Source organism: Synchiropus splendidus, chromosome 9, assembly GCF_027744825.2.
Source record: "Synchiropus splendidus isolate RoL2022-P1 chromosome 9, RoL_Sspl_1.0, whole genome shotgun sequence".
NCBI classification, from domain to species: domain Eukaryota; kingdom Metazoa; phylum Chordata; class Actinopteri; order Syngnathiformes; family Callionymidae; genus Synchiropus; species Synchiropus splendidus.
The window spans coordinates 12,502,222-13,043,233 of NC_071342.1; the positions used below are offsets into that span (position 1 = coordinate 12,502,222).

At 41.1% G+C, this 541,012-nt stretch overlaps 30 protein-coding genes and 1 long non-coding RNA gene across 76 annotated transcripts; 15 read left to right on the forward strand and 16 right to left on the reverse strand.

The window, feature by feature from the left end:
* Positions 1-8,241: 8,241 nt before the first annotated feature.
* Positions 8,242-21,687, forward strand: hmgcll1 (3-hydroxymethyl-3-methylglutaryl-CoA lyase-like 1). Of its 2 annotated transcripts, XM_053875969.1 has the most exons (9): positions 8,242-8,562; positions 9,821-9,892; positions 10,373-10,480; positions 10,846-10,941; positions 11,125-11,273; positions 13,233-13,296; positions 13,894-14,082; positions 19,307-19,432; positions 19,942-21,687. In XM_053875969.1, the coding sequence occupies exons 1-9, from the start codon at positions 8,467-8,469 to the stop codon at positions 20,059-20,061; spliced, it is 1,020 nt and encodes a 339-aa protein (XP_053731944.1). In that variant the 5' UTR covers positions 8,242-8,466; the 3' UTR covers positions 20,062-21,687. The 2 variants fall into 2 exon arrangements, with proteins under 2 accessions (XP_053731944.1, XP_053731945.1); XM_053875970.1 differs by lacking the exon at positions 8,242-8,562 and having other exon boundaries at positions 9,871-9,892; positions 10,373-10,467.
* A 573-nt stretch (positions 21,688-22,260) lies between these two features.
* On the reverse strand, positions 22,261-29,262 carry gfral (GDNF family receptor alpha like). Its single transcript, XM_053875971.1, has 9 exons — positions 29,224-29,262; positions 28,452-28,571; positions 27,986-28,147; positions 26,190-26,249; positions 25,809-26,124; positions 23,383-23,639; positions 23,236-23,301; positions 23,076-23,154; positions 22,261-23,010 (listed from the first exon to the last, which is right to left on the reverse strand). The coding sequence occupies exons 1-9, from the start codon at positions 29,258-29,260 to the stop codon at positions 22,947-22,949; spliced, it is 1,161 nt and encodes a 386-aa protein (XP_053731946.1). The 5' UTR covers positions 29,261-29,262; the 3' UTR covers positions 22,261-22,946.
* A 1,369-nt stretch (positions 29,263-30,631) lies between these two features.
* hcrtr2 (hypocretin (orexin) receptor 2) lies at positions 30,632-50,824 on the reverse strand. Its single transcript, XM_053875002.1, has 7 exons — positions 50,392-50,824; positions 41,178-41,356; positions 35,874-36,117; positions 34,730-34,845; positions 33,979-34,199; positions 33,748-33,869; positions 30,632-32,398 (listed from the first exon to the last, which is right to left on the reverse strand). The coding sequence occupies exons 1-7, from the start codon at positions 50,603-50,605 to the stop codon at positions 32,229-32,231; spliced, it is 1,266 nt and encodes a 421-aa protein (XP_053730977.1). The 5' UTR covers positions 50,606-50,824; the 3' UTR covers positions 30,632-32,228.
* Positions 50,825-54,331: 3,507 nt separating this feature from the next.
* fam83b (family with sequence similarity 83 member B) lies at positions 54,332-75,213 on the reverse strand. Of its 15 annotated transcripts, none has more exons than XM_053874996.1 (8): positions 75,085-75,213; positions 74,316-74,435; positions 68,285-68,510; positions 68,117-68,201; positions 66,103-66,576; positions 62,166-62,330; positions 61,321-61,445; positions 54,332-61,186 (listed from the first exon to the last, which is right to left on the reverse strand). In XM_053874996.1, the coding sequence occupies exons 5-8, from the start codon at positions 66,565-66,567 to the stop codon at positions 59,221-59,223; spliced, it is 2,721 nt and encodes a 906-aa protein (XP_053730971.1). In that variant the 5' UTR covers positions 66,568-66,576; positions 68,117-68,201; positions 68,285-68,510; positions 74,316-74,435; positions 75,085-75,213; the 3' UTR covers positions 54,332-59,220. The 15 variants fall into 15 exon arrangements, with proteins under 15 accessions (XP_053730971.1, XP_053730963.1, XP_053730965.1 ...); XM_053874988.1 differs by adding an exon at positions 71,521-71,707 and having other exon boundaries at positions 68,117-68,395; XM_053874990.1 differs by having other exon boundaries at positions 68,285-68,395; positions 71,521-74,435.
* Positions 75,214-92,324: 17,111 nt separating this feature from the next.
* Positions 92,325-119,285, reverse strand: mlip (muscular LMNA-interacting protein). Of its 7 annotated transcripts, none has more exons than XM_053875547.1 (13): positions 119,139-119,285; positions 110,474-110,560; positions 106,103-106,201; positions 104,815-104,934; positions 102,932-104,410; positions 101,081-101,152; positions 99,516-99,593; positions 99,347-99,439; positions 99,236-99,280; positions 98,607-98,651; positions 97,372-97,434; positions 97,198-97,314; positions 92,325-92,752 (listed from the first exon to the last, which is right to left on the reverse strand). In XM_053875547.1, exons 1-13 carry the CDS (start codon positions 119,166-119,168, stop codon positions 92,570-92,572), a joined length of 2,511 nt encoding a protein of 836 aa, XP_053731522.1. In that variant the 5' UTR covers positions 119,169-119,285; the 3' UTR covers positions 92,325-92,569. The 7 variants fall into 7 exon arrangements, with proteins under 7 accessions (XP_053731522.1, XP_053731525.1, XP_053731526.1 ...); XM_053875550.1 differs by lacking the exon at positions 119,139-119,285 and adding an exon at positions 115,207-115,397; XM_053875551.1 differs by lacking the exon at positions 119,139-119,285 and adding an exon at positions 115,207-115,397 and having other exon boundaries at positions 106,096-106,201.
* Positions 119,286-125,560: 6,275 nt separating this feature from the next.
* Positions 125,561-130,876, reverse strand: LOC128764606 (protein lap4). The gene is made up of 6 exons (XM_053874509.1): positions 130,739-130,876; positions 130,443-130,679; positions 128,868-129,107; positions 127,206-127,466; positions 127,049-127,141; positions 125,561-125,781 (listed from the first exon to the last, which is right to left on the reverse strand). Exons 1-6 carry the CDS (start codon positions 130,874-130,876, stop codon positions 125,629-125,631), a joined length of 1,122 nt encoding a protein of 373 aa, XP_053730484.1. The 3' UTR covers positions 125,561-125,628.
* Positions 130,877-131,898: 1,022 nt separating this feature from the next.
* lrrc1 (leucine rich repeat containing 1) lies at positions 131,899-148,608 on the reverse strand. Of its 3 annotated transcripts, none has more exons than XM_053875755.1 (15): positions 148,360-148,608; positions 148,075-148,249; positions 143,063-143,180; positions 142,490-142,568; positions 141,786-141,875; positions 139,380-139,436; positions 138,581-138,644; positions 138,084-138,158; positions 137,736-137,880; positions 137,534-137,652; positions 137,375-137,458; positions 136,410-136,525; positions 135,310-135,482; positions 134,536-134,675; positions 131,899-133,227 (listed from the first exon to the last, which is right to left on the reverse strand). In XM_053875755.1, the coding sequence occupies exons 2-15, from the start codon at positions 148,231-148,233 to the stop codon at positions 133,069-133,071; spliced, it is 1,578 nt and encodes a 525-aa protein (XP_053731730.1). In that variant the 5' UTR covers positions 148,234-148,249; positions 148,360-148,608; the 3' UTR covers positions 131,899-133,068. The 3 variants fall into 3 exon arrangements, with proteins under 3 accessions (XP_053731730.1, XP_053731731.1, XP_053731729.1); XM_053875756.1 differs by lacking the exons at positions 148,075-148,249; positions 148,360-148,608 and adding exons at positions 145,334-145,361; positions 145,452-145,642; XM_053875754.1 differs by having other exon boundaries at positions 148,075-148,608.
* Positions 148,609-150,446: 1,838 nt separating this feature from the next.
* eloal (elongin A, like) lies at positions 150,447-155,889 on the reverse strand. The gene is made up of 11 exons (XM_053875629.1): positions 155,812-155,889; positions 154,655-154,711; positions 154,467-154,579; positions 153,104-153,809; positions 152,960-153,050; positions 152,722-152,883; positions 152,566-152,663; positions 151,181-151,361; positions 151,011-151,116; positions 150,618-150,721; positions 150,447-150,508 (listed from the first exon to the last, which is right to left on the reverse strand). Exons 1-11 carry the CDS (start codon positions 155,887-155,889, stop codon positions 150,447-150,449), a joined length of 1,758 nt encoding a protein of 585 aa, XP_053731604.1.
* An 844-nt stretch (positions 155,890-156,733) lies between these two features.
* Positions 156,734-161,099, forward strand: klhl31 (kelch-like family member 31). 2 transcript variants are annotated; one of them, XM_053875871.1, is made up of 3 exons: positions 156,734-156,789; positions 158,489-159,694; positions 159,820-161,099. In XM_053875871.1, exons 2-3 carry the CDS (start codon positions 158,520-158,522, stop codon positions 160,550-160,552), a joined length of 1,908 nt encoding a protein of 635 aa, XP_053731846.1. In that variant the 5' UTR covers positions 156,734-156,789; positions 158,489-158,519; the 3' UTR covers positions 160,553-161,099. The 2 variants fall into 2 exon arrangements, with proteins under 2 accessions (XP_053731846.1, XP_053731847.1); XM_053875872.1 differs by having other exon boundaries at positions 156,737-156,789; positions 158,492-159,694.
* A 1,293-nt stretch (positions 161,100-162,392) lies between these two features.
* Positions 162,393-169,644, forward strand: gclc (glutamate-cysteine ligase, catalytic subunit). Its single transcript, XM_053875875.1, has 16 exons — positions 162,393-162,974; positions 163,625-163,737; positions 165,274-165,456; positions 165,537-165,650; positions 165,725-165,783; positions 166,189-166,325; positions 166,452-166,526; positions 166,747-166,863; positions 167,350-167,488; positions 167,707-167,819; positions 167,887-167,979; positions 168,056-168,160; positions 168,234-168,315; positions 168,387-168,496; positions 168,567-168,687; positions 168,764-169,644. The coding sequence occupies exons 1-16, from the start codon at positions 162,825-162,827 to the stop codon at positions 168,943-168,945; spliced, it is 1,893 nt and encodes a 630-aa protein (XP_053731850.1). The 5' UTR covers positions 162,393-162,824; the 3' UTR covers positions 168,946-169,644.
* A 918-nt stretch (positions 169,645-170,562) lies between these two features.
* Positions 170,563-179,408, forward strand: elovl5 (ELOVL fatty acid elongase 5). Its single transcript, XM_053875103.1, has 8 exons — positions 170,563-170,669; positions 173,407-173,469; positions 173,646-173,833; positions 175,034-175,111; positions 175,405-175,576; positions 175,729-175,853; positions 175,988-176,122; positions 176,883-179,408. Exons 2-8 carry the CDS (start codon positions 173,412-173,414, stop codon positions 176,979-176,981), a joined length of 855 nt encoding a protein of 284 aa, XP_053731078.1. The 5' UTR covers positions 170,563-170,669; positions 173,407-173,411; the 3' UTR covers positions 176,982-179,408.
* Positions 178,545-183,791, reverse strand: fbxo9 (F-box protein 9). The gene is made up of 13 exons (XM_053875102.1): positions 183,612-183,791; positions 182,181-182,252; positions 181,722-181,853; positions 181,601-181,658; positions 181,426-181,522; positions 181,186-181,316; positions 180,996-181,110; positions 180,067-180,185; positions 179,863-179,953; positions 179,707-179,802; positions 179,276-179,369; positions 179,020-179,174; positions 178,545-178,963 (listed from the first exon to the last, which is right to left on the reverse strand). Exons 1-13 carry the CDS (start codon positions 183,612-183,614, stop codon positions 178,855-178,857), a joined length of 1,272 nt encoding a protein of 423 aa, XP_053731077.1. The 5' UTR covers positions 183,615-183,791; the 3' UTR covers positions 178,545-178,854.
* Positions 183,792-184,775: 984 nt separating this feature from the next.
* LOC128764805 (serine/threonine-protein kinase ICK-like) lies at positions 184,776-190,139 on the forward strand. Of its 2 annotated transcripts, XM_053874975.1 has the most exons (15): positions 184,776-184,920; positions 185,736-185,998; positions 186,067-186,121; positions 186,328-186,381; positions 186,781-186,902; positions 186,975-187,054; positions 187,117-187,249; positions 187,325-187,496; positions 187,682-187,849; positions 187,974-188,357; positions 188,433-188,635; positions 188,739-188,881; positions 188,949-189,068; positions 189,315-189,422; positions 189,494-190,139. In XM_053874975.1, the coding sequence occupies exons 2-15, from the start codon at positions 185,898-185,900 to the stop codon at positions 189,643-189,645; spliced, it is 1,995 nt and encodes a 664-aa protein (XP_053730950.1). In that variant the 5' UTR covers positions 184,776-184,920; positions 185,736-185,897; the 3' UTR covers positions 189,646-190,139. The 2 variants fall into 2 exon arrangements, with proteins under 2 accessions (XP_053730950.1, XP_053730951.1); XM_053874976.1 differs by lacking the exon at positions 186,328-186,381 and having other exon boundaries at positions 189,494-190,133.
* A 1,465-nt stretch (positions 190,140-191,604) lies between these two features.
* Positions 191,605-193,217, forward strand: LOC128764836 (glutathione S-transferase alpha-4-like). The gene is made up of 7 exons (XM_053875035.1): positions 191,605-191,694; positions 191,883-192,024; positions 192,095-192,146; positions 192,294-192,426; positions 192,490-192,625; positions 192,755-192,880; positions 192,962-193,217. Exons 2-7 carry the CDS (start codon positions 191,938-191,940, stop codon positions 193,082-193,084), a joined length of 657 nt encoding a protein of 218 aa, XP_053731010.1. The 5' UTR covers positions 191,605-191,694; positions 191,883-191,937; the 3' UTR covers positions 193,085-193,217.
* A 1,759-nt stretch (positions 193,218-194,976) lies between these two features.
* On the forward strand, positions 194,977-196,578 carry LOC128764824 (glutathione S-transferase alpha-3-like). The gene is made up of 7 exons (XM_053875014.1): positions 194,977-195,105; positions 195,294-195,435; positions 195,506-195,557; positions 195,711-195,843; positions 195,907-196,042; positions 196,145-196,270; positions 196,334-196,578. The coding sequence occupies exons 2-7, from the start codon at positions 195,349-195,351 to the stop codon at positions 196,469-196,471; spliced, it is 672 nt and encodes a 223-aa protein (XP_053730989.1). The 5' UTR covers positions 194,977-195,105; positions 195,294-195,348; the 3' UTR covers positions 196,472-196,578.
* A 420-nt stretch (positions 196,579-196,998) lies between these two features.
* On the forward strand, positions 196,999-198,672 carry LOC128764856 (glutathione S-transferase A4-like). Its single transcript, XM_053875081.1, has 7 exons — positions 196,999-197,134; positions 197,313-197,438; positions 197,504-197,555; positions 197,735-197,867; positions 197,931-198,066; positions 198,199-198,324; positions 198,424-198,672. The coding sequence occupies exons 2-7, from the start codon at positions 197,352-197,354 to the stop codon at positions 198,544-198,546; spliced, it is 657 nt and encodes a 218-aa protein (XP_053731056.1). The 5' UTR covers positions 196,999-197,134; positions 197,313-197,351; the 3' UTR covers positions 198,547-198,672.
* A 263-nt stretch (positions 198,673-198,935) lies between these two features.
* On the forward strand, positions 198,936-201,412 carry LOC128764986 (glutathione S-transferase 3-like). 2 transcript variants are annotated; one of them, XM_053875336.1, is made up of 7 exons: positions 198,936-199,051; positions 199,390-199,492; positions 199,760-199,811; positions 199,967-200,099; positions 200,164-200,299; positions 200,511-200,636; positions 200,891-201,412. In XM_053875336.1, the coding sequence occupies exons 1-7, from the start codon at positions 199,047-199,049 to the stop codon at positions 201,011-201,013; spliced, it is 678 nt and encodes a 225-aa protein (XP_053731311.1). In that variant the 5' UTR covers positions 198,936-199,046; the 3' UTR covers positions 201,014-201,412. The 2 variants fall into 2 exon arrangements, with proteins under 2 accessions (XP_053731311.1, XP_053731313.1); XM_053875338.1 differs by lacking the exon at positions 198,936-199,051 and adding an exon at positions 199,073-199,302.
* Positions 201,413-201,458: 46 nt separating this feature from the next.
* On the reverse strand, positions 201,459-215,323 carry agpat5 (1-acylglycerol-3-phosphate O-acyltransferase 5 (lysophosphatidic acid acyltransferase, epsilon)). Of its 4 annotated transcripts, XM_053875332.1 has the most exons (11): positions 214,703-215,323; positions 213,201-213,270; positions 213,009-213,124; positions 212,838-212,927; positions 212,031-212,121; positions 211,375-211,536; positions 208,418-208,541; positions 202,312-202,394; positions 202,148-202,249; positions 201,988-202,075; positions 201,521-201,909 (listed from the first exon to the last, which is right to left on the reverse strand). In XM_053875332.1, exons 1-11 carry the CDS (start codon positions 214,919-214,921, stop codon positions 201,867-201,869), a joined length of 1,188 nt encoding a protein of 395 aa, XP_053731307.1. In that variant the 5' UTR covers positions 214,922-215,323; the 3' UTR covers positions 201,521-201,866. The 4 variants fall into 4 exon arrangements, with proteins under 4 accessions (XP_053731309.1, XP_053731310.1, XP_053731307.1 ...); XM_053875333.1 differs by lacking the exons at positions 201,521-201,909; positions 201,988-202,075; positions 202,148-202,249; positions 202,312-202,394 and adding an exon at positions 203,625-206,263; XM_053875334.1 differs by lacking the exons at positions 208,418-208,541; positions 211,375-211,536; positions 212,031-212,121; ... (2 more) ...; positions 213,201-213,270; positions 214,703-215,323 and adding an exon at positions 202,988-203,107 and having other exon boundaries at positions 201,459-201,909.
* An 855-nt stretch (positions 215,324-216,178) lies between these two features.
* Positions 216,179-244,559, reverse strand: mcph1 (microcephalin 1). Of its 2 annotated transcripts, XM_053875652.1 has the most exons (16): positions 244,443-244,559; positions 243,620-243,655; positions 243,448-243,539; positions 243,230-243,348; positions 242,758-242,842; positions 241,890-242,001; positions 241,692-241,823; positions 241,517-241,597; positions 239,715-240,740; positions 236,948-237,859; positions 236,180-236,265; positions 235,050-235,081; positions 234,807-234,969; positions 234,596-234,673; positions 216,452-216,689; positions 216,179-216,315 (listed from the first exon to the last, which is right to left on the reverse strand). In XM_053875652.1, the coding sequence occupies exons 2-16, from the start codon at positions 243,651-243,653 to the stop codon at positions 216,263-216,265; spliced, it is 3,243 nt and encodes a 1,080-aa protein (XP_053731627.1). In that variant the 5' UTR covers positions 243,654-243,655; positions 244,443-244,559; the 3' UTR covers positions 216,179-216,262. The 2 variants fall into 2 exon arrangements, with proteins under 2 accessions (XP_053731627.1, XP_053731626.1); XM_053875651.1 differs by lacking the exon at positions 244,443-244,559 and having other exon boundaries at positions 243,620-243,662.
* Positions 220,861-233,763, forward strand: angpt2a (angiopoietin 2a). Its single transcript, XM_053875653.1, has 9 exons — positions 220,861-221,315; positions 224,603-224,758; positions 226,050-226,171; positions 226,238-226,476; positions 227,045-227,175; positions 227,552-227,653; positions 229,087-229,253; positions 229,989-230,119; positions 232,920-233,763. The coding sequence occupies exons 1-9, from the start codon at positions 221,052-221,054 to the stop codon at positions 233,090-233,092; spliced, it is 1,485 nt and encodes a 494-aa protein (XP_053731628.1). The 5' UTR covers positions 220,861-221,051; the 3' UTR covers positions 233,093-233,763.
* Positions 244,560-245,376: 817 nt separating the features above from the next.
* LOC128765023 (neuropeptide Y receptor type 4-like) lies at positions 245,377-249,514 on the reverse strand. Its single transcript, XM_053875400.1, has 2 exons — positions 249,482-249,514; positions 245,377-247,332 (listed from the first exon to the last, which is right to left on the reverse strand). The coding sequence occupies exon 2, from the start codon at positions 247,260-247,262 to the stop codon at positions 245,955-245,957; it is 1,308 nt and encodes a 435-aa protein (XP_053731375.1). The 5' UTR covers positions 247,263-247,332; positions 249,482-249,514; the 3' UTR covers positions 245,377-245,954.
* Positions 249,515-253,978: 4,464 nt separating this feature from the next.
* On the reverse strand, positions 253,979-255,201 carry LOC128764649 (uncharacterized). The gene is made up of 3 exons (XR_008415782.1): positions 255,110-255,201; positions 254,188-254,290; positions 253,979-254,122 (listed from the first exon to the last, which is right to left on the reverse strand). It is a non-coding gene; the product is annotated as an uncharacterized LOC128764649 (long non-coding RNA).
* Positions 255,202-256,328: 1,127 nt separating this feature from the next.
* On the reverse strand, positions 256,329-261,951 carry LOC128764643 (sphingomyelin synthase-related protein 1-like). Of its 4 annotated transcripts, XM_053874553.1 has the most exons (7): positions 261,671-261,951; positions 259,955-260,011; positions 258,561-259,163; positions 258,370-258,465; positions 258,098-258,215; positions 257,479-257,629; positions 256,329-257,088 (listed from the first exon to the last, which is right to left on the reverse strand). In XM_053874553.1, the coding sequence occupies exons 3-7, from the start codon at positions 259,157-259,159 to the stop codon at positions 256,784-256,786; spliced, it is 1,269 nt and encodes a 422-aa protein (XP_053730528.1). In that variant the 5' UTR covers positions 259,160-259,163; positions 259,955-260,011; positions 261,671-261,951; the 3' UTR covers positions 256,329-256,783. The 4 variants fall into 4 exon arrangements, with proteins under 4 accessions (XP_053730528.1, XP_053730529.1, XP_053730527.1 ...); XM_053874554.1 differs by lacking the exon at positions 259,955-260,011 and having other exon boundaries at positions 258,561-259,160; XM_053874552.1 differs by lacking the exon at positions 259,955-260,011 and having other exon boundaries at positions 261,671-261,950.
* On the forward strand, positions 260,819-263,037 carry LOC128764647 (dual specificity protein phosphatase 13-like). 5 transcript variants are annotated; one of them, XM_053874565.1, is made up of 5 exons: positions 260,819-261,877; positions 262,361-262,443; positions 262,510-262,613; positions 262,709-262,724; positions 262,786-263,037. In XM_053874565.1, exons 1-5 carry the CDS (start codon positions 261,864-261,866, stop codon positions 263,019-263,021), a joined length of 453 nt encoding a protein of 150 aa, XP_053730540.1. In that variant the 5' UTR covers positions 260,819-261,863; the 3' UTR covers positions 263,022-263,037. The 5 variants fall into 5 exon arrangements, with proteins under 5 accessions (XP_053730540.1, XP_053730539.1, XP_053730537.1 ...); XM_053874564.1 differs by having other exon boundaries at positions 260,819-261,603; XM_053874562.1 differs by having other exon boundaries at positions 260,819-261,603; positions 261,674-262,443; positions 262,510-262,724.
* Positions 263,038-263,061: 24 nt separating this feature from the next.
* LOC128764648 (dual specificity protein phosphatase 13-like) lies at positions 263,062-264,771 on the forward strand. Of its 2 annotated transcripts, none has more exons than XM_053874566.1 (4): positions 263,062-263,861; positions 263,985-264,197; positions 264,273-264,490; positions 264,560-264,771. In XM_053874566.1, exons 2-4 carry the CDS (start codon positions 264,073-264,075, stop codon positions 264,769-264,771), a joined length of 555 nt encoding a protein of 184 aa, XP_053730541.1. In that variant the 5' UTR covers positions 263,062-263,861; positions 263,985-264,072. The 2 variants fall into 2 exon arrangements, with proteins under 2 accessions (XP_053730541.1, XP_053730542.1); XM_053874567.1 differs by having other exon boundaries at positions 263,988-264,197.
* Positions 264,772-265,490: 719 nt separating this feature from the next.
* Positions 265,491-267,537, forward strand: LOC128764645 (dual specificity protein phosphatase 13-like). 2 transcript variants are annotated; one of them, XM_053874558.1, is made up of 3 exons: positions 265,491-266,017; positions 266,078-266,323; positions 266,390-267,537. In XM_053874558.1, exons 1-3 carry the CDS (start codon positions 265,491-265,493, stop codon positions 266,604-266,606), a joined length of 990 nt encoding a protein of 329 aa, XP_053730533.1. In that variant the 3' UTR covers positions 266,607-267,537. The 2 variants fall into 2 exon arrangements, with proteins under 2 accessions (XP_053730533.1, XP_053730532.1); XM_053874557.1 differs by having other exon boundaries at positions 266,066-266,323; positions 266,390-266,606.
* On the forward strand, positions 266,832-268,642 carry LOC128764646 (dual specificity phosphatase 29-like). The gene is made up of 4 exons (XM_053874560.1): positions 266,832-266,981; positions 267,871-268,058; positions 268,122-268,345; positions 268,413-268,642. Exons 2-4 carry the CDS (start codon positions 267,880-267,882, stop codon positions 268,640-268,642), a joined length of 633 nt encoding a protein of 210 aa, XP_053730535.1. The 5' UTR covers positions 266,832-266,981; positions 267,871-267,879.
* A 340-nt stretch (positions 268,643-268,982) lies between these two features.
* Positions 268,983-279,552, reverse strand: LOC128764644 (adenosine kinase-like). Its single transcript, XM_053874556.1, has 11 exons — positions 279,406-279,552; positions 275,681-275,755; positions 273,856-273,909; positions 271,418-271,496; positions 271,179-271,351; positions 271,011-271,119; positions 270,769-270,939; positions 270,654-270,689; positions 270,369-270,483; positions 269,614-269,700; positions 268,983-269,535 (listed from the first exon to the last, which is right to left on the reverse strand). The coding sequence occupies exons 1-11, from the start codon at positions 279,495-279,497 to the stop codon at positions 269,411-269,413; spliced, it is 1,116 nt and encodes a 371-aa protein (XP_053730531.1). The 5' UTR covers positions 279,498-279,552; the 3' UTR covers positions 268,983-269,410.
* Positions 279,553-280,148: 596 nt separating this feature from the next.
* Positions 280,149-284,293, forward strand: LOC128764773 (AP-3 complex subunit mu-1-like). The gene is made up of 9 exons (XM_053874895.1): positions 280,149-280,371; positions 280,648-280,925; positions 281,819-281,990; positions 282,054-282,191; positions 282,262-282,347; positions 282,419-282,552; positions 282,647-282,854; positions 282,960-283,104; positions 283,219-284,293. The coding sequence occupies exons 2-9, from the start codon at positions 280,653-280,655 to the stop codon at positions 283,317-283,319; spliced, it is 1,257 nt and encodes a 418-aa protein (XP_053730870.1). The 5' UTR covers positions 280,149-280,371; positions 280,648-280,652; the 3' UTR covers positions 283,320-284,293.
* Positions 284,164-303,618, reverse strand: LOC128764772 (vinculin-like). 7 transcript variants are annotated; one of them, XM_053874887.1, is made up of 24 exons: positions 303,240-303,618; positions 299,265-299,335; positions 297,971-298,121; positions 297,292-297,400; positions 296,724-296,846; positions 296,175-296,335; positions 295,044-295,134; positions 294,822-294,969; positions 293,652-293,805; positions 293,385-293,560; positions 293,221-293,319; positions 292,609-292,799; positions 292,446-292,472; positions 291,974-292,173; positions 291,782-291,910; positions 290,366-290,515; positions 290,184-290,292; positions 289,819-290,121; positions 289,615-289,739; positions 289,321-289,506; positions 287,916-288,092; positions 286,602-286,805; positions 286,432-286,536; positions 284,164-285,699 (listed from the first exon to the last, which is right to left on the reverse strand). In XM_053874887.1, the coding sequence occupies exons 1-24, from the start codon at positions 303,405-303,407 to the stop codon at positions 285,553-285,555; spliced, it is 3,504 nt and encodes a 1,167-aa protein (XP_053730862.1). In that variant the 5' UTR covers positions 303,408-303,618; the 3' UTR covers positions 284,164-285,552. The 7 variants fall into 7 exon arrangements, with proteins under 7 accessions (XP_053730862.1, XP_053730866.1, XP_053730869.1 ...); XM_053874891.1 differs by lacking the exon at positions 287,916-288,092 and having other exon boundaries at positions 284,165-285,699; XM_053874894.1 differs by lacking the exon at positions 297,971-298,121 and having other exon boundaries at positions 284,165-285,699; positions 303,240-303,293.
* A 3,254-nt stretch (positions 303,619-306,872) lies between these two features.
* On the reverse strand, positions 306,873-484,666 carry eys (eyes shut homolog). The gene is made up of 48 exons (XM_053876067.1): positions 484,555-484,666; positions 473,970-474,796; positions 472,377-472,493; positions 463,567-463,760; positions 462,651-462,772; positions 457,556-457,670; positions 456,858-457,017; positions 452,487-452,591; positions 449,849-449,988; positions 444,213-444,376; positions 443,856-444,109; positions 443,222-443,326; positions 432,072-432,194; positions 430,635-430,742; positions 427,998-428,120; positions 427,806-427,919; positions 427,057-427,170; positions 426,371-426,484; positions 423,973-424,170; positions 421,271-421,392; positions 417,116-417,237; positions 415,343-415,602; positions 405,053-405,149; positions 404,686-404,793; positions 401,832-401,977; positions 398,724-398,895; positions 397,493-397,571; positions 396,662-396,861; positions 392,321-392,445; positions 391,704-391,828; positions 390,588-390,801; positions 384,025-384,215; positions 383,865-383,956; positions 378,436-378,586; positions 378,205-378,317; positions 377,695-377,939; positions 370,974-371,150; positions 356,784-356,934; positions 345,348-345,456; positions 340,042-340,259; positions 326,233-326,405; positions 318,332-318,514; positions 314,163-314,329; positions 313,138-313,282; positions 309,012-309,186; positions 308,725-308,897; positions 308,489-308,650; positions 306,873-308,075 (listed from the first exon to the last, which is right to left on the reverse strand). Exons 2-48 carry the CDS (start codon positions 474,709-474,711, stop codon positions 306,874-306,876), a joined length of 8,709 nt encoding a protein of 2,902 aa, XP_053732042.1. The 5' UTR covers positions 474,712-474,796; positions 484,555-484,666; the 3' UTR covers position 306,873.
* Between the last annotated feature and the right edge of the window lie 56,346 nt (positions 484,667-541,012).

Here is a 541,012-nt window from a genome sequence, read left to right on the forward strand (position 1 = left end):
TGAAGTAAATAAACTAGCTAAATGCATTTTCAAGCTGTTGCCATGCCTTCACCAACTTTCCATGTCTGTTTTATTTGTCACGAGCTGCTAACTCCTCCGAGGGGAAGCAGCAAACATCATTGTCAGCACTTGAATGTCAGCTACATGTTAATAAATTTGACAACATTCACATTTGTCTTTACCTGCTGTTGTGCTTTCATGACATTTGTGCATATTAACCTGTGTAAAGCCGCTAAATCAAGAGCAACCATATTCCATATTGGGATAATTATTGTTCCTTCATGTTATTAATTACTGGAGAATTCAGTTCAAGTAAAAATAATCATTTTTATTGACTACCAAAAGGATTCCAGAGGCCATTGTTATATTAAATATATTCGTTCTTCATTCATTCTTAAGCTATTGAATGTTATCATTTGAAAATAATATGAACATGAGATGAATGAATTATTTATGCTGTTTGATGTTCTGCAAAAATATGTCTGTCAATTAAAAGCCACATGCAGCAGCATGTTCCTACTCAAAAGGGAGCGGATTAAGCCTCCTATTGAAATGTGTTGATTGTGGAACCTATTCATGAAACAGTTCATTAACATAAGTTTTATTGCAGGAATGGATGTATTTAATTATGAGTTGAATTCAATAGAAAACGCAGACATTTTGTGCATTTGTGCATTTTGTGCATGCCAGTTTACGACTTGTCTTACATTGGGTAATTTTATCAAATCTTTATCTTCAATTGTTTCTTTATAATTGTTGAGGTCTCTTGCTTTAATATAAAAAAAAAACTATGCTATGCTCTTTGTGTGTCAAGTGATGTGCTTAAATTTAAATTTTGTGACCACTGTCCAAGCTTTCGCGGACCACATAGAATAACAGACCGGCGCAAGTGCTGCCAGTGGGAAACAATCCTGATTTTCATCATCAAACATATTTTGAGTCTGGATCCATAAATATTAAAATACCTTCACCGCCTTCACCTTCTTCTGCTGTTTATCCGGGGTCAGGTCGCGGAGGCAGCATTCTGAGCAAGGAAGCGCAAACTTCCCGATCTGCACAAACCTCCTCCAGCTCTTCCCGGGGATCCTGAGGCGTTCCCAGGCCAGAGTGGAGACATAATCTCTCCAGCGAGTCCTGGGTCTTCCCCGGGGTCTCCTCCCGGTAGGACATGCCCGGAACACCTCCCCAGGGAGGTGTCCAGGGGGGATTCCGGATCAGATGCCCGAGCCACCTCAGCTGGTTCCTCTCGATGTGGAGGAGCAGCGGCTCCACCCCGAGCTCCTCCCGGATGACCGAACTCCTCACCCTATCTCTAAGGGTGCGCCCAGCCACCCTGCGGAGGAAACTCATCCCAGCCACTTGTATCCGCGATCTCATCCTTTCGGTCATTACCCAAAGCTCGTGACTTGTGACTCAGCTCCCTCTTCACCACGACGGCCCGATACAGCGACCGCATCACTGCTGCCGCTGCACCAACCCGACTATCAATCTGACGCTCCCCTTTCACCTCACTCGAGAACAAGACCCTGAGACACTTAAACTCCACCACTTGGGGAGAGTTCTTGCCCCAAGTGGTGGAGTTTAATATTAAAATAAATACTATGAAATCCAGTAGGTAACGCTAGTAGCGAAGTACCTGAAAAAATGACACATTGCTGACCTCAACCGTCAGGCTGTAATGATTATCATGAGGGCACTGGCAAAGCCGTGTATCATTTAGTAAGTTAATCCGTGCCAGAGTGAGCGGATAACACACATCAGTCATACAATTTATGCCTTATATACATCTCTGGCTGTATTTTTAAAGCTGTCAGAACTCAGAATACACTTCTGAAAACAAAGTGGAAACCATGAACTCCAGCATGATCTTGACTTTCCTCAAGGATAAGCACATTTCCAGGAAAGCGCGGAGGAACGTGCTATTAGCAGGGAAGCGCTCTGGTTGTGCAGGGATTTTCTATGGTCATGGAAATGTTGGGATTAGGCTAAGGATTAATATTTATTTACACAACTGTGTTGACCTTCTCTGAACACAGGATACGTTCTGTTGCACTATTTCTCCTTCCATCATTTTTTTTTTTTCTTCCAGCATGGCAGAACATTGAGTGACTGTATTTCACTTAATTAAAAGCAGTGGCTGGCTGGCCCAGATGTTATGGAGGCTCCATCTAAAGGGAGTGTTGACATTCGGTGAATGGAAGAGGCCACCTGCTAACTTAACCCTTGGCTACGAGAGTGGTTTGCATTCCTGCGGCCTGTTGCCCGGCATGATTATTCCTCGCACTTCAGCTGTTTAATATTGAGAATTCTTGGAGATTCAGCAACTCTTTGCTGTGACTCAGGCGCTGCAATGAAAGGGCTTCTGTAAACGCTAACGTGACAGCGATGTCGGAGGAACGTTAAAGTATACGGTAACAACATCAACACCTGCGGGGGATTTCTATATTGGCCCTTTCTCCTGGAAGAACCCTGCGGTCAGAGCTGCTTACAAAGTGTCAGAGGTGATACAAGACCGTACGTTTTTGGCGCCCCGCCCGGAAAGATCTGAAATCTTGAAGTTTTCACAGTTTCTTTTCTCTGTTCTATTTTCCATTGTTCCCCTTTGTCATATATTCGACATATTAAAATGGATAATCAGGGATATCATTGTGATATTGAGAAGAGCCCAGATAGGAAGACGAATATTGTGTTAACAGAAGATTTTGAAAGAAGAGACGGTGCTAAGTGAATTACAGAGGTGGGGAAAGATCGTCATGAAGCTGTCACGTTTGCTCCATGATTCAATTTTATTCAATCAGCAGCAGGAAGTGTTTTAATGAACAGGCTCTTCAACAAGTCACTGATGTTGTCAGACCTACCACAGATGAGTGCGTGAGGAGAAACATCACATTAGTAACGGTGATTACGTTGCGACAGCTGTCGAACGTGCAGCAGCAAATTGACGCAGGTCGCTCCCTGCACTCACATTGTCACGTCATACGGTTATTACGCCACCTGCTCAATATCACACGGGGAGGTTCAGTTCTGCACCCGCCAATTTTGGTTCAAGGATGGAAGAGGTTTAAAGCCGGCAACAATCCACTGATCTAAGTGCGGACAGCTTGTTTTTAAATATTCCAATATTTTCCTGGTTTTGTCAATATATATATATATATATATATATATATATATATATATATATATATATATTAATACTGTGTTTTATGCAGTTTTCTTTTCTTCTGACCCACTAAAAGAAATTGATGTAAACCTGAACATGTTTTTCGTTTTTTTTTCCGCCAACAATAACTATTTGTTTTGTTTTTACAAGGTAAAAGTATTATCAGCATAGTGTAAAAGAAAAAGAAAAAAAGACAATTGAAAATAAAAAGATACATATTAACTTACAGTGCAGCAGATAAAGTTAAATGTATTTCAATTGCTCTTGAAGTACAGGAGCAGTGGTTCTATTTTGAGTGTCTCCTGGATGACGTCACTCCTCACCCTATGTTCTTTTGGTACAACCAACATGGTTTATTTAGTGTTTCTTTACCTCACAGATGAACAAGACCCCAAGATATCGAAACTCCATGTCCTCAAATGTAGATTCACCTACTGCTTCCACTGACAAAGAGTCAGTGTGCATTGACGAATATTTTAAAATGATTACTGGCAGGTCAGAGCAGGTAGACACAAGTCATACTTATCATAATGTTATGGTCCATATGTTATTCGTAATAAGCAAGGCCTGGTTCCATTCATGCCTCCCAGTTAACTAGAGGCCGTTTTTTTTCAGCGACTCAAGTTTGTTTTCAGAGTGTCGCCTTCCAGTCCATCCAAGAGGCAAGTGAAATTGTATCTAATATAAATGTTGTGTAGTTTACCTTATTCATCTCCTCACATATGGTTCTCCTTATTTAGATTCACTGGGTGGGCCGCGACTCCCCGACAACTCAATCAGTGGCTCATGAAAGAGACGACACACGGGTCACATTTTTACATCTTGTTTGGTATGACAAGGCTGCAACCACGACCAGCCAGGAATGTGTCCGCGCACGGGGGGCACTTCTTTTGCTTGTTCTCATTCACATTAGCTTCGCAATCTCAGGATGTTTACATTGTCCGGTTTACAACAGATTATTTGGGAGTCCGATTGTTACTTCCTGTTAACATAATAGGTGCCACCTGTTCCTGAAGAGGACTAAAAAGGTTAAACCAAAAGGTGAAGCCTCTCTCTTCTCTGAATATCAAACCTTTTAGTATAACTTTCATTTCACCTCTTTACGGTAGCATTTGCAGTTGTCAGCAATGAACATCGGTCACACGCAAGTCAATAATAATCTGTATCTCCTCATTAAATATTTACGCTTTCATGAATTTTTAAAAACACATTGAACTTTGAGCATATGACAAAAACAAAACAAATTTTTTTTTAAGTATTACCAAAGCATTTGAGCAATTGAGACGCACTAAATGAAAGAGATCATGAAAGGAAATTGGAAAGAAAAAAATAATTTCTTTGGAATCAAAAGCAGAAAGTGGCTAAATGTTAACATCCAACACGCAGCAATTAAATGAAAAGAATACAGCTGGAGATAGTAAATGGATCATAAAATGGGGTGGTTAAAAATGAAAACAATTTGTTGACTTTGATCGCTACTTTCAAGTCATTTCTGACGTTAATAGTCAGCCAGTTCTCCAGTGTTGCAGGAGCTAAAGACACTCTCAGCATGTCACCCATTGGTCCAAGGACACAGTTGCTTGAATGAAAGGAAACTGATGTTGGCAAAAACATAAAATGGAATGCTTTTATTGTCACTTTATTGCACACACAATGTTCAACAAATGTATTCAGATGACTCCTCATTCAAGAATACTAAATGGATTTGGTAAAAAGAAAAAAAAAACGTAATTAAAAAGTGTACTTCTAAGCACACTTGTTAAAGAATGTTTTTATTTACTTTTTTTCAGTTTTAGAAATGAACTACTAAAGAATTATCTGTAAAAAGAGCTAACAAGGTCATTGGCAAGCTGTCGAGAGCACTTCTGTACGAACCTCACAAGGGTCGCATGGATACAGATGACGGCCATGGTCGACTGTGGTCGACTTGCTGTTGAATGATTCAAGTGAAATAATGGTTCTATTAGTGGCAGCGGCCTGACAGCAGACACAGTTATCATAAACTGAGACGGTCTGCTCTGGAAAGCAGCAGGCGGGGAACAAAGAATCAGTGTCATATATCAAGAACCACGTGAGCCAAATAAAGACAGCTGAGTGACAAGATAATAGCTCAGGATATGGTGTCAAAAGAGAGGCAAATTACCTCTTTGGCAAAGTTTCACGCAAACAAATGGAGTGAGGACCTCGAAATGACCTGTTTTGCACTTGTTTATAGTTTTTATACAACCTATTGGCACCTTAGACAAAACACACGAAAGGTCTCCATGACAGGTTTTAGGATACAAAATTAGTCTTAGAAGAAGGTACCAATATCTTTTTTTTGCCTCATACTTGGCATGGACCGTGTTTTTAAAGTCTCACGTCCCTGCACTATAACAGTTGTAAGTTTGCTAAATCAACACTGGCAACATATTAAACACATTACATTAAAATATAAACTTCTTACACTACAGATCAATGAGTCAAGTAAGCAAATATAACGATAGATTCCAGCTAAAATGCAAAAATAAATAATGTACTTTCTGTTGCCTGATGTCTCACTCACTGCTGTTGCACAGAGAAGACGTGAGGTTCTGCCACTTCCATGTGATGTCAGTCACTAAGACACAGTAGATCATATTTTCTCCCGTAACCACAAGGCATTTAAAGCTTCTCACTTTAACTGTTTTCCAAGCACATTTTCGTTTCTAATCCCTCATTCTGGAGGATTAAATAATAATCCCAGGTGAGCGAAGAACACGCAGGGAAGTGAAGTAATAGCTCAGGAAACAGGAAACTACACACGTGAGAACGCAACTCGGTTCGCTTCCTGCGACTCAGTAATTCTCGAGATATTGCACTGTGAGAGAAATGACATCAATCAGTCCTTAACTCCACTGCACGCTTAAATGATCATTTCTAAATGCAAAGCAAACACACAGGTCAGTGGCTTTTATGGCCAAAAGCTGCGGGTGATCTTGAGAGTGATTACTGCCGGGATAATCTCTAACACACATGCTGTCTCTGAGGGAGTCAGTGGAAGTTTCACCAACAGCATCCAGCTCTGGAGTAGGATATGAGTTTTTAAATGCTAATTTGTGTGTACTCGGGTTATTGTTGTGTTGTTTAACTAACAGCTACAAACTGCCGGAAGCATGAAATGATGATCCAAGTTCAGAAACATCCCCCAGGGAGAGGCCTCGGAGGCTATTGCAACATTAATGAAGACCACGCTTGTCAAGAGCGTATGGGCCTGTGGTGGTTGAATCGGTAGACTCCAAGATGAGTGAGAGGTGAGAACGAGTGAATTCCAGGGCCAGCAGACGGAAAACAGCAAAGGAAAAGAATTTTTTTTTTAACCGCTACATTACAATAGCGGGTGAGGGGTGTCAAACTCAACCAGGCAACTGGCCATTACGAAAAACAGAGTCCATGTAAAAGGCTAAAAAAAAAAAAAAACTACCGTAATTTCCGTAAACTGCTACTTTTTTTCTTTGAAACCTGCGTCATATACAACCGCATGGTTAGTATATGCATTTTTAGAGGCTAAAGAGCGTCATGCTGCCAAAATATTGAGCCTTGTCACATCAACCCGATGAAATCACAGGCGTTTTATTGACCATAAAAATGCGTTGTTTTTCACCTGTGTGTCTCTGCCAACAGAGCTGATCTCCTGGAGGACCGGAGACATGAAGAAGCAGCTGTGACCGGCTGTGGTGTCCGAAGTTTGGACACACAGACAATTAATAAATAGAAGACGTGCGGAGTTCATGATTCAAGCTCAGAACATTGCCGAGTTTGTTTCATGAGTCCAAAACTCATGAATTCAAAACTAGTTTAGAAGCGATCCTCGTGCATTTTTAAGTTGGGTGCACCACTGACCTTTCTACGGAGCAGACAGCACCACTGCACCCACGGCTTATAGTGGGGCTTATCTGTCAAATGAGATCTATTTTCCTTCTTCAATTTAGTGGTTTTGGCTATTATTCAAATATATAGTCAGGATAATATGATGGTCGTTGTTGTGCTGTGTACAACTAGCCTGCCTTGGACAAGAAACTAGCTATATTGGTCCCTATTTAAGGCATCTCTGTGTTTCACCAATATTCTTTTTTTTTGCACATTTTAATTTTTTTTTTTTTTTACCGTCAGCCTTCAGTTTAACACCCAAATGTGAATGGACTTGAGCTCACTTGAGTCTTGAGTCATGAAAGCCACACACTTTCCCTCCTACAGGTCAGAGTGCGTCTCTTAACCTGAGAGTCATTGTGGTTTGGGTGAAGATGTGCAGCTGGTGCCGGTTGTTAGCTCTCATTGTTGTCTGTCTTGATATGTCACTAGTGACATAGCACCACTCCTGATTATGACTCACCGTGTTAAGTTCACAAGGGGAATCTTGTGGTACTACACACACCAAGTGACATCACATTATAATGCTAGAGCGGAACCTTCAGCAGCACCACTCCATGCCTTATCCCTTCATCCGAGGTAGTGCTGCCGCTTTCCTCAGGTTGTGGCCCTCACAATTTGACCTCAAAAAATGGAAGGATGGATGCAATCATGAGTGAAAATGATCATCTATAATAATAAGATATAAGATATAATAATAATAAGATCATCTGTCTAAGTTTAATTGTGAATAAATTATGGAGCAAATGTGTATTAAATGGACAGAACAAATGTTATTATGTTTAAGTTTAAACATTTGGGATGATGGATAAAATGTCTGCTTTACACGTGCAGCTTATCAACATCAACTTTGAATTCAGCTGGAACACTTGTTCTTCTGAGTTCCCCGGAGACGCGGCCTCTCATCATTGGGCAGTTTAGTGTGGTGGAACGGTTGAATGCAAGAGCTTCATGTAGCTGCTCTATTGTTCACATCTGGATTAAGAAGAACGGCTCTTTCTTTGGTAGATGTTGCTCGACTTTAACAAGGGATTCAGTTACAACCCGGAGTTGACATTGGCAGCGCTGCCAACCCCTCTGCTGTTGAGGTCACTGGAGATCAATGAGTGGCACATTTCCCCCTGCAGGTCTCACCAGAACAGAGCGTTCACTGTTCACCTAATCTCCAATCAGCAGATTGGTTCTTTCTCAACACGCAGAATGTTCCTCTTTTTTTACCGGACTACTTGAATATTGCACTATTTCCCTCCAAAGCCCTGGTGCATTTCTCCGCTCCACTCTCCGTTCACCATCCTCCCCCTCCCCTTGAGGAGGCAGCTGCCATGGTAACTGCTGACTCATCCCTGTACAGTCGTCTACCAGCAGCTCCATGTGCAGCGGGGCCTTCCATCCTCCAGGCCTGAGTGGCAGCCCTTCGCATGGGAAACGTACCGGCCTCCGTCAAGCACTGCCTGAGCTACGAGCAACTGGTCCAGGAGAATCCATGGCTGAGACGCTGGCTGCTGGAGGAGAAGGTGGGCTCTTTTTTCCTTGTTCATAGTGCGGCTCACGTGTTTAGCCACATGACTTCCTCACGGCAAAGAGACTGATGACGACGCTCTCTGCTTATGTAACAGTCCTCTTCAAAACAAAACATCCCTGAGCATGAATCCAAGCTACGTCAAGAAACAACTGAAACAAAACCTGAGAGTAAATTATAATATTTCTTTTTGTACTTGAAGTCATGAAGCGTATGGTCAAATAATTTGGTCAGATCTTTTCATATCGGTTGAAGGTCATGCTTACTGGGCTGTACAGGAGATATTCAATAGATTTTGGGCTTGAAATTCTGGTTTTAAAAGTACTGAATGTGTCATATTTATGGCCTATTTACAGAGTAGAGTAGTAATTGAAATGAAAAAATATATATATATCATTCTCATCTGTCGGTGGTGGGAAAAATGAAACTCCATTGAAATATATATATATATATATATATATATATATATATATATATATATATATATATATATATATATATATATATATATATATATATATATATATATATATATATATATATATATATATATATATATATATATATATATATATAAGTCTAACTTAACCTTGATTTCTTTTCTTAAACCTATAAAAATAAATTGGTCTCCACGTGTGTCCGTGTTGCTCAGATGGCCCTGCAAGTCACTGCATGTTCTTTTTGAAGGCATTCAAATTATTATAAAAAATCTGTGAGGCATCTGTTCCAGTTGATCAAACTCACTTTAACTCTGTAAATATATGATAATTGAAGTATACTACTCTACATGATTGAGGCGCCATAAACTTTGTTGATCTGAAACGTGACGCATCATATCTGTTTGCCACAGCCATGTCACACATCCACAGCAACATAATCCTCACAGTGGTACTTGTCTTGACAGTCTCCCCAAAGCAATGATCAAAAAAGAGTTGTGTATTTTGAAACAAAAACAAAAATTGACGTTTTGTTAATGTTTTATTTTCAAAAATGAAAACATTTTATTGCAGCCCTTGATCACAGACTGACACATTCCCGCCTGACTCGCACACATGTTCCGCTTTAGACCAAAAGAAAAGGAGCCATTAGTCTAATAATTGATTCAGTGGTTCACACGGAGCACTTTTCTTTATGACACATCCACTTAATAATCAGATTCATAACTGCATTCCTGTGTTAATACTTGGTGACATCTGTTTTATGACTCAGGGAAAAACAGGGCTGTGATTTTACTTTTATACCTCTCTCCTCAGACGATATCGGGGTATCCAAAGTTTGTCAAAATCGTGGAAGTGGGTCCGAGAGACGGGCTTCAAAATGAGAAGGTATTTGATTTCAAAGCAGCCGTGAGTTTCATGTGTATTTAAAAACACCCTAGTTTGACTATGGATGATCATCCTTGGAAACCCCCAATTTTTCCACTATCTCTCAAACTTAAAACAAGCCGTAACATATGGTTTGTGTGCGGTAATTACCGGGCGCATGTGTTTTGCATTTTCTTTGAAATTCAGTAGGGGAAAATGCCGACGCTTCTGGCTTATTTTATGTAGCCTAGCGTGTCATAGCGCTATCATTCTCTGTTGTTTTTCCCATCCAAAAACAGATTTTAGGGATTTGAAATACACCGAGTGGCGTTGCGACCTAAAAAATAATTTCTAAATGTCATCTGAAAACATCCAGCATATGCTATGATTAGCATGTGAATGCGGACATTATGATTGCGAACAGATATCTGCTCCTCTTACCTCCCAACTTGAGCGGAATCAAATCCAGAGAAGGCTGTTTCGCTTTTCATCGTTCCCCAGGAAATCGTCCCGACCGAGGTGAAAATCCAGCTGATAGACATGCTCTCCAGAACCGGCCTGTCGGTTATTGAGGCCACCAGCTTCGTGTCTTCAAAGTGGGTACCCCAGGTAATAACCCCTCACACACAGCTCGACAGCACACAGTGATTTATGGACGTTGGCCACACAACCATCAAAACTATCTCCAACTCCTTGTTGAAACACCAGATGTTTTTTTGAGGACCTTTTTAAGGCATTTATCATAAAGTTCCGCGTGTTAGAAACCATAAATTACTTTTCCATCTACGTCACATGGACAAGCAAACATGTTTTTGTTTTTTTTAATGATATATGGAGTGGAATAATTCTCCGCTTATTTGTTGCGTGCGGCCAGCGAGGATGTGAAAACCTCGATGGAGAATGATTCATTTCACCAGAACCAGTTTGGATGATGTTTGTTTTTCTACATCATGTGTTTTCCTGCTGTCGTTCAGATGGCCGACCACTCTGAGGTGCTCAGAGGAATCCAGAGAGCACTCAATGTTCAGTACCCGGTGCTGACACCAAACATGAAGGGCTTCCAGGACGCCGTGAGCCTTCTTTTATATTCATCAATCCTGTTGAATTTTCTCCAAGCAAAAGCCGAGGGATGAAAAGTGTTTGCTCTTCTTGTGCTCTGCTGTCACAGAGCTAAAGTTTGCTCTTTTTATATTGGCTGTGTAATTTCTCTGCAGTGGTCAGTTGTGATGGTTTCAATTTCCCTTTCTCTGGAGGTGGAGGCCGGTGCAACTGAAGTCGCCGTGTTTGCGTCAGCATCTGAGACCTTCAGTAAAAAGAACATTAACTGTTCTATTGATGAAAGCATGCAGAGGTTTCAGGAAGTCATCAACAGCGCTAAAGAGCGCCAGATTCCGGTGCGCGGGTAAGTGTATTTCATCTTGTCCATAAATAGAGAGTGATAAGACAAGTGACTTTGCACAAAATGCCTGTCCAAATCTAGAACTCGGTTTCCAATTTAGCATCATTTGCTCATTATTGTGAACTAGTGAGAGGTTGGTGAGGTTTCATGAAACGGTGTCTTCATTTTCAGAGGCCACTAGATGGCGGTGTCTGCTGTAAAATCTTTGGCTTAGAACCAGGGTGAATTCCAATTCCTTCCTTAATCCTTCCTCAACCTCGAAAATAGGAGTGCAAGGGCTGTTGAGGAGCAAGACTGAGGAATACCACCCAGAATGCTTTGTTTTTTTAGCTAGAAAAAAATGGTATCCTAAGTAGCAAAGAAGGCAAGCTACAAATACAAAAAAATGTTTTTTGTTTTTTTTTGTTAATGGAGATATTACAAAAGAAAAAGATATATAATATTACAAAAAAACTATTGTACTTATTATCTTAGCCCATTTTATGGTTTATTTACCTCATTGTTATATGAAATTTATTTTTGTTTTACAATCTTTGGTCAATCTTCTTCACCTTTTTCTGAATTGACACACTGAATGCCACTTTTGAGTAATACTGCCCCCCACAGTCTGAGGACGTATCTGTATTTAAGGGGTTTCAAAGTCACGCATAGCCTTTAACACTCGGCTTTAGCAAAGGTCGAGGGATAAGGATTAGGGATTAAGGGAGAAATTCTAATTCACCCCAACTTTTTCAATGAAACCGAACATCATTTTGACACCAAGAGCGCCACCTAAAGAGCTCTGAAAATGAGGACACAAGCAACAACAACAAAGATGTCAAACTGAATCACAAAATAAATTCATTAAAATACACAAACCTATATTTATGCATTTTACTTAGTATTTATTGCAATTTATTTTTGGTGAGAAAATGTTTATTTCATGGCCAAAAACACAATGTGTCAGCAAACAGTAGAAGTAGGAAGGAGGAAGTATGGAAGAGAAACGGCACTAAAACGAATCTAAATACAAAAACAGATATACAAAATGAAGACTTCCAACAAAAGCAGTAAACCTGGAACAGTTTTACTGTCAGTAATAAAGGATTCTTCTGCTCTTATATGCAGTTCAGATGCTGCATAAGCAGTAACCCAAGATCACCATTGTCTAGAGCGCCATACAACCAGGATGAAATTAAAGCCGTAGCAAGCGGGTAGTGACAGTTTCAAGTGAAATGTCTTGCTTTTTAAAACATGAATTGACAGACAGGCCAGCAGCAGTGGCAGGCACTGGGATTATGCAGCACTTGATGTATCCCACTGTTTCACAGCAAGATATGTTGGCACAAATGCCAAATGTTTATGAGGGGAAAAAAAGTGAATTCATAATGAAGAGAGAAAGAAGTATGGCTACAAATTAAAAAGAGAAATCCTGTTTGAATATCCCCTTGACTATTCTGCTGAAAATGTGACCTTGCAATAAAAATACTATAGAAAAATGTTCTTTATATTCCATAATTTGCAGCAATGGTAAAAAGTTTGAAAGTCATAGTGTCATTACATCGCAGGCAATAGATGAAGCGTTGAAATGAAATGGTGCAAGTTTGTACTGTTGAACTGTATTGTAAAACAATATGTAAAGTATTTAAAAACACACATGTTGCGCAGCCACCTGTTCGAGTCCTCAACATTGGAACAGCCATTTTCCATGTCCTGCATTCCTGATAATTACATTCGGTCTGGATCATCACCAGAGTCCAATCATGGACATAAAACCCAAATCTTTTGTAAATATTTCCATCTAATTCGCAGATGAAAGAGCTTGAGCCAAAAACATCAGCATCCATGGAAATGTTTCATTAGTATCGGAGTGAAACCTCCATCCCTGAGTACTGTTAACGAAATATGTGCATAGTTTTAGGAGTTTCTGTGAATATTTTTCTGGGTGATTTTCTGAGTGATTTAAATGTAATTTTCCATCAGATATGTTTCTTGTGTCCTGGGATGCCCTCACGAAGGACACATCGATCCCTCTAAAGTTGCTGAGGTGAGACAAATTCAAGTTTTATATAGTTTTAAATGCAAGTTTCCACCTCTTTTTTCCCCTATATTTTATAAGGAGATGTAAGTAGGGCATCTTGGGCGCCCTGTGATGGTGAGTGGTTAGCATTGAATCCTGTTGTGAGTTCAGCCTGAAGCAACACAAGGGATTTGGCCCTTTCAAGTTTAAAGTGTCTCCCATTAGAGTCCAAAAAATATTATGGCATCTCTAAATCTGTTTGTTGTAAAACGATGGATTGGATTATTTGCTGCAATTTCCCAATCTTGCTGACAAAATAACTTGAAAAATAGACATGAATTTTCCAGGGAAAAGGAACAGATGAAGACCTTTTGGTGGCGTTCCAAATAATTTATATCCCTGGATCTTTTGATGGCGTAGATTTCTTAAACTGAACACGTAAAAAACAGACATACATCACTTGGACAAGCAAATATTACAGTCAACATCATCAAAAACAGTCTTGAGTGTTTTGCAAATGCAAGTTGCTTGTACAGTAGTTCTATTCTCTGATCTCAGAAACAGTATTCTAGTCACAGACCATAAAAAAAATTAAGTCAACAGCAGTTTGTTTTTGCTTTTCAGGTGGCTAAGCGGTTATATCAAATGGGATGCTACGAGATCTCACTTGGTGACACGATCGGCGTCGGGAGTCCAGGTTCCATGAGTCAGATGCTGCGGAGTGTGATGAAAGAGGTGCCCACTGAAGCGCTAGCCGTTCACTGCCATGACACGTACGGTCAAGCGCTTCCTAACATCCTCGTTGCACTTCAGGTAAATACAACCAGCTGCTCTGTTTACTTTTGATGATGCTTGAGTTTACCTCTTCTATCAACTCTTCACTACACATATTTGAAGCCTATAACTCATTGTAACTGCCTTTGCCTTGCAATCTCGTCATCTTCCAGCATTCTTGTTTTGGTCGAGGCACCTCACTCTTTGTAACAAGCGTCATTCAAGAACAAAGAAATACAGTGGTTAGATAAATAATAAAAGGCGCAAGGACACACCTGCCTGTCTTGAAATTTGCACTTCATAAGGGTTAAGAGCAGTTTGGGTTGGAAAAATATATCGAAATAGTCTCTCAATAGTGACAGTGTGGAGATTTCATCGTGGGTGTTTTTCAAAAAGGCATGAATGGATCATGACATTGTGTGAAGGATATCTCACTGCCTTAGCACATGAATCAGCAGAGTCTGAATAGAATATTTTACTTCAAATGGTTTTCTTGGAATGGACCTTTGTACCATGTACCATATGACTATTTTATAAAGAATCATTTTATTTTGCAATGTGAACAATTGAATATAGTTATTGAGCTTAAAGAATATTTCTTTAAATATTGATTTACATATTGAATATTGAATCATGCTTCCTTACGTCTGAACTTTCACGGTAAATGCTTTTGTGATATCAGTTCTCAGGATCATATTGTCCATGACAGCCCAGTGGCTGGGTGGGTCAGCAGATGTGGCGGGGTCAGCACAAAGGCTCACCTATTCAGTGTCTGGTGAACAAAGCATCTGAAAGTCTGGAGTATCGACGGGCCCTGGAGGGGGGCTTCTAACTCATCTGTCGCTTGGCTGTTGAACCCTGTGACAATGCTGCATTTAAAGACTGGAGGAAAAATGATCTCCACGCTTGCTGGCTGATACGCTTGTGCATGTACTGCAGCTGCACGGCTGGAAGCGCGGCAAAACACCTATATAGCAAGCAGAAAATGAGGCAATGTTTTTAAAAAGATAATGATAAGCAGATCTGCAACTGAACAGACAAATATTTACATAGAATTCTGATTTTATTTGTATCTTGAACCTCTCAGGAAAATTAGTTAATATTAGAGATATCTTAACAATTATCACGTTTTTTTTCTCTTTTGCTGCTTGGTGGCCACAGGAGATTCATTGCCAGGGATGTTTAGTCCTCCATTTGTTCACCTAAAAACACAACATAAATTAAAGATTTTATCACAGGCTTTTATCCCAGCGTGCTTGAACGCCACACCACCTTTTGGGAATGAGATGAATTCCCCCCGGCACCGTCAGCCATGACTCACCTTTTGTTCTCGATAAAGACATTCCTCTGTCTTTGAAAGATACTTTTTTCTTCCAGGTGGTTGGGGGTGTGTTTTTTTTTTTTTTTTTTTCATGAGCCCACTTGCGGCAGGTAACACAATGGCCGTGCTGTGTTTAGATTACAAAGGCTTGGCACAGAAATTGTTTATCCTTTCTGTGTTTTCATTTACATTGTTAAGTGCTGAGTGTATAAAATAACAGGATGGGGAGCAGTGTCTTTGTTCTTTATTGATGTAAACAACAACAGTTGCTGAGGAAAAATGTTTACCTGACTAGCAATAAAGGTAAAACTTTTATATGGATGAGTATGTTGTTACGTAAGACTTGAAGCCATTATGAAAGGTATATTTCAAAAGCCCGTCTCTCATAGAAAGCTAGTTACGCACAGTATGAAAGATGTGGCGTATCTTATTTCAACTCACTAGTTTCATTGTACATATGCCAATTGATGTATTTTTTTCTCAGAATATGACGCAGTCTTATGAACCAGAGTGGGAAGGTGTCTGTCTTCAGTTTTGTTAAACGTCAACAAACCCATCAGCAATCTAGCAGGTGTCCCGTGTCTTTACAGAGGAAGGTATTGTTTTCGTGGAGCCACAGCTCAGTGAATGTGGCTTTTACACTTAACGCACATCTGGTTTCTGGGCAGTGTGAACTGGCGAGCTCAAACCACTGACCACCAATTCCTGCTCGATTAGCGTCCAGAGAAACACAGCACGCTGCTGAAGGGTTTATTTTGTTCCTGGTGGTAACAGTACGCGTCGGACCCCTGGCCTTACACGCTTAGCGGCTGAAAGCGAGAGGATTGGCATGGTAGATTACAACTCTGTGTTTATACAACTAAAAAATTCTGCCTGGTACAATATCCTGCTCTGGCTTAGACCAAGGTCTGGAAATCTCGTGCGCTGCACACTCCATAGCAGATCTCCTTTTTCTACCCCACCTCCTCTCTTTGCCCTGCCAACACAAACAGCAATTATGGCTGGCTCCCACATCTCGTGGAAGAAGTAAGTTCTTGTCTTTTAATTTTGCGAACTTGAGCCTTCTCCACAGGGAAGGAGTCCTTTCTGTCCAAATGTCACCCAGATTATTTTAATTCTGTTCAAGCAAAAGATCTCCTAACATTTAAATTTTGCTGCAACAGAATGAATCACACTGAGAAAATATTTAAGGCAAAGATAAAGTCTTTGAGTCCAAGCTTCGATGAGAAGTCAGCATCAGAGAGCAGAGATTTCATGCCCAGATATTCCACCACTGAGGTCAGACGGAGTTGGACTCTTGGTACTGTAGAGCTAGGGAAAGACTGTCAGAGGTACTAGAGAGAATGAGTGGCACCCAATTGTGCAGGACATGTGTGAGGACAGAACAGTTCATTAGGGGATCAGATCTCACCTCTGAGCTGAGATACAAGGTCAGGTCGCCATAGACTATGACATTTGCTGACGATACAGTCCTCTGCAGTGAGTAAAGATGAGTGGAAGGAGACTGTGGAGAGAACAGGAAGGAGGCTCAGTTGAACCAAGAGACAATACATGCGTGTTAATGACGGAGAGGCAGGAGGGCCTCTGAAGATGAGGGACCAGGAAAAGTGAAAACAGATGAGTTCCAGTCGTTGGGACCTGTCATAATAAGTGAAAAAAAGAGCTTAAATGAGGTGATGAGGAGAGTGCATGCAGGTCATCAATGAGACCTGCCATGGTGTTTGGTTAGAGTACTGCTTCCCCAACTCTCCTCCCCCTCTGTAAATAGTATCATTTGTCTACAAAGAAAAGGAAAAAAAGGATGTTCCGAGGTCACATGCACCCGCCATCGCATCAGAAGTTCAGTGGGAACTGAACTTGAATCATGACCTCCTCACAGCTTTTATTTACATTAAGGCGCTAAAAATGTGCTGTTTTCGCCCGGGTGTCCAAAGTTCTGACGCCACCGCCGGTCTCAGCTGCTGCTTCTCGTGTCCGGTCCTCCAGTAGATCGGCTCTGTTGCCGGAGCTGCGCACACGCGGGCAAAAACAACACATTTTGAGCGCTTTGAGGTCAATAAAACGCATGTGATTTCATGGGTTGGATGGGTCAAGGCTCAATATTATGGCAACATGAAGGACTTTAGCCTGTAAAAATCCATATACCTTAGTTGTGCCGATGTAAAACTCGCTGGGTTTGAAAAAGAGAACCACAACCCCATTTAAGCTAGCTTTAGTGCAACTTTAATGACGATTTAAAAGCTGAGGCATTTACAAAATCAAAGGGCATCTGAGGTGCATTTTAATGTTTGGTACAGTGTGAATTAAAAAAAAGACTTGTCAACCTTCTTGAGATTGCTTAAGATACTGGTTGGTTACTAGCCTTGGCGCTGAATGACTATAAATAAATAAACATGTTTCAATGAGCCCTCTCATAAGAGTTGTACAACATCCAAGTGTTGGTGGGAAGCACTTGACTGATTTATCCGTCATATTGCAACATTAGTTGTTGCCATAGTATCTTTGAGTCCTCAGATCCTTGACATTGTGTGCATCATAAAGCAACGGGTCTTATCGGCGCTCTAGACTTTAATAAAGACTGAGTTACCCAGCAATAGCATGACCTTTACCTTTGTTGCTGTCACTATCAGTCTCCACTCACCATTCCCAGTCAGATTACATGACCTTGTATTATATATGGATTTGAGCATTAACAATAGAGAACAGACAATATTGGAATCACTCCAGATACTTCTGGTGACGGTCACTTTGCCGATGCCTCTTGCCTTGTACAATTCTGTAGGCACACTGCAGGGTCTTTATTCCTGTAAGTTGAGGAGATACAGAGGTTGTGGAGGGCAGCAAGTAACCTACTGACTGAGCTCAGAAATCTGCTTCATGTCCCACGACTGGTCTTGGGTGAGAGGAGTGCATTGCACTTACGGCTGTCTGGTGTGCTGTTGGAAATAAAAATCCAGCTTCACCTAATTTTTTTCTGAAGTTAGAGGTCGAGGATATGATGATATTAAGTCATGAACAATTAGAACGTGTGGCCAATCTACCAACATGAGAAGATTGATTCGGTCACATTCTTTCTATACACTGTACATCTACAGTATGCTGAAGCGTGGATCATCTCTTCCCACAAACACTCCACACAACTCCCAGTTGTTTATAAACCCGATGTGATGTAGCTTGATCTCACACAGAATGGTAGAGTGTTGTCAGTCTCATGACTCCAAAGACTCTATGGTGAAGGTACCAGATGGTTAGGTACGTTCGAGGTGCGAGTGGCTGGAACGCTCCAGAAATTCATGATGTTCACAACTGTTTTATGGGGGCTGCACCACAGTCACCAGTCAGTTGACCTCTGACCAGGCTCAAAAACGTCCTTGATGACTCCAGTTAAGGTGGAAATTCTTAACCTCCCTTTTACTGATTCAAGATGTTCCTAGGCCTCAGTAGATAACATCGCTATATCTGGTCTGCATCTTGGATTGAGACCTTAGCATTGTCAAATGTGTCAATATATTTGTCAAAATTTGAGGAATATCAATTTTCCAATTTTACCAGTGTTATTACAGTGTAACGCTTTTACTCCAAGAAAAAATACCTATGTGGCTTCAGTGTGAATCCCCAGGGTGGAGGACAGACTACTGCTGTATAAACATTAGCCGAGGAGAGAATCACAAACATATGAGACATTCTATTTAGCTGCAAGGTTCTTTGCTATAAGAACAAGGCTGTTATTATGCGGAACCCGTGATTTATTCTGACAAAGAAGATGACTAAGCAATGCTGTGGGACTTTCTTTGCCTACTCATATACGACACAAGACCACAAGACAGAACCTCAGTGTTGGCGGTGAGCGTGACACCGGACAAGCTGTCTCACAAGGTCCTTTGTTCGGAGTAGTACCTGAGGAGAAGTTCAGTATCTGTGCTCTGCTGTGTGTCCTGGCAGATGGGGGTCCGTGTGGTGGATTCTGCAGTTGCTGGGTTGGGAGGTTGCCCGTACGCTCAGGGTTCGTCTGGCAATGTTTCAACAGAGGATGTGCTCTACATGCTCCACGGCATGGGCATTGAAACGGTAAGTCTATTTTTAAAGGAGCGCTTGTGGTTTGAATTTCAGAGCACGGCTTCTACGAGTCTTTTAAGCCAATATACGCAAACACATTGTTACTTACACGGACTGACTGCCGAATGTTTATTTGAACACATAACAACCAGCGTGTTGTGTATACATGTCCCTGCATTAACTCTGAGGTACAATTTATTTAACAATCTCTACCCCTGCTGTTGAAAGGCTGTCACTACCATTTGAAAAATGAACTACACGCGTGGCCAATGAGAGACAGGATTTGAAATATTACTAATACTTTATTATTATTATTATTACAATTATTATTTGAGTTTCAACTGTTGCGGTGCATAATGGAGTACGAGGCATTCATGCACTTTTCAAAAACTACTACTAATGATTTACATAACATAATTATGATTCAGGCTTTGAGGTTATGGTTTTAAGAAGAGTGATGAGAGCATCAAATTTAACACGTCTAACCCTTCAGTGATTTGTTTTCCATGTTCGTTGTATAGGGGGTGGATCTGTCTCGAGTCATTGAGGCTGGCGACTTCATCTGCAACGCTTTAAGACGCCAGACAAGCTCCAAAGTCGCTCGAGCGAGAAACAGGACACTGGAGTGCTCAACTTTGTGAGAGATAATGAGATCCTGTGCTCTGTTGACAAGTGCTTCCTCTGTCTATTATGCTGCTCTGCATTCATCACCATCAACGTTCCCCTATTCCACGGGAATTTTCCTTTTCCGCTTCTTTTATTGGCCCTTTCAAACTGTGGAATATCTGCAGGATTAATGAACCACCTTATTGTGATTTCATTTTTTTTCGACAATGTCAGACAGAACGTTGGCCGCTCGAATCCACTAGAGGCTGTTGATTGTGACCAAGACCCTGGGGAGAATTCATGAATACATCAGCAACTTGCCAAACACTGCTTTAATTCCTTATACCTTCTTATCACTGAGGAAAGTCAGTGGATCTCAGTGGCTTGCTGGAACCTTAAGAGAGTTATGAAGTAAGAGCTAGTTAGTAATGGTGACTTTTTTTTTACCCTCTTCTTTTTCAACGCTTCTCATCAATGCGACCATTGGCGTCCCTTGTCGCTGCATCTATCCTCCACCCTGACCACTTCTATGGACCTACATTTCCAACGTTGCCTCCCCATGCTTCAAAAAAACTTTGTCTAATAAACTCCCGTAAATTCCGGACTAGACTTAGACATAGACTTTCTTTATTGTCATTGCACAAAAACATATCCCTATATCATGGCAACGAAATTTCGGTCTGAGGCCTCCGGTTTCCAAAAACAAGAGCGCACCAGAATATTTGCCACACCCATGCTATTTCACAAAGGAAAATAAATCTTGTTCCTTACATAAAGAACACAAGAAAAAAAAGGAGTGGCTTATAGTCCAAAGATTATGCTAATTTCTGAAGTTCTTAACCACTCCCAAAGCCTCCTCCATCTGTCCCACCCTGCCTGCACTCTCTTCTTCACCTTCCTTGATCTCTCCCTATTACTCTAGTGCCTGATTCCATTTTTTTTTTTCACAATCCTTTAAAGAAACATCCTGGAAACATGCTTTTTTAAATTAACCTAACATTGAAATGTAAAAGCTTTTTTTTTGACTTGGTGCAAGGTGTTAAAATAAAATAAAATAAAAAGATGAATCTTGTTTTTCAACATGTAAATTCCAGACTCATAGATATTCAATGCAACGACAAAAGAGAAAACGCCATGATTTAATAAAACGGAATATTTTTTATATGCCATTGTTTATTTATTTGCCGCCAGTGCACCTCAGCTCTCCTCTGTTTTACTCTTGTGCAGTGCTCGAGAAGACGCAGAGCAGAGGTGAAGTCCAATCTCAACAGAGATGTTTGTTGTACCTTATTACCTCAGTGCGTTGCTGGAAAGAACATATTTTCTTCCGCCTGCCTGAAAGTGTCTACTGCCGCTTCCTTAATACACACAAATAGTAAATTCAGAATGAAATATTGATATTATTAACTGGTGTACAACCTTGTCAATCACTGTAAGACAACATGAGCTGTATGACTGTATAACTGTAGAGAGAGTAAAGATGTAGAATGACAATGTCTTGGTGTTTTTCTCCTTTTCTTCGACACCAGCAAAGATCTGTCTTCTTAACTTTTAAGTAGTACCCTGAAACCAAGCATGGTTTGAAACGTCATATACAGTACATGAGTTGCGTTGCACAACATTGACATCTGGTGGTTCTAAACTTCTCCAATGAACGTCCCCAAAACTTCTGAAGGACGGCATTGAAAATATCCGGACTGCTGTATGGTTTATCTTCCTTGGTTGTGGCTTGAAAAGATCAAGAGAAATCAATAAAATAAATAAATAAAAATTAAAGAGATGGTTTTCAAGTGTAGTAAAACAAACAAAAACAAAGTAATATAACAAGACAGTCGTTGCTCCAATGGCTGCGCGTTTGCGGCAGCCACACAAAATTTAGTCGGGCTGAGGAAAAATAGATTTTCAAATATATTTATATATATATTTTTGACAATGATCAATCTCGAAATTTTGCAATTTTTTTTCTGCATTATGATGACAGCAAGATGCAATGTCAGTTCAAGTTCGTCGCCTGCTAGACAGAGCGGCCGATCAAACGCATGGACACATTGCGAATTCACGTAGCTCAGGCCAGCGTATGGCAGCCCACTGTCACTCCACAGTGTTCGCAACTGCATTCATGATATACATACAAATTACATCACTTTGCTATAAAGGCAAGTCGAATGTGAGAGAGTGGGGCTTGAAAAAAGCCTTATTTTTTTTTAGTTGAGTTTTACGCCATCTATGACAGAATTGCTGACGCTGTGCTAACATGTTAGCGCTGTCTGCTAACTGCTGCTCAGGATCGCTGCGGAGGATTGTAGATACTAGAATAACTGCATCTGTGATAACGCAGGGTCTCAATCACTGTAACAATTTGGCCCCCAATATATTACTGTCACAAGCTGAAGGTATGAACTTTATTGTGCTCACTAGTTGTGCAGCAAATGTATCAAGGAGACACATCAAAACACGTGAGCAAAACTTAAGTGGAGTTTGAGCCCTGAAGTGTTTGGTCTGCAGCGATAAAGCACTTGAACTCTCTCTGTGTCCGTGTGTTTATGATCATAGTGGGGTGGAAGTAACACGTTATAGACAGGATGGATGACGTAGGTGTTATAAACTCAGCTCATCTTAACAATCCGGTGAACGAGGTAACACAAATCCAGCCATTTCAAATGATTCTAGAGCACAAACAAGAACAACAGTTACACATAATTATATAGAGGCTTCTTATTACTATGTGTTTATTTCCGGTTGTGTTTGTGTTTCAAGCAACAAGCATATTTTTTTTACTGTGGCTTACCTTCAGTTTCCCAAATAAAAGTCTTCATGAAAAGATCGACCACCATGGTACGATCAATAGTTCCATTTATATTCACCAGAGAAAACAGAGAGAGCATGAAGATGGGTATCTACCAGAGAGATTCAAATGATTTTACAGTACGAGAACACAGTTGCTTTTCTGAGGAGGATGAAATCTCTTCTTCTTTCTTCGCATACTGCAAGAGAGATGAAAATATTTCAAAAATTTTGACAAATACTTGACTGGTTCGGTGATACCCACCACAGTTTGGTCGTCACAGCAAGGATCAGAAGACAGAGAATAACAGGAAACACAGCCGCACAAGTGTACAGAACATAATCTGGAAGAGAAAGATAAATAACCCTGTGGTCATGTTTGGAAAACAAAATTGCTGGAGAAGTTGTTTCAGAAACAATCATACATGTTTGCTCTTCTGGTTCATCTGCTGCTGGAGGTTCACTAGAAATGCTTTCTGTCAAAGGGTTGACTGAAGAAAGGCAAACAGAAAAAATAAATAATAGAAATAATGAAATAGATGACCTTGATAAAGAAGGAGTTCAAAACTCACTGAAGTGTGATCTGTCATGAAAAATGTGCAGAATCATGCTGCATGACAACAAATCCTCCCCTTGCAACTGCTCGCATGAACAAGGGTGATGAAGTGGGGTTCCTAACGTGGCGATGTAGGCCTCTATGCACGCGCTGTCACTCCCAAGAATGAGACCTTGATCCAAGTGAGTGAAGCAGTCTTGACCCAGCTCGCCGTCAGTGCAGTGACGATCCTCTTCATGCCAGCATTTGGATTGGAAATTCACAAACAGACCTCTGGGGACACAGATAGAATCTGTTTGGACAAACTGTTTGATTCAATGATGTAATATTTCTGTGTCTCATGGCTAAAAAAAATCTTCACTGTTCTGTTGACCTCATTTGGCAAAAAGTAAGAAACGAATGCAACTTTTATTGATCATTTTGAAGCATGAACCTTTCAGTTAGTTACACTATCTCTCCACCATAACATGCCTTTTCATAACTCATAGAGTGACTTAAAAATAGTTCAAGCCCATGTTCAGTGTCATTTAAATCTTTCCAAGTGGCTTCTATGAGTGAATTCTAATTCGAATGTGAAAGACCTGCCTGAGAGGCAAGCCCTGTAAAGCCCCTCGAATGATCAAAGGCTCCCCCGGGTGAGAGTGAATAAGGCTCTAAACTATTTCCAACCTTCACTACATTCTTCCTGACTGGAAACAGAATGACTGGCTGTTTAAATGCAGTTCGCCTCTCTGAATACTGCGACTCACTTTATTCTGGATTCTCAGAAGCTTCATTCTTTCTATGAACTAGCCTCAGTTCAAACAAGGTTAAGCAGGACTAAAGTGGGAAAAAGCAAGGTGCATCTTTCCTCCTCGCAGTCCTCTTCATGCAGTCTGCAGCATTATTCATTGAAGCAAATCTGTCTGTTAACAAAACAAAAGTGTTTATCAGCCTAATAAAGGTGAAAACGCGTGAGTTATCAAACATTCGCACACATTGCGAGTCCCGGACCGCTGCGCTGCCCTTCTGTCCCCGTTGCCGAGCGCAATTTTCCTGCAGCTCCCAGCTGCACACCTCAGTGTTCTGGGAGTTTGAGAAGTTGTTTTTGAACGATGTTGCCCACCAAGACAGCGATCCGACCCTTTACTGCCCGGCATTTATCAGGTTTGTGTGCAGTTGCACTATACACGTAGTTTCCGGCATCTAGCACCGAGTCGCCTGAGGCGGGAAGTCCACCACCCGCTGAGTGCAGGTCTCCAGCAGAGATCAAGTCCGTGGCCAAAACCCGACTCGCTTGAGTTGGCATCTCGGACTTCTGAGCCGAAAGAGCTATGTCTCGAGACAGAACCCGTAGTGTGAAAGCGCAGGCGGTGAACCTTAGCTATTCAGTCAGATATCCTGAATATGTCCAAAGTTATCCAGCAATCAAATGTGTGAAGACTTTATTGATGAGTAGACAGAAGACGGTTACCTCAAAGGCACTTTGGCATGAAACAAGTGTGTGTCGACAGGCGTATGGTAGCCTGTACATTAATCAGACTATCCTGCTTATTTTATTAACGTGACATAATTTTTTAGCTTCCAAACCAGTATTTTTTTTACTCCATTGGAACACGCTGGCCAATTCAAAATGACATTCAGGAATGGCATGCGGCCATGCCAGTGTGAACTTAACTGTATCGACCTGACCCTATACCTTGATTCTACCTTTGCTTTCCATCAGGGCCTTGCACTGTTTCTTCCTGAGAATCCCCTGTGAGTATTCTGGTGCTGTAGGCAGTGGTTCAATGGACTGTGTGGGGTGGTGCTCCTTAAGGTCCCCATCTTGGAATACAGCGCATGTCAGTGCGAAGATGGCATATACCACACCTCCAGTGCCCACCATTCAACAGCATGAGGTAAGTACGGCAACAATGAGATCGTACGATCGCCACCCCTGCACCCTCATCCCATCCTCATCTCTTTTTTTGGACATTCCGTGTGAAGGGAAACATTTGATTCAGTTGAATTCTGAGAGGTCCACTTGAAAATAGCCAGTGTATATTACGCCATTTGCCAAAGACAACTAAACCCTGGTCATCCATGGGAAAGCATCTGCACACACACACACCAGGTTACAAAAGAGGTCAACCACTGCCTGCTCTGAAGTACAGTCCACTCCCTTGGGCAAGCTTTCTCTTTGTCTATTAATCAATTTTTTTGGTCTTCTTCCTGTTTGGCTTTTCCAAGGATGTATGTATATCCATAGTTTATGTGCTGCTGTCGCCCCATGAAAGGCGGATGAAAGGGAAGGAGAAGTCTGAGCCTCTCAGGCTTCTTCTCTGCTGAGTTGCAGCCCAGAGACCTGCGATCTGTGGCTCAGTGGATGATGGGAAAATAGTGTTTTACCATATTAACCACTTTCACATACAATAGGGTTAAAAGAAAATAGTTCTCAATAATTGATTGTTTATCACTTGCCTGCACTCGCTGTCCGTCACACACTGGTTCACTGTCTCCAAACACAACTCTGTCTCCTGACCACAGGCTCCGCTATGCAGCATCCATTTCATCAGCATGCAGCTTTGATCCGAGGAGTTGCAGTCACACATGGCCAACATTTCTGCAACACCGATCGGCATCTGGGCATAGAAGTCTTGTGTGGCTCCCCGGCATTGATCAGGAACACAGTGATCCGCAGCGCAGGCCAGGAGAACCGGAGCCAGATGTCTGTTGCAAACAGAATCACTGACACAAGCGCGCACCTGATCCGAGCACGTTCCACTTGAACCGTATGCTGAGAATAAACACGCAGTGTGTCAGCTTGTTTGACTGAACCGATAACAATGACATGGGCATTACCATTGTCTTTTAAGTCGCTTTCTCCCCAGCCTGCTTTTGTGCTCCTCTTCACCTGTGCGGCTGTGCAAATAAAGAATTAGATCAGTGCTTTGAGTCTATTTGAACAGAGTGAAATTCAGTCTCCTCCAGCAACCAAGTTCTATTGTTGTTTTAACAATGACCATCCTCAATATAGTAATAAAAAAAAACACAAACACATGAGTATGATTATATGATAAATAATATTAAAACAGCAAGAAGGTTGTGGGTTCAATTCTGGTGTGGTGCTTTATAATGCTACGTCAGTATTTGTATCCACTTTTAATAGAAAAGAGAAGAGTAACTCATAATTGCAGCGACCAATAGACGTGATAACATGACAAAGCAAAATAAGACACGTGATCTGATGTGAGCATCTCACAGACGTTGCTATCGTGAGAATGTAATTTGCTATCTGTGAGTCTTTTAGTCAGGGGTGTCAAACTGATCCGCAAAAACAAGGTTTCTGTTCTATAATCTAACCACCCTGTAACTTTTGAAAATGTAGATACTATACTTCATATGAAAAGACGCAAAATCAAGCACAACACTGGCAAGCTTTCTGTCTTTGTACATAGGAAATGTGCGCATGGCACTGGGGCTGGTGTCTCACACCTGCTCCCCTGAGAAGGAGGGAAAGGCTCCCGCCCTCCACCTACACTATTACAGAACAATTGGAAGTGAATTTTATTTTATTTTTAAATGACAGTTTAGCCATGATATTAAACAATGACAGCGTCTTTCATCCTTTTTTAAGCCACGGCACTCTCCGTTCATTGAAAAAAATCCGGCGGCACACCACCAAAGGAGCCTTGTCGAAAGCACAATTGTGTTTAGTCCTGTAGAAAATTTGTGAAAAATTGTAACTACTGACGCTCAGCTACTTTGGCATGCTCTTTGCAAAAACAAATTATACTGTATAATGATATATAAATATATTGTATGAACGTATAATGTATGCAGAAAATATATCTGTTTAAAATTGTTTGCAGAAAGGGGTGGGGAACATGGAAAAAATATATCATGATGTATGAATGTATTCATTTTAAAATAACTGTTTCGATTTGATCTCTTTTATATGGTTTTAATCAAGTTGGGAATGTGCACTCACAATTGATCTTTATCACATTTTGGAGCACATTTATTTTGTTCTGCATTTTCTTTTTACCCAACTTTTAAACCAGGAAGCAAATTTTGATAGTCCTCGAGTGTCAATAGTTTTGAAGTGGGACGTCATGTTAGCTGTTAGCCCTGCGATGTAGACAGACTTTTTGGCGTCGCGGGTCCAATGGGGATCACTCCATTGTTCTGTCCTGAAGGTCTGTGGAAAAGTTTGAGCCGCATCAGGTTTAAAAACTCGACTCGCCTTCAACTTGAAGTTGCGCATTTGACAAGCTTCACTATAGTCACTGCAAAATCTTTTGAAACGTTGTAAGAGTTGCTCCTGTTTTTCAGGTAGCCTTGCTTGTCACACTCAGTTCAACACCTGCTACTTTTCGTTTTCCTACCCTACTATAAAATTAGAGGCAACATTTTTTTTCCCTGCTCACACTGTTATTTGCTATTAAAAAGTAATTCTCATGCAACATTGGTCAAATATTTGACTTCAATATCATGGGACTTCTAAATTCATATCATTTGCACCTGTAATTTCAAAGCAAATAGAAGGTCCTCCATTGTTTTCCGTCGTTCCAAAGAGAAAAACAGGGGCCTAGGTAAACATAATCCGAATTTACCCAATAAGTCCTTTACCTGAGGGAGCAACGACAATACTGCACCTGGCTGTGGAAGGCATTGTGTGGCCAGGTCATGTACCGAGCCACAAAGCTCCTCCTCCTGCTCCTCCACACACAAACACGCCCGGAGTGAAGGAAATTGGTCCAGCACCGTTTTGATGGTCATGTTACAGATCATTGAGTCCTTTATCTGGCATCCTCCATCTTGAATTACACACACAAGAGAGAATATTTTCAACCCAAGCAGCAGGTGGAGGCTGCAGTGTTAGCTAGACCACCACCCATATACTTGTGTAAACCCTCAGGTATATATAACCTCAGGTAGTCGTTCATCTGTCATTATGTTTATTTCAGTCTTGGCTCACGGCTATTGCCCAAGTTATTGCGTTTCAGCCGCTTCTCTGTGTAGTGGAACACGATTAAGTAGCAGACAGAGGCGAGCTCAGCGACAGATGTAGGAGGATAACAATTGTTCTTTTGGAGACTAAAAATATCAAACAGATTTTACCTTCGCAGACCTGGCTGTGAAATGTGTGCTCACTTCTGCACAACAGTGACCTGCAGACGTGTGTAGAAGCAAGGCAGTCAGGAGGAGCTGAGTCCGCCAGGAGGTTGGAAACAACCAATCCTGGAAGAAAATCAGCCACAAAAAATGTTGATGTCAGACAAAAAGGTCTTAATGTTAGAGATATGTTTTCTCCAGCAGCAATGAAGTTTTTCACTGTCAGTGTCGGTGGTGCCATTTCATTCATCCACATTTCTTCTGGCCTTCTACCTATTCGTTTCTTCAAAACAACCATTCACCCAAGCAAGTGTATGAAATAGAAAAGTATTGTCATATAAAATTACCGTCAATAATTAATAGCAATAATTTGGTGACTATAGTGATAAGAACGTGTAATATTTCTTATACTTAGATGTTCTTTAGATCCTCAAGGTGGCACCAGATTTTATTTTATTTTTTTGAACATAAAAAAAAGAAAGCTTGAAATGATGAAGCAAACCTTTGACAATTCACCATAAAAGGATACAAAATAAATAATAAAATATATATTTTTTAAAAAAACATCTGAAACAAATTTAACGCAATATAATAATATATTATATTACTGTATGTCATTTAATGATTTCTTTTTCTTTTTTGTAATAGTTTACATACATTCATTTATATATTGTATGTATTAATTATTTAATATATATATATTTCATTTACATAGATTCAGTAAGAGCATAAAAAGCCCTAAATAAATAGGCAAAAATAGAAGTTAATCGAAACTCACCAAGCATGACAAGAGTCTGAAGGTGCGTCTGTGGCATGATGGCGGAGGATGGAGAGTCCAACTGAGCAGCTGGAGCAAAGGTTCCTGTCTCTACCAGGGAGCCACGCCCACATCTAACTGGATATAACAGATTTACTGGAGGCTGCACCTCAGAGACGATCATGAAAGCTTTAAACTGCCTACTGATGTCATCGACAGAGAACATTTTCAACCAGCCACAAGAATTGCTGACTACATGACGTTTTATAGAAGTCATATTTGTACCCTTCAAACATGGAGCCACACTTATTTCACCTGACTGGAAGATGAATGGTGAAGTGCAATATTTCAATAACAGGGCCAGTGGCCGCCACAATCCAACTACTGAAATAAAAAGTGTTGTGATAAGAAACGAAAGGTCAGGACAGATTTAGAGGACTGATGCTATATAGACGGGGAAAATGAGCCTCTTTTGCTGCCCCTGACAACAGCGGAGCTCCAGCTGGACCACATTATTCTAGTGCACACTGGCGGATTCGTGTGGCTGAATCAACTCCACGGCTTTGAATGTTAAAGTGGGAATTAACATTTCATCCATTCATTTTCTTCTTATTGAATATTGGCGAATTGGCGTTGATCCCAGCGACTCAGAGTGATGGGCAGAAGACACCGGTCCATTGCAGGGCATCAACAGACCTGCAGTCCACGCTCACACCTACGGACAATTTGAAATCTTCAAGGAACGTCAGTACGTTTCTGGACTATGGGAGGAAATCAGACGGCCCAGAAGAAAAGCATGAAATCACAGAGCACATAGGTTTGCGGCATTCTTTCCATATTATTAAAACAATGATAAATGATGATAATCCAGGAAGCACGTGACAACAAATGTTTTATGACAAAACCTGCGGCTTTAATTCAGCACATCAGAGAGACGACAGTCATTGACACAATCTCATAAATAATTTCAATTCATTTTCAATAGAATATTTTTAAAATACTTTTTAAAAGAATATCAATAAGACTGTGGGCATTTACAGTACAACACTAAATTATGAAATAAAAACAAGACGGCAATCCAATAATCCTGTTTCATGGATGTTCTTAAAACAGGCTGATTTTTTCTTTTTTTTTTTTTAAACAGTAAAACTGATCAGAAAAAAAGTGTGCATTCTACTTCATTCAGCAGTTCAGTTCATGACCCTTTTCTGTCCTCTAATGTAAAATAGATAAATAGAAAAAAGAAAAATTACTATTGACAAAAGTGCATTTGATGTGGATGTGCAATTGTGGACACTCCGTTTTAATATATATATATATATATATATATATATATATATATATATATATATATATATATATATATATATATATATATATATATATATATATATATATATACACACACATATACTTTTATTTTGTTTTATTTATTTTTGTTTTTTTTTTTTGCCAAGGGGAATGTTTTTCTCCCTGCCAGTTAGTGACTAAACTTAAAACATTAAGACTTAGATTTCAATACAATTTGCCAAAAAAAAACAAGAAAAAAACTAAACAAAGATTTTACAGAGTACAGACAATCAAACCAGTCAAAGTTGTTGTACATTCCACAGTAGAGGTAATAATACGCTCACCAGAGGCTTCTCAGGAACTCACATGTGCTGCCACCACTTGAATGCAGCAGCGTGAGCACGGCTAACTAAAAAACTCATTGAAGACCATCTGTCAGTCACGGGCCATCTTTAAATGTGCTCCAATGACATTAGGCGAAAGTCACAGAATGAAAACGTGCTTCCTAGACATGTGATCTTCAGGAAACTCCTTGTTACAAATTTAAATCATAGATCTTCATCTTTTTGACAAACGAAAATTCATTGATATTATTTACGTACATCCTACAAGTTCATGTAGATGACAATGACGTTCTGGAAAATGAAACTAATTTCACTCTTAAAAAAAAAAAAAGTGATTGTGTCGCACAACTGTTTACACTCAACAGGCCCTTCAGGCAGATTTTCGGAAAGAAACGAATGCTGATCCACAGGCCATCAGCTCTTGGAGTGAGACTTGCTGTGATGAAACATTGAAATTAACACCAATGTATTGAAGCTCTGAAGCGACAGAAAAAAGAATATTTTTCATGCAACTTGAAAGCCGATCACATCCTTTTGGTTCAAAGATTTTTTGTTTCCCATCTGAGATCAAAACACAATAGTTTGAAGCTGTTACATTTAGAAAGTCAGATATGTTTTTTTCCATGTCTTAAAGCTATTAACAACAAATTGTCTGGGATATTCTGAATCAGTGATGAGTTTCAAATATGTTCTGGTTCAAATAAGACAGTAGTTATTCTTCAGAGGTCCAGTTCTGAATTGAAAGCATCATAGCATCGCAGGAAAGCGCCCAGCATCACTGATAAAACAAGTTCAACAGTTGCAGCGAGCAGCAGGAAATTATGTTGAAGGAAAGGAAAATAAATACATAAACAGATACGAGACATCATCATAGGAAAACTCCCATTTCTGGTTAGAGAAGTTGTTTTTGGTGGATCCCTGAGTGGAGTATAGCGTTTCCTGCCTTCATCATTAGATCTGTGCTGAATAGTTCATTATAAAGTGTTCGTTTGTATAGACAACATAACAGAGAAGATGTTAAGCAAAAGCCAGCTGAAACTAACCACCTTTGATCGTCATACATTCGCAGCTCAGCATCTCGTGCTTTCAGTACGTCAGCTTTAGACTCCACTGGAGAGTACATGAGTACATGCACATGTAAAATACTATCATCTTCACACTAAGTCTGACAGAACACATTTCCCGCTACTGTCAATTCTGTCCATTGCCTTCATGCTCAGAAATCTTTTCTTTGCCCAAATTGGGTTTAACATTCAAAACACCAAATTCCATTCAACAATGTGATTGAAAAATAATACCAGCCTGGTTCACCAGGATTCTTAAAGAAAGTCCATGTATTTTTCAGCTTGCCTGCTGTGCTTGAGACAGTCCGAAAAAAAAGAAAACGAGTGGTTACAGCATCTGGTCCGAAATCCGTGACACATTGTCCATGGTGTGAACTTGAGTCGAGAGGGATTTCCGGCTGTCGGTGCTCGTTCTGGCTCTTATCCTCTGTGTTCGATCTTGGTCTTGACCCCAACAGTGGCAAGAGAAGGCGGCCTTGAACTCCCCTCTGAACTTCCCTGGGGCGACAGGAAGAAATTGTTTTTATGATCATACATATTTGAAAATGTTTCCGTCTTCTTCTGAATATTGCATGAGAAGGTCGGATGTGTCTGCAACAGGCGTGACTGCACCACAGATGTGGTAAAGATGCATTTGACTCCTAATATCAATAACTAATTCATTCACAGATGATGAACTCACCTTCATGCATTTGACAGAACTGACCTGACACTGCTATCAGGCTACTACTGCAGTTGGTACAGAAGACCACTGAGAGTGACACATGACCCTAATCCTAACCGAACAGTTGCAAATACACACTTGAGACGCCTCCTCTGGTTTACTGCTGTGTTCCTCCAAGTTTCTCAGATGCAAATCAATAAGGATGAGGTGAGGGCTTTCCCTGCGACACTTCAGAACACCAAAGTATATTCATTTTACTATTTTGGTGGCACAGTATGTTCAAGGTTCATTACTTTGTTGGAAGATCCAATGAGGCCCTGACCAAGCTTCTCTTGGAGGATCATCACGTCCTATTCCTCGAGATGCCATCCACTTTAATGAGATTCCTGGACCCACTCGCTGAGAAACAACCCCGCTGTTCTATGCCCCCCCTCACCGCACTTTAGCTGGCTCTGCATCCTTTGACAGATTCCCTCGGCTTGGGCCAAATATACGCAGCATCTCTGTGGCCCACAAGCTCCATCTCGACTCACCATAGAATTGACAACCAAAATGCCTCTTCTGCATCCAGGTGACCTTGGATAAAGGTACCATTCGCTGAGACTAGGAACCTCATCAAACTGGCATCATGAGGACCTGGAACAGTACATCAAGACCTTCCAAGATCTTCTTGGTCTAGGACCACCTTGGATCTTCCAACAAAATAATGACCCCAAACAGACTGCAAAAACAATCAAGAAATAGAAGTGGAGAACAAAGTTGATGTTTTGAAGTGGCCATGGCAAAGCCCTGACATCATCCTTATTGGAAATATTTGAAGGGCACTGAACCAATATGAAAGATCTAGAGAGAATTAAGAGGAGAGGTGTAGGTTGTATATGTAGGGCACATGGATTTTGATTGTAACCTCCGTACAAGTGAGCTGTCTAATGGGTTCTGCAGCTGGTGTTTTTGGCGAAACAAAGATGTGGCTTACTGGTTGTTAGTTCCTTTTTGTGGCAAGTTAAAAGCTCTACATAGATAGATCCACTAAAGTGGATGAGTATATCACAGTATCTCACATTATTATCTCTCCCACAATAAATACCTCTCAACTTTAAGACATTCATGGCATCAACAACTTCATTGTGCGTCATTGCACGAAGGTCAGTTGATTCCACTTGAAGAGAAATTTGAGACTCACCGCTGAGGAAATTGTAGATAATGGGGTTTGCGGCACTGTTGGCGTAGATGAGCCAGTGAGAGAAAGTGAACCAAGCGTACACTGTCTCTCTGTCGTTGGTGTTCTTAAACGTCCCAAAGACTCTGATGGAAGAGAAACACAAGGATTCAATCGTCACACTCATCGAGTCCTTAACTAAAAATGATACGGCTGAAAGTGCCACATTGATCTGGAATCTCAACAGATGAATACCTTTTCATGACATTGAGCACGCTGATTGGGAGGTAGCACAGTGCGAAAACAAAGAGCACCACTATTAGCATGCGAGCCGTCTTGCGTCGCGCCCGGACCTGTTTCACTTCAGCGCACACGGTGCTGGTTCTGACCCTGGTGGGCTCGCCCGAACTCTGGGACGGAGCTGAGCACTGAAAGGACCTCCACTTCCTCTGCATCACAGAGGAGCTTCCAGGTATCTGTTGACCACACAAGTACAAAATGAAAAGGCCGTCCGATCTCGGATTTAGATGCATCAGAGGTTATGCTAGAATCTGTGTGTCTGAGTGTAGCATGAATAAGACAAATGATGGTGGTGCGCACTAAAAACGCTTGGTGGTGGAGTTTCTCGGCTCCAGGCCATGTGAGGGGACAACATGCAGTAGAGACAGGGAAGTAATGATCAAGATATCATATACAGTAACAGTTGGATCAGACCCCTAAGATGGTGTAGCTGCAAAGCAGGACCCACTGGACCATGTCCATGTGAAGGTAGTATCATGTTTGAAAACACCAGAGGGAGGAGCCAAATCCTTACAGGATATATCACAACACTAAATTCAGCAGTCTTGAATTAAAGTTAGAGTTAGTGTTGGAAGACCGGAAAGGGGAGCATTACAAAAAATAATTCTTGCAGTCAATGGAGGCACATGAAGAGCGCTGCTACACTTAATGTGTAAGATGACAACAAATGAGCTTCATTGTTAGTTAAAGTTGTGAAAAATCATACCTGTTGGCACCAGAGTTTATGACAAATCTGGATGTAGGCCAGAACCATCAGACATAGAGGAGCAAAGTAGGTCACAATAAAGAAGCAGGTGTGGTAGACTTTGGGGTAAATGTCCGCTGTACAGAGACAAGACGTTATTTTAGAAGTTGTACAGTAATAGCAGTCGTAGAAGTAGTTTATTTTCACACATTTTGGATCCACAATGTTCTTGGGCATTTGCTTTGAAGCTAATCTTGTGCAGCACATGCTGAATTTGAATATGTGGTTAAATGTAACGGGATTTGTATGAGGCGTAAATAACATGTCAGTAGAAGAATTTTTCGTGCCTGATTTAGTGGAATACTTGTGAACAAATCTATAAGATACACACACATTGTTATATTTTGTCATGTTTGCACTGGGCCACACAATGTCACAGATGAAAAAACTGGGATGTGATACTTACACTAGACATTGAGCATTTCAACAACATTATTCCATGAACGATGCATAAAGTGGTAGATCAGGAACCTATTGCCACATGTAGCTCTTTGAACAAAATCGGAGTGTGAAATACTTCGATTTCTCTGACTTTTTCCAAATTCAATCATCCTGTGAGTCCACTTTAATAAAGGAAGTGGCATGGGAGGCACCATCACCCTCAACAGCAAGCTCAATAACAGTGACTTCCCATGATGCTCTGCAACCCGGTCAATCAATCACAATGGAGAGTTTATGATGCAAAGATTGCAAAGTCAATGAACTCACAGGCGTTTCATCGACATTAAAGTGCTAAAACGCACTATTTTTGTCCATGTGTTTTCCTACTTGTTCTTCTTCCCACTTCTCTTCTGTTCCTGCAGCGCCGCGCTGCTCAGCTGACAGGCTGTGGAGGCGGAGCCATGTTGTCGCGATCAACCACTGTAAATGGTTGAATGGACTGCAAAGCATCATGGGAACTGTTAAGGTCACCATAACCATGAGGCACATTGACGATGGTAGTATTGGCTTCTTGTACTGTACTGTAATCGCAGAAGGAGCACAGGTTACTGTATCCTGTAGTTTGTGTGCAGCGGTGGATTTTTAAAAGCTTGTTTGTGCAACAAAATACATTAGTTTGTTATTCAGTGAATGTAACAAAGTCACACATTTTTCTTTCCCTCACCTCCCCAGTGCTCATCACACACAGTGAACAAGCTGGTTTTGTTGGTGAGATCGGGCAGCAGGCTGCTGCACTCCATCACGATGGCTTGAGGAATCATAATGACGCAGGACACCACCCAGATGACGACGATGCTTTTGCGAGCCCTTTTGGCCGTGCTTTTGAATTTCAGCGGATGGCAGATGGCGTACCAGCGGTCCTGGGCGATGCAACTCAGAGTCAAGACGGACACAGACACGGAGATGGTCTGAAAAACAGGATAGAAAAAAATAAAAGTAGTGAATATAGACAGTGCATCTACCTAAAACAGCCCAGTGATATTAACACAACACAAAGCAATTTACCAGGGTATTATATCGGACTGAATCAGCATTGATCAGGCTAAGCAGTTTCCGAGTTCTAAACGTCTATTGATCCGGTCCATATCCACTGGTGATAATTACTAAGGGTCACCACAATGGAGAGCTGTCAGCCCTCACCAGCTAGACAACAAAACAACCTTACACGCGGGGAAACCCGCACCAGCCTTCACGGCAGAATTGGATCAACATTTTTCCTCCAACATGTCTGTATCTTACCAACGTATATTGCGCCACACATAACTTTATTGCAGCCCTGCATTTAATGAGCTGCAATGACCAAGATAATCCACTGCCCTTATTTCCTTTGGGAACCGTGGCAGGGGTTTTACACTACCTTCACTGCCATTTTTTATCTTGTGAAAGCGAATAGAGGCCGAGGAGGGCTCTGTCCGGATTGACAGAGAAACCCCACATTATTACCTTCTTCTTGACAGAAAATCAATATCGGCTTGTCATGCATGTTGAGCTCTGCGAGGCAGCACTCTAAAGCTTTCTGGGGAAATGACATTGAACCATGGATGTGATACAGATGTGGGAACAGATTTCTGGTGTGTATTCTGATGGAAAACCCACATGGAGAGTCACTCACTGAGGTGGCACACAACAATCTCAGAACTACAGAGACGAACCGGAGACAAAGGAAGGAAGATTTATTGATGTCAATCTTGAGCGCATGGAAGTTTTAGTTGACAGAGCCTATTTAACAGGAATCCCAATTCTCTAAACAACATGTGCACGTCCCCTTAATATAATGCATGCATGTACTGTAATCCCTTACCAGATTACTGTTGGCCTTCTGGCAAAATCCCATCTCTACTGTCTGCCACAAGGATTTCCCAAATCATATCATACTCCTTTTGTAATGAATTTGTCGCATATAAATGCAACAATTGTCCAACAGAATACACACACTGGCATGGAACCAAAGACAGAAAGTATTTCTTGGGTCACAAGAGGGTAAAAACAAAAAACTAAAAGTCTGAAATCCTGATCTCGCCACCAAAACAATCCACACAATAACAACTCCAATAACAGTGTCACCTATCCACTCACCCAGAGTTTGACTGGTTGACAGAATATTCCAAAATATTATTGCAATTGTATATTTTGCCCCCAAAAATGGCAAAGAAATGTTGAAGAAAGGCAAAGACATACCTGCAGTAAAATGAATATCGGACCTCACAAGGACCTTTGGTGGGATTATTGGGCAGTAACAATCTGTAATGCTGATCACCTCATACAACCCTGGTCAGGACCCTCCAGGAGGCAGGTGAACAAGGTATGCAGTTTACTGTTTTAGCCCATTTGGAGATGACACATGACAGGCAAACCATGGTTTCTCTCATATTCACCACTGGTTATACAAGCATGAGTGTCCCTGCTGCAGCTCAACAAAGAACTGGCGGATGTGCGCATATAGATGTTCCCTTTAAGTACTTCCAGTTCTACCTTCTAAAGGTCTAGCTACATGAATGCACTGCTACGTGAGTTATTTTCTATGGAAAGATAATGCAAATCAGGATTTACAAAGGAGGTTTTGTTGCTTTACTTTAGGTCTTACAGTTCATACCAGCAAATAATGTTGATTTGCTGAATGCAGTTGTGCACTGTAAATATCATGGCGAAAAATGTTTACGCTTAATATGTTTTTCATTCTGAGTCAGCCATCAGGCAAGGTAAAATGGTCCATCGTTGTTGGGGTAGGTGTTAAAACCTAGCTTCTGACTGCAGAGCTCTGGAGTGACTATGTTGACTTTGACTGCAAATTTCGCGAAAGAGGGTGGTCTAAAAGCAGGAAGGTGAAATGGGAGCATCTCCAATCATTTGAGAATCTCAAAATGTTGGGGTCATGCTTGACACAGAAGTGCAGAAAATTGGTTCTGTCGATACAAAAAAAAAACAGCCAGACCAAAGTAATATTTCATCAGGGGAAAGTGTTTGGGATGCATAAGAGCAAAAAATCAATTCCAGGCCTCTTCCCAGAAAACCCGGGTCTTTCAGGACGCAAAACGAGGGAGAAAATGACAGCGTCCTTACCACGCCAGGGAAACAAAACTGCCCACCAGCAGTTCGCCAAACAGCAACTGAACGAGCCTCAATGCTTCTTCACTAAACTCATCTGGAATAAAGAGACTGAAATCGAACCGTGTGGATGAAGTCATCACCATAACAGAGGAGTCATCACTCTCTGGGACTATGTGACAAAGAAAATGGCAAAGGCTGATAGCAGGGCGGAAACACTCTCTTGTCAGAAAGTGGAGGACTATTTTCCTTCAGTCCTGTGGCTGCACTTTCTAGCAACTTTGACTGTCCAACATGGCAAAGATCCAAAGTATACATTGGTTAGAGGGATAACAGGTGAAGTTTCTGAAGTGGAGATCACAGTCGGCTGAGCTTAATATCATTGCACCACCTTGGGGAAATCTCAGATGTGCAGCTCATGCATGTCAGGCCAATACGTAACCAGGAAACTTTACGCTAAGAAGAATGGAGAGGTTTAACCCTGAGAATATATTTTTATATATTGATCTTTAAGAAGTCAATCCACAACTACCTGGACTACTTTATGCAACTACTACTACATTATGCTTCAATTCATGAAAGCACTGTGGTTTGTTTTTGTAACCCAAAGACGTTTGTTTGTGTGGTCACTCATGCTTTTATTAAATAATTTTTCACATTCAACAGTCCGCCACGGTAAGTCGACTTAGAATGGCCAGGTGGTTAAAACAAAAGAGGGATTAAAGATAGACAGATGGGTGGGTCAATAATGGGGAACATGCCCTTTAAATGACTCAGCAGATTAACTTGTGTTAGAATCCAGAGGGATTAGCACATACACACACACAAACACACACTAGACAAGGGATGACAAAAAACACCACTGCTCACTCATTTGTTGCATGAATAGGTTATTAACTTGTACAGTTTCTTCAGGAAAAATCAAATGTTTCTGAGTGTTTGTGTTGTCAGAGAGTGACTTTTTCTTGAGCTGATATCTGTAGATTTTTGTGAGCGTATATGAAATACTTGTCTATGTTGACGTCTAGATCATTGGATCCCAAATCTCCAACACCTTATTAAGTTAAACTGTATATAGACATATGCTGGAGACAAACTGTCTATAGACAGGTTTTGTTTTGTTATCTTTCAGTGTTGTGCTACATGGGTGACGCAGGAGAGTCAGATAAAAACACATTCATCGGGTTTGTTATAAGGCTTGTGTTAAAGCAGGTCTGACAGATAAGTTGAATATGGAAAACAAGCAACAAGTATCTTAAAATCAATTATTAATAAGACAGGGAGGCAGTGTGGAATCATATGGGTCTCTCTCTCGTATCCTCCAGTCACTTCTGACTCCTGTGGAATATAAACAGGCTGGTCTTCTTTCCTTCTTCTTATTTCCCTGAGTCCAGAATGCGTTTGACGAAATCTGCTCAAAGAGATGGATTATCACCTGTGTGGACCAAAGTTTAAGTACATACTGCTCTCGACGATATAAGATACACACTGGTGTTTGAAATAGTTCCCTTGCTGGCTACTCGTACCTTAAACAATGAACCCTGCTACAGAACTTGAGCGCCAGGGTATTAAAAATGAAGAACAAGCTTCACAAGGTCAAGTGGATGGTTTCTACTGGACTGAATTCATGATCAGTTCTGAACATGTTCTTGTCAGCAAATTGATGTCCTTTCTTGGACCAAACTCTGAATGGACTGCACTGTTGTTTTACTTTTGCGGTGGGAACTTCTGAGAGTTTGGTGAGTTCAAAGAATTGAGTATGTATTCGAAATAAAAAGTGAAGGAAAGTACTGAAGAAAAGATTCCCAGAATTCAATCTTCTCACAAACCTCCTGCAGCTCTTTGGGAAGAATTCATCCATGAGTCATGATGATTGAAAGCATTTTAGAAACAACTGTGCTTAAACTTGAGGGCCACGATTTGCACTTACTGTAGGTGCTTCAGGCCTCAATCTGATCCAATTGCACCATCCCCTGGTGACTATAGTCACATACCTGAGATCCCATACTGATTTTTGAGATTTAAATTAACTTAAAAGTGGATGGAAAGTCAAATATCCATATATTGATCAGATGACCTCTTAACAAAATCAGGAGTTTAGAATGAAGATGGGACCAAGGGAGGCAATAGTGTCGAGGAAAGACGCTCAAAATGACTTGTGATGCTCCCTGAAGGTCGACCAGCGTGAGTCGGCATGGAACTCTACAGTCAGTACAGAGGGATGTGAAGTGCGGTAAAACACATTTAAATTGTGTCTGCAGTATTTTTGGAATATGGAAGCAACATATTTTAAATCGATTTTAGATCGATATATGCTTGGTGAGCACAGATTGATGTAGTTGGATCATGGATACATACATACGTACAGTAGCTCTACTAGATGAATCACTACCCCCAACAATAATTTAATCCATCACATTATTTTCTGTTATGTGGCTCTGTTCAGTCCCACCCTCTTCACTGCTGAAACACGAATGTGTACACAAACTTGGACTCATTGATCCTCTCTAAAGTGTGAGAGCCAACCATAAAAACTCTAAGTAAATAAATACAGACTTGACTGATGGACACCTTGTTATAATCTTCCCCTCCATCGCAAAATATATTCTATCTTTGCTTTCCATAAAAATTACAAGGCTAACTCAGGATTTCCCACTGAGGCAGGCAGGATATTGTATAGCCTTTTCAGGATGTATGAAGCAGATATTCCCAGAATCATCACTTTGGTCGACTGAATTACATTTGAAACATGAGAAGTTGATTGAAAAAAGTCCCACCGGCGGAAAAATACACGCAGAGACTAGGTTGCCTTTAATAGGATAGTAAGCAAGCCACGTTAAGCATCAATATGCAGAGCAACATGGCTCCAGTGGGCTGGGAAACACGGCTGAATCTCGATCAACAGCGGGGAAAAGGCTCTTACCTGCAAGTAGGGCACAACTTTGCACAACGTTTTTCCAAAGAACCACGTCTCTGTGATGTCGACGACGAGGCTGGCAGGGAGGCAGATGATGGTCACCAGGATATCGGCGAAAGAGAGGTTCACAATGAAATAATTGGTCACAGTTCTCATGTGGCGGTTTTTCCACACTGCAAAGCAAACTGAAAGAAAATGCCCAGTCAGTGTCAGCGGGAAAAGGTCAAGACTACTTTGTGTTCTGACAGGTTTAGTTTTCCGTTTCCAACCTTTTATATATATATATATATATATATATATATATATATATATATATATATATATATATATATATATATATATATATATATATATATATATATATATATATATATATATATATATATATATATATATATATATATATAATTTCCCTGAACTGATGTTGATCTGTAAATTCAATATATATCATCAATATATATCAAGATATATATCAAGTTAAGATATATCAACATTTTTTTTTTGGCCTTTAAAAATATAATTTTTGTCTGAGAGAAAATGCAATATAAAGAATCATATTCTAGCTGTGAGATGCACTGCAAAAAAACAGGTCATCTGTCTTTCTGAGTCCATTATATATCTGAAGTGGCAGATTTGGAGCACAACAAACCTCTCTACCTGCGCCTGAAAGCACCCCACTAAATAACAGGGCTCAGCCATGTACTTTCTGACTGCCACCTTACATCAAAGAACATGGGGGGAACTCCCCAGTAATGCAAATCGCTCTCCAGCACACATATATTGAAATATGTATTCAGTCATTGTGATGGCCAGTTTCTCTCTATGTTGCTGTTCACTATGAATGCCCTAGTTCCATAGGTGGATGCGACGGTTCTCCTTCATGTTGAAATGATTTACGTTTCTATACCCACTTTGCAGCCCACATACATAGTTGTGATCAGCGATGAATATTCGATGATGTTATGGTTGGAAGTGCAGGTCATTTAGCACCACTGACTCAGTGTTTTAATTAGATCTTGTTCCCATTCAGACCCCAGTCAGTTAAAAAAATGTGAGTGTTGCCCAGCGCATGTTGCCCTACTCAAATACGACTGAATTCTGTATAGATGTATAGATCCCTGTATTGAGTCTGAATAGTGGGAATCAACATCATGAATGAATCAAACCAAAGTTGCAGAGTCAAAGCATGCAGTGATCATGTGACAACCACCAGGAAATGAATTTTGATTTGCTGAAATAACTGAGTGTAAAAGTTACATTTTAACAAACAACAATTTAAAATGAAAAAAATATATTCTTGACACGTACATCTTTTTTGTTCATCATGTCAAGTTCAGAAAAGCAAGTACAACTTTGTGTCCAATGGCGACACAGTTGACCCTTTTGTGCTCCTTGTTCCTGCATGGGTTTTCTCCAGGTACTCAGGTTTCCTCCCACAGCCCAAAGACATGCTCTCTAGGTTAACTGGACTCTCTAAAATTGCCCCAAGATTTGCATGTGTGTCGAATGGAGTGTGGCGACCTGTCCAGGGTGTATTCCTCACTCTAACCCAGTGACTGCGGTTATAGGTTCCAGCACTACCCAAACCCTCAACAGAACTTAACTGAAGATGTATGTATGTTGTTTATGATGGCAGAAAACAAACAAATAATAAAAAAAATACACTTATATAACAGTTCAGTATTTCTGATCTGCCATTGCCGCCACAAAGAGATGGGAATATTTACAATATTGTGAAAGTTGTATCAGCGAATTCCCCAGCTGAATTCATGTCACCCCTTTGAGACGAAATGTTTTGCCAGTGGGGTGTCAAATTCAAAACAACCCACTCCCAGTCTGCTTTCTCAAAAAAAAAAGATATTCAAGGGAGACAAATCTCACCAGATTCCTCATTTTCAGTAATAAAGAGACCCTCTCTGTTGCAGCTAGGTATGTCCGATCTGCCTCATTCATTACAATGACCATACCTCAAACCAGCTGACGCACTCTTATGTTGCTCAGTTAGATGTTTCGAGTGAAGTGCAACCATGGCGACAAACATGAGGCCAATTGCTCCTTTATCTCCGACGATGAATATTAAACGCGGTCAGCACCAGACCACGCTGCGCAAACATGAAAAGGCTGAGTAATTGGGGTCTATGGAACCTTTATGAAATGGTTTTGTTAAAGATAAAGAATTGACTGCCTTTTGCTCTTCCTGTTGAGTGTCTGAAATGAGAGAGAACCTGTGGTTCAGGACCTTGTTACGGAAGGAGCCTCATCATTTTGGCCAGGGTTTGCACTATTCTGAATGTACTTGAAATTCTTATAAAATTGAAATTCAAATATTTTCACGACATCGAAAGAGCTTTAGTTTAAATAGGTGATTTAAAAACTTGAATATAGCCACCATCGTGATTTATTGTGCCATGGTCAGACTGATGCAAAATAAACAATATTTTGTTCAGTCGTAGGAATGGACGACAGTCTATCGCAGTTTATCAGTAAAACAACCCCATAACGCAGTGGTTCAAAACTTTTTTTGCAGCGCCCCCTTTTGGAGATGAAATTATTTTCAGCATCCTCCATATACAGTTGCACTGCAGGCTGTCAGCAGCCAGTATTATGTTCGCGTCTTTGCTTGAGTCAGCATACTTGTTGATTCGTCATCTGCTTTGCGTTTCAGGTTAGTCCTCTCACAAACTTGTCCATGTTCTGTATTGCTAACGGGTTTTTTTTTTAGCAGCCCTAAACTATATGCGCATATTGTTTCATCATCACTCCATAGATTGTGTCTCACTTTCCAGGCACCAGCACAGATAGAGCCCAGTGGTACTCAAACACCAGCCCCTTTTCTATGAATGAGAAAAGTGCCCTTTCTATTTCCCTTCATTCGTCAGTTCTAGCGGAAAACAAAACTGCTTTCTCATCAATTCCGATGTTTTTCCGATGCAAGTGCATGCACCAAGTTCCTGCCCCAAAATGTCTGTGCACCTGCCTGTCTCCATCTCTCTGTAGCAACAGCCCAACAAATGAACAAGTCCAAAGAAAAAAAAAAAAAAAGAATTTCTGTCTTTGTGGAAAAAAATGATCTCAAGGACGTAGGACACCGGCGTCTGCCAAGTTGTCATTCACAAGATGCGCAGCCAAATCGCAGTCCTGCCAGAGACACCAAATGCCAGATCAATTATGACAAAAGGGAAGTCAAACACTTGTAAAGGGCAGAATGCGCAATGCAGTGAGACATTTCAATTTCCTGAGCTCAGGATTAATAACTTATATTTTGCCTTCATGGAGTTCATTTCCCATAGATTTTTCTGGATTGCTTTTCCCTACTTCAGAAGCCCATCGACATTCTGTTCACCTGCACTGCCACATCAGGAAGACTAATCCTGTTCCTTGTCAAGCTGGAATATGCTGTCAAGTTAAAATCCACAATGATTCAAAATGGAAATGGAGTTTCGCGCATTACAGGGGATCACGCTTCATGCTGTTGCTGTCGTGGACTCTGTCTCCATGACACAATCAAGAGAAAAGTGTTCCTTCATGCTGACGTCTCATCTTCTAGGATGATTCTCCAGAATGATCTACTGCAACACAGATGCTTCAGCCCCTGCCCGTCACAAGCAGGGCAAATGAGAAACTCTAGTCTGTCATTGAACTCTTCTCTGCATGATCACATTTTATGTCTTTATGTCAGCCGTTCATTCGACTTTTGAGTTCTTCATTTTGCATACGCATATGGTCCTTTGAGTCGCAGGGTTTTGCACCTTTGTAGAATAGTACCCGAACTTTAGTCTCCAATAAAAGGGAAGTGGATCAATAACATGAGTTTGACATCAGAGTGAAAAGGTCAGCGGTGCACACGCGGCATTCCTTGGAGAAAAGCAACATCCAGATTAGTTCACGTTGCACAAGGGCACTTCACTGAGCTGGCGAGCTGGCATTTTTCCCAAATGCCATCTCACTGATCACGCGTGACACAAATGGGATCTAATTAGAGTCCAAGTCAAGGACAGGGGCGCTGCTGCACACGCATTACGGCTGCAGTGGTTCCTGGCCAGCCCACCTGTCGTATAAGTGCCCACTTGTTCTCTCAAGTTCACAGATTTAAATAGCAGTCAGCAGCAAGGTCTGGATTCAAACCTGACACCCTTATGCTCCACCTTCGCAGTCACCAACAAATACTATTGTTAAAAATAAATAAATAAATAAGGAAAAAAAAAATCACTTCTACACTTCTACTCCATATTCAAGAGACAGCTCAAGATGGGATTTCAAAGTAATGAAATGTAGGCAGCGCTGTAAAGCTGAAAAACTGGGGATATGTGATGTCAGTTGGAAGCCTCAATGCAGAGTTCTGGGCCCTTTGGAGGTGAGATTTCTTATTGATGCCGACGCGGAGAACTACAGTAATCCAGGTCGGAGAAGGTGGATTCCTGAAGAAGTTTTTCAAAGTCAGAATGTGAGAGCGTGGGTTTGTTTACGTGCATATTTACTATTATGGAAATAAGACTGAAGGTTCCATAAAGATAATAATCCAACGAAAGTGAGCTCCCAAATAGAACGCCTAGACTAAGGGGGGATATATGGATGGTAATTTAAAGCCATCCATACAGAATTTTTCCATTATATTTGTTTTAAAATGAACATTAAAATAATGTTTTATGGCACTGGCTAGATCAGATGTGTGGCCCGGGGGCAATATGTGGCCCGATGCCTGTATTTTTGTGGCCCTTTTGACGTCAGACTAAAACTATAACCGATATCTTGTAATTTTTCTGCTTTTTTGGGGGGGTTATTTCTCTTTTAGTCACCACCACCACTTCCACAGTAAATACAGCATGTTCTTGTTTGAATACTATAATATTCTTCTTTTCATTGGGCATTTCTTGTTCCTCAAAATACACTGAAGGAATATATTTTGAAATAAATTTCCATTTTATCTTGAACGTCAGGCCCATAGTTATATTGATTTATATTCAAATTAAATGCATATAAAATAAAATATTTCAATAGGTTTCATGGCATATTTGCGCTTCTTAATATCCTCTTACATTTCATCTTTTTAGGTTCATTTTGTCCTTGTTACTTAATATACATTTTGGATATTTTTCCGTCATGCTTTGTAGTCATGGCTGTTTGTCTTTTGATGATGGTCCCTCACAACAGTTACAGGTTCTAACGTGGCCCTTTAGGAAATGTAATTCCTCAGCTCTGGGCTAGATTACTTCTAATGTGCTGCCAATTCAAAAATAATTTAATACTAAAGGTGGTATTTATAACAGACAATTACACACTTATCTTGGTTTCTGACGCCACTATTTTCTTCACAATAAACATGCCGTTTTGATGCTAATGCTTATACATATTGTTATTCATTGCCTTCTCTATGAACAGCTGTTTTTTATCTTAAGAGCACCTGCTCTTAAGATAAAAAACGTGTCCCTCTATTTTCAGTTGATGGCTACAGTGAATGTTAAACGTGGAAATATATCATATGTAAGCAGAAGCTGCCAGGTGATTGTACTAGCAAAGTAAAGTGTAACCACTCATCTTCATCTTGAAATGTCACGCAATTAGCCTCCAACAGGTTTTATCTGGCGCTTTTATGCCGAGGAGCTGGAAGCACATCAGACTGGGAATTCAAATAAACATCCAAGTGATTCAATTCAAATATTGTTCCTCTATCGGCATCAAACAGAGACAAAGATCCCTCTTCTTGCGTCGGATGGAACACGCATAGCATTGTGTTCCAGGTCAGATGAAGCACTTTCTTCTCATGTCCTCATGAATATGGTTATCTCATCAGTTCCACGCACTAAACTATGATTACAATTCACTGCTTATTTACTATTATGCAAAAGCTATGTAGTGCGTTCTGTGCATCATTTTATTTGTACGTTAAAAAAAAAAAGATTTATGCTTTAAACTGATGCAGAAATAGCTTTGAAAATCTGGTTTTATGGAGCTAATCTTGGTTTATGAATGAACTGGTGCCTCACTAAAGAAATGAATATTTACCGCTTCTGACGCAGACAAGCACTTTACAGTTCATTTTCCTGATAAAACTTATATTAAGTTGCAGCTCTTATAAACAAACAACAATTTATTGATGCTTTAAAGAGGAAAAAAAAGATATCAACTCAGTTGACTACTGAGTAATGCGTGCTCACTTGACATGCTACAGTTCATTCTAAGTACCATCGAGCTCATGAAGTACAGAGACTGGGCTGTCAGGAATGATCTATGATGTCATCAAGAGTGAAAAGAGAGTGTCATAAGACAGAAGTGAGACCAACCATGATGTATGGTTTAGAGGCAAGAAAGACAAATCGAATAAAAGCGATGGAAGGATGTTCTTTCGGAGTGATTGAACGGACATGGTCAGATATCGGAAGTGGAGAAGTTGGGAGACACATCAGATGTTTTGGATCAGTGAGGATGTCAGAGATGATGGTAAGAGAAGGGGAGGACCAGTGAGGCTGTGATGGGCCGAGGTGGAGGTGGCTGACTGAAATACTCTTCATATCTCCCAGTCAAAAGCTGCTAACAAGCAAGTCAAACATAGACAGGGTTCCATGGCAGTTGCTAGCCACCGTCTTGATCAGTATTTTCAACCTGTCATATCAAGAACATGCAGCACCAGACATTAATAAAGGTCATGGTTTTATGTCTAACCTGTGTGACAAGTATAGTAGTACATTAGAGTGATATAGATCGGAAAAAAAAAACATTTATTTTACCTACCTACTACACGTGCTTCTCTTCTTCACAAATTCAATTTCTATTTATCATCCAAACCAGTGAGTCATGAATGTGACCATAGTCCGAACTTCAGGGAGCAAAAAGACTTTACATAACATCATAACTTCATTTGCCATATACATGTTTGATGGATGTCTTTATGGATAGCTCTGAATTTTTTGATCCAAAGCCTTCACAATGGCAAACAAAGACGAGTCAAGAGATTTTGAGATGCACATAGACAAAGGTTTGTAATGAAACATGTCAAAAGGCCTAAAATGTACCTCACATATACACTTAAACAGTTCACATTCAACTATATTTTACAACTAGTAGTTATGAACTTTCACAAATAAGCCATTTTGCAAATACATCATTTTAAATGAACCTTGAATCCACCGAGGCTGCTATCGATTAAGAAAGAAAACAAAGGAGTGACTCAATTATTCAAGTATTTTCTTGGAAATTATTTCCAAAATCTGAATCACTGTTTCAGTAGACAATCATGACAAAATATAAATATATGTAATTCTTGCCAAAAATAATTGCATCAATGAGCAAGCTTTTCACTTTTTTAACAACATGTTGACGAAGCTAGGAGACACAACATTTTGTCTATTAAGATACTATTAAAATACTGTTGAAACCCTTTGAAAATATTCAGTCGTTCAAATGGAGGTAAAGAATTTTTCCGAGGAGAATCATTGCCTGCGGAAAAGTCTCAACTTTGTTGTCACATTGTGATATCGGTCACATTGAATTTGGTCTAAAGGAGGACACTGATCAGTCACCCCGATGTAAAAAATCTGGATTCAAACCTGACACCCTTTTGCTCCACCTTGGCAGTCACCATCAAATACTATTGAAGTTAAACTTCAACTATAAACAAACAAATAAATAAATAACAATAAAGGAAAAAAATAAACATATTATATATTTTTTATTTTTTTTACTCAAATACTACTGAAGTTAAACTTCAACTGAAAATAAATAAATAAATAATAATAATAAAGGAAAAAATAAGTATATTGTATTTTTTTTATGTTTTTACTCAGCTCGTTCTCCATTGGACTGAGTGAATAAGATGATCAGATTTGTAAAAAAAAAAAAACTAAAAAAAAACCATATTAAATAATTAAAAAAAAAAAAACACTCAGATACCATTGACTTTACTCAAATACTATTGAAGTCAAACTTCAACTAAAGATAAAAATAATAATAATAATAACAATAAATAAATATGAAAAGGAAAAAATAAGTATATTGTATTTTTTATGTTTTTACTCAGCTCGGTCTCCATTGGACTGAGTGAATAAGATGATCTGATTTCTACATAACGTTACATTTTTGCAATACAAAAAATAAATAAATAATAATAATAATAAATCAGCTTCTGTGATAGAAGGATAGAGGAGAGCTCGTCAAAAGATTTACCTACTGGGTTATTATGTTTGCAGACTCTCTCGTAAGCTACGCTTCCTTTAAACTCTCCAGCTGATCCAGAGCTTTCTGACCAGTGTGCTTCCATTGTTAAGTCTACAGTGAGCCACACACAAAATAACACAAATTTCCTGCGTAGTTTTCCATACTTAACTGATAAAAACTGTACACAGTGGGCAAAAAATGAAACACAGTATATTAAATAAATGTGAGTGGGCACTTTCTTTCCTCCGTCCTTTAAGAATACACACCAAAAACACACTTATTTTGACACAGTTTTACTGGTGTCCAAAGATCTATTTAGATGCAGATAAAGTCATGTTGTCTGTCCTGAATCCTTCAAAATAAGTGAGTATCCAGATTGTAATCTGAAACGCCATTAAAGCGAGCGAGAGAGAGAGAGAGACAAAAGTTGAAAATATTAGCAGTATGCAGTATTAGCAGTACTATTTAGAGTGGTTTGCTGTCAGTGAAATAAAAGGCCTGTTTCAGCTATTACACAGGTGAAGCCATGGAGTTATTAAAATGTAAGATTAACAATAATGTTATTAATAATGTATATCAAAAGTAGCAATATCAGAGATGAAAAACTGAGACACTCGTGCTTTTCGATCGACCATCCATCTCCAGTTATTTGGTGGTCATTTTTCTCACCTGTTCCTCACCACGTGACTCATGCCTGCAGATATGTCTCTGCGACATTGCGCAACATTCAATTTTCTGAATTGCCAGTACACGTCGCTCCAAAGCAGGACAGGACGTTCCCTGACGGGGAACGTTCGAGACCAAAAAATACATTTTTTCTCCTAATATTAATGAAGTGTGGTGGCTGCACACTTTATGTCAAGTTTCCGGTGGGGTTTTTTTTTCCCTCCGCTTCTTTCATTTAACTTAATTTCGAGATCGTTCGTTGCCACTGATCAACGCGCACAGCACCGCATGTGGTGAAGCGACAATTCATTGATGAATCTGGAGCTCACTCCGCTGGTGGCGCGTCTCCAGCGCACCATTCAAGTTCAGACCATTGAAGATTTCCATCCCAGAAGAAACTTACCGAGAGAGTTTCCGACGAGTGAGACGAAGAAGACCACTATATAGGCGACGATCAGCACCCACTCGTACTCCTTGGGGTGCAAGTATTCTCTCCAGATGTACCTCAGAAGTTCATCATCGTCCAGATTGGAATGTGAATTCACCTCCGTGTTGTTGGTCACGTGTGCAGGCGACAAACACTCCTCGCAGTCCGCGTTGCCTGCGACCCCTGACATCTTGGGCTTCTGTCTCTGGTTTCCTTAGAAAGAAGTGTGCGTCTGCGTCCAGCGCCGCTCCTCAGCCACTCTCGCACTCTGGTGCGCATCAATCTGAGGCTGGTTTCTCTCCTGCGTCTCTGGTCACATCAGGACCACGGAGAGGGGGAGGGCGAGCACACACACCCCAGAGAGCACACACACACACGGGCAAGTCATTCTCCCAAGACAAACGACAGCATCAAGTCCGTTTGGTGCGACATCGCCTCTCTTTGAACAGCAGATTTCTAAACACACGCTTCAGTCAAGTGAACATTTTTGGAGGGACGTATTTCCAGTCCAGAGTCCAAAGATCCGTGTTTTTAAGACAATGAGAACTGAGAAATTGATTGTGACACATCAAATTAAATAAAATTCACTTGAATTTTAAGATGGATGAATTACATCACATCACACCAGTGCGTTAACCCCCACCCCCTTTTTTTTCAAAGATGAATCCAACCACAAAATCGCTCTCGTGTTTGAGATTCTTGAAGTGATCATCTTGAAGTGTTTTCCTTCTGCTGCTTTGCAATAGTTGCGCACCTCAAATCTTTTGAACCAGTGACAAAAGGGAAAATGTGAGGGTATGTGGGGGCAGCACATCTGAGAGAAGAGCGCCATCAGTGACAAAGTCGGATGGCAAAAGTTAGACGCATAGGCTTTTTTTGAGTGCTGCAATGTTTTTCAAATCATATAACTCCATAGAGACCCAGTAAGTCTCTTCTGGAGGCGTGGGTTCGAATCTCACTTCTGATAGGGGATTTTGGAGATGGTACTTTTGTCATGACTACATTTTACAACTGTGACCCACGAAGTAAAAAAAAAAAAAAGTAATGTCAAGTTGTAGTCTCCTCTGGAGGCATGGGTTCAAATCCAACTTCTGATAGGGAATTTTGCAGATGATAGTTTTGTCATGTTTGTGACACACGACTCTACATAGTACAACTGTAACCCACCTAGTAAAATGGGTTTGAATTCCACTTTGGACAGGAAATTGTGCGGAGGATACTTCCGTTCCGTTTCTCAAGATGATACTTTCGTTACGATTCTGAGAGCCGATTCTGCATTTTTCCCACACAAGCGCCAGAACTATCTCCAAAGAGACCAAATCAGTAAAATGAAAACAAACCGGTGGGTTGAAGTGTCCTCCGGGCCCGTGGGTTCCAATCCCCCTACTGACAGGTTGTTTTGATAATTATGCATTTGTTATTTATACATTGTTAATTATAGATTTGACCCCATGTTTTACAATTATGACTCAATAAGTAGAATCTCAAAGGAAAACGTCAGAATGGCAGAGCCAGGACGCTGTGTTCAGATCGCAGTCTCCTGCAGGGGTGTGGGTTCGCATCCTACGTCTGATACGGAATTATTTCTGATGATACTTTCGTTATGAGTCTGACACTACGTTTTACTATTATGACGTCGGGATGGCCGAGCGGTCCGAGGTGCCACGTTCAGGTTGCAGTCTCTTCTGGATGTGTGGGTCTGAATCCCTCTTCTGACAGAAAGGATGGTTTTGACCTAACCTTTAACAATCATGACCTAAAAAAAAAAAAAAAACTCGGTATGGCTGAGCACAACAAGGTGCTACGAAACTTTGGAGATGATACTTTTGTGATGATCTTCTAGGATTATATGTGTTCAAACCCCCTTCTGACAGATACACTAGTTTCAGTTCAGGAGTGTACCTATGTACAGTATTGCAAGCTTGTGGCTGCCATGAGTTGGTACAAATTGTGAGAGGAATGCAGTATATTATCAATAGATTTTGTAACTATTTTATGCCTCAAAGGAAGAACTTCAATTGTGTAATTATTGTGTAATTATTATGATTGTAAAAGAAAGCATACCATTCCTCCCCCATCTGACAGATACTTCTGAAGACGATACTTTCATTATAATTCTGACAGCTGATCCTGCATTTTACAATTGTGACCAGATAAGTAAAAGGAAAACAAATAGGTAACGTCAAAGTCTCTTCAACACGCGTGCGTATGAATCCCACTTCTGAGAGGAAATTTAGAAGATGATACTTTTGTTATGAATCCGACACATCACTCTACGTTATACAAGGTTTAAGGTCACTTTAAGGATGATCTGAGGTTGCAGTCACTTCTGGAGGTGTACGTTACGGTATGGCTGCTTGTGAAATAACAGAATTCACAATACAATTTTTATGTAAATGTCAGATCAAAGATATCAAAATGTACTGAAGCATCTATAAATTTCGGGCATTGTTGCTAGTTTCTGCACATTAATAAGCAATCTTCCTACTTGCCTTGTTTCTTTGTTGGTGATCCACGTGGGCGCATTAGATGATTATGTTTTGTCGCGGAAATCAGGAGCGATGTTCATTTCCTTGGAGCTCCTTCTTTCTTTCCTAACTCCATTTTAATTATTAATTTCCTCTACTAATTCTTAATTATCCTTTCAGTGTAGCATCACTGCCATTCAAAATGGATACAATACCATTTGTGTGGGGGTTTCTATGAGATCATTACAAAGTAGTCAATGGTAAAGACTCTCTGCAAAAGTGATTCATTGTTTCCTTCATTGTCCTTCAGCGACTGCTTCAGATAAAAAAAAACCCTTGTGTCCCAGAAACCACTGCGGCTCTTAAATTATTTCTAATGATTTTCTGACATGATCCTCTGCAGGACTATTGGCGCGAGACGCACGTGTGGTTTATTACATGACACATACAAATGAACATTAGCACCTTATTGACCGGGAATTTTACATAAACATGGACCTTGGCTACCCGTTGAGAATATGAATTGGAAGGACGACAGTCCTTTTGACAGGATAGACATCTTGCACACCTGAAGGATATTTTTAATGCACGCGCATGTGTTTCATGAACGATTCACCAACAGAGGGCAGCATTTTTCATTATGGTGGCAAACGTCTTTGCTCATATTTCAGCAGGTGTTCCTCAAAATTAACGTTTCAGTAATCTCCTTTCCTTTTTTTTTCCACAGAAAAATGTTCTTTACCTTCAGAAATAGCTAGACATTTTGTCATAGATGTGGCATAATATTGAGGAGTTAGATTTTTCTTGACTCACATTTCTGACAGTCAGATTCTCCAACATGTTGTCCACATTTGTCCACAAATGTCAAACCATATCAGTGGCAATTGCAACATACACTACAACTATGAGCCAGACTTTGTGTCATTGGCATGCTACGTTGCTGCCTGACTCGAGATGAACAGCTTATCATCAAATACATTCATGGCAATGTGACATTGGCTAACACATTAATATGATAATGCATATGTTTGCTTAGTCAGATTGCAGATGCCTGTGGTATTGTTTTGAGTGCAATCAACGACCTCATGTATATATTGTATAATTCAGATTACAAGATCAAGGTTGGGTCGCGAAGACAGCAGTCGAAGAAAATAGACCCAGGCTTCTAGTTCTAGTTGTAGTTCCAGAGCTTGTGGCAGCCATGAGTCGGTCCAAAATGTGAGAGGAATATAGTATATTATCAATAGATTTTGCAACAATTTCATGCCTCAAAGGAAGAACTTCAATTGTGTAACTATCGTGTAATTACTATGGATTGAAAAAGAAAGCATATCAATCCGCCACATTCGCAATTGCGTTGCTCCTAATATGAAACCTGCATCGCACAGATCGCGTCAGATTGCATGAGAGCAGGAAACAATGAGTGTCTGAGCTTGCACAGTTGTTGCGCATATCAAGAGATACAGAGCGTGTGTCAAGCATAACCAACAAGTTCACTGTCCTTATTGATTATGCGCTCAGTGCAATCAAGTGGGTGAAGCTGGAGGCGGTGTTGTGGTCTCGGACACCAGATGGATAGCAAGTCGGGTAATTGGAATGAGCTGAATAACACCAGGATCCGTACATTTTGAATAGGAGGGGCCTCTAACAAGAAGACTGAGCGCATCGATTCCTCAAGTGGCAAAAGACGAGTCAACATTCGTGAGTTAACATCGATATAGCGCTGTCAGCAACCTCACAGGGGCACAGGATTGTGCTGTCATTCAGTCATTTCCATTTGAATATACGATCACAATCCACCACTGGACTAAACATCAGAAGAAGAACCACTTCTATGGAGCTGAAACTGGACCCATCTGGCGAAAGATCTCAGCTTCATGATACAGACCTCCAACATCAACCCTACCATCCTTAAAAAAAAAGCCACTCTCAAGTCACAGATTTCCACAAAACCAAGGCAAAAAACTAAGACAGAAACAGAACTCGGAATCAGGATCCCAGTGAACTGCACTAAATCTTCAGACCTCAGATGTGATTCAGCTAACCGGGAATGGAACTCAGAACAGGAATAGAACTCACTCACCCCTTATTCTTGTTCAATGTTTTCCCACCTTGATTGTCAACCATGGCATCAACAGAAAAGATAATGTTTGGCTGTGCAAACAGACACACCTCCGTGCAAATGCTCTTGGCTCTCATTCCAGTTTAAGCTTTTGTAACTGTCTGCAGAGTGACCTCACAAGCAGCTGACTAAACTCCTGCCATTATTCCCTTTATGTACCTTGCAATACGAAAACAAGGCTCGACATCACAGAAATTACTACCCTTTGGTATGGTGGCAAATTATTATTATGTCCAATATTTGACGGAGGTAAGTGTTTGTTAGGTTGCTAGAAGCTTGTCTCACGTGTTCCGACACTTGAAGGCAGCAGTGGTGCAGCCGCCTCTCAAGCATGAATGTAGGACAACACAGTGTGAAATTCACACTCTGACCTGCGCTGCTTGGAGGTGGTCTGCATCCCTCCAAAGCCTTCCTAGTTTGGATAGCTTTCCCAAGCTTCTGACAAAACACGATACTGTCTATTATTTCCTTTTCACGTCACTGTCAGGCAACCTGGTCAAGTTCCAGTTCTAATTCAATTCTACAAGGTAATACTTCTCACTTCTCAACGCTTGTCACCTGCATTCAAAACATCCACTCACTGCCAGTTCATTTACCACCTGTCACATTTAATCACTCTTGGCTGTCTGACAAATAAAAAATGTTGTGGAATGTTGTGAGATGTTCTGAGGAGCTATTAACCCCAGACTCGGACTAGAGCCAGCTGACAAGGTTCCAGCATCACACAAGGGCTAGTTGGCATTTCTGGGAGGTCTTCACTGGCAGATCAACAGAGGGCAAACCCAGATAAAAAAAGACAAGTCGACCTTTTCGGTTTCAGAGAGGTTGTTAAAATGGAGAACAAATCAAACCCGCAGATGAATAACAGTGAATTTAACAGGCAAGTAATAGGGGCATCATCAAAGAAACAGCTGCCAATGTAAAGGTAACACGAAGACCAAGGCCATGTCCAGCCTGGAGAGCTGGAACATGCGGCCTTTAATGTCATGAAGTCGAGTCTCAATCACCCAACCTTACAAATCCCTCCTACCACTGATGAGAGCGCACGACTGCCTCACAGCTGAAGACCTTTGCTGAGCTTCATTTACCGGGGCAAAAAACAAAAAAGAATTATTGCCTCAAGGTACGCTCAAACCAACTGCAATCTACGCATTAAAAGTGACTGAAAAACATTACGTCAATGCAAGTCAAAGCCCCCTTTTGAGCGAGGCATTACAGGCGACATTTGTAGTATCAGACGCTCAAGTTCTAAAAATCTTAACAGCAGTCAATAACCCATTAGAGCCCAGAGATGAAGTAGTGACCGAGTGGCACCTCTGAAGCATCAGATGGACCTTGAGGTGGCAGCATCCCAATCGTTTTTGCTTTTAGTGGCCTTCCAGTAGATAAAAGGCGACTAATCTGTCTCGAGGATGTGCCCTTTTGACTTTCTACTTTCTTTAGTTCCAACCACACTAGAGTAATCTGTTTTTTTAGAGAGAACCGGGCAGTTGTTTTTGATGTGAAAAAACAAAAAAAACAAAAATGTACCAAAACATGGTCGACACTCTATGTTGTGATGATGCAAGCAAAACTTCAGTGTTTACCTCATTTTCGTTTTTCGGTGGACTTCTTTCCTTACAACAGGAGCAAGATGAGTCTTCTACACATGCAACAATATATTCTATTAATCACAGCAGCAAAAATAAGGTGCATTGCTGAAATTCTAAGGATGAAGAATGCTAGTCTCAGCTGTTGCTTCAGACGGCCGTTTGAGAAGTGATTTGTTTGAAATCCGAATCAATTTTTAATGGAAAAAGAAATAAGGTGTTCCAGGCCTTAAAATAGTCTTTTGTAGGAGTGAATGTAGAGTGTCTGCTGCAGGTGCGCTGTTCCTCTATGTGTGTGGCCGCTGCATGTGGGAGGGGTTGCCGAGTGAGTGACGTCTCTCCAGAAGTGAAGAGGTGCCCGGTGCGTGTCCAGCTCTGAATGTGCGCTTCTGTGCAGTTTGGCTGTGACAAAGTCATAAACCAAGCAACGCTCTGTCCCAGACTCGCCTCATCCCTGTCCCAGCTCCAGCCCACAACAGGACATCAAACCCTGGAGTGGAGGTGTGGAGAGCGAGCACCTCCCCTGTGACACTCTACCACGGTCCAGTGTGGAGACAGGAAAGGTTTTACACCTCAATATGAAGAAAGAACAGTCAGTAAATGTAGCTAACGGGACACGTCTGCATACAGAGGCTGCATTATACACAATAACAGAGCGTGTCGTGGGTCAGCTGATCGGTCCGCGCACGTTACAGTTTTTCCGGCTTTTTTCGGGGGCGTTCGAGTTCTGGATTTGGGTCGAAATCCGAAGCAAAAAAAACGCAAAATTTTTGTTCGAACTCTGATTTGTTCAAAGTCCGGGACGTTGGAAAACCGAGGTACCACTGAATACCATTTGAATATGGAAAACTGATGCAGCCATGTCTATTTCAACCTTCTGCTTACTTCTTCACTGGATGACTGAAAAGTGAAATCAGATTTTGAAGTGGTCACTTGCACTGAAGGAGACATCATTGAGACACCATGCTGCATGTATATTGAGACAAAACCAATGAAGAAGTGAGCCATTGGCTGGGTCCAGCGATCCCTAAACTGTGGTACTGTATATGTACCAGTTTTTCTGAATGCGCTGCAGCAATGAGGAAATTGACATATTGACCGCTACTAACAAGTACCTTCTGTTACCCACCTTCCCCTGGAGACTCGTACTTTGTGAAATCAAGCCAAATGTGCGTTGAAGGTCAACTGTCTGTAGAGGCACAGGCTGCATAGCATTAAGGCACCACTTGTCACAGCTATTCTGTGCAAGTAAACTTGACCTTTAAACTTTAATACCAAGAAGAAACAAAATGTGGACGGCTAAAAAAGCCTTTTAAAAATTACATTTAGAAGTGTTTTCAATTTTCCTACGTGCTTCTACCAACTTCAACCCAGATATCTGTGAATATACTTGAACGCCAATTATAACATGAATAGGCATCGCCATCTACTTCACTTGAGTCTCACTCATCTCGAAAATTGACCCTTCCAATACTGAAAACAGCTTTGTGTTTGAGGCTGCCAGCATCGGGATTCATACCTTTGGGAAGGATAGGATTTGTGACAAGATACGACATATACATATAACATTTTACCCCCTTATTTTCATAATACAACTGTACTGTAAACTGTATTGAGTTGGATCAGATCTCGTTCTTCTGTCATGTTGAATAAATCTGTGAATTTTGCTTAGCAGCACTAAAGAATCAGCCTGGCAGAGTTAAGGGAAAAGAAACTTTCCTGAAGTTAAGAGGATGTTTGCTTTTCCATAGTCCTTTACTTTTGACAGTCAGACCAAAAAACTGATTTTCTCTGAGCTTTTGATGTTGAATTACAGGTGGAATCAAATAACGGCACAAGAAATGAATGAGCCTGGGCTGTTATGGTTATAGTTAACACATCGTGCATTTCTAAAAGCTGGTGAGGCATCTGGCTGACAGATAAACACAGTGAGTAAGCTGGCAATTTGAATAATTTAAATAAAAACATGACACTGTTTATTCATTTTGTGTTTCAAGAAGAGCTGAAATACATCACCGGGAAAGGTTTTTTTTTTTTTTTTTTTTCATCAATTCTCTTCTGTAAAGCACCACAAGCTTCATCCTGCAACTTTAAAACATCCTAAAAAAAAGTTTAGTCTATTGCATGAACGCCCATCGATGAGGCCCAAAAACGCAGTTTTCTATTGCATCACTTCCCAGCATGCACATCATCACATACCCTGAACATAAAAATAATATCCGCATGTGCACCTTGACAGAAAATTCCAAAATACAAATATCAAAAAAGTCCTGAAGTTGGCATTTGCGTATATATATTATTTTTGTGCATCAATATATCATGAAAAAACATGTAAACAGGGCACACATGAATTAATACATATGTGACGTGTAAATATGGCACTGGGTGATGATGGAAGAGATGGGTGTGTGAAATTTGATGTGTGTGTAGAGATGTGACTCACGTAACAGTCCTGTGGTGCATATAGCTCAGTACAATTTAGAAGCCCTGGCCATTCTTTAGTGTCATCCAATCTTAAATCCCCAAATACTTTGTTTTCTGAAGCTATTTGCATTAAAGCATTGGTTACATCAGTTGAGTCCCTCCTTGTACATCCCAGTACTCTCCACTAACCCGGAATTCATTTTCAGTGTTTCTTGTGGATCAGATTTCCCATCCTGTGGAAGAATTTCTCAAACTTATTGTCATGGTGATTCCGTGATACTCTTGTGATGCTGTGTTCAATGTCTGCCTCGTCCTTGTAGTAGGCTTTGGTTTTCTCCGCAGACGGCGTGTTTCCGTAGCTCTGTCTGTGCTGCACTGGTTGCTTCTGTTCCAAGGAGCAAAAAGGCTCAAATCTGCTGAGGGGCCGGTTTCCACTTTGTCTGTCGTTTTTGATGATCGGTGAACCGTAACTTGGCCTTGCACTTGGCTCCATGTGTCTATTGTCGGATGATACGTTTGCTAGTGGTCTGTACTCCTCAGTTCCGAACCGTGGCTGTGAGTATATCCGATGTTCGTCTTTTATTGGGTTCCTTGTGCGATCAGGTGGCGACTTCCTGCCTGAGTTTCTGTAAGTACTTCCTCTGTTCAGGTTCCCTGCATGCTGCGCTCGCAGCGTATCAGTACTGCCCTGGGATGCAATGCTTTGAGTTTCTGAGGTTTTCATTGGCTCATCTTTTTTTCCTGGAATGTTCAGTAACGATTTGATCTTCTTGGAACTCTTCTTGAGAAAATCCCGAGAGCCAGTGTTGTTGGACTTCATTGTCAGATCAAGGTTGTCGTCCAGAGCAGCTGCCGACACGGTCCTTGAAGGCGGCTCCTGCCAGTTGGAGTAGTTGTTGCCGCTGCAGTCCTTTATGTTTTTGACGTCATAGTGAGACACTGATCTCTGATCTTCATTTAGATTCATCCCGAAACCTCCATTCTGCATTTTGATTCCAGCTGCGTATCGATTAATTTGCATCCTCGTGGAAGACCCGTACATCTGACCTGGCGACTCACGTGTCTTATCATAGTTGGTTTTTGGATCAGCAACGCTGTGTCTCTTGTGCCAGTTGTCCGACAGCATGTCTGGATTTGCAAGCATTGGCGGCTTTGATCGACCCAGGCTGTTATATGTAGAGTGGTAGTCAGTTCTCCCAGGGGTGAAGCTGGGGTACGTCCGAGGGTCGTCCAAAATCTGCAGGCTTTGCCGCTTCATCATAAACTCGTCCATCCCCTTCTGTGGGGATACAGGAGGATGCCATTCTATTGATGAGTAGTGATTTGGCGGTGTCGCATCCGTTGATGTGTTGTCATATGAATTTGGCTCTATTTGTTCTGGAATAGTGGATCGGAAAGCAAGCGAAGACCTCATTCTCCCTTGCATGAAGGTGTTTGGTTTGTCCATCTGCTCGTACTGGTCAAGATAGTCATTGGATTCCCAGAAGGAAGCGTCAGAGTTTTGGAGATAGGCCTCAATCCTCCATGCACGCATGAAGGACTTGGATGTTTTCTCAAGTGTTGGCATGTTCTGCTGTACTGACAGAACTTGTTTGTCCAGGCCATTATATGACCGACGCATGTTCTGGCCCCTGTACAAGTTTGGTGCTGGTGAGTTATCAGGAGGCAAGTTGTTTGTCCTTATCCCAACATTCCAGTTGCCAGTTGGGGATCTGATGTTCCTCGGAGTATAGTCGTCTCGTCCCCCGCCTGCATAGCTGTGCCGCTTCTGGAACGGCTTGGGCTCTGGAGAATGGAGTAGCGAGTGGCTTTGAACTTCGATGTCATTATCAAAAACGGGCCACGGTTCGATCGGCTTTTCTTCAACAAGCCGATCTTGGAAGTTTCGCATTGCCTGTTTCCGATCAACCGTCCGGTAGACGGTGTCCAGCGTTCGCCTCAGCTGGTCCCTTCGGTCAATTCCCTGAGTGGAATCGGAAATCGTGTTTGGCAAAAATTGTCGTCCGTGAGAGCCGTTCATTTGGACCGGCATGTCTGCTGGATAGATCTCAACTGGCACAGTCGACTGCGCATACAACGTCCGGAACTCCTCGTCGTACGATTTAACAAGGAAGCCAGAGATGACCTGCACCATACTCAGATTGATCTTTTCAAATGACCAGGCAAAACTGTGGACAAACAAGTACACACTTAGTTAGCCAAATCAATGAAGATTTCAACAGCCACAAACAAAGGTCAGCTACACATAGTTAGTCTGCGGTGACGACCAGTTCTTCACCCTTGACTTTCTTGTTTCACTCACCTGTAAGAGCCGTACACTGCCGTTTGACAGTCGACTAAAAGAAACTTCTGCTTCATTGCCCCGTGAAATTTAGCTCCTGACTGACAGAGGTAATCTTGGCCTTTCACGGTGCGCACCCTCATGTTCTGTCAGCAAACAAAAGCGTAGGTGAAGTGTTGAACATTCAGACACCAGCTGCCACATCCATAACATAAAGCCGTTATATCACACACGCACGGTGACTAAACATATTTTAAACTTTACAGCGCTTGACAGTTTTTATACAGTCCGCTACGACAGAAAAGGTTTTTCGATAACCAGCATGGCTGGATGGACATGATGAAATGACGAGGGAGTTTTGGGACGTCTAATCCCTTGTAGCGGCACTGTGATGCGCCACAAATGAAGAACAAATATACAGCTTATAGCTGAATGCCCTGTCATAAATTTCCTATATAAATTACTTAAATAATATACATCTAAATATATATACATATATCACCACTGCCACAATTTAGGCACCATTTTGAGCCACTGAGGTTCCAAACAGAGTGCACTTTGGAAATAAAATTTGTTTCACATCACTATCATAACTTTGAAACCATTTTGACAATTTATAAAATAAATTGTAACTGGCTGTGTAATGTGGAAAACACTTGTTCATAATGTTGGCCATTTACAGGTGAAATAACAGATGAGTCACTGGCTGAGGTTTTAAATGCTCTGCTCTGTCACTTGTTTCCATGACATGTGTGTGAGTATAATTATTTTTCCAGGTCAGACAAACGTGTTTTTTTTTTTTTTAAACAATTAAGTCAATAATTGAGGAAAACCAGAAACGCAGTCGAACCCATTAGGTGACTCACCCTGAGTTGCTGAATTTTGACGTCATAATTTTCTGCCATCGTGAGAAAATCCCTCAGATGGAAATGATCCAAAAGCACATAGACGGCGACTCCCCGTATTGAGGCGTCAACTGCCTCTTTGAATATGTCCACATCAGTAAACGTATCCATCACGACTGCTACGACCTGCAAAGACAAAGTGAATAAGTCATAAAGGACAAACGTGATTATCGACTCACACAGAATGAGAGGGAAAACTTCTGTGTCAGATGTCATGGAGCATTTTGTTAAAAATAGTGAAAGTTTTTAAACACCATGACACTTTAAAGAGTCACAGACAAAGTCTATTGGAACTACCTGTAAATATGTAGTATGAATACGTCGTCTACCAAGTTGGTTCTGTTGATGACATTCGTGTTACATCCTGAGGTCACATCCACTCGGAGAACCTTCCGTGTCAAATCAGGTCTGATCTCCCCAAAAGTTGGAGACAAATGAAGACGCTACTGAAATTATGGAGGGCAACCATCAGTGGCGTCTCTATTCTGCAGCGATCATTTTGCTGCTGGCCCTTTTGGGCTGAAAGTTCAGATCAAATTCCACTTTTCCAATGTCAATATATTACCATGGGAGTGAGGATGTTTCTTCAAACTGTGAAGTATCATAAAAGCAGCACCGTCAAAACTCACCCAGAAAAGAGTAAGTCCTTTTGTTCATCAACACACATTGTATATTTTGTACTGTTGATGCTTCTCGGGAGAGTACAACAACCAGTTCATCTTCATCTTAATGTTTACATGACCATTCACTGTTATGAAGTCGACCGATGTCCTTCATAACAGTGCAGCGTCAGACACTTCACTATTTGACAAGCGCCAGTCGTCATTCGCAGAACAAAGTCCTATAATGCCAAAACCCTCAAATCTTCACTGTGTCTGGAATTTGTGCCTATAACATCAGAAGATGGTGCTTGTGTTTCACCCGGTTATAACAAACCAGTATCACAATGTAAACAGACAGACAGAATGTAAACAGTATTTTTGTTGGTCCTAATTATGTCTTGGTTGATAAGATGTTGTCACCCTTTAAAGACCTCAACAAGCTCCCTCATAAATTATACACTGTTGCTATGGCAACCAGATTTTAATTTTTGATCTCAAAACCATTCCAAAAAGCTTCTCCGTTGCTGATTGACTATTGTATTGTCCAACTAAGATGACCTGCATGAATACGATTCAACCCTTTTGAAGCCCCTTTCACCAGCAACCCTTTCAAAGCTGAAAAATTTCATTCTCAAAGCGACAGTCGGGAAATTATCCTTTCAAGGAGCGAAAAGTCGAGTCAGTGGGAATGTCGGTTAGAAATGTGAGGCATGTCACAATGTGTGAGCGTTAGAGAACCAAGGTTCTTAGCATCACAGCAAATGTGAGCACGGCCAAATGTCCCAAATCCTCTCAGTCACATTCCTTCTGAGCAGACAGTCTTTGTGACTGTCTTGCTGTTTAGGGGTGGGGTCATAAATCAACCAGTTGACATGACCTGACAGCTGGCTAACAAGATGATGGCAGCTTAGACCCATCAACTCTGTGAGGAATCCTATCTGTCTTTCACAAGAGGTCCACAAAAGAGGCTGAGGCTGAGTGCCTGACATGAAAAAGTCTTGGATAAAAGCAATCTATCTTTCATACCATTGACAATGGCTACAATTGATTCATTTATTCTGTGTCCAGCACAGGCACAGGATGAGTTTAATTTAAAATACAGCATTTTTTTTATTTAATCCATTATACAATATTAAAACTTCAGTGAATGATGGTGATTTTTTTTCAAAGACCCAAGGCTGGTTGCCAGATTCATTCTCTATTTTATTAGTAGATTGGAGTCTATTAAGACCCACTCCCATTCCTCACCTTTATAACATCAGCGCTTGGTTTGGAAGCAGTATGAAGCGCCCCCCGACGATGAAGTGAGAAGTGACTGACGTCGCTGAGAATTGGGACGTTACCCTTGACTTACGTCACAAAGACAATGTAAGTATCATTGGCTGCTATGGCTGGCTTGGTTTACTGTATTTACAGTGTTGGAGACGTTTTGGAAATGCCAGTTCCAGCGTTTTTGCGTCCTCTTGCATCAGTGTTGAAAATCTTACTTTGTTTGGTGAACCAACGGAGAAGAACTGGGCGGAGCCGAACCTCTTTTGAGGTGATCTTTTAGACATTAATGTCTAAATGACTGTAGTTTGTTAAGAAGTTTGTCGGCTATGGTGGATCCTTAAGGTCACTCACACGTGATACTAAAATGTCCCTGTTGTCCTATCCCTCATTGTTTTTATGTTATGTTATTCAATTCACTCTATTGTGTCTGAATCTACCCGCACTTCATCTGCCCAATTCGTTTCAAGTCAGCTCTGGAGCTCCCTTGGTTTGAAGGGATCATTTCAAGTGGTGAACGGCGAGTACCCTCTGTCTTAGGAGTATTGGGACTCACTACACTTACAGGTGAACGCGCAAAACCCAGTTGTTATGGCCAAAAAGGAGTGTTAGGGTGAGAAATGGAACTGGCCTAAAGTTAACATTACGTGTCTGCTTTCAGTCCGACTGGTGGCAGGAAGATTTAAAACTCACTAGACAACAGATTGAAGAGTAGAATTGGTTTGCAAGTTGTTGTTTTTTTTCCTCTCCACACAGATACAGATTCCAATCAGCCAACAAGGACCTTGATTGGCCTCTTGAACCGTCGACAGCTCCACCACTTGACTCAAACTTGATTCGGTTTGTGAGACACCCCAGCGCAGCGGCGTCGCACACATTGCACAACAACTTTTTTTAATTGCGTCTCCTGCTGCATCTGGTCACCTGCAGATTATGTCCTTTCAGCCCCTGATTTTGTAGTCTCAACACATTCAGCTCTAACCACGCTCTTTGGACCTTGTTAGCCATCTTTTTATCCCCTTGCTGGCTGGGGATGATTCCCTCACGCTGGCTCCTACTTAACATGGATGAAAAATTGTGAGTCTGCATCTTAACCACTTCACAGCCCATTTATGATTTGGTTCCCGAGCAAATATAGTTCTGTTTTGTTGGGTAATTTCTGCAGATAAAACCGTGTCAAGAAGGAACACCATACACATCAGATATATTTGCTCACACACAATTTGAAAAACAGCTCCTTTTAAATAGCATTCGCCTGTTCTCCTGCCTCAATTGTATTCACTTTCCAACGCAGACATTATTCATCTTACTCTGGTTTTAATTTGTTCTCACACTTACAAGTCGCAAAACCAGATCATAGCCCTATTTGAACCAGCTGACACTCCCAAACACAGTGTTCCACTATGTGTTGGGCCAAAACAAAGTGCCTCGAATCACAAGGGCGTACCAAACCCAGTTTGGTCCGTCAACTATCACTGAGGTCGACAATAAATAAATGAATTCTGTGCAGAGAAGCTGCTTCATTTGAGTCATGCTGCGTGACAGCACTCATCATGCCATTATCAAGCGAAATGCCAGCCAACAGCCTCAGGCCAGCATCAACACTTTGGGAGAGACGTTTGAGTTATGCGCCTATATTCTTTTTTTTCTTTTTTTAAACATCAAATTTCACAGATGATATGAGTTGCCTTGAGATTCTAAGCGACAGGGTTGACAGACCTTCCGCTGCCAGCGATTCAGGATCCGCCGACATGATGCTGCCAGAATAAAAACACAGCTTCTATTCAAACACATCATTCAGGAAGCCTTCTGGAATGTGATCAGGTGACGTGCTTTTAAGAAAAGGAGACAAAACTCCTCTATGGCAGCAGAGTCAGACGCAAGGTTACGTTGGAAAAGGTGCTGCGAGTAAAAGAAGACTTCTAACACAGTGACTCCCCAATTTAAAGTTTGTTGGATGGAGAGTTTTGTTTTGTAGTCAAGCACATTTAAAAAAAAAGAATTAAGTAAAGTCGCAGACGTTTTACCTGTCGTGCTTCTTGGATCTTCTTCCTTATCACCTCTTTGATGGTCGGGCTGTTTAGTCTCGGTGGATGAAAGAGTAGATCTATATTTGTCTGGAGTTTATCGTGCATGACATCCGGCCAGCCCAATTCCAAATCTGGTGCGTCCACATCAGAGTGTGTTGGCCAGTAGGTTCCTGAGGAGGACTGTGTGTCCAATGATCCATTAATTGAGTCTGACTGTGTTTGAGGTGGGGGCTTTTTGGCATTTTTACTGATGAAGACAAGTTCTTCTTCTGAGAGGAAGCTTCCCAAACGCTCTCCCTTGAGGAACTCCTGGTATTTCTCTCTGCCGCTGCTGACCAGCCGATCGATTGCAAGGCGATACGTCTCCTTGTAGTGTGGCTGGATGAAGTCCTCGGACTTGAAGTCTCCTCTCAGCGAAGACAGCGAGGAAAACTCTGGAGTCTCCATCACTCCCGGCATCATCAGAGGATCCTGCAATAGATGTTGAAGTTGTACCATGAGATAGAAACAAAAAGTGAAGTAGCCAACACAAGCAAAATATGATGGGTGAAACACACTTTGTCCTATGATAATGAACTTCAGTGGCTCTCAGAGTGACGTGCACAAAGACAGCTGCCAACTTTAGTCTCAGTGGGGGCAATTCATGCTGAACCGCAATGATCCTGCCAAGAGCAATTCATTTTATCTTCATCGTTGACGTCTTACGTAAGTCCACGTGAGCCTATTGAAATTTGCGTAGCTTGTGCCAAGAGTTTTAATCATAACAAGGCGGTGGTTACAGATTATCTCTCATGAGAAAAGTAAACGGTGCAGAAAAACGGCAAACATTTGTTTCTCGGAAAAAGCTCAGACCCTGAGCTGCAGGTGATGGTGTCAAGTGGGAGACGCTCCAGACATGAGGAAATCTAGTTTTCAACACTTCAGCAGAAATAATACCCATGAGGGACATGGGTTTTTGCGATTCGAACCCGAGTACAGACACGCTTCATCAGCATTTACATGCCTGCCTTGTAGAAAATGACAGATCACAGTTCCACTTTCACATCATGATATAATCCTGTCATTAGGACGCACTGTAATAATCCTGCCATACATGTTCCATAGTTTCATTTTTTTCATAATTTTCTTTTTTTTTTATTTCCATCAAATTCAACACAGTGTGCAAATGTTATTATGGAAGATTCTAGCACACAAGTTACAGTGGAAAAGAAATGTCTTCAAATACATCAATACAATATCAAAATATCCATTTTATAAGTATTAGATTATTAAGATTTTGTCGGATTTGAGGTGCAGCTACGACTTGTTTACTCTGAATTTGTTATTAAAACCACGGTACCAGCTCAACAAGTAACCTCACATGAACCACCTTATTAAACAAACGTTCACATCTTGATTGAAATAAAGTGTTGACGTGATCGCCTTAGAGGAAAATAGCAAGCAGCATCTGACTCGATGACACTATAACGTGAGAACAGGTTGATGTCGCAATCGAGCTCATGAAAAGATCCGCACCAATACCGACGAATGAAACTGAAGACAGGCTCTGTTATTGAATTGTTGTGATTGACTGACGTTTTTGAAAAGCATTCTCCAAAACTAGATCTAATAATCCTTTCATTCTTACTTTCACCAGCCTCCTCAAACTGTGACTCATGAGTCAAATCAGTAGGGATTCACTTCAGCCAATCCATACGTGCAGTGACGTATACATACGTTGAAGCCTATGTGTCTACACAGAAAATAACTTTTCATATAAGGCTTTAACTTGTGGTTTTCTTTTTTAAAAAAGTGTGTGTTATTATTATTATTACACTTTAAGACGTTCCACATCTGTGTTGACACGCAGTAATTATGTTCAAACTTATGAAGTATTTTACTGGTAAACAGTTTCAACAACCCCATAAAGAGTTCACTGTCACTTCAGGTTTTGTAAAAGAAGCAAGAAGCAGAAAAACAAGTTTACCCTGGCCCCCTGCACTGTGACTCATGTGACAGTGGGTGAACTCACTTAAAGCACCTGAAGTCGGTTAAAGTGTGAAATATTAGCCGGGTGTTCAGTTACCACACTTCTCAAATGTAGCTTCAATATGTTTCTGGAAAGACAGAGTCTGTCAATAAGCACGTTTTAAATGAGAGCAATGTGTAAACTCACCGGACCTTTAAGCTGCACACTTACATTACACACGACAGGTGAGTGGGAAAATCCTCAGACAGCTGTCACAATCTCCACCTCAGATCCATGGAGCTTCACCGATGCTCAGTGTTTGAGGAAGCTACGCTTTCTCCGCTGAGAGACACGAAGAAGCAAGAGTTGTCTTCACATGATAAACCGTCTGCAGTTGAGGGTGTGGATTCAAGTTTTGACATGCGAATGGTTGAGTGGGAAACCTCCTGCCATAAACCTGTTTGAGAACAGAAGCCACACCTCTGCTTACTTCAGGACAAAGTTCGCACATGTGAACGGAGATAATGACAGGCCTTGGTGAATGGTCTGGCGCTAGACCTTATGGAGAGCTTGAGAGCAACATGTTGGCCCAGACAATAATAGCTTCCCCACTTCTTTGACCCCTTTGTATTCTAGGAAGAGCAGCTGTCTCTGCATCTACAGGTGCACAGGGCTATACTTTACATCCCCTGACCCTTGACTGACTCTGTTTTTCTTGAGACTTTTATGTAAGAGGTTTGAGGAGTTCACATATAAAATGAGTTATTCAATTATTATTGACATATACAACAAACTGATCCCAAAATTAAACAACTGCTTGACAGGTATTTGTTTAAATGTGTGGAGCGAATTCATACAAGTGATTTTCTCTCAGTAGCTCTATACTGTTGCCGTTAGTAATGCTAACCAGTACTTTAATGCAAAGCCTCCTCAAAGGTACTTCAGAAGGTTTTACGCTCAAAAACATTAGATCAAATATTCATCTATAAACCCATATAAATGGTGTCAAAGGTGGGATGGCTTCCCTTGAGGTCATGCAAAATGTACCCAATGTGTTTGATCTGTTAAAAGAAAGCGCACGATTCATTGAACCTCGGCGCAAAGAGATGGCGCTTGCTGGGATTGCCCAAAGCATGCCAGCAAGATTCCCGCAGAGCTGTGGCAGAGCTCTGTCAAAACACAGAACCCGCTCTCACCGGTGTTGAGGTCGAGTCTAATATTCCACAAGAGTCACATCCACACCTGTCGGGGGCGGCATCACAGTCTAATCAGTACAAAGTAGAAATATACTGCGCACCTTCTGATGTGTTGTACTAGTCTCTCTGCAGAGAAAGCTTCCTGATTCAACACATTTCTTGCTGAAAAATGTAGCTTTTAAGCATGTGAGGCATCTCAAGGTTAGCTCTTGGATTCCAATCGTGACCCAAAGCTTTTCAGATATTCACCTTCAGACCACCGTCTGAAATCAGTTCTTTTGCCTTGCTCAATTGCAAAAGAAAACCTTCAGCTGCCATATGTAACTTTCACTCCTCCCCTGACCTCTGCTGTCCAGCGGGTTTTTTCAGTGTTTCAGACTTTCTTTTATCAGATGACAAATGAACCACACACTTATATCTTATCGCCGGACCATGACCTCTCAGTCAGATTCAACACACACACCATTCCGCATTGGTTCTGCGGCACAGCAGCGCTGCAGCTAAGCTTCTGCAACTCAATTCACCTGACGCTTGTTTTTGAACAGATGGATTTAGAGTTAAAGCTAAAGTCACACAACAACATACGTGCAAGTGTGTATATGAATACTTGCGATGGGATAACAAGAAGCTGTGCTTCATCATACAAGGACGTTCCATTTTTGCCTTTCAGCACCATAACATTTCTTTCCTTTTAAAGTCGACCTATAAGTCACTTTTTCATCAACTACTTTTTGACGAAAGATGAAGTACTTAAGTACGTAAAAGTCAAGTCCAACTCTCGTAGCAAGACTGTTGTAAACAGTTATTTCAAATGTTTCAAATATTAAACAACAAAGTATTCTGTAACTCTGAAACCATTCCAATTGTGCTTGTGTCAACTCCGACGTGACACACGGCAAATTAGACGGCGACGCCAGGAGTGTGTCAGAGAAGTGCTCAGGGTGATTCACGGAACGAGAGCACAACGTGGCACTTTCATTTCACTGGAAAATACAGATGAAATTAATGAAACATCGTAAGGATCTAAAGATCTGCAAGTCTGTTCATTAAAACATGGATCTACAATGAGTTCACTTTAATTTACTCTTTTCTTTCATTATTAAATCGCTCCATGCAGGTTAGCTTAATTAAATATTACTGAGTAACTTGCCAGGCTGTTATTATTTTATAGCTTTGCAAAGGAAATGAATTTGTTTCATGAGATGGAGATCGATGAGGTCGACATCCAATCCAGCTTTATTGACAGCGTCAGAAGACATGATAACATAATAAGCGGAGTGTAGCAATAACAATGGCAGGATAAAAGAGAGAACATTAGCATGTGTCAATGGCTTCATTATTCCCCAAAACACTCCCCAGGTGTGTGTGTCTACACTTGCAGAGGCCACAGGTACCGCAGCCTCTGCCCTTTGCACAGTAGCAGGGATGGTCCCAGGCCCTTTGTGACTCTCGCATACAATAAATTAATGAAAGTTTAGTAGCATGCAGTGTGATAACAGTTTGCACGTCCAGCGTTCTGAGTCATAATGTACAGACCAAAGAGCCGCCCAAACTTTCGCCTGTCTATTGCACAGGTTTTTAGCTCCATGAGAGTTGCAAGTCTGTTGGTAGCTTCAAAAATATGGAAACTATGTTGCCTCTCTGCTGCCTTAAAACAACCCAGTATGGATGCCTTTCAACTCCAAAATATTTTTAAAACCAGTCCCAAACTATGAAAAATTGAGTTGCTACTTTGACAAAGTGCAAAACAAAGTGCAGATGCCCTGAACAAACTGGAACCACTTGCTGTGCGAAGTGTGGGAAGACACACCCGAGACACACACACAAACAGAAAATACACTGGGGTGTGGATTATATAGAATGAACACAAACATACACACCAAAACAGACTCTCATTCACAGACTAACCGATACAGCCGGGTGGGACAGCAAACAACTTAGAACAGAGGTGGGGTAAAGTGTGGCTCAGGGGCCCACAGATGGCCCTTTGCCTGCGTTCATGCAGCCCTCAAGAGCTCAGAGCGAAATTGCAATATGAATTCCAAATATTAATTTTTACTGATTTGTTTTTCATTTCTTTTGACAGTATTTTTTGTCAAAATTAAATACATAAAATATACTGTAGGAAATACTTTCTATGAAAGTACATTTACATCCAGTAATGTTACCACGATATGAACCACTTAAAACGTCCAGTATTTATGATTTATGCGATTATGTGACACAATATATAATCAATCATTTAATGCCAAGGTGTAATGACACTTTTACCTTTTTATAATGTTTAAGTAGCACATTTTTTGTTGACAGGTAGACAAACAGAAGCTGCAAATTGAAACCGTTTTCTTTCCATGGTGATTTGAAGATGATATCTGAGCTGTGGGAGCATGAGGACAGTTTCATGGGGACGGTGTCTCAACACCAGTGGAACACCTTAGGTACTTCCTCAGTGAGTCACCTGAAACAAGACACACGGAACATGATATTGTGGCCATTGTTCAACCCTGTCTTGAACCTGGGTGTGTTTAGATTAAGTAACTATTCCAGCCTCTCCCCCGGCAGCCTCACCTCTTCTGACACTCAAATACTGCGACAGTTGTCGCCATCAAGCCCTGCAGGGTTGCTATATCCTGCATGTCTGAGCTGGTTGAGATGTGACGTCTTGTCAGTGATATTTGTTTTCAGCTGATCACGGAAGCAAAGGAACATTTACACCCATTCCCTCAAGCCGCACAAGCTTTTTCCTTTTTCCCAATAAGTGGAGATTGTTTCTGTTAATCTGGAAAAAAATGATTCACGTAAATGATGGGAAAGCAGGTGATCAATGTTGGTATGAATCAGTAAACCTGTTCAAAATGCAACAGTGTCTTGCAAAACTTTCTGTGTCTTTAAATGGTAGTCTATTCATGTTGAAACTAACCGTGTCTTGAGTGTTGAGAGTCTTCAGCTGGCTTCATGGGAACTGCCTGCAAGTGGTCCCACAGGTCAAACCGTTGCCATCTTCAACCATTATTTATTATAAATTAATAAATATCAATTAAAACAACATATTGAATGGAATATCTGCCCTTAGGGATCATTTGAAGTCATCAGAAATGCTAACTTATTGAAGATAAAACTGTTTTTTCTCTGAACTGCGATGAGTAAATTAGAGTAGAAATGGAATGAGAGAAGGTGAATATTAGTGATAGTGGAAAAAGGAGAGGATTTTGGGCGGTTGTGCACACACCAGAAAAAAAGGAATCAATCGCAAAAAAAAAAATACATTATTGTTGTTGCTGGGTCAGTTACTCACTAAAAAAGCAACTTTTATGCATCAATTGTGATTAAATATGACACGCAAGGTCAAGCTTGAGAGCATCTCATATATATACATATGTATTTTTTTCACTAAAATATATTATTTAACTGTCTCTACGGTGTCATAGCGGTTAGTGCGTGTTCTTGAGTCTTTTAGATTTAATGCAATTTACCCTGAGGCAGTTGGAAACTAAATGGCAACACCATTCAGTGGTTTTTAACAAGCATGCATCAGTTCAAAACTACTATGATCAAACGTATCAATGAGGCCACGTTTACCCACGACAGGAGGAGCAGTGGGAGGGGCCACTGGTGAGTGCTACCGTACAGGAACGAAACTCCAATAAATGCCCTGCCCGACATCCACATTTGGAACTGACAATGAGGCAGCTCCTGACAATATGACAACGAATGGATAAAAATGGGATGCGGCGCACATTTCTCATGCTGGGAAAAGAGATTGCTACTGTTGTGAGGCTCCAACTCAGATGAGCTTTCTGTCAACTTGCAGTTCAGTTTTTGGTTTCGCTCATTAACATCTATGAATATTTCCACAGCGATTAATGCAAGTGGCTCATTTTCAGGCTGATCTGTTTTTTCCACTTGTTGACAATCACAAAGTATTGTAGTTTATAAAAGTAAGTACCACCTAACAAAACCAAGACTCCAGTGACATGTTTATTTATGGAAAGGCATGTTTAAGTGCTGTAGGCCTTGTTGTTTCTCTGACTGATTCTATCTTTCCACAGCCTCAGCAGCAGACGGTCATATGATCCCACACCAGTGAAGTGACCTGAACCCTCTACCTTATTGCTCGGTTAGCCTCCTGGTTTTCTCCATGAAATCCTCGCCTTGGCTTTTAAGGTTTGACTAGTGTACAGAGTTCTGGCATTGTTGTTGTTACGTGTGTGTTTTGACCTTCACCAAGGAGAGGTTATGTTTTTCAACAGCCTTGGTTTTTCTGTGTTCAAAATAACTTGAAAAGTTGCAGAGAGGTTTGGATGAAACTTTCAGGAACATTTTAGGAGTGCGTACAATCACCGTCTGGATCCAGGATTTAAAAAAAAAATTTTTTTAAGGATCCCTTTTTGGCAGAGGCTTGTACACTTTGAACACTGTTTCTGGTTTTGTTAAAGCTTCTTTCCTGACTTGACGTATATGGAGACAAACAATGTTACTTAATGAGATGTGACACTTTTGTGATGTTGTGAATCATAAAAAATGATTATTTGCTCAAATAAGCATATTTAAAATAATTCACCTGCCCTCAAACCTCACAATATTGTGTTTTTATATTATGGTCTTTATCGGGTCAATTTTTACTTGTAAAATATTATTTATGGTGACTTAATTATTATTATGAATTTTATTTTACCCTTCAAAATGTAGTATTTATCCCTTATTTTTTATATTTATTTCAACCCTCTTAAAATGTTTTTCTCAATAATATTGACAGTAAACAGACAGGACATGACAAAACATTAGGAACAATATGAACAAGTGGGAATTCGGGACAGGAAATACAAGGACTGCTCTCCATCACGCTCCTTTTCAACCTCTTTAAATCTTTGCTGAAATGTTGACGGCATTTAGTGTAAACAGTGCAATATAATCCAAAGAAATGTAGGTTATGTTAATGCAATAAACATTCATTTACAGTCATAAAATTAACATTTCTTTTTACCATGAAATTATTGTGCATTTACTTATTTATTCTCAAAATCCAATCAATTTACCTTCCATTACATACATACATACATACATACATATTTCCAGTCCTATTAGGAGTTCAGCGTTGCGTGTTGAGACTCCAGTATAGGTTTCACTTCATGATGAATTAATGTGACCATGGCGCCATAGCTACTGCAGCTCCGCATTGTCTCACCCTTTAAAAGAATATATAAAAAAAAGGCAAAAAAAAAAAATGTTCGCTGCTGAAAATCAATATTTTATATGGTGCTTGCAGACAAGGAGGCTGTTAAGTGGTGGTATTGATCAAACCTGCAGTGGAAACACCATTTTATTAACCAGCTCTTAAAGAAGCCCCTATAGATCTACAGTAGTTCCAGGTGGGTTGTAACAACTGTATTGAATCATTTTTGGATCAATCCATCATTACAACTTGATGCAAAAATGTCAGCGTGACAACAGTTGCAGTTACAGTTGAGTTTATCAACAAATTTCAAGTCCTATCAAAACGTACCGACCAACTGACAAGATACTGAGCCGCGTCAGCTAAATACAACAAAAAGATAAACACAAATATCCATAAACAACTTCATAAATCCACGCTGCATTGATCAGCCAACAGGTGGAACATGTCTTAAGGGAAGCATTTCAGTTTGAGTTGAAACCAAAAGACTCATTAAAAGGTTATTGTGCTCTGCTCCTCTAACTAAGAAGGCAGCATATCTATCTTTTCAAGAGCACTCACAACATGCTGAAAATTATAAGCAGTCTATTCAACACTTTCCTGCAAAGAGAATCCGTGCCCACCCCATGTAAAGCATAGCAAGAACAAGCCTTAATACTCACTGAAAGAGACCTTCATTTCACCGTGGCGGGCCAGTTTATTCTGGATGGGTCAGCGTTGGTGGCGGAGCAGATCCAGGCCTGACATACTTGACCGGTCGTCTGTCTGTAACATGGCACTTGGAGAGTCACAGCCCCCAATTAGGAAGGAATTTGGGTGGAAACCAAATTGCACAAAGACCAGCGTTATTCCCCAAACAGCCTTTAACCAATAGCAGAAAGCAGCTCCGCCACAGTTTGTGATTCAGCTTTAATTCTCCAAATCTATGTGCTCAGAGGCTACAGGACGGTGGTCGCAGTGATATGAAAATCCAGATTTGAACTTGTTTCAGGAAGAACAGAAGACTTTTTTTTACGGCAACAATTTGATAACACTTATTATGATGCAAGTATTTCTCATGGATTGAAATCAATCCAACAGAATTAATTTCAACATTTTATTCCACAATTTGCGTCCATTTACCCCCCAACGCCTCCATTCCAATGGGTTCCTGGGACAACAAAGTGACAGAACGTCTCCAGCAGTGAGACTCTCACAGTTGCTCAAGGGATTTTATCAGGCCAAATGGAAACCCCAGGCCTGGAGAAAATGGTGAGGATCAAATCATTTTCAAAGCAGTATGATCCCCCTTTTTGGTGACAATTTACAATGAACACGAAAATCGCTTGTGTGTTTTTTTTTTTTTTAGACCTGCTGGAACTTGAAATTAAAATCCTGTCTGAGCATCATGTTTAATGCCCAGCACATTGCTCTGCATCTCAGTCAACTGGCTTGAGGCTTGAGTTACTTGGTAAATTTAATTTTCCATTTTCTAGCAACTGGGTAAGTGTGAGAGATCTGGGATCCACTCCATACAGTCATCACATGACGGGGTTGTGCTTCAAAGCAACCAAAGCAATGGTTAATGGAGATGTGGCCTTACTTTCCATTATCTGTTTCTTAAAACACACAGTGGGAAATGAGAATGACTGAAGCTGGGCTGACTGCTGAATCAACCACAGTACAGGACAGGATACATGTACTTTCGCAGCAAAGGCAATCTCTTTTACACTCACGTCTCAATAGGGGGCGTTATCTGGGCAATTCATCACTACTGTCAATTCCATTCCGTACAGTCTTTAATGATAAATAGAACCAAGCATCTGTTCGTCTCCTTCAGGAATAAAGAAGTAGATTTCAGCAGGACTGAACCCAAGCCAGGTTTGCACAGCTTTTGTGTTGTGTGAATGAAAAGTGATGAAACCAGATGAATCATCTCCTTCCCATGGAAATCTATTCAATAAAACACTTTTATTATAAACCTTTCTATGCCCATTTTGTTTTACTTCGAATACAGTCTCCTTAGCAATTCCGCACCTTTTTGGCAGTTTGGCAGTTTTTCTTTTGTGTTTGCCTGGTCTTTATTGGCTGGATCACCTGCATGGCTTTGTATTTCCCTGTATTAGCATGTGTCTGTCAGTGTGATGCGCTCAGTGTGTTCCAGGAGGCTACTTTTCATGTCATGGACATCGTGAGTGAGAGAAGGACTCAATGTTAGCGTTAGCACAGCATGCAGATGAATGTGGGAATGCCATCCTTCGTAGCCATCTCTTGAAATTACAGAATATATATATATATATATATATATATATATATATATATATATATATATATATATATATATATATATATAATGATGAATATGAATGATGAATATTTCCGTTAACACCCTCAACAATGGCTGTGGTCAACCGGTTAAACAAATATATATGAAGGACTGAGATGTAGAATTAGATGTTGAGTAAAACCAGAAATATGCATCGAGACGTTTGCAGATTATTGTGAATGAACTGATCTGGTTTGTGCCTATTATGGTCTAATAAAAATGCTAATGAGCATCATAGAATGTGTTACTCACAAAACAATTCCATCATTAAATATGCCAGGTAATACAGACGGTACTCTGCGAGAGAATTTTTTGGGATGTTATTTACCTGCTTTACACTGCTCAGAGATGGCATGATGGTATTACTGATCATCATCACCCATGATACAAGTGAGTCTCTTTACTCGAAATGTAGAGCTGAACTTTATCTCAGACGAGCAGAACTCTGGCATGCTGCTGCTGATAATGTGAGGAAATATTTTAAATATCTTTGTTGTATCTGTCTATTTAGAGTCATCCCGATAGGTTCACTGTGTCGGGGTTGAGCTGTTAGATAGAGGAACAGAACTTCATTTATCCCTTGGGAAGACTTCCTCCGGGAAATTACAAAGTCCTTTGCTGCTTTATGGAGCACAGAAACATAAGGGCTTACGTGAGTAATAGGGAGCGACATGAAAACCGTCTGTGTCCTCAAGTTTCCACTTCTTGTTAGACTTTATAAAGAATCAATGTGCGGCAATCTTACTCGCCGCCTAACAACCCTGTCTAGAGGGACACAAAGGTCAGCAGGAGGTTGTTAAAGAGGCTCTGCTGTGTGTGTGTGTTTTCTTCCCTCGCTGATCCACTCCATTATATACAGAGTGTATTTGGTGATGTTTACTTTACAAAATGGCCACCTAATTCAAAACACCCTACAATGACTGTGGTAATAGTTAGGGTTGATTTTAACTGCTGTTTTAATACTATCTGCTTTGTTTGTTTCACTTTTTCTTAATATTCTGATATTAGAAAATTATGTGCTTGTTCAATTACCCATTTTTATTGTTATTTGTTTCATTTTCTCTGTGAGGCTATTTCATCTTTTAGTCTGTGCAAATAGCTAATCATAGATGTCACGCTTTTATTTTGGTTTGGTTTTGTCTGGAGTCGTCCTGTGTTCTCCCCTCTGTCTCCCTGAGCTTCATTAGGTAATGGCACACACCTGGAACCAATCACAAATCAAGCTTCCCACCTGCTCACAACTGTTTCCTGTTTGGTTTCTTGTCCTCAGCTGTGCGTGAGTTGGACCTCCATGTACTTTTTTTGACTGCTGTATGTGTATTTTATTGAGCAAGCGATACTATTGCGCTGATTCTCATTTGCCTTCAGAGCTATTTCTCGGTTCTCTTTGTGTTTCGCTCCAGGTTCAGCGATGCCCTTGGTTATCCTTTTTGTCTTTTCTTCTCAGAGATGGGCCGCACAACAGTGATTCCCCGGCGAGCACAGAGTCGGTGCGCGTACCGCTCTAAGACAATCGCGTGACTGCGTCGACTCGCCAAAAACGCGCCCAACTGTGTTTATAAGGAAGCACATCTGTCAACAGCATGCAATTGCTGAAACAATATAATCTCACGGTTCCTTGTGAATGTCTTTGTGGCTCTAGGGTGCAGCTCCAAGGGGAACGCAGGTTGTTTGCTGTATGGGACCTTCTTGATCTCTGACCGGAGAATCATGTATTTATTTCGACCTTTACCCAGTTTGTCTTAGATTTTAGACTTGTCTTGTTCCATTCTAATTCAAATTCATTTGAAGGTATAATTTAATTTAGAAAATGTAAAAACATTGGAAAAGTATCATATTTCTGAATAATAATTTGTTAAAACAACGTCCACAAGCACAATCATTCATATTGTTTCACGTTTTTCAAATGATACATGGTGACATTTAAAGATATGGATATGAATGCAAAGACATAAATGATATACACAGTAGGTCATCATATGTTGTATTAATAAACTGTTAAATTGGATCCTTCAGTCAGAGTCTCCTTGTAGTTCAAAAGTTACCAGAGTGTGGGCTCTCCACCACTGGGTTCCTCACGATAGACCTTTTTTAGGTCCTAAAATGTTCTGTTACATACAAGCGGTTAAGCAAGTGGATCTCTCCCTCCATATCTGCTTCTGTCCTGGAGCCAGAGTCTCTAAATCAAAGATCATGGCATGACTCACTATTCTAACAAATAATCCAGGGTGTCCATTACTCCTGCTTCACACCATCTTGCAGCTCTCTCTCCTCCATACAGCCGTTTTAAGTGTGAAGCACAAATCTGAACTGCAAGGACTCTAAAATGTTTTGGTTATTAATAACTCAGTACCAATGGAAAATGTGTCGTTTTTCACATTCAATGGAGTCACAGCTTGTCTCCATGCACCCGGGCAGATAAGAGATTTTTAGTCTATTTGGGTCAGGAGACCCCCTTGATTCACAGCGGGGCGCCGGGACACATGGGCAACCAGTGGGAATAAATCACACAGATCGGCTTATGCCAAGTGATTTGAAAGTGGCCTGGTGAGAAGCGTGGAAGACCAGATTTCCATCTCCAAATATCACCATGGAATTGACATCGCAAGTGCTGACGACTATTGCTGCCTCTCTTTCAGTGTCGTGGCACAGCATGGTGCTGACGTTTTAACAATACGGTGTGATGGTAAGCCTTGGGCACAGAATGTTTTTTTTTCCTCAGTTAATTCTCAGTCATTCTGTTCCAAAGAAAACGAAACAGAACAGATTGTTGCCACCCCAGAATGCTGCTTGCTGGAAATTCAATCAGTGTTTCGCCATGATCTTCTTACAGTGCCAATGATAAATGGAATTCTGGGTTTAAACAGAATTCAAAATTTCTCTAAATATTAATTCAAAACACAAATTATTAATCACTAGAAATATACAGATAGAACTATAGCAACAACTAGCTTTCATCGTTGGCTTGAGCTGCTGAGCTCTGTGCTTGATCTCCAGGTTTCTTCAAACATATTACCTCACTGCCTCATTGTAAATTAAACTGGCATGAAATTACGGGGAAGAACAGCTTGGGAATCAAACTCCACTAATGCATGTCACATGACACACGTGGCAATATCTGTCAAACTTCCTGGTGGGGAAGGTTTGTTAAGTCTGACAGCCTCTGAGTTTCAGTTTCAAGGCTTTGACAGCTGTGATGTGTCTGACTCGCTTTCATTAACACAGTGTGAGTTACTCTGCGCTAAGAAGAGGATATTTCACGTTGTAAAAATTTACCGATTTTACACGGTTTATTTCTTTAATCAACACAAAGCAGGAAGACTGTGCTCAGGTATGATCAGCTTTCAATTAGAAAACAAAATCTCAACTGACTTGAAATAATACCATGATAACTGTCTTGCCAGAAAGGTTATGAATTAGGTCATCGTGACCTTACCCAGATTAAAATTCAGGGGAAAAGGCTCAGGTAATGTTTCCCGTAAAGGAACTCTTGAAATGGACATGTTTGAGTGCAATAATGTGTTTCTGGTACGAGGACCGCCCTCCATTCAGTCTCTGTTTAATGTGTCAGTACTTGGATGATAACACTGTCATCCCACGACCCAGGTGATCGTCGGCTTGCGGCACAACAAACATCACCATAGAGTTGAAACAGTGGTCAGTGTGAGTAGCACTTTGTCTATTGCCTGCCACCTCTGCTCTGCTGTTTGATCTCACTTGCCTAACACAACACACATTCAAACTCCCAAGGCGTTAAATAGTGAAGGGAATAGTGAAGGGATTTTTTGCACACAGCACTGATGCCGAAGTCATCATCCACGTTTCATGTTGACAGATTAGGGTTTTAATGGAGTAAAAAAAGAGTACAACCGTGGCTTATCCCTAATGTCGGTGTTTTACGTGAGGCCCACTGTGTCAAGAAATGCTGCAGAAGGCGACACACGCTCTTCTGTTGAAAGCCTTGTACGTCAACATGCAACGCAGAAGGTGGACTACGGCGACACATCCTCACTCCCCCATGGCATCATATATTTTTTCCTTTTGCGCCTCATGCTGACGAAAAAGCTGGAAAAGCATTGGCAGCGGGACATGTGAAAAGACAACGTAGGGTGGGGTTTGGGTAAGACATAGGATGGCACTTGATCCACGAACGCTACAGACAGAAACCGTTCTTTCAGTCTATACTGAAACATCTATGCATAACATAGGCTGAAGGCTGCCTTTTTTGTCTGTATAGTACTCAAACATCCACTTTCCCAACGTCAATATATTACGCCGTGGGAGTGAAGATGGGTTGAGTTCTGGAACAGCATAGTCCACTTAATAATATTTGATGCCTTAAGAGTGAGAATGGGTTGTCAGCTTGTGCGTGAAAGTGCATAAAGAGGGGTTGACAAGATGCTGAGGATATATATGGAAGACAGGAAGAACACATTCTCACTCACAAAATATATTTATATGTACCCATTAGAATTTCTTATTGATGTATTAGGTTTTCAATTCAAGCACATTACGCCTTCCTGACAACAAGGGCAGTGAGCTATGTAAAAGAAAGTTTGGGGTTGGCCATGGGATGGCGTTCCTTTCTCTCTGCATGCAGTAATGTTCCAGTTGCTATGTATTTAAAGTAACTGAAACATCTATGCTTCAGCACGCAACTGGTAAGGCGGACTTCAGCATCAACATGGGACATCAAACTTCACTTCCCAGCATCAATGCATTGAGCCAAGAGATTGGGAAGAAGAGTGGCATGGGTTGAGTTGGAGTTTCAAAAATAGTTCCGGGTTCAATGATCCAGAGATATAGACAAAAAAAGGAAGATGCAGAGGACAGAAGACAGTCAATGAGGTTCATGGGTGCTGCAAATGAGGACACTAAGTGAATGGGTTAGAGTAGGGCAGAGCATCATGATAGGTTGAGGAGGAGGAGGAGGAGGAGGACTCACTGTGGTGATCCCATTGAATATGCAAGCTGAAATACCACTTTGGTACTTTGTGATCGTTTTTCTTTTTTTCCCGTTATCTACCTCCTAAAGCGTTGTTGCCTTATCTTCAAGCAAATGACAGTGTTCAAACACTGCTGAACAAGCTTCTCTGAGACGGGGCATGATGTGCTCTTGTCCTGAGGGCAGAAACTGGATCATCTAATAGTTGTGTTTGTGTCAGTTGTGTTTCTATGTCAGATGTGAAAACTTTTCCAATAAGTGACAGAAGTAAGCTGAAAGTGTTACACACAGTGGAGAGGCGAATAGACAGAACTGAAGATGAGATTGTGTCAGATAGGCACCAATGTCAGTGTTCTAAATTTTGATAAAGATGACCATATTGAGTCTTATCTGAGGTCAGTTTTTCCCAGAAACCTCCCCAGCTATTCTGGGGGAATCCAGCAGTATTCCCATGACAACTTATCTTCACCTTCTCCTGGGTTTGTCCAGTTAAACATGCCTGGGGCGCCACACCAGCAGACGAGATGCAAATTTCACTTTGAATACATGCGATTTAACCGCCTCAAGTAAAGTCCACACAGACATAAAACCGATGAAACTGGAGAAAACATCTCAGACAGCTGCTGAGATAACACCACCAATAACTTCCTGTATTTTTAGCGGGCTAGATATTTTTTAAATGTTTTAAGACGAGGTTGGTACAGAAAACAGAATGCGGTATCATAAGAAACATTTTTTAACATTCAGTGCTTTGACCATAACACATATCTTTTCTGAACGTAAAACTTGAATCAGTGAAACAGCCGGCACTGCTATCGTCTTTGATCATGGTCATCAAATGTGCAAATTTTAATTTGGAAGAAGCAAAAAAAAATGAGAAGATCTTGTCTCCCCTTCACTTATCTGTCATGCTGGTCTGCCATTCAAGTGGCGGCTCCTTAGCAGAAGAAAGAGGAAGGAAAAGCCTTGTGTACATTGGGGCCTAGGGATGCACCCATCCGACTTTTAAGGTCCCGACACGATACCGATACTTGGGCTTTGAGAATTGCCCAATACCGATCCAATACCAAAAATTAACCTTGTGCCATACAATAGGAGTGGTCATGCTTAGAGTAAAAGGCAAAAATGACTATGCATTAAAATATAATGTTGAAGTTTTTAAACATTTACCAGAATTCTGGTTAAAACAAGCAACCCTTGAAAACTCTTCAAAATAAATATAAAATAAAATATATGTGCAAAAAACAACACAAGATGTAAGCGGTGATAATAAGGAACCCTAGTGCAAACAACCGTGAGAATGTCGAGCTCTGTATGTGATCACAAAAAATAAAATCGACCAAAGTTAAGATTTCCCTGCATTGAACAAAAAGCCAAGTAGCTTAACATCTGAACATTACAACAGCGAATGCTGTTCTTCCTGGGTGGCTTCTAGAGATGCTCTAGTTCAAATCTAGACCAGTGGAATATTGGTCAACCAAAGGAACTGTCAAAAAATATAATTTTAATATGTACAGTACACATCCATATTCAGGATTTTACTTTGAAATGACAGAGTTCTAACTTCCTGGGTGTCTTTCACTGGACCAGTTAGTTTTATTTTCAAAAACAAGTTATATTTCCGTGCCTTTTACTTTCAAATCAGCTTTGATTTGGCATTACCGTAATACTCGCATTACACGAGCACTGTGGAATTGCGGAGTTTCGTTTTGGCGCAGGCTTGACTCCGGTATTAAGTTAATGGTATTAAATTTCGTGGCGTCACTCCATCCCCTCGAAACATTCTCTTTACATAAATTGCATGTCGCTGCAGCCGTTGTCGGTGTGACAAACTTAAAATACTTCCACACCACTGAGCCTCTGCTGAGTGCCGCCGCCATGTTATTGCTCTTTAAGACATGCGCCGTTGCCTGACGTCGACATCCATCCATCCATTCATTCATTCATTCATTCATTTATTCATTTATTCATGTCCGCGAGGACTGCCAATTTTTCACCGATGCCCAATACCACCTTAAATGGCAGTGTCAGGTTGATACCCGATACCAGGATCGGGTCGGTGCATCCCTATTGGGGCCTTCATCCTTCTGTATCTGGACCTGTAGATGTCCATAGGCCATGCTTAAATATAGCCTTAAGAATATTACCAAAATTGCCACACTGAGGTCCTTGTGTCTCAAAGTATTTTGCTAACCAGAGACCTAACTTGAAGGTTAGAAGCAACTGAAAAATGCCAGGCTTTATCTATCAATAGGAGACCTTGTGCCGAAAACAGATGCTCCCTCGAAGCTTATATAAGACTGACAAACGTTTATTGAGTCTGAGATTATAATGTATACAAAACTCTTCTGCATGCGCTTAAGAAATGCTCCTGAAGTCTGGGAGTCTTTCCTGCACTTCTATATATTCACAACCTGCCTCTTGGTTATAAAATTGATCTTGAAACTTTGCCACCATAGAATCAGAATCATTATTATCACTAAGTGTTTTTCATTACACGGTACTTAGCGCTGATTTTCCCACACGCTACAGAAAATCAATACAACAGAGATCATTGCATTTAACATGTTACACTTAGCAGGGGAAGCAGCTGGAGGGAAGAGCAGAAGGGCAGTGTGTGAAGAGTACATTAGCGCCGCGAGGAACTCAAAGGTTCGATAGCCTCTCCCATCACGGGTGAAGGGCAGGTCAGTCAGCAACACTGCTGCTCCATATATATTGTATCTTAAAGCACAGCAACTGTCACATTGGGTGAAAGGACTGCTTTGTTTACGGACCCAACTTCTGCCAAAACAAAACACTTTTTGATTGCACTGTTAAACTGGTCAGACTGAAGATAGGCATGTCCTCTCCAGGGCAACATTCACGCCCCTTTTTGACCTCTTTCACATGGTTCTGGAACCAGTGCCGATTCTTACTGTCACTCAGGCAGAAGTTAGCAATACACTGGTAAAGTCACTCCAGTATTCTGGAAGCGTTTGTTGCTTGACTGGCAATATGTCTTCATCCAACAGTCAAGCATGCGATGACTGGTATGTAGCAGTGTCTAGGTGGTTTTGTTTGGCATATTCTATATCTGGCAATTGACTTCCATCTCATTTGTAAACATTGAATAGAGGATTCAATGGCCCAGAGGATTCAACTGTTTTTATCAAGCGCTCCCATAGGGACTCCACCTTTCAAAGTAGACCATCATTGAATCTTGATACATCATTCGTGGTCCTACTCATGAACATACGTGTTCTGTGAAGACTTTTGTACCTCAGATGTGCATCAGTTATAAATAAATTTGGTGACACAGTTGAAAGCATGACGCCGTGACAAACAGGAGGCTGGATATGAGAAATGAGCCATGCTCCAACACTGTCCCTGGAGGACAAATTATCCAAACAGAGGCTGAGTTAAAAATGTCATTCATGTTAAAATGCGGTTGTGAACAAAATTTAAGTTTCTGCTATGCGTTACGGTGGTTACACCGGATCATGTTCTGTCCGTGATATTACTTAAAGAAACTTTGGTCTTTGGTACGTAAACCTGTGAAAGTGTCTTTTATGGTAATTAAAAGAAGAAAAAAAGGATGCTATTAAGAGCATTATTTAAATATGGAAAGTAAGAAAACATTTGGTTCCCAGAGAATCTTTTTCAGTAAGTATGTTCACTTATCATATGAAAATGATAAGTGTAGCATTTTTCTCCACAGTGGCATTGAATTAAACATGACTGCACCACATGTGTACACCACTAAGGTTAGAGTGCGACAGCTACTGAGAAAGTGTGGCTTTCAGCAGCACAGTGACCTTCACTGCAGCATGATTAATCTTAGAAGGTGCAGCAATGAGAATATATTCATACATTGCATACAATATCTAGAGCAACAGAACAAACTTAACCACAATGTATTGTGCGACTAGAAGTGGAGAGAGGATTTGCAATAGTACAAACCTATTGCAGCAGTACTTTTGGGAGGTAATGGTAACTTATCCCTGGCCATTAGAGTACTACTTTAAAGCTCACCCATACTTCAGACTGCGATATTTTACACGATAAGTATTCAGAATGTAATGCGCTGGAGACAATAAAAACATTTGTGGACGAGGGGGAGAAACTTCTGAGTGTAGAGAGTGGTGCAACACCAACCCACTGACTTTGATTCGATCAGCAACACAGAAACTATAATACTGCAATGATTTGCCTGTGCTGGACAATAGATGAACAAGACTTACTCATGGCACTTGAGAGAGAGATATATCTGTGTTGTGAGGACCTTGGAACAACGGCCTTGAATCTAAATGGTCTCACTCACACTTTTCAGAATCTAGAATCGGACAAGTCGTGCCTGCTGCCATGATACCACCATTTAATGCATCATTGAAATCTGAGAATACAGTTGAATGTACGCGGTAGTTATTGAGGTATAAGTGTGGTCAAGGACCCTCTCTTTAAATCATTTCAATATCCTGGTATGAATGAACATCTGAGCTTGAGGCTCATTTTCAAAGAACCTTGAATAACAAAGACACCTCCACACAATAGGATTACATTACTGTTAGATGGTGATATTCCGTTAGATGGATCTACTTCCTCGAACTCAAGTGAAATTAGAAAGTAAAAAATGAGTTGCTGTTCTATGTATTAACTGCCGATTATACAGTTCCTACCCTCACATCTGGTCATGTGACTAACACAAAAAAAAAAACCTCTGGGGACTGACAACTCCTCGAAACAACTACCGATGTAGAGCTGGAGTCAAAGTTCTCTTGAACCCATTTTTAAAAGGGTAACGTAGATGTAAATTTCAACCCGTATATTCTGACTTATGCTGGTGTGATGAACTGACACGACACAGTACAGTTGTTTTGACGAGGACACATGCTAGTGTTTTTTTGTCGCCCCTTCATGCACCCCGAATTCCTTCTCATCTTTTACTTTCTCTGCAGTTCGACCTTCTGCAACTCTTACGCCACCCGGTTTTCTGATATGATCAAAGATAGGACGGTAATGATAGTGGAAAAATAAAGAATAGACAAGAGCCTGGTGGGAGATGTTTCGTGTTCCCCATGTTACGTGCAGAGTTGGCTGTAAAGAACTCTGCTCTTTGAACATCATTGAGTTACATTTTAATATGCTTCTCTATTTACAGTCTTGTTGACATCTCCTTATTGATGTTGAGTCACTGTCCAACATGACAACCATTTCACATATGCAGACTGCGGCTTAATTTTGAGGTTGAAATTGACCATGAAATGAATGTGCTTGTCCAAGTCCTTCTTCCATCTAATAAAAGGCCACCATCTGGCCTGTTGCCCACTGTCACATGAAATTGGTTTTACCTTCCTGAGTGCCTGTGTGGGACATGATAAGGAGAACGTGATGGATGAGGAATGTAATGTGCTCAAAAGTGGCGGTAATTACATGCATGTTCCTCAAAGATCATTTGAAACCCAGCTTTTTGGCCCAGCTCTGAGTCGTCTCTCATCTTCATGTCAATTCATCCAAGCTGAGTCATAAGTACAATGTGAGCATTTATGTCTTCACTACTCAGGCTGTTCCATTGAGGGGAACACTGTCAGTTCACATCACATTGGTGTCTTCTTTTAGACCTCAAACTCTAGGGCCAATTAGAGTCATTTAAAAACAGATAGTATAATTGAAATATACTGTGACATAAGGCACTCTAGAACTTGCAGAGATTCTTTAAGCTCAGCCATTGAACTGGTTGTTTCCTATCAAGACTTCAAATTGGTGACGAAGTCCAAGACTTTGAGGGCCTGAGAAAGGTTCACCAATACCAATAAGAGGGTCGAGACCAGACCAGAGACAAGACCGAACTGAAATCCTTTCACTGGAACTTACTATTCTTTTGTCCTGTATTCAGTTTGGTCTCAACCCTGTCTGCTCTCAGTCTCGACTCGGTCTCAGGTTCTGTGGTTTCAACTGCAACTGCGGCAACTGACCTATTTTGAAACAAAATAATATCCAATATGTTGTTGTTGAAACCTACCAGAAACTCTGGTCTTGCCTTGTTTATATCATGACATGATCGTGTCAAACATTCACATCCTATAATAGTCCCAAACTCCAGCTTCTAATCTATGACACTACACTAACATCATGACTGGGTAGGACATGTGCAACAGAGAAGGACTGGAGGAGAGGTGTTGTGTTCCTTTATTCAGAGAAATGCTGACCAGGAGCGTGTTCTCTCTACACTCATTATACAGCAGTTGCAGAACATACCCACAGGGGATGATCATGAATCACCAAGCGGAACCATCCCAGGGGCAGAAATAATCTCAATATTGATCTCTCCTCTATCTAAAAACAGTGATTTTCCAAACTGCATGTATATATTTTAATCTAAAAGAAGCCCCTGGGAAAGTCACACCATCTCGATACGGTGCAGTTCCATTCCACCTCTTACAACTCTTCTGTCTCTGCTCCAGATAAATAATTTGTGACACTGAATGAATTCAGTTGTGCTTACCAACAAAATAAAGTAAACTATTTCTACTATTAATTTTAAGTATTTGATTGTGTTTTATCTTGACAACGATGCTTCATTCATAGTAAGTCACCGCCATCTTCTCAGTGAGGTGACAGCACGTATTTTTAGATCAGAAAACACAGTGTGATCACCTGAACCTTTGAAGAGCAAGAGTAAGATTGCCTTTTTAGATTTCTAATCAGGTGAAGACCGCGCAGCTTGTGAAGTTCCTGCTCCTGAATACTAGAATGTGCGTGTGATCATATGCATAAACATGTCCCCTGCAGTTGTATTCTAATCCTTGCCATGCTATTTCAAACAGCCCATTCCCAGGTGCAGAACGTCCCGATCACATTACCGGTTGTTTTGTCGATTGTGAAATCTCAATTGTGAGTGAGAAGCATGCGGCAACATGGCTGTGATTCATGTCTTGGGAACAAGCTGAGGTTGGACTCACACCTGCTGGTTCATAAGCGAATGATTTCACAGCAGGTGTGAGTCCACCTGTGCCGTCCCGCTGCCTCTTGCACTGGCTGTGAAAATGAGGGATCGGAGTTGTTGGTATCATGATATGAGTCGTTGCTGAAAAGTCCGTAACTGCCTTCTTCCTCGATTTCTTGTTTTTATTGTAAGGGAACAACCCATCCTCACTCCTATGGTGTAATATATCGATGTTGGTAAGAGGACGTCTGCCTCTTACGCTCATGCCAAAGGCAGCCTTCCATGTTGCAAGTTGACATATGGCTGTTTCAGTGGAGTGAAAAATACTGCCACCACACTAGAACCAGATATTCTGGCATCCAAGGCATCTGGTGGACAAAAGGGGGGCGTAATCTAACCCTTGCCTGCTCCCAGTCGAAAGTGTTTTCACTCATAACCATGGATTGATTCAAGGGTCATCCTGTTCCCACCTGGATCGACATATATATATATATATATATATATATTACTGGTGGGACTTTAACAAGTTAATTCCGATTAATTATAAATAATAATATATAATATATAATAATATATAATAATAAATAAAACGTGTTAAAATATTTAAGCATTTATTCATTTGAATTTAATATAATTTAATTTAACAGTTTGCTCTCCAGACAGCAGGGAACCTTTGTAAGTGCAGGAGTTCCTGGTCCACTGATCTCACTGATGCACAAGACACGTGGCAGCTAGGATGAGAACAACAACAACAAACATGGAGGAATCCCTGTACAAAAGCAAGCAAAAGCATCTGTTTGCTTTTGTTCAGGGATGTTTTTCGCTACACAATGGCCAGGGTTTTGGCTACTTTGAATGTGCTTGAAATTCTTATAAAATTGAAATTCTGATACAAATATTTTTATGACATTGAAAGAGTTTTAGTTTAAATAAGGTGATATAAAAACTTGAATATAGACACTATCGTGATTTATTGTGCTATTGTCAAACTGATGCAAAATAAACAATATTTTGTTGTTTAAATATATGTATGGGTCCATCATTTGATTCAGTGATATACCAAATTCATTTAAATTGAAAAATTTGGCTTCTCATAGCAAATATTCTTATGCCATTCAACTGCGATTAAATGAGATTAATTAATCACACACAAAAAAAAAAAAATATATATATATATATATATATATATATATATATATATATATATATATATATATATCTTTTGGGTGGGAAAAGATCTAAAATATCCTCATATACACTTCAAACTCTGTTGCTTAACAACGGATATTAACCTCTGCCTCCTGCAGTGTTCACACTGCTTACTAGTTTACAGACATTCCGTTGCTCTACTTTGAATTCAAACTCGCAGCAAAATACAGAAGCAGATGCAAATTTTTGGAACTTCATTAAACAAACATGTCGTATACAATGCAGAGATGGAGTTCATACTCCAAGCACGCCATCGCATCATACTAAGGTTTCCCACAAGCCGCCTTTCAGACAATGCCTAGGAGAGCTTGAGCATGTGCAGATGTGGCCCTTGCACCTGACGTTTGACATGTAGCCAGTATGACAGCACTTTACCAACAGACCATAGTCATTCAAGCCAAGCAGATACATGCAGCACATTCAGTGAGGGATGTGACGAATTGCAGACAGTTTGGGGTCATGCAATTATCGGCAACATGAGCTCTCCGTTGTTTTTAGTATCTGCATGAATAATGAGGGGCATAGTAAAAAACATGCACATAATTAAAGTGAGCAAAATAAGCCATAACAAATCGCACTCAGAAAAAAACTGTCAGCTGTCAAGCGGATGCAAAAAAGAAGCCAGAAGACCAACATTCATGTCACTTTATCAGAGAAACTCAATTTGTCCTCTTGTATCCATGAAGCTGACTTTACAGGTCAGGGCTTTGGAACACTGGCTTTCATTTAAGCAGTCATGCACAGAGACTGTCCGCTGGAAAACACCAGAAGCAATTATGAGGCATGCAGTGGGGAGAATGGTTTGCTTACCGAGAGTGTTCCGACACTCCACAGTGGTGTAAGCACTGCTGGCTAAGTGTATGACATCGATCTCACCGCAATCGTCGCTGCTGGAGCTTCCTTTTCTCCTTAACTGAGGCTTTCAATCCACAAATAACTAGGGTCCTGTTCAAGAACTTTGAGCTCTTTGACCAGGGAGCAATGTTTGGAAAACATTTCATTTTACTTTATTTTATTTTTTATATTGACCTGTTCCTGTTGACCGACCTGTTCCTTTCATGTTTTCATTTTGCCAGGGAATGTTTCCAGTTTTATTTAGCAATTTAAGTAGCAGAATACACACAAATCACAGGACGCAGGAAGTCAGGTAAACCTGTATACTGTGTCAAATCACATCTAATGTCACACCCTCCCTTCCGGTTGTGCTTTTATTTTGTATGGACACTTCCCCGTTTCCTGTGTGTGCTTTGTCTTGACAGGTCGGGCACGAGTGGCAACTGCTCCTCATTTCCCCTGATTTCCCTCAGCTTCTTAAGGAGTAGCTGGATGACAGTGCAGTGCCAGATCATGAAGGTTTTATGTGTGCTATGCTGAGTGTTTCTTCATTCGGATCTCTGTTTTTCCTTCTGGTTTGCCCTGCGCCTGAGTATTTTTATATGTTTTATCCTGACCGTGATTTCTCATTTTCTAGTTCCTGTTCCTCCTCGTGCCCGATCTACCTTGTCAACTCTTTTGTTTGGACTTTGGACAATTCCCAACCTCGATCGTCATTTATTCTCCGTTGGAGACTCCTTTTTTTTTTAAATTATTGACTTTGGGCCGCGTCCCATTTATGTTGGCTCGGCCATTATTTTGTCTATTAAACACTGTTCTTCCGTTAACCGCTCACCTCTCTTACTTCTTGTGATTGAGTCTCCTGTCTTTTCTGAGCCTCGTGACACCTAAAACATGTTTTATTAAACGTACTGTATAAAATGACTGGCACTTGAGGGATTTGCAAAAAGGATCCAGGAGGGTTGTTGTTTCCTACCTCCTTCCTTGGAACCAGGATCAGATGAGATCCAGCCCTCAGAAACAACAGAGGGATGTCCAGCTAAATAAGCCTGCGAGCAAGAGCAGGGTTTTTTCACACACCGATGAGTTTTGCTTGCAACACATCCTCACTCCCACGACGTGCTATGTTCGATCTCTACTGACGACAAAGGCAGATTTTAGCATTGCATGTTCACTCATTTGGTTTTCAATTGAAGCACATGTACTCTTGTCCCTGGGACACGTGGAAAAAAAAAGACTAGGGTTACGTAAACCATGATGGTGCTCCAGTCACTCTACGTTTAGTGACGAATGTTGAGGTTTTGGGAGTGGAAAAAAAAAGAAAAAAGCTCCCGTACGTCTCCTCGTCCCTCGCTCTCCCACCTGGAGTACATTATACGGGAAGTAAAAACAAAACATGGCTGGCGTCGTGGATTACTTGGCCCTGCAGCTCGGCTTCAAACGTTTCCATTGTGTCTTTCAGTTTTATTTTATAAAGCTTCTTGTCAATGGTGTTACACCTGTACACTTGTTTTAGACAGGCAAGTCTAGGTTGACAATACATGGGCCGAGAGGTCAATTCATGAAGTTGAGTTTTACTCCATCTGTGATTGGCATTTGGTACAGAACAGACACCTTCCCAGAGACTTTTATTTGCAATGGTAGAACACTTGATATTAGTTTCCCTCAGTAGAACAAACACCAGGGTCAACGCATTCATTTGACTTCTAAATAGTTTATTGCATTTTCGACATTCAGGCAGCATGATCATGAAACATGACCCAAGCTCACATATCTAGTTCCAGGTTACAATCCAGTGTAATTCCTAAAGGATGTGGGTTTAAAAAGCACTTGCTTACAAAAGAGTGGGGGATAGCTTTCTGCTTTTTTTCTGCCCTTGCACTCACCAACCTGCTGATAGCAACTGTGTTGTGTTTGCTTGGTGATGATTCAAATATGAGTCCCACAGGCTCCCGAGTGGCTCGAAGACTGACCGACTGCGTCGCCGGGTTCAGTAATCTGTAGGTCACGCACGGCAAACCATTTTCCAGGATCCTCCTCGTCTTTTAAAGTTTCACTTAATGCACTTGAGCAGTCAGTTTTCCCACCCGTCCTGGGAGTTGAGCAATCCGCCTGGAATGAAAGGAAAGTAGACATCAGACACGGAGCCTAGTCGACTCCCAGTCACTCGCTGGCTGATTGGTTATTTCCAATTATGTCGAATTTTGCCAAGAGTGAAATTGCTGAAAATGAGTCTCCCTGAGGAAGATGCGCTCGCAGTTGGATGAATATTCAATGCAGGTTGATTATAATAGTCAATCTTCTTCCTAGATAAGTGTCGTCTCCAAACACCTGATCTGAATTTCTTAATTCGGGCACAAAATAGACCCATGCCGTCCTGATCATGTCGGACCACTTTAATGCTAATGCCAAGGAACCAGAGCGGGCCTCTTAATTGAAGTCTTTACTTTTCTAGAAATGAAAAACTGCCTCTCAACAGCTGCTGCTGCCACCCATGGAGCTAACCACCCGCCTGAGGTGGACGGGAAATTAATGAAATCTGAGTTGTAAATGTCGGCTAAATTTAATCAAAATTAAATGAGGGAATTCAATGAACTAAAATAATGAAATGAAAAAACAAAAGGTAATGCAGGACAGGGCAATAGAACTATTCTTAAATAAATCTCCTACCCAAGTGTAAGAACCTACTCCAAGCCACTTCTCATTCTCTTTCAATTGGTCGCGGCAATCCATGGAATCTACGGTGGAGAAATGCAAAATGCATTTGAAACTTTTTCAACTAATTTACAAACTCTTGGAACAAATTTACAAATGGCGAAACACATTTAAATTTTACAAACTTCTTTTGCACACAATTGTGTGTATTTCCAAGTTTGCAAATGTGTTTTCACAGTTAGTACATTTGTTTTTAGATCTTTCTGCATTTAGTTGAGTCCCAATAGTGATCCCCCGCGATTGGCACAAGTGAAACATTCCAGCAACCGCTTTGAAATCATGTCCGTGATTGACGCTGGGAACACATTTACAAACCTGGTGAGACACTTAGAAAGGGGAAAATTGAGTTTGTAAATTTGTTTCAAATGTTTGTTTATGTCTTTTGCAATTCTCAGCCACCGTGGGGATTACATGAGTTAGATCGACTAGAGCATGGAGAAGGGATGGACAATTTAAAATTGGCAACAATTAAAGACACCTCAGTATTGTGCAATAAGAGGGCCAAATGTGGCCATCTTTACAGTGACTCCCAACTCCATGAGCACCAGCCATACTTTTATCGTTTATCATTTCGTCATTTATTCAGACTGAAACATAGATATTAATAACATATTTATAGTGTATTATAATTTCTTTTCAGTCGCTAAAATAGTGCCATTTGACTTCACTTTTTTCCTCAAATGTTTTGTTTTTCATTTTTCCCAACATTTACACATGTATAGAACTACACTTGGCAAGTGTACTAGAAAAAGTTTATTTCAAACAAACAGTGTCAGGATGAATAAGGAGCAGAGCAAATGATTAGTAGCTCTATATAGAGGGAGGATTTTGGACTGCTGTCTTATACAGTATTAACATTGAATTACTTGGATCTGCACATCGAGCCAAGGACAATGCCTTGGGGCTGACCTCACTGGGATTTGAACCGTCAACATCCACTCCATAGCCATACTTCAGTCCTCTGCTTCTAAGTGCCATACTCATGTGGCATGTGTCTGATGTAAGTCTTACACAGAGTAAAATGAAATCATTTACTTCTGTACTCAGCCTTCCTTCCAGGCGAGGCAGGTGATTGGCTGGTTGACCAACGGGCTGGGGTCTTCATTAATGAGCAGTGACTGAGACACAGCCAATTACTGAAGGTAAAAGTGACTGACAGCGTCCAGCGCTGGGAGTCGACTTCATGAGGAAATTAATTTACCCCTAAGCTAATGGTGGCATTTACCAAAATGTCAATCCATTTTTATTGCTCGCTCGACTAATTGATAAAAGTCCTTGTCGATAAATTCCATTTTATAAATATGCTTCACTGCGAGTGGCGGTTATGAGTGCAACTTAATCCTTCAAGTGCCACGGCAGCATGATGGCATTTAAACAAGTGAGGCTGCAAATGTGAAGCCTGATGCAATAACTACGTCACACCTGTAACTTCAGGCTGAGAAACATTGGTGGCCGTGTTTATATGAATGTGAATGAATGTGGAGTGAATAGCAAAAACTGCCCCCTGGTGGTGGACACGAGGGAGATTGTAGTACATGACGTTGTAGGAGCGTAACGGAGAGCACGTACAGGAGGCGGCGCTTCTCTTTATTTGGGCCGGGGACATGGTGTCGACGTTGTCAAAACGAAACACTGCTGATTGGGAACGTGAAAAAATTATGTTTGTATGAGGAATAGTGCGACCAGTGAGTCAAGTCATCCAAATGGTGATTTACAAAATAAATGCGTGAATTGCATAATTGTGTACTACAATTGTATTCAAAATGCCCAATATTAAAAATGTAATTTCTAAAGTTAACTGACACTTCTAGAGAACACAGGTCATGCAACAGGCTCAACGCTGGGGCCCATTCAAGGAATAGAACTGATTCATGACTCTTGATTTCATTTGTGATCAATAACCATATAAACAAACATATAACATATAACATATAACCATGTAAACAAACCAAAACCTGGTGAACTGACATAAATCCATGTGATCATCGCAAAGACATTTATTTGTTAGCAAAAGTCCACCCAGTGGCAAAACCAGCGCAAGCCATGTTCATCAAATTTACTAAAGAAAAAAAGAAAATATATATATATATATACTTGACGCAAACTGTTTAGAAAATTGGAAAAACTCTAAAATTCTGAACAAAATTAATATAATAATAAAATAAAAATAATATTTTAAGATATAAGTAAACTGTATATGAAAGTATCACCATAAAATGTTCAAACAACAAAACAGTCATTTATCATTGTTTCTTTTTACTTTCAAGAGCCATAGTTGTTAACCATCACAGATTTGCAGCTGTCAAGTCAATTCAGTGACACACGACTGCCACCATCTGTGGCTAATGTATTTAAAGTGAGCGTCTCGCAGCCGAAAGGTGTAAAACACAAAACCTTCTAGAGGCCCTCTAGGAGGTTCTCACAGCCCAACCATGGGCGCTGGCCTTATGGTTAAGAATCACTGCTCTAGATGATGACTACCATATGTTATTCTGATGCAATCCTAAGAAACCCCCCACCACAGTCCTCCAAAATAATCTATTGTTGGTTGACTATTCTCTATTTCAGTGTGACATCGAAGGGAAAGGAAGTGAATAATCGGAGCAGATTTACTTTTCTGAAGGTAGGAGATCCACCACACTCGACGTTATCCAACATAATGTGCAGATAACATCACATACTGAATAAACAAGCCATTCATTGGTGTCTCCATTGGACAAGGGAACTCGGGATTCAAGGCAAACAGCCTCAAAAGAATGTTACGACATCCATTCAGTCATTAAAGTGACATACGTCACTCCAGAAGCGATTGTCTGTCGAAAAGGGAAAAGCGGTCGGAGGACAATCCGATGCGTTCGCATGCATTTAGTGAAGATGTGATGGTAATTGCCGTATCACCTCTGACATTTAATAAACGGTTATGAAACACTTCCCATGTGCATATATTTCACGAGTGACAAGGTCGCTGCACTTCCACACTCTGAACACTTGCTGCTGACCTTCTCTGTTCTTTGTTCTGCAGCGGCTTTCAAGAAGGATTTTCTGTTAATTATTCATCACCTCCAGATGCACTCTATAGCATCTACTGGCATTTAAAAATGTGATTTTTCCATCAGAATAATGTAGACAAGGCCATCGCTTCCAGGAAGTTTGAAGAGGTCAGGACTCCAAGGAGTCTTAGAAGTGGTCGCAGATCCTGGGGTTCATGCTCTGATGAGCTGATGTGTGATGACTATTGAGCAATCGATGTGCGCCACAGCAGGTAATAACTGCGCCCTGTAGGGCAAAGAACTCCATCTTCAGTGCACTCACTCTAACATGGGCTAGTTCAAGAGCTAACTATGCTTGTTACTGCATCACTCCTGCAGGGCCAAATCGCCGTGTGGGTTTGAGCCACAGGCCAATGTTAATCGATTCCCATGCTTCCATTCACCAGCCAGCATGGTTATATTTCCCATCATGCTCCCCTCCTGCTGTCTTACCTTGAGCGTCGGTAGTAATGTGTTCCTGCCCGTGGAGCAGAGTACACCACACAGGGCCAAGGGTTTTTGTTTGTTTGTTTGTTTTTTTAAAAGGGGCAGAGATAGCAAACTGTTTGTATAAATATATTTACTGCAGGAAGCAATAAAATGTTTAGCCTGCATTCATGGAATTGATCCAATATCCTACTGCGCCACTGAATAGATCTGAGCGCATTTTGAGAATCCCTGTTTCTGCCCCAGGCGGACTGTCTCGGCCGGGCACCGTCCTCCGGAGTTATATACTTACTTTGATTCTTTTCAACATCAGACAATCCATTTGTGTAGCACTGACTTCAACACTTAACACTGACGTTCATCTACCTTTTTCCTGTCAGTCTTTGCAAAATACTGCTTGAAAGGGTTGTGGTGAAACTCCTCCTCATCCTCCACTGTCAGTCTCGGAATTGCCGTCATCGGACGAATAACTCCGGGCTTCGTCTGCATAAAGGGATTGAAACTGTTTAAGAGGACAATGGATCCAGCCAAAAGGTTTACCTTGTTATAGTTGAATGTCTTTCTGTCAGCTCCAGCAGAGGGAAGTAAGTTTCCTAAAGAGGCCTGAAGGAGTAGGACAAGCAAGCCGGTTAGCAAACTCTGGGCCCATGCACAGAAAATTTGTGTAGCCGCACAATATTTGGGTCGGATGGGCTTTTCGTCCACGTCGTTTTGTGCCTTGTCTGGGCAACCAAACAGCTCGTGGCATGACACTCACTCGCACTGAGTGTCTTTAGCAATTAAACAGTCAAATGTGACCTGTAATAACCGCTGCACCTCATCGTTGGTCCATGGCCTGATCGTGTTGTTGTTGATCTGGTTTGTATGGTGCACGCAAGCTTTCACGCAAGGCAGACGTCCACTACATTATTTCAGATGATTTTATGTGGACAGACCGCAGCACATTTAAGGAGCACTTCTTTGAAAATGGCAGTGGAAAAAGTGGATTTTTATGTGGACAAGGACATCTATGGGCCCGTACATCATTTTGTAGTGTTACTGTCAATGGCCTGCAAGTATAACGCAGTGCTCATGATACAGGTGCAAGTGGTAAGGCTGGCACGAGTTAAAAGTTAGATGGTTTTAGCATGTTAAACTGAAGGCCGGGGTGCTAAATCTGGCCCCCCAAGTTATTGATAGTGGCCCACAAGTAAATAAATGTTGGAAATGCATAGTGCACCAAAAACTAGACCAGTTGAGCCCTTCAAATTATAGCAAGTGGTCATAATAAGTGGCAAAAAGTGGACTATGTAAAAGGGAATTTGACTGGAAAATTGCCAAGGAAGTCAGACATTGCCTCCTGTGTTGTGAGTTTGTGGTGATAGAGGATGATTCATGTGTTTTGATGGTCACTGTTGAGAGGTCTTGCTGGTATTGGATTGTTTAAATCAGGTTGTTGCTTGTTGCTATGAAAGAATGCGATTTACAGACTGGAAATACATATTTTGCTCAGCCCACGTGTTGGTTTGAGTTTTGTACAATACCCTCATGTCAATGAGGTAAACTTGGGTGATCTGTGACAGACTGGGTCAGAACACGCGTCAGAAGAATGACCGCAGGCGAGTCCTAAATCCATCGTCTTGGACGAATACTTTGCCAGCGCAGAATAAAAAGAAAGAAAATAATTTCGCCTACTGGTTGAGAGAGAAAAACGCTGCTTCATAATTTAGAAAACTTCGGTTCTGGAGTGGCAGCAAAACTCAGTGGAAGACAAACTTCAAAAAGTTCACACTCACATATTTGGTTTCACGTCCCAGTGATTTTGGAATTGATGAGTCATTCTGCAGAAAACAAATACAGAAAAGATACAAAGGAGAGGATGAAGTTGAAAATGAACTGTGAAATAGAGATAATCGGATTCGATGTTAGAAGTACGATGAGGAATGAATTGTGAGTCACTTTCTGCCTTTGTGTGGAGATTCAAAGGAAAGTGCTTTTCAACCCAAACTATTTCTGTCTTTGGATACGCAGTGCAAATGCTTCTCGCAAAGTTTCCCAGGCAACCATATGGAGGGTCCTTCTTTGATGAATTATAGAAAAAGCTTCTTTCATTCCTGGCACTGATGTTTGCGCAGACACCTTTATCTCACTTCCTGTTGTGTTTTCTCAGTCTCTCACTCAGCTTCCACATCTTAAGTTTGTTTATTTCCCCTTCACTGTGGTCCACTTGACCTTGTTTTGCACCTGCTTGGCCAAATATAGATCAGTGAGCAATACTACACCATAAATAAATCAACGTTTGTTGTCATTCAGTCCATTTTCTGCCTGATCATACTGTTTTTTACCATTATTTTCAATTTTTCTGAACTTGCTAATGTGAACAGAACACCTCTCCCTGACATAACAGATGGCAGTCAAACATTACCTGCAGCTCCGTGCACAAATTTGATCTCCAGGAAGCCCTTTTCTCCTATCAAAACAAAGAAAAGTGTTTATGCTGATATGTTCCGATTTCAGGGGTGACTCCCCGACTGACCGATTTTTCTGGTGCGTTGGAGTTCGCCAGTATCTCATCAATTTCTGCGTAAAGCTCCTGCGACTGGAGCCGGAGCTGAGCAGGCGAACACATCTGCAGAGAGACAGATTGATGGTTCTCATCAACATTGTGACCGGGCTGAGGCCACTCGTGATGTCGGTAGCCAAACCTCAGCGTGGGTGTCGACATGAATTCCCACCGCCATGTCACAAGGACTCACTGCTCTCTCCACCTGCTCGTCTATTGCCTGTCAAAGCAATGGAGAGTGGCTGATTTTGAAGCATTCAGTTTGTCTTGATTCGAAAGCAGCCTCGAACAAATCGCCTACTCTTCCACAAGTAGCATACCATCCATCACACTCTGCCCTTCTATACTCCTCCTTAAAATCAATGTAGGTTATTTATATCAGCGAAGCTGCCAGTTTATACAAAAAGGTGAATCTAATTTCAACCAATGTAGAGCACAATTTAAACATAAAAAATGCAAAGGCTTACCATAATTCAAACTATATTGCTGACGTCATGAAGTCTTAGAAAGACACCTTTTATTCAGTGCAGTTCATAAAAATGTTCATACAAATTCCATTACTTATTCCACTGTTGTCAAAACTATAATTATAAATAACCCTAAAACAATAATGAATGAATGAACAAGACATTCTGTCCCCCCAGACATGAAAGTTGCTTTGTTTTAGTGATTCAACTCTGTACATGCTATGAAAAGGTCAAGGGCACTTGAACTGAAGCGAGGGGAGTCATACCACATACTTCCAATCCAGTGTTTTTCAACCTTTTTTTAAGCCACGGCACACTTGGTTCATTGGAAAAAATCCCTAGGCACACCGCCGAAAGAAGCTCGGTCAAAGCACCTGACAGTCTCTCACGGCACACCAGTGTTCCGCAGCACACCGGTTGATAGACACTGTTCTAAACCTTCTTAAAACCAAATACATGTCGTCACACAAATGAGATATCTGGTGTGAGAAAGTGTATTGAAGTGAAAAGTGGGCCTGAGTTTCACCCACGCCGACATATATATACATAACATAATGGCCAAAGTATCCGCTCGCCTGCCCAACTAACTTGTGAAATGTCCTTGTTTATTACAACTTGCTTAGTGATGCTTTCTGCAGACTCACATGCTAAACTTCATGTGGCCTTGAGATTAGATAAAAATCAGAGCATTGCGAGCCTCATGGAATGGATTTCCTTGCCAGGGAAGCTACATCCAAGCCATGAATCACACTGTTCGATGCATCAGTGGCAGTGATGTAAAGCAGGTCGCCACAGTTCTCCGACGTGACCAATCTGGCTTCTCCAATCTGATAGATGCAAAGCGAACTCTGCTACTTCGACATACCATGGACGTTCGCACAATTTCCATGCTATGCTGCTATCTTACTGGGCAAAAACAGTTTTGTAGATGGCCCCTGCAATGGGTGGACCGACCTCATACTAAACCCTATCAGATGTCACATCAAATCTTCATACGCCAGGCAGGCAGGTGGGTGAATACTTTTCACAATGTTGTGTATGTGTCATTACATTGCAAGAAGGTACATAGCTCAGAGAGAGAGCTATTAGTTTCCCCACACACTCAGTTGTGCGTTTAATTGCCAATAAAAACTGTAATGAGCCATGTGGCCACAGCAGCTCGCATCATGTGGACCATCAATGGCGGGATATTTAACAGGATAACAAGAAGCTTTCACAGGATTAGAGACAGTTCACTCACCTGCTGATCCAACAGCAGCGTGTTGGTGGGGATCGCGGCTAGTGATTTGTAGCTGGACTTAATCTTGTGCGGCTGGGGGTTCAGGAGAGGAGAAAGAGATGGTGAATCGCTGTGGTTTGAATGATCTTCATATAGGCACAGTCGTCAGTAAACACGCATGCTTGCCGGCCACTGAACTTGCTTGAGTCTCAGCATAATTCACTTCGTCAGGAGGAGAAACCATTTGTCATCACAAACAAAGAACATATTTGAGTGTTGTTTTGCGATAACAGTAACAGACTAGCCTGAGCCAACACATCAGAGAGGTCTCACGTCCCAAGTAGCATTGGCATAAAACCCATACCCTTGAACAGAATCTGTCTGGATTCGTATAGAAAAAAAGACAGATCTGAAAGGCCCAGATCAGACTCAAAGCCACCAATTTGATCTGTCCTCCAGGATCTTAAGAACAGGTTGTCGCCGTTTTTTGTATGTAGCGTCTTAGCCCAACATTGCTGATTTGCGTGGTCCACTCTTAGCAATGTGGCTTGTACTGTAACATGGCAACTAACAATGTACCATCAAGAATTCTTGAAGTCTTATGCAGCGTTATAGTTAAGGATCTTAGCTTGTCCTGTGTCCAGTTTGGTCTCGCCCCCCTCCTCGCCACACGGTCTTGACTACAACCCGAGTCTTAAGGTCCACAATGGTTGTTGATTCCCAGTGAGCTAACTTGTTCTTTGGGTTGCAATTCGCTCCATCATCAGCTAAACACATGGCTGTGATAGCAGGGCAATAAAGGGACTTTATAAACAGCTAAAAGCATTTTGTTATTATATATTATTATATGATTAGAATTATTATATATCGAGCTTTCCTCAGCAGCTGTTCTCAGAGGCTTGAAAAGAGTATCATTTAATTATAATGGATATGCATTGAAAGGTAGATATCTCACTGACACAGTCGCGCCTGGTAACACAAGAGACACTCTGGGTTGTCTCGAGAACCTGAACATAAATCCTTTTTTTAATCATCAATTGAAATCCCTTCCTTCTCTGAGTACCTTGGAGGTCATGACACGAGCGCTGTTGCTTCAAGGTCTTTGTCTTGCCGCTGAATCGAATTGCAATTGAATTGCATTGGGTTTTGTTTTTGAAAACCCACTACCTTAGAGCCACATTTCTGCCCATTGGTACATGGGTTGTTTGGAAAGGAGCTAACTGAGAGTTGGGGGTTTGATTTGGTGGGTGAACTGAAGGTCTGTTTGGATTAACAAAAGGAGAAAGGTCTTGGTCTTGACTGTCTTGCCACCTCAAAGTCTGGTCTCAGTCATGGTCTTAACTTAGGTGGTCTCAACTTTGCCACTACAAAGCTTTTGCTGCCATATAAATTGGTTTTTGAGTTGAAATTTAAGCTCCTGTCAGCCACAAAGAATGACTGGGCTTTGATTTTAACATGTGGTCTAAATGAGGAATAGAAAACCGCCGTAACCCTTCAACCGAACAACACGTCATCTCAGTAAGAAAGATTAGCCCTGTTTATGGTTGTTTGTCTAAAGATGACGAATGAACTGGAGCAGCAGTGAGGGAGATAAGATGGGAAGCAAGAAAAGGCGAGGAACAAAAGAGGGTGGTGGACTGTGATTATGCTCACTAAAGCTCCAAAGCATCAAACAAAAACGTCACACACTCGAGCAGGAAGGAGAGGAGAGGCACTTTTTTATGATGTTATAAAGGCAACATGGGTTTTGAAGCTCACACCACAGAGGCAAATGTGTTATTGTGCAAGAGACAGAAACAGCATTCCCATGAGGGGGAATCATTCATATGCTGAGGTTAAACTTGACATGCATCTGGCAAGCAGAGCGTCTACCTTTCTTTTTTTACCCTCCCTGTCGCCGCAGTCTGATATTCCACTCCCCGGCCGCGGCGATGGCGTGGAGCGCAAGGACAGAGAAGGGGAAGGCGTGTAGTCTCTGATTGGCGGAGCAGGGGAAGGTGTGGGGGAGTTTATAGGAGTGGGCCAGCCAGAGGAAACAACAGGTGTACAGGAGGAGGGAGAGAGAGTTTTGTGGAAGCTGTGTGATGGCGTGTAATTCCTCTCTGACCCCGTGCACCTTTGAGTGGTGTGAGGGAGGGGTGAGAGGGTCTCAGTTCTGACAGCAGGTGAGGGGGAAGGCTGCGTGGAGCAGGCGGAAGGAGAGCGCAGTTGTTGTGAAAGCCACTGAAGTTTTGAGAGAGAAGACTTCGGCTGGCGAGTGCATTTCAGTGGCTCTTGATCTCTGATGGCTTTAGGAGATTTGGAGACGGGGCTTTTAAGGGAATTATCCTCTCGACCCTTCACATACAAGTTGCTGCGCTTCAGCTCTGGGGAGTTTGACTGAAGTGTGTCAGAAAATCCAGCGGTTTCTTCACGCTTCGGTGTGAAAACCGATTTAATTTTTGAGCAAAACTGTGGCGCTAGAGGCCTCACGGTGGTCCTCACAGGAGGTGGTGGTGGAGATCTGACCCGCTCCCATGTTGGGGTACTTGAGCAAACAGTCTCTGGGATTCTCTTTATCTGAGGACATGCCCTGCTGTGTTCATTTAAAATGGGAGAAGTGATGGCTCTGTTCTGATTGTAGTTTTGACTGTCTATTGATGCTGATGAGGAGAACCTGGAGGAGAACTCCAGGGGGATCGAGGCAACGCTGGAAGCTGCTGAGCATGCATTACAGAACGACAGGGTCACAGGGTTCATAGGCCAGCAGGGGGTGTAAGGCCTCTGCAGAGCAGGAGATAGGATGGGGAGACGGCCTTTTCTTAGGATGGCGGTGAGAAGGGAGAGTCTTGTAAGAGGAGGCCGGTGCCGAGGAGCCGGAGGAGGCGACTGGGGACAGACTGAAGAAGACAGGCTCTCGCAGGATGAAAAACAGGTTTGGGGGATGTGAAGCAGACTAGAGCCAGGGGCCAGAAAGTGTTTTTTTATCTGAATAATAGAAGGGGTGAAGGCACCGGAGCGAACAGAGGAGCAGGGGGAGACGGTGCGACTGAAGGAGGCAGGTGAGGCAATAGCAGATCCCCGCATGGTGGACCAGCTCTTCTCCTGATCCGAGTCTTCAGAGAGAAGCGACTCTTTGGATGAGTTTGACAAGACGTCTGCCAAAGGTCTGCGCAGTGAGTCAGGCGTCCTGTGAGCTAAGTAACCTGAGCTAACCTCGGCGTGTCCAGAGGAAGCGTGACATCGCCGCTGGGAAATGCCCCCATGTTTATTAACAGTCGTTTCCATGGAGGTCGTGCCAGCCGCTTCGTGTTTGGAAGTATTTTCAGACTGAGGGGAAGCTGGAGTGACATGGTACATCGGGGACGTCATCTGAAAAAAAAAAAAAAAAGATATTACTGCTAAAAAAATATTTAAAATTCCATGGCTTGAAATGCATTTAAATCAAATAATCTCATCATTTTCAGGATGTTAGGGGACATGCTAGCACGACGTGCGCAACAAATTGCCCAGACAGCACATACATATGAGCAGATTCAAAATCATCGACACATCACCAGGGCATCCACTGTCACTTCCATTCACAAGTTAAAAGCAAAAGTGAAAACCGATCTCGACACCTAATCCATCCCTGACAGTTGAGGAGCGGATCGGAAAACATTTCATGATCCAGCTCAATGAGCGACGATCGGACACAAAGTCAGACTCGTGAGAATTTTTTTATGAAAATAAATATGAGCTCACTTCACTGAATTGAAACGTCTATAAAAACTTACTTCATGTCCGGAGCGTGACGCTCCTGCCTCCTCTGTATCGTGGATAAAAACCAAGTCAGCTGTGAGGATCCCTCGCTCCGACATCATGTCCCCCGTCGTCCTCTCATACACTGCGTGGTTCTGTCAGGGGATAACGAAACAAATGCTTAGGAGTTGTGAGTGAAACCTGAGAAATCCCGCTGTGAACTTCAGCACCCCCCACCACCACCACCACCCAAGCTCAGGGGGGTGTGCTGGACTCACGCCGCACATGCAGCTCACATGTTCACACACATGCAGTGCTGACGTCCAGTGCGTGCTCCAAACTTAACAACAGATGGCTGACATCCACATGGACTTAGAAGCCTCAAATGCCGAAGAGGACAAGCAAAGTTTTCAAAGAGAAAAAGATCTTTCTAATAAATGTCTAATATCTTTGGAGTTGGATGTCAGAAATTCCAAACTTAAATTAGACTAAACTATATATACACAGGTCACATTTATCAGAGTGAGCTCCACAGCAGTGGAGCGAGTGTAACAGCTTTAGTTCACACATTTTATCACAATTGATTCCTTAAATTGATGTACTGTGTCAAATTGTGATACAATTTTAATTCTCTTGATAAGGTGGCACCTTGACACTTTTCTCTCGCCTGTTTTCTGACTTAATTGTGATTTAAACTTGCAAGTTTTGCATAGCGTTTTGTGTCATGTCCTTTAAAAAGACCTTCGGGATCATCTGTTTCTTTCTTACTTCAGCTAGCTAGGGTGGTGAAGAGCAGGCCCTTCATCTTACTCTGGGACTGCACTACTCTGAGCTGGACTTGGCATCGAATAGACGACATCTGACCTTTCAACTATGAACTTCCTGCAACCACCCACCAAGTACCTGAAGCCGTCGATCAACGGCATCTACAGCATTTCCTCATGAAACAGGAACTTGCATCAGATTTTCAGTCAGTTAAGCTTAAAAATGAAATACTTGAACTGAGGTGTCCAGCTGACAACCACAACCTCAATTGTGATCATACTTCTTTTCTCATAGATGAATGAAGTGTCTTAAATGCACCATATGACAGGAAAATGTTTTCAAATGTAACTCGAAACTTAAGGTGAATATGCAACTGACACACTTGAACTACTTGAGCTTTATTTCAGCCTCTACTATAGAAACAGCATGCATGAGTAAGCAGCCATATTTAAAGAAAATATAAAGTTTTCCAGCTCAATTTTATCATTACTGTTAGCAGTCAACAAGACTCAGTCATATGGCATTCAGTGATAGTATTTTCTTAAACATGCATTTTACTTGTGGAATTCCTCTTTGTCGATCGTCGTCAGCGCTTCCGGGGTACAAGTGGGGTCCAGTTAAATCAGTCGAGTCGAGAGGATGAAGATCAGGTTTGATCTGGTGGAAATTAGGTATCAAATGTCGCAATACCAGAACAGGTCTTGATTCAAAAGGTGCCGAAAAAATCACCCCAACGGTGTCGTCCCAGTTGTTTCTGAACACTGCGAATCCCATAATGTACTGCAACAGCTCAAACACATCAAAGTGATCTGTTCTGTTTATTTCCTTCCCATTGTCTCCGTGGTGTCAGAATCTTTGTCTGTTTTCCTCTGAGCCCAGGATTGATTAGCCTTCAGGTTGAAGTCTTCCACCCTGAAAGGTCATTTTCCCTGCCATGGTTGCCATAGTGCTGGATGTTGATGAGGGAGCCTGGTCAATGTGCCGCTCAGCAGTCTCTCTTATATCGGAAAAAAACTGTTCCCAATGCATTTTGTGACATGTACTAAGTGTGTATACGTCTACAAGAAAACTGGTTACACACGCGTGTACAAGTGCGAGCAAGCCATTTGTAGGAGCAAAACACCATCAGAAAACCTCTACTGTATGACGTTGAGGCACAAATATAATAAAACGTCCCTGACATTCCTTTTTCCTTTCAGCAAAAAGAGCTTTTCACTTTAGCTCCGTCTGTCCTGGAGAAAGATGAAAAGTGTCAGGGTCAGTTAGCCACATCTCATGTGGTTTGAACATCATAAATAAAGGGCACTGATATTTACTGCCTGGGTTAGTTCTCGGGGTTAGAAAACATGTTAGGCGATATTACTTTCACTGCATCCTTAATAATAATAGATGAATTTGTCAGCGGTTCACTGTCGGATCGGCGTCAGAGAGACACATCATAGGGAGCGACATGATTTGATGTCACTGGCCAGAGAGTGAACATGGTTGTGTCAAATAGCAAAACACGTCTTAAGTACATACGAATAAACATAAAGCATTCGATGTGGAGTGAAACTCTACAAACCATTTGAGGTTCTTGATCTATCCAATGAGGAAAAAATAAAGTGGAAATTTCTCTTCGGAGATTAATAAAGTATATATCTATCTATCTATCTGAGGAATCATCTCCAGGATTTTAACCTTCATTGAAGGCATCTTAATAAAATAGTGGTTGCCATGACGACAATGAAATAATCCCGAAAACTTCCAGAATTGCACTAAGAAAAGCATGAACATTAGTGATATACACTGCATCAGATCCGCCGCTACAAATGACGTGAAACCAAAATAGCTCTATTAGCAGCCTTCGACTGACGTTTGATCCGACAAATGGCAGGATGTCTCTGACGTCACGCCATTATTTCACATCCAGTAGTGAAGCACAGTTTGGTGGTTTCACGCGAGAAGAGCTTTATTTAAATCCCACTTGCGTCACCCCTGCTTCATTATTTTAGTTTTTATAAAGCACGGATGCGGTGAACAACCTTGTGCTTGTGATCAATGGCTCTCATTAGGAATTCCATCTGATAATGAGCACTTTTTTTTTAATGAAGAGGCACTTTCGTGTGAGGAGCAGTTCTTCTAACAGGAACAGGAAGCTGCCCTCAATAGAAGCAGCAGCTCCTACTGCTAAAAAAAAAACAAAAAACAATCCGCGACCTTCTCAAGGTGTCCGTGTTTCGACAAAATGCTAAGTAAAAGCAAGAATATGACCCTTGAGTGAGAGATAAAGGAGGGATCAATTGAATGTGTGAAAATCACGTGTTTTGGTTGACGCCATGTTCATGAAATGAAGCCTCATTTTGAGGAGTTGCCTCCGTCTGAACTTATCTTTTCTTGCTATTCACTCCACTTCATGTCCTCCATCACTCCATCTTTGAACCTCCATGTCCACCTCCTTAAACTGTCGGCATATGATGTCCCTCTTGTTTCCTTTCCTCCAGTCTCCCTCTCTGCACTCTTCTTTGTCTATTCTCACCTCCTTTAAGCTCCTGTTCATCACACTGAACTAAGTAAACAATATCAGGCACAAATTGAAATTATTTTTTTTCTTCATTCAAAACAAATTCAAAATATACCTCTTGAGCCACTTTCTTTTCCGTTCTTTTTATCTTTTAATTCTTTTAATGAGAAATGTTCATTTAAACAGTATTTCTTCACTCAAAATAAATAAATACAAGATACTGAAAATAAATACAGCACCTGATCATCAATATAGTGCAATAAAATGTTCCTTATTTTATAATATTAAAGTAACTACAGTACGTTTAAGGTAATTTTTCTTTTTTGGCGCTCACATTTTAGTATAAAAAAATGTAAGTGACGCCTTTTTTTTTATTCCTTGCCTGCAACAGCTCAGTAGTTCCATAGTCACCACAGCGTGCAACAGCCCTCATCCTCTTCTACCTCTCTAAACCAACACTCCTCATCATGTCGCCCTTGAACATCTTCAGTGCATCTGTCTTCAGCAGGAAATCGCTTACATTCATCCATTTTACCTTCCTCTTCTCCCTCTCCCCATCCCTTCTGTCCTCTTCAAGGTTCCTCGCTGTTGGAAATGAACCCTGCATCTTCATTCATGTTTCAAAACCGGAATGTTGGCGGAATTTCATTTCTTTCATGTATTATTATGCAATATTCTTTTATTCTCTTTTTATTCTCTCTAACAATAACTTCAAATTTGTTGGTTACAAACACAGTTCTGTGTAAGACTGCTCATGCATAATTCAAATATGTTTTCATGGACAGAGCGGAAAAAAGCAACCAGATAGATAAACTGAGTAAAAATAACATGAATTTGAATTTAGCAACCTGATGTGGAATCTACTACTATGATAAACATGACACAATCTCCGAAGAGAAATTCCCACTTTATTTTTTCCTCATTGGATAGCTATAACCTCAAATGGTTTGTAGAGTTTCACTCCACATCGAATGCTTTATGTTTATTCGTATGTACTTACAACAATCTGGCATTTTCTGGGACGTCAGATTAAGTTGCGTTGGGATTAGTGTTGGGTTGTTGAGGTTTCATGAAACAGGTGGCAGTCCTGGTTTGAAAATGACGTTTCGTTCAAGAACAAGGTCCAGGGCCGTACAAGGAGTAGAACTGATTTATTACTGTGACTACTTATTACATGTTATTTCAGAATTACTGATTTCATTTGTGTTCAATAACCATACATGTAAACAAACCAAAACCTTGTGAAATCACATGAAACCATGTGGTCAGCACAAAGATATATGTCACCGACAATTCCAACCAGCAGCAGAACCAGCTGCGAGTCATGTTCTTCAAATTTACTACTGAAAAAAAATAAACTTAATGCAAACTGTTGGGACAAATGGGAAAAGCGGTACGTCATGAATAAGATTCTGAGTAAAATTAATATTATAAAACAATGTCTAAAAGTTGTAAAATATGTTTTACCATAGATAAACTCTAAAGAAAATATGTAAAGTGTAGTGTAATGAAAGTATCACCATCACTTTCTTCTTCTTCACAGTTAGTAACTAAGTCAAATTTGCAGCTGCAGTGACACTCTACTGCCACCATATGAGGCAGGTGTATTAAAACTGAGCGTCTCACAGTCCAGCGGTGTAAAACAAAAAAATTATGGCGGCCCTTTAGGGGGCGCTCGCGGCCCAATCATGGGCCTCGGCCCTATGGTTAAGAATCGCTGGTCAAGACGACTGAGATGACGAGCAGAAAGGTTGGATGTCCGAATGTCTCTTCAATATTCACCTGGACACCACTGACCAACACAGAAAGACAACACCAATATCTAAACGCAAAAGTCTCATAATAACCACTGCATTGCATTCGAATGTGTCAAATGTTATGAATGATTCCGTTTGCCTCCTGCAGATTGGGAGACAATAAGACATGTTCACATTTGAGTGATAATCGGACGCATTTCATTTGAATTTCACAGCTCACTAAAACAAACAATCTCGTCTGTGTTTTCTGAGAAGCAGCGGCGTGAGGCGCCTTTTCAGTCTGCGAGGCACCGACTCCTGCAGTTAGAGTCGAAATCTTTCAAGTCTCCCACACAATGCCGTGCTCCCAGGAGCTGTGATGTTTGTGTAGCTAATAGGACATTAGCACTCTCATCTATTGTCGCAGCTGGGGGTACAGCACATCTGACCTCCAGGCAGCAGCTTTCAGGGACTGTCCATCACTTGCAAGTGTATTTCAAAATTCTCCTGAGCTGCGTCACATCTAAACATGTATGAAATGTTCTGACCTTGCCTGTATAGAATTTTCCTCATATTGAATTTGGCCACTAAATGGAAAAACGGATTAAGCAAGTAATAACCCATAATATGGAGCATTAATGAGAATAAATGATGTATTCTAAACACTATTTTTCAAGCTCATAATCTCACCTCGTCAGCAATGACGCGTTTAGTAGGCAGCGTCCGCACCACTGGCACGAACGAGAACGTTGACGCCTTAGTTGGTGCCGTGGAGACCTGCAGAAGGAAGATAAAACGTGTGTTTGAAATACTTAATAGGCGTTAATAGGCATACATACATGAGACAAATGAACTGAAAAATAAGCAGTGGAGCTTAGCTTCCCAAAGGCTACATTAATACAGGCACCACAGGGGACTTGGAAAAGCACTACATGTACCAAACCGTGGGATGGTGTACTCATGAAAGAAATACAACAGAGTAATGCAATTTAATGTAAAAATATCTGAAATATTTTGTTGTATTTATATTTAAAATGCAATAAATTATATGTCTTCAGTGGCCTCAACATAAATTGGTCCTGATAAATATTTTTGTAAAAATAGATATTAAACCACACACGATATCCATAAATGAAAAACTATATTATGGACAGGATAATTCATCTGTGTATTTTTCGTGGTGCATTCACGTGGTGGTCTGAAAATTTCCTTCAAGTGTGTAAGGATCAGTGAGCCTCGACCTCTTTGCTGCTGAGCACGAAACTGAGATGAGGGTGGATCTGTAACACGCTGCTTTTCATGGCTTCCATCTAGACCGTTCATAATTCACATTAACTGAACATGATTAGACGCGTCTGAGGGGAATGGCTGCACCACGTCTGACCAGCGTCACAACATCTAGCTTCATCTCACACTTTTTGTAGGTATACATGGTGAAGTCCAAAGTCTCGCTTGATACTTTTGCCTTTCAGCTGCGACCATCTTCTACGAAACAACCTGAACAATGACTATGTAAAAGTCAGATTCACGTTCATATTTTACATTAAACGTGATGTTCTGGGCTCTTGTGAGACTTCTAATGCTGCTGAAGCTTCAATGAGAATTATATCGCTGTCATGTCACAATTGTTTTTACGCTTTGTTAGCAACGCTCGCGCTGAAGCATCTGTTGTTATCTATTGAAATTAGCACCTCTGTTGCGTTGAATCTGAATGCTATTGTTCCCACTGTAATAATACTGTAATACTGACACAAAAATAAATCATAACTCATACAGTCTTGATCTGACCTTGACAGAAACCCCCCTCCAACATCTCTGACACCTCTGAATATTTGGTACCATGACGAATTTCCGATCTCACAATGTTGCGTAACCATTTGGAGCCTGTGATTTATAATCTCATTATCATATTTTGTTTCGCGCTCCGACTGATAAAGTCTCGCAGTGCAGTGACTCATTGATGTTTAATGAGTTCAGTTTGATTGTAGTTTGACTGTTTAGTGGTGGTATTGCGCTGTATTGTATGCATCCTCTGTTACGCTGGCTGTGGCTCCGCTTCATCCCACAGGAAGTGCATGTAGATAAGACAGAATAAACAGAGCTCAAACAGCCATCAACGCTTGCCTTCTGTTGCCTTTAAAAGGAGATCTCAGAAGCTAAAACCTCTGATATCGTTTCAACATCTAGTGAGAATGTTTCAGTTGTACAGCCCCGTTAGCATAGTTGCTACGCTACATTCTGAGAAACATGATTTTGGCTGTCATCTTAAACATGTGAAAAGAAAAATGATCTCATATGCTTTGTGTGCTTTGCTGAAAATCTGTTTATTTTGCTGGACTCACAACAGCAGGGACGTGCACTGATAGACCGCTAGTGCTGCATGAGCCATAGCCCCTTTTTTTCCCTGCGTGAGAAAAGTGCCTCTTCTGGAGAACTCGCTCATCATTTGCACCCAAAGGTATTATGGTGTCTGACTGGGCATTGATCTCAGTTATTCAATGCTGTGCATGCTGTGCTCTATAAAGACAAGTTCTATGACCTGTCCTGGGTTTGAGCTGCTGCTGGTCACATGAATGTTTTGAATGACAGTTATGAAGCCTTATGATTGCCTTCAACTGATACAAACAACTTTTATGAACCCAGTTTCAGATACCTTGGTACTCTCACCAAAAGGTAAGCCTTTTACTCTCACTAGCATGATGATACGTCCTGTACAAGTGAAGCAGTGAGGAGGACTAATGGAGGATGATCTTTTCTCTTAATCCTTTAATGGAGTCTTTATTTCATCCTGGCACCAGTCACAGAATCACTATCTAGTTTAGCAGGCCACACAAACAACGATAATGGGGCAGATTCTGTCCCAACATTGCTTGTTCCCAACTCAGCCCTTGACTGTTCTAAGATGATGTTTGAGCTCTGCTATGATATACAGTTAAAAAAAAGTTACTTTCGCTAACTAGTTACTTTGAAAGTAATGAGTAACTTGAAGTAACAGTTACTTTTGAATGAGGTAACTAGTAACTGTAACTAAGTTACTAACTTAAAGTGTCTTGCCCAACACTGCTCAGGACAAAGTCTGTTTGGCTCAAAAAGAGAGAGCTTGAGATGAGAACGCAAGCAAGCCAAGCTCTGGCCCTGGACTTGAGTCCAGATGGAGAGGTGAAGTTCGGCAGGTCAAAACGGGGTTGTTGTGTTTTTTGATTCCACACTAAACAAGAAGCTTGCTTGATACTTTAGTTTCAGTTTCAGATACCTTGGTACTCCCACCAAAAGGTAAGCCCTTTACAGCTCACTAGCATGATGATACGTCCCGTACAAGTGAAGCAGTGAGGAGGACTAGTGGAGGATGATCTTTTCTCTTAATCCTTTAATGGAGTCTCATCGTCAGAATCACAGCATGAATTCAGATCCTGACGCACAGTCGCACACATTCAGTCATCTGATAATGAATTCAAGTGAAAATGTTTGAAATATAAAGCTTGTAACATCTAATTCCTCCTGTCTGCATGATCAGTATTAATGAGCTTTCACAATGTGGAATCACAATGTGGACCAGTGTTGGAACTAACACATTATTAACGCGTTTTAGGAACTACGTTATCTTTTGTAATAACAAGAGCCGTAACGCGTTCTTTTGCCAAAATTACCAAGGCGTTTATCATGACTGTGATTTAAACATGCTCGTTCCTCTTTACTTCACATTCACAACTCTTTAAAAAGTTTAAAAAGCAGCGTCCATAATACGCATTAAAAGCTTCCGAAGCAAAGTCTGTTTGGCTCAAAAATCTGAGATGAGAACGCAAGCAAGCCAAGCTCTGGCCCTGGACTTGAGTCCAGGTGGAGTAGTGAAGTTCGGCAGGTCAAAACGGGGGTGGTGATTTTTGACTCCACACTAAACAAGAAGTCTATCGAGCCACAAGAAGTTCAGGTGTCTGATCCCAGTTCAGGCTAACGCCGTCAACACACGTGGAACACTGGGTTTTTCAGAGCATTTGACGAAAAACCGACAACAACTTTGTTGCTGGCACGTTGCCATCAATGATGTCACCTTACTGGCATCTCAAAAGATGTTTACCCCCACGCAAGATAAAGTATCTTCTTCTTTGTTACACTGCAAACAAATCTGTCAATATTCTGTCTGATACAGCGAATAAAGAGGAGCAGAGTGAAGAACAGCTCTTATAATCCCTGCACCTACTTCCACATTTTTCATTTTCATTATGAAAAACAAACTCAACTATTATTTCTGATCCACATTGTGTTCGCAGCCCGATTGGACAGGCTTTTGTCTTGTTGAAGAAGTGTCCCGCTAATGAGAACAGAAAGTCTCTCCTCTGGGCTTTTCCCCAGTGCCCGGGTCGAATGGTCGACTCGGACTTTAGGCTTATTTGAGAGGAGAATGATGCTGTAGTTTCTAGTAATGACTCTGTAATTATAACCGCCAGGGTTGCGCACTTTTTTTAATACATAGGAGAGATTCATATAGCACATGAAACATACACTTTTCTCCTGAACAAATCTCTATCTCAGAGCCGGAGAACGGCTTCACTAATAAGATGAGATTATTGTATAAGATACTTGAGACTGTAAAGCAGAGCTCATCTTCCTTTCAGTGACAGTCAATTATTTCAGCCAGCAAGCTCCTCAAGATCCTCCCTCCAACCATAGGAGAAGACTGAGATAAAACATTTGAGGGACGGATTAACGTTCGGCATCATTTTTTCCTTTGATGTGTTTTTCTTCTCTCACAGATGAATTTGATCGTCGTTCTACCAAGGAGAAACTCTGACACGACCTTTTCCTTATGGATGAAGCTCTCACACGGAGACTGTAGCTGCTTGATGTGTGTTCGTCTATAGGTGGTGTTTAAATCAACACTGCAGGTCCAGCTCCGGATAAATCAAAGGATTCCAGTCTCATCCACTCAATTTCATTCAGCCATGACAGTAATTGTGCTGCTTTAATTTTCAGCTCAGATCTGGTGGCATCATTAAAATAAATAGCTGCTTTAGATCTCCACTAAGGTTCAAGTGATGGAGAATAGATTGAGACAGATTAAACCAGCATACTTAATCTGTTTATGTAGTTTGTATATATATATATATATATATATATATATATATATATATATATATATATATATATATATATATATATATATATATATATATATATATATATTCTTGCATTAGAATTTAAACAGAGAAGAAATCATTGAATTGGATTCAAAGCTTGGGAAATATATCTCTCATGCCAATGCCCTGCTCATGTTGCAGGTTTGATCATCCAAAATAATTCTCTATTTTAAGAACCGGTTGCAGATACATGACAAAGTGCTTCTAAAATTATAGTCCTAAAAGCTTGTTTGCATGTGTGGTGTAGTCACAACAAAGCTTGAAAGGTTAAAAGTGAGTGTTTCCTACTTGCCCAGTTGGAGGTCTTCCAGGCGGTTAATAGTCGGGGTCAGGCTGTCCTCATAGATCACATTTCCACCAGCGCCCCGTCACTGTCACCTCTGTGTGTGCGAGCTCTCACTCTCTCAAGTTATTTGTTGTAGCCGGTCCACTCCGTCCCAAAGACCGAGTAGCAGTAGCACTAAATCATTTCCTGAGTTCGGCCGCCCTGCGTGAGCCGACTTAAAGAGACACGCTGTAAAGTTAATGGCACTGCATTATATTGGGACAAGCTTCCACATAGAATCACTTCAAAAGAGTTTCTGAACAGTTTTACAATAGCTGCTGTCATGGAATTGTTCTGGGACCTGCATGCTCCGAAAACTCGACTTGAACATGAATATTTATCAACTCAGTCTGCCCCTGCCTTGGATTCCATTAGGCTTTTGGCGTGCCTTATAGGAGTGCATGGATTGCCATGTAACACCACCGTTGACCCAACTTTGTTGGTTAAAGGGCTTTGTTTACATCTAAAGTTGATGTTAACTGGTGAAGCTAGATCATGAGGTTAGTGTAGTTAGAGGAAAGACACTCTGCAAAACCACTGAAAGTTGATGTTGACAAACTTATAACATGAGTTAGAGCATATCTCTTGCCAGGATGACCCTACACCGATGGACGGGAACTATATGCTTCCACAAAAGAGAGGGAAGAGGTACCAGCTAAAAGCCGGCTCTTAACATACAGCCCTCTCAAGGCTGGGTAACTAGACAACAGGATGGATGAGCTACAGTTGAGCACCACCATTGGGTGTTTAAAATACTGCAGAATGATCGTGCAGAGCATAAATGGGTATCTAGCCACAGATGTGGCTCTTCTCTTGCAGACCTCACAAGGTCTTTCCCCTTCTTTTTTTATAATAATTACATTGCTTGCAATGAGTAAGAGTCTTTTTAACAGTATTTCTTGATAATCAAAATAAATAAATGAAATATATTTGGGGGAAAGTATTTGGCACTTAAGTGCTTTTACTGTATGTCACATTTGCATAGTTCTGTTAATCACCGTGCAAAAAAGATCTTCCAGTATTAACAATATATAAATACTCCTGTAGATTACCTGGATGTATCTCCAGTTCTATGAGTGTATGTCTGAGATATCCTCTCCACTGTGAAACGGCAAATAGTTTGAGTTTGAGTTATTATATAATATTCAGTGGACAGATTATTTATTTATTTATTTTTATATATATATATATATATATATATATATATATATATATATATATATATATATATATATATATATATATATATATATATATATATATATATATATATATATATAAGCATATAATGCTAAGGCGTAATTACACTTTTTAGATTTTTTTTTTTAGACTATGTTTATTATAATTGTTTGTTTGGTGCAGACAGAACAAACACAAAAATATATCTGTATGTCATCATTAGTGAAGATAAAAGCAAAGGATATCCCGGTTTTGCCTTTAAACGTCAAAGGAATATTACTTTTTAATTATTTAAAAAACAGAATTTAAGTTCTTTTCAAGACTCTGCTGTAATAAGTCACTTTTACTGAGCTACCAGGTCTGACTGGATTACAAAAACTGAGAATTGCCTTGGAGAGCCACCAACAAATGGTGCACAACACAAACAGAGTATCTGATGGTTTTGTACTGACCCTGCTTGTTTAGAGGACTTGCATCAGTCGATAGAGCTGCTGTGGGCCATCGGCGAGACAGCCAGAGACACACACTGAGCTGACATCTTTATTAAGTGTGAAGACAAATTCCTCCACTGCGGGTATAAAAACAGCAGCCGCCTGGCTCACTATTACTTAGTTTGTTGTGTTATGTCCTGTGGACGCACACAGTTCCTGCAAATGGTAAGTGAAGTGGTTTTAGGCATCGATATGCTCTTAAAAGAGTTTGTTTTGTTTTTTCTTTCGCAACATTTTATGGAGTCGATGGAGCATAAAGTAGAAGCACAGAGTAGCTAGAAACTCATGCCTCTGATGACTTGTACTGACTCGTGATAAAAGCTCATCCGTGCCAACAGTGTCATCGATTGATTTGTTTATGCACCAGCGCTAAGAACTAGCGAACCAGCTTCATTTGCTGCCTTCTTATTTGTTGCAGCACCTCTGCAGTCCTGACATATGTACTGCATTGTTTCAAATTGTTTCCAGTGAATCCGTGTGGACGGCAGCAGCAGCTCCATTTTTACGAAGCACTTTTTTTTAAACTGAAAATATTCGGATAGGAAAATGTGTGGCTCTATTGTGCATGTAGCCGCTATATCAGCGTAAACAAATATGGCCTCCTTGGGACAATATAGACTGGCGAGGAAAGCAACGGCCAGATGCAGCAGAATCTATGAGAAAACCTCCTGCATTACACAGACGTGACCTGTTGCATTACAGTACGCTGGGAAATTGTTCCAGTTACCGTTCACAGTGGTGTCTTAAGGAAAGGAAACCAAAACCAAAAAAACACTCCTATCTTGCAGGAAAAATATCAATGCACTATAGACGTAAAGACGATGGAAGTTGTCCATCCATATGTTATTTTCCCATGATTCTTTGCATGACTGACATGAACACACGTGACATCTCTAAGATAAGTATTTTCAGAAGGTTTATCCTCCAAATAAATGACTCCTAAATGCATCATTCTTTCACGATCTAATAAATGCTATGGTGTCTTTCAGTGTGTTTAGATTAAGACACCTTTTCTAGACAGGAGTTCCGAGCCAATTTACACATGATCAACACCAGGAAAGCTGCTGAATCTATTCCACACCACGGTCTTCAACATCCGCTGTCTCCTGTGGGTTTCCATCTTCCTTATGTTGGCCACTCAAGGAGGATCACCCAGGAGCACTTCATCGCCTCATGTTTTGAAAGGATCTGTCTCTCAGACGTCAAGGCATTTCTCATCAAACCGATCAGCATGCGACCAGGACGGCCTGGTGAGGTGCTATTTTGAGGTTCAAGCAGCACCTCCCCGTCAAAAGATTCAGAAGCTGAGCAACCTGGATGTTTGTCGACTCAGCAGCAGCTAAGAGAACGTCACCTATATTCTTTCCTGACACTCAAAACCAACAAGGCAAAGACAAATTCCTTCCCTTTCATTTGACTTAAGGACCTTTCAGAATGTCTCACAGGGAAAGAGCCCAGTGCACAGACCACATTTCTTTGTTCACTTAGTGCTCAGTCGTGCAGCGAGTGACACCCGACCTCCTCCGGAAGCTCCATCGAAATGGCTGCAATTTCCACATGTTCAAATCTTCACGCTGCACCGCGGTAAAAGCATAAACATTTGGGCGTGCCATGAAGGAAGAACTATAATTACAGCCCATCACAGCTCCTCCCTCTGGAATAGATAAGCAGAGTAAATATAGCTGCTGCCAGCTGCTCTGATAGGCAAGTCTCCCCTCAGCACATTCAGTTATCTCACTGGCTTGTAAACAGACCTTATCAACGTCAGTTAGGGCTGCAAATATTTAAACATGCTTAAATAGCTGCTTGTCTACTGCCATGAGAAAGTATTGGAGAGAAAGTTTTTGCATAATGACTCAACGTTTGCATCTTTTGAATATTAATGCACTAGTGATGAGGGGACTTTATTATTATGGAATATGTTTTAGAGCAACACTGTTGCTCAGTGTGCTGCAGGAGATACCAGGCTCAAGTATCTGTGAGCTACTTTAAACTGTGTTTATGTGTGTAAGAGCGGACGGTGAGAGATGATAACATTGTGCTTGAAATGCATATATTGTTTCAGTGCGAATTTGAATTAGAAACAGAAGAGTGTATTTAGAAATCATATACATTGTAGTAATATATCTGACTGCAATAGTGAAGAACACTATACTATATTTTCACCCTGAAACTCTGCAAACAAGTTCTCATTTAAAATGAAGTGGAACCTGAGACCGCAGTACCTTCTCCAAAGTCATGTTGAAACTCTTCATCTCTGCCGTCCTCCTCTTCACATCCGGTGCCTCTGCTTGGTTTCTCTCTCTGTGGGCTGCGCACACCTTGATCAAAGCGGTGCAGTCATCTTTCAGCTTGCCTTGTCAAGTTCAATCTGTCTCCGTTGGTGGGAGTACCGCGATGCGGACTCCCTTTTATAGACACATAATACCCCTTGAATAGCTGGCAGATGGCGCTGGGCCTGCTGGGCACCGTGAACAATGCTCATGTTGCAGCTCGGAAAAATGCCATCATCATTTGTCCAGACTCAAAAAAAGAGGCATTTCATTTTGACGCTGAAGGCGCAGACCTTGACAGCGTGAGACTTAAATTACATTCAATTGTTTTATTGATTGGCTTGTTGAATCATCGCTCCCAGACTGGTGTTTCATTTCTCTGACTGTGATGAAGTGAAATTCCTCTTGTTTTATTGAGTGTTGAGAGAAGCTCGGTGTGTGCAAAAACTGTCCACCTGATCTGCTCCATGCATATTTGTTTATCGATCATATTTTTTCAGTCACACCTGCGCTAGTCGGTTCAAACTTTTGGATTCCCTGAGGGAAAATTTACATGTGAGTTCAAACTTCAGCAACCTGTGGATCAGCCTGCTGTTTTGTTAAACCTGACATCTTCTCAGGTTGAAAGTACACTTCAGCACTCTATATTATATATTGCAGTTCTCAGAGGAAGAAACTTGAGCTTCAGCTGGTGTTCAGAGTCACTCAACTTAAAATTGGGCAAATGTTGTTATAATTATTGGCAGCAAATTGTACCGGAAAATAAATAAATTACAAAATCTGATTTAAATGCATTCATTTTCCAAAACATTATTTATGGCAGCTCAGAGTTGATGGCAAGGCAAAACTATTTGGAACAGTATCATATAATGTCATGATAAGTACATGGAAAATGGTTTATTGAGTATGACCACATTCAATTTCCAGGTTTTAAGATTCACATTCTGCATGTGAAGTACTGTACATGTTCATTTACAGAAATTGAGAATTGAGATGCATTATATACTGTGGTTTTGTATGAATAAACATCCCCAAAAAAACAGTTTCATAATCTTTCTGCTTCACCTCGTCTGGCTTATTTGCACTTCTTAAACCGCTGTGTGTGTTTGATGAACATCAGGAATCTACCTGTTGACTTCAGAAGATGTCACTTGGTGCGTGAACAAACCCTCATTTCTGCCTGAGAACCAGCACACAAGAGTGAGTGTCCACCTTCATCATCATGACTTTGTCAGTGGACGCCTGGTCCCGAAAATATGGATATATAGATATGTAAAATAAATACATAAGAGGGATATGAATGTGGAAATCTAACTGGAATACATATAAACAGAAATTAATATAGCCACTTTCATATTACATGTTTATTATTTATGGCACTCCTAATATTCCAGATTTTTGTTTCCTCAACTCTACAGAAGTTAAATATAGAGAATTGTATCCGAGCCTGACGGGTGAAAACATACAGCTCAGGACAAACCTTTTTTTAATTCTATTTTTATTGTGCAACAGCGTTTGAGCTGCCTGATATAGCAGATGTCAAGGCAGCATTCAGCAGAGGCTGAGGGAGCATCATTTCTTTGCTTGTTTGCAGCCACCCTGACTTGGCTGGCCCTGTCTGCCAGTGAAAGCAGGCCTCAGAAGTGCTCACTAATCCTTAAGTACACTGCATACTTCATTCCTGTCACAGCTGCTCTTGTCTATTTCCACTCCCACAGAGTCTCTCGCCTCTCTGTCTGTGTCAGCGCCACAATCGCATCTCCACAGAGCACGCTCTGCCACCTGTTTGATCTGCGGTTGTCCACCACCAACATGTAAACGCCTTGTCCCAGCGCTTCATTAGTCTAATCTTCCACATTTTCTTCATCCAAACTATGCAAAAAAAATCATTTCTGCCACTAAAATAATTTCAAGCTGCAACAATTTAAGGCAAATGAGACGCATCAATTTACCATGTCGATCAATGGCTTAAAAGGAGCTTTGATGTGGGATTGGAGGGAGCATGATTTATTTATCAGAACGCCTGCATTAAGTCATTATTGTAAAAAGCTCTGTTGATGTCCTGCAGCGCAGCATGAAAATTTGCATCAGGACAGTCTTTAACAGTCTTTAAATTTCTCCTTTGTGAGATCAATAAAGTATATCTTAATTACAGGTGAAAAAAATATGAGTCACAGCTGTCAATGTTATTTTAAGCAGCAAATATTGATCAAATCAATATACCTTTAAACAAACGTCTTTACTTTGTCGCCCATTGTGGCGTGTGAGAAAACATTCACACCATCTCACCAGTGCAGTCGTTCCCAAAGCCCCAGGTTTATTACTGCTTCTCAAATCTTTTCTCATCCTCAGTTCCAGTTGCACACACAGTAGCACGTCTTTCTCAAGACAAACAAATGTCATACAATTCCCACCGTGCAATCGTGACTGAAGTCTAAATTTAGTCTCACACTCTGGAATCAGCAGTGACAACTTTTGTGGTGTAAAGACACCCAGCACCGACATATACTGTACACACCGTGTTACTCATGTAGGGAGCGACGCCTCCTGAGAGTCGGTCAACTTAAAGCCTATATATGCTCAGCGTTACATACGGATCTGGATACAGGCGGAGACTTCAGTCCGTGCTCCGCGTTATTTCCTGCGTTTACATTTCCACAAAGCTTACGGATGCGGACCAAACAGAGCAGTACCACCGGAAACTGTGGGGGGCACTGTTGCTGTCACTACCCGATATGAAGACATGAAGAAGACATAATAATGGCGGAAATTCACCGCCGCCTACAACGCTGCCTTTGTATCTGTCACTGCCTGATGTGGTCCCCTGCCTGATGCGGTCTGCCAGAAATTCCGGGACTGGAACCAGAAATTGCGCATGTTTTACCAACTGACGTTTACTGGTAAGCGCATGCGTCCATGGTTATATCGCGGACAGACGATGAAATTTTTACTTCTACAGTCTAGATTAAGAAAACATTAAAAAACACACAAATATAAAAATATAAAATATTAAAAAATACACGCGATATAACCAATAAACACAATTCCTAGACCTTGCGCCTGCGTGTTTCTAACATCCGGTTCCAGTCCCAGAACTTCCGGCGGACCGCATCAGGCAGGCGGACCACATCAGGCAGTGACAGTATCCTCTGCAAGAGGTATTATCAGAACTTCTTCTTCAGAAGTCATGTTTGTTTTGAAGTTTTGAGTTGACTGGGGGTGGCTCCCTCTGGTGGAAATATTGGGCAACAGCAATGCCAGTGTAAAAACGCATGGAAGCGTGCAACCAGTGACAGTAACATCTGTCATGATTGGCTTTTATTTTGGTTTCTGTATTCCCTGTTTTGTGTTTTCTCTCTTCATTCCTGTTTAATGGCACCCGGCTGGAGAGCTTAAAGACACCTGGACTCCAGCAACGTGTGCCAGGTCGACTTCATTTGTCCCACTGGTAAGTCGCTCGGTTCACTTGCTCTCGTGTATTTGTCTATTCATTCAATTATCTTTTGTTCACCTTTTGTAAACCCTGGTGCTCGGAGTTTTCTATTTTGCCTTTCCTTTGCCTCTCTGCTCCGTGTGGCTTACTGTTTTGTTTTGTTTTTTTCTTTGCTCGTGCGTTCCTTTTGACGACCTCGATACGCTCTGGGTTTGTTTTTCTGTTTACTTCTTCCGGTTCGGTGACGCCTTCACATCACCGTTCATCACACTTCCTCTCCCGCAGCAGTTATTAACGTCCAACAATGCTGAGGCATTGAAAACATTTGATTCCGTTGATGTCTACATGCAAGACGAACAGCTGACTTCTATGGGGGGAATGAGAAAGTGTTCACTGTGGATAAGGTATGAGGATACAGAAGTCACGAGACAGCAGAATGAATGTTGGCATATTTTAATTTTTTACACGTCTTAATAGCACTAAGGTCTTCTTTAGTGAAAACCTTAGTGCTTTTAGCACAACAAGACACTAAAGTAGTGTGTTTAGTTACACTAAACTTGTCACTAAACACAACTTAAGATACAAGCAGAATGGTCAGGTAACGTCTCGACCTGTGGAAATAAAAATGGCCAACGGGAATTAATAATAGAATGTTTCCCTTCCAAAGTACCGAGGCCACCACAGCTGACATATTTATTTGGTAGTCTGTCTCAGATTCAAGAAAAAAAAAATTCAGAAACTTGACGCTGATGATTTTTGACGGTTTTGTCTTCCTCTGTCTCCCTGCAGGCGTGTGTAGCCGCCGCAGGACACTTTCCCATCCCAAGGCATTCTCTGCTTGCCACAAGCCCTTTGCAGCCTTGACTCTGCCAATCTCCGGGAGGGAGCATTAGTTCTGACAGTATCATTTCTCAATGGAGGCCAGCAGGGGGGCGAGATGATGTCATAGGGTGCTTCTGAACTCCTGGAGGGAATCTGTGCTTTTCAAACCTGCTACTCACATTACAGGATATGTGATCACACCGCTGAATTCCTGTCAAGTTTATCAAACCAGTATTCCCTGTTGACTCTCACTCAGAACCTGTTTACTGTCTCTTTAATGTACCAATAAATGCAAGGTCTGCTACAAATGTGAGTGGCCTACATTAAAAACATATTCTGATGTGCCCAACTAAACTTGTTCTCAACTTGTCACATAAAAAAAACTTTAAAATTCTAAAGGAAAAGCTGCCACAAACTAGACTCCCAAGCATATACCCAGTGTGGATTTTTTGCAACAGTCTGTTTTATTTGGAGTGAATTTTACTTTCCAAGAGAAAGGAGTATAATGGTCCTAGATCAGTGGTTCTTAACCTTGTTGGAGGCACCGAACCCCACCAGTTTCATATGCTTATTCACCGAACCCTTCTTTAGTAAAAAATAAAATATGATTTTTTTACTGGTGCACGAAATGAATTGTGCGTTAATATCACCTTGTTCAAATAACAAAACCAACACAGCGGACTGGTAGGAAATCTCAGAGCAGGACGCTTTCAATGACTGTGCCCACTAACTGCAGACTAGACTGAGGGGTGGACCTCTGCAGCGGAGGCTCCACCGAACCCCTGAGACCGACTCACCGAACCCCTAGGGTTCGATCGAACCCAGGTTAAGAACCACTGTCCTAGATATTTGCACACCAATTGCTGTGGCATCTTCAGTCATGAGTGTGAGAAAGAATAAGACTCAAAGAATGACATCCCAGGATCAAGTCCCCAAAATGGGTTTCCCCCACTTTTCCAAGTTTCCACAGATGGCGTACCAACGCGAAATGGATGTGTCATGGTCACGCAGAGACCTGCTCCTCAAGGCATGACTCTGTCTTTCGTGCAAGAGTAGCACAATGCTTGGTGCACTATGGGAATTTAAAGGGAACAACTGGTTATTTGACCACTTTCTGCATTGTCGATGGCGCCAAGTATCCAATTCCTGCCTGAACGATGGGCTTCACTCGAGTGTGGTGCGGTGGACAAGCGGTGCAAGGGGAAAAATAGAAGCACCTCATGGTTTTCTGCTGCTGGGGCATAGCTGAACAGCAGTGTGGAAACACTCATTGACCAGAATTGAAGCGGCTCACTCATGGCTCTTCAGTTTCACGGTGTAAATGGGTGGAGGCGAGTCCCTGCTTCTTCAGACAGAGAGAAGCAAGTTGAAGCGGCTATTGCATTGAAGTGGATGGCCACCCTGCGTTGCTGGCTCATCCAGCTGGGGTGAGGCTTTGGGCATGTCGGGCAGAACTTTCACCGAAAGGTTGTGTGTGTGCCTTTTTTCTTTGATAGATAGCCTCATGGTTTCAGTACCTCATCACTTTACTAGGGTGAAACAATTGCATTTTTCAACACATTTTCCCTTCTGGCCCTGACAGTCTGGTCATTTACCAAACTCTTCACAGAGATTGAGCAGGTTTTCTCTGGCAGCAGAAAAGCAGTGCACTTCTCTGCATGAGGAATAGCAATTTGTCACACCTCATCTCTAGTAAGGCGACTTAGAAATAGAAATTCAAAATCTGAATAATTTGGGGGGAATACTTTATTGAAATCCATTACACTGAGGATGCACAGGGTGTGGAATAACACACAGCAGGTATTGACTACAGTCTAGAGAAGTCACGTCGGAGCCCACCTTCAGTTTGCAATACAGCAGGTTTGATTGGAGCTTGCAGGGTGGCCGTGCGCCGTCGGAAAGCAGAGTTCAGTCTGAATGCAAGCTCCCCGCTGTTGCTCCGGTGCTTCCATACAGACGGTATTGACACCATTAAATATTCATCTGAGAGGTGTTCAGTCAAGTTAGCCAGCGTTCGATGCTTAATTGACTGGGCTAAGTGTTCCGTCTGCCGCTGCCATTTGTAGACTCCTTTGCTTGGCTCTAAAATGAAACATGAAGTGTGAGGTTCTCCGGTTGCTATGTCAGCATCATCAGTAGGAACACAAGAGAGAGCACGGGTGATGCGAACGCTGTTGTCCGCCATCTTCAGGGCGGATAGAAAGCACTGTCGAAGCTGTCCGGCTGCGTCGGGCGGTCAGGAACATTTCGGTCCTGTTGCAGCTCTCTGCTTTGTATTTGGGTCAAGAGCTCTCCATCATCATCGGAGGTGGAAGGATGGGTGAGGATAATCCGCGGGATCTGCCGGGAAATTGCCACAAACATGCAGTCAAATTACACGTATCTGCTCTGACGCGTGTTGTTTCACTTTGATGTTGGAGTCAGAAACCTTCGGCGCCTGTGAAAAAAGCCACTTTAAAAGTGAAGGCTACTGCTTTGACTCACACATCAGTCAAGATTTGGAGCATTTCAACTCAATTTCATCAGATGTAAAAGTCTGCTTGGAGTCATGTTTGATAGTTCTTTGAATTAAATGTGGAAATTTGAAGGAAAGTTTGTTTTCCTCATTGACATTCGAGGTTATGTTTTCTTCTTTGGTTTTTCGGCAAACAGAACAAGACTTTTTCAAATTACATTTAATAAAGTTCAATGAGAGTTTCTTTGGGATTTGACTCATCCTCTCCTGCTTTCATGCGCCAGTCAGAGCATAAATAAAGGCCGCCATTAAAGAAAGCACTCCGAAAGACATGCTGCTAATTGTTCGTGTTGTTTTGCATTTAGTCAGTTTCCTGAAAGGCTGAATCACTTGTTTCTTTAAGGAAATACAAGAGTGTCAAAATCAAGAAATAAATGTTGTAGTCAATATGAACATGAACTGTTTAATAGTATATTGACAGCCCTAGTTCTTACTATTACTCCAATAATTTAAATTATACTCACATAGTCCCTTTTTTATTTTTACTTATATTTGCTTGCGGCTTTTGTCGTAACATTCACTTCAAATGTTTCTGTCAACACTATGTCTTTGAATGTTATATTTTGTCCGAGTCAATGATTCAAACACTTTATTTTTCTTTTCTCCTCAGTGGCAAAACGAACCCCGGACACCTGCATCAAATGGTTCTGCCACAAATTCTACTGAGTTCACACTTCACACAGGAGGTAGGCGCCAGCTTGTAAATACACCATGCCTGAAGAGCAGTAGCCGGGGGTTTCAGATAGAAGGAATGAGATGCGAGCAAGAAAAACGAAGGAGTAACTCAGGTAGTCTTTTTTTTTTCCTTTCACTGTACATGGTATTGAGAAGGCTTACATTAGGGGGAGCGACGGAAGGAGCAGACCATTGTCATGTCTAGAATTCCTGGGTGGAAGCAAAATTATCTGGAAGATTTGAGCTCGCCACAGTCAGAAATGCAAGGCCACAGTCAGGGAAAAGATGTGGGAGGCTGAAGGAAATACTGGGAAGGCATTACAATGGATCACCTCCAGAGAAATGTCTGGCATCCAATGGTGTTCATGGGGCCAAAATCCAGCGTACTTTGTTGAACAGGTGAAAAAAAGGACTCACTGTCATTGAGTGTTTCTCCTCTTCTTGCGAGTCGTTGCTTGTCATGGCTTCTGTAGGACTGAACATCCAATTCATTGTTCTCTGCAGCTCAGACTGAAACACAAAATCAGATTTTAAAAAGAGAACGTTGCACTCCGAATGAAGGAAAAGCACGTACAATGCCATTGCCGTTGCAGACGACTGCGACAATATCCTGCGTGGCGCAGCGCTCTGAGCTCTTCATCTGCCAGCTCTGGGCTCCGCACTCCTGAGCGGAGCACCACTGGGTACCGGGCGCCTCCTGAGGGTATTGGGGTCTGTTCACCATGCTGGGGTGCACGTTGTCCCTGAGCACTCGCATGCTGATGCAGCTCCCCGCGTTTCTTAATGCACTGACAGCCTCCAAATGAGTGGCCCCCTGCATGTTGAGGCTGTTGACCTGTGGGGTTAGTTATACTTTTATGAGGGGAGAGATACCAGCCTCCAGACAGGATCAAGAGAGCCGACACACACACCACCGACATATTCAATCTGACAGGTGACACACGAGGATTTGTGCAAGAACCACTGAAGTGAATGGATTATAGGTTGTTTTTCTTCTGACACATTGTCAGGGTTATGTTGTGTCTGCCAGGTGTGCTGGTGCTCTAATGACCTCTACTGGTTGGAAAAGAACATCTGCATCTGGAAGTTGGCAGCGCGAGTGTGTGAGAGCAGATATTGATGTCAAAAATGAAACGAAAATATCAAATGAAATATCAAAATTAGTTATGATAGTTTTCTTTATGGTGATTCTTCTAACTGACAGTGTTTATTTTCTTCAAAGGTCAGTATTATGTAAGTAAAATCCTTTTTTTTTTTCCTTTAAATTTTTAGCAACTTGTTGATATTAAAACGAGATTTATTTGTGCTGTATCAAGCAACTAAAATACGTCTTGCCTTTTTAGGTATTTTAAACAGTTCAACAAGAGTATTTTTGGTCAGTGACATTAAATACTTATACTTTATTATTTTTGTCTTGAAAAAAAAATGCCTTATGCCTTATGACCTCGAGCGGCCACCGTAGTTGAGTGAGCCGCCATTGGAGATGTCAACAAAGTTCATAGCAGCGCACGAGATGAATGTACTGTATACTGAGAACGGTAAAATATAAAGCTATGTAATCCATCTGCAAGCACTATAAGTCTCCCCAATGATAAAATAATTCAATAAAATTTAATAATTGGAAAAAGAAAGTGGCTTCCACAACACTGCTAATAGTGTCTTAATATTATCTTGTATTATGGAGTATATCTTTATTTTATATGAATTTATTGTGTTTTAATTTTAATAAATATAGCTTAACTTTTTGAATGTCAAGTATATGGTCCATCTCTCTCTCACTTGGAAGGTGCTGAATGTAGTGGCAATTTAATTTGGATTTAATCTATAGCAATAAATCGACCTTTGAGAGACAACCTTGTTGTTGTTGTTGATTTACCTGTGCTCTATGGTTGATATAATATTGCATTCATTCTGAGAACTAGCCTTAATAATGGAAGTGGCTTTATTGACTTGATTGTATACTGTGTTTTACAGTTTGTGCAAAATATGCTCCTTGTCAACCTGAGTCATTTTGGTGAATATTATTCCCTATTTAAACATTTTTTTTTCTATTTGGGTGTGGATGCCCTTCATATTTTCGTCGACGACTTGAAGAACTTTTTAATTGGTGTGACCCCCTCATTATGTTGGAGATGGAGGGCGTCTCCATCATTACACCCGTGCTGGTCAGAAGTCAAGAGTGTGACCTTTACTCCATCTTCACAGGAGTTCAGCCGTCAGTAATTGTCCTGCCTACCTCCAGAAGTCTGTCTCCCACATGGACCCCAGCCTTCTCCGAGGGTCCACCCTTTGTTACTCTGGAGATGAAAATACCCTGCGAGGACAAATGACAGCTGCTGTCAACACAGTTCTGAAGACAACGAGGGCACCTCGTGCGTCTCAGCACCTCATCGTGATCCTTGTACGGCAGAGAGCCTTTCCCTCCAGCGATGCTGATGCCCAAACTGCCTCTCTGACCAGACACTTTGATCTGCAACTAACAGTTCAAAAGCAGAGTTTCAGATACTGCAGCACCTGTAGCATCTTGCTGCAGCATTACAGCAGTAAATAAAAATAACAATTTGCGCTACCCAATTCAGCTTTAACCTTTAGGTCATTTGTACTTCTATTTATGAGGCATTCACCAGACCTGTCTCCACCACGCCTGGTCCTCAGGGAGCTTGTAAGCTGTATCTTGTTTGTAAAACTTCTCCTCATGTCAGTGTCAAAATTAACTTATCCTGTCATTGCATATTGCACCGCCCAATAATGATGAATAAATGTAACTTTTGTACCACCCTGCAACAGTATACTACATCTCAGTTTATAGTTAATAAATGAAAAAATGTCTACTATGTCTTATGGGGTGGTAATGTTTGGCTTATTTATATATTTTTATCTGGCGGGGGTGTTTAGTTGTAATTAGGATAAATTCAAAATGATCTTAAACCTCATTTTGTTTGTCGAAGAAGTGGCTCAACTTCCGAGTCTCAAGACCGTGACTTGGCGTCTCTGATGCCTCTTTATCTAACTGAAAGATGCACTATGATTCAAGGCCACTGTGGTTACTTTAGAGACCTTCAAGCGCGGTCTCAAGTAAGTAAATATTTATGGTTTGCTGTAAAATAAAGTGAACCTGATAATATCGCATCATATGAATGTGGATATCAAGGCAGAAATAAAAGTGCTGGAAGGTGGGAAAGCAAGTTACTGTGAGAGGTAATAATATATAATAATAAAAATAATGAAAGAATACTAACAATAATAATAATAGTATTTATTTTATAGTTGTGTTATTATTATTATAGAAAAATTAATCACTTAGTAAATAATGAAATAAAACTAAATCATTGAAAAAAACCCATAAATAATTGTATAAAAATAAATAGAAATGTTAAAATTAAATTAGCATGCAAACATTTAAAATGAGACCGATATTTTCATTCTATTTTAAGTGTTCACTTAATTTTGCTCAGCCGCTTGAGCGATTGAGTTGGACGCCTGTGATGTATTCATCAGTGATATAAATAAATAAATAAATAAAAGATTAGACAGTAGATTGAAGTTCCCAATGAGGTAAAATGTGGTTGCGTGGCTGCAACTTTCCCTGCTAATATTTTCTCACAGGAAAAGAATACAAGTCAATAGTTGTTCAAACCAACAAAAAACGATGCCAGTACCGCTGAAGTGATCCCTGAAACATGGTGTGATACTCCCTTATCTTCCCACAAAGGGGAACTTTGAGAGGTAGTTATGAATAGGAGTATTTCTGTCAGGTGAATAACTGCTGCCCACTGTGATAATCTGGCATCAGAACGATTATGATAATTACTCGTAATGGCACTTTGGAGGCGAGTGGCTCCTGCGGAGCCGGCGCTGTGACTGAAGGAGGCATCTGCGGCGGCGTGACAGACGGGCGCTTGAAATCGCGACCGGGATCTCCGTGCTGAAGAGTTCTCGCGCTGAGCGCTCGCTGCTGCTGAAATGTCCTGCCCTCCAGCGTGGCGGCTCTCTGATGGCGAAATTGATGTGGCGAGGCGGCGCTGGCGGTCTGCGGGCCCCCGGCTTCCTGCTGATAAGAAGACGGTGCCAGGCTCTGACTTCCTCTCTGCAAGAAACCTCACTCACTGAGTGCGCATACAGACGTGAAGCACTGCGCTCCAGAATCAGGAGCATGTGCGAGCGCCAGATGTGATGGACTGAAACCATGGTGAAGACGTGATTGTGAAGCGACACACGGACGCACTGCTTGGTTACTGCCAACATATTCGCTCCCCACCATCAACAATAGCACTCACCTTTGGCTCCTCATTCACCGCTTATGGCATAAGGACCAAGCCAGATCTTTAAATTGGCTTTTCCTTTATAATTATGTTTTTTAATAAGCTGCAACAGTATATTACATTACTGTTTATTTTTAAAAATAAATTATGTAATTAAATAAAATATGTCTATTATGTGTTATTGGGTAGTAACGCTAAATATATATATATATATATATATATATATATATATATATATATATATATATATATATATATATATATATATATATATATATATATATATATATATATATATATATATATGCAGAGGAAAATCAGGAGGGTTTTTACTGAAACGGAATAAAGTGGTCGCTCATCAGTCTAGTAATGTTTGGGATGAAGGATAGATGAACCCTGGAGATATTTCAGCAAAAAAATATATAATATAATTTTTATGTCAAAGTGATTAAGAAATCTTCTATACACGTTATTTACATGAGAGCAGCCAAAAAAAGTATAAAAGTGCCCAATATTCACAACAGACAATAATCAGTAAAAAAATAATAAAATAAAAATAATAAATTTTGTTCGTCGAAGAAGTGGCTCAACTTCCGAGTCTCAAGACCGTGACTTGGCGTCGGTCAGGCTTTTCTGTCGAACCGAAAGATGCACTATGATTCGACGCCACCGGGGGAAGCGCAAGAGAACACTTGGGCTATTGAGTCAATATTATGACTACAGCAAGGCTCATGTTATGCGTCATGTAGGCAGCAGCTCTCGTGGAGTAATTCCCAAATGCAGACGTGATCCACAGAAGGATGAGGATCAAGGCCTGCCAACTCATTAATACACAGTGTGGGGCCGCCCTGCGGTACCTCAAGGGAAATCCCATCATTCACTGTCACAGTCCACCTCACGTTCTGGACACCAGCGTGGCAACATCTAGCGCATGCAGGGAGTTCAGGTCAAAATGGATCATGCTAGAAACATGCTGGACAGACTTGACAAAGACTCCAGGGTAAACAAATATTTTTAATCGCTCTTACTTTGATTTTTTTTTAATCTACAGACAGGTGAAATTAATAAAAACAAAATCTCTTAGTTTTGCACCCAGTTTATTGATCAGTGGTTAAAACTCAGACCTCCAGGCGCAGCGCCCCCTGGAAATCCATCTTGTGCAGTTTGATTGGTAAAGAATTCAAAACAATAAAACGGGACCAGACAATTTCTCTGATCTGCCGACTTACAATCGATTTAAAGACACAACAAAACACCTTGTTACGTACCATATTAAAGATTTAAGAAACACTGAGAAGTGCTTTGAAGTGAAAGTCCTAAAACTGCATTTCTGAAAGACTCTCCGAACTTCACATAAACATTCTGTACAGGATAGCGTCAAAGAGGAAAATAGGAAGAGTCTCCAGAAACACAGCTGTTTTGGCAACCATCTTAAAATCATTGCAAAACAGCGAAGGGCACCGAAGATAAATAAGACAGCTTTATTTATTTATGTAGAGGAGAATCAGGAGGGTCTTTACTGAAACTGAATTAAGTGGTCGCTCATCAGTCTAGTAATGTTTGGGATGAAGGATAGATGAACCCTGGAGATATTTCAGCAGACATGTTTGTTCATTACTGTGAAAAAAAAAAGTACCAAAGAAAAAAAAATATATATATATATAATTTTTATCTGAAAGTGATTAAGAAATCTGCTATACACGTTATTTACATCAGAGCTGCCAAAAAAGTATAAAAGTGTCCAATATTCACAACAGACTATACAATAATCAGTAGGTCTGAAAACCGTTCCTCTTGGCCAAGAACGTAAAAAATATATCCACCCAGTGTTTCCAAAACAGAAGGTTTGACCACAATATAGAAAAAAGTATCATAATAATAATCATAATAGTGCAACTATCTAAGTATAATATTTAAAAGAGGCAATTAAAATGTCTTTAAAATTGAGATTATTGCTGCGGACACACAAACAGGAAGGCACAGCGGCTCCAGGGCCGAGCTCAATGATGCAGGACTGGAGTAGGAGTGCAGTTACAGGCGTCCCAGGGTGGAATTAAACAAGTGGCAGGCCACACTGGGAGGGTTTTCGGGATTTAAAAAAAACAAAACAAATGAGCAGCAGGGTTGTGCGGTAGGAGAGACACGGGAGGTAAATAAAATCTCAGAGGAGCAGGGTCACACGGACGTAGTCACTCTGTCTGTAGCATTATTGACCTCGTTTTTGTTGGAGTCCAGGGCTTTGGCGGCGTTCATGTCGTTGCGGAGGTTCTCCGCTGCTTTCTTCATGGTCTTCAGCTCGCCGGGGTGAGGCGTGGCGCGTCGCAGAAGCGTTCCCTGCGTGGGAAAACAGGGCATTCATACATTTTTATCTTGCGAGTGCAATGAGCTCAAACAGACAGCAGATGGCAGTGGCGACACAAACCTTCTAAGACGCTAGCAGCAGAAAACGAAAACCTAAAGGCATGTTTTTTGTCACCGCACTCGCATGAAAGTTCATTTATTACAGTAATGTTTTGGTTTATAATATTAAAATATCATTTTTCTGTCTGTCTTAACCAGTGCGGGTCACGTGACCGGAAATACCATGTGGCCCCCTGAGAAAGCGCTACACTGAGACGCTTGCTTTGGACTCACAGTGAGGTGAAGTTTCCTTCAGTACATCGGCGTATTAAGTCATACTGTTGTGATAAAACACACATTTACAGACACAAAATATAATATTTAAAAATCAATACTTAAATATTTTTTGACAGAGTAAAAGTTGCACCAAACATACTTTGAATTAGTGTAGTTTAGATGTGGGTTTTTACCTTTAATTGATTTATTTTTGGCCACAGAGGTTCCAGTCAAACATATCTGTCAGTTACTGAACCTATACAAGCTGAGTTAAATCAGAGGTCTCGACCTCGCAGCTGGTGGGATGATCATTAATGTGCAGTCAAGACAGATAGTATACAGCACTCACACACACAGCAAAATTCACTTTTCTATTTAAATGAACCATATTTTACTGTTTCCCCAACTTAAATTTGTATACAAATCAATGTAAACATAAAAAATTTAAATTACAAAAAAATGTAAAGCAATTTTGTTTTTCAAGCAAGACTCGCTGAAGTTGTATTTGGAGCACTCAAGATAAAGATTTAAAGGCATTTCTCAAGTTACTTAAAGTTAAGTAATTTTACCCCAATGCAAAAATATGATTGGGGATCACTACGAACATTAAGTGTATATTGAAAAAAATAAAATGAATGAATGGAATTGAAACATAAATGAACAAGGCAATCTGAGTGTGAGGAGGTTGGTACACGTTGCATTAACTTCTGCACATAGACACAATACAGGATACATAATTTCAACACGTTTTTGCTCTAAAAGCTCTGTGTTTTATTTTGCGAACTTAGATCCCAAGTTTCAGATGTAAGTTCCAAGACATTCAGATATGAGTCAGGTCGCGGCGCCCCTCATGTTATCATCCTGTGCGAGGATAACAAGAACCTACACATCAGAGCTTGGTAAACTATTCCCTTCTGAAGTGGAGAAAATGGATGACTAGGGCTTCAGGAAAACAAGTTAAACCATACCCAGATCATCAAGATAAGGAAGGCGCATGCTTCATCGTGCACGCTGCCTAAATCTCACCTTGTCATCATCTTCCTCATCGTCATCATCTAGGAAGTGAATGGCACTGATCCTGTTCATGGCCTTGTTGTCCCACGTGTCGTCCACCATGTCATTGACCAGGCTCTCCAGCGCTCCACAGCGTGCCAGGTTGTCAGCAGCTGCAGAGCAACACAACACTGAAAATAAATGTCAAATTGAAGGCTTGCTTTGCAGCCGTCATCATGAGGAGGCAACTCCCGGAGTCTGGAACTGCCAGATCACACTTTCAAATCCCAGCTTAGTCACAGGCTCATGGCAACAATCCTCCCTGCCCCCCACCACTGCCACTCGTACATCTGCATCTCTTCCACTAGAGAGAGCCAGTGCCACAGGAAAGCATCACCGCTGGCCTCCTCTCTTCCTGAGACACTACTTAAGAAGAGAGCACGCTTCCTGCTCAGTCAGGCCGCAGTGACGCCAGCAGAGATGCATCTGGCCTTCGGTTGGATCTTTATTGGCGAGTCTTTTAATGGGGGCGAGCCAGTCGCCGCTAAGCTTCTTAAGCTACCCAATCCAATGCGTTTCTGAAAAATATCACCAAGGAAAGCCTCAAGAGATGCAGGCGGCCCTGATCTGTCATAGACCGTGATCCTTTACAGGACCTCATCATGCACACACTCGGGGAGGGATCAGAGGCTCCAGCACACACTGTGCTTCCCCGAGCATGTCATCTGATAATGTTATCAGAACCACACTGAAACCTAATATGAGGAGCTGATGAGGAATATTGCACAGAGCACCATCAAACTCTACCTTTACTGTCCAGATCTAACGGCTGTTGAGGAAGCAGCACGCAGGTCAGGACCTTCTCTCCTGAGATGGGGTCCTGGTCGGTCTGGAAGGTTAGAAGCGGCTGCGACTGGTTCTCAGACAGCCATAAAGCCTTAAGACGCAGTGTGGTCAGAGACATCGGAAGGTGGGAGAGCCTGAACACATCGAGGGGAACAGGTTTAGGTTCATCATTTTATGTCTGTAATAAATGCCCCAATTAATTATAAACCCTTCCACCCGCACTGCAACTGTTGAACTGCTTGAAGAATTTGACTCACATCAAGTGAGTTTTCCTGCTTGTAGATGGACAACAATCCTGTTTAGTAAACGTAGAGTTTGTTTACACCAAATGCAAAAGAAGTGACTGACTCACATTTCAAGTCAATGCAGAGACCAAATGTCAGGCTTCAAGATGGCGACAGGGATGAGACAAGCTTGGGTGACAAGGTCGCTGTCTAAAGACACTTGCCGCAGAGATTGCACCCATAGACATTAGCTCCACAATAGATATACATATAGATGAATCTCCATCTCTGATCCGCCACCTTGACGTTCCACTAACTTCAGACTGGCCCTCCTGCACATTGACTTACTCTTTTGATGATACTTGAGAGGCGGGAAAAGTCGTTTGTTTGGAAGTAGGACAACGTGTCGCGAAGTCGCGTTTGGAGTGAATGTACCTTAAGCTTGGCATGTCCAAGCTACGTACTAAAAGCTCTAACAAAGCGGACCAACTCAAGACACACAGGCCACTCCACTGAGTGGTATTACATGCCTACAAAAGCTTCATGTGTATAATTTCCTCAAGGTTAAACTTCTGAAATTGTCAAACTCATGACCCATCTAGATGACAGTGCTCTAGCGTTAGCATTCTACAGGTTGTTTAGTTGCAAGCAAAGATTATTAATGTCAATAGTGATCTGCAAACATCTAAAACATCGATGCAAACAGAAGGAAATCGGCGAACGAAAAACTGGTGTGCACCGTGTGTTTCAAGCTTCAAGATTGTTGTTACAAAAATATTGACGATAACCAGCAATGGCTTTGAAACAAAAGAAACGCTCTTAAGTAAGTGCTCTTACCGATTTCCCGAAACATCTAGGACGTGCAGCTCCGTCGCTTGCGACAACTCCGAGGGTATTCTCGTCAGTCGGTTCTCTCGCACACAGAAGACATTTAGGCCGCTGCAGCCACCAATCTGGAGCACACGATGGATCGGGTGAAAACGTGACTCACATTTACACGTGTGCTTGTACACAACTGCATTCTTTTTTTCTTCATATGTTTCCAAAAACAAGCGAGATCCCTTCCACACGTGAGGCCTTACTGCTGTAACTCAGGCTCAGTCACAGAGAGCAAAATAAAAACATGCCAGTAATCAACAATCAATAGAGTCCATAACACTGGGCCAATCAGTGACAAACAAATCAATATTTGGGCCACAGCTACAATGCGCTTGTTAGCGCCGTCATGCAAAGCTTGACTAAACAGTGGCACATAATGAGGCAAACTGTGTTTCTGAACACTGCAGCCTTTGCATCATAATAACACTGACGCATTGTGCTTTTCTGAAGGGGCTTTTTTTTTTTTTTTTTAAAGCAAGGCGAGCGCTCACTCATACACAGGACCGCTTGGATGATCGCACACAGACACAATGGAGACGTGAAGAGTACGGCACTGAGCAGCCGAGAAAGGGTGACAGCGAGCTGCCTTTTTCTGAGCAGGGAAACCTGTAATACTGGATGTCCTTTGGCGCAGAAAAATGGATTCTATTCATGAAACTCGCCGGATTAAATTAAGGCCTCCCAGTAACATCAATAGCACTAGACAAATTAGAGTGAGGTGTTCAGGGTAAACACTCATGTGCCACTAATCCGCAGAGACTCGTGGCTCAGCTTCTTCCTATCACTGTAAATAATGGCGTTAGCTGGATTATAATGGAGCAGGCACAGCAGCTTCACGGTTGGGCTAAGCCACAGGGCAGTATGTAAAACCCTCTGGCTGCTTTTGTCATGTGAAGCTCAAGAAGTATCTGAAGAAATCAAACCTCTTTGGGCAATGATGAGAGCAGGTTTCGGTCACAGTTGAAGTTGGAAAGATACTTTAATTTCCCAATACTTCTGGGCAAACTCTGTAAGATTGAAAAAGGGACAACAAATGAAACCAAACTGATCAAGATGAATGTTTTCTAGTCGATTTTCTGTACCTGAATTTGGTTCTCTGTGAGCACCAGCTCTGTGAGACTTTCACAGTTGCCGATGCTCTCTGGAATATAACTGAGCCTGTTCTGATCAGCCTTCAAAATGGACAATTTACGTAATTTTCCTGCAGAACACAAACAAAAAATATCGATATATTTCAATTTATTTTGTGCCTTTCTCCTCCTACAATAGCAAGCATGAACGTACCAATGCTTTCAGGTAGAGCCTCGATGAGGTTCTGAGACACCAGCAGATCCGTCAGCGCCACCAGGCCCCCGAGCTCAGCTGGAAGTCTCTCCAGTTTGTTGTCTGACACATCCAGACACAGAAGACTTTTCATCGTACCCATTTCCTGCAGGTGAGAGGAAACAGCTATGGTCACACCTGACAGTGAACAAAAACAATTCCAATAGGTGGAAGTCTGTGGTGACTTTTACTGCATTTAAAATGTATTTGTTTAAAGTTTACTGGTGATAAAATAAAAAAAAACATCGACATCATGATTCATTAGTCTCTTCAAGTCTGACAGGATGAAATGTATACATCTTATCTCACCGCAGGAATTTCAGCCAAATGGTTTCCATCCAGCCACAGGTCCTTTAAACTCACCAGACACCCTATTGTCTCTGGCTTTATGGAGGAAAATAAAAGAGGAAGAAACTTGAGTGTTCATGCTGTTAATTTGTGACAACGTGAAATTGCTCAACCTTTCAAAGGAATCCACATCAAACTTTTTAGTGCCACGCTTTAACCAGAGTTAACTCATTTATCTGGGTTAAGCCTCCAACAACTTGTGAGTAGCAACGCAAGTATTAAGCAAGCCTCTGCTTGATCTGTCAGTAAATTATTCACCCTCACAGTTAGACTGCTCACATAAGATTACAACCCCAAATCCAAGCTCAAAGCAGATGGTCTTGCTCATCTGCGTGATAAGAGGTGAAAGCTGTTCTTAAGGAATGTTAATCTACGCGGTCATGTTGACGACACGGAAAAGGGTGAAGTGCTGGCTCCAATACTGAGTTAACGGCTCACAAGGCAAATGAAAAACTCACCAAACTGTAAAGTTCATTATTGCCTAAGTCGAGCTCTTGAAGTCGATGCAGCAGGGATAATGACCTGTGGATGAAAGATGATGTCAGAACTGTCAGGAGAATATTTGGAGAATTTAAAATCTAACCTCAAAGCCATTAAAAAGGAAAAAATAACATCTGTGGAGGATAATCTGATTTATTCTCTTGGGGTATATTTTTAGAGTCTAGAGTAATATCTCGCTTGAGAGTAATACCACATGGTCCCTGCACGCTATCCTTCTTTTCCACACAGGGGCAGTACTGAGGTGTGAAACAGTCACAGCAACACAATGAAAATTGTACACTTCACAAGTGGCATTCAGCCTGTCAATGACTTGTATTCAGCGGGACATTAAAAAAAATTCTAAATATCAAAAACAGATTTGAAAATTGCAACAGCTAAGAGTCTCTGAACATGTCTGTGTGTGTCCATTAAAATAACAAATTAAAATTAGTTTTTTTCATGCGAGTGGTTCACATCATTTTTTATGTTACATTTTAGAGCTATCTTATCTTATGATTCTTCTTATTCTTTCAGAATATTTTCTACCTTCTTTAGAAGTCATGTGTCACTTTTTATTTACCACATGTCCAAGAAGTCCCATCACCAAGATTTCAATTTATTTTTTCCCAAAAAATAAAAAAGTCGACATCAAAACTCATCGCCATATTGCCTCTATTTTAACACAGCAGGTGACCCTCATGACTCCCAGTCCACTACGCGTCCCCTTAGGAGAATGGACGGCCTATCCCTGATCTAGGAAACGAAACACCCACTTACTCTGGTAAGAATGTCAGCAGGTTTTCTCTGAGTTCTAGCGACACCAAGTTGGAGAGGCTGTAATGACACAGACAAGAAAACAATAAGAACACTTCAGATTCATGCAGAATAGTTCATAAACTAACAAAAACAAAGACAAGAAAAACAGATTCTTTCAATCAGATTCCTGAACAGGAAGTTCTTAGGAGGTGTGTCACGTCTTATCAGGGTCTATAAAATTGCCACAGCATAAACAACCAAGAGCACTCAGACAATGACTTGAAGGCCATCGTTGACCAAAGTACAACTTTATCTTTTGGCAGTGCTGCTTATGTAAGCACCTTTGAGGTCGACACTATCAATTTATATCAGCGATTCATGCAGCTTCGAACATGTGCCTCTGAGCTATTCACATAGAAATGCTTCATTCTGTGGTTAAAGTTCCAGCAAGTCTGATGTCAAACATCCTCCCTATCAAGCACTCTGACTCTGTGAATTATTCAACAATTACCAAAAGAAAATGCTTCTTCAAAACCGTGAGTCGAAGAAAAAAGTATCTGTCTATGAGTATTGTTTGCGATTCACGTCCGAGGAGCCCAAACAGAGAAATCTTTTCTTTTCATTGCCCCCTCATTTTGACAGAGAACAGGCCTTCACTCGCCTCGTAATGCAAGACAGATATGAGAGAAGACGTGCGAGTCGTACCAGGAAGAAGAGTGACCTAGCTCCATTTGTTAAGAGGGAAAATGATTGAGGAGAAAAACATTAGAATAGATTAGATTAATTTTACATGTGAGTCCCATTGTGAAATTTATAACTCATTGATATCTCCTATAATAAATCAATAAATTACCAAAACATATGAGCACTGAAGGTCTGAACGATGCCTACCTTTAAACCTTAATTTTAATCACTTATATTTACATTTCATTTAAAAACACTATTTGCATCTCAGCTTCCTTGAATTCTAACCAAACTACAGAGCACATTTGCTTTTAAATAGACCACTTTCCACATGAACAACTGTCCAGTACACACAAGACATTTGACTCACCTGCAGCCTTCGCTGCAACAGCCGACACTACTTTAGTAACAAAAAACCATAGTGAATCAATTTCCTCATCTTCTGGATACTCCTCTTCAGGAAGTGATAACTTCTACTTGCAATAATGTGAAATTAGAATTCCATTTTATAAACTCATGCAATAGCGTTCTCTGTCAACCCACCTGACAATAATTAAACTTCAACTTTAATAGTGAACGGAAACTTCCCTTGAGGCAGCTGTGACTTGCTGCAAAATCCAATTTGGAATATGAGTTGACTCTAAGGAAGGATTTCTTAGAATAACAATGTTTCCAGACAGACTTGCTTATTGAATGTGGCCCCAAGTAAGGCATTGTTCAACACGTAGACAGTTAGGTGCCTCAGTGATGAGAATCTTACCGGGAATTAATATTTTGAAACGAGAAAATAACTGACGTAGTCAGTCTAGTTATGGATTTAAACACCGTTTTACTCTTTGAGATACTATCAGACATGAGAACTCTAGTCACACACATTTTTATTGCCTAGATATACAAACTATTCTAAAACCATTTGCCTTTGTTTGGTTTGAATGGTGCATCAGCCAAACAATAGCAAACATGTCATGAGTGTCCCAAAACACAATGTTGACTTCATTGCTGCAATGTTCATGTGGGGAAATCGTGTTTTTCACCTTTCTAACTTTCTTTTTTCATCTATCACTCACGTCTCAAGATAAAAACCAGAACAATTGTACAGTCACGGGCAGAAATTATGAGGATTTTGGGGGGTAATAATTAATAATATAAGACCCATGATTGAGATATTACACACGTAGAATACACACATATATATATATAGTAAGCTCACTGCTGTGCCCTCTAGGAGGCGCTACAGGTGCATCAGGACTAAAACAGGTTCAAAAATAGTTTTTTCACTTTCTTCTTTAACAGTTTCTTTGGATTAACAGTACATGGTCAGGGTTATGTGTTATCAAATGTTGTGTTGATTTTCGCCCTTCCTACTCTCACCTATCGTCTTCATGCCCGCATCAATAACTTGGTTTGAGGGCGCCAAATAGGCCATGATGTCTGCACTACACGTGACTTACATGAACTAATTGACTGTTTGTAATCTGCTGGTCCACCATCCTGCCGCTGCTATCAGTGATTTAAGATTCATTTTTCAAATACAAATATTTGTCAATATTGTAGACAACACACATTAATACTGTTACTGAAACAAAATAAAATAAATTTGCTCCCGTTGACGCCCTCACCCGACAAACTGATGTGAACCGTGAGAGATATTTATTGTTGTATTACTGGTAATGTCATATTCTGAGTAGAATTTTTCCTAGAGAAAGCCAAAGCAAATAAAGAAATAATGTCACATTCACTTACTTCCCGATGTTATCTGGTAGATTTTGCAGTGAAATATCATTGATAGAAAGGCATGTTAGGTTCCGCAGCTCTGGAAAGCTTTCTGGTAGCCTACAGCAACAGAAGACAGAGACAATGTCATTTCACATACTTTGAGCAATCAGAAACATTTTCAATAATAACGCCTCTCAAAAGAACTGTTTGATTCACCACCTTCTATCTTGTTTTTACTACGTCCCTGACACTGAAACAAGAATGTCAGTTATGTCACTCTTTCAATATTTCCCACTGAAATGTGTCGCAGTGAATCCTTTTTAAACGCTGCTTTGCATCTGTTTATGACAATACTAACTGCAGTTGAAAAAAGATCAGATTTACCACCAATTTTATTTGAACTGAAAGTAGAAAGAGCATTACTATTAAGCTGTTAAGCGGGAATGTTGGGGAAAGTAGGTTACAACTCCAAAGGGTGTGCATGAGCGTGTGTGCACGCACTTAAAAGGTATTGAACAATCACTGACCATTCTGCACTCTTTATTTTTCATTCAAAAACTAAACAGAGTTTGAAATAGTTTTCATCTCATGCATAGTCAAACTATTTTCAAATGCAGAGATGAACTTGAGGGGCATTAATGTGGGATTATAAATGAATTATGTCAGAATTGTAAAAAAACGTGTTCATCAAATGTGATTAAATTAATTTCTTGAAAAGGAGAGCTAAGTACCGTGTTAATGGATTTCCACTGAAGTCTGCAACTTGGAGGGCTTTGCAGTAGGAAATGCTCTCTGGAATTTCCATAATATCTGAGAAACAGGAAGAAAACAGTGAAGCTATTGACATTATTCAACAGAACATTTCAATAATAACATTATGAAAAAGAAGTCTTTACTCACATGCATTTTATGGTCATGAAGGAAAGACAGTATTTACTTTTGATAAACACAATAGAGCAAATATTACACAGAACCTATCAGGGACACGGTTCGACTGTACCTGCGTACCCTAATTTATATAAGAAATTATCTCTGGATTAATATTATCAAACTAAGAGTTAAGATAAAGTGCTTGGGTCAAATCCCGCTAGCACGTTTCCGAACACATCCGTTGCAACAAAATGGACTGAAAAAACTGTATCCAAATGTGTACCAACATTCTCCAGATAAGTACCTTTATACATTTAAATACTTTTTTCACTCAAATGTTTGTGCAGTAACATTGACATGAGGCGGCTCAACCCCAAACCTCAAACTAAAATTGATCTGAGCCAGGCTTTTGTAGCTTTTTTTTGCAGTCTTACCATTTCGGGAGACATCAAGCTCCACCAACTCCATAAAATTGGCAATTTCAGGAGGAAGTCTCTGGATTTCATTGTCACTCAGCCCCAGTTTTCTTAGTTTAGACAGCTGGAAAAATGGCTAGGAAGACAGGAACAGGAAGAGACAGACAAAAAGAACAAGATTACAAATCACATCAAACGTTTAATACCCACACATGGAGGTGATAAGCTTTACTAAGCACCATGTTACAACTCCCCCTTGATCTGCAACACGTGTCTCCATGACAACATTCACCTGTCGAATTGTAATGTTGCGTGTTATGCACAGCCGTTTGAAGGCCTTCCCCATAATAACAAGCTTTTAATAAAACCAGACAATTGATGGAAAAAGTGAGATTTCGTGATTGTAACCAGCTGGATGCATCGCATGGCATCACAAATTGATTAAACTCAACACGCATAATTGTGAGAGATTAAAGCAGTTTTTGTGTGAACATTATAAGCTTAAACAATTACAGTTTGAGTCCCACTTAAGTTCTCAAGCACTTACAATACAAGACATAAAACTATTCCAAAAGAATCTTCTTTTGCTTCATTTTAAACTTGACGGGTCACATCATTCATGTGTTTTCCCTGTTTCATGAGCACTCCACTTTGGTGTGTACAGTATCAGTGCGTACATTTAAAAAAACAAAACGGTCTTGACCAATTAATTCCCAGCACATCTGCTACTTTTGCACCGTGAGCAGGTTTAAACTCCTCTTCTCACATGAAAATACTTGACATGTCAGCACATGAACCTGATGGTTAATAAGAGCTATTTTGCATCTCATCTCAACTGCTTATTTGCTGCTGCTGCAAGTGAGTCATCTGTCACTCTCTTTCCTGGACCACTGCCGCAACACTGTAGACAAACAAGACATTCCCAAGCCAGCGTGGAGATTTAATCTCTCTATCTCTAGCTAGATTGACGAACTTGGATGAGCCGAGGGAAATTCGTTTTTGAATTATTTTTAACAGTCAAAATAAGGTTAGGATAAAAACACACCAGAATATGTTTATGAAGACCTTTGTGAAAATGTCAGATTATGTATACAGCAACAGTAATCTGATATCTGTTCACAAACAATGTATTAAGGCGACAGAGGGCAAATAAAAGCTAAGAGTCCAAAAGTCAAACTCCACCCTCCGATACAGTGCACGTTACTCAGTTAAAAAGAAACTATAATCCTCCTTTCCGCCATGAAAACAACAGATACACAATAATGAATATCCGTCTGAGCTTTTCTATCCCAATCACACTCAGGTTTAATTTCCTGGAGGGATCAATGGCACATCTCCTTCTGATAGATTTTCGGAGGCCGTCTAGACGGGTGCAGACTTGTTCATGTCCAAAATACTTGGCTCAACAAATTCAGTTTGATAGCTCGTTACGAAAACAGCTTCACTGCTCAGATGTCTAACCAACTGCAAACACCCCTTTGTCAAACAACTATCAAAAGTGAAGGCAAACACAAGAGTTTAATGAACTGAGCAGCACAAAAGTTCCAGCACTTGAGGAAAAGCTCTAGATTGAATTTTACTATTCAAATATAAATAGATTTCAAAGAAGAGCATTTCTTTTCCAACGGTTTTCAGATTAACATTTAAACTGCCCTTATGCTATTTAAAACACAGACAGATAACCAGTTCTTCCAGTTTGGAGACACACCCCAACCAGCCAGCCATGTGTGACAGACAAAAACTAAAACAAGCTGAGCAGAGAACTTATTAACTATTCTCTCATTTTCAAAGTCACACTGTGACTGTCGGTTTCAGCCACACGCCGTGTTCTCCGAGTGATGATGCTTTTAGGACTGGAAAATGTATGTTAAAGTTTCACTATTTCATGAAAAATAGTTTGTCAAATGCACTGAAAAGTTTGGACAAATTTCATTGATTATTATCAGCAACATAAATGACAGGAAGAGCAAGAAAACAATGCTCTGTGGACACAAAGAAGAACCACAGAGGCCAACCACAAGTGCAAAACAGGGGAAATGAATTTAGCCAATTGCATCCAAGAAAGATCTAAAACCAATGCAACATAGATACTGCCACTTTCCTCAGTAAGAGTTTTGCTACCCTGTGGAGGAGTTAGATGAGTGGCTGTTGCACGTGAATAAGTTTTTCTATATCCTCGAGTGAGTCGGGTCATTAATGTTCAGGGTGGGATTCATTTCCTGTTCGACCACTTGAGTTGGTTCTACTGTTTGAAGCTGCTCATCAGGCTTACAATTTCTATTTACAAACCTGTCGGTTGGCATGTGTGGGGGGCCAGCTGTAAAAGCCAGACACATATTGGAACGTCAGAGACCACCTTCAAACGTTTTCAGATTACAAGCAAGGAAGATTAAGAGCGAACACTGACCTTGCTTAATCACAATCACTTTGGTAAAACTCTGCTTTTACATGAATGTCGACTTGTTGGAGCACTTTTGTCTTTTTTATTGCTGCTTGTATTTGGAGGTTAAAAGGTTTATATAAAAGCAGAAGATCCCTTAAAAGCCTAACACATGTTCCAAATAAAGAATTTAGCACCATAAATTCTTTTAACAGAACTTTATTTTATCAACTTTTTTAGAAAAATAGAAACAAATAAAACTGAAACAAAATGAATTCAGTTCATTTTGTGCTGCTCACTAAACATGTGACAACAAATCTAGAATAGAATAGAAGTTAGATCAAAATTCAGAAAATTAGTTTTTTTAAAACTAAAAAAAAACAGAGAATTTTTTTTTAATTATACTGACCTAATACCTGTATAAATACTTCAGTTATTTAAACCTGAAGGTAAATATGCTAGCAAGTTCATTGATGCATCTAAACAGAAACATACAGTGACTACACTGAGGATATTTGAAGATTATTAAGATTATTTTTAAGTTAGAGTAAACCGGGTCGCTGTACCAGTCCGGGGGTTGATGACTAGTTAACAAAACAAACATATGCTACAACGGTGACATTCCTCACAGTATGATGCACACCCCCTGTTGTTATACGAATACCTGCTCATTGTCAGAACATACTTATAATGCCTTTGTAGCAAACAAATAGAGACATCCACTGTTGCAAAGTGATGAGAGATTGTGTATCTGCTATCCATCCCATATAGATGGTGGACAACTGGTTAGACAGAACCGTGTTTTTCTGGTTTTTAAAGAGACTCATCAACTATGTCACTATATAACAGAGCAAAAATTCAGATTTGTAGCCTACGTTTGGGAAAAAAAAAAGACAGTAGTGTCGCTGCGCTCTGAAAAGCCGATCATAATACCCATTTTCAATTACATTTCTGTGAGCATTACAGCAGCGCTCTAACCTAAATGGATCGAAGAGAAGAAGTGAATAATCTCTGGGGATTAAACTAATTGAAAGATTGACCGGATAAACGGTAGTCTTATTTACAGGTGAGAGATCGCTCTCTTTGGAGTAAATAAAGGTTCCTCAGATGAGTCAGCTTGACGTCTGACCCTCCGTGACTTGGGGTTGAGGTTGGGACAGTTTCCAAAGTGGCCTAAGCTTTCACAGAGCACTTCTTATGTCACGAAAAGCTGCAAAACGAAGACCCGGACAAGGCTCCTGTGGGTGATTACTGTGTGCATGCATCATGCAAACTCACACACACCTGAGGATACACCCTCAGTATAGGAAGTGGAGACCTTCTACAGAACTGGTTTGGTAGCTGGAGATAAGGGAAAATGCAGCAGATTCTGTTAGTCTCTTAACTGTTTAACTTTTGCAGACCAAAATATAGACTTCAGCAATAAAGCTTTTAAATGATCCTCAGCCTTCTTTATTTTAATCGATTAAATATAAATCACAACATCTAAGTAAAACAAAAGGACACCTAATTTTACCTGTACTTTGTTTAATGCATGCAACACAGATTTAATCACATGGAGGAACCCTGTCAGATAGAGATTAGTGTGTTCCATCCCAACCCTTTCCTCGGCCACAACTCCCGATCGAAAGCAATATAATCACTCTGGTCAGGTCTGTGGTTTCCTCAAAGCAAAATATGGCCATGAAACCTTTAAGAAAGAGCTACTCAGCGACATTATTGCAGGATGTCCAAAACAATCTACATTGACTTGACAGTTAGCAATTAAATGGTTCGCTGGTGAATATATTTATGATTTCATATATATATATATATATATATATATATATATATATATATATATATATATATATATATATATATATATATATATATATATATCTTCCTGGTTCTGGAAATGAAGGTGGGCTCTGAGGTGATTGAAGTGAGACATAAAACATGATCATACACCTGTGCAATCTTATACAGCATTAATATCGATAAAAAACACTGAAATGATTGTTAAGTTTGACTGATGTAAGACAGAAGTATTTTACATCAATCAAGGCATTTGTGTGAGGCTTGTGTGTATGAAAATTTGCAGTATCTGTTATGGCAGAGATAACAAAAATGACATGAATTGCTGTGGAGGAAGAAGCACATGGGTGAAGATAACCCTTCTTCAGATGTTATTAGAGGTTTCCTGCATCAACCAGGACATATACAAAACAGTGAGAGAGATTGCACACTGGCTTGGAGATGTTTAGGGAAACGTGGCTACAGAGCCAGCATGTCAAAAATGCTATAAAAGCAACAGTACTGAAGTAAAACAAGACTGATAATCTGGAAGTGAATTGTTGCAGAGCGATGTAGCTCATTCACAAACACCTTTGTTTGCTAAGCGTCAGTCAATGAGAGCCTCGGCTAGAGACCTGGAGAAGGGACATTGTTTGGTTTTGAGAAGGCCCGGTGGGTGCTTTTGGTTAACCTGTTGAGTGAGAGAGAAGTTCCGGGGAAATTTCCACCTACAGTCTGGCTTGCTGATGTTGCGTAATGATTGTGCCCGGGTCCCATTTCTCTCTCACGGGACCAGCTCGGCCAGGAGCTCCGGGCCGCATCCACACAATTCATGTGACCAAACACGAACCAAAAAAGTGTGCTTCCTCCTCACCTTTGGCAAGTCTCGGAGTTGGTTGGCGTCCAGCAGCAGCTCCTCCAAACTCCGGCCGTAGCGATAAATCTCGTCGGGCACGTAGAGAAGTGAACAGTGGCGTTTGTCGATCATCTCAACATGACGGTTGCACCGCCACAGCGGAATACAGTGAAACATCCCGGGGGGAATGAATCTGCCCGTGTGGTAAACAAACAGCGGGGAGGAGGAGAAGGGGATGCAACAGATTGCAGGAGGGTGCAGAACTAAAAATTCACTCGGAAATAAGCACGGAGCGAAACTCACAGGTAAGGAAAGACCGAAACTGGAGCGTTAGACAGGGACGAACATGGGAACGACTCTCCGCCGTCGTGTCACTTTGGTTAGTTTGAAGGCACCTGTTTGTGTCGACTCGAGCCACGCACCGTCAAACTTGATGTTTATCGCAGAAAACGCACGCTACATCCCAGAACGGACGAGGGTAACATTCTCGGGTTGTTTTTCGCGTCGTCCTGGAGTTTATTTCCTCTCCCGTCCAGTTTCTGACCCGGAACATTCACTCCCTCATTCCGATCTACGTCATCACCCCCAGAGGCCCCGCCCACTGTCCCGCGCAGGGCCGCCATCATGGGACAGTGCGGGGCTGCGAGCTGCAGAAGCCCCCCGGATGTCACATGACGCCAGACACTACCGACTTATACACGGATATTGTTCAACAACACCCCAAATCGACAGGATCAGATACTTAAACTGAACAATGGCGCTTGTAACCACCGAAATAAGTGTTTTTTGAAGCTCCCATATAAGCTATTATATATAGCTAGTATTATCAATATATGTTAATTTATCAATAAATGCAAGCAATTTAACCAAATGTTTTTAAAAAATATGATCCCATTATTGTCCTCTCTGCACATTCCTGGTTGAACAGCTCAACTTATACATTTATAATTTTGACATTATTGAAACTAGTATTTCAAGTATGACAGTCCAACTTTTCCAGATTTCCCTTAATATAATTCTAAGATGGAAAACCAAAACAATCGATTCACCCTTTTTTTATGAATAGGAAAACATAGCATATCATATTCAGTTGCTTATTTCAAAATGAGTTTCTCCGAAGAATTCTTTTTTTTACTTGGGTTTAGACCATTTTCCCCTCATGGTTAATCGTCAGTCGTGGGCAGACTATAAAATCTGCCGAGGAATGTGGGGACAAGTGTGGAAAAGTGGATTAAAAACAACTCACCCAAAAAGTGTCAACAAGCCTGTAAAACAATCCTATCCCATTGTAATCTAAAATGTGGCTCCTCGTCTTCCTCAGTGCCTCAAGATGATACGATCAGCAGAACATTATTCAGCGTGTCAATTAGTGATGAATATCAGTGATTGTTTCCAAACTCAGTCACGCTTTCCCCCCCACACCAATCACCACTCAGTGAATCTGGGGCTTTTGGGGCCCCCAGGCAGTTGCCTGATTCACATTTCTGTACCACAGCCTCACTTCTGCTGTCGCATTCCCTCAGCCATGTTTAGTTTTTAATACAATCGTTTTGATTTGATCATGGCAGAAGAGAAAGCAAGAGAATTTGTAATCACAAATGACAGGCGGCTCAGGAGCAGCATTGTATTTCAAATATTATCCAGTACATGATCAAGTTTTAATACAAAGGGATGAGACCGTTACTTCTTTGAATCACAAGTTTAATGTCGAGTGTCAGCAGGGTGTCACAGGTGCTGATGAGAGCTGCTGCCATTTCCACCACTTCCCGCTTTTGTACTGAACAGCTGTTTCAACACTTCAGGAGAAATGTTGTTGCAGGCCTCAATTGCAACTGACTGGGTTTTATTTGTACATGTTTTTTAATCATAGTAAAAGTGAAAGAAAGGTTTTTTGTTAATGCAGTGAAAAGAGTAAAGGCTCAACATCACCAGTTGAAATTAAGGGACAAACAACATTGTTTTTCAAACATTAAGCCAACAACACCCACGTTTACTAAAACAAACATGACCAACATGAATTACAAAGATAAAGATTTGTCCAGATTTCTTGATCACTTAGATGCAGTGTATAGATAGCTACTCAGCTATAGTTTTACTCTGTGGTACGGTGGAGACAAATTTGGGGAGGCTAGACTAACATTTAGGTCTCAAAACAGGAGTGACGGGTTAGATCCTGGACGTTAGGAAGACAATATCCTGGCAAAAGAATTGGAGGTATTGTTCAGCCGCTAGATGGAGACAGAGATCCTAAGATGCAAATCCCGGGTTAAAGATGAAGACCTTTAAGGTTTGAATTGATATTTATTCTGGCATTAACAAATCTCATGTCGTCTAGGTCAGACCAAACCACCAAATGAATAAGTCACGAAACAACCACTTGTCCATCAAAGTCATCTTCGTCCCATTTGTTTCTTGAACGCCTTCAAGGACTTGGCCATCATTGGAGCAACTTCTGCGTGAAACCAGAGCATGAGTGTACGTGGGTAGCCTCTATACTCTCTGTACAATTCCTTGTTCTGATATTGCGCGCGCACACACACACATCATGGGTGAGCTCTTACTTGTTTTCTTGCGAGGGTCCTGATTATTGCTGGTTGCTGCACTGGCATTAGTAGATCTGGGGGGTTCGGTCTTCGGCACTGACTTGTTCTCATGAGTCTTTACACTAAATTTCATGACATGTTAATCCAGTCACGCAAAACACAGCACCAACAGGGTGAACCTAAAAACTTCCACATAGACACCCGTTTGACCTCACCGTATTCCTGAGTGTTCTATTGTCAACCATTTACTCTCATTGATTTGAAGAGGCGTTTGACAGGTGAAAATCAGAAAAGAAAGAGGAAGAATCACAAAAAGGAATGAAGCACGAAAGAAAAAAACAAGCAAGAAAAAGGAACAAAAGTAAACCTGGTTTAACCAGTAAACATTGTGTTAGAGGAACTCCAAACTACCTGCAGGTCGGCTGTTGAACTGCAGTACCATGGATCTCCTGTTGAATCCGCACATCTCTTGGAGGTTTTGCCACGGTGTGAATGAACGCCATCTTCACCTGTCGACCTATAAAGTAGACGTGCAACATATAACATAATATCAGGCTCCATATTTGGTACAAGGCACCGACCCTGTGGCCTGCTGGAATGAGCAGACGCGATGCTTTTTTTCAGCCGCTGGAACTTCTTCTCTCTTTCCTCCGACAGTCGGACGTACATCTCCTTCCATGATTCATACTCAAGCAGTTTAGAATCCTTAAAGTCCCGCTGACAGTGTTTGCCCCATAAGTGGTCTGTCTCACCGATGTACATCTGAGGAATGGTGACACACAGGAGGTCATAGTGACTGGACACTCAGTAAAAATATATTCATATGCAAACTAGACTTTAGTTTGAGAACTATCGTATGAATCAACACAAGCACTGTTAAGTCACTGACTGATCAATATTCACACAAGAGCTCCCATGAATACACAGGTGTGCAAAGGCGAGTCAAGGACAGTTGAACCAGCAAGGTCAAATCAAACTCAAGTGCTGGAGTCACTGAACATTCTGGAAGACATGTGCTATGTGGACAAACCGGTTGAAGCCCTGAGGTTTCTACCCACAGCCCAAAAAGCAAATGAGCGTTAAAGAATGTGACTCGCCCCTTCACCAGCAAATTCTCTGGGTTTTGAACCATGATACATGTGTCTGAACATGTGTGTGAGGACAAGTTGTGTTGCTTCATGCTACATCCTTACAATCAATATACCTTTCAGCTTTAGAATGAACATATGGCTGATCGTTCACTCTACGCATTGACATTTCAACTGTACAACTGCAGAACTGAACTTCACTGCTCAGATCAAACCTTTAAAACGGCTGAACTTGGACCTACATTGAGCTTTTCATTTTTGACAATCCTACACCATTGTTCATTAAGATTTTATCAACTTATCATCACTCCTGTATATTCGGACAGGGTCCTTTTGCCTTTTTATTTCTATATTATTAAACTCTGTAGCGAGTTAGGGGTGAAAGATGGGGTGGCCTTTTTAGTCTCAAAGGTTTTGATGGACAGAAAAATGTTAACTTGCATTACTTTGCAAGTTAATCAAATTCTGTGAGTGGTACACCACACAGCCTAAAAAGACTAAAAATTATAGCAGAGACTTTGGGATATAAATTTCAATTAATTAAATAGTGAAAAAAAAGAAATTGATCCACATAATACATATTAATTGCAGTAAACTTTCTCTCACAGGAAGAAATTTTCACACAATCAGGTGCGCAACATTACAGATTGTGATGAGGGAGAAGGCAAGAGTTTTTTTTTTCCTCAGGAGTCGGTGATCACACAAGTGCTAAATAAGGCAGTGTCTGTTTGACATTTCGATTTTTTTGAAGGTGTCGGTAGACTACATAAAAAGCGTCAAGGCTTTTGTGAGTGTTGAACAAGCTTCACAGGCGCTGCACAGGCAGGTGCCCCGCTGAACTGACTCTCTCTAAAATTATTCAGACCAAACATTCTTACTGGGTTAAATTCTTCTATGCGCAGCAGCTGCTCCGGAGTGCACCGCTCCAAAACCGGCTCCAGGACTTCGAACGGGACTCCACCGGTTTCATAAAGCACTGCGGAAATTTTTTTCCATCAACTTGTGATTCTGTTTTTGTGGATTGAGACACTTACAATCGATGTTGTTCTGCAGGGTGCGGATACACTGCTGGTATAAGCTCATCATGGCCGGGAGGAACACGGTCTTGGCACCGGAGTAGACCTGCATCTTCTTGTTCAGTCGCTGACCCGTGAAGACTGTGGACTCATCCAAGACCTCATAGGACTTTTTCTCAACTTCAAAAAAAAAAAAAAAAAAAAAAAAGAAGTTTAAGTTTCACAGAAAATAATTGGGAAAAATACATGAATGAACCTTTTCTCTCGTAGTATTCAAAACTGGATGGGTTTTCACAGTCCAGCAGGACGGTTGGTAACGGGATGTTGATCAGGTTGTCCATGAAACCCTGCCAGAAACAGATTTCAACAAACAATCCAACTTGGAAAAATACCAGGATACCTTTTGAGGTGATGCAGGTGTAGCAGTTTTCTCGGGTGACTTCACAGGTTTGACAGATTCAGGCGTTTTTGTGCTTTTTTGTTTTACTTCAGTCTTTTTGGGTGTTTTTTTCACAGCCCGCCGGCACCTCTTTGAAAGATGCGCGTCGTAATTTAGGCAAGATTCAAAAGACAAAGGGGGGTCCTCTTCGCCTTCTTCATTTTTGGATTTGATTTGAAGCTCCACGTCTTTGCCCTTTTTGTATTTCCTCTCTGAGCTCCGGAGCTCTGATGTCACTTCCCGGTTTTCTGCACTGTCCACTTTCAGCAGTGTTTTTAAAGGTTTCCCATCTGATGGCTTGTCCTGCGAGGATTCTTTCGGTTGTGATTTTTTATTTGACTGATGGTTTTGAGTTTCGGATTTAGCTCTTGTTGAATTGGCACCAGCTCTGTCATGAGGTCTGGAATCCGAGTCTCCATCCTTGTCTTTGGCCTTTTTCTTCTCCCTCTGGACCATCTCATACGAATGCTTTTCGTCCCTTTGGTTCTCCTTCCTTTTTCTTTTGTTATTTTCTTTTCTATGTTTATATTCTTCCTCACTTTCCACCCCCTTTGATGTTACACAATTGTTATTAAAATCATCTTCCAGAAAACCTCCCTTATCCAGGCTTTCGCAGTCACCCAGTCTGCGTGGCTGAGATAGTCCATCAGATACCTCTTCTGTGTGGCTGAAATTAAATCACAAGAAAATGACACAAAAAATAGGGAACTATTAAATATACCAAACTCTCTTGTCATTCTTTAGAATAGACATTCTAAAATGAATTATAAAAATACTGTTTTATTGTGAGTGACAGTAGAAAAACTACATTAAAAATGCACCAACTCTTGTTGCCCCAGCTGCTTAGGGCAAAGGACACTCTGGACAGGTGTCCAGTCGATCAAATCATATATGGGGACAGACATCCACTTACACAATTTATGACATATCACCCATATCCAATGTGAGGAGGATTTAATTGTGCAACGTGACATAAGAATGCAAGCTCCTTGTAGCCTTAAACTGGAAAATCAAGACATTTAGAAGAATAAAGAAAGGAGGTAAAATAAAATTAAGCAACAAATAAAAATCAAAATAATGGAATTAAGACAGAATAAAGTAAAACTGTATAAATGATTGGTGGGAAACAACACAAATGTAAGGTATTAGTTTGGAATGGAAATTAAAAGCATTTTACTTGTTGGATGTGCAATACAATAAATCTGTTGTAGGCAAAAAAAATACAAAAGGTAGGAATACATGCACATTGTTATATGCTATTATGTATCTGTTAATACATTTTTCAATAATGTACAATGTCATATTTCTCAATGAAGTAATTTACCTTGTAGTCGTGTTGGACAGTAGCTTTTTCCAGTCTTTTACAAGTGACTTGGCAACATCTCCAGCTTCTTCATGTCGGCGCAAGGAGTTGACGGTTTTTCCAATTCCAGTTTCCTTGTCATGATGGAAAGAATGAAGTGAGGGCTGCTGAAAAGTGACCAGTAAGCTTGTGTGATAACAGACACTTACGGTGAGAATATCTAATGTGATATCCAGATCACTGAGTTGCTGCAATGCTTTCAAAACCTGGAGAAGACATGGGAATTGAATGAGTAACTATGATGCAGGATTGCAGGGGAGGTAATCTTGGACAACAAAAGTTATTGGAGTTAGTTAAATGTATATCAAAATTAGGTGAAACTGTATTACCCAGTTTATGGTGCAAGTAGCAATAGTAGTAGTAGTAGTAAGCAGTTATTGATTGAGCAAAACCTGTCAAACCAAATAAGGGTCTGTTGGTTTTGGATTTCCACAGTTGCTGATTTTGCATTCAGACCACAATCTATGTTTGGCATTTCACACACCCACTCAGGCGACTCCTATATCATGGACTAAAAATGGCCTCTCGTACCCGTGTTTGACTTCAACTTTAATGAAAGTGTCTGTATCACCGAGTGGAACGCGCCGGTTTATAGTCCGTTATTGTCGGGAACTGTCCCTCCACTATTAAAAACACAGGCGACTGCGGCCTGTTGACAGACAGCTGCCATCAGTCAGGCAACTGCACTGGTTTCCAATTATAGCAGTAAAGCTCCGCCCACTTCTCACAATGTGACCCCCTCTGAAGCGCTGGGATGCCAACACGCATGTTCAACTGTAACAAGCTCTCATTGTAGAGTGGATTTTCAAATGTTTTGTACAAGATGTAATGATGTTTTTGCAAATGATGGCTAACACAAGCAAAAAAAAAACTTTTGACTTCAAACTCTGGCATGGACTAACAATTGCCATATTGGGTTAAATAGATTTAATGAACTATATTTGCATTTCACTATTTAAATCAAGCCAAACAAATGATTGCACCTGACAATATTATAATCATAAATGAAGAGATTGGATGCAGATTGATGAGACAAATAACCACTACTTATTTCTAGACTAATATTTCAGCACAAGTTTCAACTGTTGTAAAAGGCTAAACAAAAGTCACTAAAAGTCACTAAAACACGCAAAGGTTGCATGATTCATCTGATGAATGAAAACAGTAGGAAATTATGATCACGTGATTCTCCGCGCTTCAGTCACTGCCACACCAGCGCGCAAAAACCACGGTAAAGTGTTTGATATAGTTGTTCACAAAATCTACCAAAATAGGTGTAAAACGATCTCTGACTTTTCGAACCCACCGTGTCTGGTCCTGCTGCCTCTTTGAGCTGCAGTTTGAGTCGCAGAACTTTCTTCAATACACCCGAGCTTCCGGCCATCACGCCAGTTTACGCGCACACACCTGGAGGCGCGCGCTCGTTAATGAGACATTTAAGTACGTCACTTCGCTCCGGGAAGTTCTGTCGCTGTTGTTGGCGCAAAGTCATTGAATTATAACTGCACAGATCGACTACAGAATCAATGTTGACAATACAAAATCACTGCAGTCAACCAATGACGTCAGGAGATTTTAGCATGTATGCGCGCACATTTTAAGTGTGAGTAAAAATCCCCATCATTTATAACAGAAAATGCGGTCAAATTACTTTTTATACCTCTGGTTAACTGTTATTGATGTTTAGCATGACGTTTTATACATTATAATAATAATTCTAGATAATATTCAAAACCTAGAATGTCCTATATATGGCCACACAATTCATGAAAATTCCATGAATTCTTTCTTACAGCAAAGAAAAGTGAAACCATGTTTTTATGTGTTTTACTATTGAATTTATTTTACTCATATTTTCAATATTGAAACATTTGGCCTCGTACGCCACCATATATTTAAATGTGACATTTTCAATTGTATTGTTTTCCCTTTATATTTTAAAAGACTTTTATTTATTTATTCATACTTTCATGCAAGTTCACGTCAACATCTGTGTTGGTCATTATTCAAGGATTTCATTCACAGCACACCCATTGATGATTTCATCGGCGTATTGTTGACATCGTCTGATGGAAGGCCACTGCAGGACACCATGGTTGTCAGGGAGGGGGGTGTCCTTGCTGGGTGCCACACGTTTCACACAATTTGTGATTGGCACTCACTCTTGCAGAGGAGGAGTTAACTGTTTTTCTGCCCCAGCAGAGGTGACTACTGGTCTCTCTTGCCTGCTCCAGTAACTGGAGGTACAAGATCCATCTTCCCCGACCTCAACTTCATTCTTCAGGTATGAGACAGCATTTTACTTGTAATTTACTTTCATTCAAACTGTATCTTTCGAGTAGACTGAGCTTCACTAGTGGCCCTTTGACTTGCAAATTATCTTGTCACATTCTTGGAACTTTTAGTGGGTGATTTAGGTGTGAGTATAATTGAGTTAAAACAAGATTATTCACTAAGTGACCATCCAAAAACCACTTATCTGAGTTCAGCAATGTATTTCAATGGTTGTGATGAACAATGAGTAAAATGAGAACTATCATGTTTTAAATTGAAAAAAAAAAAAAAAAGAGTGTTTGTGATTTGTAGAAGCGTAGCTCCATGTGGACACGAGGCCCGCTGCTCAAGTCTATAAAAGGAACGTCATGAGTGGGCTGTCCAGAGATGCTATTCCTGGATATACCGCTGATAAAATGTGACAGATGCAGCATGTTGACGCACTCACCCATCACCCGGAACAGCACATGGTTTTTAGGGTCTGACAGCCTGCAGCCTGTTTTCTTATTGTCCACAACCTTTGTAATGCTGAAGCGTAACAGTCGTTACAAGTTTATTTTTGATCTAAGGTTTATGCTTCTGAGACAATGAGAAAATGTATGTAACTTTTTCGGAAGCTTGGATATTGTTGACATTTTTTAGGTAAAGTGACTCAGTTGTACTACATTTATTGACTCTGGATCCACCCACCATTTGTTAAAATAATAAATAACTACTGCTGACCAACTTATGATGGAGAGTCAAGAAAAGCTGTTTGCATCTCAGATACACTGTGTTACAGAAGCGTATTATTCATCATGATCATGTCCATTGCCGCAAGAGCAGTCATGATGAAAGAATAGACAAAGCAACAGTGTGATTTAAAACTTTTTAAAAACCTCTTGTTGTGTGCATCATTCTTGTTTCACCACACTGTGGGCATCAAGGTGGGAATCACATATGGATGGTTATGCATATGAATGTAGAAATTTAACACCATAATTTGAATGGAAATGCATTTGTCTGGTAATGATTAAATGAATATAAATGTCGAGACAAATATGTGGGGAACTAAATGGAAGTGTCATCACAGTGAAATAGACAACTGAAATCTGACATTAATAAACTTGAATGAAGCCAAAAACAAACTGAATATAAATTGTTAAAAGAACCAGTATCATTATTGCAAAATGACTGCATCCAAAAAGCATTCAGATGATGACGGTTATTGATGACAACTATTGTGTAAACCTTAAATATAAAAGTTAGGCATCGCAACCATTGAAATAATGTTTTTAAGCTTTATGTCAATGAGCAGACCCCACAAAGAGAGTGTGACAAATCTGTGCGTGTGTGTGGGTGTGTCCATTAAGATCAACGCTCATTGTAAAGTGTAACAGCTGCAAGAAAGCTGACTTGCAACTTACTCTCTTTATTTACTGTGACTAAATCAGTCGATGAGGAAAGACGCGCCTTCATCTTCAGGTATTGCTAGAGGGCCCTTTTAAACATAATGCACAACACAACTAAAAAAGTAGGGCTACTGCTGGTGTTCTTGAGGTATAAGTGGAAAAGTGAAAAATGTTATGGAATGTTGATCTCATACCTCAGACCTGAAATGAAACCTTTAAAAATTAGTGACTAAAATGATCTAGAAAGAGAAACCGTCCATTGCTGTTTGGTGAGTTTCCTCGTGTGTCGACTCTGATTATTGCTGCTTTTATTTTCAGAAGGTCTGGGCTGTGAACTGCTGCTACAGCCATGGCACCCAAAAAGAACAAGGCAACCAAGAAGAGCAAAGGAGACATCAATGAGATGGCCATCATGGTTGAGGACAGCCCTGTCAACAAGATCAATGGGCTCAACACATTGCTGGAAGGAGGAAACGGCTTCAACTGCATCTCCACTGAGGTTACAGATGCCGTTTACGCCCCCAACCTTCTGGAGGGGTTGAGCACCATGAGGCACGAGAGCTTCCTCTGTGACCTGACAGTAGCCACCAAGTCAAAGTCTTTCGACGTCCACAAGGTTGTCATGGCCTCTTGCAGCGAGTACATTAAAAACATCTTGAAGAAGGATTCAGCCCTCCAGAAGATTGAGCTGAATGACCTCTCACCTGTCGGCTTAGCAACAGCCATTACCTATGCATACTCTGGAAAGCTCACCCTGTCGCTGTACAGCATTGGCAGCACCATTGCTGCAGCCATGCTGCTGCAAATCAACACCTTGGTGAAGATGTGCAGCGACTTCCTCATGCAGGAGCTCAGCGTGGAGAACTGCATGTACGTGGCAAACATCGCTGACGCCTACAACCTTAAAGAAACCAAGCAGGCAGCGCAGAAGTTTATGCGTGAGAACTTCATCGAGTTCTCCGAGATGGAACAGTTCCTGAAGCTCACCTATGAGCAGATCAGCGATTTCCTCTCCGACGATTCCTTGCAACTCCCCTCTGAAGTCACCGCCTTCCAGATCGCAATGAAATGGTTGGACTTTGATGAGAAGAGGTTGAAGTACGCCGCAGATCTTCTGACTCACATCCGCTTCGGCACCATTTCCGCCCAGGACCTGGTTAATCACATTCAGAACGTGCCTAGAATGATGCAGGACCCTGAGTGCCACCGCCTACTTGTTGACGCCATGAATTACCATTTGCTGCCCTACCAGCAGAACATCCTTCAGTCACGTAGAACCAAGGTGCGAGGTGGCCAGAAGGTGATTCTCACTGTGGGCGGACGCCCAGCTTTGACGGAGAAGTCTCTCAGCAAAGACGTTCTCTACAGGGATGCGGATAATGTATGGAATAAGTTGACAGAAATGCCAGCAAAGAGCTTTAACCAGTGTGTGGCAATGCTGGATGGCTTCCTCTACGTGGCCGGAGGTGAGGACCAAAATGATGCAAGAAACCAGGCCAAGCACGCTGTTAGCAATTTCTGCAGGTAAGACTATGAACCTTCTCTATGTTGAGAAGATTTTCACTCAAATCATTCTAAAACTCTGTGTGTGCTAAAGTGTTAATCCAATTGTTGACATGGGAGTTAATTGTTTTCTTTCATCTGCCAAGGTATGACCCCCGATTCAACACTTGGATTCATCTGAGCAACATGATCCAAAAGCGGACCCACTTCAGCCTCAACACCTTCAACGGCCTATTGTTTGCAATTGGTGGCCGAAATGCTGACGGCGTTCAAGCCTCCATGGAGTGCTACGTCCCGTCCTCCAACCAGTGGCAAATGAAATCAGCGATGGAAATCCCCCGCTGCTGCCATGCCAGCGCTGTCGTCGATGGCAAGATCCTTGTTTCTGGAGGCTACATCAACAATGCCTACTCCAGAGCTGTGTGCTCGTATGACCCATCCACAGACAGCTGGCAGGATAAGGCCAGCCTGAGCACACCGCGCGGCTGGCACTGCGCCGCCACAGTCGGAGATCGCTCCTACGTCATCGGTGGAAGCCAGCTTGGCGGTCGTGGAGAGAGGGTGGATGTGCTTGCCGTGGAGTCATTCAACCCTCACTCCGGGCAGTGGAGCTACGTAACCCCTCTTCACACGGGCGTTAGCACAGCTGGTATCTCCATGTTTAACAACAAGATCTATCTCCTGGGAGGGTGGAACGAGGGCGAGAAGAAGTACAAGAAATGCATTCAAGTTTACAACCCAGACCTCAATGAATGGACTGAAGATGATGAATTGCCAGAAGCAACAGTCGGCATATCTTGTTGTGTTGTAACCATCCCCACGAGGAAAACAAGGGAATCAAGGGCCAGTTCAGTTTGTTCTGCACCAGTCAGCATATAACCAGCGCTATTGATGATAGTGTACTTATCGAAGTCTGTCCAGCTTTTCAACCAGAAATCCTTTCCGTTGGGCTTACTAATCAGCTTTTCAGATTCACAAAATAACAAACCCAAAAGTTTAAAAATGAGGGGATTGAATGTCTATGAAAGAGAAAAGCTGGAAATATCAGTATCCTTTTGGGGCCAATTAAACGCTGCAACATTAGAAGTCTATTTATTTAAGTACACAATTATAGCAATGAAACTGAACACTGAAATCTGCCCTGGGGTTAGTGGGAAAGGAGTCCCGTTTTGGTGACAAAAGCTACTGTGATTCTCAGATACTTGAACAGAAGGAAATGAAAGCGGTGGTCAAGCATATCGGAAGTAGGTCTACAGCAGCAGGATTGTGTGATCATCATACATGCTCTCTTTACAGCAAAAACATTTTGTGGATAAACGTTAGAAGTGGACTGAATGGAAGTTTCAAATGTTTTGTATGAAAATTAAATGTAACTAAAGAGAACGCTATGTGCCTGAGCTCGCCTGGGAATGACCTGGCGACTCACGTTTTGTTTTTAAATTAAAGAAATAACACACACAACAGCTTGAGCTGTGGTTTATTGATTGGCTTTTAAGAATTGAGCATCACTTACGTGTTACGTCTTGGAATAAAAAGAGTACAAAGCTTTCAGGAAGGGGATAGATCCGAATGTATGTTTCTCGCAGATGTTTTAGAGCACTTCAAGATGCATGTGACTTTTTCCATAGAAAAGAACATACCACACTCTTAACATCTGCTTCCCTTTAGTCTCCAACGACTGAGAGTTGCTTTTCCATCATGACCTCATACAAAAGAATGTTTAAGTTAACTCATGAACCACTGATGGAATATACAATGTATAGTCCAAGCTGAAAAAGTATTTCATTTGTAGCTATAGATTGATGGTTGCTGCAATTTATGTTTGTTACAGATTGAAAGTTGCTTCACAATGCATTTTTTTCCTCTTTTGAAGTTTTCCTTGTGACCAGTTGCTGAGCAGATGATTTTATATAATTGAGCTACTGTATTACCACGCCTTCCTACCATCAACCACAATAACCTAGAAAATCTGGATTTCTCTCCCAGTTTCATCGAGACACGTTGGACTGGAAGGTGCGGCTTCATACGTTCAAACGTTGATTATTATCATCCAAAGCAGACAGTATTGAGACGTCTATTATGAATGAGTCACTAAACGAAGAGGTGTGTCATGAACTTAAGTAGAATGACTTTGCAAGTATTGCTTCCGTCGCACCTGCTATTTTGGTGTAATCATGACTTGTACTTTTTATGCTGAAATATGACACAAAGATTTTTGGGGCCAAAATTTAGGAAGGTAACTAAACCGCAAAGCTTGCAGCTTCCAACAACAACAACAACAAAAAAGCTCTGGGCATGAAATATATGTAATTATTCAAGTTAAAAAGGTTTGTCTGCTGAGAACAAAATAGATTTTTGTAGAGCATTAAAGACATTGAACGTGAACTTCTGCACTACTTTTTTGTATGCTAATCTGCAGGAGAGGAACTTCCGGTAAGGACACAGTTGCCCCCACACACAATTCATATATTAAACAGATGTTCGGATGCACAGAGAGCCGAGTCATCTAACGTATATTGGAGATGGCAGGTATCAGAAGCGGAGCTGAGGACATGAAGAGGTCATGAGAAGTCCGTTCGGGCTTCCGAGTTGCAGCCTTTGGGATAATTTCCGAGGGTCATTGAACATATCACCTACCACCTTTACACGGACAGATGAGTGGGCGGAGACACGCGGCCAGAAGTGCTGAGTCATAATGACGTATGCATGTGTAGCGCCAGGAGGGCGTTCTTATATACAATCGCTCAACTCTTTTGCAGCGGACTGTCTTCTCCTCCTGGAGTCTGAAAAGCGGTGGACTGCGCTTTCCAAAGCTCTGTGTGGTTGTCAGGTCCAAACGAGCCAGTAGCGGAGCCGTGTGGTGGGATACCAACACGCGTGGTTGTGCTTCACCGGAGCTAACGTTAGCGGGTGATGAACAACGGCCTTCCTCGTCTGACCGGTTACCTTTCATCGCCCGTCGGACTCTCCCGTTAACCACACACAGCGAGATACAAAATATCACAGCAACGACTCCAGAACTCGCATTTACTTCATGCTTGCTTCCTGCGAGTTGGTCCAACTGGCTAGCTAGCTACGTCCGGCGTGCAAGTTCACTGAGGCAGCAGCGGAGGCATCAGCCGGCGGCGGGGTTCTATCCAGCGATTCTGAGATGGGTTTGCTGTCACAGGGATCGCCACTGAATTGGGTCGAAACCAAGAAGTATGCAGACCATATTAGACAACACGGGATCATCCAGTTTCTGAACATTTACAACAAAGTGAAGGAACGTCAGAAGGATGTGCTGAAGTGGGGTGACGAGGTAAGTAACTGTTTACCTTGTGCTGAATGGCTGTTGTCCAAAACAAAAGATTGCAGCAGTCGATCCTGGAGCTACAGGACGATGACAAATAACTACCATATTGGCTGAATACTCTTCAAGCGCCTTTGTGTGGGGGGATGCTCATGTGATCTCAGCACAGCTTTTCCTGTTTTGAGGCTTCTGTTTACATAAAGTCCCCAAATGTTTAGTAACTAGCTATATCTCTTAATATCGAAAGGGGATGAATAAAACGACAGTTTCACGGCAGTTGGGGAATTTGTATTATCTGTATTTTTGGTTGTTATGGTACTTCCCTCAAGCATAAACATTTGTAACATAAACACTTGACATCTTCAGTCAAAACATTAGGTGTTTAGACTTGGTGTTACTAATTGTTAATTGTTACTAAAGAACTTCACTGAGTTTACCGTGTACGTATAGTTCAATAAATTCATTACTTTTTGGCATGATGGAAAGTTGTTACAGATAAATCCCTCTTTGAGACGGCGGATTACACCAAAGCCACCTTAAAGTAAAGGCAACATAAATAAGGGACAGGCATTTATGCAACAGGTTTGGCGTATCACTATAAAAGGGGTTACAAGCTCAATGTTTCTTGACCATTTACATTTAAATATTTTTTCGTCTAGGTGGAGTACATGTTGGTGGAGCTGGATGACAAGGACGAAAAGGTGCGACTGGTCCTGAACGGTGGCGATGTTCTGGAAACCCTCCAAGAACAAGGTGAAAAGATAAATCCTAAGTAAGTAAAAGAAAACTCTTTTTTTTTTGTCTGTCATTGCTATAACAACTTGGATCCGGAACAACAATATTATTGTTTCTGTGAAATTATCTAAAGTCTAATTTCAAAAGGGGCAGGTGAAGTTGATGAGCAAGTTTTTTTCCCCCCTCTCCTTTCCATCGTTCTATGTCAAGCATAACATAACATAACATTTACATAACATGGCATAATTGGGCCATTGCGTCTTATAATTCAACTTTGACATTTGCAAAACCTTCTAACTCTAGCCTTCTAACTCCTTCAGCTGGATGAAAACACCTCAATGTAAACATTTTCAGACTTTGGTGCCTGGAGGCACCGCGCCCTTCTTAAAGAGTCCATGCAAATCCTATACAGACGTTCTTGTATTTGTTGCAGTTAAACCAAAGAGCACCTCTTTCAATGAGTCAAATGTGCCAGTGGGTGAATTTTCTGTGATGGACTAGAGACCTGGAAGTCGCTCAGTGCCACTGCCCTTTGACCTGATTTTTTTGGGGGGGGATCAAGATTGTTTAAAATAATAATAATAATGTATGAGAAAATATCAAAACCTTTGTGTCAAATTTAAAGATGCTACATAGTGTGACTGTTTTCCCAAATGAGAGAGCTTGGAGAGTTTTCATAATGAACTTGCTCTATGACATAATCTTAATAAAAATGCAATCTAAACATAAACCGCAACATTGTTAAGCAATATTCCAGCCACAGGCATGAATGGCACTTCCTTTAATTTGCCTTTGTTATTGTGTAGACTGATATTCATCCACAAAAGACAGTGACTGTGGGGGGGGGGTAGATTGTTAAAGAAACATAAGTAGTTTTTGCTCTCTGTCAAAGCGCTTTGTTTCCTCGCAAAGTAAATATTTTTGCTTCCACAATTGTAGTGTTAACACATGCCATCACATTTAGTCATTTAGTTCATCTAGCACTCTGGTTCAAGCCTAATTTTGTAATAAAAAAATTGTGACATGTCAGGGCTTCAAAATGTGTCACATCAAATCCTCGCAGAAAATTCTCTCTTGGTTTAGTTAAACTTTATTGTACGGCTCATCTCAAATTTTAAGGGTTAAATAGCTGCTGACTTTGTTATTTCAGAACTGCATGCAGCCCACTTAAACAAGTTTTTAGAGTGAAGCATCGATCCACAGTCCTCTCTCTAGTGACATCCGTCAAAGAATGAAAGGAATGTTGGAGACAAGCCCAAACTGTGGTGATGTTTCTTTTAAAAAAGATTAATTCCCTGCTGGCTCCACAATGTGTTTGAACAAGCCTGAGAGAGTTATGCCTGTCCTGCCATCCATGGTGGCGATTTAAATCTGTGGAGCCGACTTCATCAAGGGGTAATACCAGCGGCAGTGGGGATAGTAGAGACCATGCATTCCTCATTACTCGCCCTCTGTCGCACACATGGCTGTTTACACACTGATGCACAAATATGTCACATTCATTCGGCCTGACACGAGATCAAGAGGATGTTCCTGGTGTATTCAGCACACCAATTGTTATTTATATTTTCAGCCATCCCACACTTTGGAGACCAGAGTATGGCAGCTACATGATCGAAGGAACTCCAGGGCAGCCCTATGGTGGGACCATGTCAGAATTCAACACTGTGGAGGGGAACATGGGAAAGAGACGGCGAGAGGCTTCCGCTGTTCTGAGCCAGAATGAGACCCTCTGCACAATCACCTCATTTCCAAGGTACTTTATTTTTATTTATTTATTTTTTTACTTGTCTGGATCTGAAAGAACCAAAAGCAATATCTATGTCCCCTGCCCAGGTTAGGCTGCCCCGGCTTCACCAGGCCCGAGCACAAGCCCACCACAGTCGAGAGGGGGGCGTCAAAGTCACTGTTTTTCCCTGATGAAGCCATTAACAGACATCCAAGATTCAGGTATTTTCCATCTGCGAACGCACCGATGAATCGAAGCGAGTCACATTTGTAGTGATTCCAATTTGCACCATCAGCACACTCACCCGAAATATTCGCCACCGAAGAGGAGAGAAGGTTGCAATCAACGTACCAAGTGAGTGAACACAAGTCGAGTTTCATTTTGTTTGTTCATTTATTTCAGCACCATTAGTTCCCCATAACATTTGAGATTTTAGCTACTGGCCGGCAATACTGTTGAATACTCCCCAACAACAAACATGCCGGCAGCCATCTTTGTGAAGGGGATTTTGGTGGCTTCACTATCACTATCTTAGATTGTGGGAAGTTAATCCTGGAAGCTAACAAAGTAATCGTGTGTGTTGTCACTTTTACATTGATCATGTGCCACCAGCTATTTTCCAACTGATTATATATGGATAAATACAGTATATGTGACCAACTGCCAGCAGACCCCGACTTGTTTTCTCTACTTCACGGCTTATTCATTTTATGTTGTCTGATAAAACGCACCTTCCTCGCTTCAATTTTTCCATTCCAGTCTACAAAGACAAGAACACTCCGTCTCCATTCGTGGAAGAGTTTCCTGAAGATGACGGCGAAGCGGCAAGGGCTGCTCTGCCGGACCACATCTACATGGACGCCATGGGCTTCGGCATGGGCAACTGCTGTCTGCAGGTACTGACTTATCTATAAGTCGCCGACTTCTTTCAGCCTTTGAAGTCTGTCGATGCAGCTTAACTGTCCGAATAGGTGACATATTAATGTACTTCAGTCTGACTGGGCTCCTGCTTGTGACTGTAGGTGACATTCCAGGCTTGCAGCATTGCCGAGGCCAGATACCTTTACGACCAACTTGCACCGTTCTGCCCCATCGTGGTGAGTGAGTGAATTGTAGACTGTTGTCTGTTGTTGGGCACCTTAAAGACGCAAAATCGAATACATAAATTCATATAAATATTATTTATAATGCATTTCCATCTAACCTAATTTTATTTACGTAACTTTTAATTATACTTGCCAAAGTGTTTATTACTCATTGGCCACTCCTCTGGGTCGCTGAATAATTCAAGCCATGTGTGTTTTCCTTCTCATTCAGATGGCACTAAGTGCTGCCTCGCCCTTCTACAGAGGTTACGTGTCAGATATCGATTGCCGCTGGGGAGTCATCTCTGCCTCGGTAGATGACCGGACACAAGAGGAACGTGGACTCAAGGTGCAGCTTAAAAAAAATCTTTCCAGAGTATTTTAAATGTGAGGAGAAATATAACTAATTATGAACCACCTCAAGGACTGTGCATTTGTGTCATTTTATTACTGCGCTCACCACTAGGGGTCTGTATTGGCTCAAACCTCTATGCTAATGGTTTGTCACAGCAAAAGATGACAACGTATATATTCAGTTGTTATGTCAGGGCCCGAAACTAATCATGTCCCATGGATCATTAAAAATCCAATGGAGTCCGAAAAATATTTTATCTGAGACAATGACAATTAAAAGAAAAGCGTGATGATAGTGATGTTGGGATGCGGTGCTGAAACTAACTTGTATTGTGCTGTATGTCAGACTTCTGGGTTTAGAAATTGATGGTTTGTTTTTCTTCATGTAATGTGTGTATCTGTATATATGAGAAAATCATGAAGCTCTCGGAGTCAAATGAAATTGAGCTGATGATGTACCATTTGTTTTTTTTTCTCGCAGCCTTTGAAAGAAAACAAATACAGAATCTTCAAGTCCAGATATGATTCCATCGACAGCTACCTGTCGAACTGCAGTGAAAAGTACAACGACATCGATTTAACAATAGATGAGGAGATCTACAAGCAGCTGCTGGACGCAGGTATCACAAGTGTAGAAACTATTCAGCACACATGACACTGTTTTCTTTTCATCTGATTATAAATAGAAAAACTCACATGGTTCTTGTTGAAATATGAAAAATATGTGTTGTAATTATTTTGCCAGAGGACAGGAAGTGAGGAGGCTGCCACTTCCTTGCTTAGTTTCGCATGACGTCATGTCATCACTGGACAGTAGTTTAATGGTGGTTGCTTGCAGGAATTGACAAGCCGCTGGCTCAGCACATTGCTCACCTCTTCATCAGAGACCCGCTGTCCGTCTTTGAGGAGAAGATACATTTGGATGATGAGAATGAGTCGGACCACTTTGAGGTGAGAGTGACTCGAGGAATGCGCCTTGTGCCAAATGTTGATTCCACTCTTCATCGTTCTGATGCAGAACCTTCAGTCCACCAACTGGCAGACCATGAGGTTCAAGCCTCCGCCTCCCAACTCTGACATTGGCTGGAGAGTGGAGTTCAGACCCATGGAGGTGGGTAGTGACCCATCAACCTTTTGTCTGGTTCCTTAAATTCTGCATATTAATATCTGTGTTTGTTGTGACCCAGGTTCAGTTAACTGATTTTGAAAACGCTGCCTATGTTGTGTTCATCGTGCTGCTGACCAGAGTCATCCTTTCCTACAAGTTAGACTTCCTCATCCCCTTGTCAAAGGTGAGGGTCAGGGGTCACCACGAGGGTCAGTCGTTTTTCACTGGTTGGATTTAACGGATTTTATTTTTCTTAGGTGGACGAGAACATGAAGGTTGCCCAGAAGAGAAACGCTGTTCAGGAAGGACTGTTCTACTTCAGGAAGGACATCTACACAGGTGACCAACACAACCATCAGGCGTCTATGATCCATGGGAGACGTTTTCATATTCCTTGCTTCCACCTCCAGGTTGTAACCCGGTTCTGGATGGAAACCCTTCGACTCACAACGGCACGGACGCAGACTGTGGGAACGAGGAGTACACACTGATGAGCATCGACACCATCATCAACGGAAAGGTGAATTCCTGAACCTATCTGGGAGTCGATTGTACATCAGGTTTACACTTCTTTCTTCCTTGTGGGTCAGGAGGGAGTTTTCCAAGGGCTGATGCCAATCCTTAACTGCTACCTGGAGAACATGGAAGTGGATGTTGACACTCGGTGCACAATTCTGAATTACCTGAAGCTCATAAAGAAGCGCGCCTCTGGTAAATCACCTGCTTCTCTTTTAGCTTCAGCTCGCGTGGAGCGTGGCTTCATGTCCCTGTAATCCATCTGTCTCAGGTGAGCTGATGACCATGGCCAAGTGGATGAGAGAGTTTGTGTCCACGCACCCGCAGTACCAGCAGGACAGCGTCATCTCTGACAAGATCAACTATGACTTTTTCCTCAAGTGTGACAGGATCGCCAAGGGTGAGGAGCAGTGCCCGGAGCTCATCGGGAACCCGCTCAACAAGGTCAAATGAAACCGGACCCTGCAGACACATAAACCATCGCCAATGAGAAAACTGATATTAATGCAATATATTTTGTGTTTTAAGAAACTGCATCGAAGTGTACATAATCCCGATCAGATTTTTATGATTGCAAATTATTTTAATAGCGTTAAGACATGCAAAAGAAGATGTAATAGAAATCAGATGTGTATTTATTTTTCTCTGGAGAAGAAATCTTATCCATGTGACTAGGACTTCAAAGTAGCTGTTGTACAGTAGCCTGTTTCTAATCACGACTGTTGTAAATACTCATTAACATGCCTCACTTTTAGTAGATATCGCGTGTAATTTTATCTGCGTTTTAGACATTTTATTTGCTCTGCTACGCTGATAATGTGGTGGGACCTTTCAGGGAGACGTGTTGAATTTAACACATGATGGTTATGGGTTTTTTTTGGCGATATCATGCAGTCTGCTGTCTAAATAAATCTCTAACTATGCGGTGCTTCGTGGATATTTTTCTTCTCATATGAAGAGAAATGGTTATAATGTTGTTATAATTGGGTATCAGGTAATTGGGTTTTGTATGTATTAAAAAAAAGAATGTGAAGAAACTAATAACTGTTGAATGAGATAAATTGTTAAAATACAAATTGAAATGACCTCTAAATAATGTCTTTGCTGTTGCTGCTGTGACACATGGAATTTCCCCACAGATGGACAAATAAATGGTGTTTCATCTAATAAGATGTAGTATGATGTTCGATTCTGCATTTCTCTTATCGTCCAAAAGATGGCGGTAGTGACAAGATCGCTCACGTTTTGAGGACTAAAAACAAATACTATTATTCCGGAAATTCACCGTCGCATCTCGATTGCTTTGTCTCTATTTAATTTAATCTCGTCTTTCATTGATGTCGTTTTTGTTTCGTCTATTTTGATCAGTGTTACGAGTGACTCGACACATGCGCGGGAACCTTCCAAACTGAACGGTGATGCATGTCACCGCCGCTTCACTCATGCTGCGGGTAATTATTGACAGGAACCTCAGGCCAGCGGCGCGGCAGCCAGTGAGGACAGAGAGCCAGACTTCTGTTGATAAGTGCGCAGCAAATCGGCGCTTCCGTCTCGCACTTCATGACGCAAAGCATTTCCAAGCATAATGACGATCATAATGAAACGTCACAGGCCTCAACGTCATGGGAGAGTTGAACTCGGAGCCAAAAAAACGTGGATTTGTCTGAATATAAATTGAATTTAAAACTGATCAAGAAAACTGGAACTGTTGCAGTGCATTATGGGACTTGCAATAACAACAATGAGACGTCAGATTGAAACTTGCTCTCATTCATACATTCTGTGTAGTTTATCGTTGTGAATCCGGAGTGTTTCATCTTTTCACTCTCACACGCACCCATCTATCCCCACTTATTCCTCTCATACAGGAGAGCGTTATGTGGAGGGCATGAACCCATGACCTAGTCAGACCTCATTCATCCCTCTCTGATACCAACTAAGAAAGGGTTTGTATGAAAGTAACTTCTTTATCGCTCGCAGTAGATGTAAGGTTTTTGACTGGGAGTTGTGTTTGCTGATTTCAGTGTTGGTGGCCGTAGATTTGACAGTTGGGCAGGGTTTAGGTGCATGTGTGCACGAGTTCCCTCCCACTAAGTTCCACCGAGCGACAGGGCTGCACATTGTGCTCAGATCGGCCGCTCAGCCCAGAGTCAACACCGGCGTGTCTGTGCACTGAGGTAGGTGGATAAGACTGATGGACCTGGCTTGTGTGTTCTCAGCCTGTGTGTGGGTGTGTGTGTGTGTGTGGGATGAGTGAAAACAGTGACAATATTGAAGCATGTAAGTGACCTGCTGCTGAAAGGCTGCTCACAAAACAACTTATTTCAGTTTTATTATCAGTCATTTTGGAATACTGGTGCTACCTTTTAGGGTACACGTGGTTAAATTAGCAGTACAATGGTGGCTGAGAAAGTGATTTGATATTTGTAGTGGAAGAGTAGTAGCGGTACCGCTGCTGGAAGCATTGATAATTACCATGTAATTGCATAGTGTTGTGGTGGTTACTGTCCAACATCATGTTGAAGTAGTCGAGTTTGTATACATATCAGGAATATTAGCATCATTATAATTCATTACTGGTCATAATGGTGATAGTTGGCACAGTATTTTTTGAGGCAGTCAATAATAAAATCAAACAGTGGTGAAAGGACAATAAATTTCATCTGCAGTGGGAGGTGTTGACAACTGCTCGGGGAGTTTCTTGTGAGTCTTTGAAGTGAGTAATAAAAAAAAAGTATAAATAATTTGCTAAACACTTCAATAAAAACACTCACGTCACTTCCAAGGGGGTGTAAAAAATGAATGAGGAATGACTTCAATCGCTCATCGCCACTATCAGAGCGAAGGCTTACACGGGACAATGATACAGAAGTCTTTTTGGAAGAGGGCAGCTTTAATGGTTAATCTGTCACTGGCTGCTCTGCATTGTGGGTCACCATGATCTGATTCAGGACCAGCAGATTATAATGTTGTGCTGCTGTCTGCTGCAAACTCGTATCAAATAGATGTGCTCCCAGAGTGACCTTTCCATGTATGTGAGGGTTTTCAGGAAAAATGATCCCAGGATGGTGCACTGGACTCGACTCATATGATTGGATGACGACCCACATTGAGAGAAGGTGTGGATTACAATGCACTTCTGCAGGTCACTGTCAGATTTCAATCAGAGCTGTCAATAGATTTTTTTTCTTTTTAAATCACACTAGAGCTTAAAGCTTGACTTAAAGGAAGATTTATTCAACACAAGAGCAGCCAATAATGTTTACAATGTTGGGCTTTAGGCATGTTTTTGAATCTTGCCTGTGCCTGAGGTTCTTCTAAAGCATGTTCTTGACATCATCTGTTATGTTGGGTTGTTGGAGTAAACAAATGTTTACATGAGGAAAGCATTATCGGCCTGTCTGGGGGTGAAAACGGCTTAAGTTTCATTAATAACACATACAACATGTGTGATTAATTAGCCATTAATCGCGAGTTAACTGAGTTTAACTGAGCGATTAATTGAGATTAAATTTTCAATTTAATGACAGCCCTAGTTTAAATATTTTATTCCTAAGATAAAGATGTAGGTACTTTATAGATGACCATAAAATCTAAGCCTTCTTATTAGACCTGCCAAAATATTACAATTTTTTTTTTAATTGCACAGTTTAATTTGTGATTAATCGTGAGTTAACACTGCTGTGGTGCAATTAAATGATATATATATATTATTATTATATATTATATATTATATATATTGTATACTGTGCCGTTTGCACACACAAAGGACTGGATTTGTGTGTTTTTAGCAAATGTGGTGACACTATGTAACATAACTCCATGAGACCATGGGAATTTCTTCTGCTAGCTGACATGACTGAGGGCAGTTCCAGTGAAGGATGTAGGTTTGAGAGGCTTTAAGTTGGTAGATCACTGAGGGCAGGGTTGGTAGGGTAAAGGCAGTGTGACATTGGCGTATAATGACATAGAAAGAGGGATTTGTACCGTGAACACAGCCAATCACGGTTCGCATCAGGTGACTAAGCCGTCAGTCTGTACCGCTGCCTGAGCACCACTAAACCAACTATTCAAGACCAGCGTTCTTCATGCTTCGTCACAAATGGTCTCAGAAGTGGGGTGGTAGTGTGTCATGCATATGGAGGAGCTACTGGAGTAAATGTACATGTGTCGCTGAACGGCTAAGTGAGTCGAACAAAAGAGGAATAGACAGTGAATGCCTGATTAAAGAGCAAGACTCTCAAGGATTTTTTTCCCTCCAAAAGTTCAGATTCAGATGGTGCCGCAAGTGGGATGGTAAAACATGAGGTGCAAGAAAGGCGTATAAAAAACAATTAAATCACAGAGAAAGGAACCTAACAGGGCTTTGTTGCTTGACCTCCGGAAGGGTTGGAGAAATATGATGGACCAACTGAAAGAAAGTGAGTACTGACCACCATTCTAACACTCCAGCCCTCGGTTATCAACGTAAGGCTAGGAGGCCCTGGACAGGTGCTCAACATTCCCCGTGCTGGCGTCAGAAGTGGGATGATTTGACAAAAAATACCTTCAAGGATAACAGAGCACCTCAGTGAAGAACCCAAGAGGGACGAATGATGGGTCCCTGTGAAGCCCCTGAACGGATTGCATTTCATGAAGGGACGGCTTCCCCAACAGCTTGTGGAATGTGATAGAGCACCATCAAGAGATTGAGGATGTATTGATACTACTTCACACAAAGACTAGTGTTGAAGCCCAGTTACGTAAAGGTACTCCCCACCACCAAGCAGGGTATTAAATAGTGAGAGAGGCGATAGATCCGGAGGAATAATTGAGCAACAGACTCAAGAGATGAAGAGTATGAGGGGAGAATTTGCCACTTCAAATTACACCTCTGGAAACAAAGTCCATCACTAAAGTCCGATTCATTTCCAGGAGACATGGAGCACTTTGATCAGACACTCAACATCCACCTGGAGTCCTGGCTGGGTCCGCGAGGTGAGATGAGCTCTTCCAACTTTAAAATTCTGGTGACAAACCCTGCAGGTCTTCAGAGAATCTACCCTCTGATGTTTGTGTACCAACAATGTTAAACAAGAAGTCAACTCTCCAGATAAATACACACATCTTTCTGGCTCGCAGGCGTGTGCTAATCCAGTTTGTCCCTCTCCCAGATCAGCAGGTGAAGGGATGGCTCCTGCTTGACAACTACTCGCCGACCTTTGTGCTCACTGTCATGTACCTTTTGATCGTATGGACGGGGCCCAAGTACATGAGCAGCCGGCCGCCACTGTCATGCAGAGGACTCCTCGTGTGCTACAACCTGGGCCTCACACTTCTCTCCCTCTACATGTTCTACGAGGTATTGAGGTCATGGGGCGTGGTCACACAGATCGGGTTGGAAAATAGAATCTGATAAGATAAATTGGTGAAGTCATAAACAAGTATCTGATAGGTTGCAAGTGTGATTCATTTCAAATATGCTTGCATATTCTATTTACATTTCCATGAATCTCTATGCAGTAACTTTTTGAAACTACACACAGACCGATTTGACTCAGGTGACTTTGACGGTCCGAGAACATATTGAGACCAAGACTAAGACGGTCTTGAATTCTTGACCAAACTGAATACAGAATACTGAAGCATAACTGTATCAATCACATAAATACTCTGATTTATTTCTGACAAAAGAAGAGAAATGAAATGAAATGCCATCATTGAATCCAACCTTTACTTTGTTCTGTACTCAGTTTGGTCTCCCTCTTAATCTTGCACCTCGTCTTGGGCCAAACCCGGTCTCGGGGCCCTGAAAGTCTTGGTCTGGGTAGATTAAACAGAGTGCTGAAGAAACTAAAAACCCAATACAAAGTTCTTTCAACGGAGTAGTGCAGACAATCCAGGGACAGGGGGAGGGTTGGAACTTGGGGAGAACAGCAAGACCAACAGTCTGCAGTCCTGACACCACCACCTGAACCAGTACAGATAGAGCAGGAACTTAAAGTGGGTGAAGGACAGTCTGTTAACAGGATTGATCAGAAAATATAGCAGATGTATTTGGATTAAAATGGTAGTTAGGTTGAGGTATTAAAAGCAGAAAAAGTAAACTAGGACAATACCAGGACATTAATAAACAATACTTCACAAAAATACAAGGAAAAAAATAAAAACACAAGACTGACATTATGATCATTGTGTCTGACAGATGGAGGTTGGCTAAAATCCAATCCATTTGTGCAGTCTAAACAGCATATTTGTTGTGAGATTTCTGCCAGTTATGTGAGGGACTTGATCTTTAACAAACTATTGACTGGCTGGAAACATGTTGAACACTGAAGAAAGTGATTTACGCTGCCAGCCACTTCTCAGGTCATGAAAAATTCACACACCGTGTGAGGCCTCAGTCCACGAGACCTAAGTAGGATATAAGAATATCAAGTCAACCTTGCAAAATACTTAACAAATGGTGCCCTCTGCCACGACTCTGACATGCTCCATGCTAGTATTCCGTTCGGCTCTATGGTGAACCATAAAATCACAGGTCTCTCCGGTTTGTCGTCAGCTCCTCAGCGCGGCGTGGCACGGCGGCTACAACCTCTACTGCCAGGACACGCATAGCGCTGGCCCGGCGGACACAAAGGTGGGTCACTAACACAGAACCAATTTCAATTATTTCCAGTCTATACAGTTTCTAAATCCAATGTCCCGGTTCCAACAACTCATAAATCCCGGCAGATGAGGGCCAGCGGGTCAGTTTTAATCTGAGTCATGTCAGTGCGATGACCTCATCGTTGTGTGTTGCGCTGGCATGGAAGCAAGTCTCAAAGGAAAATGATAAGAGCTTAAATTCCTGATGACATTTTCGCATGCTGCATGGTTCTTTCTGCGTGGAGCTCAGAAAGCATCTCTCATGAAGATGGATCCTCTCCGCAGGTCATGAACGTCCTGTGGTGGTACTACTTCTCCAAACTCATCGAGTTCATGGACACGTTTTTTTTCATCCTGCGGAAAAACAACCACCAGATCACCTTCCTTCACGTCTACCACCACGCCAGCATGCTGAATATCTGGTGGTTCGTCATGAACTGGATCCCCTGCGGCCACTGTGAGTGAGCCAAGTCTCGCTTCTTTCGCTGACATTCTGAATAATTCACAAGATATATCGGACTATGTTGAACCTGGGAATGATTCTGTCGATTTTCCAGCCAGTTTATAAATGAGTAGCAAAGATGAGCAAGATTTGTCATGCGTCGACAGCTTTCTTCGGGCCCTGCATCAACAGCTTCGTCCATGTGGTGATGTACTCGTACTACCTGCTCTCGGCCATCCCAGCCATGCGGCCGTACCTCTGGTGGAAGAAGTACATCACACAGTTACAGCTGGTGAGCAGCCTCCCCCCCTCCATCGTCCCTGGACTGTCAGGAACACCGTCCACTCCAGATATTTTGGTCTACAGATCAATAAGACCTTCCCATATGGTCCCTGCGACCTCATCTGTGTCATATTTCCTCTGCAGATCCAGTTCTGTATCACCGTCCTGCAGACGGCCTCTGCAGTCATCTGGCCGTGCGGCTTCCCCTTCGGCTGGCTCCTCTTCCTCATCTGCTACATGATCACTCTCATCCTCTTTTTCTCAAACTTCTACTTCCAGGTCAGTTCCGTCAGCGCCCCTCGCTCGTGATACCGACCCCTGCACCTTCCTTCCACTCTGCATAATGCAATGAAGCAATTGAAGTTATGCTTTCAATAAGGGTTGGGTCTTCAATTAATCACAGAAAAAAAGATTTAAAAAAAGAAAAACCCTAATGTTTACAGTAAGATCATCAAATCAGTTATCAACATTTTCGTATCAAGTCCCACTTCTAGTTTCAAAGTTGTTTACATAGTTGAAACAAATTTTTAGTTTTAAGTTTTACATCAAAAGATGTACACATTTTGATCTATTCATCACAATAATCCAGGTTCAAAAATGATCCTTTAAAAAAGACATCTTGACTCAGCTGTTTCATATCAGTATAAAAAAATAAAATAAATAGAGAATCCAATCAGTTATTTTTGCATCTGTACATATAATTTATATGAATGAGTTTTGTGTCTCTCTCGCTCTCTTTATGTATATAAACTAGACATAAACAAGACATACACAAAGCTCAAGAACAACACAGTCAACACTGACAACAGTGTGTCGACAATGACACCAGAAAAATAAACATGGCAAGTACACTAAACAATACCAATAAATACAACAGTAATGTGCAGAAATGATAACTGAGAATCCAGTCTAAATGAATTATTAAAAATTACCCAACGTCTATAAGTATTTCAATGACTGATATGGAATTGCTAATCGATACATGTCGGCAGGGACTACAGCACCTCTGCAGCACTAACATGCCCTTGTCTTCCCTCAGGCCTACAAGAAGCACAAAGCAGTGGAAAGTCACCAGAACTCTTGGCGCTCCACAAATGGGAATGCAGACTCAAAACAGCGACAAAAGAAAGTGGACTGATCAGCAGTTTCCTAATCCTCAGTCGCTGTTAACAAACGCTGCCGCACTTCTTATCAAGTATTTAGCAACAGTCGTTCTTTAGGCGACGTTTGTGTTAAATTATTCATGTTCTCGAGGTATGACGAGCTTTGGACCAGCTCTGAGCGTCCAGGTGTCCTGCACCTTCATACAAGCGTGTTCCTCAGCTGCCTGACGTGGTTGCGCAGCTGTCTCTCTCTTGTTACAAGATGCCATGTTTTGTTGTAAACAAGAGAATATTAAAACTTCACAGATGATTTAGATGAATTATTCTGTTCCAATATCACCAGCAGATTCATATTTCATCACAGTCCAGAGAACGTTCCGCTGTTTAAACATGAAAAGGTGATTTTTTTTTTTTTGCATGTCGCTGCTTGAGTTTCGTCGACATATGTTGCATAATTCTCAGTGTAATTTATATAACAGCGACGGTAACAGTAGATATGCATGGAATTCACTCAGTTATAGCCACCAAACTTGCTCCCCACAAAACACAAAACACTCATTTTACATTATCGAGGGGGGGTGGTGGATTTTTTATGGTTGAATGAGATTATAAAATGTGGCGAGCAGAGGTTCCATGGTTGAACAGGAGAGGCTTTTATCTGACGTGTTTCCGCCTGGCTTCAACACTTGGGTTTACTGTAGCTCTTGTGTACACAGAGCACAGCACACGCTCAAACTCATCAGGTTTTCGGAAACGTTCAAGAAGCTATTATATCGATAGGTTTGTATTGGTGTTATCACAGCCCTGTCACCCGTTACAAGGCAGGAGGTTGTAAAAAACATTAGACTTGATACCAGACATGATGTCACACTTGCACTCGTGGCAGCTAATCAGAAGTTTGATAATATTCTGACCCAGGGTTCTCCCCGAGCAGACACCAGGCGCGACGCCAAGGATCAACAGATAGTGAGTCCTCAACTGACAACGGATCCACTTTTCTCAGACACACTGAGACTGTAAAGTGGAGCTACATTATATACTTAATAGTAGAAACTAACTAAGTAGAATATACAAAGTCAAATCAGAAGGTGCCTCCACCACCTGAACCTCTCCAGACCATTTACAGCACCACATGCATGAAACTGAGCCTGGTATTTCCATCTCCTTCGTCCAACAAATCCATCACCTCTTGAAAAGTTGAGATTAAAATTGTTGGGAAAATGCATTGTAAATGCACACATTACCATTTAGTCTGCAGATAGATTTTTTTTATTGTTTTTGTACAGTGGAATATTAAAATAACTTTTATAACTGTCACAAGCGGCAGAATGGATCAAAGCACGTTTATAGCGCCTGACCTACATTTGTGTTATAGCCAAGCCATTGGGACACAAATCATAGCCGAGTAATCTAATACAGTTTCAATGTTTTTTTTTCTCACCAAAATCCTGTTTGATCCATCTGTGGTGGCTCTGAGGAGAATGTTAGATGGATTATCCTCCTGCGTGTCCTCGACAGGATGGGAGCACACACACACACACACACCTGCAAGGTCTGTTGTCAAACTCCAAGAAACACAGTGGTATTGTTTTGCAAACCTCTGTTCTTGAGGCGTTTTTTTATTCATGCTTGGGAATTTGCAGCGAAAATACAACCAAGTTAACAGATTCGGTTTACAGAGCAGTGAGGTTGTTCAGTTGAGGAAAAGTGTGCGCCGAGACACATTAAACGTGAACATTCATCGGGTCGGGGGGCGTCACTGATAAACCTCTCAACTTCCACTGCAGAAAGACAATATTCCCAGTATTGCAGGGATCAAAGGAGTCAGCAGCTTCATCAGACTGGTTGTCATAATTTTGGTGTGAAGAACCTCAGCTAGATCATGAAGCTTCTTAGGCTGCGTGCAGGTTACAGTGGCTGCTCCGAAAAAGCTGTGTAACTCTTGACACGTGCAAAGTAGAAAGGGGTGTACATCTTGTCCAGGTCAAAGGTCGTGTCGATCACTTCCCCGGTCCGCCTGGAAAGAAAAGCAGATGCTTAAAAGTGTCTTTCGTGTGTTTACGTGAGCCTTACTTGTAGGTGACTTGGTACGAGTGCTGAAACCACTCCAGCTTGCAGAAGCGCTGGCGCCCCCTGGAGGACAGATGCAGTCCCACATAGAAGTTTTGCTCGGCCTCTGGGGCTGGGTTCCGCCTGCAGAACCGATTCATTTGTTTGTCAACTGGTTTCTGTCGGGAGAAGAAGAGAGGAATGTGAAAATAACATCACATTATTGACAGGCGCTGGATTTACAGTTGGCCACTGAAATAAACATCAAAGGCAAACTCACCTCTTCTTTTTTCTTGCAGAGAACAGCATAGACTTTGGTTTGATTGTCTCGCTCCTGTGACAGGCGATAGTGACCAAAGAGAACCGACTCCATTCTGCAGAGATTTGGGGGGAAAGAAACTTCACACAAGACGTCCAAGACTTCTTTATTTTTGCTTAACACAGCACAGTAACGTTCACAAGGGGTTGAAGGGAGGAGGCAGCAATCCACGCAGCAAAACATTGATGGCAAAAACAGAAATAAATGTGCTTTTTTTTAATCACTGTGTCACAAATATTCAGTGGCGCTTGCATCATATCAATCGATGTCTTAAACCAACTGATTTGACAACGTAACTGACCACTGACTTTGTCTTTGACGTTCAACAGACTAGAAACTTCTCTCTTTCATTTCAACCTTACACTCAAAACTCAACATGAATAAAGTCCTACCGGGGGTTCCTAGTTCGCAAGCGCGGGACAACAGTCAGCGGGTCGTCGGGGGTCGTCAGCATCATCACGCTGCCGTCAGAAAAGAACCGCAGGTACCTGTGACGTCAACGCTGAGTTAAGTTCAGCTCTGAGCCAAAACAGACGCTGGATGTTCACCTGTAGAATTCCACATGGTGCCAGGCCCGGTAGAACCCGTCCAGAGACTTTTCTCCTTGCCGTATGTACGACGCTTTGCTGATGTAAACACCTGTTTAAGTCAAACAAAGGGTTGGATGTGGTCACATTTCAGCATTGAAGACAACCAAACTGCACACTTGTGTCAGCCGATCCAAATGGAATCCCTTCCAACGTCGCACTTACCATCAAACCGAACACGTGGCCTCTGCAGAAACATTTCCCGCCAGGACAGGTAGGGTGCAAGTTTGGTGCAGTTCCTTCCCCACACTTTGAGACATGCTGAGCGCCAAAGCTCAGGCTCCCTGGACAAAAGGAGTAGAAGTAACTGTCAGGCTTTTAGCTGGGATTTTGAAACGAGTCGTCCAAAACCCAGACCCCACATGCATAACCTCGCCCCTTATCCAAGATCAGCATGCAGTTGTATCTAAACCTTCACAACCAGAACATTCATTCATTCAAACAATACATATAGAAACGCTTGTCAATTAAATAAATAACTACTCAAATTTTTATCCCTGTTAAGCTATTTTGCGCTCATTCTAAAAGGGCTGTGTGTTCGTCCGCTTGCCGCCGGGCAGCAAATCTTTCAGACCTGGCTAATGAACAATATAATAGATAATATAAATGACGACCGTGATGACCAGAATATGGTTACAAAAGGTTCGAGAATCTGCGAATTGGGACCAGATTTGGCAAACTAACCAGGCGGAAACACAGTTTTATGTAAACCAGTGAGATGACATTGTGAGTTGGGCATTATACAGGCACTAATAATACATTTAGGGCGTCCTGCTGAGGAAACAGGACGCCGGGTTTCCATTTTTTCATGTTTTGCAGTTTAGCCTCTAGCTGTTATCAGGCTTTTAGCTAGAGGGTGCAACCCTCTAGCTAAAAGCCTGATTGCAACCCTCTAGCTAAAAGCCTGATAACAGTCCATTTAATATCTTAAAAATGAATCGACAGTCAAACGTTCTGTGAACATACACTGTAATCCTCCGACAAACTTGGGTCACAATTCTTCAGTTGATTTTTAAAAAAGGCACAAAGCAGGTTTTGAGATGAATGGAACACTTAACAACTCCAAATGAGAGACACAGATTCACAAGACTGACCTCGCACAGATGTAGAACCCTCGACAAACCAACGACAGCTGCTCCAGGGCGCGCATGTCCAGATCACTGGACACAACCCAACGGAATATATACATCAGGATTTCCTGAGGCAGCTCTGCAGTCACATGACAAAACAGATACATGGGTGAAGGGAAAAATCCACACGAGGCCATGGAGTCATTGTTTTTACCAGAAATGTGTCTCTGAGTCCCTCCCACCTCAGGAGAGCAGATCTTTGGGAAAGCGTTGTCCAGCGTGAGCTGCTGCTCGAAGTAGGTGACCAGATCTCCGATGTCGCAGTCGACGTCACTTTCTTCACAGCTACAAAAACAAGTCAGACAATAGCTCATGTTTTCTTTAGGTTAAATAAATACAACATTCAAATCAATGAGTGCAACATATTTTTTAAAAAGCAAAGAAGGATTCTTACAATTTTCTTTCCACTCCATCAGTATCAGGACGACTGTAGTTGATCCTAAATTCAATGTCAGGGACGAGCTGCATGGCCATACGATAGAACTTAATAGCTGTCATAGAAATGAAAAGGTGTTGACTTTTACAACACTCCAAACAAAAGATAAACCAAATACACGCGTGGCACCGACCTTCATACACAGCTCCATCTTGTTCTTCTTGAACAGCTCTCAAGAAAAGCTCGGCGGCCTGACCACAGACGATTCATGTTTACAAACCGACCTGAATTCTGTGAGATTCATGTGGGCATACTTTTTCCTCCCGAGCAGCGTCTTGCGTCTTCTTCAGACTTGAGCCGCGCAGCAGTCTGCCGCCCTGTCCACTACCCTCTGAACTCGGCTTGAGTTCCGACATCCACTGCGTGCGGAATGCGTGGAGCTCCAGCTGGAAAGGAAAGTCACACACATACACTCATCAGTATTTAACTTTTCCCTAAACAGTAATATTCTCATGGTCAGAATGAAAAACACCGAACTACTGCCAGACTACAACTGGACCCATTATCACAACAAACAGAACTAACCATCTAAAACAGGATGAAGGTGGTTGTAGACAAATCTACACATCTGTGTTTCAAGGAAATCACAACAAGACTGATACTGTATTAGATTTGTGCGTACATCACAGGCACCAACAAAGATCCAGGGACCAGTGGAGTGTCATCTACCAGAGAACAAGTTTGTGAGCCAAGATTTTGATAACGTCACTTACGTTGAGGTTGGGATCATCCGAACCTTCCTCTTCCTCCTCCATAGCTCCTTCGATATCTGCATTTTCTTCAGCCTGTATAGCATAAAAGCTGCTATTATCACTGAAAAGTAACCTGAATAATTTATTAACCTTTTCTGAAATCATTCCAAAATTAGGATTGTTGTCATTGTTGATATTTTTTTTACATAAAAAAATATGCAATGTCAAGTAACTATTATTCATTAAATAAATTCACTAACTCCCCTAAATGTGTTTGAATATTCCTTTTTCAAGTGTTTTACAAACATGACATGGAGGTTCATAACTTGAGGAGCACTGTACAGACCCAAAATATATCTTGCACAATGACAGACCCACAATGACACTGACAAATTTCCACATCACTACTGAATCATCATGCCGCAGATCATGAAATTAGTGGGACTGAAAAACATTCAGACAGAATAAGTCACCACAAAAGGCTGAATCAGGAGCACAGGCAGAGTCGCATCTTGCCAAACACGTTGACAGGCAAGGACCTATTGCTATTTAAAAAATGTAAAATATGTAACGGTAGCTTTAGGGCTTCAGAAATTACTCACCAACACACCAAATATAAGGTGCGGTCAAACCTAATATTACCAAGAGGCCTGAAGGATTCTATCGATTCAAAGTGGTCCCCCTCAACACTGTGAATAGGTTTTTGATTTATACATTTTTTATGTTCTCCAGTGGTTTGTTCCCTTGTTGAATTTCATTTAAGTAAAGGACAGTTATACAACAAGTTTACAGGGTTTGAAGTCAATATATTCTGCACTGATTTAATGTTTTTTCAATGTGTTGTTTTTTTCTTTTTGCAGTTCAGTAGTTAAATTAAAATGTTATTCATATCAGTGTATACGTTCACAATATGCAGGTCTGGCTTACAGGGAATTTGTGCTCGTGTTATCAGATTTCACGTTGGTCGTACAACACAATGCTTTATTGTTTTTTTTTATGCAATAATGCAAAAAAATCGAACTCTGAATCGCAATAATGTCAAAATAAATTGCAATTTAATTTTCCTCACCACATCTTTCAGACCTAATAACCAGTAAGAACACACTACTTACACATTTGAGACTGTTTTACACCGTGGTTTTGTTCATTCTCAGATCTATTTCTATAAAATATTAACTTGGACTTCTGAGTTGCGTCCACAGTGGCTGGTCGTCACTTCCGGATACCAGCTTGTTATGAAAAACAAAATGCATGAATTGTGCAACACGAGTAGCTCATGGTTGCAAATCTATCATTTGTGTCGAGCTTGGATATCAATAAGCTTGTGCAATAATTCGGTTTGAGCCGGGTGAGACGCTACACGGCTGCGAAACTCGTGTTCAGCTGTAGAGCTAATGGAGCTAACAGCTAACAGGCTCCTGTCGGAGGAACGACGTGGAAACCATGACTCACCATCACGGCGTGGCCAGATAGTTTTCTCTTGACGCTCAGAGTGGTGGTCAAAACTCTCTCTTACAGTTCACGGTCGGAGAAACGGACCACGCAGCGGACATATTTGCGAGCTCGCATGAACGCAGCCATGTCGCTGAGTTGCACGGAGCTCAAGTACCGAGAACTAATAAAACCTGCTCAGCTGGCTCGCTCGGCCCCTTTCTGCGCGTCAGCGCGCGTCGACGCTGCGCGCGGTATTTTTATCGCAATACTTTACTCAAAATAGCACTTTAAATGTTTGTGCACTAATACAATGATCAAATAATAATACAATAGATAATATCAATGTTTAAAGTTGCATCATTTTGACGCACCAACCACCGTCTAAAAAACTGTTTTGCCACGATTGTGCAGAAGAGATTCACAAGTTTGATCCTTCATTCATGAGGCTGCTTTTTGTCAGTTCAAGATGAAAGATGATTTCTCTCAGAAGTCATACCTGGAGTCTTTACTCTGCCTGATTGAAACCATGAAGCATGACATTCTGAACCATGATCGAAAACTTATGTAGGATTATAAATCAATTCATTGATTGTTTGTGGTACAAAACACTAAACATTGGATGTTCAATGCATAACTGGAGAAACTGATGTGATCATTATTCTAAACAGGATGAACACAACTCTTAATCTTAAATCGTGCCAAACGCTTTGTGTTATGAAAAAAAAAAAAATCCAAATTTACCTTTAACAAAGTCGATGCAAGACGAAATAGATATTGCCCCTGATTACTCGTGTCACATCTTGGTGGACCGACGTTCACTTCTGTTCAGTCGAACAATAAACCTTGCATTTAAATGTAGCATGGCATTTTGCAGAATATATTGTGCATTATACAACATTCAAAGTCCATAAAATGTACATGAAATGCAGCCCAAAAATGTTGCTGGATGAACGACGAGCACAGCTTCCGGTCTTGTTTCAGGACCGTTTTAACGATGTTGATCCTATAACATGTTTATTTATTTAACCCCTTAAATTGTATCTTTGAATAATTTAAAACCTAAATTTGGGACGGTTCAAAAACTGTGCGTGCGGTCAGCGAGATCTTTAATGCCAACGTGCGCTTTGATTTGCTGTCCGAGATCTCGCAGTGATTTACAATATCGCGAGATTGTAGTCGGGAGGGCCTAGCGGGGATGTTGTTGTCGGTGAGGTGGGGGGACTAATCTGTGCTAAAGCTCTAAGTACAATATTACTCCGCGGAATTGTTGTAGCTTGTCGGCCTCGAATGTTTGGACATGTGCTCCCGTACTGCCGACCGAACAGAGGTAAGACCGATGCGTTATTTTGCTTCATAAACTGTGCTGGACCAAGCACTCAAATGTACTGCATCGTATTTTGGTTTTCATGGACCATCGAGCTCCACAGTATTGACAACAAAGTCGCCACCTTCGATTGAAATTACGAAACCAGCACATTGCTTAAAGTCGGATAACTCATTTTATAACCTATTATTATGTACCATCGCCGTCTAACGGAGCTAATCTTGACGTTTAGTCGGAACCTTTACTGTATTGTTGACGATGCCAGAGTGTAGTTCACCATATTCTGTAGGTTAAGTTTAATACCTCTGACCTTGTGTCCAATTGTAGCAAAGCATTAATGAACTTTCTACTTCATTTGCTTGTCTTGGGAAGTATTAATCCAAGATACCTTATCGTATTTAACTTGCGTAGGAGTTTATCACTGCTGGTCGGGAAAAAAAAACTGCACATATTAGGAAGCAACTGAAATATCCCCCGCAGCTTTTGCGCTATGGTCAATAATATCTGGAGAAGAAGACGAAGAGGCCACAAACCAGTCGTGACTGTGAGGAGTCAGATCCCAGCCACAGGAGATGGAAGTGTTGACCTGCGCAAGCTCAGCTTTTACAGCTTTTAAAATACACTCAAGAGAAGCTATTATGGAAGTGTTGTGTTTTGTTCATCCGTTTTTCATTTGTGACTGGCTTATATATGTGATTATTTGTAAAAGAGAAACTGGTCATGTGTGAGTTAATCTTCTATTTAAGCCAAACAGTGAAACAAAATCTGGATGCAGCTCAGTTGTAGAATGTCATTATTTTCTTCTCCTTCACCCTCAGGAGCAGGAACGTCTGTGACGCCATGAATCCTCCAGCCCTTCCCATGTTTCCTTGCTGTTGTCACAGAAAAATCTGGTTGCATTCAGTATCAGAGGGGAGCCAACACGTTGTTGCTGCAAGTTTCTAGCAACCACCAGGTGAGGGTATGGAAGGACAGGCACCATGAATAGATACACCACCATCAAACAGCTCGGGGATGGAACCTACGGCTCCGTCATCCTCGGACGCAACCTGGAATCAGGGGAACTTGTCGCCATTAAGAAGTAAGTTGTGGTTAAAGGTCATCCATCAATCAACAAGCGCATTGTTTTAATTCAGTTTTTTTTTTCAGAATGAAAAGGAAGTTTTACTCCTGGGAAGAATGTATGAATCTCCGTGAAGTTAAGGTTTGTTTTTTTACTTAAATTAAATTTAACTTAAAAATATTTTATTTTCAATTGATTTCTGTCTTCAGTGTTAGTATTTTGTGTAAACACATCCTTGCAATACTTAAAAAAAGTATTATAGGAAATGCCCTTTTGCCACATTCAATGCCTCTGAATACTCAAAATTTCAATTTCATTTAATTCATTTTTTAACCTCTTTATTCTAGTCATTCAAAGCCTCCTTTCATTTTTGTTTGATCCACTCCAGGACAGCAAGGAAGGTGATTTCCATGTTCACTGGTTTTCCGCCTCTTAATCCCCTCCCTTTTTAATACCATAGAGCTTCACCTCAAGCCTGCAAAAGTGCAGCTGAATATCGAAAAATCCTCCTGTTGCGCATGAAAATCCACAGCTTGTCAACCCGCTGCGGCTTGATCCTCTCCTGAATTTAGAATGGGTGAACCTGTGCATCTCTTTACACCGAGGCTCTAGCTTCTAGTCCTGCTTGTATTGGAAGCAATAAACCCAATGCTGGAGGAAATTCCCCAGACTCCATTATTTTTGTTTTTTAGTCATGTATAAGATTCAATTTCCACTTGTATTTTGCATGTATCTGCTTGAGCTTGTATATGTTTTAGCGATTCTTCGCGTCGTGTTTAAGTTTGTTGGTGTTCTTACAGTCACTGAAGAAACTCAACCATGCAAACGTGATCAAACTGAAGGAGGTGATTCGAGAGAACGACCATCTGTACTTCATATTTGAGTACATGAAGGAAAACCTGTACCAGCTGATGAAAGACAGGTCAGCTCACGCGTGTGAAGAACCTTCTGCTTAAGTGTCACGCCCGATAATGACTTTTATTTCTCATCCCAGATCACGCTTGTTTCCAGAGTCGGCTGTCCGGAACATAATGTTCCAGATCCTGCAGGGGCTTGCATTCATTCACAAACATGGTGTGTCACGCTCATTCCCTTAGGTCCCTCTTCAGATCAGTGACTTAGTTTCTCTTTTGAAGGTTTTTTCCACCGAGACATGAAGCCAGAGAATCTGCTGTGCATGGGTCCAGAACTGGTGAAAATCGCAGATTTTGGACTTGCGCGGGAGATCAGGTCTCGACCCCCGTACACAGACTATGTCTCAACCAGATGGTGAGTTTGTAGGCACCAGCAGGGTTGGCAGTGATGCAGGTGATATTGTTAATGCTGCGCTTTTGTGTGGGTCAGGTACCGAGCTCCTGAGGTGCTTCTCAGGTCCACGACCTACAGCTCGCCCATCGACCAGTGGGCCGTCGGCTGCATCATGGCAGAGCTTTACACTCTCAGGCCTTTGTTTCCTGGCTCCAGCGAGGTGGACACCATATTTAAGATTTGCCAAGTCCTCGGTACACCGAAAAAGGTATCGCTGCAAAACCTGTGATGGAAAAAATGAAGACAAAATTGGATTCGCCTCTATATTCACGTCAAATTTTTTTTTCCATTTCAAAAACGCTTCATTTAATTTCATCAGAACCAAAATGTTATCCAATAAAAATGTGGAATTTTTACCATTAGCAAACATAAACACGGCTCTTTCTTTCTAAGAACGACTGGCCAGAAGGATTCCAGCTAGCGAGTGCCATGAACTTCCGCTGGGCTCAGTTTGTCCCCAGCAACCTGAAGACCCTGATCCCAAATGCGAGTCCTGAAGCCATCCACCTGATGACAGACCTGCTCCAGTGGGATCCCAAGAAGAGACCAACGTCTGCTCAGGTGCGTATGAACTGTCTTTTGCTGTTGACAGATCAAGTTTGAGAAATATAATAGAAGACAAATGTCAGAATAAATACATGTATCGGGGCACGTTTGAAGGTCAAGTATGCATGGTGGTCTGCAGGCTCTCAGGTACTCCTACTTCCATGTGGGGCAAGCCTTGGGGACTCCTCAGCAGATCCTGGAGCAGGGCAGACCGCAGCCAGGTCCAACGCCTCTTCATGCTCCGTTACAACAGCCTTTACAACAACAGCAGCAGCCACAACAACCACTGCTGTTAAAACCAGTCCCCCCCTCGCATCCTCCTCCTCCTAACCAGCACTGCCCGCCTTCAAGACCCCTGCAGCAGATCCAGCCCTCCCCGGTGCCGGCAGCTGCCCAGGCTGCTTCGTATCAGCAGCGTTCGGAGCTGGTGAGAGAGCAGCAACCAAAGCACATTGTGAAGCAGGAGCAAGGAACCACTCAGAGTCACCTGCCTTACATTGTCGACAAAAGTCTGCAGAGCAAGGCAAGTCTGTCTGAGGCCCTGTGTGCGCTCGACTGTCCGCTGTGACGCCCGGGGTTTTCTATTTGATCTTCACAGACGAGACAAGAGCCTGAGAACACAAATGTACTCAACTATCAGGTGAAACCCAAAGGAGGGCGGCGGCGCTGGGGCCAAGTCGCCGGTCACGCTAAAACAGGAGACTGGGACGACTACGAGGAGACGGATTTGTCTTTGAGCATCCGTGGGAAAAATAACTTCCTCAGTGACAAGTCAAAGAAAGGGATGGAGACTATGAGCAGGTGAGTGTGTGTCAGTCTTCTTCATGATATATTATGATTTGTTTTGAACAACTCTGAATATGAAAAGATAAGATATAAACGTGCCGACTGTGATGTGGTCCAGGTACGGAAAAGCTCTGGATTTCAGTCGACCCAGCCAGAAGGAGGACGGACCGCTGAACCTGAACAAGACTTCCTCCTACCAGGAACCTTCCAGGACTGCGTCTGCCAAACAGCACTACCTGAGGCAGTCCAGATATTTACCTGGTAATACCCACCCGTTGTGTTCTCCTGATCGTCATCGGTCTGTCTTGACCTTGGATATGTCATGCAGGCATCAGCGGCACAAAGAAGAATGCAGCCATAAATACAAGTAAAGACATCAGTGGCAGCCATCTTTGGGGGAACACAAATATTCCGTTTGGGGGGACTCTCCCCAGCCGAGGCTCTCATGGTAACCTTTCACCCTGCACTCTCAGTACAGCTTGTTTCATTGGCTGCTCCGTTAGTCATAAAGAGTGGCGACTGTTCTACTCCAAACCAACTTGTAAACACTAAAATACTCTTTGCTGCAATTCCACTGCGCTCCTCTAGATGGCAGTGTTGTACCCTAGTGTGGCATGTAAAGGCTTAATGTGGTGGTGTACAGGGATTCCTTCCTCCGAGAAAGTACCAAGTATTTCTTCTTGATCATTGACAGGCACAAACACAATCCCAGGAGGATACGCGCCATCTTTTTCCAAAAAAGACTACTCTTCTGCTGGACACAGAAGACATCAGGGTCCTTCAGTGGAATCAACAGCATCAAGTGAGAGACTGACTTCATATATTTACAATTCCATCATGAAATGATCCGACAACACGTCTCTGGCTTTTTAGATTATGCAACTTGGCGGTCGGGTCGAGCTTCGATGAACGCGGCCGTCAACATGCAAGTGTCCAACAAGAGCGCCGGTGGTTGTCTGCCCCGCGCCCCAGTGTCAAGCATCCACGGACGAACCGACTGGTCAGCCAAATACGGACACCGCTAGTGGCCTTGCCAGGCTCCGATCTATGCTCGACGCAATCGTTTACCTCCAAAGAGTTTGCCTGGTTGTTTTGTAAACTGTACATCTATCTGACAGCAATAATACTGGACTCTTCTCTGTGTGCTATGGATGTTGTGAATGGTGAAATATTTAATTGTATGTTTTCAACAACCAAAACTATAAACTTGGATTGCACCGGTATGTTTTATGTATTTCTGTAATATATCTCCTGTCCTACTGAGGTCACCCTCAAGCTTTATCACGCAAAATGTTTACTGGTATACATGAAATGTGTATTACATTTTTTTTTCAAACCTGCTGTCTGGCCTTTGTCATTCACAAGAAAAAAATATTAAAGAAGGGAAAATACTTGACTGGGGAAGTGGGGAGTGCAAAGAGCAAAGAGAAGCGTGGTATAGAGTTCACGTCGTACAAGCAGTGCAACGTCTCTGAATTACAATAATAAGTCTCAGAACATTGTCCTGAGGCAGTGCATTCCATGCCAAATGATCCCGTGGTGACAGTCCCTGCATTTCTAAACACTTTCACTTGTGATAGAACAACAAAAATAAGACGGCCATTTATACCGTCATCCTTAAGTGTTGGTTTTTTGTGTAATGTGGGTGAATTCTGTTGAGTCTCATGATGTCTTCAATTTATCTTTTGTCTTGGACGCAACATTTCAACGTTAAAATATATTCCATACACGTTTATAAATGCATATGAATCTGTTTTATTGAGTATTTTATTATAATTAAACAATTGAAAAAATAACTATATTCACCAATTAAATACAGTTAAATAAGTATGTATGGTGATATGTATGTATGGTGGCCCTGGAGGGCTAACAAAATTAAAAGGCCACCCGTATGGACAGTTTGGAAGGTTGAATTCTTAAAAGAAGTATTGCACAATAAGTAAAAAAAAAAAAAGAATGTACTGTACAGGGCAAAGGTCTTGACACGCCTCTCATTCCATGCGTCAAGACAGCAAATACTACAGATTCATAGTGAAGGCATCAAAGCTATGATGGAATTTCATAGTAAATAAGTGTGACATTATTTACACGTTACATATTTTACATTCTTCAAAATAGCCTTTGCTTTGTTTACAACTTTGCATTAGCTCATTGAGAAAGTCAACCATTTTCAAGAAACCTTTGGCCTGTACTGTGCAATGAAAAAACAAAATGCCATGACAATACAATGTTACTCAACCACTTTTCTTAACCAATAGCTGTTAGTAGTAGTAACTTTGCAACCTTGAGAGTTTTTTTTTCCTCCAGCAGTTCATATAACAAATTATGCAGGCACTGTATGAAAAGTGCAACATCATGGTGAAGTGAAGTACATGTTCTGATGGAGTCTTATCTACTTGAAAAGAGAGGAGGTGAACCTTGCTCCAATCACCGTGACTATGCTTTATCAGCAGTTTTATTACAGTGGTCATTACAATGATACAGCTAGCACTGTTTCTGATGTTTTTGTTGCTACTTTCCACTAATACAACTGCTACTACAGCAAACTGCAACGATGACTTCACTGCTATCACTGCTTGCTCTCATGCTGTAACTACTACCACTATGAGCGCTACAACCATCACTGCTGTTGGTAATGACACTACCTAGACTTTTGCTACAACTCCTTGACTAGTACATTAAAAATGAATAACAATTATAATAAGAATGGGGATAATGATGAACTAATAATAATAAAAAATAACTACTGCTGCCACCATTACTGCTGTTAGTGATGCTGGTGCTTCTTTAACTGCAACTATTATTTGTGTCGCTGCTTTACTTTAACAGCAGGTCATGTGGCTGCAGCCAGACTTCCTGATGCCACAGCTACACTTCCTGATATGCTACAAGACATGTTCTAAACTCCGTTTCCCAGGATCCAGTGCAGCATGTGAACACGGTGCAGTGTTATTGGTCAGAATCCACCAATCGAGCTCTCCTGGGCTTTTTTCCCCCTCAAAGCTGAATCCTATAAAAGAGTGAAACTTGCAGACTTCTGCCTCACTCTCAAATTGGGTCAGAGCCTCTTTAAGGTAACCAACTTTGACTGTATTTTGTTTTTGAAGCTCTTTTAGAGAATGTAAACTCAGGATGGGGACACTATTTGCAGCAGTTTTTAACACAGTGTTGGCCGGGTGTGATCATGATTCACTTGCAGTTTGAGTTTGCACAGTGTGTTTCGTGCATTCGGCTGATGGACTGTTTCTTTGTGTCTGCCCAGCTTCACTGTACTGAGGAGCACCATCATCATCGTCATCAAACAAACAACAAGAAACATGTCTGACAAAGTTGTGCTGACCTACTTCGATGGGAGGGGGAAAATGGAGTCAATCCGCTGGCTGCTGGCGACTGCAGGAGTGGAGGTGAGACCCTCCACATTGCTTCGTCCAGAAATCTGGCTCCGAAAATCACTTCCCCATTTCACTCCCACAGTTTGAGGAAGTTTTCCTGACAACTAGGGAGCAGTATCTGAAACTCTTGAGTGGTGAGTAGAAATATGAATATGAATAAAAGATACGTGTTCATATATAACACATTTTGCAAAGTCATTCAGGTTATTATGTAACAGGACTCAGTTGACCTCTGGCATGAGTTCAGCCTCAATCCTGTCCTTCTTCTCCTTGGCCTGCAGATGGCGCACTCATGTTCCAACAACTGCCTCTGGTGGAGATGGATGGCATGAAGCTCATCCAAACTAAGGCCATCTTACACTACATTGCAGAGAAGTACAACCTTCACGGCAAAGATGCCAAAGAGCGAGTCCGGTGAGTGACAGCACACCAGTCCTCCCCAGCCATTCACTGTCTGACACAGGTGCCTGTGTGCAGGATCAACATGTACACAGAGGGGCTGATAGACCTGATGGAAATGATCATGGCGCTGCCTTTTCAATCGGATACTGAAAGCAAACTGGCGAACATTGAAACTAAAGCTAAAGAGCGCTACCTGCCGGTGTTTGAAAAGGTGTGTCTCTCATATCTCATGACAAACACCAGAACGGTGCCACAGTCACAACTGGTACCGCACGTGTGTTCGAACGTGTGTAATAGAGTATTTACTCATGAACACGTGTGTGTGTGTGGATGTTTACAGGCTCTGTGTGAAGGAATACACCTGGTGGGAGGGAGAATGACCTGTGCAGATGTGCTGCTGATGGAATGCAGCCTGATGTTGGAGGAGAAGTTTCCTGGTATTCTAGGTGACTTTCGCAACATCAAGGTAGGCACAATAGACAGCACCATGTCAATGATACACAGGTGGTTATTGATAGTTATGAATTATTATCAACTGCTTTTTCAGTCTTTCCAGGGGAGAATGACACAGTGTCCAGCGATCAAAAAGTTCCTTGAATCCGGCAGTAAAAGGAAAGGTCAACCAGATGCGCGCTACGTCGAAACAGTCTGTAAAGTGTTGAAATTCTAAACACTGGCATCGGTGGTCGTCGCCGTCCCTGACAGCTCATCCACAAACCAGATCAACAGCACTAAAGGACGGATTTTTATTTTCAGATTTCAATGCTTCACATTGGCCACTTCAATAAAGGTGTTTTGGGGCATTTTTGTGGCTTTGCATGTATTGATCAGAGAATTGTTGAGTTGATTTGAGGAAAATATATAAAAGTGAAAATCAAATCAAATCAAATAAAAGTGTCAGCATATCAGAGGGGACAGCGCATGTCAGGTGTTTAGGAGACAAAGTCAGTGAGGCGAGATGGAGATGGTTTGGACATGTACAGAGGAGAGAGAGCCAGTACATTGGTAGGAAGATGTTAAGGTTGGCTCAGGTAAGTGGCCTCTCCAAGACCCACCAGATAAGCTGCCAGATCCTGGACTTTGTAGTATCCTTTGATCCGATCTGGTCCCACGACTTTCTCAGTCATGAAATTATCATCAACGTCACTGAGAACCTTTGCACTATTTCTTCAATAGCAACTCGGAAAAGTGCTCATATGAGTCCAAAGTGATTGTAAACTGTCCCCAGAAATGAGACACATTCGAGGCGGACACATTCATTTCATAACTTTAATGTCATGGTTTTGTTCCATGGACATATTCATATTTTCCCACAATTTTGTCAGTAGCATCAAGGAAAAGTGTTCAGATGAATCCAAAGTGATTGTGAACTGTAAGGAGGCAGGAGACACAATTGGAGACCGACCTAGCATAGCATCTAGGAACAAACTAACTTTGAGATGGTGTGGAAAACATCACTATTGGTGGAAAGCTCAAAGAAAGCTACTCCTCCTTCACATTAAGAGGAATCTTTCGAGGGAGGTGTTCCTGGAACCAAGGACCAAGATTAGAGATTCTATCCTGAAAAGGTGAGCCTTAATTTTGATTTAGGTCAGTAGTGCTATTCGTCCTTGGCCACAATGATCACTTTGGCCCAGACTTTGTCTAGTGGTGGAGGAACGAACAACCCAAGTCTCAAGAAAACCCTTCGTCATTTCTACTCCTGCAAGTGAAGTCATAGGTTACGTCAACTCAAGTCCAAGTGAAGTCCATGTCAAGTCACCTTATTTGACCTCACAATTGAATGTTGATGACTTCACAAGACATTAGTACCAGTCTCATAACAGCAATGTGACTGTGAGACAAATAAAGACACAATCTGTAGTCATGTAATTACAGTACTGATATCCAGTCAAACACACAGAGTCCAACAAAAGAGCTATAACTTCATCAGATGATTTATTGACAGCTTTATCAAGCAGCTAACTTTCATCTATGTGGGTCACCTGAACATTTGGCATGACTTTCTGAAATGACAGTGTGAAGTGTGAAACTGCAGACTCAGCGTATATTCCAATCATGACACCGCTCTCAGCCTGCTGTCATTCTTTCCCATCCAAATTTTCAAAAATTCACCAAAAATCGAATTTTGCATTTTAATCAATTTCGTTGCTTTCCTTGATGTGCCCGTGGCCCAAGGATGCCAGGCAAGACATTTTATGAGTTTTAAAAAAATATCATTTTTTTACATTTTTGTCAGGTCCAGCGCTGTCGTCATTGTTTCTCATCCAAGTTTTCAAAAATTACTTGCACTTGTAAAACTCTCCTTTCACAGGAATATAATTTTAACACTTTCTCGTTATACAAATCAACTTTTCATATTGGATTGTGTCGGGTCGAACAAGACAAAAATGTCTGGCAAAGTTGTGCTGACCTACATGAGTGGAAGAGGGAAGATGGAGTCAATCCGCTGGCCCCTGCAGCCAGACTTCCTGATACCACAGCTACACTTCCTGATATGCTACAAGACATGTTCTAAACTCCGTTTCCCAGGATCCAGTGCAGCATGTGTGAACACTGTGCAGTGTTATTGGTCAGAATCCACCAATCGAGCTCTCCTGGGCTTTTTTCCCCCTCAAAGCTGAATCCTATAAAAGAGTGAAACTTGCAGACTTCTGCCTCACTCTCAAATTGGGTCAGAGCCTCTTTAAGGTAACCAACTTTGACTGTATTTTGTTTTTGAAGCTCTTTTAGAGGATGTAAACTCAGGATGGGGACACTATTTGCAGCAGTTTTTAACACGGTGTTGGCCGGGTGTGATCATGATTCACTTGCAGTTTGAGTTTGCACAGTGTGTTTCGTGCATTCGGCTGATGGACTGTTTCTTTGTGTCTGCCCAGCTTCACTGTACTGAGGAGCACCATCATCATCATCATCAAACAAACAACAAGAAACATGTCTGACAAAGTTGTGCTGACCTACTTCGATGGGAGGGGGAAAATGGAGTCAATCCGCTGGCTGCTGGCGACTGCAGGAGTGGAGGTGAGACCCTCTACATTGCTTTGTCCAGAAATCTGGCTCCGAAAATCACTTCCCCATTTCACTCCCACAGTTTGAGGAAGTTTTCCTGACAACTAGGGAGCAGTATCTGAAACTCTTGAGTGGTGAGTAGAAATATGGATATAAAAAAACATACGTGTTAATATATATAACACATTTTGCAAAGTCATTCAGGTTATTATGTAACTGGACTCAGTTGACCTCTGATCTGGCATGAGTTCAGCCTCAGTCCTGTCCTTCTTCTCCTTGGCCTGCAGATGGCGCACTCATGTTCCAACAAGTGCCTCTGGTGGAGATGGATGGCATGAAGCTCGTCCAAACTAAGGCCATCTTACACTACATTGCAGAGAAGTACAACCTTCACGGCAAAGATGCCAAAGAGCGAGTCCGGTGAGTGACAGCACACCAGTCCTCCCCAGCCATTCACTGTCTGACACAGGTGCCTGTGTGCAGGATCAACATGTACACAGAGGGGCTGATGGACCTGATGGAAATGATCATGATGCTGCTATTCCAACCTGATGCTGAAAGCAAACTGGCAAACATTCAGACTAAAGCTAAAGAGCGCTACCTGCCGGTGTTTGAAAAGGTGTGTCTCACATACTTGACAACACACTCCACAACAATACGACAGTTACCTATTTATCTTGCTGTCGTTTCATTGTGTTGTGCTGTCCATTGCTGTTCCCAGGCTCTATCCAGCGGTGACTACCTGGTGGGAGGGAGACTGACCTGTGCAGATGTGCTGCTGATGGAATGCAGCCTGATGTTGGAGGAGAAGTTTCCTGATGTTCTTGCTGACTTTCCCAAAGTCAAGGTACGGCCAATAGACCAGCCAATGAAGCGCATACGGTATAAGCATGGTGATCCTCTGTTTTAGGCTTTCCAGAAGAGAATGGAAAAATACCCGACGATTGAAAAGTTCCTTCAACCAGGCAGTCAGAGGAAACCTCAGCCAAGTGACTGCCTCCGCCAAACAGCCTTGAAGGTGTTCGCCATGACCCACATCCAACCCTGACACCGATACGTCTTAAAAGCAGCTCAATTGGACGCAAGAAAAAACGCTTATGGATGTTTTTTCAAAGCTATAACCAATTGTACTTCATTAAAAAAAATATTTGGACATTTTGTTGTCTGATTCCTTTTTTTACAGGACGGAACAAGCGACAAAATAAAACGAGAAGCGGAATAAAGTCAAGGCAGTGGACTATAAATTGTTGTATAGATGGAGAGCAAAATAAAAAGGATTTCTTATGTCTATTATTTCCACAACAGCGCAGTCTAAAGGAGAACAGGTTCTGTAGTTCTTTGGCTGTGAGGTGGAGTGGGAGTGGGAGTGGTGGTCCATGACGGAGAGTAGCTAATAGTTCATTATGGTCCTGCTCAGCCTGTTCCGATCGCAGCAACATGCAGGTAGCAGACCACGTCTTGCTGCAGTGTGTGTACACTACAGGCTTAGATGTCAGGGCCGGTGTGCAGTCAGCCACCACACCCAGGTATTTCCAGACCTGCCCCTGCCCTATTTATCTCTTATCTAAACTGGCTGCATACGTGTCCTCTCGTCCCTCCCTCAGTCACCAGCTCCAATGATGTATTTGTAGATTTTCTTTTTTTTTCGAAGCTCATTCATATTTAAGAGCTGTCACCGGAGTCGTTCTTGTTAAGCCAGATCCTCCTTCAGGTAACAACCGTTTTCTTTTTTTAACAACCGTTGGCTTCTTTTTGTTTACACGAATCTAAAATGCGCATTAGTGCAGACTTGCTTCCGTTCTAAACAGCTGTTGCTTGGAGATTCAGATGCAGTTTAAGATACCTGCTGTTTATTAATTCAGCTTATGGGACTGATTTTGTCTGCCCAGCTTTTGTGACCGTCGTCCGACAGGAGAAACATCAAAACCATGTGTGACAAAGTTGTGCTGACCTATGTGAAGGGAAGAGGGAGGATGGAGTCAATCCGCTGGGTCCTGGCAGCCGCACAAGTGGAGGTGAGAGGCACAACGTACATCATCGACATATCTAAAAGATTCATTGTTCATCTTCACTCCCACAGTTTGAAGAGAGATTCCTGACATGTAACGAGGAGTATCTGAAACTCCAAGCCGGTGAGTAGAAATCTGTGTGAAAGGTTCAACAGTGCGCATGGAATTTTGCCAAGTCATTGGGCGTTCCATACCTGTGTACAAGGTTAACCCTTTCAACGTTTTGTTTATGCTTCAATGGGCGCGGCCTATTTGTCACCTCTTTTGTCCTCGGATGGCGCTTTCTTCATCTTGGCCTGCAGATGGTTCACTCATGTTCCAACAACTGCCTCTGGTGGAGATGGATGGCATGAAGCTCGTCCAAACTAAGGCCATCTTACACTACATTGCAGAGAAGTACAACCTTCACGGCAAAGATGCCAAAGAGCGAGTCCGGTGAGTGACAGCACACCAGTCCTCCCCAGCCATTCACTGTCTGACTCAGGTGCCTGTGTGCAGGATCGACATGTACACAGAGGGGCTGATGGACCTGATGGAAATGATCATGACGCTGCCTTTTCAAACGGATACTGAAAGCAAACTGGCGAACATTGAAACTAGAGCTAAAGAGCGCTACCTGCCGGTGTTTGAAAAGGTGTGTCTCTCATATCTCATTACAAACACCAGAACGGTGCCACAGTCACAACTGGTACCGCAGGTGTTACTAGAGGACGAACGTGTGCAATAGAGTATTTACTCATGAACGTGTGTGTGTGGATGTTTACAGGCTCTGTGTGAAGGAATACACCTGGTGGGAGGGAGAATGACCTGTGCAGATGTGCTGCTGATGGAATGCAGCCTGATGTTGGAGGAGAAGTTTCCTGGTATTCTAGGTGACTTTCGCAACATCAAGGTAGGCACAATAGACAGCACCATGTCAATGATACACAGGTGCTTATTATATATTATATATTATAATAATGTTATACCTCAATATCAACTCCTTTTTCAGTCTTTCCAGGGGAGAATGACACAGTGTCCAGCGATTAAAAAGTTCCTTGAACCGGGCAGTAAAAGGAAAGGTCAACCAGATGAGTGCTACGTCCAAACAGTCCGTAAAGTGTTTAACTTCTAAACACTGGCATCAGTGGTCGTCGCCGTCCCTGACAGCTCATCCACAAACCAGATCAAGAGCACTAAATGACGGATTTTTATTTCCAGATTTCAATGTTTCACATTGGCCACTTCAATAAAGGTGTTTTGGGGCATTTTGGTGGCTGTGCATTCTTTCTGACAACAGTGAATAGAGTGGTTGGTCTTCCACCAGTCTGCACAGGTACAAGTTCACAAAAATAAATAAATAAATGATCAAGCCATAAAGCAAGTAACAGAATCTTTAAAACTCAAAGACAAATACGCAAAAGAAAAAACATATTAAAGAATAGTTTTTCTTTAAACGCATATGGTGTATTTAAAAAACACTAAAGAACAGCGAGCTCCTCCTGTTTCTGTAATGTATTTCTTGGCCGAGAGAGGGCGCCATCAACTTTTCTAATCCAGTTCTTACGACGGTCGATTACGAGGCAAACGTACATAAGGAAGTGGTTGTTTTTCGATCAACAGTTGCGTGAATACATGAAGTAAGCGAAAGCAAATTCACGCCAAACATGTTTTTAAACATGTCTTGATAGAAAATGTGCTTAATTGTTATAGTATTGAGTGTGTTTTGTATTTTCCAATGGGAGAACTAGGTTCCAAGCACAGTGTGTAAATACGCTCTTTAGAATGCACCAATGGAAAACATGTCTGGTTTTATTTACTTATGGTTGAGTATTATAAAAAGGAAAACAGCATGGTCCCTCCCACACCGCGAGAAGACGCCTCCGTAGCTGTCAGTCTCTCGTCTCACAGGAATATCTTTTTAAGACTTTCTTGTTACACAAATCAAACCGAAACTTTTCATATTGTTTTGTCTCAGGTTGAACAAGACAAAAATGTCTGACAAAGTTGTGCTGACCTATCTGAACGGAAGAGGGAAGATGGAGTCCATCCGCTGGCTGCTGGCGGTGGCAGGGGTGGAGGTGAGTTGTTGGAAATATATAGATCCAGATAACTCTCAAAACTAACAGTACAGACTATATGACTATACAGACTGTTATGCTAAGAGGCACTCCCGTCCTCAGAAATTCTAGTTTAACAGTCGGTTTTTCTGTCACAATATTTATATTGACACACTTGGCTTTGACGTGAGGGTTGCCATGTTTGTTGTTCCAAGGCAACTGACCTCGAAGGAAGGATTTGTTATCCTGCTTCTTCCATCTCATTGTGTTTTTTGTATTTTCCTCCAGTTTGATGAAATATTCCTGACAACCAGACAGCAGTATTTGACGCTCGCGCATGGTAAGCCTCAAGTCCTCAGGATCCTCACAGTCAGAATTATAGCTCGTGGATGACCTGGCATTTGAACTGGATCTTTTGTTTTGCATTTTTTTGAGAGAATAGCGTGTGTTGAAGAGCTTGAAGCGGTGTGACTGGAGAACAATGATCTGTTCTAGGTGGGTCGCTCATGTTCCAACAGCTTCCTCTGGTAGAGATCGATGACATGAAGCTCATCCAGTCAAAGGCCATCCTGAACTACATCGCGGAGAAATACAACCTTCACAGCAAAGATCCAAAAGAGCGAGTCATGTACGAGACGCAGAACTCTCCTGTCCAGTTGTCGACGTCATGTGACACAGGTGCCTGTCTGCAGGATCAACATGTTCTCCGAGGGGCTGATGGATCTGATGGACTTGATCATGATGCTGCCCTTCTCTGTTGACGGCAAACTTCAAGCCATGTATGTTCAGGCCAGAGCGAAGAAGCGCTACATGCCGGTGTTTGAGCGGGTGAGCGATATTCTAACTGTTGCACCGACTGTTGCTTTGGGGACACGGCGAGTCAACATTGAGCTTAATCCCTTAACTCAATTGCCTTAAATCAACAGAAATTATTTTACCTAAACAGTGCGTATGTTTAAATAGGCAAATTCAAAGCATGGATTTATAGATGCTGCTGGTGACAGTTTTTTTTTTTTTCCTGACACGTGGACACTTGCAGGTGCTGTCGCGCTCGGACTATCTGGTGGGAGGGAGACTGACTCTAGCGGACGTGCAGCTGTTGGAGTGCAGTCTGATGTTGGAGGAAAACTTTCCGGATGTTCTTTCCGGCTTCCCCAACATCAAGGTAGCCTAACAAGTACTGCACAGGTGTTGACTTCATGTACCGTCTGAACCTTTACTTTCAACTCAAGACTGTCACATATTGACAAACAACCTCCCAAGAAAGAAAAATCCGGGCTCCAAATGGTCCTGTGTGCATTAGCACACAGTAGAATGCATCCACCACCCTGTGTTCCTGATGTTCTTCCCTGAAGCGGCGGTTATTCATACCTGTTGTGACAATAATGTCTACGCTTTTTTTCATTGTCAAATCTCCAGGCATTCCAGGAGAGGATGAAGAAGATTCCTGCCATTGAAAAGTTCCTGCTTCCCGGCAGCAAGAGAAAGCCGAAGCCGGACGAGGTCTATGTCAAAACAGTCAAGTCCATTTTTAAGCTGTAAAATCCCTTGTAATTGATGCCAAGGTCACGCTCTCCACACTCTGTTGGTGATATTAGCTTATTAACACGGCAGGTGAGGCACTCCACAACGCGCACGATGTCCATGTACATTCTCGGCATTATTGGAAAGGCTAATGTTTGTAGCATGCTTACGTGTTTTGCCGTGCGTTAAAGCGAGTTTGCAATACGCTCGAAGGAGACGATCCAGTCAAAAATGTTTGAATCGCGTTGGCAGTTCGGCGCTTCCGTAGTATCCAGTCAATTTCGGTGCTATTTCTGAAAGACGCTGCTGAAGAACGCATCAGATAAACCACGCCCTCTGCAGGTTAAAGTGTATATCAAACCTTTCTTATAAGCGAATTGGAAATAAGACGGTTTATTAGCAGCCCGAAAGAATGTACTCATGAAGTAATTTTACAAAATAAAAGAACTCATAAGTGTCCGCTTCTCAGAATTCAGACTCATAGTCAGAGATGATGTTGGAAATTCCCACTGAGGACGGTTTCCTGTGACTTGAAGATCCAACAAACACACACACCATTACATGATGCATAGAAATTAATAAAAAGGACCTGAAGATTTTCTCCCTTCTGGAGATTAACTGTGAAAACATCTGAATGAAATAAGTGAGTAATTAAAATAGGGAACACAGACTGAGCTGAAGTTTTTTTTTTGTCTTGAATACCCTTCTGAAGTTTTGATGAATCAGGTTATTGTTCACACCAAACATTTTCTGATACATGTTTATTATCAGTATTGGCATTTTGTATGTAAAATATAAAATATTTACTCAGAAAATTTAGTGTGAATCAATAGAAAATGAGGGAATGTGTCAGTATGGGACGGCAGCTCTTTCACACCAGCGTCTGCAGTAGAAGTCTGAACACCATCAACAAGCTGTTGAGAGAAAACAGGAAACCGATCAATCCAACAAGTTCAGCCTCCCTCGTCCAAACCTCAGCGGCTGAATCGGACCTCAGTCCTGTCATGATCCCGGCCGGCATCATCTTCCCAGTCTTCTTATATCTCAGGCCCATCACCAGAGCCAGCACCCCGGCAGACACTGAAGCAAACACGAGGACTTGTCAGCGTTTGGACTCGGTTAGGATCAGGAAGTGAGCCCTGTCACACTCACGCAGTGAAACCTGGATGTCAGTCGGGTTGTTGGAGATTCTGAAGGCGCCATAAGCAGACAGACCCCCAAACACAACTCCAGCCATTAAAGACATCACGCTGGCTGGAATGAAAAAGGGATGATGTGACTGGATGATGAGGAGAAAGTTCACACACGTTCAATACCTTTCCTCTTGTATCCCATAAACCCGCCGAACAAGACGGCAGCAGCGTAGCTGAACCCGAACCAGTCAACTGCCATGGCGGACCTGGGCAATGAAAAAGAAAACTGTTTCCTTAAACCTGGATTTATCAAACATATCATTTGTCCTGCAAATGTGAACATTTTTCTTGGCTTTGCTAAAATAATTACTTCTCTTATTATTGTTATGTCATTTTTGGACAACTAACTGTCCAATGAGTCATTTGGCAGAACAGAACTAATCATGAAAATGAAATATTCAAGAGCAACAAAGAGACAGCGTAATCACTATTTACTCACGTAACTAATTTAAAAAGAAGGCCATGGGTTTTGATCTCAACCCGGGAGCGCAAGGAAGAGTAATTACATTTTAAGGAATTGATTTTCTTACTAACTGAGCTGCGTATGGAAGACCAGTTGCTATGACAACCACAGAACGCCCCTTTAGACACGTTTTCTGCGGCCCTTTTGAGAATATATAATATATAATAAACATATATAAATATCTATACATCTCCAAGTTCTACTACAAGACAAGATCCAAATAAATATTATTTAATATTACGAAAGAATTGTCAGTCATATATAAGCCTATGTGTGACACTGTGGTCTATCAAATGGTTGTCAACATTCTTCTCAACGTGTAATATTTACACCTACCATTTAAAACCCATGCATTATTTAAAGCGAGTCCATGTGGTACTACTGGCAATGTTTAGGCAATCCCAGACTCTAAAGATGATTTAGAGACGTTCGTCACAAACATTTATGTATCCCTGAGATAGTAATGAGTGTGCTGGGTTATTTAAAGCAAAAAAATATATTTCGGTAATGACAAACCTTGTCAGTGAAACCGCAGACGAGAGTTCAATGACGCTTCCTGGTGTTCAGCGACTTCGTTAATACGCATGCGCACTAAGGGCGTGTTGCGTTTTAGAGCGTCCATTAAATCGGAAAGATTTATGTCAAAGTCCACCAGGGCGCAGACCGATAGCGGCGCTGCTTTCCTTTCACCCTTGGATTGTAAACTGAATTAGAGCAAACTGTAGCGAAGAACCAACAAGAAAAATTGAGTGAAGATAAAAAACAAGCTAAAAGGAATAAATAAAAGCTCAGAACCACTGCGAGTGTGTCTTGACAGACGGTTACAACTTGCGCATTCACTCCGAGTCAGAAAACAAATGAATAGTTTCATAACTAAATAATTGGATTATGCATCATGAAGCGAATCAAAAGGCTCTCGGGGAGGAACACAAGACAGTAAATGAGAATAAACAGTCTCTGAAGAAAACCTCTTTATTTCACATCATCCCCCCAACACCAGAGCATATCAAATCAACATTATAATAATTCTCACAAAAGTGTAAACCCAAGTTTCTGAAGAGCAAAATAAGCCACTATGAGCTGTAGAAGAGGTGACCGCCTCCATGGAGTCCCATGTGGGAAGCATCCACTGAGGATGGACTCCTTGAAGGGAAGGCACACGTTTCCAAACAGTTGGCATCTCAATAGAGTCTACAGAGTTTCCTGATGTTGACCTTGTCAGGATAGAAATAGGCTAGAAAAGTGCTGACAAGCAGGAAACCAGGGACAGAGTCTTCTAATGAGGTATAGGAGTGACGAGTAACAACCAGGACATTAACCATCCGCACTGGGAAAAAAAAAATAATAATAATCGAACACTGAGAATGTATAAAGTGACAATACAACACCATCAACACTGTGCACTTCACAGAACAATGTTAAAGTACAAATGGCTTTGAGTGCACAGGAACCTGGTTGACCGTCATCATGGCTTCTCTGCGTTTTCTTGGAGCAACATTCCTGAAAGTGTGACACGTCACGTAAAACAGACAACTGAACGACACAACACATCATTTTTTTTCCATTTGCCAATGAATTATTGCTTATTTTAAACCAGCGTCATGGCAAATACACAGGATTTTGGCAATGACAGACAGACTAACTATGACTAAGATACACATTGACATGCGAATTTATGAGCAAACTTTGCCAAGGAAGTGTACGTAGCATCTTATTTCACTCTCAGCATTCCATACATTTGACCCAAAACACTGGCATAAATATAGTTTTACAACTTGTAAGTGCTTGTTGGGACCAGGCTAAACTCAATGAGAGTATACTTATATTTCAAGAGGAGAAGAGTGTATCACCCTCCACAGAAAGATATATCAGCATATCAAGGTTTTTAAAGTGATAGATGAGAAGTTAAATATGAAAGATGGAAAAAAAAGAAAAGAAAACAAGGCATTACAGGACAGATGTGTCAGGTTACCACATTTTAATTATATTAGTATACTATTTTTTTTAGATAAATATGAACAATATTTTTTATATTTATAATTTTGGCACAGGTCTCAGTCTAAATACCTAAAGCAAGTCCTCCTTGTTTTACTCAATCAAATCCAGTACAACTATTGTCAAAAACTTTTCTCAAATTATTAGTACGTGACTTTTAACTAAGTACATTGTAAATCTATTGTTCTGTTTTATCCTGTAACACCTTGTATAGATGGTCAGTATTCAAACGGCGTTGCTGAATCTCACTCAGAAAAACATAAAATAATTTGGGAAAATTTGGATTACAAATGTTTTCATCTACTCAAAGCAATTCGGTAGACACTTCTACACACTACGGTAGAATCAAAGTGTTTCTTGGGCTCTCAACACACTTGCGAAAAATAATCAGTAATGGCCTTGGGCAGACTACAGCTCAACATATTTTTTTAACAGCCTCTTTTTCATGCTTGAAACTTGAAAATCTGCCATCACTCCTTTCTTTTGCCATTTAAAGGCCCTAACAAAGGAAAGAACACGAAGCGGCATGTTTCACCAAAACACAACATGTTCACCTCCCGTGGCAAAATGAAAATAAACCAAAGTGCCAGTTTCTCCTACCTGGAGAAAAAGCTATAGGAAGTGCTGCAAACAAGCATGAGGTCACGGCGTGTCAAACTTGCATGAACACTACTATCCCCTGCCTCCAACAGGCCAGCGCTGGCTTGTTAAGAGTTAAATAGGTGCAGCAGCACAGGCAGTCTGTGAGTAGTTAAAAAATGATAAATGCATATTCGCTTCATAGCTACATTCAGAATAAAAAAAAAACAAAAAAAAAACGAGATAAACCAGTGAAGAACATCTGCAGTCATAAAACTGAGCATCAGAGCTGCAGGGCTGAGTGACTGTAATAATGATTATAAATGTCACAGGCAGCGAGGACAAGCTCGCTGGAGTGTGAGGACCATGTCAGCCGATCCATTCATGTTGGGAAATGACGGTTTATATGCGCGAGACGTGTCTAAAGAATGAATGCTATTCTGGCTCGATCGGGATTTTGACGACAAGAATAATAGTCCCACTGGCGTCACTTGTCAGAAACAAGGCTTGGGATCGGCCAATATTGATCTCACCACCATCATGCAAGTGTCTATTTCAATACAAACGTTAATAACAGGGTGGTCCTCGGCGATGAGACAAGAACTCGAACAAATCTACTTTTGCTTGCTCATAATAACAGGCTGCCAGTCTGAAGACAGCGAGACAACAAAGTGCACAAAAGTCTGTAGCTGTTCGTCTCAAAGATTGAGACCAGACGAGGAGGGAATCTGCGCCGCTGATCGGATTCCTCTCCGCAGCACATCGGGATACAGAAACATGGCACCGTCTGCGTGTTTTTTTGTGCGTCTTTGTTAAGGAAAAGCGTTGACCCACAGCCAGCCCAGCAGGGTTCCATACACCCAGGTCCTCACGTACAGTTTCCTGCCGCACTCCGTCAACAGCAGAGGCAGAGTGAGTCCTCCCAGGACCATCAGGGAGGGCAAGGTTTTGGAGAGACCCAGGGGAGACAGTCTTCTTTTCCCTGGGAAGCTGCATAGTTTATCTGCCTCCTCTGACTCGTAGAAATCCGACAGCAACCTTGGAAGAAAATCATTACTCCAGCTAGGAAATGAATTTCAATTAAAAAGCAACTTTTCAAATTATCCAAACAAGAAGTTCAGTTGATAAAACAAATCACTTTATCATCACTATTTTGATCATTTGGGCTCAAACAAAGAAAAAAGTTCAGAGTTATTGCAGAAACAACCAGAATAACTTTGTGATCAACCTCCAAACTTTTTCCCAATCTGAAATCGAAAAGATAAAAATGTCGTCCACAAACACATTCAAATGAACTGTTCATTTTATGTCACCTACTTAATATGACAGAAACAACTTCCAAGATTTCAATTTTGCCATCTAGCGAAGCCAGCCAACTTGGATGCAAAGCAGAGATGTTTGGGGGATTTACAGCGTTCAGAGGTGCTTCTGAGGAAAGCTAATGTCACGGTGGACACACTGTTATGGCCATTTTTACAACAGTACCAGATGTAACAAGATAAAATGGCTGGAGGCCAACATTGCAGTGTGGTATTCTTCCAGCTACTCAAGTTAGATGCCAATTTACAATACAAGAAAATGGCATACATTGTGTCCACATTCATCGTTAGTATAGTAAGCGCTAATGTGACATGAAGAAGACAACAATGGCGGTGTAGGTACTAAATGTGTCCGCTTACCAAATGTGTCCTACCTGCCGCGGAGCGATGGCGTCACATCCGGCCTATACAATATCTTTTTTTTTATGTTTTAATGAGCCAGAGGAAATTGAAATAAAGGACTTCATGGCGCTTTCTACCACATGCGTAACATTTATTTCCACAAAATATGATGTTTGTCATCGGATTGTTTGCAAAGTTTACGTCAGTTCTCAGTACAACGCGTCATGATTGACTGACATGTACGAAGCTTTGTTTTTCTTCCGCAGACCTCTACCAAGCAAATATTGTATTTTAGGATATACATGAAAAATACATATGGAAGACAGACAGTAGATTACTTTATCTTACTCTGAAATAACACATTAGTCACATACTAGTTGGTTTTACACTATAAATGGTATTTAATCAGCAAACACAAAATACTGAATACAGGACAGTTTGCTGAATATATGTAATAATAATAATAATAATAATAATAATGTTGAATGCAGGGTGATGTTGTGGACCTTTGGAAACACCAATATGGAAGTTCCTGACAGTCTGGAAGGAAGCGGCCCCTGCAAGATGGACCTTCAGTGGACATCAACTGATGTCTTGTAATGGAAATTCGGAGCAATGCATGTCTGCTTGTATTGTAATCAGTTTCTTGTATGTTGCAGAGATCTTGCAGGGAGCGCATCCTTCCAGACCGTCAGGAACTTCCATATTGGCGTTTCCCAAGGTCCGCAACATCACCCTGCCATCACCGAATGTGACGGACACATTTGGTATCTACAGCGCAAATCAGGAAGTCGGGCAATATTTAACAGCCTTACCAACCACCACCTTCTACAACGCTGCCTCATCATGTGTGCAAGAGCTATTATTAATGCCTCTTCTGCAGTCGCCATGTTTGTTTTGGAGTTTGTTGTCATAAACTTTGGACTCTGGGCTACTCCCCCTGGTGGATATATTGGTGAACAGCAATACCAACATGGAAGTATTTGACCAGCAGGGTATGCGGTGCACAATTTAACAACACTATTAGGTCTGCTGGTACAATCTGGCACCAGGCAGTGACTTTCACAGCAATTTATCCATGTTTTATCAGGATGTTTGCCCTCACCATTTGGGCACTTGATCAATTGAAAATTTAAAACCTTGCTAATTAAATGAGCGTCGGTCCCAGACAGTCAATTTACTGAAAGAATAGGAGAAAGAAAACAATCCCTAACTACTACATTGTTACTACTGAATTAATTTGTTCCCATTCTATCTCAGTTGGGGCCTCAGCGATTACAAAACCAAAGTTGAAACAAATTTAAACTTCAAACATGAGAAAAATCTACTTTTATGCATCCGAGACAATGAAGTTGTTATTTACATGCCAAGGATGTTGTATTATTATATCCAAGGGGAGATTGATATCAGAGCAAAACAGGTGACACACAACAGAAAAACATCCCTCCGGCTCGAGCATTGATTGAAACACAAACACACAATTTTACAATGATTAATTGTTCATCACATGCACGCACGCACACACACTTACTGGTCCTTGATTTCAAACCGCTCGTGCAGCCACCGGCGGAAAAACAGCGGCTCCGAAGGAATTTCCTTTATGTCCACACGTTCGAAGTGTATGTGGACCCGGGGACATTCTTTACACAGGAATTCTGCCAAACAGTAAAAACGAAGAGACTAAACAAAAACAGGAAAACTCCTTCAGCAAAACGGCACGTAGAGTAAGCAGACGGAGTCAACACGGGACGACACTGATGGAGAGACTCCTTTGATTCATGGAGGTGACATGGTTCTGGGGTCTCGGGACTTCTGGGTTCAACAGTTACGTAATCCCAGCGGGGCACAGAGCGCGGACGCAGAATAAAAACAAATCTCTGCCTTTAATCGTCTTCTTATTCAGAGACAATTACACAACATCTAAAGAGGTTTTTCTCTCTCGCTGTGATTGACTGACAGTGAGTGAAACTGAAGGGTGTGAAGGTCACAAATAAACCTGCTTCATTCAAGGCTGCGCGTGTCTCAGGAGATCAGAGTTCCTGTTTCCCTGACAAGCAACATTATCAGGAAGAGGAAACGCGATCGACTTTCACTGGTGGAGGGATTCTGGTGCTACTGGAGCCAGAGTTTACGGCATGTCCGTTAATACTGTTGTAGAGAAAGATGGTTGTGTGCTTGTCGACATGCGGATAAACCCACTTCCATCTAATGTCACTGTCTTTTCTAGTCTGTCTTTTTCCAAACCATTGCCTTTGTCTCACCTTCTTGTTACTGTTGCCAAGACAAGAAAATCATAAAACATAAAACAGCATCAAACCAACATTTTAAACCACAGCTGTGGATAGATTAAAAAAAAAAAAAAAAAAATTAAAAAATTGGATACGTTGGATAACAGAAACGTTCCTCTCCACGTATTATAATTCATGTTCTCATGGAGGCAGCAAAATATGACACATAGCTAACAACTGCTCTATTGATGAGTGACAAAAGCAAATCTTTTAAAGCAAACACACTGTTCACTGGGGGAGGGGTAGCAGCAAACAGAAACACGGTGAACATTCGCTTCATGTCATTTTCTTGACTGCAAGCGTACTGTAGGTATGAGTTAAGAGTCAGTCAAGAAAGCATAACCCACTTTTATTTGTTGCTGCACGATGGCCCACAGGTGAGCGAACATTAATCCCCATTTTAAGCGGCTAGAGGAATTCCTGGTGATGTTATGAACCCAAGTGCTGATAACAACTGTACAGCACTGACATAGTGACAACATTATCAGAGGCGCCAAGGGTGATGGTCACAGTCATTCCCGATCGAGTATCAGTCTAATTGACAGAATCAAATTCAAGTCACGTAGTTCACAGTCAAGAGCACGTCTCAAGAAATCTCGGACCCTTCCTATCAGCCAAGAAAGCAGCAGCCGGTTACAGTTAATCTTAAACTTTAATCTACACCTTTGGTTAAAAAAAAGTAGCAGAAAAACGGAGAAGCTGATCTGGGAGGATGCACTTTGACACAGTCAGAATGGGGGGTTAAAATGCCGTGCTTAAAAAAGCATTTAAAAAATGAAAGACTAACAGACTGAGTTGGTCTGAGCATCTTAAAGGTTGTCAACAGACCAATTTTTTTAACGCAGATTGAATCAAAGTGTTGGTGAAATGACACTTGGTTTTCAACCAACTAACAACGGGTGCATTTTATCATTGCAGACCCAGAAATCAAGCAGTACTTTCACTCCCAATGCAGCAAAAAAGACACTGGTGGAATGAATAATATGATATGAAGGTCATACGTATGTCAATATAGAGTTTATTTCACTATTTGGGAACCAGAAAACATCTATGTTGATGAACGCCCCGAGTGAACCAACAGCTAGACAATGAGCAGATGAAGGGGTAAGTTTTTGACATGCTCTGGATATATATATATATATATATATATATATATATGTAGATATTTTTATTTTGGGTCTACAAGCATGAGGCACAGGGAGCACTCGGCTGGATGCTAAAATGTGCTCATGCTGTCTCCGCTGATGGAAAGGAGGTCAGAAAACAGCAGTAAAGGACGTGTTAAGTGTCTAAACAAAAAGACGTCAATGAACGAAAGCGTGTCCTGAAAACAAGGGAGATTTAGAAGCCGAGGTGTAAACACATCCTTGAGTCACTTCCATCTCTGCGTGAATGAACCAAAAAGTCGCCTTGATTTTTGGCAGGGGGCCTATCAAAAGGAGACTGCTTTACCACTCTTCCTTCTGTTTTCTAGAAACATGTCAGTGGTCGGCGTGAGAATAAAACTTTCCACTTCTAAATAACATTTGCTAAACAACCGTGAGTACGGGCTGCTGGAAAATCCTGCAACAGTGCTGCTGTTTACAGGAAGATCCAGCTGAAGAACATGTTTACTTGGGACTAATTATTGACGTCGATTACAATGGCCGAAGAACACGAAACTAGATTTACTGGATACACTTCAACAAAACAACTCGAGGTGTTACATCTTGTTTTCAGTCCACAGAAAAATCCTTCAAAAGCCATTATATATATATGCAAACACTATTGCCTACAGCTGTATCGACATTGAAGGGAAAAAACTGAGGTTTTTATTGAGGAATTGGGTTTACAATGGAGCTATGTATGGTTTGTTGTCCATATTCTACCCTTTGTTTGGAGTATTGAGTTGCAGTACTGTGTAAGAAAAAAAAATACAATTTTCAGCGTGACACACAGAGATGCTGTACAGCCATCTATGTGTCAAATGGAGAAACAAACATTGAGGTCTGTTAACATTATTGGCAACAAGAACAAGACCATTCGTTCAACTTTTCATTTACATTTGTTTTGTTGCGATGACTGTGTGAGGCTGAATTCAATTTTGAAAACTGTTGGACAACCGATTGACAAGTTAGGTCAACTACTGTACTGAAGCAAGATCAGAATGAACAGATGTTTTTGGAAAATTGAAATGTACTATAAAGAGAGCTGTGATTACCTGGCATTGAAGGTGCTGGTTTCCTCTGACCTTTGGCAAACTGCTTTGACTCATAGGCGACTGTGACGTCATAAACTGCATGAAGATGATCCCTCATGGTCTCGATGGCTACATGGGATGCTTTCATTCTTGGCGTGAGTGTGTGTTTCAGAATGCCAAGGCCTAAAACAGAGCACAGAAAAACATGATTTTAAAAAATGATATATTGATTTACATTCCAGAACACAAAAGTCTTCAAAATGTCTTTCAAACCATCTGCACTCGGGTTGGTCTCTACATGCTCCCAGCACATGTGTCACCCTACTCTGCCAGTAATACCAGCCTAATAGCAGATAATGTCATGTGCTTGTGTCTGCTCCCGCGAAGGGTTTATTTGGATTAATGGGGGAAGGTAGCAGGGTGCTGTGCTTCAGAGATAGGCTTAATCACTGCAGGGTGGATGTAGTCGGTAAGCTGACATCAAGACTGCATTACCGCATTTCTGTGTAACTAACACAATGGCAAATAGAGCGCACAAGTGACTGTTTCACATGAGAACGTCACACACAGAGATGAATTATCTTTTTACACATTATTTACGTTGATATCAGCAAGTACTAAAAGGAAAAGAACTTGAGATGAAGGCGAACGATTTTTGTTTTATTTTGCTTCTTTACCTTCTTTCGCTGAAAAAGCCTGACTGTCAGCGATAACATTCTTGAGGTCTGGATTATATCGAGTTCCCTCAGGGAAGATGACAAGGTACATCTGCAAACGGAAATTTTATTTATTAATGCAAAGAACAAAACCAATCAATTGTAGCGTAAACATTAATACAAGAACTCAACTATATTTCGAGACAAATAAAAACACAGATTAGCAGATTGGGTTAACACTGAAAATCCATCCATCTTTTGTTTAATCCCCCCCACTCCAAAGGTCATAGGTAGATGGAACAAATTGCATCTGTGATTCTGAAAAGAGGGGCACCAATGACTGGCCACATCTATCAGTGGTCAGGCAAAAACCGGAACCCACACATGCTCTCTCGCACCTGTAACGCAACAGTTTCCAGGTTATGGTTCTGCCCAAACCATGTAAAAGCTAGTGTGGGCCAAAAAAATCAATTCAGCAATGCCTTGCAATTCCCTCAATTAATTCGCCAACTGGCCAGTAGGGGCGCTGGGCACGTGATTTAAGTATAATGGAAGGAAGCTACACAACACCAAACATTACTAAAACAAAGGACTATTGAGAGACTTCAGAGAACGTTGGCTCATGATCATAGTTGTAAACGTATATTTAATAGACTAGCGATGCAATCTGAATAGAACAGCCATCTAAATAATCAAAATCGAATGCTAAGGTTATGAATAGAATCTCTTTAAACTTTAAATGTAGAGATAGTTACCCAACGCGACAAGCAGTCTAACCTCCGAACTCAACGACTCACCGCGCACCAAGTGCATCAGACATTGACTTACTGGTGCTCCGGCCTGAGTTTGACGGATGAGTTTCTTCCTCATCGCCTTTTCATTAAACTTGGCACTTCGTTTGACATAGACTCCTCCATGCTGCAAAGAAGACATAATAAAATATATGCTGCAGCCTAACCACCGTCCAAGGGCAGCAAATGATGCAAATCATTTTGGTACCTGAGAAAAATAAAAGCCATACAACGGCAGCCACTTGAGTCCATCTTTGAGAACGTATCTGACGTGACCCAGGGCGCTCTGTCGAATGGCTAGCATGTCTGCAATAATCCAGTCAGCTGAAATCACATCAGAAATGTAAGATATCGACGTTGTGCCAACTTCTGTGCAGCACTGTGTTCTGTGATACGTTACCTGTACATTGATGATTGGACAGGTAGATGACATTCTCTTTGCTTTTTGGTATATCTCCGTATATGATAATCTACAAGAGAGGTGAAGGTAACGTTAATTCCAAGCCCAAACGCACATTATCTGAGGAGGAGCAGGGGCAAGCAGCTAGGGTGAACCCTTTCACAATGGTCCAAGAAACAATTTCTGTATATATCTGGTTTTCATTTTTATCTGAATATATACAGTTCTTCCAATATCAAGGCTTAAGGAAATTAGGGCTCAAAAATATGGATCTAAGTAAAAACAAATGAAGAATGAGTCATCCACCGAACAAAATCTTGTCATTCAAAAATTTGGCTCACACAGTTTCTCACAAAAATACACAAAATCATTAAAGAAAAATACGCAGAAAATTGTCTATTGTTGTCTCAAAGGAAAAATGATGATTACAGATGCTTGCTAGGTAGATGAATACTAAAAGGAATTCTTGGGTATGAAGGAAGAAATGGAAGAAAGAATGAAAAGGCTGAAGAATGCTCACTGAATTTCTATGATATGGAAACCTATATTCACATTGTAGACCAGCTATACATACAGTAACACTAACTGGATGACTGCAATATACGTCTTTAATAATAGGTCAAGACAGGTTGATCTCACACATTAAGTTGAAAACTTGAAATGTATTGAAATTAAAACAGCATCAAAGAGTGGCTTAACCAGCTTCAGCAGTGTGTTTGTAATACTTAAAGCTCCATTCTCTCTGATAGAATTATATTCTTCTATTGCCCATTTAAGTTTGAGTTTTATGGCTTACATTCTGTGAAAAGCTGCTTAGCAAGAGGAACGGGTAGTGTCATCCATGTTAAACTGGAATGCCAACTTTCCTGCTTCTGACTCCTTTCAGTTGAACAATACACTTGCAAAGGCTTCATACATCCATAATTCATTGAAATTCTTTCACTTTATTTCTTGTGCATGGAAAGCAGGCCCGGCACCAATCCAGATCGTGTACGAACATTCAAGAACAGTCATTTAAAGGTTCCATCTAGGTATTGACCCAAAGACACACATTCGTTGCTTTTTCTGTCTAAGAAATATGTTTTTGTTTCTGATTCTGCATAACTTGGCTGGTAAATTTGTATTCGACTAGTCATATTTAAGCAAAAATGTTACAATGAATTCAAGCAACAATTTCCTTTAAGTCAAAAAGCCTCTGTACTTGCTGCCAATACAGCCACGGCATGTGTCCATCAAAGGTAACATTTATTAAGACAAAAAAAAGAGTTAAGTGAAGACTTCCACTGATGTGGAATATTATTTTCTACTTTTCAGCACTTTTATATACTGCTTTATATGCGCTACATTTGTTGTTGTTTTTTTGCAAGTTGTCTCCGTTTATAATGCATAAAAGGTGCAGTTTTGTTAGATCTCACGAGGAGAACACAATGGTGAGCAACCAGAACCAGGTTGACAGTTGAGGGGAAATATCTGATCGACCGGGGGACACTGGGGTGACTCACCTCCACTCCTGTGTAGTTTTCAAAAAAGAACAGGACCATGCTCTGGTAGATGTGGTACAGTCTATCGTCAAACTGGTGGTACAACCTGGCAGGAAGGGCGCTGGAGAGGAACCTCCAGGCCGCCCAGGAGAGCACGTAGACCGGGGCAGTGCCCAGCATGACGGTGGCTGGGAACCAGTACCGCAGCGAGTAAGTGTGGACAACCAGAGAGAGCAGCATGCTGGACACCTCTTCTGTAGTTACACAAGAAAATCCCTGAAGTGGAATATAAAGCGATTGGAAAAGGTACACCGGTAACCAGGACCTGTCAGCCTGAGAGAGCGAGCTGAATTACAGCCGCCATTCACACAGGAATATTAAAAATAAAGATACTAAGAGCAGCTAAGTGATGAGGATTAACATTTGAGCAGTGCAACGACCTCAACACCCGACTGCGAGTACAGTACAAGTTAAAAATAAGCGACTACTAAAGCTTTTTCAGCCTTTCGAATACAACCGAAAAATTGTCCACATGATGAAGGAGAGATAAAGTTAAGTTGTGGCGTCTGTTCCAACACTATAAGGCAACATATTTTCGCTACCCCTAGCTACTAGCAGCAAATGTCACACACGCCTCCTCCACGTCACGGTACCTGCCAATAACGGCGACGGTGATTGGGCGACAAAAACGGCTCGTGGTTTCTTTTCTTAAAGGGCCAATAAATAGCGAAAGAACCGCCAAACACGTTATTTAAAAGCACTTTTTTGAACTATTATTACAAAGTGAACCGTTTATTATTAATATTTAAAAAATATTGGCAATAACGTTTTCGAAAATCATTTTCTTAACTTTGTCATCGGCGGAGACTTTAGTGTCTTAATAGCTAAGATGTCTTAATATCAAAGGTAACCTTGAAACACAGATTTGAAAAAAACGAGCTCAGGTTATTTCCTCCCTTTCCTTTGGTCTGATCCCAGAACCTCCCTGCTTTTTGGCTAGCTCCTACCTCCACTATTAAACTCATCGATGCCATCGCAGGTGACCTACACTAAAATTATAACACTCTACTTCTCGCATCCATCCAGTTAATCGTATTCGGAAAAGACAAGCAGATCTAGGTCAATTACGGTTGATCAAACTCCAGTTGTTCACAATCTTTTTTTCGGCTTTACAACTCACTGAGTTGTAAAATTATATGATTAGTGGGTTGCACAAATAAAATATACACAGGAGAATACAAAGAGAATTTAAGTGGCTTCCTTCAAATCCTGTTTTTGTGACTAAACAATGATAAAACGAATGATGGATTCATTTGACAGCAAAACATGCATTTATTAATAACAACACAACAGAGACAGAAGTATCAAACACCTCATTCACATAAGCAGGCTCTTTAAAACAGCTATTAAATTGAACTGGCTCAGTTTACAAGACATTGAAGATACAAAAAATAAAAACGTTCTTGCAAGTCTGAAATGAGGACATAATTCACAGTCAGACAAATCATGTTTGTGCTATGGTGGCGTCAATAACCACGGCAACCATGGTGACCAAACATAAAGTGAAAAAAAAAAACGTTTTCAAGCCAAGTTGTAGTTGTCATATGAAAGTTGCTTCAGATGAGTGATGCTGTCTGAAAAAATAAAACAAATGAATACAATGATACATGCAATACTATCACAACAGTGGATTTTACATTCTAGCAGGACACTTAAATATTTTTTTCACAGCATATTTCAATCACAATAACACACTATACTGTTTCTTACCTAGGACCCACTGCTCAGACAGGATCCTGCTTCCTTCTGGCCTCCTGCCGCTGTACTTCCCAATACAGATACCAGCCTGTCGGACCGTTTTGCAGACGGTTCCACCACAGAGTTGGATGAGCTCCACCAAACTCTTGGCAGGAGGCTGCGACTGCTGGGACACATACATGGCTGGCTGACCATGGAACAGGTCTTGCTGATGCTCTCCAGCAGACAGGTGCCTTTGGAGCCGGCAGATCTGGGAGCAAACAATGACTGAGTGAAAAACAATTTAAAAAGAAAGAAAGTCTGCAGAAGACCCCAGTGCTGACCCTTTATCAAACAGACTTCACTAAATGTGAATGTATTGAACAAGGGAACAGCACAGTGACCTGACTCTGGCATTACCCGTGATCCCCTGGGTGACCTTGACTTGTACTCCTAAGAGCACATACAGACAAGGAAAGCACAGAGATTCTGTCAGCACACAACTTAAGGGTGGTCTGGATCCCATATGGCCAAAATATTGTTTCAGGGTGAATATTAATGCGTCATGGGTCACTGGCAGGGCTCCTCAGAATAATTGGGGAGGAAACCCTCACACGTTCAGTGACCCTCCTCTGAAGTGAGTAGTGTGTGGACACACACAGAGGGAAACATAAAATAGTTTTCTGACCTATTTTGGTATTACGAAGAGAGAGTTTAGATGTGCAGCAACAGAAAAGCCAATGCAACAAAAACTAGCTGAAGAATTAAGACCAGCATCTTCTGATATATTGTATATTCATATATTCCATGTATTACTTCACCCTCTGAGCTCCAAATCAAGTAGGGTTGTCTGCAGCTAGAGCGGGCTTCAATTCACCAATTGCCCACACAGATCAATAGAAAACTACTCCTAGTTTAGTTTCCTAGTTTACCCCCCACCTCAGTCATTCATTTTTGTAATCCATAATAAGTACTATAGACATAAGGTGTAAAAGTGTTCATAGCAATGGTCGAGACTGTCTTTGCAGCCTCTTAAGTTAAATCGTAGTCGAATACCTTGCAATGTTCCATGGCCTTTATCTGGTCCGAATCAGATAACCAAACATTACAACACACACACTGGATGACTGTTTTGAGACTATAGAGAAGCTTTCATAAATAGCTCTGTCATCAATGATTCATTCACAAAATGGTTCAGTTTTTTGTGTCTGGTCCATGTCCATGAAGTAACACCATAATCTCAGTCACGGTCATGGGCATATAATACCCAAGTCTGGTATTCATTAACCGGTTCTGAGGGCAACTTATTCTCCCCAGCACTATAGCAGGATCGGTGCCCCCCACAACGCTGGGATTTCACCCCCACACTAGCGTTTTCATCAATGTCAGTGCTCCCTCACTGTCTGTCGAGCGGGACTCCACCTCGACCAAAGACAAATATGAAAGATGTACAATGCACTCAGTCGTCTGTCCGTCCCCAACCACATACGTTGGGAAAAACATCTTGGGGAGAATCATGCCCTAATATCACCAACTGTTCCATCATCATCATCATTCCAATGTAAAGACGACAGCAAAGGCGACTTGTGTTATATGCAGAATGAGAGCAAGGAGGGTGCAAGGCCCCAATGGTGGACCCTGACAGAGAGCATGTGAGAATCTGAGCTGCATCACAAGCAGAAAGGCGACATATCGTGAAGAAAAAAAACCAGGAATAATTATTCTTTCAGGACTGAATGTCCATAAAAGACTTGAACTATAATGACTATGAACTTCATCATGCCACTGGTTATTTTGGCTCCCTTCGCTTTGTTTATATAAACGGATCAAAGGACAAAGAAAGCACTTTTTAAAGAAATTCCAGAACCCGACCTCCACACAGCTGCTTCTGTGACACTTTCGTGTCCTTTCTTACAGCTCAGGACTTTGTAAAGAAAAAGGGGGATAATCAAGGCAGGTGAAGCTGTTTGAGGAGCCGCTTATTTCTGGGTCTGCTGAGTGAAGTGCTAAACTCCCTCCACATGCCTGCTCTGTCTCCGGCACGGGTCAGTTGCGGCACTGAATGGGACCATCTGCGCTATTCTAAGTTGAATAGCAGGAAACAAGCTTTAAATTAGTTTTTGCGAATGTTCTCACAGGTTTCACTCTGTGTCATGTAATCGGGGTCAGGTCGGAGGGTTCGGAGGCAAGGTCACATTAACATTAACCCACATTGTGTACTTCCAGGGGAATATTCAAAACTATATGGAAGCTCCGGTGTGAGAGGAAAACAGCAATGAGTCACCAGAAAAGAACAAAACAGGAATATGCAAAAACAGGTCTGAAACAGAAAAGCACCTGCAGAGTACTTTCTGATTTTTCACTCTTTCATCATGAACAATCCTGTCCATTTGGGCCAATTTGTTCTCCTCCTCAGACTGTCATTTTGTTTCTCCCATCTACACAGCACAATTTCTGCACCTTCGAAGTCGACCATTAGACGCATAAATGAAGGTAAAATCAGTAACAGAAGAAAGAGAATAAACCTTTTTTACATGATTGAAGCTCGCTCAAAATATATCAAACCCTCAGACATTTTCAGGATTGTCACCACTACAAGAAAAAAAGCAGCTGTCACACAGATTACTGGATCTAAATATAAAATTTGAGTTTCAACCTTGAGCATTTAAGAGCTAAACATTTATTTCTGGTCTCCAGCTCCAGATCTGATAAAAAAAAAAAAAAAGATGGAATATTTCATTGTTTATTGGTACATTTGTTTTTCTAATCACTCAATTACAATTGCAACAATAATCATTTACTTTTGCTATTCTTATAGACAATTGATGAAAATAGAAGAGAAAAAATCTTTCTCTTCTAAATATCTTATATTTGTATTTTGTAAATATTAATAAAAGAGTAAATGTAACTTTGCTCCCAATTTTTAAGATTTCAGGACACAATTTCTATACACAAATCCACCAGAAGGAAGGGTGGATGAGAGATTCTGCATTTGCTCTTTAAATCGCTTAGTTTTTCCAAAATTAATTAAAATGACAGAAAATGTCAGCCGAGTCAGACTGTCAGGCTCATTCATAAGGCATTTGTAAACACCATGATGACTCATTTACTGAGCAGAGTTTTGCTTTTGCTTCTCTTCATGGTGAATTCCACTTTGGAACCAGTCAGAGGTCCATCGCCAAAACCCTTTGATGACAGTGACAAAAAGAACACCTTCAAAAATCCAAGCCACGGAAGGGAGTTTTCATGATTTCTTTGTGTTTAACTACTTGGTGACTCAGCAGCGACATTTGTTAAAGCAGGATATCTCAAAAACAACAGGTTCATCCGGATGGTTATGTGCTTTAAATATGCCGCATTTCCCTTTATACAGTAACACATTACATCAGGCAACTTCCTGTCATTCTGTTAAGGCATTTCTATTCAACTGCAAGACCACTTTTCAAAGAATGAAAAAAAGTTGTTGTTTTTTTCCCAAGAACACCTTGCTCATATATGGGTTTACTCATATATGAGCAAGGTATTCATCTCATATATTTGTTCCAACTGTGAAGGTTAAAGTGAGTGAAGCCATAGTGTACGTGATGGATGACATTCCAGCTTTAAAGGACAAAACATCCTCTTCTGGTCTTCCTGTCGAGCCCACCTGCACCTCGCTCCCTACAGTCACATAAATAAGAAGACTTCCACCTACAAGAGAGAGTAACTGTAAAAATAGTGATGTGGCTTTGGTTGTCACATTCAGTGCTGGGACCTGACACTTTGATATAAGTAAACTGAATTTCAAAATGCATCAACAACAAGTTTTTAGTTTTAACAGACCACTATTTTTGTTAATATCCATTTTTTATTTCACTGTACTAGACAGTGGTCTGGCTTAAATGAAAGGCAGCTACCATAGAGTGGCAATTCATTTTAGAAAAAAAAGTAAGGTTTGTGTGAAAAAGAAACATAGTCACAACAGAGTACCCAAGCCGAAGACTAGAAACCATGGTTTGCTTTTGTCATTACCAGTTAAGCTCCTATTGTGATTGAAGGTTCATGTCCAACTGCAGCATTGTTATCCTTAAAATCAGTAAATGTAAAAAAAACAATTCTTTCATTGAAAGCAATTTAACACAGACTTTAATGGGTTATTTTAGATGCCCTGAAAATATTTTTCAATGGATGAGCTGAAGTTGTACAGCTGCATCCTGATTAGATGTTCAACAAGAGGAGGAAGCAAAACACGTGGCGGTTGTAGAGGATATAGTGGAAGATGTGTAGTGTGCATCTGCCTCAGTGTTATTGGTTTGTGTGTGTTGAGAGAGGCCTCCACACTTTAGTGCTTCTCGCTGAGATTGGACACATTGAAGGAGGAGTGGTCTCGACTGTGCAAACTAACCCAGAAGGTGGGGGGGACCAGGGGCAGCCTGAACAAGTGACCAGAGACTTGATGAAAGGCAAACACTGGCACTGGTGACCCACTGGGATAACACACTACCTCTTAAAGCCGATGGCACATTCTCCTCCTACCGCCAAGAGGTGATAAAAGGAATCTGCAAAACCTCAAGAGGACTTTCTTAAGTTGATTCCGTTGGGATAAACTTTACCGGAACAACCCGAAGTTCTCAGTTGACCACTGAAAAGGAAAATGCTGAATGTTGATCTGTTGGTGTTAAGCATCTGTGTTGGCCTGGGGTCAGGATACAAGAAGGCTTCAGAGGGGAAGAGACAATTTCAGATCCAAAACGGCCCGTGCAGCTACACCTTTCTGCTGCCAGAGCAGGACAGCTGCCAAACCTCCAGCACCTTCAATAACCCCGTCCAGAAGGATGCACCAACTGACACCGACGCGGCTCAGAGGTTGGAACAACTGGAGATCATCATGGAGAACAACACACAGTGGCTGCTAAAGGTTTGGACACGAGTCATTTGAGCAGTACTTTAGAACTATATATATATATATAATATAATATAACTTCCAAGCTACTATATGAACTTACTCGAATGGTGAACTACAGTCAGCTCCCATTCAATCATAACCACTTTTGAACACATTGTACTAAATACTCGTAATTTCCGAAGTGCATTCTACTGCTTTATACTCTCAGTACTGATAATAAATTGAAAGTACACAAATCCAAATGACTGTTGATGCATTAAACTCCTTCATCATCGACTCAAATTCAAAAGAGACATTTTTTAAAATTCACATAAGCATGTTTTTTTTTTTTTTAAAGATAATAAAAACAAATTAATGAACCAAATTATGCTACCTAAAAATAATGAAAACAATTGTGACAGCTTTTTGTCCAATCACAACACAGAAGTCTGTGTGTGTGATCACTAACTCAATCTGTGATCGGCTCCCTGCTTCACTCACCCCCTGCTTCCCTCTCACAGAGGCGGTGTCGACATGATTGACTGAGTCTCCTCGCTGAAGCAAATCAACTATGAATTCTGACACTGGCGTGCTACAGTGAGCACAATAAATGAGGCTCGACATGCAGTGCATTGTTAATAAATGCATGACAACGCTTCGGGAAAACAACATTTGTATCCTTAATTCACATAACTACACAACCTATGTTACCTCAAACTCCATAAATGCATTGATGGAATTGAATCAGTTTAATCACAAATAAGTGAGTAAGATGAACAAGCAGGAAGATGATCAATGCCAATTGGTTAATACGACATCGCGTGTAAGACGTCCTTGTGACAGCTTCTCAATTTAAGACTGGGGAGCTATGGAAAGGGACAAAAGGAGAAGGCAGACTTTCTTTTCAAGGGCATCACTGGTGGGCCTAAGTCCAATGCCCTTTTTTCTTAAATCGTTCACAGCCTATTAAGAGCAGTTTTACTAAAGACACAGACGCCTCACAGCGTGCTCGCTCAATTTCAAGTGTGGAAGCACACAACGAGTCGTGACCTGCTAGACAGAGGCCTTTTTTCTTTGATGTTCATCATGAAGCCTCGACTAGAGAACTATAGCAGCCCCACAGAATGCCTGTTTACAAAACAAAAGACCTAAGTTGAGAACACTACTTGAGTTGGTGCACGCTTCAGTTCTTTCCTCACCAGAGATAATAAGATAAAGTCTTACTACCCTTGAAATGTTCACCAATTACTAAGGTCTTTTTTGAAATGCAGCTTGCGTGCGCACTTGAGTTTTTCCCATATCGGTGGCGCTATAAACATTTACAGATTTGTTTTTAGCTATATAAATGAGGAACCTTTCATCTCTCAACCCTTCTTATTAAAAGCCCATTATGAAAGAGTCTGAAGAATAAATTCTTTCAGTACCTTTTTCCCCAACAACACAAAAAGTGCCTCACTATAAAAACATTCATCTACCCTTGAAACTGGAAGCATTTTGACAACAATGATAGTCCTTCTCAACATGTTCTTTGACTAATTTTAACCTGCAATGACTTTTACGGAAGCGTAGTGACACTCAACAACACTGAGTCAAAACCAGCTGCTTGTTTAAGCTTTTCACCTGTTGCGGGGAATTGTGGGGCAAAGTATGTAAACATTAGACATCGCATCACAGGGTGGAAGTGATGCTGCTGCCAAGACAAATGAACCACATTTCCGTAAATCAATTTCAATGCAAGAATGCAACGAAGTCATCTGCAGACAGTTCAGAATGAATTGCTTATGGAAGCATGGCTGAGTGCACATGTTGCTTCCAAAAGATAAAACTCTCTCCAGGAGTAAACATACAAAAATAAATAAATAAAAAACTCAGGTTATTTAAAACTAAGGCAGGGACTTCAAGAGATTAAATTCAGTTAAATAACTGCAGGAAAAAAAGCCCATCCAAATAACACAAATAAAACCTTGGGAGGTTCCATAAGCGCCGCATGATACAACGTGATGTCAAGATGCAACTTCAAGATAGAAGCACAAAATGTTGTGCACATTATGCATCCAAGAGTTTGCCCATCACTGGAGCACATCCACCCTGATGTCCAAGCTTCTGTGTACTGATCTTCAATGGTGGTGTCAAATATTAATATGGCATTAATCACTATTAACTCATTATTAAACCTCAGTCAGCAACATTTAAGAATGATTATTGGAAGTACTGGTTGGAAAGTACATAAATAGTTTGACTGTGAAAATTCAATATTTCTAGGGCATGGATGAGGTAAATCAAGGAGAAAGGGAAAAGTCAGGAGGATTAGGGAGTTGCAATCCACTCTTCACAAAGAGGCAATTGTCACTATAAATGTGATGCATCATCTGCTTGATGTGCCTTTAGTTGGGGAATGACAAATGATTTAAGATCAAAGGTGAAGTTTCATCAGAAATAATTGCCTCTTATTCCTGATCTAAACTACAGCAATCTAAAAACAAACTCCGAAAGGCGCCATTCTCCAACTAACAACAGTTGCATAACAAGTTTCAACAATGCAATATCGGACTCATTTGGCAGCAGATGCCAAGATTTCTTCGCCTTATATTGGCAACACAAACATGCAGAAGACGCAAACAGGCAGGGTTTAACAATAGTGCATCATGACTCTGTCAAAAACAATTTGTTGTCACGCTGCAGTGTGAATGATGGCGACAATTATTTTGAGAGGATGTTATGAAGGCTGACGGTGTAAACAGCTGATTAGATCCATCAGCGAGACATCCTGCCGCGACTCATTTATAAGAGCGTCAAAGAACAACTCTTTGACGTCAGGAGAGGAAGTCGACGCTAGCTGGTGCTCTTGATTTAAAAAAGAAATAAATCATTTGTAACTTTTTTTTTTTTTTGACTGGCGCGTAAATAAATAACTTAAATATTCATGCAAAATTCAATCAATGAAACTGTTATTCCTGCACAGGTCATAATCAAGGATGTGATTTCTCACTCAACACTTCCATCCTGTTTACAAGTTCAGTGACCTGATTGCCACTCAGGAACACTGCAGGAAATAACTTAATGACTGCTGTATGTTTAAATTTGGCAATACAGCGGGCTACGCAACAAAACTCTTTCTAATTGAATAAATGGAAGTGGTTTTCGACTGTGTTAATCCATGCAATCTAACTGTGTTTGTAGTGTTTTTGTTGTATATAACTGTGTTGATGTTATATATTTGTAACATGTTTCCCTGAAGTACAGATTCAAATGATGCCTGGAATCAGTCATACAACACAAAGGGAATATTTCTTAGCAAATTACTGCCATTTTTCTTTTAGCTTGAGAGCTACATTCAAGACAACATGAAGCATGAGTTGGTCCAGTTCCAACAAAGCGCTGTTCAGAACCACACAGCGACGATGATTGAAATTGGAACAAACCTGCTGAGTCAAACAGCAGAGCAGACTAGAAAGCTGACCAACGTTGAGACTCAGGTAAGCTGGACTTCAAAACACTCGTAAAATGAAAAGGAAAGAGGTGTTGAAAACATATCGAACTTGTGTTTTCGTAAAAATCCTGTTCTGGATTTAAATGTGTCACCACTGCAAATGACAGTCAGCTGAAGGGGGGGAAAAAAACAGGCACGAACGCGTCACTTTATTGTGACTACACGTCAATGACCTTATGTGAGACAACTGTACAGCATTTCCTGTTATTAGCGCACTGGTATTCCCACAGAGCGAGTACAGTTTGTCTCAATCAGACATCCGTCTGCTCACCAATGGAGACACACAACCAGAATCCATGTAAACAACCTGCTTTTTGCTGACTTCAGTTCCTCCAACCTGGAAAATTGAAGACAAGGTCCTTAACCTTCAAACTGAGTACAAAATGTGCATCAATGGAAATACGCTTTTGTTCTTTCCCTTATGATGAGAGGCCCAATGCATGGCCCAATGGATTTTTTTGTCCATGTGCACTACGAAATAAGAGCTTTTGTTTCCATTTTCTGGAGCAATGCCACCTTGTATTGCGGTCATTTGAGTGTAGCAACTTATACTGTATATACTGTAGGCATAAATAAGTGCCTGTGAATCTCCCACAATTATTCATTATTACATGAGACATTAGAAATGGATTTCAATTCACATTAGGTAGCATAATGGACATCAATTTAGCTTTCAATCCTGAAAACACTCCGCCATTTTGGGCTTTCGCTCGGCACTCTGGCTTTCTCCAACAGTCTAAATACATACTGATAACCTTTAATAGAGGTTCAAACTTAGGGATGAGGATTCGCACCTTCATGAGGAGAGAAAGCAATTGTAAAGAGCCCTCTCAGTGGAGAACTCGTCCTTGAAATGGGGAAGTTTTTCACTTTCATGCGGCGTCATTCACCGGCAATAATAGATACCACCCATCTGGCACAGGTTGCACAGCACAGCAGGAACATTAATGACTTTACTCTGCTGCAGTTGTGATAAAGAAAAAGCTCCAGAAAAATCTATTTTCTAATCTTTATTTTCTTTCCTCATCCATGGGCACAAACCTGAGGGCATGACAGAAAAAAGCATCAAGACTGCAAAGCCTTTGGGCAAATCCAAGAAGAAGAATGCCAAGAGACAGATTGCTTAAAGAAAGACTAAACATGTCTTTATACTGTTAAAGATAAGATCAAAGGATGTGAAGTGTAGCTTGTTAATAAAGGATGATGAGTGATTTTAACCTGTGCAATCTTTTAAAACAGAGGTGTAGTGTTTGAAGGTAACTTGTTTCTCATTCCAGGTCATAACCCAAACAACTCGACTCGAACGTAAACTCCTGGAGAACTCGTTGTCCACCACCCAATTAGAAAAACAGATGATAGTCCAAACCAACGACATCAACAAACTGAGAGACAAAAACAGGTGAGAACTTAAAACACATCTTTAACATGAAGTGCTCTTTCTTAACTCTCTCTTTTGCATCTCTAGCCTCTTAGAGAAGAAGGTGGAGGAGCTGGAGAAGCAGAAGCAAGTTGATCTGAAGATGCTACAAGAAGAGAAGGACCAGCTTCAGGCTCTGATTCAGAAACAGACAGCCATTATTGGGGATCTGGAGCAGCAGATGCTTAAAGTCTCATCCAACAACACGATTCTGCAGCGACAACAACAGGAGCTTCTGGACACCATGAATCTTCTCATTCACGCTGTGTCGAGCAGCGCGGGCGGAGGTAAATATGGGCAGAAAATTTAAACTTGTCACTTTCAAAAGGACAAAAGGAAGGTCAACACTCCTGGATTGACGAATATTCAAAATTTAAAAAATATTTCATCAAAATGAATGAATACAAAAATACAAAACGACTTTCATGCAAGGAAAAAATTATGCGTGTATCTAAAATGATCACATAGCAGTGTGAATGTTTATTTGAAAGCCACACTTCCACAAGAAACGATGCGACCTTGCACACCACTATGAGCCACTTCCTCCACTTGAGAAATATTTCCTTCAAGTCTATTTTATTGGACAAATGATTCATTAGTAGGATGACAAGCAACGAAAGAGTGATTGTTTGTACCTCCGGATTAGATTTTTTTTTTTTTAATGAAATAAAAACAGAATTGACTTGAAGGCCACTGTAGATACATGTTCAAAAGATTTTGCCAACATTAGACAAAGTGTGTGTTGGCTGTAACCAAGATCTGACTTTATCACTTTAAGCAGTTGCAGAGCACCTTTTCATTAGGAATGGAAAACATTTAAATCTGAGTGAAAAAAAGGCTGATTTTCCTCAACAGATTCCAAAGCAACCACCATGATGCAGGATACGCCGACCACGTTTACCGACTGTGCAGCGGTGTTGAAAGCAGGACACACCCAAAGTGGGGTTTACACCCTCACACTACCAAACACGACAGAGGAGGCCAAGGTAATCCAGGTCATAAATATGAAGCAGAAATTAGAACAAGGATCATTACGTTTGAACTGGCCTTCTGTTACATCATCTCAGTGAAGCAATGTGACTACAGACTGAGGAGTTCAAACACCATTATGTAGTGGGGCGGCACACATTGACTAAAAACCATTCTTTGACCCCCATTAATGAAGCGCATGCTTCAGCAAGAACAGCAATCTCCCTAGATACTTTTCAGCAACCCGGCCTTCTGCTTCACTTCTTCGCTCTGACTAACATTTATTTAACTCACAGTTAAATGAGGAAGCATTGTCGCTCAACAAATGGGCAGGGACTGCTAATGGAGCATTCATGGGAAGATATTAATTGTGAAAACTTTTTGTGTCCCAAGGTGTTCTGTGACATGGAGACAGAAGGCGGTGGATGGACTGTGATACAAAAGCGCTTTGACGGCCATGTTGACTTTCATCGTACGTGGCAGGAGTATAAAAAGGTATGAATTCACTCTGCTGTGAATGAGTACAGCCCAGGAGGTGTGTTGAACTTCACACAGTTGGCCAAGCTTGAAATAGGGAGGGAGGGAGTTGAATAAAAGTAAAAGAGGGCATCTTTTTAATTCTTTAATTTTAGTTGTGACAATACACTGAGCAGTAGCTTTGCTTGACAACTGCCAACAAGTCATCTGAAGAGGTGTGCCGTTGTGAAGTCGCCAGGTTTCAAATAATGTATTTTACTGAGGAGGAAAAAATAAATAAAACTCAATTTGCAAGTTGTCATTTTACTTCTATGTTGTTGTTTTTTTTTTAAAGTGCCACAGGTGTCAGTCTTTGGGCCACTGCTTTTCTCAACCCACATGTTAAGAAGTACCACATTTTGGACCACATCATCCACTATCCACCTTTTGCCCCAAATCAAACTTCTTGGTCGTTTTTTGTTTTTGGTTCTGGCAAGAAATTGAAATGTCAAGATAGTTTCTAAAGATAGTTTTCTTCATTTCAAAACAACCTCATCGCAAATCGTACTCATTCAACCATTCACTTGTTTCAGATTGTCAGTTGTTCCAGGTCATGTGAATAAATGTATCAAAATGTATCAAAATTGGTTTACTATCGCATGGTATATGATAGTGAGATCTGTGATTCTTAGATCAGAACCTCAGGTAGGTCCCTGCTAGTTGGACCCAAATCAAGATTTAAATCTAGAGGTTACAGAGTCTTTTCCGTCACAGCTACTGGACACAGGAACAGCCTGCTAGAGTAGAGTCGAAATGCAACACGTATGTACCTCCACCTTGAAAACGCTGTTTAAATCCTTCTTTATCAGTAAAGGACATGATGACCAGTGATCTGAAAGGTGCTATATAAATAAAGCTTTTTATTGTCATTATGACAGCCACTGCATCTTATTACTGCCACTACAAATCTTTTCAAACTACCACTTTTCATAATACAACTTGAATAGTCTAACTATTTCACTTGGCAGATCACAGTTGGAGACACTAATCTTTCAATCTTTAAGTCTTAAAAGAAATGATCTGGGATGAATTATAACCTCTTGAATGATCAACCTAATAAGTTTTCGAGAAACTACTAGTATTTTCTGGTTTGTGTTCCTACAGTATCATTTCAGTGACGCCCCACCAAAAACACCAGAGGGGTAGAAGCATGTAATAAAATGAAAATGTTTTGCCACTTAAAAAGTTGAATTTGGAGAGGCACCATGCACCTCTCACCAAAAGTATTGGGCAAGACATTTATTATTCCTATAATAAAAACATTGGGTCTCTCAGGAGTGGGACTGCTTTAAATAATAAAAGGATCTGATTGTGGACCTTGTACTTCTGTCTATCATGTCAATTATTTCCCCGCCGCAAGACACGGTTTCTGACAACCGAGTTGTTAAAGGAAGTATTGTCTTTCTCCACAGGGTTTTGGAGTGCCTTCGGGTGAACATTGGTTTGGAAATGAATTTGTCTCCAGAATGACAAACCATCAAGCGTACAGATTAAGGATTCAGCTGAGCGACTGGGAAGGGAACTCTGCATTCTCACAATACGATGAGTTCTCTCTCGACAGTGAAGCTCAGAATTACAGGTTGGTAGTTAGAAATGCAACACACACCATGCGTTCTTCTTCATATTGCAGGAAGAACAATGCCCCGGGCAATTCAAGTTGCTTTCCTGTCATAACGCTTGTAATCTGGGCAACAAATGAAGTATGTATGGATATGAAGCCAAAAGCAGCGCTGAGTTGCAGGCTCGCGGTGTCACAATCTTACAGAATAAATCAGAAATTCAAACATGGAATTTAGAAAAGAGCAATACTATATAGACTATAAAGACTCTCGGGAAGCAAAGAAGGGGAAAGTGTGTCCATTAGCCATCTACAAGTGTAAGGGGAAAAAAATACTGCTACTGGGCTTAATAAGAGAATTGTGTCGTTCCTTGAATTCAAGGGCCATATTTCTTCAAATGTCAATGTGGGTGTGATGCCTGAGGACCTCATTATAAGAAGCTGGTGAAGCTGACTTTTGGAATTCAAAGAATTCATCTGATGCAGGCAGTGTGAACGGTGGGGACTGTGATGCTGCCAGCTGAAAAGTACATTGCAGTGACAGAATCAACACTATACCTTCAACCAACTCTTCATTATTACCTTCAAGAAGAATTTATACATTGACATTACATTACATACATACATTGATATTACATACTACAAAAATGTTACGTCGTACTAAATGACCACTCAAAAACTTACATTTTCTTTCTTTGCAAACAGAGTTATCCACATATTTGCTTGAAAATACATTTGTCTGCTTTGATTTTTTAGGATACACCTGAAGGGCTACAGTGGGACGGCCGGCAAAATCAGCAGCATTGGTCAGCCAGGAAGTGATTTCAGTAGCAAGGATGCCGACAATGACAAATGTGTTTGCAAATGTTCACAACTAACAACAGGAGGTAAGAAACCTATTTTTTTTTGTCAGAAATGCATGTCCAATTGTTCTCTCCAGGAAAACATGATCATTTGTGTTTGATGGCCACTTGCAGAGGAACAAATTCCCACCCAACTAAAATCTTTCTTGGCACTTCCTCCGAAAATCTTTAAGGGCATTTTAAGGGCTCCTGTTCTTTTGTGGCCAGGTCAAAGAGCACAATTAGCTCAGACTTAATCACAATCAACCCATTTGGGAATTTAGCCTCGACAACTGCTGACATTAATAGCCTGGGAAAAGAGACTTTCCCGTACGACTCATATAGCTCAACAGTCCTCCTCCGTTCCTTTGCAAGTGACTGCCAGCAATTTTGCCTGCCTCTGTATCAGGGTCTGTCGAGGGAGCATGAAAGCAAGAAATCCCTCACTCGATCCCTTTTTTCCCATGAGGGGAAACTTACACAACTGAGCTTCAGTCACACTGTACAAGACTATGGACAATAAAACATCAGAGATACTCTAATTTTTACCGTTTTATTCTTCCATCCAATTTAATTATCCATGACTGGTAGAAGTGGAAAAGTTTGTCAGATCACAGATACATCTAATAACCCTTCTGGGGGGATATTAGAGAACTGAAGGCATGTCTTTCATTTGTCCTGGGTCTAAACACTCCCACCAGGAGAGTGTCTAGGAGGTACCCTGCTACATGTTTGAACCACATCACCTTCTCTAGATGCGAAGGAGCAGCAGTTCTCGTCACCAAGCAGATCAAGAACCTAACTTTATCTCCAAGGGAGAGTCTAGACACCCTGCAGAGAACCCTCATTTCGAGGCTCTGCTGAAGCCTTATCTTCACCACAGCAGGCCAATACAGCCTCCTCATGACTAAAGGCGCAGCTGCAATCCATCTTGTCAATCTCACCCCAACATACTTTAATTCTAGTCAAAGAGCTTATGTCCAACAGGAAAGGACAATCCACCTTTTCCTGGGAACAGATATATAGATTTATATAAAAGAAGGGAAAAAAAGTCAGCAGAAGCTACATAGCATGGACTAAATACCTCGGCAAAGGGTGGCCCGGGGGCCATATGTGGGGCCCTTTGCTTGTACTTACATGGCCCTCATAAGGTCACAGCAACTAAATGACTTGTACTCTTTTCATCGCTGAATGAATTTGAAATAAAACTCAGATACTTTATAAGGCTTTATTTTTTTTTTCTTTCTTTAACCATTTTAAAGCCTGTTTTTGGCCAATTGATAGATAGCTATAGTAATATTGAAATATAAAATTTTAATGGTCTTTTCTTTTCAGACGTTAACAGTAACAGTTTTTTGTCTCCGAACAAACGTTCAGAAATGTATTGTTAAAAAAAATACATTGCAATAAACTGCCTTAAGACCATCTATTAATTATAATTTACATAAAGAAATTTAAATCTATAATATAAATCTATGTGACATGAAATCATATCTCAGAGCCATATTACACTTTGCCAGATGTTGTATTTGTTTGGTAATATTTAACCACATATTTAATAGCCATAAATAAAAATTTCATTCCTTTTCTTCCGTCGTGTTGCGTTGCTTGATGCATCCACACAACAGTCAAAGGACTACAATTGTGGCCCTTTCGGAAATTCAATTGCGAACCTGCACTTTGAAAAAGTTACTATGGCCGAACTGAGGAACAGCCTTCGTTGTTTTCTCATCTAACATTTTGGGATTATAACAATATTCATGACATCACTGAGAACCCAGTGTTGTGACTAATTTTTTTTCTTTGTTTTTTTTTTGGGTGGAAAATGAAAAAATGAAATCACACGCACTTGATAGATATACTGGAACAGAAAGCATATCTGTCAGCACTGCAGCTTAACAGTACATGGGAGTCTACCTGGCCACCACACAATGGGCTTAGTGAGATTTACTGATCTCCCGATTTCAGAGCAAAATGAACCAAAAGGATGTAAACCATTTCTAAAAAAAAAAGACAGAAGTACAGTCTCGACTTCTGGATGTACAGCACTATCCGGCAACTAAGCTAAGAAATCAGAAATCAGACTAAAATCAAATCTACAGTAGAGGTTGGGAAAATTATCTATTAACATTTGAAAATGCTGTCCCTACCCTCTACAGCAAAACACACCCGCAGCAACACAGTCTGAAACAATACATGAGTCAAGTGTCAAATGATAAAGTTGGAGACATGACCTCATTTCCCAGACTGAACCTTGGAGACTACGCAGCATCACTTTCAGTCACCCCAGTTTAACAAAGGGGGGTCCTGAATGGAGAAGAAAGAAAGATAGGAAATTCCATTACATTCTCAATGGATTAGATAGCTGTGGTTTGGATGTAAAAACTACAATCTTGTAGCAGACTAGGGAGCAGAAACAGATAAAAACACCTGCATCTCAGATTGAGCATATACAGAGCGTCTGCCCTTCCAATGAGCATCAATTTGGGTGTATTGAATTCCAAGATGATTACTGTTATTAAAGGTTATTATAAAATCATTAAGCTTCCAAGTAACTGCACATCGACTACTGTGCGGAAGATATTGATGATGTTGAAAATTTGCGTCCAAAAGCAGAGTTTCCTTGACAACAATCGCTGTACAGAGGAAAAAAGGTGTCATCACTTTGACACCAAGTGATCCAATTAGAATGACAACTTAATGACCGACAAAGTGCGCGGATGGTGTTCATCACACAGAAGTGCATAGTTACTGCTTAACAACAGCCTTTCAGGAAACCTTATGTCAAGAAAGCAACACGTGGAATATGATTATTTTTAACAAGCAACTTCTTCTTGCTTCCCAGGATGGTGGTTTGATGCCTGTGGTCCGTCCAATTTAAACGGAATATATTACCAACAGGGGCAAAATTCCAATCGCTTCAATGGCATCAAGTGGTACTACTGGAAAGGTTCTGGCTACTCACTGAAGACCACCGCAATGATGATCAGACCTGCTGACTTCACAGGGTCGCTATGATCGCTGAAGATCCCTCGTAAATATGGAGAGAAACTGGGACATCATGATAGTAATTTAATAATTGTGAAGGGAACCCGTTGCTGCGCTTCATGCTTGAAGACAAAATGAGACTGGCCAGAGAAAATGTCAGGAAGAAATGATGTCACTTCACAGGACTAGGGCCAGATAGGATGGGAAATTTCAAGTTAAAAAAAACGTGTTGGATGAGAGATAGGAGTGCAGCTGACTGTCAGCAACAGGCATTGCATCAGAGCTGCCTAGCTTAGACAAGATTATCTGCAGAAAGCAGTGCAGAGTTTTTTTTTTCTTCAAAACATCAAAATCCCACGCATTTTACGAGTCTCAAGACCTGCCGAAGCACCTTGATATAGCTTTAAAGACCACAATACTGTGTCATATATAATGGGGCATTATTGTTTATATGTTGGTAATAGATTCCAAACCGATCGACCATTACAATTTTTTTATGGTACAAAATGGCGGTAAAACAATTGGCTGCGGACACGGTTTCTGTCAAATGTCTATAATGTACAAAAATATAGTGAAGAGCATGTGTATTTTATATTTATGTGTAGAACATGTTTAACTATTTGATGGTTTTTATCATTGCTGTGAGTAACATGTTTTTATTTATCCTTTCAGTTTTTGGATGTGAAGGTGATATTAGCTATTCAGAGGCTTCTGTTGAAAAATAAAATAATATTTGAGAAATGCTTTGGGGGTTCATGATTCTTTCACGGAACATGTGCACACGAACTGCATATACTATTGGCAGTTGCGAGTTTGGCATTTTTTTCCAATCGTACACCATGCCACTCTTCCTGTTCAGTATTAAAGTGTTCACTCAGTAGTCTTGTCTGACAGAAGACAGAGACTCATGAATGAGAACAAGGCAACTTCCACATTCACACAGGATACTTGAAAAACGGGAAAATGAAAACGGGTGACGATAAAGAGCCAGCTTCCGAACATCTTCCCTCAAACATTCATGAGTGCTGCACTTGGAAAATTGTGAACGGAATGGATGCCGTTCATAATTTTAGCTGAGCTGAAAGCTCTTCTTGTACATCCCCAATGTAGGTCCATTGTCTTGTAAAGCTAGTAGTAGTATTATTAACTTTAGAAAATGAAGAAGAACTAGAAGATGAACTAGCATAAATAAACTACTTATTTGTACATTCAATAGCAACACATGTAATGATGTAGTACTGATTCGCGTTTTGTTAAGCCTGAGGCAACATTTTACCCTCGAATGGATGTTGAAAGTTTGCTCTCATCAACACCATGCTTCCTCATTATTAACAGTAAATAAGCAAGTCATTTGTTTATTAATGGTTAATAACTGTGACCTGAACACAACCTATGTAATTATGACATTAGAGCAGTAATATATTTAGTGAGCTTCTTTATCACTATATTCTATGGTTATATAGTCTGTTAACAGTGGTCATAATACTGGCATTGAGATGCGTGACCAGTTCAACTAAAAAACCTGGCACTCACTTGTGCTGCCGGAAACTGCTCTGAGAGCTCATATGGTTCTTCTGGAATCCACTTTCTATGTTCCAAACACCAGAGGATCTGTCATAAACAATAAAATGTATTATTAATAAAATATAATAAGCCTTTATTAAAATCTCAATGGGGAAATTCACTATCATACATACAGAACGCATCTAATGAATAACAAAATCTTCAACACCAGAATACAAACCCATTCATATGAGAGGATCCAGCAGCCACGAGCGATGCCCAAAAGAATATTCAGAGTTCGCCTGTCGCTGCCTGACACCACGTGCGTAGTGCTGTCGCTAACCCGATCAACAATCACAAATCCACCCAGGGCTTTCACCAGCTGGACCACCACTTGCTGCTTCCTTAAAGACAGCAATTACCATGAAATGAAAGGCTGTCAAATTGCGTTGGAAAACCATCGATAGGTAATGAACATTCTTACTCGGAAGGCATGCTCGTCATGACCAATGTTCTCTGGAAAACAGTTGGATTCACATTAGAATAACATTTTTCTTATTGATGAACACATCTGCTATAATATGCGGCAAACAAAAGCTGAAACGGCTAATGACACATCAGTAAAGAGGACACATTGAAGTCACTAAAGAGAAAGCATCACATGTGATAGGAGATTATTCAAGAGAAAACATTAAGAAAAGTAAAGTTCAGCTTCAACGGTCAGTAGATTCAGGACAAAATAACACACATAACTAAATGTATAAAACCAAATGCTTAACCAGCTTTGATATTCTGCTTTTGATGAAAAAGCACATCACATGTGATCTGTTTGCTGGTTTCAAATCAAAGAGAAAATTAAACAGAGAATTGCTTATTAAATGCAATGTTCTCACTACCTTGACAAAAGTGAATAAATGTGAAGCAGATTGCTGCGCTAGACTGCTCTCACGCGCACACACACTGAGAGAGTCACAACTAAAAATACAGTACTGGCCAGATTTTATCTTTACCGTATCAGGGCGATCAAAACAAGTCAACTTTTATTATGTTGCAGAAGAGTAAAAATATTACTCCGGGGGACATGATGTCATGTTTTTGTTGCGCTTGTTTGCCACACAGTCATTGAAGTTGGCAGCGTAATGAAAACATCGCCCAGGTGCATTTCACACTTGATTGTAAAAGAGAATAATACAGGAAGCTCTCAACGTCAGCCAAAAACCTCTTTGGACCATAGCATAGAATGAAAGGCAGTTGTTGATAGCAGGAGAAACATGCCACACTTCAAAACATCTCAATGAAAGATGGATTTAAAAAAAAAAAACAGGGCAAACAATACTGATGTTTTTCCATTATCCTTGCCAAAAAACGCACAATTATTAACCAGAACATTTTGAATGAACTGCAATGGCAGACTTCTACACAATATGTATTACTAAAAGAGTTAAACATCAGCTGAGAGTAGGCATGGAATATATTAATTATGAAGCATTTAATACTGTCAGTTAACTCGGTTACGACAAACTGTAAACATTAACATAGTGGATGTGCAAGATAATATGAAAGGTGAAGGGTGAAACTGTGTTGGGACATTTACTAAAAAATAAAAACATTTACCTTAGACTTGTGGATCATTTTTTGTCTGTTCTCCTCAGCGTCACATGAGATCTCTGTTGAACCAGCTGCAGCTTCGCTTCCGTTATCTACATGTGATAAATGTGAGGGAGGAAAAAAAACAACACAAAACAACGTGGGGCATGTGAGTCATTTAAACATGGTGTGCTTTTGTTTTCACTCATGCACAACTAAACTATTGCTAAACTACTTAACGAACATCTCCATTAAAAGACAGAAAATATCAAGATGTTTAGAGGTTATCACCAAGTGTTATGAATCCGTAAATACCACACTTAGTCTCCCTCATTGTATCTTCAGTATCTGCATCTTCCGACCAAAAATTGACATCACAGAAAAGCAATAATGCGATTTTAATATTCTCTTCAGTCTAACACTTGAGTCACTAACTAAACTTGTACTTGATCTTTAAATCATTCTCGAAAGACGGCGCAGACGTTCCAATTTGGATGTATTTATTTTAACCTGACACATAAATGAACAAATATAGCAGCAGAATAATACATTCACATTTAAAATCCAACAAAGCATGCAGTAAATTCTTGAAACATAGAGAAGTTGAAAGATTCAAAATCTGTGTTCCATCATTCATGTATGCAGCCAAAGCTGACACCAAATGCCAGAATTTAAAAACACAAAAATCACATATAGGCCAGGGATTTATAGCCATGAGGAAATCTTCAATAATGCCTGCTCACACCATGGTGGTAAAACTGAGCAACTATAAGCATCTGTAAACAGACTACTCACTTTCTAAGGTGTGAGCCACATGGTGTTTCTGCGGTGCTGGTGCAGCTTCTGTTCCTTTGTCAGCGGTGGCTTCAGTGGAGCTAATGAAGGGTAATGTGCTCTGTCTCCTTTGCTTGCCTGTCAGTGTCTTGCTGGCTTTTGGACACATCTTTAGTTCCATCTCTGCAGGACTGTTGGGTTCAGTTTTACTACAATTATCTCCACCTGTACCATGCTCCAGTCTCATCCTCCTTTTACTCCCAGCTTCCACTGCAAAGCTTTCACTTCTCCTTACTTTCCTTTTCTTCGAGATCGAATCCAACTGAAATGGAAAAAGGATGTCTTCCTCCGTAGACAGCCGAGGTCGTTCTTTTGATTTCCTAGCCGGTGAAAAGAAGTCCTCGAACACATTGTTGTCATCGCCACCATCTTTAGACACTTTTGAAGCTTTAGAAGATGTATGGAACAGTCCAGATCGCACAAGAGCAGAAAGCGATGGTCCACCACTCTGTTTCTCTTCAGCTTTAGGAAGTGAGGGTCCTGCGTCAAGACAATCGTCATCTATCACAGCTGATTCCAAACCATCAGAATCTGCAATATCAAGACTAGTTTCTGAATAGGAATCACTAGTTTTAGACTTTCCCTTTATACATTTGACTGGAGTTCGTTGTTTAGTGACAGTTTTTTTGACAGGAGGACTCATAGATCTTATCTTGGGCTGCCTCATCCCTTTGTGGTCGCCTGCAGCACTCCCAAACAAAACATTAGATTTGTCTACTGGCCTTTCTCTAACTGACATCCTCCTGGACTTCCTTCGCCCAATTCCTCCTTCTGTCTCTGAGACATCCAAGTGGCGACTTCTCTGACATTTGCTTAACTGCACCTTTTCTTCTGCATCAACCGATGAACCACGATCAAGATGCAGCTGATGATCTGAGACAAGAAGAGAATCCATCAGCATTCATTTACAGTAACATCGACCAGCAACATATTCATCAATAAAATGCATCGCACTTCTCACCCTGGCAGATGGTGACACACCCACTCGGTGTGAATTCATAAATTCCAATACATACAGCCCACCAAAAATGGCTCGATTTACATCTGAGGGTGGGAAGAGCTACATCTGTAGTGGGGCCCACAATAGGACAGCGGGATTTATCATACAATCGAGACCAAAGGATTAAAGATGTAGGAGTGTCATTTTTAGGCACAATGGCGAGTATTAAAACAAAAGAGACGAGAACACTATAGATATATCCTAGAGGGAGGGAAACTAATCTGCTGCATAATTAGCACCCCTGCCACATTGTATTGTAAGATACATGGTGTTCCATATGTTAACGAGGTTTACTATCACCATAGAGACATGCTATCACTGCATTGCTTGTCTCCAGTGCATTTTTACTTTGTTGAGAGGAACGAACACGTTTCCTTTTTACAAGTGTTTTCCAATTAACGTGTCATTTAAATGAGAGCTAGTTGGAGGTTTTGTAAGTCAGTTAAGACATAATAGGCCAAGGGGACTTCAGAAATCTTCAAAAATAAAGTAGAATTTCCATCAACCTTTGGGGCCAGGACTTGAGAAGACAAACACTGCTTGTCTGTCGGAGTGCGTGGTTGTCTGTCTATCTCCTGGGTGTCCCACGACCCAGTAGATGGGATTGAAGACAGATACCAAATTTCCCATTTACTGTAGTTACCGGTAGAAGTACTAGTGGCATCATTTGTCAGGTCATTGAACAATCTCATTTATTACCAAGTAATCGTCTCATATTTTCAGCATGTGTCTATAAAAACATCCTACGATGAAGTCAGATGATATGTTAAATGGCGTACGTACGAATTAGTTGATGACTCCAGAGGGAGAAGAGAATCACAAGCAAAGATAGAAATTGGTAGAAACAATTTAACACACATGGGGAATGAGACATGTATTGCAACGATTACCACAACTCAAAGCTTGATCATTCATTCAGAGTTTTAAAAAATATTTCCGGACACCCAATGTATTCTAAAGTGTGCTATTAACAACTACTAAATATTAATCACAATATATGATGCTTTATTTATGTATTTCTTATACTGGCAATGTTCACAATTGACATAGAGTAACTGTCAACAATTTAGTTCTGCCAGTATTGCGAGGAAACAATATATATCAATAATATATGAATAAATACCATTTGTACTTTTTTGTGTCTGAATAATGGATTTTTCCAAGATTTTTAATATTAATATTTGTGTCAAATTTTAAAGGTGCCTTTTTTTCTACCACTGCATATTCTGCCAGGTAAAAAAAATTATAAAAAAGCCTCTACTCATATCCATAACCATCATAACCATCATAACCAAGCAAGTAGATGCAAGCCTGCTCTTGGATAATGGTCCATAACAATGAGGTCAACAGACGGGCAGAATACAGCCAATGGCCAGGTTAATCCATCAATAGATTTTTTTTCTTCCATGATGGCACAGGCCTATTCCAAGATAGCTATGCTAAGATTTATTAGGCTCTAAGGTCTAAGAGCCGAACATGGGGTATCATTTTCACACATGGACCTTAACCAAATCTATGGGATGAGCTGAAAAAGGCTTCTACGAGAGGCTGGACTCTACCATCCTCAAAGCCAGATTTTGGTGAAAACTTGCAACACTAAAGATAAATCTTGTGACAGTGCTTTTTTTGGAAAGGCAGTATCTTATTTCTATTACTCAAAAAAAAACCCTGCTCACAACATGGTGGAAAAATTGAGCAACTATTAGCATTTGTAAACAGTCTACTTACTTTCTAGGGCGTGAGCCACGTGGTGTTTCTGTGGAGCTGATGTAGTTTTTGTTCCGTTGTCAGCGGTGGCTTCAGTGGAGCTAATGAAGGGTAATGTGCTCTGTCTCCTTTGCTTGCCTGTCAGTGTCTTGCTGGCTTTTGGACACATCTTTAGTTCCATCTCTGCAGGACTGTTGGGTTCAGTTTTACTACAATGATCTCCACCTGTACCATGCTCCAGTCTCATCCTCTTTTTACTCCCAGCTTCCACTGCAAGGCTTTCACTTCGCCTTACTTTCCTTTTCTTAGAGATTGAATCCAACGGAAAAGGAAAAAAGATGTCTTCATCCGTAGACAGCCGAAGTCGTTCTTTTGGTTTCCTAACTGGTGAAAAGAAGTCCTCAAACACATTGTCGTCATCACCACTATCTTTGGACCCTATTGAAGCTTTTGAAGATGTATGGAACAGTCCAGACGGCACTAGAGCAGAAATCGATGGGCCATCACTCTCCCGGTGTTTCTCTTCAGCTTTCGGAAGCGAGGGTCCTGCCCTAGTGCTATCTTGAGTCAAACCAATAGACTTTGTATCATCCAGACTTTGTATTTCTGTGAAGGAATCAGTAGTTTTACACGTTTCCTTTATACATTTGACTGGTGTTGCTTTTTTAGTGACAGTTTTTTTGACTAGAGGACTCATAGATCTTATCTTGGGCTGCCTCATCCCTTTGTGGTCGCCTGCAGCACTCCCAAACAAAACATTAGATTTGTCTACTGGCCTTTCTCTAACTGACATCCTCCTGGACTTCCTTCGTCCGATTGCTTCTTCTGTCTCGGAGACATTGAAGTCGAAAACTCGCACGGGACTCATTGAGGATCGTTTTGGAACAGCACTGCAAGGCGACAGCCAAGGCTTTTGTAAGTCTTTCTGTAGTGGTGGCTCCCGATCTTCCAGGTCACATTCATTCAACCGCACTTTCACTTCGGCATCATCTGGTGAATAAGCGAGTTCAGCAACCGATGAACCAGAATCTTCATCCAATTCATTATCTGAGAAGAGAGAAGAATCCATCTTCAGTCAATTTAAGTACCACACTTCATGTAGCTCATGGCTCACAAATGAACATCCCAAAATACAGACTCCACAAGAAAACATGTTCTAAAGAGGAACAATGGCATGTATTTCTTTTCAATATTGTGTTTCCAATTAAACATTGTGCCATTAAAGACAGAGCCAATTGAGTTGAAATCACTCAAATGGGTTTCAGAAATCCTCAAAAATACAGTTCAAAGAGAAATAGACAATTACATTAAATTGACTTCACTTTTACCCCTTAATAGCTCCCATTAATGAATCCAGCAGTAGAAAAACCTTTGTTTAAATGAATAAAATATGACAAATATGACAATGTATATGACATATATATATATATATATACTATCTTATGTCCCTGTCAGATTATCTTTCCTGACACACTTTGGCAAGGCACAATATGATGTTTACAATGTTTACCAAGGCAGATCTGAGAGGATTATTCCAAAGGAAGAACAGAATGTCAAAAAAATCATCTCAGAAAGTAATACAACTGGACCTGAAGACTGGTGCACAACAAATATCAGATATCAACGCAGCTCAGAACAGCTTAATCGTGTTTTCACCAGCAGGGAGCTGAAGAAAACAAGCAGCGCTGCAAAAGTAAACAAGATGAAACAAAATGACAAAATATTGACAGCACCGCATGTGGTGGGAGAGGAGACTTTGACTACATACACCATCACTTTGGTTTGAAGGAGATTATAAACAGAAAGGTAGAATTATTTCTTACATAGAAATCGTAATCCTGTAGGTGTGCTCCCAAGAGAAGGTTTGAGTCCAGGAGGTGAGGAGGATTCAACCATCTGTGAGGCTGTGAAAAACCAAGATAATACAAGCAGGTTGCAAAACAAATTAGCAGAAACACAATCAGTAAATTCAATATTCACACCGTGGCACACACACACCTGTGGGCGAGAGGCTTTCATGTTTCTCCTTCATGTCCTTCAGACGCCGCGCCATGTAATCTGATCGCTTCAGAGCAGGACTGTAGATGATTCCATTCTCCTCATCGATGATAATATCTGACACTTCAGTGACTGAAACAAAATGCATTCATTTTAGAAATGTTGATGGTTAATAATGTTCTAGGCTTATTTACATACCTTGAACTTGCTTTGGAGGCAGATCTTTCATCATTTTCTCTAACTTTCTCTTCATCCGTTTGTCGTACACCGGTGATCTCTCCGGGGAATCCTTCGGCTGCATGCAACGATGCTGTGAAAGATTTTTTTACAATTCATGAAATTAGGTGGAAGAAGGGAGGAACCATAATACAAATTCAAACTATTAGCAAAACATACTGTCCAACAATGACAACATTTCAAGAATCTTGATAAAAACCTAAATACAGAGTGCAGTGTAAAGAAAAGGATAGTCATTATTGTTATAATTTTAAACACAATTCAGAATGTATACAATCAGTAACTGACTTTGTGGTTGAAGACCATCAGACCAATAAATGCAATTAACAAGTGGACATAAACGATCCACAGACAAAGATCATAATGCCCCCCCTTATAAATGTAGTGGCTTCTTGCATGTATGTTTTATACTAACTATGTCTTGACAACAGATATAATATTGGCTTTTATACACGTCCATGTCATGCGTTCAGGAAAGGCACAGACCAGAGGAAATATTTTGGTGCTTCCAACGGACCGCAGAGGGTTTTTAAAACATAAATAATAGTGGGGGGTTCATCTGGGTGCCAAACAATATTGACACAAACCTGCATTAGAAGTTCCAAAAACAAACAAAATGATGTTAAATTGTCATTCCACATAATAATGCAATTAATATATAAACTTAAACAACAACAATTAAGGTATTAAGAAATATGTATTATAATACATTTTTGAAACTCAAAATTGATTCATTTAACACCAGGAAAAACATGAAATTGATCTTCTATCGGCATAAGACAAAGCAATAATTCTAAAGGAGACTGAATTATCACAAGTTCATACTCACTCTCTTATTTTTCAACACGGGATTTGTTTCATTATTGATGGCGGGAAACAACTCTTCATCCACATGAACACCATCGTCATAACATCTGGATGCCGTTAAGAAACAGAAAACAAAGTTACAACACTAGAGACACTAAACTTAACTCAATGGATTCTCATTATTTTCTCAATATGTTCATTAAAACCCATAACTAATAATTGACTAGTCTTTTCAATGTTACCAAATTCAGATGGATTCAACAAACAAATGAAATAAAGTCCAGGGTAAATAGAACATCTAACCGAATTGTTGCTTTAAAGGGAGAGGAAGAAAAAACAATGAGGCTAAAATAGAGTGGAGGAGGCTGACACACTGATGGGAAGTGCCAAAATTTCTTCTGATGAAAAATGAGCTGGATTTCTTCTAAAGAATATTAAGTGGGCGACTGTTAAGAAAAAGAAAAAAGTGAGGAGGAGTAGTTACAGTTTCCTACCGTCCAACCCAAAGAACAGACACGAGCTTCACGTGGCTCTTCTTCGCTTTTCTCCATGTTGTTGGATGGCCGCTGTGAAACACCACATGCGTGACTCGTTTACTGAATGTTTTTGATACCTGCGTGGGAAATATTAGAGGGGAATTTTACTACTGGGAATCTACATTAATATGAAACAGGTCCGGCCCGTTTACATTATTGATGTTAGTGGACATTACCTGAGCTCCCATCTCATGAAGCTGCTGAATAAATGGTTTTGAACAGTTGGCTGTTTTTTCTGACGACCACACATCGACATAGGCGACCACATCTGCATCAAGCATTCATAACGACATCATGAATACAAACAAATTTGAGGCTTTTTAATGACACAGTGGTAATGAGTGCTACCTTTGAGAATTGACGAGTTGGTGGCGGTGGTCATTACTGGCATGCAAAGCAAAAACAAACATGAATGTGAAGAATTCAAAATGAATATCCATCTCTCAGTTCAGGAAGAATGGACACAATCTGTGTTATAGAAAAGGAAAAACCGTAATGCAATGTGACTAAATGCGGGTTTGTGTACATTTAAAATATTTCTGAAATTACGGATGAAACAATATTATATATTTTTATTTTCAAAGACGGACAGACAGGGAAAACACAGAGTAAACTGCGATGAAAATTACAAATATGGGTCTTATTCATTTTGAACAAAAAGTATGACCTGCAGCTGATTTGACACTTAAAAAACACAACGCAAGAGCGGATTTACAGATTAACATTGCTAGCAGGAACTCACTGGTCGTGTTTTGTTTATTAGCGCGTTCAGAATATATTAACAACATAACGATAACGGCGTCACATAAAGACGTATTCGATTAGATCGGTGTACTTAGAGTAGTACACATGAATTATTTGAAAACTGACGATAGACAACAACAGTGAGTGGTTTTTATGACTTCCACGTATAACAGTACCTCTTGGAAATACAATCTTGCTCAAGCATAACAAACATTGGGACTGACCAACTATACTCGTAGCGGTTAGTGATAGCCAGGACGAAATGTTACATTACACGTCTGCATCCAATAGCTGACTAACTTGTTGAGGAGTTAGCATAATGGTGTTGAAGCTAACTTGGCACAACTTCCGCAGTTTTGCAGCGCACACAACACTTATTGAATAAGAACCGCACGAGTGAGTGGGATAGATTTGTTTTCTCACTTACTTTTAGTAGGTGGTGAATCACCAAGTCATTTAAAAGTAAGAAAAACTAATGAAAACATGACAACCGCCTGAAATTTGCGCCTCGAAGACGTCGACAACAAAATGATTTCATTGGTGGACGTAAGACAACGTCACATCCGGTCTTGTAACGCGACCTGTCATACTTCTTATTAAGAATATTGAAAGTGAAATTAGCTGCGTAAAAAAGGTTAGTCAACAAGTATTCAGTAATATATTAATTCAAGCAAAGAAACAAAACCATCTTTATGACCAGTTGTTAAACTCATATAGTGGGAACTGACAGTGACAAAACTGAGGTGCAGCTCCTTGTCGAGAAATTGACTTTGCTTTTCTAGGAATAATTTGAGCAAAAAGCACAGATTTACATTCAGGATAGTGTCGACTGACCTACTGGAAAGGCACTCATGGACCATGCCTGTCACACGCATGAGCGACACCAACATCAATAGCTTCATTGAAGTGGCTGCTCTTCAAGAACTTAATTTACATAATTCACTATCAAGTGTAATAGTGCAGCTTCTCATGAATGTCTCTCTGCGTGTTAGCGCCTCTTCTCTCGCCTCTTTTATTACGAGCTGAAATTAAATTTAGTTGATACAGTCACAAAAACTTACCAAGTCACAAGGGAATATACATGACTGTTTATTAAATAAATCACTGTTCAAGCAAACACTTGGATTAGCATGAACGTAAACAAACTTCTAGCATTTTGTACTAATCTCACAGAAGATACTGGCTTCGAAACCAATGCCATTTTTTTTTCAAAACCTTCTTGCCAATCACATATGCATCCAGTTTTAGAATGTGTATCCACAACGCATTTATGGTTGTTGATAACTCTTCTGCTCCTGGAGAAAACCTCTAAAGGCACGATTAGAACATGCAAACTACAATTAAACTCATTTAAAGTCAAGATTAATTTTTTATTAAGAGGAAACAGCACAAAATACCAGCTGCCTTGTGTCACAGTCTATGGCTATACACAGTAAACATCAATCTCAACCTAACAGATAACAGAACACTCACATTGGTGGAACAGAATGCAGCACACATTCAATAATAAAATCATTCAGCACATATTTCGATTACACAACACTTTTGAATCAGCAAGTTATAGCCCTAGTTTGAACTCTTCAAGTCCAAGGACCAATTTCACAATACACACAATTTCAATGGTCTACAAACATGTCATGTCAGATCAAATAGTTTCATCACAAATTGCACTTGTGTTCACAAACTACAAAAACAATTACTACTGCTTTTGTAAAACTAACTTTCTCTTTCCAGCCCAGGATGTCCATCCAAATGACACTGAAATGTGAGGTCAAACTTTATACATTTACAACTTTATTTAGTCAATGTCATCATCTTTTCCTAACTTGTTTAACAGGACTTCAGTGGACATCAAAATTATGTTTATTTTTTCTTTTTAGAATTTATATTCACATTCACATTCCATGATATATACTGGCAGCAACCCGATGCTCCTCTATCAGACAGAGTTGCTCCCAGTGTGTGGTGGCACAGATGTGTGAGACACTTCCATGTGAATGGTGGACATGGGGAAGTGCTCCCCTTCCTCTTCTAAAGTACGGCAGCAGCAGTGGAGAAGTTTCTCTTTGACCTCCTGGCGAAAATTGGAGTTGAGAAATCCATAGATAATGGGGTTGATGCAGGTGGAGGACATGGCAAGCAGGTGACAAAGAGAGAAGAGCAAGTTATGGTGGCAGATCGGTAGTGCATCCTGGTTCCAGTCCGACACCACGTTGAAGATCGTGAGTGGTAACCAACATACAGCAAAAGCTGTTATCAGAGCCACCAGCATGATGTTGATTCGGCGGCTGTGAGATATGCGATTGTTGTCTTGGTTTCTGGTGCGGTCCAGAATGTCCCTGCGATGGCGCAGACGTACAAACACTCTGACGTAGCACAAGAAAACCAGTAACAGAGGGCCACAGTACTGAAAGAGAAGAAGCCACGTGGTGTAGGTCAGCCTCTGCTTCTGCGAGGGCCAGTGCTCCATACAGGCCTCCAGATGCGATGAGGTGGAGACCAATGAAAAGTGGGAGTGTTGTGAGTCTTGAAGCACAGAGGAATTGGATGTATGGATATATTCTGGTGAAAAGATTGCAGACCCTGGTAGGATGACGTCCGTATAAGGCTCATTTGTCAGCAGCTGAAAGGCCAAGAAAGGTGAAGAGGTGAAACCAGCCAATATCCAGATGACAATAACAGACATGTAGGCTTGAGTGATGCTGGGCTTCCATCCGGAGGGATTGATAATGAGTTGATGTCGCTCCAATGCGATGAATACAAGAGATAGCACGGACACAGTCACAGATACACACTGGATAAATGGAACCAGACGGCACAACATCGACCCGAAGACCCAGTGGTCCATAAGTGTGTATATGACCGTGAAGGGGAGGCAGAAAACACAGACAAGAATGTCAGAGAATGAAAGGTTGCAGATGAAAATGCTCGTCACATTGACTTTTTCTCTGCGTCGGGCGATGATGCAGATAAGTCCGACATTTCCCACCAGCCCCAGCACCATAGTGACGCTGTACCATACGACCAGAAACGCCGTGAGGACCGAGGACATGTAGCACTGCTCATCATGCCCAATAACCGAGAGGTCTGACAGGAGCAGGTTATTAGACGGCCAGACTTTTGCAGCTTCACGACTGACTCCTCCCTCCTCCCATTCTGGGGACTGTGAGGAGGTGGTGTCGTTGAAGGGCAGAGGCAGAGCTGTCACCGGCAGGGAAGATTGGTTTGCGTTGCCACTTGAGGACATCTCACCAAGACGTTTGTGTCACAAGCCTCCAGGATGACAACGTCCATCACCGCTCTCTGACAACATACATCTGAGACGAGAATAAAGGAATCCTAATTAAGCACTTCCACAGGCGGTTGTGTGAAACATTTGACTCATTATTTGTGTTTGAAATAAGAACAGTACTTAAGAGAAACTCATTCATTGAAACATGTCTGGACAAAACTGATATCCAACAACAAAATATTTGAAAGATCTTTTCACTCTTCAACATCAATCCACTTTCTGAGAAGGAAAAGAGACAATGAATGAAGAATCAATTTAAGGAATGAGATAAGGAAGTAAATCCAGCTCATTCATCAGGCACACAAGTTCCTTTACACACTGCATCAACAGTGATGTCAGCTCTGAGCCAGGTTTGTTTGCAGATTCAACATCAATTTTAGAAAATAGGAAGAGGAAATGTTACATTGTAATAATGAACACGACAGCATCATCATCATCATTATTATTATTATTATTCATATAGTGATATAATAATAATAATAATAATAATAATAATAATAATAATAATAATAATAATAATAATAATAATAATAATAATAATAAACCAATACAAATAAAAAATATTTTATAATGATAACTTTACTTTATTTGTTTAAATAATTTTATTATTGCTGAAACCTATAATGGCATAATATGATAATACATGGCAACCCGGAACATGAATGGGAGTGTAGGGAATTTTAATAAGGCAGCTGCATGGATCATAAATCGGTTTCAGAACTAGGCAGAATGTTGAAAACGTATTTGCGGTCAATATCTACCTCCACTTGCTGTTCACAGCTTTTTTTTAATCTAAATCTCTTTAACGTCAATCTGACGTCTTTTGAAAGTTAAACATCATCTTGGATTATTTGCTCCTCGAGAAAATGATACCTTATTGACAATAAAGTTACTGTGCTCCCACTCGAGCGGAGTCTTTCTTTCTTGACGATGATAGAGATTGTCAGAGTAAAAGGGCACGTCATCGTCTGAAACCTAAAAAAAGATAGTAGCTGCCACCACTCAAACCCCTGCCCTGGTCTGAGAGAATTTGCTTCACACGGACAAAACTGCCAGAATTGCATCGCTGCGTGTACTTCCAGCTGTCATCGTCCACCTTCACAGCACATCAACACTGACCTATCGGGTCATAGTGTTGCCTTCACCAATGGCTGGTTAAACCGAAGGAGAGTTAATTTGCTCAGCGAGAGAGTGGAACACAAGACATGAAGGAGAACAACCCAGCAGGAAGTACATCCTCCTATATCTCCTAATGATGTGAGGTTCTGTCTGGAGAGTATGGGGAGCATTTTGAACTCATACCTCCATCTGGTTCTGCCTTTCTGTTGCAGCATATTGCCAGAGTAACACGATGAGCATAGATGCTTCCATTGGCCTCTGAGCAAAGCCAATGGATTCTACGTATATCAAGACAGAAATTCATGTTGACGTCTGTAATTAAGAGCATTGCATGATAAAGTAAAAAACATCATGTACATCATGGATGGATGGCGGATACTAGTGGATAGATAGACAAAATAGATAAATAAAATAATAGATATTGTAAGCGGTTAGAAGAGATAATAAGGTATGTGTGGGGGATTTTTTTAAGATTTAAGTTGATGCATGGATGAATGTATGTTTGAATTAATATTTTTACGGATAGATGGATGGAGTGTCTCTGCCTCTCAGGGGATCAAATCTATTTCCATCCCTTCTTTATTGCCTCCAGTCCTCAGTTGCAGTATCGTACCAAAGCACCTGAGGATATCATGATTACTCAGCTGTAAATTAATATTTGCTCGTTCCATAGGTGCCCCTCTTGCCCCCTTTACATCTGTGCAAACATACGATCACAGGCTGAGGGAACAAAAAGCCACTACCTCCTACTGTCCTCTGTGCATGGAACAGCAGGGTAACAGCCAACTATGTGTTCCTGACCTATAGGAGTGATCCCAGCTTCATGACTCTCCCATGTAGCCTTCTAGGATCTTAGCTGATCCATTAAAAACCACTCCAACCATAAAGCCATTTTAGATTTACTTTACATTTCAAAACATCAAATACTAACATCAATAAACGTTTTTTTTTTTTAAAGAGTTAAGTTGTAGATATATCTAACATGATTCTAAAAAGCCAATGAAAGATAAAGAACAAGTACTGTTTTCAAGAGGGAGAAAAGCAAAGGCACTCACGTGGTGGTCTGAAGACACAAGAGAGGAGAGAGAGGATGCGAGGAGCCGAACAAGTGTGGATCTGAAGGTAGAGCTGAGCATCACGAGGAGCGCGGCACTAGTGAGAGGCAGAAATGAGGGCGGGCTGCTGAGATTGGACTTTTGGGCTGTGACAGGGGCTGAGCTCTGCTGTCACACAGTGGTAAATGCTTTCAATTACACATTTGGATCACAAACGTCTGTGCGTGCGACCATAAAAAAAATCGTTTTAAAGGCACATCCCTCTTGTACTAGGCAAGTTAGAAACTTGGCGTTGCCATAGCAACCAACATGCAGCGCACATGGAATCTCTTGAGAATTTTTTTTTCACGTCTTCAATTAGCGGGATAAACAAGGAGGGAGAGGCAAAGCGCAATTTCCTGACTGAAAATATCCTGAACATATTAAAATATGTATGAGCTGGACTCGCCAGACAAACCCAGAGAAGCCCATGGACTTTGGCGCGGTAATGAGAGCGCAGCATTGAGCCCGGGAGGTCCATAACGGTTCGATCACAGGGTCGTGTTTGACACCAGGCCATCTTTCAGTCACATCACTCCAATTTTCTAACGGCCAGAGTCGATGACCCCCACATGCTCACCACATGCTGCCTCACATCTCTCTGGTTTATGATCCATTGCTTTCATCATTGGTGGAAGTAGGTTTATCTGTTTTTTAGAAAGGCAGAACAAGTCGAGGAAAAATAAAGTGAGGGAAGTTTTACACCCATTTAATCTAAACACCTCATCAGTCAAATAAGAAGGTTGAAATTTGTAGCTTTTGACAAACACGCTTGCAAAACAAAGCGTTTGAGAAGACATGGCAACAACAGGCATTTTCCACTGTGGTGTTGAATGACCACTCCGGCGACCTCCGTGTTGATTTTGGCAATTAATCGTGGCATTTGGCAGGTGAAGAGCACCTCAAAAGGCTTCCTGATGATAGATAGATAGATAGATAGATAGATAGATAGATAGATAGATAGATAGATGATAGATAGATAAATAGATAAATAGATAGATAGATAGATAGACAGATAGATAGATACATCATTGATCTCCGAAGAGAAATTCCCACCAGGTTCTCACTGGACGATCACACTTAAAGTAAATAATCACAACACAGTGGGAATTGCTGTCTCTGCGACACTGAAAGTCTGAAAATGACCCGATGACCTGTCAAAAACAAGGACAGTGGGAGTCGACTCCAGCAACCTGCCTGACCAGAATCAAATGGAAAGAGGGAAGCAATGAAAAAAGAGGGGTAAGTTTGTCAGACTCGGGGGTCTCACGAGTAATTACAATTCTACTGACTCATTGTAATAAATGCAGAACACACATCTGAATTGAACTTCTGGAGCTTCCACTGTAGGAAGAGTTTCAACTGTTGTCATGAGTTATGGATTTGTGGGGGGAAAAAAATCAACTCAGAGAGCACAAACCTCTGCCGATATAGAATTTATACCCAATTCCCTGTGCAGATATGGAACCCAGGCCAGAGTGATGCCAGCACTGAATCCTCACCTCTAGATCACCAGGGAGTATGGCGACCTGGAAAGCGACCATAATTACCGGACTATAAATTGCAGGTTGGTTTTCACAGGTGTGACTCGCATATTTTAAAATACATCATTTTACATGTTCTTAAATGTTATTTCGTGCTGACTGACATGACCTCGGGGTAAGCACAACGTGTTTGGAATGTCCGAAATCTTGCACGACCACAAGTGTGTCACAACAAGGAAAACACATACCATAGAAATGGACATGATTAAGGTGGTTCTTATTGTAATAGTGAAAACAGCAGGAACACTATCGCTGCTCACTGAAAATGTCATCAAATTAATAGTCTTTAAAGTCATTTTGAACACAAACAGACAAACCACCGTTGAAATAACCTTCTTGGCGGAGGTAAAGAAAAGGTGCTCGCTGACATTACAATATCCTTCATACGTAGAATGTTCAGATCCATATTATGTACGCAATATATATGAATACAATAAATGTCATTCAGACTCCGTAGCTGAAGAGTGTGCACAAATGAAAGAAAATGCAAGTTACGTTATTGCCTGTCAGAAGATTCACGACACGTTTTCTTCACGTGTATTAAAATGCTATGGGAGCAATTGAATCCATGACATGTTTTCCTGATGAAAAGGACCTCTATAATGTTGTGCATGGTCGCTCCATGAAGTATGTTTACATTTCTACAGTGTAAAGATCAGCCACATGGAACGCTCCACTCTAGGCAGTCTATTGGTGAGTGATTATGGGACGCTAATGGTGCTGCAGCTTTCTCCTCTGAGGTTTCTTATTTGTCAATTTCATGTGGTGGTACATTGAAATGCCCAGGTCTGCCATATTTTCCTCCTTTCCTGGTTGTGTTTGAATACAGAGACATCTTTGTGATTGTTGTTATGTTATTGTGCATGTCTGAATTACTTTGATGGCACTCACCCAAGTGTATGAAAAGGGCTATTGAATCCAAATGACGACGCTTAGATACCAATTTTATTGGCAAATACGGAACACTATTTCCATCAGATTTCAGGTCGCAAAAGTGGACCCGGGATGGAATTCTTTATACCGAGCATGGTGTCACATAATCCTCAGTGGATACCACATCAGCCACACAGTTCTCCATATCGATCAACATCTCACAGCCTTCTGGAATCTCTGCATTGATACCAGTGATCCTGAAGGACAAAAGCAAGGGAAAAAAATCAGTAGAAATAGAGAAAGTCATTTTGCACAAGAAGTCGCACGGATCTTACGTAAGGCAGCAACTGTAACCTGAAGACATGCAAGAGCAGGCGTAGCAGCCATCTACCCATACTTCTCCATCCGAGTAGACTTTTCCAGATGAATCAACACACTCTACAGGTGTGCAAAATAGATGTCAATCGATGAGGAGGGACAATTCTGTGTCAGTATGAAACTAGCTGAGCAAACCCTAGCAAAAACAAGTTTATTACTAGTATGAGTATACTTATTTTATACTAAAACTGAGGAAGTATACTTGCAGTTTACATTTGACATACTACATTCTAAATACTTAAAATAAGTAGCAGCATTTGAGTATTTATGCAGTTTGTTTCAACAGTAAAACAAGCACAGCCTAAATACACAACGCGACACATTGTAGTAGTCCAGTGACTTACGTGTATTCTCACTATTAAACTGAGTATAGGTACAGGAGGAGCTTCTCCGGACCACCAATCCCAGCAAACCCATGAGTACCAGGAGGGAGCGCTGTCAAGAAACAGAAAAAAAAAATCCTTGTTCTGACTACATTTCCAGTCCTGTCATCTTTGGCTTTGACAAATTCTTTTCTCCATAACTTCATTTAAACAGACACCTTCTGATTATTTTTACTCAACTACATGACTTGGCATTTGAAATGAAATCTGGGAAATGTCAAAAAGGACACAAGGATTTCATGAGAGTGAAGTGAATAGCGTCAATAATAAGAAGTGGATATACATACCATATTGATGTAGGGATGACTGTCGACAGCTGCAGGTCGGGCTCAGAATAGACCTGAAAATAATGGGCAAACTCATACCTTATATGTCCATTAAAGGCACGCCCCTGAATGTTTAGATTACATTAGCTTCAAGTAAAACGCCCATGGCCTCTTTATGGACTGTACATCTTTTTATTAATACAGTGACATTGCAGGACCCCTCATGCAGAATAAAAACCTGATCAGAGGGTGTGGACTCTTTACAGAACAGAACAGGATCAGACCTGAGGCATGGTAATGGTAAAATAAGTGAAATAAATTCTGGTTTCTGTCTGTCTGTCCGTTAGTCTGCAGCACGGATGGCTCACAAGGTCCAGAAAGAGAGACCATATCGCACTCATTTTGAAGTGGCTCCTGCACATTTCATAATCGGTTTTGAGATCCTGTTATTGGATTATAGATCTCTTAATGGTCTTAGTCCTGGCTATTTAATATACTTTTACCATATCAGTCCTCTATGACCCTCCAGTCCACAAGTAGTCTTCCCTTTATTTTTTCCAGCTTAAGGACAAAAACATAAAGAGAAGCCACTTTCACTTACTAAAGTTATTATCCCCATATATGTGGAATAGACCACCTGAGTTTCAAGATTTAAACATAAAACACATCTTTAGACTTTATATGAACTCTTATTTAATTTTAGATTTTGTTTAGTGCTTTCACAACTGATATTTAATGTTGTCGATGTTAGTTACCTGTTCAATAAAAGAGCTTCCCCTCTGCCCTGTTGGTCAAGCCAAGCTAGTCCTGCTCACTCTGCATGCTACTTCAACCGAGAGTGGGAGCTACCACATGGCTAGAGAGCCAACACCCTGATCCAAAATGATGTCCAGGACTCCAACCATGTCAGAATTCACTAATGTGGACCAAACATCATGGAGACCAAACTAAATCATAATGCTCAAATAACCATTTTATTGGCAAATAAGGAACAATATGCAGTATTCATTCCTTCCAATGTTCAGGTGACTAAGTGCACCAGACGTGGAGTTTGTACTTTACTTTATACTGTGCATGGTGTCACATGATCCTCTTTGGGCACATGATTAACTTTGCAGTCCTCCCTGTCAATCTGCTTCTCACACCTTGCAGTTATAACTGAAGGGGGGAAAATCATTAGAGAACAAAATACAGTTTCGTTCAAGAACATGGACAGAGCTTACATAAGGCAGCAGCTGTAGCTGGAGGACGCGCACTCGCACTTATAGCATCCATCTGTCCATTCTTCTCCCTCTGAATAGACTTTTCCATTTGAATCAACACACTCTGCAGTGGAGCAAAATAAATATAAATAAATGATGGAAGACAATTTTGTGTCAGTATGAGTCCATTTCATACTATTGGAAACTGAGATTGAACATGTTTGCCGATGACATTCTAATCTGTGGTGGGAGCAGGGAGCAAGCGGAAGATAAGCTAGAGAGGTGGAGGTGCGCCATAGAAAGGAGAGGAATGAAGGTTAGCTGCAGTATGACTGAATATATATGTGTGAATGAGAGGAACCCAAGTGGACAGGTGAAGTTATAGGATGCAGAGATAAAGAAGGTGGAGGATTTTAAGAACTTAAGCTCAACTGTGTTGTGTCAGGTGTGATGTGTGACAAAAGGGTGTCGGCAAGGATGAAAGGGAAAGTGTACAAAACGGTGGTGAGGCCAGCAATGTTGTATGGTTGGGAAACAGTGGCACTGAGGAAAACACAGGAGGCAGAGCTGGAGGTAGCAGAGATGAAGATGCTGAGCTTCTCTGAGGGAGTGAGCAGGAGGGATGGGATCAGGAAGCAGTAGATCAAGGCGACAGCACATGTCAGGTGTTTAGGAGACCAAGGAAGGAAGGAAGATGTTGAGGTTGGAACTGTCTGGCAGAAGGTGGAGAGGAAGGCCAAAGAGGAGATTTATGGAGGTGGTGAAGTAGGACATGAGGTTTGTATCTTGGCCGAGACACAAAATAATAATAAACATTTTACTCTTACATTTTACAAAACTAATGACATGTCATATGGGCAAAGATCTAATTTCATGGATTTAATTAGTAACTTTCAACAGCAGTGCTAACTCAACCCTAATACACAGTACTCTACCGACTTACTTGAATCCGGACCTTCAAACTGAGTAATGGTGCAGTACGAGTGGCACCAGACCACCAATCCAAGCAGACACATGAGCACCAGGAGAGAGCGCTGTCAAGAAACAGAAAAATAAAATGTCGTCTTTCTTTGTAACCAACAGTTGTGGACAACAAGCGTCAATAATAACATGTGCATCATACATACCATCTTGATGTTGTGGCGATAGTTCAAAGAGGTTCAGCTGCGAAGACCTTATATACCCACTCATATGTATATACACACAATATTTCTGATTGATTTGCCTCATAAGGACACGCCTGAGAATGTTTGGATTACATTTGCTTCAATTTGCTTTTAGTGAGTTACGCAGCGAAATGCCAACGGCAGGTACTGGTTACAGACTATTAATGACTTTTACCACGAACACGGACAAATTGCTGCTCCTACCTTCCAGAATAAAAACTGATCAGAGTCCTGGGAATGTTGACAGAAGAGAACAGGATCAGACGTGAGGCACAGGTCAACATTAGTTGTGTGAAAGACCTGAACACAATTTCACCACTAGGCAGTTCATGAAAGACAGAATTATTTTTTATTTATTTTATCATAGAACAGGGAATTATGCTGTTACACTTGTGAAGTGGCGTCACATCAAAATTCCAGTGATGTGTTCCTCCAGAGGCAAGAAAAGTTTGGCGAACCCACCAACACCAGAATGGAACGCTGTCAAGAAACTTTTTTTTTTTTTGAGCTGTGATCCTTCATGAGAACCATCACGAGGTGACACAGCAATGGCAACATCAGTGAGCCAACTCCTAAGTTCCGATGTCCTTGCAGGTCTGTCTGACCAAGACCATAGGCACAGGCTCTTAGAACAGTGAACAGGTTTTTCTTCAAAGATGACTGAGTTTTCTCCATTAATTGATGATGAGACCAAGTGTCTCATGATCATCTGTAACCAGTTGAGTTTGTTCCTAATCGATACATCATCACAGCTCTGGCAAATGACTTATAAAGCTTCCCTTTCTCTTTCGCTGCCTCTCTTCCATCACAGTGAGATCTGTTGTCGTCGCCCAGCCTGCATTCTCTCCTTCTCCTCCTTTGATCTCACACAGACAACATCACTTGAATGTACCAACACACTTCAATTCAAGTCAAACATATGACTATAATTAAGAATAAATGTAAAACAACGCAGGCCACACATACATTTTGAAAATGTAAACATTTATTGATGCGTCCCCTGGATTAAATACAAAAAAGACACACAATGTAAACTATTTTTTTTTTACAATAATACTTTCTGTTGATGTAAACAATATTTTTACTCTCTGGAAAAATTGAAGGAATATGAAATTAGCATACAATTAAAACAGATTTGGTGAAGCTATTGTTAAAAATTTAGTAGAATCAATGTATTATGCTACAAAATCATCATATCTGAGTGGAGGTATTCAAATGAGCTCTCTGTGTAGCTCATAATATTAAAGTCAGACATAACGTTGAATCACTTTTTGAAATGCGCATTCAAAGCACGGAAGGCAGCACTGATAACATCAGTTATTATTTAACCTGCATTACAAATAGAACATGAAATTTTATCAAACAAATCATACCCTTAGTAAGATTTCTGTATCAAAAGAGTCATATAAATAAATAAATTCCCTCAAATAAGAATAAAAAAGATGTAAGCCTCAGCCAATCATCGTCTTCATGAAGGCGGGTTTGTCGAAGGGCCAGTGGTACTGATTAGGGACCGGTCCGTTGACATTGCACTCAAAGAATGAGAACATGGGGAACCAGATTCGGGCCCGGCGGCTCTGCTGATAGGCCCGGGTGTTGGCTAAGGTGTGATAGTAGAGGAAGAGGCGAGTGGTGATGTAGAAGGCGATGAAAACGTCGATGGAGTAGTGCTCATGTGCCGCAAGGATGAAGAAAATCCCAAATAAGTTCAAGACCCAAGAGATGGTGTGGATCAGGTTCCAGTTACGCGGAGTATCTGCAATAGACAGCATCCATCAGACACCGAATGTCATAATGAATTTTTCACAATAAAGAAGTTGAAATGGTTAAAATGTGCAACAAATAAATAAATAGTCAAAGCTAATAAAAGGTTTGGTTGAACCTAAATCCATATTAATACAAAGCTATGACCAAACCCTATGAAACCAAAATAAACAATGTAAAATGTAATGCATTAACAGCAGGTCTAAACGCTATATAACCACAGGTGCAAACAGTGACAGAGAATCAATAGCATCTCTTGAGTGGCGGCATCCCCTATAGCGGCTGCCAAGATACAAAAGAGCATTGTGAAAGATGGAGTCTCCTCTTGCACGCAGCCCGTGTAAACAGAACCAACTCGCTCCATTCACGAGTTTGCACTCACATTCTGTGACAAAGAAGTTGAGCATGGTGATGACCACAGTGTGTCCGCTGAACATGTAGTCCCCACACGTTTGGACCCCGGTCAGAGTCATCCCGAAACCGCTCCAGATAGCTAGTGCTCTTTGGATCTTTCCCCAGGCATCATCGTACATCTGAAAGACAGACAGTTGATTTTGTTTAGAGTGAGCTCGAACTACGAGGTCTAGCTATGTAGTGAGCCTGAGACTACTTTTATTTTCCCCCAAAAACAGCAGAAAAGAGGTGGTCTAGGGCCTCCAGATTGAACAAGGTCTACCCCAGGACCCACTGAGTTGGACATGCCCAGAAGCCTCACCATAAACAACCATATTTATAAATATTTTATGAACAAAATGAAGCTCGTGATATGGTTTTCTAATCTTGACATTGTGTTTCATTTCTAAACTGCAAAAATGAGGCTGAGATGAGCATCTGCAGGAAGTGGGTTTATTTCTCATGAGACGCTACGGTTAATCTGAAAGAGCTTTGGCAATTAACAGCAACCTAATGAATCTAAACACTGTTGAGTGTGATGTTTGTGAGAAAGTGAAAGAAACTGAAGCAAGACGCCGCCCAATTTACTGTGAATGTGTGAGTCTCACCTTACTGGCACATTGCAAGTGCTGCCCAGGAACAGACAGTGAAGTAACAAACATGGTGCAGCAGCGAAGCAAAAACACGGTTCCCATCAAAGAACACAAGCGCCTGAAGAGAATGGACCTGAAAGCAGAAGGGAAACAGCAAAGAGGATCTATCATCGATGTGTCGGAGAAACAAAAAGGACAGCTAAAAATGTCATTTCTGAAGTCCATGTCACTGCGTTAAAGCATTATATTCCCAACTGTGGTTGGAAAGGTTGTTGTTGAACACACACCTGTGCTTGTGCAGCAGCAGGATCAGCAGTAGCATGTAACAGAGGATGAGTCCACAGGCCTCTGCCATAGCAAAAGCCCAGGGGATTCTAGGAACACTGAGGAAGGAGAGAGATATCTGCATTAGCATTGAGATAAGATAGTAAGAGAAGAACATGAACTATGGAATCCAGGCGCCACATGTGCACAGTACCTGTCCAGGAATATGTCAGGCAGTGGGGGGTAAGTCCTCATGTCTGGAACTCGTTCGTGTACGATGACCATGACGAAGGAGGTGAAGCCAAACACAAACATGACGTAAACGGTGCTGAGGACCGTCTTCCACACCTCGGGGTCCAGTCGTCCTGCAAGATGTTGCCGGTGTCTCCCGTTCGAATGCAAATGACACAACTCATCTCCAGAGCCAGAACAATGTCTGCTACTGCTACCGTTCCTCAATCGCAGCTCAGTCCTCTGACCCAGCGGGTCGCCCCTGGCGTACCGAAAGTCGACCTGGTCGCAGCTCAGCGAGGGACCAGCTGTCAGGCTTTCAACTGAAGACAGACCCAGGGCTTCTAGTTGAGCTTGGTTTTGCTTCTGGATGCGTCTGAGTGCAATGGTGAGCCTCTTGATGTCCCCCAGGACTGTGAGGCCTAAAGGGGGCCCCCGCAGGTCCGCTTCAGTCAGAGCCAGCAGACTGAGCCCGTCCAGACGGTGTTGAGTGCAAAGCAGAGCTTCATATTCTCCAAACCCTTCGTCCTGCAGCCACTGGGCCACTCTCTTGCAGCTCCAGGTGTTGACGCTCTCCTCCATGCTACTGCACACACACACAGGTATGTTTGAAGCTGCCATACATTAGGGCCATACTTATAGCACCAGAACAAAGAAACCTGACCAGCTTTAGATGCTCCCGTGATTAATCAAAGCCTCATAACCATTAGCCAAGCGGAGTTAAGCAGCTGCGATCACATCATCAGTGTGACAATGCATCGTTAATCAGAAGCACATCACTTCAATAAGATACAGGTTTGTTTCAAGCGCCAATATATTTATGTTGAAAGTGAAATCTATTCATCCCTTTTTGTGTTATTTTGCTAAAAGACAGACAATGGCATAACCTTGTAGGTAGAGGTAAAAAAATATATAAAGTAAGTAAAAAATGGCACAGAAAAGGGACACAATAAGCAAAAATTGACGTGGAAAAACAAACCTAATATATGTCCATCAAAAATCATGAAACTAATTTCTAAATTCACTACTCATTTTTATCAATTCGTAAAAAAATAAAAACTGTGCTACCAATGTAATTACTCTACATGGAATCAATACAACTATTAAGAAAATAAGAAAACATCATCAAGCCTTTTTTATGTCATGCCACAAAACATATTTTTTAATGGTTCAAAAAGCCTACATTTATGTCCTTACATCAAATTGGGCTACTGAAAGGTTTAAAGAAAATGAATTTATTAAACCGTTAAATTCAACTGAAATAACTTCATTGTTATTTCAGTTGAATTTAACGGAAAACAGACTTTCTAGCTTCCTCTCACAGACAGATTGGAAATTATGAAATGGACTTCTGATCTCGGCTTCTCTTGAGCTGACCTTTGACCCTCTGATAAGATCTTGACTGCCCTGCTGCTCAAAGGTCTGAAGGATTCACTGCAACAGCACAAAGTGATATGAGAGAAGCGATGCATTATAACTGAAAAGTGATGGTTGAATATCTCTCATGATAAGTTACTTTATATCTGCAAAACATTTGTTTGTATTTAATTATTAATTAATATACAATTTAAATGTCTACACTGCAGCACGATTGTGTGGGTTCTCTATATATATATAACTAACTATATATTATTTTTGTAAATATTAACCACCAACTGCCTGAAAAACATGTAATAATAAAAATTAAGCCAAGAATATTATTGTGGTTGAATTAAATGTCACCCTCCAGTTTTCAATGGATTAAAATGCCTGACTTTTTACCATCTAATTGTCATTGAAATGTTCAGGTAATTTTGATTTTATGTAGCCAGACTTTGACTTTGGTCTGTCTTTTTAATTTAAATCAATTTTCAAATTTTCTATTGCCTTGGGATATTTACACTTTAATAAAAACAGTATTACAGCTTTGTCAAATGAATTATTTTGCCGTTACATGCTTGCTTTTTCACACCGCTCTGAAAAGAAAAAGGACTCAAGCAGAGATCCTGAAACCGGATATAAGTTGGCACAAAAATGAAAACTTGTCAACATGGCCGAAGCTTGCGTAACACAACAAGCTTTTTCCTTTGGGTGGGACAGAAAATGAAAATATCCAAACATATCACAGTGACGATTACTATCCTCATGTGAGGGACATGATTCATGTAGACTCATCAGCCTCCACCCACATATCCGCTGAGTAATAGTTCTGGCAGGAAATTACAGACTTTCCTTTATACAGCCAACGTAGTCAGTCTTTAGTGTGGGAGCTGACAATCTCAGGGAGAATTTCATAAAGAAGGGTACCAGAAAACATCTAAACTTTGAACCTCAAAGAATATATTTCCAGAATATAAATATGAATATTCCACTAAAAATATTCATTTCCTTTATTTGCTTAAAAGACATGCAAAAACACTTAACTTTTGTCGTGGATACACTATATATATATATAAACAATTAAATTCCAGGGGAAACTAACAAAGAAATAAAAAACAGCAAACAAACCAACAAAAAAAAAACAAAAAAAAAACTCAACAGGAAAACGGAACATTTGTTACTCAACTAGATGTATTTCAAATGAGGTCATAAGGGACACACTGCTCTTGATAATACGACTCCAAGATACAGATGTATTATTAAGTTATTATGAGAAAGTAAATTTTATTTTTTAAATTCAAGCGAGGTCCTCATTCATAGAAGTCGTCGTACAATGAGGATTTGTTTTGAAAATCAAAAGTTTTATGTATAGTGACAATACCTTCAGAAACATTTTTTAACTTCAAACATATTTACAGAGCGAACAGACACCTGTGGACTTAGTCAGGGATTGACAATTGCCAAATCAGCAAGTTCGGCTGATATAGAGACGGCACTGCACTGACTGTCGCAAATATTTGTCTCAGGATAACAGTCCCGCTCTGCCAAGAGAATAAACTCAAACAGACAGAGCCGGTTGTCAGGACGAGGACAGCCACAAGTGAATCTCCAGGCTGAACTGAACTGAGCTTGGCAACAGTTGAGACAAGTATGACACGAAGGAGCCGGTAAGTCAACCTCGGGTCAAATGAAAAGTTTGAAAACAGTTAAAATGAGGAACAACGTCGATCTTACCAGACACAGAGTGGGCTGTCAGAGGGAGACGGGCTGTGTTCCTCTGACAAGATAGGAATGTTTCGTGGTCAACATGTTTCCACCACGGCCGGGCGTCAACAAGCAGGAAGAGGGTGAGGTAAACAACCAGCGAAGAAGAGCCACCAAGTGTACACTGACACCTGCTGGACAGATTCCGCGCAAGCTCTAACTTATGAAAACATACAGGTATAACATATCCCCCACCCTTTACGCCACCATAAAGTCCTCAACGAATTCTTTACTTCACTACTGGAAATTAAGATATATATACTGCAAATATATTTAAACAAAACGTATAGTTAGTAGCGATAATTTTCTCATCAGAAACCTAGTTACACCTGACTGTATGAAAACCCCTTTTATAGGAGTTTTTTGGGTGGTGAAGGAAGAGATGCGCAATGTCGACATGTGTTATCGTTGTGTTACCATCTGAAGTTTCACTCAGCTGCCCCACCTGTTTTAGACAGTCACTGAAATGTGATTCAACGACGGCTCTCACAAGGCACTGCAGAAATGAGACGTTGAAGTCTAGTCGTGCAGAGCCCCTGGTTTGTTTAGAGAAGGGAGTCACTTGTCAACTATGAGATAAACAAGACTCGGCACAGACTGACAGAGCAGCGAGGAATTCATCAAGTAAAGATGGAAATTTGGGTTGACCCTTCTCTTCAGGAGCTTGAGGAGGTTTTACATTCAGCTCCCAGATCCTGTCGCCATGGAGATGAAGTGTGGCCGAACCTGTTCCTTGGCGACATGTAGGTGTTTTTCACGCTCATGCATGTGTGAAGGGTGTCATCACCGCATCCTGGCTTGTGTTTAAGGTTCATGTCACATGACAAGCTTGGACTGTGGCAGTTGGGCATCACGCATGTGCTCAACGCATCCCATGGCAAACTCTGCTGTAAAGGAAGTGATGACTTTTATGGTACGACAGTGAAGTACTTTGGAGTTCCAGCCAATGATCTCCCAACCTTTGACCTTTCGCTGTTCTTCTACCCTGCCGCTGACTTCATTCACCAGGCTCTCACCTCAGGAGGTAGCGAGTTGACCCTGTCAAATGTGTGAATAAACGATGTTACATTTGTGGTTCCCTCCAGGAAAGGTGTTGGTGCACTGTGCTGTCGGAGTGAGTCGCTCGGCCGCTTTGGTTCTGGCCTACCTGATGATCCATCATCACCTCTCGCTTCTTGCTGCTATTCACTGTGTTCAACACAAACGCTGGATCTTCCCAAACAGAGGGTTCCTGCGTCAGCTCATAAAGTTGAACCACGACCGTCAGACAGGAAGTTCAAATACAAAGCTTCCCAATGACGTTGAAATACAGCAATCCTAATCCTGCAGTATTGTAGTCACTGTACTAGATAACTCAATCCAAGCATCCTTCGGTATAAACTCAGTGGTAGCTGTCAGGTTGCCTATGTTAAGCATCTACTAACTGCGAGTACAAGCTTTTACAGGGTATTACGCACGACTGAAGCTTGTCAACATAAAAATAAAATTTTGAGCTGAAGCATACATGACTTCTAAATAGCTAGTATTCAGTGTTTTATCTTTCTGCCTAGCATTTGTGGAAAAAAAACAGTGAAACACAGATCAAAGGTGTGGTGGCCATGTTGGAAAGTGGGCTGTGTAACTTAGCCATGCGAAGATCGAAATCCTGACATTAGTATGAATTGTGTTTTGTGTGGTTTGCCAAAAGGTGGTGATAACAATAATATAATCATTTATGTTCTATATACAGGAGACCACAGTGAAGTGAGTTTGACTTCTTTTATCTGTGCAGTCTGTTGACAACAGCTGTCTCTATGTTGCCACAAAGCCCAACACCGTCCTTTGTTACGCTGTCACACAACATTAGAATATATAGCTCTTACCATGAAACTAGATGGACGGAAAGGGAACCTTTCACTATGGTTTGAAAACCAAGTTAACGGCAAGTGAATGGGAAGCTATGACTCTGGCTTTTTTCTTTATGAGGGAAGAAAAAAGTGGAAAGGTTTGATGTAGCCACAGTTATCCCAAAAAAGTGTGTCTAGAGAGTGAAGGTTAAAAGTGTTGGTTATTGTCGTGGCAGACCATGGGTGTATCCACAGGCCCTTCAGAAGTCACTATCACATAACTTCCAAAGCTTGCCATCAACTCAATAAAACAACTCAACTTATCATTTTACCAGGTGAGTGTTTCACTTGAATCTCACTCGACATTAAATAACTATCTGGAGTCAAGCACAACACGGACGGCTAATTTTAGTGGCTGCCAGTTCTCAAATAACCAGCTGCTCATATCTGTCACTAAGCAGCAGAATCTGCCAGGGAGGGGACGGTTGCCACTGACGGCAGGAGTGGAGTAGTGCTGTGGTGTTTTTGGAGAGGAGTCCAAGGAGAATGACAGCGTTAAATCAGCTGAGGGACCTGGTCATTGTCAAGGAACTTGAGCGCATCCTGGATTCTTGCACCCTTGAGCTCACAGCCGTGGATGAAGTCTGCCCCAATCTCTACATAGGAAATGTGTAAGTAGCTCGATGATCTGAAAGGAAGTTTGAATGCCTGCAATTTGTATGATTTTATTTTATATTTTTCTTCAGGGCCATTGCACAGAACAGAAAACGGCTGTGTGACTTGGGCATTACTCACATCCTGAATGCAGCTCATGCTAAACAGGGAAGCATCGGGGACCAGAACTTTTATGGGAACTCTTGTGTTTACTATGGCATTCCAGCTGAAGACTCGGAGCACTTTGACCTGAGCGAGCACTTTAAATCAGCGTCCGACTTCATACACGATGCTCTCACGAAAGAACAAGGTACAGTAAAAAAATGCACTCTGATATTACTGACTCCATCATCATCATCGTCGTCTTCCTCTCACCCAGGGAAGGTTTTGGTGCACTGCATCATGGGAATGAGTCGATCCGCCTCCTTGGTTCTGGCATATCTGATGTTGCGGCAGCGACTTACGCTGACAGACGCGCTCAAGCTTTTGATCCAAAAAAGAGCCATCTACCCAAACAGGAACTTTCTGGTGCAACTTCATCGACTGGACGAACAGCTGAGAGTCCGGAGAAGGCTCTGTCCCATTTTATGAACTAATGATACATGGAAAAAAAATCCTTAATGTCTCTCCCATTCATCTTTTACACTCCACCTGATGCTTTGTATGTATATAATAATCAATTTACTGTACTGTCTAAATAGCAGATGAATACATGATGACCAGATGCAGTTCTTAATTTTTGTTCATGTCAGATTTTGGTCCAATACTGTGTCATTCATGTAGCTAATGTCCGTAAAATAGTCACCATTTCATTTTCTTATTGTTATTTGTTCCTAAAAAAATGATTGAAGGTTGATGTGGAGTAGTTTTAAATGAAAAAAAAAAACACTAAATTGTGAGTTATAAGTATATTTTATGGTTAAAAGGTGCAGGAAGTTAGATGTGAAGTTGTCAATGAGAGTGACTACAAAGGACAAGATCTAACATGGGTAGATCAGAGGCACAGCTCATGTGAAGATGAAGAATGATGGAGATGAAGATACCAGAAAAAGAAGACGACTGATGATGAGCTGATAAATTAGATCGAGAGGAATAGTCAGGATGATCATAGTGCTTCATGTTCTTTACTCATTTGAACTGACATTTTGATTTTTTTTACAAGTTGAAAGGTACAATTATTACAAATAACAGTGATCTATAAAATATTAATATAGAACAGTTTATACACTTTCATTGACAAAAATAACAAATATTACAGCAGAAAAAAAGCCCATAAATACATATCTCCCTCAATATGCTTCATTATATATATGGGAGCTGAACTGTTGATGGTAGATATGTATTTCTCAGTGATTCACTGTGTCCAGACGGAGAGACAGTGGATATTTTTGGAGAGCACAGACGCTGCCGTTGTGTGTTGCATAACAGTCTCCTGTCATGAAAAGCGAGCAAACAGATGTTCCTGGGGACAATGCAATAACGCTTTCCCTGCTTCAGGCAGGAAGCCAAAATTGTATCGAACATTTCATGGAGAGGTGCAAATGTTTTCTGAGTCACATCAGCGTGTACAATTACGCCGATATAAATGGAAGCAAGCGGTGCCGAGTGGTGACGAGGAGGAGGGTTTTCTCGCTGCAAAACAGGGTGAGTTTTCACAAATATGCGCCTATATTTGTGGTGGTATTTTAGCCGTTGTGTTTCTGTTTGCTAGCATGTCCCTAAGGGATCCACCGTACGATCCTCCATCTGTCTCAGAGCTGCTGGAGTTTCTGCTGAGAGACAGACGCCCCACTGGACACGTCAATCAAGTCTGGCCTAACCTTTATATTGGAAATGAGTACGTTCATGCATCAGTGGTGCTCACCATCACACACTCATAGTTCAGTTTGCGTTTCAGGGTCGCCGCACGAGACAAGGCCACTCTTCACAGTATGAGAATCAGCCATATAGTAAATGCTGCTCATCGACCCACTGGCCACTGCCAAGCCACTGGTTTCTGTGTCAACACTGGACCTCGATTCTACCGAGACATGGCTGTCGACTATTACGGAGTCGAGGCTGATGATGCAATAGAGTTCATCCTGAGCCCGTTCTTCTATCCTACAGCTCGATACATCAGAGCCGCACTGGCCCAGGGAGGCAAGTCGTGATGCCGACAAGCAAAGTGACTTGCTTTGGCCGTCAACCTTGTTGTTTCTGTGCCAGGGAGAGTGTTAGTCCACTGCCTGATGGGAGTGAGCCGCTCTGCCACGCTGGTGCTGGCCTTCCTCATGATAGCTGAAGGTCTGAGGCTACAAGAGGCGGTGACTGCTGTCAGAGCGCACAGAGACATCTGCCCAAACCCCGGCTTCCTGCAGCAGCTCCGCAGCCTGGACAAGACTCTGGAGAGAGAAAGGAGGCGTGGACTACTGTCCCATCCACAGTAAATGTTGGCAGGTCACTACACGCAGGAATTGCTTTGTTTATTTCAGTCATGCCGTAAACTCACAGTTCTATTAATCCCTGACGCGTTGTCTTACACGTCTTCATGTAAGCTTCCAGTGCAGTGACAAACACCTGTCGACACGTGCCAGGTTCTTCCAAAGACAATCGTAAACAACAGCCTCACCAGTTCCCGAGCCGCCGCCACTCTATTCCTGTCACAGCAGAGATGGTGGAGGAAGGTGTAGAGAAAGCAAATGTGTGTGTCAGTGTGACTAAAAATAAAGAGTTAAAGTCAGAACCGGTGGGAGCATTTCTGTACACAAACACACATGCTCATTGAGAAGGCTGCACAGCTGAGGGAGTCTTGACTGAGAGAGGTCAGTATTATCTCTTCTTATTGCTGTTCGAAGCTCACATTTTATAAAACTGTCACAGATAATGGAAACAATTAAAAGCCTGGAACATGCTTTGAAGTTGTATATAAGGAACACAGACTGTGAAACTTTACCAAATGAATTATTTGAACTATAATCTAATTCCCATTAGCAGGTGACTGAGTGCAGTATGATCTATACATAACCGAGAAATGACTTTGATCTGTGCAGTCAAGTTTGCATCTTGTATTTATGTTTCACCTGATCTTTATATAGTAACTTTTGTTAGAACCACATAAATGGGCTGACTAAAAAAATGATTAGATGTTGGAAGCGTTCAACGGTTTCATCAGATTTTAACGTTTCAATGTTTTTTTTTTTCATTCATTAAAATGGTTGGCTGCTGCACCTATTCGGCTCTCCTTTGTATTGAAGGAGCTACACCCACCCGCTGTCCGATTGAGGTCATTGCAGTAGATAAATAACAGTCAAGAAATATCTGGAAAAAGTTTACCGTGGTGTAGTGTTGTGTAAAATGAAATAAAATGACAGACACTAAGCGTAAAAAAAGAAAGTCAATGAGGATCAGCCCCTCAATGTCAGTGATCGTGGTTCTCTTTCGGAAAAGGGTGAAAATCTTGGAAGAGTGGAGTGTGTGGTTGCTAGGATGGCTCCTATTATAAACAAGGTTTTCAATCGCGAGGAAGTCCCGAGGCAAGAACACCTCAGTGAGACCAGGAAATCTGGGTCTTGTATTTGGTTGTTGCCCAGGCAAGCTGGCTTGTAGAAAAATGATGAGTGAACCTTGCTAGTTCAAACTAGTTTCAGTGTTCTGACCCCTGCCAAAGACGTAGCTAGCTGTACTTGACCAGTGTGGTCTTCTTTCCGACAGCTGTGAACCATGTCGGTCTGCATGGTGAAATCCAGGGGCAGGAACCCGTACGCAGCAGTGCGGGTAGATCCCGACAGTGACTACATCACACCAGGAACTCTGGACTTGGAGCAGCTCTTCTGGACGGGCACAGCTGTTCAGTTCACACATGTCAATCAAGTGTGGCCCAGCATATACATCGGGGATGAGTGAGTGAGTGAGATCCTGTCTCAACATGACAGTCAGTGTCTAACCACGTGTGATTGGAACAGGAAGACGGCTCTGGAGCGGCCCGGCCTGAGGGAACTGGGTATCACACACGTCCTGAACGCGGCTGAAGGGAAGTGGAACAATGTCCTGACGGGACCCGATTACTACTGTGACTTGAACATCCAGTACTTTGGCGTTGAAGCAGATGATAAACCCACTTTCAACATCTCCCAGTTCTTCAGTTCCGCAGCCCATTTCATCCACGAGGCCTTGAGTCTCCCAGAGAGTGAGTGACCGAGTTTAAAAACAATTTCGCTCTCTGTCTAGGAAATAACTCTCTCTTATTTATCCAGACAAAATACTGGTGCATTGTGTGATGGGCCGCAGCAGGTCGGCGACCCTGGTGCTGGCCTACCTGATGATGAAACACAACCTAACTGTGGTGGATGCTATCGAGCATGTGCGACAACGACGGTGCATCCTGCCCAATCATGGTTTCCTGAAACAACTCAGATCTCTTGACATCTCACTGCAGGAGGAGAGACTGCAGCTAAGGCTTCAGCTAAAAGACCAACAAGCTTGAAATTAATAAATGACCTTTTTTTGTAATGCGATTATGTTTTCTGTGTCCACACGTGATTTAAAAACACACATTAATATCCCAGAAATCGGATTTGATGTTGCACAGCTCTCCACATTTAGCTCCCACCTTCAGCTATGGTCAGGAATACAGCGGCTAAAATTGGACACCTTAGACAGCTGACTGTCATCTGTTGAAGACTCAGAGCAGAACAGCTGTGGGCATAACCTTATCATAGCACATAGATGGAATTGGAAGTGACCACAAAATATCTGTTTAAGAAAGGTTATGTCATTGGTTTGGAAATGTGTGTGATGACCGGCCAACATTTCAACCTCTCAATCATTTATTGTCAAACAACTGACAGGCGACACATGTTGGACGGCTGACATTTATACAGTGACCATCAGACAATCTTAAAACTCCTGGAAGGAAAATGATGGGCTACAAACTGGCCTGCTCAAAGTTAGATGAATAAACATGATTACTGCACAGAAAGATGCAGAATATTGGCAGTGATTTATCACTTCATTAAATAATGTCATCAAACATGATGGCTGAGACACAGATCAATTCAGCTGCACCTTAAGAGACATTAAATGAAAAGCAAATCCTAGGTTCCAAAACAAAAACAAGAGTTTCATTTGCTAAACAGGCACGTGTACTGAGGCACAAAAAAGTGCCCAAAAATGGACAGTTAAATTTCTTGGAACACTGCAGTCGTCAGGAATCAGAGGTCACAGTCAGGTTTTTTGGAGCTGGAAGAACCCCTCATACAAAGTTGGGCTTTTCTGGGAATGTGCAACCTGCTCGTCTGATGATGACGTTGGCAGAGTAGTGAGCGGCCTTCACACATTGCGCAAGAGGTTTCTCCCGGACCAGCTCAGAAAGAAAGCCTGTGTCATGGAGGAGAAGTGTTACACTGAACATCACAACTGACTTAAAGATGCAGATACAGAAGATTTTGATCTCACCTCCTACAAAGGCATCACCAGCACCGTTTGTGTCCACTATGTCTTTTGGGTCAATCTTGAGCACAGGGAAGGTCTCCACTTTATCACCTGAGCGCGGAAAAGATTATTAACTCAACAATGGATATGGCTATATATATATATATATATATATATATATATATATATATATATATATATGGATAAAGAAATGTATAGAAAGCTGCACTTAACTAAATTTAAAAAGTAACATTTTACTGACTGAGGTATTCAAATGAAAATGGCAGTCATTTTATTTTAAAAGCCCATCGATGACTTGTTCACGTCATTTTATTGATAAAGTGACCATTGCAATCTCAGAGATGGAATTCGACAAACATAGCAAAAAAAAAAAAATATTTAATCGCATAACAAGAGATTTTTGGGTGGAAAAAAAAACATTGTTATGTGACCAATTAACTGTCATAATGGAAACAACTTTATTCATTTAGGTGAAGATATATAAAGAAAAATCACAAAGAACGAGAGACATTAATTTAGTCAACTATTACGTTGTTTTTTTTTTTTTTAATTAAACTCAAAGTTCATTCAGGGGAATATAACATTATTATCAAAAAAAAGTCCATCTGAATTTAAATGTTATCAGAAAGGAACCAAAAATCTTTAGCTTAATGAAAAATCGATCAACATATCAGATTTTTAGTTGCTGGCTGATGACGAAAACATGAATGAATACATCAAATATGGAGTGAAAACAAAATGCTGCGGAATGAACCTACCAGACATCAAGACAGTGTCATCCTTTCCTTGCGTCAGCACAACAATCCTCTGCCGCTTTGTGTTGACTTTGGGCAAAGCTTGTGCTTTTTTGGCAATTTCCTTTATGTCCTCAGTCTACAGTCCCCCAAAAAGAAATATGATTAATTGAAATCTGAGTGAATGAATGTTTATTTCAATCCACTGATACATTACAAACACTATAAAAGTGTGTACGCTAATACATAAACATGTTAGCATGTGCTAAAAGCATTAAAAACATGCTAGCTTAAATGTTTTGTTCTCACCTCGAAGTCTTGCTCTTTGGCGAAAGTGGCTGCTTCCTGAAGTAAAATTATTTTTAAATATCAATCATCAACAACTCAGCTGTCAAGAACATCTCCTGAGGTTATGCTAGTTTACCGTCTCATTGCCGAAAAGGACGTCGACGTACGGCATGACCTGCATGAGGTTGCCCTTGAAGAACTGGCTGATGAAGGGTGCTGACAGGTTCAAGCAAAAGATCTTGTTGTTGTCCGAGGCGTGCTTGGCTACTTTCAGTATCGACTCCAGCGAGACGGTCAGGAAGAACCCCTGGATGGCAAAGTTTGGCTCAGTCAACAAAGTCACCCAGGAGCAGAGCAATGTGACCGCTCACCACTCACAGCTATGTAGTAAACTTTGGCCTTCTCCACCAGAGCCCAGTTCTCTTCCAGGTCAAGATGCTTTTCCTTCTTATAGCAGTTAGCAGCGGCGAGGTTTGCGACCAGTGACCTGAGACAACGAAAAAATGAGCATGCGATTGCTCACGTCGCAAACATGGAGCTTCTCACCTGTTATCTCCAGTTATACAAGCAGCACAAGTGCCAGTGGGTTCCTCATCCTGCTCGTAGTAATGGGCGTCGATGTGAGCCTCCTCGGCTTTCTTCTTCAGAATCTCTCCGAACTTGTCTTTACCGATGCAGCCGAAGAAGGTGCCAACGTTGTGGGGCTCCTGGATCATCCACTGCAGACCAATGAGACATTTCAGCTTTGGAGCTGTGGAAACGCGAGGCAGGTAAGCATGACTGACCTGAGCAATCTTGATGGAGTTCTGCGTTGCTCCTCCAGCGTGATACTCCACCTTGAACTTTTTGATGAGCTCCTCGAACCTGCAACAAAAGACCAAGTCAAAGAAGAGGACAGGAAGCCAACCGGGTCGCAGGGGAGGCAGTTCAAGTCGAGACTAGATTTTCCTCTACCCGGAAAGCCTGCTGCAAGTGTCATGAGAGCTATGCAACATTCTCAGTCCCTGAACACCACTCAACTCCAAATTTCTCTCCAAGGGCCGATGAAGAATAAAAATACAAACCACAAACTGCTCCACAAACATGGACAAACCGACATCATCCCTGGTGGATATTTCAGTAATTGGGCCTCCCAATTCTGAAGACACTCCCTTTGAAACTAATGTTTTTGTATTGTTTTATTGCTGTTTCTATTGTTTTTTGCATCGGCCAATTTTTAAGTGTATTATTGTGTGTTATAGTGGCGATACAGAGCCGAAAGACACCGACTTCAGAAACTCCACAGAGCTGGAGGGCTGATTTTACGGCTCACGACCATCTGAAAATTCAATTGAAAGATTTCAAAACCCTTAGAAAACCTGGTCTTGCGTTTAAGAACTGCAGATTTAATGATCTGCTGCACAACTTCATTAAATAAATGGACTTAAACAGCAGGACTGGAGGCTGAGCTGATTACTTCAATGACTTGGCCACATCTCAGATTAGTGGAGACACGAGGCAAACTGAACAGAGCATGTTCGCATTCAAACTTGTGTCTACCACATGTAGAGGCATCTGATCGCTGTGTCTCACACCAGCACACCAAACTAATTCGTTTCAACTGAAACAAATTCGAAATGTACTGCTGTGCTTAACCTGTCTGACGGCAGGATGTAAAGCACATCACACAACAAACAAACTTCACGTGCTGCAGCTTTCACATTTTCACCAAATGTGCTGGTGTTTGCTAATGCTAAATAGTAGCAGTAGCGTTGCGTTCCAGTTGTGGAAATTCCCAGTTACGCCGCCAGGTTATGACATCCGAGGTCGGATTTCCTAGTCGGAAAGTGGGAGAATCCTCACCACCCGGAGTACGCAATCCAAGATGGCTTCCCTGAACGTAAACAGAAAGAATCTCCTCTACTAGCAAACATAGCATTTGCCTCTTATCAGCTCCTACTACTGACTAAACTGGAATGCAACAAGAACTAATATTGTTATTAATTTGGAGGCTACTATTAGCTCCACGCGACATTTCAGTTGAATATATTTTCAAATGTAATGGGCAGATTTTTTTTACATATTTAAAAACTGCCACTATTGACACTATTTGTGGCCCCTTTCACATATAGCTTCTTCAGTGTGTTTATCAGTTATGTCGGTTAACTGCATTTACAAGTGGGCAGACGCAACCGTTGTGCTACAGTCGATATCTTCACACAGCACATCCTCTCGCCACCTCCAGATGACACCAAAGGAAATGCAAAGATGGCTGCTGCAGTTGATGGTATTTCAGAGTTTTACATGCTATTACAATGAGTCCTTATTGAGTACTTGTTTTTGCAGGTGAAGCTCATCAAATAAACACCACACCAAGATTTCATATTGCAACAAGAAGCTGGTGAGTGAACTATTGAGGCTGTAGGACGCACCTCACTGGGTGCAGAATGACACAATACTCGCTCTCCTTGGTACGGTAGTTGGAAGCTGCCCACGCATCTGGTTACAGGTTTAACTTGCAAAAACAACTAACCCCTCATCCCTTTTTGTTACTGCATTTTCATCATAACAACCTACCTATTATGAAGCAAAGCTCTGTGAGGTTAGCTAAAGACGGGTGGCGGTTCCTTTCTGCACAAGCCAAGCAGGTTCTCTTACTTAAGCGAAACCCACTTATATTATTCAAATATATATGCTATTTAAATAGACATTTGTGTTGACAGCGTTGGTGGCAGTTGGTTTAAGGTTTCAATGAAATCATCTTGCGTTAGCGCTTGACATTCAGGATGTAGAGAGATCCTGAGATTACCATTTTGTTGAATGTGCTTCTGGCGCCAATAGCACCAGCAAGTCTGATCACAAAAACAAACAAAAACTGAGATAATTTAGCAGACGGCATTCATTATTGAATATGTTAGATAAACTGAAAGCCTAAATACATAAACATAATAAACATTGCGCGCAACATCTCAGGCCACTCAAGCTTGAAACGTGTTTTCTTATCAGCTTGTGGTTAAATGTTTGCTTTCCTGCTCCGTTCTCAGGGAGGTGAGGCGTCCTGCTTTATCATTGGCTGTGCACGACATGTAGCTGTCTCCCTGAGTGAGAGCGGAGGTCATGTTGAGGCACATGCTGGAGTGACCCTGTTTTGACTGGATCACTCCAGATGACGGAATCGTGTTAGCGAGAAAGAGGCCTGCCGGCACCGGTTAACTGCATCAGCGTTCATCTCAGCACAACTCACAGGGCTTTGTGTTTGTCCTCGGCCAGGATCTGGTCGTTTGGTTTCAGGCCGTACCTGCAAACATGAAGAAGTTTGTTAATTTTTAATTCCACAAATAGGCCTGAAATGAAAGTAAACAATATGATAAGGTTTCATACGACGGTTTCAGACAACTTGGGCTCCTGCTGTGCGCAGGCTGGCTCAGGTGGTGACATGAAAACCTTTTTATCAAGCTTAACCTTGATATTTGCTACTTTGGGATGCAGGATAGTTGCGTGAATCATCGTAGATTTGAGTCAATGCAATGGATTCAAATAATGATTGGGGGGGTCGACAGCTGCTTGCTTGCCATCTACCCTTTTCTTGCTATTCATCCCTGGAGTTCTGACCAAATTCCATTTGCCTTATTGGAATTTGTTACCAAGACGTCTATGGTAAGAGAACAACTCGGCGATATGTAAATATAAAATAGATTACAATTTTTAATCTCAATTAACCACACCATTTCCTCATGCAAACATTTGTTCACTACAGCAACCAAACATGACACACTGCCAAGAATATTCGTTGGAAAAAACGCATTGAAAAGGCTCAAAAACATGCTAAAGGCATAACATTGGAAACACTGTTGGCCACTTTTGTGCTGATAAAATCGTCCATTAAATTACAGATACAAAATGCGTGATTAACTTGAGTTAACTCTGCGATTAATTGAGATAAAAATTTTAATCTGTTGACAGCCCTCATGCCATGTTAATTTACCAACCGTAGTTTCCAAAAATTACTCATCAGGATGCTGATATAAGTCTGATGGAGATATATATATATATATATATATATATATATATATATATATATATATATATATATGGACGACGAAGGCAACTTAATGTATGGAGAGAGTTTTTCAGTGCAATTTATTAGTATTTCCAAGAGCAGTCCTCACATTCAAACCATTTTCAGCACTACTAATTTAGTATTTCATAAATATTACAGCACACTACACTTAAATAATAGCAGAAAATGCCTGTGACAGACAATAATAAAATAATAATATTAAATCTATATTTTATAAACGGATGCACATAAAAGTAAATTTTAGGAATGCCTATATTGGTCAGTCATTAAATGCTACCGGCTTGGGTTTGACCGTTCAGCACTAATCCTGGGGTTTGCGCAAGGAGTGTGGACTGTGAGCAGGGGCCGACACATGCCCTTTGCCCTGGTCAATGCACTGTGATACCACACAGGCTGACCGAGTCTCATAAGACAGACCCAGTTGTGTCACTTTTTTCCCCAAACACAATAGCTTGAGAGTGAGAGAAAGGCTCAGCAGCAAGAGAATCAGCACCTAGATAAGAACCATGAGCAATTTCGTGGAAGCATCATGGGTCCAACAAAAGGCTAATCTGGATTTTATTTACCATCATATGGTTAGAAGGACAGGCAACTGACAGATTCTGCATGGTTAAATTTTTTTTTCTAAAAATTGAGTTTTGTTTCTCAACCACCCTGGAGTGATCAGGTGATGCGACAGCAACATATCAGCTAAAATGTTCGATGATAAGACCCAACCACCAACGGAGCAGGTTCCTCATCAACAAAAGGCAGTCGACAACTATTTTTCCTGCTGTTCTTCACCGTTTACCTTTAGCGGACTTAAACTGCGCTTGTGCTTGGATTAGATACCTAATGACTTACAAAACAGTCTACTTTTACTACTATGTCACCTGCAGGTAATGACCAGATCATGTGTAATAAAGGTTTAGTGTTGAGGTTCACACATTTTTGGAGTGTTCAGGACCATCTAAACCAAGTTCAGCGCAATGAATCACAAGTGACTTACTTGTCCAGGAAGTCTTTGTCCACCACAGCTGAAATGTCCAATAAAGGATTTCCCATCCCGAACAGTGTGTTTGGACTGCAAGACACAAAAATTTCATCTTAACGGTTTTCTTGTTGAAATATCTGGAGCAAAATAAGAAACCGGTTATATTCAACTGAACCAGTGAGACTGAAATACATGGGGTTTCCTGGCTACAGGCAGGGGAGGATCGCTGTTGCAAATAGCCAGCAGCAAGGAGAATATTCATGCTAACCACTGAAAAAAGAGAAAAATCTTTTGAGTGACCACAGTGTGAGCGGTTGACAAGCAGGATGCTTCCAGACGGCAGTGCTGACATTGTTGCTTAGGCTTAGTGTTAAGAAATTAAATGTTTACTCTAACAATATTAAATGAAGATTTACAACCGAACGCCAAACGCAGGATGTCCTTGTTTATGTTCCTGTTTGGAGTCTGTTTGTTCTGTAGATTGAAGTTGCCATTTTCCTGGAACCGTTGTGAAACATCTGCACATTCACAGACAAGTGAGTTACAGTCATGTGCTCGCGCTCATGCATTTGTGGCAGGACCACATCAGGACAGCAGCTGCCTTTGTTTTGGTTTATGCAGCGCAGTCCTGGGGCAACAGCACACACGGGGTCAGTAACAGAAAACGCTGTGGAGCAGGCAGACGTTTACACACTGAACATCTCACACCTCATGACAGACTGGTGAGCAATATAGGACAGCAGTGAGACACAGCGCTCATGTGCGCGCTCCTATCTCAGTGAGTGAGCAGACCATGTGGAAGGAAATTCAAAACGTTGGTCAGCACAAATGGGATATTTACAAAAGCATCCATTATGTCGGATGGATGGTTTCGTTCCCCGATCGGATGGAGCCATCCCACCCTCGATAGCCACTTAAGACATGCAGCCAATTACACTGATGCCATCCCTGTCGTAGTGCAAGCAGCTTCTGCTCATGCCAGGAGGACTTACCTCGCAGCAGACATGTTGTTCCCCTTTCTGTGTGACAGCTGGATCCCTTCAGACCTGTTGAGCAACCGAAAGCCCGCTCAGAAAGAGCAAGGCATTGGAAAACTTCACAATTTCAGCTCCGCCAGATCGATTTTCCCCTGCAACCGGGGCTCCTCCTCCCCCCTCTCAGAGGCAGGCTGCAGCCGTCTGGAGGAAGGCGGGCCAGATGGGGAGGTGGGCTCTGCGAGCTGATTGGCTATCGCTGCCAGCTACATCTTCCCTTGTACAACAAGGAGGCTGCTGAACAGGTTTGTTGACCATGCAAAAGCATTTGCGACAAAACCGACTTCAGTCTGCAAAATATAGCAGGTTAAGTAAATAAAAAGATGTTGGACATATTTAGGAATTTAGGTATTTGTTTTGTTCGCAGGTATGAAACGCTCTACGTGCCCCATGAGTAGTGAAAAAAAAAGCCTTCCATCCAATGAAATGAGGCTGACTATCCTTAATTCTGACAGTCGAGGACAAGTTAAACAAGGCAGGTATGGACAGGAGTATTATGGTTCCAGGCAAATTCCTCAAAAGGTCATTGACGGTATTGTTTAAAGGATTTTCATTTTTTAAAGACCACTTAGCATTCAAGTTTTAGTAATGATGTAAACATCAAAAGTCATAAATAATTTGAGTGAATTTAAAGATCAATTATTTTCAAAAAATGCAGGCGAGGCATTATTGCTTCTTTTCATCTAAACACAATGACACATGAAACTGTCAGCCTAATGCATAACAGAAGTCATGTGACCCTGTTAACCTACTCCTTGCTGCCTTTCAATCATCATCTTGATATCAATTTAAGATCCAGCACACAGTCCTCTGCAGTCCACAGAGGTGGGTATTTAAATTTCCAGAGGAGCCACATTATACAATGAGGCTTGGTTTAAAATACCAACAAAGCTGCTTTAAGATTAACTAGGTAATAATCAAATAGAAAATAATTTAATAGATATTACATTTTTCTGTCCATAATACTGTGCCTTTTTATCATGCTGGATATAAAGTTAAAGGAAGAATTGTAAAGGATTATAACAATATTAATAATATTTATATAATAGTTACTCACTATACATACATATATAGTAACTATTACATGTATATTAAATACTATGAATATTACCATTAAATGATATTAATCAATTAACTTAAAATAAACATTATGTTCACCTAACTAAATGGTAAAATGAAAATAAATAAGACGTACAAAATAGAAAAGGAATTCCTACATGTTTACTATTTATTTTAATTAATTAAAAAAATCACTAAAATAAATAAAATTGAAGATCACAGCAGAAATAGAAGGCAAGACAGAAACACTTCTACATGGTCAGTTTCTCCATGATGTCCAGAAGGCCGGATAAATGCGGATAAAGGGCCACCTGTGCAAATGACTGTTAATTAAATTACTATTTCAATATTTACAATATCTAACAGAAATAACACTGTCCTGTAGGCCAGGTCTGGCTTATTAAACAGAGCCCTCGAGCAAGCAAAGCAAAAGAACAGGCTCATATGAATAAATGGATTAGATCAAGAGTGCATACTGACTTTCAGGATAACTGTATTTAGTCATCAAACAGGGAAGCAGCAGCTTAATATCGACAAACTGGTCATCCCCAACTGGCAGTTAGAGATTACAAATAAAAGGTCATAGACGCCTATATAGAATGGAGGCTTATACACTACACGGTTGGGTGAACCAATAATCATAAGAATTATATTTAACACAACAATGATAAATGCTTCGCGAGAAATGAACCATAAAGGATTCTGCAGTAAGAGCAAAAAAAAGTAAAAAAAATACTGCTCTCATCATGAAATTATAAGAATGATGAAGTCGAACAACCCGGCTGATAAGACTAGAGTCATATTGACTCTCATGGAGAGTAATCTAATTTTAAGAAAGTGGAAAATGTTATACAAGGCAAGTATATAAAAAAGGAAAAACAAATGAACATGCCAGTTTTCATAACACTTAAGTTAATAAAAATACATTTTTTTTAAATCAAAACGTTGACTGAATATGTACTTTTGAGAGATCCAAACATTTCTGGCAAAATCTTCAGTAAATAGTGCAAGAAAAAGAAAATAAAAACATTTAAGGCAAAGAATGCAAAGCTTAACTTTACAACGGTATGATCCAGCCTTCAGTGGTTTTTCTTATCAGCCAAGGTTTATCATTAGCTTCCTCAGCGGCCATCAACCTGACCCTACACACATCTTCAAGTACTTCGCCATACACGTTTGTCTTAGTTTTACTAAACTTGTACACATCTGAATGTTGAGCGCATCAATACATCATAAACAAACTACAACCGCTGATCATATTTGACTGTTTGGGGGCGTGGCCTGTGAAGTGTGCGCGCATGGTGGCTACAAACAAGCGCCAGTTATTTCCAGTGCTGCGAGTCACCACCTTTATCAGATTCTTTGCACAATGTATATTTAGTACGAGAGTTTAGACAACTTTTGTAAGCGTTTTAAAGAGGAAGCGTGGTCAACAATGGAGCAACTTAGCCATGTGATAGCTGTAGATCATTATCACGCCACAGGACTTCGCGCCACCGTTATAAAGTGAGACCGTCATGCAGGAAAACGGTTTAGAACCAAATATATGCATAAAGATTGACCCAGATTCTGTGTTTGATTCCCGCTGACGCACTGCACCGGTGTCTTCACAAGGGCAAGGTTGTTAGCTTATTTAACTCGGGTCACCTTAGTTTGACGGGAGAGGTTTTGGTGGCGGACGCCGGCTTGTCCTCCTCTGAAAGTTTGACTTTCTTGGCTTGAGGTTCCTCCGATGCCATGATGAGTGAGCAGAAACACGCTGGATCACCTTCTGCCGGTTTGAACAATGTGGACGAACTGTGATAAAGGACCCAACCCCGGGGCGAGGACTCACAGGCGGCCGTATGACATAACACCGTCACTGGACCAATGAGTGGGCACTAAATCGCCCACTGCGTCTTGACGGGATTTAAAGTTGAACGAAACACATGTTAACTGTTGAAAAAAATGTCTCTTTTTACGTACGTTAACACGTATTTTACGCGGCACAATCAAATACTCCCCATTGTTTACATTGATCGTGTTATACAAATAGCTAAGACAGCGAAGCAAATACTAGTGCCAGATTGATGCATTGAAAAGTTCACGGAATGCAAGTTAATATAACCGATTCACAAATCTTTTTATCAGAGCAAACTATAATTGCATTGAATTTCGCTTTAATTTCAAGCTCCAATAAAAAAAATGTTAAATTTAGAACCATTATGATTACGGTACTAAATTCGGTTAAACTTCTTTTTTAAAAGCACTCATTATCAAATATCGAGATCTCTCTAGTATCGAACAACACGTTCTGCTAAAGCAGCATGACGAAACCTGACAGACAAAACTCGGGATAAATACAAATAATATCCTGCCCAGATAGCTGTCCTGGGATATCGCCTGATCAAAACTGTTCGGAAAGTTACTCTGAAATCCCCTTTTCCATCTTGATGGAGTTCCCTGCGTCGTCAACATAATCTGTATTATCATTTGTGTGTTTTTGAAGGGTATAGAAAACATTTTTTCCGTGAATGGTTTTGCTTCGGTGAATTTGTGTTTACGTGGGAGCTCTGCTGCACCTCTGCCATATTGACGTCCAGAATTCCTGGCAGACACAACTACACAGATCAGGTAGAACTTTTCTCTGCTTAAATCGAACCCACTATTTTATTATAAATTGCTTTTTTTTTTTAAACCGGACGTTGTGAAGTCGTCCGTATTTGTATATTGCAATGATGTGATAAATGAAAGTTTGACAATCTGACATCATAGCAGTGTTGACACTCCAGATTTGTATCAAAGCAATTCATTTTAACGTTTGTGCTGGACGCTAAACAAACAGACTGTGTTGACACGATTTAGATGTTTGCTCCTGTCAAACCCAGAATAACAATGTCATTGTTTCAGAGGAGATGATCCACAGCCTGTTTCTGATAAATAACTTTGGAGACATCTTCCTGGAGAAACACTGGAAGAGTGTCATCAACCGGAGTGTGTGTGACTACTTCTTTGAAGCCAAGGAGAAGGCGCTGGATCCAGAGAATGTTCCGCCTGTCCTCCAGACTCCTCATCACTACCTCATCACCATATACAGGGGCAAGATCTACTTCCTGTCCGTCATCCAGTCTGAAGTCCCTCCACTGTTTGTCATCGAGTTCCTGCACCGAGTAGCTGACACATTTCAGGTGTGATTTTGGGATGTATAATTGAAGAGAAGGCAGCCTGAACAGCTGTCGAGTGGTTTATGATAGCTCATCCACAGACAACCAGTTTGTCTGACATTCATACTTATGGGGAATTTAGCACCACTGGTAGAACTGTGGGTGAAGTTGTGTCCCTAGTTTGGCATTCATTTAGGAAGCAGTGTGGTTGATGAAAATGTGGATTTAGTTAGTAGTCACAGAGATTGTGTATTGCAATCACGTCAACATGACTTTTCTGGGTTAATTTAATAGACGACAGAATGTCCAAAATCTATTGAATTTGAGCTGAACTTGCATCCTGGGACTCTACGAAAAAAGAACACACTGCACCTTTGTTTCTTTTGCGTGCTGAGCATGCAGCTGCTTATTAGATTTTAAAAGAAATGTGGCATTCTGCTTTTTTTGTTTTCATGGACCTTTTGCCAGGATGAGAAGTGGAACAGAAAGAGGAAGAAACAAGCACTTCTCAATTTCACTATTGTATTAGTCAGTTTTCTGTGATGATCCTGGCCTCCCGGTGGTTAGTACCGAGCAAAAAGTGTCAGACGTTGTGTACTTCTGGAGGTCACTTTTGATAGGTGCTTACACCTATCAAAAGTGTAAGCACCTAACATAAGTGTAAGCACCTAACATGGCGAGAACATGGCGCAAGAGCTTGCAAAAGAGCGTTGCTGTGAGCAGCACGTTCTCAATTTTCCCTTCCTGTTCTATCTATATTATTTCAAATACTGTAGTGTATGTAATCACGGGGGAGCTGTTCCAATCTCTGCATCAATGGGTGAGAGGTGGAGACAAGTCCTATGGAGGATAATGCGCAGTTGAAGATGTATGTATGTATTCGGTGGAAGAGTATGAAGACATCTGTCTGTTTCCAGGATTATTTTGGAGAAACCTCTGAAAATGTCATCAAAGACAACCTTGTGACAGTGTACGAGCTGCTGGAGGACATGCTGGACAATGGCTTTCCACTGGCGACAGAGTCCAACGTCCTCAAAGAGATGATCAAACCACCCACTATCCTGCGATCGGTCGTCAATACACTCATAGGTTAACAAAGCATCTACCAGATGGATCAGTATTCTCATGTCTTAACAGTCCTTTTTCTTACAGGAAGTAGCAACGTCGGGGATGTTCTACCAACAGGTCAACTGTCTAATATCCCCTGGAGGCGGACGGGTGTCAAATACACCAACAATGAGGCCTATTTTGATGTGATCGAAGAAATAGATGCGATTTTGGACAAATCAGGTTTGTTACAAACATGTTAAGATGTGAAATGTCGGTGTGCAATTTTATTCACATGATTCCTCCTGCACAGGGTCAACCGTGTTCGCAGACATACAAGGTGTCATCGAAGCATGCGTGAGACTCTCCGGGATGCCGGACTTGACCCTGTCGTTCATGGTAAAATGGACTTTTCTATGTGAGTGTGGGTGTCAAACGTAGAGCTCACCGTGGATGTCGTTTTCCCGAAGAACCCTCGACTTCTTGATGACGTGAGCTTTCACCCCTGCGTTCGGTTCAAACGCTGGGAGTCGGAGCAGGTTCTGTCTTTCATTCCACCGGATGGGAACTTCACTCTAATGACGTATCATGTCAACTCTCAGAAGTAAGCAGGAGGACATTTTGTGTGAACATGTGTGTGAACTACCGCAGAACAACAAAGGATCAACAATAACATTTTACAACTTGCACTTCCTCAGTCTGGTCGCCATTCCCGTCTACGTGAAGCAGAACATCAACTTCTTTGACACAGGAAACTGTGGACGCCTGGACATCACAATTGGACCAAAGCAGACCATGGGGAAGACCATTGAGGGGCTCGTGGTCACGATCCACATGCCAAAATCTGTTCTCAGCACCAACCTCACTTCCACGCAAGGAAACTACACCTATGATCTGACCACCAAGGTAAACCTGCAGAACACAGTAGGAGCCAAAATGGCTGCTTGTTTCTATAGAACCTGTAGACCACAGAAGGTGAAACATTTGGGTCTATGTGATGCCGTCTTACAGATTTTGGTTTGGGACATCGGTAAACTGAACCCACAGAAGCTTCCAAACCTGCGAGGCACTCTCAGTATGCAGGCAGGATGTCCGAAACCCGACGAAAACCCCTCACTCAACATTGACCTGAAAATCCAGCAGCTGGCTATTTCAGGTACACACTCTTTGTCCTGAATCCCACGACTCAAATGTTGTCCTCTATTTGCCTTAAATGAAATCAGTGTGTTTAAGTTTTTGCCGCCTCACCATGAGTCATTACTCTCCGCAGGTGTGAAGGTCAGTCGCCTCGACATGTTTGGAGAGAAGTACAAGCCGTTCAAAGGGGTCAAATATGTGACAAAGGCTGGAAAGTTCCAAGTCCGGACCTGAACTCACCCAAATGTTTACATGTGCCTTGTAGAGCAATTTGTTTTGTGCCGTGCGGCTCACAATATTAACAGATTTACATTATAAGTGCTATTTATTATATGGCTGCGGCATATAACCTGCGAAGGGAAAGCCTTAATAACCAACGTGACACTTTATATAGATGAATACTTCCTGATCGGCAAATTATTTCTCTTTTTTTTTAAGGATTAGCTCATAAACATGCAGTAATTTATATACTGTGTACAACAGCCTTAAGAGCAATGCCTTGCCAAATAGTGTGCCTATGTCAGCAGCATAGTGTTTTCTCACTTCTTCAGTGTCCCTTAGGCCCACTCATACTAATATGGATCCCCATTTGTAACAATACATTTTAACAGAAGCACTGAAGGAGAATAAGCCCTTTGAGCAAGACTGCCTGCCAGTCTAGTGCTGAGCCCTGACAACCTGATCCACTGTTGTCACTAAGCAGCAGGTCGTGCACAAGCTTTATGGGCACCATTCCAGCGTGTCGCATTAATATCAAAAAGGGACACCAAAATAGCACACTCTCCGTCTGCAGTCCTCGTGTTGGAGGTATACGTGGTACCCAGAGTCCCATTTCTTTCATGTGGCAGCCATTTTTGTATTTCTATATATCAATCTATAAAAGTGTGTTGTTTTTAAAAAGCCAATATACTCTTCGACTCTGCCTTTAAAATGAAGATCATTTTGCACACTTCTGCCACTATAAATGAACAATGTCTGTGACACCGCAGCACAATCAGTCGCGTTAAGTGGGAAATACTGAAGATGAACACACGTTACAGAGATGCTCTTGGTGATGTATATGGTATATACACAAATGACCAGACTTTCATGATGTCGAATGTTCACAATCACAAAACGTTTAGCAACATTAGTACAATCACTTTTTTGCAGGACTCTTAACTGCCTCTACAACTGTTTAGTGCCATAATGTCTTATAAAAGCTTTGTAAGAGCCTGTTTGTGTCTTGTTTATTCATTACAATTCAAAATGTTGGACGTATGTTGTTAATGCAGTACGAGGAAAAGTGAAAGACACTAAGTAGAGTGAAATCCGTGAATATAATACCAAAATAAAATAGATTTTTAAAAGTTGGTCATAAATAAATATGGCCATGACTTTCTGTTATACGATTCTAGAAGTGTGGCCCTCAGCTAGAATCAGGAAACCTGGGTCACCATTAAAGGCTTTTATTCTTCCAAGGCACAGCAGATGTGTTGGCAGGACTCAAAGCTATCAGAATACATTCAGCGTGAGACACATTGAGTAAACTCAACCCCACCACTCTCAGCAGCGGGCGAGGTGACGGCTACATGCTTCATCCAAAAATAAAATGAACAATCTGTGCTGCGCCATCATAGTAACACTCATGAATACTGCCAGAGGAAGATGAAACACACTCACACGTTCACATTTGCTCAGCTAAAATAACAAAATAGAAACCTTTATATTCTCTTGTGATGTGTAAGACTTCGGTTGACACATAGTTTTGTACATTAACCTCCAGGGTTGTGCCGTTAATCTCAAATTCATAAGTGGGAACCTCACATGAAGAACGCAGGATGTTGGATGAAACCTTAAACAGTTCAACTGTTGCTAAAATAGTGCAGAAACAAAGCACTCAAACATAGAAAAAGACATCACTCTACTTGTATTAACCTGGGTTTTTAAGAATTCCATCCTTTGGCTTTGTTGAGGAAAAAAAGTCAGGCATGAATTAAATAGCTACAGGTGTGGGTCACACGGAAACATTCCTAGCTGTGCAGCCATGAACCACTTTCAACAATCTCTGTTGTGAACTGACTTATTGCCAAAAAGTTGCAATACAAGAGAAGACCTGTTGGTTGTTCAAGTATAAACATCGCTGAGGAGCAGCAACGTCGTCTTGGGTCTCCACTTAAGAAGAGTGTCACAGTAAACACAGAGCACCAAATAAAGCCGGCCGCTGTTCATAAAACAAAGTCTTATTATATACATAATAAAAATAAGAAAATCACTAGCAAAATGATCCAACACAGAAGAAGAAATTCAGTGTGTTATTTTCTCTCTAGAAAATAGAAAAAAAAATATTCATGCAAAAAATATATACCTAGATTTTAATAAAGTCTTGAAACACAACTTACTAAAATATATTATTAATCATTACTAAAAAGTGTCTCCAGGCTCAGACGGAAGAGCTGAACCTGATTGGTACCAAATGTGGATTCGTTCACTGGTACCAGGGGGTCTTGCGCACCCAGCGGAGGGTGAATCCAGCGTCCGTGCGGATCTTGATGGAAGCGGCTTCTGCTTCTCGGACAGTTTCCTTCACCGACTGCATGAGGTTTTGGGCGTTATGGACCAACATCTCAGTGGCCTGACGAAAGGAAGAATGCACATTTTTATATTGAACTCCACGTGTTCTTGTTCTTAATAGAGTTTTAGGAGAAAATAAGCAGAAGATGAGAGATGATTTCAGCAAGGATGACTGGCAGAAACCTATTGAGGTGAGATCAAAGCAGAGTATGTGCGCATGTGTAACGCGTAAAGAAGTTATCTTTGTTGTCTCAACACACCAGATGCAAATCAAACATCTCTTGATTCCCAAATCAAACATCTCTTGATTCCTTTGACTTCATAAATTGTATATATCTCTCTCTATATATATATAGAGATATATATAATTAATTCTTATCATAAAAACATCCAAAAATATTTAAACCATTAAAATATTTGGCTTTGTTTACATGCATACATGATAATTATTGGTAGAAGAGTGAATGTTTTGGTGTACTTTTTTGAAGAATCATTTCATACCCCATTCAATATATATGTAAACTCTAGTCACAGATTCAGATTTAGCACAGAAGACGATTAATAATGATAATTGGTTTACATGTAGTATAAAAGAAACAATACATCACTCTTAATAATATGAATATGTTTCATGTTTCGTTTTGTTTTTTTCAACTCGTGAAAGAAAAAAAAATCATTTGTCTGCGGTGCATCTTCCCGACCACTGGATGTCACCAGAGAGCACTCACGCTCTTGGTCACGTGATCTCACTAACGCGCGTCTGCCTCCTGATCTCCGTGAATGTACACTTTACCTGTTCGGACTCCTCCTCGCTGATATTTGTTCTTCCCAACATGGTGGCTTTGACGGTGGAGAGGATTTTAAGCTGAGTGCTGATGGTGGGGATGCGTTCACACACCTTCCGGGAGAAACACGTTGATATCAGAATTCAGTCTGCGCCTTCACCGTGCACGTCGTCGTCACCTGCAGCAGGTTGGTCCTGATCCGCCGGTCGGTGCACTGCTTGGCCACCTCTTTGGCCAGTCTGGTCACCTCATCGGAGGCCTTGGCGATGTCCTTGGCGCACTGGATGAGGGCGCGCTTGTTTCCACTGCCTCCGCGCACCAGCCGAGACATCTCTGCCATCAGCAGCGCCATGCGCTTGGCTGCAGCGATGATGTCGTTACCCTGCGGAGAGCAAGACACAGCTGAAGTTTCCAGTCAAAACATGACGCACATTTCCACTCCTTTCGATTGGTATAAAAACTGACCAGTTAGATAGTTAATTTCAGGTTTGTGCACTGATATTTATTGTCACTTTCCATAGCCTTAATATTGGTATTTCTAGTGCTATGTCTCTATCAAATTTGTATTTTTAAGAACTATATTTCGTCTATTGTACTCATTTATATTTTTCTATTCTCCTAGACTATATAATATTATTTTGAAACTACATAATTTTGTAGTTACTCATATATTAATATTTGGTATGTTGTTGTCAATTAATTCATTAAAAATATGTAGAATTTCCCCCTTTTTTGGGGCATGTATTCTGTTACGTGCACAAATTTAAGTCAACTTTGTGTCTTGTTTTGTTTTATTGACTTATTTACTTTTTTTCATGTATTGTTTTTTCTTATTTTTAATAATAATCTGCAGGAAGGGATATCAGTCTATTGTAAAGACATCTCAAAACCATTGTAATTCTATAAATAGTGGAATAAAAGTCAACCTAATAATGATGAAACTATTTCTTTCATAGTTATCAAAAATAAAACATATGTTGTTATTCGGTGCCTGTGATGACTCCTCACACATGAAGTCGGTGCTGAGATGCAAAAAAACAAGTGTCACAGAAACACAACAAGCATGTTCAGCAGTTGCATGCACACGTGTCGGCTCCTCTCCGACCATCACAAAAACAGCGTGACATTTACGCTTGGAGACGAACAGCGTGAGGTTAGTGCGCGTGAGGAGGTGGACGGCAGACGACGCTCCGTGAGCAGACACTGGTGAACACTGCAGGCAAAATGCATCACCCAGACGTATTTGGAAACTGTCATCCTTGGCTTCACAGACTGAGATGAAGCGTCAAGAACTGTTACAACGGATCATGAGTGTGAAGGCCGAGTCTTTGTCTCGTTGCAACAAACACTCCTTAAAAATACCTGTGAGGCGATAACCGAGAAGCAGCAGCCACAGCTGGTTGATGGTAGTCACGGATGCAGTGTTATCAGTGAGGCTACAGTGTTTGTGTACGAGATCTGAGGCGGCCCTTGTTCATGTTTGTGCGCAGACCTTGCTGGACCACTTGCGCGCCTCCTGGTGGAGAGACTGGGCTGCTGCCAGAATGGGTTGATTGACAGGCTGGTTGGACGGCATCATCAGCAGCTCTGGCTCATAGTCATCCTCACCATCAGTAAACTCATCGTCATCATCTACCTCCCTCTCCTCTACTGCCTCCTCATCCTCAGGCTGGACGGGGCAGGGAGGGGAGGTTTGGTGGTTGCCGGGAAGGAAAGGGGGGGAGGAAGAGGAGGGGGGCGGGAGAAGAGGGGAGGAGAAAGCCAGGGGGGCAGGAGGGAAGGAGGCATTTAGTACAGTATGAGGCTGCAGATGGTAGAACATAGGACAGGAGACTAACAGGAGGCAACTAAAACAAGCCAGGAGATGAAGCGGGGAGAGATGGTTCGGTGGAAGGTGGACAGGAAAAGAGGTGGCCCCAAGCTGCTACTGTCAAAAAAACCTGACTGCTCCGCTCTAAACAACCACACCTGGAGCCCTGAAGACTCAAGCAATGCTCTTATGAACGTGAGAGCGACACCCATTCCTCCTCATGAAACCACATACACTGATAACTATGTGCACTAACAGACATGTGCACAGTCCAAGACATACACTTTCTATTCATCCAGTTCTGCTAGAGCAGGCGGAATGGACACCCTGGAAAGGACTCCGGCAGAGGGTGCAACTCACGCATTCCACCTTTAGTAAGTGCAATTTAAGGTAAAACAAGAGTGTAAGTATGGGGTAGCTGTCTTGATGGAATTGGCTTGTGGAAGAGTCCAATTCATTGTGAGTGTGTTATTTCATACACAATCGAATAACAGTAATAAATAATCTTTCATGTGACAATGGCAATATACTGTGGCTCCACCAATGTTATAAAGATTTTCCCATTCATTCCTTGCTACTGGCCCCTTCTTGGTGTGTTTTACAGGTGCTATGCGATGCTGCTGCCACCTGCTGTTCGTTTCAGCTCATTGCACGCAGAACATTTTTAACACAAATTATGTAGAAAAATACAAGTGGGGCATTGATATTGGGTGTGGATGGAAGGAGGTTTGTGTCAACACATTTCTAGCGCTTGCTCCAAGTCCGCTCTACTGCTACGCTCTCGCTTCGCATCCCGCAGTGCAACTTCGACCACCTGAAAACAACTGCAAGAATCCAACCCAGAGACTTTCTATTCCACAGTCAGTCATAAACCCCTCGTGCATGCATAACACGGACTGACACAAATCTGACCAGATGACAGTTTCAAGTTTCCATCTGAAATTGGAATCAGGCAGCGATGTCCACATTTCAGGAAAGTCAGGCTTCCACAGAATATGAGCATTCGTTCAAGAAGACATGAGATGTATCGTAACGCGGCAGAACACATGGTGCTGACTTCGGGGTGGACCTGAGACCTGCCACTTACTTTGCTGGACCACTTTCGAGCTTCATCGTGCAGCTGTCGCGCTGCCACCATCATGGGCTCGCTGACCACTTCGCCGGCCTTCTGCTCTGGGAATTCTTCATCCTTTTCCTCTGGAGGTGGAGGTCGGGGAGGAGGAACCTCTCCCTCTGGCAGAGGGGGCTTCGGTGGGGCTTGTTCATCACTGACCTGAACGAAATAACATCAACACTGAGTCCATGATCTAAAGGAGATAACTCTTCTTCTGTGATTTTTTTTTTGTTTATCTCAATACTATGTTCAATGAAGAGTCCTCACATGGAGCTGGTCCAGATCTGGAGGTGGAGGTGGGAAGTCGGGCTCCTGGGGTTGGAAGGCTTCGCGAACCTTTCCCACCGCAGCTAAAATCCTCAGGCAGGAATCCAAGTAGGCTTTCTGCAGAGCTGAAGGAGTCCGTATGAATGAGAGGATGTCAAAGATCATCAGCATGTATCTCCACCTCCACTAGGAAACTTGGGGTACCTTTATCCTGAATATTCCCGGCTACTGCTTTGGCATCCATCACCATGGGGGAGATTGTGTGTGACAAGATGTCAGAGGCATGTTTCACAGTGTCTCTGAACTTCGGATCTTCAGAATTCTCCACCTCCCTCTTTGCCACTAAAAGGACCCGGTTTGCTCTTCTAGCGATGCTGGTTGCCCCGGCAACCAGCATCTGGGGCTGAACGTTTGCCATGGCAACTCTGCACTTGTCTATGTCTTTCTTAATAGCTTCTTCTGAGGCATCTAGCAGAGACTTGGTGTCGATGGCTTCATCCACCAGACCTGCAGAAACAGAGCCACTGATCTCTCTGGATCATCTGCAACACTATAATTATATTTCCCACCAGTGAGCCTCTCCACATTGTCGATCCACTGGTTCTTCATGGTATCAAAATGTTCATAGGCAGCCCGGTTTCCTGGATTCTTCAGCAGAATTCGGGCAGCTGAGGTCACCTGCATGTGAGCGAACACACCTCCCATGAGATTTATTAGAGTCAAATGGAGCAGTTGGTGCTGGTGAAACTACCTGTGGAGTCAGCTCTCGGGAGTGTTTGACAGCAGCGTGGATCCCTTCGACTGTGCTCTTATTGGCTGATCCCACAGCAGCAGCCTTCTCTGCGGTCGCTCCCAAACGACCAGCGTGGGCCTCGAAGTTCCCAGCGCGCTCTTCAAAGACCTACATGATCGAAAAGCAGATAGCATTATGTGAAAATGTCTAGTTAAGATCACAAAATGAGAAAATATTTAATATCACTGGTCATTTGTTGCATTCTTCGTCCACACAGCTTTCCGATTTTAGATTGGTTGTTGTCCATTATTTAGCTTTTATTTAGCTTTAACTGTCAAACTTAGTTTTATCTGCCTCTTATAAGATCAGCATCTGTGATCAACTGTGAGAGTAACATATTTTACTTGTTATTTAATATTATATATTATAATATTTTCCCCTTTCTAAATATATTTATTTTCAACATTTAAATCTATGATATATAATCTTTTAACTCAAACTAGCGACCCTATTTTAACAGGGGAATGGCGAGTGTGGGAAAGAGGTGAAGAAGCGGGTGCAGGCAGAATGGAATAATTGGAGACAAGTGTCAGGTGTGATGTGTGACAAAAGGGTGTCGGCAAGGATGAAAGGGAATGTCTACAAAACGGTGGTGAGGCCAGCAATGTTGTATGATTTGGAAGCAGTGGCACTGAGGAAAAGACAGGAGGCAGAGCTGGAGGTAGCAGAGATGAAGATGCTGAGCTTCTCTCTGGGAGTGAGCAGGATGGATAGGATCAGGAAGCAGTAGATCAAGGCGACAGCACATGTCAGGTGTTTAGGAGACAAAGTCAGAGAGGCTAGATGGAGATGACTTGGACATGTACAGAGGAGAGAGAGCCACTACATTGGTAGGAAGATGTTGAGGTTGGAACTGCCAGGCAGAAGGTGGAGAGGAAGGCCAAAGAGGAGATTTATGGAGGTGTTGAAGGAGGACATGAGGTTTGTAGGTTTGAGAGAAGAGGAAGCAGAGGACAGGGTGAGATGGAGGAGGATGATCCGCTGTGGCGACTCCTGAAGGGAGAAGCCGAAAGAGATAGAAGAAGACTGTGCCTAATATTAATGGATTTTTTTATTTTAAATAATAAGGTGAAAACGTTCTTCCTTTACAACATTACGCTGATCTTCCTCATATCATCTCATACTTTTTTCAGGATTATTTCAATCAAAGTGCCATATTTTCAAGTTTATTCATTCATATTGATAATCGTCAAGCTGTGTCCACACCAGCCAAGCTTTTCTCCTCCACCCCTAGGGGGCGCCATAGACTAGACTGAATGTCGAGTGAGTTGCACAGTTTAGTGAGTTACATCAGTCGGATATTATAGAATAATGACTAGGGCTGACTGCCGAAAGATCTGACCTAGAATCAACCAGCTGCTGCTTGTTACTGACCTCCTGTCGGTTGGGGGCATCAGCAGGAGCAGTAGCTGCGACAGCCAGCAGTTTAACCGGGGTGGTGGTGTCGCTGAAAACATCTGATACTTCCTGGGTCATCACATCCTGCATGTGCTGCCTCAGATCCTACGTGAAAGGGTATAAAATACCAATGAGATATTGTTCAACTATTTCAACTGCTGGACTTACCTTCAGGCTGTCTTGCAGCTGTGCAGCAGTCGCCCGAGCATGAGGAGCCTCCGCCTCGCCCCGGCTAGCCATGTCGGCCAGAGAGGCCATGAGACCCTCCGTCCTGTCGCAGCGTCCCACCATGTCCTGGCGATAGGGACCCATCAAGCCGCCTGCCAGCCTGCGCCCTTCTCCGACCATTCCCCTGATGGCTGCCTGGCCTGGGGAACAACTTTCAGTGGTCAGATGAAGATGACATTCACAAGTAAAACAAAAGCGAGCATCCAGAGGTGAGAGTGAAGAGCCCAAAACTGTGGTGAGGATGGGGGACAACACTGTCGCACAGTGAAGGGAACCATAGATGGATCACAGTACGGATGAGGTGAAATCATTCAGAAACAATTCATGTTTAAATAACATTCTTTAGTGAGTTACATGTGTTTGAATCACATTTTTTACTTCACAAGCGAAAGCGTTGGGTGGTGCTGAGTACCTGTGTTCCACTGCAGAATCTCACACTCTGTCCTCACAGAGCAGCATGAGAGGAAATAGGAAACATGAAGCTATTTACTTACATCTTCTGTTGGCAAATGGAACTGCACTGGCGCACCACATTAGACGACCAAGCACTATAAGCAATCTGTGGCGGGACTCACCGACCCCTCTGTCGTCCACTCCCGGGTTGTTGACCCAGCGCAGGGCCTGCTCCATCTTTCCTTCCAGAGTGACCGCCGGTTTTGCAGGTCTCATGTTGGCCACAGCTTTGTTGGTTTTGGACTGCAGGTTGAGCAGCGCTGCCCCGATCTGCTTGGCCAAGGCTCGGGCCTCTGGGGTGTCACCTTTGCCTCTGAAATACACAGACGCAGCCACCATCAGATGAGCAGACTTTAAAATATGCCACTCATTACTATAAATCAGATAGTTTAAAATATATTTCCTGATATCACAGCGGTCAAGCACGTGTGGAGTCCATCCTCATAAAACTTTATCGCGCCATTAATCTGAGGAGTTTTTCTGGCATGGAAATCGAGGTTTAGATTAAACATTTGAATTATGATCATGGGCTACTTGGGTGTTCTTCCAAGGTCTGCCTTTGAACAATAAAATCAGTTTGTTACCATCTATGGTCAAAGACTTGGGCGACTATGAGTCAGAAAATATATTTTCGTCGGTGATTTGTTGACGCAACAAGAACATTCTGTTTTGCTTCCCAGTGAGCCGTCACCAATGCTGCCGCTTTCCCCACACCACTTTGACAGTTCAGTAACCTCATTGCTGCACTGACGCTTAAGGTGGACAGGCAGCAGCACAGCTTCCAGACAGGTAGCATGTGCCACGTGCTGCTGACGTGAGGTGGCAGTTTGAGCCTGGGAATAGATGACGGGTTAGGACACACCACACGCTAGCAAGCAACTGAGAGAAGCAGTCGTACTGTCTGCGCAGATCGACAAGTCTGGCGGTGAGGCCGGCGATCTCGCTGATGGAGCGAAGGATGTCGTCTCTCTCTTTGGGGTCTTCACACAGGTCAGCGATGCGTTTGGCTTCAGCAAGCAGGGCTCTGATGTTCTCCTCACCCTCAGGACCCCCGTTCGGATCAGCCAACCACGCCTGCAAAAAAAAAAAAAAAAAAAAAAAAAAGATGATTGAATGATAGGTGACATGATGGAAGATTGAGATCCTCTTTATCGTTTTGCCAGACCTGTGCTGCGTCCAGCCTCCTAGCTATAGCCTGCTTGGCGCTGATGAGCGCCTCCAGTCTGCGAGCAGCACCGTCCACTTTTCCAAATAACAAATCCAGACCCTGAGAGCATTGGCTGGCCCGCTGCACACATCCTGGGCTCGGGCCCTGACCTCTGCCGGAACCAAAAAAATATTTTGGTAACAGTACATTAGACTTATCGTACACGAGATACCGCCAAACACAATCTCCACGAGGACAATTCAGCATCTCACGATAAATTCGATAAACACGCGGCTCACTCGCTGCATTGGACCTACAGACGTGAACATGACGAGGCCGTGACAGCACACCGCGCTCTCCTGCTCAGCGGTGACAGCTGACACCGCCGAGTGACAGAGAGTGTGGTTGACTTCGGTTCACGATTGTAGTTTTAAACTTATTTTTAATACACAACCTTTGATAATGACACTGGTCGACTCTGAGTCTCTGGATCCGCATTTATTTTATGAGATGGAGTGGTCCTCATAGGTTCTCTGACGCGGTTGTCTGCGCTAGCCCCTCGGCGCAACACCATGGTAAAAACAGTTGTATATTGGCTGCGGCCATCAGTTAGGGACCATCAACAAATTATATTAGTATTAGTGAAATCTTGTATAAGCCAATGAAAAACAACCATTTTAGGAGAGAGAATTGTGTCAAGGTTTTTCATCACACAAGACAAAGGACAGTTTGTATAATGATTTAGAGAATAGAATGTGACTACATGACTCATTTATTCACATTATTTCTAATATTTCCTCAATAGCATCTAGGAAATGTGTTCAGACTGGTCCATAGTCAAAGTCAACTGTTAAGAGACATGAGCTACAGCAGACAGACGGCTCAATTTATCCCCTAAATAAAGCTGGCAGAGCAGCCTGTCAGACACGAGTGGCTTCTACCAGAGACGTGAAACGTTTAATTTCTCATCTCTACACTTGGTTAACTATTATATTTAAACATAAACAAGCTCCACTAATAAGTTTCATCATAAAACAGTTTCAAGAGAGAATGTAGTGTCCAACACATGGAATAGAATGAAAATGTATTTATCATGATAATTATGGTACAACATTTATCGCGATAACTTTTTTTCGCCCATCCCTAATCACCACTAGGTGTCCCGAGTGCCACTTCAGATGGGTCTACCTCATTCTCAGGTCCACGATTTGATCGGTTATCTGCCCTAGAGCTTTGGTGGTGGCCAGAATGTCCTTCCGCTCTCTCCCAGCGCACAACTCGCCCACCTTTCCCGCCTCGTCCAGGATCACACGCAAAGCCCCCTCGCCCTGGTCTCCTGGTGACACAGAAGCTCGACCGTAAAGCAAACATACCTAAAGTGTGTGTACTATTGAATAAACAGACTATGACCTGGTTGTCCATGCGGGTCCTTGAGCCAAGTTTTCGCCAGCCCCATCTTGGACTCAATCAAAGCAAGAGATCTCTTCAGAGCCTCCATGTCCTAAAGGGGAGAGACAGTTCAGCTGTGGTTGTCAGCCATTGTAATAAAGATGTCAAAAAAGAAACCTGCTGTTGTTTTAGTGGCGCTTTTCTCGTTTAAATTTATTTCAGTCCTGATTTTTTTGTAGCCAAGTCCAGTGTGACAAACTGCATGTTGCCAGTTTTAGTGTATATATTTTATATATCTATTAGTTATATTCCAGATTATATTCACGCAGAAAATTCCAATAATGGAGTGAACAAATATTGAATAAAACATACAAAGGAGACATTTTCTTGTGTTGTGGTGGTTTGTATCGAGGTCAGATAAAATTTCCCCACGGTTCCGCTAAGACGAACAAAAATGCTGATTTATCAACAGAGAATGTGGAACATCCACAGCAAACACACACACACAAACACCATCAGAGGTTTCAGTGTGCATAGAGACATGCAGGGTTAAACAGGTGAAACAGACTGTGTCTCTTCCAGTCGCAGAAACTGATGGGCCACATTCAATATCTGAATGGTCTAGAAGAGCGTCATGACCACCGACTGTCTGAACAACCTCACACATTACAACAGCAAAACATGACCTTTGAACACTCATCTGTGTCAGGCCTCTTGGCGAACATGTGACAAACAGATTACTAGATGAAATACATTGTGTGTCCACAGTGCATCATCATCATCATCATCCTCATCACACACAACACAATGACTGTTATATACCATGACAGGTACAGTTTAAGAGAAGGAAAAACGCATGAGAAGGTTTCCCCCTTATTTCTTCCACATACACACGCGCATGCTGGAAACTGCGGAGGAGCATAGAAACAGACTTACCTTCTACAAGGAGGAAAAGAATTGATGAAGTAGATCAACAAAGAAAAGGAAAGAAAAACCAGGGGTTATACTACCAAGTGAAAAGGAAAAATGGACAGAGAAAAAAAGAGAAAGTTTTGTGCAAGTGAATCAGATTTTGGGTGATAAGATGCGGAAGAAAGGAAGCAGTTCTAAATGTGGAAGCAGATTTCGGCCATCTGTGTTGACGGCACAAACCTTGTTAGCCCAGGCATCTTCGTCCCAAGTGGTGAGCTGCAACACTCGTATGATCTCGTGGATTTCGGCACTCATCTTCTCAAAAGTAAACTTTCTGTTCCTCTCAGCCTCTTCCACACCAACACCTCGGCTGCTTTTGGTTGCCACAAAGATCTTAATGGCTGAGGAGGTAAACAAAAAATACTTCACATTCAATCATTGTAATTACACTGCACGTACGAGTGTAATAAAACACATGACAAAAAGTCCTTCATGATGTTCCCATATACGTATAGTTGTATATCGGTTTAGCTCATGAGTTGCTCTATTGTGGAACTTATTTTTTGTCCAATTCAGGCCACCGTAGTCGGAAACCACAACGTGTGATGGAGAGCTACGTATACTACCTGGATTAAGCTGATCTTACTAAAATGAATGAGGAATTTGTTTCTTTTACAGGTAACACTGCTATCTTTTCTCGTTTTCTTCACCTGACCAGCGCGCTGCGTGTAGTCTCTGCATCACCGATGAAACTACCACCTCAATGTGCCCTTTTCAGAGCACACGCACCTGATATAAGAACAGGAAGGAGCTCTTTGATGGTGTTCATGGAGCTGATCAGCATCTGCCTGTGCTCCTGGTGCGTCAGCTCCTGCTGCCTCTCCTCAATCATCTTTGACATCTTGGTCATGCCTGTGTAAGCAGGAAACAATTCGATTACTCTGTGAAGGTTTCGAATTAACAAGTCACTGTCATGTGGACAAGGTTTAGGAGTCAACACTGTTGCTTACACCCGCCGCATCCGACCCTCTTAACTACTTTGCTGAAGGGGTACAGTAACATGGATGACCTTTTTGCCTCACCATGAACACCAGCTAGCACGAGTGGCGAGGTGACAGTTATCAATCAAGGCACCTTATGTATGTATGTCAGAGGCAGCTACATGTTTTCTTTTATGATGACAGATGCATCTCAGTAAGAGAAGACTCCACGACAGCTGCTATATGACACCATTACTAGCTAAAATAATGGTGTCATATAGCAGCTATATATATATATATACCTGTATATATATATATATATATATAAAATACATTTTATTTTCTTCACTGTTCAAAGCCACATAGTTCCCCCTGACCTGGACCGAGGTTCTTGGTATAGGTGATGAGGTCCTCCATGCTTTCCACCACCTCCGCTACAGTCAGATACTCCAGAATACCTTTACACACTCGAATTATCTTGCGAACCTTTAATGAAAACACACATAAGACAAATTACAACAATAGACAACAAACTCAATTCCTGTTTAGAGTCATTTCAGAGTTGACTGCACTGCATGAGTGAGACTGTGTGCGTTGCCTTGTGATGATTGTCTCGTGACCATGAGGACTTGCAGTAGCAAATTCAAGGCCACTGAAAAGACATAGTGGGTCCAGTGTGAGTCACAGAAGCCCTCAACCATCAGGCAAGCATAACACAACTTCACACACCGACACATAAACACGCCTCGAAGGACATTACTGTATAATACCACCTGACAACGCTGACCTTTGAACTTGAATCACTGCACAAAGCAGGGGTTTGGATTACAGTCATTGAGTTTCTTGGTGTGGTGACTGAGGAATAGACATGCGCAGGGAGATCCAAAGATATGACAGACGGAAGCTGTTTAGGCTCAGCGATTAGATCTGGCTGCATCTGTGACTCTATGAGAGACTCGCTGGAAGCTCCACAGTGAGTTCTTCTTCCTCTGTTGCTATATTAAGCTCCCTGAAAGTTCGCAGACCTCTGGAACAAACATGATCCTGACCACTTGCCTCGGCCTCGTCGAAGGTGAGCAGCAGGTCTGAGGTCCCTGAGAGAATCCCTCTGGATCCATCTATCAGGTAATCCCGAGCAGGAACTGAATATGGATCGGCCTTCAGCATCTGAGCTGCCTGGACCAGTTTCGAGGATGAGTTCTCCACCCTGGAAACACAATGTGGCATTACTGAATCAAGTTCACCAGTGCGACATGACAAATGCTTTAGGAAGTGGTTTTCATGGTCCATAAAAACCATAAAAACGCCCATTACTTTTCTCGGTTTTCATATTCTACAGAAAAACTGTGGTGTTCTTGGCATCGTGGGTGTCCCATATGGAAACCCCTCACCAGGGCAGATTTCAGACTCAACGCTTTGCTTCTCTCAGTGCAGTCGCACAGTGGTCCCACTTGCCCAGATAGCAAACGGCAATGTTCAAGACAAGAAAGCCAGAAGGGGAAGTCATTGCAGGCGCTCATATCTAGTGTCTTGATCAAGGTACAAAGAGATGGCAGAGCGATGGCAAACTACATCCATCTGTAGATCTCATTCCATCCCTCACACAGAAGACCTCAGACAAGGGTCTTGCTAACAACCCACCCATTCCCAACAAAAGACCAATGTCTATGACTCAATTCAGAGAAGAAAACTCATTTGAGCGCTGTGTTTGAGTGACCTCTTTCTCTTCAAGTGATCTGTCTTCAACCTAACAGTGATTTTACCTTGGGTAAAGTCACTGTAAACTGGACCAAATCAGATGAATGTTATGGTCTGGCTCACAGTTCGGTGTAAGAACCTGAGACTTCTTGATACACGCCTCCTTTTTATGATCCTCATTGGTCAGGGTATCGATGGCTGCTGGTACGTCTATATTTATCCGGGTTCACATTCCCGCATGCCCCCTCCTAAGCCCTGTGAGTGAAATTTATGGTCGGTGCCATGAGTGTGTGGGATTGAGCTTGACGGTGTGTAAATCTGCCTGAAATCACACCAATGAAACAGCATTAGATACAAAGAGTTTCACCAGGAAAATAACTGAGGGAAATGTAAAACCTCCCTGTCAGAAGTGTTAGAACTGCTGAGTAGTAGGCAGCACTCAGAGCTCATGTCAGCTCTCTGGAGAACAACAAACTCTCTCAGAGGTCCCACTGCTGGAGCACCCGCCCTCAACCCAGACTGAATCAGCTGAGTCAAGGGCTCAGAAGTGGCCCTTTGTTCCTCTTATTACATTACCAAAAATCCTTTTTTATTCACAACTTTTCTCTGTAGAGATCAGGGATTTAACAAGCAGAAAGAGTAGAGCGTGTACTTGATAAAGGCAGGAGGCATGTCTCTCTTCATCAGCTGGTCTTCAGTGGTCTGAACCGTCTCTTTCCCCACCTGTTTAAAAGAAAGGAATTGTGATACATTAAATATCTCCTTAGAAATAACTCTTTGAATGTGATTCAGGACATTGCACCTCCTGTTAAATAACCCCGCTGTCACATATCAAAGACGGGGTTCCACAGGGACCCATCTTTTGGACCTTCCTACTTCATTTTGGTTCAATAAAAGTAAAGAACAAACTGCACCCGCTGAGCTCTTCATCGCACTGTGGTTGGCACCAAACGATTTATTTCCTGTTGACATTTTCTTCTTCTTTGTCGTTCAGCATGTCTGACAGCAGCGGCGTCCCATGACTGAACCACAGAGCATGAAAACAGGCAAAGATCAGTGCGCCTGCAGACACAGCAGGATGACTGCTCCTTTATGCTGCAGCTCAGATTGGCAAAAATGAAGCTGGCTGACAAACAACTTCTAGACTCCCACACACACATGCAAAGACACAGACACGGTAGTGATTCAATTACTGTGAAATGATGACATCAGCCTCTTCCGGCTGCAGTCACTTAATAGACCTGGCTCCATGGTCACCACCTTCACCCACAGAAGCAACCATCAATCGCTTGAACAATTCCAAGTACAGACTATTAAAACAACATCAGAGACTCACTGTGAAGCAACTGTAACGGTTGTAAATTAGAAAGGCCTTCGTCCTGTGTCAAACAAGATCCCGGACCAGAAATGTGAAGAATCTGGCTTTACCAGTAGATCTGGCCCAAGTGAAACTCTCCACGAACGGCTGTCAACGCTGGTGCTGATAAAGTGTTTCCTGTAAACAGCAACGCTTGGGATCGATCACTCAATACATTATTAATGAAAGCGTAAGTGGTTGTGAGCATGTCTGGCCTGGAAGGACTGACAGGTTGGACAGGAAGCAGCAGACATTTAGGTCAATACATTGGAGACCTCTGCAGTTTTTCATTCTCCATTCTCAGATAAGGCTGAGCCATCAATGTATCTAGTTTCTCTCCCTGCGCAGCTCATTCAATTCAGGTGGACTTGCATTCGTGCATTTGGTAGTGCCACTGTACGTTTTGTTTAAAGGTATTTTTATTCTCTTGTGTAAGGGAAACAGAGGCCTAAACATGGTGGACATTTATTCATTTACTATTATAAAACAAGGCGTGCAAAAAAACTCTTTGGGCTATTAAGGAAACATGTCAATTATTTAAAAGCATTAAAATACACAAGGAAAAATAAATAAATGTAATATAAATGAATATTATTGCATCCAGCAAGTACAGTAAATATCCTGGAGCATAAAATATTTTAAGTTGCATAATACAACTTTGCTCCCACCCAACCCCCAGCCTCAAAACAAACAAACAAAAAAACTATATTGCCAATAAAAAAAATGACCGCAACAGTAACTCTAGAACAGCAAATATTAGTGGTGTATTGCCATTCGGACTGTCAACCAGGATATACTTAGCGATGTGCATGTGTTGGGTTTCCTTCAGGGTAGTCTGGGATTCGGTGAGCCACCAGTCAAGAAGGCAGGAGACTGCTACTGTGGGAAGTTGTGTAATCTGGATTTCTGTCTTCTCCAGTGTCTTCACACCATCCAACAGATATCAGGTGTTCACTCTCTCCTCAGTACCAGCAGCTTTGCTCAGCTTCTCACATCCACCCGTGTGTGGTTACTTCACTCAACGGTAATTCTATTTATTCCTTCCTCCCCCTCCCTGAGACATACTTTGGATCTCTGTACCCTCCTTGAGGAGCAAACACTTCACAAACATCAACGAAGCCCCAGCTCTGTCAGTCGCACGCTTCCAGCCGGCCAGTCTGTATCGCTGAATCTGCGGTCTTTTAGATCATTAGTTCAATCAGCTTCTACTCACACGCTGACTTCAGACAGCTTGAGACTGACACATCTTGCGTGTGACCTAGTTTTTCCTCACCCCCCACCCCCGCCTCCAAGCCCATCATGGACGAGGTTAACGGTGCAATTGTATCAGTGTGACTTGGGTCGAGGCGGTGACACGTTGGCGTATCCGCACCATAAGTGTTCAAATGAATAAGCTTTCTAAAATAAAGAATATGAACTCACAACACTTGAGTCGAAGGTGTCCAATGAAGTCGCATCTTGCAGCTGTCACTTTACAAGCGCTGTCCTTACATGCCTTTTGAGCCCTCTTTCAACACTTTCACTCCTCAGCTGACTGCTGTCTCATAACAGCAGAGTTGGTGGGGTTTCAAATCTTAAATAAAATAAATTTAAAAAAAGACCTTTTTCCTTCTGCTATTCTTGAGGTCACCCTTTGTGTGTTGGGACCAACATTTTCTTTATCAGTGTCCAGAGCCAGTGGCATCCCTGGGGCTGCTATTAGCCTCCTTCTGCTGGCCGTCTGGATCGCTGACAGGGCCAGATGGAGAGATGCACCCAGGAGCTATGGGGCATCAAGGAGTGATCATCGAGAGCAGCTGGATGGTTTCTCATCCACAACTGAGCAGCATCAACTGTTCAATTTGAACTGCTCAAGACGTACATTCCTAACCCTTCACACATTTCAAGTCAAGACCACAAACTAATCGTGAAAAGATCGAAGGAAATGAACTGCTGCAAGGTGACAAACGATTTCAGTTTCAATGTTCAAAGGTTCAGAAACTAGGGTGGATGAATAGCTGAAAGTGGAAGAGACTGATGGGAAATGCAGAAATAAAATGAAGAAGTTTTCAGGTTCAAGAACTCAATATAGCTGTCAACCACAAACCTTCATTCAACCTTTGAATAAACTTGTTTTCTATTTTTTCCCATGCAGCTGTAAATTTAAAATGGCTACTCAAAATGACTCAAACACAATAACACAACAGGAATTTGTTATTGTTATTGTCATGTTACTACATATAAGTATGCTACATTTATCTCCAAGAAAAAAAAAAGACAATAATAAAAGTCACGCTGTCCCCTTGTGTGTCACCCCTGAAAGAGCTAAAAATAGAACGCCGTAATTTTGTCTATATTATAAAAGTCTTCTTTCTCCTGCGGGTTTCCACTGGGTGGAAGCTGAGTTGCCCCCAACTGTGAACCAGAACTGTATTTATGTTATGGCTCCTATTGATTTTTCCAGCCACTGCCCAATAACAAGAGTCTCATGGGGTCCTCTTATTGTCTCCAGAAGTAAATGCGCTTGAAATAAATTTTTAAATTGTCATTGGATATTGCATATTATTTACCTGTCAACTGAAGTGTAAAATATCACAGATTTGTTCTTGTTAATAATAATAATAATAATAATAATAATAATAATAATAATAATAATAATAATAATAATAATAATAATAAAACCGCTACATGTACAGGTATAAATATAATCGCTAAGTAGAATCAGTGCCCACGGTATTAGAGTAGGAGAAAAGATGAAGCCTCCCATTATTATATGAAAATTGTCTTCTCGAAGAGCCCGAAGACCAGTGAAAGTAGGTTGGCACTGTTGCAAACACAGCACACATTCATTACTTTATGAGGAACTAGCTGGTCCTGGAGGAGCTCCACTCATGAACAGGGGTCAGACATAAGTACATACTCTATAATGTCTCCCAGATCTGGAGCACAACTATGAATGAAGGAAAAGGCCAGTGATCTGTGAAAGGTCAAAGCCATTGAAGTAGACACTGTTGTCCACTTGGCACAAGTGAGTGAGCAGGTTGGGCATCTGTCATGTGACTGAGGTTGTTACTGAACTCGAAACCGTCTGACTGATAATCACTCAGCAAAGTTTTGTGCTATTAATCCTGGAGGGAGAAACGTGAAACTCAAATAAGCAGCGACATGAGGAGACGGGGCTCAACTGGACCCCGGTTTAAACTACAATCGCGCTGACTGGCTTGTGATGGGCTGAAGTGGATTCGGAGAAAGCGTCTTCAATGACAGGCTTGACGCGCGGTCCAAACTCACCCGGACCAGGTTGCTGACCGCTGCCTGCACCGCAGCGACCGGCACCGTCAGATCCGGAATCGCCTTGCCGTCAACCTCCCCTTCCTCGTGCATGATGACCAGGTGGGAGATCTGCTGGGCCACCGGCTCCAGGATACTCTCGATGGTCTTGGTATGAAAGACCGGCATCGTGAAGGACTTTCACCGCAGCGAAGACAGAAAGAAAGACGGTCGCGCTCTCCTCCTCCTCCTCCTCTCCGTGTCGCTCCTCTTCTCTCAGTCCAGCAGGAGGGCGAAGCCTCGCTTCACCTCCACAGATGAGCAGCCCGGGATCGGCTGGACGACCAGACCAGGCTCGTCCGGTGGGAGCGACTCGGATCGTGACAGACGGAATCACCGCCCTCCGCCCAATCACAGCCCGCAGACGCGGCACGGCAGCGGAGTGTCGTGTGCGCGCGGTGACGCTCCTTTGCGCGCACACAAACGCCGCAAATCACAAGCGGTCTGCTATGACGTCATGCATGCCTGTGACCCCCCAAAAAGGAAAGTGTACGGTGGAAGTTCATAAGAAACGGTTCGAGTTATGAAGCTGAACCTCGATCAGATGCAGAAAAAGGGTCTCTCGCGCCGCTCTCCTGGCTCAGACTGTATGTACTGCATTGAAGCCGAAGATCAGTATTTGACACATGATCAGGTCAAGGGTTCAGGTCTACAGGCTTCGATGTCCAGGTCTATATTAAGACCCGAAATACAGCTCCCCGCTGCTGCTTATGTTCCCGAGCCTCCAGTGCTCTTTTGCAGCCTCAAAGTCTTGATAAATACAAGCTGATTTTATCCCCTTTGTTTAGTTTGTATTTACGTTTTGGGGATTTACCTTTGCTTTAAATTAAAGCGTAACGTGCGTCAACGGACATTTCCTGCCGTGTTTTGCTTTTATTTTGGTTGGTACTTTTCCTGTTTTTTTTTTTTTTTTAACTTGACTTATTATTCTGAACTTGACTCATGATAAAGCCTCGCACCTGGTACTGATTCCCAGCAGTCAACACACCTGTCAAACCCCCTGTTTGCGGCCATGGTTCTTAGTTAGTAGTTAAATATATCTGCGTTTTTCCCATGTTCGTTTCCACCATCAGCGTATTTTGTTTGTTATTTAGTCCCTCCATTCCCTCGTGCTTGAAGATGTTGCTTTCCGTTGGATTTTACGTGTCTTACTGACTGTGTGCATTCTGTGTGTTTTGGACTTTTTTCAGAATCCGAAGATTTCTGTCAGGCATGTGATTTTTTTTTTTTTTTTTAAATATTTTCCCTCTGCCATGTGATTGTGTTTCCTTGTTCTGTGTCCAGATCCAGTTGGTGTTTGACGATGCCCCCGTTTCTTTCTTTTCGCCTTCGAGTCTGCTGGTCACTGCCGGTGCACACACAGTCCCTGACACTTTTTTCGTCTCACTACCTTTACTTCCCTTGGCATCAGCTATGTCTTTAATCTCATATGTCCTTCATTTCCACCAGACACGTTCATTCTTTTATTTTGCTTTGATAGCGCTCACATCCTTCCCTTTTACTTGACTATCCCTTTAATCTTTCGTTACCTTTGATTTGCATCTCAAACTTCTTTCATCATTCACCTTGCACCATCATTTCTCCCCTTTCCTTTGACTCCTCACTAAAGTTATCCCACACTCTTCCTCTCACCTGACTTGCTACACTTAAAGATTTCCTTTTGTTTTTCTGTCCTCCTTTGATCTCTTTCTCACTTTGATTCCTGACTGGTGACCTCTCCTGGAGGTCCCCCTCCACAATCCCTACGTAGCTGGGAAGGGGCTTCAAGTGATCTGTTGGTATTAAGCTGCAGAAATGCCACTCTAGCTGGGTCACTTGCGTAATGGTCATGACCTTTAAACCTGTCCTGCTATTTGGTGGAGTTCCCTCATCTCCCTATCCTCCTCATCTACCCGCGTCTCCTCTCACCCTTAACACTTGTTGCATCTCAGCAGCCTTATAAGGTTGAGGAAAGCAGTGGATGAGAGCAGTAAAGTAAACATGAGCGTGAGCAATTGGGGACGGGAGAACCGGGGGTGACGCAAACTCGGAGGTTGATTGGCTCCAGGGACTGCTGTGAACTATTTGTATATCTGCGCTTGTCATAACACTGGAAGCTACAATCCTCTGTAGCAGTTTATCCAGAGCCGCACGGTTTATATGTTTGACATAATGACCATCAACGGTTTACGCTGGAATTTCTCGCCCGAAGTCGCTCCCTTGTTTGACTATTTGTCTTCAGGAAGGCAAGTTTTCTCCCTTGTTCAGTCTTTGCCACAAGTCCACGGTGCAGCTGGAAAGCGACGCAGCCGACTGAGTCACCAAACACAGCTGAGAGTTTCAGTAAGATATGGCTCCTGCTCTTTGCCTGAAATTAGGTTGGAAAGCAACAGCTTCTTGGGCTATTTTAGAATGTCAAAGGTTCAGTTAAACCCAAATTGGTTTCACACTAATTCACACTTTTTATGGTTGATTCTTTGGGGTCTTTAATGGTCTAAAGTTTGAGTCGTTGGTATAAGCGCTCTTAATTCTTGGATTGGTAAAGGTCATCTTCACGTGGGAGACGATGCAGGCACCAGATACTGAGCACATCATTTCCATTTGCACTTCCTCTGTCACATGAAAAACAAACACATCCCTTGTAAAAAAAAAAAAATAAAATAAAATAAAATATATATAAAATATATATATATATATATATATATATATATATATATATATATATATATATATATATATATATATATATATATATATATATATATATATATATATATATATATATATATATATAGTTTATGCATTTAATTTTAATTTCCCCATAAATTCATGAAGCTGTTAAGGCATTAGTTTGTGATTTTCCTCGTGAGCACTTTCAGCTCGCAACGGTTCAATAGTTGCGCATTAATTTGATTTTTCAAGACACAAAACACAACTCATACCCACCATAATTCCACAACAAACTTCATCTTCAACCTATTAAACAAATGGACAACCAAATTACGTGATTTATAAAACTACCATAGAACGAAGGAAAATGTGTTAAGAATATAACAGCGTTTACCACATTGACGTACTGGACAAGACCCACTGGACACAACTTAAAATAACTATTAGGTTGAACACGTCATCCCACCTTCTCAAGACACAAAACCCGATTGGCGTGTCCTGCATCAAGAACGATCAAATGCTGCCCCCGTGTGGAGGAGTTTTGCCCCTACCCTTGCTCTCAGATCAGTTAACGTTGAGAGTGTTCCTCACTGTGCAGCGGGTTCTTGGCATTTTATTTTTCTTCATGAAGATTTTTGTAAAATAAATTTATTTAGATTTTTAAATATATGAGAAAAAGTAGTCATCAACCCTGCTCTTTATATATATATATATATATATATATATATATATATATATATATATATATATATATATATATATATATATATATATATATATGACAACGACACAATAGCAATAACTGAATGACCTAAGGTTTGAAATCATACAATTTGGTTTACACATGAAACCAAATTCTCCCACATCAAGAGGAGCAAACAAACAATACAAAGCCGTGATATTGCAGTGAAGCTTTTATTATACTTCATAAATGTAATGCCAAAAATCACACTTGAAAACGTTCCCCCTGATGAACATTATATCCTTCGCTATTCTGTAAAAAATTCACTGGTTTCATATCCCCAAACAAATAAACATTTTGGAGACTACCTTTGAAGCTCGTGGAAAACATTCCTGACGTCACCACAGATATATTTCTGCTCAGCTCGACGCCACCAAAGTAAACCACGCCGCCATAGTTGAGGGCAACATATCGTCCAAAAGGATCCACATCTTCAAAAGCCACCCTCTTGTTATCCAGATGAGCTTGGACTGTTGTGCCGTTGATGGATATGGAGAGGCGATGAGGTTGTTTGCAGCAGAGTGTTTCATTTCTGATGGTCAGCGGCCGCTGCAGTCTTTCCCCGAGGTTGAGATGGATTTTTAAATTCCCCTCCTCCAAGCCGACTGCCAGGTAGTCGTCGTCTTCTTGTTCCGCCTTCCCCATCCACATGAGCAACCCATCTGGAGCATCCGCTTCAAAGTCAAAAGTAACTTGCGTGGACTTCGGATTCCTGATGTTGAATCTGTGGTCCCGATATTTAACATAAGACCTCCCCATAAACTTCAGCACCTCAGTGGACATCGGTGAGTCGCAGTACTTCCCTCCCCAACCTAAACGACACAGGCACTCGTAGGACGTCGTGTTGACTGGAGCGCAGATGGAGCCATGTTTGCAGCTGTTGTTGGAGCATCCCACCGACTGCTCGCACACAGGCCCGGTCCATGATGGAGGGCAGAAACATGTGAAAGAGTCGGTCCCTCTCGGTCGACAGCTGCCTCTATTTTTACAGACTTTGTGACCGCAAGCTGTCCCGTCCCAGTCCCCGACGTTGGCCCCTCCGGTGGCCCCTGTTTCTGTCAGCTCAAACTCGTGGCCATTCAGAATCAACTCTCTAATACAGCCAGTAAACCCCACCACTTCTCCTTCTATGGCCTCAGAGGTTACAATGCTGAGAGATGAAACACCTCCAATGAAAATCTCCGAGGCCACGTCGAGCGTGCTCATCCCTTCAGTACCGTTCAGTCGGACCTCCTTCCCGTCCAGACCTAGGAAGCCTTGGTTGCCGATGCGACCTGCTTTGACAGTGTGCCAGATCCTGCCGCGAGTGTCGACCCGTTCAGCAGACCGCAACATCTGTGTGCCGTCCCCCAAATCATACCTCAGCTGGACAAACCCAGAGGTCAAGGAGAGACAGAGGAAGTCTCCTGCGAGGAGAAACGAAACTGATGAGAAGATTCAAGTTTAAAAGTGGTTGGTTCAGCTTCATAAGTTGGTTAACACAGTTCATATGCAAAGTAGTATAATTGCATTCATATGTCTATTATATAGACATATATTACTTTAATATATAACATCAATAGAAACAGAAAGTAGCAGTGTAAAACATTTTTATAACATATGAAACAAAATCAAACAATAGCATCACAAAAGTGCCCTCATTTTCAGAGGCCACTAGATGGCACTGTTTGCTGTAGAACCTCATAAAACCAATGTGAGGAAGCATAATTTAGGGCGCACAAATCTGTCAAATGAAAACGGACATGAGGATGTTTGAAATAAATACATAAAAAAAATCTCCCTTGCACCAGCAATGAGGAAATGAGCATCATGGACTCACCAGCTCTGGCACTGCGATGCTGAGCAATATACAAAAGGATGCCATCTGGTGCTAAAGACTGGAACTGCAGCTCCAAAACCATCCTGTGTCTGACGCTCGGCAGCGGGAAAGACATCCAGGAGGACTGGTTTCCACTGAAGAACGGATCGCTGATGCTGATGTCTGGAAGAGGAAAAACAACGTTAAATAATTGAAACGTTCTCTTGTTAAAAGGAGACAGAGATCAGGCGCGTGACCTTTCTCACAGTGGAGCCCTGCGCTCCCCAGGGGGCACTGGCAGGTATATCCTTCCGGAAGAGGGATGCAGGTGGAGCCTTGGGCGCAGAGAGGAGGGGGGCTGTGCTCGGAGTCGCACACAGACACCGTCTCAGAACAGAGAGCTCCTTTCCATCCAAATGGGCACTGGCAACTGCAGGGGGCCGCAGTCGGGAGCGGAGGGAAGCTTGTTACTCCGGTAATGACAAACTCTTCAAACACTTTGCAAAACAATCACAAAAACAGTGAACTGTTTGGCCCAACTTACTACACAGAGGAGCCAGAGTCCACGCACGTCCCCCCATTCCTGCAGCGGACATGATCGCAGGGGGTGATTCCACACTGGCCCACGCTGCGCCCGGAGGCAGGGTGTCCTGCAGGTTGTCCTATCATTTGGAACTTCCTGTCTCTTCTGGTTCGAAACTGCACATCAAAAATGCAGCCTGGACAGAGAACAAACGTCATGAAACCAAAGGAAACAGAACTTTAGTGTTCAGAGATGGGCCTGAAGTCAGTCAGATCATTAGTGGCAGGATTTTGTGAGGATTGGTTGGATGGTTTTGTTCTAAAGCTGGTGGGAATGTACCTTCACAGGGTGACTAACAAGGTTCATTTAAAATCTCAATGTCAACCATCTGTATAATTTTAAACCCACAAAATGCTGCGCTTCGTCTTATAATGGAAAACGTTAATAATAATGACAATCTTTTCTGTTTTAACTGAACCACCATAAAGGCCCTTTTACAGGTGGGAACAGTACAAGCACTTGAGTAGCTTCCTATTATTCCAATAGAACTTAACTGGAAATAAAAGAACAAACAAACGTAAAATAAAATGGAGTTTGGGAGTAAAATCTATCAAGACAACGTACCATAAAAGAGGTGGATGTCATTTGACTTTTTATTTTTTTCGTACGTTAATATTCTAGTTTAGTCAACTGTGACATTACAAAAGAACATGAAATCTTGTCTAAATTAAAAAAAAAAATCAAAAATCATTTCCATAAATTCACATAATCTGGATGCAGATCAGAGCTTTGTCACGTTATATATTTTATGAATTTTCTCCCCCTTATAACTCGATATAAAGAGACAGAATTGAAGTGCCCCTCATCACATTGACAGTTGGCTCTCATGCATCATTTTTTTCTAGCCAATATATACTTTGGCCTCTACCTGCTCAACACAGGATTGTCAATAAATAAAAGGCTTTTGCACATGCACGCACCCCATGCTGCATTAGTCACCAGCATAAACAGGATGCGGGGGAAATGTCATGCTCGGTCATGAATATTCATGGAATGATGCCGTCTAGTTGGCGAACTGCAGCAATGGAAGGAGCGCGGCAGATTCATGCGTTTTAGTCACTTGGTTTTTTTTCTCTTTTTCTACAGAACGTACCAACAACTAGGGATGCTCCAAACAACAGTCAACATTTTTCCATCACTAAGTGATGACTACTTCATATTATCCTCCAGGTAGTACAGTTCTCAAAAGCACCAATACAGAATGTCAATTCAGGATACAACACGAACTTGCCAAGGCTTCAATACATGTTAAGGCCCATTTCTGCTCGAGGTTACGTACAGAACAGACGGAGCCCTCTGTCCCTACTCTGCGTTAATTTCATCCGTATTCAAGCACACAAAGCTTACAGATATGGACCATATGGAGCAGTACCACTGGAAACCACGGGTGGCAGTGTTGTTGTTACTACCTCATAAGTAGCTCTATTGAGACATGAAGAAGACAGAACATTGGCAAAAATTCTCCATCCTCCAGTAGTGAAATATTTAACAGCATCACCAACCACCACCGCCCACAACGCCGCCTCTGTTTTCCTCTTTTGCGTGTCAATACAAGTAACATCCGACTTAGGTCGTGCTTGACTTATGTCCACCCGTACTTACAACCACGGCCAGCAGATGCTGTCTTTTCTTTTTTTTTTTATTCATTGTCTGGTATCACAGCACGTAGCAGCCCGGCAAAGCGTACGACAAATATGGCAGCCAGCCGGCATCGCATATGACGGTTACGGCAGCACAGTATCCCAGCATCTCACTCTCACACAGCGATCTAGCACTACAGTAGCACCTATAACCCTCGCGTCGGCTATTTTGAATGGCATTCAACGTACGTCCAATCTGACGTACGACCGGTTGGTCGGAACCAATCCCGGTTCTAAGTTGGATGTTACTTGCTACTTCTTTCACAGTCGTTTTGGAGTTTGTTGTGGTAAAGTTTTGAATCTGGGCTGCTCCTTTCTGACAGGTCAGCAAAACTCCTGTCCGTTCAATATCATGAAATAACGCTAGTTGTTTGGTTACTAGTGTTTGGTACTGCTCAAATGTTCTTGCTAGCTTGCTAAAGTGACTCAGACGTTCGGTTTTTCACGTAAATGTTGGTATGCCTTTTTAAGTATTGGTCATTTTTATGCCAGCGGTATTGAAAATGGTGGCCAGAAGCAAGTATTGTCCTGGGTACCGATATCGACTTTGCAATTTTTGCACTGTGACAACCCAGACCGGAAGTGAGGCAAAATGCCCTTTACTATGGTTTGCTAAATAAAAAGCTGGGACAGCACATCACCTAAAACTGAGTTTATCGGGAGCAGACTCCTGCAGTCACGGCTGCTTGCTCTCCTTCCACCTTGTTCCACAGGGGAGTGTGGATTTGCTGATAGCTGGGAGTGGAGTGCATTATCAGAGTGTTCAGACGCAGCCATCACGATTAGAGCTCGCACAAGGTCACACAGATCTGATTAGACGCTCATGAGTTCTCATTACATACCGAGCAGAGGTTACAGATCCACCAGGTTGCACTGACCAGCGCTGTGACACATTCCAGCCAGCCGTCACACTCGGACAGCGTGAATATGCCCCCTTATTTCAGATGTCCTGCCCACAAAAATAATCCTCGGACGGAAGGGTTGTGGACTGGGGGACGACATGGGACCGCTGTTGGTTTGTCCTTGTGGTTTGGTTCAATCGACACGCTCCTTCTATAAATATTGAAAAAGTTCACGCTGCTCCTGAAGCAGAGGGCAGCGCAACTGACCCATGGAGAGTCATGGGAAGAGTAGTCGGGTTCGATCCGTCGCATTTACCTTGAAAAAATACGGTTTCAGAAGGCAGAAAAGTTGCTTGTTTTGGAAATTCACCCTTCAACTTGCCAGGCTTTTGAAAATATGTACGTTAGAGCTGGAAGTCTCACGAGCGCCAATATTTGGAAAACATGTTTTCTGTGTGTACAGCTGCTTGAAGTGAGTTGCTGTCTTGTCTAAACCATGAGGTATACCGGACCTGCCTGCCCTTTGAAGTAGCAGAGTGTGCACATGCAAACAACTGCATGCAAGCGGGAGGCATGTATTTGGAAATGTATACATTTCTTGTTGTAAATTTAAGTATTACAAAAAAAGAAAACAGTTTTTTGGGGATCCTGAGGTGGATTACTTCTTACTCCATTTTTTACAGTTGGATTTCAGCCGAAACCTTTGCGCAGTGTTTCACTAATGCCACAACCTGAGTGCCATCATAAGGAGATAAATCAGGGCATAAAGAAGGAAACATGAAACTGAGATAAAAATGGAAGTATTGATTTTTATTAAACATAGTGCCAGTATATATTTCCTTCTCAGTCTCTGCATATTTTCCTGCAATTAAACATCATCATTTTACTTTATTTTATTATTTATTAATGTTATACATGTTTTTGTTTGCAGCACTTAATTCACAAAAGAAATGAGAAATCCTACTTTATGTTTGAGGTAATTCTGAGATCATTGTTAGCACTTGTTTTGGTCTAGCCTCAATAAAAATGATTTTTTTAAGTTCATGGCAACATCACTTTATTCTATCTGTAAACATATCAATACTCTGCTACACCATGTTTTATTTAAATTCTGTGCGTCTCTTAAGATGAATGAACACAAATTAAAAAAAGTAATTTTCTCCGGGAATGAACCCAGGTTTTCTTCAAATGGATGTGCCATGACATTTCCTAAGAGCGAGCCTCAGTCAGACTGCCGAATGTGCTTATGATGATATTCATCAGTGCTGTCATCATTACTGTTACGGCAAATTTGCTCCACACCTGAGAGGAAACACAAATGAGGCTGATGGTGGCGAGGATTATTAGCATGCGCCGGCGTTCAAAGGACTTTCTCATCAGTGCAATGGATGTGTAAACAGAGCACCTCACCACACAGTATGATGTGATTAAAGGCCGCTGATATAATCGACCCGGGCTCCGTGTTCTGGCCTCACTCACCCTCCGACAGGCTTTTCATTACGCGCCAGACTTCTGCTGACAAACAGACAGCGATCTTGGGAGGAGCTCTGTGCGCCAGAGCTCTTAATGAAGACAGCAGTGGTGGAGGCAATGAAGTCGTCTTACCTTGAAAACCTTGACGGAACCTGGAGCCAAGTGGCAGCAGTTCAGGAGTGTACTCATTATATCCTCCCACAAAGAGCTGGTTAAAAACATTTAGGCCCATCAGAGGTCCTGGAGACACTCCTGTCCTGTTGCAGTGCCCATCAACCTGGAAGACGACGTCGTAAAATGGTTATAGTGCGTGGGAGCAAAACACAGTGAGAAAGCCATCTGCATCGCTAACACAGGCAAGAAATCCTGGTGCCATCTTTGAGCAGGGCATCGCATCTATAGAGACTTGTTTAGACAGTTGCAATTCATTTCTGTTTAGAGTCTTGAAATTGTACAGAAAAAGGACCTCTGTCCATCCATCCATCCATCCATCCATCCATCCATCCATCCATCCATCCATCCATCCATCCATCCATCCATCCATCCAGTGGCAGTTTTAGGCATGGGCGATCCGGGCAGTCGCCCATTCACCAGCTGCAAAGGTGGATTACTCAGGTGCAAGTGAAAAGAAACACGACACCCTCTGACTCGAGACAGCAGAACTGGAGAAAAAGGAGAGGGGCGCCCTGAGTTTTGCGAGGCATCAGGGGAGATTTCACCTCTGAATTGAAGCAGGGGGCCATGGACGGGGATCCTCCATGTAGCGCAAAACGATACTACACTTTGGATTAGCCAATCGCTCGTACATGTTATAATAAATACAGACCTACAACTGTTAAAATAAGCAATAAAAAAAACGCAGTTCATTTTTCTGATTCAGTTTTTGTATATGTATGCATTCGTGATGCACAACTGTTTTAACAAAAAGAGACATATGGAAAGAAGAGTGTTTGTAGTGTTTTTTTTTGTGGACGAGGAAGGTTCGCCCGGCGAGTCATTGAGTTTAGGACCGCCACTGCATCCATCCATCCATCCACTCAGAAGCATCCTGAAGCTCTTTTGGGGGAACACGGAAGCACAGACACAGCGAACACTATACGTCCCGTAATGTACTGCAACAACCGGAGCTTTGAACAGAGCAAAGAGGCCAAACTCACCACGAGCCAGCCGAGTTTCTTGAAGCGGCCAAACGTGACACTATGGACGTCGATGCTGCGGTTGAGTCGATCGCAGACGATTGTGGCGACGCCGGATCCCAGACTGAATCGATGCACCAGTCGCCCGTTTCGTATTCCCAACACCAGGAAATCGTCGCCATCAGATCCTGTGAAGAGTCGACAAGTGAATAGTAAAATACACCATCCATGCCAAAGGCTTGTTAAAACCCTCCCTTTGACTATGTTTTGTCAAATCACTCCTGTTTTGTGTTACATGATCACTGCGATGAAATAATAAACTGCTTGCGTGTGGTGATCAAAGGCAGCGCTTCAACATATCAATTATCCTGTGAATTGTGCTTTCATGTGTTCCCACATTTTGCCTTTGAGTTTGTGCCACTGCCATAGCTGCTCCATCTCCTGGAAAGTCTTTTATTATTCACACTGCTCTTGTTTTTTTTTTTTTTTCACCCCTCCTCCCTCTATCTTGAAGAACAGCGCTCCCCAGGGAAAATGTTTCAGGAGATCCTCCATTTTACTCTCAATTCACTCTCCTTCCTGTTGCTGAAGAAACACTCGCAGCAGTTACCTGCTCCTGCGTCTGACCCCACAGAGAGAGACTCTAATTCAGAGTGATTGGTACCGACAGCGACGCCTCGGATCTATTTAATGCAATTAACTGTGATGCCTCTGAGATGATTGATCCACGTGACTGTGCTCGTGAACGGCAACACGCTCCTTTCTCTCGTCCACCGACAGATCTTGTGCAAGAAATTGCTGGACTGGGTATGAATGGAGCGGAATCTGCCAAGCACGAAATCTCCCAGGAGACTCCCTTCATTAGCAGATATCAGAGGAAAGTGGAAATCTATTAGAAAAGATCTTAACACACAAAACAAGCGAATCGTCTGGAAGTGCTGGTGCTGGTTCTCCTCTGTTGGACTCATGAGTTTTTGACGGTGGCAGATGTTTACGAGCCTGTTTGAAGAGCAGCATGTGTCAAACTCAAGACAAGTCATTTGAAATGTCTTGGTCACAAGTCAATTTACAGGTGTAACAGCAAACAATGATTTGACTAGTGTCGTGGTTTGAGGTTGCCTGTATGACTTAAGGACAATGTTGGTTCATTTAGAGCAGGCCTGGCCAACCCGCGGCTCCCGAGCCACATGCGGCTCTTTCCCTGGTTTCATACAGCTCTGCACCAAAAGGCTGTGGTTCGAGCTCCGATTGAGGCCTTGGGGCACGTTCAATGTCGATGTGAGTCAGACTTGGATCGGTCCTAAGCATCAGATCCACAGCAACACGGTTTACATGACGTAGTTCCATACGTTGAAGAGGATCACGGTAAAATGTATGAATTTGAAAATTACATGCACAAGAGACATAAGCTGGACGCGAAGCAGCAACCTTGTGACACGCAGGGATGTGCTTTAACCACTATACTGCTGCTGCTGTAAGTCGCGTGACCAGCTGTTCAGGTGAGCCTCACATATTTGTTGGCTCTTTTTCAGCAGCACAGTAAAACAATGTGGCTGACTGGTTGGCCTCCCCTGATTTAGAGTGATACGATCCGAAACTATTCAGCGACTAGATATTTTAAGCCAAAAATTCTGACCTGAATAACTGTGACATCGCTCTGACATATTCCTGGATACTAGACTAGTGCAGGTGATGTTTCCTAGATTGCTCTGATGTAACAAATTAATTCTTGATACAAATAAGTCAACAAATCATGGGAAAGGCACTCACATTTAATTTGGAAACTTAAATTAACAGAAAGCTACACTCTACTCCACAATGTTCATATCAAAATAAAGTACAACGAGGTTGAATGTGACTTCAATGTGAGGCAATGCTAGCCACACCGTTGTTTTTTAGTCATATTTGTCTGTAATATTTCTACATTGAAAAACAATACTTCAGTTTTTTGTTTTTTCCACGGTAAAGATATAATACAGACGAAGGAGGAGGATGATCCAGCGAGGACATCGCTCAACAAGGTAAGCTAAATCTGATTTGATAACTCTTGTTTTTGAATAACAAAGAATGAAATGTCCCCTGTCCTGTCCATGGTTCACAAGTTACACAAGCATAATAGTTATAATAGTTCCACAACCCTGATTATGTCCCTGCAATTTTAAGAAAAACATTGCACAACCTGTCACACACAGGTAACACATTCCAAAAATGTATCACACACATATATGATAATTTACATATGACATTATTTGGTCAGACATGTTTGTAATTCATAGACATTCCCACCAGACTTGACAGACACAAACATTCAAATGGTTCAAATACAGCTGCCTGTGGTTACACATCTGACCAGTAGGCGGTTTAGTGTGCACATACAGTTAAGCTTCCAGAAAGGAAGCAGGTTGATCATGTGGTTAAGTGCCTCATGAGGCTTCTTCTCACCATCACTGCTATTTGGAACATCTCCGTTCTTGAAAAAGCCAAAAATGTTTCCAACAACTGGACCCATACGTGTCAACTTATACGTTTTCCCCATATTCTATAAGTTTTTTTTTACAATTTCAAATCATATACGGCGTACAATGACTTAAAAAATAATTAGAACAAAAAAAATTCCCACTGACGTTTCACGCCAGACCGATATCGACTCGCCAATTTCCGATCCAAAATGGATCGTCTCGTCTCGCTGGTAACTCACGACGGTTGGCGCATCATACTAGCAAAAGTTAGCATGGAAGAATCCGATTCTTGCTTACTTCTATGATTTTTTGATTGAAAGACACTATGGAAGAATTATTGATTTTAAAACATGCTGCACATGGTAAATGTAATGCAAGAGTGTTTATATATGTTATGTTTGTTATTATTTTCCAGTACATCATCTGTCTTGCTCTGATGTAAACAGTAATAATAAAATATTAAAATGTGCCGCGATTGTGTTTGTAAGGTTTCCTTTCAATGTATAAGGGGAATTGCACCGCTTTATAAGTTATTGGCAGAGGTTGACAGGTAAGTGGCTTGGTGATGTGACGTCGCAGACAGGACAACCGAATCGAGTGACATATAAACTCTTTTTCAATGTAAAAGTAATGAAAAACATATTTATATCAAGTCTGCCATGATTTTCCATCACGTGTAATCGATTTTAAAACCATTTAAAACCATTTTAGATCGACATATATTCAGACGTTCTGAAGGCCAACCACAGATGTAGATGATCATAGGGATATGAATCGATATCGGATGTGTTTGAGGTTTCTTGCTGTTATACAGTCTATATCCAGACATATTCAGAAAAATGATGATGCAGAGGAAAAGTAATTGGAACGACAGAACGCATGTTTGGGGAGAAGTCACTGTCTTTGGTATGCAAACGGTGACTTCCTCTCAAAGAAGTACCACATATAGCTAGCTCATTAAATTTTTACACACTGTGTGAAATGTTACTTCCAACTTTAACAAGTTGAAAGTGAAACTCCAGTTATTTAGCGAAGCTTTCATAGCCTCGGCCCAGGTGGACTTTGGTTGTACCAGGAGTGGTAATTACGGTACTGGACAGAAGCAAACCAGGCTGGGAAAACAGCGTGAATGGACGTCCATGACGGCGGACCTTCAACAACTGCCTATGTTTTACACAAACAGGCATTTCATTTTGGACGACCACGAACCTATGACAGCAAATGAAGTCGAGTTTGTGCGCAGTACTTGTCAGTGTAGTTAAATATGGTCTGCTAATCTTGCTCCTCAACTGAAGAAATTCATTTGTTGGGCACCGATCATGGCGAATCGGGGCGAGAGACAGAGGAACACATGAAATGTACCACAGCCATCAACTAATCTCAAGGATTTTTTTTTAGGTCTAAAGGGTTCATGAAGCTTCATGAAGCAGTATTTACGAAAACGATGTGAAGCTTCATGAAAATATTGTTGGTGTTCAAAGCCATATGACAACATCTTGCCACCACAACATTTCCTATCATCAGCTAGTGGCCAAATGAGTTTTGGATCAACGGCATGTCAGTCCAACTCAATGAGTCATGGATTCCATTTACATGTAAGTGTTTTTAGAAGTCCAGAGACGGGCAGATAAATCAGGTGCAAAATAGTTGGACATTTCAAAGAGCTTTCTAGAGAGAGATGAACATCTGATGTGCATGGCAAGATGGCTAAATTCAAATGTTCATCCTTACCTTGTCCTTTATTTCCTGCAAAAACAATCACATTGTCTTGAACTGCAGACGCGTTGTTGGCGAGGATGAACTTTAACTTGAACTCGTAGAAGAGATTGAGACTTGGCAGGGAGGAATAGGCCATGAAGGACGTGTAACCAAACTCGTCAGTGCCGCTGAATCTGGCTCGAGTTATGTTGACAGCTGAAAAAAAAAAACAGGAACAAAATCACTGGCTGCAGGAGAAGAGGCTCAGAGTCGGTGCTCGCCAAAAGATGGCAGTGTTGCCACATAACAAAAACCAATGGAACGTAACCCCCCCACCCCCCTTCTTCAATGCTATTAGATGATGACCTGTTTTCAAATGCTATAACCTCTTCAGTCCCATTCTATTTTCATTAATAGCTTTTTCTTTCCTTTCCTTCCCTTCCCTTTCTTTTGGGCCAGCCTCATATGGAATGTGTGTTGGCGTGTAAAATACTCATTCAGAAGCGGGATTCTTCAATAACCTCTCTTGTGTTCCGTCTCTTTATCTCCTTGATTTTACACCAGAGACTCAAAGTAAATTTCACAAATCACTCTCCAAACTAGACATGGCACTGTTTTTTTTTTTTTTTTACGACGCAGAGCAGTGGAGATTCCAATGACACGACCGCTTCACTGGAAACGACGGTGCATCCTCGTCTGAAGCCCCAGGCGTTGGCTAAAAGGGGTTTAGAGCTCCCCTCTGTGACTACCCTCAGCTCTGTTTGGCTGATGAATTATTAATACAGCTGGGAATGTTCCTCCTATCATCTCTAATCTGGTAAAGCAGTCCTTACCTGTTTTTGATTTGTTTTTTTTTTAAATAAATTCTTCCTTCAAGTCTCACTGCCCTTGCTGTTGCAGGAGTGTGTAAACACAATGTCAACATGCTGCCATTTTTGAGTCTTTCCTTCATTAAAATTTGCATGTCAATGTTAAATAAAAGTAACAACGCTTTTACTTTAACATCTATCAACAACTGCTTCTCCAGCTTCACCATAACTAAGTCCTGCATCACTGTCGTCCGGATATTTGAGCTAAACCGACTCTGACCCGAGACAAAGTTAGTCGCATGATTTTAATTTTAAACAACCAGGTAGATTTTTTAGAAGAAAATAATCTTAAAGTCTTAGATTTTATTTCAATGAAACTAATTTGAGGTTCCTCCAAAACCCTTTTGATTTTGAATCATCACAGTGGAATAATATGGAAATGAATAAAGAAAAACAAAGGCAAGTAACTGTCACACAAATGACACCACGGCACATATATTTGTACTTTACTTATGTCAATGGCAAGCTAATGCATGTGTGCATCACAATTAAAATGATTTTTTTATTCACCAAAGTGCAAATAAAAACGGAAGAAGTATGAAAAAAGTTGCTTTTTCTTATTAAATTTAACACTGATGCTTTTGTCTGCTGTGATTTGCATTCCTGCTCCAGGGTAATTAAACAGGTGAACCGCATGGTTATGGTTCACCGGCACCAATAACAGCCCAGGGTCTGCCCCTGCATGCTACTGAAGCAGAGGACAGTATAGTGTCTGTATGTTTGGGGGCGTTTATAGTGTAAAAAATATACATTAAAAAAAGTCTTTCAACAGTGGAAATACGTTTCAAGAAAAGTAATTTTTGTTCCTTCTTGCTCAATATTATGAAAGAATCCATAGTATTTCTCCATTTTAATACCAGTGGAAGTGTGACTGCCATACTCCGGATGCTGGTTCACCAGTCTAAGTGTCTGTTTTTTCCCCTTCATTTTTCTCTGGAAAGAGCTTATGGATTCTGCCAGTGAGAAATACATGGGAATGCATTCAGCTATGAAATATAACGGCACACTGTCAAATGATATTACATAACATTTCCACTTTGCTAGGTATTTGTGTAACGTGCTGCAAATGAACAGAAGCAGTCAAAATCTGAATGAAAAGCACCTCCGAGTGTGCGACGACACACGCATGCACGCACACCCATAGGTTTGTATGGCGAGCTTTGTGAGGACCGCTCATTGGCATCATGCTTTCCCGAGCCTCTCAGCCTTAACCTAACCATCCAAAACAAATGGCTCACCTTAACCAGGACTCTGAACCAAACAAACCTGACTATAATGACCAAGTGATTTTGAAGTCTTCATCCTCAAATTGAGGCGTTTGTTGTGTTCACATGCTGTTGACAAACCCTTGGAACAGCAAGGACAACACAAACAACGTGGATCGATATAACGTTCTTAGAGCTAGTTATTAATTATCAAAATGATGCCGTTGAGATAATTAATTTCAATGTCAACATGGATCAAGCAGTGTCCCAACTTAAGAGTAATTTTTCGAGTCGCCTCTCAGCCATTTTTGGTTTCAGGATATGAGCTTAGCATCTTAGTGGCACAGCGAGCCCCAGTCTAGTGTCCTGTACATGGAATGAAATTAAACAGAAGGAACGGTGATACAGAAGCAACACACACTAGACATTGGAGCAAACTATTGCAGGCACTGTTATAGAAAATGTTTAATGTTTTTTTACTTAATGTTTACATTTAAGAACCTTTATTTAAAATGAAAACATGAATATATATACTTTATTTTCTCATTTCTTTTTTTCAAATTCTAATATTCAGGAAAAATAAATTGTGAAATTCAACTATTATATATATATATATATATATATATATATATATATATATATATATATATATATATATATATATATATATATATGTCTCTCAAAATTGTGAATTCCTGAATTCAAGCAAATATTTGTTGAAATAGAAAATGTTTTCAGCACTAAATTTGTTGTTGTTGTTGTTGTGTGGTTGGTCGTCAGAACCAGTATTCTAACCAAGGAATTCAGTTGGAGCACTGCAGATGTTGACACTTGGTCTTGACAATCATCTGTAGTCCGCCATACCTCCGTTGCACACACATTCATACATGAATGGCTCTATTAAGATCTATCAACCACCACAGAAAAAGTGGCCCTCAATAACAACACTATTAACTTCAACAATGGCGCGACAATGGAACTCCATTAACTGCACATCTTCATTGATCCCTCTTTTCCAATGCCAACAAACAGGAGTGAATTCTGGGGGCAATATTGTACAGCACAATGAATAACCTAACAACAGGGTAATTATCATTTATGGCACATGTTTGATCACCTTTATTATTACGCTGCATTCCAACAGGCTGCACAGTGAACATGTGATAAACTATGAATAGATCCCAAAGCAGCAAGACATGGTGCTGTTTGTGCTATTACCTTTGTATTATTCACACATGCTGCTGACTTCTGACTGTTCTCAGTGTTGATTCTTCACTCCAGCAGGAAGTCAGAAGCGTACGGAAGCACGGGGGAACTGGTGAATCTAGGTAGGCCATTAATAATTCTCAGTGAAGTGATGTTGGATTTCCATGAAACCATGCATCTGCTGCTGAATAATTCAGCGTGCGATTATATAATATCAAGTTGAATCAAGGTGATATAATGACTTAAACGCTTTCCTACGTGCACTTTCATGGCTGTGGTCTGAGGGCGAGGAAGAGCACAAGAAAGGACCCAGGAGGGCTGAAGACTGTGGGGCTGATCACTTGCGACTTTGATCATATCTGATGTTATCAGGATTAAATTCCAAATGTCAGCTGCAGAGTTTGAGGAAGGTTAGATTGCTCTGTTCGGCATGTGGGAGTCTGTCAGACGCTGTGGTACAGCTCAGCCACTTCATATGCCAAGCACCCTGCTGCTGCTTCAGCCTGGATCGTCAAGTAAAAACTGTCTTCTTTTTCCGTCCACAGAACTGCATCCTGTGATGCTTCTTCTGCATCAAGTTTGAATTCAGAGAGTGCAGAGCTGTATGTAGGACATCAGGTATTGAAAAGCATGGAAGACAGCATATAGGAGGAGAAATATCAGCTCTCACAAGACGATTCAGCAAATCTAAAAGAAAAAAAAAACTTTAATGTTGTGTTTTAATGGAAAAATCTTGTCTCAGTCTCCCCCCGTTGTATTTCAATGTGTTCATAGAATATCTTTCAAGTCATCGGCCTTCCTGATTTTTAGCTGCAGATAAAAGTCAAGCTTCCATTTAAATTCTTTTACACCTATGTTCAGCTACACTGTTGGTCATAGCTGAGCTGAATTTTAATTAAATCCTGAGTTGGTATCAAGAATGCACTGCTAATTCGCTGGTTCTTTGTAAAAATATTTGAGCCAAAGCTTATTAATATCAACTTGCAGTAGGCTAAGCTGTATGGGGCGCAGATACAACTTAGCTTACATTTATATTTAATATTTAGATTTTGATTTTACATGTAGATTTTTTTTAATATATATATTTATTAGTTTTTTCACAATTGCAAATGACAAACAAAGACAAAAAAAATAAACAACCAATACATATTTACCCACCCACCCCCCACCCTCAACACCAACTTACTCTCAGTGTACAAAATCTACTTTCAGTGTACAAAATCCAGTCACATACAGTCACGATCACAGCAAAGAAAACAACGGTTTCTCTTGCAGAAATTGCATAAAAGATGTCCAGATATCATAGAAGACATGCACTTTCCTTTTTGATAAATAGGTCAGTTTTTCGAGAGCCAGATTGCTGGACATTTCCCTGATCCATTGACCAACTGTAGGAGCTGAAACATTTTTCCAATTGAATGCAACAACATGTTTGGCCTGTAGCAAACAGAAAACTATCAACTTTTTCTTATGTGCATTAATAGAAAGATTTATAGGAAACTTGTGTAGAATAGCCAATTGAGGATCCAAAGGAATCTTTTTACATGTAGTTTTAACACAAAGATGAAACAATTGGATGTAACATTAAAGTTTAGTATCTCAAAAGTAACAAATATTTGCTAAATCTGTGAAAATATTGCCAGATTTCTGCTGAATCAGGAAAAAAAAACGTGTGTCTTCATTTTTACATTCAGCACCACATAAAGCTGAGCCTTGACGTTGCACAAGGTTCAGTGTCAGGCCTGACTTTATCTTCCTTCAAAATCATTTTCAGATTTCCACCCCTTGATGCCAGATTATTTTTGATACATGACTGTGTGCTTACATTGGTTGCTTTGAAGTTGCCAAAAGTTCATAGCAGTGACAGGTTGATGAGAGTTCATGAACCTAATTTTAAGAGCTCAGTAGGTGGCGCTCATGGTTGAATAATATGAGGTTACATTGAAATAGTTGTCCAAAGCCAAAGCTTATACAGCAGACGTCGTCATCCAGTGGCCTCTGAAGATTAGAGCACTGTTTCATGAAACCTTGTCAACCCTTCAATACTGTGTCGTGAAACCTCATGGCTTAGATGCCTTGGTTTAGTCTCCTTGGTATTGATGGGCTGATGAGGTATCATGAAACAGTGTCCTAATTTTGAGGCCACTAGATGGCACTGTTGTTTTTGAAATGATGCAAGGTTTCATTGACTTAAGTTGTTCAAAGCCAAAGATTATACAACAGGCAGTGCCATCCGGTGGAAATCAGGACACTGTTTCATGAAACCTCACCAACCCATCAATAGTAATCGTGTAGCATGTCACATGTCTCTATGCACTTTTGAAGGAGAGGCACATAGGTCTGACTCCAACCCTCTATTGAGCAGTGATGTCAGACTCACCTACACAAGGCATCCAACATTTTTAGAGCAAGTCCTGGGCCGAACAAAATGTCTTTAACTGGCACAATAGACTCAACAGTAAGTCTTTTATTTAATGGACGCTACACGTGTAATAAAGCATCTCAGGGGTACAGACCCAAGACAACTCTGCTTTTTCTTCTGGAAGCATAAAGGAATAAATAATTCCACTGTACATTGTGTGGGCAAAGAAAATAAAAGGCACACTATAAATCTGTTTTTCCATCATGTGCTGAACTCAACTTCAACATGACTTGGAGGTGACCTTGTTTCTAGTAAATTCATCGTTAAGTTAATTTCAAAGCTGCCTATAACAGAATTTTAACACATGTCCATATATGCAGCATTTTAATGTCTTTAGTATTAAAAATGTCTTCAGCAACGGCCTTCTTATGGCCTTTGCTAGCAAGATGGAGCCAAACAGTTTTTCTGCTCTTGGTTGTTAGGTCTACAGAACGCTGTTCCTCTGGTCAAGCTTTTCCAACGCACGGCCTTGATCCCCATTTATCGGCCCAGCGCAATACTTTGCACCACAGGACCGTTGTACAATGTTAAGTTTGGTCAAGAAAATTTGATGCACCAAACCGCTTTAAGCGGCTGCTTCAATATTTTGTGGCATGTATGACTCATGGAGACTCTGTCCCAATGGCCTCAGCACAGATGGCTTTCAGGCACCTCTCCTATGGAGCATGAGACCCTTTTAGAGGCAGGATCTTCACAGCAGGTTTTTTGCACCATCATATTCGGACCAGAATTTTCATTTTTGCTAACCTTTCCTTGTCAGTAAATTGAGGAGATCTAAACATCAAAGTATCGATGATGATGATGATCCACCACGTCGGAAAAAGAGTCATACTCGAAGTTATGCTGTCGACCAGACGGAATTTAGAACTGACTTCAGTGGAGTCAAATTTATCTTTTCTACAAACAAAATTCATTGGTGAATACACAATGGACCAATCTCCAGATACTTGTGGTGTTCTCATGTTCATCATGAAAACGTACCAACAGCAACTTCTCATGTAGTTGTAATGTGAAAAACAATTTGCCTTGACACAATAAGGTCATCAGCATGTTAAGAGCCACACAGCCTCATCGTTCTGCATTTAGATAATCTGAAAACTGCGGATTTAATTTCCAGATTTATTCCACTATATTACACAGCCACGCAATCAGTACCATCTCATGAGCAAGTTCCCACCACGCACATCACATGACAGCAGATTAGCACTGATATATTTAGCCAATTGACTTATGGTACTTCATTGCTCTTGTTTTATTTCATTTTGCAGTCGAATGTTGCGTTTGTCTCGACCCCAACAATAGTAACAGGGTTTTCATTTTGCCAACATCAATATGACTGATGCATATTTCTGTTTTCAGTTCTTTTTGCCTGTGGAAAAAAAAATGGATCTGCTTCATCTGGTGATGTGAAATTGACCAGATATTTTAGTCCATTTCAAACGTGCAATGACAGGAATCTATCGCACAATTCAGTAAATGTAACTGGGATTTTTTTCCCCTAAGAAGCTAGTCCAGGTGACACTAATCCAGTGTGAACAGTAAACAGGATTAGAATGTCTCCCTTGCCAAATTTTGTATTTGTGGACCTTGGCTTAGAAATGTAAAACCAAACTTTGACATAAGGTTTCTTCCCACGGTCCAATTTATGCCCTTATTTAAAAAAAAAAAAAAAGAAAATGAAACAAGCTGGTGTATCAGGAAGCAGTGCAGCATGCACACAAACTAGTGTCAGAGTGGATTGAGCCCTCCTGCTTGTGGTAGTTTGTTATGTTAGTGTAGTAGGTGTTCAATAGGTTACCACAGCCGCTAACCTCTTCGTTCCTTACTGTTAATGGTTCATAGAACATGCTGTACATGCTCATATAGTCTTTGTGGGAATTTGTTCAGCGCCATGGCTGGAAAAAAAATTGATCCACATGGCATTAAGGACTTTAAGTTGAGGAATTATAAAAGCATCTTTCAAATACCAGTGTTGCAAAGTCAAAGTTGTGAACTAAAAATGTCCTCAAAGAATGCTAGCATAACAGCAATCTGCAAAAGCTTATGTGGACAGTTATTCCTCAGAAGGTGTTAATGTTATTATTATTATTATTGTTTAGATCTAGTCGAAACTTAGAATTTAATGAAGAGCAAAAGTAAGTCGCCATGTGGAAGATATTATCATTATTATTATTGTTATTATATTTTTGTGTGCTTCAACAAGTGCGTGCGTGCGTGCGTGCGAGTTCTTACTCTGGTCACATAGTAGACCCTGTCTTCCATAAGGACAGAGACACACGGCTTCCAGGGGAGACTTTGGCATGCACGTAGCTCCATGACCGCAGGGGTTGCGCTCGCATGAGCTGAACTGGCAGAGGCGGCCTGTGTAGAGCGGGGGGCACTCACAGAACCAGTCCTCATCATCGCTAGAGTGGAGACACAGAGAAAGACACTTTTAGGTCAGAGGTGAAAACAGACCGTGACACTGATGTAATATGTGCGGTGTGTGAATATGTGCTGAAACACAAGTCACAGTGTGACACAGGCAGTGTGTCACAGCACCACAACTTTCTCTTCAACTCATCAAGCAAGCATTTGACTAACAGTTTATTTACAGTTCTCAAAAGATAAATATATGAGACTGATAGTAGAAAATAGGATATAAACATACTTTCAAACAATATCAGACAAAACTGGTGACATAACACTTCATTTTCCACCATTTATCTGAGGTTGGGTTGGCAGCAGCTGGAACAAAGAAGTCCAGACAATGCTCTCCTCCTCCAGGTTTTGTGGGGGAATACCATGGTGATTCATACCACCCCATAAGCCGACATGTCGTGGGTTTGCCCCGGGGCTTCTCCCCAGCAGACGTAGCCGGAGTACCTCAAGATCGTCGACATGCTGGGTGAAATTGTGTTTTGTTTTTGAATGCAACTTGACAAATGAAATCTGAAAAAATTTTTTTTGAAATGAGCAGCATTAAACAGATGATAAATTGTGCATCCCATAACCTGCAACTGCTGCTTATGGAAGTGTGGCGCCGCCTCGCTTGGCATGAACTTGAGCATGTGAAAATATAATCCTTTTAATGGCCTTTCATGAAGCAGTACAAGTACTTTAGGAGGTAAAATTGATGTGGGAAGCAGTGTGGTTTCACATCTATAAATAAAAAATGTGTTATGAGCATGTGGTCCAGGATATATTGAAAAGCCAGAGTCTTGAAATAAAATATTAAAATTTCTGTCACCGGACCCTAAGATTGTTAGAAAGAACCGGCAAGAGTCGGCACAGTTGTGTTAGGCTGTTGATTTATGTAACTCATCGTATCATGGCAGAAGAGAAATATTAACACACATTTGATGCTGACTTCACCGGTGTTCTTCGCGTGCTCCCGCTGCTTGCTGAATCATTCGCTGGTAATGAGAAAACCTCATTTTTGGCTTCAGGCTGATGATTTGCGTTTTACAAACATGTCAGAGAACATGATGTTTTCATAAACTTCATTGCATCATCACATGCATCATGCTGGGTTTACAATACAAAAAAAAGGTATCGTTGTGTTATATGAAATCTACATATATATTGCCATTTATTCTCAGAATATGAAAAATATACATGATATATATGATATTATATTCACTGTTGCTCCAGTTGAAGATATATTTTCACCAGTAGAAACACATGACACCACAGGCTTCCCGCCTCTCACGTGATCATATCATTGTCCATGGAGAGCTTGTCGAATGATGAAATCATAACCACCTCGACTGCGCTTGTTTTAAAATAGACAAAACACAAAGAAGAATTGAAAGTATTCTCAGGGCCAAAAATGTAATTAGATTCTAGGATGAAGGTTGAAATATATCGCGGTGATTCTCACAGCTTCAACATAAAGCACAGTCTAGGACACAACATGCTTTAGTTTATTACTATAAGTAAGACTTGAAAGCAGTAGTGAGGACCACTTGGGTCTAACAAGAAACAACCTGGACAAGTCGCCAGTCCATTGCAAGCCACATGAAGACGGAAACATGCTCACACCTATGCCACCTGAAACCCAAGGAAGCATGGCAAGATTTCAAACTCCACACCAGAATGGTTCACACATTCACACCAGATCTACAAGACCTGTAGAGCCACAGTCGAGGTGATGCTGAGATGTCCATACTTTGGGACTAAACATTGCCAAGCACAGGAAATGAAAATCTTCAAGGGGAGCAGGGGGTGGAAGGAATGGAGTTACCTTCAAAGGCAAGTGTCAGTTTTCACTGAGACGACTCCACTAAACAGATGAATGGAACCCAAATGCAAGACCCAAACACAGATGGTCAAACCAGAAGATCAACCCCACAGGAAAATGTGCTCAAGAGAAAGGGCGGTTTTCGAAAATATTAGATCACACAGTGAAGAAAGAATTAGAAAAAAACACATCATTGCATTTTTTTTAAATATATAGAAATTGGTTATTATTAATAAGCAAATACAAAATAGGGACATTATAAAGACTAGGGGAAAAAAAACCCAAAATGATTATTAGAAAGCGAAATCAAAAACATGATTGGCAATGGAAGATTTCCAACAAAAATCAATGAATATCAAAGAAATAAAATGTCAAGACCACTTGGTGAAAAAAAGCACAATACAAAAAAGTATTTAATGTAAAAAAAAAAAATCCAAAATGCTAAAATTAACAAGGGCAATAACATGAAACTACCTAAAACGGTGAACAAATATATTAAAATAATAACATCAAAATGTATCACTCGCAATTTGACCCTGGATTATGGGCTGAATGTGGCTGCCAGGGTGGCTTTTGCTCAGTGGTTCAACAGGACTCGATAAGCAGTCCAAACCAAGTACAACTTCCCAAGCAGATGACCGGTTCATAAACAGGAGTCAAATTCAGGCATGCAGGCGAAGGGATACTGAACGAATGGGATGGCAACTAAACTAATGTTGGCTTAGGGAAAAGTGTGAAACAGGTGTGTCGACTTGAGCTGGAGCTACAGTCTGGAGAGAAGAAAGACAGATTGAAAGCCTAACAACGTTGCTTGGCTGAAGAGAAAGTGAACAAATGAACATTTTAAGCTTTATGACAACCAGCTGTTTAACAGAAAAATGTCAGTGAGTTTTAACAAGGGCTCCATTAACATAGTAGAAATTGTGCTCCGTCTTCCATCGGGTCTAAAGATGCTTCCAATAAAAACAGTGGGATAAAACACAGCCACAAAGCTATCAGCATAGTGATGGTCATCATTTGTATACAAACTAAACAGCAAGTGGCATTGCATGCTTTTCTTCTGTAAACAGATTTGTTTGAAGAGCAAGTTTGACAACACGACTTTTAATTGGACTAATCAGAAATTTGATATTTGGGGCGACAGAAGGTCATTTTCATTTGCTGGTGGCCATGATTTTAATTCTGAAATTGCAGAAATGTTTGCGGAATAATTTGTCTGTGTTGATTCCAAAGGCTGCTACTGTCGACCGCCGTGGCTCTCGGCTCATGCCATTCAAAGACAGAACCCAGAGTGTGAATTATTAAGGGAGAATACATTTTTAATACAATGACTACCAGATAATGTGTTTAATAATTGACCAGGCTGCTTACAATATCACTGTCAGCCGGAACAATACGCTGTGTGGCCAGCGGTGTTTCTCTAATTTCGCTCACTTGTAAATAATGTACACAACAATTCCAACTCCGACTGTTTGTTTTATGCACGCTTACAGTCAGGGATGAGCCACTGCTGGAGGAGGATCTAGGCCACATAATCTTCTGTTGAAACAAAGAGGAAATCTACGAGGAACAACACTACTATCTTCAGCCATCCTTTAGCAGCCAAGCTAGTTTCCAACAGAAGGTCCCCAACAAGTTCCAGAGTCAGTGTACAGATATAACCTCTCGCTCACTGGTGTCGTAATCTGCATTACTTTTCCTGGATATTAAAATTGATTTTTTTCTCTATTCATTTATTGTGTTGCGCTTATCTGGGGTCCGTTTCCGAGCCTCTCCCGGGAAACCTCCCGTGGAACACAGAGGCTTTTAGTTCTATGTGAGGTCTACACTTGTGAAACTTGCGAGCCTCTGATCTGATCCCAAAGCACCGACCAATACAACCTCTAGAAGAATTGGACTCCAACTCTAGTCACAACCCTAATCCAAATCCAAGCATTATATGGATCTATATGTAATAATATCTATATATCAATGGTGCACCAGCTCAGAGCAGAGCGTCACCGCCGTAGCTGTGTCTGTCCAGTTCCCTAGTGAGGACTGAAGCATGGTGCAATGGTAGGAGCTGTGTGCGGAACACAATCTCACTTCTAAGGCGTCGCTATAGTGAGGCGTCGACAAGTGGACTTCAGCATCCAATGTTTATACCAGAGCTGTCAAACCGGTCCTCTAAGGGCTGCAATGGACGCTTTTGTTCCAACCAATCGAGAGGACACCATCTCACCAATCAGATGTGTTAAGGCTGTAATCCGCTGTTTGTTTCAGCTGACACCTGACTGGTTATCCGATCTGTGCTCGCACCCACTGCGGCCACTGTGGTAATATGTTGAGATTGTTGTCGACTTTTGTATCCGATCACAGTCGAGCTAATCGCCGACATCTAGCTTTGAAATGCATCATCCAGGTTGTGATGTCTGACTAAGAGAAATTTGAATTTCTCATAGTCGGACTAAGCTGTTTACATGCATTTTGTATGACAGAACTTAGCCGCATTAAACGCGTCATGTGGCGCTCACTGACGCCATAGGCAGCCTACCATGTTGCCCGCAGGCATACAGGTGCTTCACTGGAGTACAAAATGTTTTCCAGCCCTTGTAGCTACCCCGTGGAGCCAGAGGAGCCAGTGGACTACAATTTCTAACCTGTTGCATTGCTCTTTCCTTACCAACGTCACCATCACTAACACAAAACTGTTTAAGGGGCTTTAAATTGCAGCTGACAAAGATGAAATTCAATGGAAAACCTGTCACTCCACCTCCATCGTTTTGCTGCGTGACGTGCAAGGCATCAGGATATGTGACCCCAACCTTCTTCGATTTTTTTAACAATAATCATTAATAGATTGTAGTTCAAATTGGAGGAACGATGGGTTGCTATGGAATCACTTACCAACAGGGATTATTTATCTCTGATACTCTCAGATAGCCTGGTCTTGCTATGGGAACTTTAAAATGGCAACTGCTGCTGGATGTACTTTTATGTTGATGTTGTAGAGTTTGTACATTTGAAAATAGATCGAATCGTTTTGTTTTTTATGGACTGACTTCCTGCCTGAACCATCCGCTCTACTCTAGATGGATTAGTTTTGCAAGCAGCAAGACGTTTATCGGAAGCAGACTTCACTTGAGGTGACACTGAATTTCAGAATTTCAGTCAGAACAGCTGCCATGTTTCTGCAATGCATTCGGGGGAAACTCGACACCATGTGGAGTCAACTAATATTTGGCCGTTGTTAATGTCTAATGTTTCTTTCTACCTTCCAGCTAACACACACCAGAATACATTTTGCTTCAATGTAAACAAAAGCATGACGATCAATGCTCTCACACATTTTGGATTCTTGCCGAATGCGGAATGCGTACGTGACATTCAGGTGAAGGATGTTGCGCCAGCAGACAGCTGTTCGATACTTCTCACTTGCAGTGAGCATGACTCATGTCTTATGGATCTCACAGAGCACAGTTGCACGCAGAGTTGAAATACAATATTTATCGAATACACACATGAAGTGTGAAGGCTATTTTCTCTGCAGATCAGAAATATTTATTCAGGATTACTGAAACATGGGGGGAGTGACTGTCAACTGCAGTAGTTTCAGTCACACATTTGACCAAGTTGATGTCATGTGGCCATACTGTATATTCTCCATTCCTTGTGGTAATATTTACAACTTAATTACCCAAAAATGTAAAAGCTTTTAACAAGTAGCCAATTTAGTTGTTGAGCTGTCCTCTTATTCTCCAAGGTGCGATGCAGTAAACTCATTAATGAGCGTGTTGTCTCATGGAATATTCTTCAGGGAGCGCAGTCTTGCACATGGGTTGATGGCTTGTTTGCTGTTTGTGGTAAAGCAAAAAATAATTGTTTCTTGGGCCTTGAGTTTGTTTTGTAAGCTTCCGAAAAAAAAGAAAAGATTCTCAATGAAGAGCACGATCCAATCCTCACAGAGCAGAGGGAAAGAAAAGAAGGCACTTTTAGATCGGCGAGGTTTGTGTGCCAGGGAAGTTCACTTCTACTGCAGCCAATTAGCGAGACATAATTCCGTCTTCATGTTTAATTCTTTTTGTGCGTGTGAGTTTAGAACGCCGCTTCAGGCGGTGGAACTGTGTAATCCCTCTATGAAGTTGTCTCTCACCTTGATGGGGAGGCCACACTGTGATGCAAACTCAGGACCTTTTTGTGGAAGGAGCGGGTAATTGTGATGAAGCTCCCTGCGACCGAACCGCCCTGCGCCGCAGTGGTCCTTGCTGCCACTGCGCTGTTCATTGTGTATTTATTGTCTTTCAGGCCACTTTAGTATAAAAGCCAAATTACTGTTGCTCTTCAAATGAGTGGAGTTTTCAGAATCAAGGGTCAGTAATTGCAAAGAAGGAAATAACAGCGGGAAAAGGCTGGTGAAATAATAACTCTCATTTAACTGAATGCAGGTAGTGCAGAATATAATTGACTTCTAGAGCAGGTTTATTAAACATCATTTCATAATGTCGATTGCTAGTGCCCCGCTGGGAAAAAGCGCCCTCCCAACATTTTGTACAGCATCAGTTGGAGCTTCTACAGCATGAAAGAGCTGCGGGAGTGAAGGGCTTTTTAGGGACCTCCTGGATTCCTGGAAGTCTGTAAAAGCTGTTTCGCTCACATGTCTATAAATCCCCAGATTTGAATCGCTGCTAGATGACTGCACTCATTAGCTCCTCTAACCTCGTACAACAAAACTCACCCGGCTGCCTGTGTCTGTGACTCCCTTGTTTCCAAGTGGAGCAACAACAGTCGTGCAGAAAATAGACCTTCTTTTACATAAGTGAGGTAAAGCGATCTAACGCCAGCTTCCGTGGCTCAGCTGCTCTCCTCGCTCCCGACTGCACCTCCTTTTTTGTGCCATGAATCGAAACGTGCTCGTACGAGGAAATAAATATTACCCTGCTGTCGTCAAACTCAGTCACACAAGGGGGCAACAGTTAAAGCTAAGTTTCCCATCAAAGTGAATTACAACAGTTATTGTCAAAAATGTACGTAAAACTGTATCTTGGTTGATCATTACCTGCGGTTAGGATGTTATATTTGTGTCAAAAGTCTGTTTGCAAAATAACAATCTGAACGTATTTGAAAGGATTTTTTCCATCCATGGAACATGGAATAGAGTTTTGAAGTTTCATTAGGATTTAAGGAGGTTTTTCGATTGTTTTAAACGGCTCTGTTCAAAACAACATGTTCCCACCACTAAGGAGTCAAGTGGACCTTTTTATCCAATGTGACCCTTCTGCATTCATTATGGCCCATGGGTATTTTATGGACTCCGATGTCTCCTCCATGGTTTTCACTGTTTCCCCTCCCACTAGTGTTGTAGGACTCGAGATCGGCCGTGATCTCAAGACCGCTTGTTTTTAGAGTTCGACGGAGAAAAGTGTCAAAATTGCTAAGCATAATTGTTGAAAGAAGGATTCTGTTTTTTTACTCAGTTTTGTCGTGTTTTCTCTTTGACATTTATTCATTTGTCTGGGGACTCAAACATGCCCACAAGAGGCATCGGGGAGCCGTTTCTTTGTTGTAGCTACCCAACAGATACCCGAACACTAATGCGGAGTCTGGTGATTGTTACTCCGACTGGTGCTGCTTGTTTCAGCTGACACCTGATTGGTTAACCAATGTGTGCCTGCAACCACCGCGGCTCATTTGTGGATCAGTTTGAGACTGATCTTGATCTTATTTCGGTCTCGATATTCTCGAGACTCAATAATGTCTTGATCTTGGTGGGTGTGGTCTTGACTACAACGCTTTCTCCCATATTCAAATGATGGGGTTGGGACTAGAATGCAGGGGGTTCTTTACTTGATATGCGAATTGGTATATATAGCTCCTCATGTGACTATGGACTTTACCCATGGTGGCACCAAGTAGGACCTGTGAGTTTTATGAATGATAATCCTCACCCTCAGCCAAATCTTGAGAATACTCAATATTTGATGTCTAAGGAGTGAGAATGCTATGCCCAGAACTAGCAAAAGAAACCAGATTATACAACACACAGCATACAATTGAACCACTCACAAAACAACTTCCATCTGACTGCGGTGACAAAATGCATTAATGTTCATTCAACGCTGCTTCTTGGGCTACGTTGCCCATGCTAATGTGGTCTAGTAGTCTTTCATCCTGAAGTTGCTGTGCTCTTTAAGTCTGTATTTGTGGGAAGCCAAATTTGGCATGAAAATATAAACCTTTAAGAAAAAAAAATCTCACCTTGAACATATTATACATATATTCATTGGCTCATCTATCATGGCATTCCCTTCACTCTGCAAAGTTCTTCCCTTTTAGGATATTTTGGGCTTCGTTTTTGGCTTTTATAACCAGCCTGTGGAAGCTTAAAAACAGATTTGTGGTGGGTGGCTGTCACTTTATGGGTCACAGAGTTACCAGGCGTTGTGGGAGATCGAGCTTGTAGTCAAAGCCTCGACACACCTTTGCTTTTTTTATTTTTAGGAATTATTATCTATTAAGGGATAAGGACAGAAAAGAGTTACAGGCTTGAACAAAACAGGATGAAAGTTCCACGTGTAACCGTCTGAAACGCAGACGAAAATCACCATATTCCTAGATGGATACAGACCATTGTAAAAGAAGCAATTTAGACAGGCTGCCAAGCTCCAGCAGCCGCCCACGCACTGCAGCGTTAATTGTAAGCACTGGAAAGTCAAACGTTTCCGAGCTGCTTCTTTGTGGAACGATTTTAAAGCTGCAGACTTTTAGGATTCAAGGCTGGTCTGACGATGAAAAGTTAAACACGGTCATGAGAAAGTAATCACTTCAAAGAAAAGGCTATCAAGACATATTTAAAAGCTCAATCGAGACACACTAGAGGAACCTGGTAATGACTTGTTTTGAAATCTGTGTGCAAATAACACTCCACTGGCCAGACGCTGCTATGTTCCGTAAATCCAGCCATGTCGCTCTCTCTCTCTGGTTGCCAAGCAACCGGCAGACAAGATGTCAATGATTACATAGTTACCATATAATGAACACATTATTACTTTAATTGCAAGCTAAATACACTGTGAGCCGAGCTTTATGCAGTATTGTTTATTGATGCTTTTGTATCACTGCAACACAGAGCTACACTCCCTCCCCTTTTTTGACAGTTTGACTGAAATTATCTCTCAGAATGATAAGATTGGCATGTCTTTTGGGTTGGTATATATTTCCCCCAGATCTCCATCCATCTTCGCTCACCACAGACTCCCCGCTGAGTGTTGCCACCTGCTCCCACAAAAGCTCCCTACTCCTGAAGACAAAGGGGAACCATCAAGAGCAGCAACACAGCAGGCCTAGCACTGACAGGAAACTGCGGGGTCGGCACGGGTTTTCAACCACCGCAACCTATTTGTTGGTATTCAGATAGCGGAACACAATAATAAGGGAGGAGCATTACGTTCGCAATGAATGTGTGTGGAATTAATACCATGGTAGTCATTGGAGGAGCGAGATAACCAACTGTGCATTCGGTTGCTCCCGTGTTCACATATTTTGTAATGGATGCTGCCATATGTGCGCTGCCAAATGTGCTAAACACAGCTGAGGTTTATGAATGAGGTCACGGATCACAGATTTGATGTCATAAAAAGAGGAAAATATTGGGTCTGGAGTGGTGACAGTACCCCGCATCGTCTCTGCATCCACCAGCTTCTTTCACTGTTGAAAATCGCAGATCAGAGCAATATTGACTATGAAGCCATTTTTCATCTGCGAGGTTTCTATGATGAGTAAAGAAAATCTGCTTTTATCTAACAACCATCAACGCTTCCTTAGTAGTATTGCTTGAACATTCCCAACATTTTACCCTGACTCTGACATGCTGAAACATACGTTGACAAACAAACTCTCTGGGTTGACGAATGGATGGGGACTAGACAAAATTGTAAAAAATATATAATAAATTTGGAATTAAAATAAATGGTTTACTACTCATGCTAGTATCTATAAGTTTAGAGAACAATATGCCGTGACATTAAATTTAAGACGGAAAATAGATCTTGTTTCTAAAGTAAGCCACACCGGCGTATAAGCCGCGGGACTCAGCAATGTTCTGAACGTGAATGATGAATTTATTTACATAAGAGCACCCAAATGCACTCTTTTCACCTGCTTGCCCAAAGTTCCGACACCCCAGCTGCTCTCAGCTGCTGCTTCTCGTCTCCAGTCCTCCAGGAGATCTACTCTGTTGGCAGAGCTGCTGACACGCGGGCGAAAACACCGCATTTTAAAGGTCAATAAAACGCCTGTGATTTCATCAGTTTAATGTGACGAGGCTCAATATTTTGGCAGCGAGACGGTTATTAGCCTGTAAAAATCCATATAACCGACAAAGTTATTCAAGCCAAAATAAACAACAAAATTTCCAGTTGTTGGAAATAAGAGTCTAAGCTGGATGTAACGTCAGTCTAATCGTAGGAGGCCAATTTTAGCAGTTGCGTTTCCAGATCAATTGTTGACATCTAAGATCTCCTCTTGACAAAAACACAGACGACAGTGGGTCGGGAACGTGCCAGAGGTCTAGCTCTTACGGGCCACATAAAATGACTTAGCAGGCCGGATCTAGCCCTCAGGCCTTGTGTTTGACACATGATCTAAAGTGACACATACTGTATGAGATATCTGAGGACATACTGGAGGAACAATTTTGAGGTTTATCAAGGGGCAACATGGGCCAACTGTGTGACTGTGACAGACCGGGCTGACATTATTGGCGGTAAAAAATATATATAAGTAAAATGGCTCACATTTCTACCTACGCCACTTGATATTTTGAGGAGGATCACAGTAAAATGTATTAATTTTGAAAATACATGCACAAGAGACGTACGCCGGACACGAACTAGCAACTTTGTGACACACAGGGATGTGCTTTAACTGCTATACTGCTGCAAAGCTACATGACCAGCTGTTCAGGTGAGTCTTGCAGCCTCACATATTTGTAGGATGTGGCCCTTTTCAGCAACACAGTGAAACAATGTGGCTTCTAGCCTCCGACTGGTTGGCCAACCGGGTTCTAGTGACTGAACAGATTATTATATGATGAAAAAAATGGATGTTGATGAATGGCAAACAATGCTTGTAGATGGCATTTAAATATTTGATTGAAACATTTTGACAGCAAAAACAGAAATCCTTGAGGAATGAGGAATTTGACTCTTTCTTATTGAGCCCAGACGAATCACCCCATTGTTTAAAATTATGCAAATCCTCATAGCCAGATGACTCAAACGCGCCATCCTATATATTTTTATCAAGAACCCCTGTCGACTCAGCAAAGACCGTTTGAGCGAGTAGAAAAGCAAATGGAAGAGGCAACTGGATGTGCAGTCAACATCCCTATTTCTCCCTTTAAACGGATCCAGTGAGTGAATGAAGTGAGGACGGTGAACTCCCGACGACCCGGCGAAGCAGCAAGGTTCAAGAGGCTCCGACATTAACGCGTATTCATCACACAGATAATTGCACGGCGCACACTCTCCGCACATGACAAGCCAATATGACCATAATGCCAGCGCCGGTTAATTGGGATTCCTTGAGACATTCCGAGTCCAACACTCCCGGTGCCCTTTTTCATACACCGTTTAATAAATGCAAGCGTTAATTGATTGTGTCATAACAAACTGGGAAAGACATTTGGAGCACCCACTTTCCGGATTACTCGAGGTGAGAGAGCATCACATGTAGTTAATGCATTCCTACGTGGATGGAGGAAAATGGCTGGTAAGTGGGGTGTGATGGCAGTCTGATGAGCTGTGCAGGGTGGAGATGATGGGAGTCTGGAACCACGTTTCAACCAGCAGAAGGCAGAGAATACGTTTCATTTTCAACCCTGAAAGATACAGCCTTACGATAAGACCGTTGTTTCCTTTGACAAGCAACTTATTCATTCATTGTGCTGTGAGGGTATGTGATAATATTCATGCAGAGTGGGCTCTCAGTGTCAAGACCTCTGACAAGATCTATATTACTTCCTTTCTCATTTTGGCCATGCCATATATTTAAACTATTTCTTCCAACAGCTCAGGTCCAAAGATGTCAAAAGTTTTTTCTCAGTCATTGACCTACTCCTCCGGTCGCACTCGACAAATACACTGGCGTGTTCACACTTTTGCATCGCCTTTCTACCTGAATACAGAGCTTTAGTTGCTCATTTTTTAACTGTTGAATGACTCAGCAAGTGAATGGGATTCAGAAAAGATACATCCCTCACAGAATGTGATTTTCTGAGTGAGATATTTAGGGTTGGATTTGTCAGTCATTGGCAGCACTGCACTTGTAAAAGGGCAACAGTGTCTCATTAAAATGTGAAGCATAAACAATATGTCACGGCCCACCGGCGCCAAGGCCTCCCCCCAATTCAATGCCGATGTAAGTTGTGGTCCTCACAGATCCATGATTAACAAGATTTAAAGTTAGTTAGTTCAGCGTTTCATGACGGCATGACCTATGACCTCGTGTCATGGATTATTCATCGTTGATCGCTGTGAAGTCTGTTCAATTCAACGGAGCATAGCAGGCGTGTCAGTTGTGTGTGGCATGGTATGGCAGCTGCCAAAACACGCCGCACCCAATGTGAATGCTCATTTTTTAAATTGAATTGTATCTATTTTATTCTATAACAGTACTTATCAACTCAGTACTATTCCCCTATATGCCTTGATATGATGTATATCTCAGACCCCCATAAGGCAAACAATTGTTTTGCTGAACTAATGATCATAAAAGGAAAAGGAGGCTGCAGTGAATTTTGGATTAATTTTTCATCCAAAAAAAGTCAGGTGATCCAAAGTTGGCCCAGTGGCAGAGGAGGGTGCACGGTATTTATACTGCTAACATAGTTAACAAACACGGTATTGAGAGAAAATGATTTGTTTTTTTATGATTGTGGATTGATGGTTTTAAAAAAACAAACAAAAACAAAAAAACAATGATATTTAGTGTTATAATACAAACTTACTAACGGTAGATTGTATTAATGATGAAAAAAAAAAAACCTTGTGAATGACGAAAATTTCCTTAAATCATTGCACCATCCTAATGATTGAACATAAAAAAACATATATATATATATATATATATATATATATATATATATATATATATTTGTATATATATATCAGTGGTGGGACTTTACCGAGTTAATTACGATTCATTAATTACAACATTATTATGAGTAATTAGTTACAACAAAAAATTATAATTTAATTTAATTTAATTTAATTTTAAATAGAAATTAATAAATAACAGTTTGCTCTCCAGACAGCAGGGAACCTTTGTAAGTGCAGGAGTTCCTGGTCCACTGATCACACTCATGCACAAGACACGTGGCAGCTAGGATGATAACAACAACAACAAACATGGAGGAATCCCTGAACAAAAGCAAACAAAAGTTGTCCCCATATATGTGTGTATATATATATATATATATATATATATATATATATATATATATATATATATATATATATATATATATATATATTATAAGATTGTCATAAGCAATCCATTTTTCCATTTTTGCCTTTGTATTACTAATACAATCGAGTCTTACTGAAGTGTTTTACAATGCGGCATTATCAGAAAGTAGGGCAGCGCTAAAGTGGTTTCAACAAGTCCAATATAGAATAGTGGTTGACTGTGGAGATCAGCCTTTTGTTGCAGCCTTTTGTGGGCTGTGTTCTCATAATCAGCACGAAATGGATCAAGCATAATGTTTCCAGAACTGGCCACACTTGTGTGTATGATCTTTGTCCATGACAGCTGTTAACATGCAGAAGCACCAAGAGACTAACCTGACGCAGGTTCCTCCGTTACCACAGGGATGGTGCTGGCACACAGGTGGTTCACAGTTTTTGATGTTCCTACCCCTCACTGCTGCACCCAGAAGGTAAATCGGCTTAGAGTTGACCCGAAGTTCTTTGATGCAGCCGATAAATCTCCTTGCTCCCTTGGCAACCCCGTCATCCCAGCGGGATGAAACATCCCCAAGAAAAATAGGTCCTAAGGGTCCCTGCAAAAAGAGTGGGGAAATCGGTGATTCACATTTGTGAGCACTAAATCATGCTGGACAGCATTAAAACAGACTTTTCACACTGAACCACTCAAATAATTAACTGCTGTTTGAATTCTTTTCACGCAGTACCGGTGAAAAACAGCTGGAGACGTCAAAAGTGAGTGCATTTGATTTTAAATAAATGACAGCTAGCGTTTTTCAACCGGGGCACACTAGACAGACTGTCAGGTGTGCTGTGCAAAATGATCCAGTTTGACCAAATTTGTCCGGGAATAGAGGTAGCAGAGGAATATGGACTTGTTGACTAGAATACATGGGTTTGACCACATTCTTTTTATAGATCTATTAGAGCTATATTTTTTTAGATCTATGTTGATGCAATGGTTTGTCCTGCTCCTCTTCCCACACACAAAATGCACAACTTCGAGTTGTTTTTAAACCTGTAGTTTTTAAACTAACTAGACCACACACCTTCATGACAATGATGGAGTGTTCCTTGTTGGTCCCGTGACATCTCTCTTCAAAACTTATATTGACACTTGTAAATTAGCTCTGCAATGCAGAACCAAATAAATACACTCCAAAAACGTGATAAAGAATCATTGTTATGAAGCCGGGGAAAAGGATGCTAACAATTTGTCTAGGAATCCGCCAACTAGAATAACACCCTGCAAAACTTGTAAATAAGGAACTGCACAGTATGTGAACCTCAACACAGTACACACACCATTTCATGATGACCAGGTTGTTTTTAATAATATGTGGTTGGAATCTGTCAGGATGTTTACTTTCTAGCAGGAGAAACCTGAACAGCAATTGTTCCACTAAAAGAAATAACGTGTTGGCATTTTCTTTTGACTCTTCCAATAAGCTATTTAGTGTTTTGCTGTGTGGACGCAAGCAAACAGTCATGTCCTCACTGATGTTTTACTAAATTCCATTAACATGTTGGCTATCATCTGTGGTTAGGCCTAAATTCTCAGATTTGTTTCTAGCACTGGCCAAAAAACACATGCGAGATCGTGATAAAATCTATACAGTTACAATAAATAGATAAATCATTTAATATTTTTTTATATTTCTGCAGTTTGATTCTGCAGATAACATACCAAAATAGTCTCAAGTCAGTTGCTCAAATGTTTCATAAACTAAAAGAGATTTTGTGTTTTGACGAAACTGTTTTCTGTTTTTTTTCTTCTTCAAAGATCGAAGTGATCCGTGGTTTAAAAAAGGTTGAAAAACACTGAGGTCGATGCTGTTGCATTGTTTTATCTGGTGTAAACTGGCAGACTATATATTATAATGTTTGTTTTATAAGAGTTCAGAACTAAAAATGGCTCAGCACAGGAGCTGTTATTTCTGTACTTTTCCATTCACTATTTTAATTTCTCAACAGGGTTCTTACTTTATCTTGTCGTGGCAGATACGACTGGCGGTTTCACAGCTCACTTTGGATCTCCTCACTCATTCGCTATACTTAGTCGACTGTCAAGAGTGGAAATAAGAAGCAAGACCCCCACTACTTACTCCGTAGAATGTAATCAGGATTTCATAGTGATTTGCTTTCAAATTGTGTAATATATATCTGACTTAACAGGATTTAGCAGGATTTTAAATGCTTCATCGCGATGTCCTTGTGATTTTAATTGGTCTAATGTTTCTGTATTTAATGTTGGCAATCTGCTGGGGCTTCAGGACAGGGAGGCTCACATTACATGAAGGTAAAAAATACAATTATTCTCATCACGTCGGCGGAATGGATTTTGAAAATTCATCCCTCGAGATGGACGCGAATTTAAGCAAACTGCTGCAACTGACGGCCACTCGTTCAATCAAACTTTATTTGTTCCAGCAACTCAAATTGCCTTCCGGATTAGATGATAAGAAGAACAGAAAGTGAATGGCAGAGAGGGACACAAACAGTAAATGCACAGTTATCAAGCAAGACAGTTTCCACATGCCTGCCTTCCAAAAACCCACAAACCAAATCACATTTGGCACCAAGAGGTTTCCACAGAGTGATAAATGGGTGAGTAAAAAAGAAGAATAGCTGATCCAATGCTACCAAATAAATTACCGTAATTTCTGGACTATGTAGTGCAGCAGTCTATAAGCCGCGGGTGCAGTGGTGCTGTCTCTGCTGTAGAGAGGTCAGTGGTGGATCGGCTTGAAAACGCTTTTCAAAACTGGTTTTGAAAACGGGGTCCAGCATCGAGAGTGAGGAAATAGGGGAAACAAGCTGCATAATACGGAGTGTCTTGATCTATCCACACTGCTCTCACAACAAGCTGAACACAGTGAGAGAGATTACTGATGATTGAGAAGGTTTTAGTCAGTGAAGTACAGATCCAGTCATCACAGATGATCAATGAATAGTCTGGTGATGTTCGCTGCACTGCGCCCCTCCACAGCACCAGACTCCTGCAGCTCCCTCCTGCACACTTCAGCGATCTGGGAGTTTAAAAAGTAGTTTTTGAACAATGTTGTCCACTAAGACCGCGATTATTTATTGCCTGGCATTTATCATATTTGTGTGGAGTCACGCTGTACACGTAGTTTCCGGCATCTAGCGCTGAGTCACCTGAGGCGAGAAGCTCGCCCCCTGGGGACAGTTTCCCGAGACAAGGTGCAGCTCTCCAGCCGGGATCAAGTCAGTGGCCAAAACCCGACTTGCTTGTGTTCACGTCAGACTTTTGAGCCGAACGCACTTTGTCTCGCGACAGCCGGTCTCAGCTGCTATTTCTGGATTCCAGACCTAATGGAGATCGACTCTTTTGACGGAGCTGTGGGCGAAAACTGCGCATTTTGAGTGCTTTAAGGATAAATAAAAACCCTCTGGTTTCATAGATTTCATCGCCTCTGATTTAATCTGATTTCAGCCTGTAAAAATCCATGTATTAGCTGTGCTGTTGTGTAAGCCGCAAGAAACTAGCGGCTTATAGTCCGGAAATTACTGCACATACATTTACTGTTCTTCTTGCAAAGGCTAGAAAAACTCGAACAATATTCAGTTTTACAGTTTAAAAATAAATAATTGTTAAAACATTAATCCTTGCTGACAAAATGATATCTACTCACCAAATGATATGAGTTTAGTGACGTTCCTCATTGAATAATTCAATGACGGTTGAATCTACGTATATCATCTAAAGGCCAAATCAAAGAACAAAGCATCCTAAATGGCAGCGAACTGTTGAAGTGTTCAAAGTGACAGATAATTTGACACTAAAATGAGCTTCAACTGTACCCTCATTGAATCTTTATGGGTCATTAGAAGGCAACCTTTTGATTTTAAACCAATGCAGTGGCTGAGCAACATATTCAAAGCCATATGCTGCGAAAAGAAAAAGCCTCAACATCTTGGTGGCCTCAAATGAGAAAAGCATAAATCACTGTGAGGGAGATGGAGCATGTTGAGCCTCTGGGAAGGTCGAGCTCCTTTTCTGCATCTTTGAAACGTGAAAAGCAAAATTATAAATTTAGGAAACACAGTGCTGTTAATCAAGCTAATGAGCCAGAAGAGCCTGATTAACAAGTGAAACCACCACTGTGCTCCAGTCTCTCTGGCAAAGTCTCTTCACCTCTGTTAGTAATGAAAAGCAATTTTACTGTTCCATTGAACAGGGTGGTAAAGGTGTTTAAACAGTCCAAAAATATTGCCATTTTATCAATAAACTTGAGTAAAAAAATGAACATATTTAGCCTGTGATATCTCCAATTGTAAAGGTGAGTATGAGTGCAAAATGAAAATGTAAAAAAAAACCCATTACAATCTGTCACGATCCATTACCTAGTTTGATCCAATGAGGCTGCTGTACTTCCTGTTTCCCCGCATGTTTCTTCTCAGAGTTGTTGCACTCAGAGAAGCAGGCGATTAGGCTGCTCTCTTTAAGTGGAGAGCAGCAGTTGGTCACCACATAACTGTGTCTTTGAGATGCAGTACCAGTCTGTTTCATTATGTTTGTACTGTACATTTTCACCCTGCCGATTACTTCCTACTGTTCCTGTTGTGGATTATTCCAGGCTGTCCAGTTATTTTTTTATTTTTACCTGTGAAAGTAATTATTATTTTTAATTTATTTTAAAAAAATATATTTTTCTTTGTTTTTCAGAGGAACTCGTAGCAACTGTGCTCAGCCTCTTGTTCGTTTTTGAAACCCTTGCATGAATCATTTTGCATGAATGAATTTTGAGGAAACCTCAAAAACGTCTCTCTCTCATGAGAAAAGAACACCATGCACAGCTCAAAACAAGCCCTGAGGCGGATGTATGTAAACATCAAGGCGATGGTGATAATACTTTTATTTTTTTTTATGTTGTTATAGGCCTTCTTAAAGTGACGTTGACTGAGATATGTAAGGTTTCAAACTTGTTTCTGAGACAAAACAACTCAAAATAAGCACTCAACAGTGTGAAAAACTAACTTCAACAAAGCAACATCATAGGCTTTACATCCTCCGGACACGGGGGGGTAGGGAGCACAAATCCACTAATTCAACTACCGGTACACTTCATGGGGAAAGAATGTATGAAAATGACAGATTTAAATCGGAATGTTTTACTGTGTTCACAATAGTGACCAAGGATGCTGAGGAGGGGAGTGCAGGTGAGTTGAAGATGCTTCGGTTTTCTTTGGGGATGTCTGGGAAGGACAAGATCAGAGACGAGTCTATGAGAGGCAGAGCTCAAGTGAGGGAGAACAAATGGTTTGGTTATGTGGAAAGGGCAGGACAGTGGGCACGTGGGGCTAAGAAAGGCGGAAGCAGTCAGAAGAGGAAGAGGCCTCCAGAGGTTGACATGAGAAGAGCGCATGTGACAAGGAGGATGTGCAAGATGAAGAAGTTGCCAGTGCAGTGGTGTGTTTTTTGGTTGTGCAACCACAATATCTTGACCAATTACGACACTGACAAACAAATGAAGGCGTTCAGGCTGTAGACTGAAGAAAGAGGGCCGAGCACTGCAAACACATGTCAACATATATTTGGAAGTCAAAGACCGAGGCTACAATCAAGATGGAATTGAAGCTCAGGACGGAAGAAAACAGTGGCCTGTGAGGTTGATTTGACTGCAGGCAGGTCAGCTTACCTCTGACACGGGCGGAGACATAAACAGCTCCTGATGCTGCTCGGTGCCATTATCCCCCGCAATCTCAATCATACATGACCCGCCTTGTTTGCCGAGAGGCAGATTGTATCTGAGGAGAGAGGACGCAGTGAGATAATATCTGCTCAATATCCCGCAATAAGTCCAGCGGAGCATGAAAAGTAAGAAGGCGACGCTGTGACAGTAATGCAACTGCTAATGTGACCATTGAGACTGCATTATAAACTACCCACGTATGACCGTGTATACATTACACACAATGCTTTATGGGAGCTGTAATGCTGTGGGAGATGGGGTAGGAAGCAATGGTGCGTTCTTTGCCCAAGTGACTGATGAATATGCATTAAACACAAGGAAAGAGGAAACACGTCTCAGAGCTCAATTCAACAGAACCATCCGTTTAGTTTTGCTGAAAAACCACATCATCGTAACACGTTAAAAAAAAAAAAAAAAAAAAAAAATCATTTTAATGCAAAGCTAATGTGACTGAATATTAGCATACACCTCGGTGCCCATTATGTCATCCAGGATGAATTAATTGCAAAACAAGGGCACAGTCTATACATTATAAACGTAATGAGTAGGAAGAGAATGTTATCATTTGACCCTCTCGGGCTCTCGGGGGAAATTTGGATGGTACCAGTCATTAATGTTGCAGCCGTAATGTTAAGTAGCTGGTCTACTTGTGTCATATTCCAGCTTTGGTGAAGTCAAGTGATTCTCTCTCCAATCCATCATTGACTTTATCGCGGCAATACATAACCGCAGCCTCTTTAGCGGGCAGGACATTATGCATGAGGCAGTCGGAGCCATCCCACACACACGGGGGGCGTCTTCATGAGTGGCTCTCCTAATGTCCCCGCTCCATAGCAACGCTCTGTTTATTGTTTGGCTTCCTCCAATTCTGCTAAATCTGTCCGTGCTGACTTTAAGTAGGAATAAAAAATTAAAAAAAATACAACTCCCTCACATGTCTGCTTTAATGACCAGATGGAAACAATCAGGGCAATTGGCCTCCTGCTAATTTGAAACAGCCTTCCAGGACGCCTCCCTCAGGCTATCTCACCCAACAACTTCAGGTACGACTAATTACAGCGCCGGAATCTTGAGAGCTGAGTCACGAGGTGTTGTCGCTTGAGACCGGAGCTGTGCCTTTAAATTGCTTTCAAACAAATCCTCACAGACATATTTAGTATTTTGTCTTATATATATACACATTCAGTGCTTTTGTTTTGGTAAGTGTACAACTGTCCTCACATGTGTCATGTTCCGTGACTAATTGACTTTTTCTATAATGCCTGCGAAAACACTTCATGGATTGTTCACTGAAAGCCAGTACTGAGAGAGTTGAGATTATTATAATTAATTATACAACCATATTATTTCATTACACAATCATGATGAAACAGTACACGGTGTTTAAAACAAACTGATGCTTGACGTTAATGATGTGTGACAGACATCCGCGGTGTAAACAAGCAGAGATGCAACGCAAACATATCTGCTCGGGCTGAGGAAAAAAAAAAAAAAAAAGATTCTCAAATATATTGCCGTTTTATTTTGGTCAATATTAAATATTATTATTATTTTTCCCACATTGTGATGGTGGCGAGAGGTGATGTCCTATCCTTTTCCTGGTAAACGCTAGCATCTGCTGCTCAATAGATCAGCCGATAAAACAGTGCCATTTCGCAAGTGCACCACAGACTGCATTCATAATATACATATTAAGTCACTTGCCTAGAAAGGTGAGACATAGGAAGTGTGGCTTGATAAAAGCTTCGTATGGGAGAGTTTTATGCCGGTTATGAGAGAATTGGCAGTCCCTTGCTAACATGTTAGCGCTCTTATAGCCCTGGAGAACTGTAGATACTGGAACAACGCCATCTATGCGCTTGATGGTCATCCTGGGCTGTAAAACTGCAAGAAAAGTTGTTGGATATTGGTTATTTAATCCAGCTCCCACGGCGCCTCTCACCTGCTACATCTGCACATCACAGGCTCTCAATCATTGAAACAATTTGGCCCCAAAATATTACTGTCAGAACCTGCTCTGGCACTTTATTATTGTACATTAACTGCCTTGTATATTGAAAAATGAATAATACTAATAAATACAATCACGGTCACCACTTTGACCAAATAAAAAAAAAATAGATTATTATTTATTTCTGAATTAATAAATCACAATCGCGATATAAATCAAATCGGGAAAAGAATCGCAAAATAAACCAGAATTGGGATATAAATCAAATTGTCACCCGAGTATCCGGACATCGCTCCTGGACAAATGCATATCGGCCCAGCGATAATATCTGATATAAATTAGGCTTGGAGAACCCCTGGAGCATGTGGACTCAAGTGGCAGTTCACGTTTTCAAAAATCATTCTCCCCCTTATCTTTTTCTAATTGCACATCTAAGACTATCTCAGAACCCCACAGAGGATATTTAGAAGATTAGTTTCTTGAAATGAATAGACATTTACTTCCCACAGAGGTAAAAAAAAAGTAATGAACATTAAATGCTGAATTTTGTTTTTAAACTTAATCCACAAAAGCTTTGAGGATGGTTTTGAATTAATAACTACTCCAGTCAGTATTAAAAAGACATTTAGGGCTTTTTTTTTTTTTTTTTTTTTTTTTTTTTTTACAAGGATTTGGTAAATACATCGAGGTCATAATACAAAGATCTCATTTTGCTATCAGTGATGTTGTGCGTTTGGCAACTCATTACACATCAGGATATCACTACAAATCTCCCTCTTGCTGAGGGCATTCAAAGCAATTTTGGTGCTTATTACAGTTGCTTTTTATTTGGTGTGTTAATGCAGCAAAGCCCATCCCTACGAGACATGAGCGCGCGCGCGCTAAGCAAACAGGATGATATTACTTGATGAGCTCTCATGAGCACATTGAATGCTCCACCAGGCTAATTTACATGGGTCTCGCTTTGAGGCAAAGATGACTATTAATGAAGATGACTGTGACTTCTTTACATAGTCTAGTAGCTCTTTGCCCCACAGGCTCACACCATCATCGCACACACACACACACACACACAGATGCAAAGACAAACTTGAAGCACAAAGCAGGATGTTGAAGAAATAAACGTATGAGGAAAGAGGTCAGGATTATCCTAATGTGCTTTTTCACTGCCTTCCCTTAGCTCAGCTCGCCAACTCTCATAGGACACACAAGTGGAACTTGAGGTAAAAAGACAAAAAAAAACAACAAACCCGCACATATATGAATATTTCATCGTCTTCAAATAAACAAAAACGCAATCCGGCCGAGATTGTTTGGCTGACTCAATCATCATTTATGCATTTCTTCATCTGGCTAATGCTCTAATCGCAAGTGATTTGTCATCTCTAAGATCCCTATTTAGAGCTTCTGCTGCGTGACTAATTCAGCGCAACTACTCCGGTGCAACTTTTCCAAAGATCAACCCTGAAAAATTACCAACAACGTTAAGGGACCACGTAAATATTTTCAGCTCGCCGCTATTACACAAAGGTATTTGTTAAATCGGATGGTGGAAGTTTGTCATGCTTGAACGCGCATCCTTGACAGTCCCTTAGAGGAAATTAATGATGAGAGAGGATCATTATTAAAATATTACCACGGCATAAAACAACCGAGTGTATTGGCGACAGATGGCAGTAAAACATCATACACGGCACTTTCACAGGCATGTTTTCCTCATGATTTCTCAAATGAGTCACATATGCACGGTGAATTCATACAGCGTACATGCGGCAGTAAACAATGGAATCTTCAAGAGACGGCAGATAATAAAAATAATATGTGGGTCAAGTATACAGATGAGTGACCCTGAGATTACCTGAAGACAAAATGGAGAGGAAAAATGCTTTCAGCGCCCTTATTTATTTATCAATTTATGGAGGAATGTCTTTAACATTCTTGACAAGGAGACTGAAAGGCCCAGAACGGTCTTCTTTTTGATCAGTACCGTTGCCACTGTGTTTGCTGTGTCTTTCATCTTTGTCCACAGACCTTAAACATCGCAGCACACAAACATGGTGACTGTGGAAGAAGCTCTAATAACATACCTCTTGCACAAAATAGAAAACTGCGGCCGCATTGGTCTGTAAGGTTGTTAAATATATATAGCAACTAGTGGACAGAGAATTTCTGCCATAGTTATGTCGTCTTCGTATCACATTACAGCGATGTATCGGGCAGTAACGTGGTTTCCAGTGGTACTGCTCCGTTTGGTCCGTATCCGTGGAGTGGAAACGCGGAGACATATGGACAAAATGAACGCAGATCACGGACAGAAGGTTTCGTCCGGAACAGTATCCTTAGCTTAAATAGGTCTTTATGGTTCAATTTGGGTCCTTCATATCGGAGGCTGAGTATCGGCAAGGACCTAGCGATACGATACGTATCACGATACCTGGGACCCGATACAATATTATCATCATATAGCAATATTACCATACATTGTGATATGCCACCCTGTTCATATAATAATTAAAAGTCAATATCTAAAATCAAGTTACTGCATATGTTGATCAGAGGATATTGATCATTCAGAGCGCAAATTGAGTAAAAAAAAAAAAAAGCTTCATTTACCAAAAGTGTATCATACCATTTTCTCAAAAAAAAAACAAAAAAAAACGTAAAAAGTGTAACACGCATACACGCAGCCATCATAAAGTGCAACGGGTTTCTTTTCACACTGTCGTGTCCGTTTAAACAGTGATCTGAACATACAACCTGAAACATATATTATACAGATTGCACTTGTGCTCAAGATAACTGAACCCAGTGAAGAAAATAAAGTGTGCAGAGTGCTCTTGTAAACAAATTATACACAGCTGACTGCGACTGTGTGCTGGTTTTAGCGACGTTTTAACGGCAGTTTCCACCTTCTCATAAATCTTGGGCACAGCAGCTTCCGATATGCGGACGCAATATGGTATCCAGTAACATGGCTCCAACGAATGTAGCATCCACCTCAGCTGGGTAAAATGTTCGGATGCCTGCTGTACAGCTCCTTAGTATGTCTTAGAACAATAAACAAACTACTCTACTCTTGATCTAATGACCATCCTCAGTAATGTTCTCCTCTTAGTCAACAAGATCATGATACGCTCTCCTCATTCAAAATCAATGAGTCGCAAAACTGTGGCACATGAAACGGGTCACACGCTGCACTGCGGTACTGGCTGCGTGAGTTCTGCTCTGGCAGTTGAGACTCGATTAATGTGGTGAGCTCTTGTTCTGCCATTATATCTCCAGCAATACACTTAGACAGTGAAAGCCAAGCTCCCCTGCAGTGGGGTTCAGAAAAGAATCTTCATGCGAGCAGGTTGGGCCAAGCCTGCTTTCTGCATGAATCTTTTATGGGAGGACTTGTCAATACGGCACAGAAGAGTATGTGATGGTTGAGTTGCCGCAGAGTTTTGCAGTTTGTCAATAACAAGCCATGCATGAAAGCGTGTGAGATTCTTGCCTACTGCAGTCGATGATTTCAGCGGAACAGAGAATTATGTTGCATAAATAGTGGGAAGCTGGGTTACTGCAACATACTCATTTATAGAAAATAAATTCATAGATATTTATTCTAAAACTTTTGAGAAACAAAATGATGTCTAATTATTTTAATTTTAATTATTCTAATTCAATCATAATTCTACTTTTATATTATTGATGATCAATTATTAATATGACTTAGACATTTTTCTATTATAAACTATATATATATATATATATATGTATATATATAAATGCAACTACTACTGATGCAGCAGTAGCTGCTTCCACTTTGAGTAATACTGTAATAACAATAATCTATATCTCATAATAATCTCACAGATGCTGCAACAAATCCTCGGCAAATGTTTACCTGGTTTGCACCAGCATTGTGCAGAGACTCACAAATGACTATTTGGATTCTGACACTCTGAAATTTAATCATAGCAGAATTGCCCAAAACATCCCCAGAGGAAAACACACCAACATCAAATACCTCGCCGACAACAAACATGTCCTCCCCAAATGAAAAATGACATCGCTTCCCCTCTGCGCACACCCCGCTGTGCAATGATACGGCAGCACAGAACAGCCACCAGTGGCCTTTTGTCTTGCCTTCTTCATCCGCCCCATTGCAATTCGGCGAACTAACTGTCTTTAGAGTATAAAATCGATGTGACAGATCACCATAAATATATGGCCATATCTACAGATACAGTATCTTGAAGCAACATTGTGAAGTTAATTCAGGGAGGTTTCATTTTCCAGACTATTTTGACTAATTTAAAGAAGCCTACACAACGGAGAAAAATGTGGAGGGTGTTTCTAATATACCAAGACTGTTTGTACAATAAAAAACGGGATAGAATGATGGAGACACAGCTATTTGAATCAGGGGTGTACGGTAGTTCCTGGTTTGCAGCAGGTTTAGAGAGACATTCAGGACCATGGACAGCGCCCAAACTTATTTAACAGTGCTGTGACTCATGAAAATAATACAAAAGAATACAATTAAATTATACAATTAGAAGCCTTCAGCTGCTGGACTTTAATATAGGGATGCGCCGATCAGGATTTTTGCTGCCGATCACGATACCGATCAGCCAGCCTGCTGATCACCACCGATCACCGACACCGATCACATGGATGGACAATAAATTTGTCATCAAAATGATGATCCTTTTGTGTAGATGGTGTGAAAAAATGAAGTTTAAGTCATTTTAATTCAGCCACATTTTTATGTACCTCTTCAAAGAGGCAAAATGGAAAAAAATGTCAAAAGGACTGAACTGAAAAACATTTCATTTGTTGCCAGACGTCGCAGTTTGGTGAATCTGTTGCGACTTTGCTATGTCTGTGAAATATTTACATACTGTAGCTGGACTCCGAGACAGAGAGCACTGCATTCATGAAAGTGCCCACTCCGGACATTTTCAAAGGTTTCAGATTCAGGTGGCTAACGAATGCTGCACCAGACTCCAAAACGGCAATGGTTCCACTCATTTCTGTCTCTGCGTAAAAGACACCTGAGAAAGAAAGTCGGGTGTTGCTAAGCATCAGCTGAGCTAACGGCTGCTGAGGATCCTGTGGTCTCACTTTCATGAGCCCTGAAAACTCTCTGTTCTCCAGCAAGTGCTGGCAATAAATGGCATAATTCATTTTAATTTTCTTGTGCATGTGCTGCAGGATGCAAACTTTTTATGGCAGACTGAAAGAAGCTGCACAGCAGAGATGCTTCTGCCCAGTGAGCAGGGAGTAGGGAGGAGCGGCCGCATCACAACCAGCGGGGCTTCATCTGACACACGTGATTGGTTGTTGTGATCGGTAGGTAGTGATTGGCATTCACCATCACACTGAAATCTGCCGATCACGATCAGTGACCGATCAATCGGAGCATTCCTAGTTTAATATTTTAGTCCAGATGTCATGTTCTGTTCCCTGTTTATCCAGTTATTCCTGTTAATAGTGTTGCCCTCATGAAGCTTCATGAAAGTGTCCTTGTTGTCAGAGCCCCATAGATAACATTATGTTCTCAGAAACCCTTCATCATTTGTTTTAACTGAGAGCGCTACCTACTGTGAAAATAAGGACATTGAGTCATGAACCTCATCAGCCCAGCACTACTAGAACCATTATACTGGTGTCTTGAAGCAGATGCCAAAACGTGAATCTTGCCAGTAAACGTTACAACCTTCCCCATATTTTGTTTATTGGATCACATTTACTTTATCTTTGTTTTGCTATTCTGCTTGTATCAGCGCATTTGAGCCCTGTACTTGCCGTTCAAATCCACAGCACGGAATGTGCGGCATTCTGATGCAATTCAAACATCTGATGAATCAGACAGCAGGAGGTAAACATACTATTGTATTATATGACAGAACACTTTATTCACAGAGTTCAGTTCTCACCATCGTGTCTGAACCCATTCTCAACTCATCTCCAACAGCTTATTCACATGCACTGATCGTATCCACCTTCTCCTCCGGTTCAATTTCCAAATTGGAGGCCGCTCAGGGACACTCGTTCACATTCTGGACGGGAACAAAACGGTAAATCATTCCTTACAGCATGGCGTCCAACTGCAGTTGTAGCTTGTTTTTGTTTTTGTTTTTTTTCCACTTGATTTGACAGTTGACAGTAGAAAATAAAAGAGCTCTGATTGATTTATTGATCCGAAAATAAAACACAAAACCATTTGTTCTGGACTTCAAACCAATTTATAGCGATTTGTAGCTCATAGCATCAGAACTACTTACCTACGCACATTCATCTTACTGTCTTTCAGTCATCAATTTAAATGATATATTCAAATGATATCACGCTAGCTTTCACTAGCAAGACGGAATAGTAAAGTAGCACCCTGCTGTACACTAAGAAACCCGACACGAGTGATGCTCATCAGGGGTTTTAATGCTCAATTTACGAATGCACAAACTGTGTACATTGTCAGCACATTACCTGGCTCACAGTGGCAGAGCAAGGAACAGCTGCAGCAGCTGCGTCGACCACCCACTGGAGGGTTTTTAATGTCATTTAAATAGACTCTCCATGTTGTTGTAATGTGTTGTTTCGCACTCATCCATCCGACTACTTGTGGCAGCAATTATGTCATTATAAAAAATGCTGCACAAACAGCCCTAGTGTGGATAATCAACAAAGTGAAGAGGCATTTTCCCCCAAAGATGGCATCGTAAAATCTTCCTCTCATCAGAGAACAATCACGCAGAAAGTCAAATGTCTCTCGAACACTGTGAACAGAAAAAGGCGATGACGTTTGAGACCAGATCTTTGGAAGATATAGCTTAAACTGGAGAATTATTTTATCATCTTGTCTCAGCTACACAGCGTGAAACTTCAGGGTCACTCTGAAAGCTCCGTCCAAGGACATACACATGTGGACAATGTACTGTCAAGTACACTGCTCGATATCGGCTTCATCTTATCACATATACAGCGTGTTCTTTGGAAATATAATAAGCATTGACAAGCATCTCAAAGATGAGTGGACATCTGTTTGATGAAAGCAAAAACTGCGGATGATGTTTATAAAGTTTATCTAACCTATATAAATGTGCTTTTAAGTTAATGTAGAGATGAATATTAATAATAAATAGATCCTCTTTCGGTTTACTCACAGCTTTCTCAACCGCACCGCATGAGGTTGTTCCACTTAACTCACGCAATGCTTTGGACTGTAGTGGAAAACTGGAAAACATCAGGGACATCCAGGACTGTCACGCTTTACCACATGCTGATGTTCTTCTTGTGCACGATTCCAACACATGACCCACAGGCGGTCTCTTCATGCAGCCCACACGAAAATTTGAGGCCAAAAACTATTCACTGCAATGTACAATGCTCCCATTGACAGACTGACCGACTACTGTATTGTCACCCTATTTTTTCCCCAGCTGCAACGCTCACTTACATCAGCTGCTTTAAAGTTGCACTTTAACAGGTCTGACTAGAACTAACCGCCACATCTTCTCAGACTACACTGAACATATGGATATCTTGGGAATATGTGTGCATCTTGGCTGATAACATAATGGAAATAAGTCTCTGCCGATCGGGAATGCTGGGCATTAACAGGCTTTCAACTCGAGGGAGTGTCTGATGCTTAAAGAGCCAAAATGACGGTATTTTTGGAAATCAGATTTTGGCACATCAAACTGTTACTCCCAAACAACTTACATTTCTACCAATGCACTGACCGACCGACCCAACTACCTTCTTCTCGCCCCCCGATCTACCTTCTTACCTGCCCTAACTCCCTATCAACGTCCCGTCCTGCCTCCCTCCATCCATACCAACGAACCTACACCCCCTGTTCCGCCCTGCCCACCTCTTCTCTCCTCAGTGTCCACCAATGAACCAACCTACCACTCATTTTACATCTCCCTTCCTTTCTAGATTCCCTCACTCCATCCCATCCTTCCATCCTTCTAGGGCTGCAACAGATAGTTGCCAATTGCTACGGGACCATAGGGACAACAATTCAAATGTTACATTTAAAAACAGCACATCACAGTAGTGACGGGTAGATGAGGTATCATGAAACACTACTGCAGGGTTGATGAAACACTGTCCTAATTTTCATAGGCCACTGGATACCGCTATTGGTTTAGATATGATGTGAGGATTCATTGAATTACTTGTTCAAATCCAAACATTTCACAGGAAACATCTACTGGCCACTGAAGATCAAGGCACTGTTTCATGAAACCTCATCTACCCATAATACTACCCATAATACTATAATAGTGTTACTATACTATATACTATACTAATACTATTTACAAGACATTGTATCGAGTCATGTTTTCATGTGTCAACCCATACACATCATATGCTGACAAGTAGACAAATTACTCGTAACTGGAAAACAATATGATCAATATGGTCAATATGATTCTTTTTCTTGCACAAATCATTTTTTTATGAGAATGTACATACATTTTTTTCCATTTAAACTATTTAAAACACTAAAATCACACAAGTCAGTGCATTCTTCAAGTTGGCAACTAGTCATTATTGCAGCCTTCCTTCCTTCCTTCCTACCCCTGCCCTTCTCCCTTCTTCCCTACCTAATGCCCTCCCTCACTCACTTCCTTCCTTCCTACCCCCGCCCTTCTCTCTTCCTCCCTACCTAATGCCCTGCCTCGCTCACTTCCTTCCTTCCTCCCTTCCTACCCGTGCCTTTCTCCCTTCCTCCCTACCTAATGCCCTCCCTCGCTCACTTCCTTCCTTCCTTCCTACCCCCGCCCTTCTCCCTTCCTCCCTACATAATGCCCTCCCTCGCTCACTTCCTTACTTCCTACCCCCGCCTTTCTCCCTTCCTCCCTACCTAATGCCCTCCCTCGCTCACTTCCTTCCTTCCTACCCCCGCCCTTCTCCCTTCCTCCCTACCTAATGCCCTCCCTCGCTCACTTCCTTCCTTCCTTCCTTCCTACCCCCGCCCTTCTCCCTTCCTCCCTACCTAATGCCCTCCCTCGCTCACTTCCTTCCTTCCAATCCCCGCCCTTCTCTCTTCATCCCTACCTAATTCCCTCCCTCACTCACTTCCTTCCTTCCTTCCTACCACCGCCCTTCTCCCTTCCTCCCTACCTAATGCCCTCCCTCGCTCACTTCCTTCCTTCCAATCCCCGCCCTTCTCTCTTCATCCCTACCTAATTCCCTCCCTCACTCACTTCCTTCCTTCCTTCCTACCCCCGCCTTTCTCCCTTCCTCCCTACCTAATGCCCTCCCTCGCTCACTTCCTTCCTTACTTCCTCCCACCCCCGCAACCAACCCATCTCACTAACTTACCAACTTTTGCTCAAGAATCCATGTATTTCCACAAAGACAATATGGACCTCAGGGTCTTAAAATGCTTCAGATTTTCAAACCAAAATATGCAAAAGTGTTCTTACCGTATTTTCACTGGAGCCCATCTGTTAGTATTTATGCTTTGGATCGATGCTACAGTCAAAACCCGACTGCTGTTACATCCGAGCTGAGCAACCAAGCTGCCGTCTTGAAGGAACACATGAAGAAAGCTGCTGCCAAAGTTCTGCTCCTGACCTAAAAAAAGAACCCCGCACATTTTAACAGTCAAATAGAAGTTTTCAGAGTTCTAAATAAAGCTAAGAAACATTTGTGCAACCAGAAGTGACAAAGACGTATTTGTGATGTGCTTTCACAAACAGTGGCGCGAGATAATTGTCAGGGTGGCGGACGGACAAAAACATTTGTCCTCACACGCATGTAGATGATGACTTTTCATAATGATATGTAAATTGCCATCCATCTTTTCAACAGCAGCAAGCAGAGGTGGCGTGCTTAAAAATGTAATCAGGGACTCAGAGGAACTAAGACACATCCAGCAACACAACCTAATTAAATGTGTTGATTACAATGCTGCACTCCAGCTCATGAAAACTAGATGGATTCCAGCTTGGCATCTAGTCCTGCACAGCTGACGGCCACACCTCTGGAAATGTTGCAGTTCCTCATGTTCAGTGCTCAGAATGTAAATGTAGGAAAAAAAGATAAACTGGCAGTTTGTTGTGAAGCAGATAGAGAGAAAGGTTTTTGTTTGTCGAGGACTGATGCCTTTCATTTCAAGGTCAGGTGAGAGTGCAGCCGCAAACCTATCGGCTTTTAGAAGTATGTTTGAACATGTCACTATCGTTCAAACTTTTGCAACCTTTTCATAGACACGTGGATGGATGAATGCATTGGACCTTGACATTTATTCAGTCAATTCCTATAGACAACCACGATGTATGGTCTCTTTGTGGAAGCCAGACTATTTGATGTTGAATGTATTTATTTTTCTCACATATTTTATACATCCATTTGTACCTGATGTTCTGGTGAAATTCCTTATTTTTTTGCGTTATCTATACATTTTTTCTTTGGACGTAATATAAATTTTGATTCTATACAAGCAATTCTTTTTTTTGTTCATAGAAAAATAGTTAATAATAATAAAGGGCAAAATTAAAAATGAGTACATGAAGGGGACAGGGGTGGAGGACATGGTTGGTTGAAGGCCAGATGGGGTCGCAAGTAGAGGAGAGAATTGTAATGCTACACAGGAAGGAAAATGTTTTATACTGCATTGAAATGCAACTTGCAATGTGGAAGGCTCAGTATAGGATGCAAAAGTCCACTTTACCAACATCAATATATTACGCCAGTGTGAGGATGGGTTATCTAGGAGCTTTGCTGACTAGTTTTATAGTGGTTTCTTACCCGCCTGCCTGCATCCAGGACCCTGACTGGACCTTATCTTTAGCCTCATCCTCGTCTGGACGGCGCTGCCTGGTATGGTCTGTACAACAACCCTCTTGCCAGTATCCCAATGCTGAACAGTCTAATCCCCTTGAACTTGTTTGCCTCTTGAATAAATAAACTCATTCTGATCATTTAAGTCCTGCGTTTTTCTTCCTCCTCGGTTCAAAATCCGGGTTTTTTAGGCGGCTATCGTGCAAAAAAACCCCCTCACTGCATGTTAGTGAGCATCAAATGGACAGCCAGGGAAAAATAAACTTTCAGGAGAGCAATTCAAATGAGGCCGTTTTCCAGACATAAGTGAATGAAAATCAAACATCCCAGATGAACTAGCTCAGATTGCACAATGATGGTGATAATTGTCTGTCACTGCTCCTGCTGGAACCGGCTACATTTGGACAGTTTGTGTGGGACATTAACATGCCTGTGTGAGCTGGTTGGAGTCATTCGCTTAGCTTGCTTTGCTGTGCACTGGAGTCATGTGTGGAAGCTGTACTTGTTGCACCAACCAAATCCTCATCTCTCTGTTGCAGTGAGGCCACGCTGAGCTTAATACGCCGCTCTTTGACAAAGCAGTTTCTAAGCTGACTTGGAGGTCCAGCTTGTCAACAGGTGACCTGGAAATATGAGGCTCTAACCAAATTAAGGAGGAACATCTTGTTAAGACTGATGAAGGACATTTCTGCGGCGCACATTTGCTAATCTTGCTCAAGCATGCTGATCATGGTTATGATGTCAAAACATCCTGAAACAATTAATAGGTGAAATATTTTTAACTGTGTATCTAAAAACAAATGATGACACATATTCAATGTAAGTATAAATTATCCAAGGTGACCGTGATGATAACGTGTGGTGCTCAATAAATGTAAGGCTCAATAATCCTGCCTGACCCGTCTCTCCTGAGGTGCCAGCTCAAACATTAGAAAACAATAAACCAGGGTTTTTCTGCAAGTAGCATTGATTCGAGCCAATCAGAACAAAAGCATGGCTCTCAGTAGGAAGTATGCAATGACCAACGTGCCGGGTCTCAAACATTCTAAGCCTTTCACTATAGCCTATCTCCAAGTATCTGCAGCAATAAATATAGCGACTGCCATTTTTTATCCACCGCTCCCTTGCTATTTCCTTCATAATCCACAGTGAAACCAAAGTGGCTCCACATAACAGACCTTCAAGTAACTGGAGAATCTATTATTTCTGGTCAGTTGACAGCTTTATTGGCCGTTGTGCAATATGAGCACATGAGCAGGGGAATATGAGGCTGGATTTTCCTCGCGATTGTAAAACATAAGGTAGCTCAAGCCTACATGACATATTAAATGATACATAATGGCGCTACGCTGGCATGAAATAGTGAACATGAAAGTAGAGGATCTATATCAGGATGAAATTGTGTGGTGTATGAGCGACAGTATTGGCAGGAACAATTGCACAGTGGGTCAGACAGGAGGTGGCGGATACAGGATTAGGAGGAGGAGGAATTTTGAAGATTTTTTTTTTGTCTATTTTGTTATTTGATAACCTCAAATAATTGGCATTTATCACTTGCCTGTAGAAACAAAAGATTTATGAAACAAAAGAAAAGAAAAACAGACAAGTGCAGCCCTCTGTCCAGAAAAATGATTTTCAGTCATTGATAATGTGGTACAAACTCAGTTTTGATAGGTATGTTCCTTGCTTTGCTGGGCATAGTGCTGCTTCAACACTGTCTCACTTCTAAGTCGAGAGGACTCTTGTATCAAGGAAGACACCCCACACATATGTCCTGTCAAACTCCCGACATCGCAAAATCCCCTCCACTTGAAAAGAGTCCTGGGCAGGAGCCCTGTATGTGTCGCACCTGGTATGGTCACATGTTTCACTCATGGTTCTATGAAGTAGTCATTTATGCCTGCTACTTGTTTCTCACGGTCTGAGCCCTGCAGTTCATACTGTACAACAACGTGGGTAACATTTTGATTTTTACAGGCTAAAGAGTGCGTTGTTTTCACCCGCATGTCCGCATCTCCGCCAACAAAGCCGATCTCCTGGAGGACCGAAGACGGGAAGAAGCAGCTGAGACCGGCTGTGGTGTGGGAACTTCAGACACACGGGTGAAAACAGAGCATTTCAAGCTCTTAAATGTGTATAAAAGGTGTTCATAAGTTCAGATAATTCCCGAGTTTGTTTCATGAGTCAGTATCGATGCTGGACCCTGTTTTCAAACTAGTTCAAAGTTCAAAATTAGAAGTGATCCTCATGCATTTTTTAGCTGGATGCACCACTGATCTGTCATAGACAGCACCACTGTATACTGTAGAAAGTAGATCTTGTTCATATATAAGCCTGAAATACGAACAAGATCTATTTTCCTCTGACGTCAGCAATTAACAAACATGAAGAGTGCAGCCCCGTCTTAAATTTAGTGGATGTGGCTAATATTCCGGTGCACTCTACAGTCTGGAATTTAAGGTACATACCCTGTGTGACATGCAAGGTCACTTGAGGAGCTGTATACTAGTTAAATGAGGTGACAAAAGGAGTCGCAAGCTATGGTTTAAACCTGCATTCAGTTGCATTCAGGTTGGCAAGCATCTTCTTCAACTCTAAAACCAAGTTGGATGAACAACACAACCAGATCGACCCAGATAACAATCTAGAACACCACCATAAATGTAACAATAAGTGTCGCTGACATATTCCCAACAGACTTTGTTTGAAAATACAAGTTGAATTTTGCCAGTCTCAGCTGTAACGGAATCCACTGACTGAGCAATTAACAAACATGAAGACTGCATCCCTGTCAACAAACAAAACTGACTTTCTTATGCAAACTGTCACAAACGTATGTTGCTTATGTGACTCAACGTTTACTCATGCCGCGTTCATAGCTCACAGCACTCTTGTTTCCATGTTTGTACCTCGGAATAAATCAGCAGCCACTGGAAGACGGAGACTCACAGTTTAAATATAGTGAGTCACATTGTTTTTGTGTTTACAATGTTCTAAAGTGCTTCATCGAGTTTTTATCAGGAAACATGATGGAAATCAGCATGAGCATTATGCTATTTGTCTTTTTGGCCTCTAAAGTGGCTCGGAAATAGAAAAACCTGAGGCCACCGCAAGGTGCTGCTGATACAGTGTACAGTACTTGGCTTTGATTAATTCCTGAAAAAAAGATTACCACTTCAGAAAGTATCCCAGTGTTTTTTCTGATTTTGATTCTACAGATAAAAAGTAAACAAAACCAGTAATATTATATATTTGAAAAGTTGTAATAAAGTAGAATAGAAATTAGGGTGGAACTTTAACACATAGATTTCAGATGAATACATTCCAGGAAAATGTATTGGTTCAAAAAACAAGTCAAAACAAACATCTATCAATGGAGCAGTTCAAAACACATGATGATGGAGGTTTTTTTTTTTTTTGGAGTTGCACCCCTTGTATGAATGCAATGGAAAGTTTTGTACAGCATCACTGCTGGGCCTTCATTTCAACTTAGCTTCAATCCTGGTTAAATGATGGAAAGCGTTTCACGTCACGTTGACTAGTACGTATTGCATGAAAGGAAATGGAGACACTCCAATGATTTTCCTTCATACATTGAATCGGTCGGTTGAGCACGTCCCATACAGAGGCCAAAAGGCTTCTGGCTAATGCAAATGGTTTTGGTGGGAGACAAAAATAACCTGAGGGTTGAATCCTCGGGTTATTACAGAATTTGCAAAGCCAACAAACACAGCCCCTCAGGAAGGTCTGGTGTCTACACAGGCTGCCATGGCTGAGTTCCGTTGTCCTTCAAACTTCCTTTTGACCTTCCTCAGGAATACCAAGTCTGAGATGCACTCTCACTTGCCTGTCGCAGTGTTTGTGACACACCCAGAGCACCTCACTGAGGAGGCATCACCCAGCAAATTCAGTCAGCAAGAAACACTTGTACCATCTGGGCTTTTGGTTTGGGTCTTTCTTCAGACTGGTTTTGTCCTCCTCCAAACCACCAGATGATCCTGCACAAAGCTGTGGACAGTTACAGTTGCATCTGAGATGAGATTCTAAGGTCACCAAACACCCAGTCACATCAACTTTCTCTTTGTTTTCTGTTTGTTTTCACTGCTGCCGGTTTGTTGTCACCCGAGGGCGTCTCACTTCTGCAGCTCACACACTCAGCTCAGGTCAAAACTAGCTAACAACAGAAAACGTTACTGATCATTGGACGACAGCTGGTAAGTACAACCATGAGACAGCTATTCAGAACTACCGAATGGATGGCAGTAAATGTTCGCAGAAGCAGTGCAAATTCAAAATCCGTACTTTTTTGCAGTGAGCCAGCACAACTCCTCTTGATGTATTGATTTGATTGAACGAGTGTCTTTCAGGTGGAGGGATGAGTTGCCTCACTGCTTACCCAGCACTATCATGGCATCAACTACTGCAAAATCAAAGCAGAAGAATATTGATACGCCTAAAAAAAAAGTGCATTTATTTTGGCAGATTTTGTTTTTAATCGTTCAGAAGGACTGACCAACCTTTTTGTTTCTCTCACGCTAAACACATTGATCTCTCCTTCACTTGGATTCCAACATTCTATTTATTATTTGTGAATTGTCAGTGATACAATTTTCCTCAAACGTGACGCTGCGCAGACGCCGCTTCCTACCGAGACAAGCAGCCTTTGTTTCGTCTCAGAGCAGTTTTTGTTCCTCTCCAGGCCATTACTCAATTGTTGACAAATATTATTTACTCTGCTTGTCAATGCTGCCCCATCTTTTATTTTTCTATTTTTCTCCAGTAAGGATATTGTTCCGTGCCGTCCCCATGGTGCTGTTACTCTGCACTGAGCCTAACGAAGCGTATGTCCCTTTGTCAGTGCCTGTCACCTATTCCTCCTCTTTCCCACTCTGTCTTCTCTCCCTCACCTCACCTACTGGTATTTCTCTTCTCAGGACTGACAATTGAAGTCCAGGGGGAGAAGCTTCAGGGAGGGGTGTAAGAAGCGAGATAGAACGAGGAGCAGGTTTGTCGGATCCGAACGCATGTCTTTTTGTCTCTTTTCTGATTAACTTTGTCTGTTTGATCTCTAGAGTTTTCGTCTCAGCTCCTATCTACTGATGTGAAAAGATGGTGCGCCATAAGCCAGGAAGTATTTGGAGATAAAAGGCACAGTTCCTTCTATATGCTTTCTGAACCTTCATCTCTGCTCATAATGAGCCTTACAAACCCACTTCTCTTCCTTCTGCCGCTGAAATATTGTTAACAGGAATATGAATATTAAACAGAATACATCTGATTAAAAGACAACTCAGATAGAACGGTAGATAAAATAATTCAATGTCTCTGAGAAAACAGAGAAATCAATGTTTCTCTCAAGCGATCCAGAGACAATGTTGGAAAGGCTGTCTTAAAATAAATGAGGCCAGCTTTTCCTATATGATCCATCAGGTATGACAGGTAGGATAAATAATAAATAACAGTCACTATGGAAATACGCCGTCATGTCCTCGCACGTACGCTAAAGAGCAGTGAGAAATGCACTAAATGTATGCATTAAATCCATTATATGGCGAAAAAAAAGGGCATGTAAAGCAGAGCCATTGCTTCTTGGTTTTTCTCAATAATCCAAGGTCGTGCTGCGCTGCCGTCCACAAACGTATTGCAAGAGCAGAGATGGGCAGTTACATTTCCTAAAGGACCACATTATAAACTATGACTGTTGCGAGGTGCCATCATGCCAAAAGAAAGGCGGCGATGACTACGAAATGTGACAAAAAAAAAATCTTCAGTTACAAGGACGAAATGAACCATACAATGTTCAGTGGAAGCAAGAATATTAAGAAGTGTAAATATGACTCGAACCCGATAAAAATTATTGTACATGCATTTTATTTGCGTAGAAATCATAATAAAACTATGGACCAAACCTTGAAGATGAAAATTTATTTCAAAATATGTTTTGAATTTTCTTTCAACAAATTCTGAGGGAAGTACTAAATTGCCAAACGAAAAGAAGAAACAAAAATTTCTTGTGTTTACTGTTGAACTAATACTGGCTAAAACGGTTACAGGACAAAAAAACGACACAAAATGACAACTTATTAGTTGTATAGTTTTAGTCTGACCCTCTGTGCTAGAAGATTGTATCTCCATAGCTGGTACATGCAGCTCCACATGTCTTGACCAATAATCCGATTGTGAAAGTGTGAAAATCTATTTTTTTAGTCATTTGGATGTTCCCATTTTCTGTTCTGACTACTCGCTTTGATCCAAACTTGCTCATGATTATTTTCAGTATTATAGCCAGGATATTGGTGTACTTATGTCGCATATATATATATATATATATATATATATATATATATATATATATATATATATATATATATATATATATATATAAAAAAGCTTCATGTTGTCGCGAATACAGTGGTACCTCGGGTTCTCGACCACAATCCGTTCCAGACGGCCGTTCAAGAAGCGATTTGTTCAAAATCTGAATCGATTTTTCCCATTACAATGAATGGAAAAAGCAATAATGCGTTCCAAGCCTTAAAATAGGCTTTTGTAGGAGTGAATGTAGAGTGTCTGCTGCAGGTGCGCTGTTCCTCTATGTGTGTGGCCGCTGCATGTGGGAGGGGTTGCCGAGTGAGTGACGTCTCTCCAGAAGTGAAGAGGTGCCCGGTGTGTGTCCAGCTCTGAATGTGCGCTTCTGTGCAGTTTGGCTGTGACAAAGTCATAAACCAAGTAACGCTCTGTCCCAGACTCGCCTCATCCCTGTCCCAGCTCCAGCCCACAACAGGACATCAAACCCTGGAGTGCGCGCCAGCACCTCCCCTGTGACACTCTACCACGGTCCAGTGTGGAGACAGGAAAGGTTTTACACCTCAATATGAAGAAAAGACAGTCAGTAAATGTAGCTAACGGGACACGTCTGCATACAGAGGCAGCGTTACACACAATAACAAAGTGCGTCGTGGGTCAGCTGATCGGTCCGTGCACGTTATGTTTTTTCCGGCTTTTTTCGGGGTGTTAGAGTTCTGGATTTTCGTTTGAAATCCGAGGGGAAAAAAAATCTCGAAATTTTTCTTTGATTTGTTTGAATTCCGGGACGTTCGAAAAGTGAGGTACCACTGTACTGGGAATCACAAAAAAAATCATTGGACGCATCTGGAGGCCATTGATTTGGATATCTAAAATTTATTTTGTGCTGTTATCGCATTGTTCAACTGCTCTCCTGGTCTTTGAACAAGAAAAGGAACTAAGCCGAGCCATTTATCCCCTCTGGATTCTGAAATTCACTCATTTTTATGAACAATTCATCCTACATATCATGATGCGGCTGAATGGATTGTGCATTTTCAGCAGAAAAATAAAGAAAATCATCGACCAAAGTGATCATGGGAAGTCATTTCCTTGACAAAAACAATTCCACCCTTGCTCCCCTCTATGCCTTAAAATGTAAGTGAACCCTTTGAAAGCCTATTCCAGCAATTGTTCCTGTGTATTTAGGGGTTTGATGACCGACCTTTTTAAGTGCATTTATCTTTATTCAAGTTCTTCTCCCTGGAGGGTTATGAGAGCTGCGGCTAATTAATAGCTTTTTAAAAGTTTTCCTTCATTAGTGGTCCACAGAGGCGGCGGGCAGCCATCATTGTTGCTGGAGGGAACAGGAGCGATGGTAATAATGTCCCAAATATGAAATGATGGCTCAGAGAAATTTTCCAAATGTGGCATTTCAGAGCGAATCCAGCCAATCTTCCTGTGCCGACTGGAGAGCTTTGCCAGCATGTTTTCTATGGTTTCTTACAACAATAAGCCTGTGAAGAAACCTGAGGGGTAGTTTACATCATCATCATGATCATTATCACTCTGAAAACTGTTGTTACACTTTGAATCAATGTTTATACAGAAGTATATTTCAGATCGCTGTTTCTTTTGATATGGAAGAATTCTCTTTGATACGGGGCAGGAGTTGTGAATAACCTGAACACACACAAACTCCTAAAAAAAAGTAAGGCAGATGATTGTATTGAACACTGAAGACACTTGTTTTGTTAACCAGCAGTGAAGGAAGAGGGGTGTTGCAGATGAATCTCCTGGCAGGGTAGAGAGTTCACGTTAGGTCCTCAGGTTTTCTTGTAGTGCCTGGAGGGTTAACCATCAAACCACCAGGGGGCATGTTCTCAGTTTGTTTGTCTGCAGTCAGGCACAGGTTGCTGTGATCAAGACATTCCATCCAAAAAACTGAATACAGAGGCAGCCTTTTTTCTTCCAAAGGAAATACTTAAATGGCACTTTTAAACTTAGCGACTCCAGTAGTAGACCAAGTCAGATCATGGAATTCAAACTGCAGTGTCAAAGGCAGGAATGATAACAAGTCACACCTGCAGTTAAGCACCAGCAGCTTTGTTTGTTATCGCCTCTGTCGGCTGGGGGTAACGCTCGGTGACAAAAGTGAAATTAGTGAAAATCCTATTTAAGAGTAATGAAACATACTTCCTTATTACTCAGCGCTCAGTTCTGTGTTGAAGCATGTGAATTGTTATTGATCGCTCTTGTGTGGACCAGCACGTAAATCTGCAATCAAAAAGGCTTCCATGGAAACAGCAGTAAGTTCATGCTCTCTCTCTCTCTCTCTCTCTCTCTCTCACACAGCAGAATATTGTGTTCTCATGGTTGCTCAGCCTTGACACTCACTTTGAATTTGAATGCAGGCACTTGTGGACGACGAGGTCAAGGTCGTTCATGCTGGCGATTTTTGAAACACAGCTCCGAAAGGTGATGAAAGATCAATGGGCTGACTTTCGCCATTGGTGCGTACCAAGTACGATTAGAAGTTTGTGCAGAGGATGGTCCCACAGACTGCTTCTAATTTACTTAAAATAGTGCAAATATTGTTAAATCACCCCTATTACTCACCACTACATATTGTCAGTTAATGTGGTTTGGGAGAACAGTTTTTATTATTATTATTATGATAAAAATTATATTATATTATTTACAATTATCAGTGATACTCACAAAAAGAGTAGAAAACTCTCCTACGAGGAGATATTCCCAGCGTATGGAACAAAATCCGAACGCTGCTTGAGAGAACCCCGAAACACAAACGGATGAATCGAACATCAGGAACACTTCACCTGCCATGGCATGGTGTGCGCACCTTGAACAGTACTGAGAAGGGATCATTTCACAACTGACCTGCAGTTTTTTGGATCACCCAGTCGCACAACACATTTATTCTGGAACAGTCAACACCAATCCTGGATATAACATTTGGCACTTTGGCGCTGATGAGAAATGCAGTCTCAGCATTTTCTTTCAGCGATTCAATGTCTCACCATGTACATAGAAAACATACTTTATACAGTCAAGATGCCTCTCAGAACAACGAGTGAGAATATCTCAGACGAACTGCATCACGCTCTATTTTTCCTCTGTTTAACTATGGATCACTATTATGTTTTTCAGCTGACTTCACCATGCATTATTTATCTCAATGTTTTCATATAAAATTGAATAGCAACAATGTTAATGCTTCCAATAATGTTCTTAGCAAAAATAAAATTAAAAGTAAAAAAAAAAATCAAAACGAAAAAAAAAAAAATAGTAAGCCCATGGATACTGTGACATACCAATGCATATTTTGATCAACACCCACAACGCTGCACTATAAGCCACTATATGTAGCTGCCCCAGTGATGTGACAGAGAGCGGGTCAATCTGGGTTAAAGCAAGGAGATTAATGCTGTGATGTCGGTGCCTGTCCGGAGCCAAATCAATCACCTGTAATCACAGAGCGACCCGAGCAGGATCCGATTCTGCAGGACCTGCAGCTGCAGTGTCACACGAGGGCACGGATCGCCTGACTACGCCCGGGTGGAGTTCAGAGCCAGTCGGTGAGACTGCGCTTTGATTATGATTACATTTCTCTGCTGCTGCATTTCAAGACCTGTGGCTGCTGCCATGAGCTGCTGGAAAATTCTTAAAATAAAACCAAGAGTTCAGTCACAGATGCGGAGCCTAGAGACAGGCACGTTATGCTCTCGCCCGAAACCATGAACTTGCAAATATTGTGACATCCCGGGACTCTCAGCCTCAGGTGGATGCTAATTTAAAACATTGATAAACACTGGAATGAAGGGAATGTTGGGGTCCTTCTGTGCGGCTACTGCGATGAACAGCATTCTGGACCTACGTATGACACTTCCAAGAAGTGAGTGAGCAATAATCACATTTTTCATTCAAGCTTTTATTGCTATTTTTTACTTTTAACATCCATTTTTCTAACATTTTCTTTGTGTTTTGCTTTTTTCATATACTCCTTTGTTAATATCCTGTGAGAAATTGTTGAGTAATAGCTATTATTATTAATTTTATATTTAAAAAAATACACATATATAAACAACTTTTTTTAACAAAATGTAATTGATGAAAGCTCGCCTTGGTCATGTGACGTGTAGTTTTCGTGTTGTTTTCAGCGCTAATCTGTTTGCAAAATAATTCTGAATGTTGCAATGTAATTTGAAAAAACAAAAAAAACTTCCGACACCACTTGAATGCAGCAACTAAGCAACCAGCACTCAATCGCGAATGATGCTTGCATGTGCTGCACAGCGACAAAATTGATCATCGTATTACGGATGGAAAACCATTGATGTCACCATTTCAACACTTGCATCATGCTCACCTAAAAATTCTACTCGTACAGTAAAAACAGGAGGTAAGAAGCTGTACGGTATGAAACTGAGTGGACGTTAGGGGACAGCCGAAAAGTCACTTTTTTCTCAGGATTCTTTTGTTCTCATTTGGGTGAAAGCTTGGTTCATCAGCAGCCAGACAGCAAAACAGAAACGCTGAGCAGCTCTCATGGCTCGCTCAGACGTTCACCTGAGACTCTGTGTTCCTTAGCTCTGAGCACCTTCTTTTCAGATTTAAATGTATTCTGCTAACCGGTCCTTTGACTTCACTGCATCTTGCCACGTGTCCTTAAAAACTCGGTCACTGTAGTCAACAATGTCCTTTCTGAGAGACAGATGAGTCACAGTGTGCTGTCCTGGTGTGACTTATTCACAACAGAGGATTCAGCTGACATTAGCTTCATACATTGAACACCATCTTTTTATTCAAGTTCATCACATTTCCCGAGATGTGTTTTTTGTCATTTAATATCAGTTATGTAAAGAATGACTGATGGTGTCTGTAAAAGGGTTATAAACACACATATAGGATTCAGAGGGAACCTATGCAAACATCCAGTTCCTTACACACCTATTTTTAAAAAGCACACTCACACTGGTACATGAATCATACCTCAGTTTATCGAACGTTCAATGATAGTCATTCCTTAAATAATGCAGCAGTTATAAGAGGTAAGAGGGAGGCATTCTGCTTTAATGGCTCTATTTGTCAGGGCAGAAAGAACTGGAACAATAAATGGTCAATGATCACAGCTGGCCATCAGAGTCCAATAAATAGTTGAAAGATTATTTCAACCCTCCTACAGTTATTCTCTGGGATTAATACTTTAACTTGGAAAAACACAGTAAAATAAATACGACAAAGAGGAGCCAAAACAGCAGTGCAGCACAACAACGCTGTTTACCTAGCGGTGTAGACAGTAATTTTGGTTTTGAGGAGCAAATAATGTGACTCACATTTGGAATCACTGGGAGCGTTGTGAAAGGAACACAAAGATTCTTAACAACAAGACAGCGTGAGTGAAACCTGCCAGTGCCTTGAACTAGCTCAGCTCAGTGTTGAGCACGGAGTCCACGAATTTGACATTCACAAAATGAACCGTTCCTTTTACTTCAGTGCAGATATTGAGGAGGTTTCAGGGATCAGGGATGTTTATTTCTTCTATTCATGTTTCTCTTAAGATATTCAATCATTAGCATTGATCATTCTGTCATAATTACAATAATTGAAGTTAGTGTCATATAGAATATTATTATTTTTTGTGGAGCTCAATGTACGCCTCTGAGCATCATCAGCGTGGGTGGTCTTTTTACAGCTACATTTAGACGTGGTCCTCCAGCAACGTGTGAGATTAAGATCATTTCAGAGCCAACATGTCCTGCGAAGGATTTCAAAAAGCAAAAGAAAGGTTGGCACAGAGTACGCCTCTCATTCAGAGACTCCCGCTTAGCAGTCGGTGTGACCAAAGCTTTCAAAAACTCAATAAATCAAAACCTGAAAATCTGTCTTCCATTCTCTAAACGCTGCTGGCGGGAATGTAACCGGCCTTGGCTCCTTTCCTCCTGAGGTTTCTCAACAAGAAGTTTGTGTTGTCTTTGTCTCCCACTTATCATTTGACCCCTTCAAAAAGGCCTCTCAAAATAGTACCATAGCTCGCACCATTCTGACCTTCAGATGGATCCATCAAGTGTACAAGCATCACCCACAAATCTCTCTCTTGCCTGCAGCTGGCGCAAAACTCACAGCTTAGTTTGAGTTTCACTCCGTGTGTTTCCAGTCCATGTTAGCATTGAATAACCACCTCTAATTCCCATCTTGCAGCTGTAGATCCTCTATTGGCCTCATGCTCTATGTTCCAAAGTTAAGGCTCAAAGCAGGATGAACAATAACATTTCAAATGCTGACAGAATATCTGGAACTCAAATGGATTTTTTTGCTTTTAAAGTGAATAGTATCAGCAAGGCCACTGCTGGACCTCTCCCTGTTGTCATTCACTCATATTTTGTGCTACATGGATAAACACAATATTTATCAAACACAACATTAGAACCAATAATCACCCCTGACTGTGGCATTCAAAGAAGACATTATTCAATTTTGCAACTTCTGAACTTATTACAGGTGATGAAAGTGCCTGTACTCACTGTATAGGACGGTCCCCTGGGTGGATCTTGTTTTTACTGTCAAATAGAGCACAACAGGGCTGTCCTTGACAGTAGGTGGTTGATTAACGCCTGGATCAGTGGAGTGGAGAAACGATGCGAGAGGCTGCAGCTCCAAAAACGATGTGCCATCAAAGAACGGGATGAATACAGTCGACTCTGGGAACCAAGGAGACAGGAAACAAATCAATGCTGTTGTTTGAACATTTTCATTTGAAGCCATTTGACTGCCTTAGACTGGCATTTAAATCACTAGGATTTCACGCTGGGGCGCAAAAGAGCTCTCCCGATTCACAAAGTCAGAGAGACCTATCGGGAGCTCCTGCGTTAGCCTCCCACTGGATGACAAAGCATTTTGACTTTAAAATGAGGTGAAGGTGGTACGCGCTCTGCTATCAACTCGACAAGCCGGTGATGATGATGTGTTAACAGGCCCTCTGACGCTGGCGGAGAGCTTGTCCAGGTGGATGACAGGTGATTCCATAAGGGCCCTTACCAACCTCAGTGGAGGCATTGGCATTCAGCATATTCAGTGGGGGATGAATTACATGCAGAGTCACAAATTTGAAGCGGTTAAAAGATGAAGGGCGTTTGAAGTTTGAAAGCTGGTCATGAAAGTTAGAGAAGGTCTGCCGAAGATACAGTTATACTTAGGGCAGATCTCACATTTTCAACATGAAACCATGTAGTATGACAGCAACTTCATTTAATATTGAAATGCAAAGTTATTATATATATATATAATGCAAATGATATCATCATATGGAATTCCAATAAATGCTAACAACAGAAGATATTTTGATGGTGTTACCGGTTGATGACGTTTTATGGAACAGTGTCCGAATTTTGTGAGGCCACTCGATGGCACTGTCTACTGTATAATCGTTGGCTTTTAGCAACTATTTCATTGACAACTCAGCACTAGTCGTATCAAGAAACAGTATTGCTGGGGTGATGAGACAGAGGCCACTAGATGGCTCCTGGTTTAGAAATGATGTGAGAACTGGAGAAGAGGTGACCATGACAGACGAACCCTATTCAAACCTTTGTTTTGTACTGTATTAACTTAAAATCGCTGAAGCACTTTAGAAAAATGAAGCAGCCTTTCAAGAGAGATTTGAAAATGAATAGAGGTTGATGTTGAACAGAACCGTAATGTAAGTGTACATTTTACTTTTCAGAGATAATTCAGCGCAGACGGAAGGTTAGCAGGAATAGAATGAGGTCATGATCAATGCAAACCACATCTTCGTAGATTTCTCTCGGTACGGCAGCGACTCCACATCTAATTTTTGTGATCACTTAGCTTTCAGTTGAATGATTCCTTAGACTTTGTCCAAGTTAATGACCTACAGAGTCTTCTTTGAAGAGATCATTTATCATCTCTAAATCTCTGACATGCCCACATGAACTGGCTTTATCTCGACAAAACCTGTCTCACGGTTGACTACCTGGTATCAAATACCCAGTCAAGCAGGAGGAATTGGCCTGGATAACCTATTGGCTACGGCGGTTGTTTAAAATAGAGGACAGCGGCTCGAAGAGATGGCAGATGTCATGTTTCTCTGCAGCCAAGAAACCATCTGAATAAAGTGGATTATAATGGTTCATGAGGTATAATGGAAAATGAAGTTAAACAGATCAGGGTTATGAAGCACTACGCCAAGGTTTTTAGAAGAATTGGTTTCATTATCAGAATAACATTTTAAATCGATGTATGGTCACTTAAAATGAAAGCCTGTTTTGTGGAAAAATCTTTCAGGATAATATCATCACATTTTGGTGGGGAAAACAGCAGATTTGTGGTGTTAGGAATGTTAAAAAATAGAGGTGAGAAATATAAACAGAAAGGCATTTAAACTAGGGTGACTGGATCGAAGCATGTAAAAAAACGAATCAACTGACGCTACCTTGTTGCTAGCAGAATGATGCAAAGTACTTCTTTAAACCAAGAGGTGAAAATGGAGAACCGAGCTTGGGTGTTCAACCTTACCTCAAATTCTTAAAAATAGTTATCAAGCACTTCACCACCAGTCTGAGGAAGCGTCCGGCCACGCTCGGACGCGATTGGGCAGCACTTCTAAAGTGGGCTGCGACCTATTTTCCAAGTGACAAAGCCCACAGGTATGACAGTAGTGTTGTAATTTGGAAGTGAATGTGGAATTGGATAAAAACAAATACAGTGGTACCTCAGTTTTCGAATGGTGGAGTTCGAACAAAAATTTTGAGATTTTTTTGCTTCGGATTTCGAACTAAAATCCAGAGCTCGAACGCCCCCGAAAAAAGCCGGAAAAAACATAACGTACGTGGACCGATCAGCTGACCCACGACACGCTCTGTTATCGTATATAACGCAGCCTCTGTATGCAGACGTGTCCCGTTTTCTTCATATTGAGGTGTAAAACCTTTCCTGTCTCCACACTGGACCGTGGTAGAGTGTCACAGGGGAGGTGCTCGCTCTCCACACCTCCGAGGCTGGAGCGCTCACTCCAGGGTTTGATGTCCTGTTGTGGGCTGGAGCTGGGACAGGGATGAGGCGAGTCTGGGACAGAGCGTGACTTGGTTTATGACTTTGTCACAGCCAAACTGCACAGAAGCGCACATTCAGAGCTGGACACGCACCGGGCACCTCTTCACTTCTGGAGAGACGTCACTCACTCGGCAACCCCTCCCACATGCAGCGGCCACACACATGGACGAACAGCGCATCTGCAGTAGATACCCTACATTCATTCCGACAAAAGACTATTTTAAGGCTTGGAACACATTATTTCTTTTATTGTAATGGGAAAAATCAATTCAGATTTCGAACAATTCGTTTCTCGAACGGCTATCTGGAACAGATTGTGGTCGAGAACCGAGGCACCACTGTAAACTGAAATAATCGGTTCGCTCCGCATGGTTCACATGGTTCTTGCTCTGGTTGATAGGGCAGCATCTGGGTTTGTCCACACGAGTCTCAACGAATAAGAGTGCCTGCGCACAATGACTGAAATTGGGAGAGGGAGGAGTGGGTGTGTTCTCTTTAATACGACGGGGTACACTGCCCCCTGTTGGACTGCGTTGCACATTGAAACCTGGGTTTTTATCTCCATTTATTTCCTTAGTTATTTCCCTCAGAAAATCCCATAGTTAGTGACTCTCCTTTTGAGTCAGTACACTCTTTTTGTCAATAGCGTTTCTATTTTCTCTGCTCGTCGTGTTATTTACAGAGCAAATAAAACACAGGTCCCAGTTAAGGTTGACACGTTAACATCCTGCAACCCGCCTTTTGAAATCCACATCATATTTTTTATTATTCATTTCTTCACTTCCCTTACAAGTCCAGTCTTGTGAGCTCTTCATGGTGCATTTATTGTAACGGAGGGTAAGACGAAATAGCAATGTTAGCCACTGGAATCTCTAAATGAATAAAGGACTGCAAATTAAAACGCTGTGTAGAGAGTCGTACAAGTGTTCAAAAAACGTGAAAACAAGAGCTTTAACAAACAAATCAGGGCTGACAAAAGTTCCTGCACACCTTGACGGACAGGGAAACATTCGGAACATCTTAGTCAGCAGTTCACTTAAGACACAAACAAGTCTGTGTCATTAGTCAGGGAGCGGGACGACATATCTGTAAACAACTAAGAGCAGAGGTGACTGGCTTTATTCCTCTCATGTGCCCATTACTTAATTCAACAAGATGTGCGGGCGTGGTTGTCAAGCAGCGGAGCCTCCGCAGCAACACACACCAGCATGTTGGCAGACTTTGTCAGCATGTAAACAGCCCCTGGACTTCTGCAGAGGGCTATCAGAAGCAGAGCTGCAGAGCACATCAATGGATGAGTGCTTGTATGAGATTGCACTCCCTGCCACCTGAGAGACTTAAAATGCTTTTGAGGGAGCGGTGGTTTCTCACACTCAGCAGAAATGACTCTGGAAAGGCCACTGCAGGTATTTAAATGAAAATGAGTATGAAAGTTGATGGTTAAGCAGGAAACTTCTGGGTGACAGAAACTGAAAAATCCGGTGAAATAATGTTAGTGTTTACTTGTGCAAAAATGTATTCTTTATGAATTTATTTAACACAATTCCATTGTAGTTTAACCGTGCGTAGACGACTGGAATCTTCACTTACTTGAGCTAGTTATGCATGAAACAATGCACTATGACGAAAATCAAGAATATTAATATTTGTAACATAGAAACCTGAACTGTACAAATGATTTTCTGATACTTCCTACTTTTCACGACAGCACAGCATCCTGCAACCTGTGAACCGACATGATGGCATACGAAGATAATGTGATCTCCGGAGACATTCATTATTTCAAGGCAGCATGCTACCAACATAGTCGCATGTGACAAAGGTCGAGACGAGAACACTATTTTTTGTCTTGAATATAGAGTTTTGATGATATCTATTAGTGACACTGAAACTTTGTGTGGTTGCAGTGAATAGCATAACAAAAAATAAATAAAACAAAAAAACAAAACAAAACAATAATGAAGCAGTTGAATGTTGTACCTGGTGGATTAAGAGAAATACAGAAAAATACACAAAATTGCTCATGAATTCATTAAACCACCTGGGTAATGTGAGTAAATAAAATTTTCTAGGTTCCGCTTCTATACCTCCAGAAGATTCACAAGGCTTTTGCTACAATTAGAATACATGACCTTGTTGTCTCTATGCCTCAGGCTTCCACTCACGGTTACAAAACTCACTCTCATCCTGAAAGCTGGTCAGGATCCGGATTTCTAAGGCTGTAGAATCGAAAACACATGTTGGAGACAAGCATATTTTCCAGTGAAAGATCTTAAGTAGGCTGAGTTCAGGGAGCCATGTGGCACAACTTAGAACCAAGGGCAGCACCAAACAATGCTGGACTCATGGCGTAATATATCAACATTGGGAAAGTGGACTTTTATGTCCTATACTGACACCAAAGGCAGCCTTCAGCATTGCATGTTGAAGCATTAGGTTTTCAATGGAAGCACGTTCCGCCCTCCGCCGCATATCCTGAAGACTTGGAGGTTGGGGTTGTGAAAGCCATGGCATGACAATCCTCTCGCTCCAGACAGCAACATGTAAATTGCAATTTAAAACCCCTCAATTGGCCGTACGTTTCAGTGATGGTGACTGCTCTTACTGTTGCTACCCTCACTAAGGAGGAGAGCCACGCAATAGGTTACAAATAGCAACTGACATCCTATATATCTCAGTGTAGAGTGGTGTGTCTGTTCCCCTGCCTGCAAGGCTACATGGTGAGGAAAATGTGACTTTGACACTCCCTTGAAATGCCTGTGTGTGAACATGCCACGCAAAAGGCTGCCATTTTTGTCAGAATTGGGCACAGAAGACCGCTTTCCAAAAAATATGCCACCTATTTCAAAGTTTTATTGTGCACTTTGAGAACACAGGTTCGCAACAGTTTCAGTACGTGCAAATGTAGCCCCAAATGTCACACGACAGAAACACTCCAATTCTCTCTATTTGACTGTTTTTTAGATCCAGTTGTGAAATGATGCATCTTTGATCCTTATTTGAGTAAGTGAGATAGTGCTTTGAATAGTATGTAGAGCTGGGAGTAAGTCACACATGTGCCAGTCTCAAACAAGTCACGAGTCTTAACAAGGAAGTTGAATGATTTTTTTGTGTGAAGGCAAGTCGAGTCAAGTCATAGCTTTGCTCAAGAAAGTCTGAAGTCAAGTCATTAAATTATAATAAGCTGGATGACAATGTGCGGAACTTTAATTTGCAAAATTATTTCAATACACAAGTGCGAAAAACGCTGACTATGAGAAAGAACAATCACATCCCTCAGGGAGGTCAGATAGAGAAAAATGCAAATTAAATATTAGGCCTTGCACTTGGTGTGTGTGTAAGTGCATGTGTAGATGTGAGAATACTGTGTGGGTAATGCATCAAGCTGTGTGACACTGAGGCATGTGTCACGTGCACATACATTCAGGTAGCCAGGTTGGCTCACATCGGTACATTCCAAAAAATAATAACAATTCTCTCAATAACAAAGAAAGCAATGCCTTGTCAAGTCAACGCATGCAAGTCCAAGTCAAGTCAAAGTCGAGTCATTTACCACTGTTTTTTAAGTAAGTCACATGTCCCTGATCTGGTCCCTTAAGTCAGACTCGAGTCAGTGCCCCCACCCCTGGTATGTGCTGCAGTCTGACGCCAACATTGATTTAAATAAAAAGCCTTTTTATGGAGGATTGTGTTGTAATGTGTCCTGTTAAACACTGATTTAATAAAATTATTCAGTCTGGCACTTCACTTTGATCTGAATTTTGTGAGACTGAAACGGACCCCAGTGGTTTGTGAAAAAGAGAAGGATAAAGCATATTTTGGGGCCGACTAGAGAGCCTCAGCTGAATAAGAACAAGCACTGCAAGGGCATGTTCTTGCCCTCATTGAGCTTTGGAGGTGAACATGGACACACTGGAATGGTTCAAGCTGCTTATATGGATCTTTCATTTCATTAATCATGTCCTGAATAATTCACATCACTCACAAATCCTAAAGCAGGGACTCCATTCTCCAGCATAGTAAAACCTATTAGCCGGAGAGGTTCAGCATATATTAAGCAATATAACTTGCTGGCGTTCTCTAAATGATACCACAGCGGAGGTCACTGTGTTGGAGCATTTTAAGCTCAGAATTAAAAGCAGAGATCACTGTGAAGGGAAACAACAACTTTACCTTTCTCACAAAATGCCCCGGTGAAGTGAAGCGGGCAATGGCAGAGTGAACGCGCCTCTCCAGCTGTCCACGTTGACTGACACGTGCCTCCGTTCCGACAGAGACCGTCGCGGCAGGCTTCAGCAGAGGATTCAGGTGTTTGTGGGGAAGTCACCGTTGTTGTCGCGACGGCTTCACTGGCGACTGAGAGAGCTGTCAAAGCTGACGAATTTGAAATGGAGATTTTTGCAGCCGCCAAAGTGTACCTGTAAGATTGTGGAAAAAAAGTTGTTGCAAAATCTCTCAAGCACACAGAAGAACACAGCTGCGTTTCCAACGTTACTCAGAAAACTGGCCCTTATTCTAATGGAAAATTATTATCACTGCCTACATATATTTGTTTTGAATGATTAGAAATAATTGTTTTGTTAAGTTTTAAATTTTTGAAAGGAATACTAACTGTGGTGTATTAGAATCAACACAGCAGTTCACAGAAAAATATCAAACACACACTGCTAAAACAACTGTTACCTGCACAGGTCAACACTTCTGCTTGTGATGGCATCTGACATGCTAAACCTTTTTTCTTTGTTTATTTCAATGACTCTAATGCAGCCATTGAAGTTGAAGAATGGTTTTGCTTTCTGAAAAGACAAAACAAACCTTTAGCATTCTACGTAGCATATCACATGACAGTATCAATGATCAGTTACGATGAACGCTTTATGGCAAATGCATTGTCATAGAAAACACTATTCTCACCTGATGGGGCAGGTACTGACGGGGCAGACCTCCGACAAAGATGTGATTGGTTCTGTGCAATGTATGTTCCAGCCAGTAATTACCTGACGCACTTTTGATTTTTCCATAATTTGAAAGAGTCATCTCGGCCTCACAAGGTACCAAGTGTTGTCTGCAAAATATTTCAACTATATCAATGAAACAGTCAGTAGACAAGGTACAGTGACAGTATATATATATATATATATATATATATATATATATATATATATATATATATATATATATATATATATATATATATATATGTAGGAGACCTTTTAAAGGTCTAGGACATAAAAAAAATGTAGCGCATGACTAATCAATTGAATACAGAAAGAAGGTAGGTTTGAAATTTTTTATTGGTGAACTGTGCTTCATAAATGAAATCCAAAAGTAAAGGTCAAGCACATCCGCAAACCAGTTAGGCCAGGTGCATTATTCAAAAATGTAAAACAAATACAGTAATACAGTTAAATAAATTAAATATATATATTAAAAAAATAATATATATATATATATATATATATATATATATATATATATATATATATATATATATATATATATATATATATATAGTGCGGGGGGTGCAATATTATCTTGCATATCTTGAGTGTTAGGCAGCCATATTGTTCCCCTGACAGACCTCCATGTAAGTTCAGGGAAAATGTTCAACATCATCAAGAATTAAATGCCACATTTTTCAATAGCAACAAAGAGAAGGGCATCGGCAATTAACCTCCTACTAATTGACAACTGGCGGCTCAGTGTAGTCTCAAAATCCAATCTGCATTTTTTTCAGTCATCTGGACCTTAAGCTGAAACCTCACTTTCTCAAACCGGCCGGCGCTGGATAGTTGCATGAGGAGTATAAATCACAGCAATTTCCGAACTACAGGGCTTCTTCCACTAGGCTCACTGCTCCATGACCAGTGGTCACAGAATACGGTGGCCTCAAATGGGCAAAATGTAGTCTCACAACAGACGGATTCATGTGCCTTGTCAGTCAGTCAAATATTTGTCAAAGTTGCTTGAAGTTCTTTGATATCCTGCGCCCTCAGTGAAGAATTGTGACTTCAATGATTAAAGTTATTTTACTTATTGTAATAGCAGATTCTTGATACACAGGCACACACACACACACACACATATATGGGTTCGATTTAAAAAAATCTAATTAATTACAGACTTTGTGATTAATTAATCACAATTAATCGCAGTTTAATGCTATGGGATTATTTGCCACAAGGAGCCACATTGTTCAATTTGAATGAATTTGGTATATAAGTGAAACTAATGATGGACCCATACATACATTTAAACGACAAAATATTGTTTATTTTGCATCAGTTTGACAATAAATCACAATGGTGGCTATATTCAACTTTTATATCACCTTATTTAAACTAAAGCTCTTTTAATGTCTTGAAAATATTTGTATAAGAATTTCAAGTACATTCAGAGTAGTGGAAGCCCTGTCGTGAAAAACGTCCCTGAACAAAAGCAAACAGATGCTTTTGTTTGCTTTTGTTCAGGGATCCCTCCATGTTTGTTGTTGTTGTTATCATCCTAGCGTGTCTTGTGCATCAGTGGGATCAGTGGACCAGGAACTCCTGCACTTACAGAGGTTCCCTGTTGTCTGAAGAGCAAACTGTTAAATTAAATTAAATTAAATTATTATTGTTTTTTTTTTATTCCACACATGATCCATTCCTCAATGTGAATTATGCAAATGTTATATAAATACTTTTATTTTAAACGCTATTATAAACTATTACAGCCGTCACCACAGCCGACCACGACAGAGCGCTCACAGTGGCCCAGCTCACCGCTCAGAGAGTTTGTGTGTTCACTCAGATACATGAAAAAATAGAGGGAACATTGATGAGGCGTATTGACAGACTGAAAGAAGGGAATATTTGACAGAGCAATCCAGTTTCAATAATTTCAGTGAGTTGATTTTTCATTAATAAATACCTTTTTCGGGTTGTGATGAGGCTTCAGAGCACTTCCTGTACTAGCTGCTATCATTCAGCCACATGACTTCCCCTGTTGGCTTCTTTCAGGACACAACACAATCTCTACTGCCGTTTCAAGAACTCATAGCGTAACCCTGTGTTGGATATGTTTAGTAGAATATCCTCTTCAGTCTTAGCACCCAGCATGGATTCTGACTGTTGAATTCATGCCTGCTACATTTGGAAACATTACAGCCACCTTTATCTCGCTCGTGTCACCGGTGTCTTTGGCCCATTGACACTATTTTCGCAGCGGCCAGCAGCCATTCATAGATTTCAGGAACCAATTCTACTCTTGAAACAACAGGGGAGAGCAGATAATTACCTAAGTGCAGATAGCGGACTAATCACGCGGCGCTGGAGGGCGCGAGGGCCACAGATGCACCCTCTGCTCTCTTGATACCTCTTTTTCCCTGCATGGTAGTCCTGCGGTTCACAAAGCAATCAGGTCTGATTTGTTAAGCCGGTGCTTTGGTGGCTGTTGCATACGCCATCTAAACACTCGGGGCGCTAACTCCAAGCTGCGTAAGTCCTTCCTGGAGAGCCAGTGTTCAGGCGCAGTTAATTTAGAAGCAGTCTGCCAGAGCGGCCTGGCCGGCAGCCAGAGGGCACCACACTCGCTGTCCTTGAGAAGTAGGCCCCACCGGGCTTCTCCTCTACATATTGAAAAGCCTCTTTGACTGGAAGATGTATTAAAAGTCCATAATAAGTTCGGCAATGACGTGGTGGATATCCGCCTTGCCGTAGCTTTGGGTCAAATAAGACAAAGATGAACGGAGTCTGCCATCAGACAATTACAAAGAATTTGCTATGTGACACCTGATACCATTTTTCTTTGCACCCAACCCCCGAGTTATGACAGCTCTCTTTCTGGCAACGTCTCTAAGGGGCTGCTTCGGAACATTATGATTGATTCTAACTGCTGTTGTATTTTTCTTGCAGAAAAAACGAGGGTGGAGCTTCACAGCCCTTTAACCTAATGTGCCTTTGTAGATACTCTCCGCTATGTGGAGCAGGGCTGCATCTGGCAGGACAAAGGGAACTTTTTGAATTCCTGCCTTTGCATTTCAACATAATGAAGCTGTGTAAATCAATGGTGTGTGCAACTGGTCTTCGGTCACCCCTGAATGACAAGGCATGACCTTGGCGTGGGAAACGGCCCACTGAATGTGGCGTCCACGTTTGAGTCCAGACCCACCAGGTTAGTTAGTGTAATAACAATGTCCCACCCAGACATTGTTATTGAGGAAGCTTTAAACTCAGATATCTTTTGTTGCCTTAAAATTTGAATTGATCTTTTCCCAGCACGACACACTATTTTCTCAATCAAAAAGGGTCATCATTAATTTTGTGATATATATTTCCACCTCATGAGGTTGTACTTAAAACAAACAGCCTATTTCATAGTTAATTCCAGAGCCAGGAAATGAACACCTTGGCTTCCTGCATTCCAGCTCCTCAAGCATTGAAATATGTCCATCTAGTACTGCTGGGTTGATGACGTTTCATGAAACAGTGTCCTGGTTTGCAGTGGCCACTAGATGGCACTTTCTGCTTAGCTATCTTGGCTTTGCAGAAGGACTTGAAACCTCTCATCAAGAGCTCCATCTACTGAGCTCTGAAAATGAGGACACTGCAACACTACCCGTCACTACTTTAATGAAACTTTATCCGCATCAGTAATAATGTGACCTACCGAAGTCTCTTCATGTTGTCAGCCACCAGTTGGTGGAGTTGTTTATCCAGGGTGATACATTATCTAGCTTGCTACTGTTGACTTCTGCACGACTGTCGTCATTCACATTCCAATGTAAGACCATGAAGTTTCACCTCAGTAACCCAATAACCCTATACAACTTCCATAATCCAGCTCCTCCCGGGGGGTCCCGAGGCGTTCCCAGGCCAGACCGGAGACATAATCTCTCCAGAGTCCTGGGTCTTGCCTGGGGTCTCCTCCCGGTAGGACATACCTGGAACACCTCCCCAGGGAGCAGCGGCTCCACCCCGAGCTCCTCCCGGATGACCAAACTCCTCACCCTATCTCTAAGGGTGCGCCCAGCCACCCTGCGGAGGAGACTCATCTCAGCCGCTTGTATCCGCGATCTCATCCTTTCGGTCATTACCCAAAGCTCGTGACCATATGAGAGGGTGGGAACGTAGATCGATCGGTAAATCCAGAGCTTCGACTTGTGACCGGACCGTCGTGGTGATGAGGGAGCTGAGTCCTTGCACTTGACAAATTTAAATGTCAATGCATACATTTTTTAATAAAGATATAAATGCTGATAAATTCTCTGAATGTCTTCGTCAAATGACACATTATCAACATCAGCTTCTCTGGATTCAAATCGAATAAACTTTGTTTTACAGCTAAACCACAAGACCCCTCAAGCCTGGATCTATGGCAGAGGACTGGCAGCCAGTTAGCACAGGCTGGGGAACAATTTTACTAAAGCGGCAGCAACCTTAAATCATTTGCACATTGATTTTGTGCTTGCCTCTTGCTTATTAATCTTTTTGGAATGAAAAACTGCAAATGAAGACTTTGGAACAACCAATAAAACACGGCCAATGATCACTGTCGTATTTTAAGCGGCACGATCTCACATTTGTTTTAGCTGTTTGCAGTGAGGGGTCAATACTCATAAGACTAAATAAAAACTGTAATGAGTTTTGTAGATCACTTGCCGCTAATTAGTGGAAACTAAAAAAATAAAATGTTGTCGCAAATATTTGCTGTTTTAGTTAAACAGCACACAAATAAGCACAAGCTGACAAAAGTTGCATTCCACTCTAACAAACCAAAAATCTGGACTAAAGAGTCACCTTTCAAGGCCAGAACTGAGCTGCTACAGTGAGCAAATTTAGCTATAGCAATATACCGTACTGTATAGAGCTATACACGTTTTAGCCATGGAGGTCACAATTGTTGTGATGCCACTTATCACTGGTTTGTCGTGATGATCGAGGAGGCTTGAATAATGTGCACCAGTGCCGGTTTACTCACCTTGCTAACGTGCTAGCTATTAGCATCTACATGGATCCAGCCTCTTTGCCTCCTTCAACATATTTCAATGTCAATGTCTTGGTTTGTTTAGGTTAATAAATGTTGGTGGAAATTTTAAACTTGAGTTTTTGTTGTTTCCGAACTGTTTCGTGACAATTTCTGGCACCAGAGTCAAGGACAGCTATACAGTGAAGCATTCAGGGAAACCCAGATAAAGAGAGAATTACAAGACGGAAAAAAACGTAATAACCAACATGGCATGTTTTTTGTTTTTTTTTACCTAAAAACTTTGATAGCTACCACACTTTCTATACTCAAATGAAAAGCAACACCTTTCAACCTTTGAAGTTCAAACATTTAACTTCAGTCAGAAAACAGAATACCTGATGAACACTGTGTGAACTTTGCCGTCGTCTACACGTATTGACGAAAGGATCTCTGTCACTCCAGCCTCTTCATTGCAACAAAACACATACTGAAATAGATGGATTGATCTGTCATGTGAAGTCGTAACAATGTTGAACTGATATGACTGTATCTTACCTGCAAAACTCCATCCACGATGAAGAGTTTCATGAAGAAGAAACCGTGGTTGGCTGTCCCTTGGTCCACGTACAATAAAGTTCCCTCTGCTGTCTGTGTTTGAAAACTCACAGTGATGTTGTTGAGAGCACTGAGCTCGGTGCCTTCGAATTCCAGGTATGAATTCCCAAAGAACTGAACATAGCTGGAATCTGGAAAGCAAACAGTGCACAAAGTAAGTCATAAATTCTCACGTGAGTTTCTTAAAAGTCAGAATCAGATTTTTATTTGGCATAACACCTTTTCAATCTCTTTTTTGTCCCGTGCAGTTTAGTATTGCAATGTATTTTTGATTTACACCAAGACCTAGATGGAGGATTTCCGTAGGCTATGAATGGTGATTCTGGGTGTCTTTTATTTCAGCCTTCTGAAGAATGTAATATCAAGAGACCCAGGGAATCAGGGAATCTCTTTCAGCTTTGAGCACCTGGGCTTAAAGTATTACCCCCCTGGTCCACCACAAGCCTTAGCATTCCAGTCCATGGATCATTTGACTGATGGGTCCTCGGGGCATTAAGCAAACAAGTTTGTCAAGTCCTCTTTTCTTCAAGAGTGCGCGACGACCAAGGCGCTGAGAAATGCCCGTACATGGATGAAAATAAAACTGCGGACTATGAGCATATTTGAACTCCAACAGCGCGCAGCCACAATGCAGTGCTTTCCACCGCTCCGCTCCTGACAATGGGCTTTGCCAAGGCTGATGATGGAAAATTACTCCTCAGAGACAAAGCTATTCATTAATTTTAAAACCTTGTTTAGTCTGATGTAGACTTTGATGCAGTCTGAGGCTGCTGCCAGGAGGCAGTATCATGCCTCATTAGCAGTTAGCTTCTCCCGCGCCTTCAAAGGTTTCCTGTTTTTTAGCAGCAGCTTACAGTCGCAGCCTATTTTTCTTTTGCACATTTACATCAGCCGGTCGAACCAAATCTAAATTGTAAATGTGTACAATTCAAACTCTGCGAAAAAGAATGTTTCATTGTCGAGCTCTACACGTGGACTTTCGATTCCTATTCAACGTGAAGATAATGATTAGGAGTCACTGAGGGTCATTGTCTTTCTCAAGGACATCTGGCCTGCAGAGGAGGCGCAGATCAAAAACACTAAAAGAGAAAATTTCATCAACCACTACCTCTTCTTATCCAGTGGACAGTCGATGATATGATTTATTAATTGATTGTCCTCATGACACACATCAATATAAGCTTGGACAGTCCCAAAGCTCTTTCACTCGTCGACCACTAAGAATGTGAATTCACACTGAAGTCAAATACAGTTAAAAGCGGGCAGTATATCCATCTTGTGACCTTGAGTTGTCCATCAATCATACCATCGATGAAGAAATATTATCTTCCACAACTGAGTAATTGTCATGAATGGATAATAATTCATGGTCTGTTTAAACTTGTGATATAGTGTTGTACTGATGGATGGCGTTTGAAAGCAATACAGCCCAAAAGCTTCTCCAGCCACTTCCACTGCAAGTCATCCTGCCTTGCAACATCCGTCCTCATCAGTCCTCACCTACCACATAGTGAACCTCTTTGGTTGTCTTCTGGTCCAACACTGTCTCTCCTCTCCACGTACTATCCAGTCGCCCAAACTTTCCCTCTGGTCTTGTTCATCTCTGACATTCTTAAAGAAAAACTCTGTATGTTCCTCGCTGACACTTTTTTTTGTCGCTCACTTAAACACACATCGTAGCAGGTCTTTCTGCCCAATAAAGGAGACCGCACGCATAAGGATATTCAAAATTTCTGTCTCAGTGTTGATCAAGAAGCTTGTCTTTCTAGCAAGAAATCTGAAATGCTTTTTAAAATGGAAGAATCGCAAAAGAGACATCAGAATAACTAAATCACAGGAACACTGCCGCTGCTCGTGGAACTAAGGCGGTCCGGTCAGTGGACCGAGATTTCCTTCTCAAGATTAAACATTTTAATTCCCATCAATATGGCAAAACTCCCCCCTTTGCTTGCAATGTTTACATTCCGATCCATGCCAGAATTTGAATTTGGGAGCGATCTTCTCAACTAAAAAACATCTGTTGTTAATATATATGTACCATGGCCAGGCCCGACTTTTTTGGGGGACAAATTCACTCTCAACAGCCCCCGGACAAAAGGATTGTCTTTTACCATCCCTGATCAGGACGGAGCACCCTGACTATTGTTATCTGTGAGGTCCCTTTAAAGCTTATACACCCCTGTCAGTCATCTCCAGCCTGCCTTCACTCTCTTCTTCCATCGCCTTTGCTGCAGACGACTGAACCTAAATACTCTGATACAACTTCATTTTTTATAGCTTGTTGTTGTAGGCTATATCACAGTATCATTTCCAACATGAAAAAAATATAAAAATAAAAATGTCTGGACAAACCAGGACAGAAAAAGTGAACTGCTAGGTGTAACTCTTTGCCGTCCCTGCCAACTATAAATAGATAATGCTGACAAAGAATATTTGCCGCTTGCCAAAATCACATCTTGTTTATGCATAGCTTTTGATATCACACCCATTACACATTCTTATATACAGCCTGAACTATACACGACAACTTTTAACTAATTACACCGCTGGATGCGATCTTGGTGTTTAGCATAGTACAGGATCATTTGGTTTTATAAAGCAGATAGCCACATAGTACTGTACTATCTTAAACAAAAAAAAAAGTAACTTTCTGGCTATAAAGTGAAAGAAGAATTATACCAGGGGAAGTGTCTATTCAGATAAATCTTTTGAAGCCAATGTAATTACAGGCTGCTTTAATACATGACCATAAAATAGGTGAGAAAATTGATCAGAGTCACATTTAATGTTACGCGGAAAGAAGGAGAACCATGTTGGAGTGACAAGCGAATGCCGGAGCACCAGGTCCGCGAAAAGAAAAATGCATTTCAAGAAATGTGGGCGTCAGATAGATGACGGCGATGAGGACGGACGTTGGCTGACGGCATTTAATTGATAGAGACTTTATGTCACATTTATTGGGAGAAAAAAAAATCCAGGATGTAAGCCATGTTCTGCCTGTGATTTATTGGGTATAGTAATAGACTTGATTGAACTTGTCACAGGACAGAGATAAAATACTGCTGAGCACCATTCTTAGACCTCTGCAATTTCAGAGCCGCGTGAGAAGGCAGAAGGTCATTCCTTATCTACAGATTTCCCCCAAAATATCTTCTGCCCGAGACATGAGATGAGCCTAGACGTGCCACAAAGGTAAGTTCTGGTTCAGATGTGTGAGGTTATGCTTCATATTATTATTTTTTTTTACCTAATCATGGGTAAAGATTATATACTGAATGTGTAGGAGTTTAAATGGCATGAACCAGAAAGACAATGAAGAAGAAGGATTTTTTTTATGGAACGCTTATGCAACTCATGACTCAACTAATATAATATTGCTATGAACTATGAACTGCCAGAAACTGACGGTTTTTTTGGGTGGTTTATTATAATATTAACTGTCAGTTTAAACACCATTCAAATATCCTTCATGGAACAAAGACATTTCTAAGAAGTGTTTTTAGCTTTAGTTTTAGCCAGCCGTACAGGCACTTTAAGTGTCAATGACAAGTCTCTGGAACAATGGATACATGTATACGCAGTATGAAATGACCATATATCATCTACAAAGTTGATTCTGATGAATTCCAACATTAAAGAAGTGAAAAAATATCAAATTCAGAGCCGTGTTGAACAGAGGAAGAACCAGGAACAGACTTTTGTGACGAAGAATGAGGGACGTGTGGGAACTATCGGCGTTTCTTTGCTTTGCAGGTTTATTTTGCCCAGAAAGAACGGATTTTGAAACTGGCTGCAAGTGCTCAAAGTTTTGTAAACAAATGGCAAGGGATGATGACAACACGATGAAAACAGTGGAGAGAAGGTGTCAATAATGTACTGGCCAGTAAAACACCATTAACTGTGTTCCGTTCACTGTACAAATGCATTACATATTTTTTGTACTACTGACCAAGTGAGATTTACATTACATTTACATTACTGTTCAGTGTGGTTCATCCATCTCTGATCTGCGCAAGCACTTCATCTTCTCACAATCGCCCGAGTCACAACTTGGTGGTGGTTCAAATAGAAATTAATTATTTACCTAGCAGAAAAACTGTTGACAAATCCCTCATTATTCTCAAATATTGCCACTACTTCCACTGCATCAGTGCACCATTATGTCGGTACATCTGGCGACATCACAAGATGGCGGGGGCGTTTGACCTACTTGTCAGAATCACAATATATTTGAAATTCTATTGAATTTTTGTCCGGAAAACCCTGTATTTCTTCTTTGTAATCACGTATTGGTTGATGTTGATGTTGGGGACACCTCAATGCTTGAAGAGTGATGTGACCAGTAACATGAAATCGACAATAACACTCTCACTCATAAGGTGTCATATCGATGTCAAGTGGACTTTTCAGTCCAATGTTGACGCAGAAGTGGAGCTATATATACTTGGTGACATGAAACTTTCAGGAGTACCATCCATGGCTTCAGGATTTGCAGTGCTAGGGGAAAGCTGGTTCAATTGAAAGTCTAATGTGATGCAGTGCAGATGCTTGGCCATGACGTTTTCCAGTTAATCTCTCACTACATTGTCTACTACTCTGGAAAAAGAAAGGGGGACTTCACAGTCAAAATCTGAGATGTGAAGACAAATGAACGGAGTTCAGTTCGCGTGGCTGGGAAGAATCATCCCTGACTTCTGTGGCCAATGCCAGGCAACTCCAGCGAGAAAAAAGAAATAGAGAAAAACAAAAGGAAAAAGGAAACGACACATAGGTTTCGCGAGCGAATGTCCATTGTCAGTATCTGAACAATGGAGCTGTGCGCGACTCGCTCAGATGTTCTGGTGATTGATTATTTCTGTTTTTTTCAGGCGGCTGCGCGGGAACCCAATGGCGGCAAGAATCCTGTTTCGCCCCAGTTGCTGTTGTGGGTGTCTTCAGGCAAGACACAGGAAAAAGTGCGGAGTGGCGCAGCAGAGGGTGAAACGGACTCGGGCTGTTCTGGGCCTGGGGCAGCAGTTTTAAAGTTGCCCTAAGCTCCACAGCAATGTATGTAGGACTTATCGTGAAGGAAATTGGTTATTTCGCCAAAGCCTCAGTGAGGGTGGGCATGAAAAAGTGATTGGCAGATACACAGAGCTTCTGGTTAAGCAAAATTGAGTCAGACTTGCTTATCAGCTTGCTTAAGAGGAACATTCCGATACCCTCCTCGCCTGCTGCTTACCTATCAAGTAGATGTTCAAAGCGCGTCATTTTGTGTCCGAGATAGCAGCTTGACCTGCACCGTGGAGATGGAGCATAGAAACGCCAAGCAAACCGGGTGGCAGCCTATTAAACAGCTGTAGGCTCTGAATCCTCGACAGATAACCATCAACTGTCCGGCATCGAGGGCAGTGATGTCGGAAATCCGCTCTTTCTATTTTTAACCTTTTAATGAAAATGGCATGAAAACAGGAACCCAACTGCAAGGCAGCGCGACACTCCCATGTGTATGCTTAAATTATGCACAGACTTGGAAGATTTCAAAGGTTGTAGTTTTAAAAGATCCCTGTCAGAGTTTCAAACAGGACCAAGGGCAATGCAGGCATTAAGTCACTGACCTACTTTGAGGCACTGAAGCATCTTGTTTAAAAATGTGTTTTCTCTGATTAAACAAGGAAAAGAATAAATATATCTTTGTAGGTTCTGTGGTTTGGGGATTCAGCTGAGCCTGCTTTGTGCGTCTGACACACTCTCGCCACTGGCTCAGGTGCTGTGCCGAGAAGTCCATTATGTTTGAGCCCAGAGTGATTTTCAGAGTGTCGCAGCGAATTGGTTCAAGCCCGTCTGTGTTCAATCAGGTCTGTTTTACACCCCTATGAACAGTTTCAAAGGCAGATAGACCTCATCTGTCAACATGAACTGCCCCCTTCCAAATGCTCCTTCACTCAGAGACGAGTGAACTCCGACAAAGTCATGTCCAACGCAGAGAGTTATGTGGATTGCCAGCACTTTTTTTTTTTTTTAATGAAAACCTGATTCAGTTTTCAAGCCGATGCAGTGTTGAAAAAAATATTTTTTAAAAAGCATCAATGCAAATATATTTTGAAATTATTATTTCTTAAATTAATGAATTTCATTTATCTGTTTTAAAATGCCTTAAGTTGCTGTAAAGTCTGGTGGATGCTATGATTAATTCACATCAGCCACTGACAGATGATGAGAAGCAACATGAGCTTTGAACGGACTATAAATATATCACAATATTTACTTGCTCTGAACTAACATGGTGAGTTGGCAGCTTCCATTGCTGTGCACGGCAATCAAGACGCGTTAAACTGTGAGTTCCAACTTCTTTTTACGGATGACAGGACAAAAATATTACCTGAAGTTGCTCAAAACTGGGTTACAGTATTTTACCATGCCATACCGCAATGTGTTTTCTTTTTGTCTTTCAGCCATGTAACTTCACTGCAGCACCAATGTCACAAAGGAATTAATGACTTCAGAGTCTGTGTGGCGTGTACCTGTGGATTGCTCAGCTGTGTGCGCCGTGCTGAGTGTTGGCTCAGACGCAGCATGCGAGTAGCTGTAAGTGATGTTCTTGGCTCCCATCACCAAGGGAACCAGGTTTGTAGCAGGAGGAAGGCAGGTGACCTTGTTGATGCCGTCCACACAGCTGTATGCTTCCGGACAGGGATTCAAAAGGCAATCGTCGTAGTTGTGCTCACAGTTCCGCCCCTGCGCGAGAAACTCATTTTGTCATTCGGCAATTAAACATGAAATGACATACGCATCATTAGCATGAGTTATGGCTTCAGAATTGCCCTGTGAGGGTTTAATATAATGTGATTCTCTTTGACATTGTATGTTGTGACAAAAATATGCTGAACATTTTTAACACTGTCCCTCAACCCTTCCATTCATGTATCCATCCACCTTTCATTTAAAACTCTGACTCTGTCTATAGATGTTTTGCTTCTTCTCCCTCCCTCTCTCAGCTTGTCCATCCATCCAGAACTATGTCCAGCCTTCCATCCATCTATCGATCCATTTTTCTTTTCACCCATTCAAGCTGCTTTCCACTTGTCCATCTGTTCATTTCAGGTGTATTATTTGCCAGTCCCACTCAATACCCATCTACCTATTTGTTTATCCATTCATTCAACCTGGGACGTATCCCAGCTACTATAAATGAGATACAAGCAACAACTCAACCCTCATTGATGAAGAAACCCTTCACACCAAATTTAGAGTCGCCTCTGTATTCCTTCGGACACTTGGTGGAAACTAAAGTGCCCGGAGGAAACTCACACAAGTTCAAATTCGACTCAGAAAAAACTTTACTTTGGACCAAAGATTTCTTTTAACCTCTTGACGCCTCATTCACCAGTTGAAAACTGGGCAGTTCCAGATTTCAGAGGGTGGGTGACAACCCTCTGGTCCTCTAAGAGTATTTATTTCTATATTTGTCTTTTATACCAAACAGCCCCTCCCCCCAATATTGAATAGTCTAGGCAAATAAATGAAAATGCAAAGAGGCAAATAACTTGAGACATAGTTGCCTGAGATCATTGGTTCATTTGGGGGTGGGGTGGGGAGGGAGGAAAAGACGGAAGGACAAAATAGGTGCGCAGCCTCACCACAAATCCAGGACGACAGAAACAGGTGTAGCCGTAGCCCGGATCGTTCTGAATGCATATCCCCTGGTTGCAGGGCTGTGGAAGGCACTCATTAATGTCATCCTCACAGTGAAGGCCTGTCCAACCTGCCAGGAACAAAAGCCCACAGAGTGCAGTGGTGAGCCCAGGCTCTCCCACTTCCACTCTCTGAAGTGAATATCAATCAGATTCGCCTACATTGATTTGGCTCTTTTTGGGTTCACACACGCACATGCACAGACAAGAAAAGGCTTTCACTAACGTGCCAGGCCCACATACATTTTAATGAGCCAAGGCACTAGTCTTTTCATCACTTTTTTTCTACTACTGTATGACTACAAATGTTTCCCTGGAGAACCGCACATGACTTTTGAATGGCTTTTAAGCAAATATGCACTGCATGTATTATGTTAACCTCATGCGACACTGTATATGGTCCTTTCAGTCATTATATGCTCCCTGGAAGATGCTTTACAGGGCGCTACAGTACTCGATCATATCTGGGCCGCGGCTAAAAGAATATCTTTATTCATAAGACACAATGTTTCAAGAGAAATGTCGCTACTTTAAGAAAAAAAAAAAAACAGTGAGAGACTCACCTGACCTACAGAGGCAGATGTAGCTATTCATGAGATCCTGGCAAATGGCGCCATTGTGGCATGGAGACGAGCAACATTCGTTGATATCCACTTCACAGAAGTCCCCGGAAAAACCTGGAGGACATCTGAGGAAACAGATTATTCTCATTTCTGAGAAAAAAAAAACATGCTAATCTGTTTCGAGAGGTAGAGAGCAGGTAGATGAGGTTTCATAAAAAAGTATTGCAGGGCTGATGAAACAGTGTCCTGATTGTCAGAGGTCACTTGATGTCGCTCTTGGTTTAGAAACGATGTGAGGTTTCATTGTCATAGTTGTTCAAGTCCAAACATTTAGCAGCAGATAGTGCCATCTGGTGGCCTCTAAAAGTCGGTGCAGTGTTTCATGAAACCTCATTTACCCATTTACCCCTCTTTTTTTTTTTTAATAATGCAAATCATTCTCTGGAAGAAAGGGCACAGGACACATGCATGCAGGAATGTACTGCATGCATGTGTCATTTACTGCTCGAGTATTCCACACCGGTGCTTTAAACGGGTCATTGAAGAAAGTTCCATCACTTCTATACTAATTTGTTGCAAGTGGTTCTTCATTACATCTTTTTGTTTTCAATAAAGAAATGTGACTTAACTTAGTGTTGTTTTCATAGTTCTGCTGTATTCCACATAGTTTACTTTTTAAACTTTTGATTGAGGGCAAAAGCCATGTTGTTGATGTTTATGAGAGTAGATTTGCGTGGAAGTACATTTGTGCCATCAGATAATGAATGGTGGAGTTTTCATTTCTAAAGATTGAATTTTAGTCTTGTAGACGAGACCTCCAAAGTCATGAGCAAGTCGAGACTGAGACCAGGGCATACAGAAACCAAGTCCAAGATCATGACTTTGAGGACCCTGGAGTCAAGACCAAGACCACTGAGGAGTGAGACCAACCTGAAAACAGACTACAGAAGCAAAGTGTATGAGTCATATAACACATTAAGTCAACTAAAATGCTTTCATTTAAACAAACCAGTATTTTATTCTCTAGTCAGTTCGGTCTTGGGCTCTAAAAGTCTTGGTCTACAAATTGGACACTGTATGCTCTCGACTGCCACACACAAGTACCGTAATTTCCGGACTATAAGCTGCTACTTTTTCTCGCGGTCTGAGCCCTGCAGTTTATTCAACAGTGCAGCTGCTATATAGATTTTTACAGGCTGGAATCAGATTAAATCAGAGGCGATTAAATCTATGAAATCACAGGCTTTTATTTACCCTTAAAGCCCTCAAAATGTGCAGTTTTCGCTGCTCCGTCAAATGAGTCGATCTCCTGGAGGTCTGGAATCCAGAAGCAGCCACTGAGACCGTGATGAGACAGTGGTGTCAGAACTTTGGACAACAAAACAGCACATTTTGAGGGCTTTAATGTGAACAAAAGATGTGAGACGCTCTCCGGAGACGAAGTGCGTTCGGCTCAAAAGTCCCACGTGAACACAAGCGGGTCAGGTTTTGGCCGCTGACTTGATCCCGGTTGGAGAGCTGCACCATGTCCATTGTGAGAGCAGCGTGGATAAATCAAGACATTCAGTATTACGCAGCTTGCTTCCGCTATTTCCTCACTCTCGATGCTGGACCCCATTTTCAATACTACTGTAGTTACATTTTTTTTGGTTTTTAAGCCGGTGCGCCACTGACCTGTCCACAGCGCAGACAGCACCACTGAACCTGTGGTTATAGACTGGTGTGGCTTATGTATGAACAAGATCTTTGTCCCTACTTAAATTTAGTGGGTGCGGCCAATATTGTGGTGCGCTCTATACTTCTCTCACCACTGACAGTTTCAGCAGAAATGCGTTAAAAAAAAAAAAAACCAGAACATTTTAAGAGGTGTCCCCAGTCGGGGAGAAAATCACTTTCCTCCAGCTCTGTACAAAAAAACATCAAGTGTTTTATTTTTTACATCACACAATTTCTGACCCCATCACATGACTCCCAGGCTTGTCATATTTGATTCTCAGTGTATAGTTTACTAATACATAAATCATCCTATTACACAAATTAGTTCAAAATCTGTTGCAACAATGTGACATCCTACTTCACAATAATGTACTGCATAAATTAGAGACAAGCTGTGCCACGTTACTATGCAAATACCACACGCCACAAGAGCATCAACATTTATGGAGTCTTCTTTTTTCGGGATGCATTAAATCACAACACGGGATGTTAACGGCACATCTAAAAACAGATCAGAAAACCCAGTTAATTGTGTGCGACAGTCACGGGAGCTAATGCGCCACTTCTGCCCATTTTAGCGTCACAGGTCTTGTACTCAGAAGCACTTCATCACTGATGAAAGAGCCTGTCTCCAATTAAAAAGTAATGATTTACCAAGAGGAAAATTGAAGTAGCGCTACCGGACATGACTCGATGATCACCCTGCTTGTGAGTCGGCATGTCCGTTTAATTAGAAACAAGCGCGGTCTTAGGGAAACAAACAGTGACAAGGAAAGTTCCAATGAAGTGAATCCTCCTCGATCGACTGAATGGAAGGACATTCAGTGCATGATGTGATTTTCAAACATGGAAAAATGTTTGCGACTACTATATATAGACCCAGACACGAAGCATATTCTAAGAGCCTTTCAAGACACACAACGAAAAAGCTGTAACAGCTTTGACCTTTAGGATGCCTAAGTGTGTTGGCAAATGTCATCAGCAACATCGCAATGAAGAATTAAACATATACCTTGCAAAAAATGTCTATTTTGTAACCTCTTTTTTTTGCAGGAAAAAAAAGATGGAAATATAACTAGACGCTTCTTGATGGGTCAATGCACTGTGCACCACCGCCATGCACATACTGTCAGAGGAGGCCTGCAGCGATAGTTGAACGGTGTCTCTAGCTCAAAAGATGGCCGAGATACAAATCGGTCTGTGTGGCTGCATGCTTTGAACACCCCTGTGACCTTTCCCGTACTCTGCACGGCAACACTGGAACTCCCTCTCTCTCGCACAATGCCCAGCTGAAAAAGTGCCGCGTCATTACGCTTCAGACGGCCAAACAAACGGCTGTATCTCTGTGAGAATCCAGAGGCTTTCGTCTCTAAATGACCCGATTTTCATGTGTCGCTTTGGCCAGGATAGCGAGTTAAAGATGAGTAACTTTGCTGCGATTTTCGCTCAGCAGCCTCTCCTCCTCAATACAGTTTCAATGGAGGCGAATGTCCAGCTTGCCGTGCTTCGGCTGCTCTCACGCAAATTCAGAAAGTGCTACAGTAATTCTGAGAACATGTCACGAGAGAGGACAAGCGTGACTACAAAACTGGTGATTTTCATGTTTCTGCGCCGCAAAATCAACTTTTCTTTTCTCCCCTGCTCCACTTTAACCAGCTTGATCGCTCACTCTAACTTTTCGTTTTTTGCCAAAACTCTCCTCCTTTGAGCCCAGTTTCTGGGCAAGCGATACGACTTCGCTCTGATCTTTTTTATAGGACGACAGAGGAAGAGTGCGGCTGCGTTGTCAATGCTGGCACCTTGGTCCGAGAAAAGTAATGTCAGGCGATTCCCGGCCCCACGTTTTAGCTTTCGAGCTGCCTCTCTATGACGAAAGCTCTGGGAGGAGTCACATGACGAAAAACGCGGCGGAAGAAACAAAATGGCCGAGAGGAAGACCATGCACAAATGTGCATTCACCATAATAATAATCGAAGCAGCAAAACGTTGCTGAAAAAATCAGTCTGAAAGTTCAAAGCAGGGAATATATACATTTTAATGCATCGGCAGCATAATGCATTTAAATGTGATGCTTGAGCAACAAGCTGTGTTGTCAAGCTCTTGAGATGAAGTTCAATTGCATGTGGAAAACATGCTGCGCTTTTCCAGTTGGGTCGCAGCGAGGCTTTGCCATGTCAATCAGGGAAACAAACAAAAACATCCTTGGTCAGTTGCCCAAAACACCTCGATAGGGAGTAGCCCAAGATGCGTTCAGTCAATAACACCTCCCGAATGACGTCATGTCTTGGCTTTGTGTCGTTCAGCAGAACTAAAATCTATTAAAATTCATGACATCGGTGAGGGACTGGTTGCAGCTGAACGCTCATGAATTTAACAAGATAATGCTATTAACTCAGCACAAAACCCCATATATCACGCCAAAGTATAAAAACCTTAGGAGTATGTCACATTTAATGTTTGCGGACAGGTTGAGTTAATGGTTAATGGCTTAATCAATTGCCTTCGCGAGGCGCCCCGTCACTCAACCGGCCCATGCAGCCAACACTTTACAAGACGGATTGCTGAACCAGGTGATTTCACCACGACTCTATAAAAGGCTACTCGGTCAGCAGCGGCTCCACACACCTGCAGGTGAACTTTGACCCTTCCCCGTCGATGCAGGTTGCTCCGTTGAAACACAGGGAGCCGTTAATGGGCTGGTCTGCGCAGACGTCAATGTTGGTTTCACAGATTCTACCGGTGTAACCGTCCGGGCAGACGCAGGCGAAACGCTCGCTCAGGTCCACACAGGAGCCTCCGTTTGAACAGGGATGAGAAGCACAATCCTGAAGAAAGACTGGGCATTACAATGAAATCTTTAAGAACAACAGTTAATCCAAAGTCTTTGCAGATTGTTAATGGATGTTGGGCCGAGGTCAAATTCAAGCCTACAAGGAGCCAAAGCACAAACAGAAAGCCAAATGAGCCAATTGTTTTGCGTTATGTGGTGTTTTTCTTGGAGGCCACATTGAGTATCTCTTATTCTCTTATCTCTTAACAAAACACTAGATGTTTGTGTTGCTAAGCGCTGAGTTGTTGTTGCTTGCTCAGAGTTGGAGAAAACACAAGCGTGCTGTGTCCAGGAACAAATTACATTTCACAATACTTCAAAGAGTGACATCATTTGTAGGTAAAATACAGAATAATTCTATTCAAATGACATGTGGCAGTTGTCAACTAATGTTCAATTACTGTCGAAACTAAACGTAACACATTCATTGTATTTTTCGCTTCTGTTTAGTTTCATTTTTCTTCATTGTTTTTTCACAACAATCAGCACAGTAAGTAAAGCCTTGACATACTTTTTACTGGGAACATATGTAATTTCAGTCACAGTATACAGTCAAACTAGTGGTTGCATGACCTGGCCACAACATCAAGTCTTTCCTCCCATTGAAGTGAAAGGAATCAACTCACATCAATATTAGTTTCACATCTGTGGCCTGTCCATCCAGGTTCACAAAAACAGGAGAAGGAATTCAAGCCATCACTGCAGCTGCAAGTGGAGGAGGCAGAGTTAATTCAAGACTACCATGACACGGTCTATATTTCAGGTTAGCTTTATCGTCTTATGTGTTTGAGCTACCAAACAATATAACCCAAGCAGACGAGCAACCAAGGTGAGGAGATCACATGGACTCGGTGACATTCTTTTGATACACTATACACTATATATTTAGAGCTACGGTGTGTTGATGCGCTGATCTGTCCATCAGTCCAAGCAGCGCTGCTGTTGTTGCTCCTCTTCTCACCCACACAGAGCGAAGAAGCTGGTCACATGCGCAACTTCCAGCTGTTTTTAAACCTGATGCGCCACTAACTTGGCCACACACTTTCACGATGGAGGGAGTGAACCCTGTCGGACTCACGACGAAGACTGTCTGCACTGCAGGGCTAACGGTTAACATGACGTATCACTTCAAAACTTTATTGATACTCATGGACTGTCAAAGTTTGCTTTGTGGTTTAAAAGTTGGTGAAAAACTAAATGCACAGCAAAATAAATCATTGTTTTTATGAAGCAAAGAACGCTAAGGATTTGTCTGGAAACTCAAAACTACAATAAAATCATGCAAAAGAGAAGTGATAAAATCCAAACAGTTATTATTATTTTTATTTTTTTTTGCCATATTGCCCACCCCTTTCTGGTCACATTTGAAAAAAAAGCACATTTTCTGCAATGTGTTTCTGCAAATAGCCTGGCAAAATAACAACCGAGTGTCAGTCACTACTGTTTTTCACAAATGAATAGGGATTTTCTTTCGGACTTTAAGCAGAAGTGTGCTTTGGTCGAGGTTCCTTTGGTGGTGTGCCCCAGGATTTTTTATGAATCAAGGGTGCTGTGGCTTGAAAAAGGTTGAAAAACACTGCCTTAACCGACGACAACTTTCAAACTCTCAAACATCCGATCCGTCTCTGAACCACCGCACAAATGCACCCCACTCGCAGAGAACGTGAACAGAACTCCCCAAACATATTTCCTGCGCCGATGGACTGTAATTACAAGAAACGGGAGGCTAACACATTAATTTCAAACGGCCCAACTAAATGTCTCTCCTCACTTAGTCGTCCTGGAGAGTAATTAAGATTCATTCCTCCCCCTCAGCGCTGGTGCTCACTGTGCTAAATACGGGGAAGTCGTCCTTACCTCCCATGAAGACAAGGATCTGTCGAGCATTCGTCAATGTTGGTCTCACAGTTGAGGCCAACAAAGCCGTCGGGACACAAGCAGCGGTATCGATTGGTCGCGTCAATACATCTCCCGTTGTTTTGGCATGGACTTGAAATACATTCGTCAATGTTGACTTCACACCGGGCTCCTAGGAAATCAAAGATATTATAAACATAATGAGCTGCTTATCAGATGACTTACATGACGTAGCAGTGCTGTTGAACCCTTCACACGTGATGCTCATGCAAAAAAACCAAACCATTGTTTACGTTGCTGGCTGACAACTTCAGTCATGATTCGGGCAAATGAAATTCCCTTTGGATAACTAGAATGGAAAAGCGCGGGGTGAATGTCCACTAAAGGAGTGACAGAGCTTCAGTTAATCCAAGAACACTGTGCAAATTCATTTGACTATGAATCTGCACAAGGCAACAACTGCCGTGATCATAAGTTTATTACAGTTGTCTCTGTTGCGTTGTGAAATGAAATATGTCGGCAGACGCTTAAATGGCTCTCTCACAGCAGAATGGAGTCTCAGTGGGCTCAGCAAATGACATCGTGAGGACCGAAGCATCAACATCATCAGTGAACAATGTGCTGACTGAAGCACAGAAAACAATGTGCTGAGCGCACCCTGCTATCACTCAGGGGAGAACGTGACCCTTAATGGTGCGTGAGGAGACGAAAACATACGGTAACAAACTGCTGCCATGATTTATACAAACACCATCGCCTATTCATCATGTCACTGGCGGGACTTGAACCGCGTATTGAACACCGCGCCCATGCAACAGTCAAATATTACCTGTGAATTTAGGATCGATATCGAATGTAAATGTAGGATATAAAGATGAGCTGCAAGTCAACTTTTGATGCAACAGAAACTCGAGACTCACGCTCTTGTGTGCCCAGTCAGATTCACATTTACAAGGTTGTGTGACCCACCACGGCTAAATTCTCGCCAAATTTAGACTAATTAATCACAGTGCGTGTAATTAATTACATTTTTACGGTCCGTGACACCTCTATATATCACCTGAAATAGCAAACTCTGCTCTATATACAGCAGCTACGTGGATCTACAGGACTTCGCTCATTTTCACTAAAAAAAATAGCATAACTGAGATTCTAAAGACGTTCAATGATAGTTTGACAACAGATAAAAGCTAATTTAACTGAATATTGATGGGTTGGCGTCTCCAACTTGTACAAGCAATCTTGATGCTTTATCTTGAATTAGGAAGAGTATCGTTAAGAGGATGAGGCTGTCAATCTTGTATGATGAAATACGAATTAAAAGCCAACTCAAAAAACAGTGCTGAAGGAGAAAATGGAAAATAGACAGTGATGCATTGAGGAATGAAGTGGCCTTGACACTTAATCACATTTTTTTTTGTCTAAAGTGGTGTCATTTCTTCTGCAAGATAAACCCAGCAATACATGCTGAACTTCAGGATGACCCAAAATGTATCTTTAAATACAAATTTAACTTAAAAAATAAATAAATAAAAATGATGAGTCATACGAAAACTAGAAAATAAATAAAGGTGATGTAGAACTGTTGAACTGTCGTATCCTTGATATATACAGTGGATGTTATTTAATATATATATATATATATATATATATATATATATATATCATCTATCGATCGATCGATCTATCCATCTATCTATCTATCTATCTATCTATTCTCTCTAAAATAGATAAATAAACAACAGCACCATTTATTTTATTCATTTAATATTCTCATTCTCTTCGCAAAATAAATAACTAACAGCACCTGAAGAAGATCCATTTGTAGTTTTGATTGTAGTCACTGTAAGCGGTGTAGTACTGATCATGGTGTTCTGCAAGGTGCTATACCAACAAAGTGTAGTTGTTGTTGTGCGTTTTTACCTTTCTCTTCTCCCCTAAGAGAATTATCAATGTGAAAAAAACTAAATTTTAGGTGGTGTTGATGCTGATTACAGTCTTGATGCTCAGCACAAAGATGCGTACGATAACAACAAACACCACGTTCTAGTTCTATATTTTTCATTGAAACATCGCTGGTAATAGACTGTTCAGTTCATATAAATATACATTCTATACAGCCTGAAACTCTACAGTAGCAGCATGGGTTGCACATGGAGAGACACATTCATGGGGAAATATGTTAATATCATTTCATGGCTCGCACTGGTAGAAATATTGTGGGAATAAATACTAGTATGCTGTAATTCTGGATCACTTCAGCCCAGACTCCTAAAAAACCTGACTCCTCAGTGGCTCCCTCAAGAAGAGCAAGTCAGAAAGGTGCAAGTGTAAAAAGTGCAAGACAACAAATATGTTTTACGGGGAAAAAAGTTGTTACTGGAGCAAATATGTTGTACAAGATGCTTCTCCCGGTCCAAACTGTATCCCTCGGCCATGTCCTCTCTGGGGGCAAAATGTTTCCTCAGATGAGCTCGGAGCAACAGAAAAAGTAATGACTTGTACTATGCGGCGCGTCAGCCTTATAATAAAAGCTCCCTCTATGGGAATTGGGCCATGCGTGTCAGGTTCTGCTCTCCAGAGTCGCAATCCCTCTGGGGTTTCCTCCCTTTCTCAATTGGGGAAGGATAAATTGATGATACAGTGTTGAAGACAAAAGAAATTAATCTTACCAAGACCTGACAGGAATTGGCCTTAGAACGCTTGAATGTGCGCCCACAAAGACACACACACACACACACACAACGGTCCTCACTTAAACAGTTCAATATCTGTCTGGACGGGGGGGAACATAACCAACAAATGGATTTTAGTTAAACAACAATAGGATTCAGTGAGCAAAGAAAAGTGATGGAATTAAATAACATAGCGAGTGGTTTCTATCAGATAAAAACAGTGACAAGGATGTATCTTGTGGGCTCTCGTGAAAAGCGGGCCCAATATCTGGCAGATGCAGGCAGGCTAATTAAAAGAAGCCATTGTGAGACAGTGTTACACTGAGCTAGATCTGTGTCAGCGCCGCCTCAATGGTGTGCTGCCTCAAAAGTCATGATAAGCTTCTCAGACACTTACATTGATCTTCACGTCACCCGAGGGCGAAGAAGTTACCTGAGTATCCAGGGCGACAGACACACTTGAAGCCTCCTGGCTGGTTGATACAGATGCCCTCATGCAGGCAAGGTGACACTTCACACTCGTTCACATCCAGGTCACAACGCCTTCCAAAATAACCCTGAGGGCAAATGCAGTGGAAGCTAGAAAAGATTAAACCCAGTTATTAGAGATAAACGGATATCGACCACATAAGCGATGCAGATGGTGAAGGTTTTTAAATTAAATATGACTTTATCATTACTATTATTACTGATAAAATAGACATATATATATATATATATATATATATATATATATATTATCAGTTTCTCTCTCTCTCACTCTTCCTCTCTCTCTATATATATGTATATATATATGTATTACAATATCGTAATACAATATTACAATATCACAATATTACAATATAATACAATATTCTTATGCAATAAGAATATGCATAATATGCAATAATAAAATTGCATAAGAATTTAGCATAATCTTATGCAAAATATTTGCATATGAATTTCAATTTTATATGAATTTCAAGTACATTCAGAGTAGTGGAAACCCTGGCCATTGTGTAGTGAAAAACAAAAGCAAACAGATGCTTTTGTTTGCTTTTGTTCAGGGATTCCTCCATGTTTGTTGTTGTTGTTATCATCCTAGCGTGTCTTGTTCATCAGTATGATCAGTGGACCAGGAACTACTGCACTTACAAAGGTATATATATATATATATATAGCGTATTAAAATGTGAGTCTGGGACTCGATTAAAAACATCTATAAACATTTTATTAACATTTCTCATTAATTACATTTTCATATTCAACACCAGAAATGCCAAATCCCTGTGAAATAAAGTCTGTCTTTAATCCGTTATTTGCATCACTTATGTTTCTGTGTAATCAATTCATTGAAATGTATCTCTTAAGATCCCAGCAATATTTAAATGTTCCACTGTCCTCCTCTAAAACAGCGGGATATACAGTATGTTATGATCACCCTACGTATTATGTGATGCAAGCTGCAGTTCACTGGAGGAGGTGTATTTTTGTTTACAGAGGATTAAGCATTTTGTGTTGACATGCCGCTTCATCTTTATTTCCTTAATCTGTTTTATGTACCCACTTCAACACCACAGAGAATGTATTATATCGTTGAAGTTCTCGAGCAAATACATTATTTCTGATCCGTGCATTATTCATGTCGAAGTGGCTTAACCTACATTAAAACACTGCAGCTCCGAAGAGAACAACTTTTTAGAATTTTAATACCTTTTTCAGGATCATGTTTGATCATGTACGATTTACATAAAGCTGTTGCTATCTGTATAACTTAAAGGCAACAAAGCATTGAGAGAAAAGCATCTAGGCACCTTCATCTCTAACTTACTGTTATTTATGACACTGCAAAATGCATTTTTAATATTTAAATATAAACCATGAAAGCACAACAAGAGTGCAGCCAAACCATTTATTTGCACTCATATTATGGTTTGTAAATTTTTGTTTTTTTATCTACATAATATGAAACCTTTTTATCAAGGCTGGGACTTTTTACATGTTAATTTGGATGCATGAGTTACAGAATATATAGAGTTCCACTTGTAATACTTCATCATTGATAGCGATGAATTCTGTTGGACAGCAGGTGGCAGTAATGTTACAGAACTCGCATGCACAACACACAGAGCTAAGCTGTGACTCAACCCCACACAGAGACAACCGTATTAAAATGTTTATAATACAGGGCCAAAATGTAAAAGAGATAAGCAAATAATTCAATTTTAACTGAAGCAGAGCACTGTTTTGTTAACAACCATATCACTGTACACTGCAACATCTGCACTGAAAGCGATGTTAAATATGGACTGGCATCTTCATAAAATATTTAATAATATGGCGGCAAATTAGTCTCCCTCTGAGCAACGTAATGGAAATTATATTTGATAACTCATGACTGAAACCAGGAGCCTAATCTGTTGGATAATGTGGTTTAGTCTATTCAATTCCCCCTCCCCAGCTGCCACGCAGCATAATTCACCTTAAGCACACACCCCAGAGAAGGTGCTTATCCAGTTTGTTGATGGCCAAACTGTAATTAGGCATCTGCGTATGGAAATTGAAGCGAAAAGTGAAAGTTATTTTTACCCTCCTTGTCTATGTTTTGAAGGAATGTTTTTGACTTGGATGTCTCTAGATGGACTGTAGTTGAATACGGCTGCAAATACTTGGAAATAGACGCAGAGTCTGCACCAGTTTCCTGCTTTCAATCGTACTTGTCTTCTGTTGTCTGGTAAAATCAATGACGGCTAACCGCAGAGTGATGCCCAATTGAGTTTGCTCAATTGCTTAATGCCCCTGCACCAGTTGCCTGTCTTATTTATGAATGTGAAATAGCCGCTTGCTGCCCTATTCGCCATCAACATGTTCAATGCGATTGGTCAGGGAGTTGGAGACAGTGGTGCTGGTGCCGGGCACCGAGGTTAAAACACCTGATATGAACTCCCCGGACTGCGCAATTAAGTGAGCGCTCCGAGCAAAGCCAGGTCACATGGGAGCGAAATCATGACGGGAGACAAACTGGAGACAAACCATTTAGGACTCAAATTGGCCCAGGGATTACTCAACCCATCTGTCCAACTAAAGCCCAAAGCCCCGGGGCTCCCATTAAGCACAGCAGAAAGAAGCACCAGCGGAGTAGAAGCCAATCGAGATACATGATGTTCCCGCTGAATTGGCTTTGTCTATACCAGCCTATGTGTGTCAAGGAAGAAGACAGGCTTCCTAAGTAGAGCTGAAACACAAGGTGTTTCATCACAATCCTGGAGATTTTGTTCTCCAGGGTATTGACCAATATTCATGCTTACTCATTTGCCTGGTCCTGGCACGTGCCGGCATTGAGGCACGGGTTTGAGGCACACTCGTCGACATCTTCTTCGCAGTGAAGACCTAGAAACCCCATCCTGCATTCACAGCTGAGGAAAAACATACAGTTTGTCAGACAACTTTACATTTCTTAAGACTGTAGAATTGAGCCCAAATGTAATTTTGTTTTTCGCTGTGACAACAAATGTCAAAAATCGAAACTTCCACGAACTTCCCTTGAGACGTAAAAAAAAAAAAAAAAAACCTTGCGACCTCAACAAAACCGTAGAACAAATCTGCTAGCTTTCTCTAATCGATTATCAAATTGGAGATATGGGTCACACACAAACCCTGGATAATGTTCATTACCTGTAACTATTGACCCGGTCCACACAGCTGCCCCGGTTTCTGCAAGGATTTGAGCTGCATTCATCGGTGTCAATTTCACACCAACTTCCTTCAAATCCTGAAAGATAGATAAGATGGTCACGGATCAGCAGGCCTCAGTACATCTGAAAATGCCCTGTCAGATAATAACAAAGGGCCCGCTGCACAGCATTCTAATGGAACTAGTGGCCCCTATAGCACATCTCATTCTCCTGCTCTCAGCACTCGCTGTTTCCCCTTTGAGAATGTGTAAGTCTAATAATACTTCAGTGCCACAGACAGATTGGTCTGAGGGTTGGTGGTTTGGGGTTTGGGAAGTGTGCGAGAGAATAACCATGTGTGTGAGTGTCTGTGTGGGGGGACATCTTGTTAAGTTGGGGTAAGAGGAAGAAGGGAACCCAAGAGCTCTCTTGTCCTCAGTCATTAGAGGGTTCAGGGCAGGGTGGCTAAGCAGATCAGTGTGGATGCTTTGTTGTACTTTTGGGGGTAGCTGGAGCTTGAGGTGACCTTCTTGTCATAAATTCTCTGGTGCCTGGGGCTGATGTGTTGGATAGGATTCTTCCCAGCAAAATAACAAGCTTTTTTACGCTATTGGAAGCGAATCACTGAAAGAGGAAGATAGCAATTACGGCTCATTCATAGAGGGGCAAGAAGAAGAAGAGGAACTGAAAACGTGTCGTACTAGTGGCAGGCCAAATTTCCATCGGGTACACTGGCACTGGGACAAAGAGCCGCAGCGGATACGCAACCACTCAGATCAACCACTGCGATTGGTCGCAGCCCTCAAAAGTGGATTCCAAAGGCTTCCACTCAAATGGATGAATTCCCCTGAGCACAGCAGGCTATACCATAAATACTCAAACTGTGTGGTAATATTTGAGTATTTTTAAGGTTTTTTAGGCATTTTTAGGCGGCTGAATTAAAAAAAAAACCAACAACCTAAAACAATTCTAACTGTTTCCAGGATAATTTATTGGCACTGACTTGAGATATTACTCAAATTTATTTAGTTTTTTCATTTATTTAACTTTTTGTTACTTAATTGATTGTGTACATGCAACAAATTCCATGTCATTTTTATTGAATACTGTAAGTAAGTGAAAGTGCAAAAAAAGATAAATAAAGAAACTCTGCGGTTGTGTGGAGTATGGTTTTGTTGATCTTTAGTTTAGTTAGTTAGTTTAGTTAGTTTAGTTACCCTGCTTTAAATGTCATAATGGCATAGCTATTTCATTTGCTACATCTTTGTAATAAATCACTTTTAATTACATTTCTAATTTTTAAATGGGTATTCTGTATTCCAAACACTGCAGTGATAACTTCAAAACTACTCAACAGTCTGTTGAGCTCCTTTTTAAACACATAAAACCAAATCATTGAATAGCACAACTTATCAAGACAATATAATAGCCTCCTCAAGGTCGTGCTTGAAGCCACATTTTACTGTTAAAGATATAAAAAGCCCCAACAGAAACCAATGAAATACCACTTTAGATTTCCTGGGCAGTTAAAAAAAAGTCCATGAGTTCAAAGGAAACGACCGAAAACAAGCGACCAACAAAATAGATGCTACTTATAGGAGGCTTTAGTACTAACTGTAAGGTGATAAACTGAATGTAGAAACTGAATGACACTGGGGTGTAAAGTAAAAAGTTCACTATAGTGACTGAAAATACTCGATGGCATCCCACTTATCCAGCCTAAGATTTTTACATTTACTGTATGGAACTGATCATTGTTTTTAAGAATCTAATAATAAAGAAAATAAGGGGCACTTTTGTTATGCAAGGAAAAAATGGGCAAAAGTCTGGCGCACAAGCACCACTAACCAACTCAGCTATGTGATATAAGTAAAGCCACAGCCTTACATACAGGGACACACTTCCATAGCAATGTCAACTGTTATAATGAAGTTGTCAGGTGATTTAACATCTGACTGATGGAGATGACCTATATTTCCGTTGACAAACCCAAGTTCAAACTGTGTTCCTCTTGTTGAGAATGGATGGTAATGTAGCACCCTAATAGACAAGACTCCACATTACGATGTCACGGTGATACATTGATCTTTCACTGATGTACCAGATGATTTAGCGCACACGTATGCTTAAGAGGATGCTGAAGTATAATGGAATCCATAAGTAGCACAGTGTAAAATCAGTTAAGACAGTGACACGGGCGCATCATGGGACCTGAGCATGCAGGGGAATCTGTGAGACCACAGAGAGCACAGAGCACCTGGTGAATTATAGGAGAGCACAGATTTTCCAATCTGCCCTGTCAGTCAAGACAATGGCGCAGCACCTGGGGGACTATTTCGAATGTCACTGCAATGTAATGCATCTTCTGCAACTAAGCAGTGACTGGAGGCATCTCTTTGACAGTGTACAGAGAGAGATACCCTGGGCGCGTGCTCACCACTCACACACTCATTCCATCATCCAGAGTGTGATCACCGCACCTGCTACAGTAAATGCCTCCGAGGAGAAGAATGCGCAAGTTATCTCTAAGTGTCCCGTAAAGTCACCATGATGGACGCTTTGAATTGAAAAATGACTGACATTGTTAGGAAAAGCAATGGAAACGAAGTTTGAATTTCACCAGTGAATTTCTCATCAGTCCCGTAAGAAGTCCCCCCTTTTGAATATTCGCTGTATCCGGAGGAAAGTGATGTCTGTACAAAATGGATGAGCGTTTTTCAATATTTTTAGGAAACATTGACAGTGGGACAAGAAACATCTGATAAAGGCTGTTTCCCATTTCTCACCCTGACACCCGTTTTTGGCACTAAAACTGGGTTTTGCGTGTTCACGTGTAAGTGCAGTATGTCCCAATACTCCTGAGACTCACCTCTTGAAATGATCCCTTCAAACCGAGGGAGCTCCGGAGATTACTTGAAACAAAGTGGGAATATGAAGGATACCAAAGCACTGTATTTAAAAACAATGTTGGATAGGACTACCGTGTCCGACAAGATGAACAATACTACATGTATGTAGAGCAGTATGTTTTTATTTCTTGTTGACAAACAACAGTTGACTACCATCCAGGCTAATGTTAACATCATCATACCTGCCCATTTCTTCTCCGTCTTCTCTGATGCAAGAGGCTGCAAAATCGTACACAGCGAAACACTGAACTACAGCCAATGACACATTGTCTTTACGTGTGACATCATGAAATGTTGTCAATCACTTCACTTCATTGTCGGAGGGCACTTCATAGTGGAGGACACTCAAAACCAAGTGCTGGTGTTAAGTGTTGGGGTGAGAAATGAGACACAGCCTAGGTTCTGGTGATGCTCCTGATTAAATGTGAATCCAGACAACTTTTGAAGAATTTGCCTGTATCTGTTGTGAGAGCTGTTATGCGGGTGAGTTCCTACTGCCTTCTCAGCCACTGTACTCATTTGAAACAGACATTTTGGGTCGGTGCTCAAGCCAGGTAAAAGGCCACTTGTCATGGTAATTCTTCCAAAAATGTTGTCGCTGTTATTGTTGGATCAATTTATTTGAATTTACAAACATAGTAAATATTTTCCAATTTATTTCTATTACTTCCGTTCATGCTGCAGACAAACTTTAAAACAAAACATACAACATTACTGAAATCAACTTTCATGTGACACAAGGTCGCATATACTCATTCGCTTAGTATCGAGTACATTTGAACATATTTCATATCAGGGAAATATCAACATATTTCAGTCAAGGAAAATGGGTTAGTGTTTTTCCTCTTTTATGCAAACAGAAACATACTGCTGCACTCAACAGGGGGTCCAATAATATGTCATATTGAAAGACACTCAAAAGCTCCTCTTCAACATGTAGAAATAAATATACTGCTTGGGCAAATAAATATACTGGAAATAAATACACTGCTTGGTCACCACTTGGGGTCTATCTGTGCACATGTCAACTTATTATACTACACATTCAGATATAATGAGAAGGCATCAAATTATATCAATAAAAAGATGACAATGATGGTATGCATACATATAGGAAGCAAACTTTTATATGTGTAGTATGTCAATAAATCTGCTCCCCAAAACTAAGGTTAAACGGATTCTACTTTCATGCTAAACCTTTCAGGTGAATTTCACTGCTGGATTATTTTTCAAATGCGTTTATGATGAATTACGTATTGGAGAAGACTTGATCTATTTGGGGAGTTTTGTGGGTGGTCCAGCGGAGTAAAAGTATGCAGATGGGTGAAGCAGCTCCATGTATAAATGTGCTTTAAACTGGTGACCGTTTGATTTATGGCTTTCAGGTAAACCCATTGTCCATTCCAAAACAGGTTTAATGAGCTCCTTAGTGGTTCTTATCACAGAAAAGTACAGTAACTGAGGATAAACATGCACAGCTCTCCTTCCTTTGATATTTTATTCATTTAACTGCAATACAGAAAAAGTCAGTGTGGACATTGTTCGCCCAGTGGGCACATGAAGGGAGTGGGCAACGAAACACACACCTGCTCTGTCCGAGTCTTTGCATGGCTGTATGTGTGTTCGCAGTAAAGCGAATTCTAGATCACTACTTAATGATGCAGACAGTATGAGCCAGTACTTTAAATAAAGTTTTCAATGAGTTCCACAAATATGTGCTTCTCTTTAATGAATTTATAATGTGGCTTAGAAACAGCCTTGCATTTTCAAACAAAGTCTCCACAAAGTTGGAGAGAAATGCTACAGTTTATTGAGTTAGGAGGCATTCTTTTAGCCAATGGAAAACCAGCAGTACATGATCGCGTTTTATGTTTGTGGTCTCAATCCCTGGCTGCTTTTACACAATTGTTTTAATGAACAATTTATTCGTCTAAAATGTGTTAAATTCGCCATGTTAAAAAAAATGTGATGTCATGACCATAACATTCATAATGAGCGAAAATAAGAATGAGTTGATTGAGGGACAAATTATTATTAATAATATTGAAATGTAAATTACATACTACAACAAAATTACTACCTGCACTTTATCAATACATATTTCTCATTTCACATTTTTGTGCATTTATCTGTATCTTCCTGATGAATATCATGGGTTCAAAATGTCATCTACATCTAAGATTATTTTCATTTTCTCTGACACTCTAAAAATGCTCTAAAAAAGTGTACAAACACTTTAAAGTACACTAAAATGTATGAATCGTTTGCAGTGCTTTCTATTCTCAAAGATGAATTTGTTGAGCAACGTTGAGTGTGTGTTAGCGGTTGGCTCTATCTGATAAGCGCACCCAAGTGTCAGTGAAGTGACTTTCTGCCAGAAATAGAGATGGTTCTTAGACATCCACGCGCAGCTCAAGTCTGTGACCCAATTTCAACCCGAGACCAACAACTAGCTTACCCTGCCTCCCACCTCTTTCCGCCTCTCCTCCCACCTCTGTACTACTTCACTGGGAGCTAGACTTGAAAATGCACTGAAGGGCAAACCTCAAGGAAAAAATACTAAACTGGCTATGAAGCTCAGTGATGCAACTTTTATATATTACAGTCCGTTTAAAAAGAAATGCCCACAGTTCAGTCTATACCCCCGAAAGCATCCATAAGACTGTGTGAATCTCAAAGAAATATTTGCCCACCAACACACGAATAGACATCAAATTGCTCATTTGGTGGGAACTATTTTAAGCCTGTTTTGCCACCTGAGTTAAGGACAAAAGAGGATGAAAACAGCACAAACTTTTTACAGGATTAATTGTGCATCCTGGACTTCACTGGAGGTACAAGTCGTTGGTGTCATTTGGCACCGGTAGCTACAAAGATCCAGTTTCTAACTGTAACCCTGAGGAAAACATGGCAAGGACATCTCTAAGTGAAGACTTTTTGTAAGACAAGAAAGAGCTGGCCTTGCACTGCTAATCTGAAATCAGTGCTTCCGTGCGTTTCTATTTCATCTGTTGTAGTTGTCGGCCAGGAACCTCAACCTCAACCTCTAGCCTGACTCTCCCATTTCCAGGTTGCTCTTCTATCACTCTCTGCCAAGTAGCCCTCATTAAGGCCAAACCGAAACATCTGTGCCCTGCAGACAAGATGACTTGGGCTTCCTGGCTAACAGCCCCACCGGACTGTCATTGCTCAAACGGACAGAAAAAGTTGAACGGCTTTTACTCAACTAAGCTTTCAGATAATTCTGTGGCTTTTAGTTGGGCTCTCTTAGTTTACAGCTAAAAAAGAAAACTAATTTCATTGTGGGTGTGTTCCGTAAATCCTTGGAAACACAGTCCCAGCAGACTCCTCCTAATGGTTGTTTTTTTTTATTTCACTTAAGTGACCACATCATGTTTTTCATTGGACCGATACAGTTCAGAGATGCGTCTAGGGAAAACTGTGTTTTGTGCAGCAAATCTAATGGATAAAACACCTAATATATAATCTTTAGAAAATGGAACTGCAGTTCCTCCCTAAGCCCCATGAGCCTGACGCCTCATTCCTCAGAAAGGTCTGTAAATCTAAAAAGCAAGCCGACATTTTTTCACTTTTTAAAGGATAGGTAAATGATCTTACTTGAACCAAGTTTTGTACCTCTCTTTCCGCTCAAAGATCTTTGGAATTCTTTTTGTTGCATCAGTGTTTTATAAAGGAACAGATCATATCAAAACAAAGCGGCTTGCCTTATTAACCCATCTGTCCGAGTGTGTTACGCACAGTGGATGAGTGGTGTGCGGTGTTAAGCCTGTCTCACAGGAGTGTCTATTGGTTGGTGTGACAGCTCTCCTCATTGGCTGAAGGAGGCGTGTGCGTACTTGCGTGTTGACGTAGGAAGTGTTATGGAAGCCAGAGAAGCTTACTCGTTTTTGACCGTGCTATTGATGTTTTTTGTTTGGAATACTGCAGTTATTTTGTTGTCACCAGAAGAACAATTTCAAAAAATCCCATCAACAGGAATAACTGGACACGCGTCAACTACAGGCTCGACTTCCATAACAAAGTGTGTTTGGAAAAGAATAGACGGAACCATACTTACACCACCGTAAGATAAAAAAAAAAGCATACCAGAAACGGACTTCTTTTTTTGTGCTCTGGCTTCATCATACTCTGCACTACACCTAAGATGGCAACGCTCTGTCCTTGTGAATTCAGAGAACTTTTGTGAGGGCAGTCCGCCTCCCTCCCAGCCATCATTACGCATCTCTGCCTCGACTATCCTCCATCACATTCAACATGGCCTGGAAAAGCCCACCTGCTTCTTCACAAAGCCCGGAATTTGTGTCTTTATATAGTCAATGTCTTCAGCTGCAACAGCTCTTCCCATCAATGTATTCACAACATGATCATAGAAATTATGAAAATTACTGAACGGTGTATTATTCAGGACATGTAGTTCAAATAAGTAGTTTAATTCAGAGTTTATCTGAGCTGCTAAAGATTTAATGTCATGGGCCGAGGAGAGAATGATTCCAACAAACCTTGGCTATTAGTGGAAGATGTAAATAGTAACAACGGGTAGATGAGTATCATGAGGTGTCATGAAACAGCACTGCAGGGTTGATGAAACAGTTTCCTGATTTTCAGAGGTCACTTCTTTCTCCATGGAGACAGTTTCACTCGACTCAGCATCAATGGTTCAAATTTCAGTATCAATCATTTGAGCTCAGTCCAGGAGGATGCCAACAATGCATCATCTATTCTGAACTGCATTGGTGTCAGGTACCGTATTGAATCGTATTGAAACGGTTGACGTCATCAGCAAATGGCGGCCTGGACATATTTTCCAAGCAAGATTGTTCCTGTTGTTGTGGACAGGTGTAGAAAGATATGTCTGTTGAATGTACATTGGATGTGTCATTTAATAATGAAAATGAAAATATTCGATTGAAAAACAATGCAACTCAGTTTAAAACAAAGGTGAACAAAACTATGTACTGTGTACTATGTACAAAAACTGTGTACAATAATAATAATAATAAACAATGGAAAATCTGTTGAAGAACGAAATCAGAATCAGCTTCATTGTCTTGGTCAGTGAGGATCCCACCAATAAAATAAAATAAAATAAAAATAATAGAATTAACTGGTAAATAAATAACCCACAAACCACATGGCAGTGACTCTAATTACACAAATAAAAAAAGTAAGGAATGATCCTGGCTAGTGAACTACAGTCGTCCCTTAGACAAACAAGCAACGATCAATGTGGTGCATCAATTATCCAATCTTCAAAATTGATGCTAATGCCATTGAAATTCAAAATAAAAAGGAACTCCTCTGTGCATAATTGTGCATTATTATGGACGACTTTTAGCAGGACCGAGGAGGGATTTGAGGGGTTGGAAATGTTTCCTTGCAAGACTCACATTGAGTCTTGTTTGTGCTTCTTTTCTTCAATTGTTATTTACACTTTTTTTCTGTGGAATAAACGCATCATATCAAAAGAAAATATATGGAGAAAGTGATTAATACCGAAGACACATATTTGACATTTTCCTGGTTTGAATTCCTGATATTCACAGTCAGATGTGATATTTATTGGAAAAAAAACGCCCAGAAAAATGTTCCTTGCAAGATTGATCACTGTTATTGTGCTGGAAATGGGTTGCCTTCTCCATGTGGTGCCAAATATAAAAGAAAGTTAAAGGAAAACTGCAGTACCAGAATAAACTGTTATGATAAGGTTGAGCCTCCTGTGGACATTATTCTTATTTCTGTTTGTCAGTGCAGCGTCATGAGGTGACAGAGCTTATCAGCCTCATCATAATCTGGGAACCAAATGAGCTTCAGTTGGTCTTTATAGAAGCGGATTCTATCATAACTTGGAAATAATGAATCTATTTAATTATGGCAATCCAAGGTGGTGACACCAGGCAGCTTCACCAAAGGCATGGCTGAAAACGAATCGGTGTTAAAACGAAGCATTTCTCTGGCAGTAAAGATCATGAAAGTAGGACAGGGAATAGTGTAACGCCGGTTTCCTGCAAGCGGTGAATGGGACACATTTTCGATCAAGGAATCACTTCTGAGAAAAGATACGGTTTACAAACTAGAGGGAAAGAGGTGTGTTCAGGGTGATGTGAAAGGACGTGAGACCATTAGCTCTTCCTGGTCATTCACCATTACTTCATGCAGTGAAGTACTGAAATTTCTTCACTCTCTCTATGCAATGTCTGAGGCTACTTTTGCATCTCTGCGGACAGTCCAAGTGCCATGGCCAGTAAAGTGCCACTCACCATAAGTGTCTGTTTAACTCAGGCTTTTATTTGAAATGTCACTGTCAGCATAAATCCTAAAATCTGTACCTTAACAGAAAGAACCAGGCAATATTTGAATCATATCTGAAGCATCTACAACTACTGTCCTAGAATAATGAATAATGTGAATTATCTTTAAAAAAGCCCAGTTAATGATAGAAAATAAATCCAAACTTCAATATTAGTCAAGATTAGTCTCCATGTAACTAAATAAAAATGTGATAAATGTACTAAGTTATTATCCATGAATGATGACATTTCATGAAGCAGTGTCTTATTTTTCAGAATCCAATACATGGCAGTATCTACTGCCAAAAAATGAGGACACTGTTTCATCAAGACATCTCCGCCGCTTCATGAAACCTCATCAACCTATCAGATGGTTAGCTGAGGTATCATGAAACAGTACTGCAGGGTTGATGAAACAGTGTCCTCATTTTCAGAGGACACTAGATGGTTTAGAAATGATGTGAGGCTTCATTGAATTAGTTGTTGGATTCCAAACACTTTACAGCAGACAGTGCCATCTGGTGGCCGGTGAAAATCAGGACACTGTTTCATGAAGCCTCATGTACCCATCACTACCAAGAATGATAGAAATGTAGTCGAAATAAATTCCATCCTCTCTGTGTTGTGTGAACAATGACACCACCTTCTATCCCATTGACTTTTTATGAGATGTTCGAAACAAAGCCATAGAGAAAAGTCATTTTCTATATTTCTAGACTGATATTTTAAGCAAAAATACTGAGCGACACAGAGCATGAAAAGTGACTGTTCCTCACTATTTGCAATTTTAAATAACAAGTATAACAGTGGCGGTTTAACACTATTTTCAAGTGTGTTTCAGCTCAATGAAACTTTTAATAGCGGCTTATTCTAACTTCAGTGACTTTATTATACTCTAAGAACCCTTCAACTTAAGTGTGTCTACCTAGCGCAGTAGGAATATGAAGAATAAAGCAGTTTCACCATCGCTGAGAAAACATTTTAACGACAATTCTGGACTTTTTTTTTTCAGATAAGCAATGATCTTTAATAAGGAATATGTGAGGGTGTATAGGTGTGTGTGCGTTCACTCGCCAGCTGGGCATCTGCAAGAGGCTGTTCCATCGGAGCGTGTCAGGCAGGTGGAGTTGTGCAGGCAGGGATTGTGAAGAGGGTCGCAGGGGTCGTAAGGCTGGTTGCACAAGGGACCGTTGAAGAACGGCGGACAGGTGCAGGAGAACTCCCCAGGTACATCTGACTCCTGACACTGAGCTCCATTTAGACAGGGCCCAGATTCACACTCATTCACATCCTCAGAGCAGTCCGCGCCAGTCCAGCCGCGTGAGCACAAACACCTGAGTTGGAGAAGTGAAACCGACTTCAGGTCCAAAGCATTTTTAACCAATTGAGAACAATAATTCATTTATTATTTTACTAATGCTAGAGTGAGCAGACAACAGATCAGAAATTGCATGGATACCAACAGTTAGCTTAGCAAGAACCGGATCAGTCACCAATCCAGAGCCCATATTTTACCAGAACATTAAACACACACACACACACACACACGCAAAAGATTCTATTTTACTCCATACAGTCAGGGCATGTTATGGAAGACATTATTTATGATAAAAAGTGCAAAACAGTGAAACACTATTGCCACTATTGAATAAGTAAAGAGGCTAATATGGCTCCTACTTTGGAGCAAAGATCCGGGTCGGATTAGATTTTAAGACCATGAACCTTCCATATTCAGACAATTTGATGTGACATTTGAATCATTCTACAATTTCCTATTTATGTTATGAGTTGTAATATTATTTTGTAACCTTTTAGATTAGGGAACACATATGAACAGTTAAAAAACAAATTACTTGCCCGTTTACGACCAATACTCTGTAATTACAGTGCTGTACAAAGTGAAACTTGACTATTTGAGGGCAAAATATGAACAAAACATTGATCAATACTATATAATTATTATTTAGTGGATAATATTCTGCTAATACAGATATGAAATAGTAGTTTATTTGGGAACTAAATGTTACCTGATTCAAAGTGTGACCTAATATTTTAATATGTATACATACTTTATGTACATATTTTATTTTATTTAAAAAAAAAAAAAAAATAATAAAATATATATATATATATATATACACACACACACGAGGATGTACAGCATCTGCTTTCTACATGCTTTACAGCATATAGAAAATATGGATGCATTTCAATAATTTAACCACATGCATTATGTTTGCTAGGAGCAACTCTATGAAGACGATCTTTCTTTTTGTTTTTTAAATACTATATAATTTTTTTTTTTTTGCTTCTGTTCTCAGATTAAAGGTTTGTATCAGTTGCTTGTAAAAAAAAGAAATGATTTTGATTCACACATTTAATTAAGGACAGATGAATGTAGAAGAGAAGCGGCGAGGACAACGGTCGCGGTGAGAGCCATCGTGGGAACGGAAGCGTGCGCGATCCAGAAGTGCTCTCCAAGCTGGTGAATATTCCACTTGGTGGCAGTGAGCAGCTGAGCACGGCCAACCACTCCACCTTGCATTCCTATACAGCCAAGGGATTTTCTACCTAAAGCAGTTTTACGTCTCCCCAGCGCGGAGGGCATTAGCACAAGCAGATACAGCGGCTTTTTCCTCCAATGACTCACACATCCCCTGGAACCCTTTCATGCTGTGAGCCACTGATTGACTCATTTGTTTTACCTGCCATCTGCAATTCATTATCTCAGCTGCCAGTGGAAGGACATATTGCTATCTCTGAACAGCTTTTTTTTTTTTTTTCCAGCCCATGCATTTATTAAACGCCTTGTGAGGACAGGGCCCTGGAGCCAGCACACACACCTACTTGTAGCTGTTGAAGAGGTCCGTGCAGGTGCCGCTGTTTTTGCAAGGATGAGACGAACATTCATCAATTTCTCGTTGGCAGTGCTCCCCCTCCCAGCCAGCGTGACACAAACACTCATAACTCTGCAATATAAAAAGGCAGAACATCATCCAATAAATACTGAAACACAGCGACAGAGTGCAGACGATTTACACATGCGGCAATAATTTAGGAACCACCTCATTAAAATCTCATCATTTTCACTTCATTTATTGCGTACAGGTGGTGGCGCTCAAATCGGAACCTCCTGACGGGTTCTGCGTCTATTTATGAGCGCGGTAACGCTTGGTTCAATTCGCTTCTGAGACTGTACAGCAAAAGTGAAACGCCTACTCGTTGGGACAGATCGAGGTTCTCATATAGTCGACCGGGCTGCGCTTGTGTGAAGTGCTCGCATTACTGCATGCACATATCTTCAGCCACCCACACTTGCTGGATCACATACAACCCTCTCTTCTTGACGCCATTCAAGGAAAAGGGCAGCTTTTATCAAGCTCACAATGCCGTCGGTCCTTGTTCTGTACTGATAAAGATGTTTGAACATTAAATCTTTGCGTATTGATAATTTTTCTATACCCTTTTCTCCCACACCTGAACTGCAACCTTGGCTTATCGTTCAGATAAACTTTCTCGTGGTCTGAACCCTGTGGCTTATACATCGACGCGGCTAATATATGGATTTTTACAGCGTCATAGAGTCAAAATACTGAGGCGACATCAAACCCTTAAAGTGCTCAAAATGTGTTGTTTTCCCCCGCGTATCTTCAGCTCTGCAAACAGAGCTGATCTCCTGGAGGGCCGGAGACCAGGGGCAGCAGCTGAGGTGTCAGAACGTTTGGACACACGGGTTAAAACAGCACATTTTGAGCGCATAAATGTGAGCATGTGAGGACTTCATGATTCAACTTCAGAAGATTTTTTTGTCTTCTCATGAGTCAGTCACCATGCTGGACCCCATTTTCAAAACTAGTATAGAAGTGATCCTCATGCGTTTTTAAGCCTAATATTTTGGTGCACTCTATAGTCCAGAATTTACAGTTTCATAGCACTCTGATACTCAATGTATGTAATAAATGAATATAAAATAAAACGTCATGCCAATTCCTGCAGCACTTGCATTCAAACAGCAATAAAAAAGTACAGTAGGTTTTTTTATTATTATTTTAGAAGCAGTAGAAGAGTCCTAACAAATTGTGGGGCACTGTAGAAAAGTGACCCTCTGGGAGCAGATTCTAGTCTGCTTGATTGGTCAGTTTCTGGTGCAACGTGACTGTTTCTCGTCTGTGATTGGCTGAGCAGCTGTGCTGAAGGGGCACTGGGAAAAGTGCTGCCCACAAGCTCTATGTACTGAACAGAAAGCTAGTGTGCTAGCATTATACTTCAAAGTATAATGATTAACAAATTGTAGGTGACAAAGAGGATAGAAAAATGGACATATATTACACAGGTATTGATGCCACACTTTGATGCCAGTCACTGTCTTTCTCCAGACATGCCTTTTTTTGTGAGCAGCGCTGCTGCATGTACTTCAAACTCCATTTTTTAGTAATCACATTTCGCTGAAAGCTGCAGATGGAATAGAAGGATAAAATAGCATGTCACTCCAACACATCTTCATGAGAAGATATGATTTTACTCTTTTTATCCACTGCGTGGCTCATCACCAAATGAAACTCAACTTGCGCTGCTGATTCATTTTCTAGGCTTTGAAGGGGCTTGAGTCAGGCGAGAGCGATCACTCACTTCCATGACTTGGAGGACCAAACTATGTAGCTTTAAATTATGTGCTGATCAGGTCAGAATATATTTTTATTCTTTTGTTTATGAAAAACATCTCAGCATACATTACTTTCTCCAAGTTCAAACACTCCTTTACGCCCTGAAACATCTATGGCAAAAATAATGAGAAATACTGATCAATACATATCAATATGTTGTTGAAAATATGTATGTACATCCTGCCTGAACATTGCATGTGCACCACTTAAAATTTATTAAATATTAGATGACCATAACCTGTATCTCCCAGAATGCATGCCACTTTTGAGTTGCACCATCTCTGATAGTTTAGTTTCACTTTATTTTTTTTCCATTCTTGTTTGTTTTTTGTCTTTTTCCACAGCTGCATTCTGCCAGCGAGTCAAGTTTGTCTTTTTTCCTTGACCACTGCTATTGATTTAACAGGTGACGGTTCACTAAATGAAAGGGCACCACTAAGTCCAGTGAATCCAAGCCAAATGGCGTCCAGGCACAAAAGCTCCAGCTGGCTTCAAGGAGTTCTATTATTACTCTCTTTCTTAGAGCCATTTGGTGGTGGAAAAAAAGGTTTGAGATACGCTTAAAATTTCACTCAATCTCAAATATTAGCATGAAATATTTAGTAACATTTTCTTGGGTTTCAAAATCTGTCTTTGGTCATTTAAGAAAATAAATGCCTGATCATCTGTATCCGAATTGATCCTTTATATCTTAAACAAAGTGACATGTAACTTCACTGACACTTATCTTTCAGTGCCGAACGTTCTGAAGTGATTAAAACCTGCATGTTTCCCATCAGTTGTCAGAGAAAACTGTCAAAACGTGAAACCTGGGAAAGCTCCTCGCTGTTACTCTCATGCTATGGAAACTGGTCATACTTCATTATAGATCCCTGCCCACCGCTTTTCAGAAGGTCCAGAGAGTGGTTGGAAAAAAAAAAAAATCATGCTAATCTGTATTTTATTCTCTGAAGGGGAGCTCTTAAACTTTGCGTGATAGAATTTGTACACTGGGGTGTTCAATGTTAGAGGGTACCAGCAGTCATCTTGTGATGAATTAGTTACCTCCAGGAGGATCATACTCCATACCCCTGGCAATAGAGCATAATCTCATCTTTGCTGCTAAGTCACCTTCAGGGACATCATCGGCGTTAAATCGGGTAACGCTGAGCGGGACACAGTGCCGCTAGAAAATTATGGATGATACTTTAAATCAAGCTTGCTTAAGTTACAGTTGGCTCTCAAGACCACACGGAACCTTTGTAAGTGCAGAAGTTCCTGGTCCACTGATCACACTGATGCACAAGACACGTGGCAGCTAGGATGATAACAACAACAAGAAACATGGAGGAATCCCTGAACAAAAGCTAACAAAAGCGTCTGTTTGCTTTTGTTCAGGGATGTTTTTCACTACACAATGGCCAGGGTTTCCACTAGTCTGAATGTACTTGAAATTCATATAAAATTGAAATTCTTATACAAATATTTTCAAGACACTAAAAGAGCTTTAGTTTAAATAAGGTACAGTATGTATATATATATATATATATATATATATATATATATATATATATATATATATATATATATATATATATATATATATATATATATATATATTGATGCTCATTTTAGCTGTTTTTGTATGAAAATAAATATTTAAAGCAATTTAAACCAAAATACTTTGAAAAATTGGGATTTATATATTATTGTTGTATCGATAGTTACCATATTTCAGTAATATCTAATGCATACCATTAACACAATACAATTTTTGATAATGTTGTTAAGATAGAAGTTTGAAGGACGAATAATAGGGAATAAACATTGCACTTTTGTTCACTCTCTTCCTGAAAAAGAGTTTCTAAACTCTTCAGTTTGGAGTCATATTTTCTCGTGAAAATATCCAGTCAAAAGTGTCATCATTCTGAACAATTCCATGAAATGATGATGATTTACTGATAGAGCTGTTTGGTGAGAAGACAAACCTATTGTAAAACGTCAGATCGTACATGTAACTCCAAACAGGATGTTTTTCTTTTGTTCTGACTGCTGTTCGTGTCAAGACAAGAGGCAACGCAAAGTAATCGAGAAAACATTTATCTGAAACTAGTTTTACTTTCTTGCCGTTCAAAAATGAGTGGATCTTTTATACACCTTTGTTGGGGCACCTGTCATTCGACACTGAAGCCAAGGAAATAAGCAGGACAACTTGACAGAAGTTAGCTTTTTGTTATTGTGGTTTAATTACACTAAATTGAAATCCATTTGCCTCATTTAAACCTCATCAATTCAGATATTCATAGTTTTTGTCAGACGTCTTCTTAATATGCAAATAGTCCATTAAACTGTCACGTACCAGATGGAGGTCTTTGCATATTGAGTTGCTGCTGCACAAATTGTTGACGCAATCATCAATGTCTTTTTCGCACCTCAGCCCCGTGAAACCAGGACTGCAGACACAGTTGAAGCCGTCGACCACTGCAGCAGAAGGAACAGGTTAGACACCACAGATCTATCTATCTATCTATCTATCTATCTATCTATCTATCTATCTATCTATCTATCTATCTATCTATCTATCTATCTATCTATCTATCTATCTATCTATCTATCTATCTATCTATCTATCTATCTATCTATCTATCTGTCTATCTATCTATCTATCTATCTATCCATCCATCCATGGATCCAAAAATTTTCAGATATGCTTAAAATTTCACTCAATCTCAAATATTAGCATGAAATATTTATTAACATTTTCTTGGATCTCAAAATTTGTCTTCGGGCCTGATCATCTGTATCCGAATTGATCCTTTATATTGTGACAAAATGAATATAGTCTAAAAACAAAGTGACATGTAACTTCACTGACACTTATCTTTAAGTGCCCTAACGTTCTGAAGTGATTAAAACCTGCATGTTTCCCACTAGTTGTCAGACAAAACTGTCAAATTCATCCATCTATCCATTCATCCATCTATCATCTATCCATTCATTTTCAACCCTTCATTTTTACTTGAATCTTATTTCTCCTTCATTTTAAAGCAATTTTTCTGTAAAGGATAAATGATAAAGAAATTAGTCTACTGTTTCTTTCCCCACGAGTCCGTGAAGCTGATCAAGTTTGCGGATGACACCACCATCATCGGGCTCATCTCAGATGGAGATGAGTCGGCTTACAGGAGGGAGGTGGAGCGGCTGGTGTCCTGGTGTGGCCACAACAACCTGGAGCTCAACGCCCAGAAGACAGTGGAGATGGTCATAGACTTCAGGAGAGTCACAGCTCCTCCATCCCCTCTCATGTTGGCTGGTTTACCTATTTCCATTGTAGTCTCCTTCTGCTTCCTAGAAACCACCATCACTGAGGACCTCAAATGGGTCCCTCATCAGGAAGGCCCAGCAAAGAATGTCCTTCCTAAGGCAGCTACGAAAACTACGACTGCCAAGTAGTTGCTGGTGGAGTTCTACACGGCCGTCATCTGGTCCATCCTCACCTCCTCTATCACTGTCTAGTACAACAGCGCCACCTCCAGGGAGAAGAGCAGACTGCAGCGCATCGTACATTCTGCTGAGAAGGTGATCGGTTGCAGCCTGCCACCTCTTCAGGACCTGTATGCTTCTAGGACCCACAGACGTGCAGGTCGGATCAGAGCCGACCCTTCTCATCCTGGACATTTGTTCCTCTTCCCTCTGGCAGGAGGCTACGGTCCATCCAGACCAGAACCTCCCGTCACAGGAACGGCTGTTGAACAACTGTTGAATTCGTGAACAGCCTTGTTGTTATTTTATTTATTTTATTTTTTATTTGTCAGCACTTTATTCCAGAACACTTTCCTAGTTAGTGGGCTCCCCACTGACCATGGCAATAGATTAAATTAAATCCTGATTCTGATTCTGATTCACTTGGATGTGATCTCTGGCTAGTTGTGTCATCCTTGTACTTCAAAATCTGAAAATGCGCTTGGAAACCACGTAGTGAAATATATACCGTCAACAATAGCGCAGCAAAGAAAATGGGGGTCAATCAATTATGAGTCGTGCATCAGGCAGAAACGCCTTATTTCTCCAACATTATGCCGGTTCACCCTTCCTCAGTGGGACCCTGTAAAACAAGGGTGCAGATAATTGAAGTCCTCATCAATTATTTTAGCGTTCACCCTGAGATGAAGCCGAGACGCTGAAACTAAGTGGAACAGAGGGAGAAATTTCCATTTGCAGGCCAGTGCTTGTTGCAACGCAGATATCTCTCAGTCATTTCTCCATTTAAAAGTTTGAATATGGTGAAACCACTAAGCGATGCCTCCCCTTCTTGAATAATCAATGACACCAGATATATCACACTGTTTCCGGAACACAACACTGGCGTACAGGCCGCCACTGACAGAGGTAATTGCAGTTCTTACAGGAGTGAATTTATTACTTCCCCAGTCTGGGTCCCAGGATTCTTCATTATCCCAAAGATTTACCACGTAATCTATGCTGTCACTCTGTCTTGGTACGTGTAGCCGCTATTACTCTCATTAAATGCTTTAGGTCCTGGGTGGCAGCAGCATTACTCATCCAAGTCACTACATCGTTCTCCTTGGTGCTGGGTTGGCTCAGGCTGCATGTTGGCCGTAGGCCGGGAGGCCTCGCATCGCTAACCTGAAGTGAACCGGCCGCTCTGGAGGTAAGTCCAGACGACTGGCCACCACAAGAGGCTGCTTCAAATGTTAATACCCCACAATCACAAATGCTAAAGGTTGCAGTGTCATGCTGCAGCTTGTCCTGAAAGATGGGTGATAGAAATGTGTTCAGATGGTAAAAACAAAAAAAAAAAACAACTGCTAAATTCCCACAAAGAACAACCAGGAGAATGTAATAACTGTGTTTCTGGCTTTGTGACAGTTTTTGTTCTTGCATTTTTTGCTTTTTTGTATTTAAGATTTTGAGTGCCCTGTGCCAGGAGTTTGACCCCCATGGATTATTGCATGCTAAAACATCTATCCCATGCTACTGACATCACAGCATTAAAAACAACCTGACTCTAACCGAAGAAAACCAACAGAGGATCAGTACCATCATAGCAGGAGCCGTGAACACATGGATTGGAGCTGCACTCGTTCACGTCCACCTCACAGTGAGGTCCAGCGAAGCCTCTGAGACACTGACAGCGGAAGCCCCAAGGGTAGCGATCCTGATCCAGCTCCTCTATACACACACCTCCATTCTCGCAGGGATCGCTGGCATCGCAAGGCAGGAAGTCACAATTGCGACCTGGAGAGGCAGAAACAGAAGCAGCGAGGTTTATTTTCAAAAAGTACGTCAATAAAAATGACAATTTGTGAGCGATTATGAAGGAAATTTAAACATTCAGCAATTACGGTTTACACACATTGTGTGTGTGCAATTGCCACCTACAATTTCAAAATTTCAAGCTACACAAGGTTGACATAACAGTGATGATCCCGCCTTCAAAATGTCATAACATGAACCTACATTAGGTTCTTAATTCAATTGACTGTGTGGGATTTCTAAACTGTGATGCAAGTCTGATGCCTGCGAAAAAGAGGTTTCATTTCACAAGAAAGAACCCTGTGCCCAATGTTGAAAATCTCTGAAGCGATGTGCTGTGGCAAACTCCAATTCAGGCTCAGCCAAAACACAATGGAACACGTGATAGGACGACAAAGATTTGGAGGTACATGGTCAGCAACTGCCAACCCAGAATGGGTTCAAGAAAGGATCCAAGAATTAGAAATATGTTTTGGGCCAAAGGCAGATGGTGCTGAGAAACATGTGCAATGAAGAGACATCTGAGGGCCTGTCCCAGCTACACGGGGCAAGAAGCACATACTCACACCTAGTGACACTCCTTAACTTGTGTTTTTTGGTTTCATTCCAAGAGTTACCTTCTGGCAGTGAGGCTCCAGGACTGAGCACTCTGCCACAAAAGTCAAATCAACAATGCGATTAAATATTTATAAATACACTGTAAAAGGAAAGTAATATCCGCCGTCGCTGGATTTGGCTGACAGCTTTAACTACTGACATTAGCAGGGAGTTTGAAGCATTTCCCACTGAAAACAAAACAGAACAATTTGAAGAAATTGTAGTTACAAAAGATGAATGGATGCGATTCTGAAGATCAAATCTGCTGATGGTGATTTTCAAATGAGTTGTTTTGTTGTCGAATATCAGACACCACGCAGAGCTTCCCAGCAGAGACGAATTTGTGGCAACACGAAGCATTAGTCTCGCTCAAGTGGAAATCTCACCAAACTCTCACAGGATGTGCTAAAGTGACAACAGCGTAAACACGAGTGTGAGTTTAAAAGAGCCATCTGGGGAGGAGTGGAAGCTCAATGGATGTTTACCATCGAGTGTAATCAAACTGCTGCGCTTGGCACGCTTTCAGAAGTGACCTCTGGATGACGGGGACATGCCGGAGCTCTCGGTTGCTGCTACACAGTCCATTCACGGATCTCATGATGGTGAAGCAGGAACATGGAACTGAAGTTCACTGGCCGGAATTCTTTCATGTGAAGAAAAGTCTTGATACTCTAGTTTGAACTCCTCAACGCGCATTGTCAACTGTAGCTGAAAACAGACTTTTCATAATTATGTAATATACATATAACTAGATAAGCATTTACTGTAGTGTAGCATTTACTTCAGATCGCCACTATATTTCCACTCATTTCCAGCTGCAGTGTAATGTTTTTTTATGGGCTAATATTATTGTCCTACATTAATCTTAGCAGTATAATTCAATATTTCGTTTAAAGCATTATCTGTTTTGTCCCATTATTAACATTTTTTCATCCATTTTTATGAGCTATTTTGCTGGCAGACAAACAGATGAATGCCAACCATCACTTGACCTCCTTGGCAAAGGTTACGCATTTGATAAACTTCATAGAAGATAAAGAAACGGCGCAGACATTTTGAAACTCAATGTCCCTTGTGAAAGGACATTAACTTAACTCCAATGTTCTGAAATATCGATGGTTCTGGCACCCAATTTAAAGCTATATTGCAGGTTTTCATGACATAAATCTCGAAGAATGAATGGATGGATGGAATCCGGCAACAGGAATGGAGTTAAGGTTGTGCCCTCTGATAAACCATAGGATGAGAAGCTTAATGGGGGGATCGGTTAACAGGCAGATAGATTTATCGATGAGTCAAAGAGGCATTGACGGTGAGATCGACAGGCGGATGGACAGATGAATTCATAAACAGGCAAGTGAACGGAAGGATGATGACATGGATTGATGGAGTGATGAATGGAGAGATGACTAGAGCGCCACAAACATTCAGACTGGAAAAAAAAAGTGCCCAACACAAGTCATTATCAGCATTGTGAAAGGCAGCAGTGGGAAATATTCATGTGGTTAAGTGAGATCAGAGCACTGAAAATAATCATATGTGAAGTTAATTGAGTTTTTGAGGCGGTTCCCAGAGGTCTCGTTACCTTTAAATGGAGCCACACATTGGCAGAGGTAATTACCATCCTGGTCAATGCAAGTGGCTCCATTCTTGCAGGGAGATGAAGCACACTCATCAATTTGAAGTTCACACTTGCTGCCTGGGACAGAAGAGGACGGAGATGAATGAGTTTTACAGAAGAGATGCAAATCAATCAAAGTCGCGGTCGAAGAAGAAGCCAGTCGATGCTGGACATCCACTTGTATCACTCTGTTGCGGTTCAACATTTCGGAAAAGGAAATGCAATATTCCATCAGACTGGGCGGGAGCGTGAAACCACAATCAGGAGGTGTTGTTCAAAGGAACCTGGGATACAACACATGATGATGATGAGGATGATGAGGATGCTGCAGTGGAGGCTATTACAATCATGAAACATGAAAGGACGGAAAACAATAATGGCATATAGTGTCTCTCCAGCGAGTGGTGCATTTTTTTATTAAAAAAAAAAAAATATATATATATATATATATATATATATATATATATATATATATATATATAATTTTTTTTTTAAGAACAGACAAAAAAGAAAAAGGAGATGATTTAACTAAACAATGAAATAATTTCATATTGATGCATGAACTGCACAGCTAGAGTGAAGTGTGAAACATAAATGTTTAAGAAGACAAAAAAATAAACAGACATGACAATAATTATGTATTCACTTACCAGTAAACCCACGCACACAGGCGCATTCATAGCCAAGAACAAGGTCAAGGCATGTGCCGTTGTGCCGGCAGGGCGAGGATTGGCACTCATCTATGTTGACTTCACAGAAGTTGCCTAAGTGCACATTTGGGAAATAAAAATGACATGTATGATGCAGGATTTATGCCTTTAACACACACACACACACACACACACACACACCCACAAAAACAGCCTCATGTTGCTGTAATGATAAATGCCCGCCAGTTTCTGAGGGTTTTTACACAAAGTTGTGTGTGCTGTTGCACACAAACCAGCAGGGGTGCTAACGGCACACAACTGGTCAGACAACAGATCAATTTCCTTTGATCTTATGAATCTCCGTGAACAGCATTCTAAAAGTGCTCTACAAATAATGCTTTATGAAAATGAGAAAAATGAGTTTTATTCAAGCCACTCTCTTCTGTGTTTGCATCTTCTTGAATGTAACTGATGTCCGATCGCGATATTTAGCACAATATTTTTCTCTATGGCAAAACTAAGAGCAGAGCCGGCGATAATGTTCAGGTGAGAAACAGTGAAACACATATACATACAGTAGTTTCTCAATGGAAAGTACAAAATATATTTGTCTAGAATCCATTATTTTTTAAGTAGAAAGAAAACAGATTCAATCAGACACACTGATTCACCAGTTTAAACAATGACGCTGCACAAAACTGCACAACATCTTGTCTGCATGAATGAAGGAAGGACGGATGGACAATTACCAGCGAATCCAGGAGAACAGCGGCAGCTGAAGGAGTTGAGCTCATCAATACAGGTGCCTCCATTTTCACATGGTTGACTGAGACATTCATCTACTTCAATCTCACAATTATTTCCTGGGAAAGCATGAAAGTGGAGGTATAGACACAATGCTTCATGGCATTTTAACCACGTAATTTGGTGCCTTTACTTACCAATAAAGCCTGAAGCACAAAAGCATTTGTAACCACTGACAGTGTTCTCACAGACGCTTAAGGGGCCACATGGATTTCTTTCACATGCATTGATGCTCCCCTCACAGAAGTGGCCAGTGTAACCTGCAGGGACGAAATAAGGCTTACCTGTTTATTCAGATATATTCCTCAATAATTGTGGCAGGGAAAACAAATGAATAATGTGAAATAAAGACATTCCTCTTTGTCTTTCTGCATTTCCCATCTTGGTTTGCCACGAGCCCTGTAAAGCTTTCCTCTCACTCTAGCTGCTACTGTAGAAATGAACACTTTATTACGGACATTTTAACATTCCACCTGTTTTGAAGTTGGCCCAGCAACCGTTTTTGAGCTTACATATTTGCTTACAGGCATGAAACAGCCGTGCTGAGCCACAACATTGGCTGGTCACTTCAGGCCATGAAGGCTCATCAAAAGAGACCACAATTTATTCGGTTGAAATAGTGAAAGCATTTGCCATGTTTTAAGAGCGATGTGTGATGGCTGGACCTTCACATATATTGGACTGTGATTCAGGTTTAAAATCAGCCTGCAAAAACACAAACCAAATAAAGAAAACGAAAAAATCGGCATGGCTCCTTTCCTATTAACATGAATGATGCCAAGCTCAAGATGAGGAATTGTGTTTTAAGATTTGAGAAATGGGGACATGTGTTTGTCCTTCCTAAACACCCGGCCTTGAAGGTCCAGTGAATTCATTTGCTTTTCAACAATACTTGTCCTGGATATGAATATTTGTTCCCTTGTCCCAGTCTGTGCTCTTCTCTGCTGGAGCCCACATGTCCATGTGAGCATGAGAGAAACAAAACAAAACAAAAAAAAAAAAAAACAGAATAAAATGATCACTGTGGTATGGGAAAATTATTTGTGAACTAATGTAAAAAAAAAATAAAATTCACTACATCTCAGTTGGGGTTGTCACATGACTTTGCGCTTACATGTTGAAAAAACGCAGCAAAAATGTATCTAAATAAAAGGTTTTTATTTGATCAAGAAACACTTAAAGGTTACAAATTTGCACATCTGCGATGGAGCTCGAGTTTGTAAAATAATCTTTTAACTATCCTTGAGTTACTATTTCAGGACTATTTCATCGCGATTAATGACATTTTTGACACCTGAATGCTCAGATTGAAGTTGAATGCCTGACTATCTCAAATCACCCATTTATCAGTGCATATCACAAATCGTGAAATTGGTGCACAGAAAATAATGTTCCTTAGGGAAAACTTTATATGTGACTGATGTGTTATTTTCTTGTAGTTATTTTTCTAATGAATTAAACAAAAAAATCTGTTGAACTACAAGCTTTATTGAAAACACTAACAGCTAGAATGCATTACTCAAGTGAATGATTGTGTGACAAAGTATAGCCCTGAACCAAAAGGGGCTGCGGTTCGTGATCAATATCACACGACAGGATAACACAAGAACAGACTTTTGAAACCGAGTCACAACGTATGATGATGGCTTTAGCCATTTGTAAGCTGGTTTCGTGTGGCTGCCTACGGCCGAAGAGATTAGACTCCCACAGTAAAGTGAGCCACAAAAATGAAGGCATCAAACAGGAGCGTGTTTTCAATAAAGTTGATTCATTTATGGTGTTGGTTCTGTGTGAACGCAAATCCCCCCTGGACAGTGGGCTCACCTGGCGGATAAGTACATTGAAAATCGGTGGAGACAGCCAGATATTCGGGCTCATGTTCCCACCGACCCTCCATGTAGGGTTTTACAGGTGTCGTCCGCCCCAGTGAAACCAAGTTGACAAACACACCTTGAAGTATGTGAAAGCTCTTCACATAAAAAGGTACCCACAGGGTTGCAAGAGTTCAAAACACATTTGTTCACAATACAGGAGCTGCATCATCAGCTGTGAGGGAAAGTAACACTGTTGTGAAAGCAGAGTTGTGATCTGAATAGTTTTGTCTCCTAGAGTCTGGCTCACAATTCCAATGGAGTTCCTCCCTGCTAAGATCTGTATTGTTTCCATCTTTGTAAGAGAAATCAGCAGGAAGACGCTCCGGCACGAAATAAGCAAACAAAAACCAAGCTGCGGGCAGAGTGGTCTTTGTAAAGTGAATGAATAAATAAATGACAATAAGACAGATTTAAAACTTTGTCTCTGCCGTCACGTGTGTGACACGGCATGCGACATATTTGAATCTGGAACTTCCCTTCCTCCAAGTGTGAGTCACCATGGTGATAGACCCTGCCTGACCTCTGTGCATTAGCTGGTGCCGAAGCTCCCCATCTCTCACGGATGCTTGAGCTTCACCTCCTCGCAGTCATGGCCTCCACACACACGTCGCCTAAATCTGCTTGCTCAGTACACTTCTCTCTCTCAGTCTCACCAGCTGACCTGGTCTCTCTCCGTTACGCAGATCGACAAAAAAACAAACAAACAAAACAAAAAAAAAACACTAGTGAGTTGAGAAAAAAAAAGAAGTGCTCAGTGTTGAGTGAAGATGTGCCCTGTACTAAAAGGTGCCATTGAGCCAAAAACATCAGAGCAGCGACTTCCGTCTTGTGGGTGCTGTGTCGATCTGGGCATGGTGCCGCAAAGAAACAAGGAGGCACAAACTGTACTTGTGAACGAACCTGGATGGCAAATGCACTTCAACTCTCCAGTCGAGTCGGTGTAACAGGACCCTCCATTCTTGCAGAACTCAGACGCACATGGTGAAACAGCAGTCGAGCAGTTCTTGTCTGGCAGGAAAAAAAAAAGTATTCAGAACCATTTTTCACACAATCAATAATGTAATATCATGAAAAACAGTGATGGCATCAAGAAAATGAGGCCATTAATGAACCGATAGATGTGACCACAAGACCATACTAAGGAATGGTCTTGGTGATGAAGTGCATGAATTATTTGTTATGTATGATGTGATTTTTAAAAGGAGCGCCAAAAGTATGGTCAGTAAGTCAGGTCTGCCACCTGTCCCTTGAAATAAGTGCTGCCAACCCTGTGTCACTACTAGTGAGTGAAGAACTGTCATATTTTTGTCTCAACCAAACATTTTTTTCTTTTTTATTAGCCACAATGTCTTGTCTTATTATTCTAGTTGTGGTATATTCACCAGGATTTTTGTGTGTTGCATATTTTGCAGTATGAAAAGCGACATTTTTTTCTCCATTTTCCAAAAAAAAGTCAAGAGTCAAGAAGGCTTGTCTCTATCTGTTGTTGGCAGTTCAAAGCCTTGCTATTTAACTTGTCTACTACATCGTGGTGAGGCACGGTTGAGGGGATACAGTGGAACCTCGGTTCTCGACCACAATCCGTTCCAGAAGGCCGTTCGAGAAGCGATTTGCTCAAAATCTGAATCGATTTTTGCCATTACAATGAACGGAAAAAGAAATAATGCGTTCCAAGCCTTAAAATAGGCTTTTGTAGGAGTGAATGTAGAGTGTCTGCTGCAGGTGCGCTGTTCATCCATGTGTGTGGCCGCTGCATGTGGGAGGGGTTGCCGAGTGAGTGACGTCTCTCCAGAAGTGAAGAGGTGCCCGGTGCGTGTCCAGCTCTGAATGTGCGCTTCTGTGCAGTTTGGCTGTGACAAAGTCATAAACCAAGTAAAGCTCTGTCCCAGACTCGCCTCATCCCTGTCCCAGCTCTAGTCCACAACAGGACATCAAACCCTGGAGTGCGCGCGCCAGCACCTCCCCTGTGACACTCTACCACGGTCCAGTGCGGAGACAGGAAAGGTTTTACACCTCAATATGAAGAAAGAACAGTCAGTAAATGTAGCTAACGGGTCACGTCTGCATACAGAGGCTGCGTTAAACACAATAACAAACCGCATCGTGGGTGAGCTGATCAGTCTGCACACGTTTTTTTACAACTTTTTTTCGGGGGCGTTCGTGATCTGGATTTTCGTTCAAAATCAGAAGCAAAAAAATCTCTAAATTTTCATTCCAACTCCGATTTGTTCGAAGTCTGGGACGTTCGAAAACCAAGGTTCCACTGTATTTATTGATGCTGCTTCCATTAAAAATGATGATCATGGGGGAATAAAATGAAAAAATGAGAATACTCACCGACAAAGCCTGGTGGGCAGATGCACCGATAGTCTGCAACCAGGTCAATACACGTGGAATTATTGACACAGTATCCATCAGCACATTCATCATAGTTGATTTCACAGTCGAAGCCCACAAACCCTTGAGGGGGAAGACAAAAATAGATTGTGGGAAAATTCAAGTGAAATCCACCTCACGACAACAGACAGATAAGGCCACTGTTAATTCAAGGAATCTTTCAGCGAGTAAACAGTGTAAAGCAACTGCTTCCATTATCTAACGTTTTAGCGTCCCCATAAATATCATCAGCGGCATGGACACGCTCCAAAATGACTATCATTAGCACTTTCACACACAGTGGCATGAGAGGCCCGTGACTAATGCCGGACTATCGCGGCATCATCGCAGGTCAAATGCTCATAATTTCTCAAACTGACCATGGAGCCAATTTTCTCCTCTCCATCTCTATCCATGTCATAAATTTTTACTCATCCTGACTTCATTAAAAATCCATAAGGGGCTTCACACGCAGTCAAGGTTTTATGTCCCACAGATATGATTCCAACTGGACCAAAACAAATGTTAAAATATAGGCAACCTATCTGTCCTTGTCTTACCTTGAATCAAACTATTACATTTCTCTTAAATTGCATGATTTTAAATACACTTTGAGACAATAACATTCTATTTTTTGGCAGCTAAATATGTTTAATAGCTCATAAACCAAAGCAGCTCCCATGGCATGTATTTCCCCAGAAACCTCCTCATAGTCCTCTGGGAAATACCCAACCATAGAGGCATCCAGAGAAGGGCCACCTCAACCGGCTTCTGTCAAGCCCCATGGGCCTCTCCTGGATGATTGATCTTCTCTGCCTATGTCTATGGCAGTCCAGCACCCAGCAATTGTATCAGCAATTTTCTCCTCTCACGCTGTATCACAGCTTGTGAGCATTGGTGGTGGTTAGAATGTGGATCCACCACTTTTTGTAATTGAATGGTTTGGCTTTTTGCTCAGCTTTTTTGTCACGAGGACAGAACAAAAACCGGGTCAGTGTGACTGAAATCTCTCTATTGTTGCTTCATGACCACCTTTAAATACTCCACGTCACAAAGGAAACCTAAATCAGGTGTATGGTAACTGGCATGTTGTGCAGGACGCATTGGCAATTCAACAATCCATGAACACATTAACTGCCATTGAGGGAACTTTTGAGCCTTCAGCCTTGTTGTGAGATGAAGAGGACAACTGAGCTCTGCTGTAAAGTTGGTCGCAGTTCAAACCCAGTTGAACAACAAAAATTGTAGTGGTTTTTCTCTCTAGTCGTAATAGCTATTTGCTATCCAGGATGGTTAGACGTCATGAAGAGCAGTGTCCAGTGGGAAAATTTGGGCAGGTCGAACACCAGTTGAGCTCTTTGAATTTTGAATGAGCTGTTGAGCCGTGCAGAACCAAGCCAAAGGGAGTTGCAGCAGTCAAGATCTGAGATGACAAAAACCTAACCAGAAATCATGCAGCTTACTGGGGCAATGTTCTGTTTTTAAACCAAAATTCTGCATTGTTGGGTGTCGCACTGTCTAGACTGATACTGAGATCTTCCTGAGGAAAGTGCAACTTGGTTGAGATAAATGATGAGACTAAGATATGTCTGTTAGAAAAAACCCTCACTGCAAATTATGTGGTTCTAAACAGGATAAAAGAAAATAGGATTTAGCGTTAGATAATCTATCATGTTTTTAGCATGGATTTCTCACTAAAATATGATAGTTTACATTGCTGCCCCATCGCATCAAAATAAATCTTCTTGCTTAATTCAGGTGTTTATTATTGCTCTTATTTCAAGCATGTTGAATCATTTTAAAACCAGATGTTTTTTGCTATTTCATACTTATTTATTTATTTACAATTTAGTACATTCTCGCGATCCAGAGTGCCTCAGGAGCAAAGGATTATGGGAGTAGGGTTGAGGTGTAAAAATGGATAGTTAGGATAGTTGTGTGATGATATGGATTATCTGTCTTGTTCTTATTTGGGATGTTTATTTCCCTTTATTACAAATACACTGTAATTACACATCTCATTTATGGACAAGCCATCTTCATTAAAAAAAATCTTACTAGGTGAAATTATGTCGCTGCATGGACAGATAATCTCATTTGTTTCAAGTCCGTATTTACACAGAATGAGTGTTTATGTTTTGTTTTCCGATATCCATTTTTTGCAGTGGTTGCTAGGCTTTCATGAAACAAGCATTCCATTTTACATTGGCCATAAGATGTCACTGTCTGCTATATAATCCAGGAAAGTGAACAGCTATATCCATGAAAAGTCGCATCATTTTTAAACCAAGGGCGTCAACTACTGACCTCTGAAAACTGGGACACTGCTTCGTCAACCCATCACTACTGTTTCATGACACGCATGACAAAAATCTTGAGTGAAATGAAGTGAGTGGTGTGTCAAGTGGTGCTCTTGTACTATATTGTCACAATAAATCTTTTCGCGCATATAGCCACCGTCACTCATCGGATCGAATGGGGGGCATGTACACCTACACTAAGGGTACAAGTACAGCGAGTATGACAGAACAAAATTTTTTCCTGCTACAGCGGGCTGCAGTGTGAGCAGGAGCCCAGGGCATGTTTTCCCGAAGGACAAGCTGGAACCAAAGTTTGGGAAAGGTCATTTTTTTCCACCCTTCACAGGAAGTGTGGCAGTTGCTCATTGCCAGGGGCAGCGTGGCAGTTGCAGGTTACACCAGGGGAAACAGTGAATGTGATGGAGCATCTCAGTACCCTGAATATTGAACTGTTTGTGGGGGGAATACAACATTACAAGGAGTTCGCTTCCACACAGGTGATTCCTGACAACATATCTTCTATCTTCTGACCTGATGGAGGCATGTAACTTCCTACGCCTGACTTTATCCACGTTGTAATATCTGTCTTTAAAAATGACAGGACAATAAAGTACAGTACTGCGTGTATGTATAATAAGGGATTTTTAATACAAGGGCGAATGAATTTCCTTATTATGTACCATTATATATACACTGTTGCATGCTTAAATCATTATCTTAAAACACTATGTCTCCCATGTTCCAGTGTAGTCCAAGTGGTTTGATCCAACTTGCCAGATCACTCACCGCTGCCACGACAATAACAATGGAGCTGTGATTGAAGCGAAGTGGCTGTGCTGCTGAAACTAAAGACAAACACATATATTTCTGCTTCTTTAAAATGAATTTTGCATTTATTTTCAATTTAATATTTTTTTAAATATACTTGTATGTCAGTCAGTGTTAAACTGTTGTCATTCCTAATGACAATGAGAATAATGTGCTCAAGAGAATGGAATGTATTTCTGTTTCCCAGTCCCACCTTGTTGTCTTCCTGTTTTTTATTTATTAATCTACATTTGGAAAATGTTTTCTGTTTGTCAAAGAGAACTTGGCTGAATTAAAGTATTTTACAGGGGGTCAAGCTTAACCACCAGTTCAGCTTGACAAAGCACTATATTTACTTTCTGTTGTCTAAGGCAGGCTAAATGTCGTAAAGCAGTGGTTGCTTGACCCGGCATGATATTGTCTATTTAAAAATGATTTGCAAAACCATTTTTCACTTTGCATGGTCAGTTCAAGGGCATAATCAAGTGCAAAATGTTCGGTCAACATTTTGACCGCCTGAGATGTCGGGTGCGGCGAGGGAGGCTATGAGTAACATGTTTTGCAACACATTAGCTTGGCAAGAATGAGATAATATAGAAGCCAAGTGCACTGACCTGAAACATGGAGACAAGACAGTGAGAATGTAGTTTGCCCTTGAAGAGTGATCGGGCGAGAGCGGCTCACTGCAGGTTGCTTTCATTTACATAAGAAATCACTCACAATCCGTCACTCTGACATCTGCCCAGCATAAGTGCTACGGCAGTAATGAAGTTATGGTTATTGATTTGGTTACATGAACTTCTGTAATAGACATTCATTATAAGAAGGATAGCAGAGCTGGCGTGGGTTGAAGTATGAAAGCTTTGCCAGGAAATATTCTCGTTTTGGGTCCGCGAATTGCATTCAGGAAGCAACTGCATGGATTACTGAACGTGCGTGTGCTCTTGCAGCACATCAACCGTAACCTTGTCATATAAAATTTGACTTTCGGGTGGCGCTTAACTAACAGGTCAGGGGGCTTGCTTTGTTTCCATCAGCTGGCACCGGATACAGCGACGACACCGCTGTCCTCTTCCAGTTGAACTAACACCAAGAAGGTTATGTTGAGGTAAAACCCGTCTTCTAAAACTTTAATCTCACTCAGGATATGAGGGAAGAATGCGATGAACGGAAGATAAGCAGTCCCCGGGTGGGTTCACATCGAAAGTGACAAACGTCAAGCAACAATAGCAGAGGTGCTCACAACTTTTATATTTACATCTATATTTGGAGGAAACTTGAACTCTTTTTCTTTGCAGTTAATACAGTTGTTTCACTCCGACAAATCTCAGTTATTCAGACAAAGAAAAGCACTCCAGCAATAATGGGAGATAACCAAGTATTTAAACGGTGAAGCCACTTAAACAGTGAGCCAAAAACAAACCCACCACATCATTACAGAACCAGTCTGAACCATTGAGACCAGTGATTCTTTCATGTTGTTACATGAAAGAAATTCCGACCGTACAATTTTATAGGTCAATAGTCATCAGACCAGAGAATGTTCACCCAATCTTTGGCTGTCTCGTTCTTTGTGAGCCTTTGTGGATGTTCTCCTCCATTTCCTGTTCCTTACCAGCCAGGAGTGACTCCTGGTGAGCTCTTTGAAAATTCTCAATCCAAAAGAGTCACATATTGACAATCATGAAGTGGACGATGGTATCCAGTGTTGATGTGCGTTCAGCAGAACATCTTGCTGTTTTAGTGTTTAAACTGAAGCTTATGTTTCCCTTCTGCAGCGTTAGACATTGAAAAATATTGGTTGGGGTGGTGTTTCCGCCATGTATATGCAATTGTGTCACTTGGTATATATAGCACTTCAAATGATCATGCTGCACAAGGTATAGTATAACAAGTTGGAGGAGTGATGGGAGCTCCTAAATATCATCCGACCACATGGCTGTCCAAACCCAAATCCCGACATTTCACTCCAATGAAACACATATGCGTCAAAATGGTCCATTGAACGCTGACTCTGACGTATATATTGGACGCAAAAGTCACGCCTCGGAGTGAGAGTGTGTAGCTTATCCCTTGCCCTAACCACTTTTCTAAGTTAGACAGTGCAATCTAGCTCTGCTTATGGCTTCCAGAAATGCCAAGGGAGGAAACACGGGCTAAATTGACAACCAAAATGTCAAGATGCCGCAGACACCCTGAAACTTGATGATTGGCGGTATTATATGCCTTACGATTGACAATACATTTGATCTTCTGCTGCTCTATTTGCCCAGTCCGAGCTGTGACAAGGGCGTTTGCCGCGACCATTTGAAGCTGCTGCCCTCACAACCCGGCACCAGATAAGTGGATGAGGATGGATGTGTGCATAGATGCCCTTTCTATCATCTTGAACCAGTCCGTCCATTCTCCTCTGAACACTGACATCAACAAACCGTTTTCATTCACATGCCTGCAGCCCACTGAATATTTTCAGCAATCTGTAACCTCGAGAAACGGTTGTGAATTTGAAACTTTTTGAAATACCCAGACCACTCGTCTGGCAGCCACTGCCATTCAGATGCTCGGTTTGATTGTCACCACAACTGCATCCTTAAATGCTTAGTTACTACTTATATAGTACGACTAATATATATATATATATATATATATATATATATATATATATATATATATATATATATATATATATATATATATAGACAGACAGTTCTCTCTTCATTGTAGTGAGGAAAATCCACAATAAACTTGGTGTCAGAAGTAGGATCCCAGGTTCCCAGGTTGCAGATGGGGGCTGATCACCCACGATTCCGCTTATCCAAATCAAAAGAAGGCTGGGAAGAATAACTGCCCCTGGATCAGTTGTCACGCCGGGATCCCACGAACAATGCAGCGAACACAGCAGTGAAACAGCGAAATATGGTTAAGGCAGAAACATCATTGCCAAGATGAGTGATCGGACATCTTTGTAAATCGGCGTGCTGCATGACTTCCCATGCTATTCAAGTTTTCAGTGGCGTGTCCTCAATAAGGTTGTAATAAAATTGTCTGACATCATTTCTCACATTCTTCTTTCTCAAGGTCAATATCAGGCAATATTTTCCCTTGACTGAAAACTGAATTGCCAACATCTGAAAACACGCAAGGAAGGCTGCCTCTATAAAGAAGCCACGTACATAATATATTTATTGAGCTCTATGTTTTATTAGCTAAGGACACCCGTTCTCTTGCAGATTAATGGCGTTATTGATTCTTCTCCCTGCAATCTACCTCTGATGCAGTATGTTAATTGAATGGATCATTGACAGAAGCCAACCTTAGACAACTGATCTATATCACATTTATCTGCACCACCAAACACACAAGCACAATTACTGATGGATAACAATGTCAATATCTATTGTTGTAAATGAAACCTGGTCAGGTTATGGGACTGTTAATGAGCATGCGTCCGTTCGATACGGACTACATTGTATGGGAGAATCTTAAATGTCACGTTCATGTATTATCGCCTCTGTTTCTAAGAAAATATCACTGTGTTGGAAAGATGTCTGACGAATAAACACAATAAAAATAAAAGCGAGAAACACTGCAAACCAGTGTGTGGAATAAAAATTGAGTGTATTTCACATTTACGATTCATCTCTTTTATAGGCAGTTCTAGTAAAAGTACATTCATGAAGGACACTTTCCTCACAAAGATTTCTTTCTGCGCCACTAAGCTGGGTGAAGTGTTCTCTCTTGGCATACTTAAATCCAAAATAGCTTCAATGTGAGATAAACTTTAACACTTCCTTAGCATCGCGGTCCACATAGATACTCATGTGCTTGCTATCAAAACACCAATCTCTGTCTGATGACCTTCCAACTCCCTTTTTTTCTTTTTTTTTACTCCACATGAGAGTCGCCTTGGCTGTTTAACGGCCAACTATTGCATCCAACAGAGTGTTTCAGGAGTGTTTAATAACCAATTGTGCATGCGATTCACTCTGAGGTTAATGTTGCATGAAGGAATGTCACATTTACAGTGTCACCACCACCAAATGGGACACACTATTTCTGTCTGCCAGCGAACTGAACACTGTAGAAGGTGAAATGTGAATCATATCTAGGTAAACAACTATAAATAGATACAGCAGGAGTTTTAAATCTATCATGAATGTATTCATGCCCCGTAGGAAAAAGCTGGTTGACCTGAAACAAATATACTGTAATAGTGAGGTACTTTGCATTCCAAAATGCATTCCAACCAGAATTGTTAGGTTCTAGGAGCAAGTGGAGGAGTTCACATTCTTTTTGGAGTGTTGTCTAAAAGCAACACATTGAGGTTCAGGTTAACAGGTTATTGTGCCAGAGGATGAAAAAAAGACTACAGTACCTCTTGCCATTAAACCCACAAAGCCTCTTCAGAGTCAGGAGCTCAGGACCAAAGAAACATGGGTGAACATGTTAAGTTTACAGGTTAGTTGGGCCTGGATCATTTATCTCCATCATTCCGCCATTGTCCAGCTGAGAAAAAACGGGCTTCCGATTGAGCAATGCAAGTCTCCCGGCTCAGCAATTTCTCGATAGGCGGAGTGATTTGGGACAAGATAATAACAGTGATTTGTTTTCCTGATAATTGGCTTTGAAAACAAAATCCTTAACGCTAAATAAACGTAAATTATAAAATATTTAGGATTTAAAAGAATGTGTGAGAGAAGTGCCGACCTCAAACGCGGGGGAGAGCGAGGGACGGGGGGACCTACGGAAGCTCTTCACTGAATCATATTGGATGTCAGAGGCTATTTACAACCCTTGCATGGCTCTCCACCCTAGTGACGGTAAAGAAAGTCAGCCGTTTGATGGGCTCAGAATAGCAATTGACACGATGTGACATGCAGAAAGAATCCCATGGCTTACCTCGCCATAACATCTGCTGCTAAACGTAGAATGTAAGGAGTATCATCCCATGGTTTACTGAACCCCAAACAGCGTTGCGCTGCCTTGGAAAGTGGAACTTGTGCTTCAATTGAAAACCTATTGCATCGACATGGAACACACGAAAGCTGCCTTCGATGTCAGAATGGATCAGATGGCCCTTATCGGACGCAAAAGTCGATATGTTAAGACATGGGAGTGAGGCTGTGTTGTTTGTTCATGTAATTTTTTTTTATGGCTGATGTTTCCTTCTGGATTTTTCATACAAAAAAAACTCCCAAGATCACAATCATTCTCTCCATTTCCAAGCTGTGCACTTGGTTTTCTTGATGTTGTAATGTTTCCTTTTCATTTTATCATATGCAATCTTGAAGACGTAGATGAGGGGTGGGACAGAACCTTGATGTGTGGGGAGTGCTGTGTTGAGATAAACAGAGATTGAAGTCACACCATGTTATTTTTCTTTGTTTTTTTTTTTTTTTCTTTGTGTGAACAATCTTGCTTCTCAAGATTTCAAAATCCTCTTCTGTGTGCCTCGATGAAGGTCAAAGGCCATTTTGGGCATCAGCACTGCTACCACACAACAGGCTGAGGATGAGTGTCACAAAAGCAAAAGCCATAAAAACAGCTGAACAGCTATAAATCTGTCAATGAAAACAAGGTAATGGAAGCTTTACTGACACATCGGTGGTCTGTTTCTGCCCCAATCCAATAAGAGGAAAAAGCAGACAGATGATAATGGCATCATTTTTACAATGATGGCTTCTTTCCCATTGTAATGTAATAACAGACTTTGTGCAACAGGTGCGTCATCTTTTCTTTTCTAACCTTTCATAGTGAAGTTTCATCACCCCCAGAGCCACAGATGCACAAACAACGACATGGATGTTTAAATACTCACTACATTAGGCAGGGAAACGGATTTCAATTAAAGACTCCCAGGCGTCTATTCCGCAAATCTTCCCAGCGGTTTTCGGTTACTTGCCATTCAAATGTGACATTTTTGGTTGACTTGCTCAGCAGAAACATAATGGCATTCTTGTGTGATCAAATTACGTAAGTTACTGTCGAAGAATTGGCTGTAAAACCCGCCTGCCGGACATTTTTCGTGGTGATCGAGCTTTTTCTTCGATCTCATGATTCTTTTGTATAGAATTTTTTTTTCTTCACATAGATTTCTATTTTCTCTGTGACGACGTCTGATGATGCCACAAGCTTATTTATTCAATACATATGTGGGATCATTTGAAATTAGCACCTGAAAATTGAGGCGAGAAAATATGTCAGGCATTTGACATTTGGACAAAAGCTCTGCGCAAAGGTATAGATGTATTGAAATTAAAATTGTACTGTTATGTTGTTATATGAGTGTCTTTAACGACATGAAAAACCAGTAAGTGGAGTCGAGCTGGACAAGAATGCATTTGTGGACTGTGACTTTCATTTGCTCACTGGAGACTGTGTGTTGTCGGGGTTTTCACTGATGGCTCTTTCTCTCGTAAATAACAGTGTAGGTTTAAGGTTAAGCAAGTATGAGTGCTCTTCAAAATAGACTAATCCGTACCATGTACTTTTGAGCATCAACCAAACCACCGTGGTTGAGTTGTAAAAATATTACAGACTGAGACTGTTTACATTGGTTTTTTTTCAGGGAGGATGCCATCACCCCATATTCCCCCTCAATTCCAGTACAGCCAGCTCACAACTGTAGCCCAGAAATAGGTGCAGCTTTAAAAAAACCTCAACATTGAAAAGCATTGAGACAGACATGTGCCAAGGAGTCACATGACCAGGATTTTAGCTAGTGGGGCAGCTGGGCGTCACGTGGATGCCCTCAACTGCAAAATGTGAAAAATTGGACGCCCATTTCTTTTTCCGACGGGCGCCCTAAATTTTTCATCAGTGCCTGCGTAATGCCCCAAATCATAGTCTCATCATATTTCCGTGAAAAGGAAGTTTCCGTGCAGTATTTTTGCTGAATATAATAAATTCCCCGCCTCTCAACCCTGCACCGGCACCGGAACGTTGGCCACAGCGGATGCCATATTTGTTTACGGGCCACATCTTGCAGTTATTCACATCTCGCGATTTGCGACACATGCATTTTTATTGGTCGATGTGGCATGGAAGAGCGACGCTATCAATTAGCTGTACGACACTGATTACAAGAGGAAATGTCAGGCAAGTTCAAAACTTTAAACAATTGTTTCGGAAACAAATTGAAATCTTTTAATTTGACGAGCCACATGGCGACAGCACAACTCCCCAGCGCAGTTCTTGCTATGTGAGTTCTTGCTGAACAACGTATGAACAACTTGTACATATTTTATAGAAAAAATTTTTTTTCTATACGAAAGAATCATGAGATCGAAGAAAAAGCTCCATCACCACGAAAAAAGAAGAAGAATGGATTAGCTGATTTTGACTTTGCAGCTGCTTGAGAAATATACCTCCAGACCCCCAGGTGTTTTCTGCATTATGAATTTGTTATATTGACATTTATGATATTTGATGCAATATGTTTGGTTCTATGTTCTAAGTTACATTTGTACAAATATATGTTTACAGCGTCTTTTTTGTTAGTTAAGTTAAGTTATGTTAGTGGACAACATACGTCCTGGTGTGTCGTGGAGTGGGATGGGCTGGGGCTGGAGTTATGGAGTAGGGGCGGGGCATGTGGGCATGGCTATGGACGCCCTGTTTCACATGCCATTAACTCAAGAACAATTTGAAATCAAACCCAGGCCTGGAGTTTGAATGAGCAAGCCCAAATAAATGCTATCTTATTTAGCTAGCTTCAATCTTTTGGCAGCAGCCAAACAAAACACTGCACGAGCTCAAGAAATATGCATCACAGACTACGTCTCAAAAACATGACATAGTAACATCACAATAATTTGCTCATAAAGAAACAAAGTTAGAAATTCTTGGACGTCAAACAGTGTATCGTGATTTTGTGCAAGCTCGTAATTGCTATGTGAGAACGTTCATAATACACACATGCATGGGACGTTGCTCATGGACTGTGAAAAATGAATAACATCATATTCCTGTTAATAAGCAAAATAACAACCAGTTGGCACTTACCACGAGGACAGTGACAAATGTAGTCATTTATCTGATGCGTGCACGATCCGCCATTTCGACATGGCTGCGACCAACAGCTATTAGCATTTTCAGCGCATGTCCTTCCTATCAGAGGATGAAAGTGGAACAGATAGAGTTTAATGTTAGAAGCAACAAAAAAAACCCCAGCTTTTTAACATAAATGTTGGAGTGAGAATTAAGTTAACAGGGCTTCTCCATCGGTTATAATTCATGGCAGAAACACCCAGGGAATTCATGGGCAAGACGAAATCATAAAAGCGGGTTTTTATTGGTTTAAAATATGATCTGAAGATTATGTGTCCAGCAAGCTTCAGCGCAAATGTTTGCATAAGTGTTGTAATCTTGATTTCAGTATCCTCTGGGCATGAATTTAAAAAGGAATCAATGCGAGATTTTACACCCAAATTTAAAGCACCGCTGGGTGTTGCCTCGGGGTGTTTTTGGAGTCTGGCATTATATGAGCCAACTAAATTCCTGACCATCATGCATTTCCATTTGCGCAATGCGTCACGCTAAAGCATGAAACAATGACTCTGAATTATATGTGTAAACTGGCCGTTGTAACCACAGAAAAAATATGAACATTTCAAATTAACGCCAGACAATCTCTCACCCTCGAAACCCTGCAGACAGTGACATCGATAATCGCTGATAAGGTCCTCGCAGGTGGCCCCGTTAACACAAGGGGAGCTATTGCACTCATTTATTTCCAGTTGACAGAGTGAACCCTCATATCCCGGCATGCAGCGGCAAGTGAAGTTGTGCTGCTGGTCCAAACAGACGCCATGTTCAGAGCAGCGTTGACCATCGCAGTAATCGATGTCCTCTTCGCAGTGGTTGCCTGTGTATCCTCTGGGACAAAGGCATCTAGCGGCAGATTAAAGAGAATCTGTGAGTGGCTATTCTGCTGAGGAAATCCGTGAGAGCGTGAAGGTTAGCCTTATATATGTTGACATTCCAACAGTCTCACCTGTATCCATCAATCTCGTCCACGCAAGTGGCTCCATTCTGACACCAGTGCTGAACACAGTCGTTGACATTTGTGCGACAGTTTTGCCCGGACCAACCAGGGGAGCAGATGCAGGTGAAGCTGCTGGCGCTGTTTAGCACACAGCGTCCTCCATTGGCACAGGGCTGTTGGCATAGGCAATGCGCTAAGTCATGTGGCGTGGTCAGTCACGAGCACAAATAAGTTCACACTCATGACTCCATCACTGATTTCGTGTGAAGAATTTACACAAACAGAATCCGAAAATCACATTTAGCATGATACATTTGCTGTTTTATTTGTTGTTTTACCGGAGTTATTGGCGTTCCTGCTCGGGTTTTGGCTAATAGTTAAAACTGAAAATAGCATGATGAAGTACGAGACATGGTGACTGCAAAACAATATAAAAAAACATCTCCTTTTGTCTCTGATCATGCTGTGAATGTGTGCACACTGAATTACCAGTGATTGATGATCACAATTACAATGTAATAAAGTTAAAATAATGCATTTGAGAAGCTGAAACGTCTTGATGTTAGGCTCACTTATCCCTCTGAGACAGCACAACAAGGCTCCTTCAAAAACCATCTCACAAGACATTTCAACTTTCTATATTGATTAATCTCTTATTTATTCACAGATCAATATTAGTCTGTCCGTGTCAAGCCACACACTCAGCTCTGCAGGATCTGAAGTAAGAGGATATGTCTAATAAATTGATCTAATAAAAACTGTACTTTATTCTCCCCGTTTTCATCTCTCCCATGGTTGATTTCTGTCGATAACAACAATGACTCAGGTCTTGCTCACTGCCTCCGTCCAAGCAAGCGATGCTCGTGGGTGTGTCAGAAGTATTTTATTAGTTTAAATTAGACTGCCTTTATTCTTACCCTTAATGGTTGGAAACACCCCTATGTAACTACCCAGCACAAACGTTCCCCGACTGTTCGGCAAAACCTGACATTCTATTAAATGTATATGCGATTTGAGATTATCCAACCTTAGCTCATAAATATAGTCTTCAACTAGCATGTCCAAAAAGTGTGAGCACGTATTATGCTCATGCAAGTTGTTAGAATGACTCAGACAGTGAAGGGCCATGATACCACTTTCATTTATTTTTGTTCTTAATTCTCTGTCAGTATCGTGACTCAAGTGCCGTTCAATAATCCCCTTTGATCCGATAAAGCCTTGCCGGAGACCACAGCTTCTCTTGCAAGCTTCTTTCCCTTACATCTCTCCAACCTGGCCTGCCGCAAACCAAGAAGCAAACAACCCACACAGAATCTATGGACGATCTATTTAGTAAGGGTCTTACAAAACCAGTCCTTTAAAGCAGAACTGTCACTAAGTTCTTTGTGGTGTCCTTTCAGCCTCTAAAATTTACCAGCGAGAGAAGCCATTGTACATGGTAAATTACTTTTACAATGTGTGTTGGGCATCAATGTGTCTAAAAAGCATTGAGAAGATGCTTCACGACAGAGAGCAAGATCAATCTCTATGGTGGATCAGTGGAGGGACTGAAGCAGGCAAACAAAAGAGCAACAGTCAAATTAAAACGCTTCAATTGGGTTCTGAATTTCCGCTCATTACTAGTTATGAAAATCAAAGTACTCATGCAATGTAAATAGTTGTCATCCAACGTAGCACATTTCAAATCAATTCAACCATTTTAACATTGTAAAGAAACAATTCTGAACAAAGGGACATGGCCATTCTTCAACAATCATGTCTTTCTCTGCTGTAGAAGTGAGCTTCTTCACAGAGAGATGACATGAATACTGATTCATGCAGGAACGGTGTGGCATTAAAATCATGTTAGACAGGATCAAGGCAAGCAAGAGAGCCAAACCTCCCAAGATAAAATGATGCCTGCGTGCTTGTAGATGGAGATACGCTGGTGAAAGAAGGACCGGGAGTGGGAGGTGTATAATGTAGCCATCATTGCATTTCTGTACGCTGGCCATCAGGAGCTTTGCTCCACAGCAAGTGATCATCTCCATCTGTCGCAAAAGAAGCTCCTCTGAGCAGGTTTGCTAGCTGTTTGTAAATGCCGAGAGTCCATTCATCCATTTATAATGAAGCCTGCACATTCAGAAATACACACATAGCAAATCTTCAGTCGCACTCATCCATGTCAGGAGGGAAGGGCCCTTTCAATCCTGGAAATGTGTTTTCCAGCTGCGTGCCAGAAGCAAATCGGCTGGCATACACAAGTGCTTCCTCCAGCGTGACTTTGGGAACATTGTAAACACACAAATCCAAAATATCGATCATATTTTTGTCACGTATATATGGCATATTCACGTGGTGTCTATAAGGTAGTTTGAACTGGTGGACTGCTTCCTGTACATTTATATTTTAAGAACAGACCAAACTAAAATCAAACTGAAACTGAAAGAACAGACACCAACAAGAGATAGACCTGTTCTGAATAAAAATCAATAGGTGATTATTTTCAATTTTTCCATGTAAGTGAGAGAAAATCTTTCAGTTACTCTGCTTGCATTGTGTCTGGATGGTGTTTTGCGTCAGCAACAACTTCACCTTGACAGGATGAATATTATTTGTTGTGTCTTCTCTGCACTGTTGCAATTCAGAGGAAGACATTATAAATAAGGACACAAATTGAATGGCCCTGTACATTGAAGTGGGCTTTTAATACATGACTAGGACACGATCTTAATCATAGACTTTGGCATTTTTCAATGAAAAAAAGCAAAAAAAAAAAAAAAAACAAGTTTATTTTTCCTTCAAATGACTATTGTTGCTGAATAATCGGCTTGTGTGTTAGATCAGTCAAACACAAAAGAGCGATGCAGTTTTAAAGTCATAACCAGTCAGGTTATATATATATATATATATAGATATATATATATATATACACGTGTCCAGCTCTGAATGTGCGCTTCTGTGCAGTTTGGCTGTGACAAAGTCATAAACCAAGTCACGCTCTGTCCCAGACTGGCCTCATCCCTGTCCCAGCCCACAACAGGACATCAAACCCTGGAGTGTGTGCTCCAGCCTCGGAGGTGTGGAGAGCGAGCACCTCCCCTGTGACACTCTACCACGGTCCAGTGTGGAGACAGGAAAGGTTTTACACCTCAATATGAAGAAAAAACAGTCAGTAAATGTAGCTAACGGGACACGTCTGCATACAGAGGCTGCGGTATACACAATAACAAAGCGCGTCGTGGGTCAGCTGATCGGTCCGCGCATGTTATGTTTTTTCCAGCTTTTTTCGGGGGCGTTCAAGTTCTGGATTGTCGTTCAAAATCAGAAGCAAAAAAATCTCAAAATTTTTTGTTCGAACTCTGATTTGTTCGGATTCTGGGACGTTCGAAAACCGAAGTAGCACTGTATATATATTTATATATATAATACAATATATTTTTGTATATACAAAGAAGAATGGAAGATGCATTTATGTATGTACAGTTTCAGTTTTTGTTGCTGACAGGTCTGTTTTGTGCCTGTCGGATGAAACTTTTTTTCTCTACCACTGACTCATCATTCTGTCTACATGTTGCCATCGTAAAACATGTGATCGAGGTTCCATCGTGTCCACTGTAGTCGTGCAGCTGGTGGACGGTTTAAGTAGTTTCAGTTGGGTCTGTGTATCTTTCAAACGAAGTCAAGATTGCCAGGGACTTTTATATTTCAGTGAAGTAGCTGGGGGCACGTCCAGGACAGGAAAAAGTCATTTATAAAAGGTTAAATATAATGATGAAGTCAACTGTAAGAGGCATCGCTAACAAGAGTTGTAGGGGGTCTTTTAAGCTTGCAGAAGACCAGAACTCCTAATCTCTAAAGTCTCCACTCCGGCCCATCTCCACTGGCAGAGTTTTAAATAAAGATGATTTTGTTTCTTATCACTTCAGAAGAACCTGTTTCTTGGTCTTTATCCCATGTATAGAGGCTCAAATAGTCTGTTCTGCTCCACTATGAGATCATTTGCTGAATCACTCTCACTTTGTAGCGGGGATGAAATGATTCATTTCCTGTTTGTAGTGGAGGAAACACTGGTTTCCTACTGAGAACTATTAGCGCACATTTAGGGAGGATGATTTCCCCCCCACTGTTTCCCACTCAGTCATGAAAGGATTGGATCAGTTGACTTTGAGTCGATGACACCATGACGAGAACATGCTCAGTGACCGAACCCTTGTCTCGTCCGGACACTATTATCCGCTTACATAGTGACCTCAAACTTGAAAGTCTCTTTGTACATTTAGATTCACATATAATTGTAGATGTAAGTTAGCTATAACCATAATGTATTATATTGATTACTCAGCATCTAAGCAGTGGTTTGAACCCAAAGAAGTGTTTACATGCAACCAAAGATAAAGTTTAAAACCATCTGCCTTTCTTCTGACATCAACCAATTTTAATAATATTAGACTGAGTGGGAAAAGCAACTGGGAGTCTGGCTACAGATGGCGCTGCAACAAGTCGTCGCTAGTCTGGGATGATAAAAAGAAGACAAGAAAATGTAATATTGAATCTTATTCAAATAAAAACAGATTTCAGTGCTTCTTCCCCAAATTGTTTATGAAAGCCGTGGGGAAATGAGGCCACATTTCACTATGTTTTTTTTTTTTTTTTTTTTGATTATTTAAGCAACACTCACTCAATGTTGGCGAGAGATTAAGGCAAGTAAAGAGGAGAATGCATGTAAGGTGACAGCTTATGATGCATAACACTGACACAACAGGAAGTGGAGATCGAACAGAGGGGAAACAGTCTTCAATGGAGAGTTTGAGGTTTGTGTATGAGGTGAAGGAGGGCATGATGAGGAGTGACCAGGGTGACACACAAGTCAAGACAAAAAATCCACACCAACAAGGACAGAAAAAAAGAACAAGATTGACTGTGGCTCCTGTTATACATCTGCATTAACACCCGCTGCTCCTCTCTTTCCAAATATGTCACAATATTATCCAGCTCAACGCAATGTTAGGGTTAGGAAAATAAAATATAATAAGTAAGCAGCTCAATATGCACTAATTGCTGCCTTAAAAACACTTGACTGCCACAAAGCCTGTAACAGGATTGGAGCAAAAGATTCCACACATCTGTGAGCCAGTTATTTTTTATCTTGACAAAGTGCACAATAACTTGACTGGCTAACAAAAGAGAAATAGACGGGAGCGAAACTGACCTGCTGTGTGGGTGTGTCAGGATACTGAGGCCATCGGGACTTCAAACCACATCACTACACTGAGAGCGTGTGTGTATAGACCACGTTTGATTCAGCAGCAATAGCTCGGTTTTACAACTTACAAACCTTAAGGAATATCACGCATAGTGGGTACCACATATGATCTGAAACTTGGAAGTGATATCACAGCATTGCATGTCTGTGTGTGCCATGTTGCTTTTTGATTTCACAACAACGTTGTAATGGCTTGTAATACTTCTATTCTATCTACTGTAGATCTTCTTTCATCCTTGGTTGCTGGCAGATTCACCACCTTATTTGACACTACAGTCTTTTAGTCTGAAGGCAAACAGACTTGTCTTTATGCGATCTCGTAATTGTATGTAAACTATTTTAATGTAACCTCATATATGTTCCGCTGTAAATGGCAGCAGGTGAAAGTAGCGTCACGCACTTGCAGATTTGGAGGGCAGGGTGTCCGGCAGGTATATTTCAGCCCGTCAGAAAGATCGAAGCACTGCATGTCAGGTGGACACGTGCTGTTGGGCAGAGCGCACGCATCGATGTCGACCTCGCAGTTTCGTCCAAGGAAACCTGCAAAACACAGATGGGGTCTTTGTTATTTTACAAGGGACATACTTTTGAACATGTGTGATGGAGCCTCTTGGGGACAGGTGAACCAAAAGATGATGAAACTGAGAGAAATGCCTTTCATGTTTAGTTGAATCGATACAAGCATCTATTTATCCTGAGGTCCTATCTCCGACCTTCTTGAACAGTGAAGTCAGTTTACATCATGTTGTATGAGTTTTCAGTCAGACGAAGGGCTGACAAATAATTTAAACAACGGAAAATAATAAATAAAAAAAAGGAGGGTGATAATTGGAATAGAGAGGAATTTGCGCTTCCAATAACAGTGATTGTTTATTTTCACACACTCACTCAGACACAGAAATATGCATTTATAATTGGCTGTTGAGTATTTGCTTGAAAAAGGCCAATAAAATACTCATTCGGTGTAGCAGATGGGTAAATTGAGCAGAAAGATTTAGCCCTCAGTCGCAAGGCTTGGAAAGCCAGGTTTCATCTTGTAGAATCATGCAGCAAAGGGACTGCGGTCGCATGCCCAACTCGTACACTCTGGGAGAAAGAGATCCGTGATACGGATTAAGTTCAGCTGTAGAGATGAAGAGGAGAGCAACGGCTCGCCGGGGCTGGAAATAGAACAGCAGCCAGTGTTGACAGTAGGGTTTTGAATTTATGTTTAAAATAGAAGCTGTGTAGAAGCAGGGAAGTCAGCGATCAAAGAAACAAATGCTGCGACCTCTGTGTGCGAAGGCAGGTTGTTTTCAAGAAACATAAACATCTGGATGGAACTAAGGAAGCCATGTCGCTAGTCAGCCACCTAACCATGGAGATCAGATAGGGTGCTCTTTAGGGGTTGACTCCAGTAAACAACAACCATATAAATCATAAACGCCCCCTGAGTGTCCGTTCATTTTTCCAGTCAATCTAAATTCATATCAATTACAGGGGCAGCAGGTTTGAGGAATTCATATTGAGCAATTAGTGTGCTGTCAATCCACAGGAAACATTGTCACTTGTGGTGTTCATGCCAAACTCAAGCGGAGATCCAGTCCTGTCATTTTATAGGGTTGGCGAACATAAAGTTAGTGCAGACATCGATGCTTGTTGATATAGTGACTGGTGTAGATTCCATTGTTGAAACTAAGCGACGGATCATCATTGACTTCCCTGTTCTACAATACACTGTATGGTACCATGATTCCTCCAGATTGCTCTTGAGACCGGACTTGACTTCTATTTTTTTTAATTTGTGAAAGAAGGAAAGAAGAAGGTGATGGGTAGATGAGGCATCATGAAATAGTATTGGAGGGTTGATGAAACAGTGTCCTGATTTTCAGAGGCCACTCGATGGTGCACTTGGTTTAGAAATGACGTGAGGTTTCATTGAAATGATAGAGCAGACAGTGCCATCTGGTGGCCTCTGTTTCATGAAACGTCATCAACCACCACCAATCACTACCAAACACCAACATCTATGTCTGAGGACAATGTCAGACGGGGGCAACTTGTTTCAGCTGACACTGTTGAAGCGACAACCTGTAGCACTGTGGCTCAATTTCAGAGTGAGATACTGGTCTTGGCCTTGCTAGCACTGCCGAAGGTTTTCTTTTGAAGCACATGTTCCACGTTCTGCAGCACATCCCAATGCCTTGGGCAGAGTTTGTTGGAGGCCGATAATGACCGATTATGTTCAATGCCAAATTACGGGTTAAAAAAGTTTGGGAAAAGCTTTGATCGGTCAGTGAGGTTTCATGAAACCCTCTCCTAAATTACAGAGCTCAGTAGGTGGCTCTCTGGCTTAAAAATGGTGTGAGGCTTCACTGAAATAGGTGTTGCACAACATACAGTTCCATCTTGAAACCTTTGTAAATACGGACACTGTTTCCTGACACCTAAACAACCCATCAAAAAAGGTTATCAGATAGAAGGGGGCATGATATTGAGTAGACATGGCAAGTTCTCTGTATTCACCTTTGGATCATGACGGAAGGAGCAAGATCACACAAGGCACAAGTGATTAACCGGATCGTAAAAACACAATTACCAAGTCGAGAAAAGAGGCAGGTGTCTTGAAAGAATTTGACCACCTTGCCTTCTTTTGGGATTCATGTGGACAGTAGATCTACATATGGAAAATGATGTTTGCCGAGATCTTCCCTGTTCGCAGATCATGTTCTGCTGTCACTGTTGTTTCTTCAGGAGTCAGTGTTGTAAAAGAACACTGAGACCAGAATAGCCAAGCGATTCCATGTATATGGCGTCCAAAAAAAACAAAGAAAGGACTTTTGGTTTTGGGTTTCACAAACACGCTGCAGCTTTAGGAGCACTGCAGGCAAATGCTAATCACCTTTGGTTCACACTCAAATGGCCAGAGGAGTCCTGGCACCAACCGCAGCCCTGCCACCGCATTAAAAATATAGACTTCACTACATTCCACCTCATAAATAGCCGAACCCTCAGCAGGAAAAACAATCACTTTTTGGCAGAATTTTGGAATACTATACCTGTAGGACATTGGCATTCGTAGTGTCCAACCAAGTCTTTGCATGTGCTGTTGTGCCAGCAGGGGTTGGAGTCGCACTCATTGATTTCGGTCTCACAGTTTGTCCCTGGGAAAAGGAGGGGAAATGTGTTACATTTATTGCATGAGTTGAGTTATTGCATCAGAAATCCCCAGCTCAGTATTAGAAAAGAGTACCACTGTGATGAAAATGTATCAACTATCATAACTCATCAAATGAGTTATGCAAACCTCGATATTGGGGAATGTCATCAGTATGAACATTACACAGCCGGACTGCTGTATCTGGATTACAAATAAAAACTCTGGTCTGTTTGGTCACATTACTTATAACGGACATATTACTGTGTGGATAAAAAATGCAGTTTGCTCTTTTCTACAAACCACTGTAAACAACTTAATAATTCTCCCTTATTTAAGTCCATTAAATGCAGATTCCTTTCAGTGAATTATAACAAACAAAAAAATACTAAAATATATAAATCTTTATTTAAAAAAAATACATTTTTTAAATACTGTATTTGGAGTCAGTGCTTCTTTATTCATCAATATATTAGAAATATTCATGTAGAGTGTGATGTGTTTAATTTAACATTGTTAGTTGTCTGAGCTGTTTCGCAATTTATTTTGTGACAAAATATCTTTAATAAATTAGTGAATTATTTCAGTTTCTAATACAGTCTTAAAAAATAACATACAAAGGTGCTGATTAAAACAAAGTATTTACAGACACCACAGGACACTAAAAGGATATTGAACTGCTCACAGCAGAGGGCGTGTGTGAATCAGCGGGTGTCTCGGCTTTAATAAAATATCCAATGCTAAATCATGTGCTATATTTTCAAGCGCTTCTATATTCACGGGCCACAGGAAGCACACCGCTAATGTGGAATGGTCCGTCGCTCCGCTGCTGAGGCAGCTGTTGGCTCCTCCTCTACGATTGTGGAGACTGAATGTCTTACTGGGCAGGTTATTAATTCAGAATGTCCCACCATCAATAACAGAGAAGCAATAGCATGTCATGAAAGCCCCGTCATGACAGCAGCAACCTTGTGTTACCGCACAAATGCAGTGATTGATGTCACCAGCCCATGAGCCGCTACAGGTCGTTATACGTAGAAAAAAATGGAAAATAAAAATGTGAAACATGTCTTCGCACCTCTAGGACTGTGAATACACTATTGTTATTCATGAAGGAGAGTGGCTTAGCGCACGTAGTCGGACAATAAGATCCAAAAAAGTTGAGAAATACTGAAGGTCAGTATAAATAGTTGCATTTAGAGAGTGCAGGTTTCTTTCTCCTGCTCTCATATATTATTTAGTGACAGTTTCTTAAAACTAGTTTTTATCTGGCTGGAGTTTTATATATAGATTTCAGAGTTGTGCTTACACTTTTTCCATTGTTACAATTCCACAGCTATGAACGCTTCAGAGGGAAAGATTTCAATTGTATTTTAATGGAATTGTTTTGCTCATTCATAATTCTATTTTAATCATAAATCTTAAAATATTTTTCATTTGAAGATATCAAAAGTAGAAATCTCCCCAAAAAAGTCTTTCCCAGTCTGGAAATTCTTAACCAAGCCGCATGGTTTATAGGCCTCAACCTGTTGCGCTTTCCCATCACATCCAATGCAGAATCAAGTTGCAAACCCTGGAATGAAAAAGAAGCTGTTCCATTGTTGTTTAGGGCATATACAGCACGGCCGTCGATGAAGAGGAAGACAGAACCCAGGTAACATGGGGCCAAGAAAGTAGGAGACCAAGAAATTAGCCAAAATGCACAGCAACATCGGTAGTGCCTCTGTGAAATGGAAGGAACTTTGGGATTGTCTTGGCCTGATATAGTATTTGGAGCGGCCAACTCTCCACCTGAACAGATGAGCAGCGTTTCTGGCAGGAGTACCACCACCATTTTCTTTTTGAAAGTTTGATACTGCTGCTTCCATTTTGTTTTTATTTTATATAAATATTAATTCAAATTGTCAGTGGACGTCTTGAAGTGAATTGAAGTCAAAGTGAAAATAGGGATTTAAATGCAAATGTATTCAAATCTTCAGGCGAGAGAATGTGGCTGACCGGAACCTAAAGTTCTATAGATCAGTTTCCATGTTGATCCTGAGAACTAACATCTCACAATACACAGGAGTTTTTTTTTTTTTTTTTTCGGATGTCTTTCAAGCTCACAAGGATCAGAATTCTATCGCATCCAGAGCAGAAATCCCAGGATGAAGTGAAACGGCAAATTCTATCAGTCGCAAGGACCCGCCACAGTTGGGAAGACAATTTTCCATTACTGAAGTGGCAACAGATTTTTACCTACAAAACAGAGACTGGAGAGAGTGTGCGTGCGGAGCGATGTAAGGTCTTATCTGGCTGACAGCTGAGTACGTCAGAGCTGAAACAGAGAACTGTGTGGAGGAGACCAAAGTGCAGCAGGTAATGAAAAAGTGGATCATTTCTATTTCTTATCCATTTCCAATGTGAAGATTCACTGTTTTAAGTGGTGCAGTCATGTTCTTCTTCTTTTTCGATTTGATGAGTAATACCTTCAGAAATCTATGTTTGGACGGTCGATAATAACCTCAGACTAATCGTGTTATGAAATGCGTGTGTCATGAATATTCTGATGGCAGTGACAACGATGGCTACACTGCGCAGGAAAATGGGAAAATTAAACTCAGTAAATATGAAAGTGATCCCTTATTTAAACACCATTTTATGGGCCAAGCAGTTGGCCATGAACTAAATCTCATTTTTAAAACATTTATGCAGGGCAGACAAATGCTGCAAAACATGGCACTGATAATTAACTGTTCTAAATATATATGAATTTCTGGTTGCATCACATGGAAGAAAAGTTTGGTGAAGTCTGTGTCCATTGTCTGACTGTTTTCCCGGCAGCGGTTATTGATGGCTCAACAGGTCTCTGCCATGTTCCGCTCTGGCAGCTAATTAAGCAGTTTGCCAGAGTGCTCGCATTTAAGGAGTCAAGACGCGGAACCGATAAATGTCAAGTGGACCTGGACATTCGAAACTAAACATTTGAGTTTAGGAGTGTTTGGTTGCGTGGCTGGTATTAGATGTGTCAGTCAAGAAGTTTTTGCATCACGAAAGAGAGAAAAAAAAATCCCTTTACCAGCAAAAACCACTGTCTCAGTCGTAAGTAAATGTGCATCTTTAGTTCTTCTTCTCAGGACTGATGCCTTGCGCTCACTTTCTTCAGACCCACGATTGAAGTTCCGCAAAATACAACCACAGACATGTACTCTCTAGATCAGTGATTCTTAACTGTAAGGCCGGGGCCCATGGTTGGGCCGTGAGCACTAGAGGGCCGCTAAGTATTTTGTTTTACACCTTTGGGGCGTGAGGGCCGTGAGACGCTGAGTTTTAAGACATTAGCCACGTATGGTGGCACTAGTGTGTCTCTGAATTGACTTGACAGCTGCAAATCTGTGAACAACTATGGAGAAGTTCTTGGAAAAAAAATGATAAAGAAAGTGATGTTGTCCCCTCCAATGGTAAAAACTGTTCATGAAAGCACCTGTTGAAGCAGTTTTGAAAATTAATTTGAACATTTCAATTTCATTTACACTTAACTTACAGTATATCTTCTTAAGTAAAATGTATTTTATTTTATGATGTTTAGACATGGTTTTATTATATATTTTATTATATTGTCTCTACAGTTTGCATCAAGTGTTTTTTTTGTTCTTTCGTAAATTTGATGAACATGACTTGCACTTGCTTCTGCTGCTGCTTTCCTATGACAAATATCTTTGTGATGATCACACGGTTTCATGCCATGGGTGAGTAATGGTGGTGGACTGGTGACGTTTCAACAGAGGTTTAAGGTCAACCATGGAGATTAGTGAAGCAAAATATATTGGAAAACATGGTGACGCCAACGTAAAGCTGGGTGATGCTTGACTTTAACCCAGGGTTCATCCCTCATCCAGGCACTTCAACATTGAGCTCCTTTATTTCGCGTCCAAGTGCCGAACGGCTGCACCAACAGTGATAAAGACTGAATTGCCGATGTTAGTGTGATGCATGAATAATATATCCATCACCTGTGGGAATAAGTCATGATGCTAGCATAACTTTCTGTGAGGAACTGTTCAGAATATTTGATCTAAACTACGCATGTATTGATAATGATGATGTTCTGCACATGGTGTTGTGGCAGTTATTAACACACTCCTGTTCATACGACAATTTAACAACACAAGACACACACATTTTCACTGGCAAAATATGTGCATCAGAAATCAATCATATTTCAAAATGAAAAAAACTGAATAAGTATTTTTAAATTTCTTGTGTAAGAATGACGACCGAGCACAGGACTCACCTGTAAAGCCAAGTGCACACTTGCACCTGAACTGAGGAGGAGATGCCGGCGGGCTTGTCGTCACACATGTGGCTCCGTTCAGGCAGCTGTTTGGCTTCATCTTGCAGGCGTCGCCCACGTACTGACAAAACTCACCCACCCATCCCGGAGCACAGACACACTGCAACAACAGCCCTGTCATGTGAGATACTACGGCGCATGAATCATTTAGACTCTCCAAATATGTTGAATTAAATGTAGTTTCATTCAGAGCGAAGCATTGTTTTGAATGTCATAAGTGGTTTTGATTTCATTTCAAGATTCGTTTGATAATGATCATGATGATAATAGTGGAATAATAGCCTGACGTGGTGGATGTATCACTCAAATCCTCCAACTTTAGGCTCTAAGATGATACATTCAGTGAAACAGAACATATACAATGTCCTAAATGAGAAACTACTAGTTGTACTGGTCTCTCAAAAGACATCCAGGCTTGCTACGATGACCTGTGAAAGATCAATGACAGAGGGGATTTATATCCAGTCCTCAAGTCACACACCAACTCAGACCTGTTTTAAAAATAAATTAGAAAAACAAAATACATTATGAGAGCATCCTGATGTTGCAGATCCTCAAACACGCGTTCAGTCCGAGAAAATTTGATGCTGTCTTGGCACCTGAGTACTTCATTATCTCCGAAGCTTTGAATGACTTACCTGATATTGGCCAATTACGCTCAGGCACAATCCCTCATTTCGGCAGGTGATATTGAGCACTGTGCAGTAGTCAATTATTTCTCCACAGTTCTTCCCAGAAAACCCCCGCAGACATCTGTAGGGGAGAATTTAGCGGTCATCTGAATCAATTCACCCATCATCAATGGTGACAAAAGCAGTTTTAAACACAACATAACATGGTTTCATATAAATATATTTTTTCATTCGTTCAATTAAAACATGAGGATTGATCATTATTTTAATGGGTTTATTGGAATTTGAGCAGATGGAAGATAATGCCACCACATGCTCATATGAATCATGAAAGGTCAAAGGTCTGTGAATCATCACAGACTAGATAGAAGCTTGGAGAAAATACATCAATACACAATCCAGAGATGTTGCTAATTCAGAAATGTGAATCTTTTGTTCCACGATCTAGTTGGAAGCTGTTATATATTATATATATATATATATATATATATATATATACACAAAACATGAGGCATAAAGTACTAAAAAAGAAAAAAGAAAGAAAACGTAGCTCTAACAATGAAATAAAAACTGATTTACTGATGAATCTAGACATTGAAATATCGATAGAAAACAATGAAAACATTCAAAAGGATAAACAATTTCACACTGACTGACCTGAATAAAGAAGCCTCAGGGGCCTACTTTGTCCTGCTCTATGCTTCCATCTGTACTCGAGGTATCAGTTGCTTCCTCAATCATAAATTGAGGCTTGTTTCCATGTGCTGCCACTGAACATGTTTCCACCTACGTCTTGCTACCATTTTGATGACAGGAAACCTGTCCATCGACCACCTATGAGCAAGTGCTCCAACTTGTCTGGTGCTTTCTGGCATATGGTGAATTTGTGAGTCGGCTGAATGGAAATTCAGTCGCAAAGGTGAAGTGACGTGACAAGATCTGCAGCCCAGATCTCAGCTGTAGCAGATCTGAGACAGGGCACAGATGATGACTGAGCTCAGGTGGGGTTTGTTCAGATGCTTTACAGAGACTCTACTTTTGCTGCATCACACACTTTCAGAGCCAGTGGGAAAGATGATGCTTCAAAAGTGCCAGTCGCAGCGAGAACTTGGGCAGCAAAATAAATAAATAAATAAATAAAATCCTTGATGTTTGCCAATACGCGAAAACTTGAGGCAATATGTGCTCCAGAACCATGGCTGTGAGCTGTCGGTTATTGAATAGCTGCAGGATTTCAGCTCAAATGAAAGCATTGAAATTGAGGAAAAGTTCAAAAGCAAAAACAACACGGTCAGAAATCCATGTCCCACACACAGAGGCTGGAACTTTGAAAACGCATCCATGTCATATAGAAAATCAATGCAATGAAAATCAATATATATATATATATATATATATATATATATATATATATTTATAAAAATAAAATAATAGAGAGAAAGAAAGCTGTGTGGAAATTATTTATAATTATGAATATCATAGCAACAAAGAAATGTTTGACGCCCGTTACGGAAACAGAGCAGAAAACTTCCGTTTCCTCCCATCTGAGGAAAAAAAAAGCGAAGAAAATAGGAAAAACTGTTTTAAAGACACATATTTTTAGGAGGGATTTACAATATCTTTGAAGACAGGAGGCCCCCCAGAGTGCACAGTTCCAGGGTAAATCTCACACTTGAGCCAAAGAGCACATGATGTGCCCAAGTCTATTGACCTCAGCTCTTAAGCGTCTCTGCCGGCGAACAGTCATTATCAAACAACCCGCTTCTCTGAATCATTGCTGGATAATGGTTGTGTAAAAGGTTGATTCCTTATTTGTCTTTTTAATTGGATATAATTAGGGCGCAATGCTGGCTCTGCCACAGTATATTCATACGTTTATTTCCTCTCATCTTTGTTTTGGAGAGTCAACACGGATTTTTGCGTGGGGTACAGCACGGATTAATGTGAGTGCTGTGAATTTATGGAGGGATTATGGAGAACTGAGAGACTGCACACAAAGTGCTTGGTTTTATTTACATGAATTGACACCGTCTTGACACTGAAAGAAACCCAGAGGGAGTGATAAGAGGGAGATAAAGTTATGGAGAGAGAAATGATTGACAGGCCGCCAATTATGAATAATTCCAAAACATACAATTTTCATCATGACGCCGAGCAAACCACGACACGCTTGGCTGATCTGCTGCTCAGATATTTTACGCGGATGGTTCCCAACTTATGCAACAGTATAACAAGGTGCCTGAATCTACTGTTGAGGAGGCAACATTTCATTTGTGACCTATTTAGCTGTTTATGTTTGGGTTGATGCTCTGGACTCAAGTGCTTCCACCAATGGTGGCGTAAGCAGTAGATCATATTGGTGGTAACCAGTTCTTCAGTTACAACCCCAAGTCCATGTTCGTTTGTTTATGCAGATCAACAAAAATGCAGGTGGAAATGTACGTGACATAATCAACAATCCGACACACTTCTGTTTTTCTGTCGTGCGACATTAGGAATCGACTATTTCAGCCAGTGAGGAAAACCTGGATCATAAAACGTAATTCATACAGCACAGTTCAGAACACTAACTGTTCACTACATGGTGAAAAGATCATTTCGACAAGAACATAGAAGAGATGAAGGTCTAAACTTTATTACTTCTTACACTAAATATTTTTCAAGCAGGAGTGCACAAACTGTGATAAAAGAGTGACAACCCAAATGCTAGATGTATTTTGGTATTTGTTACATGTATTTGAGATCTTTTCTTAAAACCACGCATAGCAACAGTGAAACGGCTCTTTGATCCTGTTTTCTATTGTGATTTTTTTTTAAGATTTCAAACTATTACAGGGTTAATACAAACTAATAACCGTGATACAACCAAATGCATCAAAATTCAAACCAGCAACTTTGCATTCCTCAACGCCATGCCACAGATGTTTCATTGAAGTCATCATATCTCGCACTAGTGTCATAAAATGACGCACATCCAGCCAGACGTCATCATTACCGGTCAGTCCTGAGACGCTCGGAAAGGATGACTCAGTCTAGTGCATATATTGGGTTAGCATTAGCTAACGTAGCTCTAATATAGCTTGCCGTTTGTCTGAGTCTGTAGTATCTTAAATTTGACAATTGTTATGATAAAATGAATAATAATTACCATTTAATTACAATAAAATAATCATAAAATAAGAAATTCCAAGCTGTCTTGTCTGGCTCCCTTCTAACCACCAATCCATTGTCACAGTAAACAGCAGTGCACCGCAGCTAGCCAAAAATAAATCGATTTCCCAAGTAGCGAACACACTCATCACATTTTAATATGTCCTCCAAGTTAAGTAATATGAAAAAAATTGCAATACACTACGAGTTATGCCAATGGCCTGCGTCGCAACACAGGTGGAATCTGACTTACTGTGTAAACTCAGGGAGCTACTGTGTCAGTCGATTGATTTGGTTGTTTTTCTCCTCCCTGGTTCAGTCCAACATGACGTGCTTCATCTTAAATCATTCAAGCTCTTCAAATGCAAGGCTTTCAGACGGTGTTTACCTGCCTCATGTTTCCATTTTCCAACTTGCTAGCCGTGAACGATGGAGATTCATTCACTCTCATACTGTACGGAGTTCATACACCAAACCACCTGACAGAGAAATACCGAAGCAGCAACAATCTGACATGTTGGGTGTTTCAGAAGATACATCAGTAACCCAAACCAGTTCCAGGGCTTGATCAATACTGCCAGAAAAAAAATACATTCACACGCACGGCTGTTTGTTTGCATACTTGATGTATGCATCGGTTGTCAAGTTGTTTGTTTGTACTCACTCTGAAATGCCTGTTTATCGCAATAGACTCTTTCAGCGCTTGTGAAGTGCTGAAGGCAGTTCATGTGAAGGAGGCTTCTTCTATTCTCCTCTCTAAACAACCCACACACGTGAGAACGCTGTCTCTGAGGGAAATCCTGATGATGATGGCAGACTTTCCACTTTCTGCTAAGTGAAAAAGGAGGGGGGAAGTGCCCAAGCATGTGTTTGTTTTGTTTGGTGAAGAGTGTCTTGAGTAGCGCTGGATGAGTCGTTCCTCAGGACTTAAGAGTGAAGTATCACGCTCAGTGCTGTTGTTTTGGTCAGGAACCTTGCTGAAACTTAAATTAAATGAAGTGTAACATTGATGGTGAAAATGTTTTCACTAGTTAATGCAGCAAAACAGGTGGCAGAAATGTCAGCTACCAGCAGGAAGGGTGGATCGCTTGACCATCCTTGCTGTAACATTTGTCACTGAGGAAAATGTCCACGCCTCCGACAGCACAAACATGAAGATGGTTGAACTGCTCTCTTACTCACTTGAAGTGTCTCATGCCGGAAACCACAATCAAGCTCTGACATTAATGTTGGAGATATGAAAAACAAAAGATCAAAGATGACATATAACCAAAACCAGTAAATCCTTTATGATGTTATGATGAAGAAAAAAATGCAAAGGACATAAAAGAAAATTGTAATCGCATAGTTCTCTCAAGTTTGCTTCCTGAAAAGTAACTGTAATACTACTCTGATACTACTATCAGTTGATAAGGAAAGGCAGTGAAAAAAAATATAAAATCAATGTTTATTTTTAACTGTCTGGAAAGAATGTGCCTGGAGCAGCGTTCATATGTGTGTGGTAATTATTTTTTATATATATAAAAATAATGTTTTATATATAAAAAAATGTGTATATATATATATATATATATATATATATATATATATATATATATATATATATATATATATATATATATATATATATATATATATATATATATATATATATATATATATATATATATATATACACACATTTTTTGTATATATGTGTATATATATATATATATATATATATATATATATACATATATATATATATATATATATATATATATACACACATTTTTTATATATATAAAACATTATTTTTATATAAGCAATGACCCTATAAATGGTTCAAGAAAGTAATAAATTTCCAGTGAGAGGTGAATTTCTAGACATCACAAAACCAGCAGTATGAGAATGACCTCTGTAGGAGCTGAGCTCTCTCTGTGTGTGTGTGTGTGTGTGTGTGTGCCGTCACCTGCAGACATAATCGTTTCCTCTGGACACACAGGTGGAATTGTTGAGACAAGGGGAAGAGCTGCACACGTCCTGTTGCCTCTCGCATCCTGAAGTCTCAGTTCCGTCGTCACAGAAACAATCCTGAAAGGCACAGTCCATGATTCACGTCAATAACTGAAGTGTCGTAACTACGGCAGCTTCACACCTTTTTAATATTAATGCCAATGTATTAACATAGTTTGACTTAATATCACCTTCAATTTCTTCAACAACAGCTCATCATTTTAATTTTAATGCTCAGCCTCAAGCACAAACCTCTGCTTCAGATGATGTCTGCACATCATCTGAACTCAGTCTAGACATTATGAAAAAAAAAAAAGCAAACAAAAAAACTGCAGAATTCAGTGTTCGTGGAAGATGGAAAATGAAAGCATTGTGCTGCTCCCATGGTGACTGTTTGCCTTCCTGGCAAGCTGCGACTCAGCGTTGATGAGCTTTTAAGTCGGCGCGTATGTACGTGGAATTTACCTAAAATCTGAGTGAAGATGTCGCCAAACATTGACAGAGTGGGCATCCAGCGTGTTCCCCCTGAACAGTAACGCTTTTGGTATCGGCAAAATGTTTTCGCACAAACCTTCCTCTGGTTCCCAGCTCCTCCCGCCGACGTCAAAATACATTTCGAAAAGTTTCTTTTCCAAACTGCACTTAAACAACCACAGTGCCATTTAATTAAATTGGTTGAGGAAACACACTCTCTCCCTGAGCTCATTTGAGGAGGAAATATTAATTGCAACTTTGGAAAGAAGCCAGTTGATTTTTAAAAATGTATAAATTTTTAATTCTAAATGAAAAAAAATGCTGCTTCTTGTTTAGAGCTGACTGGGATAAAAAAAAAAAAAAAAAAGATCTAATTTAATGAAGAGAAAAATCCTCACTTGCTCTCCCTCAGAGCAAATCGTTGCATCTCGGCATGACTTTGACAAGCAATCAATCCCGATTCTGGTTTCACAGTGGTGACCCTCGAATCTTTCAGGACAAAGACAAACAGAGCCATTGGATTTCTGCAGACAAGTGCCTCCATTTTGGCAAGGGTCTCGGTCACAACTGCTGTCCCTCACACAACGTGGACCTGCGAACAAAACAGAAAAGATCATTCAAAGGCTGTTTAACAGCGGAAGTCATGGAGCTCATGGAATAAACATGAGATATCACGCATCAGATTCACTTCAATTCTGACTTCACTTACTTAATTCATGCAAGGCCAGTTGGTAATATTTTGAGCTCAGGATAATGATATAAAACTTCATGATATAGTGCAGGCCTGGCCAACCTGAGGCTTCCGAGCCACATGCGGCTCTTTGCCCACTTTCATGCGGCTCTTTACGGAATGAGCCACGGACTGGCTGTGATTTTGGTCAAGTTGCTATTCAGATGATTATTTATACAGGAAATAAGACGAAAAAGTAAGAGCTATTCCAACAAAATATCAAAATATTGTTCCAAGACTGTGACATGAGTTTAACTTTGGAACATAAACAATAACCCTGGCCGCATGTACTCCAAGCCGCCGCCCCTCGGCTCAGAGCACGTTCACTGCCGATGTGATCCACGGTCCAAAGACCGTCATCAGATCCATGATCAACACGATTTAACATGACCTAGTTCCACGTTTCACTTTGTCATTCCCAAAACTAAACGTATGGCATGTGTTTCACCTATTATTTATTGTTGATCATTGTGGAGTCGTCGTGTTTAATTCAGTGGAGCGAAGATGAGACTGTCCAGTCTGCAGCGTCGCTCACATAACACAGACTGGGGTGATGTTATTGGTGACATGAGGCACGTAAAAAAAAAATATATATATATATATATATATATAAATATAGAAGATAGCACACATTTCTATCGACGCCACTTGATATTCTGATTTTAAAATGTATGAATTTTAAAAATACATGCACAAGAGACATATGCCGGAAGCGAAGCAGCAACATTGTGATACACAGGGATGTGCTTCAACCGCTATACTGCCGCGAAGTCACGTGACCAGCTGTGTGAGGTGAGCCTTAGAGCATTACATATTTGTAAGATGTGGCTCTTATCAACAACACACTAAAACAGTGTGGCTCCTAGCCTCCGACTGGTTGGCCAGCCCTGATATAGTGATTAGAATAAAGCCGATTCACTGGAAACTTCGAATCGACAGTCAGGTGATGAGGCAATGCTTTCCTGTAACACTCAATAAATGTGTTGAATTACTCTAAAATTCATAAAAAATATAAAATTAATATAAAAACAACAGTGTTTCAATGATGATGCTGGATAAACTACCCAAAAAAGATATGTATTTATATCCTAATATAGGCCATATATGGTTCATAGGGATGTACCAGACCAATAGAATGTGTATAAAACTGACATAGACAAATACCCTACTTTGTTGTGCAATGGAGGCATTTGTGAATAAATCCTGTAAGTATAGTCAAAATTGATAGCACCACACTGTTGAAGACCCATTTACTTGGTTATGTTCTGATTGTTTTCCTTCATTTAAGATCAGAGTAAACTAAATTCACATGACAAAATGGGTCATTGCAAGAGAATAAACCCTGGGAAAGCACTTGGGAAGCGCACCACACTAGTGACACACTCTAAACAGATAAAGTGCTGAAGTGTAGATTTAATAACGGGTCATTATAATAAACACACGTCTACAAAGCGGCTGATTCCAACAGAAATTTGTGTCTGTCTCTGGATGTTTTATGAGGGGAGTTTGTTCAGGCTCCTGGTGTTTGCAGTGCTCGGTTAGTCTTTGTGATGGACGACTGCATCTACATTTGGTGGTTGTTTCTCATGCTGGGTTTGTGTGTGCTGGCATGCGTGTGTACTTGTTTCAGTGGGAAAAAAAAGTCGATTTGTTTTTGTGGAGTTTTCGCTGCTGTCAGGTCAGGCATGTCTTGGCAACATAATCAGGCGTGTAATGTTTCTGATTTGGGATAAAACATATGTTAGAAGAATACATTCTCACTCCTAATGCTTCTGTTTTCAAGAGGACGTTTTGTCAGCCATCCGTGCTGAATGTTGATCCATGACTGTAGCTTTCAACTGATATACAATGTAAAAAAAATCCCTATGTTATCCTCGTGTCACGGGTAACACGGGTAAGACAGAGGCTGTGTTTAAGCCACAGGGTGGCGCTCCTTTTCCTAAACAATCACTTGTGTCACTTGGTATATAGAGCATCCCAAATAATGATGTGTTTACTCTCATGATGCCATCACAAAGCCACATATGGTGTGCCAAGTGACAAAGGTGAAGTGACATCAAACATGCACCACAAAATGCCAACTTCCGGGACCACATTTGACGCAAAGTTCTTCTTTAAAATAGTCACTCTTTGATGACTTGGTGGTGGGAATGTTTTGGTTACAACACCATGATTTAGCCACCATCATTACCATTGTGCCGAAGTCGATGAAGCGGCCTGAATGGTGTTCCCCCCAAGGCTCGGGACTATAGATGGGGAGTCGCAATGCGATTGGGCACAGAGGAGGGACGATGATGACAATGTGGACCAGGCAGAGAATGTCAGTTTACGCCCTCTGTGGCAATGTCAGTGGGATGGCGGACGAGCGCTGGTCCAGCATTGGGTGTGTGTGTGGCATGGTGCGTGTCAGGGAGCCAGGGCTAGAGGCGCGGACTCCGAATGTGGCCGTGGTGTTGGATGGGTTGCAGCTCTTTCTTCATGTCTTCTCTTCCACTCGGCAGCACCTTCGGTGACAGACTTGTCCACCCTCACTGCATGAAGGAGGTTCCTTCCTGCTAATTTTGTTTTTTCCCGGTGTCCTTGTTTCTACATTGTTGCTTGGTGTACTGTACGCCTCTAAGCCAAGCAGAATTTCCCCATTCAGAGAAGAATAAAGGACATTGAATTTCATCAAAACCAAACAAATAAACTAAAGAAATAAATAATTGATTAGTAAAATACAGTTACTATCACGTTTTGACTTAAAAAGCTTTTCTCAATAAGTACTGTAAATGGAATTTCACCCTGCTGTCCATTCTGTCTTACAGATATTCATGAACTGATTTATTGAAATTTTCTGGAAATCTAGAGCAGACAATTATGGTCTTGTCCCAACATCATGAGTCTTTTGATATTATTTTAGTGTTGCTTAACTCGCCGGAGAATTTTCAGCTGGGGACCTCTCATACTCCAACACTAAGAAGAAATGACATTATGGATGGAAATGAGCTGCTTGGGAGAGATCTGCACTATCTGAGTGATAATCTTGTTCTTATTATTATGGTAGCTTTTAAAACATCTTGACAAGGGTCATGCTACAATGTACTCGCATCAAATTCATTTTTTTCAACAACCAAAACTGTATTCCGCTGAAGAGAACATACTTCTATTGTTCAATAATAACACAATTATAAGTACATTGAATGGATTCCGCGACTGTACAACAGCGGTGAGTCATTTATCTAAAACAATTGGACTAGATTAAATAGAGGACCATTAAGCTACCGAAGAATCCAACGTGCAAGGCATTAGAAGAAGTTTACTTCAACCCTACATTAGGTCACCCAAGTGGACATGTATACACAAGTCGATGAGGTTGGTTCCAGGCGCATATTATTTCCCTTGAGGATATTCAATGACTCAGCATGGGTCACAGTTTTTTTGGCCGGTTTTGTTTTCAAAGACAAGGTTTTCTAAGTTCAGCAGGGTTGCAGTTTCACCGGCTTGGTATAAGCCACGGTGACACTCTATGCAGAAGATAAAATTAGAAGAATGTATTCACCTGCAAGTTCAAGGTGAATAATATTTGATGTTATTCCCCAGTGAGGGTTTTCATTTTTTTGTGTTCTTCACAAGGTGCTTGCACATTTATCTTCCGTGTGACTCTTCCTTTGCATACTTTCTTTAATCCCCCTGCTGATACAAGAGCTGCTGTCCCAGAGGCGCCTCGCAGACTCCTCTGTGGGCATCAATCTCACCGCGCACAACTTCAGGACTTTCTTTAGCTCATCTTTTAACAGGAAATCAACTCTGCTCCACTAAAATGTTCACCTTGAAAACATTCCTGACTGTTTCCATAAATAGGCCCCACGCACATGTCGAGTAATAGATTTCATGTTAACACAGATAACATGTGCTAAAACACATGCTCGGGGATGAAATAGCATCCGTGCCCAAGTCATTATTTAAGCTGCATTTACAGCACTTTTGCCTGTGATTTAACCGACTCAGTGCAGAGGGAGTGAATGAAATGTCCGCCATCCTGTCAGGCAAACATGGCGTGTCGAAATGGTGTTTTCATTTAGCATGTTTACAACGTACCCAAAAATTGTTTGGGTGACTGCGTATACCTGCAAATAAATAAATAAGTAAATCAGCTGAACTGAGGGACATGCAGGGGCCAAGGATGAACACAACTAAGTTTAATAACTTTACAACAACTTTAAGTTACACACTACTTATAGGCCATGCCTGCTCTCACTGTCTCAATAACCCTGTTGTTGAGACAGAGCTGTTGGTCTCACCGTCACCGTGGTTTGGATTCTCTGCAGAGAGCTGGAACCCATCCAACACCAAAAAAATAACCTACAGTTATTTTCTTTTTACAGTTAAAAAACTAACTGTAGTTTTTTTTTTTTTTAATGCTCACTTCAATGGGGTTTATATTTGACAGTAATATTTTACAGTAAGAATATAAACACATTCAACAATGTCTATCTTGGTCATTATCACTTCACTGCACAAACTTGACTCAATTTGTATCTTGAAATTGTACCTAAAATCATACACACAAAAATCAATAAATACATCTAACCATGGGTAAAAACTAAAAAAGTGTGAATCTTAATAATCATCATAACCACCAATGTGTAACAAACCATTTGGCATAAATGTAATATCATTTTCAAAAACATGCACACAAACTTACAGAACAAGTTATATGGGGAATGACAGGAAATTATAAGAACTGTTCTTGACTCCTTTTAAGTCTGTGTGAAATGTGACAATATACAGCTCAGGGAGGTGTAAATATAAGACATAACATATGAGACAATTACATGAAAGGCAGAAAATGCCATGGGCATATTTCTTTATTTTTATATATATTTTTGAAAATTATTTTATTTTATTCTGTTATTTTTTATCACTGCTGTTGAGTGTCCTGCAAGACAGAGCACACAGATACTTCCAGCATGGGACGCATCTCCTATTGGCAATGTCCAAACTCCACACGCCGCAGTGCAATTTCAAAGAAGGGCCACTTATTTTTGACTGGAGAAGGCAGCATAGGACGTCTAAATGTCAGAAAAATAATCAGGAACACTGAGGACGGTTTAATTTATCATGCATGTCATTTTACAGTATCAAAAACCGGTATGTTTTTGAGGCTGCACTTTCAGTACAAATGGACTCAAGGTTGCTTTTTATCGCTGTCTTTAATGGACTACTTCTGCACGTCCATGGACCCTGGAAGGTTGTATTTGTCTGCGTATGTGCCAGTCTTTGACTAAAATACTTGGGTCTGCGGGTATTATTTATTCCCAATTAACCTTTGTTAAAAACACTAACAGGATTAAAAACAATCTGAGCCCCTTGCTGATCGGATATGACCCTATAAAGATTGTAATACCTCGGAACCAATGCCCTCGAGGAAGAGGAGAGGAGAGTCAAACTAGGGGAAAATCTCATTTGAAGCATCCCACGAGTTTGGCTCATTATTCTGTGCGCATAGACTTTGCCCTGCGAGGGCAGCCGGCGCTGGTGCAGCCACTAACTTTCACTTGATTAATGAGGCGACTGCAGCAGGAAGGAAGAGGTGGCGGGAGCTCCAGAAGAACTCCCAAGAAGCTGGTGGGACAGCGGGGTACCATGACAGAAGCGAGGCACTGAGTGGAGTCTGCTTACATGAGAGAGCAGCGGCAATTAAAAGCTATTTAGACAAAATCTGCAAAGCGGAGGGGGCTTGTTACTCACCAATTTACTTCAAATGTAATGCAAGAGAATTATTCATTTGAATTTAGAAAAAGCTTCAAAAATTCACAGCAGCGCTGGATTTGTGTGGCCACATTAGGGATTCAATTTACTGCATACATTTAGTGGCGGCTCCACTTCAATGTTTTCTCAATTTGAGAAAATAGCCACATTAGAAGATCACAAACAAACAGCACTTTCCACAACGGGGCGAGTCCCCCGTCAAGTCGGAACACTTCACAACTGTTTAAGGTTGAATGGTTGAGTTAACGAAAGACAAAGCGTTCACAGCTCCCGCAATGACTTAAAGAGAAGGTGCGTGACCATGATTTCCTTTAGAAAATGACTTGGAAAGCAAGGATAGAGGATCTTAAGGATAGCTTTGGAGCGTTATTTCACAAGTGAGTCTCACTCAAACCTAATATGTTACCATTGCCATTGTCAGAGAGAGATACCATCACGTTGCTCAGTACTGCCGAGACTAGCTATAAACGCCAGGATATTGTTCTTGTCGACAGAAAAATGAAGCGATAAAAGTCCGAGACAGAGCGTTTGTTTTTGTAAATATGTAGGATAGCTCAAAGTTGAGGATTGTCAAATAAGTTTTAGCAGACAACACTGGAGACAGTGAGTAGAGTAGGACAGTGTCCGGGGCTGAAGGTTCGCGGGTGACCATCAAAGGCTCAGCCACTATCTTTTTCACTTTGTCTGATTCTCTCTCTCTCTCTCTATATATATATATATATATATATATATATATATATATATATATATATATATATATATATATATATATATTGTCCACGGCTGAAGTCAAAACATGTCTGGAGCCTGACATTAACAGGAGTCTGTGTACGGTGCAGAAGGTTACCCCGGGACGTACTGTATTGATAACCTTGAGTTATATAGATGGATCACAAATAGCAACCCCTTATGCAAGGTATTGCTCGCAGTGCCAGGGTTGAAATGAACGCTTAATTCATCAAAATGTTCAAAAAGGAAGTGCTGTGTCAGCAGAACGGTTCAATATGTTCTTTGGGTCAAGCATTTTGTCAATGTATGGTTTGGTGGAATCGAAAAAGCACAGCAACATAAGTGGACCTGTGTGTGTGTGTGTGTGTGTGTGTGTGTGTGTGTGTGTGTGTGTGTGTGTGTGTGTGTGTGTGTGTGTGTGTGTGTGTGTGTGTTTCTTCTTTTTTTTAAGCTGAAATAAATCAATAAAAAGATATTCATAAATATGTTTTGTATTTTTACATATCCCAAATATTAAAATATTAGCAATTTGAACCCATAAAAAACAGACTGATTTTGGGAGGGGAAGACCCAAATATTGACAAGAATAAATATAAATCTAATCGATAATAGCGGGACAAGATCCTTTATTAGCATTATTATTTTTTTATCAAGGATGGCAGAAAGCACTGCTCCTAACGTATGCAGGAAAGCAATGCGTTTCTGTGGTGGCACAACAAATTGTACACATTTGTATACATCTGTAAAGGCACAAAATATTCAACAAAATAAAAATGGGGAGAGATGGAATTTCAAAGTAAACCACAAGAAGTATATACTGTAGTAGTATAGTAGTATTAGTCAACGTTTTTAAATTGTTTACTATAAATAAAATTACATAAAAAATGCATCAAAATATGCATGTAAACATGGGGTGACCATAAAATGCTGGCTACGATGAGGTGAATCGGGGGATACAGGTGTGTCGTGTACCAAATGACCAGACGTCACTGCATCACTTGATTTAGGCATTTGACCATTAGTTTCCTGCCACTGAAATTAATTATCAAGACTCTTGTAACAGCAGCAAAAACAGACAAAACAACATCAGCTGAGGCAGAACTCTGGAATAAAACACGTAAATTCCCCTAATGATGCATGAAGGTGAGGCTTATTATCTCCTGTTTTTTAATGCTGCATATACTGCACCAGGATCATTTCCTTCAGTGTGACCATTCAGGTGCAAAACTTTGGACAGAGGAGAACAAATCTTGAAAATAACACCTGAAAGCTGGCGCAAGAATAAAGAGCAGAGTAGGGACAGAATGCAGAATCCTGTCTGGGCAACTAGTGACCCAAACAAAACAATGAATCAACGAAAAAAGCCGCCTGTTCTTTTTTTTTTTTTTTCTTTATACCAGCAAAAGTCACTGCATGCTAGCTTTTTCAGCCGACAGAGATAACCAGGGCAACAGCAGGAGTTCATTCAGCTGCCTTGGTCATTTGTATGTTCCGTCCGAAACACAATGTATTTTCTGAATTATAGCTGCAGCAGTGATACCGCAGTCACAATCCTTTGTTCACTGCCACCTTGTTTTTTGGCACAAGCTGAAATAAATGGCAGGAAAACCACTTGGCCATGGATGGAGTTTGGCTTCTTGTCTATAATGGAATTCATGTTTTTGATAAAGTTCAAAGAACAGCTAAATAATGATCAACAAAATGGACTTTTATAGTAAAGCGCCTGTCAAAGTCAGTCAGCTGATGATGTGACAGGTGTCGTCACGACTGCCTTTTAATGTTCAGCTTCTCGTGTTGACCTTTTAAAACAGCCACCCAGGAGTAAATTGCATGTTTCCGCTACATATTCCAAGTCTTTGAGCAAATATCATTATGTGGCCGGGCCGCCTGTCAGTGAGCTAGCATCAGCAATTATATTCAAATAATTGCTTTAAACTGTCACAGTGACAGACACTCCATTTGTTTTACAGCGTCCGCATTCAAATCGATGCCTACCTGAGAGTCCACTGTCACAGACGCATTTGAAGGAGGCTGGTGACATCTTCACGCACGTCCCATCCGCACAGATCCTGTCACAATTTTCCTTCCCCATGACTTCGGAGCAGTTGACTCCTACGACAAATACGGAAAATAGCGAATCAGTTAATTGCACAGTGGGCAAGATAAGCCAGGTTGTTTACATACATCTGAAGTATAAATATTTAGAATCTAAATTGAATGCAAAATGTATGAGCGGTTTAGATGGTTTTGGCAGGAATGGGATTTTAATGCATACTGGACATTCATGAACGTAAATCACCACCGAATTACAAGAGGTTATATGTCTGTCAGTAAAATAACTCCTGAAATCCAAACACATTTTCATTGAAATTCTATAGAAAGTGTTGATAATGGGGCAATGCATATATTAAATGTGGTGTTCCATAGTTTTCAATCTTTTCCCTTGTCATTTAACACCTCATTCATGTGGGCCCCAACTGCGCTTGGTAGTTGGTACTGCAGGCTGAAGAAAGAAAACCGTCTATGGTGTGCTGACGTAGCTGAAAGGTACAGTAGGAGCGCAATGGCCGAATGATGTGGCAACTTGGAGGCAGGGTCGGAGCCCACTAGCCCATACGAATGGCTGATATGTTGAAAATGGCCCATTCAGTGGAGTGATGACAGCAGTATAGGGTGTGTTTGACTTCTAAGCATTGCTCTACTCTGTCAAAAAAAAAGGCAAATATAATCTTAAGGTTGCTATAAAAGGTTTGGTAGAGACTTGACAAAATGCAGCACAGTGAATGTCACCGGTCGTCCAGTGGTATAGACTTTATCTTGCAATTTTTTAGTATTATTGACTTCATAGAACGCTGTGTCCAGTCATGTGAAATGATGTCATTGCTGTCTGAGTGTAAATGCATTTTTGCAACACAATAACACTGACACTAAGTACTGAGCAGTTTAAAATCAATAGAACATTATTTATTTACTTTGACTGTAACTGACAGTGACAACAAAGTAAACATTTGTTTATCACTACTTAAGTAGCAGAAAACGTAAATTTGTGTTAGAATAATTAAAAACAGGGAAAGTTGGCTGTGGTTTGTGTTCTTCAAAAGAACAAAACATGTGAGCTCAATGTATGCCGCATTGGGTCATTGTTCATGAGTGATGAGGTGTCATGAAACAATAGTCATGGTGGGTTGATGAAACAGTGTCGGAAGTTTCAGAGGTCAGTAGGTGGTGGTCTTGGCTTAAAATATGATGTAAGGACTCATTGAAAAAGCCATCTAAGAGCCATACAGTATGCAGTGCCGCTTGGTGTCCTCTGAGAATTCGGACACTGTGTTCCTTTCCTCTGAATCCCCTCCCAGCTGTGAGGACCATGGAAGGTCCCAAAAGATGTGTTTTGCTCTGTGGCTTCTCCTTTGTAAATCATACAACAACTTTTGTTCTGCAAAAAAAAACTTTTTTTTACCCCTCATTCTTCGCTCCAATGGTTAAAACCAAACTTGCATTTAGCAAAACCTTTAACAGAACTAGTGCCACAGGTGAAGCACAGCCGTATATGATTCATCTTTCACCATGATGGAGGATGTCTCTTACCTGTAAAAGGTGCAGGGCAGAGACATTTATATGGCCTGTTGTTTGAACCGGTGGCTCCATTACTTAAACAGACACCCTGGTTTTCACAGGGCCTCGCCGAACAAGCGTCAAAATCTTCACAAAACCTTCCGGTGTAGTGTTGCGGGCATTGACACTGATATAGAGCCTCCCCGCGGCTTGCTTGACAAACGCCTCTCCCAGAACAAAGTGGCACCCCGAAAGAGGCCTGACAAAGCTGTGTTTTTATCTGCACCTGCAGTCTCAGGCCAAGTTTGCACAGTTGTGTGTCTCGCTCATGCAGGGCCACGAGGTAGAGGTGACCCGGGACCAGCCATTTGGCATCAACTTGCTTGGCTTCCTTGATATTATGAGGGAAAATGAGCTGGTTTGTTGGGTCCTGAGCAGAACAGCTTTCAAAGTCTTGTTTCGACACATTTAGCAGTCTGATCCCGTATGACTTCAGCGTTTCATCAGCCGCTATCAGCAGTTTGTCGCCATGCTGAAGCTCAAGTGGACACATTTGAGGAAAGTTGAAAGGTTCCACGCTTGCTCCCTCCTGAAGATCCCAGCACTCCGACTGGCCACGGCAGAACTTTCCAATGAGCGTCCAATTAATCCGAATAGTGCGCTCTCTCAGGTGCCAGTTCACTGAAGCAGGCCTTTTACATATTGTCTGGCAACGTACCAAGGTCACCGTGAAGGTCAAAAACATCACTGTCAAGAGGAACTTTACTTGAGCCATTTTTTTGGGGGGAGGTTATATATCTACAATATCTTCATCAGAGGAATTGCAGATGTAGATAACTGGAGTCTTGTTTTGCAGAAATCTGAAAAAAGAAGAAAAAAAAAGGAGTGTCATTTGATATTTTACGCAAAAGACCTATTGTAGATACAACATGAATGCAATTCCTTCCTTGAAAGACACCATAACCATATTGACGCCTCTATTCAAGAAACAAATACCAGTACATTGAAAACCTGAACTTTTCAATATCGTTTCCAGTTAAATTGATGTTGACTTGTTTCCTCACTGTGCAAAAATTGAAAGCCATATTTTTAGTCAAAATTTCTTAGCCGTCTTGATTTTAGATACATTCACTTCACTGTGACCTCATTTCAAGATAAAAGTAAGTGAAAACATCTGCCAATAGAACTGGTGAAAAAGTAACACATTTAAGACTGTATTGTTTTAAATTTGTCTTATTGTCATAAACAGAATCAGATTTATTGCCACGGTCAGTGAGGATCCTACCAACGAGGAAAGTGCTTTGGAATAAAGTGCAATCATGAACAGAAGCATAGTAATAATAACAACAACAACAACAATAATAATAATAATAATAATAATTCTAAAATTAAATTAAATTAAATAATTAAACAAGTATGTATTTGTACAAAAACTTAGGAAGCATACATAGTTTACCTTTGACATCCTATATTCTAAATACTAAAAAGCAGCACACTGAAGTATACTTACACTCAAGTATACTTAATAAAATTCAATTCAAACATACTACTTTTACTACTACTACTACCTTTCTTAGGGATTTCAAGTAAATCATTGAGACAGTCCAGTGGCAACCTATGCAAAGGATCATGGGAGCGGGAACATTTGTTATTATTGCTAGATTCTTTTGCTCTGATATTGCTTTGTTCTCATTTGAGTGTGACCCTCTGACTTCAACCATAGTTGATATATAGTCATGTGAAGGGACAATAGGCACATTGCCAAGTGTATATGTCTGGGAGGTGAACGTGTACTGCTTTGGGTGGGTTACAGTTTTCTGCTATAAATAATGTGAACTTTAAATATACATATGTGTATGAGAAATATGTACCTAGTACATCTTACTTGTTGTATACTTACTGAATACTTGAAAGTATACATTTAGTAAACTGAAAATGTTCCAATTTAGTAAGAAGACGAATAAAACTAGGATACTTTCTAGTATACTACTAGTATATGGTCTGTACTATCAGAACATATGGGGGTAAAATTGATGTCATGTTCTGTTGCTCATCTTATTTTGGGGAACACTGAGTGTCTGCCTTATTGATTATGTAAAGCAGTTTCATATATATATACTAAAGGAAGTGTTGTTTTTAAGTCTGAAGCCTGGATTTTAAGCCCATTTGTGTTTTTTTAACACTGAAAACTACTTACATCTGCTGCACACGACCACTGCGGTTTGTCTTGTTCATGCCTGCCTATTCCTCCCGCTCACTCCTCCAACGCTGCAGCTCATGAATTCTTCTACTTACGTTCTCATCTATCCATCAATGGCAGGCCCCAGCTATCTCCCTCATCATCACTCTTACTAGCCGTCCCCTCAAACTTCAGCGATTGCTCTTCACATTCTGCACACCCAACACTTATGGCACATTTGTCTAACCTGGTACAGGCATTCCTCCTCCATAATATTTGTCTCATTTTTCGCAGTTAAAGGTCATTTTGGGCGGCCGTCGAATTGATGGCCTCTTATTCGCTCTGTTTATATTAAAGTACCATCAAAAGGGTTCAATATATTAACATCAGCATTATATTTTTCAGACCCCCTTTCACATCGCGTCGGGTCTCACTGCTGTTCTATGAAAATTGCCTTTCACTCTTAAGGGTTTTGCAATAACTGCAATGTTGCTCTGTGAAATAACATTGCTGATGTGCATTGAAAACAGCAGGTTAGAAAAGGAAAAAAAAATATATATATATATACAAAATATTCCACAAAAAATACACATTCACTTTGCCAGATACATTACTGTTACTCTTCTGTCTACTCTTTTCCTCTGTTTCCACCTGTCTGAATGATTTTTTCCAAATGCGAAAACAGCCAAATAAATCACTCAAAGCTTCATTGTAGGGGACCAACTGTCTTTTTTTCCCCTCAGTTATCAAATTCACATCAAAATTTAATTTTGAATGTTTGGAGTTTCAAAGGTAAAGTTGACAAAATGGTGGCCTTGTTTGACACAGTTCATTTACGCTGTGACAAGGATGCGCATGTGCACAGAGTGGGTCCCTTTGGGTTTCAACTGATCAGAAACATCAGTCACCAAAGTATATAAACAGCTGAAACGGACCTGTTTATTAAATAATAAAAAAAAAAAAATTAAAATGACTCACGAAAAATACAAACTTACTCCATGTAGCTGTTAGGAATGGTGAAGACATGGTCTCCTCCCTCACATCCAAAAACACTACTTCAAATTTCAAGACAGGTTTGCCAGGGTTAAAAAGTTGCTGTAAGTGGCTCTATTCACAGTGTGTGATGTGTCATCCATCTCTTTCTACATGTCACATGAGTCAGAAAGTGAACAGGTCACTCAGCAGGAGCCGTAGCATAAGTTAATCTTAAAAACTATATGAGTGAGAAACATTGTTCTTTCACACTTCACCATGTGTCATAAGGTGATGCTTCATCTTGCTAACATGGAATACAGTACCATTATAGATCCCCTTTAAATCTGCTGTCCCTTGAAGTGCTGCACCCACTCTTGAACACCCAACTTGCAGAAAATCCTCCACTCACGAGTATTAATATCATCTCACAACAGTAACTCAAAGCAGCCTGTCACAGTCATATGCCGTGCGGCTGACCACCAAGTGTGTCACAGCAGCCTCTGCCTCCCCGAGGTTCCTACAGAATGTGACAATGTCAGATAAAATATTCCCTCTCTCGTGCTGCTGCTGCCTGATACCTCACCGTCGGTGGCAGCCAGATGATTTAAAGAAGCACACATTGTCTTCTTTCCCCCCTCAGGTCCCTTTTACTTGATAAAACCACATCACCAAAATGATGTGGAAGCCTTCGCACTTGAAAGAAAGAACGTGCCTCGATCTATGATGGGTGGTGGGCTGATAAGAAATACAAGATAGATACTAGTTTGAGCAGAGATGAGGTGGAAAAGATAGTATTAAAAGAAGCATCATTTGTAACAAGACCAAGATTACAATGGCATGAGAAATCTGGTGACGTCATTTCATTCATCCAGCATCCGAGACTAGCTTTGTTCATGTTTGTTGAGAACGGAGCTCATATGTTGGAGAGGATAAGATGGTGAATGAAGCACAGAGCAGTTATTTTAGCAGGTTTTGCAATTGGTGGTTTGTTAGTCTCTTTGCAAAATAAATCAAAAACAGAACGTCAGATTTCTCACACATTTTCAGGAAATATTAATAACGGAACAAAGAAAGTTATGAATTAATGTTGGAGGTGTTCGACGACAATTTTTCTTCGCTCATACAGTGTGTGTTGTGCGAGCGAATACCGGAACACTTGCTGCCTCCTGCTGTTCCAATAGGGTCATTACAATCAATAATATTTCAAAGGCCAAAAATGGTTGCAGTTTTTCAATACATTTATTGTAAAAAAAAACAAAAAAAAAAAACAGAAGGATAAATTGAATGACTTGATGGAGGTCTGCGCTGTGTCGCTGCTTTTCAAGGTGCCTTTTGGTTTCACAAAAAAAAATGTTTCAAAGATGGTCATGCCATCGATAGATTTGGCAGGACACATGGAGAATTATCAAGAAAAATAATTAAAAAAACAACGACAAAATGGGAATATATATATATATATATATATATATATATATATATATATATATAGAGAGAGAGAGAGAGAGAGAGAGAGAGAGAGAGAGAGAGAGAGAGAGAGAGAGAGAAAGAGAGAGAGTATATATATATATATACTTTTCCCCACTGAGATATTTGGTTAAAAGCAAGTAACTACACTCTCCACTCATTTGTTTTTGCATTGCTTCTTTTCTCCATGCGCAAACTCAAAGCAAATCCATTACCTTTGGCAAGACCAAGCGTTTTCAAAAATAGCGCTGCATAATGCCAGAGTGTGACTCGACTCAAAGGATCTATTTTGTGGTGATAAAAATGTGAGACTCACTGGTTTGGCTTCCTGTGATTTGCATTTTAAAAGCAGTAGTTCATCTGGTGTATTTTTGCTTTTCCAGCTGCGTTTGAGGAGGTGGGTGGAGAGCAACAGATGATTAGGAAGTTTCACACCATGTTGGATCTTTTCCCTGCAGCTGATTAAACACCTGTAGTTCAGTCGAAGAGAGCAGGGGGAGAGATAGTTGCTGTTTTCCATTTTACGCTCCAATGACACGGCTGTGTTTACGCCAACTCTACAAATCTTCTGACACAACCTTTCGAGATGTTGTTTTTTAAAACATTTCAAGAGAATGTACACAGTGTTAATACTACGAAAGAGATCACTGGCTACGCAATTTACATTCTTTATGAAGAAAGGAAGGTCATTGTTAAGTTGTGTGTTTTTAAATGAAGGTTTAACCAAACGATGTGCAGAAACTCAGCCTTTAGATTAACCCATTTGTAACCTCTAACCCTGCGTCTGAATCTACCTTTGTACTGACCAGATTCATTAACTTTCACAAAGAGGCAGGTCTTTCATACACCAGTTGCGTTGCATGCAGAAGGGAGCTGTCCGCTTTTAATAATGTTTGTAGTGCTGTCAAAGTATCACATTTTATATATATAAAGTGTCTGTAGGGCAAATATTTCCGGGAAAAAATAATGATTTTCTTTTTATTTAGAATTTTCTCTGTGTCCTTGGTATAAACTAGACCTAGTGTATATATATATATATAAATATATATATATATATATATATATATATATATATATATATATATATATATATATATATATATATATATATATATATATGCTTTGTCAAAGAAAAGCACATAGATAGTCTTTAAATTCTATGATACAATCTGTGGTGCGGCATATGCTGTACCATATATATATATATATATATATATATATATATATATATATATATATATATATATATATATATATATATATATATATATATATATATATATATATATATATATATATATATTATCACTCAGCCTGATGCCTGAGATTCGTATCCATTCCTATTTATTGTGGTCTCCACTTTGAGCCATTGATCCTTTCAATGTTATTCAGCAAACCCAGACGGCTCAACAGAGCCACGTTTCCACTTGTGGACTCGACACAAAGCGAGCGACATCAATCCTCCACCACTTCTTGTAAAGCAAGCGTCTCGAGCCGTCACCACTGTCGTCAGAACCGATGCTGTCATTAACGCTGACATGCATTTATGCATGCGGTCTGAGTGAGTGGGGCGGCGCCTTCCCGTTTATTTAGCAGCCAGAACGTGGCACCACAAACAACATCAAAAGTCCAACAATCCAGTGGAGAGACGGACAGCGGAGATGAAAAGAATGTGTTTGTTATCGTCACACAGCTGACAGATATGAGCAAAACAAGATATTGTGGAAGTAAACAAAATTACGGGTGGGATTCGATTAAAAAAAAAAAAAATTGAATTGAATTTGAGATTAATTAATCTCAATTAATTGCATTTTAATCAAATAAGAATATTTGCCACAAGAAGCCACATTTTTCAATTTGAATGAATTTGGAATATGAGTGAAACTAATGATGGACCCATACATACATTTAAACAACAAAATATTGTTTATTTATCATCAGTTGGTGTCTAAATTCAAGTTTTTATATCACCTTATTTAAATGTCTAGAAAATATTTGTGTAAGAATTTCACTTTCATAAGAATTTCTAATACATTCAGAGTAGTGGAAACCCTGGCCATTGTGTCGTGAAAAACATCCCTGAACAAAAGCAAACAGATGCTTTTGTTTGCTTTTGTTCAGGGATTCCTCCATGTTTGTTGTTGTTGTTATCATCCTAGCTGCCACGTGTGTTGTGCATCAGTGGGATCAGTGGACCAGGAACTACTGCACTTACAAAAATTCCCTGCAGTCTGGAAAGCAAACTGTTCAATTCAATTAAATTAAAATAAAAGGATTAAATGCAATAAAAATATTTTCACACGTTAATTACGATCAACTCTTTAAAGTCCCTCCACTAAAAAAATGTGATCCAGCTCTTATATGAAAAATGAGATCTAGAGAGTTAGGACTACCGAAATGTTCAACCTTGACTCGATAGAACTGGTTTAACACGTTATCAGTGTTTTTCACTCGACCAGAAATATAGATATATATATATATGGATTGGCCCACCAACTTCAATAAGCACTCCAGGTATATCTTCAGGGTATTGATCGGCCATGATTAAAGTGTGGTCTACAGCGAGCCATGGTTCCAATAATAAAGCCAGGAGGTCAGGAGGGAGGCTGTATATGAGAGGGTCAGCTAATTGTCTTCCACTGTTTCATCAAAGCTCAGTTGAAGCAGCGGTTTTCCATGCCGGTCACGCAAGTGTGCGGAGGGCAATGGATCGGGGGAGGTAAGTAAATCCTCACTTGACTGATGACTGCGAGACGCTGGGATGACACCACAAATTATCATATCACACTGGCACGCTCATTACTTTTGTCTGTCATGGAACAAAATGCAGCTGATGAATCAGATTACAGCGAATCTAATCTCCTGGAACATCCAGTCAGACGTTGGGGAAGCAGTGTCTCTGATGGGAGGTTGGGGGTTCAAAAGCAGCTCGAAACAGAGCTCGATTTACTCCTACGTCGTGTACACAACACTTTATCTTCACTGCATTAAATGGATTAAAAAAAAAGAAAAAAAAAACATCCTGGCAAAAATAAGTCTTACAGCATGTCTTAAGAATGTCCCAGCTGACAGATTGTCTGCTAATGTCACTACTTGTGCAACATATATAAACATTTGCAAAACCTATTCGGGAGAAATTCACTGGTGACAGGTCTGACAGTTTGTTGGAAGAAAGTAAGGGAAACAAACAAGAGTATATAAATAAGCAAATGTACATTACGCTATGAAATGTTTTTAAGTCATTTAAAAGTTCTTTAAATTCAATCTGTTTCATTGTGTTATTTATTTAGTTTTATTTTTGTCAGTGAGTTGGAGAGATCGGGTGTAAAATGATTACTTTGCTTGTATACATTGCACTGGGTAAGTCAAACATAGAAGGACTTGGTAACAATGGAAAGGCTAACTAATAAGAAACATAAATATTATAAACGTTTGGAGAAAAAAAATGGTTGTCTAGCTATACTCGTCTTGTACGTTATTATACTGGTTATATTACCATGCTGTCATTCAGAAAACAATCTGACCACGACTTCTGTTCTTTCTTTCTGAGAGATCATCTGGTCAGTCAGTATCTCTGGTGGACTGATTTCAGCGTTTGTTTCCCTGGCACTTAACCAAGTCATAAAGAGTACTAAAAGTTCAGCACTACCAAAAATATTTCTACATAGAGCTTTCCACTTTTCTGACTTGATTTGGAGAATATTTGTTGTGTTTTTCATTTTCCAGCATTTTCTCCAGGATAGTGTGGAAACGCATCAGGTCACGAGAGTGTGACGTCAAAACAGAAATGATATTTCAAAACATTAATGTTCAACGGTGTAAATGGTCGCGATCATCCAAAAATGTATATTAAATATTTATTTTCACATGCAATTTTTGTTTTAGTACATATTATAATTTGGGTGTTGGGTGAATAGCAATTACTCCCTCAATCCTCAATCCTAAACCCTTAATCTTAACCCTCAAGACAAAGTGTTGAATAATAACAAACATCTAATGCTATGTGTGATGCCCTCAGACTCCACCGGGCAACATCGCACAAAAGCAGGCTTCAGTCATTCAATTCGGAAGGAGATTGACAAAAGTAGAATAAAAACAAATGTCAAGCGACAAAGGTAAAAAGCCATAAAATGTGCTAAAATAAAACAATGCTTTCCCTACTATTTATATCTCCATTAACAAAGGATATGCTTACAATTGTAGCCTGCTTTCTTCTGCGCTTTAGACCCCATTTTTCTTTATTTTCTTTATTGGCTGAACCATTTTATGTATTCCTCAATTGAAAAGTGGGATCTGAAGACTCTCAAAACTAAGGAAGACACTTTCCTCAGTCTTGCTCCTCAACTTCCTGAGAATCGGGACAGCCCTTGCACTTTGTGGGAGCACACATTTTTCAGGTTGAGGATAAAGGAATTCACCCATTATTTTTGCTCAATCTTCCAATAACATGTCAAGTTTCTCACTTTGATCGTCGGAGACAAACGTAGAGCAAGTGCTCAGCTGTCGCACTTGGAGCAAAACCAAAGAAGGTGCCATGCTGAATGCTGAGATCGGCAGCGCAATGATGAGACTATACTGAGTCAATCATCCATCACCCAATTCTGAGTATGATAACATTCCAGAAAAATCTGTCATTATTTGCTTATAGTGGAGAGAGAAAATCTCCTATTCATTTTACACAATGTGTGGCACAACCGTGTTCTGAAAGTTATAGTACTTGCCGAAGGCTTGTGTTGGTGCTATGGTTGTAAAAAGCTTGGATCAAATCTGCAGCGAAGTGGGTAAAGATATTATTGTATTTTATTACCCTTTATTGCAAGAATGTTCAAAAGAAGCCACTCCAAAGGTTCACAGCTTTTGTACTCAGAAGATACAAACTGAAATTGATATATAAAAGTGAAGGAACACATCGCGGAAAATAATGTCATTCATTACAATCCAGTAGCCATGACTTCACAATTCATGAAGAAATTCTGCTTTTGCTCACGGACAACAACAAGCTGTGAGTCAACATTGCTGACCTTCTGTTTTGCAGGTATCATTAACCACTGCTGCTTGAGCAGAGACTAAGTTTGAGGAATTCATCTTAAAAATGTGATATGACAGTGACTCCTCACGCAAGGCTCTGATCCCATGACCTTGGATCTGGCACGTAACTGGCCTTGTAGTGATGGCAATTTGATTGTTTAGCGCTGTTTTCATGCGTGTAAATGCAAATACATGTTTTCCAGGAGCAGAAACAACAAAAGCACAGTTGAGATAAATGGAAAATTGTTGGCATCATCCTGTGTTAACATCTTGTCATGAGACAAAACAACTAACAACACATTTGATATATAGATGTGAACGTGTCTCACCGGATATTGAATACTTGTCTTTTATAATAAGTAATTATTTAATATTTTCTTAAGACTTGCATTGCACAATTAGATTGTTTTTGTTGTTGTATATGGTAATTTGAATTGAGTGAACATTTTGATGTCATTATTTATTTTATAAATGTATATCTAGCTGAATTACTTTCCAGGCTTTATAGTCAAACACCACTTTTGGCCACACCATCCGTGTGTTTCTTTGCTTCTTTTGTATGTTTTTTTATTATTATTATTTGAATGACATACATGACAGTATTTCTACACGAGGTAGGGGTTCTCATTTAAATATTCTTCTCTATATAAAACATCCATTCGATTTGGAAATCCTTTAAAACATCTCAGCGGGTTGCTTTTCATGCTACAATGTGTTCATAATGAGACACCGAAACTGTGCCTACTTCCTGTCTAGGGGAAACAACAAGATCTCAGCAGCCTTTCTTCTTTAAACCATAGATTGCGTCTAGACTCCACAGCCGGATTCCGTGCTAGGCCCAGATTAAGTCAGGACTGGTAATCTGTAGGGTGCACACACCACCATCTGCTGCCGAGGGCAGAGCCGCATCACCACTGACAGACTATTACACTGTAAAGTTATATTGTGTGTGCTGGCAGGAATCATGCTCACCAATAAGTGGAGGTGGTGGTCAAGCGTGGAGCGGAGCCTTGCAAGATCATTTTGGAGTTTTTCTCACTCAGAGCGGAGCTGCTTCTCTCCACCAGGGAGTATGACAGCTGAGCCGTTTAAGCGCACGCGGGAAGAAGCATGTTGCTTTGGAAACGTGATTAGGCGGCGAGGGATGAAGGCGTTCCTGATGGCGGCGGAGGAGTCGTCAGGGGCCAATGGGGGTGGAGGAAGGGGCCTCCCTGATTGATTATTTAATTAGGGCCGGCTAAATATTCATTAGCTGAGGCGAGTCATTAGCGGGGATAAACAAGCGAGCGCGCTCGGTAAATGAAGATCATTTTGTAAAGGCAGCTGTACACAAAAATACACTGGCTTATTACGTTGCTGGAGATCACTGAGTCTGACACATTGTAGCGGACCACATTTTTCACCTCACTCTTCACTCTTGTATATACCGATCAGCTGACCCACAATGCGGTTTGTTATTGTGTGTAACGCAGCCTCTGTATGCAGACGTGTCCCGTTAGCCACATTGACAGACTGTTTTTTCTTCATATTGAGGTGTGAAACCTTTCCTGTCTCCACACTGGACCGTGGTAGAGTGTCACAGGGGAGGTGCTCGCTCTGATGTCCTGTTGTGGGCTGGAGCTGGGACAGGGATGAGGCGAGTCTGGGACAGAGCGCTACTTGGTTTATGACTTTGTCACAGCCAAACTGCACAGAAGCGCACATTCAGAGCTGGACACGCACCGGGCACCTCTTCACTTCTGGAGAGACGTCACTCACTCAGCAACCCCTCCCACATGCAGCGGCCACACACATAGACAAACAGCGCACCTGCAGCAGACACTCTATGAGAACCGAGGTGTGAGGTGTGTGTGCGTATATATATATATATATATATATATATATATATATATATATATATATATATATATATATATATATATATATATATATATATATATATATATATATATATATATATATACACATACTATTTTACTATGTATTTATATTTCCCTATTTCCCAATGAAAGACAAACCTAAAATTTAATTCTAAACTGCGTTTCATAACCAGAATGATTTTTTTTTTCCTTTGCTACTCCTCTGGTTCACCCCACATTTCATTTGTGACATACAGGTTTTATTCCTACCATTTATTCAGTTTGGATTCATTAGTTTTAACAGCAGGGGAATTCAAGTTCGCGAATGAACTCAAAGCTCAGACTAAACACAGCCATTACCTGCCTTGATCGTCCTTTATTTCAATACATGAAAAGCTCCTCCAACTGACTTCAATCTGCAGCAGAAACTCTACACAACAAAACAAAACAAAAGAAACACAATGAAATCATCCAACCTTCATGGATAACTTGTCCACTAATGAACTCTCTGAAGACTGCCGAAGCCTTGAGGGCGGGCTGGTGTCAGTTTTACACTTCTGCTGGACTGCAACATGGTAATTAATGAGCTTTTGTGGCGTGGACATAATCCCTGAGAATAGCTTCTTGTTGTGGCTGTTTTCTGCGACACTTAGCAGTTTAAGAAGCAGGGACTTGTCACCCTGGCACATTGGAAGATGGAGCTGCAACACAGGGATTTAACATGTATCAAGGCCACTGAAAAGGTGGAACGTTTAACTGCAAACATTTGTATTTTCTCAGGTTTGTGCATTATTCTTAAACCTGCCAAAAGGTGGCCTTTTTCTCCAGAATAGAACTGTAACATAAAATAAGCCACTAACCAATTTCCTCATTCACTTGAATATATGTTTTGAATCAGCGCAGTATGTTTGCCACTTTGCCTATAACAACATCTTATACAAGTGAGTTGGGCTTGAAGTTCCAAATTTTGTAACTACAAATCACAAATCCAAGCGCTCTGACGGCTTAAATCATGCGTGTTCAGAGTTGAGCGCTGAGGTCATCATATTTCACATGGTCTTCAGTCAAGAACAAAATGTTATTCCCACATTTTTTAAAATCAATATTTCATTTTTAATATTTCAACTATCTGTCTTAAATGCCCACCCCTTCTCATAAACCTGCATTGTCTCTTGAGATAGATCATAATTTGATCTATATTTTTTTTCTATATCATATAATTGATAAAATATTTGAATCTAAAATTGCTCCGCTGCATTCAATTCATATGGATGAATAAATGTTTGGCCCTGGTCGTCCCATGGCTTAAAACCAACACCCTAAGAGTGTTAGCTGATGGTTTACATTGTGCCAACAAGACTGTAGCATTGTATTGATATCACACTTAGTATTCTGAAACATTTTGACAGCTGGTGTAATACGGTATTTCACAGTGACCTACATCTAGTTGACAATACAGCTACATTCACAACAGGGAGCTCCACTGCAATCAGTCTTGAACTGATGGTTGCTGAGCAACGGAATAAGCGAGAGGTTAAGTGCCTTGCTCCAGGGCATTTGACTGATAGCTGCAAACACTGGGGTGGTGGGGAGACGACTGACTGCTTTCAATACTCAGGAATTGTGTTGTACATTTTGCCCATTCATGATCTAGTGAGCGGACTGCTGCCACTGTCTCTCGAGGGAGCGCAAATGCTCAAGCAAACTATTCTCTATTTGCTTCTTTTATCGAATTGTGAGCAGTTTTAATTCACAGTTAGAAGAGTACACTGTATTCTAACACTCAGGTGTCACTGCTAAACATCATGTGTCTGATCTAGAACTGAAAGTGGTGCTATTCACAGGCCGCCACCATCGGGGCCTTGTAGACCCTTGTAGATTTGGCGCTGTCTCTGGCTTCAGCATCTGAAGCATGTATGGATGAAGAAAATGGCTTCTTATTGTGGGTTTTTTACTGTTCATTGTTGGCCTTCACTATAGTTTTTGATAAATTTCATGAGCAAAAAAAAAAACAAAAAATGGCGACGTCAAATACTTGGATTTGAGCTCAAAAAAGCAGTTGTTTAATTCATGTTGGTAATGATTTACTTTTTTTTTTTTTAATTAAATACAATAAAACAAATGAATGAAAATGCAATTTCAAATGAACAATGACAGTAGGGGACTCTACAATGAGCCCTGCTGCTCACACCACTGACGACTTCTCTGACCTACTTTACTCCTCCCTCAGCTGAAATGCAGATCCTGTCATAAAGGTCACCAGCTCTGCAAGACTTTATGTCCCGTAATTGTTTGCAGCGGGATGCTCTTCCTGCCGCACCACCTCCATCATCTCCAAGTTCTAGTCTCCTCAGTAATCGACTGGAAGCAAAGGGGAGCAGGAATCTGAATTTTTGATGGCGTTCTCGCATCAACGTGCACCGTATGAAGCACGTGTTTGACCTTAAGACTTGACATGTTCTATCTGCCTTGCTTATCCCACTGAAAGACATGTTACTGTTCGAATTTAGTTTGCTTCCGCGCTGTGAGGAGATTAACGAGCTGCCCTTTTGCTCGTAGCGTCGGCCATATTTCCTACAGCTTTTGGTTTCATCATTAGATATCGAAATATTGACCTTCAGAGCTTTTATGAGGACGTATAGCAGGGCAAAGGATGCATTTATCTATATGCTTTTGTAAACTAGTGTCATCCTTTCTCTGGATGCTGTGTTGCTGATATTCAGCTTTTTTAACTTTTGACTCTGTTGTGCTATTTTAACTATTGCTATCTTGCCAACAGCAGCTTGGCTTCAAAGCATTATTTCAAATGTTCATATTTATTAAGTTATAAGCTATACAGTACAACTATGGCCGCCTAAATACAGACACACCGCACCATCAGCCCGGGAGTTACAAGGACCACAAAAATGGTTGGTGCTCCAACAATCTCAAAATCCACACAATGCACATTCTCAATGGCAGAATGTACTGACATTGGGAACGTGGACTTTAGCGTCCTATGTGTCATGTCCGCGTTTCTCCTTGTCTGTATTGTTACTGTCATGTCCGCGTTTTTCCATGCTTTTATTCTTGTGATTCCCGGTTGTTCCTTTCGTTTACGTCTCCTGTTCTCTCTCCAGCTTTGACACAGCTGGCGTGCATTTGATCACTAGACTTTCCATGGATATCAACTCCTCGACCCCAGCTTGTGTCGCCAGATGGTTTCTTCGCATTCCAATGGTAAACTCTCCTAAGAGTTTACGCTCCTCTCTTGCTAAAAGTCCCTTGAATATTCTAAAGCTTTTGCGCACTTGATTTATTTTTCAGCCGCTTCCTTAGTTCTTGTTTCTTCTCGCTTCGTCTCAGCTTTCATTTTCCATCTCCGGTAGATTTCCAGGAGTATTTATTGTTTTCTCATTGATATAGTTATTTCCTTGTGTGTGTGTGTGTGTGTTTTCCACCACCGTGCGTTTGAGTTCTCCCCATTCGTACGGCTTGATTATAATTCACCTCTCTTTTGTTCCAGGTTTTTCCCCAGCCCTTACATGTAACTCCCAGTCCGTGTTCTGGTTCCGGCGCCTTTCGTTCTTCGTTCTTGTTCGCCTTTGTATAATCTTGTCTTTTGTCTATTAAATGATAATTTTAATCTCGTCTCCGTGCCTTCTGTTGTCCAGCACTCATTTCACACGGGTCTAACCTCAGACAGCCATGACATTATTTTCACACAGAGGTCAGCGTTTAGCATTTGCATTTGCATGTGAGATCCGTTCCATATATTACAAGAAAGTGGGCATGAGGATGGGTTGACCAAAGCATTAGAGCAGCTTTGAACTAAACGGCGTCTTTCTTTAATGCGTAAACTCGAAACCATTTGACCAAATATTCGGAGACCACTAGATGGCACTGTCTGCTGTACTCTGCGGTAGCGCCCCCTACTGAGCTCGGAAAATTAGGACACGGTTTCATGTAACCTTAACTGGTTGATATAAAGAGAAACATCGATTATATATGTTTAAAATGAAGGTTTCTTGAGACAACTCGCCACATAAAAGCATAATAGGTAATTACAGTAGTTATTACTCTCATAAATGAATGTCCTATTCCATGGAGCATTTTACTGAGAAAGTTATCCGTCAGCCATCTTCTCAATATGATGGGATTATGCTCAGATTTTTGGGATCATTTGGATCAAATGTGAATAAATGCACCAAGCAAAAAAAGCCGACGATGGGACAACATCCGCATTAAGTTAGCGAAACATAGTGGTGTGCAGTCAGCAATAGCTCACAATCCTTTGTTGCAGCGAGCTGCAAGTTAGAACGTCTGTGGGATTGAAGCACTTTACTATCCTAAGTGCTGACTCAACAACTTGTTAATCAAGCCTGCGGTTATGCACACAAAGTCAGCTGCATCGAGCCCAGAGAGAACTGCTCGGATCCCGCTTGAATATGGATATAATTAGATTGTTGCACAAGCAACCCTGCCTGAATAATGAACTCGGGCGCATGCTTGTGTTCACTAAACAGAATGCATTGAATGATGCTGCAATTTGCGAGCGAAGCATCTCCAGAGGATTAAAAGTTGAAATAATATAGTGCGCCGGGGGTCACGTTTCTTCTGGCCCGGCAAAGCCCAGACTAACAAGGGCTCTTCTGAGTCTTACGTTTGGTTCAGTGTTCGCAGAGAAGCAGGTTAAAGTAGCTGTTAAAATAGCTGCTTTCAGATGTGTTTACTCACTGAGGGGCTGATGTAAGCAAACCAAACCAGCAGCATGCAATGGTTGGCCTCGTTCAAAGATGTAAAATAGCGGGAAAGTTAGTCTGCTGCAATGAATTATAGTGTGTTCAAAGGTAATGTGTAATTGCCAAGCACTCAAGGACAGCGGGTGGGGAGCTAGCGCCATGTCAGAATGTCACTGTGAGATTTCCTTTGTGTTTTTAGTTTAATTTCTGTTATTTTCATGGCTCAAAAAATGTTCAATAATCCCTTTTTCTGTTGTTTTGACCTTTGTGTTAAGTGGCTTCTCCATGCTTGTGTCTCTCCGAGCTGAGATGGAAACCAGGAAACAAGCAATTTCTCACTTTAACAGGCAGGTCTTCAGCTCTCTGCTCTTCTAGATTCACTTGCAATCTGGTCGGGGAACCGTGGTCTTTTGGTTCACACTGGCTGGCATCTAGACATACGCTTGCTGAGAGACATCCGAAGATCATGGGTCTCTTCGGGAGAGTCAGAATAATGAAGGGGATGAGAATGAAGGTCGTGTATCCGGTGGAGAGGTGGGCCGATTTAATGTTACGACTAAAATTCCATCCCACAAAATAATAACAGGACAGTATCTAATATTGGTTTTGACATGTATCTGTGATACACCAGGACTTTGAAAAAGAACTTCACTATCAATATTTTAACCGAAAAATACATCTTGGTCTGCAGCTTTATATTATATTCACACCAACATGAGTTGCCTCTTCATCCTCAGCCCGATCATTTTTATCTGCATGTACATCTACATATTTTCATTTTTTCATCAGCTATTCCACTTTTTCATCTTCACTGCGTCTTTGTTCACATAGCTTTACCGGGTAAGGAAAGGGTCTAGGGCAAGACATTGAATCCTGACTTGTCCTTCAATAGCCAAACCCTTTATGGAAATTAAAACACAGCTTCTTCTCTGCTAAAAATATTCATTCATAAAACACAGCAAAGCGAACATAAAAATCCATATCCCGTGCCTCCAAAAATAGTCATTTTCTATTCTACATTGAGGCTTTCTAAAATGTTGAGGACAGCAGGGCAGCTCTCGGGCAGCAGACCCAAGAGACGCTGGTTGGAAGAGAGCCTTCAAAATGTAGAAATGGATGAGGATTGAGGGAATTTAAAATTCAAATGAGAAGCCATTTGAAATGTATATCTTCCATAGGTCACTGGCCGCCTACCAAGCTCAGCCAGGAGAGACGATTTTCATATACATTCATCATAATTATTGCGTCTATAATCCTCCAATTAACTCATCACTCATTTATATATTTATGGGAGATAGCAAAAACAATAAATTCGCTTCCCCTCCAAGGCTCACTTTCTTAAGCCTTTGGAAATGTCAAAATATGGGGGAGGTTTGAAACTAATTATTACCAAAATGTCAAAAATAATAAATAAAAAATATTCTGAAGCAGAGAAAGTCATTGAACTAAATAGTTTAATCCAAGAGCCTCATCATTTCTGGGTATTTCTGAGAAAACAGAGCGAGGATTTTAATTTTCAAGTCCCATTTTCTTACCCCTGGTAATGTGACCTTTCAGCTGTATTGTGTGGAGGTGTGAGGTAAATGCTGTGCTACGAGTATGTGGCTCAGGCTCATTTAACACAATATATGATCCGAAAACTGACCTACAAAGAAGAATTCCCATCCGGCTCGGAGGAGGAGACATGCGAAATGAGTAATTGTGGCAAACGGAGGCGAATGAATGCGTGTTTACACTGTTAAGGAAAGGCATAGCGACTGAGAAGCAAAAGACATACAACCACATTTATCACAGAAAGATGCAGCGTCGCCGAAAGCCTCGCTCGGGTTAAATAGGACAAATGTGTGAGTGATACGCAAGCGGACAAGCTTTAGCATGAGCGAGATAACAAACAAACACCCATCTTTGGCGGGTGATTTGAAATAGGAATTACATCAGGATCTTTATGAGATTCATACGTCTCTCTTTTTTTTTTCTACTTCAAGATCTTAGATCAATCATTGTTACCACGGCAAACATCGACTGCGGTTTAAAGTTCGGACTGGGACTGATTACGTTGGAGTGAATTGATGGAGACTGGGGGGCATCTGAAACAAGGGCAGCGCACACTTCTGCTTTTACCGCTGGGATTTAAATATTAAACACAAAGGATGGCCGATTATTATCCGCCTCACCTTGCCTCGAGCAATCCTGTACTGTTTTAACAATGCCATCAACTACCTGCTGTGTCACATGGAGATGAATTCAGGCGCTGGAAAACACAAGGCGCTATGGATGGATGCCATTTGTGCTGCCATTTAACCAATTCAAGGATGGATGGGTGGATGGATGGATCATAACATTAACAATCGGCATGTAAACTGCAGAGATGAGTCATAATTGGCTGCTGGGTATGAAAAGCAAATAGCATTTGTGCGTGTATGTGTTTGGGGAGGAAGAAGATAATTCCGAGAGCACATTAATGACGTTGGAAAGGGACGTGTCAGAATAAGCTGCTCTGCTGCCACGGAAGGTTTGGTCCCTAACAATTCAAATCTCTCTGGAACAGCTTTGAGCGAGTGACAATAAAATCAATAGACAGAGGTCAACACACTTAAAGTCGATGAAATCTGCTTGTGCGCAGAAGGGATGGAGGGCAAGTGTCACATATGACATTGAAATCATTCAGTTCACTCTGTGCTTAAGACAAAAAAAATCTAAAGTCGTACTTACCTTTATATGAGGATGTAAAAATGGCTGTGAAAAAGTCAGTACATGTCCACTTTCTCGTCCGCATTCTCTCCATTATCACAAAACTATTGGGAAGAAAAAGCAAAAGTGGTTTCTTGCCTTCATTTTAAGACCCGAAAGGTTGTTCATTTCCCAGTGTAAACATGCTCAGCTTGTCCCTTTCTGAGTGTCTGCGCCGACATTGAACTTTATTCTTTTGCATGCTGAGGAATCCACTGAAGCAGAAATTCGCGACCTGTGCAGGTGAGTTTACTGGCTTCATCCTCAAGGTCCCTCATCTCCAGGGTCTGAGCTTTATGACACACAGGGAAGCGCCGTTCATTCACTGCAACATACTGTAATGACAGAATACAAGGTGAAGCATTTCTGATGTGAGGAGCCAGACGTTGTAGGGGACATAAGTGGGCAAAAGATATTGCCACTTGAGTACTAGAAATTTCCCTGTAAATAAAATATTAAAGGTGCAAGGAAGAAGTGAAAGTTAAGCTCTACACGAGTTGATAAGATTTCTGGCAGTATTTCACTAGGTGGCACTGTCAGCTGTGTGGTTTTTGGTTTTCAATGGAATTAAACAGTTGCTGCCCACCGACCCGACGAATGAGTACGCTGTTGTACCAACTCAGCTCAACTCAGCGGCTGTTTCATGAAACTTCATCATACCATCACTACTTTTGCGTTATGATCCGCAAAACATTGGTTATAACAAGCAGCGATGTCATGTGGCAGAATGACTGAGGTACTCATGAAGTAACATTCTGCGACAGACATACCGTAACTTTTAGGCATCTTGTGATAATGTAACATGTAGATTTTTTTTTTTTCCTGATCGCTTCATCTTTCTCTTGTAATGGTTCAGATAAATTCAATTTGCGAGGTAGAGAATATATAATAATAATAATTGCATCTGTCATTGTTCACGTCACACTAATATATTCTAATATTAAAACAACACAGATATTTAAAGGACATTCATAGTCGATTATATCCTTAACTGTGTACCACAAACGGAAAAAACATGAATGTAATTTCCCCTAAAATCATGCTTCATTGAGTGGTGTGCTACATTTCCTTTTGCTTTCCCCCAAAATGACTGACGCTGGGGTGAGCACAGGAAACCAACGGCAATGCACACTTCTGACTCTTTATCTGGCCTCACCAGGATTCAAAACCCCAACATTCTTCACGGAGGTTCGCCCACTGTGCCAGCGAGCGCAATATTCAACTGTACTTTCAAATATTCTTTTTCACCATTTCAAAAGTAGTGAAGAAAGCAGTTGGCTTTATTCTGTCTGCTCCAGACAAGACTACAAACATGCTCTATTTTTTCCAAAGATTGCAAAGAGAAGCAGAATTTTGGTATTAACCCGTTCAAACCTGAAACCAGTGCGGGACTTGATTCTGCATGGTTACAGTCGATCAGACTTCTGTAGCTGCAGGGTTTCTCTCTCTCTCTGCTTGTGTGCCCTTGCTTTCACATTTCATCTGCACTGCACAAAAACCAACACGACGAGAAGTCAACCTGCAGTCTGTCAAAATATTATAAAATATGCAGTCCCTGACACCATTCTCTGTGATGACTCCATTGGATTGTGCTTTTTCTTCCATTATTTGTTGACCTTAACTGAAAAGTACTGCTCTGAATAGACTTTTTTTTTCTATTATGTCATAGTTCTTTATCATCGAAATTCCAAAATCTGCTCTGTTGTCATTCAGCTCTCCAAATATGTCATTATGGTCTCCAGTAGAAAACTTGCTGAGCTTTGTTGTTAAATGATTAACTGCAATTAATTATAAAAAGTTATTAACAAAGACAAAGCATTCATAAAAAAAAGGTCTTAAAAGCTTAAATGAAAGCCATAAATTATAGTTCCTCCTTCATCCTGAAGTGCAGAATAACACGTGTGCTTCCCCATTTTGCTCACTTGACATGAGTAACCACAGCTAGCTTTTTTTAGTTATATATTTTCAATGTACTTTCAAGCATAACTGCATAAATATTGAGCATGGTCTTTTCGACAACACTGATTTATCTTTATATTAGCGTTTAAAATGAACATGACAGTAGAGTTAACAGAAGGTAAACACATCACAGTACCACTGACCTGATCTGCATCAAAGAAGTCGTTTGTTGTCCTTTCTACCCCATTTTGTGGTCAGTACAATTGTCTTTTGTGTGCATTTTTCTTATATATATATATATATATATATATATATATATATATATATATATATATATATATATATATATATATATATATATTTATTTGTTAGATGAATATTCAGACAAACTCTTTACAACACTAAACGTTAAACCCCCATAGCTCCCTGACTATGACCCTGTCAAATGTTCACATGACACAGTCATCAACAACGTTTCAAATAAATTTTAAAGCAAGAAAAAGACTTCACCACATCAGGATTACAGTACCTGTACTGCCTACTGCGCAAGTTCTTCAGAAGAATATTTCAAGCCATTTCAATAGTTCTTGGTCAACTTTGTATGGATTTATTTATTCATTAATTGTTATATAATAATACAATATATTTTTTATTTTATTAGCAGTGTTGCACATAGACTGAGCTGTATAGTACATGTGTGTTACTGCTTATAGCAAGACTAATATTGTCCAGGCAGCCAACATAAGATGACACAATCAATATTTTTCACACTATTATTACACTTCAAATTAAAGTTCTGAAACCAAATTTCTACTACAAATGAAGCATTTATATACACAAAACAATGAATCCTGTGAACGCATCCGAGCTTGCAAATACGTCCAGTCAGCTGCTTGTTGAAGACGTCACTCTAGAGTCACAGCTAACAGTCATTAATGCATTCCAGTCAACAAGGATTTACTTGATAACTGCAATAACAGTTTCTTACATTCCTGAACTGGGCTGCAACGATTGGTGCCAAACGTAGAACCACCGCCAGTCGTTTAGCCCAGTTATCCAGTTGATCCAGTTTATCATCCTATATCAAATTCAATTAGGGTCAAGTAAATATGGTAGAATAAAACGTCTTGAACCCAGTTATCACAGGAATTGCATTTTACTTTTCCAGCAGTGGTCCGCGATCACAAACAATATTCTCTGTCTGCCCGTGATGAAATGAAACAGACGCTGTGAGGGAGCAGAGGCTCAAGCACTTCTTCCCACTGACCTAGTTATCAGATGACCTCCCTCTCCTCAACTGTCTTCTCAACTGAAACGTTCCATCTGTGGAGTGAAATGAACCAAATAGCACAACTGCCCATTACCCACAGGTGTCGCCAAGTGACTTCTGACGTCTCTCTGCATGGTTTGATGTATGATATGATGGTAATTGGATGGGGGAGCAGCCATGACTTAGAGTGACCAGAGCATGAATCAAGGTGAGCAGCATCCAGTGACACCTGTGAGGTCGCTGTGTTTGTGCTCCACTTTCACGGTTTCCACAAGATTTCTGACAAGAAATGTCATTTTTACAATCAAAAATATGTTTGTGCTTATTAAAAAAAGTATTCAACTACCACATTATTTCTCTAGGCAGATGGTGAGGCCTGCTTGAGGGTGAGAGGAGGACAAAAAAGGTGGAGCCTAAAAGAAAAATGCACAAGTTAAATCAACTAATCTATCGATGTTCACGATCCCCCCAAAATCCCTTTTTGTCAGGGAGTTACAGTCCCTCCACCTTCTCTTGCTAACACTCCTGCAGGGAAAACAATGTTACGAAATTAAATACAGCTGTTAAAAAGTGTGGCTGAAGAGAAGAGGAAGTGAGGAAGAGAGTGCAGGCTGGGTGGCTCTGTGATCATCGTTGCTAACTTGACGACTTTGTTGCTAAATTTGGGCACTTCCTGAACCCTCGTGGCAACTTTTATTGTGAAAAGCTAGTACCAATGAATTTAGTGACTTTTTAAGGAGCCCGAGTTTCTGAAGGAAGCACCGTCGTCTTCATCATGCAGCAGCTCCTGCCATGAGCAGAAACCCGTCACAAAGCATTCACAGGTGTCGGTCTCACTCAGTTAAGTGTCACAGTGTCACAGCACAGAAAGACTCATGTATATGACACAAGACCACGCAGGGGGTTAGATTTCGCTATGGTTAAGTTGAAGATGCTCATGAATGTGTAAGAATTGGGACAACACTTCATGACGTCACAACATGTCATTGGCTGTCGGGCTGCGTTTTGTTTCCTGCATATCGAGTGTTGGAAACGTTCTGGAAAGCATTGATAATCTCACTTGGGTTGATGAACCAACAGAGCAGAAATGGGCGGAGCCAAAGCCGGCATGTAGCAGTGTTGGATCAGTTAGAGGTATGATGATGTTAACATTAGCCTGGATGCCAGCCGACTGTTGCTTCTTAAAAAGAAATATACTGTTGTACACACGTTTTATTGTTCATGTTGTCTGACACAGTAGACCATTTGGGTCGCTAACGTGTGATACGAGAGAAAGTAAACAAACCCTACAAGACAAAACAAGCACTAAAATCTACGGAAAAATGTTACTAAAATGTTCTTGTTGTCTTATCAAACATTCTTTTTAAATAAAGTACTTTGGTATCCTGGTACTTGGTAACCCCTTCATATTCCCACTTCGTTTCAAGTCAGCTCCGGAGCTCTCACGGATCATTTCAAGTGGTGAACGGCGAGTGCCCTCAGGTGTATTTGGACACACTACGCTTACACATGAACGTGCAAAACGCAGTGTTAGGGACAAAAACGAGTGTTAGGGTGAGACATGGGACACAGCCATATTCTCGCTGCTAAGGTGGCGAACATCGCTTATCATCAAGTGGGATTTTCCATTCCAGGGTCTCACCAAAGTCAGCGTCCTGGTGAGGAGGAATAGGAAGGTGTTGCTGTAGTTCTGAAGGGGATTTAACTTTTATTTGGCTAAGTGAAGAAAGATGAGTTTCCTGCACATCATCAACAGAGTACTGGAAAAGCAGCCAGTACTGAAGAAGAACTGCAAGAAAAACTTGGTTAAATAGCTCTATGGCCAAATTTTACGTCTCATTGATAGTAAATCTCTGCGATTTAGATTGATGTGTCAGTGAATGAGGGGAAATAAAAAACACACTCAATGTGAGTCGCTCATGATGAGAAGTGTAATAAAGCACATCACCCACTGATACAGTTTAACGTCTCATCACTATTAAGTGATTAGGCACATCGGCTTTTTTATGCCACTTCTATTAGTCTGCCTTCAGTTATAAGCCTGGATCAGTGAGTGCTGTGTACAAGTCGGTCAGCCTTAAAGGTTCAGCTTAGTCAGCAGATTGGATCCTCGGATGTAATATCCTGCGTCTCTACTATGTGCTGGAGGTTATTTGTTATATTTCCCCCGGCGCTTCACGATACATTGTGCAGTATCTGTGTGGTTGGACGTTTGTTTACATTGACTTTAATATACAATGAAAGGCATGAACTCACGCTTGAGAATGTACCGCTACATTGGCATTTATTTAAATAGCTGAAAGCTTTAAACCGCCAACGAACGTTGCTGCATTATGGAACCATCAGGACTAAATGAGCCACTGAAGATTGAAAAATAAACATGAGCATGTTCCCGCCAGGCCAGTGATGTATTTTCCTGCCACGTTGTAGATCCCAGAAGACATAATCCAGGGGATGAGTCAACATGGCCACTGGAAATATGGATAAAAAATTATCATGTGTGGGACGTCATGTTTTCTACAACAATATCGATCGAGTCTTGAAACAAAAAGCACTTAGACGATCAAGTAAACTATATGTTAATGTCGTCCACAGTGGGAATACGTGTGATGAAATCAGGTACAAATGTGCTTAGTTATTTTAACATCACATCATGTCTGACAGCAACGGGGGAGATTTTCTCCGGCTCATTGCATAATGCCATTTTTCTCGAGTTAGCGTGGATGCGCCGACCAACCAGGCCCGCTGACACCTCCGTGTTCTCTCTTCCAAGGACATAATGTTTCCATGCACAGAGACCTGGCAATGGCAAGTGTGAAAATGCTTTTATATTTAACAAGAAACCCTTCTCTTCATGTACCTTCCGATTTGGGTTGCTATCTCCATTTGGCCATTTTGTAATTTGCTTCTACTTTTCCTGGTTGGAAATCGAAGCAATGAGGGAGCTCTTCCGGCCTCAAGTAAGATGTTTGGAGGCTCTTATCTTTGAGTGACGTCCGGGATGAAGTGTAAGCACAGTCTTTTGGTTTGAGAGTACAAGAACTTCTTGCTTAACAAAAAAAAGTTAGCTTTTTTTCAGTCATTAGTTTTATTCATTTATTTATTTATTTTCACAGTTTGCTGCTTTACTGTCAATGGCAAGCTACAGGAGGCCCCTTTACAGAATTGCTGTCCAAGGTTTGAATTTTATTTTGTACTAACCACTCTTTAAACCGGCCATTCAGCATACCATTTTCTTTTTTAGAAGAGGAGAATAAGGAAAACAGTAACAATTCTATTAAGTCAGAGCCATGTCGCAAGTAATTTGGCTTGCAATTTTGTGAAGATGCAGTGGAAGTGGACAGGAGGTGGGCTGAGGAAGTCGAATCATTTGTGATCTAATATCTGCTAATGTCATCGTATCATACACAGATAGTGAAGAGTCATATATATATATATATATGACCCACGATGCGCTTTGTTATTGTGTATAACGCAGCCTCTGTATGCAGATGTGTCCCGTTAGTTACATTTACTGACTGTTTTTTCTTCATATTGAGGTGTAAAACCTTTCCTGTCTCCGCACTGGACCGTGGTAGAGTGTCACAGGGGAGGTGCTCGCTCTCCACACCTCTGAGGCTGGAGCGCTCACTCCAGGGTTTGATGTCCTGTTGTGGGCTGGAGCTGGGACATGGATGAGGCGAGTCTGGGACAGAGCGTGACTTGGTTTATGACTTTGTCACAGCCAAACTGCACAGAAGCGCACATTCAGAGCTGGACACGCACCGGGCACCTCTTCACTTCTGGAGAGACGTCACTCACTCGGCAACCCCTCCCACATGCAGCGGCCACACACATAGACGAACAGCGCACCTGCAGCAGACACTCTACATTCACTCCTACACCATGTGGCACACTTACAGGTTAAACATGCGTTTAGTGGGTTAACCCATGTCATGTCGGGCCCCTGTGGGCTCGGAAGGTGCGAGCCTCAGGTGAGCCCTGATTGGCCTGGAGGCGAGTTGCAGGGGGGCTGGACAAGAACAGGAGGATCTCCTCAACTTGGGACATGATCAACTTGTAAATGTTCCCGATCAGACATCTTCACCTGTAGCCAAATGCTATAGGGAAGCACATCCTGGTGAACACTGAGAGCTGTTCCCAGCATCTTGTCATGATGTAAAAATATTACATCCATTTCAGCCAAAAAAAAAAACAAACTTCTCCAGCAACAACCTGACAGAAATGTTCCAAACCTTAAACAGTTTTTGAGACATTGAGCGGCCTACTTTTGACCAGGCTTCCAACTGGTTTGTGCGAGCGAGTTCAAGGTATCTGCTGTAATTATGTAAATCGAATCAATGTTGGAACTGCAAGTTTGGGAGGAATTTACGCTATTGGTGGAAAGTAGCTTCTTGCTCTTTAACTGCATGTATAATTTGGATGAAAATAATTTCACAGACTTTGAAGTCTGTTGGTCTTTTGTGTCTGTAATTTGATTTGGCTTCTCTCATCCCAATGTCCAATGAAAGTCATTTGTCCAAGCAGAATGGGAACTACATATTGTCAGTGAATTTGCCAAAGGTTTAAAACCTACTTGTCAAATCCAATACGGCGTGTACTGTGAAAAGGTGGTGCGCAAGATTAGAGAATTTGAAGGACATTAATTGTTGCTCTAATGCTGCTAACTGCTCTTTTTATGCGTGAAATGTTGACACAAAATCTGCCTGTCAATGCGGAAAAGCCATTGTAGACGAAAGAATGAGAAGATGGAATTATTGTTTCTCAAGTCCACATGAGAAACCGTGACATGAGATTTGTGACAGAATAAATGGGAAGATGTCTACTTCATAACTGAGAGAAGATCCTCACATTAGCAATAGAAGATACACCAGGCCCTGTTAGTCGAACACCGCTGTCGTTTAACCCTGTTTTCCTCATAAAAGAAATCATTAAAGACAAAGGCAGGACATAAATAGATGGTCACAGTATGAAGGGAGTGCTGGGGAATATTGGGCATCCTTCCGTGGGATGCTCTCAGATCTTGTGAGGATGATTTGAAAGCTTTCTCCCTGTTTACACTAATGACAGAATGAGCACTCAGATACAGCCACCATCTTTTGAAATGTACAGACAGCTCACTCCCACACAGTCGGCTGCCTGAGTCTCAGAGCTGCAGAAAATATCTCCTTCCTCAGAAGCACATCCACGAATCGATCAGCCCAGGTTTGTGCCTTCGCGTTACTGGTCAGAGCGTCTCCCCGCGCCTCAGGCCAGCAGCCGTCAAACTCCACACTAAACTGCCTTTTTCATGAGGACAAAGCATGGCTTTTGTCCACAGCTCAGTTTGTAAAAACCAGCTAGAAGATAACCAAGCATTAATATAAACATGCAATTACAAATGATATATTAAAAGATTCCATGCAACTTATGAATAGATGCTTCCGTCTGTCATGAACCCCCTCCGTACGGTCTGAATTGTTTTGGACAACTTCCTGCTCACGTTTTTTTCTCTCCTCCTCTCGTCCAGGATTGGGGTCTTTATTCCCACCATAACAGGTTTCACAGACACACACACACACCTGAGCCCAATCTTCCAACCAGTGACTGTGCTACTTGAACGCTGGTCAGTAGACAACCGGCCTCAGTTTGTTGCTTTTGCTCGCCCTGGTATGACCATCCATGCCCGTACTTGTATGGTGGATTATTCATCACCTTACCGTGGACGTTTCTCCATGCGCTTTGAGTTTGTGAGTTTTTCGGATTGATCTCCTTTCTTCTCCAGTGTGTCCGTGCCTGTTCTCCGTGGTTTCTCTCCCCCGATCCTGTCGACTTATTCCGTCCCCTGGACTCTGGTTTCTTCCCTTCCGTTTGCGCTTATGGACTGTTTAATTTTGTTTAGCGGACTCTGTCTCCCTGTGGTGTTGAGGTCGCTGCAATTCTTTTGTCATTCTAGTCTCCTTCTAGAGTAGAAGTTGAGTGTAATTTTCTTTGTTTATGCTATTTTGGATCTTTTGTTGATCCTGTCTCCTCCTATTGCAGAGGTCCAGGGTTATTCTGTTTGTTTCTGTCTTAAATTTGTTGGACTTGTTTCCGTTATTAGTCTCCTTCCTGCTTTACTTGGGTCTCCCGTCTTAAAACCGTCACACAGTCCATACCATATGTATATACGAATACATGTTTTAAGCACATACGACCAACAAAGTTCCACTATTTCTTTGAGGTTCTCAATGAGTGGGTTTGTATTTTGTATTAATAGCTGTTACGACCGGAGAATTAGGACATCTGGCTCAGTGTGTGCAGAAATACAGAAATCTCTCGCTGCATTTGTCGCCAACTTTCCACAGTGGTGGTACATCCTGGATTTCCTTGCCGGTAAATGCATGGTCTTCATTATACAGAGGAATTTTGCAGCCTATAGGTTTTTAAATCTTTTGATTTTGTTTACAGCCCAGTCTATGCCTTATTGGCTCAGCAAAGCAGCATCGTCCGAGACTTGAGGTGAAAGTCGATAAAAAACTATCAAATTAATTTTATGTTTTATCATAAATAAATCATAATTTATCACATTTTCTTGCCACACTGACGAAGTTGAAAGAGTGGACATATGTTTAAACATCGGGGTGGAAGTGCCGAGTGTTCAGCAATCTCTTTCCTACGTAAAGTTTGTCTCCATCCTGAAGTCGTTCAGCACAACTTCTTTGAGTTGCCTCAATCACAGATGTGTCGCTTACGACATCACATGAGAGAGAAGGCTTAAACACTGCTTTGTATCCAAAGATTTTTCACTAAGCACTGTAATTTCCAGATTATAGAGCGCACCAGTATTAGAAACATCCACAAATTTAAGAGGGAACACAGTGTTCATTCATAAGCCGCACCAGTCTATACATTGCTGGTGCAGTGGTGCTGTCTGCGCCGTAGAAAGTGGTGCAGTGTTCTCATCGCCAGTCCTCCAGGAGATCGGATCTGTTGGTGGAGCTGCGGACACACGGGCGAAAACCGTGCATTTTTAAAGCATTTTAAAGTCAATAGAACGTCTGTGATTTCTCAATATTTCAGACTGTGAGAAAAAAGTAGTGGCTTATAGTCCTGAAATTGTGGTAATTTGAATTTAACACATTAAAGTTCAACTCATCCACAGAAAATGAAAGATTTTTACATCCACTAGGCTGATGAGGTTTCATGAAAAAGTGGCGATGGGTTGAAGAAACGGTGAGATTATTCAAATGCGTTCAAAGCCAAAAGTGCAGACAGATGAGAAGCTTTTACAAACTATTTGGGTCCAGCGCCTCTACACAAAGATTTGAGTGGACTCCCACAGAAGTGCCAACATCTTCTCATCTGTTGCACAACTGCCACTTACTGTCTTCCTGAACTCATTGCCTTTAGCAATATTTAAATTGCTATAAAAGTTAGCAATTGACTAGACAAATAACTGTAGGGCCATTATATTATGTTAAACACAAAAATAAAATCAATAACTGGTGGTTTTGAAACTGTTCACAAACTGTTATTTCCTACCTCACACATTCACAGACGTTAACTGAAACACTTGAACAAGGCAGGCTTCATAAATATGTGTAGAAATTGGAACAATGTGACCTTTCGCAAGTGTAACTGTCTCGACCCAGACAATTAAATTGGCGGTACCGAATACCACAGGGAGAACGATTAATGATAACAAGTGAATACCTTTGGCCCTCAACGCTGATATGATGGAGGGGAAATGAATGACTCAAAGCTGCGGCCGGTTTCAGTGACTGCGCGGCTCCGCAGACAAGGGCAGAAAGCAAGAATTTCAGCGAAGGCACACACGATGTTAGGGCAATCTCTTTGAAAGGATTCGACACAGCTCACTGCAGAGGTTTAGCAGGAAACCGTGCACACAGAAAATGACGTTCGCTTTTGTTTAAACATTATATAACACGCTCAAATGTTAGAGAACAGCATGCGGTTTCTTTTGAGTTTTATTTGGAGCCACTCCTCATTTGTATTGTGCATCATAGATGAGCTGCGTGGGAGAAGATGGAAATAAAAGTATAATGTTCATTTATAAATGAGCTCTTAGGGAGGCTGTGGACAGTTATGTCAATGTTCTTGGTCTTTGTCAGCAAGAATATTTCCACTCCTACATAATTCATCTGCCTGTCCTTCACTTTTATATTGTTCCACCTGAACAAGAGGACATCCTCTTCTCACAGACACAGAGTGCGTCATAAATATCCTCTTCCTTTGTCTTCACAAAATGAATGCACACATTTTACTGGAAAGCAAAACATATATTAAAAAAAGAAAATGGAGGCAATAGCTGTGGTTCCAACACGCAATGCACACGTGGGGAGGATTCCTTGAAATGAATCATGCGTGTTCCACTGGAAGTTGAACACGAGAAGCCACCAAGGCTGGAGAACGTATCTACAGTTTGGCTTGGGGTCTGTTGAAAAAAAAAAAAGCCTTAAATTGTATATGATGAAAACATTTTTTTTTGTCCGAAATTTAAAAAAAAATTAATATATAAATATATAAAAAGAAGAACAGCCAAAGGGGGAAAACATTTAGGAAAATTAAGCATAAACAAAGACACATTCAACATTTAAGTAGAACCTGTACTATAAAAAAAAATCCTCAATGTGATAAGTGCACACACTTACAACAACAAAATGCTGATTATACTACTACTACATTAATGCATTTTGTGATTATTGTGTGATATTTTTGGAGCATTCTACTATTTCATTTGAATAGAAATATAGCGGACTATATAATCTATATACTAAAAATGGTTGGTGAAAAAATACGATATTTGGTCAATAAGAAGCTCGCTCAATGTATAAAATTGTGCACTAAACACACCCAGGGTGCCAGATCGAGTCTTTTAATGCCAAGTAAATGTAACAGTACACACATCTTTTGATGTCACACATTGCACTTTTTCATCTCAATATACTGCTAAACTTCAAACACTTTTAAAGGGGAAAAAAGGCAAAACCCTTATTTGTTCATGTTTCTCACACTCGTCGAGAAATGTTATGTAATGTTTGTTTCATCCACCAATGTTCATTTCCCCAAATGTCAACATGAAACAGACATCAGACCAGCAGGCGAGCTCTTTCAATTTCAGGCTGAGCCATTTATCTTACAGACATTGATGAATTCATTATTGTGACAATTCCTGTTGCCATTATGAGATGCCACCCAAAGATTGGCCTCATGTTGAAATGATGAGGCGAGATATGCACCCCAATTATGGCAGAAGAAGATTCATCTTCCTTCGGCACGCCAATATTCCAGAGCAGGTGACTTGGATCAGGTGCGACAGAGACACTACATACAGTACAAGCCCTTTTATTTTCTTCTTGCTCTATATTTATTTTGCGACTTGGTACGCTGTGATATATTGTCCAAACTAAGACATCGAAACATGGATTTAAACAATTATTCATTATTCTCGACAATCATCGAGTCATGCAAGGAGCTGCCACGTCCTTGTCACTCTTCACTGCGCAGCGCTGTAAAACTTTCGATGTGAAATGTGTCACTGGATTATCTCGCCTATGATCCCCTCAGGCTTTCGTTCGGAGTCTGTGGCAGGAGCACAGGCATTTAGTGGGACTCCCAAGTGTCACTGGCAGCACACCAGGACACGGCAAGGCTCCAGGAAACACCATATATCATTGTCATAAGACCAATCATCCACATCACCGGGGTCTTTTGTTTCAGGCGGGGACTACAGCACCCATTAAGCTCCATCACTGACCCGGCTCCGGCAAACTTAATACGCTTTCATCTTCCTTTTATTCAGATCTGACTAGTAAACAAAAGTAAATTCTCCTCATGAGTTTTTTTTCAGCTCACCAATGAATGCAAAAACAAACTCACACAAAACATGCCTTCAAAAAGTTGCCCTTGGTGTTTCAAAATTTGGAGGCCACGTGTTTGTTTATTCATTTAGCAGAGTGAAAACTCTGCTTAGGGAAAAGACACTGACACATCTGAAAACTAGACAGACAACATCCCTGCTTTTCACACTTTGGTGTGGAATCATCATAGACAAAAGTCTCAAACCAGTCCTCCCCACAACTTGATATGTTGTGGTGTGAAATGGACAGCATCCCAGCAGCCCAATAACAATGTGCACAAGTTGATCTGGCCCATATGAATGGGGGATTCAATGAACTGATATTCACTTAATACATAACACAGCCATTAACAGCCAATAACAGTTGACCTGCAAATCTGCCTATACGGAAATAAGAGGGACGACAATTTTCCTTTGTCGTAATGACATCCTTCTTAAGATAACTACAGCTTTGGCAGATACTAAGAGAAAAACAATGTCCATCAAAGGTAAATCAAATTTCATAGTTGAGAACACTGAGTGAATTTGCTGCCACTGTTGGAAAAGTTAGAGAATCTTTAGGGCTGTGTTCATCAAAACATAATGACAGTGTTATATGGGGTCATTTGAGGCAAATTCTAGAATAAAAGGCTCAACAAGGAGGATTTATTTTACTTCCTTTTTTAAGTCATTGTCCCTCTAGTAATATGCAGCGAGACCATTCTGTATAGACAGGGACCACAATGACTTTACTGAAAAGTGAACAGTCTAAAAGTAAATATGTATATTAAATAAATGAATTCTGTTATTCTGTTTTCAAATGTTTTAAAGGCATTGTACGATCAGATGAGTTCAGAACCTCCATAAAACCTCATAATCCAAGAGAATTATAAAACTTATGAGGGTCCAACTTGTACTCTGGGCAGCCAAATTTCTTTACTCCAGCTCATACAAAATCGATGAGGAAGTAGGCAGCTAATGTTTGGGACATGATGTTCTTATTGGCTAGCGTCTGCCACACCCAACAACTTGCTAAAATATTCAGAGGTAGTTATATTTGTGATAGAGCTTTTGGTGAGAGGATAAGAACATGCAAACTAGAATCTGGGTCGATTATAATGCCACACATAAACTGCTTTGATCATTGCTCCAGGATGTATATATATATATATATATATATATATCCCCACACACAGATCTGGACAACATGACTGGGCGTCCACGTTTCAGGAAGCATGTGTGAACACACAGTATCATGCATCACTTTCTTTGGATGCTCAAGCAGCAAATGGTCAGTGTCAACCGATTTGTTTTCTCAGAAGCTGTGGTGTTATAAACACTGAACACATTCTGCTCTTGATCTAATGATTGTATTTGAACAATGCTAACCCGCTTCACATCACCATGAATAGACGGTATAAATCAATCATAAATAAAGTTCACGGCACTGCTGTTTCGCCACGAGCCGGGGAATAAGGGCTCTCGTGCGGTCCGCTTTTCTGATGCTCCGAGCGGCTGCGTCGAACAGCAAAGCTGGAAAACATCTTGCGGCCTCGCAGTCATAAACAGGATTGATGTTTGCAACCAAGACGTTTGACTTTATCCAGTCAAGCTTGAGAAGGATCATTCGGCTTCGTTGAGCTGTACTAACGGTTTGATGGAAATGTTTTCCCCACAACATTTTAGCCGTTTACTTGCCTGACATTATCTTTGAGATTGGTGGGATTTGAGGACACATAAAAGCGGTTGCTATTTTTATATTTGTTGTTCAAAATAATCCTTTTTGCCTGCATGTCATGTGACGCTACTTTGGACTTTATTACAGTTGAAGACACTTTAAAAGAAGAATATATATATATTACTCGACTCACCAAGTTTGAATTACAAAATAAAAACCTCCTAATTCATGCAAGTATTGACAGAACGTTTGCTTTATCGTGGGGATTACATCCAACTTGATCCTTCCATCTTCTTCCAATTTTTTTCCAGGTTTACATCAAGGAGTCCTCCAAGTTTCAGAGAGCCGGAAAACCACATGACTCCGTGAGACGATACCCAAACCAAAAACATGGATGCAGAGCATATACAGAGGCGACAGCTCTGTTTTTTTTTTTTACCCATGATCCACCCAGGTGGTGGAGCCAATAATGGGACAGTTGGCGGCTTCCTTCCAGTTGTTGCAGTCGTGTCCTTAGGCAAGACACCTTAACCACCCAGCCTGGTATGTATGTGCATCAATGATCTTCATGGTGGCGGCCGGAGGAGTCGTGCAGCGCACATTGGCAACTGCTTTTCCGTCAGACTGCCCCAGGGCAGCTATGGCTACAAACGTAGCTTACCACCACCGGTGTGACTGTGGTGTGAATGAATAATGAGTTCTGTAAAGCGCTTCAGGTGTCATGAAAAGCACAATATAAATAAATGCATGCCACGTCGCGCCTCAAAGGTAAAGGAGGTAAGACGTGACCAAAAGCAAAGAGACTTAACACGTTTTTCCTTTCCAAGTTTTTAAATCCGTGTTTCACTTTTGTTAACAAAAGTGATCACATTAATGTGCAAAGAATAGTTTAAGGCAGTAGCTGCCATCTCTGAAGATGACAATAGAAATTTGAAGTGAAACTATCGTCATCGAAATGTTCTGTTCCACACTGAAGAATGACTAGGACTAGAAAAATGGCAGACGCCTGCGACTCAACAACCTGACCAAAAGCATAGATAACCAAAGAATTGTCACCAGCTTAAACACACATACAGAAAAAATAAATACATCTTCTATCCTGGTTTGTCCCCCAGAGGAGGGAAGCTGTGCCAGTCTCAGCATCAGGCGAGGGACACACAGGACAAGTCGCCAGTTCATCACAAGGCAACACACATATAGACAAACAACACACACCTATGGGGAAGTTAAAGTGCTCAGTTAACCAAACCTCCAAATGAGCATGTTTTAGGACTGTGGGAGGAAACCGGAGAACCCAGAGAAAACTCACGCAGACATGGGGAGAACAAAGTTCCATGAACACGTTCGGTCCTGGTGGCGTAATGAACATCATTTAGCAAATGAATAGGTTAAAACACTATGGAATAATGAGGCTTGTCACCTCCGCCATGGAGGTTTTATTTACAACAATATTTGTTTGTGTAAAACAAGTGAAAAAGTTTGACATATTTTGATGATAATCTCAGGACATGTAGCTTCATCCTCTTATGTTACATGATGGAATATGAATTTGCTGTAAGTGACTTGATTTTTTGGTTTATATTTTGTCCTTGAGTGTTAAAGTTATGTCAGACACAAGTTTGGTGTGTGCGGGTGACTATTGAGAGCAGAACCTTCAGCAAGTGGCATGTTTGAAGACACAACATAGAGTTTGAAGATTTGTTTCAACTGCAGTTTTTAAACGTTGCTCTTTCACACTCTGCATTCAGACGTTCAGATGACGTTTTGTCATACCAACAGTGATCATACTTCTTCTTCATTTCCTGTTGGCTTCTCCCTTCAGGAGTCGCCACAGCGGATCATCCTCCTCCATCTCACCCTGTCCTCTGCTTCCTCTTCTCTCAAACCTACAAACCTCATGTCCTCCTTCACCACCTCCATAAGTCTCCTCTTTGGCCTTCCTCTCCACCTTCTGCCTTCTGCCAACCTCAACATCTTCCTACCAATGTACTGGCTCTCATGTCTCATGTCCAAAGAGTGATCACACTTAAAAGGGCTTAATAGGGGACATTCCAAACACCATGGATGTTGTTGCCTGAACACTTGAATGGTCAGTGGCTGTGGTGACATTCTATTCACAAGGAGTCGACTTCCAATATGCATGTAATATTTGTAACAGTGCAGTGAGGTGGCAGAAACATGTAAATGTAAACACAGTCATTGAGCAACTCACGAAGGGTCGGTTAACCCGTCAAGAAAATAAGAACTGAGTTAGTAAGCCACGCTGCAGACTGCTCCAAGTTCCTATCGTCTGGTCCAGGGGAAGTCGAAATCAGTGTGTTTTCAATCTCCCTCAGAAGGCAAATGTCAATCGGAGGTAATTCCTCTATTTGAGAGCAAACAGTCATGAACTTATTGAGCGAGATGAATCTATGAGTGACTCAGCCAGTGAGAAGACTGGGGTGCAAGGTTTTAACCAGGTCAAGGATGTGCGCTGGACTTGATCGGTGCATAGAATTTTTTTTCCGAGACCCATAGAACCACACTGTTTTGTTATTGTGTTACTCTGGCTGTTGGGCGGAAGCAACCACAATAAAAAAAAGTTGATGGACATTCATATCTCTGTTGAAGATCAAGTGTTTCCATGTTTAAAAAAGTTTCAACTTCAAATAATGAAGACACAAGTTTGTCATCGCCCTGTATTTTAGCTGAAATCATTTATCGATCAACTGATGCGCCCATCCTGTAGCATCATTTTAGAAAAGGCTGGAGCAGTTGGTTCACTAAATCAGCACAGTGGTCCTGCATATCTCCACTCAGAGGAAAATGGGTGAGTTGTGTGAGATGAAAAGAAATTTAAAAAACAGTGATGCCTTGTGACTGCTGAAAGGTCGGGTCAGCTGAGTTTGAAAATATTTTTAGAGGGATTTTGAGAACATGTGTTATAAGAATAAGGAAGTGCAGTTGATATTTTTTATAAACTTTAAGTAAGGAGAACAGAATTGGTTGTAAAAGAGCTAAATATATATATATATTAGGGCTGTCGACGTTAACGCGTTAATCTACGAGATTAATGTGACTGTGATTAACTAATTAAAATAATTTGACGGCGTTAACATAATTTATGTCACTGCGCATGCGCGACTCCTGACGCCGAAGCCGGAAACTTTTGGACATCCGGGTCTTGGTTTTGCGTGTAATCTACTGCCGCTAACACCAGATTGGATGCGATGGAGAACGTTGGCAGAGGATTATTGGATGGAACGGTTTTTTTTTTTTTCAAAACGCTGAGTGACGGAACAACAGACCGCTCTAAAGTTGTGTGCTCAATGTGTGAGTCTGAGTTCCGCTACCACCGTAGTACGTCCACGCTACGATATCATTCGAAAGCGAAACACCCAACGGAAAGCACCGCATCTTCTGCCAGCCGCCGGACAACGCTCCCCGAGTACAGTCGGTCAATCTCCAAACCTGTGAAAGAAAAAATCACGAATGCTTTGGCGGTTTGGGTTGCCGCGATTGTCGGCCAGTTAACATTGTGGAGGATGCTGATCTACCCTGCGCTGCTCACATTTTGCAACGGACAGTCGCCGTCGCCCTAAAAGACAGCGGTTTTGAAAACGTCCTCGCTAGAAGTCGGAAAATAGTTGGACATTTCAAACACAGCCCATCAAATGCTCGTGATTTAAGAGCACAACAGACTGCACACGGACAGCAGGTTTCACTGTCAGGCCACATTGTCCAAAAGAAAAGAGCAACATTGACTCCAGAAGATGTAAATAAGCTTGTGTGTCTCAGTAACTGGCTGCTAGAGAAGCAAAGTTAAGCCTAATTCAGTGAAGAAAGCAAAAGAGATTTTCCTAGTTTAAAGTGTTAAAGTTAAAGTGTTTTTGCACTATACCAATGACAATGTGAATGTTTAAGTTCATTTTGAGCACTTGATATACTGTTAGGTCACATTATGGTCTTTTTGTGGCAATATAGTTGTTCATTGTTTGAGATACCAGTGGATGTGTTGTGATGGGTAAGCTGCGTCATTTCATAGAAGAAGCAGATTTGTCTGTTCTTGGTTTTCTTTAGTTTTATTTATTTATTTATTTATTCAATTTTATTTTGATGTTTTTTGGCCATAGCATTGGTTTGTAAGCTAACAGCCCTTGTGATTTGTATTTGCCCTAATAAAAGAAAACTAAATAAAAAAAATTACAAATTACTTGACTGGTTTACTAATCTCTTTCAATCTACATATCTTAATAGTTTTGTGTTTGCCTGAATACACAGACTTTCAACCTTTAATCGCGATTAATCACGATTAATTAATTAAGGAAAATGAGATTAATTAGTTATTTTTTTTTAATCTATTGACAGCCCTAATATATATATATAAATATATCGTGGAGACGTCACTCACTCGGTGACTTGACAAGTAAAACATCTTGGTAAATCACATGCAATCTATGGTTCATCCTGCCACTGAAATATTCCCCTAAATATTTCAACTTGTTAAAATGGTTATTCATTTTGGCTTTTGAACCAAGATCGAGGCAGGTGAAAAAGAGAGTGCAGGCACGGTTCTGAAAGATGAGGTGAGAAGATAGATATATGTTTGAGTTTTTTGTTTTATTCGGAAGCTTTTCTGATGCTGGCAAGACACCAAAGGTTAATCAAATAGGCAGTGGTGTAATGTCCAATGAAGGAAAAACACAAAACTGAAAAAAAAAAATATATATATATATATTTTGAGAAACCCACTATTGAAACTGACCAAACATGTTTTGTTTTTTGTTTTTTTTTCACTTTCATATTTCTCTAACCAGTCAATATATCACTGCTGCTGAGGCAGCCAGCTCCACAATTACTCCAAATTGGAACTCACTATCATTTCACAATCACTTTTGCCAAGTGAAATCTGTCGGACTATAAGCAGGTGCGAAGGTTTGGCTGTGCTCCCGTGCGATTTCCATCTTAGCATGAAGCTCTTCTTGGAAAGAGAACAGCTTGGCAAAGTGATGAAAATAAAAATGATCTCGGGGTTATAATCTGTGGCAGTTTTAGTCGAAAACCTTTGCGGATAAATCTTCCAGGGCTTGTGTGGAGCCATAGGCCTATTTAGCATGCAAGTGGGGCATTGAAAAAAAGAGCTATTTTTTAAAAGAGTTTAATCTTTGAAAGGTATAAACATATTATTCGTGACATAATTTGAAACCTTAATTCTCAGGCGCAAAGAAAAGAATTTCAAAGTCTTAAAAATAACTTCCTCGTGCGACTTTTCATGATTTTTCATGATATATTATATTATATCACAAAGCCTTTGTTTGTTGCATTGCAAACGCCAGGGTTTATTCAAAAGCAGCGCACACAACTAGATGCCATTTTCATTCGAACCTGTGCAGAAATTCAAAACTTTTATAGTGGATGTGAAGAGGTAGCAATCCGACTGATGCCGTTCTCATTTTATGTCATAAAAGTTTTCTAAAATTCTCAATCACACGAGCAGTCAGCCAGGATGTAAGCAAATCTACTACATTCAAGCACGCCACAGAAACTTGCACAAAGGCAACTGAAAGTGCAGTAAAACGCCTGCCTTCTGGGGTTTCATGTCGAGTTTGATCATTGTCTATAGCACTTGACAAACTGTGGGCCCATTCCGGCATGCAACATTATTTCTGAGAGCTTGAAATAACTTTAAAAGGTCTGCTCATTTAAAAAGAACCAGCAATGCCTCTTCATTTCAATGGACGTTCCAACCCATTTAGATCATCAAGTTAACTAACTAAATCTAAATTAATTGTGAAACAACCAAGAAGTGAAGCATTGCAACAGAAGGAAGAACTAGAATTTAAAGAAAGATGGGGAAAGGAAGTACAAGTCTGAGCTTCAAGGGGAGTCGGCGGTGCACCAGCCGTCCTCTGTGCTGTCGCCTGTCGGAGCTGCGGCGTCACGAAAGCTGCAGACTGAATAAACTGATCAAAAGTGGGATTCTGTCCTGGGACGTTCTCCCCACCCAGCAGAGGTGGTGGGAGACAAGACAATGAAAGCTCTTCTCCATTTTGAAGAGGCTGTCTCACACCCATCATCATGTCACTTCGCAGCCTCTGCAGTGATGCTTCCATGGCGGGTGAATAAAATGATAGCGTCGGCCATTTCACTCTGTGTTGGTACTGACATGCACTAAATCTATCTTGCTATTTTACTTACCAGTTTACTGTGCGTATTATACATATAAAATTGCAAAAAAAATAAGTGGCATGATTTATTTTGTTGATCCACTTCCTGTTCCTGGAGTGAATGGCAGTTGGTAATGGTTGCTCAGGTTGGGGGGGGGTTAGACTGGACGAGCGTCCCTGAACGCAAGTGATTGTGTCTCCTGACACGGTACCGGACGCTCACTAAGTTTGAACAAACTATGTTGCATTGTTTTACGTTGAGTAAGTGGCTCTTTTCCTCTTACTTTAGTGCCGCTAGGGTGCAAACCGTGAGCTGTTCCCATCCTCCTGAGTTCCCCGCAACCAACACCATTCCAATAATAAGAGTTGTGATCTTGAACTGTCTATTCCATGCATGTCCAACTGTTCCATTTACGGAGTGGAAAGGCCCATTTAAATTCTGTCCGTGCTCTGCGTTCTTTTTGGCCATATTTCTGCATGTTTACACAAATGGACCAAATGGAGCAGTACCACCGGGAACCATGGGGGGCAGTGTTGCTGTTACCACCTGGTACGTACAGGGGTTGGACAAAATAACGGAAACACAGCTTTAATGTTTCCATTATTTTGTCCAACCCCTGCAGCTCTTGTGAGACTGGAAGAAGTGATAACAATGGCCGAAATTCTCCGTCCTCCAGTTGCGATATATTTAACAGCCTCACCGACCGCCGCAAAAATGGCCCCACTGTGCTGCAGTGAGATATTTATATATTCAGGGAACAACCGCATTGTCAATCTGCATTTTTCACTCCTCATCAATTACCAAATGAATAATTAAAACTAGCTCAATTTACTTCTCAAAAAACGCTGATGACATTCCCTCCCTCTTACCTAAAGAAATTTATACCCCTGCATTAATATATATTAGAACTGGAGTAGAAGGCATTAATATAGATGGATATGTTCTACACGGCTCAGTTTAGCTGGTCAAAGGTCATTTAGTAACCTCGCTTTATGAACATCTCTTCTTCGGAAAGATGGCTGCGACAGTGCCACTTCATGCCCATGTTTCTCTAATAATTTATCAGGAGGAAACTTTCATTTTCAAGATTTTCTGAACAAAGCATCTCACTCTCAGGGGTGCTGCGTCTGCGCAGATTAAATATGAATACCATTGTCATGCAGATCCAGTTGACAAGCACATTATAGCTGCAGAAGACAACACCCGAATCCTGAGAGCTGCTTCGTCTCCCCTTCACCCCATGAGGAACCTATTGTTTTGTCATGCAGACGTCTGAGCTATAAGTGTTGCAGTAGTTTTGGAGTGAAAAGGAGCCCATCTTTTGAGAGGAAGACCATATATTATTGACTGGAAAAGTAAATATTCGAGAATTAAGGGGAGCGCTTCAAATGAAAAGCAGATGTGCGGATTCTATGGGTGCAATTCTGGACAACACAAACAATCCCACAGCCCACATCTGTTCGATTCAGAAAAAGAGTTTGACAAAAGTTTCCTAACAAGGTTAACCAAAGTGTCTATTCGAGGTTAATTAATTATAACATATTCTGCTTCTCTCTTTAGGCTGCCGCAGCTGCCTGCAGCCGACGGCAATCTCTGGTTTGTGATGAGTTTAGTGCGAGGATAATGAACGTCTTCCCCAAATTTCTGTTCAATAATTTATGTGTAAAGTTGGAGCTCTGTTTTTGCTGCTGTTCAATGAGGCTGTGAAGAGAAGTGGCGCCGCCATTCTGACTTATTGCTTTTCATCCACCTTCAAACAGGTATTATCTCTTTACAACTCGCTCTCCCGGGACGTGGTAAATATTGTTACTTCAGCACACTAACACCAAGTCGCTCAACGGGCTTCAGTGTTCATTGGATAAAAGCTAAATGTGTCTGTCACCTTGCCGCCACTGGAACTCCAGGAATGAATTATAAACAAGGAGTACAAAGCTGCAGCGCATTTACTCTGCAGCATGTAAAGTCAAGTACACCAATCATCTGGACCAGGGATGAGGTTAGTTTACATTAAAAATTAATGTCCCATTATGCCCCACGGAGCATTTCTGCCAACCTTGGTCCAGATACGGGCTGCGTGATGTCCTCAAGGGACAGACTCATGCCACCTGGAGTAATTTGGCTGACCTAAATTCAGGGCAATAGTAGCAGCGCCTGCTGTGACTCACCTTCTGTCTTTCAGTTGCAGCATGCTGCAGACAGCTTCAACTGTGATTGTATACTATGTACATTTGAGTAGACTATAGAAGCCGCTAAGTATCAGCCTGTGAGGTGACCTAGATTTAACTTTTACCTTCGGAAAAGAATCTATTCGCCGATATAAATAGCATGCACAATGAATACTGTATGAAAATGCTGATGAATGGCTTTTTCGGTAGTTTGTTCTTTGCGGAGACAGAGGGGCGAAGCAGAACGAAAGGATTACGCTCAGATTTTGAGGGATTTTTTAAGGGGGTTTATTGAAAAACAGCTTATCATTGCAAATAAATAGATTGAGATACACATCAGGGACTTGTTACTAACAGTTATAGTTAGGACAATGCAGATATGTTTGTGTTTAACCAGCTGAAATGTTTAACAGGGACGGAAAATTTTAAATGTTTTGATTTCTTTCAGTTTTAGAATTAAATATTAGCATAATAATAATAGTATAATGTTCAAACTAAAAACAAGTTCACAAGTTATGAGTCTTACCACAGATGCTAAAATAACTAAAATGCTAATGCTAAAAAAAAGTTGCCTTATAAACGCCATGATGTTGATGAAATTTAATTTTGTTTTGGACCGCCTTAAAATTTTGGCACAAAACAATTGAGTCATTTAAATAAAGTTTGTTTTCATCTTCAATAATAAATAATAATAATTGTGACAATAATGACGAATAATTAATTGTATTAAAAAGTGTAAACAAATTGGACAAGAAATATTAAAAAATATTTTGCCTATATATTTTAAAATTTTGCACGAGTAGCCATCCTTCTCCAGCTAACACATTTTTGTTGTAATAAATTAGTAATGAAAAAAAAAAATGCTTTTAGGGTTATTTATATATTGAAAAAAAATGTGAAAACAGCAAATAAAATCAAATGAATCAATGCAGGCGTGCAGCTCACCCAGAAATGTATAGCGAAAACATTAGAATGAGTTTTTTTAAACTTGAATTTGCAGTAGCACTATGTTTGCTACCAAGTGCGTTTCTCAATCTAGAATGTGCTGGAAAGCATTTTGTGTCAGTATAATTCCATTCCATTGAATTCAAGTGCTGTGTGAGAAAAAGAAGAAGAAAACTGGTCGTCTCTGAAGGAGCTGCCAGATAAGTTCCTCACCACCTCATATCACGATGACCCAGCACTCTGCAACTCTGGCTCAAAAAAGTCATCCATCACATTCTGCTGAATAAAACAGTCGGTGGTGTTCACATCTGAAAATCTGGATTGACATTTAGCAGTGAGATGAGTGCTTTTGCAAATGTGGAAATGACTACATCGAAATGAACCAAAAGAAAAAAGACTTCCGTTTCCACTATGTGGTGAGCATTGAAGCGTAAAATTAAATGTAAACCGCCCGACGTAATTTGTTATGTCATGTGAAAGACCCAAGGCTTTTTCTCTCCAGCAGATGCTTCTCTGCAGCTCCCTTACAAAATATTTCACTTGGGTCAGAGCGCTTCTTTGCGATTGTTTGTGCCAGATGGCCATGTTGGATGACATTGTCACTGAACAACCAGCATTCACTGTTTGCTGATGGGTCCGGAGGGTGCTTGGAAAATCAGACCTGACCCACTTGAAGTGTTTTTTTGCATGTTTCTTTCTGTATTTCATAAGCACTCTACTGTATGTATCATCATAGTGCGTGTCCCTGTGACTCCAAGTGGATTTTAAAATGTTGTTCTTGAAGGGCCTTCAGGTGCAGATCATTGTGTGTTCCACTTGAAACGGAGCACACACAAAATAATGTCTGTAATGACAAAAAAAAATGTCTCATCCGTGGCATTAGCGGCTGCTGGTATCATCTTTTGGAGTGGTGTATGATGTTGGATAATTTTATTTATATTTTTATTTATTTATTTTGCCACGCTGAGCACTATACGGGTGAGTCATCCAAGGCTCCACCAAGGCTGGTCTGCCATTTATTCTGGACGCAATATTTTAATCACATCTGTTGTTCCTCCTCGCTAAATGTCCACCACCATCAGCTGACACTAGTCACTTGCTTTCATTTGTACGCAAAATCAAATTGTCTTTTTTCACCTTCAGTTATTACATTTTTTTTTAGATTTTTTAATTTATGTATTTATAAATCTATTTATTTATTTATAATTTTGCTTTGTTGCTTCTTCATGAGCTGCCACAACTTATTATTATTATTTATTCATATATATATATATATATATATATATATATATATATATATATATATATATATATATATATATATATATATACACTCACACGAATAAAACTCACACAGAACATACATTCATACGCACAGCGCTACCAAAGACTGTGCAGTTAGTGGGAAAACAGCAGAGATGAAAGCAGTATTATGACTTAACCATAAAACAGCTGATAGTTATATACATAAAGAGACCGTCAATAAATATATAGACAGCGTTAATATCAACACACTTCCTGCAGCCCTCGGGGAGTCAGTTACACTCATATGGCCTGTAGTAAACAAACAGGAATTCGACCATGAAGAGATTTATGAAACACAATCCTATAATCAGATTATTACATTTTAAATTCCGTAATCAGGTTGAACAAAATCCAAATTTGATCTATCAACTTGGAATTCGGAAAGAAATCGTTTACGCAGCTTCAAGTCATGTTTGCCTGATAATTCGACAGTGTGTCATATAGCAGACAAAAGGGGTAAGCACAGTACATTTCAATAAACAGTTGGGTTTTGAAAATTAAAAAATTAAAAATAAACAGAGAAGTGGTAGTTGTACTTCAAAAATGTGTTTCTCAAAACTTGCTCAAAAGGAAAAGTAAACAAAAAAAAAAAAATGTGCGCTTAAACCACCATTTAAAAATATTCAATTCAAAAATGTCAATGAATTGTAAAGCATCCAGCAACAGATAAACCAATAAACTATCCAAAAATATACACACTTTTTTCCACTGTATTAGTCCGAAATGAGTCCATCAAGAAGAAACTACGAAACAATGCTGAAGATATGAAAGCATCTGTCTGAAGGTGCCATTAGTTAACCTATTGTTTAACAGTCTTTTCATCTTTCCCATTAAAGCACGGGGGATTCATCAGTCATGCCACAGAGAGGCTCAGTCTTCAATACTGGTGGTGAACATTTGCAGTATCGATCTGTTGCTCTTCTGATCTATATCACAGTCAGGTCTTATCAGTGACATGCAGGGATTTGCTTTGATGCCTATAGTAGCCGGGGAAGTTTCATGAGGGAATGGCCTGATGCACGCAGGAATTTAAAGGCCTTAAAAATACATTGAAACCAAAAGATGGATGAATATGAGTAAAACCTTCCGGTGCCAAGTCTCTTTAATTTGCTAAAGAAGGCATTCAATTCAGAAAAAAATGATGCTCTGATGTATATTTTTTTAAATGAATTGAAGCATGGTCAGAATTAATGTTCTTATCCCAAATTAGTCCCACAAAAACATTTGGCATCGCTTAATGCCCACGTAGCAAAGTGAGCACAACACACAGCAAAATTAAACGGGTTAAAAAACAAAATGTACCATATTAAAACGGTTCCATAGCAATATTTTAAACTGCAGTTATTGGTTTTTAATACGCTAAAAAGACTGCATAGCAGCCAAAATGAGCGTCGATGCTGCTGTTTTCATGGTAAAATTCCTCTTGGCCGCAGCCCTGGCATCTTCTTCTACACCAGAGTGTTGCAATTGACGCAGTTCTGCGAATACAAATATCATAGAGGGTCATTCGGTCGATCCATTGAAGACGTCCGACATTAGAGTTCGGTAATGGCGTTGATTTTCCACTCTTGAGTAATTGCAGTGAGTGCAATGAGTCAGTAACACAAGCATTTTCCATCTCAACAGACAGATTTTACTGATCGCTCATCGCCATCATCTGCATTTTTAAGTATTAACAGTTCTTCGGCAGTCTTAAGTGAAGCCAAGCAAAGACTTTGCAGCACACCTAAACCCCATATCAAACAGCAGCAGCTGCAAAAAAAAGCCCCAAGCCACCTCAGTTTAATCCAATTTGACTGGCCATCACTGTGGGTGATGCTGGATGGAATATTTTGTGAAGTGGTAAGAGCTTTCTGCCCTGCATTAGTGGAAATGGATTTATCAGTGGCTTTGCAGTGGAAACATATAAATTGGTGGCATGCTTGTAGTAAAGCATCAGAACTGTTTAAATGTGTGGAGAATAAAGCCAAGACTTGTGACAAATACGCTGAGATGACGTCCAAAAATCAAGCTGAACCAGAAGGTTCATTTCATGCTTCAAATTGTGTCTCAACTTCTAATGTCCAACTTGCCCTTTCCCTCCTTTGGGAGGACAACCTTCACTGCTGTCACTCAAATGATTCACAGCCTGCTCATCATTTAGAAAACCGTTGAATTGTCTCAGAAGTCTGAGCAGGGATGACAGCCGCGGTACAGAAATAAGCTTTAAGCGTACCCAAGCCAAACATATCGGACATCTGTCACTTGAAGATCCAGCCAGACTTCTTCTTCTCAAGCTCATTTGGCACTTGGAACTATAGATCCCCGCAAGACAATCTTCATACTGCGCCGCAATACATTTCACTGTCGCCTCCTCCTCCCTCCCTCGACGTGGTGCATGCACTCCATTTTTTAGTGCCAAAATATGAAGGGCTCCCCTGTGGGTTAAATGTCGGAGAAAAAAAAAAGCACATTCCAAGCAACAGAATTAAGTCACTGTGGGCTTGGCATGATAGCAGGGACCTTCAGGTGGCAGAATCATTCACCTACTGTAAAGCACTGAGAAAGCATACACTGTTTGTGGTCGCAGAAGTGTTAGTATAGTTTAAAAATCCCGGGAAGATCAAAATTTATTGGAAAAAAATCAACTATAGCTGGCAGAGAAACAAATACAGCAGCGATACACAAACACACTTTACTTACTGACATCATGGCAGCAGTCTTCTCCATGGTGGAGGGTGAAGAATTCTATCCAACAGAAGGCGTTTCATCGAAAGCGTAAACCCTCACCGACGGTGCCTGTATTAAACAGCTAGATAGAACCTGCTGAACTGGAAGACGTGGATGAGTCCTTAATGTCTGGGTACTTGCGCTATCACCATTCCCCTTCTGTCGTTCAGTGTGACCTGTAATATCAACTGGACCAACATCTTAGACACAGTTTTAATTCTGCTCTCTGTGTTATTGTCACTGTTCGTATTCAGAGATTCGTCACTGCTGTCGTGTGACAGGCCTGGCACTACATCAAGATTTCATGTAGACACCTTTTTATTTCCTGAAATGACTTTTTAGAGATTTTTTTAAGGAAAACATCAACATATTTTCATGTGGAAATGGTCTATGTGTGAGTGACTTACTTGGTCAATACACCACCAACAGGTTTTTAATCACACAGTGAAATTGCAACTTGGATTTTGTCTCACCTTCTTGCCTGGTAGAATAACTTCTCTCTCTGTCTCGGTGATCGATACCAGACTCTTAAACAATAAAGTTAGAGCGGTGTGCCGGTTGCTGCTCTAACAACACCTGATGTAGCTCATTGTAGAGGTTAGTATTTAACGTTTTCTCCGGTGTAATTTTTGTAAAAAGTCCAAACACATACTGAAAGTTATTCTCTCCTGGTGGCGACCACATTGGAATCCAATGTCAGTAGTAAAGATAGTGGAAATGAAAGTGGTGCTTTCAGAAAATGCCACAAACAAAGAAGACTTTGAATAACTTTGCTCAAAGAAAGAAGAAAGGAAGAAAGAAGCAGTTGGAAATGTTTTTGTGTGAACAGCAATTACTGCAAGCTGGATCTTTACATTCTCTTCAGTTCTTTAGTGTTTCACCGTAGCTGGTGTGATAGCTTGAAGGTGAAGGTAAACTCCTTAAAGCAGACACAGCAATGGTGTGCTTCCTTCAGACTCAGCTGGGAGTGAAACAAATGACAAGCACTGAGAGCGAGCGAACCCTCTGGGGTTATGTAATGTTGCAGTGACGGTTCAGCTGACAACAATCATTCCAAGAGGCCCCGGCAGGTTTCTTTTTCACATTAAGTCCCCCCATTAAGTTAACTCAATTGAGCAGATTGTATTTGCCCCGACTGTGAAAGAGAGACACCTTCTTGTTCCCCCCAAAAAAGAAAAAAACAAGGTTGAATGTCAGTGATTCAGTGTGACTGGGAAACACAAAACTTTGGCACCCTCTGCTGTTATGCATGGTTTCAATGTAGGCAGAGGGAGCTGGCAGAGGAGGAGGAGAGTGACTTTCCTCAGAAGGGAAAATGTTCCTTTCAAACATGGTTTGACTCGCAGTACTGTACCATTTTAAGACATTTTGATCAACTGAATTATTTGAAGGGTCATCCAATAGAAGTAAAATTGTCTTAGAAGACATGCTTGACAATAATTTGATATGTTTCCTAACAGCAATGGTATGTTGAACCATTGTCCACCCATGCTGGACTTGGTCAGTTTAATGATAACAGTCGCCTTTGCACAAACAGAGTGTCCAGTCAAGATTCCAAATACGACAGATCTGCACTCCTTAGGAAGTAAACAGGGACATCTATCATGTGAATGTCAGGTCATGATGGCCCGGCCAAGCGTCCGTAATAGGGGGAAAACATGCAATACTCCCAGTAATCGAACAGCCTAGAATACTAAATATGATCAAGTGTATGCATGTGATATATGTGATATGCGTACAACTAGAAAAATACTTGCAGGGGAAGCATGCTAACTTCAACACACAGTTTAGCAGCGAAATAGAAGGGCAAGAGCTTGGCGGAGTAAGGTGAATTTTCAATGGTTAATATTTCATCAGGCTAGGTGACAAGCCTTTCTTAGTGGTGAAAAACGGCAGGTTCCCACTGTCGCTTGGATCCCCACTACCTGCTCGTAGAGACCTGCTAGCCAGATCTCCGCAAGACAGTGCACTCTCACATTACATGAAATGTTTTTGCACTGCCCTTCTGACTGAAAAGTTTCTGCTTTGTGCAGTTCATTTTACCCATATCATGAACCCAGTTCCTACTTTTGGATTCCAAACTCATAAATCCAGGTGATCGGTGTTGGCGGCAAAAGTGACCGGTCCTTCCCTCTTGCTGAGTCAAAGATGGTGATGATTGAATTCACAATTCATGCATCTTCTGCCAGGATTATTAACCGCTTTTCTGTCAATATTGATTTCTAATTCCGCAGTCAATTTTGTGCATCAATAATTAGCCGCTAGCGATTTCATATTCTTTTAATCCGCTGCCGCCCTGAGCGTTTGTTCCCAGGAGGGCTACCCATTTGCACAGCAGTTATTTGTCGGGCGAGGGCTCCGCCGCTCTGCGCTCTGGTTATCTGAGGTGAACGAAGACAAACATTAATTGGTGGCCGTGGATCCTCTGCTCCGTGCCCGCTGTGAGCCCACTCCATGCTTCGGTGTGGCAACCTCATCATCCCTCCCATCCCAAATCTCCTCTGACAGGGCCCGCAGCACAGGGCTCCTGGTTATCATTTATCATCCCGGCAGATTGGCTCGTGTAACACACGGCAGACTGACGGGTCACACTCATGCTGCGGACCTGGCTTGAGTGGAACCATGGAGAGTTGTCTGCGCTACTGGAGTGCTGAGATGTGGAGGATAGCGCTTGTCATCAAAGAGAAAATAGGGACCCTTCTAATCTAACTGGCCAGTCATCGCTCTAGCCTGTAAAGTGGTTTAGACAGCTCCAATATCGTATTAGCACACCTGCACAGGCCCCTAGAGGGAAGGACCGAACTTCTTAGTGGTGTTCCTTACCAACTCCCTGAGAGATGTGCACCAGAGATTACCCCATTAATTCATTCCACTATTCATTGGGGGGAAGCTTTGCGCATCTGTGGGATACCTGTGGTGGTCCTCCTTGCGCTCAGGGAGGTAACCCTAATGTTTATTCAGCGCTCATCGGTTCATTTAAAACATTTTGGGGAGGCACCTCCGTGTGTTGTCTCATATACAGGATCTGAATCTACTTCACCCCTTGCATAGAAGGAATGGTCGGAATCCAGAAAGATTTTTAGCAACGGTACAGTGAGCGTACGCTCTGGCGTTGATTTCAAAAGCCCCATCCCCGAGAGCTGCAGTGGAATCTTCGTTGGTTTTCGGGAAGTTCAACACATTTGTCGACCAAATTAGCAGCAGAAGATTTTAAGAGGGATTGCAGAATTACGCTTTATATAATGGGCTTGAAGCATTTGAAACAGAGCAGCAAGGATTTCATCCAAATCTGTGTATCTGCCAGCATTGCATTCCTTTCTCTCTCATTATTCTGGTTCTATTAGATTAAGTGGCTCTGAATAAATAGGTGGATTAATTCAATGAGTTTATTCCTATTGGGGCATTTATTGTTCTGTATAGTTGCACTTCGAACAGAATCTTGTGACAGCCATGTTTTCCTTCGATATAATCTGTGTGGGTCTTGTTTGATGTTTTGGAGAATGAAGTTTGCAGGCCAGATTCACACTTATGTTGCTAGCCCTGCTCAGGCTAAGCACAGGCGCAAAATATATTTTGTTGTTTTTAATGTAACAAATCAATAATCCTAAAGCTAGAATGTAAAATGTAAACAAAAAAAAACAAAAAAGCAATCATCCTTGTATACAATGTCTCCGCACCCGGAAACACCCTGGGACACAGAGGTCCACTTGAAAATAGAGTTTTCTTGATGCCTTGGGAGCAATGTGTTGATGAAAACGTGGAAAGAAAACAAGCATAAAAAATGATGTGACTGAAAAAAACTGATTAGCTTTTGAAATTGTCCATTCAAAAGAGTTCATTTGCTAAACTGAAAACATATTATTTCAGTTGACAGATAATTGTAGCATCTTCATTTTACCGAATTATTCCAACAAACATTGAAATCCAAATCTGAAACCTCAGAGGCCAAGGGCAAGGCCTTGTTAGCAGCTGTTTCTGAGAAAGACGCTCCCTTTTTACTAATACTGCTAATAACAGATAAACTAACTTCAGTCTTGTTGCCGGCTTGATCAAAACATACAGACAAAAAGACAACTGCAGTTTCTACCCACATGTGATGTTGCATGGTCGCAAAATTATTAGGGCTGATAGGAGAAAAAAAGACTGCATCACAACAACAACAACAACATCTTGACAGTATAAACATGCCTTGAGTCTAAAATTATGTTTACAACACTATTTATTGCTGCTGTAAAGAACCTGCTTTATGTTGCACTGCTGTTTCACCGCCTTGCTTTGGAACAGATGACAAAAGATCAACACACATAATATAAAAAACGTATTTTTGCAGCCATAAAATCAATAGAACGCAGGTCTGTATATAAAAATATTTATGTTATGAATATAAATACACATTTATTTAGTCAAACCCTGGAGCACCACTTTCCTCAAAAGTAAGTTGACTCTGGCTGAGTCACCATATTGACACTTTTCTTTTCTAAAGCAACTTCATCCAATTTCATTGGCACTCTAAGCCACACTTTTCATCTTTTCCCCAGCTTCATATATTGTGAATGGCCCTGGTTGATCAAAGACGGCTGCATGACAGCCCATCATTTAGTCATAATCCTTCAAAAGCAGCTGTTTAATTCTCAAGATTCACAAAAATAAATACAAAGTGACGAGCAGGAACGACTGCGAGCGGGCAAGGTCAAAGCAGGGGAGCGGGTCCATCAGCCAGTGGCCTTAACTATTAATAAGCTCGGTTTCACAGCGATGTGCGACTGGGGAGAAATTTCCGCTGGTGTCATCGCTGTTTCGTCACTTCTCTTCTGTGCAAATGGGGCCGACACGCAGTTTGGTTTTGATGACGGGTTTCTTTCAGATTACAAAACATTAACTGTCTCTTCATGAAGGTGACAAACTGATTCGACCGGACTTCTTTGCTTCTTCTGCAGGTTTTCCATGAAGGAATTACACTTGTTCGACTGTCCAACACCGTGAAACGTGCCAGGTGTTAAAAGACTGTATTAAAATAGACTAGATTCTCTCCTTTCTAACCAAAGCAAATCTTCTTCCTCGCTGGTCATGACAGCACAAAATATGTGAATAATCCTACCCGACAACCTTATCCCTACTTCTGTCAGAATATAATATTAAATGTATTTAAGGTTCCAATCTGATTCACGCGTCCACATGTGTAAGTTTAGGTGCCTGGTTGCTCATTTTCAGTTAGGATCTGATGGGTTGAACAGCCTCTGACCAAGCATAGCAAAGGAGGTGTGGTCAAAGAAATGAGAGTTGATCCCACCCTGAAATGAGGTACATTCCAGAGCAAGCCACTTCTACTGCACTATTTATGAGTGTAGTAGTCCCACCGAAACCAAGACCAAGTTGAGACCAAATGCAGTTTATACCCATCATATAACATGGCTTCACTGTAGTTACCATTCAGACAATATTTCTCTTAGGTTTCGCTGAGATTGAAGAAGAGTTGAGTGAGGAACAGTTCTTCAAATCATTTCAGCCCCTTATTCCCACTTTTCTGAACAGTGGTTGTGGTAACTGTGTGTACACAGTTGTGTAGCTAGTGTCTGTTGTTGCTGTCAGTCAGCTACTTCTACTACAGTAATGTCGAAGTTTCTGTGTAATGCGAAAGCCCTTTAATCTTAAGTTGAGGGCTACAGAGTAAGTCCAGCTCTCAGGTTGCAACATCTCGATTCAACATTTATGTCGGTAAAATGTGGATGTGGTCAGAGCGGTCGATGTGATCTCCCTTGGTTGCACCGTGGCCCCCTCAGGGATGCATGCACTCCCCTCGCCCTTCATCGTCATTCCACACAACACAAATTAATCACCTCAGAGGACTCGGGCGTCAAACTCTTGGAGTTTTGCGGGACAACTTCAGAAGGTGCCCTCCAGCACAGCTCCACCTCAAGGCCCATTTGTGCTCCCTTTCCCACTAAATCCAGTCAGTTTCAAATGCTGTTACCATCACTGATCACATGCATCCACGCGTTCTTTACATTGTTATAGCTGTTCACCAATACATTCACCAGAGGGAGCAGCCCAGAGTCAAAAGTTTATGACAAATACAAAACCAACATGGCAACTGCGGAAGAATCCGACTTACGACCTGCTCGATTTACGTCCACCCGTACTTACGACCACAGCCAGCAGATGCTTATTTTTTGTTTTTATTCAATGTCTGGCACCGCGTACGTACACCTACGTAGCAGCCCGGCATTGCGTACAACAGTCACGGCTGTAAACAGCTTGGTATATCATAGTATTCAACAGAAAAAGTTGCTTAAAAACGCAACAGATTGACATCGTGTATCCTATACAGTAGCACCTACAACCCTTGCGTCGGGCATTTTGAACGGCATTCGACTTACGTCCAATCTGACTTACGACCGGTTGGTCAGAACCACTCCCGGGCGTAAGTCGGATATTACTTGTATTGATAATGAACCTCTTGCACAAATGAGGAAGACGGAGGAGGTGGTGGTCGGTGAGGCCAATAATATATCGCAACTGGAGGATGGAGAATTTCTGCCATTGTTATGCCTCTTTGTGTCTTGTTGGAACTACGTATCAGGTAGCCACACTGCCCCATGGTTTCCTGTGGTACTTCTCCGTTTGGTCCGTATACACAAGTATTGAGGAGACGTGCAGAAATAAGGGCAAAATGACCGCAGAACACAGATGGAAGACTCAGTCTGAATCTGGATCCGTACGTAATGTTGAGCATAAATGGGCCTTTACCCTCCAGTCTTCTGTAATAGTAGCCTACATCTAAACTGCTTCATCACCCACGGTCCATCTCCAAGAACCTGCCTAAGTACAGCCAGCCACACAAACTGTTGCTACACTTCCGATCATCCCAAGCAAGACTCAAGATAGACAGAGGACAGGGAACATCAGAGCACACCCCGGCTTGTCATTTTATGATCCCCCTTGGGTGAATGAAGCCAGAGTCACATCCCTGGTATGAAAATACATGGCTATAAAGATGATTCAGATTGATAGACTGGCTAGTTGTGCCAGGTGTCCTCAGCCAACGGTCTTGAATGACAGGATGTTTTTTTTGTCATTGAACACGGTAAGTCATAACACTGTGTATGTAAATACATTAGCAAAAAATATGAATATCATTCCAAACAAATATATTTCACTTGATCATTTAAAAATGTGGTTACATTTAATTTACGTAGCTTTATAGATTCACAGTAACATTTGACCACTGGTCTCCCAGATACCGTGCATCCCTGAACGGAACACGAAACTAAGCACGACTGAAATGTTGCTGAAGGAAATTGTCTGAAGAAGTTAGGTGCTGGTCTTTAAACGGACGGCCTTGTTGTGATGACAGTGGCCCGGTTTTAACCATGACCATTCATGCTGTTGAAAGCAACTCTGTGGGCAGATGTAATCGGGGAAGGCAGTGTATCCCTGCAGCCCAGATTGACAAGCCAGATCAGACTCCAGAGATGGATATCGTGAGGGACAGCTGAGCTGCAGGAAACCAGTGGAGCACGCAGTTTTCAGCCCGCCTCATTACAGTGGACAGGTTGATCCAGACGACTTCTCCGGAGACAAGGTTGACTCCAAAGCACTAATTGTGTATAGATGATGATGCTTGCTGAGGTAAAGAAAGGCCCGACCAACTGTGAGGTTTGTTTGTGCTCCAGCAAATCGACACGTACGTGAGGTGGGTGATAAACTGCAGCGCTGGCTGTCTCAACTGTACGGTGTACTCCTGAACTTTCAAGCTACATTAGTCAGAACCGGCGCCGTAGACAATCCATTAAAGTAGATCCGGTCGTACGATACAACAACAAGCGGATTAATGAAGGAAACAACTTGCTCCTTACTTTCACCTCAGTCTCTAAGAGCACATTGTTTAATGTGTCACTGTTTCACATGAAACCTCGGGGTCAATGACATCTTTTGCATGGTCTGTCTGAATTGGAGTATTCTCTCATGTGTCTTTGCCAGCGTGACAAGAGCATAATCACTGAGCATTAATCTTTATTACTCAACTGCGCCACTGTGGAATTTAAATCACCCAGCATATAGTCAAGGTCACGGCAAAATAGAGAGAGGGATTTTATTTTTACACAGATGAATAAATCAAAGTTTATGCCCCCAATCAAAATGTAATTGGAACACTCAGTATTGATTGAGGTTTTCTTTTTTTTTTTTTTTGGCTCGGTAAAACCATGCTGAATACATATTTCATCGGACAGTAAAAGCATGCCGCTTAAGGGTGTTTGTTTTTGTTGAAACCGGGTGAGTGAAACTTTTAGAGAGCCGTTTTCAGGAGACAGATTGGTCTCAGAATAAACTTTGCCAGCCTTTGACACCCGGCTGTCTGTTCTCCGGATGACCTCGGCCCACTTACGGGGCTCTAAAACTGTATTTTAGAAGTGAGAACTTAGACGGTAGAGCTCCTCGAGCCTATATATATATATCACTTTGTGAAAAGATTGTCATGGTTTTTGAATGAGAACTTTTACAAAAATGCAGCATGGTTTTTGACATAAACCCAAGAGTTCAGTTCACTTTTTCTTTTTCTCTTGCAAAGAAACTAGAAGTTGTGGACAAAATCCCATGTACATAGGCAGTTTGGTGGCTTTGTTTTTCCTTTATACTTCATCCGGTCGCTATAGAGGCTGTGGTGGGTGACAGGTGATCTGCTGCGTACCAAGTTAGGGAGACATCAAGGAAAGGTCTACAATTTGAAACAATACATAGCAAATAGCATTAATGATAAATAACTACTGCAATACCTTTCACTTAAAAATTAAATTATTGTCCCATGATAATATTTTATTTCGTATTAGCTTTCCCAGCCCACAACTATGACTGTATTTTACATGTTTGCCGCTGGCCTGACTGGCATTGACAGATTTTACCTTTGTCTTTGTTTGAAATATTTTAGCTACTAAAGCTGCTACTACTGCTACTGTCTTAAGGGCTGAACAGAAAACTTTTAGTCTCAGTACCTTCATTGAATTACCTGCTGGTGACCACCATGTTAATAGTGCCATGTTTTATACCTTGACCACAAAAGTTCAAATAACACGTCTAGCGTTCCTTAGTTGTAACAGTTTCTCAACCAATGATTTTTTGTTTATCCTGTTTTATGTCTCTTGTTTTCCTCTAGATGTCCCTGACTTTCCCAGCCAGGAGGTAGTCCGTCTGACTGTCTTTGAGTGCATGAACGTGTGCATATTAAATTATTAAAAGCCTCAAAGATGTTTGTTCTCAGAAGCTCTGTGTGTTTTTCAACAAAAGTTCAATATTAATAACGTTTATTCATGCTTTTGCTCTCCCACAAACAAATATCCAGACTCATCGGCCCGAGACTTGAAGCAGTGTCACAGCATCTCGACGCATAAAGGAGTAATCTCATCAGCGCGCCTCTCTCCGGAGGTTTACCATTCCCTTTCAGCTAAGAGGTGTCGAGATTATTCATCTACTCTGGTGCGGGATTGTGCCCGCGTCACTCAGTTAGACTTGGAGATATCAGGGAAAAGGGAATTAAATCACTTCCTGACTGAGCTCTTGGCTCTGGGCTCTGGCACTGGCTAAACAGCTGATGATGCTGATGGTAGTGTTTAGCGAGTTTGAGACTTGGGTATTTGCAGCAGGTGTCCAGGAGAAGTGTGTCAGCGGGAGATTATTAGCAGCGATTATCCTCTTAACAGCACATTTGGAGAGCCTTCAAAAGTTTCTTATCGGTTTGATTCATTACAAAACAATGTCACTCCCTATTATACACCTAATCATTTTCTCATAGAAGTTTTAATTCGCGCCGCCGCAGCGCTGACCACTGAACTACAGAGGCGACAGTGCATTGAATCAGTTATGCGTGCCAGACTTTTGTAGCACTAACCTGAAAAGAAGAAGTACAGTAGGAATGTGTCCATGCTGCGGATCATGATGGAAATGAATGCCGTCTCAGAAAGGCAGCTCTCAGCGTGTGTTGTCTCCACGAATCCCGCAGCTGTGCGTCATTCATTTCAGTTTAGAATCCTCTGCTAATCATATTTCTCTTACACAAGAGGGAAGAGACGTCCGGGGTGAAACGTGAAGGTGATGGTGATGGATGCGAGAGTCGTCGGAAGACAGGGAAGTTACCAGCATGCTAATGTCATTGTCAGAATTACGAGGTTAAATCGCGTTCGTCTCCTTTATTAATGGCTCCACACTCATCCTCCAGGTAGTCAGCTTATTTGATCTCACCTCTTCGCCTCATCATCATGGGCAGAAATAAATTACGCAAAGGAAAATGAAAATGTGGCGGGTGATTTGTCGCAAAGATAGTTTGTTATTGTGTGGATTCGGAATTGATAAGCACCAAGGTGACCTATGATCTTGAGGGTTGACAGTGATGCTCCACTTAATACGGCTGCAAGGTTATTTTCCAGAACACTTTGTCAGCAAGATCTTATCCTTTACATGTCGTACAAATGAGTTTTCATAATCACCCCTCCACAGGCGGCTTAAATATGCCGATATAATTCAGAAGCTTTTCTATGCAATGTGTTAAAGGTTCTATAGTAGATTGTTAAGTTGTGGAGTTATGTATTCGCTACATCTTTCGCAGTAATAATAAGGTCCTTAAGACATACAGATACACCGCACCTAACACGGTGTGTTGTCTCATATAGACACATTTGCTATGGAATTGAATAAAACTGAATTGAATAGGTTTCATGAAACTGTGTCATAATTTTCCCTGGCCACTAAATGGCTGATGTATAATCTTTGGCTTTGAACAACTATTTCAAGTAAACTTCAGATCACTGTTCACCACACAGGCAGCATTGCGGCCATCTGAAAATATGAAACCTGGTGTAGTTACACTGAGGCTCTTGTGACACTCCTGAAAGTGCTCAACAGTTTTCAAGGAACATGCTTCCCCAACTTGGTAGGAAGGCTCTTGCAGTCAACTTTTTTTTGTTTTGTATTATATACTCGCAAGTACAGCAACTGGAACCCATGAGTGACCAGCCCACCTCAACACACTTCCCTTCCTCATACTCACTCTACCCTACTGGACACTGATTTTGACTTATTTACGTTTGTGTATATAGTGGAATATTTCTTTTTCCTTTGTTAAACCAAGAAGTGTTTTTCTATTTTCTTTGTTTCTTATTGTGTATGACTAGTTTGCCTGATGGAGAATATGTAGATATGTTATATCCGCTGGTGGTGAGTGTTTGCTAGTGATGGGTGGATGAGGATTCACGACACAGTATTGAAGGGTTGATGAGGTTTCATGAAACAGTGTGCTGATTTTCAGAGGCCACCAGATGTCTGCTGTAAAAGCTTTGGACTTGAACAACTAATTCAATGAGACCTCACATCATTTGTAAACCAAGACCGTGCACTGGAGACCTCAGAAAATCAGGATGCTGTTTCATGAATCCTGTAATACTGTTTCATGATACCTCATCCACCACCCATCACTAGCAAACACTCCCCCGAACAGAAATAACTCTCCCATAAACATGTCCAACATCAGGTAAAATAAAAGGATGGACTGAGGTGTTTGTCGGAAACATTTATTCAGATTATTGTTAGTTGATCATAAACCTTCACTGCAAATAGGCGTAGAAACAGATCGCTGCATGTACATTGTATCGATCAAATACATTTTAAACTGTTGAATTATGTATTATTATGATTTCTTCACACAAATTTTAATCGACTAAGTTGTGAAGCCAAGATGATGCTGTGAACTTTTTCTGTCCCCTCCCCCACGAATGACAGGTGAACACTTTCGTACGCACACCTGATAAATCAGGACTTAGGTTCAAGCAGAAAACTGATGCAGAAATGACTGATTCGTAACTATAAATGAAGAAGGTGGCTGACTTTAAATGGTTGTTCAGGTATGTTACCATAGATGGGTCCTTTTGAGTGTCATTTCAATGGAAATATGGCATCAACATCGCGGATGTCCACAGTGACACAGCACATTTTGTTCTTAAACCTGGGCAGTGACAGTGCCCAAGTGATGTTGGTCACTTGACTCTTCATTACGTTGAAGAGGGTTGATGTGACCCAACACAAATCTGAAGAGGCTGTGGCGAAATATTTATGTTCATATATTTATGTCCTGAACTGATATATCACTGCCCTTCTTTTAACATAATGAAAATGCAATGTCATGCCAAACAAATAAATAAATAAAGATAACACACATCTCAAGAAGTTAGAAGGCAAACTCGGCATTTTTGAAGATGAAGTTTTCAGGCCAGGAGTGCTTTTCTGTCCACAGTGTGGGGGTAGCGCCTCATAGAATATTTACATAGCCAGAGAGGTGGGTTTGTGGGAGTCTGTGCCTGCTGGTTGGAAACACATTCAAAGGAAACGGATAAAGGCCCTGAGGATTCATGCAGAGCAGCATTGTCTCCGACAAAAAAGAAGAACAAGAACACTGGTGGGGATTTAAAATTCAGTGCTACACCCATGGAAAAGGCAAATATAACTGTGAGGGGAATATAAAGCAGAGCTGCATGCACCAGATTGACACACTTTCGGTCACACATGCATGAATACATTTTTTTTTGTCCACCTGAATGATAACTTCTCCAAGGAAAGCCTTCGTGCAGCTCATCAACGGGTGACTGCAAAACAGGACTCCTACCAATTTGATTTCAGCTCATGTCGTCATCCACCTCAGCGTCACTCTATTTATAGACACTTTCTTACACATACTGTATATTAAATATGAAAATCAATCCATTAATATTTATGCACAGCCACATGGGAAACATGTTTTTCTGCGGCTGCGACTTTTATACAGCAACATGGAAGTAGGAAACCGGAATCGAATTTAAACATTGGAATGAAAAAAAAAAGATTATTGAATATTTGGGCTAGAACTGATACAATCTTCGCCTGAAGATTTGATTCCATTATTGTGTCATGCTGTCGAGCATGCTTTTATGATTTGAAGATGCAGCTTTCTTTTTTTTCCTAAACATTGTGAACATGTCCAAAGTGCAGATAAAGTGAGATAGAATGAGACCAGATAAGATAATAATAGAAATGCACAAAGAACAACTTGAGCATGTCGCAATTTTACTTTAAATTGGAAGTGCGCCACTTGTGACGTCTGGCCAGACAAAGGAAGATGCTATCTTTTCATCCTTCATAGGTTTTTAGCTTTGTTTATGAGATGGAGGCACAGCATTGAGAGGGACCATTAAATAGCTAATCCAAAACATGACAATTGTGAAAATAACATTTAATGTTGAGCAATAAATGTTATGAACATTTCTGCTTAGTCTGATATGTGAATATTTCAAATCGTAGAATAATGTCAACAGAGACGTTAACCACTGACACTGCTTCCAAGGAGTTGAAATGAAATGATACAAATAAATAAATAGAACAAAAACAATAGGACAAAACAGTGTGTACACAAATAAATACTTTTGCGCCAGTAAATATGCTATTTGTAAATTAATATAGTCACCACTTTCATACCGGCACAGTCTTAGGACAGTTCCACCAGGAAAAAAATGGTTCCAGACCTAAAAAATGTGGGTCATGACCGAAACCCTATCATGTTGGCTCGATCTCGCGAACATCATCAGTTTGTCCATGCAGTCAAAACACGATAGCAATAAACTCTGAATTTTGGTGCGACTTTTTTTGCCGGTGCGTAATTTATATTCACTTGAGTGATCCTTTTTCACGCCCTCCCGCTTTAGTTCTGCTTAAACTTGAACATGGGCTGGTAGAATCCAGATTGGCACTGGTTCTAGAACCAGTCTGAAAACGCTAACCAGTTTCAAAATGTCCTTCTGGCACAGAGTCGGAGAGGGCTCACTGTGTCCTCATTTCAAGAGGCCACTAGATGGAACGCTCTGCTCCATAATCTTTGGTTTTGAACAACTATTTCAATGAAAGCTCCCCATCTTTTTCTACATGGCAGCGCCACCTGTGCTCCAAAAACCAGGGCACCATTTCATGAAATCTTCTGAACTCAGCACAAATAGAATGACGTTTACCATTTTACCATACCATTGGATCTTCCAACAACTGAACTCTTCCGCTCCAAACTCGCCCTTTGGCAAATGCTCAATATCTGATTTTGAAGGGGCGTATCCAAGGCCTACTTCATTTCATGAGTGGAATATCTGTAGCCCACAAATCTCTCCACAACACTTCCACAAAAATAGTATGCACAGACAGGAGTCTTTGTAAAATCGTCCCAATGCTTTTGTACTTGCAGACATTACCTTACAAGTGAAAACAGGGTCTACAAACTCAATTTCAAACGCCTTATAATAACCTTCCAAACGCATTGGTTGACAGACTAAACAAGTTCAGTGCTGCTGATCATTACAGAAACAAATTGAATGTTGAAGTCACTTGGCACTGGCAAAAGGATCTGATAAAACTCTGTTCTTATCACCACGCAGTGCTATACAGCTGTAAGTCTCTGCTCACAGGGTTATTCTAAAGTAGTGTTTGGCTGTCATAAATTCAGCACATTAGAGGGGCTTTAAATATGACGCAAATGTAGAAATGTTGACAAGCCCTCACTGGTAAATGCTCTTGGTTAAAATACTTATGTATGGCATGCATGGAATAAAACGCTCTGCTATATAATATAGCCTTTGTATAAAAGTGAAATGTGCCGTCAGTGAATGTAATAATGGATTACTGAGTTTCCTCGCTTTTGGGGTTTGAGTGCATCATTATTAAATATTCCATCTTGGCTTCCAGGAAAAAACAAATGTGTTTTATAATCAGTGGGTATTGACAACCAAATACCAACATGGCTTGTATTCCTTGTATGGCTTGTCATTTTGACACATTGATCACACGAGCAGCAACTCTTCAGCATCGCTCCACTATGCATCTCTCTGACAGCCATTGATCCTTTCACACTGTTAACATACATTTCTCTCTGCACTCACTTGAAGTGTTTATGATTGCCATACAAGGAAATGTGCAACGACTGCCCCCAGCACTTAACCTCATCTCGACCAGTGCTCTGCAATCTCAGCAATAGTTTTTAATTAAATATGAAGAGAAATGAGGAAACATCCCTGCGAGGGAAGCAACAGAACTGCCCACATTTTAATTTGTTAATAGAGTGGAACATCATTAGTGTAATGATTGCATCGAACCGTGAGATAGAGGCCCATAAAGTGACATGCAGTCAACATGACGCACTCTCGTGGCATGAATCTGTGATGTCAATGTCTGTGTTCACACGTGGATGCACAGATTAAATGAAGGTGGTACCTGAGCAGGCGCTACAAACGCTCATCGGTGAGTTTAAATCCACTCATATAAATGTGATCATGCACTTTGGTTAATTGAAAGAAGGCTTGGCGCTTGGACCGACCAGTTTGTGTTGACGAAAGAATACACACAATAGCTGAGAATGTTGTCTATAAAGCAAAGACAATGGGATTATTGCAAATGTGTGGCGAATCACCATGATACAGAGCCCCCTAGTGGCGGAACATTGACTAAAATTTTAAGAATTTTCGTTTCTTTACTACGGAGCCCTGGAAGTGACATGCATGTGTTTATTTTTTTGCATGTGACATGCACGACTTTATTTTTTTCAACCCAAGATAACAGTTATCTCGAGATAAAAATTATCTCGTAACTGTCATCTCGATATAATAAGTATCTCGAGATCATTTTTAACTCAAGAAACGATTACTTCCACTACGTCTCCCACGGCTTCTCTCCCAACATTTGTCAACGTTGTCATTTACTGTCTCCAAGTCAGAATATTGCATTAACACTCTGATCAAGTGGCTTCTACTCAAAGTGATACCACATGTGGCATGCATGACTTTATTTTTTTTCTCCCGAGATAACGGTTATCTCGAGATAATTTGTATCTCGGGATGAAAAAAAATAAAGTCACGCATGTCGCTTCCATGGACGCGTGATACGTATACCTTAGCCACATATGGTATTATTTTGAGTAGAAGGCACTTGATCAAAGTGTTAAAAGCGCACTGACTTGCAGACAGTGACTGACAATGTTGACGAACAGTTATGAAGCCATGGGAGACAGCGTGCGCTGACGTTTACGACTGTATCTTCAGTTATCTCAAGATAATTGTTGTTGTAAAAAAAAAAATCAAAAAATAAAGTCATGCACGCCACATCCAAAAAACACATGCATGTCACTCCGTACTTTACCACAATTTTGTGGTTATTTGTCTTCATTTTTTTACCCCACATTAATGGCCTCGTTGTTGTTTATCTGTTTTATTTGATCAATTTTTTCAAGTACCTTAAATATCATCCAACAGTAATGAGCTCAACGGGAGAGCTGGACAGACAGACAGACAAACACCAATGATCACATAACTTAAAAATATTTTTCCAAGATGAACACTCCTTTTCAAAGGACCAAAACACTGGAACAACAAATGAGGCACAATCCTCCTCAATGTTTTTTTTTCTTCTTTTACTTGGACAGTTTGTCTTTTTAGTTAAGCACCTCAAAAAATCATTCCCACAAAGTTTCCAAGAAATGTTGATAATGGAGGCGAGGAACAGATGATCATGCTTTGGTGGCGCTCTGAATTACAACCTGTGCTGACAAGGTATCTATTGCTACCTATTTGCTAATGGACTTTTGGTTTCCTGCACTGATGCATTAGGCATTTAATAAAAAGCACATCTTCCTTCTTATTTAAGTCAGAGAGAGGTTGAGGTCACGGCACCGCTGAGAAGTCACTGTACCCCAACCTCTTTTCTCGTACCGTCACACGAGCTAGGAGACACTCAAATGAAACACATATTGGACTGACTTTTACATCAATATCGGACGGCTAAGTGCGCTTGAAAATAGTTGCTATTTGATGCCTTCAGAGTGAGAGTGAGCTGCCAACCGTCCCATTGCCATCAATGCTAAAAATGGTGTGGAATAATACTTACAAAATAAATGTAGGGCAATAATGATGGGTTACCAGTAGTGAGGGGTTGATGAAGTTTCATGAAATAGTAAGAAGAAGAAAGGTTTTGAATTGTTTTAAGGGAATATGGAGAAAGTGCTTTAAAATTAACCAAAACATGCTCAAAAAAAAAAAAAAGAAAAAGAAACAAGAATGTTTTTGCACAGGAAAACTCCCATTGGCTGATAAACCATCTGGCAAACGCAACATATGGAATAACTGGTTCATGTATTGCTCAAAATCCCCTAAGAATTGGCCCTGTTTACGTTTATGTGAAGCTCTTTGTACTCACAAAGAGAGCACATATGAGAAGAATCTGTTTATCAATTATCTTGCGCAGCGCTTCTGATCAACGGTCTGATGCTTGTTGCTTTACATTTTACAGCGGAGAGTAATGGTCTAAAAGGCCATTTCATCAAAGAGACCAAGAAACTCATATATACACACACACACACATCACATGTGCTCATACATACTCAGCCTGTCTTGCGCACAGACACAGAAACAGCAAGGGGTGATAATAGGGCTGTTCTTCATGTGAGCTGATGAATAATTCAAAAACCATGTGCTCAAACAGACTCTTGAGTTGACAGAGCGATATGACAATCCACAACAGCTATTACATAAGCAGAATCAAAAATTTGAGAGGGGAGTTGGGTAGAACTTGACCTCCTCTGAGGAATAAAGTCAGGCTTTATTTGATGCTAAAGAAATAGAAAACAAAGAAACAGCAGAAATAGCTATTCAGCTTTCCCATATCACTGTGTTTCCCGTCTTGTAAGTGGGTGAGTGGGTGCCAGTTGGGCTCCTGGAAAGTTTTTCCATGTTTGATTGCTGAAAATTGGCAATTGGCCGTCCCATGAGTGAAGGAGGTAATTGTGTTTTCATTGTTCAATACGGCTTTGCATGCAATTTCTTCCACCTCTTGGAATCCCGAGCCAAAATCCAAAGGCCTTGCAATAAGCATACAAATTGGACTGGTTGGAGGTCACCCCTGATATTCTCCTCTGGCTGGCGGCGGAGGAGCCCAGTAGCCGACTGCGCTGGATGAATCCAATCTCCTTTACAAGTTTGGCAACAGATTAGCGACATTGTAAATGTTGCTGCCTAAAGAATGATGGAGTTTTAAAAAAGGGTCATCGCAGCTCGTAACATGGCTGTGTTTTACTCCGCGCTGTTGTGGGGATACGAGCTGATAAACGTGTCTTGAACAAATGTCAAACTCAAAGCCTGGACAGCCAAGCAACATGAGCTTTTTAAACATAGAGCGGGCTTGGATTTATAGTCAGTGCTAATGTGAAGTGCACTAAAAACAACGTGACCTCAGTTGTGGCCCACCAAGATTACAGTTTCATGTTTTGCCATGAGTCCGTTTTAAGCTAGCTAAGCATACTTCATAACTCTGCTACAAAATGTATGCAGACGGCGAGAGAATGAATGAATCAATAAATTGTTGAAGTCCAACCATTTTACAGCAGACAGTGCCATCTGGTGGCCTCTGAAAATGAGGACACTGTTTCATGAGACCTCATATACCCATCACTTGTGTCGATATTCCAAACACATCATTTGTATAATTCAGGTCCTTCACCCGGCAGTAATAACACTTCATAATACAGTGGTTCCTCGGTTTTCAAATGTCCCGGACTTCAAACAAATCGGAATTCAAACAAAAATTTCGAGATTTTTTTGCTTCTGATTTCGAACAAAAATCCAGAACGCCCCCGAAAAAATCAGAAAAATAAACATGTCGTGTGCGGACCGATCAGCTGACCCACGATGCGCTTTGTTATTGCAATAACACAGCCTCTGTATGCAGACGTGTCCCATTAGCTACATTTACTGACTGTTTTTTCTTCATATTGAGGTGTAAAACCTTTCCTTCTTGTCGGCTGGAGCTGGGACAGGGATGAGGCGAGTCTGGGACAGAGCGTTACTTGGTTTATGACTTTGTCACAGCCAAACTGCACAGAAGCGCACATTCAGAGCTGGACACGCACCGGGCACCTCTTCACTTCTGGAGAGACCTCACTCACTCGGCAACCCCTCCCACATGCAGCGGCCACACACATAGAGGAACAGCGCACCTGCAGCAGACACTCTACATTCACTCCTACAAAAGACTATTTTAAGGCTTGGAACGCATTGTTTCTTTTTCCATTCATTGTAATGGGAAAAATAGATTCAGATTTCGAACAAATCGCTTCTCGAATGGCCGTCTGGAACGGATTGTGTGTACAATCCGATCATAGTCTACGGTCGACTCAAAAGCTTGGCCACCAACTGGACCATAAACCATCTTCATCATTGGACCGACACCTTTATTCACAATCGCCATTCATTATTACAACCGCAACGGTGAGCAGATCCTTTGTCATCCATCAAAGGCAACGAGAAGTTCCAGTTAAAAAAAAAAAAAAAATTATCAGCAGCTAGCTAGTCTTTTTTTCCTACTGTAGCGATCCATTTCTTCTCACAACAATCACACAAATTGCCCATAAAATCATGCCGGCATTGCAAAATTCTTGGAAGTAAGCACACAAATCTGCTACTTGCGCAGCATCTGCTCTGATGGAACACATTCAGTGGAGGCCTGAAAGAGGCGGCCAGGCTAATGAGAGTTAACTATGCCCTGCAAAAATGATTAGAACAGCTGACCCTCCCTCTAACAATTTGTGCGTTCGTGTGGGATTGGCTGGGGTGGAGTGGTGGGGGGGGGGGACATGAAATTGTGCTGTGGAACAATAGCTCCGATCTTCAGAGTCCAATCTAATGCCTCCCATTTTGAATATGCAAATACTCCTGCATATGCAAATGAACTTGGCTCCAGTCGCCTGTGTCTGAAGGTCACGCACATTAATTTCCCATTCATTGACTTTCTTAAATGCATGTTGAGCCATGAGTAGGAAAGTTGTGTTGACAAAAAAACTGCCCACCTCTTCGACCAAAGCCCATTTGACGGCACAAGTGTGATCTAGAAGCATTTCAGTGGCTCGCACACATTCACTGTGATGAATTCAGCCACTGGGCTTTTAGGACGATTGTACAACCATTGATGCCACATTGTCACAGAGCAACTGCCGACGCCTGCAGCTACTGGACATGAATGACTGCTAACTTCAAATGATAAGATCAAGGCAACACATTCAAAGGCTTTTCAGACCTTGAGGAAGTACGAGAAATGTACTGTGGTGCATATGAATGACAATGTTTTAGTCATTGTATATCAAATAATA

Coding starts and splice junctions, on each gene's coding strand:
- hmgcll1 (XM_053875969.1), top strand. CDS start 8,467: ATGGGAAACGTACCGGCCTCCGTCAAGCACTGCCTGAGCTACGAGCAA. Junction 9,893..10,372: donor ACGGGCTTCAAAATGAGAAG/GTATTTGATTTC, acceptor ATCGTTCCCCAG/GAAATCGTCCCGACCGAGGT. Junction 10,942..11,124: donor TGAAGGGCTTCCAGGACGCC/GTGAGCCTTCTT, acceptor CTTTCTCTGGAG/GTGGAGGCCGGTGCAACTGA.
- gfral (XM_053875971.1), bottom strand. CDS start 29,260: ATGCCACAGACGCACCTTCAGACTCTTGTCATGCTTG. Junction 28,572..29,223: donor TCAGACTCTTGTCATGCTTG/GTGAGTTTCGAT, acceptor ATTTTCTTCCAG/GATTGGTTGTTTCCAACCTC. Junction 23,640..25,808: donor GTGACGGACAGCGAGTGCAG/GCAAGTGATAAA, acceptor CTGTGTCCCCAG/AGGTCTGTTTGTGAATTTCC.
- hcrtr2 (XM_053875002.1), bottom strand. CDS start 50,605: ATGTCAGGGGTCGCAGGCAACGCGGACTGCGAGGAGTGTTTGTCGCCT. Junction 34,200..34,729: donor ATAAACTCTGGTGCCAACAG/GTATGATTTTTC, acceptor TGTGGTCAACAG/ATACCTGGAAGCTCCTCTGT. Junction 33,870..33,978: donor GTGCTCAATGTCATGAAAAG/GTATTCATCTGT, acceptor CTCTTCCATCAG/AGTCTTTGGGACGTTTAAGA.
- fam83b (XM_053874999.1), bottom strand. CDS start 66,567: ATGATGCCGGGAGTGATGGAGACTCCAGAGTTTTCCTCGCTGTCTTCG. Junction 62,331..66,102: donor AGATCCAAGAAGCACGACAG/GTAAAACGTCTG, acceptor TTGTCTTTGCAG/GTCGTAGCAGTCGTGATGGA. Junction 61,446..62,165: donor TCAAAATTCAGCAACTCAGG/GTGAGTCACCTA, acceptor GTTTGCTGACAG/AACATGAGGGTGCGCACCGT.
- mlip (XM_053875547.1), bottom strand. CDS start 119,168: ATGAAGAGTTTCAACATGACTTTGGAGAAG. Junction 104,935..106,102: donor GACAAAGAGGAATTCCACAA/GTAAAATGCATG, acceptor ATCCCCTGACAG/AACCACGCAGTGTATGAGAG. Junction 99,440..99,515: donor ATGTCGACACCCACGCTGAG/GTTTGGCTACCG, acceptor GTCTCTCTGCAG/ATGTGTTCGCCTGCTCAGCT.
- LOC128764606 (XM_053874509.1), bottom strand. CDS start 130,876: ATGTTGGCAGTAACCAAGCAGTGCGTCCGTGTGTCGCTTCACAATCAC. Junction 127,142..127,205: donor TCTGCAACGGCAATGGCATT/GTACGTGCTTTT, acceptor TTTGTGTTTCAG/TCTGAGCTGCAGAGAACAAT. Junction 125,782..127,048: donor AGGAGAAACACTCAATGACA/GTGAGTCCTTTT, acceptor ATTTCCCGGCAG/ATCCCGCGGATTATCCTCAC.
- lrrc1 (XM_053875755.1), bottom strand. CDS start 148,233: ATGTTTCACTGTATTCCGCTGTGGCGGTGCAACCGTCATGTTGAGATG. Junction 134,676..135,309: donor GTTAGATCTGGACAGTAAAG/GTAGAGTTTGAT, acceptor GTTGCTCTGCAG/CTGCTGACAACCTGGCACGC. Junction 133,228..134,535: donor ATGAGGAAGATGATGACAAG/GTGAGATTTAGG, acceptor TTTCCCACGCAG/GGAACGCTTCTGCGACGCGC.
- eloal (XM_053875629.1), bottom strand. CDS start 155,889: ATGGCCGGAAGCTCGGGTGTATTGAAGAAAGTTCTGCGACTCAAACTG. Junction 154,712..155,811: donor AGGCAGCAGGACCAGACACG/GTGGGTTCGAAA, acceptor TGTCTTCTCCAG/GTTTTGAAAGCATTGCAGCA. Junction 153,051..153,103: donor CACCTGCATCACCTCAAAAG/GTATCCTGGTAT, acceptor TGTTTCTGGCAG/GGTTTCATGGACAACCTGAT.
- klhl31 (XM_053875871.1), top strand. CDS start 158,520: ATGGCACCCAAAAAGAACAAGGCAACCAAGAAGAGCAAAGGAGACATC. Junction 159,695..159,819: donor GCTGTTAGCAATTTCTGCAG/GTAAGACTATGA, acceptor TCATCTGCCAAG/GTATGACCCCCGATTCAACA.
- gclc (XM_053875875.1), top strand. CDS start 162,825: ATGGGTTTGCTGTCACAGGGATCGCCACTGAATTGGGTCGAAACCAAG. Junction 163,738..165,273: donor GGTGAAAAGATAAATCCTAA/GTAAGTAAAAGA, acceptor TTATATTTTCAG/CCATCCCACACTTTGGAGAC. Junction 168,497..168,566: donor ACACCATCATCAACGGAAAG/GTGAATTCCTGA, acceptor CTTGTGGGTCAG/GAGGGAGTTTTCCAAGGGCT.
- elovl5 (XM_053875103.1), top strand. CDS start 173,412: ATGGAGCACTTTGATCAGACACTCAACATCCACCTGGAGTCCTGGCTG. Junction 173,470..173,645: donor GTCCTGGCTGGGTCCGCGAG/GTGAGATGAGCT, acceptor TCCCTCTCCCAG/ATCAGCAGGTGAAGGGATGG. Junction 176,123..176,882: donor TCTCAAACTTCTACTTCCAG/GTCAGTTCCGTC, acceptor GTCTTCCCTCAG/GCCTACAAGAAGCACAAAGC.
- fbxo9 (XM_053875102.1), bottom strand. Junction 181,523..181,600: donor AGATGGAGCTGTGTATGAAG/GTCGGTGCCACG, acceptor TTTCTATGACAG/CTATTAAGTTCTATCGTATG. Junction 181,111..181,185: donor GACTCAGAGACACATTTCTG/GTAAAAACAATG, acceptor ATGTGACTGCAG/AGCTGCCTCAGGAAATCCTG.
- LOC128764805 (XM_053874975.1), top strand. CDS start 185,898: ATGAATAGATACACCACCATCAAACAGCTCGGGGATGGAACCTACGGC. Junction 186,122..186,327: donor TGAATCTCCGTGAAGTTAAG/GTTTGTTTTTTT, acceptor TCTTTATTCTAG/TCATTCAAAGCCTCCTTTCA. Junction 188,636..188,738: donor GGGATGGAGACTATGAGCAG/GTGAGTGTGTGT, acceptor GATGTGGTCCAG/GTACGGAAAAGCTCTGGATT.
- LOC128764836 (XM_053875035.1), top strand. CDS start 191,938: ATGTCTGACAAAGTTGTGCTGACCTACTTCGATGGGAGGGGGAAAATG. Junction 192,025..192,094: donor TGGCGACTGCAGGAGTGGAG/GTGAGACCCTCC, acceptor TCACTCCCACAG/TTTGAGGAAGTTTTCCTGAC. Junction 192,626..192,754: donor ACCTGCCGGTGTTTGAAAAG/GTGTGTCTCTCA, acceptor GGATGTTTACAG/GCTCTGTGTGAAGGAATACA.
- LOC128764824 (XM_053875014.1), top strand. CDS start 195,349: ATGTCTGACAAAGTTGTGCTGACCTACTTCGATGGGAGGGGGAAAATG. Junction 195,436..195,505: donor TGGCGACTGCAGGAGTGGAG/GTGAGACCCTCT, acceptor TCACTCCCACAG/TTTGAGGAAGTTTTCCTGAC. Junction 195,558..195,710: donor GTATCTGAAACTCTTGAGTG/GTGAGTAGAAAT, acceptor CTTGGCCTGCAG/ATGGCGCACTCATGTTCCAA.
- LOC128764856 (XM_053875081.1), top strand. CDS start 197,352: ATGTGTGACAAAGTTGTGCTGACCTATGTGAAGGGAAGAGGGAGGATG. Junction 197,868..197,930: donor GATGCCAAAGAGCGAGTCCG/GTGAGTGACAGC, acceptor GCCTGTGTGCAG/GATCGACATGTACACAGAGG. Junction 198,067..198,198: donor ACCTGCCGGTGTTTGAAAAG/GTGTGTCTCTCA, acceptor GGATGTTTACAG/GCTCTGTGTGAAGGAATACA.
- LOC128764986 (XM_053875336.1), top strand. Junction 199,812..199,966: donor GTATTTGACGCTCGCGCATG/GTAAGCCTCAAG, acceptor GATCTGTTCTAG/GTGGGTCGCTCATGTTCCAA. Junction 200,100..200,163: donor GATCCAAAAGAGCGAGTCAT/GTACGAGACGCA, acceptor GCCTGTCTGCAG/GATCAACATGTTCTCCGAGG.
- agpat5 (XM_053875332.1), bottom strand. CDS start 214,921: ATGCTGCTCTCTCTGGTTGTCCACACTTACTCGCTGCGGTACTGGTTC. Junction 208,542..211,374: donor ACCAGCACCTTCAATGCCAG/GTAATCACAGCT, acceptor ACTGTTTGGCAG/AATTCCTGTGTAAAGAATGT. Junction 202,076..202,147: donor TGACATCCAGGTTTCACTGC/GTGAGTGTGACA, acceptor TGTTTGCTTCAG/TGTCTGCCGGGGTGCTGGCT.
- angpt2a (XM_053875653.1), top strand. CDS start 221,052: ATGCTGAATGTTGATCTGTTGGTGTTAAGCATCTGTGTTGGCCTGGGG. Junction 221,316..224,602: donor ACACACAGTGGCTGCTAAAG/GTTTGGACACGA, acceptor TTTTTCTTTTAG/CTTGAGAGCTACATTCAAGA. Junction 230,120..232,919: donor TTCACAACTAACAACAGGAG/GTAAGAAACCTA, acceptor CTTGCTTCCCAG/GATGGTGGTTTGATGCCTGT.
- mcph1 (XM_053875651.1), bottom strand. CDS start 243,662: ATGCCAGTAATGACCACCGCCACCAACTCGTCAATTCTCAAAG. Junction 243,349..243,447: donor TTCATGAGATGGGAGCTCAG/GTAATGTCCACT, acceptor TTTCCCACGCAG/GTATCAAAAACATTCAGTAA. Junction 234,674..234,806: donor GGATCCTCTCATATGAATGG/GTTTGTATTCTG, acceptor TGTTTATGACAG/ATCCTCTGGTGTTTGGAACA.
- LOC128765023 (XM_053875400.1), bottom strand. CDS start 247,262: ATGTCCTCAAGTGGCAACGCAAACCAATCTTCCCTGCCGGTGACAGCT.
- LOC128764643 (XM_053874554.1), bottom strand. CDS start 259,159: ATGGAGGAGAGCGTCAACACCTGGAGCTGCAAGAGAGTGGCCCAGTGG. Junction 258,466..258,560: donor CCTGACATATTCCTGGACAG/GTACTGTGCACA, acceptor CTCCTTCCTCAG/TGTTCCTAGAATCCCCTGGG. Junction 258,216..258,369: donor CTGCTGCTGCACAAGCACAG/GTGTGTGTTCAA, acceptor TTCTGCTTTCAG/GTCCATTCTCTTCAGGCGCT.
- LOC128764647 (XM_053874561.1), top strand. CDS start 262,331: ATGGAAATTTGGGTTGACCCTTCTCTTCAGGAGCTTGAGGAGGTTTTA. Junction 262,444..262,509: donor AACCTGTTCCTTGGCGACAT/GTAGGTGTTTTT, acceptor CTTGTGTTTAAG/GTTCATGTCACATGACAAGC. Junction 262,725..262,785: donor CCAGGCTCTCACCTCAGGAG/GTAGCGAGTTGA, acceptor GGTTCCCTCCAG/GAAAGGTGTTGGTGCACTGT.
- LOC128764648 (XM_053874566.1), top strand. CDS start 264,073: ATGACAGCGTTAAATCAGCTGAGGGACCTGGTCATTGTCAAGGAACTT. Junction 264,198..264,272: donor AATCTCTACATAGGAAATGT/GTAAGTAGCTCG, acceptor ATTTTTCTTCAG/GGCCATTGCACAGAACAGAA. Junction 264,491..264,559: donor TGCTCTCACGAAAGAACAAG/GTACAGTAAAAA, acceptor CCTCTCACCCAG/GGAAGGTTTTGGTGCACTGC.
- LOC128764645 (XM_053874557.1), top strand. CDS start 265,491: ATGGGAGCTGAACTGTTGATGGTAGATATGTATTTCTCAGTGATTCAC. Junction 266,018..266,065: donor AACCTTTATATTGGAAATGA/GTACGTTCATGC, acceptor CTCATAGTTCAG/TTTGCGTTTCAGGGTCGCCG. Junction 266,324..266,389: donor GCACTGGCCCAGGGAGGCAA/GTCGTGATGCCG, acceptor TGTGCCAGGGAG/AGTGTTAGTCCACTGCCTGA.
- LOC128764646 (XM_053874560.1), top strand. CDS start 267,880: ATGTCGGTCTGCATGGTGAAATCCAGGGGCAGGAACCCGTACGCAGCA. Junction 268,059..268,121: donor AGCATATACATCGGGGATGA/GTGAGTGAGTGA, acceptor TGATTGGAACAG/GAAGACGGCTCTGGAGCGGC. Junction 268,346..268,412: donor GGCCTTGAGTCTCCCAGAGA/GTGAGTGACCGA, acceptor TTATTTATCCAG/ACAAAATACTGGTGCATTGT.
- LOC128764644 (XM_053874556.1), bottom strand. CDS start 279,497: ATGGCATCGGAGGAACCTCAAGCCAAGAAAGTCAAACTTTCAGAGGAG. Junction 269,701..270,368: donor TGACACTGTCTTGATGTCTG/GTAGGTTCATTC, acceptor TTCCGCGCTCAG/GTGATAAAGTGGAGACCTTC. Junction 269,536..269,613: donor TGGTGATGCCTTTGTAGGAG/GTGAGATCAAAA, acceptor TCCATGACACAG/GCTTTCTTTCTGAGCTGGTC.
- LOC128764773 (XM_053874895.1), top strand. CDS start 280,653: ATGATCCACAGCCTGTTTCTGATAAATAACTTTGGAGACATCTTCCTG. Junction 280,926..281,818: donor GAGTAGCTGACACATTTCAG/GTGTGATTTTGG, acceptor GTCTGTTTCCAG/GATTATTTTGGAGAAACCTC. Junction 282,553..282,646: donor TATCATGTCAACTCTCAGAA/GTAAGCAGGAGG, acceptor GCACTTCCTCAG/TCTGGTCGCCATTCCCGTCT.
- LOC128764772 (XM_053874887.1), bottom strand. CDS start 303,407: ATGCCGGTCTTTCATACCAAGACCATCGAGAGTATCCTGGAGCCGGTG. Junction 291,911..291,973: donor AGCTGCAAGACAGCCTGAAG/GTAAGTCCAGCA, acceptor CCTTTCACGTAG/GATCTGAGGCAGCACATGCA. Junction 289,740..289,818: donor CGGGAATATTCAGGATAAAG/GTACCCCAAGTT, acceptor GGACTCCTTCAG/CTCTGCAGAAAGCCTACTTG.
- eys (XM_053876067.1), bottom strand. CDS start 474,711: ATGGCTCAAGTAAAGTTCCTCTTGACAGTGATGTTTTTGACCTTCACG. Junction 432,195..443,221: donor CATTTGTCACTGTCCTCGTG/GTAAGTGCCAAC, acceptor TTCCCCCTCAAG/GGTTTGTGGGCTTCGACTGT. Junction 391,829..392,320: donor CATCTGCCTCTGTAGGTCAG/GTGAGTCTCTCA, acceptor TGTTCCTGGCAG/GTTGGACAGGCCTTCACTGT.